Source organism: Ciconia boyciana, chromosome 7, assembly GCF_034638445.1.
Source record: "Ciconia boyciana chromosome 7, ASM3463844v1, whole genome shotgun sequence".
Lineage (NCBI taxonomy): Eukaryota > Metazoa > Chordata > Aves > Ciconiiformes > Ciconiidae > Ciconia > Ciconia boyciana.
Window position 1 is genome coordinate 49,030,991 of NC_132940.1, and position 576,716 is coordinate 49,607,706.

Sequence of the window (576,716 nt, forward strand, 5' to 3'; positions counted from 1 at the left end):
TCCACTTAGGGGATGCTGTTCATGGAAGTGAACTGGTGTTGATGTATCTATTTAATATGCTTTATGTTTGCAGGAGATATTCAGCTGATGCTATTTTAAAAATGCCTATGTATGTGAAAGACTGGAGGACAAGGTGGCAAGCATGTCATATAAATCTTTAAATTTCATACTGGAGAAAGGAACATTGCTCATTGTATTTCAACTCAATTCTGCCAGCCTGAGAGTTGAAATAAATGGAGAGTCAGTTTTCTTGTTGGTGTATCTTGTCCATGCTAAAGTTAAGGAGAGGACTAAAGTGAAAATTGTGAATTTTCATGTGGAAAGCTGATTATGTGGTGACTCTGGCACAACTAAAAGACAGAAAACCTAGAGGATGAGGATTTTTTTAGGTTTTCCTGTCCTTTCAGAACACAGTTTGCCTCTTATTCTCACCCCTATTTAACCCCACAGCTACAACCTCATGCCAGCTCCCCAGGCACACAGTGAGACGACGTATGGGGTGTTTGCTGTGTTCAGGGAGCAGCCTGAAGCCACAGTTACCCTGGCAGGGACACAACTTTGGCTCAGTCTCTTCCCTTCCTGCCTGCAAAGGTGTCTTCCCACCACCTGCCTCCACAGCAGGCCAGACTGAGTGTGCTGGGAGGCTGTGTCAGAGGGTTGCACTAAAAGGTCTACTTAAAACAGGAAAAAAAGAAAAGAAACTCCTATAATTTCTCTAAGTTTCTGCATGATAGGAGTAAGACAGACTGTTTAATTGAAATGTCCTAAATAGGTTTCTCCTCAAAGAGCTTGATATAGAGCTTCCAGATGAGAAACTGCATAAATAGATGGGTGGGAATTTTATCCACCAGTCTCTGTAGAAGTTTTAATGTGTAATAGTCGCTGACTGTACTATTTGCTGTATGCTACTAACTGTAACGTCTGTAGTTTTATATCTGGACCTGAAAGTCAGTTTTATTTTATGATTTGATTTTTTGATTAGAGTTTCAGTCATCCAAAATATGATCTATTCAGGTTAGCTATTGAGCTCAATGAGTAGCAAGCCAAGGAAGGGAATGGTTCATTACGAGCTCATTGACTGAAACTCATTCAAATAAATCGCTTGGTGAATATTTATCAGTTAGCTATTATTTGATTTACTCAACAAAATGTAGATTCTGATGTTGAGTGAGATTTTGTAGATTCTGCTGAAATATTGGTAACGTAAACTATCACTGAAATCAACAACACCCTTTCCAAGAAAGGTCAAAATCCCTAACACTTTATTTGAGAGACTAAAATGGACAAATATCGTATTTAAGAATCTAAAGGAGAAATAAAATCTGTGCGGGTACAGGGAATGATTTATTATTTAGTTTCAATCTTGTTTTTTGACAAGGCACAGGCCTTCAATTCTTTGCTCCTATGAACATTAAAGAGTAAGAGAACCTTCTTCAAAGAGCTTAAAGTGAATGTATGTAGATTTCAGGAATGTATAACGATCTCCAAAACATTCAAACTCATTATTAATAAAGGAAAGTGCTTATGCCTTTGTGATGGCAGTAGGGATTGTGAATATGAGATTTTTCTGAGTTTCCAAGCTTGTTTTAGACCATAATATGCTTAATAAATTTGGCTAATTCTTTAATTTCCTTGAAATTAGCTTCTTATATGAGGATATTTTCCCGATCCTTAATTTTTAGTTTACTGTAGTAAATAACAGTGAAAAATTTGACTTTAATCACTTTGACACAAGATAACTCTATTGACAGAGTGTTTTAGACCATTAAGAAATTTATTAAGGGGATTAAATTATTGCCTCTAGTAATTGCTGAGGATAACAATGCTGTTTTGACCCAGCAGTTCCAAAAGCAAGCAATTGAGTCTCCTTGGGCACTGTGAAAGTGTTCAGTGCTGTCTTTTAATGGTATTTTTGGAATAATTACACTGCTGGGTGATCATTCTGTGCTATTTTACTTGTCTACTAAGAATCTTTACACCTTCCAAACCTCTCCTTTCACTTCTAGAAACCCTTTCTCATTATATTATTACAGAAAGGAGGATAACGTAGAAAATTTAGCAAAACAACATTTTGCTTTTTTAATGTTAGAATCATTTCGGTTTAGTTATTGAATTATTACCTGCCTTATTTGTGGTACAGGCAAAACATGTAATAGCTATGCCATAAACAAAAAGGTGTATTAAATTTGTAATAGACTTCAATTACACTGAGCCTATTGGTAATCGTAGTGGATTTTAGTGGGACCAGATAGAGACTAGGATGTTGCTGAGTAAAAGCTGGCCACAAGGCTCACTGAATTTGCTCTCACAGTGCTGTTAAACCTTTTGCCTATCCCAGTCATCTTTTGTAAATTAATTTCAAATGCTTCTTCCCTGGCAACACTCAGCTCACTTGCAGAATGGAATGGTAGAAGACAGGAGGCAATTCTCTGAAAAATGTTTCCGACGTGATCAAAAATGTGGGCTCATCATTTTTATAACCTAAATGTTATATGATTAATTTAAAACTAAAGATAGATTTTTTTTTTTTTTTTTTTTTTTTTGGTACTAAGTATGAAATAACTGGATTGGATGAAAGCCAAGTTGCAGAACAAGTTGAGCGCCCTGAATTTTGACTTACATAAAACATGACAGTGTTAATGCTAGTGCAAACATCTGTGGTTTACAGGTGAATCATTCCATTTACTGCTGAGGCTGTGACTTTGATTGCAGAACATTTGAGTTCTCACCAGCAATTACAGGGTAAAAGCTTATATTTGCATATAACTGAGTGCTCTGCTTCCATTTCCTATCTGTAATGTGAAGCTTCCTAAAAAAAATTTTTTAAACTTATGAAATTGGCATCATCTTTTTCTTTGTCTGTCTTTGCCTGCCTTTCTTTCTGTCTTTCTGTCTCTATCTCTGTCTCTCATAGATCTCTACCATCTGCCAGTTGGTAAGGAACATCATAGGAATGCACAGCTATAATCAATAAAAGCAGAGATCCTTTAGTCCTACTTGGTCACTCCCAGAAAAAAGAAATTAATAGTGACTTTCAGAAGAAAATTTATGTTCTGCAGCTAAAAGATATAATTTTTCCCCATTATGTCATTTGTCTTTAATCATTAGAGATTGGCTTAACGCTGAGGCATGTCCCACTTAATATCCCTATCAAAATTGCTAGTATTCATTACTTTTTTTTCCATGTCATCAAGACGGAGAGGTAAGAAAGGCACAGCATGGAAAGAGATCTTATACTGAAAGCAGAAATCTAAAGGCAACAGAAGAATGTTGTTGCTATATATATAAATTCACACTAGAAGAAAGGTGGGCTAGAAGAGTTTAAAATTTCCTTGTCTTTTTGCATTAAGCTTAGTATTTGTTATAACCAATCTTTCTTTAATTCACTGCTGCACTCTGCAGAAAATGAGATGTGTATTTATTTCTACATCTTGATTCTGTTTATTTTACGAAGGCAAATAACAGAAATTCATATGATGAATTCTGGTAATAATAAATGTTTAGATCAAATAAAAATATGAAATACATTAACACCAACACAAAATACCAACTGCATATTACATTCTATTTTTCCAGTAAAAAAGGGACACTTTCTTCATATGAAGGCATTTACAGGGTGCTTTATAATTTCCAAATGCTATTGACTGCATTGCTGAATTCCTTGGTGTTGCATTACTGCACCCATGCCATCTTCTTGTCTAGACTGTAGCCTCCTATGACAGATTTTCAAACAGATTTCATCTGTGCTCCATCAAGGGACATAAATATTTACCTGTAACGTCAAGTCTAAATTAAGGATACATTTCTGCTTTCACTATGAATTCAGCAGAGAAAATAAAATGACAGGGTGACATTCCACCTAGAATTTATATATTTGTAAAGACAGCACCTTTCCTCAGGGGTCCGGTGCCCCTTGTCTATCTAGTCCTGCCTATCTGTGTGCCAGGCCACTGTTGTGATAAGCACTATGTAGATTTTGAAGAAAAACAGCAACCATGCCCCCAAATACCTGACAAGCCAATTGCAAAGCTGAGAGACCTGCTAAATCCCTCAAAATGCCAAATTAGAGAAGAGTAAAATAGCTGCTTTTAAAAAGGTGCTGATGACTTTTATTGTGCTTCTGACTTATGGGCATTGCAATTTAGAGGATGCGAGGTGGAGTCCAGGGGAGTCTTTCTAGTTGTGTCTGCGTGGTCTGATGGGTCTCTAGTGAGACTCTTCAAGCCCTTATGCCTCTCCTGTTAATGCTCCTGTCTATGGAGCAGTGAGAAATAGGTCAACGTCTTTAAGGAGTATGTTTGAAGAGAAGTAGCAGTAGGTGGCACATGAGGTCCCTCCTGTTGGGGAGGAGTGGACAAAGCAAGGAGGGAGGGAAGGTTCCCCATTACACTCATTGCCAGCTCCTGTCTTTTCTGCTCATGTTTCGTTTCTAGAGAGTGAGCGCTGTGACATTGTATGCAGAAATTTTGCAGGGCTATTGTAAATGTCAATCCACTAAGTTCTCCTGCTTGTGAATGGGAAAAATTGTGAATTAGAAGAAAAGTTCTTTCTCTTAAGTAATATAACTTTGATAAAGACTGGGGCAATGATAAATACTTACAACTCAGTCAAACATTTTTAGTAAATGCTACCCATTCAAACATCTTTAAGGGAGAAAACATGTCTCTGGCCTCCTATCTGAAGTGTTTCTCAAAGGCTGGCCTGTCTCAGAGGAGACTTTTGCCTTACTCTTGCACTTGTTGCTTTTAATAACAAAGTTTCCTTTGACTCCAGTGGTATAAAATCAGTCTTTCAGATTTTCTCCATCAAAAGTGTTCCAGATTTATACATTACAAATTGATGTAACAATTCTTCAACAAGCTAACAAAAAGTTTAGGATTCACAGTACTGGGGATGAGAGAGAGAAAAATAGATAATAAATAAGGCTACATTTTACAGGCTTTAGCACATAGCATTCCTGTTGAGATAAACACAAATTCTTAATTCAAAACAGTAGAATTTGGCCCAGTGAGACAAATTGATTTCTGAGTCTTCCGAGAGAGCAGTGAAATGAGAAATCCAATTTATATCTGCTATATGGCTTTTTCATCAATGTTGAGAGCACAAACCATTTTTAAAAGTGGACTGCAATTGCCCTTGGCTATATAGATTAGTCCTCAAAAGGAAGAAAGGTCTGTGTCCCACTTTTAAATTGTTAGTATCTTGTACTGGCAGAAACAGGTTCATAAAAGCATCAGATGAATTACATTCAATGACTGAAATGAAGAAGCTCTTATGCTTATTCACCTGCAGTCTATTTAAATAGAAATATGGCTTCATAAGTTAGTTAGTTGCAAGGGACAACATCATGTTGAGAAAATTGCAGAAATCCTAACAAACTCTGTAGTCATAGAAACTTAATCATAACATGTTAATCTTGTGTATGCTTATGTGCTGGTTTTGGTTTGGTTTTGTTTTGAGGTTTTTTTCCTCTTCTTTTTTTAATTAACTATTTTTTACCTGGGGACTTTTAAAAATAGGGACATAAAAATATTTTTTAAAATCATAAATACCCTGCTATATTGAAGATGACATTAAAATAAGCCTTGTGCTATTTCTATCAATCATTTTTTTATTTATTGCCATACTGATCTAAGGAGGAGGAACATTATTTTCAAGATTCCTTGAAGCTGTTGCAGAAATTTCAGTATGTTTGAGAGTCAGCATATTGAAGAAATAAATGCTATGACAAAACATTTGCAACTGAGCGGTCAGCACAGGCCATGGAGCCCTGCTAATGCTTACTGTTCCCACTGCTAAAAGTCAGAGACAACGACCAATGCGCAGCAATACAAATGAGCGCAGATAGGGGCCTTTCAGTGGAAGAGAAAGATGCCAGTTCCTGCTTTTGCCAGGCTCCTGATCGATATCTGGAACAGACTATTAGTAAGTCTGTGTTGATTGAGAGGTTTCAGGCTGTTATTGCCACGAGAAAGGCACCAGTAACACACTGTTTGGTTAGTGCTGACCACTGATGTGGTCATCCATATTCAGAAGAGCACCTAGGGACTAAATGGGTTTTTAAAGCTAATCTTACTTAAATGAAAAATTTCCGGAATCCCACCCACTTTCAGCCTCCTGCGCCTCTTAGCCTTTACTTTATTTCCGGCCTCCCCCCACCTTTCAGCCTGTGACTGAAAGAGGGTGGGAGGCTGAAAGGTCATGGGAGACCAGAAATAAATTAGTCTAAAGGGGGTGGGAGGCTGAAAGGGGGCGGGAGCCCTAGAAATAAAGTAAAGCCTAAGTGGGTGGTAGGTCAAAATGGAGTTGGAGCCTGGTAATAAAGTAGAGGACGAAAGGTTTTGGGAGGCTGAAAGGAAGTGGAAGGTCAGAAAAAAAGTAGAGGTCAAAAGGGGTGGGAGGTCTTAAATAAAGCGGAGGCTGAAAGGAGGCCCAAAATAAAGTAGAGGCTGAGAGGAGGGGAGAGGCCAGGAAAAAAGTAACAGTCAAAAGGGATGGGAGGCTGAAAGTTTGTGTGAGGCTGGAAATAAAGTAGAGACAAAAGGGGGTGGTAGGTCGAAAGGTCATTAGAGTCCCAAAATAAAAGAGAGGCCAAAAGGGGGTGGGAGATGAAAGTGGGTCAGAGGCAGAAAAAAACTAGAGGCCGAAAGTGGGTTGGAGTCCCCCAAATGGTGGGAGGCCAGAAATAAACAAGAGGCCAAAAGGGTTTGGAGGCCATAAATAGAGACTAAAGGGGATGGGAGGCTGAAAGCGGGTGGGAGGCCCTGTGTTTGCAGAAATCTGTTTCTGAAAAAACTTCCCCCTCGGTAGTCTCCTGGTGTTGGATGGCAGCTTGTCTTCTTAATTCCTTTTTCTGAATAACTGCAGGAAACTAATCTACATTACTTCATCCAGTTGCAACTATTTCTCACTTTATCCTTCACACTCCTACTCTGGAAGACATGCTGGGGAAGCCTCTGCTTGCAAACTACTAGTATTTTTATGTCCCTAGAGAAAATTAACTCTGCTTACTCTTTAGCTTTGGAATGGAGCTATAGCAGTGTTTTTGATTTATTGAAAAGGTTTTTAATATGTATACTTTGCTAGAGTAGAAGTGATCCTGGCCTTCCTCTAAGCACAGAAACTGTGGATCTGAGCAGCCATTATATAAGCCATGCAGCTTGAGCATACTGGGAGCGGCTGGGATGAAGTTAACTTTCCCCATAACAGCCCCTATGGTGCTGTGTTTTGGATTTGTGGCTAGAAGTGTTGATGAAACACCAGTGTTTTGTGTATTGCTGAACAGTGCTTGCACAGCGTCAGGGCTTTTTCTGCACCAGCTGGGGTATCACTGTAGAGACTTGCATGCCATATGTAAGAACATGATTATAGATAAAGCATTTGACAACGTTGGCACTTACTGCATGTTGATGGTGTCAATGCCCCGGGCAGAGCCTGTGGCAGCAGTAACCACCGCTCAGTGCAGTTTTTCATATCCAAGTTTTAGATTCTAGTGGATAACCACTCTTCTGCACAGCAGAAAGGGAGAGGATGAGAATACAGCTTGGGGCAGGCTGAAGACGACTGAAGCACTGTGTCTTGAAGCAGATGCACAGAAGTGGGCATTGCCCTCACATACCCAGCATTTAGTAGTGAAGGATCTTGCACTGTTGATTCCATCCAAATAATGAATACTGTTCCTAATCCACTATGGCTGCCATTTCATATAAAGCCCACTGATCACCATTTATTCAATGACTAGTATGTTCTTAAGAGTCCAGAGAAGATGGAATGAGAGACAAACAAGAGGGCACCTTGGTTAAGTGGTGGATTAGATTCTCCCTTGTGTGTGTGAAAAGGATGAGAGAACAGGCTGTTTCAGGAGAGCACGCAGAGTTGTCATGATACCTTCCTCTCTGAATTGTTAAGAATCAGAGCATCTGTACTGAAGGAAGGATGCAGATTTTCCAAATTTAGAAGTCCATATAGAGCACATTTTCCTCTCAATGCTTTCCTGTGGCAGTCAATTTAATTCCAGCTGACAGCAGGAAGAAATGATGTGTGCTGAATAAACCTTATTATATGAAAAGTTTTCTCTTTTAATCTGCCATGTCTGCATTTCTGGAGGGAAAAAAAAAAAACCCAACCAAATTTAAAATAAACTATAAAATTGTAATGTTTTGCAAGAAATAGTGTCATACAAAACCATTCAGAACCTTCCACGTTATATAGAAAGGTGTAGAAAATTAGTTTTCTTTTAGAGAATTAAAGATGGACTAATCAGCTTCTGCTTCTATTAGGTTGCTTTTATTTTTAAACTCTTATTTTCTACTGTGGAGAGGGCACACACAAAATGTTTTGTTTAACATTTTTAATGGATGCACACTAAGCCCCTCAGCTCTGCCACTCCTGTTCAAACAAAAAAAACAGATGTAAGAAAGAAACAAAAGATAACAGTGACAGTTTTGACTCATTTCCAAGCCATCTTGCTTCTCAAATCAAAAGTGGATCAGTGTTTCCATGTTTAAGATGTGTTAAAAATACAGCAGGCTGCAAGTCAAAATAGTCCTTATCCTATGCCCAAAGCGTATTTGTGTCCTATTAGTCTCTCCCTCCTTAGCCTCAGGAAACGAAGGGACAGAAATGTAACTAGTTGCCTGCTTTAAACACATGAGCTGTCTACTCAGCATCCTTGGGCAAAAATAGCTGTACATCCACATAAGCCCATAAAAATAACAACACAGGCCAATGAGCCATCAAGCTGAAGAGTAGCTAGATAAACACTGTTAAGAACCTGGAAAGTTTTTAAACAATTTTTATGTGAACAGCAAGTGCATTTATGCAGACTTTCAAGCAATTTGCAAAGAGAAGAAAGGATTGAGTCAATAATACATGTTATTGCTAAGCTATTTTGACTGGGCCAGTCCTTGACGTAATAGCAAACTGCTGTGAAGTATGCAAAGCAACCTTGAAATACAAAAGTGCGTAGAGAGTTGAAGCATATTCCTTGACCTTCTACAAGCATATATTTCATGTTTTCTTATATCGAAAGCTTTAGTTCTGTGGCAGTAATTTCACATGACTATTCAAGAGGCTTGAATACTGAGGAGCACAGGGGCACACTGAAAACTGGCTATGTTTTAGATAGGAATTTGAGAAGTATAAACAACTTTTCAAATAATGTCCATTGTTATTAAACTTAGAGTCAAAGGCTGTGCTGATTATTGTCATAATAAATTTACAAAAGCTAATCTCAGCTGTGGAGAGCTCAGGTCAAGGATGAGCACCTTGTTACTGTGTACTTTAACTGGAATAGGAGACCAATGAAGGGAAGAAAGGACTTGCTGGCATCACCAGTTTTCTCTTTAATATATATTGGCTTGGCACGTGGATGCTAACACGCTATTCTCTAAAAAACTCGCACAGGGTTGACTGGCTCTAAACCAGCTTGGATTCACAGTACGTCCTTACATGCTTGTCTATTCTTTGAACTTAAAGGTTCTCCTCTTCTCCTGAAGCTGTTATAGCTCCAGTCAAATCTTATTGCATCTAGAGAAAAGAGTGCAGTGCTTTTTTTATTTCAAAAGTATTCTTCATTACAGACATGGCTGCCAAACTGTGAGTGGAATTTATTGCCCCAAAGGTAAATATTTTAACTCCATTTTATCTCACTTAGATGTTACTTATTAAGATTCAATATTGATCTTAGCAAAAATCAACAACTGCTTCTGTCTGGTAGCATACAGAACTGTAGGGAATGGAGATGGATGGGACTTATTTTTGTCAGTTTGTTCTTTTTCACCTTTTTGAAGGTATCAAGATTCAACGTGCTGCCGTAGGTCCACTGTCCCTGAGTTCTGAGAAAAAACATCTGCCTCAACTGGAACATTTTTCATGAGAAGTCAATAAAACCCATGCAGTAGATACACCAAGAACAAAACCAATTAATAAGAGTACTGCAAGTATTGGAGGTACCTTTGCAGATACCAAATGATAGTAATTTTGTTTGGTAGTATGGATTTCTCCTTACTGCTAGGTTACCTTGAGTGGTGTTTCCAGAGCCTCCTAACTTGAGGTCTTTCTACACTCAAAAGCCATTAACTTTAGTAATACAGTGACATTTTTCATTTGAATTGGCTGCTACAGGGAAGGCTGGATCTTGAGTCAGCACCAACTGTCAGCTATTTCCATGACTAGCCAAAGACACACTAGTGGAATGTCTTTAATCCTCCATCATCTCCTACAGTTCCTTTCTACCATTCCCATAAAGCACCAGCCATTTCTCTCACAGTTAAAGGGGAAAGGGTATATAATAGCAATTTTACTAGAGTATGAAGAGAGATGTAACACTTCAATTGTCACAAGAGGCGTAAGTAATTATCATGCTAACACTGACCTTTATGTCACCTTACTATATGGCCTTTTACTGAAGTTAACCTTACTGAAGAGAAATTACCTGATTATCTGGCTTCGGTTATCTGTGTTATGAAAAGAAATGTTATGAAATTGCCCCATTCTAAGGCCAGGCAATGCAAGAAAACTTACCCCCTACACATTTTGAAGTATTCAGTTAGCAAAAGAGGTATCCTCAGACCTTAAACAGATTTCCAGCCTTCAGAAAATTGTGTTTAAAAACCATATCTAATGGCAAAACTTGCAAAAAAAGGAAAGATGTGTTAGATTAGACCTTTGCTGATGCAAAACCGTATTTTATTAGCTCTTGTTTCCTTGAATTCAGTCGAAAGATGTTGATCATATTAAATATCTGTAATTACATCCTTAATACTCTATACCTTATACATATTTTTATGCAGCTCAAAGATCTATAATAGTTTTCAGGCCTGCAATGTAGTTCTGTAGTAAGTTTCTTTATGAGTTTTCTTTCATTTGTGAAAATAAAACCTAGTAAAAGACAGCATACCTAAAAGTAACTAGCTTTTTCCATCTTAGTATTAATACATGGATTTTATTTCATAGAAATTTTTTAATGCTACAGTTTACACATTAATTTGCTTTTTTCTACTATTCTGACTCTCTCTCAAATAAACAAGTGGAATAGAAATGAGCCTAAAAAAACCACACAGTAGATTAAAGCCAACAATAATGGAAACTGAAGCTGAAGCACGCTTCCAGCTATCACTCCTCATGGATTTACAGCTCATCAACCAGTTCTGTTGCATAGTCAATTATTATTACGGTAATCCATAGTTCACTTACACAGGTCTTCATGGATTTTTTTTTTAAGTCAGTGGTCCTTTTCTGCATTAATTCACTCAAAAACATTAATATTCCACCTGCAAAGATACTACTAAGCCATGTAGCTCCTGAAGCTCCAAGAAAATATTGCGGGTTTGGCTATAGGTTTCTGAATATGGATTTCTGAATACTTGCCCATATATTGAGCACATTCGCTACTGCAAAATAGCAGTAGGAAAATACAGAGCAAGAAACACCTGGAGCTATACAGAGAGGGAATATTTAGTGTTGGTGTAATCTGCAGGCATTCAATATAAATAATTTCTTTTGAAGTTTTGAAGTTGTATGTATGTCTCCCTATTGCACGGACTTTGTTATCTTCATATGCAATTCAACAAAAGTCAGAGGATGATGAAGAGGAGGATTTCCAAGCAGGCAAAGGGCAGGATCTATCTTATTTGAATGAACTACCATTGCTGCTACCAGGGATTTTTTGAGCAGGGGATACTGCTAGAACTCTGCACTGGAAACAGTGGTGTAAAACTGGGTCTGTGTAAAACACCATGCTGAACTCAACTCACTTTAGTTCCTGCAACTCTGAATAGTCCAAAGATAGATACAGTGTTCTTTATGTTACAGTCTATTCCTGAGCCTTATCCAAGTCACTACCTGAGCAATGTCAGATTAACTTGGGGTGAACAGTTTCCATTGCAATCTCTGATAGAAACAGCACCTGGGAACCTCTGACTTTATCCAAACGCACAGTGTGTTCACAGCCTATGTCGGGGCAATATATTAACGCCCTTTTGCACACAGTGTAAAAATATCTTTAATTACACTACTGAGCATCCAGATGCTGTGACAAGGGCTCTTATAAACATATATAGAGACAACATATATATTTAGACTGTGAAGGAAATATTCCAGTGAAAGGAAATATCTGTCCCTACCCAACTCACAAAAATTACAAAGAAAAATAAAGATATTAAAAACAAAAAAAAAATTTATCAGATGTAAACAGTGTTCACTTTCCCCTTACTCTTCCAAGAAAGAAAAATAAAATCCTTCATGCTAAGTTCAACTTAAACAAGGTAGAAAGTGTGTATAAGTGATAATCAGCCTCTCTGTTCCCTGTTGTTTCTTGTTGCTTAGGCCCAAGTCCTTTCATTTTGGCTTCGGCTATTTAGGAACTTTTTCCATTTTAGCAGCCTAGAGGCCTCCAGTAATGTGTTTGCAGTGTTAAAAACAAAACAGAGACAACAGAGAGGGATGAGGTTTTTGACTAGAGTTTCATTTAGAAAAACAACATAGATTGTATTGAGACAAGGGAAGAGCCATATAATTTGAAAGATGCTGCTTGCCTGGGAGCTTGGCAAACTTCAGCAACTGCGGTCATGGTGGTCTGACCTTAGAGTGGAACTAAAGAAATATCTGATTTGTTGTATGATTGAATTTCCAGCACCTTCTTCTCATGCACAGTAATTGGGCTCCTCAATTATGCATATGTATTTTCCTTGGGTTTGCAGTATCTCATTAGTTGACTTTTGTTTGCTTTAATTATTAAGAAGTAGCTTTGAAATGGAATGTCCTCTTTGCAAATGTGACCTTACATGGGTATGAGCTAGAAAGTATTGATATCTGAAATGTCATTTACCACCATAACAGGAACTCTGCCTGCTGGGTTCTGTAATTCAGGAAGCAGAAACTTTCCAAATACAACATTTGAGTTCTTGAGCAACAACTCACAGAGGTTCCCAGCTATATCCTTTGCAACACATAAGTGTATATTTCTATGTAAAAAGAAAAAAACAGAAGGAAAAATGGACAAAATTAAATGGAGCAGAAGAAACATTTCAATAAATGCTTTTTTATATTATCAGATTTTATTTGCTTATGGCTGTTCAATAGTGGCTAAAAAGCATAACCAAATAGCAACAGACTGTAAAAAATTGCGAAGTCTTAATGCTTTGTTAATTGCTTAATACTTGTGGTATATTTGTGTAGAGGTCAACTGTAGAGGTCTTGATTCAAACCAGCGGTACTAAATTTCATGCCTATGTAAGCAGAAAAAAACACTTTTTAATATATAAAAATAAATTTTGCTCCTAACATACACAGTATCATTAACTTATTCTAGGTTCCAAAACTGAGTGATGATAAGATTGTGAAAGTTTCAAACAGGACTTCAGTGAACCTATATAATTCACAGTAGGGAAAGTTTTGACAAGCCGAAGAGTAAATTCCTTTGATTTAGAGTAATTTTTTTTTTTTTTCAGCTTTTAAGGAGTAAAGGAAATTGAGTCTCTTCGATTATAATCTGTATAAAAATTGTTACTCAGATTCTGAGGTTCTTATCAAGGAACTGAAATAAGTGGGACTATGTAAAGCTAAGCAAAGATATGGTTCATATTTTCATGCTTTCTTGGATCAGGGTTCTGCTGTAAAATGGAACAATTCTTCTAAAACAAAACTTTTCTCACTGAGATCAGATAAAAATTATTCTAAGACTTGCATGAAAAACTTTTTGCACCATGCCACAAACAGATGAAATGTACAGTCTTTCTGATTAACAGTGTAGCCAAACCCCACAATTCATGGCGGAAGTCCAGATAACCCATGAAATCTATGCTAAAAGAAAAATAAAAAAATAACTGCACCTTGTCTGTTTGCACATTACCAAAGGCCTTTTGAAAACATTTTAACCAAGTATAATTAAAATATTCTTAGTGACAGTTCATTAAAATTAATTTTGTCTGGTGACATAAAATACTGTGAAACTATTAATGCAGATACCCATGGCGAATTTACAGGAAAATCAGATAAAATATACATCACACTTATATTGATAAATAATCTTTCAGAGCTCTTATTCCAGGATACTATCATATCTGCAGCTTAAATTAATTTGTGTTGCTAGAGAAACACATTTTTGTGCTGCGCTGCATCAATCATAAAGCTGTGTGTCTTGCACATGTATTAAGCCGTGGGTCTCATTGACATTGACTTAACTCAAATATTGCCACAAGAGATAATAGTATAAGTCCTGAGAGTTTCCTTATACATAATGCAATTTGTTTAATGTACACAGATTAAGGGCCTGATTCGTCCAGGGATTTAAACGCAAGAGTAGTCTCATTTGAAGCCAGCAGGACTATCTAAATTGTTAAAATAAAGCAAAGTACTTAACATCTGAAATTGAGACCTAAAATAGGAATCTGGAAATACATCTGTAACTGCAGTCCTTTAAATCTGCCTGCTATACCATTAAAATTTGCCTTAATTAGGAATTAACATTGTTATTTGAAGCTGAGAATTTCTAGTTGCCTTCGTTGTTTTTTTTTTTTGCTAATTGGTACAGGTCTTGCTATGCATATTTTAAAATGCAAATCAAAATCAAATTTTAGGTAGAGAAAATGCTAGCTCAACGCCTGTCTCCCAGTGCCAACTCCACAGAGCCCAGCGGAAAGGGCAAAGTGAAGACCCACTGGCCATGCAGAGGAATTCGAGCTGCAGAACATATGGTCTCTGTTTATACTGTTTTTCTACAAATTTGCAGATTACTTTCAGAGGGTAAATGATCCAAATATTACTAATTTTTGTCCCTCAGAGTCCCTAGAGTGAAAAAGTTATCAAATCCAAAAGGATAACTCTTGCTAATAAATGGTGTTTGTAGAAAGAGGTACCATAATATTAGAATAGATTTAGAGCATTTAATTTCCTGGTTTTAATCTGAAAAATTAAAAAAAACCTTCCCCTCCCCAACTCTCCCAGAAAATCTGCCTGAAACACTGCTCAGAAGCCAGACTTTTTTTTAAGTTTTCCTTTTTCCATAGCCTCATTTGGAGCATGTCTGCTTTGGGAAATCAGTGGAGAACCACAGTATGAATCTCCAGTGTTTACACAGTGCAGTTTAAGCCCTCTTGGATATGGACAAACCCAATCGGACACTAGGGACCCTTCATGAAAGACAAATGAAACTGCTGATGAAATCCATGCAGAATAGCTGATGTATTCTTTTTATTCAATTCACAGTTTATTTACATTAATTATCCTTTATCCCAGTGCTTGTCTATGCACATCAACAGTTCCCATGATGGTACAGTGGGAAGCATAATTCCCACTTGTTTGAATTGTTGATTTCTTTTAAAAAATAAAGGAATTATTCTTTCCAACACATCATGAGAGAATCAGGCAAACTCCAATGTGTTATTCAATGCAATGATGCCCTCACATCCACACTGAATGTACACAGCTCTCAAAATCCTTAAAAAACAGAAGTGCACTGTTCCATTCTGGAGGAACATTTTCTGTGACTGGGAAGTCTCGGCATGCGGTAAGTACCTCAAACCTTTTTTTTCCCTGGGCAAGTTTCCATGTTGTGATCTTTCCTTCCATTCCCAAACCGACTGAGACCCCTATGTCTCATGTGAGGACATGATCTCAGTGGATAAGGCAATGACTTTTTATTTATTGTTAAGAGTCCCTCTAAGGATGTAGCCATCATGCTACATTGATAGTCATTTTCTGAGGATTTCAAACTTTATTGCCACTGATACAGAACCAGAGCAACTGCCAAATTCACTTAGTTGCAAAGTCCTTTATGAGTAAAGCTATGTAAAGGCTTTCAACATCTCTTCTACATCCTTAAAATTGCTTCTAAGGCTCTCTATTAATTTCAGTACTTGTCGTATCTTGGTCTATCTTGAGGTATCAATTCTAGAATTGTAATTTACTCCATCAAGAAAGTTGGTTGTTTCCAGGACGTAAAATCACATCTAAAAGCTATGATCCATCTTCTGATACAATACACATTAGTTGAATTTCAGAGAATTTTTTTTTTTCTGTATTAAGCATTGAGCAATTAAATAGATAGTTCAGATGCAAATAAAAAGATCACGGAGGAACTGAACAAACATTAGAAGTATCCCAGGTATTCAGGAACCACTAAGTGAATATTCTGCTTCTGTGAAACCTGTGAATTCCTTTTAGGTATTTTTGAGAATTTGTAAATACACTGAGATTCAGTAATCTCAGATTCTATATGTTTTGTACAAATACTGCCATTTTATTCTTTAGAATTACTGGTGTTTTTGAAAAAGAAACCAGAAAATGAAAATAGCAGTGAGGCCAATCAGCCGAGCCACTGATTAAATCTGTGTTTAGATACAGCAAGATATCCCTTTAATTTTGTAATAATTTGTTAAGGAAATTCACAAGCAATATTAAAGCATATGGTAGAACATTTGGCCATCAGACTTCACCATATGGCTGATCCCTGACTTTACCCTATTAGCCATCTATCCAGAGGCTAAATCAGGGCTGGAGTAACTTGCCATGCTCAGTGTTGGAGGGTTTGCAATCTAGACCAGAGCTCTTTATGTCGTTCTGCAATTGTTGAGCTGCAGTTTATCTCCTGACCCAGCCGTGCTGCAATTATCAGCTGTTCTAGTAGGGAAAACTGCTGGTTAGGGAAGAAGCAGAGCTCTACCTCGCCTAACATGTAGAGGTTGTCAGGAAACAGATTTTATTCTGAAGCCTATGAAAGAAACATCATTTTGTTTTCTATAAATTACTTAGGAACTACATTTGACACTTTTCTGAAAGGAAGAAATGCAAATGGGTGGGTTGAACCATCTCAGGTTTAAAAAATGTGAAACTAATGAAAGCATAAACATAGCTGATGGTTCTGGTTGATTTGCACAACTATTTGCAAAAGTTTAATGTGCACACACTTCTTTTCCCCCCTAAAAAATAGGCTGGAGCTGAGAGTTTTAAAGAACCCCATTTAACTTCAACCCAGCTATTTTATCCCTATCTGTCTGTAAATGAGAAATAGCTGTTGGGCTATCTTTAAAAAGCAGTATCTTTACTCATCCCAAACTCATCAGATCAGTCCTAGACATTGAAGGCATTTGTAAGGGAGAATAATTGGTCACAGCTGAGGAGTACAGACTTTTTTTGCAGTCGTAATATTGCTATGTTGGGTACCAGTTTCTCCTCCTGGTTAAAGCACAAAATGCAGCCCATTCAGCTATCAGCGCTATTGTAACAAGAAACATATAGAGGCCACCATTCTTATCTCAAGTGAAAGTCCTCATTATGGATTTCCTAAAAATCTTTTCTGTTCAAATATAGACAGAACTCAATAGAAAAATAAGTGGGAACATTTGTTTTGTGAATATATAACAAAACTAAAATAGGAAGTATAAGGGCAGCAAACGAGAAGAAAGCATTCCTTGAGTTAAGGCTGTCAAAGCACCTTTGTGGGCTTATAAAAGAAAGCTTATTCAGCTGTTTCTTCTCCAATTAAATATATGAAGTCTCCATAGCAACAGCTATTTTGTAAGACATATATTTCATGATGTTCCAGATTTTGAGCAGCTAACTAAAGGGGAAGGGGAAATGCCATAACCATAACACAGGACTTCTTAGACTACTTTCTAGGAAAAGAAGCAGTGCCTACTGCCACAGAACAACAATTTTCCTGACACAAATGCTAATTTAAAAAGCTTTTCTTGTTTTTTAAACAAATTATGCATTTCCTTCTCAGTCCTTGTTGTGCTGTGTTGTGTAATAAGATGTGAATTTTAGAAGATAATTTTACATATAAAATTGAAATAAAATTTAATTTTATGTTTCACAAGTCATGATGTTACAAAGCTAGATTTGCAGCAGGTCAAAGTCCTTTCTAAATCACTGAAGTCACTGCAAAGATACTACGTTATAAGAGCTGAGGCTCTGCAGTCAGTCTGTTATCAACACACTGGTAAAAGCAATTGAAAAATATTGTTTCTGTAGCATGGCTCTTTGTCACAGCTCAGTAGGTGCTGTGCAGGGGAAAGAATGCAACAGCTACCCAGAAAAGATTTTTAAGCTTATTTTGATAACTGTGTTTGTCATCAATCATATGAGGACTAAATGCTATGCCTTTTCTGCACAGTGCACATACCCAGCTGGCATAGCAGATAGCAGTAAGAGTAAAGAGTTGATCCAAGCCCCACAGTTACGGCAAGAAGGGTTTTCACACAAACTGTGGTACTGGATCTGTATTTATAATTTAAATGCCACCCAATATTTTATCACCGAATCACAGAATGGTTTGGGTTGGAAGAGACCTTTAAAGATCATCTAGTCCTTTGCGAGAGCCTGGCCCTGTAAATCTAGTGGCTATATAAATCCTGATATAAATCTGCAGCAGTGTAGAGAGGGAACACTAGACACAGATTTTGGTCAGCATTTCTGAAGGCAGTTTTCTCTGACAGTCTTTTCTCCAGATTGATGGTTGATGTATGCTGCGATATGCAGTTTAACTTCCAGATTCCTCTGAAGAGCTGTGTTTTACCTTTAAGTATTTCTGAACATGACATGGGGAAGGACACCTAGCAATAGCAAATTATTAGTGCTGCTCTTCAAGGCCCTTTTGAAATACTGATGCTCACCATGCATTCCTGACCACCCGTGTTAGAGAGCGATAGGTATAAACTGAAACAGGTGAAGAAAAGTGTTTCTGAGATGACCAGGAAAGGGACACCTGATTTGGCAGGAAGATCGTGATAAGCTTAGCTTGTGTAGCCTGCCAAAACAGAGGCTAAGGGAGCACAGGCTTGCTTGCTATAAATATTAGAGATACATGGCAGGCTGGGGGAATGGCTACTTAAGAAGGAGGACAGTGCTGAGCACAGAAGCATTTTTTTTAAAGTGAATAAAAGTGTATTTTGAATGAAAATTGGAATTAGAATTCAAGTTTACCATAAATCTGAGGTTCTGTTCCAGCAGGAATATCAGATTAAAATAAAAATCTGATCAGCTTTAAGGTGCAGCTGGCTAAGCTGATGGCAAGTGCCAGCAGGTAAAAGAGAAAAAAAAAATTGTTGATAAAGAGATAATGTAAACCCTGTGCTTTGTTACTTTTTAGTGTCTACAAAAGCAGCCCTGTCCCCTTGCTCCTGGTGCTGGGTGATCAGGGTGCCTCTGGAAGGTCACCCTTATGGCCAGGGTGAGGCTAATGTTAAGGTGCTGCTATCAGCAGTTTTTTGTATGTATGTGAAGTTGCCTTAGAAGTGGACAGAATCGGTGCTCGCACCCTTGGAGTATGAAGCAGTGCTCAGCCACTGCTGGATGCATGCCCCAATGTGTCTACAAACAGGGACTTTCCTGTGAACTGAATGCCCCACTACTTTTTTATTCTCACGGAACAAACTATGAGGTCCTGCACACCATTTTTCCCCCCTCATACTATTAATTTTTCTCATAGACAGCCCAGGTAGCAGCCTTGATTGTTCAACTGAAGTAGCTGATAGCTCACTGTATTTCTCCATGGTACATTGTGTTCTCCATAACAACATTAGGTCCTTTTTCGTCTCCTGCGTGAACAACAGGCCAGCTTCTGCCCTATTTTGACTACAATGACAACAACAAAGTTGAACCAGGGAGAGACCTGTTCAGCATTGGTAAAATAACTGAAACACGACTTTCTTTGAAATGAAGCAATTTAAAATGTGTCTTCCCTAGGGGAGCTCTGTTACTTTATTTTTCATTAACCTAATTTGAGGTTTGTTTTTCTTTGTCTCAGCATGACAGTTTGGGCGCTAATCCTATAACCTAGGTCCCATAAACTCCCACAAGAACATACCACGCCTGAAAATACCAAGTACTGTGAGTGATATTTCCGTTGGAATTTGTGCTAAGCACAACTAACCAGCTAACTACAGGGGGTTCAAACAGAGGATTAAAATGTCCTGTCTGCCAGGAATTTCCACAGGCACTTGTATTAACTGGATTATTCATCTCCATAAAGTACTTAATAGCTAAACAGAGTTTTCTATATTTTCAGATATAGTATTCTCAAAGATGCCTGTGTGTCAGGTTTTCCAAAGGGAACATAAAATGTCATCAAAGCATTTCCATTAAGGGGAAGACAGGACCCCCGGGATGGCAATCCAGCTCTTTGAGAGGCTGAAAATCTCAGGAGGTGAGCAGAGCATGAGCCACTTGCAAACTTCTGGAAATTAATTTTATTTTCTCTCCCTCGCTGCATGTTGGGGCTGGGGGCGAGGGGCAGGCAATAGTCTGGTCTCAGACAGCTCAGGGTAAAGTTGTGGACCTCACGCCTTCTCCTGGCTAGAGAAAGACCTTTCTGTTAACAGCTCTTTACTCCTGGGAAAGCAAGCAAGCCTGAGCTGGATGGCAGGATGTACTCTGCTTACATTAGCTCTGAAAGTTTTTGGCTTACTGAAATTCTAGTGTGTGGTAGTATTTTATAGAGACAGGGTTCTTCTTTGATAATTTTGCTACATTTTTTGCATCCTTCTTTTCTTCAGAGGCCCTGCACTTTCAGATATTCTTGAGGGAGTTTTCCTCAAATAATTTTTCTGCTTTGGGTAACACCTTTAATCTTAAATTGTGACCGCTCTTCTTTTTCCTACCCTGTTCCTTCACTGCTTGGAAAAATAAAATACCATTAAATGTCTCCTCACAGTTTAAGATATTTGGATAGGACACATAGTTTCTGACTAATTTCTGCTTCGTGGTACTTCTAGTCTGTGGTTACATCTTTATTTCTAAGAAGGAGTCTGTTCATTATTTAGGCAAATGTGTCAGTGCAGAAGAGTGGTTTCTTGAACTTCACTTGAGAGAACCATTGTCATCTTAATTCAGTACTATACAGCAAGATTACTTTCGTTAAGGATCATTTAATAACACAACAGGTTGTAGAGCAAATTACTGGTCAGACTGGCTATCCCAGCCAAAACCAGCACAAGTGTCAGGCTAATTTAGACAACTAGAAACCACAATTGTTTTCTCTAGAGAAAATTACGTTAGGCAGCTCTCTTCCCGAAGCAGTTGTGATGCTAAAATTCTTTAACATTAACTGTAACCATGGCAATTTTTATGGACATACAGGGTACTACTCTTGGGAGAAATCTATTCCTGTGTTCTATAAAAGAATGAAATTTAACTTGTTTGGATCACATTAATTTCACGGTTACATAGAATAAATACAGACACTCCTCTAAAATGTACAGCTGTGTTACTGTAATTTGTAACGTGCCCAACTGCTCCAAGCCTGTCCCTGTGTACTATCAATCTATGCAGTATGGGCATAATAGTTACTAGTTTCATAAAAGAATGACAGATCTGAGTATTTCTAGTTCAGACAACGGGCACACGCTTTTTCTAGGCTCATAGCATAATACATTCCATACCACATTTCACTGAAAACGCATTATTGGCAAAAAAGTTGCAGTTGCTGTTGCAATCTTTTTCCCTGGCATTACTGCCCTTCAGCTTGGTCATTTATGACAACTGGCTCAAAAGTGGAGTCTCGTTAGCAAGCGTTAACAGATGGGCCCTATTTTACTGTCCTCACCTCTTTAAGTAATACAAGTGAAGCCAAAGGCATGTTCCCTGTATACATATACTGTGTCTTTATTAGCTTGATCTTTACATGAGTTGCACCACCACCTACTGTGCCAAAGCCTTTAAGGGAAACAACTCTTCTTACTTGATTATCACTTCAGTAGAGCTGTATTCCATGGTCTGTGCTAGAACTGAGAGAATAATAAATCAAAGTTGCGATTTTGAACATAACTGAGTCAGTTTAGACAAGTCAGTACCCTGCCAGGTCTGGAATAGACCCTTCTTAAGGCACAGTTTATGGGCATCTTAAAAATAATAGTGTTCTTCAACTTAAACACCGTAAGGTTGGGTCCACAACTTGTAAAGACCATGAGCAAAAGAAATGAGTAGTGGGATGGTTACCACATATTTGGATTGTACACTGAGAATTATCTACAGTTATGTCTGTGTTGATTTTGCGATTTTTTTTTTCCATTTTGCTAACCCAGCTATTGATGACATGAATGTTATTTTAATGACCATCTCCAAAACAACAAAATGATCATATTTGGGTTAGTCTTTACTATTTATGAATAGATTCTACAAGCCTTACCTTTAAAAGTGATTTATCTATTTAAACAAATACTTTCAGTGATCTTTGGGCTGCCTTTAGACATTAGACAGTTATATCTGTAACTATTATATAAAAAAAGAGAGGCACTAGCTGATGAATTCACATCTAGATGACTATAACTTTTTAAGAACAGTTCCTGCGATGCTCATTGTCATGAAGCAGCCTTCAGACTGGAGCTGCTTGGCCTACCTTTGCAATGCTTCCTGAGCTGGGTTTTCTTTATGGAATATGATTACTCACCAGTTTGAAAGATTCACTTGAATAAGGATTGTAAGATCTGAATACTTAACCATGGAAGCTGCCTTATTTATAGCATTGTTGCTTCTTCAGACTGTCAAAAGAGTTCTTACAATGACAAATATCCCCATTCTGTACCTATTAACATTTAGGTTAAAGAAAGCAGCCTGCAAAACCACCTGTGCATGAGCTGTTGATGCAATCTGATCAGCAATACGTTGCATACAGGTTGTGTCAGCCTTAATGTGTACGTGATTTAGAAAGATTTGCATAGTGTGGTTAGCATTTCAACAGGATTTCCAGCTATCCAGCAGCATCTGGCTGGTAATCTGAGAGAGTGTCTCTAAAAGCAGAATGGCAGTTTATTACTACTGAAAGCTACTCACAACAGTAGAGTCACTTGTGCAGGAGATCAAAGCTCCCGAAGTCAGGATAACAGCGCTTCCATTTATAACTGAAGCATAATAAACTTCCCTTATTTTTACTTTATCAAGAGTGATTTTTGAGCAAATTACATGATCCTCAATCTCTGTGCTTTTGTTCTGCTCAGACACTATGGGAAAGAACAAGGGAATGTTATCAAGCTTTACTTCCGAAGGTGTCATCTGCCTGGTGAGGAGCAGCCTGTCACCAAATCGATTAAGATTTGCTCAGGAGAACTGATATTCTAAACAGGAAGAAAACCATGGCAGAAATGGGCAAAGAAAGCGCAGCAGTGGGGTTGTACTAGGTGTACAAAGATGCTTTCCTTCAAAGGGCAGGTCATGCAAGGTAATTGAGAGTATGAATGGACACAGAACAGCTTCAAGTCAAATTAGATTAGTGCAAAGGCTGTCAATAAACAAGACCTGAGGACAGGAAAAGGAGGAGAATTAACAAGAGGAAACTAAGTATTCTCAAGAAACAAAAAGGTATGGTATTGTGAGCAAAATGAAACAATAATCAAATCAATGCTTTTAGAAAAAGTTCTGGTGCTTTTTAAATACGCAGCATAGATACTATATGACAGCAGTACCTTCTGGACCCACAATCTCTGCTATAATTTCTCATTAATATCATCTTAGATCATTTACTTCTCCAGTAATATTATTAGAAATAACAATAAAAGCAATAACATGCAGCCTCAGGGTTGGTGCAGACTTCAGACCTTTAAAGATATATTTGTTCGGAGCATTTTTAATTACTATCATAGTTTTCACACTCTTTTCAGCTAACCAAAGTTATGAGAATATTGCTTTTTCTTTTCTAGCTATGGTTTGGTCACCTTCTGGCAGATTTCACTTCTTGTAGGCAATGTAAAGAAGTCTTGATCACTCCATCTCCTCTGTAATTCTCTTGTAGATCTTTCTCTGTAATCCAGAGTCTTTGGGCTACAACTCCAAGCATTGTATGCATTATGGAAGAGGTATGCCTCTGCCTACATGTTGCATCCCTGCTGTTTTTTTTTTAACTTCCCTGATTCCAAGTTGTCAGCTACAACTCCAGTTTGTCAATAGAAATGCACTCAGTAAGCCGAATCACAGTGAAGTTGATAAGATATTGTAATTAAGGATAGACCTAAGCAAATCTTATAGCAGGATTTTCATCCAGAAACTTGAGATTATGAACCTTCAGGACTCTCACTTAAATAAGCATAATAAAATAAAAGGTTATATATTGTTGCACTACCTTGAATCTCTGTCAGACAAACTTCCTGAAGAGCTGCTAGTAACTGGCTCAGGTTCAGCCCTCAGTCCCACCCACGCAATCTCTCAGAGATCAGTGCAGTCAGGAACATCAAAACTAGGAAATCAGAAGGAAACAGTTCAGGCTGTTGCGTTTGTCCTTAAAATTTTCTGACTGCTATTCTATGTTTTGTCACTTCATTTTATTATTGCATAAACATTTCTTTTGTGCACCTAGGCCTCATAACACTGGGATCTTTGCAAACAACTACCAAAGATGTCATGCTTGCTTCAAACTGCTTGTAGGTGAAACAACAGCTGGATGAGAAGTACAGTAAACAGGTAAGCAGAGTGCTAAGTAATAGCAAGGTTATCTTTCATGTAGTAAGCAACAGTCACAGCCAAGTACGTGCTTTGTTAAAGGAAGAGCAGCAGTGCTTTACAACAAATATATCTTTGTATTACGAACTCCAGCCACTCCTTTGTGTCAACAAGTCCTATTTCCTCTTCTCAAGGTGCTTGGGAACAAAAGCCGAATGACGCATGAGCTAGGAGATACACGGGGTAAGCCATGGTTGTCTTTATTTTGCTCTGACTCTGATTTTTACCAATTTCTTGCCAATGAGGTCCAACAGTAAAACGGAGGTCAATACATATCCTCAGTTTTATTGTTGGACCTCAATGCTTTCTGTTCTGCACTAAGGAACAGTTTGACCTAACAGGTCAAACTGTTCCTTTCAACAGCTTCTCCTTTCAATAGATGTTTATGTGAAAACCTCAAAACATTAGCTGCACAGCACTCTGAGATAAATAGCCCCTCCATGAAAAAAGAGCTATAATAATTATACCTGATAAGGTATAATCAGTTTCAATTCCAGCAACATCAGCTTTGGCATGCATCCTATTCTCTGTGAAGCCATCTCCTTATCTAGATCTTGTTATCTGGCTGCAGACTGACCTAATTTTGGTTTTAAAGTAGAAAGAAGGAAGAGGGAATAAAGTGATTGTGCTGGTGATAATTTGCAACCCATGCCTGATTAGCCAGTCCTTCGGAGTTGTTACTGTTATTGTAGATAAGGTAGAATGTTGTAGGTAATGGAGCAGGGTTTTCTGCACCTGTGGGTTTTTTTGGTTCATTTTATGTAATTTGCATGTTGGCCCCTTCATACCTTCAGTCCACCTACAGCCTGTCTGTCCCGGTGGGGAGCAGTGGGAGTGCAAAGATCTGTTTTTAACATATTTTCTTGTAATTCATTAGAAGTGAGAAATGGAACCTCTACGAATTAAATCATTCTGATGCTGAATGCTCTCCAGCAGTTTATAAACCTGTCCCCTAGGGTTTGAATGTTAGCCAAAGGAGAACAAGCATTTGTTTTTATGTTGATTTTGTAGATTCCGAGAAAAAACCACAACAAATATATTCTTCCTTTCTGCATCGTGGTATTTCAAAGAAGAAAATATCCATGTCATTTGTACCAATATACAGAAAATTATCTGATTGCCTATTGAGGTGGGATGATATTTAGTAATTACCCTTGTCTCCATGCTGCTGAGTAATTAAAATCATCTTTCTTTATTGATGGATGGTGTCAAGGCCTGAGAAAAATATTGCTGTGCTACACCTGAATTTTTTATAAATAAATAACATAAAGTGGGCTAATGATAGTGTTTCTTACAGTAATTACATCAATTAAAATAATGAAACACTGTGGGAGCTTCATCTCTAAAGTTCTTCTTCTTTTAGATCCTGAAGAAATTCACAGTAGGTCTAGGGCTTTTTCCCAAATGTTTTACATAAAGTTGAAACATGGTAGGGTTTCAAAGCAGTTATGCAATAGTAATTAGGTATTTAATTACTCTCTTCTATTAGATCCTGTTGTTAGATGCACTTTATAAGGGGAACGTTCTTCATAACTCATAGACATGACAGCATTAAAACAAAACAGCAGATTTAAAAAAGAAAAATGGAAAGAGATCCCTTCAGTGTTATTTCTAATTTGTTCACTGGTATCTCATTACTTTTTGAGAGAAAGTACAAGGATCTCAGCTGTATTTTAACAGCAGAATAGTTGTGGTTCTCTCCAGATTAAAAAGAAGGCTTACAAAATTAAACTTAACAGGAGATACTGGCTAGATGCTAGTAGCCTTACTCTATGTGCAGGGCCTGAATCAAAATCTTAGAGCATTTCACAGCTACTGTCATGCAATTCATGAGACGTTAAAACTTAACAATCACAACCCGCGACCTAATCCTAATCCAATTCTTAACCAAAGGCAAATGAGCATTTAGGTGCCCAAAAGTAAATGCTCTACCCTGGCTACCAAGGCAGGAACCTCAAACCAAGCCAGATCAAGCAACTTGCTTAGGCAGAGGTCATTAACTATAGTAATGACCCCCTGCAGTATATACATATATGTAATATATATGCTATAGTAATGATCCCCTAAGGAAAGATGGGGGTGTCGGGTGCTCTGCAGCCCTAAGAGCAAGTCCAGCTCCACAAGGCACTTCAGCTCATCAGTTCTTACACGCTTGAAGTCTTGATTTCATGCTAGTCAGGCAAGTGGCCCTGTCAGGCTTCCAAAAGGGGCTGCATAGATGGACTATGCTACTTCTCGTAAAAATAACCTCTGACTTCGCAGAGCCCACACAAAACACATCACCTTTACTTCTGCAGGATAAAATCCTAACCTTTAGTCAAGCTCTAACATAGTTTTTCACCTGAGGCCACTAACAATGTGGCTCTCAAAAGTTAATATATATTGACCTGAACTACAAACTACATTTTTAACTGAGTATTAACTGGAACCTGGAAAGCTATGTTCAGCAAATTAGGTTTGTATTGAATAAAATGGCTGACATGGAAGTAGCATGAATTTCTTAGTGAGTTTACTTTAAATGTGCCTTAGGAGCTCAGTAACATAAATCACAGTACTTCCATTATGTAATTTTTAACCTCAGCTCTTAATAGCCTCATAATTCAGTGTTGCTTTTAATTACCATTCATATCTCCAACAACAAAAAAATAGGCTCAAAGAAAAAAAATAAAAAATCAGAACCTGGTTTTGATTTAGAAACATTCATAGCATTAAAATAGAAATGTTGCTCCTAGTTATAGTGTTTGAATTATACATTAGCTCATTTCATCTTGTTTCTGTGGTGCTATTTTGGATTATTTTTTCAGCCATTGATTTACATTTCATGTGCAAGCTGAAATTCTGCTTTTAATATTCAAAGATATTAGGTCAGCTGTATAATTCATGAAATTCATCAAAATAAACACCATATTCTACCAAAAGTGTCTCGTGTTGTATTGGCTGCTCACTGACTAGCAAGTGCCACAGGGCCAGTGAATCAGAACATTCCCAAGGGGGCTGTAGAAATCTAAGATTCAGAAAAGCAAATGTAAACCCTAATGCACTGTGGGTGACAATCAGCCAGAGGGCATGTCAAAGTCCAAATGGCGTCCTGAGACAAATATGCATGCTGTTAACTATGCCACTTCAGTTTATATGAAGAAGTAAACTCATAATAATAATACTTTGTCAGTCATTCCTTTTTTCCTAATCTAAATTGCAGTCAATGTCTCTTGCATTTCTATAGAATCTGGAATGCATTGGAAAAATTCCTGATCCACTTTAGTGTGAGTACAGCCAAGACAAACTGTTCATTGTAGAGTAACAACTTGTTTTAAACTTTACATTTCTTTGAGTCTAGTAGCGATACACCTGCTTTCAGTTCACCCTTTTATATTTTACAAGTAGCAAGAGGCAAGGAGGACCCTCCTTTTAATTTGTTGTCAAAACTAGATTTCCCTGCAACCTGTCTCCCTGCTTTCCTGCTCTGGAGCTGGCTAGAAACCAGCCTGGAGAATGGCGAGGGAAGGAAGGCCACCCCCTGCACCCACGGGAGTCCCCACTGCAAAACCACCCGAGCACCATCTCCACCCAATCTGAAGCAGTCCTCCCTTGCAACACTGACCGCAATTGCCTTTGGATCAGACACTCAGCAGAGACTAAACACAACTCCTTCAATGTCAGGAGTTAATCATGATGGATTAATTAATTGGAAATTAAACTGCTGTCATCACTCTTCTTTCCTTCCCATCAGGACATCTTTATTCATTTGCAAAAGAGTTCCGTCTAGGCAGAGCAGAGCAGAATGCAGACGTGTAGCTTGCATGACTACAGTGAGAAGTAGATGTGGGTATCTATGTATATACACAAAGACATATGTTTTTAAATATATGTATATACATAGATATATATACACTGAATAGTTGTCACTATAAATAAATACTGTAAGGAAATGCAATGTTTGCATATAAATTTTAAATCATAAGCTCTTGCTGTCCAGAAACTAAAACAACAGCTTTTCTGTCAAATTCAGAGGAAAAAATCTAGAAAAACACGGATTTATCGCCATCTGGAGGGTGTGTTCTTTACCTGCTCGTAGTTGTCATTCTGGGCTCCACCGTAAAGGATGTGTATGGTGTCCCCGAGGAGAAGGGTTTAATCATAGAGGCATGAAGTTTCTGGCATTGGGGTTATTATTAGGGGTAATTTGAACCAGCTAATTACGTAGTTACGTTTTTTATCCATCTTTGCACGGGAATAACAACTCCAAAGCCTGGATGCTTATTTGTTTAGTACTATGCTCTACAGATGACATATCTGTGCCTTCAGAAGAAACTCCTGTATGTCTTCTCTTGGCTAAGGGAGGAAGCAGGAGGGATGATGTTGGCAGTGGAAAGGGTCAGGATTCAATGCTTCTTTTCAGCTGTTTTCCTTTAAATTTGGCTTGTGGTTTTAGGACTCTTCTAGGGCTTAGAGTTGGAAAGATGGGAAGGAAGCTCAATTTCAAAACCAAAAATTAATTCTAAAATTGGACGTGTTTCATTCACCCTGAGGAGATATAAAAACCTGAAATAAAATTCAGCCAAAGCCATTAAGTATCCTCACTCAGCTCTTCCCCCTTCTCCCTGCTGCCAGGGAATGCCCGACAGAAGAATTGGTTTCTGCAGGAGAAATGATCCAAGTATGGGGTGTAATATCCCTTGGAGTACAGCAAGCATAAGCATCCCAGCATGGGCTGCACACGATGGACTTATCTTCTAATTATATATTTACAGGGAGCTCACCAGTCCTGCCTTGTGAGTGCACTAGGATGCTGCAGCCATAGCATTACTGAGGTCTCCAGGATGTCTGCGAGGGACGCAGCCATTGTCACGCTGCCCTCCCCGCCTGAATAAAACAGCTTTTTCCATTCCTCTGACACCCAATGAAGATCTGCCCTGAGGATGGTTTCACTGAGCACCAAGGATCACGAGTGAGGACCTGCAGGCATCCTCTCCTTACCAGGGCTGAAATGGGTATTTGGAGTCCAGTAACCTAGTTAATAGAGGCAATACCAGAAAAGCTTGTAAATGCGCTACACGGTGCACTCTGAGCCTTTCCCAGTCAAGGAAAGAAATTACTGCCATTTCCCAGAGCAGGCGTTAGGCTTTGTAGGCCTGCCAAAACTGTCGCAGTGTACCACTAACCCAGCAAGAAACAAGATAGTAGAAGCACTCAGTCATGCAACTCAGACAGGTATGCGTGCGTGAGCAGTTGCTGTCTTGCCAGGGGCTCAAAGTAAATACCAGCAGCTGGGGACAAATAATTCATATAGGAGCCATAAAGAAGCATACCATAAATAATGCTGCCTATCAGCTATGCAGAGAGGAAGAGAAAGAAAGAGATGAAGGGCAGCAGCTTTGACAGCTGCGCACCCCTCTGCCTCTTGCCCCGGTGAGGACAGCAGACCCAGCCAGTGGTCTGCTGGAAACGGGCTGCTGTGGCAGGTCAGAGCCTTTGGGTCCGTCAGATCAGGGTGAACAGCAGGCATCACGGGGTGTTGTGGTAATATGTATCAGTCCAAGCATTAAAGTACGTGGTAATTCACTTGGCAGTCTCATAACCCTCTCACCTGAGCAAAGTCCTGCTTCAAAATCACCAAGTGCGTAGTGCAATTCTACAGTGATTTCTGGTCTCCTCTGCCACCGCATGGCCACATGAAGAAATGCAGGTCTGAGGAGTAACTGTCTTTTGTGCTCTTTCCCTGTGATAACCACCAGGAAAAATAAAACGAAGCAGGCTGTAACAGTGACAGCAAAATGATGCGCAGGCACAACTTAAAGTGAATTATAAAAATCTCTAAACACACATATGTGCTCAAGTATGTGTGCAAGTCCTCCCATTATAATCTTTTTGTACTGTGATAAGCTCTTGCTTAGGGAAATTAGACTTTTAATAACCTAAATCTCTTTCTTAAGGAGTAGTAACTTTTGTTGCTGATCATTAGTGAAACCTTTATTTTATTTATTGTTATGTCTGGACAGATGGCAGCTATTCCTAAACATGTCTTTACAGTACTAAAAATAATATTTTAAAAATAACATTAGCTGAAGATAATGCTAGGTAAAGCAATATTACATATTGTTGCATTCTAATTCCCCAGAAAAGAGATGCCAACAGCTGCAGTACAGTAGCTGAAGCATAGCATTTCTCCTTGTGTTAACCTAGACATTGCAAGGGGGCAGTCAGCCACAAAAGATGCTTCCCTGCAATTATTGTACCAGGAAATAATCTGAAAAAAGCCATCTGACAGGCAGGATGTCATCTTTCTATTCCTAAGCAACCCCTGATACCTCTTTTCAGGAAGACTGATCAGCTTCCTGAAGAGCAGATAGCTGAATTTAAAGAAGCGTTTTCTTTCTTCTATGTTTCTTTTTTTTTTTTTTTTTTTTTTACACTACTGAACACAACTAACGATGGCCCTATAATGACAGCAATTGGGACTGGAAAGAGGTTACTAGGAAAACAACCAGCAAAAGCTGAGCTGCATGCTGCAGTCAATGTCAGTAGGCAATGTCAAGTAAGGCAATGTCAGTAACGGTGGCACAAATGACCTTCCAATGTGGCTGAAAATGATGGCAATGAAAATGAAATACACTGCTCTATACAGAAAATTTGGGTTGGAGAGAAAAAGTGAGAGAAAAGTGGGAGGAAGACTCCATCTTCTTTACATTATGCCTTCCTGTTCCTATTCTTCCATTTGGTTTTATTTTCTCTCTTTCTTCCAGCTCTTAATTGGTAACAATTCAGCAGCATATGTGTTGTGGTTCAACATGTAAGTTATCCCACTGAATTCAAAGGGACTCGTGGCACCTGCTTTAGTTGCTTGCTGAGATATGGCCGTTAGTGCTGCCTTTTAGCTGGTTCCCTGTTTTGCTTACTCATGGTCTTTAGCATCACAGGTGTCTGCCATTGACTGCTCTTCCAACAGTTCTCACTTAACTAGGCAAGTATATTTTAAACTAACAGTGTATCTGTCTTGGTGTCTTGAGACAATTATTTATGCACTCATATTCCACAGTGTGAGAAAATGTACCTACTGTTGTCCGTCTCATGCTGGCTGCCCTTTGCTTTCACTAGATGCCTCCTTGAACCTTTTTGTTATGCCATGAAGAAAGCAGAGGTTTCTTGTGGACACAGGGATTGCCTTTTTCTTTTTTTCTAACCAGAGAGGAACCATGAGCAAGGAAAGGGTCTTCGCTCTCTTTCCCATGGGTAGTGTCCACACTCATGTCTTCAGCTGATGCAGATAACTCAGGACTCGGTGAGAATTTTCTATAAACAGGTCCAGATCTTAGATCAAGTTATCTCGCCAGTGAATAGAGAGGATAGCACAAGATTCTTCCTTTTCCTGCTTGCCCACTACCTTCTCTGTCTGGATACTACTAGGTCAATACCTAACCAAGAAGCTCGGTTTAGCCTCTTGAGCTCAATGGCCACTCAGCAGACATCATGCTATAAATAAGAACATTAATTCCCACTCTCCCAGCCTGAAGCACATATTGAGGGTAAAATCTGGCTCAAATATACTATATACTAGTACTCAATCAAATTTATTGTCTCATATTTATTAGTATCAATACAGAAATTGTCAGATATCCATATAGATGTGTAGAAACAATTTCACTGAACAAGGCCATAGCTGGAATGAAAAAGTGCCCACACAGGATGTATTCACAGATATCTTCCCAGTTGCAATGAGTACCTGGAGTGAGTATGGCTTGAGTTTTACTGCCCTTTCTCTTTGGTGTGAATGATGGTAGCAAAAGCACTGGTCAGTATAGGGGCAAATATCAGTGCTGTGGGCAAAGCAGCTGCTGAAATTATGGTCAGTTTGTGGACAGTTTGAAAGTATGTAACAGATAAATTCATCAGGTCAATTAGGCAAAGAAATAATTAACATATCAGAGAATGGTGCAAGGGGAAATTCCTGGCAGGGAGGAGTCTGTAAGGAACCAGAGGGTTTCACTGCACAGGGTTGTCCCCTGTAGCTATTTGCCTTTATGGAACCACAAGTTTCTCAACAAGGGTCTCCCACAAGGGGAAAAAAAAAATCTTCTTTTTGTAACAGACCTCAAAATAATTCAAGCTGTCTGCCAGTAATTAAATCCATTACATTAGCAACAGGTGGTGAAGCTGTAATTTTTTCACATCTGTTATCATTTTCATGAGTCAGTATGTATTCATTGCAAGAGCTGTGTAAACCACAGAGCAGAGAGAGCTGGGTTGATGGCTGTCATCCAGACAGCTGCTGTGCTCAGTCCTGTAGTTACCTGAAGAGCAGAGCAGAGGGTATGTGAGAATATGTGGTAGGCAGCAAGGGGTTTGGGCAGGATCCCAAAGGGTAGGAAGGCAGGGATTTAAAAGAGATTGAAGAGATTCATAGGTTCTTATTAGACTGAAAGAGGAAGGGAAGAATAAGTAAGAAAAAGGAAACTTAGGTTGTGTTTAGAGCGTTATCTTGATATCTGTTTCAATTCCTTGCTATACCATAGACTTTCTGTGTGGCCTGGAACATGTTTCTTGGTCACCCCAGTTTAGTAAATTTAAAAATTAAAATCCCTGGGGAATTTCATAGTTGCTGAGGACAACAGGCATAGAACGGCTGATGTATATGTTAGTGAATTTGTCTCAGTTTCCAAAACACAATGCATTTGTGCAAACTAGCTGTTGGGAATGGTGTACCATGGTGAAGAGGGCTGTGTAAGTTGCAAGATGAATTCTGGCTATTGCAGAGCTTGCTAAGACAGAAAGCTTCTCTTAATGCAAAGAACATGTAGAACGGCCACAGTTCTGGGTTGATCTGTACTACAGCTAGTTGTACGTATCACTCCTATGTAAGACTAGAAAGGCATCCCGCTGCCAAGATGTGCTGTCACATAAGCTTTGGAGAGCAGCTGCAGCTCATTTTGCTGTACTTCAGGATGCCGGACTTCCCAAGAACGTTTTCCATGTCTTTTCCACCTTCCTCCAAACCTCACTTCTCCTTTGACTCAGAGGAGAAAGGTTCTGTAATTTCACAGAGCTGTCTTTTCCTTTTCTGAATACTGAAAATAAGTATGTATGGCGAGGTGAGAGGAGTTCACAATCAATTTACTTCCATCAGTAGTGACACAAGGTTTCAATTTAGGTTTAGGACATGCTGCCTTTATACGTCTCCTCAAAGACTGATTTCTCCAGTAACTCCTTGCATGGCAATATTGAGGATACTTATTATCGCATTGAACTACTGTTCTGTGGTCTGTAAATTATTGTTCACTTAAAGAATCTTTAAAAAAACAGTTTAGAACAAAAAGTATATAACAAGTTATTTTTGGAGGAATTTCTTTAATTGCATTCTTGTTCCATGACAATGAATAGATTACTGTAATTCTTTCCAAAGAATCATCATTTAACTCTACCAAAATTTGAACTAACAAAATGTTGCCAGTTGTTTAATGTTAATGACTGTCATTAAGCTGAGGTTACTTGGCTGAGATCCATTGTGAGGGGGAGCGTTTACCCAGCAGGTCTTGGCCTTGCTGGAAGCTCTCCCATGGGCAGAGCCACACATCACTCAATTCCTGCCTGTGTCCTGGTGGAGTTGTGTCACTACATACTCCCATGTGGTCAAAGGACCATCAGGGACCACATCTTTTTCCCAATGAATAGAATTAAACACACACAGGAAATTAATAACCCTTAAACTGTCTAAACGTCAAAACAACTATTGTGGAGTTCTGGATGGAGATAGAAATGTGTGCAGACCGAGTCAGTCCAGGCATTCTTCCCGCCCTCCTCCTCCTCCATTTCACAGCCTTGATTTTGCCTGATCTTGGAGCCGGCTTGCAGGATAATGTTATACTTGTGGAGGACTGTGGAGGCACTGTCACCGTTTCCTCTTCGGAACTTGAGAGGCCCCACTGTGCATAAAAATCCCTATATCTGCTCTCCTCCTGCCCAGTTCCTTTGGATACACCAACAACCCAGTCAGCCCCTGCCAGCAGTGCAGTCAGCCTCACAGCTCAGCCATTCTTGCCCAAAGGCATCTGAGATCTGCCTGAGGTCCCCGTGGACACCAGAGCATCACTCCAGCTCCCAGTGCGAGTGCCATCTCCGGCAGTGGCTCACACTGACTCATCTGCCAGGGCAGCAGCAGGGCCCCCAGGCAGCCTCCTTCTGTTATTCCAAGCAGAAAATGAGCAGGAGAAAGGTGGGACTCCTTGATGCTCAGTTCCCTCTTTCCCAAAAACTGGATAACTAGCCCTTAATTTGTGGGACTGTATTTGCCCTCAGGAGGCCAAAGTCATGATTCAAGTACTACTGTTCACTGAAATCATTAACTTCAGAGTTTCATGTGATGCCACTGACTGATACAGGGAGTCTCCAGCTTTGCAAGGGAATGAACCAAAGCCGATTCAATGGTCTTTGGGGAAGGGTAATTTATTTGTGAAGTTTAGCAGTGTTATGTGATTATTTGTCTTCAAGGGTCATATGGTGGAGGCAGTCTTCCTGGGAAACCATTACATGTTGCTCAGTGATTCACTGACTGCTGGCCAGAGCACTGTTTGTAACTGATTTATCTGAATCCTTTTCAGATCTTTCCCTCTATTAACGTTTCAGCAGGTCCTTTCCTTTGTAAATTCGTGGTAGTTACGTGTTACTCAGGATGATTGTATGAAAATGGTTTCAAACACAATGATTACATATTGAGCAGATGAGCTGTCTCGGGTTTATGTCACAGCCCATCTGCCTGTTTTACATAGGCTTCCTGCATCGTGCCGTTTCCTCTTTATCGGGTAGGCAGTAAAAAAGACTGCTCGCTTCTAGTGTCTTCATTCCATTTGACCTTTCCAGAGTGTTATTTCACACACATACTTCAAAGCTCGCATTTTCTTCTGCAAATATAATTTGAGTCTCATTCTATTTCGGCAGTAGGTGCTGTTGCAACAAAAGCTGTCCCTTCTTTATCCCTCTACCTTTAGTGTGGAGGCTGAAGTACAACATGTCAGCTGGAGATGTTGCAATCTGAGGTAAGCTGAGGGCACACACTTCCAGGCTGGATCCCACAGAGACCTGAATTGTAATGAAAGTGGGAAATGTGTAGGTCTTGGCCCTATGTTCAGCACTGAAGGACATATATAATTGAATTTGGACTGGTATTGGACTAAAAGTAAAAATTGGGTTTGATCTAGACACCCTTTATCAGGCTCCGATTCACTGTGAGTACTTAAAATAAAAATGTTTTCCCTACAGGTTTTATATTATAATCCCTCTTATTTACACTAGTCTGGATGACTACTTTGCATTATGATGAACCAGCCACAAGGTGTCAATATAGTGTAGCAGATTCTTAGTAAGGTTTTGCTACTATAGCATCATGTGACTGTTAATACAATCAAAACGTGCCTTCTGGTGGGTTATTTGAACAGCTAATTGCAAAATTCAAGTCAGATCACATCTTTTGTACCTGATTTAGTCAATCAATGAAAGCTTCTCATGCTGTGATTGTTGGGGGGAGAAAAATTAGTATAAATGATTGAAGTAAAAAATGTGACAGGCCACAAGCTACAGGCTACAAATACTGTAGCACTGTGTTTTAGAAGGAAAGGCTGACAAAGTGAGATGTTAGACTGGTGGGGGTGAATTAATTTTTGTCAAAGTATAAGAAGTGACCATAACCAAGAGATACAACATGAGAATTAATTAACTCTTCACAGTAGAGAGTCAAAATATCTAGATGAACTGGTGCCTGTGCTCATTTATAAGAGGCGTAATGACTGGTGAGACAAGATAAAGATGGAAAAGCAATATTAAAGAATTCCATTTTGTCTCTTTTAGACACAGATCTTTGTGTGTCATTAAATATAAAAACAAATGTCTCAAACTAGTCAGAGCTAAAGCTGAGGTCTGAATTATAAAGGACATGGAAGCCATTTGGTTATATACCCCAACAGGGGGTTAGGATCTAGGGAAGAAGGGCCTGTTAGAAATGAGAATGAAAGGCTGTTAGGAAAACGATTCCTAGAACTGTGAATATTATCTCTTTGAAGTATGCATTAATGGGTTTTGGCTAAGAATTTTCAAAGGGGTTAAGGACTTAGCTCCCATTTAATGTCAGTGGCTTTTGGACACTTCACTGCCATAGTCTGCTTTGAAAATCCCAGCTTAGAATATTAATGTTAATGTATCTTTTCCACTGCAGTAGGAGGGAGCAGATCCATGACAGAGAGCCGAACAGAGAAGCTACAAAAGAAATTTCTTTGTATTACAGTCTTTCTTTATAAATTATTGTACTTTACCTAATCTACTCAGTCAAGTACAAAAGTATATATAATAGGTGGCTGAGCAGAGGATATTACATTAGATGACATCCTTCACTTGTGTTAATGACTGTCTTTATTGTGCTTTGCACAAAGTGGAGGGTGCTGGCTAGCAGATAATACCGTAAAAAAATATATCATTGGCTACATTTCTTAAAAGGACAAAGGGAAGATGGAGCCTGTTTATGCAAAGAGCTGGTTTTCTCAGGTTCTAAACCAGCTGTGACACCATGCCGTCCTTTGAGAGATATTTTATTGGGCAACAGATCAGTGTTGGAGGTCAAAAGAGCAACAGCAATAGATGCATCATGTTCCCTGGAGCTCCCTGGGGGCAGGTTGGGACAATAGTTTGAAAAACTGCAAAGTCTGTGGGAATGTAACTCTTGCTGTTCTTGTTCTTCTCTCTTTTGTGTTTCTTTTTCATATCATATATCTTAATGAGAGGAAAGATCCATGCACAACACTGGTGTGATGGTGAATAAAATGCTACAGGACAGCTTTAAGTTCTTCGGAATGAAAATATGTTGAAAAGGTGGTTTTGCATATCAATGGTGGCAACTAAAAGTGATGGAAAAGCCAGCAGAGAAACACCACTGCTAGTCCCATGTCAGACCTCACTGTCAGAGACTTGGTCTTCAAGTGGAGACGAGAGAATACCCTTGCTCCCCTTTAGTGGTCTAGTGATACTGTGGGTTTTAAATACTCTTTTATCCCTCCTCAAAGGAAAACATGTTATCTGTCCTCAAAGGAAAACAAGCCTGAGCATTTTCTTTCTTGGAATAAACTGGCAAAAACTAAAACAAAGTACCAGTGATGTGGTGGTATTGAATTTATCATACAGTGTTTGGGTGTTGGTTATTTTAATTGCTGTTATGCTGAATACAAGATAAATAGGTGTGCTGTTAGGAGGATTTAAGTAAAGAAGTGAGGTTGACTGGCAGCTCATTTTAGGAATGGGAGAATGAATGTTGAAAAAAACCCACGTACCAGAGCTGGGATGTAAGACAGTCCCAGTGAATACATGATTTCCAACAAAAGTTTGTCACTTCCATATTTTTACCATTACTACAGATGTAAATAGCAAAAGAGTTTTTTTAATACAAAAATCTCAGGCCCACAACAACCCATAGTAATTGGTTACTATGACTGAAGTGCTTGTTCCTAGACAAGAGCCCAAATCGAAGACTTAGATCTGTGTAAATCCAAAATGACTGTCTGTACAAAACCAATAAATTCGTCTCCTGACAGATGCACAAGTTTCACTGTGTGTATCCTAGTCAACCTGTCACCAACCCCATCTGTTCTATCCTTCTCTGAAAAATGAACACCGCTTCACAGCAGAGAAAGCACTGAGCACATAGCACCGCTTGTTTGGGTTTTAACTAGTTTTATCCAGCCTGGACCAAGGAAGCCATTTTGTGGGATGATGAGGCTGAACTTCCTTCTTTTACACTAAGACTGTAACATGCCCAAGACACAGAAACTGTAAGTGTTACCTGAGCATCAGTAAGGGGTTTACAACACAGCAGGAATAAATGAGAACAGCTCCTGACATAAAAACCCTAAGAATCTAGTGGTGTATCTTAATTACCTGTTGTATCCAACCTGGTCTGCTTCCTGCCAGCTTGAGGCATAGATAAAATTTGCTCATGTTTGTCTACAAAAAAGATTTATCCTTCAGGGTGTTGATCAGTCTCCTCCAGATCTTCCATGGCTGCTCAGTATGTTCTGAAAGTTACAACATGAGCATTAGTAGTTTTATTACTATCATGCCTGGGAGCCATTTCCTGGACAATGATTTTATTTTCTTGGCTGTGAACAGAAGGTGGGAGTTCCTGCCATGCTGCACATACCATCTCAGAGAGAACACATGGGTTCATGCAGCTGGGGGATCACACTGAAATCATGAGCCAATATTTGATCAGCATGGATGGCAACAACCCTAGTGCATCGGCAAGCTTAACTGCCATCAAATCTCTGGTAGGGAAAGCAGAGCTTTAGGGAAGGATTGGAAAGAGGATGTTATTATGGCTTTGTCACTTCATTGAGCCACATTGGCCATATGGAAGCAAAGCACAAGGACACTTGTGAGAAAACCTAACAGCTAAGTAATGAGCGAGCACACTGGAGCTACCATCCATGAGGTGTTTTAGTGCTTTGCTGGCCTAGGACCCAGGTCTATTGCATCTTGAAATAACAGACTTTCTATTGAAACAATAGATTATGAAGTGGAGAATTTCCCGACTCGTGTGTCCTCTGCTACTACAGATACTAGCTTTGTGCCCTTTATTATTTAACAGGAGTCAGCAATGAGGAAATGCTTTAACTTCCACCATAACCAGCCACTCCAGACTTCGAGTCATCCTAGGCTTCCCCCAGCTTGGAGTGTTTGTCCTAGGAATGTGCTCTCAAAGCAAGGCACCCACTTTAAATTCAGTAGGCTGCTTTCTTCACAGATTTTAATGTTTTGGCAGTTCAGGCAAACACAGATTAGATGTGGGCGGCACTATTCACTGTGTGAATCACAGAAGGAGGTTTAGAAGCACATTGTCTTCTGCTTAATGATGTTACCCAAATTGTAACCTTAAGATCTCAGAGGCTTTCTTGCAGCAAAGCCACTTGTATGACTTTGTGTCTGTCAGCATCTGTAGACAAACTTCATGAGAAAGGGGCTACTTATGGTTTCTTTCTGCTCATACTCTTTCACAGACATTGTCTACAATGCCTGACTTACAGCATCGTTTACAGTTTCAGTGTGGAGTAGTCCTTAGAGAGACCTGTGAATCGTTCCTGTGGCTAGTGTTGTAAAGATAACTAAATATACAACCAGAACTAGGGAATGAGTATTTGCTGTTGGTTGGATCTCAGCACAGCTTTTGATACCACTGGGTATAGCATAATTCCTCTCAAATTGGCAAGAGGACTGGGAAGGTAACTCAAAGACTTCTTTAATTTGGCTATATTACGAATAGTTAGTCCACTTACTTACTTTCTTTCTCGTAGCCTGAGGTTCCTGCGAGGTGTATTCTGAGTACCTACAGTTAGAACTGATTATTCCTTAATCTCCTTGCATGAAAATACCTCTTTTCTTGTTTTTATTTCTTCTTCTTGTTAAAAAACTCTTTGCCTTAAGAAGCCTGAATCCCCAGTGCCTTGCTGCTAGTGCAGTCATTGCTAGCTGTGCAGCATAGATCTGAAGCATTACCATTTGGCCAGTCTTGCAGTTCCTGCCAGTCCCACAACACTGAAGCATGTAGGGGTATAAGCCAGTCTAGCAAGGAGGGATATAGGCCAAGATGCTGCTGCAAAGGGTAGGAGAGCTCTAACTGGTGCTGCCTCTCTGCCACTGTACACTGACAAGTAGAGGAGACAGAGGGATAGAAAGCATTTTTACTGTTATCTGCAACTATATATATACAATATAGCATATATGCAATATTTTGAAGGTATCTCATTTTGAAATTCCTGCTACAGTTTGGGACAGCTGGTGAAAGTTAAGGAGAATAGCTCTTTGCAAGTGCTTTTGAAACAGCACTTCCTTTGCAACACGCTGGTTGTACTGCAGTAACATAGCACTGTGACCCGAGTGCATACTACCTTGACCTCATGACCATAAGAAAAATGATCAAAAATTGTTGTTCCTGAAGGCATCATTCAGAACACTGCCAGACTTGGTGTCATTGACCATGAGTCACAAATCTGATAATGCAATTTAAGATATTGAATCATATCCTCAAGTTGTGATTCATTATGGAATTTAAATGCCACAAGTGGTGTCCTGGACTCTATTCCAATATATATGAGTTCAGATACCCTTCCAAAATAAGCAAGTGACTAAGAGCCATAAATTCAGTTCACCTCAACCACTAATAGTGCCCAGAAAGATTATGCTTTAGCTTTTCTGGCAAGGACAAGGTAATAAACATTCTAGTACATACTGCCCCCTCCCCCCCCGCCCTTAGATCTCCTCCCTATTTTGCTCTGAGGATGCCAAAATGAAATTTTCAGCATCTCCAGGGGGGTTAATTCTGTTTCGGGCAAAGAGAGGTAAAATGACCTTACAGCTTTCATTAACCAGTGTGGTAAGACTCCATTTCTTGAGGCACAACCTGCATAATTGTGTTTGTGGCAAAGCGTATGGGAGAATGCAAGTGATCTGCCCCACATCTGCTCCAAAGGGAACATGCAGCACCTGCAGAAAAGACGACTTCTGCAGAGCAGATCTGACAGAGCACACTGCGTATGTACATGGTCAAAGTACTGCCTTCATCTCCTGGGAGTAAAATACTGTTTGCTGGAAAGCAACCATTGCCTGTCAGACGCAATGTCCCTTTCAGAGCAATATTTCTAAGTTTTCTTTATCGGTGCACACCAACACACTCTGTCTCCCACCAGGAAAAGTCATTCATGGTTTGGAGTTGGTAGAACCATCATTTTGAATGGATGATCTCTTACTAAAGTTCAACAACTTTTGGGCCTGTGTTCAACAACAGATAAACTAAAAATCATAGCTTGATGAGTCTGCCACTGTCTCTGAATACCATCTGCTGGATAAACTGCATTTGTAACTATTCCGTGCAGTTCCTGTGAGTTGTGTTGGTTTTAAACTTGTGTATTTTCGATAGACTCTCAGAGCACTGTTTGCCCTCAGGACATAGATTCCCACATTGCTGGTGCCTCTTTTTAGCAGTTCCAGTAATGACTCCCAATTACTCAACCTTGTATACAGATGTGGAGTACAAGCATTCCGCTAATTTCAGCAAGTCGTTTTGACAGAGGACCTATTTATCAAACAGCAAACAAGCAGAAGGTCCAAATGCTAGAGGTAGACACATCAGAAATGAGGTCACCTGTACATAACAATAAGTCACAAAGAACATTCATAAGCCGGGGAGATGTTACTTGAGATCAGAGACTCACACTTCTTAATACGTAATACTCCAAATATGATAGTTGCAGAGTTGTTTTAAGTGCCCTCAGCACTGTTGCATTATAACAATGTGGGGGTTTTTTTTAATTGAAAATTGATCTTGACCATATTCTAATACTGACATATAAATATAGAGATTTGTTAGAAGAAATCTGAGCAAAATTGTGTAGGAGCTTGATTGTGAAGTAAAGAAATATTCTTGCTAAAAGCGGATTTATTTTTTTATTCTATGACTAGTATTTGTAATCTGTTCTGTGCATCTGCTTACATCATTGTGTTCTATTAATTGGTTATTAATACCCACCAATGAAATGCAGTAGTTGATATAAAGAGCCAAATCCACTGGGTGTGAATGTGATTAAAGACTAAACCTCAAAGCTGCAGTTACTCCTTCTCTTACAACTGAATCTAAGGAATAATTTCATTGGCTTTACAATAGTTACTCTGGATTTACACATGTGGATGTCAATGGAGAGTCGAGCACAACAAGTATTAAGCACAACTTAAACAAATAAAACCAAATAAACATAACAGACATCTCCAAAACGCAGTATGAAGATTAACAGGGAGAACTGCTGGAATTAAAGCAAAATTTCATTTTGGCCCAACTGGCACATTTCATGTTATCAAACTACATACAACTTCTGATCATTTTAAAACAGGAAGTAAAGATACAATGAGAGTTTATAGTACATATTAACAAGGACAAAACATTCGTAGGTGTCAGCATCAAAGCAGCTTAGAAAGAAAAACTTGACTACTTTTGCTTTTGAACTACTGCAGACAGAAGAGTCTGTCAGTCCCTGACTGAAATGCCCTGTCTTCAGTGTGTATCATTGCAGTAGGTGCTGGGGTTATATCAGATATGATATTTTGTGAAAAACTGAAGAGATAACGGAATTGCCAGAAAAGCTGTGTAACAAGAGGTTTCAGCATGAGAGGGATGACTAATTGCCATGTCATGTGCAGGACTTAAATGGAAAGGATCATAGTACACTTTCAAAAAGTTAGCATCAGAACCAAGAGGAATTTGGGGAATACAGAAAGTATTGATAATGAGCTCATATCAGTGGAGTGTAGCTCCAGAAAGCACACCGATGTCAAGCAAAAATGTCATTCAAGGAGTAGAGTTTGACTCGTATGAAATAGGTGAGCTTGAGCAGGGTATCAAAGTTCATAGGAAAACTCCCTGAAAAGGAAGGAAGATTAAGGCATTTCTGTTTCTTAATAATGCTCTGAAAACACACCAGGAGGACAGTAACATCACACCTGATTTAATGAGAGATGGAGACGTGCACCAAGGGTCCTGGCGGAGCAGACCTTCCCTGGAGCCAAGCGCAGCCCTGCCAGATTTGGGAGCCAGGTTGGCAATCGTCCCCATGGTTCGGCATGTCCAAGAGCAGCACATCACAGAGGTTTGGTAACTAGCATCACGATTTCTCCTCAGAGTATGAGCAATGACTGTTTAGTTGCCTTTCCAGGAGTGTTACCTGCAATTAGCTCACGGAAATGTTGAGCTATCAATAACTGTCAGAAGGAGGTTTCTGACAAAGAGTCTCAAAGCGCTGAATGGCAGGTGAGTGGAGGCTGGTTTAGACTGTCCTTATGCGGTGCTAACAGATGATATATTTCAGAAGGGAAAAAAAATTACACAGTGAAATATGGACACTCCAAAAGTCTTGAGCTAAAGTGACACCCATTTCTCAAGTTAGTTATACAACATTATGCAGTGCTTAAACTACAGAGCTCCCATTCACAATAAAGATTGTGTAAAATTAAAATCAACGAATGCGAGAGAGAGTGAGAGAGCGAGCTGGAAGTGCAGCATGCTGGTGGCCCATCTCCCACTGCCCTGCTATTCCTCCATGAAGTACATGGTCCAGGTCTAATGCAATGCTGCTGATTCCTTTCCATTAATGGCAGCTGGCACCCAGTGAGGTCCTGCATGTGCTGGGGTGCCTTTTGCACCTCCCCTTAACTAATTTCCTTTTGCACCTGAGTTAATTAACTTTATTTTTCTGAGAAGACAGTCTAGGGAAAATGTCTTGTATGTGATTTGTATTGCATATTTATTTTCTTAAATTTCATCCAAAGTCATATCAGCGTACCAAGGGTAGTTATTTTTCCTTCTTATTCTCATTTTCAGTGAGCGTAACAGGACTTCAGTCAACTTGCATTTGATCTAGACGTCTTTCTGTGCCTTCCCAAAAGTATCATGAATATGGCACAAAAGCCCAAATCGCTATTTTCAATATTTACAGTGTGTTCTGGTGTAAAGTATATACATGAAAGCCTCAGCTAAATTTTGCTCTCTGGCATATGCCCAATTTTAAACAGAGGCTTAAGCTCAGGCTATCAAGACGGAGTTAAGCAAATGCTAACTATTGGCTCAGATGATGCCAAGGCAGAGGCTGTGCAGGGGTACAATACATGCAAAAAGAAAATCTGAACTGCAGAGTCTGAGTCATGTCAACTGCAGAGTCATGCACGAGTCTGAGCCATGCTGTTATGGCTTTGGAAATTAGAAGCTAGCCAGGTGGGATATCGCTTGTCTCTTGTACTTCTAAACATTTCACTTTGCTTACTTTGAGATTAGCTACTTCATTTCAAAGGATACATGAATTCAATTACAAATTAGATTTTTTTTGCACCTGTAACTTGACAGAGCAATTCTCAGTTTCAGCATTGACAAGCTCTTCTGCCTAACAAAATAATTCATTTCAAATGATTTAATATGACCTGAGAGAACATTGTAAGACAGTAAAAATGGCTTTAAAAAATACAGTGTAGCATTCTGTCTCACAAAAGATTACAACAGGATGTGTTTGACAGCCTTGGTTTATAAAATCATTCTGGTAACAGTTATATGTACAAGAATTGTCAAACTTAGTGTTACTAGGGGTCAATTTTCACATTCTCACTTAATACAAGTGTAAAATATAGGTGACAAATTTCATTGTAGCCTGACAGTTTTAGATGTGCAGTAGACATAATATCAAAAGTATGTCTTAAGCTAGAAGTGGCATTTTTAACATTTCTCGGCTGAATACACATCCTTCACAATGTTTTGACCTTTTTGTAACAGGATATGAAAAATGTACACCAGAAAGCTGCCTCATGAGCTCACAAGCTATTTCCTATGAGCCAAACATTTTAAAGGCTGCATTCTTTGTTATTTTGAATCAGTGCAGTGATAGGAACAAGACTTGAGAGAGTTCTGGCAGATTCTAGGACAAAGAAAGTTCCAAGAAATTATCAAAGTTCATAGTTTTCTATGTTAGTAATTCTAGTCTCTCCTTTTTTTCCCTCTCGCATTATCTTCTACCCTGTTAAATGCTCACATGGTTCCAATTTCTTATTCTGATCTTAGCAGTTGGCGAGGATGAGCTCAACTCTACCTGTATTCATCTTCATGATGGTGCCCTAGTTACCCAGAGAATCATGAAATCTGCTAAATTCTCAGATAAAAGTGCTCTGAATAGTTGGCCTTGTAGTCCTTGCATGCCATATCTCCATAAATTCCCCAAGAACTGTGAAAATACTAATAGTGAATACATATCTTCCCTTTGAGCCTCTTTCAAGACAACACCATTGTATGAGGCGAAGGGAAACTGCATAGCCGGTACCAGAGACTTACAGATAAGATTCAGTAACTTCATCTCTGCTGTATATAAGATGCACATACATACAGATATATACACACACACTTATATTTTAGAGATTCCAGAATTCTTGACACAATGAATTACCTGCCATATTCTGAGTGTTTATGACTTGGACAATAATACCTTTTCTGCAGAAGATATATATGGGAGTGAAGAACGTATTTCTGGGGACAGTTAAAGAGGTTTCGCATTTCACCTCATGGCTAGATGGAAATTTTGCTGGTGCCCAAATTCCAAAATCTTTTAAAAAGTTCTAAAGGGACAAAAATGTAAAATCAGTTGTATGGCAGCATGGTACTCTGTTATATTCCACATATTATATTATAGCTCACAAACTGTGAAGAACCCATTATTTTTCTTTTTTGTGCTGTTTCTGCATCTTTTTCCCCCCCTATGAATATATTCCAAAAATATAGGGGAAAGGTTTGATTCTATTAAAATAAAATTAAATACCTGAATTTGTACTGAGGGGAAGTTACATCAGAAACAAATTATTTTACTGGCTGATCAGTCAAACCTTTACAGTCCATAGGTATTTGTGATGGCTTAAGGCAACCCTGAGAAAAGAGATCTCTGTACCAGTGATCATTACGGAGGACCTCAAGACACAGACTCAGCAGGCATTTTTCTCACCTGCCCTGCCTGTGTGGCTATTGCACTTGGGTCAATTAAAATTCAGTTGCTTTGGAGACAGACTGAAATGTTGTTACACACACAGGGGGACAGAAAGGACCAAGGAGCTATACTTCACATGCCCTGGACAGTCAAACCCAATTTCCGTCTGGCTAATGGAAATTAGACAGGAAAGGACAAGGGAAGGTGTTTCTGTCTTGAAAGAAAAAGCGAATACAGTGAGTATCTTCCGAAGAGATATGTAACTCAGTGAAGACTTCGGTCTGGCAGCAACAGAGGATTACTGCAGCCTTAATGGAGCCAGTTGTATGAGGAGGTTTAGGAACTGTGTCTGACCAGCAAAGGAACACCCAGAGGCAGGCACACCTGCCCGTGTTTTTGCTGTGAGGCTGTGCTGGTTTTGCCTGGGATAGAGTTAATTTTCTTCACAGTAGCTCGTATGGGGCTATGTTTTGGATTTGCACTGGAAACAGTGTTGAGAACACAGGGATGTTTTAGTTCCTGCTGAGCAGCACTTGCACAGAGCCAAGGCCTTTTCTGCTCCTCACCCCACCCCACCAGCGAGGAGGCTGGGGGTGCACAAGAAGCTGGGAGGGGACATGGCTGGGACAGCTGACCCCAACTGACCAAAGGGCTATTCCATACCATATGACGTCATGCTCAGCATGTAAAGCTGGGGGAAGAAGAAGGAAGGGGGGATGTTTGGAGTGATGGCGTTTGTCTTCCCAAGTAACTGTTACACGTGATGGAGCCCTGCTTTCCTGGAGATGGCTGAACACCTGCCTGCCCATGGGAAGGAGTGAATGAATTCCTTGTTTTGCTTTGCTTGTGTGCGTGGCTTTTGCTTTCCCTATTAAACTGTCTTTATCTCAACCCCCGAGTTTTCTTACTCTTACTTTTCCTATTCTCTTCCCCATCCCACTGGAGGGGAGTGAGTGAGCAGCTGTGTGGGGCTTAGTTGCTGGCTGGGGTTAAACCACAACAGAGGCACCGGTTATAAATAAAATAACTCTTGTCTAGATTATTGTTGGAGATCAGTAAAAAATCTCCCAGCAATGAATTGTTTCAGTCTAGAACCCGGGAAGGAATTTTTTTTAACTGCACTCTGAAGTTGCCCATTAAAACTTTCCAGCTATGCTATTAATTACAGTATGTGGTAGCAATATTTCCACAATGTTACGTGTATTTTTCAGAGGGGAAAAGAAGCCAGATGATCCAACAGAGCAGTGCAGTCATCTCCCCAGCAAGCATCACTGCCTCAAGATTGTCTGTCTTGACAGAATATTAGTGCCCATCATTCAAGAGTAAGGAAGGCAGTGGCTAAACAAAATCTTTTAGTTATTAATCTTCCATGACCAAAGCCAACTTTTCAAGCTAATATTTGTAACTAGCAACTTTACAGATGAGGAAGGAGAAGCGACAAGATCATAGTAGCATTTGCCGAGTGAATAATTTTTCTTCAGCCTTCTTTAAAAAAAGACTGTCATTACCACATCCCACTTTCACATTCAAAAAAAAAGAAAAGTTTCTACTTTTCTTTTGCGCCACTTAAATGGGCTATTAATACTTACAAGACTGTTTTTCTATTTTTCTGGAAAATTATTTATATTAATTATCAGTTCTCAAAGCAGAAAAAGTTCCTTGGCCATTCACTGAGAAATGAGCTCACTAAGGTGCAACAGAGAGCTTTTTTTGCCAGCAAACCTTCTCCACATTAGCCACTGAAGCAGCTAAAAACTGTAGTCCTTCCCGGCAGCCCATCTTATTCATTACTATCAGCTGAAGAAAGCTATGTGCACTAAACTAAAAAGTTCATTGCATTTTTCAATGTGAGCATTTTTTTTCCTGGTTCTGTGCAGTTGCTGCCTGTCTGTTCTCCTGAAAATTATGGGACTCTGACAATTTCTAATGATGACAAAGTAATTCAGTACTGTCTGTGTTTATTCCTCCAGGAATACGCTGCTTTAGCAGAAGCACATTTGCAATGTGCATGACCTCTACTCTCCTTAATAATTCTTTTTGACAAAAAGAAGAGACAGGGTAGCATTTTTAATGGGAGCTGTATTAACTGCTGCACCTTCCTGATTTAGGAACTGTTAAAAAAATTCTCAGATTTATTTAATCCAGTCTAAAATGCATTCTTTACATAAAGTTGCGAAGGAAATCAGAGAAGCCCAAGAGGGTTAATTCATTCAAGAGGTAATAGCTAAAGGTGGAGCTGGTTTCAGCTGGAGTTGTGGGTCTGAGCTGCTCTCGAAGGAAATACAATCACTAGTACAAAACTGATACTTCTAGAACTATTGGCTCAGATCTGTAGGACCACCATGCCTACAACAGGAAGGGAAGAAAAGTTTCCTTAACATTATGTTTGTCTTTCGGGACTTCTGAGGCCGAGCAGTTCATTACTGATGCAATGTAGAGTAGTCCCAGGACAGTTCTGCCTCTCCGTGGTCCCCTAGATGTTATGAACAGCCAAGAACAATTGAAGAACTGAGTATCAACCAACATTAACCGCACAATAAAGTTGGATTAAGATGTAGGCTAAAAATCGCATACTACTGAGTGGTACATACTAGCAAATAATGACTTTTTAATAATGGCCACCTGCCATTAAGATACAGTCTGGTTCGACTGCTTTTTACATGTCTACTTTTGCCACAGTAGGACAAGAATATGGCTGCTGGCATGAGTGTTTAGCACAGCTTCTCTGATCTTCTGCGTGGAGGTTCAGCCCCATTCCCTGAAGGTTTCTGTCGTCACTCTAAGAAGTTCCCTTTATATCTTTCTATTGAAAAACTGAAATGTTGAAAAAAATATATAATTTTTCTTATTTCTGCATTTTCAAATTTGGTGAGGATCTCTTTCCACTGTTCCTAATGGAGCATGGGCTGAAAAGACTCTCATCTGTTTCTTCATCCAAGCAGCAGCATCATTCATTCTTTGAGCATGAATGCAGCCTCCTGCACTAAAGCAATACAAATGTTTCGCTCTGCATCACAGAAAAGATTCATATTTATTCAGATTCATATTTATTTACTTATTTTGGCAAATGACTGGTAGAATTAAACTGAGAGGATCAAATACAGATCTAGAGCCTGCAAAAAACTCCTTAATAGAGAAGAGCCTCCATTTGTGTTTAAACAATGGTTTTTAAATGATTTGTTAAGGAATTGGTTTTAAACAGTGCTATTGATAAAAAGATAGAAACTGTAAAATTAGACCTGAGCACATTTCTGACTTTTAGGGAAGCCTTGACTGAAGACCCTGTTTCCTTAAAACACTCTGAGAAAACTTTAGTATAAAAGCACTTTCAAGTTTGGAGACTTACGTATTGAGTTCTGAGTTGAACTTTCTTGTGTGGACTTATTCACTAATTACCATCCTGGTAGTAGGTTTTGGAACAAAAGGGGGGAAAAAATCCCCACACAAATCCTGAAAAATCAAATGCTTTTGTGTTCAAAAGGAGCTGCAGTTTTTTAGCAACTAATGCTGTTTAAAGAAGCATGGGCTAATAGTGAAAATAATGTCTACATCTGGTTACACAAGCAAGCTATTTTCATTGTTGTTATTGGAAGAGAAGTATCAGCATACTACATCTTAAATCAGCTGGAAAAATGTATTCCTTGGCTTTTTTTCCATTGAATGAAATGTTGTTTAAAACAGAGAAAACAGTTCTACTTCCTTATATGTTTTTAGTGTGTCTTCAGCGAATTGCTATTTATTTTGCAAGGTCAGAGTAACTGTATGTTATTCATTTCACTGAATTTTTGAAATATGGCCTAGCAACTATCAATTAAAGTAACTGATTGACTAAAGTGCATAGTACTTTTGTCTATTGTAGGCTACAGTCACTGATATTTCAGAACTATTTGCTTTTAGATCAGTTCTCTACTTGGCTATTTTGCTTAATTATAGCTTTAGAGGCAGTGGACTTTGAACAAATTCTAAAATGCAAAAAAGAGTCCAGATTAAAAAGTAATAGCTGAGTAGGAATGATGAGAAAAATAAATAATGAAAACAACTAAAAGCTAAAATGTCACATTGTGGTTTTCTCTAATTGCCAAATAGCACAGGCAGAGTGGATTTCTCAGTTAAAACATCTCCAGGCTTTTGACACCTGAGCACAGTCTTGATGGCTGCACATTGAAAAATGGATTTAGTTAGTTTTTTGGCCAGGTTGTATGTATACTGGAGAACTACTGAGCCATTTTTTAATAGAAGAAGACTGGGAAGGTCATGTAATCTTCATTTTTTTAATACATTTTCTCTTGCTGTGATTGTCATCACAGATATATTCAGACTGCCATCCTGATATATTCATCCAAACCTGCATCCCGGTTACTATGTTCAGGTTTGCTGTCTCAGAATTATGACTAATAGAGGACAAGGAACCAGTCAGGAGACAGTGACTTGCTGGGGCTTTTCTGGGAAAGCAGTCTCAGCATAATTTTATAGTGCACTTTTGGCAGATGTGGTCACTGCCTACCCTGCGGCAAGTTCCCCTTTCACATCCTCTGATGTGGATAGTTTGAACCATTCTTTTAAGACCTATTTCCATGTCTCTTCCCCATCCCCACTGCCAACAGCCTCCCCACTCTTTATAGTGACTGACAAGTTCATAAAATTACGTGGAGTGCATATATGTATATAGATATATGTACATAGGTGTACAGGAATGCAACACGGTCATGTGTCAACGCAGCCATGCTCTGTTTTAACTGGGGTAACAGTACCCCACCTCTGCCCTAGAACCAACAGCAGGTACGTTATGTTGGTTCTGGACTCCTCTAAGAGACATGGCCTGTATTACAGCTGTGTCTAACTATTGTATTGCAGCAGATTGCTAAGCCTTAGGGGCCATATGTCCTATTCATGTCTATAAAACTGGATTATGTATGACACCCAAACTGGCTGCTTGAGTTAGCATTGCCCTGATCAACAGATGCAATAGGCTTGTTCCACAGTTACAATCTCCTTCTATACATCTGTACAGACACCGTATTTTGATGCATATGCCCTGTTAATACATGAAACAACAGAGAACATATGGAATACAACTTTTATCATAAAATGGGCTTATGTTATTAGCTACACCAGACTCCATCCACTGTCTGGCAACTCCTTTGCTGCCACTGTAGCAGGGGGCCAGCAAGGGCAAATGAGCTGAGTGAAATGAGAAGCTGTACTAACGTAGACCTATTAGCCTCTCAAATAACAGCCTCACACCAGTCTTGCCTTCTCCTGAGAAATTCAGCCCAGCTAGGATGTTTGAAAAGTGTACCCAGTGTAAAGCCAATTTTAGAACTTCTGTGGTAGAACCTCTAGCCAGTCTAATAACTAACTGTGCTATCATTTATGCTGAACATTTAATTAAAAGCAATTTCAGATTATTTACTGCAGTAGTTAGGACCATGAAGGAGGTCATGTGCTGGCATTCCAGCAGCAATACTTCAAGCTGCTTGGAAGCTGTGGGCCCCATCCTCCAATTCCACAAAGGCCGAGCAGCAAGCTGTGAGAGGAAAAATCCACAAATCTGGCTTATGTAGCTTGTGGGTAAAAGATTGAAAAATATCTAGAATAGGTAAAGGAACAGAATAGATGGTGAGAGAGCAGGAAACATCCAGGAACAGCCAGACACTGCAAATTCCTTATTTTACTGTGAATAATATAGTACACAGAAAAGAGGCAGACTGATAGGAATAGAAAGATGGAAGAGACCCAGCACAACATACAGAATAATAATGACCATACCAAAACCAAGACTGAGTTTTTTTAAAAGACGCACAGTGTCTGTTCAACAGCAGAGCTACTCAAATGCCATAAGATATGGAAAGTTTCTGTGTGTAGCTGTTGGTATTAATCCTTGCATTGTAATGTCAAAACAGATTTTTCAAGTCTGCATCAGTTTTGTACTGAGGCTCATAGCATCTGCCCAGTGCATGGCTACATAAATATTCACATGTTATTCAAAAATAATTGTACTCTCTTGGGTAGTCTCTGCCCTGCATTACCATATGAATGTAAAACAGTTGACATTGTTGTGATCTGTTGGAAGAGGGTTTCTTAGACATTCCTAATGATGCGGTTATTATGTATTTAGTTATGTTTACTATTTGAAAATATTGTCACTGTTGTGCTGGATTTCTAGTTAGCCAAATAAATAAGTAGCAAAATAAGTTTGAAAAAAATAATCCAGAATAACCTGCAGACTTTAAAGAAATGCAGCCTATCAATCAAAAATATAGATTTCAAATGCATCACAAAAGAAAGGTGCTGAGATTTTTTTTTTTCCAAATTTCGTTCCTCTACTAACTGAGAGGATTAGTAGAGGAGCTAAATTTCTATACAGTAGAGCTAAATTTCTATACAGGTTTAAAAGCTGGACATCTTTCAGAGGACATACTATATTCGGGAATGTGGGCATCCTTTTTATTTTCACAAAAATGATGAGCATCTACAGGCGATTTCAGTGGCAAATAGAAATTCTCTGCGTCTCTGAAACTCAAGCTAAAGCTGGCGATAACTGTGTTAGCACCAGTGGGAAGTAACAGCTGTGGATATGCAGACGAAAGCAATTAGTGATGAGGACCTAACACCATGCTCTACACGTCTCAGGGGTTTTACTTAAAGTTAACTGCAGCCTGGTCCTGCGGACTGAATGCCAATTAGCTGTTGGAATACATTAGGTGCCCTCCTGGAGCCGCTTTCAGCTTTATCTGTATTCAGAACGAACCCAGGCCATGCACTCCAAGACCACCATGCAGAGAGCCAGAGCACAGTAGGTCAAGCAAGGTGCTCAGAAGACCTGCTGCAAAAGCCCAGTCTTGATCCAAACTGAAATATTCTTGTAGATGCATCTAGTATCTCCAAGAAGCTGACCTTCTGTAAATTTGAGATTTTCAGACATTTCAGAACTTGGAACAACCTTGCTTTGGCCCTTCAGGTTTGTATTTACACACAACAAACCTGCCCCATAGCCTTTGCTCCTAAATCTTTGTGGTTCTGAGGACTCTCAACTTCCACTGATTCCAGCAAGCATTGATACTCAGTATCTCACAAAACCAGTCTCTTTATGCCTGGGGAGAAAATGGTGCAGTACCTTAATACCCTTAACATTTCATAAACGGTAACGGCAGACTGTGCTAGGGAGTCAGTACATTCATAACACTTTTCCTTAGTGCAATATTTAAATAGAGAGTTACTACAAAAAACACTCCTGGACTGGTGATTGATTGTGCAGTATTTTGATGACATTTAGATTTAGAGAGATCAAACAGGGAAAAGATGCCCATGTAGCTATAAACCATAATTGCTGAGGAGAACAACATCCCAGCAATGAAACTGTAAGAGGAAACACAAAGGTTACATTTTTCCCTCGCTAGAAACACCAGTAGTGCAGGACTGGAGCAGGGCAAGAAACTAAACAATCAGTTTAATATTCACAGATAGAACCAAAAAAACCCCCCTCTTTTCATGACGTGAGCAAGATTTCATGACAAACATGCTTGTGTCATCTTGAACTTGTTTGAAGTCATAAGATTCATGTTATGAAGGTGAAAGAGAGTGATAAAAGCAGTTTTCACTAAGACAGCCAGTAGTGGGTTATGAACAAGCCCCTCTGCCCAGAGGCAGGGCATGACTTGTGCCATTGTCCCTCCCTGCTCCTTGTGGCCTTCAGTCAAGCACGGCCCAGCCAGGCCAGAGCACCTGCATGAAATGGCGGTGAGAACAAAAGCAACTCAGACTGAGGAATTTTGCAGGTTTTAGCGTAATGTTGGCAGTCTTAGCACATAACAACTGTTGTTGCTTGCTGGCCTGGGAACAATAAATCGCTATCCAGCTCCACATTTGTTCCTCAACACTGTACAAGGCCATTGCTAGCCTGGATAAACAGATCCATCAGCAGTTTCCATGAGGCACATCCTCTGTCCCAGCCGAGGTGAAGACGTATGCCTGAGCTGGAGTTCTTCTATCAACAGCAGAGGTGGTTGCACAGCAATTCAGAGGAGGCTGAAGAACAATAAAATGCTCTTTATTGCACCCCTGTGCCAGTGCCCCAGGCTCTGATCCACATTAGTCATCCTTTGCAGCAAGGCTCACAAAAGAGCAGAAGTTTTTGGCCCATGGAGACTTGCAGTCCCGTTTAGAGGTTTTTTCTCTGATTGCACTCAGATAAAATGTCCAAGATGCAAACTACCACCACAATGGTGAAACCTCCATAACTCAGCAGGTGCTATCCTAACAGTGAATAGAAAAGCAAAGAAATAAAGTGTATAACTACACAGCTTCCTTACACAAACAGCTGGGTAAAGGAGCAATGGAACCTGGGTTTTGCTTTTCCTTTCCTTTCCTCTTCCTGGAAAGAGGCTTGCTGGTACACATGCCATGCCATGGACTAACTATATGCAGGCACCCAGGCTATTAAAGAAAATTCTCATACAGAGCAATCAACAGCTTCAGGCTGTTGGGACTAGTCACATGTTGAGTACATACTGTTTGACAATGTGGACAATGCAACAGCAATTTATTGCCACAAGAAATTCTGACTCCACGTCTCTTTCATTAAATAACTTACTTCGTCATTATTTGTAGCTAGCAAAATAAGTGAGCATCAAGTTAAATGACTTCTGAGCCAAAAATTTGCACTTAAGTACATTTTTTTTGTTTGCAAAGTTTGGAAACCTCCAGTGAAAAACAACTGTTTGTCTGTCCAGCATCTTATGAAGAAGACCACTTTCCTGCATATGCCAAACCGGCTAACACAGTGAGGTTCTGATGAATCCTAAAAGAACAGAATGTCTTGTTCATTTACATACAGTAAACACATGTTTCATCCAAACACAATTGTGAAATAGTTTTGAAATCCTTCTTTCATTGCAGTTTGGAGACTGTTGGCTAACAAGAGTCCCAGAAGGTTGTATTGTCTCTTGTTTACATGGGAGGATCAAATTACAAAAAATGTTTGCAAAGATCATTTATCTTTTGTTTCCTGAGCACTTTATTTCCGTTGAGCTACTATTTCTAAGATTAAGCATCAGGCACCTTCAGGATCCATCCAGTATAAACTTACATTTTAAAGGAAGCCATGCATAAAGTCTGGCACACATAATGATAGTCTGTCTTTATCACCACAGTCTAGATAAAATTTGGAAGCTGGAAACACGGCTGTCTAGCAGTCATAATTCTGTCTGCATTTATCTGGCACCAGTTTCCTTTGTTCTTTCTTTTGATTCATTCTGTATTTTCTTCTCCAAATATTTTCCTAGACTGAATACCTATAGTACTAATGCCTGACATGCTGAGTAATTCTAATTCTGGCCACTTATGGGAGTAGGTGTTGAGGCTGTGCAAGACTTCGCAGAATCAAGTCCAAAAGACAAAACTGGTACCGAGTGTAAAATCATCATAGCAACAGCAAGCCAAGCTTCTATGAAAAGCTGTCTTGGAGAAAAATCTGTGTATGTCAGGGAGCAAGTCTCAAAGTTTTCCAGGGATGGATGCTGCAGAGCAGTCCAGCTGATAAGGCATGCCCAGAGGAAAAAAAAAATTAAAAATATCAGAGCTGAGTGGATTAGGTTAAGCTTTTACTTTGAAACCAGAATTTAATTTTGAAATAGCTGTAAGTGTAACAAGCTTGGTGGTCTCTCCTCAGTCCCTGGTGGTTAGGGGAATCCACAGCATAAAACGACCACGCAGCATCTGACACAATTGGCAGTCATGGCGTAGGAGAGGCCCCAGCCTGAGCTGCCGCAGCTGTAGTGCATCTTCACTGCCACAAAATAGCAAAGAAAACTGCATGCTCTGATCAAACAGACTTGGTTGGTGGAAAAGTGTTTCCGGTCACAAGAATTAAATTCTACAACTGACCCAATGTCAGTTCAAGCAGCTCTCACAATCTTTAATGTCACCTTTTCTCAATGAACTGCTTTGGTGAGAGCCTGTGTGATAACCCATGGACGCTGATAAATGCAGCAAGTGAACTGACCACACACAGGACCTGGTCAGACAGAGGCCAACTTTCATGCACCCTTCAAAATATATTATAGCACAAACAGAGTAAAACTGGAAAGGAGGCAAGAAAGGACAACAAATAGCAGGAGACGCAGCCGGGCACAGCATTTTTCATCTCCAGAAGTAATGCTTTGTAATTTCACAGTGAAATGGCTTTCACTGATGACCTTAAAGAGATATGTCAATGAATTACTTAACTCACATAATGTCGTTGTGGCATAGCAGTATTAAACTGATCTACAAATGAATAAACTGAGAGGCTGGGAAAGCCTATGACCTGGCCAAACGTGCACAGCCCATTGGGGAGCAATGGGAGGAACATGCAGGTGCAGCAGCACCTCCCAACCCACGGCACCCGCTTCAGGGATGCACACACTGCAGTGCCACCAGGAGAAAGACAACGTGACAAGTGCTTCCCTTTTCCCTTCCACACCTCTCCTGCTCATCTGTGCACTTCAGGTCCTGCAAAGTTCCAGCTTTTGTTTCTGGGTAGTTGTAAAACAGAGCTACTACCATCAGGTTTAGCTGATGTGAAAGTGGCACCAAACCTTTGCGCATCAATGGTCCCTTAAGTATGTGCACAGTATAGGAGAAAATCTAAGCCAGTCTAGCTCAATGGTCATACCAGCCAGTTACCAAAATCAGCAATCATCAAAAAATCTAATAGTAGAACACTGGCAATGTGGAAAAAGAAATAATTTTATTATTTGCCTTTACCAAGAGAATGTGTATTATAAAATAGGCACCAAACGTCATTTGTTTCTACTTAAATTGTACTCATGTGCTTCCTTTTTCTGAATAAAATGTCCGTTAAGTATTTATGGAACAGCATGAGTCAGAGGAAGCTTGCACGGGATTCATAGTGTGCAATAGAGTACTATTGGGAAGGCTATCAGCCCATTAAGAATGACCTGCAAAGCCACAAAAAAAGTAGATTTTAGCCATGACTAGCCCTCTATCTACTCAGGATAATTGCAAGACTGGAACTTTTTATTCTATGAGTAATCAGGAACCACAGAAATGTTGATGAAAGCAATAGGGTAGTGCTGCTCAATTATGATGTATGCATAGTCATTGATGGATCAGCTCTGAAATTCTTCTGATCATTAAAGGCAAGTGGGAGCCAAGCAAATGAAAAAGAAATAGATAGAGATTTTCAGCACTTAATCTGGATGTGCAGGTCCTCACAGAAGAAGAGCAATTTAAACATCTGCTACAATTTCCATCTTGAGAAATCAGTGTCATAAATTTCTTCGGGAATGGAGCCTGTGTTGTGACTCAGTAGTTGGTTCAAGCTGTACTTAATTAGAGTAAATCAGTGCTGCAAATGTCACTTAGTTCTGATTCAGACAGAAATAACTGAGCTTAAATGTCATTTGATTTAATGCTGACTATCACCTTGGGAGGTGCTTTCTAGAAGAGGTCATTCCAGAAGGTCCTTAAGGGAGTACTGGGGTTAAACAGAGTCTGAGAGAATTATAAGGGATTTCTTATTGGCAAGAGGTAGAAAGGTCAAATCAAAGAGGGTTTTTGTCATAGAAAGATTCTCAATACAAAGCCTGCACTCAGAGAAAATAGTATGACCATGTACTCATTCCCTAGCAGATTAGATGCCATGGAAAGATGCATAGATGTATGGAACTGGCCCTACTACTAATAAAAATCCAGTTTCAAGACAACGGCTGCAATTTACTTCCTCTCATAGCCAAGAAGCCATGTGGCCAAAGGGACAGCTGCTCCACAGAGACCCACCTGTGGGCTGATGACTTTCAAATTATTATTTTCCCACACCTATATTAAAAATCCCCCAAATTTCAGCTCTGGTTGAAATGACCTTTCACAGATGATCTTTAGGCTCTAGATTTGGAAAGATTTTCAAAGGAAATAAAAGCTGAGAATTTTTTTAAAACCTCTCTTGCTTTACCTTTCAGACAATACCCCTGTGTTAGCAGTGTGTATCTGCTTTGCTGAACCATGGACTCATCAGCAATGCAGCAACTCAGCAGCAATTAATTTCTGCTTTGCTTAAAGTTTAACTTTTTTTTTTTTTTGAGCCTAGCAGGACAGAAATAGAGCTTCATTCTACTTTAGACACATAACAGAAAAGGCCACTCGTTGCCCATGCTTCAGACACTGGCTGGTTTTGACTGACACCACTAATATTGTGCAGATCTAGGCGTTTTCTCTCCCCTATTGGGACCATTTCAGATGCACCTTTGACTGATTTCTACCAGTAAAACTATATTGAAAGTACATCACAATATGAAAGCAAACCTTCAACTTGACTTACCTTCTCTGTGGCACAATGGAATACCTTGCCCTGAAGGGTATCTGACACACGTTTTTTTTTCATGTCAAGGCCAAAGACAGGTAACCAAGTAGGTACTGGAAGGAAAGAGGCACCATACCACTTCTGATTGCTAGTGGTCACCCCACAAAAATCTCTGCTCATGCCTCAATTTTAACACTTTTATCTTCTTATTGTATGCAAAAGAGAGGATTTAATAGGGAGCACTTGCAATATCCCAACTGGGAACCAGCATCCCTGCGGGTGCTGGCTGCTTACACTCACCCAAGCCTGAGCCTTCCCAAGTAACCCCAGCAACAAACTTACCCAACCCTGTTATATATAGAAATGTTCAGTTCCTTCCCTTTCTTTTCAAATTTGTTGTTTTGTTTCGTTTAATAGCCAACCACCCTGTGCAATCCCCATGGGGACCTAACTCAGGGGTGGCTGCATTTCACACCTCTGAGAGAGGCACAGAATTGTTGGGTGACAGGACCAGGGAGAGACCAGCCAAAGCAGATGTGCATGATTGCTCTGTGTTTCTGCCTCGGATTGTGGGAGGCAGTCAGGGAGCAGAGGGAGTGAGGCAGGCGTTGGCCCAGTCTAATAGTTAGCCCATGTTTAAGAGTCAACCAAAGCTCTCATACAAAGGAACTGAGAGCATGGAGAATTGTTTTTCTTCATGCGTGATGCTTGCTTCTTGTGTTTCTTGGGTTCAATACCTATGCATAATCTCTCAGTGATTTGTTATAGGAGCCTCTGAATTCTCAAGTTTTTTAAGGTTTTACTTGTTTTTCCTCTTACTCACATTGCCTTTTCTCTTTGACGTTCTGTTTTTCAGTGTTTCTGTTTTACGGCGTTGCAGGCGTTGCCCAGAAATCACAGTGGCTCACTCGGGCATTACATAACAGTTGCACCAGATATTGCTGATATTTCCCACTGTTTACAAAGCAAACTTGGTTTCCTCTTCATGTTTTCCAGTATACAATTGTCAGTTTACAAATGAGCACTGGCTGAGTCATTTTTGCCAAGCCATCTTCTTTCCACTCGCTGTATCCTAGTCCCAAGTGACAGGGAGCACACTGCAAGAACAGTAATACCAGAAAGGACAGATAATCTGCTGCTGTAGAAGAGGGAAGTTATTTTGACCTGATGTAAAAGGTTATGAGGTTATTGCAATGCTAATAATAAGTCTTTTGACTGGGCAGTGTTGATGCAGGATTTTGTTTTTAACTGGTTGTTTTCCTTTCAATTTCCAACATTCATTATTAGGAGCTAAATCTTTGTCCACAGTAAACACTGACTTCCCTAAAGTTACACTGAATTATACACGCTGAGGTCCCCGACCCATATCTGCAGCCATGTAGTTTGAAGGGGTGCTAGCACTTACTAGAGTTTAAAACTGAAAAAAAGCTGTGTTGATTTTGCCTCCTGTGTCCCAACCTGAAGGTGTGACAGAGCAAATGCAGCCTAGTCATATGTTACTCAGCCACACTAGTCTGTTCCTGTGACCCTGAGCTGGTCCGGGATGCAGGGTAGTGATCCCAAGCGAGCCATAGCTAGCTTTTGTGCCAATCCTGACTCTTTTCACTGAAGATTTACCTCTCTTAGTATGTCCCTTGCCAGCCCTGGCATAGCCCTTTTATGTGCACGTGCTTTGGAGAATGGGCCAGGTGACATACAGAGGAAGAAATGTGGGCTATGCAGAGTATTTATTCTCTTTGTGTCAGTATTTCCTAGCATATGCTATAAAGGCAAGTGGATCTGTTTCTCACATATCACAGCTTTCCCTCTAAAAGTTTAAAGTAATGAACAATAACTTTCTTATGCAATGCTTTTCCAGGCTATGAAAGAAGGTTCAGTCCAAAAAGCCAGTATGCTAATCTGCTTTCAGACAGCTCTCCACTCCACTCTTGTGCATTCCTAATTGGCACAGTAACGATGCAGTACCAAAAACACTACCCTGCCCTTTCGGTGATGGATGTTAATGGTCATAATCACTGAATCCATGCTAAGAGGAGCTTGTTCCTTTGCAGTCCCAGTAGTGTGTTACACCATGATCCATCGCCGTGTCTCATAGAAATGAATTGGTCTTTTCTCTTTTTGTTCCTGCACATTAGCAGCCATTTGCATTTCCCTCCAATGAATTTTATAACCAGGTTCAGCGACAGATTCTTTACAGAAATGGTTTCAGATTTTCCAAGGCACAGTGGAGGAGGAAGGATGTCACACAGAGGGCTTCACTCTTTCTGTGATGCCTTCTGGGTTGCAGTGAACTGAAAACGTTTTCATTCTAAAGGCTCAGCTTTGAAAGAGCGATTTCACCTTCTGAGTTGCTAATGAAATAACTACATTCATGCCAAACTGAGACTGGTACTGCACACTAAAAAATTACATGAAACAGCTGTGTTTGACATTATGGCTTCCACTTACAAAAGGGTTTCCTCCTCAGTTCCTAGAAATTTGCATGGAATAAGCGAAGTCGCAGTTGCACATCTTTGAGAGCCCCAGCATCCCTGTCTGTTACACATTTTTCTCACAGTTTGCTCTGAGGCTGCATGGATGAAAAGTAAAGAAGCGCTAAATAGGAACAGATGTCCTAATTAATACTGTTCTCTCAGTATTTTTTTCTAAGCTGATGACCAGACATTTGAACATAAATGAGATCAGTCCAGGTACACTGAACATTCACTGCACCTGACTGCTCTGTTTGGTTAGGGTTTTGCTTTGTTTTCTTTGATTTTCAAGAATCCTTGGATGACTTCATAGGATCTTAAAAAAAAAAAATTAGAAGTAATAAACTAGCTCCAGCTTACACATGCACAATGACAACTATATTAATGACATAGTTCCTTTTTCTACTGTGATAAAAGAGCATTCAGCATCATGCTCATCATTTTCCAGCTTGTACAGAACTACCATAGAGAAGAAAAACGACCTGCTCCCTGAGTATTTTGCCATTAAAAGCATTGCATAAGGAACTCTTTGCACAACCAAATAGGGCTTTGGGTCACATCAGTGTTTTATCCAGGTGACTCACTTCAGTCTTCCTTACACACACTTCACTCTCTTTTCTTTTGTACCTGAGCAGAACTGTTAAATGGGACGCTTTATCTTTTGCAAAAGACTTTTAACATTTCGTTATGTATTTTCCCTATCCCTCACCTCATTACTGTCCATTTTATGCTGTTTCAAATTATTTCCCCTCACACATGCTCAGAACATCCTGTGAACTTTTGGTTTCTGAGTCCATCAGTGATACACATGGCTGAAATGCACCTATTTGACACACTGCCCTGAACACTTCCATTCAATAAAATTAGCTGTACCTGCTGCACACAATTGTTGGAAGATGATTAAATTGTATTGCCTAATCTTTTCTCACAATCCACATTGCAATTTTCTTTGAGGCACAGCCTTCCCTCCAGCACCACCACCTTTCTCGCAATCCACTTTGCCATTACTCCAAAACCGCAGTGATAGCAAAGTTGGAGTGTTCCATTAGGTAATACATCAGGTAATGAAAATTGTGCCTGTCTTGATCGCTTCTGTCTCAGTGTTAGCAATATGCCTACACTTTTATGGCTTCATCTAACACCAGATTGCCTGTACTAAGACGTGGTCAGAGTGTTTGTACATGGTCCACCGGGACTTCAGTTGACATGATGACAGCCCTTCCCTGTTCTCAGATAGTTTGACCTCTGCATTTGTAGAAGTAAGCCAGGAGAAAGGTGCAGCCAAGGTATCTAGCTGTGTCACAAGCAGCTGTTATACAGGATCAGAGGAGGCAACAGGAATTGCTTTCATGTTTCATGACCTGTATTCAAGCTGTTTGCAAGATGGAAGCAGTGAGCCAGCACTGGGTGCTGTTTCCTTAGGAATAGTCGGGAACCCTAATACGCTTGGATTAAATGGTGGCTTGGGTTATGTGACAGTCATGTGGGCACTAGCTGCAGTTTATCATCTATAACTGAATTTGTGATCTCATAGCAAATGGCTTTCAACTTAATCTTCGCCTTAACACTTATGAACTCGTTCACTGATGGTTACCAGTGTTTCCTGGCTCCTTGCCAGCTTTGAAGAAGATGAAGCAGTTCAGCCTAATGCAGCAGGCATTTTTGGCATGAAAAAATATCCTATTCTTTTTGCAATGGGTTATTCATCCTTTTACCTGCTTTCTTTAGGTACAAGGGTGATCTGCAGAGCGGCGAGTGCCAACCCCAGATTTTGCAGAGAAAGCAGCAAATATAACCCATGGCTTCCTTAGAAAAACCACATTCGGAGTCAGGAATCAAAGCTGACTGTCTATTCAGCCTAGCAGGCAGAGCCCACCTCCACATTGTTCACTGTATTGAGCCCATGTGGAATAGTCTATTTGGTGTATAAAAAATGGAAGCTTTTATTTGAGTTCTGAACCTGATGTGGAAGTCTGCAGTTAAGTATCTTTCTTTCACAGACAAAGGAAATTTTGCCTGAAGGTTGTTGGATTTGCTTCATAGTACAGTGGTTTTCATTTAAGATGTCTTTGTGTGTTGACAACCTTGTCTGAAGGTTATTTCATTGTATTCTCCTTGATCAAATGCTATTCACAATACAGTGGATGTCATGACCCAGTAATCCCATTTAATGAAATTCAGTGTCTCCTGACTAGCTAGCAAAGGGACGTCCCATTCAAACAATTATCAGACCTTAGCATTCAACTCGTGACTAATATCAAATCAGAAATGACTCTTACTTTCCTCCTTCTGTTCACCTTGAGTGAACGTTAAATTGATTAACAGATCTAGATATTATCAAAGTCTGCACACACACTATAATAAAGGCAAAAAATAATTTCTGATGGGTACATTTTATCCACCTCATAAGGCGTCCTGTTAATTCACTTGTCCCTTGAACTATCTAAAGCTGATGATGTTGCACATTTGTCTCCCCAAAATAATTAACTCTTATCAAAATCCACTATGCTTCACTTACTCAACCATAACAAGCTGTTGCTCACAACACACAGTTTGTCTTTGATATCAGAAACACGAAACTAATGTGAAAGAAGGATGCTCTAGATCCATAAATTAAATTTAATCTCAGCCTTGCAATACCTGTATCTTGGTATCTTGCTACCTTGCTACCACTGTCCTGAGGCAGTTTCCAGACATGGGAACAGTAATGTGCCTAACAACATGGTCCACAAAAAAGCTTCTACGTCAGCTTCTGTTTGGAGTACCAAAGGAAGCATCTGGCTGGGACCTACATCCAGGCCAGAGAGAGACATGACCTTCTGTGCAGGATCCACAGCTACCAAACCACTCCTAAATATAGGAGCATGAGTCAGACTAACTCTCTCATATGAAGAGGTGGTGAAACTTTTGTTCTTTCCACTTCTCAGCTCACTGATCAGACCCCTTAACTAGGATATGGAAAATCCCATTCTGAGTACTTCTGATATAGAATTTGGCATGGGCATTTGGACTCATATTTCCTATTTCCCAAGGGAATGACTTCAGCTTGTGCATTTGTCAAAGAGCTAGGGTGGTGAAGCTGCTTACTATGGTTTGTGCAGGACTAATCTGACTATACTGGGCAAAAGGGAGCAGCTTCAGCAGAAGAATGGGTACCACAAGATTACCTGTAAGGAGACACTCTTCTCTTGAAGCTGCTCCACTTCTCCCAATATTAAATACTCATGGAGCCGTGGAGAAAAATACAACTGAAAAATGAGCTGTTAGGCCCTCTGCAAGGTGGGAGATGGGAGAAACTACCTGATCAGCAGGATACTCTCTGGACTTGAGTAATCATATGCTCAGTCTACAGGAGAAATTGAGATGTCCATATATCTTTTTTTGATGGGAATTTAAGCATCCCAACAGGTGTTTTTTTCAATGTTTCATACTTGCACAGTTAAGATCTGACGTGGGTGAACCACCTAACGACTGAGGTGATCAACTCTTTATCGTCAATACATCAATACAGCAAGAAAGGTTACAAGGTTGCTAATGTTGCAGTGCCCGAAATGAACAAAGGCTATTATTGACATTATTGTCAGCAAGCTCTTCAAGCATTTTTGGACAGGGAAGATTATTAACATCTGCACAATGATGACAGCACAACATGGGTAGTTTAATGCAGCCTGCCTTAAATGCCCTGGAAAGTCAAAAGAAAAGGCATTCTGCACTTCCTGTTCTCAAGGATCACATACAGCTGCTGTGTGTTTCCAAACAGCTGCAACATTTGTCCGAGGAAGATGCAGCAATCTGCTTAGTGTCTGCATATTTGTCTGAAGAGTGCTTAACGAACTGTTGTGATGATCAGCACTTTTAAAAAGTACCTTGCTATGGGCCAGTTCCTCCTCCATGTTCACACTGCAGAAACCTCAAACACACGTCTAGTGTAATTTAAACCTAAGTATGCAGTGAAGATAACATATACAAATATTCAGCAATACCCAGAAATATACTCATCACTGTGGTAAAAGGTGGTAAAGCAATAAAGCTTCCATGGGTTTCAATGCACAGAGGTCACAATTAAGCACTTTTGAAAATTTCCTTCTCCAAAGTCTATAAATACCTACAATTACCATCCAAGTGTTTTTCAGTAGCTTATGGTGACTTATAACAGCCTTATTTGTATTCACATGGAGGATTTCAGCTACAAAATCCATGGCCGCCTGCTGTCCCAGAGCTGAGTCTCTCTGAATAGAGGTCAACCAGTCTTTGCAGCTGCAGTGAAGTTGATCACTGGCAGCTCCCCACCAAAGTTGAAAAATGATCCACTGCTCCTGGCATCAGTGATGTCAAGTAGGCACCCCATTACCCTTTCCCACTGGGTTGGTGTCCAAGTGTCCCAGCAGATGGGAAGGCAGCCTGGTCACTCAGACCCATTTCTACCCTTCAGTGTGATGTCCTGGCATCAGGTTAACCTCAGACACCTTAGGTCAGTGCCCTGGCTGGCTCAGAGCTTTTCCACCAAGCTTTCTCTCCAGGACCTTGTACCCACCTATCTCCATCTGTCCTCTGACAGGCTGATGAGCTCTGAAATAAGCGTCAGCCCTTCTCTTGCAACCTCTTCCTTGGTGGGACAAGGCATGGCACCCGTTTCAGTACCTCCGTCAGCTGGTTTGCAGGGTCCGGGATGTATTTAGTGCTGGGACCAGAGATCCTGTCACACAAAGTCAGGGACAGACCCCTCGTACAAGCACAGAGGGAAAGTCAAGTGACAGCATGGGTTAACCAGAGGGCTGAGAGAAGGGTGGTCCTCCCAATGACAGCATGGGGCAGTTCAATGTTTCAGCTTGAGTGACACTTGTGGCATCTGGCCCTGCAAAATACCTGGGGATCAGAGGGATACACAATGGTGAAACAGTAAGTATTATGATAAACACAGTTTCTTAGATTCCTGGAATTAGTTGAGTTTTTGTTGAATGCCCAAGACAGATACTACAAAAAGCAGTAATCTGTGAAAACACTCGGTAAAAGTTGACTGTAATGGCTGAACTACAGATTGTGGTAATTAATTGTAGGGATAAGAAGAGGAAAAAAAAATATCAGCAAAGTAAAATATTCTTTTAAAGGTTAAATAAATCCAAATGTGAGTGAATTAAATATTTAAATGAAAACTTCAAAGAAAATTAGTGTCTTTTACCCTATGTTTTACAACTTTAACAAACTCTACAATCTTATGGTAGTGCAGCACATGTTGAAGCTAATGAACTAATTGTTCATGTACGCATGTAAACCACCCTAGAACAGCTAAAGCTAAAGCAATTAATGAAGATATTAAAGGTGACACAACAACATTCAAAACAAACCAAGAAATAAGGTTATTTATAGATATTAAGTACTAGTAATGGTTTGCTACAAGTTCCAAACCACTTAGAAAGCCACTCTGCAACTCTGTTATACAGATTTATTGTCACCTTCCTTCCTTCAGCATCACCAGAAAATCAATAGACACTTGCCTGATATGATCATATAACTTTTCTTGGGAAGAAAGTCTGTATATTACTGAATCTAGCAGAATGGAGGGGGTATTATTTCTCCAGTTCCTTATTTAGCAAAGGCAGTTTTATCCACAGGCCTGGTACAATGAATTTGTATTGACAAAATTGCTGTAGTGTGACTATATATATCAATAGTTCTCGAGCTGTTATAGATCACTGCCTCCAAAAGCAAGCAAACAAATGGAAAAAAACAAACCCCAGCAAACCCCAAAATGTGGATGATAAGACTGCTTTGTTGTCTTCTGCAGCAAATGGCAGAAAGTAACCTCATACAAAGTTTTGCCTTTGTTTTGGATTGTGATGGATGTGAATGTCATTGAGCTATGAAGAGAAAGGAAGAACCTGAAAATAACAGTGGGCATTAGCACGTCTTTGGACACATAATCTCAGCCTTAAGGCTGAGTTGCAGTAATTAAAGAAACAGGATTTCAATATGGGATTTGCTGTGGAGTCACATTTCCATCCTGACCCTAAAGAAAATGAGTGGGGTTTTTCTAATGGATTCACATAGGACCTTAATGCTGCAAAGCAGCTTATGAGTTTTGTTATTCAGCAGAGTATTCTAGCATAATTAAAGGCTCCTTTAGGCCTCTTTGCATACCAAGCCTCACGTCCTCACCAGCTGGCTTGGAAGCTGCAGCCAGCAATCCCAGTTGGACACTGAGAGCAATGCTGGTTACTATCCCACTGGTACTCATGGCCTTCGTTCCTTCCAGAGCTCCCTGGACATAGCCACTGCTGATACCAATTTCAATATGATTGACTTATAGTTGTTGTTGGCCTGGGGAGGAAGAGATGGGCCAAATTCACTGGCATGTAAGCCAAGGGAGGTCAGACAAAACCAACACACCCCTTTCAGCTCAGTCCTAAAACATGGCACTGAGCTAAAGAGATCAGTGCAACAGCCGTACATGGGATTTCATGCCACACTCCTTGGACATCCATCACCACCATTTAAGGGTGTACTGAGGGCTCACAGCTGGGCTGGAGGCAGGGAAAAGCCAGGATTGAGTATCTGTCTGGGCCAGCAAACTCTGTTCCTTGAACTGCTCTAACCAAAGCCAGCCCCACAGGCAGAGGAAAGTATCTCAACTATCCCAGCTGGCAAACATTTTTTTTTTCCTTTTGAGGAAAAAAGTAAAATACCATTAATTAAAGAATATTTAAAATATCATTCAGCGTTTGTTTGGGTTGATCGTTATAACAGCATTGTGTAGCTGATGGATCCCTGGAGTAAATGAGACACTCGCTGCTGTAGAAAGGTATTTCTGCCCTGCCATTCTCGTCCTACTCTCCACTGCACTGACAGATCTAATCGTATACTTAATTGCGTTCTTTCAAAAGTGAACAGGAAAGGCATTCAATGACCAGTGGAGACATTTCCAAAGGAAAACACTCACTTTCTCCTAAAAAAAAAAAGGATTAGCTCTCTTTGGGACTATGTTATTGAGAGTGAATGGCTGTAAATGTGGATCGCAGATGATTTACTCTTTATCCCAGGATTTTGGGGATGAGTCATATTACTGTACCAGACAATGGCTGGACAAATAAAAAAAATCTGCTCCTATTAGGACAAAGAAATATATAGTGGGGGAAAAAAGAGTTCTTCAGTACATTGATAAAAACAAATACATATTCAAAAGAATTGTAGGACTGTATTTGTTTATAGCATTAAAAAAGAAAATGCTTTCATGTCTAGGTTTTTCATACTTGCTTATGTAGCAACTATATAATATAGACACATTATGTTTGCATTTTATATATCTGTATGCATATATAAAAACTGTACATTTTTTAAAACTAAGTACTAATGTATTGTCTGGCATGTCCTCAAGCCCTGGATCACTTCTGGACAGAAAGAAGGCAAACCCTAGAAATCTGCTTACTTTGGATCTGGCTTCTGACACTCCTTGATGGATAACAGATAACAGTGTCATTTTTAAGAGGCCTTCAGCCGAGATAAAAGCCTGTATATTAACTGCCATATTTCTGTGCTATATCAGAGAATGTAAGAGACAGAATTTGGTTGAAAAAAACCGACCCCCTTGGCATGTGCTGATATCAAGGAATATTAAGTATTTTCTTCCAGCTCACTGAGCCCTCACAGATTTAAGACAGACTAGTATAGCTCTCCACAGCAAGGTAATACATAGCACAGGCTCTTTCTGGAAGAAGTCTAGGAGATAGCCAGCCTGAGGAAAAATGCTGAGCTAAATTCAACACAATATTATTGTTCATTTCTCTGCTCATTGAAACAGACTTTAGGAAAGGAAAGTGAATTTAAGCTCTACAGTGTGTGAAGTATATATTTGATAAGAGGTTGAATCAGGTGACTATTTATTAGAAAGTACAGCAGATGTCGAGTAACATTATCTATCCTAAAACAAGTCTGAGTTGTAGGCATGCCAACCCACACAGCCACTCAAAGCAAAACCTAGGAACTGCACTTTGAAATGGGAGATTGGAACAAAAAAAAAAGAATAGGACACTTTTGTAAGTGTGGGTCTTAGTATGAAACTACTTGAATGAATTTTCCCCTGTCTGAAAAGTGCCATGTCATTAAAAGTAATATAGATTTGTGGACAACTGCCAGCCATACTTTGCTCAGGATAAAGAAAAGCAATGCAGAATTATACTCCATCATTCACCAGACTGCTTACACTCCTTTTACTTAAATAGAAGCCCATCATAATATTACAGAATACTTTAAAAATGTTCTGTAATTAGTTTCCAGAAATAAATTAGCTAACAGTGGATGAATCACAGACTTTTTTCTGCACACCCCAGGCTGATCAACCCTCAGAGATACTTGAACCTGGAAAAGTCACAATTGAATGCAGTGTTATAGCCTTGCCAGCCCTATACAGCTTTCTCATAATCAGGTCCTGGCTTTTATTCCTTCTTCTTGCTGTCTCCAAAGATATCCACTCCCATTGGCGTGATACTTGTCTTGCTTTTTCAGGGGTGATGTGGAAGTATAGCAGGGTTGTGCATGGCTGAACTCAGCTTCCAGCTCCCTTTGAAGTCAAGAGAATGGCAGACTGTGCATGTTAGAGTATTTCTCTTATTGCATTTCCCAAAACAGTGCTGCTTGCAAGCTTGCCAACACTAAGCAGTTACTAGTTTAGCGTACAGGACAGCAGCAGCTGCTGGGCAAGTGCCAATTCTTCTATTAAATATCAACAGCACCGCTACCTGAAGCCACCAAGAACATGTCAGAATCAAGAGGAAACTGCCACAAACTCATCTATACGTTTACATCCTGTGCTGCTGTTGGCAGGCTGCAATAATCACATAACCAGCCATTTAAAGCAGGGCTGACGAGAAAGCAACTCCAAATAAAATCAGCTAGGAGTAGAGGCAAATGCAAACTTCCAAGCAACTGTCCCCCTTTGGGGTTTGTTGCCAGTTTTCTACTTTACTTCTCAAATAACTTTACTGTTGCTTTGAAAACCTCTGATGCTGTCACAGCTGAAGTATTAATCAGCAGTTTACTTAATGTCCTGATTTGGGCCAACAGCAGAAACACTGGCTGGTTTGTTTCTGGCAAAGGTTGTAAAGAAAGGGCTCTGGGCTGGGGAGCACAGAGCACTTCAGTTTTGCTTTTGGAGAGCAGTGAAGATTGCCTTTTGATGTACAACTGCTTCCATCACAGATTTGAAACAGGGCCTCCAGCATACAAAGCTGCATCCATGATTATGGAAATAAAGCCATGGGATGGGTATAGGACTTTGGTGACACATCTGTATGAGTTAATTAAAGTCCTCCCACCTCCATTAATGCCCAGTGGTTGCAGACCTCTGCATTTGCTGTTTACCTCCACACATATTGGGGCAATAAATACTGAGTTATCACATCAGATTCTGCAAGATTTGCAGAAAGTAGTTCTATTCTTTCTTTCTCTTTTCTTCATACCACCTATAGTAATGAAGTCATGAAATGGTTACTTTAATCCCACTCCCATTTTGTCCCATCTTGTAAAACAAAGCAAAGCAAATGGGAGATCTCATGCTAGAGCACATTTCCTGCTACCTTGCACCAATGCCATCAGTCATCATCCTCAATGCACTGCCCACCACCATTTTTCAGTATGAAGAGCTCCAGTCTTTCTGTCCAAAGCCAGTCCTTCATATACTGTAAAAATTGAAGGAATTTAGCATTGTCTCCTCTTTCTGCAAGCAGGCAAGGAGCCAGTGCTGAGGGCAGAGGGACAGGGCCAGCCTCCAAGGCAGAGTCCTCTCCGGTTCCTAGATGTCTCCGCAAGACCTTTCTACCAGCAGCCATTACCGACCAAGAGTAAACATCTGTTTGCAGTAGCAGGGGCTCCTCCACACCGCAAGAACTTGTCATAAGAAATCACCTGAGGCACTGACACCTGAGAACAGCCACCTGCGCCCGACCCGACCCCCCGGGCATGCACCAGCCTTCACTGGAGAAAGCACGGGGCTGCCCGTGGGACACCAGAGCCTCTGCGAGCTACTGGCATGTGTAAGATGTTTCTGAGACAGCCCTGTCTCTGGGGAACAAACGCTGCCTGCTGGAATGTTCTGCAGAATTTCCTCCTTCTCATGGTAGGAAATATCCGAGACCACGGAGTCTTCATTCAGATAAACGCTAGGAGCAACGCACTCAAAGATAGCTCTTGAAAGCCAAGCCCAAGCATTTCAATGGCAACTATTTTCCTGGAGCACTGGCAGTGGCCATTGTACCAGCACAGCTGCACTCTCAGAAATCAGGCATTTCAGATTTAGGTGCTAAACAAAGAACTTAAAAGCTTGAACATTGCTGGGGGAGGGAGAGAAGCCAAGAGAGATTTCGGAAGGCATTTATGTGCTCGAAGTTAAAGATGGGAAAATGCTACTCATCTGGGACATGCAATTCTTGGAAAAATCCAGACTTAGTTATCTTACTTCTACTGAGTCTGCAGATGTTATTCTGACTGCCTTTTTTTTTTTTTTTTTTTTTAAATAAGATCACATCTTCTGTAAGAATTTAAATTATCTATGTGCCTAATTTGTATTGTTTATCTGTGTTATGCTATGAAAAATGGATTACACATTCAAAACTCACCAGAGTGGCTGCAGAGTTTAATGAAGGCACAACTGATATGCTGCTGCAAATGCCAGCTGGTTTCCACAATAAAAGATGAGCTGAGATGAAAAAAAAATAGTTTTCCTGAGCTTGTGCCTATTTTGAAATTACTATTAAAAGGCAGCTCCAACACTGTGTTAGGAAAGTGGACAGATGAGTACCAAAGACATTTTCATATACATATGAATGCCTGTTAATAAAGGACAATTTAAAAAATTGAAATATATTACAATCTAAATAATATTTTCACCCAGAAAAATTGTTTCAAACTTACCAACAGGCACTGGGGTGAGGTAGGCTTTGTACGTGGATGTCATGCTGATACAAAAGAAATGTTATGGAAGGTGGGTGACCCATTGAATGGGCTTAAAAATTGAAATAGAGTTGAAGAAGTTATAGGAAAAAAAATGGGAATAGAGGGTAGAAATACCATAGGATAAGCAAGGGTAGCAATCCAACAAGAGCAGACCATTGATGCGCTATGTATCATTGACACAGCAGAGGCAGAGTACTGAACTCCTGACCTGAGGTGTAATGGTCCATATTTATCAGGCAGAACACAAGTGGTATGAATGAGGAGTGGGTCCATTAATAATTGCAACGAAGCTTAAAAGAGCAGAGAATCACTAAAAGTTTGCAAAGAAACAGCCTTTGAAAAGGTGGGGTGCAAGGGTGGGCAGTGTGGTGTGCACCCACGGGCTGCATCCCCTCCCTTGCCCTTCTCCCGGGGATGCTCTGGTCCCCGTCTGGTGGGTGAGTTGGTGCCGAGTGTCCCTAGCTGCAGCCCCAGCGTGCAAGGACACAGCTGCTGGCCCAGCCGACATGCTCATGTCGTTCCCAGCGGGGGAGCAAAAGCTGCTAACCCGGGAGAGAGAAGGAAAATGTATTTTTGCATCCTGTCCCCCAGCATTTTTCATCCTGCTCTAGGTCATTTCAGCCACAAATGTCAGACTAATTAAAAGAAAACAAGACCTGGTTTGAATGCCCAAGCTGAGACTGCAGCCTTGTCAAATTTCTTCTGTTGTCAGTGATTCGTGTTTTCTTTTGGGTTTTTTTGTTCCTCTATCTGGTTTGAGCTGTCTGCAGGAGGGGAAACAAGCCCACTCCGAGGATACTTCTGAGGTATTACCTCTAATGGGCCAGTATTCAAGTCTTGTCTGTTTACATGAAAAGGCACCTGATCTTGTTAAAAAGGCTAATATGTGCTGCAGATAAAATCCTAACTAAACCTCTTAACTCTTTGGACATTTATCTACTGTGGTGTGGAATTTAATGTGTAATGTCTGAGATGTGCTGCCAAAGATGGACTCAGGTTGTAATCTTTGCAGGAGAGGAAGCTGAGTCTTCTTCTGTATGCAAATGGCTGATGATGTTAATGGCCATCAGCAAAGAACAAATAATCCTACTAATAATGCCAGCACCAGTTTCTTGTCTGTACCACAATCCATTCTTAGGAAAGATTTGTAACTGAATGTAACGACGTCTTCCCCCCGCCCCCCCCCCACCCCCCATTTATGTAGAAATATTCATCTTGCAGGCTTTAATCCAATTAAAAGCTTTTTTTTGATTTGCAGAGGCATCCAAAGAATAAGATGTTCTAGCCAGGAATGCATGTATGTTATAAGACCTGCATACTTGCATGTTTTTGTTCTTAAATTCTTTTATTTAAAAAAAAAAAGTTATTCCATTTGAATAGGCATTTTAGGCAGCAGAAATATAATTCACACATATAGTTGAACTCTAGAAATACTGGCCATGTGGTCAGATATGCAGCTTGACAGATTCTTGTCTCACAGCATTCAACCTGCTCACTAGCTGTGAATGCTTAAATCCCTATCTGTCACAAGCACTCCTGAGCTTGTGTCACTGATCTGTTGTAATACAAAGGCTCACTGTCTCTCTTCATGGTCCATCAAATTTGAAGGTACCTTACTGACACTACTGGAAAAAAAAACCCTGCACCAACCCTGCTCACTTACAGGAGGTCACTCTCTGGGATGAGTTTGAAACAGCTGTGGAACTGGAGACTATTGGCATTGGGATTATGCAGCCAAATGAGTAAACCCATCTGCTCTCATTAAGTTGGTAATATTTATAATAAATAATACTTTCTGCTAGAAAATAAAATGTCAGGGATTTGCTGTATCTTACTATATTTTCTATGCAATGTTCACAAAAGATTGGCCGTTTCACATAATTAATAGTGATTCGCTGAGAAGTGGATTGGAAAGGTTGAGCTTTATGACAATAGACTGAGTTGCAGTGGTTTGATTTCTTTGTGCACATTTCAGCAGTGCACCAGCAGCTGAAGGATATACTGAATTCTTAGGTGACTGTTTTGGTACCAGCAGCAATGCAGAATTTATTGTCTGCTGTCATTCATTAAGCCATACATATTTAAATAATAGAAAGTACCTGAAGACGATTAGCAGTGTAAATTACCTGAAGTAATATAGTCAAAATAGTTTTGAGGTAGCTCTACAGTATGTCAGCATCACTGAGAAGACTGTTAGGAAAACAGAGTAGACTTAATGAAACATCACTTAATTGTCACGAGCTGAAGCACAGCGAGTGAAGGACTTGTTAGGACAAATTGTGGTAGCGGTGAGTGAGGACACAGCTGGAATGGCGCTGGAAAATGGGACCTAACACCAACTGCAATTTGTGCCACGAGGTAATGTCAGATGTCACTGTAGTTTCTTATGGTGGTCTCCATTACATTTTAGCAAAACACCCTGTGACTTCCAAAGCCCTATTTAGCATCAGTGCTGGCCAGCAAACAGGGAAGAGTCGCTGACCTCTGTAGTGGGCTTGCCTCTCTCTGGCAGAGTTTTCAGCCAAGATTTCTCTGCCATATGGGCCCTGTGGAAACCCATAGACTCCCAGCCTGCAAGCTTTTCAGTATCATTTCTTTGATAATATTTGCATTGGCTACTTTGTAAAATAAAGTCCATGGAATCGTGCTTCTGGCTGTATGTGGTCAGTGAAATAATAAATAATGACACAAACTTCTCTGTATGTGACAACCCCAGACTTCTCCAACCTGGCAAATAATGACTTTTTGTTCAAAGCAGACTTGCTTATTTGGCAGATGGCAGGACACTTCAGGCAAGACAGATCAGTGAGAGCTGATCACACCACCTCCCAGGGGCATAGACAGCGATCTCAGTGCTACCCCAGGATGCCCGGAGTGCCCAGGGGGCTATCTGAGACTCAGGGGAAACAACAATGCAACCAAATCTCTGAAGGTGTTCAAACCGTATTATCACAGCTCCCAGGAAGGGCTCAGAAAATCCCACAAGGCCTCTCTCTGTTTAAGCACCTAGAAATATTTCAACAGTCCGTCCTCTTCTTTTCTTGGAAGGAAACTCTCCATCGACTAATTTTGGGTACACACTCCTAAAATGTGCACCACATCCTTTCAGGGAGCTGTCGCAACCTTGCTTTTATCATGAGAAAATGATTTATATGAACATGGTTTGACGCAGCAGCAGCAAGAAGGATGAGCTCTGCTGACTGGGAAGGAGCCTTCCTGAGCTGGGCTCAACCAACCCAGCATCATCCTTGCCTCCCAGCAACAGCCAAAATCCTAATGGGAGCGTGCTGCACTGGTGGCAAGGAAGAGTCCAAGCTCAGGAGGCATTGCCCAGGAAATCCTTCAGAAGAAATTATCTGTACTATATTTAAACTGCTTTTAACACCAGGTCTGCTTGCATCATGACAATATTGTTTATGTGCACCCACACCTTGCTACAAAAATAGAAAACTAAAATGCACTCGGAAAGAATAAAGAGCTTCAAGTTGCTTGATTTGACCCACTGGTTTTAGTTATTAGCTCAGTTTTCAGCATTATCATCTATAAATGATCAAATTCCCAGGCTACTGTGCAGATAGTTCATTTAATCATTAAACTATCACAGAAGAACATAACACTGGCTGTGCTATGCGGCCACATTTCTCAGAGCAGAATGGCATTACTCTAAGACATAAAATTGCATAGTTGTGTGCTTACTGTTCTAGTTACAGCATTTACAAGTATTATATTTTATCTTTTAAAAAAAGAAAAGAGAGAGAAAGAAGTGTTCATAAATGACCCCGTCAAATCAGATAATGAGCAGCAGCAGACAAAGCCGAAGAGTTTATTTTATGTACAGTAATGAAGGAAAAGCAAGAATTCCCATGACCAGCCAAATGCTATTGATGATGAATGCAGGTAATTCTGGGGCAAGTACCCAACAAACCAGGCACAGGGGTGAAAAGGGTATTCCAAGAGAATTTGTGTTGTGTTTTATTTCTGCCTTATTTCATACATACCCTTCCTGTTGCCTTTCAGTCTTTTTCTTTTCAATTTTTATTTTCATTTTGTCTTTCTGCTCTTTCTGTGCTTCAATGGACTGCTGAGAGTGTGAAAAGTGAGTAAAGTTCCTTGACCTCACATCATTTCAGGAATTCACATCATTTCAGTAAATTATGCACATTTCTTCTGTATACAGTCTGGGGACTTCCAGCTTACAGCAAGACATTTCTTGCTTTACTCATGCAAAGCTTTACTATGCTTAGAACCATGACTGCTTTTGTTGTACAAGACCAAAGCCACTCATTGAGAAGCTGTTTGGAAAGAACAATATTAAACTACAAACCAAACAACATGTTGCCTTCCTATGTTTAATGAGAGCTTCATTTTTCTTACCTTGCCAAGTCTGGGATGCTTGCAAAAGTAAATGTCATTCCTGAGACCTAGAGACTTTCAGGTTGGGTTAGAGCCAGACCTAAGTGAATCAGAAATTAAAATATTTATTGAATTGTGGAACTAGAAGTAGAAATATATAAATGCTTCCAAAAAACATCAAAAGTCTTTCCAAAGGGTGCATAACACTAGCAACCAGAGGCAGATTGTGGCCAGAGCATGTTTAAACAAAATGCAGAAAAAGCTATAGAGGAAAAATCAAAGCTTTCCTTGACAAAGTCCTCATTCGATTAAATGCACAGCATGGTTTTTTGGCTTTAATTCATTGTGATGTTCAGATCTGCGGGGTTTAAATATAATGCAGGCTTTCCACTGCTGCGTGTTTATGGAGTCACACCTTTGATAAGTATTTTCAGGGAGACTACAAAGTGGCCCCAAATTAAAACGGTTTTGTTACTTCGCCTTCTCTGTCGGCAAGTGCAAGATATGTGATCAGCATATGCATGGTCTTCTCCATACTTTGCTGATGAGGGCTAGGTGGGAGCACACACCAGAGACCAACCTCCAATTATAGTCTCTGCTGCGGCAGCAAGTGCCAGACCTGGTCAGGCCCCATGACATGCACATGGGTGCTGAGCGTGCACCTCCCTAAATTGGAGAGGTGCGAGTCAGCACGATCCTCTGTGATGGAGCAGAATAAATAGCAACAGGAAAAAAAATACAAAGGAGGCCAGAAGCAGCTGGGAACACTCATCTTTCCTCATGTCTTTTCACTGCGTTGGGAACAAAAGCCCAGCTCCATGAGAAGGCAGAGCTCGCCAATGAGATGCAAAAACGTTGATGTTTTCTGAAGGTAAAACCATTTCTAAAATCAGGTGGAGTCCTGCAGAGGACACCACAGGCACTGGCATGTGTGCATGGTGGCTCTGCAGGGACTGCTGACAGGCAGGGGACTGGCACCCCCCAAGATCCTTTGTCTGGGCTCCAAGAGGCTCATTGACTGTATAGATACATTTGGAGGCTTTTGTCTCATATCTCTCCCTGCAATGGCTGAAATTATTTTACAAGTTTTGGAAGCCTCTGAATAACCTTTGTCCACAAAATGGGCTACAAACTTCCTCAAATCCAGCAAACCCATACATTATTCCCCTTAATATTTAGAAGTAGTCAACTTGAGGCACTGTCCCTGCTTTCTGCTAAGCAGACTGCTTGATGCACTCAGTACCACATAGCTCCTTGACGCTGCCCTACATGGCAATACAAAACCATGGGTTATGCTTGGAAGACATTAATCTAAAGAGAAAAGAGGCATTACTGAACACCACCGGAGTACAGTAGTTTTATCTCTCTGTTCTCACACCCTGTGTCTCTCGGGCTGTCCTGGCTCTGGGGCAAGAGTTGAGGAAGAGCAGCCTACAGCAGCTGCAAAGCTTCAGCAGGCACAGGAGTTGCCAGTGCTCTTTCCCCTTTCTGTTTTACAGCGGGACGCATAGTTGTGCAGTGAGAAAGTGGGACGTTCATCCAGCTCCTTTTGCAGAAAATTAAGACAGTTCTCAGACAAACACTTTAACATCCAAATACTCGCAACAACCCCATAACCACTTCTCAGGCATGTGCCTCAGAAATATTATTTTGATATTAATGCTTTAAAAAACAAGCCAATGGTCTTCCTGTCACAGAAACAATGTTTTACAAAAGTGCACACAGCATCAAGAAACACGTCCTCTAACACACAGGGAGGCTCCCTGGTGCTTCTGGGCAGGGCTGGAGGATGCTCAGGCTCTGCAGAGTTACACAAAAGCACAGTTGTTGCCATTAAATTCATCTGTGTCAAGGTAGTGCCCCAAAACCCCAGGTGAGATAAGAATCAGCACACCAGATATAATGCAAACCAAGTGGTAATTCCTACCCTGAAGTGTAGCCAGATTAGGTAGCAGTGGAAGCAGGCAGTGCGAGTCAAAGTATCACTGTCCTTGACCAACAGGTGAGGAACTGAGACAGTGAGAAGGTGATGGCAAACTCTTCTTTCCTACATGGAAAATCGAAGCAGGGTGAGCTACTGAGGCTTACAGGGCAGAAATCTGTGACAGAGCTCAAAATCATAACCCCATCTCTGAGATCTCAATCCTGAGACTGAAGTAGCCAACCTCACGGTCTGACTTTCACAAGTGAGCACAAAGGGACAGAAACTACAGCTCATCGTTCAGAGCTGCTGGTGGTTTGATACACCACTTCATTTATTTTCAAAAACTGAAACTGCTATCAGGAAGAAATTAGCTATTGAATAGAGAGAAAGGATGATGTGCCCTCCAACATCTTCTGGAACCTGAAGAACACTTTCTTTTTTCTTTTTTCTTTTTTTCTTTTTTAAATTATGCTGTCATTATTGCTCCCTGAAGACTTACTGCTGAATGTTTATTAATTTCAATGGTCAAGACGCAATCCTTAGACCAGACTCAAATATCTCTTTTATTTGTGCAAGACCTTGAAAAACGTTAGCCACATTCCCTCTTTCTGATGTAATTCAGCTGACTTAGAGGGAGTTACTCACACTTTATAGCAGCGTAAATGAGAGCAGATTCAGGTTCAATGCTTCATTTTCCATCCGCATCAGAAGTTAACTAACAGCTTTATTCCCTGATCCTGCTGAAAGAGCTGATGACGGTGGTACACAAACAAAGGCGCCTTCACATGCAAAGAGTTGTGTATGTTGTTGTTAAACAAACATGCCCATGTTAACTTCAGCCTCATTAAAAATACAAGAAAAACATTCATCCTGGGATCCCAGACAGGCAATTGCTACAAAAGGATGTGTTCTAAGCATTAAACAAACCACACAAAACACTCCAAAACAAACAGGAAAAAACCCCACTGTAAACCCAGGGTAGGTAAATACCCAAAATTATAAACGTTAAAAAAGAAAATATGTTTTCTATGTCCTGCCTAGTATGTCTTGAATCATGGATAAAAGGATTTAACATTCTCTTTACTCTATCCACTTTTAATAGGAAAATCCAGGTGCAGATGTGGGCTTGATTCCAGTGCCAAGCTGCCTGCTCTGTTTAATAAAGAGTTTAATGCAATTTAATCCAAAGAAGCAAAGAGCCCTAAGACACCAGCACTAGAGATTCAGCATCCTAATTAATTTTCTGTTGGTCACAGTTGTCACAGAGATTCCCTCGCTTGTGCTTCTGCTAATACGGTTTAAAGAAAAATAAATCCAATAAACTGTGTTTGCACTCAGTTGCAATTCCTAGTGAAATGATTAATATTTATATAAGAAAATAAAATATTACCAACCAGAATTATTCAGTTATCTCCTCCTTCCCCTTGCTTCATCCCTGCCCATGAGATTGTTCTGTCATTAACGAAGGGATAAGCATAAATGCATGGAAATACCACTGGCTGAGCCCACCTCATTGTACGCTGGTGTTTAGGAACGGGAAGCAGAAGCAGATGTTCTCACCTCTGCCAGCAAACCTGCAGGGAGACACGACACAACAACCTTTCCACCACATGAGGAGAAACAATTTTGGACTTGCAAAGATGAGCAGATTATTTGAATTTCGTGGGCTAGTGACACCATTTTGCAGGAAGCAAGTGCATGCCGTGCTCTCCTTGACCTGGAAGAAGTCATTGACAGAAAAGCCATTAATTAGTGCACATGCAGCAGCCACTGCCCTCCCGCTGTGCGACACAGCCAGGGCCATGCACCCAGGCCAGCCACAATCTCCAAATCTAAATGAGTCAGGAAGATAGGCAGCAGCAAAATGGCCTTAGTGGGACATGCAGTAGCGGCATCAAGAAATTTGGCAACCCAACAGCCACGACGAGGAAAAGCTAACCAGCACGTTAACCGGTGTGGCTGACTGGAGGTCTAGTTTTGTATAGGCAAATACTAACCATAGGAAAAAACAGTCTTTCCTGGGAGGCTGTGCTTTGCAAAAGTGACGGAGGCTGTGTCTCTCACCCATTTGGAAGTGGGCAGCAGCTGCCTGCATTTACGACACGCAAACCACTGTCCCCAGGGGCAGGCGTGGGGCTGGCCATGTGCTCAGCACACCCAGAGCAGCTTGCGTGTCCAGTACCCACGCACGGTGATACGGATGTTTTAAGAAGTCGTTTGTTTCTAGGAACATAGACCACACATTGGTTGCATTTTGTTCTGGACTAGGGTGAAATTCTGATTGAGAAAAACACTGACAGGGACTCCAATAATGTATCACAAATTCAATATACTCAATACAAATGAACAAACACCAGAATTTCTGACCTGTAGCCATAATATCACTTTTGTAATATGATGAGACCATACCAAGTTATTTTGTTTCCTCCTGATTCAAGAGCCAAATGCTATTTGCTGAAAGCCAGTTCAGTTTGTCTGAACTTAATAAAATATCCTTCTGCAACAAAGCATAAGGATTTTCTTCTGAAATAAAATAAAAAACATTTGACAATTTAAACAAACTGAACCCTGCTGAAATCCTTTGAGGCTCAAATATATTGCTTTTTTTTTGTTCCCCCCAAATCACAGATTTTAATAAATGACAGAAGTAGACCATGTTATACAAAGGATTGTTATTAAGCAGATTAGGAAAAATACTAAATGTCCAGTGTCTGCCTGTTCACTGAAAACAGTTTCATTGTATTGATTGGTCTCACCTTTATCATTTTCACTTCCATTTAAAGATCCCTGAAACAAAATTAGTTCCAATGAAGACACAAGCACTGATAAAGTACATCTGTTCCTGTTCAGTGGAAAGTGATTCCATGGTATTCCAAACCCTACGCAAAGCAAGAGCAAGAGATTTTATGTAAGGGCTGCCTTTGGAGCTGGAGAAAACAGCTGAGGTGGTGGCAATCCCACTGCCCATGACTGCAGCCATTCTCTGCTGCAGGGGTTTGGATCTTCAGCTGATCTTCAGCTGAAAATTTTCAGCTCTTGAATTTGCTCCATCCTCTGCTCTCTACCTTCCCCAGAAGGCTGAAGAGAAAGTTATTGCAAAGATCAAGAGACTATCAATAGTGCCCCTGTCCTAAGAAATTTGGCAATAAAATTAAGACTATTACAACCTGTTTTTAAAAGAAGCTTTTTATAATCCTTTTCCATGTGAAGACAGAACCACTAACCAAGCACAAGGCAATCACTATACAAACTGGTTTCCACTACTGCAGCAAAGGAGACTATCAAAGATTTCTCTTTGTCCACCTCCCTCTCTTGATTTATGTATAGTAAATTACACAGTCAAAAGAATAATAATTAAAAAATAATCACAAAGCCTATTGCATAATTAATTTCAGGAATTATGCTGGGTTGTGGGTTTTTTTTTAATAATGCATGTGATGATGAGTTTTTGGAGAGCAACAGATCTGGTCACATAGAGAAAATGTAATTATTCTTTAAATTATTTAAAGGGCAGTGGCATTCTTCACCAGATAACACACCTGTAGATTTCTCCTTGGAGACTTGAGTTCTTTCAGCCTAGAGTTCATAAAAACCTGGAAACCTTCAGGGCTGATCTGTAACGGCAAGCACAGAGTCACCATGCGTGGGCAAGGAGCGATGATGAAACGGTGTGCGAGGCTGGACCTCCTCCTCCACCACACCCGACATTACCAAAAACATCGGCTGGTGCCAGGGCTGGAGGGTCAGGCTATTTCTTTGCAACTTTTATCCTCCTTTTTGCTGCTGATGGAGCTGCAATACTTGTACTACCACGTAGTGTTGCACTAGCAGAAAGCGGTGAAGTCAGGGCAATACACAGGGTTTGCCTATAGAGACCTGGTGAAGGTAATCTGCCATCACCTCCTTTTAAAGTCCATCACACCAGGATGCTGGTGGGGGAGTCTTTTGGGTACATTACAACAGTATTTAATATTCCATGAGAATATCTGAGCCTATATTTTGCTGTAAAGCCCCAAAACCCACTGAGGAGCATCATGCAAAACAAGCAAACCACAGTATTTCACAACAGATGAGTTTTAACCAAGCTACACGTCAATGCTGTGCTGTTTTTTAATGACCATCTAGAAACAGTGGCGGGGCAGCCCCTGAGTGCAGTTGGGCTGCCCAGGAGTTACTCAGCATCTGGAAAGATTGCACAAACCACTTAGAAAAATGCCTTTGAGACTTATTTTTTTCAAAAATAATGGTACCTCTATGGACTATGAACGTCGATTCTCTCCCCGTCAAAGGGAAAAATGATTTATTGTCCAGAATGATGGTGACAGAAATAAATGTTTTCAGATTACTGAGAGGATTATAGGCAAGAAGAAAAGAATTCAATTTGAGGTTTTACTTAAGAGGCAAAACCCATTAAGGCCTGGTCTTTTTCCCACTGATGTCTACAGCCCTTTGCCCGTGCTTTCAATGTCAGCAGGACTATGCCTCTCTTACTTGTAAGGAAAGACTCACTCTGTGATGATTACAAATGGAAAGACTGAATAATACGTGCTGCTGAGAAAGTCCCGTGACTGGGAAAAATTCCTCACATCTCCTCCTGCTGCTTTCACCATCATCATTTGGGCTATTTGATCTTGCAGTAGCGCTTGCAGGGCCGGTCAGTGCCACAGGGGCCAGCTCTGATGCTCCCAGCTCCAGGTCCAGCGCTGTAATTGGAAAGAGAAGAGCGGGTTAAGACAAACCCATCAGAATGGAGAGCTAGAGGCAGCAAGAGACGAACCCTTGCGGTGATGGAGTTATCACAGCTTGGCTATTTCCAGGTTGCAATTTCCTGCAGACATATAGGAAGAGGGGGAAAAAGCAACTTCCAGGTGTTTCAATTAAAACCACTGTCCTGATCTTTATGCCTTTCAAGATGAAAAAATAAATCTCAGAGTACCTGTATCTGAATCTGGGAATGCATTTTCCTTCTGATTTCACAAGACCTCCATGGCTGCAATTAGCTATTGAGACCATCTGTCTTTTCTTAGTCCTACCTAAGTATTCAGCAGCATTCGATATCAATGCACATTTAGCACCTCAGCATTTTCCCTTTTGATTTGGTGACAGCATCCGCCTAGATGTCGGTGGGAACTGGAATAGGCTCTGGAAGGAGTCGTGAATCTCTGTTAAGCTAATTTCTTTCTCTACAGACTTTTCAAATAATCACTGTTTTAATCATATGATATTTCGCCAAGAGGTTTTTGTAGCAATCTAGTGCACTAAAACATATCACCAGATGAAAATTATCAGAAAAATTCACTGAAGTGCCAGAGCCAGCCCACTAAGTTGCTTTAAGAGCTGACAGGGAAGGAACGTGCTTGTGAAAATGTAGATGAGTGAGTGACTTGACTGGCTCTCAAGGGCCAGGGGTAAAACCACCAGCAATCAGGTGCTAGGGGAATAAGAGAGAGTACTGAAAATTTAACTGCCTCGATGTGTGGGCAAAGATTACTAAAATGTCTTCTTTCATTTTGATGCCATTTTTCTGGGCAACTGGTGTTTATGTGTTTGGGAACAGAAGAGACATAAAAGAATTAAAATACTGATTTTTCTCAGCAGGAAACAGAAGTCTACCCCACAACAGAAATCTTTCTCTATATTTTCACCGTAGTGAAAAAGTGACTCCTCTCTTTTCATTGACAATATTGTACTTGTCAAGCAAAGGTCAAGTCAATAGCGAATAGCTTCTTGAAACATGAGGTCTTGACACGTAAGGTCTTTGCTTTCAGTTAATGGAAAGAGGCCGTCACAAGAGAACTTGACTGTACCCTTGTGGACTAATCCACCTCAGAAACTGCTGAAAGATGGTAATCGGGGTGAGTGGAAATTGAGTATGGCTGTATGGGGCCAGACTTGGTACTTATGATTTTGCAGGACAGACGGTAGTCCATTCTTGCAAATTTATTTGTAACATTTTGCCTGCTCCCCATAAACTTACTTTTGCTCATTCACACTCACCCTCTGGTAGCCTAGTCATCCCTCAACCACAAAATTTACCACCAAGACTTATGTGAAGCTTTGCTGCAGAAAGCTAAAGAGGAAAAAAAAAGATAACATGGAAAAGGGGAAAAAAAGATATTTTTTCCATTGCTACAGATATCCCATGCTAGTGCTTCCTATCAAGAGCCACTTTCAGGCTTATCAAAATGGGATAGAGATGGTTTCATCGGTGTGCTACTGCTCCTGCAGCCATGCTTCGACCTTGGGCAGGTAATTTATCTGATCTGTGCATCAGTTCTCCCTTCTATAGAAAGGAGGAATTGAATTTTACCTTATAGGGGCATGCTGTGAAGCTGCAGAGTTTTAAGGCTGACAGGTGCAGACCTAATAAAGGGAGAAGATACAAGTCCCTGAGGCAGACGCAGCTCTTAGGTGCATTTCCCAGGACTTTGCCCTTACAGTACATTTTACAAACAAGACCAGAAGGATTTAATTAAAAAAAAAAAAAAAGAAGAAAGAACGACAGGTAAGTCTTAGTAAAAATTAAACATGAGATTAGCTACCTCTCAAAGTCATAAAATTAAATTAAAAACCTCTAAATTATGAGAGCTTTCAGATCGAAACGCTACACAGTAGCTCAAACAGAACAGAAATAAAAAAGCATTTATAGCCAACTGCCCTCCTGCCAACTACTTCTTTGCAGGCTGGGCTCAGCTTCCAATTAACAGCTGCAGCAAACATGATGATTTTCTAAGTTGCAACAAACTCTGCTCAGGAACCTCCCAGCACCTGAGAAAGTCCCTGTGGTATTGCCCCCACGCTGCAGCCGTGCTGCAGTCCCAGCAGAGCAGCAGTCCCTGCCCTATGCATGGCATCCCCAGACCACTCACATCCTGCAGGAATAATGACTGATAACTGTCAGCACATAAATAACCAACTGCATCCTTCTTGCCAGGCTGGTCTGCTCATTGATGGACAGGGGCAAATCAATGCACTCCCAATACGAAAGGAGAGGGACAAGAAATATGAACTGGGTTCGATCCAGAGAAACCTTCCTCACTGCCAGATGCTGATTTGGGCTCGTACCTCCATCAGGAGCATGTGCATATGTCCATGGTCCCACTCTGCAGCCACAGAAACAAAACGTCTCTGGGACATCTGTCAAATCTCTGCCCTCCTTGCTGGTTTTCTGGAGGATTTTTTTGGTGGGTTTTTTGGGTTTGGCTTTTTTTTTTTTAATTTTTGATGATAAAAGTCTAAAATGGCTAAATATCTTCTTTATTTTTTCTCTAAACACTAACGCTAATTCTCTAAATCTGCAGTTTAAAAGGCATGAGAACCTCGAGATGGGTCTTGCAGGAGTAAGGTATGTTGCCTGACACGGGGAAAGGGCAGCAAAGGGTGGCTGCACGCTGCCAAATCGCACGCGTCTAGGATACAAAGCAGTTAGTGAGACTATACAGCTTTCTTGCTGTAGTTAATACAGCAAAGGCTCCCTGAAGGGCCCACTGATAACGGCCGTTTTGATATGCAGAATCATAAATCCGTGCTGTTTTCTGTTCTTCTCGCCTTCCCACTCCTCTTGGCTCTCCAGGTGACCAAGTGGCCCCTCTGAAACGTCTTGTCCCAGAACATTCATTTATGGCAGTTTCTTGAGCAGCATTGCTTGCCAGATATTATTTCTGTTAATTAGTCCTTTTGGCTGCTTGATATGCCAGAAAATTCATATTTTTCTACTCTTTTTCTCCTGCTTTTGAGTTGTTGTATTTATTCTAGATGAAAGCCAGATGTTATATAATAAGAGAACTGCCTTTCCTAAAAGGAAACATTCATCAGTGCAGAAGCAGACATTGTAGCTTTGCTGTGAATTACTTAAATTCCTCCTTTTTTTTCTTCTGAACAGGAAATCCAAGAAGATGTATTTGAAAGCAATAGTATTGTGACTGCAGAATAAAAGCCATTTACCCTAATCCTTTTAAAAGCTGGTAATAGGGATTTAAATGTACTTACGTTTAAAAATGTTTAAATTTGAAGGAGAGACAAACATAAACCCAAAATATTTGGAAAAAAAAAAATGTTTGGATATTTTACATAGGAAATACTTTTCAAATACAACACAGATGATTACTATCAAACCAGCTGGATTTTTTTTTTTTTTTAATGCCTAGTGGCTATTGATTTTCCTACAGAGCCTCTTCTCCCAAAGCCAGGGCCTTAGCACAAATGAACCTAAATGTCATTTTACTTTATGCTGAAATAAAAACATTCTACAAAACAGCTCCTCTGGTATTGTGCTGGATGGGTACACTGTGATTATTTTGATAGAGAGGGTGGGACGGGATGACTTGGGAACAAGTCATTCATGCAAAGATAAACTTCCCCACAGTACGGCCCAGGGGGGTGCTTGGGGGCTCAGTGGGGTGTTTATGACACCTGGGTTTGGCACTTGTGGAGCTGTGCTGGGTGCGACTCTTGGTCTGGCACTGGAGGTGCAATGTGCTCAGTGGGTGCCTATTTTTCCTCTCTTCCTCTTATTTGTTTTCATGGTGGCTGGAATAACACCTATAGGAAGAGCAAAGCAGAAGAAAACTGCAGTGTTTTCTCAATATGAAAATTCAAAAGCAAATAAAAAACACTTTTCATGGGAAAAAAGACTGCAACTGACTGACGGCCACAGTATTTCCCTGTGAGTGGGGTCAAGAGCAGCCTCCTGCATTGCCCCACCTCTTGCCTCTGCTGTCATGGGCACGCTGCTCACACTCACTTGTGGTCTGCATCCTTTCCAGTGCCAACCATGGCTTAGAAATTTGACTTCAGGAGTATAACTTTTTCAACAAAGACCCAAGCTTCTCACACATCCAAATAACACTTTGAAAATATCCCTCCCAGGTATAAACGATAATCTTTAATATTTAAATAAATAATGTATATATTGGAGATTTCTAATATCATATGTTCACAAAAACAATCATAATCGTGATACCTCACTTACCAGGTTTTGGGAAACTTGTTAAAGATGCAATGCAATTATCCTTTCATATAGAATTTTATATCCTTATTATGAAATATTTTCATTATGCCATTGCTGGAATATTTTTAGAATTAATATAATCTGTTGTAATATAAAGAAGAATACTAGCATAGCTATTTTACAAAGTATGTTCCAGTTGAATGAGCTAATTAGCTTTTAATAATGAGACCCAGCCAATGGATTTACAAAGCAAGCTACTGGAGCTTAATGATTTCAAAAGCTATCACATTTACAAGTTAATGTAGCGTAAATTATTCATGAGCATCTTATGAATAGGTGTAATAAGTAATTTCCAGGGCTAGCATTGCATTAAAATGAGGTTCTTCTGAAAAGTGCCTTTAGAAACAGAGCTTTGTGTGATCCCATATTTACTGTGGAGTTTGCTATTTTCACATGAAATTGTAGAAGTTTGGAAGTAGAAGGCCATTTACCAGTCAAGATTTCCTTCAGTCCACATCTCCGCTAAGCCCTGACAATCCCCATGGTTTAGGAGCGAGCAGAGGCATCAGAGGCACTCACTGTAATGTTCAACTTTTCTGATTCCCTCTCTTAATGGCATATAGTTAGGGCTACCAAAACTGGAGAAACCTCCTCTCTACCAGCAGCAATATTATCTTCGGCTTAGCAGTAGTTCATGGCACACAGAATTGAAACGAGAGCCATCTACAACAGTGCGTTGCTACCTCACCCTGTGAAAAGCCCTTGCCCTTCTGCCTCCCCACACCTCCATCAATGCAGAAACCAATTCCAGGGAAACTTCCCAATGTCGAACCCAGGAGAGCTGCATAGAGGCATCAGCAATGCCCTTCCCCTTTACCACCCAGCCCTTTCTTTCATGGGCAGGTTCTGGCTCATCCAGCAGATTGAACTACCTTCACCCAGGTGCAAAGCACCTGTGAAAAGTCAGTAAATTTTATGAACTGAATGAAATCTTCCCAACCCAGGCTTCATCAGTCTCTCCATGGGAGAACAGCAGAGTTTCAGTAGCAAAAGGTGAATCAAACCTATAAAATGTAAAAAAATTGGGGTAGAAGCTGGTTCAGGAGAAATTCTACAGGTAATGGAGAGTTTTGAACCTAAAGGGGAAATACTAATTTAGAGAGAAGGGTCTCCTAAGGGCAGGAGGAGGGACGGGTTGGCTTGGTTTTAAGATATTTATATTTCTTGAGCCTTGCTACCATTGCCATGCTTGGCCTGGCTCAAGGGATTCCAATTGTCAACAGAAATAGGACTTTGGCCGCAGATGTTCAGGTTAGGGCTTCAGTTTGTATCACCTGTGGATGCTTTTCTTCAGTGCTCAGAATAGTTAAACTGGTTCATCAAGAAATTGCTTTAATTTGTGAGAATATTTGAAAGTCAAATCTTCTAGTGTAGAATCACCTCTGTGAAACATTACTTTTTATGCAAAAAGAAGTGTTCTTGCAGAGATTTTTTATTTTATTTTATATACAGTACAAAAATCTACAAGTTCTAATTCTAGCTTAAGACCAAAAAATAAACACACAGCAAGATTAAGGCAGGAATGCTTTCCCTGTTTAATTGCCTGAGTTATATCTTGGCAAAGTTCCTGACGATTTGTTTGTTTTCTTATGGATGGTATTCATAGAATCATAGAATCATTTAGGTTGGAAAAGACCTTTAAGATCATTGAGTCCCACTGTTAACCTAGCACTGCCAAGTCCACCACCAAACCATGTCCCTAAGCACCTCATCCAAACGTCTTCTAAATACCTCCAGGGATGGTGACTCAACCGCTTCTCTGGGCAGCCTGTTCCAATGCTTGACCACCTTTTTGGTGAAGAAATGTTTCCTAATATCCAATCTAAACCTCCCCTGGCACAACTCAAGGCCATTTCCTCTTGTCCTATGGATTGTTATTTGGGAGAAGAGACTGACCCCCACCTCACTACAACCTCCTTTCATGTAGTTGTAGAGAGCAATAAGGTCTCCCCTCAGCCTCCTTTTCTCCAGGCTAAACAACCCCAGTTCCCTCAGCTGCTCCTCATCAGACTTGTGCTCTAGACCCTTCACCAGCTTCGTTGGCCTTCTCTGGACATGCTCCAGCACCTCAATGTCTTTCTTGTAGTGAGGGGCCCAAAACTGAACACAGCATTCGAGGTGCGGCCTCACCAGTGCCACGTACAGGGGCATGATCACTTCCCTAGTCCTGCTGGCCACACTATTTCTGATACAAGCCAGGATGCCATTGGCCTTCTTGGCCACCTGGGCACACTGCTGGCTCATATTCAGCCAGCTGTCGACCAACACTTCCAGGTCCTTTTCTGCCAGGCAGCTTTCCAGCCACTCTTCCTCAAGCCTGTAGCGTTGCATGGGGTTGTTGTGACCCAAGTGCAGGACCTTGCACTTGGCCTTGTTGAACCTCATACATTTGGCCTTGGCCCATCAATCCAGCCTGTCCAGGTCCCTCTGTAGAGCCTTCCTACCCTCAAGCAGATCAACACTCCCGCCCAACTTGGTGTCGTCTGCAAACTTACTGAGGGTGCACTGGATTCTAGGTATTTTCTTAATTTTGTCATTTTGCTTACCAATATGGGATCTTAGATGACTAAGAAACATCAATTCCTGTAGAACTGCAGACTTTAAGAAGAAGAAGAAACCCCTCCTTTCCATTCAGCTGTCATTATTTAGGATTGTTTTGATTTTGCTAGGTTTGCTGGGGTTTTTAAGTCACAGCAAGATCTCTTCAGGCCGCGGAAGGAGCTATGTGGCCCTCCTCATATTTCTGATTTGAATAACTAGATACAAATGGTATTTTTAAAGAATAGAGGAAACAGTTCATTTCACAATTGCTCATTGAGAGCCAGAGAGTATTGTATTTTCTCTCAAAAAAGTAACTTGGCAAGATTTATTTATATTATCAGGAATTAGGATGGGGGGAAGATACTTGATGAACCATGTTGCTCTTATTCACTTGTTACATGGAGAAGCTGTTCAGTACAACTTTGAGCAGAGATTCATTAGATGCATTAATCTCAATCTTAAAAATTACAACTGCTTCATTATGTCAGTTCATTTGCACAATAGGAAGAGACAAGCTTGAATCAGAGGATTTCTAGCAAAACATGTGCCACTTACAGTAGAGATTTTCTCCTCAGGGGTCAGCTCAGGAACATGGATTCACTCCTCAAGAGATGCTGATTATTACCGCCAGGCTTTCCAGCTTCCTGTATCTGTTCAAGCTGCATTTTAGCCCTGCTTTCTCAATCATGAGTATATAGCAATCATAGTTATAGGTGACAGAAGGGCAGATATGTAGACATAAATATCCACATGTGCATGACTTGCATGAGCACAGAATGCTCATGCAAGAATCCTTTCCCCATAGGGAAAGGAAATAAAAGCAAACACCATCCCACTATTAATTAGGAAATTAACACAACATTTTTAAAAGGGGACAAAAAGGCACATGAATCCATGAGGTGGAGTCTTCCACTTGGGCATCTTCCCTATGGTAATCTCAAAGTTTCTCATCTACAAACTTTAAATCCAGTTTTGCAGCAATAGCAAGCAAAGCAGATGGGTCAGCTAGTCTGCACGAGGCTAAGAGGGATGCCAGCAGTTAAAATGTTTCTCTATATTTGTTTTAGAGGTATGAAAAGATATTCAATGCATACTCCTCCCAAAAACCATTATGGATATTTAGTGCTTCATGGACGTTGTATCTCCTATCAGCTGGGCTTTGACAGGCACCCCTGTGAAGCTCTGGTTCAAAAACCAAATTGGTGTGATTCACTTACAGGTTTCATAGATATCGTATCTTCACAAGCAATACCGAGGTCCTTGAGGAAGAGACACAGAGCATTGTCAGTACTTGGGTATACCTATCTAAGTAGTTTCCATAAACATCTCAAAGGCAGATGAAAAAAAAAAAAGAAAAAAGTTTTGTCAATCAGTTTAAAAAACTTAATTTACAAGATGTTGGGAAAAAAACCCCATATTTTTGCAGACTTTTTTGAGCTCTGTTTTTTCCCCTCCTTTAATTAGTAATTTATTAACCATTTTAAAACCATTAAGGTTTGCCAAGCAGTTCCATCAAGCTCCATCCATCAATAAGTCCATGAATTTTCAGGAGAGTGACAAACGAATGAGCAATGTCAACGAGGCATTCAGCTAACAGGAACCAGGTGGTGCTTGACACAATATTTTCAAGTCGTGAGTCATCGTGTTGCATTCTTGAGCCTGGTGTGACTTCCTGGGAGCAGTGCCAAGGTCAGGCAAATCATTACTTACAATTAATGACATTCTGAAGATTGTACACTCTTAAATTTCTCTTGTCCTTGTTTCTTTTGAACTAGTCTTTGTCTTCTTTTGGTTTTGTCTGTAAGCTCTTTGCAACAAGGATCATTATTTTCAGCATTTGGAAAAAGGCCAGACTCTCCACAGACCAGCCTTCACGCCTGCACTCACCAAGAGATAAGTGATGGCTTCACAGACATGTGAAATGGTGCTTTCTTCTCCCCAAGGAGTGGTTTGTTGTTCTCGAGCTGTCACCCACCATAAGGTCCCTCATTCACTCCTACAGCACAACTCAACTCCTAACTGCCTTTCTGCTGTTCCTCAACTGTTGCATTTCTGTCCAGATTAAACTCTCAGCCACTGCGGCGGTTCCTGGTGCCTTCTCCTCACTACAGGCACAAACCTGCCAAGCAGAGCCCAAGACCACCTTCTACCCCCTTTCCAAACCTCCCTTACCTGCCTCAGTCTCCATTGCAACCAGCACGGTCCCCCCTCTGGCAGACAGACCTAGGACCTGAGCACAGTCTCCATCTTTCCCCTCCAGGTTCAGGGCATGGCTTCATTTTGCAGATGCCCACTGCGTAATATCTATAAGATGCAATTTTCTTATATATTCAGCCACAAAAAAACTTCACTAGCAATACACCTCCCATCTGATACAATCTAGCCTCACAAATTCAATCTCGTTGCTCATTCCCTTTCAGAAACCTTTTGTGGACTGCTGCATGGCATGCACCACCCACCACCAACCCCAGCCATCCCATACTGCCTCGTCACTCACCAATTCCCAGCTCCAGGCAGACACATTGCAGCTTCACAGACAGAAACCTCTGTGAGTTTTCCCATTCAGCTCCTTCGAGTTGATTTAACATGTTATAATAGATATTTTTAAACAGCTTTTTGGGCTGAAAGCCTTCCTGGGTGCCTGCATGTCGTGGTTTATGCAACACGTGGCCTTTTGATGTGCGGCTTTTGCTTTCCCTATTAAACTGTCTTTATCTCAACCCACAGGTTTTCTCACTTTTACTCTTCTGATTCTCTCCCCCATCCCACCGGGCGGGAGTGAGCGAGCGGCTGTGTGGGGCTTAGTTGCCGGCTGGGGTTAAACCGTGACACCGCACCATTACCCATTCACTGTATGTACTCTGAACATCCCAAACCATCAACAGACAAATTAGACTCTTATTTCCTGGAACCAGGGAAATGAGCTTTACTATTAAAAAAAAAAAAAGATGATGGTCTCTTGCTGGAATACAATTTAAGGAACATGCAGAACAAGGAAACACACCAAATGGACATGCTTGGGTATAATTTCCCTAATGCATCTGTTCAAAGATGGGTTGTTGATACGTGTTTTCCTTATAACAAGCACTACTTGAAAAACATTTTTCTCCTTGTCCTTCTTCCTAAAAGTCTTCAACAGTTTGCCATTTTGTAATTATTTTGTTATCTCCTGCATTTGTAGTACGTTAAATCTCTCATTAGCTGCTTATCCACCAGGAATTGGAGATGATTATCACTTTGCTGCTTTGAATTTATACTTTGATATGGTAATTTACTGCCTAGATATTATCAATAAGAGCAGGAGGAGGCAGCCTGAACACCCTGGCTGTAATTTCATGAAGGATTTGTGGCTCTCCTTTTCAGTTCTTTAACCATCGATCTGCCCATGCAGGGGCTTTGCCTAACCCCCTGATGAATTACCTTGTGGCGCAGGGGAAGAAGTGATTATTGCAAAACATTACTTCTAAGTCAGAGTGTCTAAACAGTGTCTACAGCCCGTACGGGAAGGGATGGTAGTAAAGGACTTGTTTACAGCCCTGAATGCCAACTTCCCTTGGAATTTATTAAGTAGTTAAATGGCACAAGTGGTAGTCGGAGCTTGTGTTTTATATCCTGTTGTAATTTGGTTGTAACTCCACTAAAAAGGTTGTCAGCAACCTTTGCTAGTTTATAGTGTATATCTGAGGGAAGAAAAGGGAGCTTGTTTTTCACTACAATTTATTCATTTATTTATTTAATAAAAGGCTATCGATAGACAGGCCTCCTTGCTAGCAACACGTATCAGAACTATAACTGAGCAGAGGAATAGCACCAGAGTTTTCTGTTTGCCCAGTCTTAAAGAAGATAGCCACGTTTATTTTTGCAGGCAACATGAGCCAAATTCAGCCATTCACCTTAACAAATGTTCACCCCATGGTGAAGGTCCCTGCACTGACCGTGTATCTCATTTTAGTTTAGGAACAAACGAAGTGCGTGGCACCCCTCCTCACAGCACATCCCTGCAAGCCGCTGGCTTTGGGCTCAACCTCACGTGGAATCTGCACGGCTGCCAGAGGGAAGTCAGGCCCGAGCTAGCACTACGGTTATGGGGGGAGCTTTCTGGATTCAATGCAAGCCTAGGCTAAAATAATTAAAGTCCCTTGTCAGCTGCATGTAGAGAATGTCACTGTCACCAAAGCCAAATTCCCATAGTTTTATCGTCCCCAAAACAGGCTGCCAGACTGCACCTGAGGCAACATTTCTATGATCCTTTGCCAAGATTGGCTAAATAAATTCAGAAGCAAGATGATGACAAACATGAAAATTGTAAGCAACCATAAAATTCTTCCTGTTTGTATTTTTCAAGACAATTCCTGTTTGTAAAAGTTCCCAGTTCCTGGACTCCTCAGCTCAGCAGCTGCTTGCTTGGTTGCATAGCAACTTTCTCTTCTGTCTCTACTTGCCAGAATCAAAAGGCCATGTATTGCATAAAATAATAAAAGTATTTCTTGGTTCAGAAGGACCGAAGTTCAAGCAGGCTGGCTGGCACATTGCTCCCTGCACTGCTCTCTGACTCCAAACTCCCACCTTGAAGAGAAATTATATTCATAGCACTGAAATCACAGACCTATAATTTGCTTTTTCTTTTTTTTTTTAAGGGCACAGTATGGTCCTTCCTGTCACTGGGCATCTCCTGCTCTGAAACTAAAGATGAAAGAGGCACCGTACAAGAAGATGATGATCCAGCATAAAGTGGGAGCATCCTGTTAGAAAACCTGTTTTTAGTAGCATCTTGATTAGAAGACCCAAAGCTTTCTTGGTCTTCCCCAGTGAGACACGTGATGGCTCTTTAATACTCTATAAAGATGCAAGACCTGACTGCGACGACAACCTCCTCTCTGGATGCCAGTCACGAAGGTAAAGGCAGTCAATTCTGAAGCCCATGAAGTACACAGAGAAGCACGGGCTCACAGCCCTCTGGCATGGCCAGACTGCAGCGTGCCATAGCCAGATGACAGCCCATCAAAATATTAGACACAGCTTTTGTCAATTTGGTTGGCTTTAGGACAAGACCGGTTGTATTTCAGCACGTGGCTGAAGCACGGTGAGCTCTCAGGATGCCTCACTGGCTCCTTGCAGGGCTGTGCTCTGGGAGGTTGGTGGGTGAACACCATTCTGATGGCCTTTCATGTATTTCTGCATACCTGCGTGTTTCCTCCTGGGGCTGTACCCCAACAGTGGGCACGACCTTTCTGGAACAGAGACCCCCAAGCTGTGCCCTTAGTCACTGCTCTGGTTTATGCTTTGTCTGTAAAATTGGTAAGGGTAGACAATTACCCCAAATTCTTCCCAGCTGTCACAAGCATAGCCATCATTACGAGCAGTCCAACTTTCAACAGAAGAAAAATTCACCCTAAAAAGAGACATTTTTACAGGATCTTTAGGGCAAAAGCCTGCACAAGCATAAAATAACAAATTACTGCCTTTGATGGAAATACACAGATGCATCCACGCAAGGACCCAGCCCTGCTCTCCTATATTCCTGTTGTTCCTGGGAAATGTGTCCATGGATTTAACGCAGTCATGCTCTCATTTAATTGGCCTTACAATTAAAACTTCCCCACATATTTTTTGCATCTCATAATTTGCAGAGCATAATGTCAGCAGGAAAGAAATCACAGTGAACAGTAACTCCATCCCCGTGGAGCAAGTCTGAGTTGCCTGGGCAATCGAGGCTGGTCCTTTCTGTGCTTTTGGGCCAGGCCATCCATCACCAGCACCAATGTTTGCTGCCAAGCAGCAAAGAAAAGCTCTGGCCTAGCAAGCAACCGTAAGAGCTCACATCAGCCACGGTCAATCCTCGCCACTTCGTGTGAGGTGACCTGGCAAATACGGCTTCCTGTGCTGTGGACATGAGCAACACACAAAACCTCAGCGGTTTAGGGAAAGCTTCACAGTGGATCAGCCAAAGTGCCTGGCATGCAGCTTCTGAGCATCCTGCCGCTCCCTACCAGCTAAGCCAGAATTGCCTCCTTTCTTCCCCTTTTCAAAACCTGTCACCCCCCAGTCCTTCTCTCTGAGTCCAAACTGGTTGCTCAGATGTAACCCACCGGAGGAGAATCAGCGCTATCTTACATCTACCCATATCCCCCGCTGCGGGTCCTGCACCAGCTTCAGAGGAGTCATGCTTAATCTATGTCACCTTGAATGAAAGGAGAAAATCTGGCTATTTTCATCATCCATCCCTTTCCCTAGCACATAAAAAGCTGCTTTCCTTGCTGGAAATATGTTGAAATCCCAGATTTAAAACACCTAGGAACTTCTGAAGATGAGTCCAGTGCTGGATTTGATCTGAAATGTGCAATGAAGAAAAGAAGGACAAAAGCTCTGATCTTTCTTCTTAGTCTCTATACACCACTAAAATACACACTTTTGAAGACTCTGTTTGCATTTGTTTCATCCTAATTTTGTTGCTTTTTTTGACATGAAAGAGGTGTAAAAGCTTTATAAAAACACAGTCCTCAAGAACTGCTGCTTACAAACAGCCTCCTCACTATTTTCCTTTATTGATGAGGGAACAGAAAATGCACAGAGAGCACTAGAAAGTTGAATTGTCAATTATAATTATGTGTACTTACTTTGAAAGAACATGTAAAGAACTCTGTTAGATTTTTACTGTAGATAGAGTAAAAAATTAAAATCACTAATCTATTATCTCACATCAAATTACAAGAAAATTTAACAAGAACATTTTAGCATAATGAATTCAGATATATATTGCTCAGAAATCCACTGCATGAGGATTTTTATACATACATACATATGTAGGGAAAAGGAGATCAGCATTATTCACTGGCACAAGTTTGCCGGAGAGGAGCAGGCCCCTGGTTAGTGGCCAAATGCCCTCTGACAAGCCCTGCCCTTACTGCTAATACACAACGAATTCACCTCCTTCATAAACCCCCTGAACTCATAGTGTAAAGTGTCTGCTGGGAAGAGAAAGGAGGTAATGGAAAGACCAAACTTTACCAACACAGTCCTGATTTTGGGTGCCTGCAGTTTGCACGGCCACCCACAGATGCCTCCGGTTTCCTTTCCCTGCATCTCAGTTCAGTTCACTGGGGGTTGAGGGCTCTTCAGTATTTCTTGAACAAAGACTAGCTGCAGTATAGCAGCATCAATCCGTTAGCCAAACATAGTTGGTGCCCTCTGAGAAGTATGCATAGATCTTTTTTCTCCCATCAGAAAAGAAGAAAAAAAAAAAAAAGAAAAAAGAAAAGACTAAATATATGCATGCTGTGTACTTGGTCAACAAAGCTGCATTAAAATAGGTAACATTAAGAATATGAATATTTACTGCCCAGCTAAGGAGCAGGGAGAATCGTATGTCATCCCACACCTTCCTGAATATCTCTTCTGCCCTCATCTTACTCCAAAGTGGAAGTGCTCCAGTTGGAAAGCCAAGCCCCAAGAAGCAGCACCCAGAGTTAGCACAAGGCCTTCTGAGAAGGACAGACCAGCTGAAGCTGGGAAACAGCCAAGACCCGCTAAACTTGGAAGGGAGAAAGAGCTTTTCACCTAAATCCAAAAAAATGGGGCTTAAGCAGGTTCATGCTGGATTGGGTTTTTATGCTCAGCAAGGACAGGCGTCTCGGCCCTCCGGCACGCAGGGATGTGAACATTCAAAGCAGCAAAGTGAGCTGTGACCTCCCGCCGCACCATCACAGGCACAGGCCCCTGCCTGCTCCTGCCTCCGAGCCCCTCCCCGGGGTCTCTCAGGCTCATGTTTTGAAGGGAATTACATCTTTTGGCATTTTGCTCATTTTACATTCTTTCTTTTCCATTCTGCATTACTATGAGCAATCACTTCAGCTGCTTTCAGGTTTTGTTTTTCAATTTAGCACATAATTCAAGGCTTTATACACTGATGCTTAACTACACCCAGGTCACCTCCTTTCAGCTGGGGAGAGGGAGGGCTTCAGCCCCTACTCCTCTCTGCATTACAAAAGGGAAAAGTCTCATGATGTGGGCTGATTGCCTCTCCTCTTAGAAATACCCAGGGGCGGGTGGAAAATTGAAAGGACAATTGCTCTCTTTGCCCTTTCTGCTACCATTTCCCCTTACACACCACAACAAATTCCAGGGAAAAAAGTATTCTCAAGCTCCCCAATCCCAAAAACGTGTCTTCAATGCTGTAAAGAGTAAATGTGAAGAGGGAAAGGGCACAGACAGGTCACCTACCCACCTTACAGCAGGGGCAAACCTCCACCTGGAAATGCCCAGCTGTGTGTGGACCTAGAACAACCAGCACCCAAGAGCAGTAATTTGGGATACTAATTGATCTGCAGGTACCTTCTCAACTCCTCTAACATATCTTTCTAAATAATGTCTGGAAACCAAGGCATACATTTGTGCAAGGTATCAGTAATATGCAATTTATATGTATTTGTGTGAAGCTAAATACATGGGCTAATTAGCAAGTATTGATTTTAGAGGGAATTGGGTATCTAAACATTTTTTTAAATCTGGCTTCAGCTGCAGGGTGTAGCAATACTCTGCTCTGAATATTGAGCAATGCATAAAAAGGCTGGTTCCTGATCACCCTGAGGACACACAGACGATTAAAGATTATCCCAGAAACAGTTTGTTTCATTAAAAGCCAATATGCTCCAAAAGATTCTTTCCACCCACATTTCTTCCCAACTGTCTGACACCCGTAGAGTGTAAGTACACACACAGAGTGGGCAGGAGGCTGGCTGCAGTTTCTTGAGAGCTCTGCGTTTAGATGAAACAGTTACAAAATTCTTCAGTTATCCTTCCAACTTTAAAAAAAAAGTAAAAAAATACAAATATCTTTCCTCTCCCTATAAAGCTTCCCCACCCAACAAAGGTCTTGGTGCCTAAGTGCCGATGTGCCCATCCTCGCGGCTGCAGAGTAACCTGCCGTCCCCGTGTGCTCCCGGGCTTCCCGTGCCCTTGAGCTCCCCATGGGTGCAAGAGCCATTCAAAGGGATTCAGGGGAGCACAGCCACAGTCTGCTCTTGCTCACTGCCTCAGAGGATGCAAGGACCCATTTCCTCCTTGCATCGGATATTACTTTGGAAACTACATGCCGTCTGCTGGGGATTTACACGCAGCCAGGATGTTTCACTCGTATTGTGAATGTGCCTTAAATCCTCCTGTTACTTCATATAAACACTGGCATGATCTAGCGAAAGATGTGCTACAGCTCCTGCTGGTTAGGCCGGCTGTGCCTAAAGCAGCCCACAGTAGACAGAGGTGGGGAGACACTCAAGCTAAAGTAATGGTGAAAGAATCCTAAACTTTGGCTCTTCAGCTGGGGTAAAAACCACCACTGAGCAATTTGTATTGGCCCAATGTACTCAGGTGAGCAACTCCTCTGTGCACACAGTCCATCTGAGGAAGAAAAGGGGTTGTTATTCTGAGAAAAAACACCGTATTTTCTTTCTCACTCTCCCTCCAGGCTCATCCTGGAACAGAGCTGCCGGGTTATGGCAGCTCGGCATCCGCAGCCGTTCGGGCTCTGGGCAGTGAGTCGAGCTCCGCTCCCACTGCCGCTTCCTTGCTGAACCCCCAAAAACCCCTCAGAGAGCAGCCCAGAGCCACCACCCGGCTTTGCCATTCAAACACTCGTGTGATGGCTAAATGGGGAGTATCACCCCCGTGCTGTTGAGGCCACCTAGTGCCATGGGGAGTTCAGAGGCCTTTCCCGTATGTGCCTGGCTCCAAGCTCCCGTGGTGTGCGGGACCACTCATCAGAAATGAAACACTAGGTGAACAACATAATTTCCCTCTTTTTTTTTTCTTTAATGAATGCAACAATACCAGCACAGTTATGATAAAAGGTTCCCTCTGGCAAAAGAATCATGAAATAGGAATATGATAAACCCTCTGTTTGCTCAAAGCTCTATATTAGTTCTGGCATTTTTATTTTTTTTAAATTCCATCCCAAAGTACATAAACTTGGGCCAAAGCTTATGGAAGTTAGTTTATTGGTCTTGAACAGGATTTGCTCCTGTGAAACATTCATTGCAGCTCCTCCTACTTTGTACTTGTACAAATAGACATGAAAATAGCCATGGAAAAGGAAAGATTCCTCATGCCATTGCCCCGTCACATCCTTAGGGGCAAGAAACAGTCCTGCTCACCTTCTTTTGGTCATCTTTCCACAACAAGTATTGGTTTTAGGCCTTCTATTTCCTACTGAATAGTATATCGGCAACCCAAGACCACACAAGAACAGGAAAGTTTGTCAAGGCTTTGCTGTACAAGAATCATCTTTTGGAGGGACATCAATATAAGATAAACAGCTCTCACAGGTTTAAATACATTTAAAAAAAATAAAGTCTAAGGAATAGCAGCGCAGTGAGGTCAGGTCTCCAGACCTCACTATGTGCTGTTGTTTCACACCCTCCCCGAGCGCCGTGGCTGCCAGCCTCAGCCTCCCCTCCAGACGGTGCTTCCCGCCGAGCAGGGGCTCTGCCTCCCCTCCAGCACAGAGTCGCCTTCCTTTTTCCATCCGTTTCTCAGAAAACAGTTAGAAATCAGCTTGCAAACTGAGGAGGGATGGTGAAAGCTGGTGCTGCCCATAAAGCTGGAAATCGGGGCTGAACGAAGTGTGACGGCAGGAGAAAAGGAACCTTTTCTGTCAGGGTGGGCACAGGCTTTCCTAAGCACTTTCTCTGCACCTGATAACTTAAAATACGGATGTCAGCAATGGCCTAAATACATCCTTGTAACACACACCACAGAAACACGCCAGCGCTCCTCCACCAGAAAGATCTCCTGCATTTAAGCTGTTTGAAGCTTCCCTGGGGGTGTCATTTAATGGTGACAGTGTACCTGTGGTTCCTGCATACTGTTCAGGGGAGGGCTGTATGTAGTGCTATTCTTCTGAATATTTAAGAAAAAACAGAAACCACAAAAACTTGAAAACACTCCCCCAAACAGTTTGCAGTTAGCAGAACACAGGAATCAATCCCGAAACAAAACGGTAACACTGAAGGCTGCTTGACACAAGACTGTATTTAGAGAGTGAAATGAAAGCCCTCTGATTTTTAGAGCACTGAAGCATATGGGAGGGGCGGGGGGAATTAGGGCCATTGAAAGCTGTGGGAGATCAGCACTTCTGAAAAACAGCCGTTTTATTGCAGTTAGGGTTATTACATTAATATTCAGCCTTAAGGCCTACATTTTGTCAGCCTCTAAATAAATCACGTATGTTAGAAATGCTCTCACCCAGCAGTGATGTTCCGCATCAGAAGCGGATCTGTGCGCTGAGCTGGTGGTAGGGCACCCAGCACAGCCGCTGAAATGGCCATTCACTCAGACCATAAAACCACCACCTTGTTTGCAAATAGTTCTTCATTACATAAATAAAAAGAGTCTACTATTTGATCAGCTACCATAGTTGTCAGGCAGGTAGAAGGTTGCAATGTTGGTGAGACCAATGGCCCACCTTGTGAGAGGTACAAGCACACATCAGTGTCTGCCAGGGCTCTGCTTTACAGCTCAGACAACAGCTGGTGGCCTCGCTAGCACCACCGCTTCCTATGCCCACATTTCCACAAGTATGATTAAAAGTTCAATGAAATGCTAGCAGCCAAATCCCGCCACACAGAGAAGCGGCAGGCAGTAGCAAAACGGCAACAAACTGCTTGGCTTTAGGATAAATTAATATTGTGGCACTCCAGCTTTTCTGAAAGTGTAAAGGTTTGATAATTTTGTGTTCTGCTTTTGCTTCTCTCAGTTGCTTTAGGTTTCAGTGTGTAACAGCTGTAAAACCTACAATTGCATTACAAGATGTTGATTACTATTTTATAAAATATTCATCAAAGCAAAGCAGTAAAACAGCAGAGCTTCAGAAATATTATCCTTGAAAAGCCTTGAAAACAAAGAAAGGCAAATCAGAATTATTAATTAACAATAATAGAATTCTCGAGAGAATAGAAACCAGACTTCTGTTCTGAAATCGTATTTGTTGTGTCCTATAAACTCAGATTTTAAGAAGGTTTTCAAAGCAAACTTAAAGTGAATTGTGGTTTACATTTATGAGGCATAAAAATTAATAGACTTTTTTACGAGTGCCTTTGCATGCTCAGTCACAAGAATTTTTATATCGTGTTATTGTAGATATGGAAACAATTAAGTGAAGTGGTGCCACATCTGAACACTTACTATGGCTCACTGAGGACAGGGCTGTGGCAGGGGAGCTCCCCGTGGATCTGACCCTGCACTTGGAGCCAGGCACGGCTTTCACCAAAGGTAAAGGTGGCTTTCATCAGAGGTAAAGGTGGCTTTACCTCCCCATGGTGACCATTAATAGAGCAGCTCTGTAAGCTGGTGTGAGGCACTGGCTAAGGAACCACCTCGGTTTTCCAAGGGCAGGATCTGGGTCTGCAGCAGTTGTGGTGTTGTTAAGAGAGTGCAGAGACAGGGCAGGGAAAAAAATGAATTATCAGGACGTGTTGCACATTTTGGGATGGGAGATAACAACAAACAGGGCAGGATGCAACCTCTAATTATATAAACCCTAATAATTGTGTCATTAGGTTCTCATGAGGCTGTAAACTATTCCTATTACCAATATCATGCCCAGGTGACAGAGAATAAAATGTTAGAGGTTAAACAACTCACTCGTATCAAGAAGAGGAGACTGGGATATCTGCATTTTAAACAGCATAAGGAAACAGTCACATGTAGCGCGGAGTATCTTCAGTCTTCAGTAAAGCCGAAACCTTATGGAAAAGGCCTGAAGATCAACCCCATTTCTTATTCTTTCCTACAGCAGCACCATTCCTGTCACAGGGGACCAACATTGGCTTATTTGGTTTGGGTTTTTTTTGTTTGGTCGGGTTTCTTAAGTCTCTCAATACTGTATAAAGGTATACCAAATCTTACCTAGAAGCAGCCCAAAATCATCTGCTACAATTACCAACCATGTTGCTTCATCATTAACTTGCATAAAATCACTCTTGTTTTTAAGAGCTGTAAGCTAGTTCTTGTAAGCTTTCATGAACTGTATTTACTGAAGTTGAAAACTAAAGTATCCATTTTCAAAACAACATGCTACTATTCCATTGCAATAAGCGTTGCTTTGTGTTGTTTGTTTTTGGTTTTTTTAAATGGACATTTATGAAATAACAGCGCCCTTTGATTATCTAATACTCCGAAATGAAAAATGTAGTCATTTTGAGGTACGATGGACAGGGAGAAACAGGCAAAGTGGAAGGCCAAAGGAAAGATCTCCACAGAAATAACCGTGTTAGTACTGTGCACTTTAGTGTGAGTCCTAACAAAAAATCTAACCAAAGGCAGCTTTATAGAGGTGAAGTAAAATCAGCACACATATATGTAAAACGAAGTCACCAGTCATTTTAATGGTAACAGTCCACAACCTCTCCTGACATTGCTTCCAGGAATGATATTTATAAATTGGCCTTGTTCTCTGTCTGTAGGAAGGGGGAAGAAGGGCAGACGTGCTCTGATGTGCGTGTTACTTCTGCTGGTTTGGAGAAGGGGGAATAGCAAGGGAACAGACACTGCAGTAATTTTTCTTCCTTTTTGCAACACAAAATAGCCATTTTTAGCATTTCACCTCTGCTTTTCTGAGGAATAATTTTAAAAGCTTATCATTTTTCTACTAATTTTAAAACATTGCCTGTGCTTCACAGAAACAGCGAAAGTGCCCCAGTCATCAGTCTCTATTCACAGAAGTATCTCTGGACTCTTTCAATGTGTTTATTTTCTTCCCAAATAGAATATAATTTTGTTTTCATCATTAATTATCCAGCCTGGGTTTTGTTTTCCTTTTTCTGCATCAAGTATCTTTAATTTTCCATAATTCGCTATCTTCCTGGTAGTCTTTCTAATAATCCCAGGAGAGGTCCCTCATTAATTGCTTTCAGTGTATGGCTTTTGATACCCGTCCTGCAAACTCATTTGAATTAATCCTGCTCCTGCATCCTCTTGTTAAGCGATAGAAATCAAATACGTATCAATTAGCCTAAGCATAATTTGCCCAGTTTTAGCTCTGATTATAGACACAAGCCATCTGCATTCCTTTTGACACCAACCCAGATGCAACCACAGCAAGGAGAGTCTTTGACCATGGGCAGAATGAAAGACACACAGGATCAGCATTTTTTCAAGACTGGGGCCACTGGACAAAAAAAACCCAAAACAACCACAACCAAAACAAAACAAAACAAAACAACAAAAAACCCCAAACAAAACCAACTCCAGACAAAGAAACAAAAAACTCTTTCGCACTTACCCACACTATCCTGATGACTCCAGACCTCTGCAAGATGAACAGGTAAGTGTCTTACCCCCAACTTTCAGTGGCCTTAAAGCCAGGCTCCCCAGCCTTCCACAACACTGTTTCTCCAGCGCACTGTAATGAGCTAGTAGGCACAACTCTTGTTGTGCTCTTGTTGAGCTCAGTTCCTTCGCACAGAGAACTCCCAGCTGAACCCTGCCTACGTAACTCTGCTGAACAGACCCATGTCAGCAGTGCTTGTAATCACAAGTTCTCACATGGAAATGGTCCCTGCAGCCATTCAGGAGATGGACCTTAGAAAGCACCTGTGATATGCGCCCAGTGTGGTCCTGACTCTTCTCACAGGGGCATCAATCTGGAGTAGCTTCTATCGGGAGAGATATTTCAATACTAGAAAAGAATGAGATATCTTACATCATCTTAATCTTTATATGTGACTCAAATACAAGTGACTTTGCATTTCCCTACATATCACCTACTTGCTTAGCTCTTTGCATTTATGGGGTTTATCATTAAAAAGTCAGGTTGCATCAACCATCCACTGCTACCCTGTTTATCCCAATGTCAGAAACAAAACTAATGCTATTTGCTCATCTTGCACCTGTAGTGTTGAAAAGCAAATCATTGTAGCCTACACCTAAAGATTAGGCTGAAAATTTAGTATAAGAGTTTCTTCAATCATATTGGCTCCACTCCATTAACCCGGTACTAGGGCAGTGTCAGTAGGTGCACTGCTGTTGTCAGGCACTGCCATCTTAACATGCAGAGTACAAAACTTATCCAAAATTAGACTGAGGTCTAAGACAGCAGCCAAAACAGTCCACCTCAAAATTTGCTGAGACATGCCATGCTACTGTAAATTATCTCCCTCTGTATTACTTGAATTGCAGTTTTCCAATAATAAATAATATAGTCTTACAAATTTAATTTAAATCCATACACTAAGTGCCCCTAGAAGTGCACCAACACTGGTTATCTGCCAAATCAGAGAGGAAATGGTCTCTTCCCCATTCTTGACATCTCCCAGTTCACTAGGTAAATGAAATACACTGCTACAATCTTCTACTCAGCCAGCTTGTGTGTATATAACATGGCATTTGCTTTTCTTCTTTCCTAGTTAAATGTTTAGCTTAATAGGTCATAAAAAAAAGGCATCGAACAAAGAAATTTATGTGGTTGGAAACTTCACTCTGTTATTTCGTAACTTTGGGTGCATTGAACACTGCCTAGATGGATATTAAAACTATCTAAGGCAGGAAAGTACTGTAAGTGCTCTAAATGGCATATAGGGTACCTCGTGAAAAAGAAAGTAATATCAGCCGTCCTCCCCACGGTCACTTCTAGCTCAAAACGCAAACTGAAGCCTGAAAACCTCCCCTGAGAAGTTTCACAAATGCCATAAAGCAGAAGGTCCGACGTCCAGTGTGGGAGCTCCTCCCAGGTGCTGCCCTGGCAGTGCCTGCCCTTTGCAACTGCTCAGCTCCCACAGGCTTTCACAGCAGGTTCCTTGGCACCGCTCTAAGTCAGGTAACTCAGGTAACTCCTCTACCTGTATTTTAACTGCCAAGAGTTAGAACAGCAGCTGCTTCATGACCCGCTTCCAGCAACTGAGATGCCCTGGGAAGCTAGCCAGTGGTCGTGACTTCTGGTCCTATGTGGCCCTGCCCTGGCCACTGACCCACTAAATAAGCGAGGGGGAAACCTGCTGGGAGGACGGGCATGAGGGAGGCACGGCACGTGGCACTGTGTGACACAGCAGTGACACCGTCAAATGGAGAAAAGGAGGTTGAGGGGAGACCTTATTGCTCTCTACAACCACCTGAAAGGAGGTTGTAGCGAGGTGGGGGTCGGTCTCTTCTCCCAGGTAACAAGTGATAGGACGAGAGGAAATGGCCTCAAGTTGTGCCAGGGGAGGCTTAGACTGGATATTAGGAGATTTTACTTCACTGAAAGGGTTATCAAGCATTGGAACAGGCTGCCCAGGGAAGTGGTTGAGTCGCCATCCCTGGAAGTATTTAAAAGACGTTTGGATGAGGTGCTTAGGGACATGGTTTAGTGGTGGACTTGGTAGTGTTAGGTTTACAGTTGGACTTGATGATCTTAAAGGTCTTTTCCAACCTATACGATTCTGTGATCCTGTGATTCTGTGAAATCCTCTTGTTCCTCTTCAGCCGCCCTGCTGGGGCAGGGAGAGAAGGGAGGAAAGTGGGACTCAGCCTCTGGTTTTGTCAATACTGCTGTAATCAATATGTCATGTTTTTACATATACCCTGCTCTGCAAAAGTCTGCTCGCACCCAGGCCCTGCTCTGCAGGCAGAGCTTTTGTATAATCGGCTGTTCAGGGAAATCCAACTGCAGGCAGTTGTGTTGCGCTGGGGCCGAGGGCCTTCAGCCGGTGCCTCTGCTCAGCACAGCTGGTGCCACCCCGGGGGCTGCCCGCGGGCTGGGGAGCGAGCAGGGAGGCTCTGAGCACCTGGGGAGGGTGGCACAGGGGCTACCAAAGGGGACTGGGGAGCCGAACCTTTTATGAGTCTCCCGCCCCATCACAGAGAATGATTCCTTGCGCTCAGATCTGCAACTCGGGGAGGCAATGAACTCCACGGGAAAAATGATTCATGACAGAAATATTACTCAGCGGCTCTTCATTACCCTTGCAAGCTCTGTAGCTGTGGGCAGGCACGCTCACGTGGAGGTGGCCTGGGCAGGCAGGGGAGACTACCAGGAGGGATTCAATCCCCCCCCCAGCCACGGCTCGACGCAAACCATGGCGAGGGCGGATAACCGCTGCCGCCAGCGGGGACGCACCCTGCAACCTCGCTGCAGCTCCTCCAGACGCTCCCAGCTGGGGTTGGCGAAGAGAGTACGTGTCCAGCCACTGCTGGTATCTATTCCAGGACTGCAAAAGGTACAAATTTGTTTCAGTAACAGTGATCTTGGCAGGCGAGAGAGGCAGCTCCAGCATGCTTTTTTATACATACATATTTTGGACTCCCACCGAGAGTTATTAGTTATTAAAAAGCAATCAAATGAGGCTGGCTTTGGAGTACATTTGTTAGCCATATGATATCAATTAAGCCACAGTCTCCTGACTGCAAGAATTGACATTACCTCATACACAAGCAGAATTAAATTCCTTCTCTCCCTCTCCCCCTCTTTGAAGTCGGTAATGCCAAATATCTCCCACATTCCCAGGGAAAATGTTGCAGTTATCCTGAATATGTGGATGCCTTCAATTTGTAATTAATAGAGCTACGTAGCAAATGCTTTTGCTGGAGTATGCAGCAGCAGTGAAGGATTCGCTTGGCCGTACAATACTAAATAACATGGTTATCAGTCCACTGAACAAAGCAGGGCCGGTCAGCTGAGCAGCTGCCCACCGAGTCCCAGGAAGACTCACAGGTGAGATGCTATGCCACTTGTTAATTACCAGAGAAAGCAAGGGTTTTCTTTACTCACAAATAGTGGGTTGCCACTAACAGCAAACCTGCCTTTTCTCAATGCTTTGCAAAGCCTAACACTGCAAGCACTCGCTCCCATGTTGTGGGCTGAGGCAGCCACTCTACCGTCAGTAGCATTACGTATGGAGGCTGACCACAGAGGTGGACCAGAGGCCATAAATAGGACACTGAACAGGTAAAATGTAGCTGCAGCTTTTGCAACAATGAATAAAATTAATATCATCTACTAGCTCCTACAGAGCTATGAAACGAGTTGAAAGTTTCCGCTCTCTCACACTGGAGAGGAGTTTGTATCTCAAACACTACACTTGACATCAACTGCAAACCCTAACAGAACGGTTAAGACTTGTATTGACAATATGATGTTATTTTAACAGATTTCTAAATCTCCCAAATAAGCCTCATTTAGATTTCACTACAGATCTATGTGTTTGCTTAACAGGCATGGCCTGAAAATGCTTCTGTGGTACTGAGCATCAAGACATTTCCTTCTGGTACCTCCGGTTGTCAAATGGTCCTGTATGCACCCAGCACCCAGACCGGCAAAGTGATACAAGAATCTACATAGAACACTTCGTAGACAAAAGAATTGCTTAAGTGAATGCTGTATTTCCTTTTCAAGGCAATTTTATCTCTTCGTGGCTTGTTTTTATCAAGCTTGCCCATTTTAATACCAATGCTGCAATTTAAGACTAAAACAGGGAGAATACTCGTCAGCCAAGTTAGCAGAGGTTTTGTATCTATAGTGCTATGCAAAATACACGTACACAACTGTTCTATCAGAGTGCAAAATCACAAACAATTGCCAAATCAATTGAAACTAATATATTCCAGATTAACAGCTATCTTGCCAATTAGTAAAAAAATACCCATTATGAATTGCAATGAATGAAAATGGTTTTTTCATAGTTATGTCAAGCATATGGATATTTTTATGAGTGAGAAAACAACCATAAAAAAAACTGCTATAAAAATTCCAGTTCAAAACATGGATATTCAAGGTTATGAACTGTGGTTTTAAGAGCAGACTTGTTAAAAGCAACAAAGCACTGTGGAACATTTTTGTAGTTATGTGAAGAAGCTGTACTCTACACATAAACCTGTGTACCTGACATGCCCTGTAATGAGATTTTATATAAATATATATTTTATATGTATTTTTAAATGTGTACTATGCATATATGTTTATATAAAATGAATACTTATTGGAAATTGTTTAGCTTCTGCTCTACAGTACAGTTATGGCACCTTCATTGCTTTGTCCTGTTTTTATGATTTGAGATGATTTATTGCCATGATAGTGCACTGTAGGGGAACTCCTACAAAATTTTAGAGAGATTTACCACACCATAGACAAGACTTACCAATACGTCACATATTCATTATTTCCATCAGCTAGGACCAAGGCTCAAGTATTGCATTTAGGATTTGTATTTTAGGTGTACCCGGGTTTGTTGTTGGTAAAAGGGTTTTGTTTCACAGTCATAAAGAAAAGACCTGTTTGCAAATCCTACCTTTCCAAGGCCTTTGGATGGAGGGATTTTCACTTCCCCTTCAGGTCCAGTTCAAGGGCTGAGGTAATATTTATGGCTTTGACAAAGGTTTCACGTAACGGGATGAAAGCCAAAGATGAGACATTCCTGGCTGAAAGGATCCAGGCTGTTGAACGAAGCACTGAGACCAGACAAACCGGGGGTCCAGCTGTTCTTACCTTCTCCTGTAAGACCTTTTGCTATTTAAAATGCAAACTATGGGTTTCCATCATAAACTATGGGTTATGATGGAAAAGACTATTTTAAATAGTCTTTTCCATCATAACCCATAGAATAATGCTCACCTGCACCTTCTTCACAAAATATTCTTGGGACCGGGTCACACCATCCTCAGAACTGGGCACAACCAAAGGCTCCATGATCCGCTGTAGTTGCCGGTGTGTTGAAAGCTGGGACCCCAGAGCACACTAACACGGAGGATAAAAGTCTCCCCATTTCCCACTGTCATAGAGATTTTAAGGAGGGGTTTTCTCTTGACACATAGAGGTGATGTTCAAACAACACTTACGTCAGGTGCTACTAATATCCAGCGGTGCCCAAGGACGGAGTGAAAAGCACAGTCCCATTGCCATGTGTCCCACAGCAAACACCAACAGCCTCTTGACCACACTCCCATGATCAAAATGGAGAGCGCAGACCACGTGTGGGACAGCAAGTGTAGGGTACAGGAAAAGTGAGCAGTGCAATGAAAGAAAATCTGTTTTGGGGGATTTGGGTTATTTAATAGGAAAGGTCAGTTTAAGGGGGAGAAAAAAGAGAGGATGTGAGAGGACACAGCAGTTGTAGAGGCTGCTGACACCTGCTTTTGAGCAAGGAAACTGAACAAGCTCCACAATCCTGAATGCAAAAAACTTGAGCGAGAAAACCATGGAGGAGTCAACAGGCCAAGTAATGGTATCAACAGAAAGCACCTTTCTGCAAAGACACGGACATCTACCCCAGCTCAACTCATTATTACATTATCTCAATTTTAGGGTTTCCTGCCCCTGACATAAACCTATTCAAGCCAGGTCTACTTTTACATTATATTTTTAGCTGGTATTCAGATATCTCCACCATCAACCTGGTCTCTCTTTCCAGCCACATCTTGACTCCCTCATTTGTTATCTGCCTGTGGCTGTTACAGATAGGAGCAGGGCTTAAGGAGACAGCAGGAGCCTTCGTGCAAAGCCCTCTAGCATTCCCTGAGTGCTGTAAGGCCATGCACTCACCAAACAGATGCGTGTAATCAATGTGTCTGCCATTCACTGGCAAAATAAAGCTGAGTTAAAGTTGTCCAAATAGCCTTATGTTTGACATTTCTGAACTTTGGAGTGCTTGACTATCTAAAGTCAATGTAAAAAACCTTGAAGGACAAGAATATTTGTCACCAAGGGGATGTTTTTAGGAAGAATCCCTGGCCAGCCTCAGGAACCAGCATTGCCCCAAAATGTGCCACCCACCAGTCTCCAGGTGCTTGTGGCCATATTTCTTCTACCGATGCTCGTCGAGCATGAGAAACTGCTAACAAATCACCAGGTTTTCAAATGCTCTGGATAATGTTAAATGTTTCCACTGGTGCAAGTCTATAGCAGTCTTGCCAGTACCAAGGCAGAGGATCTGCCCAGAATGGAAGCACCACTTTAAGAGAAATACTGAGAGTTTTATTGCAACTCAGATTGAGTGGTTGGTCCCTATTACAGACAGTACAGAGCAGAACTTGAAGACCTGTAGGAAGAAAATAAAAATCAGCCATGATATGTTAAGTTTTCAGTTTGGGGCAGACACAAGCACAAGCACAAGGGCACATATTCATTTGTATAAATAATGGCAGAACAGGAAAGAATGGGGTGATTTTAGCCATTATCAGTGTATCAGAGCGAAGAATTGTGCACGGGGGAGCAAACAGATTTTAAACAGCTTTAAAGATTTACTACTGATTTTAAAAAACGTTGTACAGCATGTGCATAACCTATTAAGTCACTGCCACATGTTATCATTGCATTTAATGGCTTAATAGGGTTCACATACAAATTAGGCATTTCCACAGAAAATGAGAACATCAGATGGTCCTGAATGAGATAAATAGGTTTAAAAAGATGTAAACACTCCTATTTCAGGGCAGACTCATGAGACTGGAGAAAAAAGTGCTCCACTGGGCAGGTATAGCATTACAGGACCATCATCTTTAGCCTGGAGCACAAGCCACTTTCAAAGACCTGACTGCACAAAACGGGCCACTGCTCTGCCTGGTATGGTAATTCCCGGTTACTGAAGGGACTCATATTACATTTTACTGTGTCTTCTTACATTTACATCGAGAAAAAATAGTATTTGCTATCCTTGAAGTGCACACAAGAATTTTTGGCTGCTTACCCACATAAACGTAAAATTGCACAATTTGCCTCGGGTTTTCTACTGGCATTATCCTGCCCATGCCCGGCGCCTCTGAGCTGCTTCCAGACAAGAATTCCTGATTCTCTGGAGTGAGCTGATGGTGAAGCATAGCACACTGAGCCTTGAAGCTGTGGTTAACCCATAAACAATTTAGCAAATTGATACCACTATCTCAACATTTCTAAAGGCATTAATCTGCAGCCCAGCATTATTGTTATTACCTTATCTCTGATAACATCCAAAATCCAGTGCCTTGAAGCCCACTTATTCACTCACTTTCAGTGGGGCCCACGGGCTATCAACCCAACCACTGAAAATCAGAGGTGGGACTAACCTAACTAAACCTTTCTTCTGACCTCCTTAGCAAATGTCCTTTGATAGTGGCACTGCCACCAGCCCATCTGAAGACGTTTTAAGAAGGAAGAGGGGACGGAGAGCTGCAAGGAGCCTTCAACCCTGTCCCTCTGCAGCCGCACCAGTCCATCTGACCGCAACTTCAGCCAGGGCTCATGTCTCCATCATCTCCTCTTTGTCACTGACAGCATCCAGCCTCACCAAGATGGCGCAGCAGTGGCAGGGAGGATTGCTGACTGCTGATGGTCCCAAGGACAGTAGCATTGATGGGACAATGGCAGGAGCGGGCTCAGTACTGTTTTGCCTTTGGCTGTTGCAAAAACTGCTGGAACATGCCCGGACAAGAGGTTCACCACTCAGGGAAGGTCCAAGCAAGATGAGGGTGGGAAGGGGAGAGGGGGGAGGGAAAGTAATATCTATTTTTGGACTTAAAAAAAAAAAAATCACCAATGTTGGCAAGGAAAAATACTTGATTTGAGGTTTGCAAGAAAGCAATTATATTTTTAAAGCTGGCATGAAGCTTGCCTTTTGCCCCACTGGATCTAATCCAGCACCAGCTGAAATCACTTGCCAATGGCTTGCACTTGGGCTTTCATGTAAGTCAATACCTCACATAAAAACTCACAGTGCAAAATTACCCAATATATCTATTTGTAATAAGTATTCTTCTATAAAATGTTGAAAAAATAAGCCCTTATATTTTTAGGAGCATTTTAACTGTTCGCTATAAAATTTTATTATGTATTAAACTTAATTACCCAAATTAAATTCTCAATTATAGTACCTGTGCATGCTGTTTTATTTTTTGCTTCACTAATGCCAGATGGTATAGTTATTAATTTTTATTTTGAAATTTTGATTGTGTTTATTCAGTTAGTTCTTGTTGGTGGTGAACTAATGATAGAACCTGGTTAAGCTTTAGTATTACTGACAGAGATCGCACAGGCTATATGCTGCCAATCATGGCTTGCAACTGTGCTGGTTTTGGCTGAGATAGAGTTAATTTTCTTCACAGTAGCTCATATGGGGCTATGTTTTGGGTTTGTGCTGGAAATAGTGTTGATAACACAGGGATGTTTTAGTTCCTGCTGAGCAGCGCTTGCACAGAGTCAAGGCCTTCTCTGCTCCTCACCCCACCCCACCAGCGAGGAGGCTGGGGGTGCACAAGAAGTTGGGAGGGGACACAGCTGGGACAGCTGACCCCAACTGACCAAAGGGCTATTCCATACCATATGGCATCATGCTCAGTATATCAACCTGGGGGAAGGAGGAGGAAGTGGAGGGACGTTCTAAGTGATGGCGTTTGTCTTCCCAAGTAACCACTATGCATGATGGAGCCCTGCTTTCCTGGAGATGGCTGAACACCTGCCTGCCCATGGGAAGGAGTGAATGAATTCCTTGGTTTGCTTTGCTTGTGTGCGCGGCTTTTGCTTTACCTATTAAACTGCCTTTACCTCAACCCCCAAGTTTTCTCACTTTTACCCTTCCAATTCTCTCCCCCATCCCACCGGCGGCAGTGAGCGAGCGGCTGTGTGGGACTTAGTTGCCGGCTGGGGTTAAACCATGACAGCAACGTGCACTGATACTTTTTTTGAAGAAAGGCTGCAGTGATCAAACAAATGGGACTGAAAAGTACTGTCTGCTAGGACATAATGTTGAATCAAAAGCAGATTTCCATTTCGGAGCCAAATCTTTCTTGAAACTAGGTTTTCAGAGATGAAAACATTACATCACCTTGGGGGGAAAGGATACAATAAAAAATTTTAAGACAGATAAGCCTTATAATTTGCCAAGCATATGACTGCTGACGATTAATTTTATTTATGCATTTATGGTACATCTTTTACGTTTTTATCTCAAGCATAATAACCTCCTCCCCCCACACCCTCAGCCTCCACCATATTAAACTACTGAAATAGGAACTTACATTCTTATTCTTTTGATTTGAAAACTGAGGTCCCTGTTTCTCTAAACGTTGTAGCAGACATATATTTTCTGGTAAGCTTAATGATGAGCTCTGCTAGCCATACAAATAATACAAACATAATTCACTGCAAAGATATGCCCCTTTCAGAGACCACTTCATTTATTCTTTGTAGTAGCAAGGAGCTGAAAAATCCAGGCATGAAATCATGTTTTCCAGCTATGCTTTTTGTTATATTTATGGTCTCTCTGGTAAAATCAAAGGAATGCACTTCTGTGTAATGGGGCATAGTTTGCATGGCACAGTAACCATCATGCCATAAAATTTAGAGTTGGGCTGCTTGATTACAAAAGCATGTCCTCACTCCAGCCTTTGCACAATGCAGCTGTTTAAATCACTGGGAGTTTAAAATTGGAGTCACTTGAGAACTAAAATTGCATGTGATGGCAAAATGGTAGAAGATATTAAGTCTGGGCTGCCAATTTCAGAGCAATTTCTAGAAGTCTGAGAGCTTACTGATAAAATTATGGGATGTAGAACACGCAGCACTCATTAAACTGATTTCTTTTGCTTGCATCATGAGATTTTCTATCTTGGCACTTCACTGTGGGACCCCTTGAATTTAGAAACAGGTACCAATGAACAAGAATGGGGTAACAAGATTTTGAGGAATGGAACCTTTTACTTCTGCTGGTTTTCTCCCAAGATATGCTCTCCGCTACCGCACGTTCATTTATTACTGTATTGGACAAAATCTTGCAATCCCTACTTGGTATAAAATTGCTCATGATGTGACAATCCCATGTAAATTTTCAAGTAAGTAACGACATGCTAATGCAATGATCACCCTCCTTTTCCTTTTAGGTGATGTGCCACAGTATGGCATCCCAGAAACCATCAGTCAGACAAGGGACTGGGGTTTACAACATCTGATACCTCACGCTGACACAGAGCGTTAACATAAGGAGATGGAGCTCTGCTGTGACCACCAGGCTCCGTGCGGTAGGCACCAAGGTAAGGTTTTTCAACAAGTCTCTGAGCTATTTTTTTATGCTCATGTTTATCTGTACCATGGCTTAGTTTTGACAGTGGAACCACCTCCAATTGCATCATCTCTGGTAGATGGATGGGGAGCTGGCCTCCCCCACCATGTCGCTCCCCCCTGAGAGCACGCGGCAGAAAGACCTGGCGAGGTGACACCTCATCACACACTACAAGTTACGATAATTGCATTGTTGCAATAAACTACAGGAGCTTTTTTCTTGTATTTCTCATCCTCCTCCACAGAAGCACCCAAACCATGTAAGCTCTCAAGAATGCCCAGGATGACAGATATTGTGGCTCAATAAAACTCAGTAAAAGCAGGTTTAATAACATGCTTTTGCTGCTTTTCCATACTACAAATACTAAATAGCCCTAAATCTTTTTCTCAAGGTAATTCCCAGATTTCCAAAATCCAGCTAAGAAGAGACTCTTCCACCCGAATATTACACACTGAAAACACTCAATACATTGAGTTTTATCAGAAATACCTAAGAAAAATGCTTTGACTATCAGTACAGAGCTAATGTCCATCCATTGTCTCCTCAGGGTGACATCTCAGAGACCAGGTCTCCTGTCGAAGCATCGGTTGCCATGCAGGGAGGCTTCTGGAGGGCAAAAGCCAGTGCAGAATCTGTCCTCCATCATGCCTCAAAGCAACTCACACAGTTTCCACAGGAGAGGCAGTTTAAGGATTACCAGACACTACTACAAGTCTGCTTCTTCTGTTTTTCCTATACGGTTTAACCCTCATCCCTGTTGCCAACAAAATGTCAGTAAATTCAATAGCTTCCAAAAGCCTGTGATAACCGTGTGACACCTGCAACAGCACAAGGACGAGGAACAGGGCTTGCAGAGCAGTCCTCCTTCCTTACAACCTCAGAACTGTTTAATTAGGAAATGAGTGGAAAGCCATTGCAGAACCAAAGCATCACAGGGAAATAAGGGTACAACACGTTTTCCTTTTGAGCTGTTAAATGGCTGTAGATTTTTTTTTCCACATTTGCAGCTATTGTTTCTCTCATTTTTATTAAATCTTGATGTATACCAGTTCAGAACATTTTGATTTCCACCTGCATGAAAGTTACACACATCTTGCATGGTCTGACATCACTTAATCTACAAGATTAGAGTTAATTCTCTGTTTTACCTAATTAACTCCGCTGCACTGATCACACTTACTTCTCTCTCTGGCTAAGATGCATGCAGCTGCTCATCTAAAGCATACAAATTATCTCATAGCCTAGTTATGCTGCTGACACGAGGTCATGAAAAATGTGCCAACAAAACAGAATCCCCAGCGCTCCAGCAGACAACAACGAACCTCATATTTCACTATAACTTGGCAATTAAGTCGGAAGAAATACCTCGGGAGAGGAGCCGTTCTCCAGGATTTCAAGCAGAACAAACCGCTGCTGATGAATTAGCTGAGACCCACTGCAGCGCACAGGCAAAATGTGAACCACACTGAAACTCTTTGTTCTTAACATTTCTAATGGCATAAATTAGGATTTCTGTAAGTAAGGCACAGGGAATGCAGCAACCTGCTGCACGAGACCGTGCTGCCTTAGGAAAGCTCAGCACAATTCAGCATCGTTTCATCCTGCAAACAGACGAAGCGCCGTCAGCCTGCTGGGCACCCCGGCCCATGGCCCGGCTGAGCTGCGACAGCATCCTACAGCCAGCGACGCCAGGGCTGTCCTGGCCCCACGTGCCTTCTCACATGCCCACCGGTGGCTGCTGTCTCAGAGACGCGTGCGCCAGCTGGGACCACCAGTCCTGTCCCATGCCACCACCCTGACATCAAGACTTTAATGATCTGAGGCAGTACGGACGTGGTACCCTATTGCAGGCACACCAGCAGAGACCTGTAACGAGTCAATTAGTAAATGCTGGGCAATTATTGTTGCTCATCCTTCTGCAAACTGCAGGAAGGAGAATGTGGCCTTTCCCCTCTGCTCAGCACAGACTAACGTGTTACCACATAAACACTTCCACAACACTGGTAGGAAAAGATGTATTTTTCTGACAGGTCACACAGATTTAATCAGAGCACGCTACCTGCAGAAGACACTGCGATGGCCCAGGGAGCAGAGCAGGGTTCATTGGAAGTGACAGTGACCTCCTCCCGGGGACGCCGAGGATAGGAGAAGCAGGACGGCCCAGCCATGGCAGAGGAGTGGGTGCAGGGATCTGCTCCTCTCACAGTAGACCTGGCTCCAGCTCATCCTGGGCCATTCCTTCGCTACCAAATAGCAAAGACTATTAGAAACAGGGAAGGGAGACACAAATGCCTTTTCTTTGTGTGGCCAGAGTTGACTCAAAAAAACCAAAAAGAAATCCACCTGGAAACCCCAGAGAGAATCAGGTCCCAAACTATTTAGGAGAGCCTGGGTAGATGTGAAGCACGGTCTATTAGTCAAGCACAGTTTCAGATTTCACCTGTTTCTGCATTGGGACAGACCTGACATCTTTTATGGATATAAAAATATCCCACAGTTGACTATATCATCATTTAACCTCATTTTTCCTTTCTAGAGGAGTTTCCTTTGAAGTTCCTCTGTGTATTTCATTATTGCCTTGGGATCTGGAAAAGCTGTTGTTACTTGAAACCACCAGATCTGGAATCCATTAAAGATGAGACTGAGCCAGGGCGCACCGGCATGGTACTAAGTACTCAGCCACAACAATTTAACCCAACTGTGCAAGAAAACCTTGAGTAATTATATCCTCAGTAATTATGTCTAAAACTATTTCTACTATCTCTAAATGAGAGGTAACTAATTTGAGACAGCAATAACTTACTTTTTCACATGCACATGACCCATATCAACTTTGAAAAATTACTCACTTTCCAAGAATGAAATCCACTCCTGTCCGTCATTCTCAGAAAAATCTATACTGCCCACAGAAAAACATACCAGCCACATTATGCATTATTCATAGGATTATGTTTCCTCTCTTTCCAAGAGCAATACAATTTACAGGAAAATAACAGAGAATGTAATACACAATGCAAATCAAAGCATAATAGATAAAAGTTATCTAGTACTGTCTTCCCACTCTGATGGTGGAAGTTGGGAAAGGAGAGAGATGTTCCAGTCTGCACGATAATAGCCCCCTCGTGAAGGGATGCGTGGATTCTGTACCACGTGACGTGCACAGTAATTAAAAGGCACTCTGCCATCAGAGCTGGGCTACTTCTAATGGCATGTTCAATAGGTGTTTTCACCTTGCCAATGTAAGCGCACAAAAAGTCACTGTGTTAACACATGAGCAGTTTTCTCCTGAGGAGAAAATATTAACAGCCTTTTCACATACACCTTCCACCACAGACATGAAAAAAACCAAAACAAACACCCCCCCAGACACCCCCTCCCATCTTTCTAGCAATAACTGGAAATCATGCCTACTGCCTACATGACCTATTGCTAAAATGTTCCTGTGCCAGGCTCGGGCTTCGTCTCCTTAGGCTGTTAGCACAGCGTTAGGATTATCTTCAAATGCACTACCAGGACCTGCTCAGTAGATAGACTGTCACTCCAAGTATTTTTAACACTTCCTCAGTTGTACATTAGAAACCTACTTTCTCACTTCCAGTTTTTTGAAAAGAGCTTGCAGCAACCCACATCTCTTGCTGAGATACACGAGTTGAAGCTCCTCTCTCTTTCAGCAGGGTAATCAGGTATGTAACTACTTGAAATCAACCAACAGATGGAAAAGGAGAACGGACAGTGCCACGCGAGGAGAACAACGAGCACCCGGCTGCAGGCACGTCCCACCAGAACGCAGCAACTTGCTGCTGCTGCGCACACCCCGTGAAGTCCTGGCACTGGGCAGGAGTCCAGCCCGCACAAACCCAACCACCTCCAGGCACTGGCCGTACCCGAGCAGCCCTAACCCCATTGCTGTTGTGGAAGCTGAGCACATCACATTTATTCAGTTCGGTGAAGACTTTCCTATCGCTCACCTGTACTGGGGATCTCTGATGAACTGATCACAGAAAGCTCTCCAACAGTTTATCCTCACTCCTCAGTCTTCACTGAACTGTTTGGTTTCGGGAAGCCCTTTGAAAAACGATGAACGACCCAGGTTTTCACACAGCCAGTTCACGCTCAGACAGCAAAACTCTCAGCCTGGCCATCTCCATTATCCCGTAGACACACACTTCCCTGCTGGGGCCTTGCTGTGCCCTTCCACCCCCCACGCAGCTTTAGCACCCTGCAGCTTTAATCCCATTTGCAGCACATGGTCAGCACGTGCAGCATGTCTCTGCTGCCAACATATTTCACAACCCTTTCAGGGAAGGCACTGCAGAAGGCAGGATAACATCTCTCCAAACATACAACTGTTTTCAATAAATCACTGCATCTGCTTTAACAGCCCTGATCAAAATTAATTACAATCCTAACTGAAGAAATTGTCATGGCACTTACAATGAATTACTGCCATACAAGAGAGGTCTTCCCAAACTTCAAGCTTAGCCTGTGCAACGTAGCTGTAAAAATTCAAACCAGCAGCCTGACCCAACTTTCTTACAGCCTCCTGCAGCTACCCAGCGATTCCTGTCCCAGCCCAGCCTCCTGCAAACGCCGTGCCCCTGGCACAGGCACACAGACTCCCCGCGACTGCAGCAACAGGGACACGCGCGTCTGGCCCGTGTGCCCCGCTGGGGCAGAAGGGACGATCCCCGACTTTCCCCCAGCCTGGCCCCAGGGCAGCGCAGAAGTCATGCCATGGAGATAAAAGAGCCTTGAGGCAACGGGTAAAAGCAGCCAATGACGATCAGTTGTACAATGAAAGGAAGGAAACATTTTAATGGACTTTAACAAAAAAGGAACGTTTAAAAAACATCCTGTATCTGTTTAAAATTACGTTAGAAAAAAGGTATAATGAATGTCCCTATTTTCACAAAAGGATATATTCTCTTACTGTAAACTCTTGGCAGACTGAACACTCTAGTCTACAGGATAACAACCATGCATTTAAGCTATCACTTCCCAATTATACACAAATTAATAATTCACTGCTACAGGGAAAAATGAGCCCAATCATACATCATTCTTACAGCAGCTAATTGGGCATGGAGCGGGCCAGCTCTGGTGGTAAATGGTAAATAATGCATATAGTATATCAAATTTTGCATGTAGATAGACAAGTTAATTTGCTTCCCACTAAAGAAAAAAGACTTTTTATGAAGTAAACCATTTATCTCAACACTAACATGCACGATTGCCTTCACACATACGTCTATCATTACATATGTCCATCATACAGAAAATATTTATTAACAAGCATAATGTTTCGAGATGTGCGTGTGTACATGTGTATGTATATATATGCATACATATGTGTATACAGACACACAGAGAACCTTACAATTCAAATAAAATTCACTGTGAATACATGGATATTGAAGTCTCAAAGCTTCCAAGAATAACATATATATGTAAAGTTTTGTAAGAGACTGATACGGGGTTGCCTCTGTATCAAAGGCTTCTCAATCACATGCCATTTATTTGCAGGTTTTTAGGAAAATTAAATGCAATTCATTGGCAATGTCCAACTGCTTTTTCATGTAAAAATGAAGCCACTCACTACTGGAAAGTTGGGGAGTGGAACCAGCTGCAGAGGAGTTTTTTTGTTTGGTTGTGTTTTGGATGGGTTTTTAAAAACAAAACAAAACATTAAGCTGTTCTTAGGGGCATTTGAGTTTAAAACATGAAAGAAATGACTCTCTGCTTTTCTCCTTCCCTACAGGCAAAAAACCCCATACACATCTAAGCAATTCTCAAGCAACCTGTGCTCATGAGTGCGGTGTGTTGCTCTCTCCATAGCACAACTGCTCCTGAGCTACAATCATTCACTCACAGAAGACTTGGTACGAACAGAAGATATTCAGACTTCAGAGCCTGAAAACTGAACAAACTTAGTCTATATAGAATAACACTTACTTTCTTTTTTTCTTAAGGTAGTTAGAAAAACTATGAAAATCACCTTGACAAAACACCGGTGATGTTGCATATTGATGTTGCGGTGTACTGCCCTAAATATGCTCTCTACTTTTTCTGCAATTCTAATAACACAGTTAGATACTCGACCCTTTTCTACTCTCCCCTACAAACAGAGGAGGGAAAGAAATCCCTTACGTGTTTTCCTGGCTGACACTGAAGGAACTCGTCAACCCACAGCGGGATGCAGTGAGATCCAAAACTGTGCTCTTTGTAGTTGAAAAGGAAAGTCTTTAGCCAACTGGAAGTGACTTCTGATGGAAACTTTATGATTTTTCTTTTCCAACAGATTAATTGAAGGAAAAGTTTAACTTGATGTTTCATTCTGGTATCTATTGGCAACTGATATTCAGTGATAACTGATATGCTCGCAATTTAGGAGTAAAAGCTTTTCTCCTGCATGCAAATGGCATCACACATTTGGTATTGATAATGCAGAGGGATTTGGCCTGAATTCCAAATTATCTAAGGATCCAAACTCATGATACTGATTATTTTTCAAATCTCATGTTTTCTAAGACAAACTGGAGTTCACATTCCCCCATATTCCCTTGCATGTTTGAACCCTTAGAAAATAGCTCGTTCATGTTTCAAAAAGTCTGATTTTCTAATCACAAGGACTAGAATTTTCTCCTTTGTATTTTATTTTTATCATTCAAAATTCTCATGTAACCCACAGCCTCCAAATACTGAGGAATTATTGCAGATGCCACAATATCAAATACCTTTGCAAGAACTCCTCAACCCACTGTAAATCAGTGCAAGGTCAGCAAGGGCTGCACACATGGCAGCCACCTCACATAACGGTCCCTTCAGGGTCCTAATCAGCACCTAGGAACAGATTTCCAAATGCACGTAGGCAACTAGCAAACAGGCAAGCCCTGTGTTCCCCAAAGTATCGACTTCTCTGACACCAAGCCATGAAATATGACAGTCCAAAACCACAACCGAGTAACCTGCATCCCCATCACTGAGCGAGCGCACCGTGGTGCTGCTAACGTCAATGCATGATGCCATGCCCTGTCGTGGAGCATCACCGTAGACAATGATCTGCAGACAAAACAGCTTAAAGTCACACTCTCAGATTATTCCTGTTCTGGGTAACACCACGTGGCTGTGGGCTATGGTGGGGGGAGTAATGCCGTAGCCCAGGGCTCTTGCTGACAGATGCTGCCAGTCACAGATGTGACAAGGGGAGCAGCAAGACACCATTTCAGGGTGTAGAGTAAAAGCGTATTGGAGCAACCCTTGACATTTCTGTCTACAGTTTCTGTGTGTTGCTCCCAAATAAAGCCAGCACTGTTGCAGAAATTCAGACTGTCCTTAAAAAAAAAAAAAAAAAAAAGACAAAAACCCAAACAAAGGTATTCTTTGCATAACCCACACCTGCAGGTGACTTAGTGAGATAGGATCTTTTCAGCAGATACCAGCATGTTAGAGGAAAGATCATGATTAATAATAAAATGATGGCAATATTTCTGTCCAGTTGTGCTCTGGCCTGGACTGCTTGGTGAGAAGGGCAGGCATGTCAGCCAGAAGGATCACACCCACCCCCACGGCAGGAATACACGCCACACTTCTAAGTATTTGCTCCAGAAGCGGAAATCCCAAACCCAAATCATCCACTGTAGTCCCCTGTAGGGCAGGCAGGAGGCTCCTCAGCTCCTGCGTGTCAGGAGGGCTGGTATCTTCCTTCTCCCCCTCCCACACTCGAGCAGCCCTCAGTTAAGAGCTGGGACTCGCAGTCAAACCTCTCTGTTGTCAGCAGGGACATCTGGCTGAGAGGATGAAAATGGGGATTTCACACGCTGATTCACAGCAGCTTTGGTGGCAGAGCATCCAAACAAGTAAAGTAACTAACGCATGCTTACAGCTCTGAGCAAAAGAAAACAATTTGTCAGAAGTTGGAAGTTTTGCCTAATTTTGCCTTTGGTCAAAAAGACAGATAGGTACATGGCAGGACTCAGATTTTTTTTTCTTTTTTTCTGACCAGCATATAGCCCATACATGACCCTCCACTTCCAAATGAGCATTGTGGGAAGAAAAAAATAAATCATTTTTGGAGCCATATTTGGAAACACTGGATCATCCAAAGATTCAGAGAGAAACAGTTCTAGAAGCTGCCAGCCTGGTGTTTTATTCCCCATCCCACCATCTAATGCCACACCTGAGCCACTCTGTGATTTCTGTAAGCAGGGCAAGATACCGCTCCCACTCAGCAGAACTCATTTCAACTGGCCAGGTCTGTGTGTGTGTGTGTGGGTATCTCTGCCACCTCCTGCAAAGCAGAAATTATAAATCACGTCCACACACAGCAAAGTTTTTTTTTTTAAAAAAATCTCACAGCAATAATTTACCTAAATATTTAAAAGAAAATATTTTTAAAATATTAAAGGTAATTCTCATGGAGACTGATGTAATACTAAATGGAAATAAATTAACATTTTCATTCCACTAAACAAAATGAACACAGAACCCACACACATAAAACAAAACCACAGAGTTTGCATTGGAAAGACAGCTTAAAACTCCCAAGCTTTAACTCAAAACATTTTTTTTATTAAAGTATGAATGCATTTATGCTGGAGAATAGTTTACATACATTGTAAAGCAACAAGCGTATTTTCAAGAGGTGTGGGCCCTCCTCAATATGTCTCCATGCTCAATCTACATGCTTTAACACTGGACTCACACATACACTCTCACATACAAACACAGAGACCCACAAAACACAGACATAGAGCTATCTGCTTTGATTAGCTTTCTTTTAAGGCTTCTGTAAGGTGCCCTAGTGCCCCTAACGTTACCATTATCACGAACAAAATTGTATAAAGGAGCAGCATTACTTACAAACTATTGATCTGCTCTTGGCCTTAAAAAATATCAAGTCAAACAAGTTTTTCCTTTTATTTGAGTTTTATTAAACATCTGCATTTAAGAAAGGCATGACTCTCTATATCTGTGGACAAGGAAAGATATGGGAATCTTAACATGAGCTTCTCAGCCAGAACAGATGTTCAAACCTGACTCCTAAGGGACCATTTCCTTTGATCTTTACAGTAACGCAGCCCTGGCTGTGCGACGAGGCACTACCGGCTCCATCCCACCAGGACCACTCGACCAGCAATGCAGAGACTGGTAACACGGAGTTGAGGCTACCATGCTCATATCACTTCAGACCTGAGGTTGATGAGAAGTCACAGTTCAAACACTGACAGACCCAAGTGTCCCTCAACTCTTACCAGTGGGCCCCCTCCTGCAGAGCACATCAGGGTTGGACAATGCACAGATAGCGGTGCTGGCTCGCTGTACCCCTAGCCATCGCGGAGTATTTTTGCCCACCCCTTTTTGGTATCCTGCAGTATATAGTCTGAAACTGCAACTACTGGTGTTGGGTGAAAGACGTGGCAGCAGGTGTATTAAGAAAACAGGTATAATGAATAAAATAAAGGATAGCATATGATATAATGTGTACATACAAGCATCTTCTTTCATTTTTTTATCTGTGAAATGTGAATTAACTGCAGAATGCCAGGCCATTAGTCTAAAAGGCTATGTATGGCTGTCTTAGCCTATGTATGGTCAAAGGATTTTTGTGATGCATCGTGGAGAAAGATTCTTCGGGAACCATTAGGGCTTTCCAGGTCTACTTGCTCTTGTGCATCAGCATCAGCCACCAGCTAGGAATGCCAGAGGAGCAACTAATAAAATTGCCTGACGAGTCTTATAAGACAAACAGGAATGACTCTACTTCATGGTATGCACCTGAACTACAGAGACGAGAAAGGGACAGTGATGGGTGGGTGAGAAAGATGGGGGAGGGAGCTTTTTTCTCACTTTTACAACAGCAGCAGATTTCAATGTAACGTAATTACTTTAATGATGCATATCTGTAGGTACTGAATTGCTCTTTTGATTTAAAAAGCTGGTCAGACAAGTGTTTGTCAGTCCTTTCATTCCCCAATTTCAATTGTTGCTTATTCATCTATCAGCTCGCATTCCCTAGGCCATTTCTGCCTTTGCTGAACCGTGAATTATTTCAGTCAGCCATCATCAGATTCAAATTCATGAGACACTTCCTCTGACGAGCTGTTCCTGTGGATCCGGCCATCACTTTTCATGCTATGAAAAGTCTTCTTAAAGGCCTCCATCATGGCATGGGCCAGCTTCTTGGCCTCCAGCTTGCTCTCACACTCTACAGCATGGCAGTCCATCTGGTAGGACAAGTCATCGTTGATCTCCCGATAGACCCAAGCAAAGATGTTTGGGCTGACGTTGTGGTCAGCAGTGCAGTAGGCTATACGTGCTACCTGAAAGGTATCCATGTGGACTGTCGCCTCACCTTTGAGGTCCAGATGATGCAGCCAGACTTGGAAAGGGCGAATTTCCAGAAGGGCGTTAGCTGGGTAAACATCCTCCCTGGCGAGCGTGTGCTTCTTCCATAATTCAATGACTGGTTTCTCTGTGCAGCCTGACAAAAATTGCATCCCTGTTGTGGAAACCTTACCCAAATATGTAACCTGCAAAGAAGAGCAAAGATAGGTGAAACACAGACAGCAGACTCCGGCGTTGCCTTCTGCCATCCCAGGGAACTTTCCTTTACCTGGTAAATAAAAGCACTCCCCCCGCAAACTCCCCAATTTCCCCATCATCTTCAGTAAAACAGTTTTCAAACTACTTTCCAGATATTTGCTTTTTCAGATGCTGACATCCCCATTCAAACTCAGATGTTAAAAATGTTCAGCCTCTGAGTTTCAAGGGATTTCGTTCTCTTCAGCTCCCCTGGAAAGCCCAGGTTTAGAGCCCATGACTGTACCTCTAAGCTCATGTTAGCAAGTCTAAGTGCCAGTGGAGCAGGCCCCAGGTAGTTGTGATGCTAACTACTTGGTTTTTTTCTTTCTAATTTATTCAGATTATTTATTTGTATCATATTTCAAACATTAATATTAGGGAGACCGAGGCATTGTCAGTTTGATAACGCAAGGCTGCAGGGGGTCAGAAAAGCATTGATCATGGCAGAGGATTTAAAATTGTTTGAATGTTTTTTTCCAAAGCAATCCTATTTTTCCACCACTTCTGCTGTTTCTACTTAAGTATTAAGCCAGGAATAGCTCAAAGCTGTTCAAAACTCTATCTTTGAGCAGGGCTGAGACATTTATTACACCAATTTAAGACAATGTGCTGTTAAAAGAATCTAGTAATAAATCTACCTTAACCATATCATCTCTGTGCTTTTCTGTCTAGCTCTTTTGAGTAAATATCCTGTTATCCAATCTGCACAGGAAAGCAAGGTGTTTTTAGTGCCCTTACTGTATTTTGTTCACCAAAAATCAAATTCACTGAGAGGTCCATATCAAAATTCTCTATTAAGCCTGTGCAGAAACATTCCCCTACTGTGCAGCTGCTAAAGAGGCTTTCTTCCACTTACAGCTGAATGGAAAATTATTTTATCTGGGAAAAGGGGTTTTCTCTAGAAAAGACAGATCAACGCCACATAAATACAATTATGCAGATTATTCTGTTTATTGCTCTTGTCAGAACGGTGCATTTAAGAACAACTATATGGAAACAAAATTGTTTCTAATTTGCCTCTTGCAGCAGTAACTGCTTGAGACATAATCTTGTGCCTCTTGCTGGATGTCTTATAACCTCATGTGCATTTTACTCAAGGCGTTTAGAGAAAAAAAAAAGTAATCACATGCACTTTCCAAACTAATTTCTTCAAAATTATGTATTAAACACACAATATCAGCTATTTTTGTTTTGTATATGCTTTAAGAAATGCAAAGAAAAAATAAGAGATTTCCACATTTAAACACATTAAAAAATCACACCCACAAAGAATACAGGATTTGTATTCCATGCAAACAAAATTTTCCACAAGAAAAATATTTTGCTGCAAGCTTCATAGGTTTTGTTAAACTCAGAGACCTAAATTAAGCCATAATTAAGGAAAAAGCTTACAAAACATTATTGGAAGTCCGTGTGGCTTAATCACGCCTGCCAAAAAAGCAATTTCATAGCATTGACATTTCAAAATGGGAAGTCTTATTCTTTGCCTATAAATATTCATGCTTTGCACTGGGAATATGTTAAATCTTATGAAGCTTTACATTTTTTGGAACAGTGGGAAACGCAACAGTTAGAACAGTTAGCAAGGCAAGACCTACCAGTGTTTTGCTTTATTTTATTTTATTAGTGATGAGAGTTGAGTTCCCTAAAGTACTGCGGAATAACTTAAAATAAAACCTCAGAGCTCATAGTGCCAACTAAACACATACAAACAGCGCATACAAGACCAAAGAGGAATGTGTCTGCAACATACTGGGGGGAAATTTCCACATATATCCACAGTCATATTGCTTTGAAAAGATCAAGATCGGTTTGCAAATTTGCACACTCAATATATTCTCCAAAGGTTCGCTCAGCACCATTTCATATTCACAGGCCAGCTAACAAAAGACTAACACACACTGTAAATTAACTGAGCATTTGGGGTTAGAGTCAAAGCCCATTGCAGTAACAGAAGTCCTTCACTGACTTCAAAGAGATTTGCACAAAGCCTTTAAACCCCGAGGAACAGAGAATTAGCCTCTTGCTCATGCACTTTGTCACTGCCCAAATAGAGTTTTGAATTCCTGGCCACAAGAGAGATGCTGCCATCACTGCAACATTTTGTTCCCCCAGCCACTGTTTGGAGAAGACCAGTATCACTTGGAGCATGTAGAAATAAGCACCTCTCGTTAGTGCAGAATAGTAAATGCAGGGAATTGTTTCATTATGGGCTTCTCTGCAAGAGGAAGCTGTTGACAGCACATGAGCCGCCCTGTCACAACAGCATGAGGAATGGGAAAGGAGAAGAAAGCCAAGACAGCTACATCCCACCTGCCTTTGGGTCTGCGTGGCAAGGTTTTGGTAGTGGGGGGGCTACAGGGGTGGCTTCTGTGAGAAGCTGCTAGAAGCTTCCCCTATGTCTGACAGAGCCAATGCCAGCCGGCTCCAAGATGGACCTGCTGCTGGCCAAGGCCGAGCCCATCAGCAACAGCTGTAGCACCTCTGGAATAACATATTTAAGAAGAGGGGGGAAAAAAAAAACCTGTGCAAACACAGCAGAGAAAGGAGTGAGATGCGAGAGAAACAACTCTGCAGACACCGAGGTCAATGAAGAAGGAGGGGGAGGAGGTGCTCCAGGCGCCGGAGCAGAGATTCCCCTGCAGCCCCGTGGTGAAGACCATGGTGAGGCAGGCTGGCCCTGCAGCCCATGGAGGTTAACAGTGGGACAGATATCCACCTGCAGCCCATGGAGGACCCCACGCCGGAGCAGGTGGATGCATCCGATGGAGGCTGTGGCCCCGTGGGAAGCCTGTGCTGAAGCAGGCTCTCGGCAGGACCTGTGGACCCATGGAGAGAGGAGCCCACGCTGGAGCAGGTTTGCTGGCAGGTTGTGACCCCATGGGGGACCCACGCTGGAGCAGTCTGTCCCTGAAGGACTGCACCCGTGGAAGGGACCCACGCTGGAGCAGTTCATGAAGAACTGCAGCCCGTGGGAAGGACTCATGCTGGAGAAGTTCATGGAGGACTGTCTCCTGTGGGAGGGACCCCACGCTGGGGAAGAGTGTGAGGAGTCCTCCCCCTGAGGAGGAAGAAGCGGCAGAGACAACGCGTGATGAACTGACTGCAACCCCCATGCCCCGTCCCCCTGCGCTGCTCGGGGGGGGGGAGGAGGTAGAGAATTCGGCGGTGAAGTTAAGCCCAAGAAGAAGGAAGGAGTGGGGGGAAGCCGTTTTAAGATTTAGTTTTTATTTTCTCATTATCCTACTCTGATTTGATTGGTAATAAATTAAATTAATTTTCCCCAAGTCAAGTCTGTTTTGCCCGTGACGGTAATTGGTGAATGATCTCTCCCTGTCTTTATCTTGATCCATGAGCCTTTCATTATATTTTCTCTCCCCATCCCAGCTGAGGAGGAGAGGGACAGAGTGGCTTTGGTGGGCACCTGGTGTCCAGCCAGGGTCAACCCTCCAGGCCCACTTAGGAAGCACCATTATGGGCCTTCCCCAGCAGTTAGCCCTGCTGAGCTCGGTGCTGCAAATTCACCCCCAGCACACAGAGCATCACCTTCTCAGCACGGATGACTCCCAAGTGATGCTCGGGACACCTCCGGCAGCTGAGGAGCAAGACCAGAGCAGGTTGTCACATGGGAGTGCAAACTGAGTTTAATGTTCTCTCTGTTCCTTCCCTGCCGCTGACTGCAACCCCCTGTTGGCCATCAATCCATGCATGGCCTGCCTAAGTGCGAAGTTACGAAAAAATAATGCATTTCCTTACAAATAAAGTATTTGTATTTTACGAAGAAAAGCAGTGAATTACTCTGAAAGCAGCCAAGGCAAAAGTAACTAATAAGAAGGATGGGATGATGGCTTGTTTACCAAAATGGGACGTAATGGTCTGATTTACTGTCCCAGTTCTGTCACAGTATAACTGTGTAGGAACTTTTGGAAAGTTGCTTCCTTTAACATCACTTTGCATCTCCATTATATAAATTTCATTTTCCTTTGAGGACACATTCATAAATATTTATAATGTGCTTAGACATTACAACAAGGAGTTCACAGGAGAGAGAATAAACAAAACCTCTGGTTTAGAGTCTCTCCTGTACTGTGTCTTACATAGAAACATCAACACCTACTAATGCTGTTATTTTTTGTTTCTTTTTAAACAAATGATCATTTTTTTCCTAGTTGAGGTACAAGCATTTCACAAGAGTAGCATTACCAAAGTGAAGACAGATGTCTAACATTTCATCACTTCATGGTCCCCTGCTAAATACAGAACAGGGATACAGGGGCTGGCAAGACATCTTGAATATTTGATGCAAAAACAGCAGCATCCTGTTCAGAACAAAGTCTTCTTCATGATTAAATATCATCTACATGTTATCCATTACATATTAATCCATCTGGAGATGGCCAATGTAGTAAATTAGATATTAACATTTGCAAAATTGCAGGGATGGTACCAGTATGAACTAAAACCAGCAAAAGATGGATTTATAGGGCACTTCTCCCTGAGCTCTCAGTTACAAGGTTCTTCCACAAGCAATGCTCCTGCATCTCGACTTCTACCTCATCACATCTCACAGCACACTCACCTTTATTTAAATGCCCAGAAACCACTGAACACACATCATTAGAGTAAAGCTATTACAGTACAACCATCTTCCTTTCCGATTTCCAAGTTTGCCAATCAAAGATCAAAGAACAGCTTATTCCTTCCATTATCAGATGGAGAAGAAAATTATTCTGAGGCAAAAATTCCCACTGGTGGTCTTTTCCATTAAAATCAATGGTGTCTCATCAGTGTGAAGCCAGCAGGAAGTATATAAAAAAAAGAATTTAATCTTTAATACTCATAAGAACCAGCTGTGAAGGGCACAGAAAGACATCATTATTATTATTATTATGTGTGCATGTGCAAATACACACTGAAGAAGTGCCTGAACAGAATCAACTGTATAGCCTTGCTAACTAGAGAGTAGTCATTGACAAGGACTGGCAATAGCCACAGCTCAGGCTGAAAGCCGCACCTGCGATAAACATAGCTCTGACCATCAGCCAAAGATCACCAGGACTGAATAATGCTTTTCCTTCCTCCAAAACACTGGACAGAGGTCACCTAGCAGCAAAGATCAGTCCAGGAAGATGACTTATTTGTGACAGCATGGCATGTCCTATAGCAAGTGTCATCCTATAAGCACCGAGACCAGCCGCCGCGTTCCCTCCTCTCTAGCCTCAGCGCAAGGCAGAGTAGCCACAGGTTGGTTGTAATGTGTAAATTATGATCAAGCTGTTGCAGCCTTTACTTGTTTTGGACACTGTACTTTAAGTGAGAAAAGGAATGGAAAAGCCAGCTCAATGCCACTGTGTTAACCTTAAGCAATAAAGGCATTTCATATCATATTTTCTTCCGGGGTAGGAATATATTTCTTTATGGCACTTTCAGTCCTTTGGTTTGTGTGTTCCATCTTTCCCATGAATTTCTGGAAGATACAACTCACACCAACTTCTTGTGCATGTTAAAAATTATCCACATTCCTTCCAGCCTTTCTATGGCAAACTAGCATTTTCCATCTGATCCTTCGCTCCCTGGCAAGCCACTGTCACCCAACATGACATGAAATACACTTGTGGTTTCAGCAGTTCTGTGCTTGCAAACATTCAAACCTTTAGCAGAAGCCAAGATGCTCTGAAGAGCTCCTTATTTCACCCTAGAGACTTGCCAACACCAGTGTCACTATCTGACAAAACTGTCCTCAACAGAAAAATGCCGTGCCTTTGCCCTTTCATAACACAGCTACAGCCATCTGACGTGTAGAGATGTCTCATGTCAAAGGACATGAAGATTAATTGATGTCATCTTTCAGGAACTGTCTTGGACACACAAAAACATCTGAGTATTTTGACATTGTTGTTTTCAACCCCTTCAGTCCAGTAACGTATACTGAAAATATCTTTTAATAACTAGGGTCAAGAGCTTACCAACTTTGAAAAGACCAATATAGCAGCTGCCATGGACATTTTCACTTCTAGCACAGCATGATTTGTCAGAAGTAATAAGGGGGGGTTTTACTTTCCATACTCAATTCTTTTCTTTATCATTGACCTCACACTGTTTACTTGCAGCTCATATGAGATAAAGAACAGCTTAGCTCCTGCATGTGTCAATCTGACTTCCCTATGAACCCTAAGCCCATACTGCTCCTAACTCACGAGCCTCAGTTGGGCACCTAAAGTTAGGCAGTCCAATTTCTTTTTCTCCCCCTGTTCCCTATCCCCGGTCCACAGACTATCATTGCTCCAAGAAAGCAGATCCAAGTTGTAAAGATCCATAATTATTACCATTACGCAAGGGCAGATGCTCTCTTGGCACAGGAGTCTGGCATGGGAACACGTACGCACACAGGACTCTGGGCTCTCTCACTATTCAAGACCATGATCAAAGGACCGTATGGAAAATTAACTACTTAGTTATTTCTTTAATATAAGTATTTCTTCCACACCAGATAATGAGGGTCTTTGTCAACAAAATTAACAAAGAAAATGAAAAAATTAAAACAAATAGAGCACAGAACTTGAGCCAGCAGGTATCTACTCTGCATATTTGCAGTCACCAGAGGATGCCCTAGAGGATCTTGAATCTTATGCAAATCTTAGTAATAGGTGACTATCTCTTATGTCTGTGTTTTAAAATAAACATTCTTTTAGCCTCAAATCTGGTCTAGTTACAACTGATTATGTTTGATCCAAGACAGTAAAATATTCCTCACTTAAAGGTGAGGCAAGCAGAGGCAATGAGACATTTTCTTCCTGAAATCTGAAGACTTTCTCCTATGGCAACTTCAGGGCATGTGGTAATGAAAAAACAAATGGAAGGGTCCGTGTCAGGATGCACAGGTATAGACCCCCTGGTCAGCAAGTAAACTGCCAGCTTGTCCCGGCCAAGCAAGAAGTACCAGCCTAAAGATCAAGTACACTCGTAAAAATATTTAAGAGGAATACAGAGGAGACTTGAAGAAAGGAGCAGCCAAAAAGAGGTTTGGGAGGATGTGTGCATGTCTTGTTATGAATTGCCGCTGGAACACAGATAAACATGCAGACGTTCTCTGGGTTAGCAATACAAAAAACACATGCAGGACAAGAAAGCCCAAGCTTCACCCAGCCTCCATGCGCATATTGTCGTGGCCAGAACAAAGCAAGCTCCATCTCCACATCATTACCAGGTCTGGAAAACACTGCGAGAAGCTGCTACTTAGAAAACCTGTGCTCAGGCCTCCCTGTGCCCCAGCAGCCGGCCACACCACCAGGCACCAGGCTTGGTGAAGTCCAAAGCTGTCTAGATACAGCCCCATACCCTCCAGTGCCTCCAAAAGGCATCAGAAGATTGCATTAGATATGGTGCTGGTGGATCCCAAACATCACCTTTTTTTAGTTCAGAGACAAAAATAAATAAATATATATGTAAGAAAAAATAAGATTAAAAGGGCATGTTTCCCCATGGCCACTGCCACCTGGAATACCTCCTCTTCACGCAGCATATTACCCTCCCATCCCTGGTCACAAAGCTTTGGAGAGACTCTGAGAGGAGCCCTGGGCAGCCTGGCAGGACCCACCGGGACATCTGCTGGTCCCTTGGTGCCGGGGGACGCAGTGCAGCATTTAGAAAGCCGGCCAGGAGACAAGGTGGCCAGCGGGGAGCTTCATCGCAATGGCAGCGTGCACAAAGCCCGCAGTGCCTCCCACGCTGGGTGGCCGGAGAGGGTCAGGGCTCACTGGAGGGCTGCACAGCTTTGAGCGCTGAAACTGGATTTTTTTTTTTACCCACAGTGGAGCTGGGATACGAGCCGGACAGGCCTCCAGCAGGCTGCCTGGCAGCTCAGGCAGTCATGGCACATCTTTCATTTCAGTAAAAGCAAATCTAGCTGTAGAGTCATTTGCAACATCTTTAATTAAGACACCCAGCTCCTGGAGCAGAGGGAGCGCTCCGTGCCAGCCAGGGTGCCCATCTCACTGCACCACCGAAGCAGCTCGGCTCTCCTCGCCCTCAGGCACAGTGACTGCCTCAGCCTGGCAGCTTTGAGATTTAGAGCCAAAAACTGCGTTCTGGCTCTGGAGGAAAAACAAAAATATCCCAGACATTCCACTGGATCACTGAGCAAATACCGTGAACTGCATTCAAGCAACATTTGCTTAAGTAAGACCCAACAAACTCAGTTAAGGAAAAAGGCTGCACAGTTTCCTTCTGCCTGTCACTGCTTCCTCACCCACGCTGCCCGCCATCCAGCCAAAGCCTTCGCAGCACAAACATGAGGGTCTTTGTGGGAACCGCAGGGCTCCTCAGCACACAGAAATAATACTGAGTAAATGCAGTAACATGGCTTACAGAAATATGTGAAGAACTGTTTTATTTTGGAGATGAAATTCAGAGGGAGAACAGACTGAGCTGGGCAACCGTTTAATGGAAAGTAACCATCGACTCTGACGGCTGCCCTCCGGTTTAGAAGGGAGGGGGAAAAAAAGATCAGTACTTAATGTCTGATTTATTCCAAGGAATCAAAGAGTAGCTCCAGAAAAAGCTGGAATTGTCAGCACCTCTTCAGCAGTTACGTCAACAGCCAGCATCTGACCCCTTTAGTGGGAACAAAGCTGAACCTAAGTCTTAAAACAATGCTAAAATTCCCCCTCGAAAACAAAAATAATAAACAAGCCCAGCAAGAAATGCATTCAACTCTTTACATCTTCAGAACTCCTTTGGAAAAACAACCGCTGGGCAGCAGCTGCTCCTTCCCTCCCTCCCCACAGCCACGCTCGCAGCAGACCTTCACAGGTGCCTTTATTTTCCCATGTGTTTCTCAGCTGTGACCGTGCAGCAGATCCTGCCTTAGCTCAGTCCCAGGAAGGATTCACCACACAAGTAAGGTTTAAAGTGATAGCATGGGGCAGCCACTTTGGACATAACTCAATCCTCCAACTAAATCCCTTTAAAGGACATAAGAGTTCTGGTTATATTTAACCCATCATTATTCTTCCAGGTTTTACAGCCTCCGTGCTTCCAGGTAGCTGTAGCAGGTGAAGGAGAAGGAAGAGCTGGGGCACTGCGAAAATGCCTTTTATTGAAAAATGCTCATCCCCAGTGGAAAGAAAAATGTATTACCAGTTTCACTGCTGCTTCTGAGCTAGGCTAGGAAAGCCCTTTAACATGGCAGCAGGCAGAGCAGATGAGTTACCATGGTCCAGGGTGGGTATCCCAACATCCAGTCCCACATCTGCCAGAGCAGCATCTCAGGGAGGGGGCTTTTCTGACGGAGGGCAGAGCTCACCCACGAAGGACCTCTCATTCCTCAGACACCAAGCAGGACAAACACTCCAGGGACTGTGGACAACAGACGTCAAGCACAGGGCACACCTCTGAGATTCTGTCCCAGCTCTGAGCGAGACACCCAAGAGCACGCAGACATCCCTGAGCCCCTCTTCCCAGCCAAATAAAACCCCAGTCATCTCAGAGCAGAGCTCTGCCAGGCCTCCCCCTGATGGCGCTGGGGAGGGAAGTAGAAGACAAAACCCTCTGCAGAGTGCCCACAGGAGCAGAGCCCTCCTTACCCAGCTCCATCACCGACACCAACCCACACTGCCTGGGGGAGAGGGGGGAAAAACACTGACATTTGGCAAGTTTAAGATTTAGTAATAAATGTACTGGAACAGGAAAAAATTACCCTTGATGGCTTAACTTGTAAGCTCTGAGAGGAACAAAAGCAAACAAGCAAAAACCCACTGGCTCCACAGGCCAAATAGCCAGTGTGGAATAAATAAAGCAGCAAGCAGAGCTCTCCTTCGGAAACACAACCCTGAGAAACACAAAGGTCTGAGCTTTTCACCTTTCATTATATCAGGCTGCTGCTCAACAAGGCTCTTTATAAACTACCCTGGGTATTAAACTACTGTCCTCCGTTAGACCTAAGAGCATCTAACTTATATCCAGCGACCAGAAGTCTCTGCCTAATTGGCAAAATGGTTAACCAAGCCCAAACACAACCTCAGCAAGAGCCAGCTCTGCTCCTTGCAACCTCCCGTTAGCAACAAAAGGATCGCCTCTTGCATTTCATTTTCCACTGGACAGGAAGCTCTTTTTGTGGTTTGGCTTGCGGGGATGAGTCTGAAATGAAATCAAGTGGAACTGGCAAACTGCAGCTAGCTTGCAGTCAGAGACACTTAAGTCCTGGTGTGAGTGGAAGATTTACGCTGCACTATTTAAAACTCAAGAAATCAATATAATTCTAGCAGTGATTTAAAAATGTTGTAGTGCAAGACATAACTGAATGAACAAATACATCGATCATACACAACCTCAGCAGGGCTGCTGGACACCCTACTGTACAAGTTGATGATTACTTTTATTTCCAAATATTTTCTTTATGTTGCTATTTAGATCACTTTCCTCCTTTGTCTCCTTTCATTGCCTCACATAACTTCCTTTCTCTGTGCCCCGTTACCACTGGGTTGAAATTAATTCTTGGATAAGCCAGTTCATTTCCCATTGTCCTTCAGGAGTCTTCACATGGCGAGGAGAGATGTGGAGGCAGCCAGGAAAGTGAGAAGAAAACCAACCCACACTGCAGCCGCTAGTTCCAATTATTTGGAGTTTCCTTCACACAAAGTCCTTCCAAAACCTCTCCTCTGCCACCTCCAAACCTTCACTTTGAGAACGTCCCTTCTGCCAGGAGAAAGTGGCGTAAGTTTGTATGATCATGATCTCCCCCCAAACAGACATCTACCTTCACATTTATGTTCAAATTACACACAAGCTTTTTTTCTTACACATTCTTTATTTACATGAGGTTGAAACCGAGCATGGAAATCTGATTAAGAAACTCATCATGTTTCAGAAAGCTTTTTGGTCCTGGGGTCCTCACAGTTGTTGTCTCATAGCAGAGGGAAGGAGCCCGTGGGTGCAGGGGGGGAGCAGGCTGTTTGCTTTTACTTTATTCCCCTTCCTTTCCAATCCACAGAAAGCTCACTTTGGCACCAGTCCTACAAAAACTTCTCCAATTGTACTTAATGGAGCATGCAAACAGCGAGTACGGGAATGGCTATATAACTTGGGCCACCATTTCCACCAAGGCGTGTACATTTTACATACTCTCCAAGACTTTGGACACTGAAGTACTCCCAAAAAGCCACACAGAGTGCACGTTTTTCAGGATCTTTTATGGCTAAGAGATCTGTCCTCCAGGTTCCCTTCTCTGAGCATTCCCCACAAGATCCTTGTATTTCCCCTTTAGTTCTTCCTTTTAAAAGAAGATGCCAAGTAATAAAACTGAACAAAGCCCATGTTACTAAGACATTCAGTTCTGGAGACCAGACATCTCAACTGCACTTGCTTCTGGCACAACTTGACAACACCTGAAATTAAGAGCAACAGGGAAGTGAGCCAGCTTCAGGGACCACTGAAGATGACTACAAATTGGGTTTGTATTTCAAGAGAAGTGTCAGGCCTACATCGCAGGAGGAACAGAAGAAAAATAATGACAACTAAACCATTTCAGTTCTTCCTCCCCCTGACTGCCGTAACAGCAGTAACATTCAAAAAAAGAAAAAATTACAAAACAAACCACAGACATGAGAGACTCCCAGAAAATGGCAGCACTTACTCCTTCTGCTATCCCACACACACTGCAAATGAAACCCATTCCCTGAAGACAGTGGGGGAACACAGAAATATCACCCCCCATATAAATGTAACTATACCTGCATCTGCAAAGTCTCCTCTTAAGGTACCCGGTCATTAGTTTTACATCTCCTTATTTGAAGGCTGGAGAAGAAGAAATACAGTGCCTACACTGGGATGGAGCTCTTACACTGCAGCAATGAAAAACAGACCTTGCATATTTCAACTTAATAAAAAGCACTAAATACATTATTAACAAGAAAATATAGTTAAACAACTCTTTTTATTGATAAATGAGCCCTTAGATAAATATGCCTGATTTATCATTTCTGTTTGTTTGTGTTATCAAATTCTGGATCAGGGCCATAGCAACACAGGCTCTACACAGACAGAAAGAATACAACATCACTGCCTCTAAGGTTTATGACACTATATTACAACTTAACCAGAAATTTCCCACTCAACAATGCAACAGTATGTTAGCAGACTAAACAAAAGATTTTAAAAGAATGAATACGTCCCATAGAGTATAATGATGGAAGACAATGGTGCCATCCAAAGCCATGGTTCACAGTGCCTCCAAGGTCCTGTTTTCACAATGGATTTAGTGCTTGCCTGTGCCTTCAATACAGTCACTTTCCATTTGGATAATGTCTTTCCAACCAGTACAGAAAGATCTGAAAGTGATCCTTAGCCCCCATGAGCATCCAGTGAATTGGGTATTCAGGCAAGCTACCTGGGCTCCAGAGAGGTTTGTCTCCTGTGAATTTCTCCAGGCAGCAAGAGGTCTTTTACAGCGACACAGAGGGAGCCTCCCTCCTTTTCTGGCTAATTTAATCACAGCATCACCTGTGCACCTCCCCCAAAAAAGCTACATTGCCTCCAATGCATTCTCTTGGCCTGTATTTCAGCTCTAAGGCAATGAGCCTACATAGCAGCCAGAAAGCACGGTCCTTAACCACCTGGAGCAAAAACTGAGACATGGAGACTTCTATGGTGCTAATTTCAGCCAAGGTGAAAGGAAAGACCAAGCCTTGGTTTGGAGAGCCTGGAAGGCGGCACTCCAAAGTGGAGGACTGTCTGAAGGAAAGAAGGGGAGGGGGGCCAAGGTCCTCTTCTCTGGGGACAGCTCTACTTACCACTGCTGCAATTTAGATCACCTACTACAGCAGGTTGCCCCCAGTACAGCTGCAGGTCAGACCCAATCACTATTCACACCAGTTGCACAGCAAACGCCTAGGAGCTACCTTCATATCCACAGTTCATCTCTCTGGTATTACAGAGGTCATGGCTTTTACAAATGGCAAAAAATGCATTTTTGTAGTTTCTACTGGCCCTGAAGTTGACTTTGCAAAGATATAATCTATAGTGAATAGCCCTGCTGTTGATCTGTTTGACGAAGGACAAACTGGTGCAAATTTTCGGGATCAAAGGAAAAAAAGAAACTACTTATGATGGAAATGAATAAAGCCTTCACTGTTTTTCTTAACGCTTATTGTCTTCTTGCAACAATAAATACTGTCAGTTAAAAATATAATAATCAATAACATTATAAAAAGGCCCCAGTCCTGCAGTTCTCAGCCAACCAAAACTGCCATCTGGATTTAAAAAATTGTTCCAGTTTGTATTTGCAGAGGATTTCTGCATTTGTATGAATAGTAAGAAAGGATATAAAGATAGAGTAGCAAAACACAACAGTGGGATCAATACTGGTTCAGGGCAACCACTGAACCTGCAGAGCATCACATTCATCTACTCTCCATAGCCTATGTTTCTTTAGGAGAAGTTAGGGCAAAAGAAATACAACAGCAGCTCCACTCATTCCTATTTTCTGTCTTCCTCTTCGTGGTCTAGCAGTCGCTGGGACTACATGGCCAAGCCGTAGGGAGCACAGAGCCTACCGGGTGCTTTGCCACTGAAGCTCAGACACCTTTACTCCAGTTGCTGCTTGGCCTACCTGGGGACGGACGGTCAGTTCTGGATAAAGCAACACTAACTCTCTGAAATCACTCTTCAGCATGACAACAGAATCTTCCTAAAGCAAAGAATGTTACAGGCTGCCTATGACATTGTCTCTGAGCAAAATACATCCATCCTATAAAGCACAGGCCATTCCGTAGCATAAGCAGCTCAATGAGGTCTCACCACCCAAAAGTTAACATATTGCTAACTATGACTGCGATATAGATCTGGTAAAAATCTCAGAAGTCTGATGATTGTTTTCTATATAAACAATTACTCGAACATTTTCCATTAACAAGGTGTTTCACAGCTCTGTAACAAGTAAATACTTAGCTATTTATCATCATCCTACACTTACAATTTTCCACAGTTATTAAAATTATTTAATAGAATAAGCAGATCTTTTAAAGACTTTAATAGTTCTTGATCATATCAAACTAAGAGTCCAACCAGTGCATAATACTTTCTCCAGCACTTTCCACTATCAGACAGAAAGGGAAGAATAAAGAAGCAGGGTCCGAACTGACAAAGCAATGGCCAAGACTGGAATAAACTGCCCACAGGGGAAGGTTTCTCTTCCCCATGCAGCAGGAACCAAATATTTCCAGGAATTTCAAGAAATCCCATGGGTGCAGAATGCTCCCTCCCTTTGCTTTGAGATATTGACAGAGAGATTTTCAAAAGAGCACAGACAGCAACACGTGTTGAGCATTTTAAGAAAAGCTGACCACTCTTTCAGTATCTAGAAATACAGACAGAAATTTGGCAAGAGAGATTGGTGTGTGCACTAACAAATGAGGAATTACTTGTCTTTTAAAATTCTGTAGCTTTCCCCATCTAGGCTGAAGCAAGCAAAGTCAAAGCTCTCTTGTTCCTAGGGAGCCTGATACAACGCTGGTATGAGACATAGTTGTACCTTCACTCACAGGATTAGAGCCTTTGCTAAGTCTCTCCTAACAGTCTGGTTTCCTACCAAAGCTGTTATTATTTTGGTTAAATACTTTTCAATAGAAAATAACATATATTTTAGGTTTAATTATGCATGAGCTTAAGTATGACAGCACAATAGAGAAAACAGCATTTTGGGTAACATAGAATTTACTTTAGATTTACTTTATGCTAAAAATGTAGATATTTACAGTAAAAGCACACACTATATTATTTGTCCCCTGTCATCTGTCTCTAGCCTTCCACTCTTTTCCTCCACTGCCTCCTCATCAAAAGAAGTTGGTATCTCTTGTTGGGCTGAAACCAAGTAGAAGATTCTTTAATTAAAGTGCAAACCCACAAACAGCATTAAAGTTCAAGCCATGTATGCAAAAATCAAATCTGAACAGGCCAACCTAGCTATTCCTGTGAGGGAATTTTATTTACAAGAAAACATCCTGCTTCTACAAGAAACTCACCAAAGAAAAAAAAAGAAAAAACCACCACCACCACCCCCGCGGTGTTTCTTACACCAGGCAAGGACAGCCAGCACATGATGTTTCTTTGGAGGATCTTGTCTACCTTTTCTTTCCCAAGGAGAAAAAGCTGGAATAGAGGTTAGTTCCCACCTGAAAAACCAAGTACTATGGCAGACAATATAATTTGTCTTCATGTTTTTGTCATTAGCAACATAAGATTTTTATTTTCATTAAAAAAAATGTACATACAGAACAACTGCATGTCCCTTCTCACAAAAGCACCAAAGAGAGATTATAAAAAATCTCCACATTTAAAACAGCCACCACAAGAACAAGGCTCCCATGGCAGCAAGATCACACAATATGCACTAGTGAACTGGAGTACAGCCCTCTGGGGATGAACTCGCTAACGCCCAGAAATGGCATTAATGCATCATATCGTAATGCCTGTCACAGCCTTAGGTTCCTAAGATCCCAAATTGTTCAGCAGTGCACACAGACAGCTTCCTATCTGTATGCATGAAGTGACACTATGCTATTCTAACAGGGTATGATATACATATATATGTACTACAAAATAATTCCATGGAATTATTTATAATACCTTTCTTCTCAAAGAAGCATTTAGCAAGCCATATCATTAAAATATAAACAGCAGCTGCCTACATGTCCCCATATACCCCAAATCCAGAGTTTAGGAGAGGAGATGATGAACAGTATTACCGAGGGAAACTGCAAGGGCAATTTATGAGGGAGCAGTGTAATTAATGGAAACGGAAATTGGGCTCTAGCAGCCACGCTTAGTGCTGGTCTCTGAGAAATTCTGGTTAAAAGGAGCTATCGCTCTTCTCTTTTCCAACAGGTGATCACCTTGCAGTTACTAAGAAATTACTGGTTTTTTTTTTAATTACAAAGATAGACTGGTGTCCAACTCTGTGATAGCAAAGCAACAGACAGCAGGAAATGACCAAGGTCACAGAGCAAAGACGACCTTGGGCTTTCCAGTGCTCCATGTCAGCCCATGTGAATTTACTGTGTGTTTTGGCAGCAGAGCACGGCAGTGCTCTTCCCCGCTCCCCTCAGAGTGACTTCGTGCAAAAGAGCAGCAGCTGAAAGGAAAACATGATTTTGACACCCTTGAACAAGAAAAAGCGTAAAAGCTGGTCAGGATATACGGGCCAGGGAGAAATCCAAGGGCAGAGCTGGGGGCCCTGGTAAGACACGTAAGGTAACTCCTGCTAGCGAACGCCACAGAGGGAAAACAAACAGTCCCCTCCTCAGCAACAGCAGTAGTAACACTTTTCCAAAAACTTTATGAGTCCTATGATATGGTCTTGTTTGATCTATCATAACCAAGATAAGCTAGCCAGTAAAACAACTTGAAGCAACTGCAAAGCCCTGGCTCTGGTTCATGGCTTGAATACCAAGTTGCCATATGGATGTCTATCTGAAGCATTTCATACTGCCCCAAAGTTATTTCTAGCCCTTGCCTAAAAGGAAGGTTGTTTGGTCTTTGACCCACTCTGCACTCGGTCACCAGCATTTGTGAAGGAGAAGAAACAAATACCATTTTAACCTCTGGCACAGAGCACAGCAAGCAGAAATGTGGCAGCCAGCACAGCCTGTTGCGCACTGATGTCTGTCTCTTGAAGCATTCCCCATTTTTTAATGATTAAGCCTTTTTGATGTCTACTCCTTCACCACCTCCTTCAGCTGCACAGTCCATGGCCACTTGCATTAAAGGACTTGGATTGAAATGCAAATCTGGAAAGCTCAGAGAGACCTGACAAAAAACTAAAAAAGGCTTAATAAACTGTGTTTTCAGAGCGAAAATCTGTGTTTAGTACGTACAACTAGATGCCTGATACACCAGGTTTATGCACAGTGCAGTAGGACATCAAAGTCATGTAGCGAAACGTGGGAGTACTACAGCATCTCCCACAACAGATGAGAGCGAAGTCCTGGTGCCATATGGTGAATACGAACCAGAAGCCAAGATAAATACTGTGCTTGTCCCTACTGTAGCTGAGGCACCATTGTAAAAGCTGTGTTGCACCAAAACCAAAACAGAAAGGGATCAAAATCCATTCTGTTGGCTTATAAATTCTTCAGGCATGATCAAGCCTATTAGGAAGGAAAGCTCACATTCATACGGAGATGACATACTTGCTTGGACAAGTTAGATTAGTGAGTTAAGTGCAGAGAAGTTGTTGTGCAAGGCATGCGTGATCTCTCTAGGCTGATAGAGGAGGCAAAGGAAGGGAAAAGGACATTGTATACTAAAACAGAGCAACCAACAACATCTGGAAATCCCAAGAGGTCAGATAAAGTACTTAGCATCACTGTAGCATCAGTACAGCTGTAGTGTGAGTGTGACCTCCTTCCCAGCTCCCAGTCACACCCCACAAAACTTTTCTAACCTGGCCTGTCGGGGAGGATGGTGCGAGTGGGGTGCACTGCCCTAGGCAGAGTGGGGAGCCCGACCCCAACCACCCACACCCTCCCTAGCACCCCACGCTGCTGCCATCTTCACCCAAACTAGACTGGAGTAAGAGTGGCCCCGTACCCACCCTGTCTCCTGGGTGGTGAGCAGGGTGCTCACCCCGATAGCGAGAGATGGGGTTCACGCATTGTCGTCCCGTCTCCTAGCGCCAGCTGGCAGAGCTCCTCAGCCACTGGGACACGGGCTGGAGCAGCACCTGCTCCTTCAGAGGTGCTTCTGGGGTCTGAGCACCTCCACCAGATCAGGGGCAGGGAATCACACCATTTCTTTGCTTGTTTAAAAAAAAAAAACCAAAACAACAAATCCAGAGTGATCAAAATATGTAACAGCTCAGCATTTTGTAACCTACATATGCTAAATGCTAAAATGTAAATGTATGTTTCTGTTGTGTAACTATCAGACACTACCAATGGAAACTCATGATAAAGAAGTGAAGGAGTCCACCAGGTTACACGGATGGAGTATTAAAGGTTCCCTAATGTTTGGCTTAACTTCCTGAATGCCTCTTTCAACCCCTAAATCATCACTGGAAATCAGGTTCTAGAACAGAAACTCTAAAGAAATGAGTCATACATTTTCCCATGATAGTCCATTGCTACTTAGAAGGAAAATATAAAGTGCTTTCTTTGTTTGTTAAGATAAAAATGAAGAATGGCTTCCCATCTTAAGCCTTTAAAGGATAAGCTATTTCTGCTGCACTGCTGTTAAACCTGTTTATAATTCTACTACCATTAAAAAGGAACATCACACTTCCAAAATAATTGCAATTATCAGTCATTAAGGATGCAGCTCATAATGGAGTCCAAATCCCTTATAAAATATTACAACTTCAGCTGATAATGTTTAATTTTATCTCAATTAAGCAATAGCCTAGAAAGTAATGGCCTCCTTTGCAACTTGAATATAAACCAGAAAGCATATAAAGATTTTGTTCTTGAAGTGTTTGCATACTAATTCCTAGAGTATTTAATGTCACAAGAAGACAGCCCCCATAGGTACCCATATAGAGTACACAGTCACTTGTGATATGAACTAATATAACTTGAAAAGAATCAAAGATTCCTGAAAATATCAAGTCAACAGAAAATACAAATAGCATTTGCAGTCAAAAAAAACACCTGTAAGAAAGAATTCCGAAACTCTGAAGTTTCAGTCCTGGTCTGATACAGCCTCCCATCACGGGAAGCTGACATTTAAAAGACTGCTTAGGGAAAGTCGCAGGATGTCTGTGCCCAATGCAAATCTGTAGCCACACAGATGTCAGTGAAGCTGCAATCATTTATCCCACCCAGGGCTGTGTGATCACCACCAGACACGATGTGAAACAAGGAAGCGATCTGCAGTGGAGGGGACCAACTTCTCCCTCTTTTTCAAAAACAGTCGTTAAACGTAACAATGCTCTGCAACAGACATGCTCCAGAGGGAATCGTAATTCTTTCTTAGCTGCAGAGATATCGCATCCTCATTAGGAACTGGAGCTCTATCAAGTGCATTTATTCAGAAATATTGCTAAAGTTCCTCTTCCAACAGCTGCCTTCACAGTTACATATGTGAAATAGTAGGCTGGAGTTACCCATTAATCTCACAAAAGAGAATTAGATTGATGTCACGTAGTTTGAATAGTAATTATCATATGAGCTAGAAACTGTTCATGGTAATAAAAATGGTTATAAACAATTCTAGATCCACAGAGTATGATGAATGATTTGTTATGACACTGAATAATGTTTCAAATATTGCATTGCCCAAATTCTAGCACACAGGACCATATTCAAATTTAGGGAAACTCAAATTTGATTCACACCAGAGGTTTGCTTGACCCATAACATCTTAATTTAAAAATATGGATACAGCCAGTTGCCCACAAATGGTTTTGCCAACAAGGTCAATTAAATGTGATATTTTATTCAAATTTTGCTTGATTAAAAAAAAAAATCTTGGGCAAGCTACTGGGAGGTTTTGGTCCTGTAAGCACAACGCAATCTCGAAGTGTCAAGATGGATCTTGGAAAGCAACGCTAAAGCTGGACGAAGCTAGTTCTGCACTGCCCAAACCGCGATAGGTTATATCCAGCAATGGATGCAGCAGCTTGAACAACTGCCTCCAACACCAACACTCTTCAAAATGGCACCTTCTGGGAAACACATATTCTAGCAGCCCAACCAAATATCATTTTGAATGGATATTTTTAAACTTTAATCCACCTTTGGCAACCAGGTATTTTTTACGATTCCTCCTACTATTTTTCTGGAGTAAAAATTATGGAAAGTTGTTGGTTTATTTTTGTTGCTGCTTGATAGCTAACCAAATTTGATATTTATATTGTACTGGGATAATGAAATGTCAAGACGGATATTACAAAACCATTTCTGAAGATAGTAATTTAACCTTCAGCAATTCAATTTGATTCAATGGTGTCTAAACACTTGCAAATAATTGTATTTTAGATCCTTGCAACCTGATGGCAGAAATAGACCCTTCCCCTCTTAGATTTCTGGGTCTGGAGTGCCACTCGGTGGCCAAATATAAACACTCTTGTAGTAGTAGACACCTAACACCAGTCAAGCAGTCTCATAGATTCTACAGTTTGGGATATACTGGATTTGGAAACAATCATTCTGCAGTTGCTTATATGACAGCCTAACACAGTAAGAAACATTTTTATTCCTCATATAAACTCTAGTCATGGGACTCTGGTGACAGTCAACACGCTCTTGGTGAACTGGAGAACCTCCAACTCTAAAAGCACGAATCTCTCGCCTCTTGCGCAAAAAAAGCAGCTCCAGAGCCAGGCTGTAACAAACATGTCCTCTGCATGCTGAGCACAGAGAAGGACCTGTAACCCATCCTCACCAGTGAGTAACTTTGGATCTTGTAGCACTGGGGAGCTTGTATTTATTTATTTATTTTAACCAAAACCATCAGTTTCTTCACATAAGCCAATACACCTATTTTAAACAGAGAAGGAATCAGAAACTAAGACAGGGCAGGCAAACAGCAGCTTGTCAAGCTGGGAGCATCTCATTATGGTACCATTTGTACACTGCCATCACAGGAGAATAAATTACTATTTATTTACTTGCAATACCTCATAACTCCAAGCCAGAGCTGAACTTGTATCACTCTGATCCGGCCAGCCTCAAGGGCAAAGCACTCCCTGTACCATCAGAAAACCTCCACTTCCTCTTACTCAGCTGCCTCCCAGACACTGAGATGCAACAGGGATTTTTGTGTTCCTATTTGCTTCTTTACAGAAGCAGCAGCCACCAGCAGCAGCACTCACATTCAGCACAGGCATCATGCAGCAGGCAGGTGGTAAAGGAAAAGATGGAGAAAATTAGTTTATGCAGGACCCACATCATTGATTCTTCACAGAGTAAGAAAAATTTCAAGTAACACTACAAAAATTCGAGAACTTCCTTACAATCACCTGAGTTAATTGCACTGTTCCTTTTCCTCTTGGATAGTATAATATATGGGAATGGAGAGCAGAAATGGATATCTTGGATGAAGAATCTTAACTATAGAAATGAGATTTTATTATATCAAATGATGTCAAACATCCATTATTATTCATATTTTTACTATGAGCTTTCCAAATTGCTGGCTAGCCTCCCAGAACATTTTTACCTCTTGTTTTCTCTCAAGGGTAAATGGCTCATGGTAACATTTAACAAATCTAATCAGAGTGCACTTTTATGATAAATATTACTATCTGAATAAACCCCAATCAGACCAAATTAGCTGAATATTCAGCCTTCTTCAATAACCCATCACATCAGTTTAAAGAGATGAAAAAATACTTATTGTAACTTGATATCAGACCATAAACAACTGTCAAATACAACACAAGGCAGGAAAAGACAATGAGTTCTTAATTCAACAAGACATTAACTCATCCTGCATGAATCCATGCCACTGGGCAATACTCCTGCCCTGACATGACTAATACATGGGCATCAGTCTAAAGGAACAAGAAGCTGCCTGTAAAGCCAGAAGTTGCTGCATGGGAGACTTGTACCCATGTGGGAAAACCTCAGAGGCTCGGGACCTACTGGAAGGCATGTTTACACTGCTCACTTCAGCTGAGCCTGGGATGCTGGAAATATTTACAGTGATACAAAGCAAGGTCACTACAACTGTGCCTGCACTGTGGCAGCACAAATGTCTTTGTTTTTAAAAAGTAAAAAAAAAAGAAAAAGGAACAAGGTAAAGTCATTAGACAAAACCCACGTGATTTTTGTAAGAAATCTGGGAGCTCGCTGTTCCCTATGATTTCATCGCATGAGGGGCCATGAGAAGCAGCTCTGGAACGCAGAAGACTCTTTGTAGCACTGTTTTCTTAAACCAGAGGGTTAGAAACAAACAGTGACGGTGTGCTGAAACATCATCCTTCCGCAGAGGAGGTGCTAGCAGAGCCCTGAAAGATGCCAACAGTTCCACCAAATCAGCTACAAAGCCATCATCTGTTTCTACCCTCAAAGATATCAAAAGCAGTATATTCCAAATACCTTTAAATCCCTGTGTCCTAAGAAAAAATGTGGTCCAACCAGTGAACATCTGCAGGCACCTGCATCCTGTGTTATTCAGCACTTGAAAATGAAAAAAACGGGACACAATTTGCTGAGAGCAGGTGAGCTACACACCTAAGATCTGACATGTGCCACAACCACATTTCAGGGAGGCTGAAGTCCAACCAGTTTCATGCTTGAGGAAGGCAGCAGGGGGCTGGGACAAGCCCACAGAGCCCACTGCTCCGATGACGGAAAGCTGCGCCAAACTGATCGAGTGCCCAACGAGTAGCAACAAGCTGAGCTTACCAGCTCCTTATGCTTTTCATACGGCTTCAGCGAAGTGCTTAAGCACAGGAACCTACCACATGCTCTTTGTATAATAGGAAACATTTACTTTTGTGAATGATTATAAACAGAAGGTTTTTGAAAGAGCTTACTCTCCAACAGGACCCCTTAAATATTTACATTCTGCAGGCTGATGTGCAGCAAGGAGTGTTTACTGCCAAGGCTGCTCCGACCGTGCTAGATGGAGAGCTCGCACACAGTACGTGGCTGTACCGCATCTGTCGCAATAGGGGCTCAACTTTGGAAAACAGGCTGCCACGGTCCAGCTTCTGCCTAAACTGCCCCTCAAGTTCATTTGTAAATAAGCCACCTGTATTTCTTCCTCCCAGGACACAGCTGAGCCACCACCACAAATGCCTCTGAGCAGCCCCAACCAGGGACTGGATGCAACTCTGCCCTCCACATCGCAGCCTTCCTGAATCAGCAGAAATAATTCACTGCAACAGATAGATCTTAAGGGGTTTTTGTTTCTTTTTTTTTTTCTCTAGGAACTGAAGCTGGCTGTCAAAAGAAGCTGCTAATACAGCCCTTCCTCCCCTCCCAAATGCAGTTAGTATCTTGGTAAGCAAGAAACCTAAGATGAGTGAAAATGGGGAAGGAATGAAATAGGGACATTTGAGTCACTTCTGTGACATGACGGAAGCTTTTACTAATTGTGAAAGTGCACAATGCTCATTCACCAGCCCATTTTTCAGCTTTCCATTTAGAGAGAGAAGCAGACATTTACCAAAAGCAAACAAAAATCCTGAAAATTCACAATAGGTGGTTCCTGTTCTGAGACAGCTCTAGTTTATAATCTTTTTTCTTTATTGCTATTTAATAACTCATATCATGTGACTCTTTCCCCATTCCTAATGTCTGCTGCTGAAGTCTCCTCTAGAGAGATAATACTTGCATGCCTGAGGGAAAGTCAGAGAGAAAGATAACTACAAAAAAATCACGGGAGTCATAATTTCCTAAGTCTGCATTGAAATAGATAAAACTTCCATTGCCAAGATTGGCTCATACGGTACAGCATATGGGGAGATGGACAGATCTCTTCACATGGGATGATAGGATGAATCTTTCCATCAGACATATATGCAGACATACATGAAATAACTTCTTTGAAATCAGCTGAATTACTTTGGATTCACAGCCAGAAATCTAAGGTCAGAAATGAGCTTGCTCTGTGACTTGGCAGCTGGAAAATCCAACTGATTGTCAGAGAGAAGGTACATCCTCTTTTGGGATAAAGCCAAGAACTGTAGGCAGAAAAAACAAAACCAGATGTTACCGTAGCATAAAGACCCATTAGTTATTAACTAGTTTCATGCACGATAATCTGTTAAACTAAAGCTGTAACTGTCACAAATGGTCCTATCCCTATTTCATCATTACAGGTTATTTGATTCACCTTGGCTAAATATGAGCCATACTGCAATTACTGAACAAAGTTGCCATTAAGCCCAGCTCTTCACTTCCATACATTCCCTAAAAAACGCACAGCAGTACTAAACATTTTTGTATGGGCCGTTTTGTATCATAGCAACTAATATAGTTGCCTCCTGCTCTCAAAACTTTAAGTAATAAATCTCTGTTTCCACAAATGTGTATTATCTCACTGCTGGCCAACATCTCTGACAGCACAGGTAAGTGAAGATGTTTTATACAGTAAATAAAATGGGAAATCAGAGATCTATCCTGTGGAAATCAATAAAACCCACATGATTTCACAACTAGGCTTGCAGAGATTCCTCAGGGATTTCCCTGGAGAGTTATGGCTAAGAATTTAAAAACTGAGGATATTGTAAAACCAACACTAGGGCATTTTCCAAGTGGGCAGATGACTTAATTTAGATCATAGCATTGCTATGACTCAGTAAAACATACATTATAGCTAAACAGCAATAGAAACTCTTTTTGAAGTAAACCTGGCTTGTGCTCTTTGACCAGCTCTGCACGGCTTTTGACCTCCAGCCAAGAAAACTGCTATGAGCAGGTCGCACCCTCCCCTCCTGCCCACCGGCATCTGCCTTGCAGCCCTGCGCCTGGGTACCTCACTGCACTGCCCTTCGATGCACGCTCTGCAGCACTGCGTCCCGCCTGCACTGGCTGGATATCCACAAATCCAGCTGCAAGATACTCACTGGTGGATCACAGTACAGTCACATCCTCTATGCTCCCCCTGCCATGTGCACCAGGGCAGAGGGGGATTTCCCAGGTGGCAACATGCAGGAAAACTGAAAGGAGACCTGCATACCGGCAATTGCATGCCGGAAGAAACTCTGCAGAAAGTGACAGAAAATATTTTCCACGTTTTCTATCTTCCTCATGAGACTGCAGAAGTCACACCAAAATCTCTGGCTCCCACTGAGAGAAACTAACTGCACTCAATAGATAATGCCTTTAGAAAGAACTGTGCAGAAATAGGAATATATTCTGCCATGGACTGTGGCTGAAGCAGTAGAGTACCAGCCTGTTAATTTGCAGGCTTGATGAACTGCTATTGGAAATGCATTGCAGAGGTGAGCCCCAGGTTTCCCCCCTCTTCTCCAGGGCGGTGTGAAGCGGTGGCATGCTGGGACGAGTCAGCATGCAAAGACCACAGCCAGACCATGTGCACTGCATTCCTGATGTTCCGTTCACACCTACTCCCTACGCAATATTGAAGGTGGGTTTGACATAGAAATCTGCTGGGATTAAGATTTTTCCCGCACTCTACTACCCGACATTTTAAAATCTGGCTTGGTTTGACTGTAGCTACCTACTTCCCCACTGCCTGCTGTGACTCCCTATCCAGAGCACTGACTGCACAGAGGTCGATACAGAGAAGAAAGTGTATCCCTTCCTCCTCCAAGCACCAGCCGATGCTGCCCACCCCAAGCAGCCAGCTGAAGCTCTACCTGCCTTTGATGCTCTGCTCTTGCCATGCAAAGCCTCCAACAGTATAAAATTAAAGGATTCCCCAGCTAAGCAGGAAAGCAATTTATCCTTGCAATTATCAGAATGCCTTACAAATCTTCCAAGCGCCCTTCAAACAGCACTGGATTTGCACTGACAGAAAGAGTAATTGATTCAGCTCTGGCAAAGGTGGAAAATTCAGGGACACGTTAGACTGCGGTTAACACAGCAGAGATGGGGTGCCCTCAAGAACACCCTCAGTCCTCTCTGGCTCCAGGGACAAAACCATCAGTGCTTCACTGCTAAGCTGCTGGAGATGAGTTCCTTGAAGTGTAGGTCTTTCATCACAGATGCCTGTTTGATAACCATCAGTCCCTAACGTAAATAACAGATTTCCATTTCAATTGATAAGCGTCATTTAGTGTGCATCAAAAGGACCTCTATTGGTAGAAGGGATTAGAAAACCAGGAGGTTGAAGCAAGAACACTTTGAAGCTTTTCCCTGATTAATTGCTTCTCCCAAATCTCCATCATTGGTTTATTTCCATCTCCATAAACATTATTTCATCCACCAAGTTTTGCAAATTCAGGTAACTTTGGTAGCAGCTCTCCTTAGGTGGGGAACAAATGTTCTGTCAATTTTGTAAGGTCGTTAAAAACCAAGGAGAACATTTGTGTTTGCCATGACTTTCATGTGAAATGCATTTAAATGAAGACGTTTAGGCTGAGCTTGGGGCAAAATTAAAAACCCCACATGGGACACAGCCACACAGGAAAGCAAATTCAATGAGCTTTGCAGAAATCATTATAGCAATCCAAGCAAAAAAAACATTGTTAACTTGCTGTAAGAATGGCTAAATCACAAAGACAACAGTGAAACATTATAGTCAAAACACGTAATCATGAAAGAATTTAGGATTTTTCCTTGAGGCCACTGCAGCCCAGGCCCCTAGTGGGTTTGTGCACAGAATTTCTATTGTCTTCAGCAGGAGACTTTTGTATGGAAGAATCACTAACTAAAGGATGACCCTAATGAGGGCAGTCCTTTAATCAAAACCAATTCATTATTTTATGTACTGCTTATAAAGTACAAGGACATTTTCATAACAAATTTGACATCAAATTAATTTGGGGGCAAAAGGAGAAGGGAGACCAAATGAACCCAGAGTAAACTTGGTAATAGAAAATGGAAAGAGTTCCACGAAAGTGTTTTCATGCCATTGAAACAGGTCTAAAATATTTATATATACATACATATACAAAAATACACCTATACATATATATTTTTTCAAAAAGTCTTCAAAACCAAGCATTACAACAAATTTTCTTAACCATGAGGATTGGAAAGGGTACCTAAAATTGTTATCAAAAGATAAACTAATTTTCTAGAAATACAAAATAATAAGTAAATATATTTTTAAAAAAATTACTTCAAAACTTCTTCCAGAATTCAGTTCATCTGCTAAATACTCCCATTTCTACTGCTTTTCTTTTTCCTGAATCTGTTAGAAAGAAAGATAGCCTACCTCCTTTCTAACCCAGTGAGCAAGAAAGCCATCTGGCCATATGTGGCAACACCTACTCTGATATCAGAAACCATATTCCTCTTCACTTTGAAATGCAACATTAAAAAAATATATTGCCATACCCTCACCGTGCACTGCAGGACACCTCCTCAGACTGACAGGCCCTTCTCCAGCAGTGCTGGCAGCAGCAGCCAGTGGGGCTAAGCACAGTTGTCTCTATTTGTCACCTCAGCAAAAGAGTGACCCAAAGAAGGGTCTGTCTGCCCCACCACTGCAAAGATCCCAGGAAGAAGTGTTCATCTCAGCCCGCACTGAGAGTGAAGAGATTTGCAGCATTCTAGTTATGGTAGTTGTGAATCTGTGGATGGGTTTTGATACTTTCTGAGACTAAGAGAATGTTAAAATTAAATGTGAATTACTCTCAGTATTTTGTTTAGGAGCTGCTCCTTAAATAAGGCAAAATTACAATCAAACCAACCAGGGTTTATTCATTTGGATAGCCCAATAGCTTCATCCCAGAGCTTTGGGATTAAGCAATTCCACCATTGCGATCCACGGCCACACTTAAGCCACAGCTTAGGGAAATGAAACAAGAAAGGAAAAAAAAAGAAAAGAAAAAACAACAACGGAGACTTCTAAATGTGGTTGCAATTGGTTACCATGATCCAAAACTGCATGCCAAAGAACATAGAGAACTGACAGCTCATGTTTGCAACCTGCATTTCCCAGCAGCCAGAACATGTTGAAATAGAAATAATAGAGGGCACCTTAAAATAAGATATTCTGCAGGTTTTTATTGCCATACATTCATTCAGCCTGCAAACACCAGCTCTTCTGGGTATATGATGGCCATTTATCCTGCAAAGCAAAAATCCCCAGCAAGAGAAAATGGAAGAAAAGGCCCAAGAATAAGCATGGATGCTCTGTCCATGGGCAGCCCTCACCATGTCCACGGTGCCATAGGCATACTCCTATCCTTCCATATACACAGGAGTAACATGGAGAAAGTAAGCACATATTAAACACAGACCCAGATGGAAAAATACACAAATAGTTAGTCAAAGTCATAATTTTTCTAAAAATACTCACTATAAAAACAAATCTGTTTTATTCTGAGCATTGTTAAAACATAATGCAGTGCAAGATAAAGCAAATTAGAACAAAATCATGGAAAGTTCAGGATCTAGAAATAACAGTGTAATTCTGTGCCAGATTTTGGTTCAGTTACTGCCCTGGAACAACTCCAGGTTTACACCAGCCTGTCAGACTACAATTTGCCACCATATATGTGAAACCTTCCTCTGAGTCAGTGCAAAGAAAGTCTTCAAAAAGCCTGAAGAACTCCAAGAATCTCTACAAGAGAGGCACAAAGGGGAGTCCAAGAATCCTAAGCAAAAATATTTTGCTTTGTCCAAGTATGCACATGTGGAAAAAGTGCCTCTGAAACAACTGCAGTTTGCAAAACACACAGAAGTGCTGAAATTACCTCTCCACCTGAAAGTGAAGCATTTGCAGCTGCTGCTGTACCCTGTTCTGGCCGGTTGGAAACCTGCGTGCTGCACTCCCTCCTCCTCTCCTAAACCTGAGAGGAGGGAGAAGATAGAGCCATGACCTTTCTGTGTGCTTTTGGCTTTTCAGAGTGCAGTACACCAACTACAGCTTTTCTAAAAAACGAAGCTGCATGTCAAGAACCAAAAACTCCTATTCTTGACAAACGATTGCTTCCAGTCCGTCGCACAGAAGACTGCCTCCTACTTATTAAAGCAGCTCCATAAAGCAAGCTGTATTTTAATCAGCATTTTCTGCCCAGACAATATTTTTCACTGAGCACTGTTTTCCCCTAGGAGACTGTCCTGCAAGAGCTACCAAAAATTAAGTGGTTTAAAACTAGAGGTTTTCAGGACCATGAGATATGATCCTAAAAACCTCCTGCCTCTGGCTCCACAGTCTGTTTGGGTGCCAGCCTTAGCAACGGCAGGGTTCGGCAGGGCAGGGACAGACGTGCAGACAAACAGCTCAGCCCTCCTAGCTGGCGCATGTGCCGGGAAGAAAGAGCTCAAAGTTCTCGGCAAAAGCCCATGGCAGCAGCAGCCCTCGGCCACAGACTGAGGACAGGCAGCCCCAGCCTCTCCGAGCTCTGTCACTGCAGGATGCTCTCACCCCCTGGTATCACAGGGCTGCAATTCTGCAGTAAATGAGTGATCTCTCACACAAATTTGGAAGACCATGATGTTTCTCTTGCTTGCTGATTTGCATGTCCAGAAGCAGTAAAGGGAACTTTCACACCTCGGGTCTCAATCTGAAACCAACATGATGGAGATGGGACAAGATCCAAAGGAGAGGGGCAAGGAAAATCTTGGATGGCCTAGCAGCCATTTTAATCAAACAAGCAGTTTGTAAGAGTACAGGGCGCAGCCAAAACTCAGCAGACATGTCAGACATAAAGGGCATATTCTGCTCAGCTCCAGCCCCTTCATGCCTTACCCCAACCCATGCCCATGAAACCCAACTCAGGGGAAAAAAATTAAGCAACGTGACAGTGTGGGTGCCCTTGCTGACCACCCCTTGTTATTCTGTTCGTGAAAGCTATCTATAATTCAACACACCTGGATGACAGTAAATCAAGAAACACAGCACAAAAGAAAAGCAAAGGACATTTTCTCAAATAAGACAGATGTGCGTAATAACAGCAGTAACAAGAGGAGACTGTGTATAAGTACTCCAGGTTGACAGACTTCTCTGTGAACTCCTTCCTGCCCCTATTCATATTTCTGTAAGACAGGAATACAAAATTATCCTGAAGGAAACAGTCATCCCAAAATGATGATGTCCTGTCAGTCGTCACGTAGCTACACAGCCCTTCCCCTCCATGTGGGCACTCAAAAGCTTCTCTGTTCCTGTTTTGCATCGTGTCTAAAGCACATGCACGACAGGTTCACACTTATGTGGAAAAAATTGCTTTTTTTGGCAAAGTCTCTTAACTTGCTTCTATAACATCCTATGTGTTTTAGTTTCCCTTGTTCTTTCACCCTTCAGATCATTGTCAGCTTGGCTGTTTGCCATGCTGCTTCAGCTAAGGGAGGGGAAGGGGGTGGAGGAGGAGGAGGGTCTGGTTTTGGCTCCAATTCACCCTTCCCAGAGCAAAGAGCCTGAAAACAGTTTGGGTCCTGCTGGAATACGTGCTGTGGAGTTGACACTGCAGGAGTCTTAGGAAAACAAACTTTCCAGATCAGCTTGGCAACTCAGCAGCAACACGCATCATTAAAATCCCCACATCTTTCCACTTAATCAGTAGAGACATATCTACCTGTACGACCCCATCTGGGGTCTCATGTTAGGAAGTGTATTATTGTCTGAATGACTGGGAACAAAAAGGTGTTTTCATCTGGATTACTTACTTTAAAACTCCTGTAATTATTCCTGCTGCAACACACTCAAAAAACATGCAGCACTGACTGCAAAAGAGAATGAATAACACAGTGATGTCTCTGGTTCACAAGCCTTACAGAGAAACAGGTCACTGAAGTCTACAGCCCACATCCACGAAGGATCTTCTTCCGTTGCCTAATTCCCACAGAGTGCTTGAAACTGCGCTACTGAACTCATACACTGGACAAAGAGCTGTGCCTGCACGTGAAAAGTAAAACATTATTAAATTGTTAATCGAGCCTTAGGACAGGGAAGAACAACATAACTAAGTTATTTGTAGCTGTTTCATAATGGGACACTGACTATGATCCAAAGATGACGCTTTGGGTCAATGCTGGATGGCCGATTTCTTCCACGCACAACACAGGGGCCACCGCCATGCTGAATACAGCCCTGGGGCAAGCACATGAAAACAGTCCCACCATGGCCCGCTTGAGGGGCTGAGACAGTCCCCCCCACCTGCCCACGCTCAGCAGGGCCATGTGGGGCAGTTTTTGTGACAGTGACTGGGGCCGAAGCTACGAGGACTGTTTTGAAAGGTACTTGTTACTCATGGTCAGTGTATCTTTACTTCTGTCATCTGCACGGAATTATCGCCCCTTTCAAATTTGAAACTTAGTACATTTTATTTCAAGATGACTTTACAAGTCCTTCTATGTGATATTCATTTCAACAGTGCTCTAATATTGCACAACAATCATATGATCCAGTGTGTGTTTTATGAGACAGACATGACACATGAAAATTAAAAACAGGTTCCTCGTCTGGAATACAGAGAGGAACTGCAGGGGAAAAAAGAAAAAACAATGAGAGCACGCGCCCAGAGATCAGGGTGGAGGGAAAAGGGGAGGAAAAAACAGGATGAGACATCAGAGTCATTTCATCCTGCCCAGAGTGAAAACAGCTTTCATCAGTATGAAAGACAATTCATTTGCATAAATTTACTGCAGAATACAATTGAGCTGTGCTGCTGCATTTCAGGACTGGCACCGGAAATAAGGATTGCTAGGCCTATGGCCCAGTCATGTATCAATAATTTACAATATTCCCTTCTGTGAGCAAAACTTTTTAATTGCCCTTGCACTTCAATTTACATTTTCTGTAGATGTTACATCCAAGGAGAAATACAGAGAATCAGGTTTTAAATGCACAGGATTTGATGTTTGTTTTGTAACCTATGATTTAAGCACGCAGTAAGAACCTGAAGGTATTTCCTATGGTTGACAGTATCCTTCTAAATGTTCTGCGTAACATGGATGATTCAGAGGTATTTCAAATATCTCAGCCATGATCTGAATGCACCGCTCATTCAGACTCACCCTCCAGATTGCATGACTGAACCATTTCTAAGACCACCAGCAGGTGCAGTCATTTTGGTCTGTTTAACTTTGAATATATTTATATATTGCCATGTATGCATCATATATCATACTGGCAACAGCATGGACAGAGCAGGACACCTCCACCTGAGGAGCGGTGCGTAGCAGATGTAGTCTATGAGCTTTTGCAGAGGTCACAGCTGGAAAAACCACTTTTACTTTGTCTGGCCTGATGTTACTGGCTGAGACAAAGAGGCTCCCTCTTTTAACCAAGTGTACTTCCTTGGTTAAAGGGTTATAAAGTTGGGTAATTTTACAAAGTTAGGTAACACAGCAGGTGTTATGTTTATAGCTATGTGAGCACGAACAGAAATACCTGAGGGAATCAAATCTCATGCTTGAAGGATAAGAGGATCCATAAGATGATCCCCAGCTGAGATCAGGCACAAGCTACTTCATTCCACACCCTCTTGAACACTGAACAATCGGCTAGGTGCGGGCACTGTCTTCTTGCTTACTTTTCAGTTTTGCCTTCTTCAAAGCATCCACTGCTGGAGGTCAAATACAGAACAAGATGATGATCCAGGTCCATTTGTTTTACCCCATACAAGCAAGGTGCGGATGAGATGCAAATATCTCAGCACATACAGGTAGTGGGGAGGCAAGCCCGGACTAGCCAAAATGCTTGTACTTCTCCATATATCTCAAACACATGCCACAGGATTACATGAAACTAAAACCATTCCTCCAAACATGTGAATGATCCTTCACTTTTGCTGCCTCTCTCATTGGTAATATCCCTGGAGACGGTTAGTAACATTCTTCAGGTAAACATATGTTGCATTGTATGGAGATAGACTGTTTCTCAAATGAGTTCACCTCTGTGGGTTTTTTTGGAACACATAATTTTAAATTAATACCATCACATCCATATGCGTTTTATGACAGCCTGCCTTTAAAAAATATTTTTAAACATAGATGTTGATTTTATGGGGAACTGAATGCCAAGAAGCAAGTAAGTATAAAAATACATAACAAAAGAACAAAAACATTTCCTTATAGTGAGAAAAGCCGTTGGAAACAAACTGCTAAGAAGTAATTTTTATAACTTCTGTTCTACAGACTACTCAGGACATGCAATACACAGAATGTCAATAGGCTCTGCCTGCATATGCAGTTACCCCAGCTGTGGTTGCAAGGCAGTATTTCTGCCAGTAAACCACCACTACTGTGCCTGTTGGGCCTCTTTGCATATGCAAATATAAAAAAATAAGCAAGTACCACAAGAAGTATCTGATCACTGGGAATTTTCAAATTGTCTTTCTCTGCTTTGCAGCTTCTTCTGTTAATAGCTTTAATAAGCAATTTATCTTTGTTTCTTCTAGTATCCATGTATCTACAAAATGCCAAGGTCAGCATCTGCTTGTCAAAGTATGTTATTTAATGGATAGAAAAGGAAAAAACAAACAGGAGTCATAAAATGCAATAGTACCCTTCAGCCAAATCTAACTACTACCAATACCAAAGGAAGATTCATCATGAACTTCAAACAGGGCTAAAAATTGTATCTAAAACTAGACAAAAAAAACAGCTTCCAGACAATAAGAGAGCAGGAGAACTGACTGTATGAACAGGAAATAATATAAGTAAATTGACTTAACTGAATCTACATTCATTGATAATCAAGATCACTACTAAACTGCTTGCTTCATGCTCTCCACTGCTGCTAGCACAGACTATCACAAAACAACACAGCCTGTTTTTTCTCATCCCAGAAGAGCAATCAATCTCTATTCAATCTAAAGAAAATGACAGAGAAAAAAAGGCAATAACCGATTTTCTTCATGGCACTCTGCAAAGAGGAACAAAAGGGTCCCAAGATAGTGTTATTTCTGTGGGCTTGAAAAGGAAAAAGGAAAATTATCCTTATAATGTTCGTAATATATTTTCTTTGTTTTTAAAAAACAAAATAAATTGGAAAATGGTTTGTTTGAACCAATCTTTTGGAGAATTTGTTAAAGGACTGTTCATAAATGTGGAAGTAACATCTCCAGCCAATGCTACTTGTCTAAGACAAATCCATATTGCTCACAGTCCTGCAAAACTGCCTTGATCTGCTTTGAGGCAGGTGCCCATTTTATTTGTCTTGAAGGATGCTAAAAATATCACATAGTAAACTGGAATTGTTCTTGTGTGCACACCACCTTTCATGTATATATCTTACCCCCAGGAAATACATGAAACCCGATTAAATTTTGTGCTTAAATGTAGGCAAAGGTAAGTATACCAGTGCCTGTCTTAAAAAAAAAAAAAAAAAAGGGGGCGGGGGACGCAATGTCCACTTCTGTCATCCTTCCATGCTGAAGTGAACCAGGTAAATCAGTTTTGAGTCACCAAAACTTTGGTAAAATGAAATAACTTCATTTCTTACCACAAGGAAACCATAAGGATTTAGTCATGGTACCAATACCAGAGTGCACTGCTATATATCCAGCATAACCACTCTCCTAGTTTTTCTGTACAGCCTCAACAAAATAATTCAGGGATGGACAGTACTATATGGCCAGGGCCTGTATCCTCAGTGCAAAATCTGAAATCTAAACTGAAGATGCCTGCCCTTACCAAGAAGTGGTCAGAACAAAAGATTTGTAGGGCCACACTTTTTTAATGATGGGAAACCTGAAACCACCCTCGTACCCATCTCCTGCCTGAATCCATGCATTGGGTGTGCAGCTGGACACAGGGGCAAGTCTGGGATCTGGGCATTATTCACACCTTGTAAGGGGATCAGGACAACAGTGGCCAATACTATCGTACCCTTCTTTTATGTTTAGAAGGGGGAGAATGAAACACTGGATTAAGTTAATGGTAATATCTATATTATTGGGGAGGAATGCATGGCTTTTTTGGGGATTCATTTTCTACTAAAGATCCCTGAATTTTACAGTTGGGAATTTCAGTCTGAGCCATAGCTTTTTTTAGATGCTGAATAAGCATCTTAAATACCTTAGATACACATTGATTATGTCAAACTGTTCCAGACATGAAAAGACCATGGCTTGCTTTGTGCTATACAGCAATGGCCACAATCATTTATATGATCTGGACATTCAGCAAGAGAAATACGAAACAGATTTCACATGGTAGAATACGAACAATATGTCTCCTATATTACACAATATGTAGGGGGGTTTTTTATGTAACACTCCTCTCATCTTGGAGGAACTTAAAACAGTGCTTTATATTGCAGCGGGGGGATATCAGAGCAATTCCACAAGTTTAGTGCAGTTGCTGTGGAGTTATACTGCTATAAAATGAATAGGGAATTTGCTTATGAATATACAGCACTCTATTAAAAACATCTTTTCATATCTGTATAATCAGGCAGCACTTTCCCCATCACCTGACACATGCACCCTAATACATTTCATGTTATTCAGCAAATCAGCTTTGGGAGAATTAATTGGAAAGATAGCCCTGAGACGTGAACCAACACACCAGCTTAACCAAACCCGAGGGTTAAACCACGGGGCATCTCCAGCTCATTCACAAGGACGATCCTCATTTATACCATCAGTCATACCTCCTGTCAGCTGGAAATAAAGAAGCACTGTTCCTATCTTCAGGCTACAGTCAAGCATGACTACAGGATAATTCGTCTAAATACTGTCTGATTTCAACAGGAGCATGAGATACTAGGGAACTAGGCAGTTTTTGCTATGAATTCCCTGCTCCCTTTATAAAAACCTTGGGGGGGGGGGGGGGGGGGCGGGACGACTAAGGAGGACAAAAAGTAAAACTCCTCCTTATCACCCTGGAATCTTATAGGGAAAGACCCTGTACTTTAGGGACAACATTTCTGACACCTCCCTCTCAACTTCAGCCTGTAGTCTCTCACACTTCCTCCCCACCCCACATGTGACAGGGACAGACAACCTAAGCACCATAAAATCATAAAGCAAGGTACCGAGCTCTCATCCAAGGGTCAGTTCATGCCACTGAGGAACTACTGAGTTAGCCACTTATTTGTGTGTTTTAATTGCACTTTCTTGGCCTTTAAAGACTACTAAGGAAAACAGACTGCAGACCATTTTAAGTGGGTGCAAACTTCAGAGAAAGTATTGAAGGACATTTGCTCATTTCTCACACAGGGTCGAATTTGGCACGCCTGCATTTTTGCATAGTCATGCTCTTAGAAGAAGAAAGCATTTATTAAAAAAAAAAAATTCCAGTCTCTCTTTTTTCTTGAGAAGAAGGCAAGGCTTCCTTTCATGTACTGGGAAATGTCATTCTTTGTCTATACAGTTATCCAAGTACATCAACCATTCACTTGAAGTAGAGAAGTCAATTAATGTACAAATTACTTAATCCTTTATAGTTGTCCTTCATGTAATAAACAAATCTTATTTCTATCCCATACACTGTTTAAAGGCATTGCTTCATGAAGGATGTTCTAAAACATACCACATAACCATTGCCATAACTTTTATGTTGTATTTTGGTTTCCTTTCTGAGTGAAGGTGGTGCTGCCTTGCAAAGACAGATAGGACAGGAGGGAACTGATTCACTGTGCAGCTATGGATTAGTCACTTAAACCTCCCTGATTTCCAGTCTGCCCATGTGTATAATGGTGCAGCTCTGCACAGGATTGTTATGAGGATTAACTAAGTGACACTAAAAGGCTTTGAGACCTACTCAGTAAAAATTATTTCTGTAAAAGTGCATATCCATAAAGTGCTAATTGATGCCAGCTGGCCTTTCATCCCAGGCAGCAAAAACAGTTTCTTACCACACACATTTCCTTTAGTGGGCACCAGCAGCATATTTTTTATTTCTAAATTCCTGGGTTTGCCTTAAAACATACAAGCCATTTGATTTTCAGGAATACTACAATTAGGAGATTGATGCAACAATGTATTTCAGTGATTACCTTGATTAACCCTGCACAGGCAAGAAGTGTAAACATCGTAAAACCCTTCAAACTGAGAAATGAGCCCTATTTGCAGTGTACAGCTCTAGATTCAGCAATTTGCATCTTAGAGGGCCTGCAGCGTCCTGTTCATTTCCTATACAAACCTGACAATCGAGTTACAATAGCCCTTGAAATGAAGCAGAAAGCTGCTGTTCCTGGACTGGCCTTATATGACATGACACCATCAAAGTAAGATATCTGAGTAATTATCTTTCTTTTGATTTTCCCTCTGTGCTGCAAACGACCATGTTTTCTGGAGCCCCTCCCTCAGCTGCAGAAACTTGGATGTGCTCCACCTGCTTATGTTTGCTGATAGACGCCAGAGGAATTTTCACTTCATCTGTTTCACAGATGCTCAGACTCTTTTCTCAAGACACATCATACAAAAATGTCTCCAAAATAATTAGCAGGATTTCAGTCAGCATGACTGTGATGGCTGTACGTAAGGTAAAGCTCAGACAGCTCTTAAGAAATTGCAGCTCTGTAATGAGCGTCTGGGACCTTAACAACACCCATTTAAATCTTCCTGCATGACACATTTATAGTTTTCCATGTAGTCAAAAGGGCAAAGGGGGTTGGTATGCAGAAAGCCGCTACAATGTGAGAAACATCATGCACTTCTGTAACCTCTTGCACGTACTGACATGAAGGTAAATTGCTAACTGAGAGCAAACATGCAACTTAATTCAAAGGGGGGGGAGGGGGGGTATTACAGAAAGATCTCTGTAATCATAATCTCTATGTCTCACTCCAAAATAAAATTCACCACTTTACTGAGGAGCTAATTGGAATAAAAATAATCTTATGAAATGTGTTGCAAAGTAGTATTTTAATATTTAAAGATGCACCTCCCTTGGCCATTTGCCTTGCAGTGCAGATGTCAAGCGGGGCTCTTGACCATCGCAAGCCTGCCCCTGCCTTGCTGCTCTTCGCCCGTCCCCAGCAAGGCACCCATCAGCATGCCCTACGGAGTCACACGGCAGAAGATGATGACTCGATTGCAAAATGAGGGCATGCTAACAAATTTACAGAGACAGCAAGAGTGGCTCACAATTGTTCAGAAGGCTCACGCTACAAAGTCTAGGGGCTAAATTACCTAAACTTCTCTCCTCTGGTATCACAATAGACTTTCAGAGAGTCCTCTAGTGTCACAGTGGAGGGACTCAAACTGAAACTCTTTGGTCTGAAATGATGGGAATTTAACCCCCACTTGCATAAACTCTTGATGAGAGTTATTTCAAATAGCCACGAGTTACCAATGTCTGATTTCAGGCCTATGGTGACACACAAGCCTCCTTGAAAAGGCCAACAAGGAAAGGGATGGCTGCTCTGGCCTTCTGTCCACCCAAAGATGCCCCAGAGGGCTCTCTTTTGTCTCTTTTTGGAGGGATAGGAAGGCTTTACTGCTGTTGACTTAAGTTATCAAGATGACAGAGGTTGCAGAAAAGCTGTGGGTGCTTGCGCCATGGCCCTTGGGCACAGGCAGCTGCCCATTTCAAAGATGGTGAGACATTTCGGAGCACACACAGGAGCCTCAGGACTTGTCTCATACTGGCCCCAGCCCCTTGCTGTGGGGCACTGCCAGGGCCAGGGGAAACCAGGGGCAGAGTGCAGAGGCCAGCACGGGTCTTTGAGGCCTGGGACAAGGCTGGACACATCGTAACCCCAGGTGGCAGGAGGGACCACCCGGCCCTAAAAGATGGGGCCACCTGAAGGTGGAGAACACACAAAAACCACCCCCCCTCCACTTGACATGGCCAGCAGCCACAGAGAAACACACAGCCCCAGCACAGGCCCACCACAGCCCTGAGGCAGACCCCAGCAAAGGGCCCCAGGTGCGTGGAGGCGATGGGCCATGCTGGACCTGGGGCAGACCTGTCCCTGACGGGTGGGGTGAGCATCCCAGGGACGCACAGAGAAATCCCAGATCTGGGGGACCCTTCGATTCCCATTTATTTATTCACCTATTTAAACCCAGGCTCACTCACCTGTGACATTACCACACACAGAACCTGAAAAGCTGACACAACTACAGCTGCTGAGCAGGACCAGGCCACAGAAATCCCACCATATGTTTTCCTTGCCAGCTTTTATTTAGTGTGTTGTTATCCCGTCCCCCCCGCCCCCCAAAAAAGACCACATTTGCACCTTATGTAAATATGCATGAGAGCATTCACTCATGCAACACATCAGTGTCAGACAGCGGCAGCACAGCGTGAAGCTGTGCCCAAGGCAGTTGGGGCTTGGCGGAAGGTTGTGCAATGGAGTTCCTCGTAGGCCATAATCACTCGAAGAAACTCCACTGAGAGGCCGAGCAGCACCACCCAGCCGAGTAACGCAGAGCAGCTGCTGGAGCACGTTTCAGGCCCCTCGCCCCCGACGGTGACGCGGCCGGGAGCCATGCCACACGTCCCTGCACAGGGGACCTGCTGCAGGATGGGACAGCCAGGACTTCAGGGGCGGCCAGTGCCCACGTGCCCGCATCCTACCTTGGAGGAGCGGCATGGAGCTGTTGATAGAGATGTGCCTCCCACTCCAGCCAACACTCACCCACCCACCCTGTGTTAAACCCCCTTCGGAGCACAGCTACAGCAATAGCTGTAAGCTAGTCTCTTGCTTTGGGACAAGTTTCACCCTGGAGACGCACACTGTCTGCATAAAAGTGATAACATTAAACAAAAAACTATATACACAGATAAAGAAACTCTTGCAGAACAAAAACGTTAGAGCAGTTCATCAGTAAGTCGCTGGTAATTAAAGGCATTCAGTTTATCCTCAGTAACTCTTAGGAAGTGCTGTAAACTATTCCAAACTTAAATTATATATACAATATATTTATTAGATGTATATCATATTTCCCACTTGGGAATGCAGAGTCACACAATTTGTTTGGCCTTGTATGAAGGCCTTCAAATGCAACTCGAGGCAAAGCTCTGGGGTGAAAACATACCTTTCTTTAAATCACTATCAAGCTGTTTCATAAAAACCATTTCAAGAATTACTTAATATTTTTAACACTTCAGCCTAATAACAAATGACGAAACAGCACTGGTTCACATACGCTGTACTCAATTACTTTGATTTCATTAAATAGACTGCTTTCAATCATTAAGAATCCCAAGCCACATGTCAAACTAAAAGGCCAAATTCTTAGACGATATAACTTAGCATGGCAGTCCAGTCAAAGGAAGTACGCCAATTTATACCATAGCAAAGCCAACCCAAAAACTGCATCCCATTAACAATGATTCCCACAGGGATTCTGGCCACTGTGGTTACAAATAGCTGACACAGCTGAAGTGTATTAGTGTGCTATTTGTACGACTGAGTCAGACATATCAGCATCGGGGAATTACTCACAGCCTATAGATAATTCAGTCAAAAAAAGCAGCTTCCATGAAGAACTAAAACCAGTTTGTTTTCTGCCCATCCTGTGCCAGAAGATACTCAGAATCAACTTCAATGACATTCTCAAAATAATCACAACACACATATTATCTTACCTTATTTTATTTTGTCCTTTCTTATCACCTCTCCCAATTTAGCACTCAACTATACCAATCTTTACACAGATCCTTCTCTGATCTTGGAGATACTAATTTAAATCTGTTTCTGACTTGAAGCTTGCTTTTTCTCCCTCCTGTTTTCTCTCTGCTACTGAAAAACAAATTGGGGGACAGGGGGAAAACCACAACACTGAAATAAAACAAGTCCCTGAGGATGAAAACAAATCCCACCAACTAGCTACTCATTGACAAATCTTTCTCAAACAGTTCAATGAATCTTCAGTGAATTTTATAAAGTACAGTTATAAAGACACTTTCAACTTGCTCTTCTTCCAAAATTTGCTCATTTAAGTTAAAGTAGTTTCCTTCTACTTGAAATGTTTGTGTATGGGCACCTATTAAATGTAAAGTTATCCATGTCCCAAGTTTGTTATCATCAAGTGCAGGTCACCGCCATGCCATTTAAATCTTGAAAGCACTTTAATCAGAAGATCATGTCATCATGGCCTTACAGGTGAAAAAAAACCTGAAGAGCATAATGAATTAAGACAAACTTCCAGCTGATTAATTCATTATTTTTTTTTCCCCAGTGTGCTATACTTTAGCAGCCAGAAAGCAACCCTGATATCTAACAGGCAAATGAATGTCAGCTCTCAAAAAGGGATAGACCCTACTCTCAGTGCATATAAGACAGTATTCTGTTCTATCCAAGTTAACAGGACACTACCAGTTCAACATTAGTTTTTCATTCACTGATAAAACTTGATAAACTTAATTCCAAATTTACATTGCTGTGAAATTCAGTATCTTATTTCAGTGACGATATGTATCATTTAAGAGGACCTTGCTGTGAAATGATTAAAGGTAAATACCAGAGATTCTTGGGTTAGTAGTACAAAGGAAGTTCTTAACCTAGGAGTACTTACTGATTTTCCAAACCAGACTGTAAACTTTAAGAAAGGAGACAGATCAATTTTAAAGAAGAAGAAGAAGAAGAAAAAAAAAAAAAACAACCAAAATCACACCTCTGCTGTTGCACTTGTTATTCCTATACAACTTAGAATCTCAGAGAAGAAAGCTTACTGAATTACCACAAACCTGATGTCAAATACTCACAATAGATTACAATAAAGGTAGTTGATCAGCAATAGATAACATACATCAAGCCTTAAAAATGCCCAGAAGTATTGTCTAAAGATGGTTATTGTTATGAACACTTAATTAACTATGCAAAGAAAAAGCTTTTAACGAAACAACAAAAAAAAATGCTATTGGTCTCAGACACTGACATCCAACCCCAGGAATGGAAAAATTTCTTTCCTCTACCAAGCGAATGTATTTATACATCACACTGCATTGCAGACTATATTGCAATAGGATGAGAAGAACAGGATTACTCCTGGGACCAACAGAAAGAGAGGTGGCACACACAGGACATTGTTTTCTCTGATGACATAATATGTTTTTTATTGCAAAATTAATCCACATTCCGGCAGCCTGTGCATCTATGAACATGGCCAACGGTACCTCATCTACAGAAGAATGGATCTGTAATCCATTTCAGCCTCCTTTTTTGCCAATGTCATTTGCTTCAGTGGGAAGCTTTCAGCACACAGAATCAGCCCCAAAATAAGAACCAATGGTTTTGGGCATAGTACAGCTGTAAACAGAGATTACGAATTCCTGAGAAGGCTCATGTTGGCTCAAACCAGTGTGAGCAGTGGGTAGCCAGTGCCAAATGCAAATTTTGCAGCATTCTAATGGAAATCAAAGAAACAATATCCATGGCTGCAGGGGAAGAGCCATGCAGAATACCTTCACAGAATAAGCACGCATGTCTTTGTTACCAAAAAGCACCCCTAAAAAGATCTGCCAACACCTCTCCCAGCACAGTTCATGCTGCTGAGTGGGGAGGTGCCCACTGCAATAACACGAGGGAGCAACAGCCCAGAACCAGAAGGTCTCTGATGTTGTTAAAGAATAACTTCACGTGCTATGAAGGACGGTGCCTCCTCCTGAGAGCCAGCTCACAGCAGGGCCCGTATGCCCCAAGGGCCGTGGAGAAGCACCAGCTTCCCTGGGCTCTCCAGCAACACACATCACAGCCCCATCCTTACGCCAAAACAGCCGCACTGAGATGGAAATGTTTCTCAAGGACACACTAGAACAAAACAATCGACAGTGACTGCAGCATCTGCTCGGTGTAACCACCATAATAGATTTCAATCTCTTTTTAATTTTTATACGTCAAAAGCTATTAGGTCTTAGATATTTGAACTTTAATTATTACGGAAGCAATTAGCTCCTATGACCAGAAGGCTTTGCCTGAGCAATTGTGATGAGCGCAATATTTTCCACAGCATAAAAAATAAATATCCTAACACATCTGTAGCTATCTAGGACCTTACAGTTGCCACTGTGCTTCGTACTGGTATCTTGGTTTTGTGCCAGACTGCAAAGGACAGAACTTATTGGCATGCACTATATGGCACTATATATTTGTGTAATTGAAGATTATCTCCTAAGGAATTCTGGAAATTTAGCATTTCAAAATTTAAATATTTTCTGCTGTAGAGAGATTAAATTGTTTTTAAATATTCAAATATTCTTGGAGGGAAAACTATTTTGGTATGCTATCTCCTACAAAGACAGCCATAATTAGACAACAGCTCCAAATATCCTGAAAAGTGGGATTTCTAGAACTGACAAAAAAACACATTTGGGTTTTAAGATACATAAGTAGTCTGTGGAGTTTTATGCAAAGGAATTTCATTAATATATATTGCTTTTTAGTACCTTTTTTCAATGCATTACTACTTAATAGAAGTATGCCTTTTAATTCTCAGCATCTTTTTTAGTTTTCCCCTAGCATATTTTATCCACAGTACAGCGTGCCCGCACAGCCTTCCCCGAGCTTTGGTGAGCTGATCTGACCTCTGCAAACAGGGCTGCTGGCCGAGAATGGCAGCTGAACAGCAGGGGACAACCGAGCTGTTTTAGAAAGTGTTTTGGGATCTTTCTGGGTGAGAAATACTACAGAAGTACAAATGCTACATAGTAAAGAGCTACTGAGCATTCACCAGCACACAGTGCCTGACCTCCTTGGTACCTCACAAGTTTCCCAGTTGCTTTCTCAAGCAAGGGTGAAATTCAGGAATGGCCGGTGCTCATTCTCAACCAAGTCACAGGGAGCATTTTTAATTCCTATATATTTGCATTTTACACAGTGCTCTTTGAATGTCAATCACTATCTCTTCTGTAACTAATTGAAATATAAAGTGTTTAGTGCCTTGTTTTACATTAAGAGGTTTGATTTAAATTACTTCTGCTGATAAATACCATTTGCTAACAAAATTAAGGGTCGATGACTTCCAATTCAAGCGTTTGTTGAATCAAAGGCAACTAATAACATCAATGCTTTGAAGCCAAAGGAAGTGCTTGATTCCAGTGAAAGAGACTTCTGTTTATGTTAAAAACTCCTTTTCCCAGGCTCCATATCACGCATCACATCATCACCCATTTTCTTCACTGGAACTCACCACATCCACTACAGGGATAGAACTACAGCGATGAGAAAAAAAATGTAAGGTACACAAATGGTTGTACAAGCAATACATTACATGCACTAAGGGGAGGAGTAGAGCACAAGGTGCTAATGGATGCTGTGACTTTTTATTTCCTTGCATTTTTCAAGGGTTTTTTTGCTGTTTAGGGGATATTTTCTGCAGCCTACTGCCAGCGAAAATGGACTGGAACACACATATATCTGAGCAACTGGTTTACCTGGTGTGACATTTTTGCTCCTATTTCTTCATGCAAGACAAAGCAGTGCTGGAAACAGGTCATTCCACACACAAAGGCAGGGAGGGACCCTGGGCCTCACTCCCAGGAACAGCTGAGGAAACCCCCTGCACGCAAACTGTCGGGACTTGGTGGGGACCTCTCTTCCCAGGGGACCCGTCTGGGCATTGTCTGTGTGGTTCACAATAATTGGAAGCCTCCTACCCAGCCCAAGGAGTAGGGGACACAATCCTCTCGTCCTCCTGGGAGTGTGCACACATGCACGACTATTTTCCTTGCAAATCTCTCTACGAAACCCAGCTCACTCCCTACTTTTCCTCACAATATGCCCACCCTTGAGCTCCTTCCCTCTTGAAGCAAATCCAAGGGGAACCACAAGGGAGAAGGCCCTGCACCCAGGGTAGTTCAAGCTCTGTGCTGGCCACCAACATGCAGGGCAGGTCCCAGAAATCCTCCTGTCCTCCCTGTCAGCAGCGCTCTCCTCCCAAGGTGGCGGTCTTACTCTTTTTATGGAAGTCTTTAAAATGGTTTGAGACACACATTCTTAATGAAAATCCAAAAGTAAACAGAAATAGGCAAAACTGTTTTCCTTTAATTAATATACATATATTCAGAGCAAAGTTACTCCACTGTATGTAGAAAACAGAACAGAAACAGGAAGCTGACTGAAATACATGACCATTTTTAGATGGGATGTAAGAACTTCCTGAATAACAAGATGCCCTTTACTTGAACCATGGCTTGAAAAATGTCACCGGTGCAAATGCTAAGAAAAAAAATACTACCAATGCATCTGACAGGACATAACTTCCACCACTCTCAGAATACATTAGTCTTACAATGCCACTTTACCAGTAGGCAAATAAAATTATGCCCAAATACATCCAACACAGCAAAACTGAACACTGCAGAAAGTCCTATGTAAAGCAGGCTCAGCTTAAGATTAATTCAATTGCTTTAGCCAATTTATATTCTCCACCTAAGACTCCTGGACTTCAGTAAATGAAGCATTACGACGCTTTAACAATATTCTCCACTTACATCTACCCTTCATATTTCTATTAGCTCCTCTGCACTCATTTAAAGCATAAATCCTCACTGACGTAAATGGGCTTCCATGCATGTAATAAAAAAAGTCCTATGCAAGAGAGATCCTCTCTGAAGCTGAAAGCTGAGAGCAGCCAGTGCCAAACACCAGGCAGCGTGTGCTGCCTGAAGGCAGCTGCCATCCTGCATGGCTCCATCCCACCATGTAATGGAGCCCACGGCAAAGCTCTCATTAACTTCACAGGTGCAAGGCAGGACCTTACCATACAGTCACGTTTTGAAAAAGAAACGAGCACATGCATCTCTCCATTTTCAATATTAGAACAAGACTCGGCAAATTCTCTAAAGCACTCTGGGATACACTCATGTGTAAGGTTTCTGCAAGCAGTTTACTCTTCCCTAACTTCAGTATTAAGCTCCCCCCCCCCCCCTCCATTTCTGTAACACTACATGAAGAAAAAGTAAACAAAACACTTCATCTTCACGTAGCATACTTGTTGGGGCATTAGTTTATTTGATGCACTTCACTTTTGGAAAACACATCATTAAAGCCTCTCTATCTCTCACCAACGAGCACTATATCTAAATATACTAGAACTATTAAGATTTGCCCCATGCAAGAGTTCATATGCACCCTTTTGCTTCATTTGATGAGGGGAAAAAGAAGCAGAAAAACAAGCTCTCAATTCACAGTACAAAATATGCAATGCTTAAGGATAACAACAGAAGGCCTTTAATGAAGCAAGAAGAAAATAAGCTCTGTGCTTCACACTCACATTAAACATGGTGGAAAACAGTAGGCTGGTAATGATACAGTTTAGCTTGTCTCACTTGTTTAATTTGTTTTTTTTTTTTTATTAAAGTTAATAGATATCTTAATATTACAGGCTTACAAAATGGTAAGCAAAAATTTTGGATTTGGGGAGCAATGAAGGGGAAGAGGCATGAGGCTGGGGTTGCCACCACCAAAACCACGCTGTGTGGGCTACTGGGCTGCCTGAAGCAGAGAGGATATTTCATCAATTTGGGCATTTTCTGAATGATGAGAGTCCACCAGGCCCAGGAGATGGGGAGCACGCTGTCTCCTGAAAGCTAAAGCAATAATGTGTTTGGCCACTGCCATGGATGAGCTTATTAGGATGGGACACAAGTGGCAGAAGTTGCATAGGACAGAAATGCTGAGCAAAACAGCTTGGGAAAAACAGAGGGGGGAAAAAAAAAACAAACAAAAAACCCCAGCAAAAACAATGAGCAACAGTCAAAGTTTTAAAAGTGCAATGACCAATAAAAGCAGCAACATAGCATTAATAAATTTGCCATAGAGGCATCTAGGGTAGAGTAGAAATGGGGTATTTTGCAAGCATGTGGTAAGAGACAGTCCTGCTGCAAGGCCTTTGCAATCAAAATTAACAAGGGAGAAAACCAAAAATAGGCAGTAATATCTGCGCAGACATTATTCCTAAATGACTCTCTTACACAAGGAATTAGAATCAGGCCTAGTAGGGCAATTTTAAGACAGTGTTTTATTTATTTAATAAGTATCCCAATGAGAAACATTTCATTTCTATGGATCATAATTGGATCACTATCAATATTACTCGCTATTCATCCTATAAACTTATTATGAGCTTTTTGCTTGCAGACTAACTTCCAGTCTCTGCTACACTGGTGTAAATCCTGTTGCTCAAACTGTTGAGACAGTTTCACGTGCACAGAGATTTATTAGTAGGGCCCGCAGTTGATACCATGCATTGTCTCTAATGGTGAAAGTTGCTTTTGAGGAAAGAAGAAAAAAATCAAAGACAGAGAGTCAAAAGGGAAAATGAAAACTCTTGGCAGCAGCCAGCAAGGCCAGGAGAAGAGCAGCAACAAGGGCAAGAGGCTGCCCAAGTAGCTTTGGTGAAAGGGCACAGAGCTGCAACTGGAGGGCAGGCTGCAGGAATGCAGAGGCAGGCCCTTGGCATTGCACATGTTAAGGCCCCTCAGACACTGCCCAGCTCTCCCAGAAAACACCTGAAATCCAGTTAATAGGTTGACACACGGGTAACAACAACAGGTGTGTCCCAGAGTTGCAATAGTCAAGCTCGGTGCTTAACTGCTGACACTACCCTATGCCAGGGAAGCCCGACTGTGGCTATGGCCCCTTCCTGCTATACAGGCACCAAATAAACCCCACCGTAATCGCCACCCTGCAGCAAGTTTAGTACAGGAACCATTTTCTTTTTGCCTTGTGAGTGAAGCAATTAAGCTATTCTGAAAGATGGAGTTCCATTTATTTATACTACTTCTTGGATTTTAAATCTCTATCAATATGTGCAAGACTTGACTTTAAAACGCCAGTAACACTCTAATGCCATTTATACAAATTGCTAAACAAGTTTTTTGTCAATCTTCAACTAATATACACCATCGCAGAAATTTCAACATCATACCTTCCACAAAGCCTGATTTAATAATCTCAACAACTCAATCCAATAAGACAGGCAAGCAATGAGTATCATGCCTGCAAATGCCATATCATTAATATATATTTTCCCAGTTAAGAAAAGCATACTCTTAAGAATGCAATTATTTGCACTGTTTATGCTCCTCTCATCTCACCCTCCCAGGCTGCTGAGAAAAGCTTGTCCACTGGTGGGAACTGGAGAAAGAAGATTGCCTGACCCAGGTGGATAACAACGAGCTACTGATTATTCAACACTGACTTCACTTTGAAGAGGCTTCCAATAGAAAGGAAAAAAAAAAGTTAAACCTACAACACCACTTCAGAAATCACAGGCAGCATTTTTAACCTCTGTCCTTTTGCATTACTGCAGCAGTGCCTGGAAAAGCTACAGCAGAAGAGAGTCAGTCATTTAGGCAGTTCCCTTCATGCCACCACCATAGCTCAAAGGGACAGAAATCAAGAAACATTAGAATCAGTGTAAGCCGATTAGGACATTAAGGAAGAATAAAACACACAGAACTTAAACAAAATCTGTTAAAAGGCACAGCGAAAGCATGCGTTTCTGAGTAGAGAGCAACTTGTTTTCTGGAGATACTCCAGATTTTCAGTTTCCATCTGGTGGTACTTAGTGTGGTGATAAGGGAAGAGGAGGTTTCGAGCTGAAACACAGGAGTGTACAACATTTGACATGAAAGACCTACAAGCAGGACAGCCACAGTCTAATCAAAATCCTTAGGATCTGAACAAGGATGGACACATTTTTGTATACATCTAAATCACACTCATGCCTGTATACAGAAACATGCCCTATTTAAATAAAAGCAAATTAGAAACCTGTGATTGAAAGTGTGGTCCAGCTAGGAAGAACAAAAAGACTTATTCTCACTCTTTTTTGTCCTTCCCCAGCACAGGGTGGTTTAGCTTAAGCTGAGACTTGCCATTTACAGTTATCCAATAAGCCAGTTGGGTTTTTTCATTCTTCCAAGCTGACCTTAACACTTGGTGCTTCAGCATTCACAAACGCCATGTCCGTCACAGGGAAGAGGCAGGACACACGTGGGTGCTCAACCACAGCTGCCAGAGAGATGACAACCCTCTGGGCACTGCATCCCACTGCCCTGCCCCAGCAGTCTCAGCTAGAGAAGGACGGGAAGCTGTGGTTCCTCTGCGGCCAGAGACCTGCCTCTCACCTAATGTACACTATGGCTCAAATGAAAGCAAACGACCCCCCCCCCCCCCCAGGAAAAAAACAGAGTTACGAGTGCTTTATTGTACCCAGAAATCCTGCTCTGTTTTAGGCTGTCTGCTGAGTGGGGCTGCAACAGTCCAACCCCAGGGTGCAGGGCTGTCGCTCCCCATTTACAAACAGGACCAGTAGGGAAAGGAGGGGAAGGGGGGGGGGCAAGAAGATGCTTTTTGGGAACTACAGCCTCCGAATCAACCCGACTCACTGAGCAACCAGCACCACAAACTCCGAAACATGTGTGCCTAAAGCTCTGTGCTGCAAATCAATGCAACTACTATCTATTTCTCCTGTTTGGTGAAATCACATCCACGACTCTAGAAGGGTGGGAACGGCGACAGTACAGCCAGCCCAAGCAGGCAGGTGTGGAGACGTGCAGTAACAAGAGGAACGAGTCTTAAGCCTTCTGCTGTAAGTAAAAAATATATTTTAGGAAACATGATGGCAACAAAGTTGCATCAGATCTGGAATTGGGCAGGAAAGAGAAGCTCTCCGAATTTGTTCAATTATTTAACTTCCCAGATTTTGGGGGGGTTCCCCCTAGATTACTTCAAGCAAGACATTTCTCCTCTATTCTTAAAACCATCCCATTCAATTACAGAATGAGATTGGATCTCAGCAGAAAAGTTTTGTTTCTTCAGGATTCAGCAGCTAACGCCAAATCAAAGAGAAAAGAGAAGCCTGTCTTGAGATGAAAGGACAAGGAAAAGAGCAATCACGTAAGAAAACCAATGCCCAGACCTCTGAAAAGCAAAGCAATTGCATGTGTCAAGTTCCCATAACAAGATGGTGCCAGCTGAGGCTTATGTTAAAACTGTGCAATAAAATTAGATGTCTGGAGCCTCTGTCAGAAGAATGATGCTATCTCATTAATGGGATTACATAGAAAAATTGGAGGGATTTCAGTCAAGAGGAATAAAACGATTAAGGATCAAAAGAGTGTGACTCATGAAAGAAAGTAAAAACTGGATGCTGTGCTCTTGCCTGAAAAGCCCACATCTCAGAACCGGAGAGGCTCGGTGCTACCAGCGACACCACAGCATCTCCCCCCTTACACCTGGAATAATAGTGATAGATCAGACCCCACAGAGCAAACACTCATATTATAAAAATACTGGCTTTGTTATGGCAACACTATTATCGTATCACTCGGCAAGAAACTAATAATCAGAGGGGAAAGAGGAGAGGAAGGCTAATTACCTGTAAACAGCTGGAGGATACAAGCCCCGTAAGAGAAGAATACATTTAGTCACAAAAAGAGAGAGGGGAAAAAGAAAGAGATTGTGACTAGAGAGACTGGGTTAAATCAGAGCCTGTCAGTTAATGACTGGAGAGGATTTCTTAGCCATAGGAACAACATGTATGTGGAATCATCTTCCCAAGGGGGGTACTGGAAATCACAACTGCTGAATCATCTGAAGAGGGGCTGGCCACCACCTTAAAAACACCACTATAAGACTCCAACACTGGCAGGAGGTGAACTAACTACAGGGGGAAGGGAAGAAGGAGAAACAGTGCAAGCAGAAAAAGGGAAGCACTGTGGCAGCAGATGTTCCCTAGTCACCACTACTATGTATATTGCAGGAAAAATAAATGAATAAATAAAAGAGATCTCTAAATACAGAATGAGATTCTCTTCACTGAGAGGTTCAACATCTCTCTGCAATCCATCTTTTCCAATTGAAGAACTCTAGGTTAAGTAAAAAGGTTCATTTAAATTCTACACACATTCACAGAGATAAACTGATTTCAGAAAGCATTATTATGTCTGAACTCTCTCTCACCAGGGGTGAAAGCCGGATACTTTGTGAACTATTTTTATGATAGCTAATATTCTCTAAAAATTCATTACATGTCAACATAGAGGACAAAAGACATCACTGCAGAAGAGCAAATGCTACGAGCTACCGTACAAAGCATATTAGGGTCACTTGCCCTGCATTCCTCTACGTCAGCACAGGACAGCACTGCTTCAACACCCAGCAGCAGTCTTGTTTCTTGGCTATTATGAGAGGCAAAAAGTCAAACAAAAATGACACTTCCCAAGAAGAAACTTTGCTGAGGAAGTGGCAGACCCGGAGGTGCCCAAGCAAAGCCCTTCACAGCATGCCCACAGCCCGTGCCATCCGCACAGTATGCCAAGTGAAGCAGGGGAATGCACCAGGAAGCAATTTCTTCCAACCCCATCTCACTCACATCAGACCTCCAAGGAAGAGTGTGCGCACACACGTGTGTATACCCACTGGCAGGGGAGGGGGTTAGGACATTTAATTGCACTTTGGACCTTATCCAGTACATGTAGCATCAGGCAACGGCTCTTCTAGAGCTGACACTTCACAGAGCAGTGGAGGCTGAAGCCCAGTTCTCTCCATTTTCACCAAGACCCTCGAGGGTGGGTGGATGCTCCCTACAACTGACAGCCGGGCTGGGTGAAGGGGACTTGGCTGCCATGTCCCGCCTAGCAGCAGAGGCCAAACTGGTACCCAGCTCAGTCTGCAAGGCTGCTCATGGCTCTGCAAGGCTAGGCAAGCTCTGCGACCAAGGAAAACGGCTCCAACAGAATATGCAAACAGAGCAGATTTGTTTGCTATTTTTATATGGTTTCTTACCACAGAAGAACACACTCGAAGCTCTTAAGCCATCAAACTTTAAAGAAGAGGAGCTTTTTCAGAAGCTGTGCTTTGATGTAACTGGGCAAATTCATCTTGTTGCTTAACCAAATCAAGATCTAAGTCTCCTCCCTGTCCCTTCTTTTTTTTCTCTCTTAAAAAACAAATAAACAAAAAAACACCCACCACAAAAGAAACCCAAACTAACCTCGAGTTTTAAGCTGCAATCCTCTTTCGGTAGGTATATACTTCTGTTCATACAGATTGCTAAATGCAAATACACAGCATTTGGCCCTTCATCTCTCATCTCAGCACTAGCACTGACAGAAACAACAGCGGTGTTTACAACAAGCAATGTTCATTGCAGGCTGTTAGAAATTCTCCACAATTTGCATTGTGCCACACAACCCAAACCTTTTTTTCCTGAAGCCCAAAATTTCTGGTCAGAAACACCCAATGACTTTTTTTGATTTACAAACTTTATAATAATAGTAGCAGTTAATAGGGTTTCCAGAACAACAACGACCATGTTGGTTACTTTGGGCTCTTTAGAGTCCTCACACATACATGGGACACCTCCACAGTGGTCTCGTTCCTTAAGTTTATATTCCCTGAGTACCTTGCATCCAGCATGAGTCCGGGTCTTCATGAGGGGAGTTGTGGTGCACAGCTCAATAGCTTCTGGTTCATGGAAGATCACTGTCGGGAGAGGCTCTTTCCGAAGAGTTAGGACATTCAACTTAGTCTTTAACATGGTCTGAAAGTGCTAAACAGAGAAAGAAAAGCAATTATCTCCAGTTCTAGTGCAGAAAAATGAGAGTTAATAGTTGGACATGTCTGCGTGTTTCACTTGCTGTTCAGTGCCTTGGAAGTTTCCATGGGGAGAGTTAACAAGTTTTATAACTTAAGACAGTGAACATCCATTATTACTATTAGCGATGTGGAGACAGTTTTTAATTTAAAAAGATATACACACACAAAATGAGACGATTCATTAGAATCTACGTATGTCCCAAAAAGGGTCTAAATTCAACCTCTGATCACTCCCAGGCCTATTATAAAACTGTTCATAGACCCAGTTCCTCTACTAATGACCACACAGGGGGAAGAACAGGGGATCAAAGACCATTCAAACAACTATGGATTCATCCATTCTTGTGTTTTTTCCTCTGTACTTAAATCTCATCCCATTGACCTTTGTAGATGTTACCATTCCCACTGAGCTGAATGCCTCATTGGTTTGCCTTTAGCATGTGAATTTTAAATTCTCTTCCTTTGTAAGCAATAGTTCCTCTAGTCTCCAATGTAAATGCCACTACTGGTACTAACCAATAGATGTCATTCAAAACTTGTCACTTGCCATAACAGACAAGAAATCACTCCCCAGGCTTGGGTGAAGAACTATCCAAGTGGACAGTAATGCCACTGAATGAAAAGTTTCTCAGCAATTGCTTAGACTGAAGAAAGCCAATCCTTGAAAGATTTCCAAATCAATTTTGTGGAATCAGGGGAGTTAGAAATTTTTCAACATTTAGGTGTTTCTTTGACCTGACCTTCATTTGAGAAACTGAACATTTTTGCTTGCTACTATGTATCTAAGGGGGAAAAATGTGCAGATCTGAAGCAAATCAATGTAGTAATCCCAGCTAGTAACATATTGCAGCACTGTCTAAAGAAATATGCATTTATTAAAGCTTTATAACTTGACTGTTATAAATCAGCAGTTATTAGTCACATGTGCAATGACTCCAGATTACTTTTATCAAAACCAAACCTTTTCTTCTGACTTTTGATGGGAGATTCTTAACTGGTTTTGCAGTCACCCATTTCCTCAGACTCCCCTTCACCTCTGCAAGGCAGACAAACATTATAGGGTCTGGCTTGCAGAAAGAGAGATGCTAAGTGATTTCCCAGAACTGTACAAGAAGTCTCTATCAGAGCTAGAAAATCAACTGAGGTCCTTGCTTTTCAGTCCTGTGCTTTAGGTGAGGAAAGTGCCTATTAAACATTTTATTTATACTCAGGGGATGAATCAACTGTTTACATACTCTACTGTTTTCATATGGATTTTTGTGGATTCGAGTATTCCATTGAAAATGCATGAGAATTTCTTGGAAATACACTTCCTACCTAATTCATAAGTACTTTATCATTAGAGAACTGAAAGCCTGTTAATACACTTCTAAAACAGTTTAATCCTTAGCTCATCAGTGTTTAGGTCTAATAATTGTTATGATACTGATCTAGAGCACCTTAAATGTGAGCACCTTAGAGCACCTCTCATAAGCATATTCAAGGCATAAACACTAACAGTCTGTGAAAACAGTACTTGTTTTCCTACCTCACGCATGAAGTTACAGCCTGTTACAGCAATACTTCAGGGCCTCTGCGCTGTTTGTGCAAGCATTCAAGTTTCCATCCCAGTGAAGAAATCTACTCATATCATTTTTCATCTGGCTCATATTACACATTATCCCATTCACTCTCCCAAACACAGCTCCAGCAAAAGAGTACTCCATTTAAGATGACTATACATTAAAGAATATTCTTTGATACATGTTTCTGAAGATAACAGAGCTCTTTGCCAGCCACGATTCTAAACTCACTGAGAAAACCTATTTCACTTTACCTCTCAGTTACGATTAACAGCCTTTGTGTGGAGTTTCCTAGGCTTCTCTGCTGAAGTTGTTAGCCAAGGCTAAACAACAGATAATCAGCCATGACGAGTGTAAAGCAAGCTCAAAGTTTGAGATCCCAAGTTTCAAGGAGCACCGATGATTACCAACCGCAGCGCTGGGCTTGCTGGTCCCATTAACTAATTGCTGTCTACTACAACTGTAGTTCTATTAGCTTGACTTGCTTTTACACATAGGCTCTAGGTCTGCTAACTTACTGCAGAGGTTGTATTTCTGGAGGAGAAAATATGCAGAAGGGAGAGGGTGCTGGAGACCTGCCGTGCACAGGTCATGGCAATTCCCCCCTGTAACTGGCCCCTTTTCAAGCACAGGGAAATGCTGTCTCCAGGGTCCTCTGCTGCCTTGCATTTGCAGCGGATGAAAGAGGAAGGCAGAGGTGGAAAACTTACCTAAATGTATTTTTACATTTAACCTGAAGTTGTACGGTTTTGCTGGTGGGCCAATTTTGGATCAAACCAGAGATAATGGTTGTGAAATATCAGGTTGAAGATCCTATCCTAGCGTTTAACTTCACCCTCCCTGTGTGCTGAAAGAGCTCCGTTTCCATAGATGATCTGTTTTCAGAGGTTCACAAATAAAGAATGGTGCTTCCACTAGATACGCAATAGATGAAAAAACTCCATTTAGCCCCTCTGAGTACTGAGCTTGGACCTCCAAAATGGTTGTTCTCCTCTGCTAGCATCTCTATCAACTTCAGTGGGGCTACTGACAGAGAGCACACAATTTGACCAAAATGAGGAACGCTATGACAATGATCTACTTCTTTTCATGTTTTAACAACCACATATACAGTCTTAAACAAGGAAGAGACTACTCTCTGCCTTACAAAGGCAATTCGATACTTGTATGAGCAACAAGTTGGAGTGGTCAGGTGCCAAAAACACTAGAGCACAATTGGCAGCAAACAGATAATTAGTTGCCAGAGAAGTGCAGGATGGATTGGGGGTGGACACAGAAATAGCCTTTTTCTTTAGACTGCATGGCTCGCACAGACAATGCTGCGCTCCCTGCACACAGGTCATATGATGGCTGCCATAAGAAAATCAAGTCTTTGCCAGAGGACATCACGCAGTGAGCCCCCAAATAAGCAAGTTATTTAAACACATGCCTAACTTTCGCTATGTGAACAGTCCCAGTAAAGCACACGTGGGTAGTCAATGGGATTATTCATGTGCTTTAAGCCAAGAACAGGATAAAGTGCTTCGCTAAACCCATTTCTTAGTTTCCACTCCAAACTGGCATCTCCTGCGGAAACTGTTGGCAAATGCTGACTTATAACAGTAGCCAATGTATTTTTTGAGAAAAGGCATTAGCTCTCCACTGCTGTGAACCCAGAATATTTCTTTAAAGCGCTTTAAGTTCACAAAGTTCTTGAAAAGCATGACTTTGGCAATCCAGTGAATAAAGGTTCAGGGAACATTACACCATTCACATTTCATGTGCCAGAACCACTAGGTTCATTTGATAGCTCTTACACTGAAAATCATCAAAAGAAGATATTATTAACTGGCATGACTATAACAGCAGCTCAAAACTGCACATCATTCATCCTTTATCCATTTAGATGGTGCTACTGATACAGACTTTACATTTGAAAGAAATGCAAGGAGCAACATAACAGTAAGAAATTTGCAGCAAGATTTAAAATTCCTTGAGCAAACAAAATACCTTAATTGCCAAAGAAAGGATCCGAGCTGTAATTAGCATTGTATTTTCCTATTTGCTGAACATGAAATCATTCAGAATAAAATTTAAGTAAAGCCCCTAATAGCATTGGAAAATTATCTTAATACAAAACCGTGGTTTTGCTTATTCAAGGATTCAAGTTCCATCATTTTCTTTTGCTAAGTTTACCAGTCTTAATGGCATCCTTTCCCTCTATAGAAGAAAACTGAAAAGTGCATAACTGGTAGCCCAAGCCCATAGCAAGCCAAGACTGTCACTACAGAGGTGCAATATATACTCGCCTCCTTGGTGACCTTCAAAGTGCTCCCTATTTCAATGAAGGCCCTGTCATCACTAACCCTCTTAGCTACAGGTTAACTGAACATAAAAATCAAGAACTTCTAAATTGTTTTCAACATATATTTTGTTATCAGCTCAACAGTCACACATTAGCTCTAGATTAACTATTTCACAACATTCAATTTGCAAATTTTAGGTGCTATGTATTTAGTCAAACCAATTTCTGTTGCTGTTAAAACTAAAAATTAACAGCATTTGGGTTTTGGTTTAGTTTGTCAGCAAAAATACAGTCACTTCCACAACTTGGGCCAAACGTCCTGGAGAAAACAATTGTGACTCTATACAATTAAATGTACCTTGGAGGAGAAAAGTATGCACTGACCATTTGTAATAATAATGCTTAACACTTCTGCACAGCTCAATCTTCAGGTCTTAACTAAACAGTCACTGCTATTCACAATATTGAGTACTCAGCAGCCAAGCCCAGGCTAGTGGATCTTTTCATTTTCAGGATGGAAATAAAACAAAGACTCAAATTCAATAAATCTAAGAAAGGGTTATATATTGGTTGTGAATATAAAAATAAGCGCCAAGAAAGAGGGGACTGTAATTCATTGTAATCTGTAATCCAGGAACAGGGAACGAGGAAAGTGAACACAGTTTACAGGCTAATTGCGTTGCGACATGGTGAAGGTAAGTAAGAAAGTCTTCAGCACCTTAGCCCTCAGCCCCCGTTAACTCTTAACATCAGCATTACAACCAACACACAACTCCATAAACTGGCATCACGTTTCAGATGACCTGTATTTGGCCAAATTTTGCCAAAGACACACACTGAGTGCAAACCCCAAAATGACAGGATGTTAACTTGTGAAAAAGAGTTATTCTAAAAGTTCAAAGCCTCTGAGAGAGGGGTTCGCCAGAATGAGAAGCAATCCTCTGGGCAACTCATTCTTCTACAGCACCTACAAAGGAATTCCCAGATGAAAACCACGTTAGAGCATCGGCAAAAGATCAGTCCCTGGGAAATACAAAAATGACCTCTATAATTTACTACTGCAGTGCAAGTTCTTCCTCTACCTTTGAAATCCATTTAGTTCTGGAATGAAACCAAAACTTTTCAAGAGCATCCCCCAGCAAGACACAGCAGCCTAGGAGGGGAAAGACACAACCAAGTGCAATGAACTGCAAGAGAATTTTAGAAAGTCCAAATGTCCCTTTTTGCCTATTCCCAGTGGAATGTGACTACCAACGTATCCAGTCTGTAGATACAAGACTCATCTCTCACTCATGGTCAGAGGAGATGACAACACAGTAGTCCTGTAGCGATATGGTTACACCATCAGTGACACGAGCACAGCTGTGAGCCAAGGACCACCCCACCCCAAGTCTCTAGCTTTTCAGCAATAAAAGAATTCTGATACTGTTCATATGAAAACTGATCCATTTCAAGGCTTTGTTTTGTTTAAAGCAAATGCTATCCAGTACAGATAAATGTCACATCTGATCCATTTCTTGTTAAACAAATATTGCTAATACAGTTTAAATAATTTCCCCTCCCCCATATTAAACTTTACTGTGCTGTATTTATTTATCCTTTACTAGCAGTTCATATAAAAATTGTACTGAACACTACAATAAAAACCTCTACAGAGGGGATGGAAGCACTTATCAAAGTCAGAAATCATCCCATCAGCAGCCTGTTCTAACACAAAACTGACTGGCATGCACAAATCCGAGATCATGTCACGACTCTTTATACTCAAGCAGATCCGGCCCAAATAATCTTCTTGAAACCAATCCAGCTCCAGAAATCTGGTTATTAAAAGCCTATCTCATCTAGCATGTTGAGAGCTGTATTTTGCCAGCCTATCAAACTAAATCCACTCAATCTCTTTCAGGTAACAGATGCTACTTGGGTGAAAAAAGCAGGTAACTATGCCTGAACGTACATCTCTCAATCGCAAAGAAACAGCAACGGGCATGAGGGGATGATGGACTTGCCTGCAGGCACCCTGTGACATATTTTGGAAGTAGAGGAGCTTGGGCAGGCCCACAGCATGACTCAGCATGCCCACACTGAGGGCATGGCACCCCCAAGGATCTGGGGGAAAAACATCTGGGAGACATCATGTCAGGGGGGGAAAAAGGAAGAGGGGGGGGAAAAAGGAAGAGGGGGGGGAAAAAGGAAGAGGGGGAAAAAAGGAAGAGGGGGGGGAAACAAAGACCTTTGCCACCCCTCCACGTGCCCAACGCCACCCTGCGTGGTTGCGCATTAGAAGCTGAACCAGTGCCTGCCACCACTTTCCCTCCTCACATCCCCCTGCTCATACCACCCCCCTGCCAGATAGCATAGAGGAGAGACAGGGGCAGCAGGGAGCATTTTGGCACAGAAAAGAGTAATCTGCGTTTATCCAGGTAAGCTGAAATCTGTATGACAGGACACCAACCAGAAGACGGCATCAAAGCAAGCAAGGCATGAGACTGGGGAAAGGAAAGCACTGGGAGAGGCAGCACCAGGCGTGCTGCAAGCAGCGTGCTGCAAGCTCCCTGCCACCAGGCACAGAGACCCTCCTGGACCTCTCCTGCTATTACTGAATGTAACAAGGGAGTCAAGAGTAAAGCTCTGATGGAAAATCCTATAATATACAGAAAAAATGGATAGATGAAGGGAAGGGGGACGCAGGACTGCAGATAGAAAAGCAGGATGAGGACACAGGGAACCTTTTTAGGATGGCAATCCCAGCTGCAGTGTATGGTACAGAGGAAACCAAAATCAGTTGAGTGTCAAAAAGCCTTTCAGCAAAGATGCTACCGGATCTTTGCATGCAAGCACTGAGAATTATTCCATCTCACTCTAATACCAGTTTCTTGGGGAATATTCTTCTTCCTGAAGCGATAAGACATATCTCTTAAAAACACACAGCTATCAAGATTTCATAAATAAAACTTGCACTCCCTATCGATAGCCCTGATCACACAGCTGCCTGTGTGACGATGCTCGCATTGCCTTGTTTTCTTACAAGTTTAAAGAATTTCTGTTTCCTCACAATTTAATTCATGTGAAACGTTTTGTTCTCAGACCCTGTGTACTTTGAGTTTGCTCTGGCTGGATGCCTCCGTTCTGTTGCCAAGCTTATGTGATTCCAATCAGCAGGATCGCTGCCCAAACAAAACACAATCCCAGATACAAACACTCTCCAAACTGCAGGGAACTTCAGAGCCAGATGAGAATTTCATGACTGATCCTCTAACATCTCTCTACACTCGGCCAAACTAAACCCCCCGACCTAAGGAAATCTGAATATATAGGATATTCAGAGACTAAGTTCCCAGTTTAGATGTAATTGCTCAAAACCTGAAGTCCCACTATAGAGATCCACATCAGAGTAGGATGGAGTCAATATTCCAGAACACTTAGAATCATGAAAATAAAATAAGACCTTCCTAAAACATCCGTGGAGGAGGTAAAAGAAGTCATAGTACTACAATAAAAAGTTCTTTGATCAGTCTCTACATTACAGTACCTAAATTCCCAGTCCATTATTTCAGTGGAAATTAGGCATGTGAATGGAAGATGAACATCTAAATATGTCTGTCTGGATTTGGGCTTTTACAGTTTATTATTTACTGATGACTGTTAAACATATTTTGAAATGAGTTGCAGTTTCCAATGCCTGGTGTTCATGGCGTATATTTTATACCAGAACAACATTTTTTTTTTTAGCATCAATAGAAATAAAGCATAATGACTTTCACTAATGTATCAACTAAGGTACTCTCATAAATAACTGCTTCCCAAACTTTTGGCCCCAGAAATCACTGTTAACTCTCAAATTTTAATAACTTTGTCACAACTGAACTAGCTCTCATGCCACCCAAACCCAATAAACAGATAGCTGTGTTGTGTATTTTATTAAATGCAGTCATTGTGAATAACATTTACACTTGCAGTAACAACTCTGCCTTTTTCATCCATCCCATCCCTGATGATGTTGGTCTTCAAACGATATTCAGAAGTCCAGCAAACAAAACCAGCCTCAGAAGCACAGCTCCATTACACAGCACTGAAGGAAAATAAAGTCATCCCCGTTGTCTGCCGTTCATCATCTCATCACCAGAGCAGCAGCACCTCCCCAAAAGCACCATGTCTGTGTGCAAGCCTGGAATTTTAAACTAGATTACAATTTCAAAAGTATCAGTATGCCAGAATTTCTCTGAGCAAGCACAGGTATTTATCAGTTTATCAGCCCCAGCATTTTGCAGGACAAATGTCAGCCAGAACACAATCCCAAGACAAGACAAATGGTTTAAAAAAAAAAAAAGGGGGGGGGGGGGGAAGAGTGGAAATAGGAGCTGACAAGAAGAGATAGAACAAAATAGGACACGCAGCAGCATAGATATGTCAAGTTCATTCACTTTGATTTTGAGCTGACCTCTTAGCTGCCTTCCAACATATTTTTCCCCTAACATGAGTTTCCAGTAGATGTATTATTTGGTATAGTTGGCCCAATATTAAAACAATGGAATCCTGCAGCATGAAGGCGGCTGTTGCTTTTTCAATTTGCTCTTGGAGGCTTTCCAATAATTTCTGTGTCAGAGGATGCTTTAAAAAGTTCTTTCTCCTCACTTTGTGCCTGGCAGAGCAAGCCCATCTCATACAATACCTGCCAGATAGCCACTGCATTCCCAACACAGCCCTTTCAAAACCAGCATTTCACTCTCTCACTCTTCTCCTTCATTTTTTGCAATAAATCAATAACTTGTTAAGCAATTATGTAGTTCAGTGACCTCCCTCTTGCCTTTCTAAGTCTTGTTCACTGAGACAGGGATATGGACTGGATGACATAGATGCCTGCTACAAACAGGGAATTTGCCCTGATTATTTGCTAGAGGTAACATTGTGTCCAATACTATGCAGAAACAAAGGGTACAAATTCTTGCCAAAAATGCTTATGTGTCGCTTAAATATAAACCAAATGAACTTTCGGGATAAGTCTAATGAATTCTTGTATTTACAGCTACAAGATAAATGAGAATCCATTCCTTTCTCTAAAGCTGTCCATTTTATCATTAATTTCTTTGATGCTAATTTACAGCACTGCCTTTTCCAGGTCTTAAACACCCCCACTATTGAAGCCTGGCATTCTTGAGGATCTCTCAGAGGGGGTCCTCCTACTTCCCATGGACACAAGCCATCTCCAAGTGAGCAGACCTGCTGCTTCAGCAAGTCAGCCTTTTCGGAAAGCCTCCATCAGGGTACATCCACGCAAGCCTTGCAGAGGGCAAAGAAAGAAGCCTGGTGGCTTTAGCCTTCCCTCTCTCCACACATCCCCATGAGCACCATCAGTACTTGCTCCAGAGCATCCCCAAGGGAACCATGCCTGGCCAGCACTGCTGTCCCATCACATGCACCTTCCCAAGGAGACTTCCCCAGCCCCAACTACACTCACAGGCATTTCATCTCCTGCAATATTACTCCTTTTGTGCCTCCACCAGCAAATTATTCATCATGGGGGAACTCTGCCAGGATTTATGGCTATACAAACCTTTAAGCAGATGATGCAGCATGTAGACAAAATTCGGGTCCCACTGCAGTGCAAATGCATAACCTCTATCCCTAGCGGGACTTCACATGGTAGGTCTTCCCACTTCTTAAAGCCATGAATAAGAGCAGCACACCAGAGAGCCTACATCAGGAATAAGGGAGTCTACAGAAAGCAATCAAAAATACCTTTCTACAAAGTGTCTCATTAATTCAGCAAAGCTTTAGAATTGGATAATTGACAGAATTTGCACCAAGAAACCTTTACAAAAGAAAATCAAACCAACTCATTTACATTCCTGTTTCTCCTGCAACTACTTTACCAGTTAAGCTGAGCCAAAACAGCCAGATGCAAAATTACTGTGCTTTTTCCAGTTCAGAATGAGTCAAGTAAAGTAGCTGAGGACGGTGCTCCCCTTTGCTGGCACTAACCTATGGCACCCACAGACAGGACAGCCCTCTCATATCCATGTCCTCCAGATATAAAGGTTGAATCTGCATGTGTTTTCAAGGTTTTTCAAAAGTAATTAATCTTTTCTGATGTTTCCATTTTTCTGATTTTTAGAGGACAAGTCCTTAGCACTTGACGAGAAGGGAGATTAAGCTTCCAAGTTCTCACAATTTAAGCACCCAAACCCAGAGATACTCAAACTCCAGCTTCTCTGTAAAACCTCAGTTTCTTCTTTACTTGTCAGCAAAGTTCAGATAATTTTGCAGAAGCCTAACTAATCCCTCAGCTGAGTATTAAGCTTCAAAATGCTAGTGATTATACACACATATACATATCTACGGTTCTTAGAACAAAAAGGGGGGTAAAAAAAAAAAAGGCAAATCCCTCCAGAAAAGAAATAAAATATGCACCATGAGATTCAACCAGATGCCCTTATCCCCCAAAGGCATGGTTAATATACTATCTGTCAGTACATATGGGACCAATTAAAAAGAGCTAACTCCTCACACAGGCGCTGCAGCGTCACTCTGGAGGAATCCACAATTGATTAAACAAACTCAAGTAATTCCATTCTCGAAACACGTGCTCATTCATAACCAAATCCCAGTCTTTAGGAATCCCATATGCCATGAAAAAAAAATCCCTGCTTCTACAGAAATCTGTGGCAAAACAACTCTGAAGTTCAACAGGAACAGAACTAGTCCCCATCTTTACTGCTGCTTTACATGTGCTACTACATGCACGTACAAGAAGAATTATTACTACTTTTTAGAGTAGTAACTAAATTGCTATTTCAGTCTTATAATTCAACATCGCCAATGAAACGAAGATCATTGAATGATGGAAATATTAAATTGTTTAACTAAAGAAAACAGAAGAGCTCAAAACTATGCAACGTTCCCTTCCAGCAAGACCAGCAGAATTGGAAGACTTCAGGCCTGTAACAAGGACTGTCATTCAACCTCTTTACATCGTGAAGGCTACTTACTCTGTTTTCAGTAATTATACTCTCGCTTTTGCCCAATCTGCTCCAAACTTTGTTCAACACAGCAATGACTTGCAAGTTTTACACACAGAAAACAGCTGCAGAATAAACAATCCTGCAGAGCAACAAAGAGGAACATCCTTATTCCCAGTACAGCCTCAACTTTCTTCCCCCCTCTATTGATTGCTGACCACCTTAAACACCATCCGTTCTCAGCCACTTTACAACTTAAATAATTTTGCATTGAAAAAAGCCAATCAATTTTGAATCTGCAAGTTTTGGCTCAACTTCAAGAAATTAAGTTGCAGAAGAAACAGGAATGTAAAAGAGGTGGGTTTGGTTGTTTTTTTTTTATTAAATGTTTCTTGGTGCAAACCCTGTCAATTATTGCAAACAATTTTTAACATGTTTCAGGCTTAAGGGAAATGAAATAATATAGAACATCAACATCCAGGGAAAAGGGCCTGGGCTGTTAAAGCCCTGAGCTTCCCTGGAAGCAGATCTAATATATATTCCTGTAATACAACACGATGGAAGTATTCTGAATACTCATGACATTTACGGTCTCCAGTGTACCTATGTTGGGCAGCTAGTTAAACAGATGTGAAAGAACCAACAAAATTAAAATAAATGAACTGCCTGCCCAGCATTTCCCCACTGTTTTCTTCCTTTGCCCCATTCAATTTAACTTAGAAGCATTACTGACGTAGTTATACCAGCATCCCTCAAAGCACATAAAGCTGTAATTCTACACGAGATGTTAACAAGGTGGCTTTTATCAAACTTGATGTATCTGAAATCTAAATTATTTATCCTGAAAGAGAAGGGAGTGAAAGAATTTAGGGGCCTCTGATAAAATATTAAAGTATTGAATCTTGTGAATACCAATTAGTCATTCCTCTGGGGAAAAAAAGTTTCAAGACAAATATTTCTTTTAATCAAAAAAGGCATGTATTTGGCTGAAAAAAACTACACAACTGTGATGCAAAATGTTTGAGCAGCTTTACAAATTCAGTCTTCTAATTATACCAAGACTGCTAAAAATTCCACTTTCACAACCACCACCACCACAAATAAATAACTGTCAAAATAAATCCAGTAGATTACCATGCAAAAATGTGTCTTCTACAGCTTAATCTTGCAATAATGCTTTTTATAGCATGTCTCTCTGCCCAGATTTACAGCTTTTGTTATTTGCATTCTGACCACTAAGCACAAGGGTTATGAATCTTACCATTCTTTTTTTTTTATACTTTAAATTCTTCATGCTGCAGCCCTACTGATGGCTTCTCAACTGTGCTTATCTAAGCTATTTGCATGTATAATGGCCATACCGTTCTTTCAAAAAATCTCCAAGCCAAACTAAGTGATGTCAATGACAGTAATCTGGCCAAAAGAAAAAAGAGGGGAAAAAAAAAAGAGCCTGATTCTGAACATTTACTGATATGTCAGTAACCAGGTAGACTGCAAATATGAGGCAGATGGATGCGCTCACACGGGGATTCAATATGAATCTCCAGTGCCGCTTCTGTATGGGTCAGCCCCAATTCTGCAATGGAAGAAGAATCCACAGAAGACTTTTCAAGGGAATCTGTCAAGTTTCCTGGCCTCTTCCATAAATACTTCTAGGAAAAGTAACTGTCTAGCTCACAGAGTTTATTCCAGTTTCTTACCTTTGGAAAGCAAAGATCATTTAGAAAGCAATTAAACACCAACCCATGAGCTAGGATCACCAAGGCCAACTACTCTGATGGAGCACCATCATCAGAAGGGAACCGCAATGGAGAGCTTCTATCGATGAAGCTATACGGCATACAGGGAACAACACAACAGCAACGCAAACTTCTGCCTCATCACCACTCACTTCCATCAGAGTTTTCATTACAGCTGCTGAGATTCTCAAGATTGCCCACTGCAAAACTTCTCTGCTTACATGCTAGTCAAGAACATTCAGCACAAAACGTTCCACATGGGCACAAAATAAGGTTTTGCCTCTAGGTCTCCATTTGGGAAGTCTGAGGGCGGTCAGCACCAAACGCTCACAAGGAACATTTCACTTCCTAAGGGTTGATTCTGAGCTAGATGACAGAGGGCTGTTTTCTTGCTTTCCAAGCATTACCATTATTTAAAGAAAAGCCTGTAAAAATGTTTGTACTGTTGGTAAGTTACTTGGGAGACCACCGCAACTAAAATATTTTCTTTTTAAAAAAAAATAAAAAAGCATGTCATTTCAGTCCAGAAGCAAAGCTTGAAACAGATAACCTCAAAAGTGGAAAGTCTGGGCAAGCTGTTAAGTGAAGTCACAGATTTTGAGAGGGAACTTTAACTCCACGTCAATTAATCACCGCCAGTTCCCCTCCGACATACCAACCTTAAATCCAACTACACTACTTTGAGTCTTAGATGGCTTTAGGAACAGAAGGTATCCTTGTTTGATATTTATGCAATTTTGGATCCCAGGTTCTCTGCCTGGAACAGATTTTTCAGATGACATTAGAAAAGTCTCTGAAATAACATCAGTCAAGTTTTGCATGCACAGCTATTTGCACAAGCCAATTCTACAGTTTTACAACGCAATCCGCTAGATAAACATCTGTCTGCTCCATTCTGAGCAGCTGATGAGTGCAGGAGACCTTTGATCGTTCCACAAAGCCTGTTCCCTCCTGCGTGAGGTCCAGCAACCACCATAATTGAAGTGCTCCAAGTTTTGCTTTTTCCCCGTCTTTAAGCACTGGTCGGGTATCATGTGCATCTCAGTGTCATCCACACCACAACAAGCACAACAGAGAAAATCAGAGCTACAGCATCTCCCTGCAGAAACAGGAACACAAACTAGCAACATTTTCTGCTGTTCAAGCTGGGCAAGTATATGCAGTAGTTAGTTATGCATAAAGGACGACCGTGGGTTTTGACTGTCGCACAATGAAAAAGCTATATGACAAGTGCATCTGCTTAAACACCAATTTTTAAAAAGAATTAATTTGTAGAAATAAAAGTTAGAAATCATTTGAAAATCATGATATTTCATGCAGTGCTCCATCACTAGTATAAAGATTAAAAGGGAACCAGCTTCAACCAGCACATGAAACAGGGCTGCAGTTATAATCTATTTTCCCTGTAGCATCTGTAAAAAGTGATTAGTTCCAACTCCTGCCCTACAACATGAGCACTTCCACTTTCATGTTTTATCACCACTATAGCCCGAAATTAACAGACTCTGGTGGCTATCACTGATATTCCCAACCCAGCAGAGTAAAGTCGTTCCTGAAGCAGATTTGGGATTGCCTTTTCTGCTTACACAGTAGACAAATCACAAATGCAGTTTACTGTGAAGCTGCCAATATTTAATAGTGTTTAATGGTGCGGTATGTATCTGAGTGGGAGAAGGGCGCAAGCATCTATCTAGCGAACAAATTAGTTCATCAGCTCCAGTACAGTTTTCCTCCTTGCCTTCCTCCCTGAATGCGTGCTGCTGTATTGAAGAATGGGAGTAACATGCAGCTTGTGGGCTATTTATTTGCTGAAATACCATCTCAGACGAGACGATTCTAGGAAAGAAACAGGAGACAATTCTGAAAACAGGGTAAGCAACAAACACACCATTGAAGAAATAACACGCACAGGGCACAGGGGTAAATCTCAGTGGTAACTTGGCAGAGCTACCTACAGCAACCCATGCCACCTGCCCTAGGTTGTGTAAAACGCTCCCGGGGTGTTGCTGGCCCATAGTAGGTTAGATTGTAGCTAGCCCGACTGCTCCCCGCGGCTGCTTCATCATCATCATTGTCACAAAGGGTAGCTATCTTTCCATTTATTTAGCTGTACGTATGCATACACAGGAGAAGGAACAAGCAATACAAGGCTCATTTTTCCCCAGCCCATTCGGTTTGGAAGAGATTCTTCTCCAGTTCGGCACATGAAGTGCTCTGGCTTCAGCCTCTTTTCCATTTGGCACACAATCAAACCGTATTTAGAGGAAATCCAATTCTTCTATAAAAGTTGCATCTCAATAAATTGTGCCTTACCTCTCTTCCCTATCCACGTTCAAAGGGAGAGAACACTGCATGGCTTCCAAAGCCATTCCCATTTGAACATTACTTTCCATCTGTACATGTTTCAACTTTCAAAACTGCACTCTGTATGAAAAAAAGCACAGCAAAGAAGCAAGGTTGTCTTACCATATTATATTCACTTAATAATCATAAGCAATTTCTCAGAGAAGTCCTCCAGGCACAGTTTTAATGTTAAAGCAATTCTTGCTTCATTTTAACCATCCACTGATGCAGAGCTGATAGCCCAGCCCATTAAAAAGTACAAGGCACTATTTCAAGACATGCCATAATTTATCGGGCAGAGTTTAGTCACGCTCCACACAGAAGCCTGGATGCACACCAACTGCCACGACACTTCCCAAATCCAGCACTGAAGTCCCTCAGTTTTGGGCTCAGCTGCCCACGGTGCATGAAGTCACACAGCAAAGCCTCCTGCTACAGCAATAAACACGTCACCTTCTACCTGCAGTTTTTCAAGAGGCTTAGCTACATTTTAAAATGCATGAATCCCACTTGAGTGACAACCTTTGCTTCACGTTAAGCATTTGCACCCATTTAACCAGCTATAAAACTCATTACAGGAAGGATGGTTGGAGAGAGGATAAATATTGCAATCATTTTCTTGAAACTGTATGATATTTACATAGCACAAAAATTCACACATTAGTTTGATTAAGGATTTGAGTCCAAAACAGTGACAGAGCTCTCACTTTGTGCTGCTGGACATCAGTTGTTGGTCAGTTGATTTGATATCCCAGTGGTTAGATCCCACACCTGGACCCATGCAAATTATAAAAGGCAAAGCAAGGAATCGTTACCTGGGATGAGGTTCCCACATTATTCTTTGAGGGACTGTGCTTCACTCCTCACAAGTACTCCCCAACACACAGGAGATACCAGTCTTTGGACTCACATAAGACGAGAATGAACCACCTCTCCTACCCATCAGTAGGTATCCTTCCAAGAAAACAAGCATCAGCAGAAAGTGGTAAACTCTTCCCAAGGTCTCATTAGGAAGGTGAGTATTTGGGAACATACAACATATTGGCAGCCAAATGATAATTCCATTAGGAACCTCAAGTGGTGGCTGTGCTAAACTAAGTGCTACACCCAAGTGTGACACTGCAAATCCAGAGTACCTTCCTGATCCACACCAACCCTGCAAACATCACACTGCTCTGCTTAAGGCTTCGTGTTGCTTTCTGGAGGGAAACCTTATTTTTAAAATAAAGCCCACTAGAAGGAGATTAACTGCCCTTAAAAATTACTTAACAACCTCTTTGCTTGTTATCGAGTGGCCCACACATATGCCAGATGAGTGCTGTAGATGATGATAATGCATTAAATAAACACTTCTGTTTAAAATCCATAAGCCTACTTATGACTACTTTGAGACACACAAATATCTACCGCTTATTCAGTTCAAGAATCCTCTGCTCTCAAAATGTCCATTCAGCAGCCCTGCCAGATACTGTTTCACAATACTACAGGCTCACTTATTCATAAACAAATCATTAACATTCTTGACATAAATCCATAGCGTACAACAAATCCCAGCTATGATAGTGTTTTACTACATTTGCTGTGCCCATCATGAATGGGACTTCTGTTTTCACCAAAAAAAAAAACCACCCTCAACAAATAAAAGGCAAATTATTCTCTGTGAAAAAACCACCAGGATGAAATGCCTATGCACAGATTACAAACTAGTTATCAAGTTCATATAGTAATAAACCTGGCGTTCAGTTAGCGAAATGGGCTACCACAATTTATGGAAGAAATTTGCTTGCTAGAACTATAATAATTAAGAAACTCTGATGGTTAAATATGCCATTACAGACTTTTAAAATTTCCTCAGCTACAAGGGAAACCTTTTACACATTCCTGTTTCTCCACACACGGGCACAAGAATCATCTGAAAAGACCCTTCTAAAGCCCTTTGGCATTCACGCACTGCCAGGGGTTTATTTACAGCGCTGGATCACGGGGTTTCAGCCAAGCCCCGAAATTATCAAGGCCCATTTTTACACACATACACCACAGCTTAAATTAGACTAATTAAAATGAATGGAATAGCTTAACGAACACATCGGGACCAGGCTGCTTATGCTCTCTGAATACACTCTGCATAGATGGCAGCACAGAGCAACAGTTTAAAGCAGGGTTTCCCCAAAAAACACAGTCCACAGGTAAAACCTCTGCAGGTGCCCCAAAAAGGCTCCGGCACACAGGCAGCATCCCCCGCACCAAGGGGCACAGGGTGCACGGTAGGACAGGATTCCCTGGCCGGGGCTGGTCCGCAGCAGAGGGGATGCTCCCACAGCACCTCCCAGGACAGACCACGCATCGTCACACAGCATCCAGCCACCGGCCAACAGCAAAGCTTCAGAAAGCACGGGGTTAAACCCTCTACCCTTAATTCACTAATGCCTTCCTCGCCATATTTAAAGAATTAAATACCTCCCTGAATGGCCATATTTAAGTAATTAAAAAAAAAGAGAGTGGAAGATAGTTAAACTTTCTATTGATGCTCTTGGCAGATGAGAAATACGCTTGCAAGAGCCGGACTTCTCCCTGGATTGATAAACATAAAGCAGACTGCCTTCTGTGCCGGCTGCCAGCTCAGCCCAAGGAATAAAAGATGTTTTCAATTCCGGAAAAGATACATGTGCATTGAAACATTGAAGACTTAGCAAGGCCTCAGTCCTGCAAGAAATCAGACCCTTACTTACCATGCAGTGCACAGGCCTGTGGGCACTGGTGGCTGCTTACAGTAGGTAAAAATATGCGTATGGCTGAAGTTTTGCAGAAACAAGACCTTTGTTGTTGTAAATACGTGCACACTGTTATAGCAATTACGCTACAGCATTTATTAGGGGCATGCCCCCTCTTTTTATTATTTCGATTGGCACAGCTTTTCCATTTACAGCTTGCTTTAGTTCCAGTTTTGTGATAATTTCACTGCAGTACACTCGCATATGAATATATACAGCATGAATAGCTGGCAGCCTTTAGGTCTGACCTACTGAGGGATGTTCTGCAACTCAGGAGAGCAAGTTTACAGGATCTATTTATGGGTCTCATTCTGTACCCAGCCTTCAAAAACATTTCAAACCTATTTTTGCCAAAGACCACAGCTACCAAAGAACCACTGGGGTTGTCTAGCCTGGCTTTTGGTACCACAGAGGTCACCATCCCTAACAGTTCTTGCTTTCACCCCTGATCTCCCAAAGTTATGACACATCTGTTAGTACGGAAACCATCACGGCTGAAAGAGTGCAAGGGATGCATAAATTAAGGAATCTTCTCATTTGCCTCCAGGTTTTCTGAGCATCTCAGAATCAGAGTTTTGGATGTCTGCGACAGTAACAGATAAAAGCCAACTTAAAAAAAGCAACAACAACAATTTAAGGCAGAAAATCACACATAATCACATGTCTATAGAAAATGAGGTACTACAGAAATCCCAGACTATGAGGGTCAGGCTAAAGTGACACAGGATTTAGAAGAAGGCAAACAGCTCTGCCGGGAATCAGCAAGAAAATCAGACAAGTTAAGCAGTCATTCGCCATATGATACAACAGCAAAATGACACTGAAACCTTAGTGTCAGGACACCCGAGAAGATGGCCACGCTGCAGAGCCGCCCAGGAAGCACCCAGTTAGGAAATACAAACCACACAGCTTTGCTGAGCAATGGCCGGGAGCGGGCAGGAGTGAAAACAACCAAGTCAGACTGGAAAAGTCCGAGGGAAAAGGGTACTCACAATTTGGAATAATTTCATCCCGCTGAGTTACAGGTAGCTCAGGGTGTGTGCAGAGCAGCTTGCTAAGAGGGAGCAATGCCAGCGAAACACTGCCTGCAAAGTCTCAAAAGCCCCTATGCTGGTCCATGGAGAAATACAACTGGCAAAGCCAGAAGACAACGGCAAAAACCCTGCATTAATGGGGAGGCTGAGCAGAAGTCCTGAGGACATACATGTTTGCCACCTTTGATTTCTCCTTTTCTGGAAACATCAGTATTGCCAACCCCAACTTCCCTTTGCTGACTGGTGACGGCATAAAAAACATCTTCTAAACTCTGCAAACCAGCAGCTGCGTGTTGCCTAGTACTGCTAACAGTTGTTCAGTAACCTGGTTTAGCAGCCGAAATAAACACTACACTTTTGTTTCTAAAGGCAAAAGCTGGTCATCAAAACCCGTCTGTCGCTGGCTGTGCTCCAAAACACGTCTCATGGCAAACTCCAGCTTGGACTTGCACAACTGTGTGTGGTGCACACCCTACGCACGGTGCTCCAGCAGGCACACTGACCTCACCCGCTTATCTCCTTCAATACACTAATGCTATATTTTGCCCATTGATCTAGTTCTTTAAAAAAAAAAAAAAAAAAAAGGAAAAAACCCAGGGCACAACTCTCAGGCCTCTGATCCAGCAGCAAAGTCATCAGTATTTTAACAGTGATTTCAAACAGGAGCAAAGCCAAGCCTGAATCCTCAGATTATCCTCTGCAAAATTGCAGCATTGGTGTTACCAACAGAAAAGATCATACGGATTGGCTTAGACAGACCATTATTTCTGCACCTATGTCTATTAACACTAGGTACATAAAACTGAGAAAAACTGAGGAAGAGCTAGAAAAACACATAGTGATGTTAACCACAATGGCAAACTAAAAGTATGTACCGATCCTTTTCTTCGGCCAGGAAATATTTTCAAGCTGTTTCTTTTACAGCTAGTCACTGGGTAGGAAATGCTTTTTAGACAGAAAAATATTTTCTTTTCCAGAAGACTACATAAAATCCATGCACAGAGCACAATGTACATTTTGATGAGAAGTAATTACTTGTTTACTGTGGTAGTTCAATACACAGCTAATCCCCACACATTGTCTAAACAACTTATTTCCTCCGGTAAGTGAAGAATGGTCAACAGAAACAAAACAGTATGATTTTTAAAAAAGCAGAGGCAGAGCACTGGCAGCACATGTGCAGACTATAAAAAGTTGAAGAGCGACATTAGAGGATACAGGAGGATGTCCGTTGTGTACCTTCCGGGTTTTTTTCTAAGTGAAGGTATTCCAGAGTAAAACGTTACCAAATATAATGGAATTGAGATGTTCTAATATACAAAAATAATGTCCTAAGCCCAGAGCTATTAATTCTTAAGAGCTGTGGGCTGTAGCTTATCATTATCATCTAGGAGTGAAGGATGGTTGTAACAGTCGATTCCATTTCTCCCCAGTGACTAAATCATGTACTAGCTAAATCATTTATTAATGTCAAAGGCTGACATTTTTCAATTAAGATAATGAGATTCTGGAGGCTCTGGCCATCTGAACCCTGTTTGTGCAGACTCTTTTGCCAATTAAAAAAAAAACCACACACACACAAAAGGAAGCAATCTGACAAACTGATTTTACTTAAACTGAGTATTAAGTACTAAAAATTCAGCATTAATCCTACCACATATCTGTAGCTACATACCAAGAATAAATATTTGTACTAGTAACCACATGGCGTTAGGCGTTAACACAGGGTTAACAAGATATTAATCAAAACACACACATTCGAAACTGAAATCATCTTGCTCCCCATTGTAACTCTTCAGCTCCTCCAGTGAGGACCCAGCCCTTGTCCATCCAGTAACTCAGCAGATGGACACACAGCATCCAAGGTCTGGCTGCTATGGGAGGAGAGGAAAGGGCAAGACAGCCAAGAGAGGAAAACAAGGAAATGCTCACTCGCACAGCAGGGAAGTGGGCAGCCTGCCCACCATCCAAAGTGCCCTGCTGATCCTGTGCCAGACCCGAAGGAGAAGGACACATCCCTCCAGCACCAAAGATTGCCCAGGAATAGAGATAAATTCCAGATCTTTGTAAATATGATCCCTGTAAGTGAGCATCCTGCCATTAGACCCTTCACTATTAACTTCCGGTGGAGTATCTGTAATGTAAATGCTGGTAGCAACTCCCATCATTTTTTTAAAGCCATCTCACATCCACTGTTTAAAATAATTATTTATATTGACCCACTGGCTTGGGAAAAAAAAAACACCCACAAAAAACAACCACCACACAGTGAAAGTTAAGATAAGCTACACAGGGTAAAACTTCAAAATCCCACAAAAGTTCAGCAAAATTAAGTCAGAGAAATAACACAGCATTGGACTAGTTGGTTCAGACGTTACTAAGAGCTGGCCAGGCTCCACACACTTTATTTTTGCTTTGTTTTACTTACCATTAGTTTGCAAGAGATGATGATTAGCTAGAAAACCACATTATCTTTTGACCTCTAGGTGTACAAAGCAGAATAGCATTGAATATTTCCTAGAGCAAACCTTGGATCTGTATGCAGGGTGCAGTAAACCGCCACGTGGGATAACCAGCCCTGGCAATAAATCACTGCACAGCGTTTACAGCACAAACTCTCACTATGGAGCCCGTTCACTCCTGGTCAGACCCTTCAAGGCAGGCAAGCAACTGGAGGCACTGAGTAACACAGAAGTCTCAGGCAGGCGCCTGCCTCCAAACTCTCTTCCAAAGCCTTGTTCAAAGGCTGGACCGATACAAACCACCGCATACGTGAGAATTTTACAAAGCACAAGATTACAGCCCAGTTCTCTACAATGACGTGCATTACCAGCCCAACTCCCTGCTCTACTGGAGATCTGAACTTTAGCATCTCTATACCCTGTTTGTGCCCGTATGCAGGAAGGATTAGAAGGGCCAAAGACAGCGACAATAACTGCCAAGTATTGTGAATCATCCAGGCCAAGCAAGGGGCGTTCTTCTGGTGTAGACGGCATCACACCCTCTGTTCACCAGGGAAATGTCACTGCACAGCATAGAGGATCTAGTGCAGAACATCACCTTGGCATTACTAGCACTGCAATCCTTTCAGGAGGAAAAACTAATTACATTAAGGAGGTGATGATATGGTTGAAAGTCAATTCCTCCACACCCAGGGAAGAATAATAGATGGGCGAGTTGTGCTGTGTCAGTTTGTTCCCATTGCAACATAATCGAGTCCCCTGGAGTGGTCCTGACATCCCTGCTCCCGCCCTGGCCAGCCGATCCTGCTGGTCGGATACAAGGTGGCATTGCAAAGGGAGCCTTTACCTGCTCCTTTAGCCTGAGAGCCCTAATAAGAGGGCTTTAATAAAGCTGTATCTTAAATAAAGTTGTACTGCTGTGTGTTGACACCTTCTAACTGGGATGCTACAAAGACTGTAATTTTTCTGGAAACTATATTACACAGCCATAGCCACTCTGCATTGACCGCTCTGGAGCACAGTTGCAATGATTAACAATGACTGACTACATTATCCAACTCCTCAAACTCACAACGTCGCTTTACTATCTGTATGGGAAGTCACATACGGCACTGTAAGGGCTAGGTCATTTTTAAAGCAAATGTTTCAGTCTGATTTTATGCAGGTGTATACCAAGTTGTAAAACTCAGTAAGGAGACCAGACTGAAAAACCTCCTAGAAAGCTGTTTAATACAAAAAAATAAATAAAAATATTACCAGATAGATTTTGGGGTAATAGAGAAGAATATGACAGCACTTTCCTATTGTCCCACATATGGATTTGAGATTAAGAAAATGTTGGGAACAATGTTTTTTCCCCAGGATGCAGCAGACTGCTCTCTAACTTCAGCTCTGTAATGACGGCTGCTGGGTAAGAACCACTTTTTTGTTCCTGAGAAATTATGAAAAAAAAAAAAAGAAAAAAGCAGAGCAGGCATTTTAAACCCTTTGAAGAGGCAAATATATTAAAGTTTTCACAAGAAAATATGAAAATAAGAAAAGGCCTCAGAAACAGACTGGATTCACAAATGAGAAATATAGTTTTCAGCTGAAAACTGAAAATATTTGCTGAAGCTTCGAAGCCGGGCAGCAGGCTGCACGCTGTGCCAGGAGGCGGCTGCGGGCACCGCAGGGCCCCGGGGCCAACAGCCAGCGATGCTCTGAGCTGGCTGCCGGGGCAGCCGCCACGGCCCCACACCGACCCTCCTGCGAGGGACCCACGCTCCCTTTTCGCCTCAGAGGGGAGGAACCCTGCGACTGTGAGGCTTATTAACACTTCCATAAATATTTTGTAAAGTGGTTTTCCCCCCACCCCAAAGCAAGCGGGTGGCGAGCTCACAGCATGACACAGACATTCGGCTGTCGGACATGCAGCAGCCCCGTATCCAAACGGCGTTAGGGCTCGGTCCAGAATGACTTCAATAACACACGCTTTCCAAAAAGAGTAACACAGAAACATTCAGTTCAGCTCTCTTAGACATTAAATCTTGTCACATATATCTACTCTTCCAAAAAAAAGGAAGAGAAAAACCAGATAAGATTTGGACTCTTAAAAACACATGAAGTAAAAGAAACACAGAGTAACTCCACTGGCATTAGCAATGGCACTTACATTTATACCATTATCAAGATCTGAATTTGGACCAAAAAAAAAGACCCACATACAGACAGGGGCAAAGTTTATCCCCAAGTGAACAAAGTGACATCTCTTTAGACATCAATGGCTTCTGAAATTCTCTAGCTCGATACTACATTAGTGATTTAAATGCCAAACCACATTCACTTCGTTTATCTTGGAAAGCTCCACATCCACGTAAGAACACCCTCAGACCATAACAGAGGAACGAAAGGTCAGGCTGTTACTTCCAGAACCAGCGCAGTAAACTTTAGAACAAACAACATACAGGCATTTCCCTGGTCAATGCTGCCCACTGCATGTGGCTATTTTTCTAATATCATGTAAGCAACATGAATAACTTCTGATGTTGAGAAATAAAAATCCTAACCTGAAAAAACAATACAAATGCCCTCTGAAAATAATTTAAACCAACTAGAAGTGAGCTGTTTCAGTGCAAGGTTTCTGCAGACAGGGCTCCCAGGCTGTGCCTGACCCCAGACCACTCATGGACCATTCCGGTCCCCAGCTGCCAACCTGCTCCCCCCTACCCCCAGAAGCTCTACATCTCTACAACGCATTTTAAGTTAGTCCAAAGCCTCCTTAGATTCTGCCTTTCTGACAAACATCCCCAGATGCCTTCACCTATACAGACCTCCCTGCCCCACAGAGCTGGACCCCTGCTCTGACCTGCTGGAGCCCAGTCCAAGGCTCAGAAAACTGGTGGGAGCTTGTCCGACCACAGGGGTGAAACCCCTAAGCTGCAGCTCTGGAACGTCTCTTACCAGGTAAGGATCTTGCCATAACTCATTTCAGCTAGCACTTGCAGCTCACGATCTCTTCACGTGTGACTCTCCTTAGGGGAGATGAGCTCCACCACTTCTGCAGCCTGAAACTTGTCAGCATTTTAAATATGAGAAGGATGTGGGAGAGTGGCTTCAGGAAAGGAGCAATTAACCAGTGACTAACTAGAACTTCAGTGAATATTTTTCACTGTCCTGAAGTGCCAGGGCTTTTCATCACCCTTGATTATGAAAGGCAGTCGTCTCGTTCATTTTCATCAAGCCTGGTCCCAGGCTTGCCATGATGCACAGAAAGGCTGCCCTTCACCTCTGCAGACCCCGAGGCAAGCCCAGTATTTCTGATGGGGATATTTCCTACACCAGGCAGCCCCAGTCCCCACGGGACACCCCCAAGGAAATGATATGAACTCCGTCCGTGATAGCTGTTGAGGAAAACAAAATCCCAAGTCTCTGCAGTGCGGTAACTCCTTGGAAGCGTGTGTCCCATTACCGAGCCAGTCACACACGACCTCAAAACTACAAGAAAGAGAAAGAACTGACTATTGCAACACTGCTCTGTGGGAAAAGGCAACAGCAGAACTTGCCTGGGCTCCTGTAACCTTTCAAACCGTGCAACTCTTCCTTCTATAGCAACTCTGTATTTTATAAGTACAAGATTAAAACATCGCCCTGTGAAAATGTTACACATCCTAGCACCAAGCTTCAGGCTCTTTAATGAAAAAAAGAGCCTCTAAACACCAGATCAAAACAAAACAGTGACTCGCAGACAAATGCTTCCTAACTTTCCTTATAAACCACTGAAAAGTTATATTGCCATCTCAAATGGCAAGATAAAAGTTAATGGATTCAAAGACATGGAGATAAGATTGCATTCTTAAATCTGAGTGATTTAACACACATTTATCAAAGTGAACTGGCCAATCTAGTAGAAAGTAGCATCCCTTCTGCAGACCTCGGCACTGATGCTCCACCAACAAGAATGCGACAGAGCGCTCCGCTTCCTCTATCATCCCAACCGCGTCTCCCAACAGGCAGCTTTGTTGGTGGCCGTGCTGCTCAGCCTGCGGGGAGCCGGGGTCACAGTTCCCGGGGGCAGCCCAGCCTGGGAAGGGGGCAGGCTCCGAGCCAGGGCCGACCCCTGTGCCTCGTCCTCAGCTGGAGGATCACTGGGCTTCGGGTGTCTCCAGAATCACTGCTGGGCTCACCCTTCGCTGCCTCCCAGAAAAATTAACCCCCCAGCACTCTAACAGCACTGCTCATCCCTCCAGCAGTTCATTTTAGCAGGAGGGACCAAAGCTGTCTTTACTACCAGGATTTTCTCAAACACGCGGTACCAAGCTCAATAGGCCCTTTCAGCCAAACTGTCGAGAGGACTGGCATAAAATTTTCAGAATATCCTTCCTTCTGATTCTAATCCAAACAACAGAGCACAGCTGTGAAAACTGAAGCCTGTGCAGATCCACGCTGTATAGGCTCCCTCTTAAAAGCACTGGGACAAGATTCAAGCTTCTACATTTTCTGATTCAAATTTATGGTCAGGCACAGAAAATTACCGTGGACTAGGGAAAAAAGAAAGAAAGAAAAAAACAAACAAACCACAAAGCAAAAATACCACCCCGTGTTAAAACTGATTTAATATTATTCAGCAATGCTGGAACTGGCAGCACAGAAAGCAATATGGACACTACGGGATAAGCAAGCCAGCCACAGAAATATCTCACTTCATCCTCTGCACAAACATGCAAATGCTTCTAGGTTTGGGTTTACCTCTGCCTCAAAATAGCTACATATGAGAAATGTGTTAAAGTGCCTGTTTCTGTACCTGGAAGTAATACTTCCTCAGTCTCCTCACAAACAATCCCATGAAAAACATCACTCAGCCCATCAGAAAATTTGAAATCCCCAGCTGCAAAGCAACACACAGCCAAAATCCTCTCTCCAATCTTTGTATTGACTTACTCCTGTTAATCTGATGCTTAAGCTGACAATTTTCTGGAAGATGAAAGAAATTCACTGCTGTCTTCTGCAGACATGCAGTGCAGCGAGCCGGGGCAGAGGTACACGCATGTCCTGACACCCAGGCAGCTCGGGGAGCTGCAGCTTTGTGCTTGCTTAAGTTCCGAAAAGTACTTTTCTGGTCAAAAACTGGAAAAAAATAATAAATTCCAGATGGAAAAGCTAAAAATGGGCAAAAGGTTCTGTTAAATAAATAGTCTCAAATCAGGGAAAAAAAGATTAAAATCCTGTTTTTGAAGTCCGATGTATTTTTTTCTAATAATTTTGCTGTTTGTCTTTATGCTCTGCAGCCCAAGCTGGAGCCAGAAGAACCAGCACACCATGACACAACTCTTCTCGTGGTGTTCCTCTCCCCAGCAGAAGGAAATACTAGAAAACTGAGGGCAAGATTTCTTAACATAACACTAGAAACCAAGTTCAGCATATTAATTTGGACTGGATAGTTTTAATAAATAACAACAGAATTTTTGTTTGCCTGTTTTTTTTCCACCAGAATGACTGGAGGGAGGGGTAATTCCCACCCTACCCACGCCAAGAAGTTATACCATTTTCAGGTCAGTATCATCTTCATCAGCTCAGAAAGCACAGATTAATCCTGACAGCAGGAAAGCTCATCCTCAGCTATAGGAAAGCCACAGAGCAGCCAAGATTCGCTCCGGAGAGCCTCCCCCTGCAGCCATTCAGAGGGGAAATGCTGCATCCGCCTGTCCCTTCTGTCTCTCAACACTCAGGCTCAAGGAGGGAACGGAGAGCTAGAAACTTGCAGGCTTAGATGATGTATTTGATGTTGCCACCATCACCACAAAGGTCCCATGCCCTTGGTCCCCTGCAGATCCCAAACTCCTCTGTCCTGGCCTCCAGCCAGCAGTCACTCTCAGGAAGAAACTCCATAGCATGGAGAAACATTTGTTTTAAATCAGACTAGACAAACTTTCTGGTTCTCCTGTAACAACCCAATAGGTGGGATTGCTGCCCTGCTCTCAAACCCAGCCAGGCCCAAGGGTGGTACTGACCCCAGTGGAGCTTGGGCCAGATCCCACTGCAAGATCTTCAGGGCAGCTATTCCACCAGTGGGACCAGACTCTGAGCATCACTTGTCCTCTCCAGGCACTGAATGACTGGACAAGTTTTCAGGAGGGTAAAAAGCTGTCTGGAAAAGCCTGGCCCTAATTGAAGGCTCTGAATACTTGGAAACTTACTCCAGGGTCATTCTGAAAGCTTCACATGAAACATATGGAATAACCACCTCTCAAACCCAGAGGGAGCCTGGCACAGGAAGAAAGAGGTGGCCACAAATCTGAGCTTCGGGACATTTCATTAACTTTCTATCTGCTCTCGGTGTTCTTGGCAGTTCCCATCAAATGTGTCTGGAGAAAACGTGTTCACATGAGACAACGTTTGAAAGTTGTCCAGCATGACACCGGCCCAGCACCACAAAGGGGTATGGCATACTGCGAGCCAACTGCGCCAGTGCTAAGCACGGAGATCCCAAACCGAACAGCACTGCACTCTCAGTATAGCTCGGTCCGTAAAACTTATTAGTTACTCAGGTCAGAAATGCAGCTGTTAACATCGCCTGGAAGCACAACCAGCCGTTAAGCTGTGAGAGGGGAATGATACAGCCCAAAAAAGGCCCCCAACCTGCTCCAGATCTCCCACCCTCTCCCTTGAAGCACTCAGCACAACATGGCGGGGGAAGCCTACAAGGGAACAGAGGCAAACAGCTGGAATGGCAACATTTTTACATTTCCAAGTCGACATCGGAATTACTACCACTGATAATCATTTTGTCAGAAAAGCAGTTACTATTTAAATGCTCCCAATGAAAACACACATGGAGGCTCTTCAAAAAGACCAACACTTCAGAAGCTATCACTGAACTGCTATGGTAAGGGTCAGTGCAATGAGATCAACTTAATCATTCTGAGTCTGTGTATAATTTTGTTGAAGTGCCACCATTAAAAGAATATCAAATACCAGAAATACACATTTCTTTTCCTTAAGATTCCACACATCAAAGACTTACATTTGCCACTCCGTATTTTCAGTATTTCAGCAGGAAAAATGAATCATGAAAAGCTGTATTAGGTCTTCTCAGGACACATTTACAATCACCCACATTTAAAATCTTTGGTCAAAGAGTTCTGATGCACTTATTCAGAAACAGCCCAGAAGACTAACACTACTGTCACCTGTAATTTTTCCAGCTATTATTTGAAGTGCAAATAAGTACAATTATTATACATGAAAGCACTGTGAAAAAAAGAAAACCAAACAAGTACTACACATTGCTTAAAGGGACTTTTCAGCTACACATTTACATGTCTCTGGGCCAGACTCTCATCTTGCTTGCACAAAGAGCCAAATTGCAAATGAAGCCACCACCGTAATGCTCTATGTGAGAGGATGCTAGCACAAAGCCTCAGCAGCCTAGCACACCTCCCATCACCCAGCTGAAGGTCTGTCTGCTGCGAACACGATCACACTTGGAAGGAAATGGTAACGCTCTGGACACACCACTGCTGACGGTCCTGCTGGCTGCCACCAGGGACAAAGAGAAAATAAGACACAGGCAGTTAAAATTCTGAACTACTTAGACTGAATGCTTTAGTTTGTCTTCCTTCAAGGAAATCACTGCTCTTTTTTTTATTATTTTTCTTGGTCATCAAACAGGCTGTCAGCTTCATAAACAGAAACTAGTAGTACGCTATAAACGAACCCTTAAGATCATTTCCCAGGGGGCTTTCCACAAGGCAGTCACTGATTTTGATTTTCTTTTGGTCATAGAATGCTTCCCACAGTTAGCATTTTTCCAGAGCCACTCATTTTCTACAAAGAATAAATAACGTAGAAAAAAGGAACTGCCCAACCTAAGTGGTGCCAGATGAGCTTGCTGGAATCACAGAGCTTTGTTTTAAAGATCCCTGACTGCTGTAAAGTCATAGGCAGCAAACTAGTGCAAAAACTTTGATGCCTTGAAAGATATCCTGAAGCTATATAGTGCCAAAACATTGGGCTGTAAGACTTCCCGGATGTTTGCATCCACATGTCTCAAGCTTAAATTTCAAATACTTTTCACTTCTTCCTTCTGACATAATATATAATAAAACCAGAGCTCAGTAGTAGTATCAGTCCTGCTACACATGTCTTGCAGCGGTTTCTGCCTACACAGCTGTTTGTGTGCTTTACACTTACAACCTGTTTGTGTTTGGTTTAAAGAAGAGCTTTTCCATATGCTTTTAAAAATTGGAAAACAATTGTTTCAACTGACTGTATACTGCATTTCTAATAGATGTATGCATGTGAACACCAAGCATATAATAGAAAGACGAGAAGTTCATTTTGAAAGCACCAACAGCACCTAAAACGACATTACATCTGAACAGATGCAAACACTGTCATAAAACCACTGCGCACATGATTACCTTGAAGCCATTACACAGGGGAAACGCTGCCCAGAGCTGACTTCTCTTTAGTGAAGAGTTTCAGAGTTTCTGACAAGGGAAAGGTGTTTGATGTGCTTACAAGGGGGTGGCGGATGCATGTAATACGCACGCATTTAGCAATAGAGTCTATCATCCCCGAATCTGAAAGTATCAGTAGAGTCAGGATGCACAGTTACAGGGTACAGTAACAAATCCCAGCAAAACAAGCGATGTGTTTACGAAGCCTCGGAGGGCAGCACTCACCGGTAGGCCAGAAAGCGAGCAGCAACACCCCCAATACTGCCGCTTTCACTTTTGTCACTTCCATCAATACCTGCACTGTGTTTTTACTGCTATATCTTAATGATGTGGAGGTAAGTTACACCAACAACTCAAAGACCATGACAAAGCAACCTTACACAAATGTATTTCCCATGGACTTCAGAGGGGCTGCACAAGTTACACAATAGCAAAATTAAGCCTCCAGGTTCAGGGAATCAAACTTGCCTGAGCAAAGAAGGACCTGAAGCTTCCTGCCTGACATCACCCACTTCACTTCATCTCATCTCGCCCACCTGCAGCTCTCCGCCACAGTATTTCACAGCACATTAGAAGAGATGTAGAACTCTATTTTATGAAAGAAATAAATTCTAGCAGCATGAGAATACACTGCAGCCATCCGCTATTAAAACCTTGCCCAGAAATGGCCCAAAACTGTGGGGTTTGGTAAGAATATTGAATTTCCAGATGAGTAGACAGAGAATCACTGAAGTCCTACCATGAACGCTTGGTCATTTGCATGTCCTTATGAAGCCAATTCACTAAACAATGCCCAGCCCCGAAGCAGGGAGGGAGCTGACCCAGCTGGGAGGCAGCAAGCAGCAAGGGGATCTCTCTTGCTGCCCCTCCAGTGGTTTGGGGCAGGCCCAAATGACAGCAGAAACCAAGCGACCACTTGGCAAGAGGCAACTGCATGCCCAAGAAAAGCATCTGAAACAGCAGCATTTTCCCACCCGGACCCATGGGCAGGGGCAGGACACGGGATGGGAGCTGGCTCCGCAACGCAGCACCCTGTCTGCTCCCCACTACCTGGCCCCTGCTCATGTGAGCCCACCAACTGTACCACCTGCAGAAGAAAAGCGAGAGCTTCTCCAAAAGGAGAGCTCATGGGCACAGCTCAGCTCAGGGATGCCTGGCATTACAGCACGAGGCCAGGCAGCACCAGTACCACTGCGTCTCGTGCTCCAGGGGAAAATGTATTTGGATGTAGCAATCCCTATTACCCACGTGTTAAGAGAAGCAGGAAGACTTACCATGCTTATAAATGGCATGACCTCGGAAACTATGCACCCACTGGGATTTATTATCTAGAAACAATGTCTGGCATCAAGCTTCCAGGAAAATTTAGGTTTCAAAGCAAATAGCAGTCATCTCTCAGTCAGGCACGCAAAACTGCACGAAGACCTCGCTTGTTTTCAAAAACCACTTCAGAGCCCTCACGGGAGCATGGCCGAGGCCGGCTGCTCCAAAATCCCAGTTGCTCCACCGAGGGCTCCTGACCCTTGCGTCCTAAACCAGGCACAGAGGGTACATTTGGAAATAATTTTAAAGAAAGATTTCAGGAGATTTTAGGCATTTTTTTCAACCAGTGCCGCTGCCACAAATGTCAAGCCAAAAATCAGAGCACACTGCTTACGACTATAAGCAGAGCTTACATCGATAAGCTCTGCTGCAAACACAGCGATGAAAACCATACCCAAAAGGTGCAGCTAGCCCTGGGCTGGATCCCCAACATTCCCAGCAGGAAGAACAACCCTTAAATACCTGAAGCACCCCTTGGTTGCTGCTCCAGCAGAGGAGATGGGGAGGCACTTGCATGTTCAGTACGTTCACCCACACTTGACTGAACACAAACCAGGAATGCCACCACAGAAATCAGAGGGGAAAAAAGTCTCCAAAACAGACACAGTCCCAGATCATCTCTTTTACATTAAGCATGAGTAATGCTAATGCCTGTATTACCTGCAAAATCACAAGCTTCTTGAGTACCACACCAGAGACTCACTGATCCCTATGGTATATTCCTGCAACGTCCCAGCTGTGCGGTTTCCTGTGTGACTGACTGTCTCACTAACTTTGGAGAAAATACACGTAACTGCAATGCTGCTATAGGTGAATGAATCACAAAAGGGGAAAGGAAAGCAACACCAGAAGAAAAAGCAGGCTTCACTGTATTATCTTGTCAAGGAAACACCAGAAACCTGGATATTTACATTTTTCTAGCTTATTCTTCTAATCCATTTAATTTAACTCAACGTATCTTCCAGAAACAGTGAGGCTTCTTCATTAAGCAGCAGGATAACAGGAAAAGCGTCCAGAGAGAAGTGGAGAGCAGAGTGACCAAAAAAAAAAAACAACCAACCACAAAACAAGCAAACAAAAAACAAAACAAAACAAACCAACCAAACAAAAAACCCCACAAGTGATCACAGCTTATTCCAGCAAAGCCAGAAACCAAAGCCTCTGGAAAGGGGGTGCATTCAGCATCAGATGAAGCTTTCAATAGCAAGTGGCCATGACAGCAGCGGGGAGATGTCCAGCTCATGCCCCAGCTCACTGCATTTTTGTAACCCAGCTGCTGATGACACTTCATTCCTATTGCGTATGCGTGAGCTCTGCTGCTGACCTCACTACTGGAATTGTACCCAACTAGTCAACGCCAAAAATTTCAGCACAAACTGTGAAACTTGACAGGACCAAGCACATTTGGAACAAAAGTAGCTTTTACATGAACGGCCACAGACCAGGAAAACGTTGCCTTGTTATACACTGTGTGAGACTGGGAAAGGAGACCTGCAAGCCATAGATGACCTTGTCACAACATGACAGAAGTCTTCACGCCACAACGCTCACTCCTGTTTAAGTTAAACATACGCAGCTCCCCTTAGCAATGAGGGCAGGACTGACCCACACCAACAGGCAGTCACTTCCAAAGTCGGTTCATACTTTCCCTTACTGAACCAGGCCAAAAGAAATATTCTGAAAGATTAAAATATTTTCACTGCCGTTTTACTTAGGATGGAGCTGCATTTCACCATGGCTGGATATTAATGCAAGATGCATCTGGGTCAAAATTACACCATGTACAACTCACACATGAAAACATTAAGAAAGCTGTGCCAGCTCTGTGCTTTCTTCACCCATACGTCAGCTCAAAGGAGAGCCTATAGAAGACAGGGCTGGACCTGCCATTATATATCCCCCAAATATCCTGCAGTATTGACTTGGCGTAACCCATAATAGCAGAACACATTAATAGAGACCACAAGATGTCATCTATGCTACCCAGTGACCAAATACCCCCCTGCTACAACCAAAATCCCATGCCCAGTGCCCTCCCAACACATGCTTGCCAGCCAGGGACAAGCAGAAGGCCCCCCTTCAACACCCCAGTGACACCAAGATTTGTTTTGCAGCAGCTGGATGCCAGGAGAGAAGGAACTTGGGACAAAGAGAGCAACGTGGGACATCTGAAACTGAATTAAGATGTTGAGGGGGAGAAAGAAGGGAAAAAACATGTATTTATTGCCTTGCACAAACAAGCTCTCCTCAGGGGGGCCGGGCAGCGCTGCCAGCAGCTCTGGCCAGGCTGGTGATGCACAACATGTAGTTCTTGAGGACAGAAGGGGAGATCAGGCTACTGGAAGTGATGAGGTTTCAAAGTTCTTTTGGAGAAAATAAAATTCAAAGGGGTTGGGGATATCAGTCTACTTCCCGTGCAACTCTGGCTCATGTGTATATGGATTAGGATCCAGCTCTCAATTACAGGATCACATCCTCGTTACTCCCAGCATCCTTCCATTCACTGGATTCATTTTGTCCACTGTTCACTATGTTGTTATTTCAACTCTTGTGTGAACACAGAATTACTACAGGCTTCTTGTGGCTTTTCCAAGGCTTTCCCCTTCTCCCAATTTTAGGAGCTGGTACAAGTCCAAAGCATAATTTAATTCTGCAATTTTGGATCCCTCTGGTTCTAAAAAGAGCACATACAGCTCTTCATACTCTTCCCCAGCAACTCCTGTTGGCAAGAAGCACAATTACAGGTGCTTAGCATTTTGGGAGGCTCAGGACACCTGCAGCCTCCAGTTAGAGGTAGCAAACAGTAGGTTGCACAAAGTCAGTAGCCACTGCTGAGAACTTTGGTGCTTGTGGTTCCCCTCCAGCAACAGGGAGGAGCACGGGCTCTCCGCACTCCAGGCCTGTGTTGTGCTGCAACAGGTAAGTGAGAGGCCCAACAAGCATCCCTCTTCCAGGCAGCCCTGGCTCCCCACAGCACATGGCCTTTCCCACCCGCTCCCTAAGGCAAGATCCCTACAGATGCGTGGGATACATGAGGCAGCTGAATAAGGTTACACTTACAACCTTACTCTGCAAAACATAAGCACTTGGTTCTTTTTAGCCTTGCATTCTCTTGTAGGCAGCACTGGATATCTGTGGTATTGGTGTCTTGTTAACACCTCCTAATTCCACAAAGGGGGCACGTAGCCAGTCCATACGATCCAGACCAGCACACCATGATTAACCTCAGCTTTCCTCTTCTCTGTCCCTTCCCTCACCTCCTCCTTTGCCCCCAACTGTTGGGTGCAGCCTTATCTCAGGTCCTTCCCCTGCAGCAGCATCCCCCGAGGGGACACCATCCCTCCAGAGCACAGGCGATACAGGCGCTCCGCCTCCACAGCCGGCCAAGCTCATTAACTCCTTAACACAGGTGATCTTGCTGCTTGCGTTCAGTACAGAGAGGTTTCCGGCTAACACAGGGAAACAAATAAATAATAACATGCTCACAGAGTTCTCACCCTGGAATCCATAAGCTATGGATGTGGCACATCATTCCTAGCCACTAAAAACCAAGTTCTCGTTGTATGGAAAAGTATGTCTTTTTAGGAACAGGAATTATTCCCGTTACTGGCTGGTGCAGATTAAAGCTCACGGATCTGCTCGGTTTGGCTTTACTATCAACTCAAATCAAACCGCTGAATCTTCTGCTTGATGATATCAAAGCAAATTCTCAATTTGAATTGCAAAAGCAATAATAACCTTTTCTTGTCATCAGCTGAGACCCTTGATTCTTACTCAAAATGTCCAGTTCTCTCTCACTAGACACTTGCTCTGGAAAACTATATTAAGTCGACACAGTGAAACTACAAAGTGAGTTTTATTTCATCTTGCTCTCTGCCTGTCTCAGATTTCACCCTGACTATGAAATATGCATAAAAGCATACATTAAAAAAAGACAGAGCCCAGGGCTAGCAGAGCCCGGCCCGCTGCAAGAGGGTGCGGGCCACCCCGCGGGGTGCGGAGAGGTGGCGCGGGGGGACCCAAGTTCCCACGCGCCATCCGGACCTGTAGATTTGGGGGTGGCGAACGGCTCCCGCGGGATTTTGTGTGGCAAACACTCCGCGGGTTCCGCGCGACCGCGGCGAGGGGACCCGCCCCGCGCCGCGCCCCCGGCGGGGCTCCCCCTCAGCTGAGGGGTGCGCGGGGGGAAGCCCCCAAACCGCGCTTCCCCCGCCGAAACCCCACCGAGCCGCGTCGCCTCCCGGGGGCGGGGTGGCCGCGGCCGCGCCGCCCCTGCCCGCTGGCACCCAAGCCCCGCCGGGAGCGCCGGAGCTGCCGGGCAGCGGCAGCAGCCGGGACCCGGGATGCCGCCGGGGCAGCGCCTCCTTCCCCCGCACTGTGCGTGTGTGTGCGTCCCGTTCTCCCCGCCACACGCCCACCCTCCGCGGAAGCAGGGGGAGAAGTTGCCACAAACTCCCGGTACCAGGGGGTGATGCTCCGCCGGCCGCGCTCCCGCTCCCACCGCCCTCCCCGAGCAGCTCCGGGGGCTCAGCCCCCTTGCCGCGGCCCGGACCCCCGCCGCGCCTACCTGCAGCCGCTCCGTGGCCGGCTGCCACATGGTGCGCGGCGGCGGGAGGCGCTGCCGAGCGGGCGCCGAGCGCGGCTCTCTGCGGGCGCGCTCCCCTCCGCGCCGCGCCGCTCCCCGCCCCGCCGCGCCGCTCCGCCTACGCCCCGCCCACGCGTGTCCGCCGCGGGGCGGCGGGGGGGGCGGGGGCCACGCGCGGACCCACTCACCAGCGCGGAGACCGGCTGCGGCGCGGCTGTCCCCGTGGCACGGCATCGCCCGCGGGGTGGCATCCCCCACGGCGTGGCTCCCCGCGCGGCGGGGCCTCCACCTGCAGCCGCTCCGGGGGGGGGACGTGCGAGGGAAGGGGAGCAGCGCAGACATCCCCGGCTGCCAACACGCTCCGTCGTCCCGCCGGCATCGCTCTCTCTGGGCGGAGGTGCCAGCCTCCCCCCTTGCATTCGCTGTGCACTGCCTGGCGGGATGAGGGGGCCCTCCAGGGGAGCCCTCCCCAGAGGCAGCCTTCCTCGCGGCAGATGAAACTTTTTCCTCCTCTTCTTCGAGAGGTTTACACCACTTCCAAGTCAGCAGGATGCTGCCCTGCTCCGTAGGGCCCTGCCCGTGCCCGTGCCCAGGCTGCTGCTGGCACTGAAGGGGCATGGAGCACGGGGAGCCACCGGCTGCGGTCAGGATCCCTCCTGTCCTGTCAGCCCCGGCTGGCCAAGGGGCCCGCACCACGCCAGCATTGAGCTCACGCTCAGCTGTTTCACAGCACCGGCATCAACAGCTCCTGCAGAACAAGGACAGGCTTTAGGATCTGCCTCCCCCTGCTATGGGGCAGTACAATACCCCGTGGCACATCTCGACCGCCTTTCCCCACAGACAACCCGAACCTCTGGTGCTGCATTTGGGGTGTGGACAGAGGAGGGGGGGCACAGCGCAGCGGGGAGCTGCCCCAGCACTGCCGAAGCCCAGCCCAGCCCGGGCCCCGGCTGCGCTTCTGGCTCCCCCTGCCCCCCCACGCTGCACGAGGCCTGAGCCGTGGGAGCGACAAGTACGACCACTTCCACTCACTAAGCCTTGCAGAATAGGGAGCAGCAGATTAAGGCATAGCACTTCCACTCAACAGATTTGTTTCCAAACACTGAGGTGCAAAACCTCATCTCCTCCCATCCCCATCCCGGCTGTACCCACAGCACGCACCCACCCACCTCCCCCCGAGACCTGCCGGGATACACCCGCACCGCAGCTTACCAAGCCACACCATGCCGGCAGGACCAGTCACAGCTCCAGCCGCCACACAGGCATATAAAGAAAATTGTTGTCAATGTTATTAAAATAATGTATGAATCGCAACATTCACATCACCCTCACAATTATCTGACTTGATGTTTCCATCTCCTTAGATGGACCCGCTCTGCAGTGCCAGCCGGGTGGGGGGGGAATGCTGCTGCTGTCCCCAAGTGAGCTGTTGGCTAACAGCACCCTAACCGGGCACAGAATGTCCCTTTACGCCGTAAAAGGCAAAAAAACAGACCTGAGCCCTCTTTTGCTATCCAGGAGGCTAAAGGCAAAACATCCAGAAGTACCTAAATGACTTTGGTGCTTGGGCCACATTTTAAGACATTGGCAGGGCCATATTTTAAGACATTGGCAGGGCCACATCCTGGCTGCCACACACAATGGAGGGAGCAGTCCCAGAGTGCGGTGCAGCCGCTGGGCCCAGGCTGCCCTGGCCCCGAGGGAAGCAGTAGGGTGGTGGGGTGGGGGCTCTCCCACGGCTCTGCCCCAGCACTCGCAAGGGCACATGCACGCTCTGCCCCTGGCTTGTACAGGGACATGCAGGCATTGCTCTTCCCAATGGAGATCAGAAATGCCACAGAAAAGGGAAAGTCTCTGCAGGCTCCTGAACTGCACCAAAGAACATTTTTCCAGGCGCAAAAGCTGCCCCTGGCCTTCCCTGCTGACCTGGGGCCGCCCAGACAGCACCTCACGCTTGGATGCCAGGAGAATTGGTAAAAAACCAAAGGAGCACGTGTCATGCTTGTCCCAAGCACTAACCACCATGCTCCGCAGCCTGCAAGCCAGGCTCCCAAAACCGCTGCGCGTGCACGAGCCCGAGGGGCAAGTGGGATATCATTTCAGTGTTGGTGCTTTAAATAGCAAAGCAAAGCAATATTTAAGGGCATCTTCCCAAAAAGCCAGGGTTTGCGATGGCATCAGGTTCACCTGCGAAGAAATGCTGTCCCTTGCAGGGCCGCATGGCCACTGTGGCATCTCGGGGACCAACATCCTGATACATGTTGCAGGATCCGGGTGAGGCTGCATCTGGTCAGAGTGAGGCCTCAATGAATGTGAACTTTTAAATTGTTTCTGAAAACACTTCACCAGTACATCCCTTAGCAGTGACGCCTAATTAAAGTGATTCAAGTCTTGCAGCTTCATTTACTGATGCATCACCCTCCTCTCTCCAGAAAGGGAAGCACTAACCCTGCACCAGCTCCTGACCTAGACACCCACCGGAGCTCTCCCCTTCCCACTCGCTGAGCAAACACTGTGTCCCTGTCACCCTCTTGTTTCTTCTGACTGATGCTTACACTCCTGCACAAGGGAGGCATTTTCTAAAAGCCTCGCTCTTCCTCAAGTGACCTCTGGAGCAGTTTCTTCAATCCTTCCCATACAGGTAAATCCATCCACCATCACTGCCTGAACCAGCCGGGAGCAGGCACAACCCCAGCTGTCAGCAGCAGCAGCGCACAAAGGAAGTTCAGGATCTGCAATTAGCAGAAGGTAGACCAACCCTACGGCTGAAGGCTGCTTTTCTCTTAGTTTACACGACTTCTCTACAAAATAAAACAACTGGAGAGGAAATCTGCATTTACTGTGAAATGGGTGGCAGAGTATTAGAACAAACAAGCAGAAACAGTTGCTTACTCAATTTCCAAAAGGATGTGAAAACGGACAAAATGAATGCTGTAGGCTTCAGGCTGAGGTTGTACGAGAGGAAAGTAGTCATATGCTTATGAGTAGAGAGGAGCAGCTTGATTGCAAATTTCTGAAATCAGACTGGTTGATTAAAAAGCAATCTGTGAGCTGAGACAGCAAGCAGCGTTGCGGGGACAAGAGACGTATGGAGCCACCCTGCTTGAGTTTGTTCAGTCTCCAGGAGTACTTGAGCATCACACGGGTTATGGCCATGTCAAGAAAGGCAGCCCTGCTTTTGCCCTTTCAGACCTGCCCCGCGACGCCTCTGCAGGAAACTCAGTTTTCAGCTGGACCAGGCGCTGCCGGAGTGGCCAGGGCACCAGCCAGAGCCCAGCTCAGGAAATGATCAGTTAAACTCGGGTGACTTCATGTCACAATCTCATTACGATGAGGTCATTTTTACCTAGACTTTCTAATATTTTAATCCAAGCATCATTTTTTATTGGGTATCTAAGCTGTTCTGCATTAGGTAAGTTCTGCTCCCAGCCAGTCAGAAATCTTTTACGTTTACTTAAATAAATACTGTACATTCATATTTCCAGGATGTACCGTGTTCCAGAATGTGCCTGTAAGTAGATACAGATATCTTTTCTATCAATTTTCCTTTTACTGTGCCAAATTGTGGAGTTTCTCTTCTTGTAATAAGTTAGTATTAAGACAGTTCTTTCCAAAGACTGCAATACGTTACGCAGGTTGGTCCCACTTCTCCCAGTGTCTTTCACTTCTGTGCTCACAGGACAGAAATACTGGAGCCAGGGGAGTTCTCTCATTTCAAAGGGGAGTATTTGTGCAATAGGACCAATTTCACTTCTATTCACACAGTAAAGTTGAAGTGTTTCCAGTGACTCCAGGATCTTTTTTCTCTTTTAATGGCTCCTAGTTATTTAGTTTGTCTTCCTTTTGCACCACCTCATACCCTAATGCAAGGTGTTTAAGCAACATGGCTCCTCTGCATTTGAAAATAAAAATAAACTCACTTTTTTTTTTAATGTAGACATTGCCTTTTTAATTAACTAAAATTGTCTAATTGCTGATCCCAATGAATTATTTGACTTCACAAGCTCCATTTAGCTGTAGGAGCACTATTACTTCTCACTGAAACGTCACTAGAACAGTCATTCAGTTATTTAAATGCTGCTTCCCCAAATATTGTGCAGATTTTGCAAGTCCTGTTTCCAAGATCCTCTTTTTGATTATGCAAGTTTACAAAGCCTACACGAGTCATTAAACACATCTTTTTTTTCCTTAAGAATTCAGTTTACCTTGGTTTTGCTTTTGCAGAGTAAGAGTTTGCCTAATTAGCAAATGTGATGTTGTGTAAAGTCCTGTAATTAATAACATACTTCCAAAATCTAAATACACTTGTTACTCTTAAACATGTTGTCAGCTTGCTCCAAGCAAATGCAGCAACCTTGCATAGATAAAGGACACCAGATACATTGTATTAATTTTCTGATAGCTTTCTGAAAAAATGTTTTGTGCCCAAGCAACCCAAAATACAGTATCCAAGTAATTCAAACCGTTTTCTCTGACAAGTATCATATTTTAACACTCAAGTTAACAATAAACAGAACTTCATCTCTTGCAGATGGCAAAGCTAGATAGGATGGCATGATCTCAACTGTATGTCATATAAATATGGCAGAGTAAATACCCAAGTTAAGAGATTTCCAGCTCCCGTGGCAGGGTGCATACTGTGGAGACTCGGCATGGGAGAGCTGCAGCACGGGCATTGCTCGGGGAGGACACGGCCAGGCTGGGCCTCCAGCACCACGTCCACCTGTGGGATGCAGGCAAGCGGTAGCTGGGGGAGCGTGAGAGCATTGGCAGTTTGCAAATGCTGACAACAAATAACTAGATTTTGAGGGGACTCAATCATCTGCAGGGTTCAGGGGCTATTGAGAAGCAACTTAAATTATGGTGACATCTAAATGGCAGATATACGCCCTTTGATAAGTACAGCAGCATCTAAAGATCTGGCTCTGCATTCCTTACCCAGGAGCCGCCTAAAGCATGGGTGCCCTTACAGTAGCAGCAATTCAAGAGCAAAGATGTCTCATTCAAATACTAGCAAAATGCAGACCACATATCTCCAAAAGTCCTTGATTTTCTCTCAGTATTGCGTTTTGGTAAATTGAAAGGGAAATTTCTTTACATACTTGCTTACCGTATAATCCCAGCGGTGCAGTACCATTATTTAGGTAGTCATTTTTATTCTGATTCTGTAGGTGCATTGGGATGATCACGCAGACATGGGAGTGCAGCTCCACCAAAGGTGGTTCAGCCGAGGCTGCTTCTGCTTGCAGTGCATCTGGCTCATTATCCCCTTTGCAAGTATTTTTAAATGGCATTGGGAGATGCTACAAACCTGAAGCAATGCAGCGTTAATGATTTGTGAAATTGAGACAGCAGTAAGTATCCCAGAGAAGGAGATAATTCAGGTTCAGATATGTCATATTCTCCCACCCATCCAGGCTGGGCTTGCTAGGTGTAATGAAGTCCTGATTTCCAATTTGTTTGAGAAGCTCTTGCTGGAGTTCCCATAGCAACCAGGTGTCTTTTATGACCTGTGCTGCTGCCAAAAGAGACTGCGTTTCTGATTACCTCTTCAGCTATAACTACCCCACTGCCTTCCCTGAGTACCAGGATAGCTACTTCTCTTCCTCTACCAAAAATAACTTGGGGGATGACTTTGAAGGTGCCTGGACTAAATAAATGCATGCAATGCACAGGTAGTGGCCTATTTGGCTGTATTTATGGGATATCCCTTTTTTCTTCTCACCTTTTGGCCTCATCTTTAGAAAAGCAGATATTTGGTCTCACTTCTTCACGTTGTCACTGTACCGGTCCTACTCAAAGGTCCTACCAGTCCTACCGGACTACCAAAGCCATGTCAACGAGTGCAGAAGGGAGATTGCTGCAAAGGTCTTGCATGGATTCAAAAGGCCACATCAGTTCTGCGCAGGACAAAATATGTGATAAAAAAGGGCCAAGCAAGTTTTATTCTTACTATTGCCATCACCTCTGCCAGCAGCACCTCCATCGCAGCTGGCGGGAGCCCTCTGTGAGCGAGCGAAGCCGGAGCATCAGCCTCCCAGCGAACACAAAGCTGATCTTTTCAGTACCCCTCAAATCAGTACCGACCATGCCCCTTTTTTCCTAATCAGCATTAGGAAGGAAAGGATGAATCTGTGGATTTTGGCAGCGGCCGGGCTGCGGGGGGAGGACTCGGGCTCGGGGGGCTGCGGCTGCACCAGCTCCTCGGGCGAAGGCGGCCTCCTGGCTCCGGGCCCCGGCGGCCTTGCGCCAGCCAGCAGGAAGCACCGGGCTGCGGGGAATTCAGGCCATCCCAATCTGGGCCACAGAGGCGGCGAGAAAAGTGCCTGGAGAAAGCAGGAGGAGGTGGGTGCAGCTCAGAGGCTGCGGGCCGGGCACCAGCCCCTCTGCGGGAGGCACGCGGGCGTGGGGACGGGGAAAGGCAGGGCAGGCGCAGGGAGTACTTTTGGCAGTCACCGGTCTCCAGCTGCGGTGATAGGAAAGGCTGAGCTGTCCAGGGCATAGGGAGGCCAAGTGCGGGATGTGTCCCAAGGGATCCCCTCAGAGGAAGTGGGACTGGGAGGAGGGAGGTAGCAAGGATGAGAAAGGGGAAAAACCTGTGGCTCAGAGCCTGAGGAAGCCAAAGGACAGAGGGGTTTGGGGGCGGTGATGACATGCAGGGGGCAGAGGAAAGACCAGGGAGACGGGACGGGAGGAGAAGTCCTCACCTCCCTAGGCAGTGCTCCCACCGCGGTGCCAGTGACACAGCTGGTGGGCAGGCACCTCCTTGCAGGGATAATGACATTTCCCATACAGCCTCTAGCAGCAAATCTTGCATTAACGTATCCACAGAAGCTCAAGTCCAGCTCTTTAATGCACCAATTAATCTTGTAAGCAGCAGAAAACAACTGGCACAAAATCTTCCAGTTGACATGTGCCAGATACTTACATCGTTCTCTCCTAGGTCCAGACGAAGTTGAAACAAGACTTTTAAGACCCCTGTCAGCTCTGTGCACCTTTGACTGTATTATTTTTATTTGTGAATTACCCCTGATGATTATTAAATCAGGGGTAAATTATTAAATTATTTGTCTGCGATAAAGAGAAATATGTACATTCACAAATCTGTACAGAGATCACGATCATCCCACATCAGTTTTACACCAAGCTAAATCCATGGCATTTTCATAGCTCCTGTCCATGACTCTTTTCTGAGTTGCAAAGATGAGATTCTGTTAACTTAATGTAAATTACTTCTGATTTTTACAACATAAGCAAGAGGAGAATCATGTCTATATAGATAAGCTGTTTTTAGAGAGAGCACTGAAGACAAAGGAATTATAAAAAGGAATGAAGAATCATAGGTGATAAATAGATATTCAGGCAATTTTATATGCACTGCATAGTCCCTCAGAATAAGAAAATTTACCAAGAAAAGAGACTTTTGACAGTCTACAATCAAAATTTTTGTTTGCAGAGCATCACTATAGCAAGAAAAAGATGTGGCAATCTGTCATCTAGATTTCACAATTTCCAACTACTCAAGTTTATCCGTGAAAATAGGAAGTTTACTAGAAGCCACACTTCCTGTTTCAGCGACACATACCCACTAGTTATTCATAGCTATAAGGAGACTGATCAACAATGTGGCAATCTGGGAGATGTTTCTCCTTCCCCAACTTGAGCACAGGGATGTAAAGAGCCACTGTTGTAACAACCCAAATTCTCCTGGAAACGTCTGTGCATACAAAGGTTCTTTCACAGCTAAAACTAGATAATTTTCACATTACACTGCTGAGATGTCCATGGCAGAGGGTGTAAGAGGACGTGTAACAGTAACAGCCATTTGTTTAATGCAACCTCACTGATTGCCACAATCAACAACTGGTACCAACAAAACACTAATGTCCAACTATGTCAAAGCACATAAAGGGGCAGAAAACCAAAAGCATTGTAGGACAAGGGACACACATATTCCCTTCTCTGCAGTGGTTCTAGACTGTAAAATGTGTGAGACAGAAAACAGGACAGAGTTCAAGGATGAAACCATGCTCCAATTCGCCCAAGTCCTAATTAAGAAAAGACAGATCAGCAAGTGAACTGTGGAGGGCCTCCTTCCTGGTCCATAGCCTGGGCACTGCGCTGATTATTGGGAAGATTTCTAATACATATGCTGCTGGGTGGATGTGAACTGATTTGGTGGCAAATACCTGCAGAGGTTTTAAATATAGATTTACCAATCATCCAGAGAAGCCCAAGAATCACCCTCTTGTGTACAATAATTTAGTGGGACCCAAGTCTCTTCTAAGTTTTTTGGAACCAGAGTGAATGCAGAGCCCTCACTGAAGGTATAAGGCTGATGCCATCAACATTTCACACAAGATTTTACTAAGTTTTGCAACTCAAAGAAGAACTCTGTAAACATGTAAAATGTCTTCAACCCTAGAAGAGGCAAAAATACATAACAGACAATTAACGATCCTCCAAAGTCCTTCATTAACCTCATGCTTAAATTTCAGCATGAGCAGTCCCCAGTACAGCAATACAGCTGGACTCACATGCTTTGCTCAGCACCATCTGGGAACTTGCTTCAAGCTAAAAGCAAGAGGTCGGTTAAATAGACTGACCCGTGGCAGTCAGAGGGGCTCTCGATAGATCCATCACATAAAATGCCAATGCCACGTAGCCAGAGCAGTTTTTGTACAAGTAACATATCTATGTGTAATTATGAGATGGATTATTATGAGATGGGATTTGCATTTTTCCTTTCAAAAAGCTTACTAAGCATTGTCATTTTAAAGAAATTTAAGGGTTGTGTGCCTCTTTGGTGTGTAACAAAGAAGAATACATCCCCATGCTGAGGGAAGGGATTTGCCAACTATTGCTGCAGAATATTACACAGAAAATTGCACTCGTAAATCACGCCTGACACTGAAGTTTGAAGAAGAGGGATGTAAATCAGAGACGACACATAAACGAAAAAGAGAGAGAGACAATGAATTCTCAGAAATCTCAAGGCTGAGTTGCTTTTGAATGAAGAGCACATTTAACTGTTAATTTGAAGTCTGACTTTATTTCTCTGCCCGCAATTTCTGCCCTTCTTGAGAGGTACTGCCAGATGGAAAAAGAGAAGATGACCATATTGCTTATGCAAAATCAGGGCTTCTTGAAAAACAATTGAAAAAACATGAGTAGTGCCAGCCCTACTGCCAGGGTAGGGCAGTGGTTTTGTTGGGAGATTTTGGTTTTCTCTGCAGACAGGAGTCCCCTGAAGTGGAGCAGAATTAGATAATATTAACCAATTTGTACAGAAATTTTGTAGTGTATTGCATGAAACTTTAAAATGTCATCAAAGCATCACCATATTTACCATTCAATAATATATTCCAAATGAAATCTTTCCAAATTCAGCAACATATATCCCTAAGTAAATCACAGCTGTGAGACATTTTGATTTAAACCTAACATGTCTGTCAATACTGCTAGCCTACTACCCTATTTTAAATCTTTCATGTATTAAAATATAATAACTCTTCAAAGATATCAGGAATTAAGGCATCTCCATGGAATTGTAAAATGTTCTCTCTGTGGAGATTAAATGGGTGAAAGACGGAGGAAAACTGATAAACTCCGCACCTAATTCAGCGCTTTAAAAACCTCCTCCAGGCTTTGTCCTTATCACATGCAGGACAACACAGGGCATGGGGAAAGAGGGGAAGCAGCATGCTGAGTACTGGAGATAAAAATAACTGGTCATCATCTTTTATATGTAGAACAATCTCAATTTCAAATTCATGGCAAGATGAAAGTGGAATGGCATAATAGGCACCTGCAAAAGCAGATCCTTTCTTATTTACATGACATTTTGCCAGTTTTGTTTTGACAGACCATTCTAGCAAATGCCACACAAAGGGAAAACAACTTAAATATATGTTCAAATTAAATTAATAGGAGGTACTGGTGTCACGTACAGACCACAAATAACACATTATGGACAGCACATCTTAGGTACAAAATCCTTGAAAGAAATTATTCTGCATCATGACAGTTATTGCCTGGTTGCCTTCTTCACATGACAGATGCAATATAGTGAGTCAAACAACCACAGGCTGCTCTGTAGAATAAATAGCAATGCCATACAATGGGTTCTACAAACACAAAGTTTTCAGCAAGTTAATACCAATTTCAGCTCTCTGTAACTTACCCATGTGTTGCACCGTCCTCTTGGAGAAAGAATCAGAACTGGAACCTGTTGTATGTGCTCTCTCTGTCTCAATACAGTATAGGAAATAAGCTGACTTCTAGGAGACCGAAGAAACTGTACACTTGAGCCATTATTTTTCAAAAAAAGAAGTTAAAGCCAACCTTCTGGAAGGCAGCTGGGGTAAATGAAGCTTTATCATGCATGAAATTGCCCTCATGGCCCTCATACTCATTACCAAAGAGTTTTCTTAAAGCTTGTAGTGGTCAGATGTGCAGATGAAAGGGAGTAAGAACTGAGGTTCTATGTCTTGGTTTCATAAGTTTGAGGGCATAAGACATAATTCCCAGAAAGGTATTGCTAGCAAATACACTATTATATTTCAATGCTTTTAATACAATAATGTATTAAAGCCATCAGATGGGACAGATATTTTTAAGCAGCCTTCCTGATGGTATTTTCACAAATTGCTGGTTGCCCAAAGGCAGATACACCAGACAAAGAATATACAAGAGCTGGCAGTGAAGGTCTGTCATATTGTTTCCACATTCAACAAGGCATTGATCATATTTTTCAACCTGGCTGAGATTTTATTTGTTAGATTTTATACAGATCCATAAATTTCACATGTACTAAAACACAGTGTAACTCATTAGCTAAATGGGAAGTTTTCGAAAACTTTTTTTTTAGAATCATGGACATATAAATGCCTTTCATGAAAAGATCTCAGAACATTTCAGAGACATTCATTAGCTCTCCTAGTGCAAAGGAGGCAAATGTAATGACATGCAATTATTTGAACTGAGAATAAATCACTACCCTGTGAATTTAAGGGCTGTCCTGATAGTAGGAGATTCATGGTGAGAACCTGGGAATCTCTTGTGGTCTCCTCCAGCTGTGGCTGCAGGACAGCGCTTGCAATGCCACTGCTGCATTTGCAAAGCCTTTTAGTCAAACCTTGGAAGAGTCCCAAGTTACCAGCCTGAGGAGCAAGGCTACGCTTCTTTTCTTGTGGATACATTCACAGCTCAAATCTATGTGGTCTGACTGTCATCGGAAGCATCTTGTGCTGATATATTGACATAAACATGTCCTATATTTGTTATTATTAGAAGTTGTAGATTCTTTCCTCCCAGGAAGAGTTCCAAGCAATCTTGACTTTATATTTGTATGTCAAACACTCCAAAAGGGGCAAAAATGCAACTATGCCAAAATGCTGAGACTTTGAAACAAGGAAACAATAGGAAGCCGTGGCTTGCGGACAAACAAGGGCATTTGCATAGGCTACAGACCACCACCTCTATCAATGCATCATTTAGGTGCTAAACACTACAGTCCTGGTTGAGCAATGTCATGCTGAGATATTGCTGTCCTGATGCAATACCAGATGCAGTCTTCCATCAACCAAAGCATTTATGGGAAGGGAGGAAGAAGAGATTTAACTGATCAAAGACTTACAGAGATAGATGAGTCAAGAGAGTGTCATAAGTTCATCCTGGTCTGGCTTGCCAAAGAGATTCACAGCCAAGAACTCTTCATTGACCAATTTTCCTGTTTTTCTTGCCTGTCTTCATCTATGGTGCTAACAGTTAAATTTCTCCATATGATCATAATGCCCTAGAGTGGCAAGGCAGAGGATACAGCACAAGCAAAGGGAGAAAGGAAAGGATGATGAGATACTTTTCAGCAATGATCACCCCTCAAACCATTATGATTGGGGGTGAGAACTAAGTCTTCTGCTGACAAACTAATTGTAATTGCAACTGCTACATGCCAAAATCATCTAAATTGCATTAGGCTATTTTCTCTTTCCACAGCAGCTACACACATTTTTGTTAACTTATGCAACTTGTATCCGGCTTACAGGCTCAGATTCCAGGCAGATTTACTTCAGATTAGTTCAAATCCATGCAAGTCAATAAAAAACTGTGGTGAAGATCAGAACAGTCGCACTCTGATTTCTTTGAGCAGTGGTAGACTGACATCCATGTATGATCACATGCATACGCACATGAACTTGCTTATATGGAAACATGAATGGAGCCCAAAGTTTAAGACACTGCAGATTCAGATTATTGTCCATGTGTGTCCGTTATTCTCCAGGAGGGAGAACTCACAACTGGGTTCATAAGAGATCTCTGTTCTGTGGCAAAGAGCTACCTCTGAAGGGAAGTAGACCAGTCCACCGGAAAAGAAACAAATCAAAAATCTAGACTGAAGGGCATCTCCTTGAGGCGATAGCATTGCTTCCAGAGTGATGAACATGATCTCTCCTGGTCTGTGGGACTCGGGCAAAAAGTCCAGGGTCCGAGCTAGAGCAGATTGTTTCCCTTAGGCTCTTCCTGGTCTGTTATTGAAGAAAGCACAGCAGACCAGTGTATTTTCCTAAATGATTAACTTTGCTGCCTTTTCTGCTCAGCACATCAGATAAAGAAGTTTATTCAGTTAGCTTATTTATTTACATTCCTTTGCCAAAGATCTCACCAAACAAAGCCTATTTGATGATTTATTCTTTGCTAAAGGGGAAGCTTATTTACAATAATCATCTTATCATAAACTTCTTAAAAGGAGTATGTGGAACTGGAATTCATAATAACAGAGAAATCTGACTTTTCCAGAGAGGTCATTTTTGTTATCCATTTTGCACTGTAGAAGAAATGAAGCCAACTGAGCCCAGATGAGGCTGGATGTGGCATAACCACTTTGAAGTTTTGTTTGTTTTCACTGGTTAACCCACTTCCCACCAGAAGGAATCACCTTCACCTAATTGGAGCTCTTCCAAAATATGAGGGGGGAAAAGGACATAAAGGATTCAGATGCTGGATCCCACAGAGGGTGCTCTGCAGCACAGAAGTTGCACAAGAGGGATCACCTCTAGTGCAAGCAGAGAGGAAAGAGTCAAGAAGTGCGAAGACAACTTCTGACCAAGGCCTCTCCAGTGACCAGCACGTCAGACTGAGAAGGAGCTGGTTGAAGCTGAGAGCACATTGCACTCTGCCCACCTTTGTAACAATCTCCAGCTATTTCAGGTAGCAGCAGTATTCTGATTGCTCCGATGTCGGACTCAGGCCGGTCCCATCTCCCTGATGAGATATTTAAAGGTGGCTCAGAGTCAAATTTGCCTTATGCCATCCCTCCTGACCTCACACAACTACAGTGTTTTGGCGGATGCTTAGCCAAAGTTTCAGGGAATGGAGGACAAACTTGCAAAGAGGAGATAAAGCAGATTGGCTCCATATCTTTCATTTGGCACTGGCTAAGTGCTTTGCCCTTCTCTCACTGCTCACCCACTTGTGCAGAGCATTTCACAGTGATAATAGACTCCAAGAGATAAAACGTTATTTTAAACAAACAAACAAACAAACAATCCCTCAGACTCACTTTTTGGTTATAAAACAAAAGATGCCTGAAAGCCATAACCCGGTGCATCTCTCCCTCAGTAGCCAGCAGGTTTGAAGAGAGGGTTTGGGCACACACTGGACTGCCCTGACACTCCCATTGCTCATGTTAGGAACATGTCTGAACTCATTAGCTCTTGATAATACACTCATCATTTTAACTAACCATAGCAGGGAATGGCCTGAGAGACTAAACCCTTCCCTGAATTAAACTGGTTTTCATCTGCCTTCCATGTTCAAGCAGGAAGAGGTCCATGGGAGGCCCATACTTCCGCACCCCCCCTGAGGTCAGGAATATGAGAGCAGAGTAACATACAAATAGCAATTTCAGCCCAGCCAGTATTGAGCAGCACATGAACCTTGGAAGCATGGCAGTAGGGAAAGAAAAAGAGGTTCCCAAAGCTGGTCATGCAGCAAACAACTCGCACAGAAACCAGGCTGGAGGCACCCAAAGGGAGGATGGGCTGGATTTGCTCAGCTGTAAGGATGGGGCACAGCTCTGTCTGATGCAGTGTGCCAGTCTGCTCTGCAAAAGCTGAGCGGTTGTGGGCAAAATGAGATGGGAATCTCAGAGAAATTTTGGACACAGAAGGATTTAGCCACATGAAGGGGCAAAGGAGTTCCCTGTAGGCATAACTCTGGCAACACAAGTGAGGAGGGGCTGTTTAATTCCTCTCAGCCATCCACACAGAGAATAATATTCAGAGGTGTTGAATTTATTCCTCATCAGGTGTCTATTGCTATCAAAAGAGAAACTATACATCTTCAGGAATGTCATATCTGCTCAAGCATTTCTCAACAAAGCCCTGCTGGAGAAAAGCCATTTCCAGAAATGAAGCTGAGAGAGGATGAAAACATCAATGCTGTGATTGAAGTTTCACCGCATGAGACCTCACGGAAGCAAGCAATGTTTACTGTAGTGCTATACACCTATGGTCAGATTTTTTATATTTTTAGATGCAGAGACAGACCGAACCAGTTTCCCCCAAAACATCCCAATATAATCTTCAAACTCCCATTGTTTTCAAAGGGATTAACCACATAGAGACTTTCGCCATTTGAAGATGCACTTTACCGAGCTTAAATCTCTTCTCAGTTCTCATTTCCCTCGCACCAGAGTAGCAGTGGGCTACGTTTGCAGCGGAGGGAGTAACAGCAAAATCAGACCGGTGGTTTTGGTGCAGGATTGACAGCTGGCCAGCCTGGACTGACAACGCACAGGGTTATTCACGGCAGGGGGTGCCTCAGGTCTCCTTGCAACTACTCATAGACCACCCGTGCCTCCCCGGAGCTCTCCCCACGTCCGGGGCCGTTAGGCTCCCTCCGAGCCCACCATTTGATTAATCTGCTAACAGAAACAGGGTAAGCTGAGAACAAACAGAGTTTCCCGCCCGCTTGCACCGGCCGCTTACCCGGGGCCCAGCCGGGTCAGGCCCACGTCCCCAGGCCTTTCGTCCGCCTGCTTCTCCGGAACAGCAGGAGGGCGAGAGCCACGGGGCTGACGGCCGCCACCCGGGGAGCGGCAGCGGCACCCCCCGCTCCCGGCGCGGGCTCACGGCAGCGCCTCTGCTGCCGCCTGCCCGGCCCGGGCTGTCACTGCATGCCCGGCACAGGGACACGTCGCGGGGGGTTAAAATGGATCTCCACAGCGGGCGGCTGGCTCTGCGCTCGGCAGCCTTCTCCGGCCGCGGAAAGGCCGGGCCCGCTCAGCCAAGGAGCAGCGCCCTGCAACACAGCGCGCTGCAACGAGCCCCCGTCGTGGGGACACACCCTGCCTTCCTTCGCAAGCTACCTGCACCCCTCAACAACGTCGTGAAAACACCATGTATTTGGAAGAAGATGAACCGTGTTAGAGTTAGGGAGGATGGAGAGCCAGCTTCTTCCCAAGCACAAGGTCTGCTGAAAACTGGTCCTGGTGGGGGCCCAAGGCTTCTCACCCAAGGGTTTGGCTACGTGTCACCTCTGGAGCCCACACAGGTGGCATGCACGTTCCAAAGCACCTCCTAGAGACAAGAGGCAAAGAGAGGCTGACGCTGTGGCAATGGTCTAATTTTTCTCGTCTAAAGTTAGGGTTACATCTGTAGGTTTTAATGGGGATAATTTGTATGTTTTAGTCAACGTGTTTTCTAGCTGTTGTGCTCAACTCTTCCCTTGGGCCTTGTATTTATAACATACTGCAATTAGCCCAACCACGTGGACAGGGTCACTGTCTTCATCATTTTGGACTGACTCCATCCAGAATCCATGTAAATCATGACATTTTCCTGTTAGGACATGTATCACAACTCTGAGCTGTAACTGCAAGTTTCACATCACCCCAAGAAGCATGCAAGAATAGATGTCCATGCTGCTGGGGGGAAAACACTCAGGGGTGTTCTCCTATTTCCAGAGGGAAGAGGAAGAAAAAAGAGCCAAACCTGGGGAACGCACAAGTACTGGAGGTTAAAGACAAGCCCAGAGACTTGTCCCCATCTGCAGGAGGAGCTGGCGGCTGTTAGCCCATTGCTGGGGGAAGAGCACATACAATCGTCCCTTTCTGCATCGGGATGATGTACAGCAAAAAACCCCACGTGTAGTATAGTAACAGCAGGTGGTATTTGCTATAAATCTATATTTGCTCCCTATACAGAACAAACCTCCTCTGGTTTAGGAAAAAGATATGGAATAACCAGTGTCCTTTGTCCACATTCATGTATATCCTCAGAATCTGGCATATAAAGACAGTAACCAACTTGTTCTAGCAGCTTCAGAGCTGGGATAAAAACTCAGGATGGGTTTGTTCCCTCCAGGTCTGAGGGCTGCTCCATCTGGCAGGCAGTGCAGTGCCTCACAAATATCTCAGAAGTGCACAGATTCAGGCATAGTGCATGCATAACATGCCATCAGAGTTCAATAAAATAAATTGGAAGGAGCAAAAGTAATTTTCAAAGCACAATTCACAGGAACCACAGGATGATTTACAGAAGCCAGAGGCTGCAAGCTGACAGGAAAATAGCTCCTCACAAATTACTTATCTTTCAGGTCAGTCACTTGAGAGAAATATAGGATGGTCAAGAATCACTACCAAGGTGTGATTTGTATGCAGAAGGGCTGCTGCTCATTGCAACGTCTCTCTTGTAAAATATGGACTATGAATATGTATGTTCCCTAGAACAACAGAGTTACTTGTTTCCCTACTTAGTATAGATTTGCAGTTCTTCAAAGATAAACCAATATTTTACAACTGAAAAGGCCAAAAACTCTGAAGAATGAGTACTTCCTTTCTATCTAATTAACAAATCAATCATAACAACAATCTATTTGCCCCTGTTCCACACAAGTTACAAAAAATGGCATAGGGTATAGCTTGTTCTTGACCCTTCTTTCTAAGGGGTTCTTAAAACATTCCTAGAAGTCACCATAAACAAACATTTCCATACCTGGAATAAAGCAGCAGCAGCAAACTGTACCAATGAAAAAAGCTAGTCTGACAGCCACCAGGTGCAAAGGCACAACCTTTGTCATAGAAAACTGTGCCTGAAGAATTAGATGGAGGCTTGAATGTAGTTTCTTTAGGTCTCTTCCTAGTAATTATTGTCTTGGGCCAACATCATTGAAAGCCCGTAGGAGCAGATACAGGATGTCAGGAAAGGTATTCTGGATTTCTGAGATGCATTTGGCACTTCCATAATTCAAACACAGCATGGTGTTACTAACCTGCATATTCACTATCCAGACATTCCAAACAGTAAGAGAATTCTTTGAGCAGTGCTTCCCTTTAACAGTTAACAGTTCTACTAAAATATGTTTTCATTTGCTTTTCTTTACAACATTTCAAATTTGGCGCATATCTGCTGCATTTACTCTTTTCTTTTTTGGTGGTGAACTAGAATGTAACCTCACAATAAAAATTACATTTTAGCAACTCTAACAGCTTGATTTGCAATAATTTGTCTACCTCTTGTCAGCACTAATTGTGCAAGACGTGGAAAATAAGTCAATTGCTATGACTGTAACCAGAAGCTGTAATAACGACATTCAACATTAAAAAGTAACATAGCAGATGCACTCTGCCCACCTAAACAAGACAGTAATAACAGTGGCAGCTTTTTTATCTTTGCAGTTCTTAATTATGTTTGTCTTTAGTGGCTGATCTGAGGTCTGGAGATGTCAGCAGTTGCAAGGAAAGGGAAGGACTGCCTGAGACAACGGCTGTCCTCACACAGAGATGATCAAAGTTCCTGGTGACATCTTTTTTCTCTCTGGAAATATTATTTATGTGAAATATGAAGATTTTGGATGCATTCCAAGATTTCCCAACATTAAGAGGTCAACTGGAGCTTAGCCCTTCAGTGCTGATCAGCCTGTAGTATAACAGTACTGACTGGACATAGCACAGCACCACGCAGCAGGATCTGTAGGGAGCTACAGCAATTTGCCTCTGTACCATGCAGTCTTGGCTTCCCCAGTAGCAGGCCTCTGAAAACACAAAGTCAGATCAAGCCTACTCACATAAACAGGTGGTTCTGTGACAAAACCTTACTCTTACTCTAACTTAGAGCCCAGATTTGCACTCAGATCCACTCAGGAACAGGTTGTGGTGCATATGGCCTGGACTGCACGACTGCATCTTTACTCTGGTGCTGTATTTGTCTCGCTTTTGAGACATTACCTTGATAATAAAGCCCATTTTTTCCTTTTCAAATTAACAGCTGGAATATCTTCTTTTGGCATTATTTATAGCACATTATATGCTCACATCCTTTCAAATTTATAGACAACACTGCACTTTCAAATGGAGAAAAACAAAGAAACAGCTGCAATCTTCACTTGATAACATTTATTCAATATTTTCTGAAATAAGCAAGAATTTTAAGAAGCCCATAAGCAATCAAATACAGCCACAAAACCCCCATACTGATCCTAAATAAGAAGCACTATGAGAAATACACAATACTTCATGAAACAATACTGTACATCAACAACCTTTAGGAAACAAACAATTTGAACCATATGCTTAGTTTACTCACAATATAAAAAACTTTAACCTTTAAAGAAAAATATAGATTCAGTCCAATTGTAGGATCCAATCCCATGCCCACTGAAGTCAATGGAAGTTCTCTCATTGATTTCAATGTTTAAAGGATCATGCCCTTACTTTGCCTCAAGAGGCACTTTAATTATTATACAAGGCCTAGCCTGAATACTATTACAAAAATGTCAAACATCAACTCAAGAGTATGTTTCAGCAACTTTCAGGAAATAATGGAGAAATAGGTTATCTATCCATGCATGGAGTAAGGCAAAAGCTAATTCATTCAGATTAGGAATAATAATTTTTACTAGTTTCTTTTTCACAACACAAACATTTTAGACTTTTTTAATTAATGGATATATTATATATCATATTATGCTTCACATTTTTCCTACCTCTACTGAGAAAGCTGGCACTGACATGTCATAAAGAACTCCTCATTAATTATTGTTTTCTGTTCTGTTACAACCACAAGAAACTCATCTGGGTTTAGTAATAGTGTCTACCAAGAAAAAAGCACACACTATCATAAGCTTATAGTTTATAGAGCTCAAGGTACATTAAAATGTAATTCATGAAGTTCACAAATTCTGTTTTAAAATATTTTTCCAAACTAAAAGCTGCAGAAAATTGGTTCTTAAATATTCTACAGAAAATTCTGAAGCATCTAATGGTTTAAATTACTTATGCTTTCTTCTTAAAAATATTGAAATTAGGTTAGTAGCCCATCCTTTTGAAAAATAATCCAAAAAAGATACACTAGATTACAAATCTTTTGTCTTAATCAGTGTAACCAAAGGTTTGTCATCTGGGCTGTAATCTTCATAAGCAATGGGGGTTGCATCATACATTGCAGGTCGGGATTTCTTGCCAAACCTGGAAACAAAAGAAAGCTTTTGGTGACAAACAGAAGTATGAATGAGTTAATGGCAACAACCCACTGAGTTATAGTATGCAGTCAGAAATAAGCCCAGAGAGCCTAGATAAATTCTAAATTGTATTGCAACATGCCAGAAGTACAGAATTTTAAATATCTGAACTGTGACTTTTGAAATATATGTATCAAATAAAAAAAAAAAATCTTCTTGCAAATAAGAAACAGATTCCATATCAAAGGCTACAGGAATTCTGCTACGGAATTCAGCAGTATCGGAATATGGGAAGACTGTGGAAGGCAAGAGTGAAACTGATACAGGTTCAGCGAGGCCAGAATTTTGTTTTAGAGCCTGCTCTAACAACCAATATTAAGGTCAGGTCATATATATTTACAAAAAGTAAATAATAGACAACTGTGACATTTACATTTGGAAATGCAATAGCTGTGCACTGAATTGAGTTATAAGCTATAGACAAAGCATTTAAAAAATGAACTTGAAGTCTTTGTTCACCTGACATCCACTAGAGAAGCACGTTTAAATTACCAACATGCTGCACGTTGTTTGCAACACTGGCAAAATTAATGGCAGTTAGGATATTGCAATGCCACATAAACAGACTAATCTAGCAAAGGTTCACAAGCAACAGAACCACATCAGCAGCATGCTCCCCCTGGGCAACCATCACTGCTAAGAACCAGGCTGTATCTGCCTGTGCAGAGAACGGCTGCCGCTGTATCATTGTGGCCCCAGTGCTGGCATATCCAGAAGTCCTTTAGGTGCCTTTGCACTGCATAGACAGTCTATCACCCTTCTGATCATTTATTAAGATACAAAAATAGTGCTAAAAATGCAACTTGAAAGTGGAAAAACAACTAAAGTGTTCTACAATTACAGGAGCTTTAAATAATAAAAAAGGATCACAGGAAAATCAGGTAAAAAAGGGTCAAGGCTGCTTTCCTTATGGACCTGATGCAGAGAAAATATTAACACAGAAACAGAAAGACTTATTTATGTAGTGATCCACACTAAGGATTCTTTTTATCCCCTTCTTATGTACAATATATTCACTTAAGTTGTGCACACTGGTAGGTGAGATTCAGAAAATTCAGATTTTGAGGATAATATTTAGACCAAACCAAAATTAACTTGATTTTCTTCCAAGATTTTTATGCAACTTCCTGACTGTTCCAATTTAATTCTTGGCTGTTTTCAGCGATCTAGAATTGCTGACAAAACTAAAATGGCTGGAAGCATTATGATCTATATGGTGGAAATTTCATTTTTCAAAGTACTTCAGCTATCAATAAGGCCACACTAGACACATTTCCATGCATGAATGTCTGCTTTCTTCCATAGTTTACTTTAATAAATACAGACAGGCCACATTTGCTCATCAGCATCATGATGGATAAACCTGATTTTCTGTAAATGAGATAAAATTCCAAGAATTGAATGAAGGAATCAACTTATGGCATCTTACTAAATCAAAGGCAGCAATGAATTCTGAATCACCCTTTTTCTCCATCACTCTCAAGGGTTTAAAGGAAATAGAGCTTTGCATAGATACAAATGATGATGAACATTCTCCAGTGATTTAAGTCAAATTTTGCCCTTTCTGACAGGTAGAGAATGCATGGCTTGTGGTATACAGTGAAGCAGCACAAAATCTGTTCTCTTGTGTAGGTCAGGGTTGACATGTGCCCCTAATTAGAAAATGCTGAGAAAAGACCACAGCACATGTGCTAGTTGTTTGTGGCCTGGCTGAGCCACATAGCTGGTAGACCACATTGCTTTGATCAGGCGGTTCAGAAGCCAGTCCCTGCTTCTAACAGTAAACAGAGTTAACACAAACCTCAGAGGTCTCAAAACAGAATTGTTAAATGGGAAGTCTTAGTTCAATGGGCGCGTATCTGGTAGGATTGCACAAGGATGCTATTTTATCATTTAATTCATGACATAAAAGAAAACATAAAACAATTACCAATACAATCTGCCAGAGACAACAATTCAAGGGGGAATAAATAGTGAAAAGATGCAGGTCCCTGCTACGGAGTATACTGGATCAATTAATAGGCTGCTTAAAACAAAAGCACGTACAAACAAATGCATAAAAATTTCTTCCAGTGCAACCAAATACAAGATTATTCATCTAACAAAGAGTATACACCGTGTGGGGAAATCTCAGTCCTGGGAAGCACTGAGTCTGGAAAAAGAGTGGAGGGACATGATGGATAATCAGTTTAACATTAGCTTTAATGCCATACTGTGTCTGATGAACAATTATGTGCTTAGATCAGTAAACAGAGTGTATCAGTAGGACTAGGGAAGTTCTATGGCCTCTACATTTAGCATTGACATGTCCATTCAGGAGTGATGATAGTGTTCCAATGTGTATATCAGAGATACTTACCAGTAGCATAGGGATCATTGCAAAGTCAAGTAAATGACATGAGAATTAGAAAACATATTTTGCAATGAAACATTGAATAAGAGCGACCTGTGTAACTTGACAAAGAGAGACTGAGGGTTCCGTGACAGTTTTGGGGACAGTATATATTCAATGTAGGAATTCTTCTTGGCACAGGTGGGGGTGGGGGTGGGGGTGTGTAAAACAGACCCTGCAAATTCTACTTCACATATGGAATGGGGTTGCCCCTCCACTTCCTTAGAAGGATACTTCAAAAGATGGCTAACCATAGAGAGTCATTAACCTCAACAATTCCATTCAAGTAGAAGACTTTTGAGAACATTGGATGGCTGAACCCTGAGGAAATGGTATCCTCCAACTTCTCTGAATAGGCTGGAGCTCAGAGTTTCCCCAGAAGCAGAAGAAAGAAACCATGTGTTTCTACTCTGTTCAAAAACAGCAACTGGTATAAGGAGTCCACAAATAAAGTTTAAACAAAAGAAGGAAAAAAGAAAGACCAGAATTAAAAAAAAAAAAAAAGCATACCCACAGGAGGTAGGGATTATTTTTGCCTCCACAGGAGGAGAATGAGAAGATTAATTTCCTCTGCATTATTCAGAGAAAAGGCCATGTGCACAAGTGGTACTTTGTGTTCCTTAGTATACTTGAACTGTAATCTTAGAGTTCGCACAAAGTTGCGACTCTGGCAGAGGACGTATATAAGCAATTGGCAGGTGCTGTGGAGACCGGAGTACTTGTACATGCGATCATACTTTCACAAAGAGGTGGCTGACAAACTCATCACTGAAACTCATCAGGATATGGTAAGAAACGAGCATGTGCTGAAGCTCATCAGATTCAGGAAGCTTAGGACGTTGCAGTCTAACACAGCTGACTTGAACACAGGAATGTGGAGAATGTGCAGTGGAAAGAAGCTTACCCTGTTGTGAGAAGATGACTTAATCAGAGTCTGATGAACCAGACTCTTCAACCCACACATAGACAGAACAAGAGTCACCACGTGAAGTAAAAATTAAAGAAAATACACTGTAAGTAGTGCATGAAATCTAATGCTAATGATATGTAAACACACAAAAAGTTTACAGTAGTACAGTCTCTGTAACCAGATATTTTGTGAACTCAGTGCGGATGCTTTTCTGAAGTGAATGATCCAGTTTCAACAACAGATCCTGGCTCCAATTCAATGAAGTCTTATGGCTGCAGTAGCCAGTAGTCAACTATTTCATTACAGTGTTCTCTTCTGGCTTTAAAATGTATAAGCTTTAACATAAAAGGAGTATTTATTTACTGTCTGCATAAGGAATACTAAAGACAGCTGTGCTTCACCAGGTTAGAAAACTATCTAGTTCTGATCTGCTAATCCTAAGAACATTCACTAGAAGTAGACATTTATTAGTAATGATCCTTGAGCACATTCGTTTTCTCTTACAGCAAGTACCTTGATTAGTAAAGATCAAATTATAAAAAATGATCAAGAAAAAGACCTGAGAAACATGAACAAGTAATTTTAAAATAATTCCCTGAATATGCAACAGGCGTCCGCACTCCCTGAACACCTACTGACTTTAACAGAAACCTTAAATTTAAAGAAAATAATCTACTCACTTTTCCTTAGGCCTCCATTTTCCAAAATTACTAACAAGTTTGGGTATCTAACTGGGAAAGGGAATGATTGTCAGAAAATGCTGATAACCTATCATTTGAAAGTAGATCTCTTAGATACAGCAATTCTGAAAATTCAGACCTTGGTATTTTTAATATGGAGATTTAGGAGTTTATGCAAAAATAACTATAAAAGTTGTGCTCCTTTTCCTGGATTGAAATGACCAAAGCAGTGTTTTATATCTTCCTGAAACCAAAATAAACACAATTATCTTCACACTAAACCTCTGTGAATTGCCTGACTTGGCAGCTCTATCTTGGATTTTTATAAAGCATGCATTCTCTGAGAGGCACAGAGAATTATTTGGAATGAAAACATTTATTTTCATTTGCATTAAGTAGAAACACCTTTCCCAAGATAGGGAAACCCTTTATTGACAGGTTCCAATAATGTAATTTTTAACTGCATAATATGGATCTGAAAAACCATCATTAATATATCTCAGTCTAAGAACTTCTTCGGAGGTTATTTAACCCTGATGAAAACTTGTTTTTCTAAACTTCTGCCTTCAGTAATAAACATAGATTCATTCAGAGTAATCCAGACAGTAGCAATAAAGACCTCATCTAGCCCAGCTTCAGAGATTTGAAAGGTTTCATACAGGAAATCTTCTACCATTTCCATTACCTGCTGGTGAAACTGTAAAAGGCAGGGAAAATTCAAATTAAAAAGATCCTGCCTTGCTGGTAAACTTTTCCTTGGTACCCTTAGATAGAAAGCTGCCAAATTTGCTTAAAGAAGTAAGTAAGAAAACCCAGGTGTTTCACACTTCCTCAGGAGACCAATTCCAGTCCTTGGGGAAGTGCAAAGTACCACTTCAGCGAGCAGTAACTGAACAGGATTGACACATTCATCCTGCTGCAGTAGTGGGAGGGAGTTGTTTAATTTGAAAGATTAACAGTATAATTTTGCACCTTGCTCTCCACCCTTGGAGATGTGTAGTACATAACAGTACACATTCAAAAGGCCAAATAATAAAAAACTATAAAGCTTTTTATGGGCCATAAAGCAACTCGCTCCTCTCCCAATACACTACTAAAGGAAAAAGGACTTCTCAGGGTGTGTATGGTGTGGAGATGCTGAGCTCCTACTGGAAGAGACGTAAGGCTAAGTGGCAAAGGAGACTTCAAGGGAAGACTTAAAAGAACATTGATTTTACTGCTACGTTAAATCAACTATACACATCTTTCCTTTTAAAATATTTACTGACTAATATATTTTGACAATGAACAAATGTTTTATTGTAAATCTAGTTGGAACAGGTTAAAGAGCTACTGCCCAAAGCTGCAATGTGATTAACTGAGTCTGTGGGAACTCAGCCATTTCAGATAACTTTGATGACTTCAGCAGTGGTACAAATTAACCTATTTAAATTGTACTGAAACAGAACTGGAAAATGAATTACTAGCAATCACCAACCCATATGCACGCATTTCTCCATGTCAATGCACAGGAACATGTCTCCTTCCATTCTTTTAAAAGCATTTTAATGGTAACACATGAACACTCTTGTTGGAATTTGAAGTGATCTTGACAAATCAAAGAAATGGGAAAAAGAAACAACAAAAATGAAAGTTGTACCCTATTAAGAGAGATGTCAAATACAGAAGAAACAATCTGGCTAGGAAGCAAAATGGCACAGAGGATCTTGGTAAAAGGTCTAACAGGTCACAAAATTAAATCATCAGTCACTAGTGTAATGCAAATTAAAAAAAAAAAAGGCAAGCAGGTTTCATTTTCAGATGTATGAGCAGGAATGTCATAAATAAGATGCAGGAGGCAATTACTCAGTTCATTTGGTACAGGTAAAGCTTCAGCCAGAGAACTATTTCCAGCTTTAGGAACCACCCTTCAAAAAAAAGAGAAAGACAATCTGTCCCAGGGAGACAATAAAGAAGCTGACATGATCCAGGAGGAGATACTGGAAGAATGGGTTAGTTTAGTCTAGGGAAGAAAAAGGTTGTTTTACTTTGTTTATTTTTATTATAAAAAAGGGAGGGGGATCGGACATGACAACTGATGTACGTTATTACTATAAAGGGAACAGTGATAAATTAGTCTTCATGACAACCTGAAGAGCAGTAAGAAAGAAGCAGCCTAATTCATAGCAAAGAAAATCTAGGCTGGATTTTAGGAAAGCCCTTTCTAACTCTATTCAACTCCTTTGGAGGTTTTTAAACACAATTGTTGGCTGGGAGCTAGGTATAATTAATGCTATATCAGTGCAATGGCTTACACTTGTGCTCTTGAATCCCTTCCAGTCCTACTTTTATATTATTCTGACACCCGACACCCTGGCTTACAAGTGCTCCATTAAAATCAAAAGTCAAAAAATTACTCTCTCTAGGAAAGCAAGTAAGAAAGATCCTAATTTTGAGGCAAACAGAAGCACAAAAATGAGTGATTTGAAGAGAGTCTCACTAAATAATCTGGTAAATTAGTCACAAAAATCAACGTTCCTTTGCTGTCTAATCAAATTGCTTGTGTGTATCAGTTAAAGAGCATTTACATCCCAAACAGAAGATCTTACAGGCTAAGAACTCTCCATCTGTTCCTCTTCACCAGTTACACCAAATAAATTCAGAATAACTCCCTCTGTTTTCACGGAGTTTGCTGGATTATCACATTTCAGATGAGAACAGAACAGGGGTCAAAAAAGAACAATGAGCAGTGCTAGTGATCCTGTCTTTTCACAGCGAAGCAGCCCGTTCTCTGCCAACAGCAGTTAGATGCACTACACATGGACTGAAATTACGTAGTGTAACAGATTTCTTTTAAATTACCATCCCCAGAACAAACCTGGCATGTCGGATAGAAGCAATTGCACTACTGAATTCACTGTCAATGCTTCTACAGTTGTAAAATTCTTCATAGGCTGGCCTGGAAGAGCCTTGATATTCAATGCGGCTGATGCGACATATTCCCACAATCAGAATGATCAGCATCAGGACAAACGCTACGCAGAGAGCCCCAATTATGATGTAGAGGGAGTGACGAGGCATATTTGTTAGACTCTCTGCCATATGCCCCGACTTCCACTGCAGATCTGCCGGTAAGAAATAAAAGGTTATTAGTAATTTATATCCTTCCTGCTGAATAGAATTATTTTATGATATTCACTTTCAATATTTCTGTGGAGACTTTTGAAGCTAGGGGGATATGCAATTTGAACCTTCCCAGGCTCTGTTATGGATGTGTCACCATGCCTAACATGCAACAAATTTGAATAGCACTATCTTAATCCTTCACCCATCTTTTTTGTGGATTATTAAGGTCATATAGGAACACTTACCTAGTTTGATCTCCTGTATAACCCAAGTCATAGAAAGTCATTAGTTATTCTTGCATTATGTTGTAATATACTATAGGCTTTTTAAAGGCAGGCAGGTTTTATGTAACAGCTTCTAGTAATCCAACAATTCTCTGTACAGTTTGTTCTAATAGTTAGTGAACCCTTACACTAAAATGTGTGATTTAATATGTATTAAACATCTTGGTTTTTAATTTGAAACACAGGCTTTTGTTATGCCTATCTCCACCAGACTGCAGAGTCTTCAAAACCAGCATTTCAAGGACAAAAGGGGCATTTCATAAGGTGCTGCAGTACTGAGCCCACTAGAGTCTTCTCTCAAGCATAATTTTCCTGAGAGGTCTCAAAGCAGACCTTAAAGTAAAGCCAATCTGGAAGAGGTTTCTTGTATTTATGTATTCCAGGCCTTCTTTATAAATATTCTTGATGTCCAAACTGTTGTCTATCAATGCCAGACAGATTGTCTATCCATTGCCTATGTCCTCACATCTGTTTTTCTGTAGCATGGGGCAGAGTATTTCTAATTAACCTGTACTTCCCTCTAGGGTTCATTTTTGGCAGTCTTTTAAGCCTATGGTCTCATAAATTATTTCAAACCAGGAACACACTTGAATCATTCTGACTACAGAAATCTGACACTCTGCAAAAGTTATTTGTAGCAGGTGACTGTTCCTTTTTAAAATGGACTTCTGCTTTGCACTGGTTTAGAAACTCCCTTAATCACAAACAGTCTGGGAATGGGCTATCAAGCATATGCTTTGGGAATGTTAAGATATTCTTAGAAGCCACCTCTCAAGGATGTTGATGATGGCAGATAACTGATTCAAGCACCTGAGCTGAAATCACAAGTTTAGTGGCATCTGTGGATATAATCTCCATCTATGGTAGAAATACAGGGGAATGTATAAGTACAGAAAAAAAAAAAATCCATTTTAGAGGAAGGTAGGGAGAAAGCCTGAAGCTGTAACATGGGATTCACCTGGGCAAAGTTTGAAGAAATGGTTGCTCTTTGTTTACAATAGTGAAGGTTGGCCTGGAGCACCTCTGAGCTTGGGCTTGCTTAGACTTTTTGTCCAAAAACGTGAGCTGAGTTTACAGGACGGACTGCTTGTTTGTGTTATCTTCTTCAGAGATCAGTAAAGTTTTGATCAGCCTGAATCATTCAGTGATTTAATGTTTCTAAAGTGCTGTTACTGCCGTTTGCCCAGTCGGGATATGAGGGAGAGAATACAGCTGTGCTCTGTGCAGTTTGGGATGGGTTTCTATTTCTGTTCTGCAGCACATTTGTCACACACAGTGGTTTCTGTCAGGTTGTCAGACTAGGCCAAATTCAGATCTAATGTGCGCAGATATATGGCAAGACAGTTCTGATTTAGATTCCGAGTCTTCCATCTCTGGATGATAAGGATGAGAGAAATTTCTTCCTTTCTTCCTCACCAGATAAAAATATGAAGATTAACAGCTTATACTCCAAAGATTAGAAAGAGCATACAACAGCTCAAAATCACAGTATTCTTAGTTGTCATAAAATGTTCATAAAATTAATTAAGAATTAGATTTCAGTGCGCACCACACAGTCTGTACTAGAAATTCTTCATAATGTTACTTTTCAAATAACCATATGGTTTGGCTTACCTTGGTAACTACCTTAATAATTACAAAAGTGGCAAAGCTAATAATGATATTAACAAATAACCAGCAGGCATTAGAGAATTCATATGAGACATTTTGTAAGCATTTTTATAGTGAATGCTCCATTAACTTTTTAGGCAAATACATTTAATTTTGAAAGAAAAAATATCCTCTTTATAATCAAGATCAATTTAATCCTGTTTAATTGGAATTGCTAACACTGGTAAGGACCATAAGATGATATAAAAAATATCACAGTTCATCCAGGCAACATACATCTTGTCTAGTTTGTTGTATATACAGCACTTGAAAATTAAAGAGTACAGTTTGACAAGAAGATAACCTTGAAATCCTGTTAGGGTAGTCACTTCAAGCAGATAAAACAGCTGCTGAAAAAAATTGGGAACTGTCAATAGTAAATAGAAAGTTGTTCTACAAAAAAGACTAAGTACCAACAGTCTCCTTCATGGCTAGTAGCAGAAAATCATGAAAGGTAAAATGTGATCTATTTAGTCAAATGACTCCTGAACACCAGCATGTCCCCTGCTTGAGAAGCCTGAAGCCTGGCTTCATCATGTCTTTTTCCTAGCATTCAGAGGGATGGTCCAATACAAAGGAAGTCAGTATGCAGTGTTTAAATTTAATTTCCAATACATTATTAACCATTATGTACAAATTGCTGAAACGATATGATAAATATGACAAGGAGATAGGGAAAGATGAACAGAAGCAGATTTACTAATAGATTCAATCTTTAGAGCTGAACAGAAATCCACTGCACCATTGACTCAACTCTAGTGAGATCAGAAGTGCTGCAACTGTTTATAAAAGAGCTGGATATGGCCTTTCTAGATATGATTAGAATTGGGTTCACATCAGTTGGTCAACTCGCAGCTCAGGGAAAGACAGTGAGCACAAAGATCTTCCCATGGATACATAGTTCTGTAGAAAAAAACCCTGCAGATCAAAATGCTTTTAAACCGTTTCTGCAAAGTGATTTCTTCAAAACTCAATCCCTCTCTATCTGCATAATCCTTTATAAAACTGTTAAAATCCAAGCACTTTAGGAAAGCTTCCACAGCTTTGTGTGTAAGCCACTGCATTGGTTAGAGAGGCTGCATGTCCATACTGACATCTGACTATTGTGAAGTATCATGGTGTCCCATAACAACTCATCATTTTACTTTGATGCTCTGTCAAGGTGACTTAGCAAGGGAACATCAGACATCCGCTAATGTTAAGCTTATTGAAGAAACTATTGGTAACCCTCAAATTTTAAACTTAATTGTTCTTCAAAATGTATCTTTATGTGACTATGCCAAGATTTTTTTTCCTGTTTTCATTCCTTTAAGACCAATCCAAACCAGAATTTTCTAGATGGCATTTTTTTCTATCTCCTATATTATTATTATTACATATATGCACTCAGCTATCCTGATTTGTTGGATAAAGACCACAGTAATTTCAACTTCTTCAATTGAGAATAATTGCTATGAACAATACTATACCATTTATTCTCAAAATATTGAGATGGAAAGAAAAGGTCTAATATTTCTGGTTAAGAATCAGCCTTGCAGTGTTATCAATGCCAGTTAACACTCAGATAATTCCCTGCCTCCTGTCATAGCAGTCACAAGATAAAAGAACAAATCAGTCAGTAAAAGGCTTAAAACAGCAACAACAAAGTGCTGTTGCTTCTTCCCATCATTTTAACTTACACAGTTTGCAAGTGTGTAATACAAGCAGAAAATCCAAGTTCTTGAGCAGCAGGCAAGGCCACTGCAGTTCAACTATAAACAGATGCTATGTGTAAAGAAATACACACTAAGAGACAATCCCCTCGCTCAAGAGAACAAAGTTTAAGCAGAGTTTTATACACTCTCTCTTCTACACTTACAAACGAGGTCAGGAAGGAGTCAATATTGACCAAGCATAGATGGAAGCTTGAACCTACCTGTCATATATAGTGCTTAGGGGCATGCGTCCCTCACAGGGAGAAGCAGGAATAATTGAGTAGCTGGACAGTAGAACAGGCTCCTTCCACCCTCTGTTCTGCTTCTCTCATTTTCCCATGTGTTTATATGCACCTCACTATGTATCTGTGCTGCAAACAGCCAAACTCTTAGTGACTAGAGCACGACAGCCAAAGGAGGACTCCAGAACAAGCGTCACTGATTTCATATAGCACATCTGCAGGGCTCAGGAAGCATGCAAGCCTGTCTGTTTCCTTTTGGCATCTTTTCATTCCATAACATAACAAAAATGTAATTGTTACTACATGGAGGTACTCCAGGAAGTACGTTTCCAGGATGATTATTGCTTTCTCCAAGAACTAAACTCATCTGTGTGTCAGCCCACTACTTATTAGCTAAGGCAGGCAGAATTACACTGCCTTGCTGATCAACTTGGACATGCATGTTTCAGGTATCACTAACAACAGCCTTGTTAGTAAAAGCTCATCCGAGCGTCTTTTAGCAAGAGCGATATAGCATACAGATAACATGCAACATTGTGCTCCCAATGTCACGATGGTTCTGTACCACACGGGGAAATGCGTGTGCCATTCACAAAGACAACAAAAGGGCAATGCTGTCACCATCTCTGGACTAGCTAGCAATGCTCTTCTGCAGTCTTTGCTTTCAACACAAAGCACTGAAACTGAATTCACAACCAACAATTACAGGGAAAGAAGGTCATAAACCTGTCAAGATAAAACTTTTGTGTCAGTTCGGGTGTGAACAGAGTTGTCTTCTGGGTTAAAGTAAGGACTAACATCAAGAATAGAAATCCACTTAAAAAGCAGTCGATATGTTTAAGTAAAGTTTAAGTAAGAGAGAGTAAAAAAAGAGAAACATCATATGTTCCTTGTGTAAATGAGATATAGAAAACATTTTTTATTCCAGCCTTTGTGTAGGTATTTTCTCATTAATGTACAATAGGAGCTTTCTGAGTCCCTCCTTCCGTTTATTTTTTAATCTATCACCTATCTATGCAACATTAGCTGTGCTAAGGGGCGTAAATCCCCTCACACAAACTTGTGTATCTTCTGTATAATGACTTGAAGGGATCTATGACCACAGTACCTGAGCATTCAAGCAGTTAAATACACAGCTAAACTCCCTAGTAAAGACAACATCTGTAGCCCAGGAACAAGACATCAGGGAAATACAAAGTAGCTCCATGAGCAGCAGAACTAATGAAGCCTAATTCCCGTTTTAACTCTTCCACAGTTGGGCTTCATACTTTCTTCTTCTCATGGACTCTCTACTGCTCTATAAGGGTGGGTTTACACTTTCTACGGTTGGAAAAGTTATTCCTGAAAAAGTTGGTAAATGCATGCACACTCAAGTCACAGCACAATTACACAGGACTTGTTTCCTTAGGTAAGCACGTTCAAAATTGTTTGGCTGAAACATCACTAGAACAGCAGGTACTCAGAAGTGAATACAAGTCTGTTAGACTATGCTTATAGTGCTATGGAAGTACACTTTACCCAAGGTAAGTATGAAAGTAAGCTCTGAAGCATAAGTGCAATTAAAAGGCAAACTACTTCATCCCCAGCTGTGAGATAGCATCTCTGACAATCTAGTCCAACACATCTCAAAGTAAGGTGCCCAGAAACAGAATTTTCTAACTTTCATAGCCACTTTTGAAACATTATGGCCTAAAATAAAATGCATTTAACAGAATTTTGATAATTTACAGATGATTCAGAGTATTTGTGCAGATAGGTATTTAGAGACAAATATAAATTTCTTTATTATAATGTATCATTTTTAGAAATACTTATAAAACCACAAAACTTACGTATTTCGCAGTTTGCACCAACCCATCCATGTGGACAATGGCAGGTGTAACCACCAGGCTGATCTATGCAAGTTCCAGCATGGTGACATGGGTTGCTGTCACAGTCGTTTACATCAATTTCACATTCTTCACCTTATATCAGAAAAAAACCCAACAAAACCCAAAACTTCTGTATAGCGGGTGCCTCATGTAGCAGGTACATCATCAGTCATTTAATTTTTCTCTAGCTGTAGAACACCTTATAGCTCAATAGCATCTTTATTCTCAGAACATCAAAAGTACTCTATAACTGTTTCAAGGAATAAGTCTCACATAGTCTCCAAGAAGGAAATATTATCCTCATTCAACCAAGTGCAAACAAAGCCTGAGGGCTAAGTGACTTGACTAACCTCACCCAGATTATGTGTGTCTCATTTCAATATAAGGTCCATCCCAAGAAAATGTGGTATAACAATTTATCTTGTATATTCTGAAGTGTCATACAATAATGTAGATAATCAGTGCCTCTGAGAAACAGACACTGTACAATGGAAAGCTAATTCTTTTCGAAAAAATGTCCTTTCATTAGCACAGATCAAAAAGTGCGATTTGATCTACAAAACAGCTATGAATGGGTTTATCTATTACTATCACATTGGATATTACCTTACATGTCTAATAGAGTATGAGGTTGTAAATTATCTTGACAGCAGATATTTGGATTACACCTATCATGTCAGTTTAAATACAAGGCCAAAGGATTAAATGGGCTCCTTACCATTACTCTGAAAATGTAAATTGATGCATAACAAGCACTTTAGGGCTTGTAGCAATTGCATATTAAGGTAACAAAATAAGTTGTTTCTTCAGCTCACAGTAACTAAGGTCAATGTTAAAACATTTTGCAGTTTTAAGAGTGTCCAATTAGTATATTGTCTTACCTGGAAGTCTTCAAAATTTTATTTTTAAAATGCAATCTAGTCTCAAGCAGTAAGGTCATAAGGCATGTTAAATAGCTGTTAGCTTAGTGAATTCTCTTTAGTAACAGGCTTTTTATGCTGCAAAATTTTTAAAGTTCAAAGCAGTTGCAAGTAATATCAAGAACTTTTCATTCTCACTAGACTGATTACAATTCAGCTAAGTCCAAATTAATTTGTTTCCTTGAAGAGACACAGTCTTACTTGGTATTTGTCTTCTTTGGACCTGGTGAACACTGACAACTAGACGTTCTTTGTAATGTACAAATTACTTGCCTGTATATCCAGGTGCACAAATACACGTAGCATTTAGACCTTCACTGTCACAGGTGCCACCGTTCTGACAGTTGACGTTAACACAAGGATCTTTGTATAATTCACAGTGTCTTCCTGAAAAGGTAAAATTAGTAATTGCCATTAACGTGACCTATACTGACAGCATGAAATCAGTACATGTGATAACTTAACTTTACCTGGATGAGCACAATGATGTGCAGCCTCCAAACCTGTCCTATTAGGCTAATGCCATAAGACTAAAGCCATATATTTTATGGTGGCTAAACTTTTTACACACATGCCTCCTCTCTGCTCTTCCCACCAACCTAGGCTTTGGGATAAGAGAGGTAGGGCAATTTCTGCTAACAAGAACTGCTGGAGTGTCTATGAAAAACCAATGGTATAATAAAGCATAATCTGATCAGCTATCTAATATTCTTCAATAAAATGTAAACAATCATTGTGTTCAGTAAGAATTTCATGTAATAATTTCTTTAATAATATACATAAGCATTCTGATGTTCTCATTGACTTGCAGGAAACTGAGGAGTATAACTAAGGCAATAAAAAGAGAAATTAATTATTCAAATGTATAGCTAAAAGTAAATAATTGGGTTGCTCAGCTTCATGCCACTACCTTTGCTCTTTCATTCTCAGGTGTAGGCTATGTGAATTCAGCAGCTTTGCCTTGCAGAAAGTGCAAGCTGTGTCTGGCATACAGAACATAAAGCACAGCAGATTCCCACCTGGGGACAGGGAGAGAGGGTCTACTGCCACTGCTACATGCATCATTTTCTTTGGATCTACTTTTCAGATAAAACTAGAAAAATCAATATGTGAATGATCTAATCAGTGTACAGATGGCACTGAAACACGAAAAAAATAAATGTACATATGTGAATAATAAATGAATGGTAGGACTTCATTTATAATATATCTGCTACAGTAAAATTAGCTTGCATTTAAAATACCTGCTTAAATTTATCCATTAATGTAAGTTTTAATTCTAAATCTAAGTCTTATTAACATTTTTTTGCTTGGGAATGAATCCAAAGTGACCACTTAGCTAAAATCCTAAGTTATCTTCAAGTTTTCCCATTCTTATACTTTTTTACAAGAATTTCAACAAACTGAAGAGCAGGACAGGATTCTGAATGCTTCCATGTGATAACACTTACAAATTACAAACACATTTTTCACTTTTTACAGTGGTTCATGTTTCTAAGTCCTTACTGTCCTGCAAACTGTGAAGATGCATAGTCAATAGAAGCATAAACTCATGTCGTTTATTATGTATAAAAACTGCAATACAGCTTTGGCATCAGGAAAATGTTTCTAAACATGAGGTAGTGAACGACAGTGAAGGAATTATGTTGCTTGTGAAGATTACAGAAACTACAGTGATGGAGGACTAGAAGAGGTTAGAGAAATACATATGAAAAGTGGACATAAAGCTGATCCTGCCTTACTCCTTCCCGACCGCTTTCATGAATACCAATTGTGTTGCACTGGAATTGGGCAGTTTGTGAATTTGAATTTGGAGAGTTTGAGATGCAGAACTATACAGAGGTAAAATTAGTGAGAAAATAGAGTCTTTAGAGAAAAGAATATGCGAAAGAAAAATCAATACAAAAAAAGGAAGAAATTGGACACAATATATCAGATGTATGTATACAAGCAAATTTATTTAATGAGTGAATGATTAAAAGGAATGAACTCAGTTCTCTAGTGTTCAACACTGCAGTTACGTACAGCAATGCAAGCTTACATGAGTTACATAAAAACAATCATCTCAAGTTAATAGTGATAATTATAACAATATAAAAGCAACTTATTTTAAATATATATTTTAATATACACACACACGCACGCACACACATACTCTCACTACAGACCTGCTGAAATCATTTGGTCAGTCTGTCAGCAGCAAAAAGGCAGAGCACTCTAGTTTGAGCATCCTGCAGCTAAGCAGCAGAAGCCAGCAGAGCCAGAAGCCCACAGGTACACGCTGGCGTATACTTCAGTCCAGACCAGCGATAAGAGCTCTTGTCTGTTTGCCAGCCAGGGGGGTATGGAGGCAGAAGGGGGGACTGCAGACAGGGAGGTCTGGGTTGGTGGTGGTAAAATTGAGGCCTCTAATGGCCCACATCGTATCTTGAGCTGGGTACCCTCATTGTACGTAGGTAGCTATTCCTACAATGAGCAATGGGTAGCTCATTCATTAGTGTCACTGAATACCTTAAGTACTGTAATGAAGAAAGCTCAGTAATCAGCAAAAACTGCTTACAGGACCGGGTCCCCTGCTTTCATTTAAAGCAAAATGTGCTGCGCACACAGTGCTTTCAGTTGCATGTACAGGCTGGATGAGAACAGAACGCGAAGTCATAACATTATGGTTAAGTGCTCTTTAAACCGTCATGAAAAGCTGAGGGTCATTTCCTCACTAAGCCTCTGAAATGATGAATTCTGTATCTATTGTCAAAGAGCAGTGAAATCACCAGCATGAAATACATATTTAGCCTGAAGCAGCTGTTAAGTGAGCATTACTTATAAACAGAGATAAGGATTGATACGCTTAATGAGAAAATGCTGGGGTAATGTTCCTTAAAACATAGTAATTCTATGTGAAATATATATATATTTTAATACTAATAACATGAAATTACATTCAAAATGTTCTCTCAGCATGATTCGAAACAGAATACACAAAAAAGTATCATTTTAGCCCTCCACAGAGGGACACGTCACAGACAGCTGATATGTGCCACTCTGTGTAAAGTCGAAATCCACTGCAAGATAAAACACATACTGTATAGCAAAATACATACTTTCCTGCCCTGTTTTATAAATTACTTAAGAAATGCCCAAGACTGATTCCATTCAAACATATCTAGGAATAGCTGAAGTTAATATGGGGAAGCAGTCACAGACCTACTACTGTCTCTGGGCTTTATGATCTTCTAAATGAACAATCAACATAAAACTTTCTTTTTTACTCCTTTGTGCTAATCTGTTTCAAATACTAATGTTTTATTACTATGTTTTTAACTCACTTCACTGGAGAAAATAAATAAAAAAATAATTTGGAAAGCCCTCCATGTAATGGCTCCTAACAATAACTGATGAAATATTTTATTTAACAGTGATGTTTTCTTTTAAAAACCCATCACTTTCTAACATATCTTAAAAACAGCAGAAAGAAGTACACCTAGGAAGAACAGAGAGAAGCCATTTGTCCCCAGACAAGGACATACATTTCTCACAGACCAGCTAAATCTGAACTATTCATTTGAATAAAGATTATGGGATCAGGATCTACATTGAAGTTTGTTTCCATTTATTTTAGATGTGGGATTTATTTCTGCTCAGTGGAGGATATTGTATATCTCTGCCTGTAACAGAACCTACCATAAAAAAATACATAGAACAATTCAAAAAACAAGAGGCAAAATCCATCTTACCTTCATATTCAGCAAGGCACACGCACTCATAGCTATTGACAAGGTCTCTGCAGGTGGCTCCGTTCTGGCAGGGTGCAGAAAGGCATTCATTATATTCCTCTTCACAGTAAAGGCCATGGTAACCTAAATCACACGAGGAAATAAAACAAGCTATGAAACACTTCCCAGAAAAATTAACAATTAAGCAACTATAGATTGTGGGCAGATGCTTGCTAATTGAAATATACTGTGCAGACAGATACATGTTAAGACATTGATTTTAAGGACATCTGCTCCCCAGGTGAAATTACAAAAAAAATCCTGGAAGCACAATGTTCTGAGAGGAGCCCCAGCCACCGCCCCTGCGATAAACCACAGCAAGCCTGTAAACAGGGAGACTGGTGACCAAGCCCACTATGAACAATGCGAATAACCACACTCTGATTGTAAAAATACTGACGTATCTCCTAGCTTTCTCAGATCCTTGCATCAAAGCAACCTTTTGTCAAAGTGGTGATAATTGTATAACAGGAGTTAGAATGATAATGTATTTTAACTTTAATGCTGTACAATGTCAAAACACTGTAGAAGCATTAAGATACTTAATTTTTACAGTATTCCCAAGCCATAGGCAGGTATTATGGTCTGATTATGCAGACAAAGAAAGTAGGAGCACAGAAAAGATATGAGACCAGCTAATGGCCACTGCATCATTTGTATCATGAGGTAAGAAATAAGGAGTTAATCCACTTGAAATAGCACTTTTCTCATTATTTAGTGTGTCATATGATCATCAGTCTTAACAGTAGTTGAAATGACTTTCTAGGTATAGTGTATCAGGTCAAAGTAGTACCTAGTCATATTAAGTAACAGCATAAATTAGTATAGTGTAACAATGGAAATAAACTAGCTGTAATGCTAAAATATGTTTGCCTGCTTATATGGGTTACTTAGTATTAAATATGAAGAATCATAAGCCTGGTCATTTTGATGACTATCATATTTGATACCAAAAAGCTTATTTAATTCCTTTTCAATAGACCCAGGTTATATTTTTGTTAATGAAAAGCTTCCCCTCTTCTTTCTTTTTATTTCTGTTTTCTTTTCTTTCTTTTATTATTTTTCTTTGTTAAGGTAGGGGCTTTCCAACTCCAGAAACAATGTCTAAATGTATAGGGAATTAATACATCAACAAGAGAAAAAAAAAATAAAATAGATTGGTCATAATGCTTAGTAAGTACAAATAATGCATTTAAATGCACCATAAGCACTGCTTTCTCCCTGATAGACAAGCATTAGCACAGAAGAACTGTAAAACTGCTAGTGTGTTTGACCAATGAAAAAAGTATGGGGCAATTTGCTCCAGTCTTTCTGAACAGTTTCCCCCTTCTTTGGGGGCACAGGGAGTGCTTCATAATTAGTCAAATTACCTTTAGGGGAAGGTTCAGAATTTAATATATTAAACAAAATAAGTTCTTACCTTTTTGAAAGTACAAATACAAATAGTACAAATATTCCTACTAAAACACGCATCTTTCATAATGTTTACCCCCTTCCTGGAAATTACAGCAAATAATTGAGTGACCAGACTTTTGTATTTTCTACATCTCTTCAACTGTTAGCTATGTGCTGCTAATAACTGCAAGTCAGAGCATCTGACTTGGCACATCATACAGCCTACCTCCCTCTCAAGCAAACAAAGACAACACAGTTAACATCAACTGAATTGATTGGATAATTAACACAAATTAGTGCTTCAGATGTTTTAGTAAGTGGTTTGGCTTCCTGAAACCATAGCACCATCTCTTCTTTATCCATCCATGAAAAGGTGAGGATGGAAATTCTAAGCCCATACTATTATCTACAGAATAATCCCGGAGTCAATTTATACGCAGTGGTTACTGCATACTCTTTCTCCTGTTGGCTTGTTATTTTATAATATCTGCCTGGTTCTGAAAACAATATAGACTGGGAAATTTTTTATTTGTTTTAAACAAAATCTTGCCTCTATTTGTCAACTTTGCTCAACGTTCTTGAAACTTCATTCTGATGAATGTCTATATTACACTTTAAAAAAAGCAGTTTCAAATATGCTTTCATATTAAAAACATTGTTTCACAAAGAACAGTCATACAGAGAAGATATGTCATGGTATGTTAACAGTACATAAGGACACTGTTCCCATACCCTTACCATGGATTAATTTTGGTTAAATCAGTTAAACATTTAACCTTCTTGACTCATCATAGCCAATACTCCCCTTGACCTCCTATTACTGTGATATAATACCATGAATATGTACTTGTAATCTATAATATTATACCATCCATTGGAACAGTGTTTATATGCTTTTTAAAATCTTGATTTACTCATTAGACATAGCTATAAAAGCAATAAATGAATGAGCATACAATTAATAAAGATGCCATGGGCATGAATAAAGATGCCAGGGAAAAGGCCTAAAATACAAAGTGTAGATTCTGCAGTGTGATTTACTTCTTCAGATAATCTCTAGTTAGTAGCAAAACTTACAGACATGAAATGACGGTATCTTTCGTGAAAAAGAACCAGAGAGGGGCAAATTCTCATCTTAGTAAGTGCCAATCTGTATTCACTCTCCTGGTCTAAATTTTCCCCCAAATTCTCACAGAACCATAGAAAATACAACCAATGCTGCTTCCAGACACCATTTCCATCCCCCCTCCCTCTTATGGATAATTAAAAATAAAACTGTATGAAAATACAACAGATGTTAGTACTACACAAGATGTATGTGCAATATTACTCATTTGATTTTGCACAAAATTATCTTTTCATAGTAAATAGTTAGTTGGACTAGTAGGTTATTAAGAAACATTTCAGAACCACTTTCTCCAAAGCTGTTAGCCAGGCAATACAGAATTAATTATGCTAAATGTTATGGGTTTTTTATTAGCCTATGATGAAGTTTGTCTAGCTTATGATAAAGGGAAATATCCTTATGTCGTGACATCTGTAGCCAACATACAAACCACCAAAATCAGAAAACTGAAAAGAAAAACCTATGGGAATTCCTTGTGTTGAACACAGATGTAATTCGATATTTTGAGGAAAAAAAAATGTTTTCCACGTTACACACTTCTCACCTTTCAAAGGGAGCAGAGGGAAATCTTGGACTGAATAGTTGTCTGGTTTCCAAAGTCAGTATGAACTATATCATATATATATTCTAATATGAGTATCACCTCCTTAGGATTAAGACAGCCCACGCTGTAAGACACTGCACACAGTGAGGGAAAGATATTTTCTCTCTCCACGAGAGGGCAGATCTCGCCCACACACGATTTCACCCTCATCGTCCTCAGCCGGGTGCCAGCAGCGTCCTTCTGCTGTAACTGATGGGAGTGGAGAAACCTCTGCTGCAGGGCCAGGCACCGGGGGAAGCCGTGTTTCTCCTCGTGGAGCTAAGAGGCACCATATCATTCTTAACAAGCGTTTCTCTTTGTATTACTGCTTTTAAATTATACTGATATATAAACCATGTATTATACTGAATTCATACATGTATCCCCAAAAAGACTACATAAATAATTTCTATATTTTCATTAAAGAATTTAGATGGAAACAGGAAAGTTTTTCATAGATAACTTCAGAATAACACTCTAGTATAGTTGCTTCCCTCTTTCTAGTAACATTACGATTCTGCCACTTTTACGTTCACGAGCAATGCCAAATACAGCTATTTGCATCTTTTGTGGTGTATAACATTTCTATGGACATACTCAGAAAGAAAGAAACAATACCTACAGTAACAACACTTCTCCAGCTGCTGTGTCCTGAGTAGGGAAAAAAACAGAGTGGGCGTTGCAGCTTCAAAAGGGCAAGTAATTTTATGAAACTTCTTTTTTCCAGGTCACTAGAAATTGGATATGCCTTCAATAACAGCACCTTCATGAACTCAAGCAGAACTTGCCAATGATTGTCCCATTCTGATGTGCTCTCTTCAGAGGCTGGGGAATGGACAGGGAACCTAAAAAAACCCCCCTAAAATGAAGATGTCCTTACATTACCCTTTCCCCCTCTACATGACTGTCCTTCTGCTACTGCTCTTTACAAAGGCAGGAACAGCTCTGTTGCCACTCTCCTCTGGATTCCCACATTTTTCTTTCTCTTTCTTAAGCAACAGGGAGGCTGCCTTTAAGAGGCCAGGATATTTGCCTGATGGTCTCTGGCATGGTCTTCAGACAGCTACATGGCAAGGTGCACTCTCTTTGCACATGGCTATGTTAAAAACTCCAGAGGGAGAAAACGTGAAAGGGAACACACAATCAGTGTCAGGCAGGCTGATGAGAAGCCATGAGTTTTGTCAAAGCCTTTGAGAGCAGTTGACAGCAAAAGATACAGCAGTGCTTGTCAACGTCTTGAGAATATCTGCACTATCAGATTAACAAAAGAGAGAGGGAGAAGCTTACTATTCCCTTTATAAATCAGTAAAGAAAAAAGTTGAAAGCTTTTGAGGCTTTCTTAGACACTAGCTCCTCAACAGTGATTCCCTGGGCTTATCCACACTTAACACTTCAGTAAATCAAGGCAGCAGGACAAAAATCCCATCTTTATAGGAAGGCCTGATGGGATACAATACAAGAGAGCTCTATTTTGCAGGGAACAGCATCAGTTCATATATGGCCGCTCACTAACACAGTTGCATGTTATATAGTCAAGAAATAAATGTGTTCAGATAAAGTCTGGGCTTATATAGCAATTAAATAAGAGAAAGAGAGAAGAGCTGCTCCAGATGGCAGGACGGTAGGAAGGCATGCTTACCAGCCATGGCCAGATTGCCTGGAGAGTTGTCTTAATGTAGAAGTGGAAACAAGATGAGGAAACAGAGGCAATAAAGGGCTCACAGACAGTCTGGAACTGGAATTAACCTAAAGTAACTTCTGCCAGAGCTTGCATTTCCCACCCCAGTTCCAAAATGTAGGAAGGGAAAAGACAGAGAAAAGAAAAATTGTTACCGCTACAGACAAACATTGCACTTGCCTCTGCAAAGGCACTGAGATAAACCTACTCTCCTATAACCATCTATTAAGTTACATGAGCAAAAAATCAGCTGCAGAGGAAACATACTCCACAGTACTACTTCTGAAGTTGCCACTACTCTTCATACCCTGTGGAATTTTTTCTGACACTCCTTTTTTTCTTTTTTTCTCCAAATGTTCTATATGTGCTATCATATATACTTATAAAGTAAAGGATAGGTGTTAATGCGCTTTGCAGTTTCAAACTTCATACCCCTATGTCTTTAAGAAAGCCAAATGCAAAACTTTGCTGCAATATTAAGTTATTCAATTTCTAGATGGGTTTCTTCGCTTTGGGCCAGACAATATTAAAAAGAATATACTAAATATTTGCATTTGAAATTGATAACAGCAGCTCTATTAAAATAATGGAGTGTAAAGAGCAGAAAAGGTTTTAGAGGAGGAAGAAACTGCTTTGGGATTCAGGGACTAAATAAATGTTCTATGAACAGATACGATGGGATCTGGTTTTGTGAACCAGGCTCTAGATGAGAAATCCCGCAAATGAGCACAAGAACTTTTATCAAGATTAGTTCTTTAACATGGGGTAAGCATGAAAACAGAACACAAACTATGAAGCTAATGTCCAACACCGGGTATTTCTTTGTAACCTGTAAAGGGACAGGTGATAAGTATTAATAACTCAGATGTGTAAGCATATAATTAAAGATTTAAAGGTAAAGTTTCATGTGCAATTGAAAACAATCACACACATAATACAAAGTAGGTATTGTTGCATAGGCTTTTGAGTTCCACAGAGCCCTCTCAGTAGACATTTGAAAAATAAGTATATTCAACTTAGAAATAACTTACACATTTTTTCCCTCCATTCTGGAAATGGGAACATTCAAAAGTATTAGACTGCTTTCCAAGTTAACTTATACAAATTAGCTTTTCTATACAAGCGATTAGATGATGTAGGTTATCCATAACAACAGTCACAGTGAAAGCCAACACACAAAAAAAATTAGTAGTAAATGCCTGGTTGTGTGTGTTCTGCAGACTGTGCGGATATGCAAGTATAATAACTGTCCTTTGTCATTCTTCAAATCTGTACACTGGCCAAAAAAGCATGAAAACCAAACTGCCTACCAAGCAAGGAGACTTTCACAGACCTTGAGCTAATTGGTACTGTTTAAAATTCCTCTTTTGTTTAATTTTTGAGGCAGAAGTAACACAGATGAAAATCCAGCTGACACTATGCCTGCTAGTAGAAACAGTGCATAAAGAAAGGATGGCATTCAGGTCACACACATAAGCAAAACTCTGCAGCGCTTTGCTTCTGTAATAAGAAATTATATCCTCTGTCAAATATCTCAGGAAAAAGAACATGGCATCCTAGAACTGAACACAAAAAATAAGTGGCAGGTTCTAAAGTTTTTAAAACAGTATGTTTCAGATATACCATATAACCAATATAGAAGAGAGTTCTAAAGTGTAATTTAATAAACTTACCATTAATATATCTAAAAAAATAACGTATATGAATTCAGGGACATGTCTGAAAGTGAAAGACTCCTGTACAAAGAAGTCAGTAGTCTAGGAGCTGGCACACTGATGCTGAGAGCCTGCAAGCCAGAAAGCCTCAGGATCAAGAGGCAGAGATCATTTCTTTCCTACTAATGTATGGTAATATCTTTATGTAGTTCAGTATGTTTATTATTAACCCTTGATAATGCTAGTAAACTGCACACAAATTTTATTCATCCACTTACAAGTAATTGTAACAGAGACCTTCAAAGTCTCTGCAGGCAAAATTGTAAATAGAATCCAGCTTTTTAATATAACAGAGACATAACTCATCCACTCTATCAAACTGCTTTTTGATGAAGATACAAAAGATGTGTTAGGCCATGCTCTACAGTCACTACTTTAGGGTTTTTTTAGGAATTGGAACATAGAAATCCTCAAGTTTAATTGTTCATCTACCTTACACACGATAATTACTCAAACCACTGGCAAAGTGTGTATTATGATGCCTTCTAAACGCTGATCTACAAAGAAGTTGACTCCCATTTATCTACTATGCCTTTAACTCGTGAGGAAAATCTCTGAAGGTAATTGGTTCAAATCCTGCTACGAAGATTGAAGAGAAGAGAAGAGAAGAGAAGAGAAGAGAAGAGAAGAGAAGAGAAGAGAAGAGAAGAGAAGAGAAGAGAAGAGAAGAGAAGAGAAGAGAACCCCATAATGGTACATTCGTAACAATGAAAAGGCGTAACAGAAGAAAACAAACAATTCTGACTATTCCTACCTTGCTACCACTTAGGTGCAGTTCTTTAATGATCTGTTGAAATAAGTTATCCAAGTTTTTAAATTATTGACAGATTAATAACAAACTCTCATAATTTGGCCTTTAGGTCCACTCTGATATGAAGCAAGTAATATTATTTGTAGAGGGAAGTCCTTCTAAAACAAGTTGTCATTTTCAAATGTGAAGTTTACAGCAGTCTACAAAATTTTCGGAGAAAATAAATTGGTTTTTTAAATACTTCCCCTTAAATTTCACATATGGAGCAACACAAAAGAGTTAATTAAAGAAGTACCATATATGGTCTCAGATTCAGCCTCTATGGCTTCTCATCTGGCTAACTTTTAAATGCACAAATATTATTTAAATAAAAATAAGTTTCCATAACATGAGACATGCGAGACTACTTTTAAGTCCTGTGTGACACAGAATTAATTTGAACAAACCTAACCAACAACTTCTAATCAGGTTTAGGTGACAAATTTCAGGAAAAAAAGCTTTTATTTGTCCAAGAATATTTAACTAGCTTTCTGTTCTTTGAAGCACAAGCAAAGAACATTCTGAAGAAGATTAAAACTTCCCTGGTTTACTTGGAAAAAGAAATGCCTAGTTTTTCCTACCATGGATGACTCGGGAAAGGGCACTCATGCTGGACAGCTCCCAATACTCCAGTTTGGCAATCAGATCCCTTTTTATACCAGAAATTTAGAATAAAATTTTTTCACACTAATTGGGAAATTCAGGTTTCTGTTGACTTGACGTATCTTCCCATCGCTTATACAAGGGCAGAATAGCTCTCTGTGTTTCAATTTCTAGAATTCAAAGCATTTGAATGCTGACAATTCTTTTCAGCCCTTCCCAGAGCATATACAGCACTGGCATTCTTAAAAAAAGCTCTTTATCAATCTCTGTTTTTTTCAGTCAACTGTGGTTTCAGTCATGTATTAAAAACCACTTAAAGATCAAAACATATTGTTACATTTTGATCACTTTCCTTATTGCCCAGCGTTAGGCAGCTCCTCATCTCAATAGCTTCTCTATGCTCTGTAGACATTTTTCCTGACCATGCCCTAACTGCTTGTACCATTCAATAGCTAGAAAAACAGCAGCTTTCTGTTACAAATCCAAAACAGTTAACAAAATACTCACTAGCCAATCAAAGAATAGGTTGATGCTACCCAGTAACTCTCGTATTCCTACCTCCTGAGTGCTTTTTTCCTGTCTTTCTGGATTTTTTTTTAACTTCAAACCTTTTTTCCCTGTTCACTCCCTCTGCTATTTAGTCCTTCTGGGGGCTGGGTGAGGAGAAGAATATCCAAAAAGAAAGGGGTAAATATTAAACTATTAAATTCTCAGTTCTAAAAATGAATTTAGGAAAACAGCACCTGGCAATTTCAACTACCTGCAATCAAAAAGATATTTTGTCAGACATGGAACTAATTATCAACTGATATGAATTCTAGTTTGTGGTCTCAATAAGACAGGATATGCTAGCTCTATTTAAATATGATTAGGCCTGTTGCTCTTCATCTCAATACCCGATCCTTTTCTCTAAGGATTCCTCTATTATGCAAATGAACAGCAAAGCAATTAAACACTTCAAAAAGGAAGACTGAAAATTTGTAATGAAAGAATTATCATCTTCACCTCCTGAAATACATAAAATAAACCACATGTTAGGAAATAGTCTTCTGCATTACATAATGCCATTCTTCTGTTCAGATGAAAACTGCCCACACCATTCACAGAAACATCTGAGCTGAAAACATTTGAGGTCATGTAAACATCTGGACCTATCTTGCCACGAAAATCTACCTACCCTCCGGTTTCTGAAACGTGGCAAGCAGAAGAATTGAGGATGCCTCCTGAAAAACTGTCCATAAAATGGAGGCTTTTGTTGTTGTTGTTAAATAAGTTAATACATCTCAATGGTTAAAGCTCTTACATGAGATTCTTATAATCCTGTATGTATAAATTCACATCTGCTGGACAACAAATGAATTATGAGATAACACTACTATGTTATTGTCTGCATTTCACTTTCATATTTTTATCCTTTATAAAGAGGTAGCTAATTTAATTATAAATCCGTCAAATCCAAACTACAAATTTTCACTAGCTTCTGTTCATTTGTGAGTACCTCTCCATGGTCCTTTCCTTGTCTCTAAATAGCAGTGATTAATTCTGACACCTTCTAAAAATGCTGCATTAGTAGATTTCATTACAAACTCCCCATATCCACAAATAAAACTAATCCATTCTGGTGGAGAAACAACTCAACACAAAATGCACAGAAGGTTAGTGCGGTTAGCACAGAAGGTCTATGCCAGTTAAATTTAGACCTATCAGAATCAATGTAAGAAAACTAAACAGTCTAGAAAAGTTAGGACCGCTCATTGAACTGAGTTCCAAAAACTACCTTTTTTCAACAGGCTTTATAATATTTAGTCAAAACAGACTTTGCTGTTATATCACACTCTGGGTCAGGATAATTGTATTATATATGCACAAACTTTGTAACTGCACTAAGTACTATATAGCCAGTTGTCTAAAAGTATCTTCATTCCAAAAATCAAAATACACTGCAAGAAAAAAATTTCACCAATAAAACTGTGAAACAACACAACCATGTTGTGGCCTCCCTCTCAGGATAGTATACATCAGTGAGAATCTTGCTACACAACACGATGCCTTATGCTGAGGTATTCATAATGCTGAAACCTGTTCTTACCACATTTATTGATTTAATGAGTGATGGCTTATTTTGAAAAATCCATTATTCCTACAAAGTGATTAATGCTTTCATCCTTAAGCAGCTTAAAACTTTACTCTCAACATCTGGAATTTCCTTGAAGATCGCACGCATCAGTTACTGAAAGCAACACTTTGAAGTGTGCACTCAATATACCATCCAGGACAAAGACATTAGGTGGTAATTCTCGTGTTTTCCGGTATCTCTCTTCGGATGAGATTCCAGTTTTAAGTGCTACAGATAAAGCTCACTCTTTAGGAAAAATAGGAGAGTTCTCTATGTTTCACCTTGCTCTAAAGCCGTAAGAAGCAGAAGCAGCAAGCAGTGACATCTTTCTTTCTCCAAATACAAGAAAGTCAAATTAAACAGTAATGTTACTTTCTTTTTGTCCTAAGCCTCACTATCCTAATCTGAAATGTTCTAGGAACAGACTGTGGGCTTCTTTCTTGTGAGGAAAAGGAGAAACTTCTTTTTGGAAGAGAAAGAAGCTGACTTCTTTCTATGCACAGGCTAAAAAGAAAACCTCTGGATGTGGCATATACTAATGTTCAGACTCACCACCTACTCACCACCTACCTCCTAGGCAAGAAGTACTTGCCTGCTTCAGGCAAAACCCTTGCAGTTGGTAGGATACCTCCACATCCTGCTAACTGAGAAGGAAGGAAAAAGAGCTGGAGAATTGCAACTGGTTTCCCACAAGACAAGGCAAGTCAAGGCAGCAGAGAGAAGGTATTTCTCTGAAAGGAACTTGGGAGAACATGCATGTCACAGCGTTACATATATGTAGAGCTACTAACTATCCAATATCACTCCTTAGCTCATCCCTTGTACACTAGGGATTTATTTTCCCCTGAAATTCTGCAGTTTTCAAGTTTATAGCTTTATAGGAACAGACTTTAAAAAAAAAAAGTGCCAAAATTATTCAAATTAAAACAAAGATTATTGGTTTTCACTCTGTAAGTCCTTAAGCAGTAGTGGATGTGCAGCACATGATATCATTCATTCTAACTGCTACTTCCGCTATTAGTTATCATTGCTAAAATGTATAAAGGGAGCTATAAGCACCCGAATATTCTGTTACATTGGTACAATGATGCAAAAAATCTAGAGCTAAGCAAAATGCAACCCAGATACCATGCACTGTTAGGCTATATTATCAGTTACCAACTGAGTTTACTAGCTATACTCACCTAAGCAGTATCACTGGAACTTCTGAAAAGAGATAATTTATGTAAACATGGATGGCAGAACTAAACCCTTTGGGGTAACCAATTTTTTTTTTCCTTCTCTACCTTTGTTCAGCTACCTTGTTTGTTTCCACTCCTTCCCAAAGGATCAGTGTCACATTTTCCATTCTCTCTACCTAATTTTGTAATTTCAATGACACTGATACCTCACCTTAAAAAGATTTATCCTGCAGACTATGGTTTTATAATGCATCTGTAGATATCAACCAAGCCATATGGATCTCAGTGGATTTTCAGTGCTCACTCTGCAATTTTTGATTTTCCAAATGTAATGTGTAGATTCCTATCATTATTCTAAACAGATAGAACATCTGTTCAATGTGTTTTATATACTGAAAAGAAAAAGGAAGTAATTTTAAACTATATATTGGAATCTACATATAAAAATATTAGAAGATTTACAAAACATGTAACTGGTACAAACCAGGGATACAGAGGCATTTGTAGCTGGTTCCAACACTGCGACAAATGCCATGTGCACAAGGATTCAGAGCACAGAAGTCGATCAGCTGAGCACATGTAGGTCCTGTAAATCCAGGACTACAACTGCAGGAGAAGGCAAGTCTATCTGCATAACAGGTTCCATTGTTCTGGCAGGGAGATGACGCACAAGGGTCTATTTTGTCTTCACAAGAGGTTCCTAAAAACCCTAGAAGAAATAAATGGTTTTGATAAGTAAACATGCTGGAATGCATACAATTTTAATAGCTAAAGCAAGTTAAAAGTAAGCCATTGACATATCTATGCTCCTATTTTTTTATTCTATGAAAATTACAAAAATACAGACTTCCTATATATATTAAACTCTAATTTTACCCATTAACATGGTATGATATAAGATGTTTCAGGTAGAATCATACTATCATATGATTAAGGCAGTGAAGTGCAAAAATATTTGTTGAATCTGACAGTGCTTATCCACTTTATGAAGTGTATCTGGCTAGGAAAGCAGAACGCATTTTCTAAAGATCAGGAACAGACTAACGTGGAAAAAAAGAAAAGCCAAAACTGACCATTGTTTCATTTCTGTTAATGCGTTTGTTACGAACAACCACCTCTAAAGCAGCACATTCGTTTACTTGAGCTTCAATAATTTAAAAGATTACCTTTTACAATAACATACTTCTTATTAGCAGGAGAGACAATGATTTATTGAAGTGACACCATGTAAAAATTAGACATAAATAAAAGTATATCCTTGCAAGGGAGTTGTTTTAATCAGAAAATAATAGCAGTAGAAAATAATAACATTTGAACAAATTGTAGTATACTAACTATAGTTTTTATCACACACACATCACATACATAGCAATGCAAAGCGTGGTTATTGTACCCAAAAGCAAATCAGAAAATATTCAAATTCTAGCACCCCTCCAAATAAAAGAGCACACTGTCCTTTCCATTCAACTCTAATATTTTTTAATGAGTATTTGGTCCATTCGTACAGACCACCACTTTTCAGGCTCAAAAAATTCCCTGGAATATTTTACATTGAAGAACAGCTCTTAAAATTACAATACACTAATCACTGGGAATGAGAAATTAGGAGCAAATCAGGCCAGCCTCCACTCAAGACCCATCAAGCCAGCTTTACCAATCTAATCTAACAGAAAGTGTTAACCACTGCAGTTGTGCCAGTCTAAAAGACAAAGAACAGACCACATTACCACTGTTATGCAGGATATTGTAGCAACATTTCAGACACCAAAGAAAATAAGTAAATGCATGAAAAACTATTCTAGGATTTGAAAAATATTTAATCAGAGAAAAAAACAAATTTACAAAAAAAAAAAAAAAAAGAAAAACTACAAAATGTGTCCAATGGCGAGAGAAAGGATCAAGATGGAGGAGATGTCTCTGTTATATAGCAGCCTGCCAACGACTCGGAGCATGAAAACAAATAATGACAGGTGACACTCTGGATTAACACTCAGTATTGAAATCTTATCCCTGATGGAATGAAGCAGATTTTTGGCCTTACTTCTATAGTATTTGTATCTATAAAGTCTTGTTGTTGGATTCAAAGCAGTTGATGTATTAGAGCTGAACGCCTATATTCTATAAAGCTTATGATGAATACCAAAATTGAGAGCAAATACCACATTCAATACATACTTTACAGCATCTCATTATCTTTTACTGACTCTAAATATTTTTGTTATAAACAATGTCATTCCACATTTCAAGCAAGGTACAATTCATCAGGGAATAGTTTTCAGTTAATTTTGACAGATGTGTTACTCTGAGGGCATTTTGATTTTCTTTCTTTTCTAATTATTCATGATTCACACTCAGGTGAGTTAAACTGTAACTTTGTTTAACTGTCGTTCTAGCACTGTAATCATGGGTAGCAAGTCAGGAGTTGGCATTTCTGAAAACAAGCGCATAAGAAATAGATTAATTTACATTTTAAAGCATAACAAAAACCCCCAAACATTTACTAAAAGGTTCAAATTCCACAGTTTGTTCTCGATTGATTAGATTTGTTGAAAACCTGGGCCAGAAAGATCGAGTGAACTGGGCATAGTCTGTCAACTTGACTGAGCTCCAAGACTTGAAGAGTGAGGGAGGGCTGAGATAATTAGCCTAAAGATGTTAAAGTTTCCAGCGCACACACACACACACAAAAAAAAAAGAGACTGGCAATTCATTTTAAATATCCCCGAGGGCTTCCTCAAGGAGACACACTCCATGTTTTAGATATCCACAAAAGATCAGTGAACTGCATCAGAAAGAGGGGGAAATGGATACTAAACAAAGTTGAGTAACCCACACAGAGTGTACTACAGGGATCTACTCAGAGAATTAACAACACTTAGATTATTGTAACTAAGAAAAAGATGGAAAGGCCACAACTGCCCTGTGACTTCCAGACAAAACTAGGACATTCTTGGGCACTGCTGATAGCAGGATTTTAGTAGCATCCTCATAATATCAGGTCCTGGGCAAATGACTTAAAAAGCCCTCATGTGTTCATAAATCTTACACCAGACCTATGGAATGAAAAACAAAGAAGAAATAATCCAATTAAAAAAAAAAAAAGGGAATTAAAAAAAGAAACCTACAAATTGAACTTTTAACAGTTTAGTCATAAGTAACTCAGCAACAGACCAGGGAAAAAAGCAAGTCTGGCAGGGCACAGGCAAAGAACAGAGGCAAGAGCCTTCTGCCCTCTCCATTTTGCTGTCCTATAGCACAGATTGCTTCAGGGGCTTTATCAGGACCACCTGCACACCAATGTTGAAGAGGGAGAGCTTAAAAACAGATGTTGTGGAATCCTGTATTAGAGGTCCCTCCTGTAGATGATAACTTAATAACCATCAGAAACTGAAAAGAACAGAAACCCTAAAATCAAGAATCTAATTCCAGCAATGGTTTGCTGACAAATTAAAAAAGCCTGTACTGTTATCATAAAATCCCAGCCAGATTTAAAAGAATCTGCAAGGACTTTTAACTATTACCAGGAGGAGATCAGCCAATGAGTCCAGTGAAATCTCTACACTAACTCTGAAACTGGATTTAAAATGATCAAGGAGACCTGAGGTCACACAATGACACTAATGCTGCTTCACTACAACCTTCGCAATAATCTTCCCTACAAAGAGAAGCTTACTGGCAGATGGCTAATGCTTCAAGTGACAAAGCACTTCCAGAACCTATGCAAGTTTAAAATACACTAAAACATGTTGCCCTTGTGCTATCTTTGACTGCACTGTGAAATGTGTTTAGTTGATTCTGGAAGTTTAAATCTTATGTATGAGTTAAATATCTGAAAATACTCAAAGCAGCAGTAGTTACACATCTAAATCGAAGATCTATTATTTTGGCATTTCTAAATGTCCATTTAAGTCCATATCAATAAAATTGTTGAAAACAAATAATGCAAATAATGAATTTAAAAATCAAATTCAGAGGTGCATTGATTGAAAGCAGAATAAAATGCTGTAGGAAAAGAAAAAATCAGGGTTATTTACCTGTGGGTAAATATCCCCTGAATTGTTTTTCAGCCAGCTAACACAACCCCTACCCTGCATCTAGGTCATTATTGGTGTAACAGGGACATGACTGAAAGGTAAAGACTACTGGTGATTTGAAAGATCTGAATGCAAAATTTACCAAAGGAATAACATGGAAGGTAAAGGAGAAAGGCAATATTAGAAAAGATTTACACTGCTAAAAAACACAATACAATATTTGTGCTTACACGGATCAGACCATTTGGCTAGTTGTCAAGAAGAATAAAAGCAGTAAGTCAGGTGATATTCTTCATATATTGCTATAGTCCTCCAGGGCAATGACAGAAACTAGATCAGAAAATGTTTTCAGAGACAGAAAAGCTCTGGATAAAAGCCACATTTCTCATCATGGTGGGATTTTAATTACTTGGCTATTGAAAGTGAAAGAGCCATGTACAAATCAAGGAAGTTAAGCATTATCTGAAGATACCGTACAACTGCTTTTTATACAGTCTGCAGAACAACCAACTTGCCTGAAAGTTATGTTAGACCTAATTCCAAGAATTACACACATGTGAAAAAGTAAGTCTGCGAACTGCTAGGACTAGGGATTACAAAATCTTTTGATTTGAAATACAGGGATAAATATTAAAAGAAATACAGGCAATTTATTATTTTCACTACAGAAAATTGTTTTATGAGGAAATACAAGATGTCTGATGGAATTTCACCAGAATTCTATAAAGGGAAAAATTATACTTATCATAAGGAAACAAGAAATCACTAAAATGTAGTTGTAAGATTTTTATTGAAATTCACTAAGCTAAGTCTTAACAGATAAAGATGAACAGAGACTAAACCCATTAAAGCATTATGGAGAAGTCTATTAAAAATAGGAGCAATTTGGGAAGATGCCAGGTAAAAACATTACATTAGCAGAAAGTAGCAGAAACTAAACAGCCATAAAAATTTTTAATTAACAACAGAATGTTCTTCAGGTAAATTAAACTGTCTTATGGTAATATGAAGAATTCTGCATTCTCTAATCACCAGTAACCTTGGGTAATCTTCCATATGCAACAGCTGTGGGACCTAGTTTCCTGGAATCGAGATAATAAATAGGTTTATTGTACGTAAACCTAAAGAAGTTAGAAACACATCTGCAAGGTATAATATAGAAAAAGGCTTTTACATGAACAATCAAGCCCAGAAAAAGTGAAGACCTTGAAACTTAAACTATTCTTAATCTAGGCAAATAACTTCTGTTCTCCCAGTCAATTAAAATTCATGGTGACAATGTACATTTTCTAGCTGCTATTGCAAATCAACACATATGAATCACAACTTAGCATCTTCTATAGCTGTCAAACTCTTTATTTTTTAAACCACAGAAACCACAATAAGAGCATTCATAAATTTGCTGCTTTCCAGTATTTCCAGAAATACCTGCAGGTATTTCAGGGCGCTGCTGCTCAGCGTGTTGCCTAGCTGTAGTTACCTGCAGCTAGTCAAATCAAATTGTCAATAGTAAAATAAAATCAGTCCTAAAATGTGAATTTCAAGTAATCTATATGCTTGACTCCTAATCATAACATTGTTTTCTCTCTACCTCCTTCTACAGGATGGCTATGAAATCCATAATTGTTGATGAGTATTTTTCAAAAATATATTAATCTGAATGAAAAGATTTCTGCCACTTCTGTCAGAGCAGGTGACCTCTGCATAGAGAAAGTAGCAAAATCCCAAGAATCCAAGCTAGTTTCATGTGGTTGGCCAGCTGAATGCTTGCTATTTTTATCACAGATTAATGTTTTCCTATAACACTGAATGTTTCCTATACACATCATCAGGACATTAACGACATTAACATTGCATGTAACAGAACTTCAGAAACATCTTGCAACAGAAGTTTATTTCTTTGTTATGATAGCTGTTCTGCACTTTGCTCAATATTGTCTGGCTTTGTTCAAAACCATATTCCACTACTAATTTATTTGAATATTATCTTATAAACAAAATTAACAAAGACGCTTCAAATGTTTAAAATATGTAAAAAATATATATATACACAAATACCAAGTCTTTCATTCTATCAACTTTACAAAATTTGCATGTGTAAGGAACAGATTAGTGAGACTTGTATTTCCTCATCACATGATCAGGCAATTTCCGTACACTTTTTTAAAAAAACTTTTGACAAAGATTTCAATGAATTTAATAATTACATAAGTAAGGATAACTAGTTTCTCCATTGCTGAAACATTTATTGTAATTACATTTGCTTATTCCAACCAGCTTTTCTTATGTTTCTAATTATTATTTGTATATTGACTTGCACTTCAGGGTCCTTTGGGAATTTACATAACATCTCAGTGACCTAAAGAAAATTAATTAACCAAATTTAAAAATTGATGAGCAATACCCCAATCAACTCAAATAAAATGAATTCATATCCCTGTCAATACCGTAGTATGCTATACATTACAATAAGTGGAAGAAAATCAGAGAAGATATTTAAGAGTGATACGGGTATTTATGGAATCATTCTGAATATAAATTTCAAATAGCGATGTTCAGGTTGACAGATGTTTACTATATGTAGGTTTTTAGAATGTCTAGAAATTTCTTTGCCATGATTATTTGAAGGTAATATTTGCTAAATGTATGTTTATTATCATGAAACTTTAAAGAAGATGACCGAAGATCCCTACCCCACTGTAAGTGCAACATCCCAAACATCCTTTTCACAATAGTAATCAAAATTTTGAATAAATTATTGAGTCATTAGTATTGCTTAAGCTTCTTTGCTATAAATTTGAGTATAAGATCCAATTTTCTCTTTAGTACAGATCACTCAACAACTTCAGATAGCTGTTTATTTTCTGACATATTTTGGACATTAAAATCTACAATGCATCACACAAAATGGAATCTGCAAGCATAAAGAAATTTTCTTTACTAAAGGACTCTTAAGACAGCAAAATTGTCTAAAGAATAATCATGCAATGTTCATATCTGATCTAATGCCTCAGATCTCACCTTCTGTAAGTTATCACATGCTTCTTTCATGAACCACAGAAGTAATTTTTAAAAGAAATGCACAATCTCAAGATCATTCCTCATTGTTTCCATCTCATTCCTTCTTCTGCCATCTTTTTCTTTTCCCTTTGTGATACTTTCCATCTTCTCTTATCCTTTTTTGCCTAACCATATTATATCTCCAGTCTTTTAGTTTTTACACATATATAAGCTCCTTGGCTACCTTTCCCCCACTGTGCTGAATTAGCACTACAGAAAGAAAGGCCTCTTCTCAACAAGCAATTACTATTACGCACAGCAGGAGAATAGCAGCTGAGCAGAGACCTCACTTAAATTAGAAACCTATCATGGGGTTTTGGTAGGGTCTTTTTTAATGGAAAATTTGAGGACATGCTAAAAATAGCAAATCTGCAAGTTCTTGCATCTGCAATTTTCGATTAACTATTCTTTGTTGTATTTACAAAAATAACCAAATCTCTTCAAAACACAAAGAAAAGCTCTCAAAACATGCCTCTGTGAGAGGATAATACCTCAAAAGAAGAAAGAAGAATCATGGGAAAGGCAGTCATTAGTAAATTTAGACAATATATTTTGTTAAATCAAACCTTTCTTTCCCTCCACAAAAATATCTGAATTCCTGAGCTTGTTAGCATTAGTAGATCTTCCAGAACAAGATGGAAAAGCAACACCTTATTACCCAATACATCCGTTAGGCTACTCCAGAGCAATAGTGCTGGCCCTTTCAGACAGACTGTGTCACTTCTGCACCAGCACTCTCCCCCCTCTAAAGAGGGGAGGACATGAGTAGGAAGCACAGCTGCATAACTTCACGGGAAGCATTCGCTCTTTGAAACAACAGTAATTATTAGGGAGCCAGGGAGAACCTTTGAGGCTGCTGCTGAGTTATCAGAGGCTCATTCAAGAAGAGCAACCATGCACACAAGATAGTATTTGTTCCTGCAAACCTAAGAATGATTTTCTCATGTCCAAGGGACTGAAATCAGACATGGTGCATACAAGACTATTCTTTCTAGGGAAATAACCCTGGGCAGTCCAGAAAGTGATTCCTGAAACTTTCTATCCTCTCCAAAGGCTTTTTCTACATTGGAAATAATAAAAGGTCAGTGTATGAAAACTGATTTTAACAAGAGTTGTAAATGTATTTCAGTAATTTTTTTTTCTTGCAGTGCCCCAGTGCTTTTTGAAAACATTTATACCATATGAGCATGTTACACATATAAATCAGCAATCAGAGTAACAGCTCTCCCCCCAGTTCTGTCCTCACTCTATGACATGGCTGTTCTCAGAAACATGGAAATGATACTGGGAGACTAGAACTGGTAACTGCACAGAAAGTTTCAGACAGGTGACCCACAGAGCATTTTTGCCTGTCAACAAAGTCTATGGGCAGAGAGGTACTTCTTGAAGTTGCTAAGTAATTGTAATTTTTTTTCTTTCTTCTGGAAGGGTCAAAAAGCACATTGTATCTTTAAGGAAAGTCCAGAAACCATAGAAAACCTCAAGATTCCAAGCAGAAAAGGAGCACAGGTTTGTAACACATAATAAAAACAGAAGTGCCAACAAACAAAAATACCAGAATGATGAGAAAATGGTACCAATGTGCCCAGAAGGAAAAAGAGCAAAGCATACAGCCTAAATACTAAGACAGTACAATGACAGTGCCAAAATAAGCCTACTTAAAGCAGAGCACACAACAGAAACAATTGGAAACTTATAAAACACATATATGGATCAGTGGCAAAGAAAGGAGCAGAAGATAAATATTCAAGAAACAAAGCAGGCAACAAGACTGTAGGACCAAGTGGTATAACACAGACAGCCAAACACGAGTAAAACTGAGAAAAGAGAAGCGCCAGTAACTTGGTTCTCCTGCAGCAGAAAAGCTGCTATCAATAAGAATGCTACACATCAAGCAGTGGCACATCAGATAGCTGCTCCATCACTCTCTTTGGGGAGGGCAGCTCTGGAGGGAGGCGAAGGGAAGGTTTTCCCCCCCTGTGCTCCAGGCCTCCCCCGCGGCACAGGGGAATGGCGCGGGGCCCTTGGTGCAGCCAGCTGGTGCACTTGCAGGAGCAGCATTGCTGCCTGCGGCTGTGCCAGGGCCCGCGGGCCAGGCGGAGCTGGCAGCCTGCCCCACTCCCGTTCACAGGCTAATTGCCGCTGGCATGAGCTCCCTGAGCAGGAGAGCAGCCACAACCCCGCACAGCAGCCAAGGCATAAATGCCTTTTAGCAGGGCACTGAAGAGCTACGCTACAAGCACCCGTATCTCAGCCGCAGCACCACAGCATACCCACAGCAGAGGATGGGTGACGTGGCCATCTAGGGACCTCGACCCACGAGTAACCCTGTCCCATGTCCAGCATCTCAAATGGCAGTAGGAGAGAAGTTGAGAGATGGTCAGCACATTCATTAATAGGTCATCAGGAGCAAGCAATTAAGGTATGCCACACACAGAAACAAATATGGCAGTTCTAAACCAACCCAAAATCCCAGTAGCTATTTTTCCAAGCGTTTATTATTGGAAAGATCATTTCCTGCAAAGCATCCTTAAAGATCCTTGAACAGATTTCCTAAGAAAAATGCAAGTAAATTATTGACCAAGTCTAACATCTAATAATTTTCTCACTGAATTTTGCTACTAGTTATAAGGCAAACAATTTTCAAAGTTCTTCCAAATGCAAGATCTGCACTGCTGTCAAAATGTCAGTGTCTGTGTTTCAGGACAGCTGTTAAGCAGGTCACTCATTAAAGCATAACACTCTAGAAAAGCAAGGGATCAGTCTAAAGGAATTACAAATAATCTTCATTATTAAGCAAGTATATATTACTGGAACAAGACTTGTACCCTCAGAGCAAGCATAAGGTGCTGGCAGAATAAAAACAACATCCACAGATCAAGAACAGAAATATAATTAGTTCAAGGTCCTAATCTTAATTATAAATAACTGATAGAAGGCTTCATAATTGAGAGCTTTCACTCCTGATAATTTTTTAATGAGCAATTTAGGCATCTGCCATTCCAGTCAGCAAATTGTTACGAAAGCATACACTTTAGCATTGTCGTGTCCTCATTTCACATAGTTACATTTACAGTGTTTACCAATGAGAATCACTGAAAGGCTTTCATGTAGAGAAAGGAATAAGTCCAAATAGAAAGGAGAATGAATTAAAACTTTGGGGGATTGAAGTCATTCCTTTAGTTTTGAATTATTGCTCTTACACACATTTTAGCCAACTGACCCATATACAGAAATATCCAAATACTACATGGGAGGCATCTTTTTCTCACGCATTTACTGGACAACACGAAAATCAGATCACACCCTAAGTCTCCTCGGATTCACCTTTCTCACAGTGCTGGAGCCTGATTTCTACTGTAGAGGTGCCAGAGAATGACAGAACGTTTCTGCGCCACATATACACTGAAAAGCTAAGCTCCTACCATACTTCATATACTATTGCTGATTATACAACGATTTCTCATCTGGATTTTTTTTCTGCTTACAATTATGGCCTAAGGCACAATTTTAAAAAAATTTAAATATATATATCAATATAACTGAAAATTTAGACTAAGTACACCCCACAAAACACCAATTTGTATGAGATACTAGATAGGTCTTTGCTGTTTACCTTCTGGGCACTGACAACTGAATCCATTGATGTTGGATGAGCAGGTACCTCCATTTTGGCATGGCTCCTGGATGCAATGATCAATCTCTGACTGGCATAGCTCTCCGGTGTAACCTACAAAATGGTATACAACATTCAGAAAATGTAGCAAAAATGAGGTTTTATCACTAAATGTATTACTAGGTCATTCAAACAGTACCATTAGTTTTCTTGAATAAAATTAACCAAAGTAAGGAATAGAATCCAGGACAGTCTTCTATTTTTTTATAAAATGAGATTTTTAATTAGAACTTATACTTCACTGGAGAAACATAAATAAGTAGTGGAAATCTAGAGATAATATCAATTGTATTTTACCAGCAGCAATATTCTGACAGCACTAGTATAATGGAGGTTGCTGCTGGGTCCTCATCAGCACCCATATAACCAAGAAAGAAGTCATTTTTGAATGGTTTTCAAACGCATCTTGAATCTCAAGTCAATAATCTTTAGCAAGACTTTAAACAAGACTTGACATTATGAATTATTTGTGCATATGCTGAATGACTGTCATTTGCTCCTACTTCTGGGCTTCAAAAAGAGTGTTTATTTTAAGTGGGAGCTGTGAAGAACTGCTCAGCACAGTTGCAGATTCTTCCAAATAAGCTCCTATAAGTTCACAAGCTACAGATTGTGTGTACTGTACTATTTGACCATAAGTTTGCTTTGTTCCATATGTCTGATGTCTGTAACACATCTCCAAAAAATGAACAAACTTACAATATACAATCTAAATGATTAAACACTCCAAACTTAAATTCCTTAACAAATACCACACATTCCCCTTCCTAATTGTTTTTTACCAAGAAACTATCTTGGATGCATGACTGAAGAAGAAACTACATGCTATACACAAAGGCATTTTATTTTTTAAAAGGAACCCTACATAAAAGTGTAAATATCTTCCATAACAAGCATGTTTAACACAATGGCTGGTGTTAAAGACCAGTAAGCTATGGCTAGATGACGCTGTCAATACACTGCTATGAACAGGTATCTAAGACAAAGACCCCAAGGTGAGATAGAGGACAAGCCTGGACTAGGATTTTGCTTATGCAGGGGAGAAAAAGGGGGGGGGAAGAAGAAGAAGAAAAAGAAAAAATTCTTATTTTGATTAAATAATTCTTTTTAATGCAATCAAAATTAACATTTATAAGTCTTTTGGGCAGGCTAATACTTATACCTGTTCAACTATACTGATGTCACCACAAAATAGCTCTCAACATAGATTGTTATATTTGGAGTTGCTAGAACACTACTATAGAAAAGTATGTATGAGGCTCCTCTCTGTGTACCTTACTGCTTTTATATGCTATAGAGAGCTAAATTATGATCCCATTTTCTGCAATGCAAAACCTGGAAAAAGAAATTTTGATGTATGTTGTATCTGGATTAATGCCCATAAATCACCTAAACTGGAGAAAAACAATGAGGTTGAAAACCAGAACTGTGCTCTCATGAGGTAGCTCCTCTGGACCAGATTGAGGCACTTGGAGGGACACCAGCCTCACTCTGGATAACTAGTGATTTTCTGTAATTCTAATTGGTCTAAAATTAACATAAAATTTACAAAAACAGCAATGAAGTATTATAGAAGACTACATCAACTGATTTTTTTCATTTATAGGCTTCATTTTCTTCAAGTTCTCACATTCAAATAATACGATTATTTTAATGAATCATAATACAGTATTGAATATGCTTAACTCGTTTAAACATTTTTCCATCTTCAAACTGTTACCAAGTTTGTGAAAGCTAAAAATTACGCTGTAATTCAACATGTATCCAAAAGAATGTTGGCACAGAAAGGCAGAAATGACTGTGTTGCTCTGAAGCTTGCTACAAGAATCTGACTTCCTGCAATTGTCATTATAGCTTGTGGGAAAACTCATCAGAGATAATATTTTATGTCAGCTTTATGAAAATAAATGTGTCCCATCTTATTATTATCTATAGGGCATGTTTTGTCCATCTGAAAGAGAATATGATTTGGGAATTTCATAGCAAATATGTTGCAAGTGCTACAAATTAAGAGGTGCTAAGCAATCACTGGGCAGGGGGAAGCAGTTTGCTGGTGAGATACACTTTAAGAATCATTACACCTGTTCATTTTGTGCTGATACTTATCTTCATAACATTTCCTTCTATCAAGATTTGGGAAACATGATCTTGTCACATACAAATGTTTCTGAAACTTGCATATGGAGTCATTTACGATAATTAAACTCTTATTTACAAATTTCTTTATTATTTTTCCATATGCAATGAATATTTTTTAGAAATTCATAATTATATGAAAACAGATAGTCTTCCTGACTATTTTTTGATGTGTGGGCACAAATCTGGGGGGAAAAGATTATGGGTAGAAACACAGGCCACTTAAGCTAACAATGATTAAGCGATCTGAATAACACTAGACATTTGTTATTAAAAAAATTAAGGAAAACTATTTTAAAAAACTTAAAAGCTAAACCTAAACATAAATGTTGAGGCCAGGAAGCACACCTTGCAAGTTCTAGAATGTAATAAATGAAGTTAACTATATTTGGCTTACTGAGGATTTACAGAGGGACTTGATCATGCTGTCATTCAGAAGGGAAGCCTTCACATATGGAAGCCAAATAACTTCATTCCATCTATTGTAAGCTTTTTTATATACCATAAGAAGTAGGAGGGGTTTTGTAGAAGGAAATATTTAGCATTTTTACTCCCTCCCCCCCCCCCCCCAGGAGCTAACAATTGTTCTAGAGACAAGGAAAAGAAACAATTATGAAAACAACAAGGCATAAATTATATTTTAGAGAAATAGTATTTAAGCGGAAATGATAAAATACAAAGTTAAAAGACAATAAAGACATCAATGGAAATATACTATATTTCCAAAATATGTAAGAGGAATACATTTTGTTCAAGAAATTGTCATTATCTTAGTCATTGTTTCCTGGCATCTCATGGTATCAATTTTTCTACAATCTTGTTAACACTTTCTGAAGCAAGCAATTGAAAAGCTTGTCCCTAATAGCGACTACTTTTTTAACTCATAGGGAGCTTTTAAAGAAAATGGAGTGGCCAAATTGAAAAAAATAAGTAGGCAGTTGATACAGATATCTGGGATCACAGTAACTAAAACAAACCCTTAGGATTTTATATTATTACGCAAATGAAATAACACTTGCTTTACCAAGGCATTATAATTTGTAACTCCACATTAGAAGCAGAAAATGTCATAGACTTGATCTGAGTGTAACAACGGCAGTAATGCTCACCTTTGGAGTCCTGTACGTAAGTGGGAAGTATATTTATGTTACTCTGCAAAACTTAGCTGTACAACTTCAAAATATTAAGTTTTCCTAGTGGAGACACTCTTTGGCTTTACAATAAGCACATCCGAGTTATCATAAATATTCCCCCTAAAGCTTTTTTACACAACTAAAACCAAGAATTCTGAAGTACATGAAAAATATTTTATATTAAAATTATATTCTGATAAAAATTTTGTTTTCATGAAATTCGGGAAGGTTTTTTTAGAATCATTCTTGTATTTCTCCTGAGGTAGGGAATTTGAAAAAAGAAATTTAACCTAATAGTTGATGTAGAACATTTTCCAAGATAGCCAAGTCAATAAAAGTAAAAAACACAAACATAACAAAAAAATACATTTTTTCTTTTCTAATTAGAAACTACTTGTCAAAATCCATTCAAAATTCAAAAAGAATTCTGAATCAACCATATTCAACATGACAGTAACAGTAGGGATTGTTCAAACATTTGAAGTTTGTTCCACTCTGATCTTTCTCATCTCAAATTTAAATCATTATTCAACTGTATTTACATATCTTGTTAAAGTGACAGTTGATCTTTTGGCAAATTTATGACATGGAATAGAGTACACATGGATAATAACATCACATCATATTTTCAGAGCAGTATAAAAACCAGGTCATTATACAAAAAACCCAAATATAAATCCCTTTCTTGCTGCACATTTGCTAGTGACTTTAAGCAAATAGAGAAAAAGTGGAAGTCCTAGAGGCAGAAAAAGTATAATTAAAAGGAAACGTTTTGGCCTTTGGAGAGAATGAAGAGACCTTAATAATTTGCCGTTGCTGATTTTCTGAACTGCGACATTCATGAAACAATGCAGAGGGTAGTATGTGGCAGCCACATTAAGTCATCATTTGCGTCCACCTGCTTCTGGCTCAGTCATTTTTCAGGCTGGTACTTACACATAATCTAGAGCAGCTAGAAGTTTCTCTAGTCTGTGCTGACATGTGTTATGGTAAAGAATACGAATATTCCCATCTTGAAGGGAATACAAGAACACCCACTCTGTGATCCTGCTTTGGGGCAGAATAAAGGAACTATTGCTATATGTACCTTTTATATACATTTAATGCACACAAATACCCACCCAGCATTAAAGCCATTCAATAACCATTTAGACACAACCACTAGAAACCTGACCAAATCATTCATTTCTCCATCTGCTTTTTATGATATAGCTTTTATATTCTTTAGATCTTAGGGCTTATTCTGGAAGCATCTTCCTTTTTCTTTTCTTTTTTTTTTTTTTCCCCTTCAGATAGGTCCCCTTTCTCTCTAATATCAACTGACCAGTAAATGATCTCACAATTTATCAGCCAATACATTACAGAAATGAAAATGTACAGTAAAACATTTGTAGGAAGCAAAATAAATTACCTGCTACTGATCTTAATCTTAGCCAACTTTTATTTTTAAATAATTTCAGAAAATACACATTGAAGTTACTGTTCTATTATGATAATTGAGTTTGTCTTTGAAATGTAAGGTTCACATAGCAGAGTTTTCTGTAACAGCCATTTTGTAAGGTTCTTCTATCAGCTTGTATGTTTAATTTACCCTCCAGCATATGCCCACTGTATTTAGTTTAATCTTAATTGCAATTAAGATGCCTATATTCATTTGATCAAATTTTGAAAGCAAATGTTCTTAAAATAACTTCAGAGAACTCAGACACTTGTTTGTTAGTTAAACCTACAAATTACTCAGATTAGTTTGTGCATTTTTAAAAAGTTTTCAAAATTTAAGTTGATTCTGAGGAACAATCCAACAACTGTAAAGTGTGGAGAGAATTTTCTTCCATTTGATTGGTGTAACTGAAGAAAAGAGTTTACTAGTTACAATGAAAGTATGTTTATTGAAAGGTTAGTTACAATGCATACTTAAAATCTATATTGAAGAGAAAAAAACAGATTAATTAAAAGCTATGTAAACTAAATTTTGGTCATCTTTTCTATTAGTTATGAATAATTCACTCATTAGGTTATGGTTTGGATGTGTGCCTTCAATGGCACTGTTCACAGGTGAAGAATCTTCCACAGCCTTTTAAGAACTGCCCTTATGTTGTTTTTGTCTTTTCCTTCTCCTTCTTTCCTAGTATCTGAAGTTGCACAGTTCACTGCTCTGCAAAAGATATGCACCGAATGTTAAAACAAAAATGCATTATTCAAAGCGTAATACAAAACCTACCAGCCGGGCAGCTGCAGGTGAAATTGTTCCCATCGTGTTTCTGTGCTACATCGGTGCAGGTTGCGTTGTTCTGACAGGGCTGGCTCTGACAAGCATCAAATTCTTCACACAGGGAACCCTGATACTCATCCTCGCAGTCACAGAAAAAAGTTGCCTAAAAACAAACAGAATATGTACTTCACAATGAATTTTCAAAGATTATGTTTTCATTGAATACCCTACTGAACAAAGAAGTTTTTGTTGTTTTCCTGTTCATAACAACAGTAGCTGCCATAAATACATCAACTGCATAAAGTTACTCTTTGAAATACTAAACCTGCACCAATTCTTTGGCTAAAATTTTTAATGATGTCAGGGAATTTCATCTAGATGAGGCGGCTGGGATCAGATCCATAGTGTCTAAATCACTATAAATTTTTTCTTCCATTCCAGAAGTTACATTTATAGACTGAAATAATTGTCAGAATAAATAATGTGCAGATTTACTGCAAGAAAATCCTACTACAAAGATGCACCCTTTATGTGAAGGGCAGGGCTGGGGTCCCAGAGGCTCACTTCAGTGGTACTTCAGTAGTGACACACCCCTTCAATTCTGTTAAAATAGGTCGTCTTCTGAATGTATTTGTTACTTTCTCCAAATCTGTCTGCTTAATAAAGGATCAAGACCACTACACCTGTTGAAGATCTTAAATACCTATAGTAGGCATGACATGGCACATTTTTGTTAGTAATAAAATAATTAAGATTAGATTTAAAAAAAAAATTAGGTCACTAAGATTGCCAAGGAAGTCTCAAAGAACGGAAGCAAGGAAAGCTTTCTCATCAGTAGTATACGTTTAGATTAAATATCTTACTTTCTTTGTTCATTAAACACTAGATGGCAACATCACTCACTCTCATACATTTCAAAGCCAGATCATTAGGGCTGGAACGCAGCTGTCCCATGCACAAACATTGTAATGCAGAGTACAGAATGTGCAAGGAACTAGAAACAAAGAGATGGGGTTAGTATTTTATCTTCTATTTTTTACTTGTGTTTGCTTCATATGAATAAACAGCTGTGACCTAAGTAGAAAAGAAAATAATCATCTTCATACAAATAAAAATCAGTAAAACCCAGATTTCATTCTTCCTTTAAAATATTACACTGGTAGAGTTTAAACAAGGATTAATACTATACATCTCCAAAACTCACAATGATGGGTATGTTATTTATCTGGAGTGCTAGAAGTCCCTGCTAAGTGTATGGTCTATACATGTTCTGATATTTGCCCAAGCCTCTTCACAAACCAGCTCTGAATATCTCGCACATTAGCAATGACAGGTTTCCAAACAAGGCTGTAGCTCAACAGAAAGGAAAGACAGGCAAGCAAAACACAGTCAAAAATTATTATAATCACATAGCACAGTAACTTACTTTGAAGATAATTCATATGAGCTACACAGGGAAGTGGCTAACAGAGTGAAACAGATAATCACTTTTATTTAAGAACTAAACAATTAACTAAATACACAGTATTTCCACATTTCCATATAGCATTGGTGGAAAACACATCAGCACAGGGATCACTTTGGTCCCTAAAGACAACAGTGATCAGGGGTTCAAAGTTAGTGTCATCCTCAACATCTCATATCATCTGAGTCATGCAGTACCATTGTGCATATATAGGCTCAGAATGCAGGTAAAGAGTGCCCATAAACATTTTGCCTGCAGCATCCTTCACAGCTGTTCTAACTCTTATTAATACTAAATTATGTTATTGACTTAAAGTGTTTGTTATCATTCCTGGAATGGACTGTTGAGTTTAGACTTAATACAAAATCAAGGTTGCTGCCTGTCTCAATAACTCACCTGTTCTGGATTAACAAAGTGAACAAAGTGAGATACTATACTATGAAAAAAAGTGATTTTTTTTCTTAAAATGGACATGAATAGACCACAGGGAAAGATATAGGCACTGTACCTAGATTCTGTACCCTGGCTGAAGAGATCAGTCTTGATCTCATTTAAATGTGTCACGGTTTAACCCCAGCCACTCACTCACTCCCCCCGCAGTGGGATGGGGGAGAGAATCAGAAGAGTAAAAGTGAGAAAACTCGTGATAAAGACCATTTAATAGGTAAAGCAAAAGCTGTACACGCAAGCAAAGCAAAACAAGGAATTCATTCACTCCTTCCCATGGGCAGGCAGGTGTTCAGCCATCTCCAGGAAAGCAGGGCTCCATCACACGTAACGGTTACTTGGGAAGACAAACGCCACCACTCCGAACGTCCCCCCTTCCTTCTTCTTCCTCTAGCTTTATATACTGAGCATGACATCATATGGTACGGAGTATGCCTTTGGTCAGTTGGGGTCAGCTGTCCCAGCCGTGTCCCCTCCCAACCTCTTGTGCACCCCCAGCCTCCTCGCTGGGGGGGTGGGGTGAGGAGCAGAAAAGGCCTTGGCTCTGTGTAAGCACTGCTCAGCAGGAACTAAAACATCCCTGTGTTATCAACACTGTTTCCAGCACAAATGCAAACATAGCGCCATACTAGCTACTATGAAGAGCTACATACTAGCTACTACCCCAGCCAAAACCAGCATAAATGTGTTTCTGGTCCTTGTGTATGCACTGAAAATGAGAACAGGCTTATCTACAACTATGTGATGCAAAAGACATCCCTAAGCAAGAGAGCCAAGAATTATACCATCAAAGTTAACTCTGTCAGAACAGAGAGGTACCATGTTTGTTAGGTAGGCTCAGGTTCATGGTTGTTTTATGCTAGATCTGAGAGTAAGATGCAAAGTACATCACCGTGTGAGCCATTCATTGGAGAGGAAGGGAATGTCTGTACTGTCCACACAGACACAAACAGCATGGCTCTGCCTGCACTAAAATCTCATTTTGAAGCAATGAAAGCTGCTTATTATAATGTATGTATTAATATTTTTAAACAATGCAGCAATCAGTCATTGCCTCAACAATATTAATGAAATAGGAAGTTAAGAAAAGCTCAGATAATATTAATATCTCTCTAAGGGTATGATACAGGGATCAATTTACCATAAAGTGTAGTTAACAAAATGGGTTTTGAAAGTAGAAAAGCATTGTAACACTTCAAACTGAAATGTCTAATGACAGATAACAGTTCTGAGATACAGACAAGTTATTCTGTAGAGAAGATTAGGTGTCATCGTTTTTATTAGGCATGTCATCTTCACTTTTCCCAAATGATACTATTAATTTTTTTCCTGAATAGATGACATGTGCTAGCATATTTGAGGAACACTAAGTCAAGAAGAAACTACACACTGCCATAATGCTAGTATTAAAGTCACTATCTACGAATTCCAAAACAATCTACTATCAATAGAGAGTTCATCTGTGTATTTGACTTGATTATGGGAGTGCAAATCTATCATATATCAATTTGGATGGCAATAAAATAAATTATTTAAAATAATTTGCTATTACCCAATCCAATTGTCTGTAAGTATCATATTACGTAGTTGGAATATAGTACTTTTTTCCGTATTTTAAGTAAGCAGAGTACTAACGTGCTCATCAGATTCTAAATTTCAGACTAGAGAGACCATAAAAGCTCACCTTTTTTCTTTTTTTTTTTAAACTATAGTAAAGAAGCTGTTACAATGACCAGAACAAAATGAATGTCTACTCTTTCTCTTGCTGAGAAAGACTTCCAATATTTATTGCAACTCACAGTGAGTTGCTATAATATTTGAGCAAAACATTGCTGTATGGCAATTATATGTTTTGTATTTAGGAGTATATTGTACTTTGGAAACTAAGTTCATAAGCAGGAAAGCATGCCTTTAGGTATACATGAGGCTTTTTTATAATTAGCTTTTCTACAAATATGATCAAGTGGATCTACCCCAAAGCTTCTAGCCCATATAAAAGACATGGAAATCATCGCTATTCAGTTCAATACGTTATTTCTCAGTGCAGGCAGAGGCCAGTTATTTTTGTGTAAATCTCAAGGGTTCTAATTCTAGCAATAAAATTTCATACTTACACAGTCAGCTCTTCCACATTTTACATGGGAGAGTTGAAGTTACGGAACACAGCAATCTGTGAAATCATTTTATCCCCATATGTAAGCAAAATTGTGGTGCTCAAATCCAATGGATGGCCAAAATTCATTTTAAAATCCTACATGGAATCAGAAATTCACACCAAACAAATCTCTCTCTTTGGGTTAATACAGAGATTTTTCTCTTCCATTCACAGCTAACCGATTTGAGGACAACTTATTCTGGTGTAAAGCTGAGTATATAAATGTGAAAGTGGTATTTATATTGTGATGACGCCAAGACCAGTATTATCCTTCTGACACAGTCCCGCTTCCATTGTGGAAGAATGGCAAGCATGGCAGCAAAGGAAGGAAAAAGCATCACTTTCACTCAACATCACCTCACTTCACAGAACTTTGAACAAAGTGGTGAATCTTATGTTCCTTTCAAAAGCAACAATAATTGAAGAAGAAACTTTGCCATTAAAAGCTTTCCATTTCATATCCACACTCTATAAAAAGCATCTAGCTAAGTAGAAGCTAAGTTATGTATCAGTAAGAAATGGCTAAAAACTGGCCAAGACTTCCAGGTTAGACCAGAATTCATTTGTTTATAGTTTTGTGCATTCCATAGATAACAGTATGCCACTGCACTTATATCACTGCAGATTGTTAATTACATTTAACTTTCCCATTAAGCAGATGTGTTACTACATTCTTTTACATTAAACTAGATTTGGAATAAAACTATGAAGTACATAAAAACACAAGGACAATCATTAATCTTCTTGGCACTGGAAGCAATGACTACAGCCAGCAGAGCTCTTTGTATAAAAGGCCTAATACCATGAATAAGCTTTCTTCTAAGAAGTTGCTTTGCATCCTGCAAGACTAGATTGTGCAAAACAGAATGAATTATAGATAAAAACAAACAGCAAATCACAAAGGGCATGTTGTAAACCTAAATAGAATTAAAGTTTCAGTTCTGCAAAAAGAAGTGCGGAAGACGCATCCTGTGGGAAACCGACACAACAGTTGGTACATGTCAAGCATGTAATTTTGGCAGTTGTTTGCTCCATTGTTAGGGGAATCACCAAGACATTTTAGGGCATTTCTCACCTAAGATGAGTTGAACACCCTGCTTAATGAAATATGCACCTTCTATTTTTACCTGTGTTGCTTATGCTGGACCTGAATCAGATTCCTGGCTGAAGTTCTATTATACAACTAATCGGCTAAAGCGTAAGGAAAACTGACAGATATAAAAAACTGCTATGGACGAACAGACAACATGACATATTTATTCTCCCTGGAGTAGGAAGCTGGACATAAATTACCTACATTTGGAAACACTGTACCTGAGGTTTTAGTGAGTTACGCCAGCCCAGCAGGCTACCTGGCATAGGTTTGATGGCACTCAGGAGGATCACTGGGGACATTTCTCATTTGTTCAAGTTCTGGAAAATTCAGGAGCAGTTTGTGACAGTGAAAATAAATCAATTACATTTCTGAAGTTAAAATTTTATTTGAAGATAAGAGATATTGAGAATCCTGCTAATTCCAGTTCTCTGACTACCATGAATTGATAGACACCTCTTCAGAAACGGACTTCAACATGATTTGCATGTCCCTCAGCTTCAGCCACGGGGGTGTCAGTCAGCTACAGCATAGTGCATGTCACATCAAAATACCTTAATAAATACCTTAATAAATTTTCCTGTTATTACTCTTAGGTCCAAAGAAAGAATAGGTGGAAAGATACAAACAATCCTAAATTTTTCTATTCATTTTCCAGGGAAAGCAACACTCTACATGTGCATGAGAGAGGGTCATTTATCACTAGCAGTTCTAGTTTTAACATATAAAACTTTCAATGTCAAGATTACAGGTGGGTACATACAGGTACTGATTTCTCTTTTTTTGAGTAACATAATAGCTCCACTTTATTTCCATGAAACCAATTTATCTTTCTTTTTAAAGATTATTTTATTTTCCTTGCCATAGCTCAAAGATTTATAAAATATGGATAATTATTAAAGGCCATATATGCATTTTGTTGCATTGATGCTTCTGCATAGATACAGGAAGTAACTTATTTTTATTTTGTGACATATGATGTGCAATAAGAGAAATAAATTAGTCATAAAAATGAAAAAACAACATAAAAAATACAAAAAAACCCTATTTATCAAAGGCTTTAACTCTCAACTTGACAAAAAATGGAAAAAGATGACATTTGGATATGCTGTTACATATAGTAAATTTGAACATATTATTTACATAAAGCAAACTCAAGATGCTGAATTTATAAAATAAAAATGTTAAATACAGTAAAGCAGAAAAACTAAACTGGACTATGAAATAGGATACTGTATCTGAATGAATAATTTATTTGGGTACCAGCCAGCTGGTATGGTAGAGTAGCGCTTACTTCTAAACGCATCTTGCAATAATTGTGTTCACGCATTACCTCAAGCATTTTAAACTTTCATTTTTGAGAAATAAAGTAGATGCTTAATTCTTCCAGATGTTAGCACTGCCATGCATATATAGATTACTGTAGCAATTTAATTATTGTTGTTACAATTCAAAACGTCATTTTTCTATCAAACATGCTTATTGAGAATTTAAATAGGAAAATGGTAGCAGATGAACTAACAGTGAATTCCCTAAATATGCCAAATTTTCTAAGCTCACAGCAGGCTCACAGCTGTTAATATTTACTCAACAGTTACTATTGCTTTTATCTCCCAAATGAATATTAATAAAACCAAAGATTAACTGCACATAGTTGTGCTGTAAATGACTTTTAATCCATGAAATAAAAGCAACACTGATAGAAGGTAACAGAGAATATAGGATCTCATTCACAGAAGGCCAGTCTGATTTTCTAAAAGCAGTATACAGACTGCAAATTTAACACATGTGGTTCTTATTTTCTCATGTTACTAGATTGGACAAAAACTCACAGTGGCCAGTGGAATTGCTATCACCGTTGTGATCTCTCAATGTAGTATTAGGTAAAGGAAAAAGCCGTACAGGAAAACTTCCAAACATTACTAAATTACTCCATTCTGTTTCTTCTCATAAGTGTGCTCAGACAATTTCATTGCACTGGTCAGTGATTTCTGAGCAAGCAATTATTGAGACGTGAGGAGATAAGTACTAGATTAAATCAGACTTAAAACCAAAAGAAGGTTGAAGACTTAAACTGGAACACGCTGGTCTGGAGATTGGGGATCCCAAGTGCCCACCACGTGCTCCTCATCTCACAAAGAAATATTCTTGTATAGTGACAGTAAGATGCAGTACGCATTACCTTATACCTAATTTGAATAATGGTTTTTATTGCCAGGGCATGGTATGAATCTTTGCATCTCATATCAGTCATTTTCTTACTTAAGTGCTTGATTTTTAGGAATAGCAAATAAATACATTGTTATTATTTAGTAACATCTGCGAGCTTTTGAAGCCTATTACACAGCAACAAGTTATGCACACACTCAGAGGACCAAGTACAATTTACCCTGTATTTATGTTATCACGGAATTTCCACACTACAGGAAGGTCTTGATAAGTTCACCTTACCTCATCTGGTTTGGTGATACATTTTCCTTTCCCCGAACACTGGAAGTAATCTGAATGGCTTCCCACAGGCATGCAGGTACTGACTTTCACTATCACAGTCAAGCGTAGAGCCACAATGCATTTAGTAACTGAATCATTCAAAAAACCTTAAAAAAAAAAAAGTATTCTTACTATATGAGAAAATACGCTAATACATATTAACGCTCTACTGCTAGATAAATAAATAAAACTGAATTGAAAGAAACGGTCAACTAAGAACATCATTGCTCATACTTCATACACACCTATCTAAATTTAATGCATGTAAATACAAATTAGAATATAGTTAGGAAACAAACACTCATTATATTAACAAAAGGAAGGCAGGCTAGTGAAACAGGTCTACCTCCAGAGCTCTAATCTGCTATCAATTTTTTAGGTCTCTAATAATCAAAAGCTTTTGCCTGCTATCTTTTTGATAAGTTAAAAATATATTTCCTTAAGTTTTTTTAATGACAAGGAATATTAAAATCAAATTCAGTGGAGAAAAATGTTTAAATGAATTTCTAAAAGTTACTTCAGAGCTAAAAAGCATAGAGACCATAAACTGCATTACACTGGTAACAGATGGACAATCCCTTTGGCTGCATTTTTGATGAAGTTTGCAAGCATTTCTTTGTATATTTGCAACACAAGTATTATTGAATGTCTGATCTGATCACTCTATAATGTGATATACCAGATATAGATGAACAAAACACGAGAATGGGAACATTTAACAAGGAAGACGAAAATTCATGAATCTCTGGCTAGATCCTGTAATTGCATGGAATAAAAAAAAATAGTTTGTTGGAAGCTATTAAAGCACACTGGAGTATAACAACATCCCTATCACACACACTTCTAACAGATATACCTGGAAAATAAAATGAAGGACAGCAGGAAAGATAAAAGGAGGCATATGCACAGCCCATGACATACACAATTAAGTCAGAGTTCATGTCAAAATACATATAGACTGCTCCTATACTTCACTTGTGCTTGAACTGCGTTGTTCCACCACAGCGACTAGACTCCTGGGTTACAGCCCTGCCATGTGTGGCATCAGTAGCTGTTTTGTTCCGGGAGCTTGTGGCAGAATAAATGTGCAGTGACATCAAAAGCGTGGGTTTGGTATAGTGTATATACTGTATGCAGAATATATGCATAAAAAACCCAAAGATCCTTCCATAAATTGTCAAACTTAAATTCAACTTCACTATCCTTAATGTAGTCTAAGGGTATCCTTAATGTAGTCTTAGTCTGTCCTAAGGGCCTAAGACTGTTTGTAGTATCAGTATGGAAAGTTACAGACACAGAACCATTGCAGGATTATACTTTTCTTTAAAAATGAATAGAGAGAGAATTTAAGTAAAAATTGATGCTTTTTAAAATCTAAATATCCTTAATTTTAAAAAGAATGACTGTAAATGGATGCAGGAAGTGTATGACATGGAATGTTTTTTCTAGTATTCCAGAATCCATTTACAGCCTAAACCTCAGAGGAACTTCAAAGATGCAGTCCAGCTTCTTGCATTATAGACTGGAGACAGCACCATATTTAGTCAAGGAGAAGAAAATTAGTACAAGATAATATTTATAATGAACAGTAATAAACCAAATTTTCATGAAACACTCTGAACTTCAAGTGAATTCTCTTTCCAAAACAACTGCTAAACATTACGTACATTCTGCATATGAAAGCGTCAAGCATGACTAACTCTACAAATTCCATAGAAAATCATATGGAAGACTTCCATTCTTTGGTCTTCATTTTTAGATTTCACTTGTTAAAATGCTGTGTCCTTTGAACAATTAGTTGTTTATGCTAGAAACAATGATCCCTAAACCATATCTTCAAAGCAGGAAAATCTCATGTCCAATACAGATGTCATAGGCTTGAGTATAGCCTCTACAAGTTCGCTAAATATTCTAAAAGATCAGATTTAAAAAAAAAAAAAAAAAGTAGTGGGTATAGTTCCAAATGTCTAATGGTCTGTTTTGGCTAGTGAAGATTATTGTAATCTGCTGACCTCTTCAAAGCAAGCCAATTTATTCTGGCCTTAATACACACCACATTTTTACCCATCTGTTCAAAGATGCAGCCAGAATTATTTCCTTTAACAATTGAATGCGATTGTCACTGGCAGTCATACAATTACATGTGAATGCTTGGAAGAATGTGGTATTTAGAAAATGTCTTTGGGTTCACATTTGCTTGTCTGAAGCAGATTGTTACATATTCTTCAGGACAGTTCCCTAAAGGAATATTAAATCAAACTTCTTTGTACTTTCAATCTTGTTACTATTTTGGTATCAAAAGCCCTTAGGCAAACCACTGAAAAAAATCATTATTCTCACTGGAATGCCACATATTTTCCTGGAATTTCTAATTATCTCATCTAATTTGTAAAGACTAGAAAAATAAAACGACGGCTATTTATTTTCACTCTATAGAAGTTGCATACAACTTTCTGAGATCTCTAGGTTTTAAGGCTAGAAGAAGCTTGTCTAATCATTTAAATATGACACTCTGCTTAACTCAGGTCATAGCACTTCAATTAATTTCTTCTCCAATTCCCATAACTACAACTGAACTAGAGTGAGTTTCAAGTTCTATTTTTAACTTCTAGGTAGGAGAATAATTTCAGAAGCATGTTCACAACTCTCTTCATCTAAGGTCTGGAGAAAAACATTACAGCTGTTTATATCAAAAGGTAATTTTGTTCAGTTTAACCTTGCTGGTTTTCTAAAGCTCGTTAAAACAATGACATCAGAGCATTTTAAGTTGAAGAATTCAGGGTTGAGCTATTTACAGTAATATTACGGAAACAATTTTAAAGCCTAATAAATCCTAATATGATGTAAATAGTCATTTAGATTGAAGAGGAGGCATTTTCAAGTTTTGTGGACACGTTTGATAGTCTGAGAAATGCCTGCATGATTTCATTGGCAGTACACGTGGTAAAATACACTACAGGTCATTCCACCCTGGTAGTTTCACCTACTTATACCTAGGAGCACAAAGTATGTATGCTCCTGTTTCTCTCACATCAAGAAAGTTAAGAATGAAAAATAAGGAATAAAGTCAAAATAAAAGATGACAGGTGTCATCACTGTGTTTAGGTGCTTCCAGCAAGATCATATCATGCCATTCAGATTACAACTACTCAGACATTAATTGTAGATTTTCTAGACTACACAAACTGATTTGCTTCCTTCGCAAGCCCTGTTTCTGAACAATACCTTCCTTCTACGCACGGCAGACTGAGGTCAGCAAGCTGGTCCATAGTGGACTGCCAAAATAAGGAAGACTGAAGCTAAGAAGCCATCAACTTATAACATTATCCTATTGCATATTATGCTAATGGAAGGCATAAGACTGAACTACAAATCGTAACTAACTCTTGGTATGCACTCAATGCTGTTACACACACAAACACTCTTGCCTATTGCAATTGGCTCAAATGTATATCTCTGTATTCCACATAGTGAATATATGCATTCCAACATATATACATACAGTTGAAACAATAGATTGTAATTTTACAGTGGAAACACAGTAATAGTTCCCTACATTAAAGTTCCAATTTACAAAAGTATAGGTCTCTGAGTCCACCTACAGGTCTCTTGGATGAGACAGAATGACTGCCAAGGGGTTTGGGCACTCAGTTACAATGAGGCACCAGTCCCCAAGTTTTCAACTTATTTTTAGCCTGGTTTCCCAAGGAAATGAGACAGCAATGGGATGTCTATCAGTTTCCATCTGTTCTCTTTTTCTCTCTCAACATTTTCCCACACCAAAAGCTTTTGGGGTCAGTAGCCAACTTAACATTTTGCAAAGCAGTGGAGTTCTCAAAGACACTAAGTGCCTACAGCTTCCCTGCACAGTATATAGCCCCAGCACTAAGGGCACTGGTAAGTCAAAATGGGTAGGAAAACAAAAAAGGCCCCCAAATAAGGTGATGTCATTTCTTCACCCCATTCCTGGTGTACAGTACAGTCAGTTATTCATTATTCGGAAAATGGGAAACTGGGATATATACAGATGGAAGAAAAACACATAGCATCCGTCCTCCAAGAGCAAAGCAGCAGTACTGGGTGTGCCTGCACCACATCTTCAGTTCATGTCATGTAGTAACAAAATGAAGCTATATACTTCCAGACCTGATTTCAGCTTCTAGAAACAATACAGCTGCTATCAGAGCATACTGAACCATAGTTTATAAGCCTTAGTGGTCCAGAATAGAAGCTATATAAGTGCATCTGCTAGTTCATCCACAGATAATGGAAAGTTATAGAATTAACCTAAAGTGTAAAAGATCCAAGAGGAATTTTCTGTTTAACCACATTTCTCACATAACAGGAGAAAATGTTATCCAGCAAGCTAAACAGGAGTGGTCAAAATGCTCAACCTTTTCTTTTGTGGCCATTGAACTTTGCAGACATAAGAATAATTTAAAGAAAGGAAGCTAGACAAAAAAGAGAACTAAATTTTGATTACAGTACTCACCAGAAAAAAGACAAAGGAAGACTTGAATTCTAGTCCTTCCTCCTAAAAATTTTATGTCCAAATTTTATCCAAAGATTATTTCATGTCCATAACACTCACACTGTCCATCTATCATATGGTATAGCTAACATTCAAGACTATGAAGACCACCACAGGGGTCTATACTAATCACCAGCATGCTTAAGTGCCTTTTTGGATCTAAGCATAAAGTAGTAAACTCAGTTTAACTATACATACAAATTTTCCTCTCTTATGGCATTGTATAACACAATCTCAAATAGTGGTTATTCATCTAGCAAATCTAAGAGAGCTCAATCCTTCCACTTGTTCATGGAAGTCATGTTCAACTCATTTTAGAGACCTAACAAATGAAAAAGCATAACAAGATATTTTCAGGATACACTTGATTGTGAAAACTTACCTTTACATGTTGAAACAGTAGACACATGCTTTTGATTTACAAATAGACAATCACTTATCAGCTTTTCCATGACCCTAATGGTCAGGGTCATTGAGGCCTATCAGTACCCTCAGGGCCCTGACACTAATACTGTTCTAGTGAATTTGAAAAAATGGGTCAGGAATCCTTTCCTAGTTTGTCTTAGGATTATTATCATACATAAGCAGAAAACGAGAGGTGAGAAACAGGTAGTCAATGACATTTGCAATCTTTGATGCAGTACTTCTGTGACATCAGTACCACAAGATACTTGTACAGAACATCTGAGATCATTCTCTAATGATACTGCTAGGCAGCATAGCATCTGGGCATACAAAAATACAGCTGCAATAACAAAACTGCTATTTTGCCCACAAGTAGCACTATTTATAAGTGGTACAACTCTCCTGAATTCTATATAGATCAGCATGCTTACGTGCTTTGTCACAGAAGACTCGGTCAGATACTGGTTTTGAAAGTATATATAGATTTTAGTGAGAATCAGTTTGAGAACTGTTTCAAATACTTTATTTTTCAAAAACTCACATGAAGCAGCAATTTAAAGAAATTGTTTTTGTTGTTCTTAAGTGACTTAAAAACTTCTCATTGCATTTTTTTTCTTCTCCAAATTGGTATCATAGTCAGTTTAAAAATAGATGTGCTTTCTTCCTTCACTACCAACACTGAAAACTCATCCTGGGCTCTGAAAATCGAACATACACTTTCTTCTCAGACATAATCATCATTACAGTGATAAAGATAAACGTGCTGCTGGTCAAGTTATATTCTCAGTAACAGTTCTGCAATGCTATCAGAGGCAGATGGACAATGATAGGGTTACACAGGTATAACAGAAAGCAAAATTTGGGTGTCAGAAAATTATTACCAAAACTTTGGGAAGAAATAGCACACAGCTTGGCTTCCAAGCTGGAGCTCAGTTTTGCAGAACTGACAGTTAAAATATATTTATGAACTGAGCAAACCAGTTGGATTCACTTAGCATACAAAAATCCCCAAACACATGTTCCATTACATTTCTTCTATAACAAATGGCAATTTCTGAATTTCACTGTTGCTAAACAATTACCCAACTTAATAGCTTGACTGGACCAAAACCCATGATAGGATTAGGAAATAGTCAGCTAGCAAGAGTAAACTTACACTTATGAAACCACTTGCATACAGCTTACTAAGGAGATGTGACAGTAGCTTAGAGTGTGACCTTCTGTCATGGCTTCAGGGACTCTGCTTACTGTCCAAAATAATGGTGAAAGCCCAGCGAAGGCTGAAAAGAGTAATCCAATAGATTTCCTGTAACACAATTTCCCCGTTATGTGCTTCTTCATTAGCATCTCCACAATGCTACCAAGCTGGCCGTGAAGTCTTTTGGGCACAAATGTAGACCACCAGAATCTCCGATACCACGCTTCACAAAAGCAGTTAAGTGTGGTGGAAAACAAATAACATAGCTGGGACTGCGATAATGGGGAGCTGCAATAGATTGGATGGCAAGGTTAGCTAGGACACTGACTGGCTCAATTCAAAGACTTACGAGTGGCTACGCTACTTTTAAATACACTGTATAGTATGTTACACTACTAGCTAAAGATCTCAAAGCATTTTACAAGCATTATTAAAATGTGCCTCACATTTTCCTTTAAATTATGCATTAGTATCCTTATTTTACAGATCAGGTTAAGCAGTTTGTCCAGTATCTCACAGTGCAAACAACAATGTGATCAAGTGAATGTAACTAACTTGACTGTGAATTGGTCACAGAAGTCATATCTGAAGACAGAGAAATCTTAAAAATAAATAAATAAACAAAAGGTATTTCACCAAGCATTAAAAATTTGAGCAGATGAACCTCCAAAGATAGACTAGGAAAATAATTTCCCACTGTTACATGCTAGAAGTAGCAGTGAATAAAAATTAATTTTGAATAATTTACTGATTAATTAAAGACAACTCTAAAGAGTAAAAATTATTTTCATGCTAGCTTAAAACATAATACAATGTATAAAAAAAGTAAATAGTCCAATTTTTACACCTACTTATATGTGAGACAAGGTACACATACCTTGATAATGAAGGGCAGGGCAGGACATCGATTTTTATCATGTTTATAAAGATATCCTTTCTTATACAGCCTAACAGCAGCCTTCAGAATGGTTTGGATTTCAGCTGAATGCTTAACTTTTTGCCTTATAAGGCCATCCTTTAAGAAAGTCATTGAAATTAACACTTCATTGAACTTTTTACGCTGCTCGCACTTCTGCTTCTGCTATTGTTTATCAAAAGGCCATTTTCTGCAAGGTTAGCTCTTGTGCCCAGAACCCCAGGGAAATGTTCACAGTTGAGCACGATACTCAATACTGCCTACAATAGGGCCCTTCCAGGCAAATTGCACACATAAAAATGAAAACCCCATTAACTGGAGCAGTTGTCACCAAATTCCCCCACCAGCAAGGCTGACTTGCACAAAAGTAACTAAATAGTCGCATAAACGTTACTGCACATCGGCTGAGCAGCTGAACTGCCTGAACGCTCCAACTGCAGCATGTGCAAGGCAATGTGATTTAATGTAGTCCAGAGTGAAAGAGGGTTAAGCCAAATGACTGCACATATGCCATGAGCTAGGAGCTCACACAGATGTTCAGCTGACACATGGTAACTTGTTAAAGCTAGAGTAACTTTATTACGTGCTTTTCAGTGAATTCAATTCACCCACCTATTATGAAATAAAATTGTCCTATTTCACTTTTGCTTAAGTGAAAACAATTTCAACATGCAGCAAACTGCTTTCTTTCGATTGAAATATGTGTGTGTTTTAAAGACATGTAACAACGCAAAACACACCATCCAAAAGACACAGTTAAAACTTGCCTCCTAATCTGAAATTCTATAGCCAGATAAAAAGAGCTAGAAAATCAGATTTGTTTCAAAATATCTCTCTAGATTATTTATTTTTAATATAGTATTTTGTACACTAATTTTCATTTTGCCTATTCAATATACCTGCAGTCATATTAGTGGTGACCACTTGTAATGTATGATGAGATGTTGCAAGGAGATTCATTAAATAACCCAAAAAGCATCAAGAGAGCAAATAACTGCTAAGGGCAGAGATATTAAAGAAAATACTTTGTTGCATTAGAAAGGCCGGACAGCATTTTGGATAGGAAAATGTTATCCTTTCTGGACATATATACATACAGTTCACACACTTTTTAAAATGCAACAGGATCTCTTGTGCTTGAGGAGCCAAGCATTAATTTTCCTTTTTAAGTAAAACTTCAAAAAGTTTAGTGGAATTCAAACAAGCTGCCTTATAGGTGCTGTCATTTGAATAGCATCAGTATTCTTCATCTCACCATAAAGCTGGTATAGCATCCATTTTCAAGTGAGTTTGTACAGCTACCAATTTTATTTAAGGAAATACTTTTGAAATACTTTATAATTATAGTTTAAACAAGTTAGTTATATTGTATTGATTTAAAAAGCTGGGCATCTTGCAGAAAACCAGATTACACACCTGGTCTACATCAGTTTTTCTTTGCTGTGATGAAAATAAGCATTATAATTTAAAGATTGCACTGGAGGATTTATTTCCTATTCAGATAAAAATATTCATTCATGTTAAATGTTAAACCTTCTGCCTTATTATCTGTAAGGTCTTATTGAGAAATAGCAATTTTGCTTATAAATTTCTTTCTCTTATTTTATAAGCAGACAATAAACTAAAAAACTCATAGCAATATCCCATGAAAGCTGCTTTTTAAGCTGCATCATGGAAGTGCTAAATAAAGCACAAAGTCCAAAAGCAAGTAGTTTCAAGCTATTTACAAGCATTTTTAAACAACTATAGATATACAAACTTTTTTATCATATTACCTGTGGGAAAAGGGAGGCAAAATACTAATGCCCTACTGTCTGGTTTACTATTTTTCTGAAACAGCTCCCATCATTGCAGCTTCAGCAGTGGGCTCACCAAGGCAGAAAAGCAATTTTTCCAACATTTTATCATGGAAGCTGATGAGAAGAAGGTTTTGTCAACAGAGTTGACAAAATAATTATTATCCTAATAATCATGACAAAGACCTGAAAACATAATTGCATTTTTTTATGTTTTTGGGAGAAAGGAAGGAAATAGATTGCATGCACACAGGGTCAGCACTGCCAACTCCATGCTCTACATTATGCCCAAAACCTCAAAATAAACATTTATTGAAACTGAAGCGATAATCCTACAATATGCAATTTTATTACCAATTTCCAAATTCATCCAACCATGACAACAAAAAAAGCTATGGTGGTTGTGATTACTAGCAGAATTGGACTGTTAAATATAATTTGCTAACTGTATACCCGTATAGGTATACCTATCCTAGTTTACCAAGCAGACTGGAAACTGACTATAAGAAAAGATCCACAGGTGTATCTTTTGAGTCACAAAGCACAGAAATGTTGCCTTAGTGAACAGGTATATTAATTTAGCACCAGAGTAAATTAACTGACTCATGAAGAAACAGATGGTATACAGTTACTGTAAAACTTCTAAAATGTCAGTATTAAAAAAAATAAAGATTTTAATGCTTTTATTATGTGTTGGTTTTGGTTTTTTCGCTATTTCTATAGCAGACTATGTTTTCAGAATAAATGTTCCAGTTTTCAATCAGAGTGTGATTGCACGTTTGGATAAAAAACATGCATGCAACAAATCATAGAAGATTTTTGAGAGAGTTGCCATACAAGTTGAAAATGTCCTTCAAAGTCCTTCAGCAAGGCCTTTTTTATTTTCTAAAGGAAAATGTTAATGCATTATTTTCTCGAGAGATATATTGTTTAATTAATTTAGTAAATCTTATGCACTTGCAACAAACTTGTATAGAAAAAGATATATGTGTTCCTGTACATGTTCCAAATCCAGTATATTATTCACTGAAAGAGAGAAGTGCACAATGTTGGGTCAATTAGATTCCCCCCAAAACATATAACAAGCAGCACTTTCAACTCAGTACAGAGATCCGTAGCTGCAACCTATTAACATTCATGAGAACTTCAGTCTGAAAGACTCATGCACAAACTGACACTGCATCAGGGTACTCTTATCTCATTTTTTCAGACTTGTAAAATGTATTTCATCTGATTTCAATTTTTCAAGATATAGTGCAATGAAGAACAAGTGTGTGACTGTAACAAGGTAAAGTTTTGCAGTTATCCATTTTCAAATATTCTAGTACCATTATTGCTAGCATGAATATATGGAGATCCTGAATTAAAACAAATACTGATGAGACATTTTATAAATACGATAAATAGTTTATACAAGAATCACTCATTAACTTCAAAGAACATTGGGACAAATAGTGTGAAGCTATAACTCTACTGAAGTAAAAGGCAGACTTTCCATGAATTAATAGGTTTTAAATGTTGATCCCTTTATTGCTATCTCTTATTTAAAAATATGATTAATTCCCTCCTCCTTCACTTCCCAACTATCTCTTTGGCAAATCTCGATATCCACCTGTAGCACTCCACAGAATAGATATTTTTCTGTATAGATATTAAAAACATTTGCTATTCAGAAATGCCCTCAATAAAATACTTTTAAGTCCTGAATTTGGGCACAAAACTTTTGAAATTCTCTTGGCATCAAATGAAGCATTTTTGTTGGAAACAGCGAGCAGAGATGACCTGGCTTGTACTACAGATCAACCATCTAGTGATTACCTTTGTCTAATAGTAACTTGGCATTAAAAGCCACCAGCACCTTGGGATATGCTGTGTGCTTTATCCTACACCTAACCCACTTAACCTACTGCGCAAATCAGTACTTTCAGGGGCTTTTTCACTTCAAAACCTGAACCATATTGGTCTTTTTTCCCATTGGCTAATAAGTATACTTTCTAATAAAACATAATAAATTATTTTAGAAGACTAGCACATGTGTAGTATCAAATCTTACAGACAAACTCATTAAAAATACTCTAAGCAAAGCAGTCACAGTAAGAATGCGTTACAGAAGCTACAAGCCAGTCTTCAAGTTAGTACTCTTTCCCATCTACTGGGGCTTATTTTAATGGGGTAAATGCTGTAATTTAACAACATAATCTTGCTGCACAATCACAGCGTCATAACTCTTTCTCCACTGCAAAAGACTGTTTGCAGATGCAGCAGTCATTTTATAAATCATATTATAGAAAACAGACTGCTCTTTTTTGTTTAGTTGCGTTACACTCTTCTCCTTCCCTCAAACCCTTCATTCTCATACAGTGCAGGTACTATCTCTGGGGTATACAACGCTATGATCAAGGTATCTATTTTTAGATCTCAGAGACAGCATCCTTTCGAACCTCTAGACATTGTGCCCTGAATCACATGACCAGAAAATCAGCACATTACTGCCGACTTTTGAGTCTTTTCAATCTTGTCTAAACAACTTTAAACTTGTGTCACCATGAGAGAACACAAAACAAATAATGTTTCCCTAAATGTTTTATCTTTGACATAACCATCTTATTCAGAAAGATTTGCAAGAGGTAATTAAAGTACCTTGCTGAGTAATAAAACTTGGAGGCAACACAGCGAGAAGTGACTCAAATAAGATGTAGATCAAAAGACACACAAGAAAAAAAAAAAAACCCAACCCCAAAACCACTCAGATCTTCTCCATTTTTTTTTTTACAGTTCTAATTAGAAATTTTTTAAAAGGTCAAAAAATTGCATTGTACAGAATTCACCAATTAAGAGAAGAATCCTTTAAAAACTCATTTGAATAAACAGAAAAAGAGTGGGGGAAGAAGGGGGAAATTATATAAAGTAAATATATCGACTGGCATGGTCCACAGCCTTACTGTGTGATTCTATGCTTACAGCATCCTACAGTATCTTGTGGCCTCGTGATTATTCTAGCTTAAATATCATCAATAAAAGCATGTGCTACATCATTGCTTTTTTATATTAAATTATCCATTTTAATTTATTATACCTTAGAATAAGTTTGTCATGTATATCAAGAAACATATGGAAAGTTGTCTATAAGAAAAACTTTATTCATCTGATCTTATTGAAAACTAAAGTATTGAAAACAAAAAACTTAAGTGAGGTGTGTCAGATTCACAGACCATTTCCATACATCTGGATCAAATCTGAAGTAAAGGTTTAATTATTTTTATGTAGACCTTAGCTGAATTATGGATTTCAGTTAAGTTCAGATAAAATTCAGCATTTTTCACACCAAATTACTGAGCTCCTTTTTAAGTTTTACACCCAAGACTTACACTTTATTGGATGACACCTGATGATGGAAAGTAAGCAGAATATTTCCATACAATTGAGAAGAAAACCCAGAGGCTGCTCTGTTTTCTCTTTCTTACAATAAATGTTGATAGCTCACAAACACTTTTAAACTAACAAATTCACGTTTCAGTTTCCCTATTCCTTTGGTATTTCACCCTTTTTCTGCTCAAGTGTTTTAATAAAAGAAGATTATTCTGGGAAAATCTATAACTAAATTAAGGCCACATAAAATAATTTACTCCAGAAAACAGTTGAGTTATCTTATTACTTGATTATATCATAGTATAGAGTTGCAACGCCTCAGGACTAAAAGGTATGCAGAGGGAATGTTTCATATTCATTTTCCATCAAAAGCACTACAGGTACTCCATCCATTTGCTAAAATAAATAGGATTTACAAAAATTCAAATGCACTATATCTGCACTCATCTTTACTAAGCACTCAGATGCTCCTATTCATGAATGTATCACTGTATTATTGGAGTCTCCCTGCTGCTCCATGCATACGCATTTATGATCCGTGTTCTTTACATAAATCAAATTACACTACAACAATTGGAAAATTCTACAAAGAATTTCACTATCAGGAAATTAAGAAGAAAGACCAAAAACAGTATCAAAAACCAGATGGAAGTAAAATAAGAGGTCTCAGAAAACTTGTACTGCATGAAATAAACAAGATCATTAGTACAATTCTTACGAACTAAACCTTGTTTTATATTCATCAAGGAAAAGGTATATTTTCACCTCATGTTACCTAGCACACAGTAAAACAATACAAAATAAAAATCTCATTGACAGGAAAACAGCTACAGAGAGACGAGTAGGACAAGACAAACTATGAAAGAGTAAGACAATATTCATTTTAGTTATCTAAATTAATAGCCTATACTGTAACAGCAGGTACAGTCAAGTGGAGCCTTCACAGAGCAACTTAGGCCCTCTATATGGGAGCTGTTAGACCGAGCTATGCCTTTAGGTACTTTCATGAGTACATAAAAGTTACAAATTATCCTGTCTTCAGCAAGTTTTTATTTACTTTTATCATACGTTAACTACCACAAGGCAAATGCAAAAATTTATTCCTGAGGAAGACATATGAGGAGAGTTTTAACTCTGATAAATTAAATGCAGAACTAGATTAAAAGAAAAAAAAACCTAAAACTAAGTATCTTGGAAAGAAGTAAATAATAAAGAAAATATAAGGAACTGGAAAATCATTTGAAGCAAATATCACTAAAAGAAACCACTGCTGACAGTAATTAAATGATTATACTAACAATCTTCAAGCAATATCTTTGCTAAGTGACAGCTCAAAAAGGAGAGAACATGGCACTACTTCTGCATTTGGGCTTTTTTCTGTATTAGCTACACTCTTAGAATTTGGCCCAACGTTTCTGCATCAGAATGCTTATAATTTTACATTTATTAGCATGATAAGTTGCTGAATAACTATGTGTGGCAGCTTATACTTCATGATAAGATATACAGCATTTCAAGCAGATTACAATAAATGCTGTTATTACAATGACTTTGGTTTCATGTCATTGGTATAATAAACCATCTGCACAGAAAGCTCAATTAAATTAAGTCTATTGTGCCTATGCATAAATACTGCATTAAATCAGCACTATTTCCCATACACTTAAAAATAACATATCAGCCTATTTTCATTACACCCCTGCCACAAAGATGCTTAACATTTAATTGCCCAGTGAAACATATAGTATATTTCTAAGGTTTCGTATTCACAGAGACAAAACTAGAAGATAAAAAGTAGTGCACGTAAACACTGTTAGATCAGATTTCCTATTATATTTTAATAAGTTTTTTCAAGTTTACTGTGTACAGGCTTAAGCTTCTTTACAAAGTATCCCATGATACAATATCTGACAAAGAAACACCTCAAACATTCAGAGTTATTTACTGTAGCATTTCCCAAAAGCTTTACAGTTGATTAAAATAGAACATATAAAATACCTTGCATCATCTAAAGGTATTGGGCAAAAATCACCATCTAGATTTTAAACTGAATGGTGCCACCTGTGTAAGAATTTAGTGTATCTCTTGTCTGCTTTGAATGAACCAATGTCTAAAACATGGTTCCAATATCTGGGATCTTTCAGAAGATCCATCTGGATCTTTCAGAAGCACTTAAATTAAGGGAATTACCTCTTTGTTTCTCTAAATGTTGGGTAAACCATCGACTGTCACCTAGAGGTGATAAACAAGAAGTCAGCATGTTACTCACCAATAAAGTAGTTGTTTCCTAATGCAAGCATTTCTTCAGAAAGAACAAGTCCACCTAGTGCCTGAAGAAGAGTGACACTTCTGCCGTCAATAAGTGAACACTGTTTAAATCCAGTGGTTGTGACCTTCCATAGCAGGATAAGAGAAGCAGTAGCATCTTGCCTTATTCTAAGAAAATAAACGATAAGAATATTTACACTGAGGGAAATTGGTGTTATTAGGAAGTACATCACTGCAGAACAAAAGCTTTCAACAGAGAAGGAAAACTTAAATGTAGCAAGTATGGAATCAGGAAAAGGCCTGAAGGTTTTTAGCATGTCCACAAAAATAAAAAATGCTTCAATAGTAAGATTTGCATAATAGTATACATAACAGCAGATTTAATCATACCGAGTCTCAATTTCTAGTACTCGAAGGACACCATCTTAGTGCCCAAGAAGAGTTTACATAAACATTACATAACAGTAAAGCATCCTTATTCAGTCTCTGTATTTATGCCTTTTTGAATAGTACCTTCATTCTACATCTACAATGCCACCATTTTCTGCAGCTGAAGTACATCCAGCCCTCTTGTTTACTGAAGAACATTCAATGTTCGTTCCATACAGGGAGATGGATCCTGGTAGAAATCCTCATTTGTTTGACATACCAGATCGAAGGTTCAGAACAGTTTATTCTTGTAAATCAAATGAGTCATGTAATGCTCCCAAGGTCACTGAGTCCACAGTGCCTTCCTGAATATTGACAGATTGGATAAAGCAATATCTACAATTGCATATATACTGTCAGCTCCATTAGGGAGCACTGTATCTGTCAGTGTTTCTTTCCTCTCAGGATACTTGTTTCCCTACTCACCTCCATAAAGAAAAAATAAAAACCTGTCATGTTTCTGGCAAGTTCCCAAATATTTGCATTAATTTCCTCTGAAGGAATCCCAAATGAGTTTTAACAATCCTCCAAAAATTCAACACAACTGCATCCAACTGCTGAAAACTGATAATTCTCTCCTGCTGAAAACAGGCCTCCAAATACCCAGAGATGAAGTTCTGTTCCACAATTTCCTGTACTGAAATTGTTTCAATCCTGCTAAAAACACAAGGCAGTTTCTCCATTGTCACTTCTTATTTGAGTTCAAAACAAGAAATGCAAAGTTTTGTAATCATGTTTGACACAAGTTGAAAAAATGTTGCAGCTAGACATCACAAGAAGCAAATTTTTCACATTCTTTTGGGTCCTCTTTAAGAGTAACCCCCATCGCTACCCCCAAAGCTGACCATCTCATTTTTAGAACAGGATAGCAACTAGTTTAATAGTTTAGGTCACACCTGACAATCAAAACAAAATGAAATTATTAAACTGAAATTATTTTCCTTTCGTAGATTGCCATTGAACCAGAGATGTTACTCGGTCCTTTAACACAGGAAATACATGAAATAAAGATAGATATTGACCTGCATTAATCTACCCAGATATAAAACGCTACTAAAGATATATAGCGTAAAAAATGACTGTGTACTCTGCAACCTCTTTTAAAATGGGGTCCCTCCATCAAGGGTCTTAAATACAGCTGTAGAATACACAAATGCCAGCTTATTCCTGATTTCAAGAAAAGACACTTGTTTGCTTACAGATTCCAGCCAGCCAGAGAATCCAGACTCACAGATCTCTTCCTGACTTAGGCTTAACACTCATGAATGAGCAGGATTCAAAGTCCCGTGGGAAGAGTAGGACAGCTCCCACGTTTAACAGTTACTGCTCCAAACTGTCTGCAGCTTGTCTGCTTGCATCAGTTTGTTTTTTTCCTGCGAGCATGGCCTTTTTTAACTGAAAGGTGGGATTCTGAAAGATAAGATGACAGTATGAGAAAAGTAGGCTATTTGGGGAAAATCTAAGTCTAAAATTGCAGTAAAGCTGTGAGCCAGAGAACTACGTTGGCAGATTTTTACTTGAAATAAAATTTCCAATAAGAAAATGCCTCATCCCAGCTGACAGAATCAGATCTTTCTAGGAAGTCAGGCTGCTGTTAATTAAAAGTAACAAAGCAAGTATTTGATCGAAAAAGCATGAGTTTGAAAAGCGAATAACACAGGATAAATTCAAATTTTTGAGAAATGTGGTTTGTAGGACATACACAAAGATTTCACAGCTGATGATGACACCCAAAGCAATAATCCAGAAATCAAATACAAATGCACAAAATACATGCATTTATATAGTCAATGATAACACTTTCTACCACCAAGTGCATCTTGAGATTAAGGGTGGAAAAAAAGTGTTAACTGCATGAAGGAGAAAGGAAATGTCATATCTTTTCCAAACTTACATCTTCAACAGGTCTGCCCTAATTTCTAATGCATTCTGATAGCCCAGAGACAGTTCACATGCTTACATCTTCTAAAACATTAAATATGTGAGAAAAATTGTACCAACCAAAGATCTGTCATGGCACTGCTAGATGCCTGAAGTCTGTCTGAAGTTCTTTAATATACTTTTAGCCATTTGACAAATCTAGCTATCTGAAAAACTGTTGTCTAAAATATCCAGGCATATTAAAATAAAAGCATTTGTATATTTCATCAGATATGACAAATATTCTTACTTTATTGAAGTATTCTGTGGAACTTCAAAGGAGATAAGCCGGCCTCCAGCAGAGCTATTGGAACTGGCATTTCCACAAGCCACATCTGGGGTTACCTGAAAATAAAAATAGTTTTATTTAATACTAAACCAGACAATCTGACCAAAGAAAACATGAAAGAATTTTTTAAAAAGAACACTAATAGTCCAGCAGTCATCATCTAAAAATCATCAGGATGGACCAAAACATTCACCAAATCATTTATGCTATCAACAAACATTCTGAAAATTCACATAACCATCCTTCTAGGTTTTTGCTTCAACAAAAACTTCCTGCACTTAAGTGTGAACTTCTAAAGGCATCTTCCTTTAAAAGTGATCATCTTTAGAAAAAGATTAATAGGCTTCTGGTCTTTTAAAATAATAAATAAAGCTCTAACATTTGCCACATCCAAGAAATATTACATCATTAGTTCAGGTGATCTTCGAGGATTTATAGTAGTAAATACTGATATTGTCTTTCTACTATATTGAAATGGGTTTTTTCCAAACACAGATTACTTTAAGAAAATACTCCCTCACTTGCCCATTACTATTCTTTCCGAGTAAAAGTTGCTTGGACAAACAGTGCTTTCAGATGGAAAAAATTTATGAGCACAGTTGAGAGTGAAAGGATGTATTTGCCAAATCTGTGATGCCTAGTAGGCACAGAAATCAGAAATAGATCAAGACACCATACAGGATGCCATACAACACAGAGGAATCACAGACTCCTTAGTTATTCATATCTTGTAAAGTAGTAATTTCATAAAGGCAGTTTGAAAACCATTAGCGTTTCCAATGATACCTTTATTTCAAATAAGTAATACTTTATGTGGCATAATTGAGTCTTTCTATTGCCTACATTAACATCATCAGTAGTTTTAATTAAGTAGTTCTCAGTATCTTCATCAGCTTGTCTATGAAATGTCACACTGTAAAAAAAAAAAAAATCAGTCTGTTTCATTTTCAAATTGCTAGGCAGATTTTGCAGTGTTATTTTTTCAGTCATCTAGAATACGTGTGCAACCTTTTTACATCAGCCTTACTGGCAAAGTGAAAATGCAACCTGACACACTTCCATGAATTAATCATTCATTAAAGAAAAAGCCAGAATCTAATTAGTAAATTTAAATAAAATTCAAATTCATATTTTAAACATTACTATGAAATGCCTGTGAAAACATGAACAACAGAAGTCCAGAATATGATGCAAGTAATAATTTTTAGGAGACTCAGAGTTGATTTTGACTCAGGCAAGACAAATACTCAGTATTCACATTTCCCAAAAATGTCCAGATTACTTGATTCATTGTTGAATTCTCTGGCACATATAATATGAATACATGTGGTTTATGAAAATAAAGTGAGATGCAATTTTACTGTATTTGTTCAAATAAATTTTGAAAAAAGATAATATATCCATTACAATTTTTCAATCTTGGGAGTCAAAATTATGGAGCTAACATTTAAAGCATGATGAATCCAAAATTAGTTTGGCTAACACTCTTCCTTTTATATTTGCCAACATTTAATCTTTCCTTTTCTTTGAGAATCTATATGCCTACTGCAACAAAGGAAAAAGAGAAATCAACATCTCTATTCTCACACAGACTCATACTACATCTAAAAATACACTCGCTTTTAAAGTATTTATATAGTTTTACAATTTTATGCATCTATTACCTTGGAATGCAAGGAGGAAAATGTAATTTAAGCATTTCATTTACCTTACTATTCAATATTAGAAGTTGTAAAGTAAAGGGTATCGATCTCTTTCAAACTAGAATAAAAAAACAACAAAACATTAAAGAAGCAAGAGCTGAACAAAGTGGCTGCATAACAAGAGCTGAGATTTAACCTTGTGAAAATAGAAAAAACAAACCAAAAAGACTTTGGTTTGCAAACACATCAGAATTAAGGATTACTCAGCATGAAAAGCACACGTAGGAAATATTTCAATAGTAACCAGAAGAGTGAAAGGCAAAATGCAGGATTTTGACTCTTCTATTAAGATATCTGTAATATTTGATGTCTTTCTCTATCTAGGAACTCCATTTGTAAATGGCCTTGACTTCATGCTCTACAAACCTGATAAAATAATCATCTAAACCAGTAGGACACTAAAACCAGGATTTTACAACAGCTGAAATTTGATTTTTTAATATATATATTAAAAAAGCTGGTACTTGGATCAGACAAAAAAGACAGGAAGAAGCAGCAGCTCTCATAAGGAACAAAGAATGGTTCCAGCAGTGTCCTATTTCAGACAAATACTATGGAGACAAAAATGACAGCTTCGACACCTGAATTAGGAAACAAATTACACAGTTTTTCCACAGCTATGGGAAATTTGTATAAAGACTTTTAAGCATGCCTCTCTCCTGTCTTAACAGAGCTCTCTGCAAAACTGAAAGATTGAAGAATGAGGACAAAGACCACTAATACATTACAATAAGAAACGACACTCAGAAGATGAAAACAATCTGTAAGTCTCACTCTCAAAAAAACCAAAAAGCTGCTAGAATGGGTAGGAGATATTTAAAACAGAACTCACGGGAAAATATACTTAAATGATTTTCAGGAGGTAAAATAAAGACCATTCCTGTCCTAATTCCTCTCTAAAAAGTGAAATGGCTAAAGTAAAAAACACAAACAGATCATCTAAAGTAATTTAAAGGCAATCTTAAAAAAATTACATATAACTGCAATGACATCAAACTCTTCCAAAACTCCCCTGAAGGATTCAATAGTACAGAACCTTTAAGCCAGCAAGGAAGCTCCTTGGGGACAGACACAGATACAACACAAATGATGCAGCTACTTTAAAAATAGTCATGAAAGAAAACAAAATCTTCATGAATCTGCCAGACCCTAAAGTATGTTTAGGAGCTGCTTACAAAGAGAAGCTCCTACATCAGCACACAATATATTGAAGAGCTGCTCTTCAATATATTACCTAGAGTTTAAAATGCTTAAATATCAAATTTCTGATAGGAAATACAGAATTGTTCTTTACACACGTGTTCCATAAGTTTGCATCTAAATCATGTTCTTGTTTTTTAAAAGAGAACTTAATATATAAATACTACATTTCTGCTTCAAATGTTTTAACAGTGTTAACTTTCCAAGTCTTCACATGGGTAAAAGAGCAGCATCATTTGAGAAACCAAGAGTGAAATCTCCAGAAGAGTACCTATTCCTACAACCTCTACCTGGACCTTAACAAGACAGCAGTGACTTGGCTAGAAGATTACCTTACCAGGCCATAGCAGTAGTATAGATAAGTTTGCAAAGGAAATCAGGTGTGATACCTAAGAAGAGAGCAACAGACTGTTCTTCCATATTACAACTTTTCTGAAAAAATTAAATAGTGTGAATTGTACAGATACTCTCCTACCTTACGCACCAACCAGAATAATGAGATATACACTTAATTCAACAAGTGCTGAAATACATACATAAATCCCAAGGCAATATTTTTACATGAGTGCCTTTATTACTTTGATAAATTAAGTGTACTAGCCTTTAATTCAATGAGGCTAAGAAAAGTAACATAGGGTCTCTAAGTCTAAATTTATGCTAGGATACATATATGCAGCCTCTCACTACTGCAAGTAGTTCTCTGAAGATGTTTGTTGTATATGAAATTTCACAGTATGTTTCTTGGAAAGCTGACCAGACATTTGTAATTCTACAAGGCCTTATCAACACGGGCAGACTAATCCTGAACAGTAAAAAATATAGCCATTCTGCTACCATGATACATGTTTGCATTTCTTTTGCATCTCAAACCCTGACTTTAAGGAATTGCAGAAGGCTTTTATTTCTTGCCAACATGCCACACTTTCCTCAAACTTAAAAGTGGTAAGTGGAATGAACAAATTCACATTACCCTTAGCAATTCCTCATTATCCTATTAACAAGATATTAATGAATATTTCTGAAAACTAACAGATACTTCCCAAACACTGGAAGAGGCTACCCAGGTATCTTGTGGACTCTCCATCCTTAGAAGTATTTAAAACTCAACTGAACACAGTTCTGAGCAACCAACTCTAGCTGACCCTGCTTTGAGCAAGGGCGTCAGACTAGACAATCCCCAGAGGCCCCTTCCAGCCTCACCTACACTGTGATTCTGTGAGTAAGAATTCACCCCATGAGCCTGAGCCTTCCCTGTGAATTGCCATTGTAACTTCAGTGACATCACAGCTTTCACAAAACCCCACTCCAACATACAATAAGAGTGCTTCATTTTGAAAATATCCCCAAAGGTTACACAAATAAGTACTGCACATGTGTGTGCACACACAGACACCTGTGTATTTTTAATTGACACTTTCCTTCTGTGCTAGCTGTCAAGGTTCTCTTTGGTTAATCTCTCGTCTTTCCATCTCAAAAAGTTGTTCTCTTGTTTTTACCTCCTAATGACGCAACAAAGAAATCTGCATCGTCTTGCAGCCAAAGCAAAGTGAGGCAAATTAGTCTGGAATTAAACAGAATACATGAATGCACACATCATTTCCACACATCATTCCTGAACTAAATAAAAGAGATGAATATAAACTCATATTACCGAAAAGATCAGTGCTTAAAAGAAAAAACTCAAAACTCTATGCTTAAAAATTTAAACATATTTGAAAAGAGATTATGTTAATGGAAAGAGTATGAAAATTAGTTCTTTGAGAAAAACAAGGCTATGTTCTGGGGTGGTCTCCCATGAAAATTGACATGGTCATTAAGAAAGATAACCTTTCATTTCTTCAGTAGGACAGAAACTGTCATGATGAATGCATTATGAGTAATGCTCTTGCAAATGCTAACTCTTTCAAATCTTCTTCCAAGGGATTACATATTAACTTTCAATTCAATAAAGCAAGTTTCATAATGTGCAGTTTTGCCTTTTCTGAACATATAACTACTTTTCCACCAGGATAAGGCCTGCAGGATTTCTTCTTTTCCAACCCTCTAAGGGTGGCAAGAGGTATCTCTTATTTTTGAAGAAACATAACATGTTTGTCAGCCTTCCTTATGCAAGAGAAAAATAATATGAGAGAGAAATAAAACAGGTTAGATCCTGACTATAAGATCTTGAACAGCTGTCTGCAAAGAATTAAAAAGGGAAAAGAGAAGTAGGAAAATAAAAGGCAATATAATAGAACCATAAGAGGGGGATCAATTACTATCTTCTTGTAGTGAAGATGCCAAGCAATAAACAAGGATTGTTTCTGGCACAGAAATCCCATTCAGACAGAACAAAATGATAAAAGAAAGAAAAGCAGTTCCCTCGCCCTGTAGCATGGAAAAACTACTGCTTCTGAAAATCTAGTGCCACATAGCTTAACCTCCACATGAGTGTATTTGTTTCTACCCTCCAGAGTTTCATATGGGACAATGCTTGAAAGAAAACCAGAACAGAAAGAAAATAAAGGCTTACTTCTAACATATCTCACCAGTGGGAGAGAAAAGCAAAAGTGTTTAGAGTAGGAGTAGTGCCTCTCTGAAGAACACCAAGGAAAGACTGACAGACTGCATCCAAAAACAGTATCAAATGAAGAAGGCTTGCCAGTTATTGTAGCACTGAAATGTGATGTAAGGAAGGCTGCATATCCACCCAGCGAATTCTGTTGCTGGCAGTTAGTGTTTCTTTGCTCATCTGCGCAAAAGCTACTTTGCAGAGTCAGCAATCACACTGCCAAAAGGATCCAGTGCATTCTGATGCATGGCAATCCTCTAGATAACACTATTAAAACTTTGTATTTCTGTCACAGGTTAACAATACTGACATTACACCAAGAGGTAGATGCTTCAGCAGGCATAGTAGGTCATCTTACATAATGACACTTTCTCAGATATGCTACCTGCGTAATCATATTAGCCAGATGCCTTCTTGTCTCAAGCTAGCCACCAAAATCAATGTCAACTCCATAAAATCTGACAATCTGTCTGTACTGGTTTTGGCTGGGATAGAGTTAGTTTTCTTCAGAGTAGCTTGCATGGTGCTATGTTTCATCACAAATCCAAAAACAGTGTTGATAACAGGGATGTTTTAGTTATTGTTGAACAGTGCTTACACAGTGCCAAGGCCTTTTCTGCTTCTCAGACTGCCCTGCCAACAAGTATGCTGGGGGTGCACAAGTTTGAGGGGACACAGCTGGGACAGCTGATCCCAACCGACCAAAGGGACATCCCATACCACATGATGTCATGCTCAGCCATAAAACTAGGGTGTGGAGGGTGGAAGTTGGCCAGGGCTGCTGTTGCTCAGAGACTGGCTGGGCATCGGTCGTTTGGTGGTGAGCAACTGGGTTTTTTGCATGACTTGTTTTGCTTTGTTTTGTTTGGTTTTTTCTTTGTTGTTTTCTTTTTCTCCCTTTTTTTACTTACTAAACTGTCTTTATCTCAACACACAAGTTTTCACGCTTTTACCCTTCCAATTCTCTCCCCCATCCCACTGGATGGGGGAGTAAGCAAGCGGCTGTGTAGGGCTTAGCTGCCTACCCCCTGGTTAAACCACGACACAGTCATTCAATAAATATTACTTCCTTGAACAAATAATGGTCATTTCTATTCCAGAATAATGGTCATTTTTATTCCAGGGTGTATGGAGCTGTTCTGAATAATAAAGCTAAACGTTGTGGAAACAAGCTCATTGAGCAAAAATTCCACACAGTCAAATCTTTACATGCAGTGTATGAGCTCAGGTCACTGGAGAGTAAGCTAGGAGGCAGTAAACACTTCTTTTTTTTTTTTTTTTTTTGTCAGACTCTCAAAGACTTCAAGACGGGATGATTCCTGAAAGAGTAGTTAAGAATCCAGATACTTTTTAAAGACAGCACTGGATAAGCTGAGCCCACCCACCAATACAGATTCAGATGAGCAGGGCTTCAGTATCTTGACATAATTGCACTCACTAGAATTTTCTATAGGGTATTTCTGTCCTTAAAGGGGATACAAGAGTTTTGATTTTAGGAAAGCTAGTATTTACGGCCATCCATTAAACATCTTTTAGCAGTGGAACATACTAAACTAAGGTTTGTGCGAACTTCACATAAGTTTTGTTTGAGCATATTGAGCTTTTAGAGATGTTTTGGTTTGTGTTTTGAAAATAAATATAATAAAGGGTATTACCTATCCAGAGATGCTTACACCAAGTTGTCTATCAGAATGGCATTTGTACAGAAAGTTACACACAGAAATATTGTAGAGGAGAGATTTAGTGAAGTTATAGACTTAGTCTAGAAGAAAGTTAAGATTATTCTAGCAAAATCTATGTTTCCTTCAGTCTCCTTATTTGTTTGTATGATATCTTTTTCTAGAAGCCAAAAGAAAAATAATAGAGGCTTCCAAAACAAATCTTATATATAGGTATAAGAGCTGTCCTAAGTCAAACCAAAAGTATACATATTCCAGTACTTTAACTCCAACAGCAATCATAAGAGGGAATGCCAAGAAAACAGGATAAGAAAAGGGCAAGCATATTTCCTCCAGCCTCCACCCATTTCCATGTTAAAGATTTTCCTAAGCTGTCATTTCTAAGGATGGAGTTTCTATGTATTTAGCAACCTCAGATGGATCTCTCCTCCATAACTCTGTTCAGCCTCCTTTTGCACCCATAGCATACTTTGGCAAAAAATGCATGAACAGCAACACATAAAGCAGTCAAAGATTCAAAGGTCTCTGTTTCAAGCATAATTATTCCTTAAGCATATTCCATTGCTGCAAAGCAGGAGCACTTTCTTTCAGGATTTTTCACCTGACCCAGACATACTCCTTTTAAAGGCTTATAATTTACTGACTAAGAACATATGTAAAACAAGTGCTGTCCCCGTTGCAAAGGGAATTACAAGTTTATTGTAGCCTCTAATCACTAGTTCCAAAAGCTTGAATCTGAGCAGTAGTATTGCAGTATAAATAAAAGGTTAGACTAGGACTCACGTGCTTAGCATTCTAATTCCTGGCTGCGCACCTGGCAAACCACTTTACTGCTCTGTGCTTCAGTGTCTCCATCTGTAAAACGTGAATAATACTGCTGATTTCCTTTGAAAAAAATTTGAGAGCTCTTAAGGAAAAGTAGTATATGAGTATGGTACTGCTATTCTTACAGTTGATTTTGTACACAGAAACCTTTGCTGGATCTCTTAGTTGAGTAGGATTAATGAGATGGTTTCTTTTTTCTTCTATTATTGGCTAATATATCTTTTCTACACTGTAACACAAAAGATCATTTAACTGGGGAAATGTGGATTGCTAGTTGTATCTCTCTTGCAAGTAGAACAAGTTAGTTGCCCAAAGTAGGAAAAAAGTTCTCTTTCAACAGCTGAGCACAAAGATAAATTCTTATTATACTAAAGAAACCAACAGACAAGAACATTTTTCTCTCCATGATCTGTGTTTGCAGCCCTTAATCTGCATATCAGGAAAAGACTAATTTATTATAGCAAGAGCTCTCTGAGAAATTAAACTGTATCCAAAGACATCTGTATGTTGTCTAGTGGTGCAGACATTACCAAGAAGGTTCAGTCAAGCAAGTACTGCCAAGCATATCCCTAGTATCCAAGGAATACAGAAAAAACGTCCAACTGTAACTATACATCATGCCTCTCAGACAGTTTACTTCTCTCAGGTGTTCATTTTTTGAGTTCCCAAAACTTCCTGAAAAAGCTTCTGTGGAAACTTCGTCCTTGCAAGATAGTGAGAGATTTCATTTGGAGAGATACTCGCAAAATTTCTCTCTGAGCAGACAGACAAAAGAGCATGAAGAACATTAGTTAACTTGCAGTATCAGTATAGAATAATGTGAAAAACAGGCTGACTTAGAAGATAAAAAACCCAACATAATAATAGCAGCCTTTGTTGCCTCTGAATCTCAAGGAAGATCAAAACAGTAGATTTTTGCAATACAAAACCTACAGTTACTTTATTTTTTTCCTTTTAAGAGGGCAAGAAAGGATCAAACTTTGCAAAGATTTAAAGCTATGAGGAAAGGTAGTATTTTCCTGCTTAACACTTAACTCTTTACTCTTGAAGCCTCCACCAAAGAGGCTTTGGAACACAAACCTTCAGGCAAATCAACCCTCTTTAGTTTAAAATAGATCAGAGACAGTGTCTTGAATCAGCAACTGAAATCTCTTTCTTTCAGATAAGCATCTCTCTCACTGTGAATTCCAAAGAACAGAAGGTCATTATACTACACTAGAAAAATTGTGAAAAATACAAAATTCATCACAATATATTCAAAACATATCAACACAAGTAATTTCATAATAGGATAACAAGTAATTTCCATGTTAGTGTTAATAATGCAATTGCAATTGATAACCTATATGTATTTCTCAGATAACAGAAGACACGCAGAAGGCTGAATTTCAGCTATTAAAATATCCACTTGTGAATGATCTATTTGGCTGAAATGCTTAGTGAATCTACCTAAAATGCAAACCAGGCAGAAATGTTACTTATACAATACCAGACCACAGATTGAGGAGGATACACAAGGGAAATCTGGTACAAAGAAGGGCATGCCCTTAATTGATCAGGACATATGGAGCACCCATGCAGAGATGACACTGCATTTAAACTAAGTAATAAAAGCAGATTGTTTGTTTCTGCTTGAGTGCTCTCTCCAAACTCCATACTTGGTGCCCGACATGTTCTGCTGTAAAATAATAGATATGGGAGATGGAATTCCAAGAAATAAAGCTCTGTTCTCCAGACATTGCCCACCAGAACTCCCACTGAAATGGGATACAACCCTATAACTACTTGCACCTCAGATATAATCTGAGAGTCATAACACATCAAACATATATTTTACACAGGTTGATTTTACTTTCAAAAATTGATTTAAATAAATGTTACTGTAAAAACATGAACAAATATGTTTGGGCTAGCAAAGAATGATGAAAAAAATACTTCTTCCAGGATTAAACTGATGCCTGTTCACTTTCTCATTATGTAGTGTATGAAAACACTTCAGAAGAATCACACTCCTTGAAACACTTAAAAAACAGATACAGCTGACATTTTACCTATTTATTCCTGAATAAACTCAAATGAAATTACTTTACTCTACAATGCATTTTTCATTAAGAAAAAGATGTCACAAAGATTTTAATTCTTTGCCTGCTGAAATTATAATATTTCTTCACCAACATGCTTCATTACCCCTAGTGCTTGGTACTAAGTTGATCCAAACAAAACCAAAAAAAGGCACTACCATTACCCCCAAAACAGATGCTCACTTCTATGGCAGACTGTTCTTTGGGATGCATTTTGCACACACGTAGTGTTACTATAGGTAGGTGATGTCTGGATCAGGTTGGAGACTTCCAGTACTAACTGCTATAGGAATAGCATATGTAGAAGTAGTGGTCTCACACCTCCAAGTAGGAGAGCAACAATGAAGAGAAGTACAAATCATCCCTGAGGTGATGGACTTCAAAGAAGAAGGGAGGAGGATGGTCATGTGATAGAATGAACTTAATACATTAAAAAGTTATCAAAAGATAAATAATCAATTCTTCTTTGTTTGTGAGCAAACATACTTTCTATCTATACTCAGTTTTCACATGTAAAGATTAATATTTAACAGTAACCGGGTTAAGTTTGATACTTTTTTTTTATTTTTGCAGATACTAGAGTCTATGCAAGACATCTAAGAATTGCTAATAAAACAGTGCACAAAACAGTAGAAAGCAAAGATCACATTTCCTAAGGATCATATGTTGTGTGCTTTCCAGTTGTAGTTTTGCCAGATATTAAGTTTGTCATTTTACTAAGAGATATAACAAATGGTTAAAAGTTTCTTCCACCATCATTGCATCTCTAGACTTGTGCACTGTGCAATATATTGACTACCATTTTTAATCCTCAAATAGCTATGTTTTCTTAACACTGCAGGGACATGTATTTTTCAAAACAACATTCGATTATAACTGCAAATAGCAAAAAATATATTAAAAGTATTGCTTTAACTTTTTGATTTTCCTAAATCTATTTGATGTTTGGCCATATGGTGTCATACAAATGACTGGAAGAAACAATATTATCCCATTTCAAAGAAATACCCAATACAATACGTTGGCCAACTTAAGCCCATTACTTTTAACAAGTATCAAATTTTTTTGCTTTTAATTTTACTAGCATATTAACTCAGGGCAGAGATCATATCTTCAGTCCTCTCATGTAGGCATCCATGAAATCATGCACAAATGACAACCCGACAATGATAATATTTAACAGTTCTTTTCTGTGCATTTTCATTTAGACAGAATATTCTCACCTCTGTTTCATCCCATTTCAGATCTACAACTTTCTGTCCCGCTTTTGGCTGCCATGTAGGTAATGTAACAGTTGCTCTTGAACGAGGAAGAACAATGTCAGGTTCCAAGGTGGATGAGACCGGTCTGCTCTGTCTTGGTGACATCGACTCTGTCCGTTCAGAGACCGGAAGGCTGTGAAATGAGTGTTCACAGTTTGTTCCCTCATAGCCTTCACTACAGAGACAGAGGTAGCCATCACCACTAGTGCTGCAGTTACCATGGTGACAGGGGTTGCTGGCACAAGGATCTGAAACAAACTGGGAAAAACATATCGTATAGGTCAATTACTGCACATAAAGGATTTATTCCTGAGCTTTACAAAGACCATAAAACAGGATTATTTTCCCCTCCTGTATTTATCTTCTAAACATATTTATAAACCAAGCTCATCTTTGATGTATCTTCAAGGAAGTAAATTCAAAGGATTAAAGAAGAATATAGATTCATGTATCTTAACCACTTTTCTCAGACCATTTGATGCGAATTCACTGTTAACACATTCAAGCAAAGCGATAAACATGAAGTAGGAACATGGCCACTGTTCATAATCAGGAATTTTCAAAACCAGTCTTAAAAGAGTAACCTATCCAGGGAAAACAACAAACATCTAGAAATTTCACACAGTAACAGAAACAGGGATGGCACACAGAACTCATATGGATCACCAGGTCAGGAAGCAGCTCTGTGTTGTCAGAGTTAACCACATCACACAATCCTATTCATGGACACAACTTCCATTTTAAAACAGCTGGGTCTTTTACCTACACTTCATTTAGTGGACAGCAGTTTCAGAATCTGATTCATTCTGGTGCTGAAAACTTTCAAACAAGAGTTAGAAAGTTGGGGCAAAAATGTGCTGATTTTTAAAACAGCATTTGTAATAGTATAGGACAAGACTGAGCTCAGTGATGTAGGAAAAATCCTGTCCTAGCCTTGCATTCCTTCTTCTAATTTCCAGCTTAAATTTATCTACAGCTAGTTTGTAGTCAGTTTATGTCATCATTGACTTTCAGGTTACATGTCTTTTCCCTCTTCTATGCTGATGTTTACATCCATAATGGATTTATAGAATACATCTACAAACTCTTCTCAAGTTTCATCTCACAGACTAAATAAGCCATGCTTGCTCAGTCTCCTTGTGGAGGACAAGCCCTCCATTCACGTGCTCATTTTTGCACCCTGGACTCCATAGTTTAGCACTGCCTTTTGCAAATGCATCAATACTTTTGTTTGTCCTGGAAATAGTTTCCTTGATATTACTTAAGAAATGTTTGCCTTAGTCAGAGCTAAATCATACTGCTGACTCACTGTCATCGTTTCACCAACTAAGCCAGGTAGTTTCCTCAATTTGTCTTCACATCAAAGCGATAACCCATCACTGGAAACAGATATTTTGCAGTCTTTAAATGCAAATTTCACCCAAGTGCTCCAGTCCTAAAGGTTACCCAGTTCTTCCCTGTACAATATTCCAGTCCTTCCCTGCATAAGCAATGTGTCTTATTATATTTCTCAGTAAAGCACCACAGTTATTTATCATCAAATATTTGTTTCAATTATCATAATAATTACATAAGCTTTATATATCATTATTGTCATAAAAACAAGTATTGGGTCTATACTAGGAATTTTACCTTTCCATCAGTTCAAAGGCCTAGTGTCAGGGACACCAAATCCTATTACACTTTCTTATATAAAATAGTACTAATATTGACCTCAGCTAGAATTCTTTCTTTGGCTGGAATTTTTGTATACCCCAGCCTATGTAACATTTTTGGACAGAAAACAGAGGAAACATTATTATGAAAGTTAACTTTGGAGACAGTCAATGATGAATCTCAGATTTTGTACTGACTGATGCAGAAGAGTTAGAGGCCATGGAAGAAAGTCCAAAATATATGGTCTACTCATTTATCTTGTGGTTCAGTTACAGCTCTGAATGTTATTTACTTTGCATGGGGATACATCTCACACATATCAGGTGATACATTAGACATCAGGGTCAAGCTCTGACTCTTCTTCATTTTTAAAACTCAACTATATAGCGAGTTTATATATACTTAATGTATCAAGTATCAAGGAAGTATGGATTTTTATGATCAGATGGGCTTATCTCCTTAAAGTCTCTTTCTCCTGCAAATCAACAGAATATATAAGTTCTCAAAGAACAATTTCCAGATCGCTTCTCCACAAAATAATATTTAAGTGACAGAAAAGAAAAGAACAATTTCCAGGAAGGAACAAAACCTAGTTCTGTTCTATGGTTTGTCAATTACATTTTAAGCTTGCTCCCACTGCCAAGCAGCAGTGATTTTCACAGGAATTTCATTTTCTTTTAGGAGTGTTGAAGATAAAAGGTGTTGACGTGTGAACAAAGCCCAGTTCAAAAACTGTTTGCAACAGTTTTTTCGTGTTCTAGTTGGTTGGACTAGATCTGAGTTTCAAAGACATGCAGCTATCCTATTGTTGGATAAATTCTATACTCATTCTTTCACAATTAATCCAAATTCACATTAAACCATTTTTGATTAATAAATCAGCATTTATTCTGTTCTGAGGAAATTTAATTGTTCTCATCACACCTAAAATGTTAAGGTTATTATTTACAAACCTAGTAACAAGAAAGAAAAAATACCATTTTCAAACAATCACAAAGGGCACTTTTTCCCCTTAGTGAATACATCCACTCACTTTACAAGCAAAATAATAGAGAGTGCTCTGTGATACATGTTATTTGGTGTAAACTGTTTTGAGCTTGTTTGACTGGAAACAGATGTGCTTAATGACAAGCACTGCTTACTGCTGCCCATGCCACGCACTGAAGAACACCTTGTGCGCCATGAATCACCACTAACCTTCCACACACAGTGGAAGTGAAAATAATTAAGACTGATTGGTTTAGATGAAGAATACAAAAAGATGAGTGTAGATGTAGAACTTCAGCCATTCACTTTCTCAGAATTTAGTTTTATGAAGTACTTCACAGGATTTTAACTTATCATCCCTTTTGTTAGTTACTATTAATTCTAAAGCTCATTTTTCTTTCAGTAAGCCTAACAAAACGAATCAGTGTCCTTTGTGCACATAAGCTTTCTGTTGAACTAAAGAAAGTTCATTTTAATTAGCAGTTAAAAAGAGATGAGCAAATAAAATTGATTAATTTGTGTTGGTTGTGATGTTTCTGTGGTTCCTCTAGTCCTATGCAAGGTGGCAGCAATGGTTAGCAAGGGCTCTGAGAAACATCTTGACACAGTGAACAGCATGGCTACATCAGAATTAAAAGGTAGCAGAATTTCAAGGCTTAACCTTCAACAAACTTCTGAAGCTCACAGAAAAAAGTAAACATCCTTGGTCATACTGAGAGCTGAACATAAGTATACTGTGAGCACACAATTAAAAGAGCCTTTTTTTAGCCATTCCTTGTGAAGTTCACAGTATTTTAAAATACTGCTGCACAGGGAAAAGGAGGAAGCAATTAATATGTATCCATATAGCCCATGATTAAAAAAGAACACAATAGAATCACTACTAAAAAATTCCAGATTTTTTTTAGGTGTATTTATAGGTGTATTGGTATAGGTGTATAGGTATTAGGTGTATATATAGAATTTCAACAATCTTGATTAAGAATATATATTTAATATCTAGGTCTTGTTTTCATCCCCATTTCTCCATTTAATAGTCTGTCTGCTTTCATAATACATTCATTGACTAAATAGGCACAGTCAGCAGTTGGAACTGACAAAGCTGAGCTAAAAATCATGAAGTGTATTTGCATCCAATTACTATTCCATATGCCTGGACAGTTGTAATCTTTGGAGTATTTTTCCAATAGAATCCTAAATAGGTGCATATCAAGGTGCCCTTCATATTGCAGTTAATTTTCCAAAGGCAAACTGAATATGGTATAAACACTAGGCTTGTTTAAGAATCACACTCACAAACATGGATTGTTTTCCAGCCAGTCCAATTGTTTCCTAAGGTTTCAGTTTAAGATAAAACACTGCAAGAGATAAATCTGCAAGATCTTTCTGCCGGTACTCCTTGCGGTGACACCAATTTGTCATTTAATGCTCATTCAGCGTCTCTTCAGAGTGGTTCTACGTGTTCTACCTGGAGACAGTCCAGGTAGATCCTCCAGAAAGCTTCAAAAAAATAGAATGGTAATCCTAAAGAGAAGGCTATAGATGAGCTCCTAAACACTACGTAAAACCTGTTTTCCCCTGTGACTCTCCTCTTAGATGTGTTAGTACAAAACAAACTTTTGGCTCAATTTTTTTGCTGTTGCCTACAGTCACAGACAACATTATATCAGCTTGCAACTTCAGTAAAATATGGAAAAAACAAAGTAAATCCAGTCCTCATATTAGGAATTCAGCAGATTCTTTAAATCTATTCTACATAGTGAATGTCAACCTGTTAACAAAGCTAAGCTGCCACAACAATGCCAAAGGCTGATATTTTACATATGTGTCCAGCAGCACTCATAACCTCTGAAACAGTCTTCAGATACTAAAAGCTGACATAGTCCAAAAGTTTCCAACTCTTCATTGGCTCCCTGAGATAGTTTTTCCAGTTATAGGATAAAATATTGTGGTTTTCAAATAGGTAAAGTGACTTTAGCTGGTTGGGATTTAGACAGCTAGTTTCTTCATGTGTTATGGTAAAAACAGATCTTAGGAAAAATTTAAATCTGTAAAAGTAAAACTGGCTTTGCACCTACATCGCTGAAGAAATTCCCCAATACAAAAGCAGACAACTGTTCTCCAGGAAAAGGTCAGGGGAAGATCCACTGCATATCACCAACAGAGAAAAGGGATCAGACATGCCAATTTCAAGCTATGCACAGTGCATTAAAAATTATCAACTTCTGAATACTTTAGAAAGAAAATAATTAAAACCTACAGTCTAAGCTGTTATCAGTTTGGTTTTAATACAGTAAGTAGAAAAAAAAAAAGTTTTTTCTTATAAGCACATCTGAAATATCATACTATCTTTGCATATGCATCAATTTATGAAAAAGAGATGGAAACAGATTTAGAACTTTTACATAGCAATGGCAATAAAGATTATCTAGAAATGTAATCTCTTTGAAAGAATGGTTTAATTATGTTCAAACTATTATTAAACTCAGCCTCATTCAGTCCTTCACACAGTGAAGTTTTAAATCCCATTCTATCACACTTTAAATGTTAATGCAAACTAGGCAATGAAAGACAAGAAAACAGGATGAATTGGAATAGAAAAAAACTCCAAATGTTCCAAAAAGTGTCCACAGAAAAAGCATGGAGATGAGTATATCGAACAAATGCATTTTCTTCTATTTTGAGAAAAGACTGTCTTGTGACTCAGGAGGACTCAAACAACATATGTGGGTTCAATTTCTGGCTCTCCCAGAGACATCCTGTGTGACCTGAGAACAGGCAGACTCTATCTCTGCCTCTTTCCTAACTGTAAAATGGAGATTACACTTCCTTTCTCACACTGCCTGTGTTGTCTGGTTAGAAAGCAATTTTTTTCAGGATGGGAAGCACAGAGCCAGATGTAGATAGGAACTCTCAAGCAGCAGTGAAATACAAATAAATATAATAAAGAAATAAATCTCTGTACAGCAAGGCTAAATCTGTAACCTATGGCTATTCAGGTTTGTTTCTTTCTTTCTCTCTCTTTTGTTTCTTTCTGTGGCTATTCAGGTTTCTTCTGAACACTTCTTTGCTCAGGCAAACAGAAGCATTCAGAGAAATATCCAGCAAACAGTCTTTAAAGTTAAGAAAAATTCCTAAATTATATTATCTTTTCTAATTGACCTATAAAAGACAGCAAAATCATATTGATATTGCATGTCTAGACACTATACTCTTTATCAAAACAAGAGCTGCTTGAAAACTAGTAGGTTGAAGAATACACTAGTTTTCCAACTGTGACCAAGCATAACAGAAATAAAAAGAGTGCCTAATACACTGTGATTATGAGACTTAGGATGAATCAGATTTTTTTGTCTCAGGACAGTGTAAAAATTAACCAGTATCAGCCCCATGGTGCACATAGGTATCTCCACCTTAAACGGCTGTTACTGAAAAGCTCCCTGCCCTTACTTTTGTGTATGTGTTTAAGGACGCTCTTGGTAAGTAATTGTTCTACCACATGTGGAGAACTAGTACTACGTCCTAGTGAAACACTGCCTCACAGGGTGCAGTGAGCACCTGCACCTTGATCAGATACCAGCTAGTCCATACAGAAATCAGAATGTCACTATTTGTCAGAAGGAAAAAAAATGTGTCAGTAAGGTGCTATTTCATACTAAAAAGTACCCATATGCTATGAACTACATCCATTTGAGCCCTGGCTATCAGGGACTTTAAAGAATGGGCAGGCCACAGAGTAATAGAAAGTGCTTCATACGGAGGTCCTGGAAACCAGAGCAATCGGGGCTTTCTTTCCCATCCCTCAAAACAATGTAAGTAGGACAAAACATTTATGTATTACATAGAACATTAATACGGCAGCCACATAAATTTCAGTTATCAGAAACTAACTACAAGCTGCAACACAAGCTACAAGCTGGAATTAACCAAGATTTAGAAGGCTAATGCCAAGAACTATATCATACTGAAACTACAATGTAAGCAACTTCTTTCTAGAAGTAAACATTTGCTGTTTTCCTTCCGCAATTCCACTCAATGCCCCAACCCATCAGGAAAGACATCAATAAATGCAATAAAGAAGTGCAAACTTTATCAGATAACTCAGAACATGATTCTTTGAAACACCGTTAACCATGAGCATTCTGGATTGCTTCCAAGCTGCCATTCTCATTCTATGAGTTTTGAATATTCAGAGTAATGAAACTGCCAGTGAATGTAATAAATGGGTATAAAATATTTTCTTCACTTCAGTGAAGCAGCAAAAAAATGCCTAAAGAAATTGTCTGTTTAATTGAGAACCAAAGCATGGCTGCCCAAATCTATTTGAAAAACCAGCAAACACAAGGCAAATTTTAAACAGCATGATAGATTTTAAAAACAGAGCTATGGCAAATGGCTAAGTTACGCTTGCATAATAAGTTACTGAACATCAACTGCTTTGCTCTACCTATCCTCAAGCACATTCTTACCTCAAGGCATACTGAAATAACTACAAAATAAATTGAGATCACTTTCCCTCTCCCTCAACAAAAGGAAAATATCTACTTCACACTAACCACAGAGTACTGCTAGATGTGAGCATGTACCTAAATAATTATTGTGAAGCACCTTATAGTTTTTCTCAGCTTTTCTCATCAGATTATTTTTAATACTTTTTTTTTAATATATATTTTCCTTTATCCTATTGGGAAAGGCCATTGAAATTGTTTGATATTTCTCTATATAGAGTGGATTTAATATTACATTTCAAGTAGACAACTTACTGTGTTTTTCAGCAACACCGGTACTTAGCAAAGATGCTTTTCAAAAACAAAATGAAGTCAGAATATCCATCCTGAAGATAGGTCAACTACCTATCAGAAAGGATCTAAGAAGTACCAATAGATCTGTGAAGACTAGCATTCAGGTTTTTTACCACAGCATTACCTCATTTTACTCTCAGTAAGGGTTGGCAACCTGCAGTATAATTGTTAAATGGGACCCCAGTGGCACTCTCATTATTGGTGGTAAAACTAGGGGATAATTCTGAAGACAAAGCATTAAATTTGTTACACTAGCACCATACATTTGTTTGTTTAGATTTTATGCTATTATTTTGTTATGAAAACATCACACAGTGAAAGAATTATCAATAGTGTCTTTATTCTTAATATTGTTTTCCCTTTTTAGAAGTACTTTTTCTTGAGCAACAGTAGGGTGCACAAAATATCTTTATGATAGGACATTAAGATATGTAATGGTATGAAAATTCATAACATTTTTATTTCCAGAATGAACTTTCTGCTAGTTTCAAATACATTATTCACTTGTGAGAAGCTGAAATTAAGTAAATATACTCCCTTATATTATTCTAGAAGTCATTAATTGACCTAAAAAATGCCATGTAGTAGTCTATAAAAAAACCAAACAAGCAAGTGTTCCAACTTACATGCAAAAGATTTTAAAAGGCTTTTTTTCTAACAAAAGATTAATTAATTCTAATGAATTTAAGTTTGAAATTAAGCATATGGGTCACAGTCTAATCCAAGGCTAATAATATTACTTCAAAATCTTAAAGTTCTGCCATGAATACTCCGAGTTATGATGAGACCAGGACTAGCCCAGGGAGGAATACAGTTCAAACATCTTTATGAAACAAAAAATCCCAAACAATCTGCTACTGGGATTTTCAAAACCGACTAAAGAAATTACTTATCCTACTGAAAGTAAGATCTCGAATTCCTAAATTTTTAGCTGTTTTAAAAACAACAGCATGCTATAGCCTCTATTCAGGTATGCCAAGTTTTACACAATCTATGTGTCTGTACACCCTTACAAATTTTGACCCCAGTGAACAAACCAGATTTGACAGTTTTCTAGAGATCTCAAAAATAATTGAACTTCTTTTACTTCCATTGCATGAACAAGCAACCAGATAGAGGATCAAGCCTGTAGAAGTCTTCTAACTAGCAAAAAGACCACAGCATAAGCTCATACTTTATTATACAGCAAGCTAGCTACAAGACAGAGCACCCTTACAAAGTTCAACAGGAACAGCAACAGCATTCTCATTTTATTCAGCATCAGCATCAGTCAACCTCAAGACACAAATTCATATAAAATAAGACTTCATTAGTTCAAGTACTCATGGCATTTCTTGATTTAGAAGTCTGAGGCTTCAGACATTTTCTAGATGAGACACAGCAAAACAGGCACACAGTTCTTGTAAGAACAGGCGAAGAAGGACTGAATAACACAGTGAGCTGTGCAGTAAAACTATGCAGTTGAACCATCAACACCCCATGAAATCCTGAAAAACTCGACAGATGTGACAACTGGCTACTCTCATAGCTTTTTGCCCACAAGAGGCTGTGAAAACAGGAAAAGATAATAAACACATCCATAAGGTATCTAGGAGATGTGATATAATCAGCAGTCCAGTGATGTCACATTTTCCAAATCAAGTATGAAAAAACAATTAAAATTTGGGGAGTTGGAAAAGAAGTAGTTGTTATAATTTCAAGCCACAAGACATCAGAAAGGAGACATTTTGCCAGCTGAGACATTTGGCAATTAATAAAACAGCAAACACTTATGCACCTGGTCAAATACATGAGCATTATATAGGTCCTCCAGTGCTTTCAAATGACCAGCATTACAACCAACATTACTGCACTCCGTCCAGTACTACTGACAGCACAGTAAATCACAGGTATGCAGTCTCCTGATTTTTTTCTTATTTCTCATACTTAAACATCCTGCCAGATGAAAAGTTAAAATATCATCTAGTTGGAGAAATGCTGAAAGAAAGATTAAAAAAATTGCGAACACAGTAATGCATTCTCTCAGTATGCGTTCTGTGTATTGCTGTGTTGGATTAAGTTACTGATCACTATTTTAAAAACTCTTTCCTCTGTACATTTATATATACTTAATTTTAATCTTTCAGGCTCAGGATTAGAATTCCAAGACCCAGCTACATTTTTAATATAGTTATTAGGGGTTACACATCAAGCACCTAATATAATCAACACACTGAGCAGAACTGACATCTAAAGAGCATGGGATGTGAAAAGGGATGCCAGTGTGAAGTAGCTGCCTTCGGTTCTCTTGTTGTTACAGCAGACAAGGACTCACAGCTTTCCTTCTTGGATTAGGAGCCTAAGCAGTTTTCTGGTCACAAGTGATTTTTGCTTTTAAGACAGGGTCGGAGACAGTAGAGAAAAGTCAGCATCTTTGTCTCATAACAAAGCACCTACTTGCACATAAAGACCAATGTCCAAAGACTTTCAAATCAACATCTAGTTCCTAATCCCTGAAGAACTTATCATTTTACTGCAAGAAGTAATTGGATTAAATATTTGAACAATGTTGGGAACAGAGATAAAAGCCCAAAATGTCTCTGCTCCTCCTTGCTTAAACACCACCGCTCACTCATGTTGACACTCATTCCCATCGTCACACTCTGCCCCTGTGATTCTTGCTCTGTGAAAGCAGTTTAAACTACAACTTTTTATCTCACATTTTATGACAGGCTAAGAGTGAACTCAGTTCCTTCATGGCAGCTCACACACAGTAACTTGTTAAGGTATGACAACAGCAGCATATGCCTGAACCTTGAGAATAAGCCAATCTTCAGATGCGTAAAATAGGTCTTTACATTCAGTGGTTAGAGGCAGTGCTTCTTTTAACCTCATCTGAAATAGCTGTTTTGCCCAGTCAGTAGAACAACCTTTTTGGGGCTATTTTTTAAAACCAAATTTATCTTGTGGTTCAGAAGACCTGCTAAAATTTGTATTAAAATAAACTGGATGATCATTTTTCCCATGACATAATCAGCAACAATTGTTCAGGGTTTTATCTTTCTAGCCTATGCCAATACAATTTTTCTCATGTCAGGTTTTGATTATTTTCTTGTAATTTCAGCTTCTTGATCACTCTCACGACTTCTAGTTATACACACAGACTTTTCATTTCTTTAGTGCAGAGGACTCTGCCTTTCTACTAGGGCAATTCAAACAGGAAACTACCTCTAAAATCTCAACATCTAGGGAAATAGAAATTTGGTGTTTAGCCCACCTCTCTGGGACAGTGGTATGCAATCTCAGGTCTCCTGCAGCAAGTTACAGGGAGCCTGTCATTACAAATAGGAGAATTACTCCTCAGTGTGTTTACTATTTTTCTTCTCTCTGTCACATCAGAGATAACAAGCAGGAAGTTGTTTGTTGTAAGATCTTCTTAGTGATGTCTCCAGGATGACATGTATACTCGTCGTTCAACATGATGAAAGATACATGTAGAAATGGTAAAATGAGTCGAGTTTCAGTAAACTAGTGCCCAGCAATAAAGTCATTGTCTATCATTTTAAATCTGCCCTAAAGATCATAGCTGTTACCAAATGCAATAGAATATTAATGAACAGTTCCTGAAAGAAATGACAGGATTTGTGCCCCCTCTAGATGAAAGGGCACAAATGAAGGGGCCCTGGCCCTTTAGGACATAAATTATTATAGGATTTTTTTGCTTAAGTCTCTCTTTCAGTTGGTCTAAGCACTGGACTCTACAAAGTCAGATACAACACTTTACAGCCCATTTTTCTAGCACTGTAGAAAGCAGGGCTGTGACCTAAATAAGCTCTCCTATGAATTTCGTTCATGAGGTCATATATCAAATGACTTTATATCTGTCATCAAACTACACTGTATACACACTGCCATTTTGCCGTCCACTATAAACTCTAGAAACAAGAGTATTTTTTAAGCAATACCATTGTACAATTTCTCTCACTCATACAAATTTCTCTTTTGATGGTTTACCCTCATGAATTAGTGTGTATCCAGACAAGTTGGAACTTATGTCACGGGTAATTCCTCATATTTTTTTACTTCTCCAAATCTTTTACTACTTTCTTTGAATGACTTCAAATCTGCTGTCTTACCTAATAATCCCAATACTAATTTATGTCTATTGGCCCAGTACCTTAATGTTTTGATGCTATGAATTAGATTTATCACGTTCTGAACTCAGCAACACTTCATGGCATCTAAAAAAATTCTATAGCAATAACTAAACTGTAGAACTTCTGTGCTGAATGAGGAATTATTCCTTTAATCTGATTTAAATTTTCTGTTTGGTAATTTTATTATATGTCCCTACTCCTTATCCTGTCATATTTAGCAAATATGTTGCTCTCTTCTTCACATCACTCATGGTTTTAGAGACTTCTGTCACAACTGTGTTTGGAAAAGAGGTGAACAAGAAAAGTCCTAGATATTCAGAAGTTGTTTCATATCCCATGTTATCATTCACTGTCCCTTTTTGAGGTGGGGAGAGTACCAGATATGTGGGTATACCTTGGATCATATACTGGTATAGTGATATTACCTGCTTTTTTCTCTCTGCTCCTTTCATCATAGTAATAAAAATATTAAAACCAACTCTTACAATGATCCTCATTTGTTTTGCCACTATATGTAATTTCCTATCTATATGACATAACTCTTTTTCTACTCACTCTATTTAAGGACAAAATTGATTGCCTTTGCTGGTTTAGACACAGACCCTCTGAGATTCTGTACGTCACCGTTTTCCTGCACGCATGTATGATACACGATGGCAATTACCCATACAAATCAGGATGGTAAGAATTTGCAGATCTGATCACAATCATGCTGGGAAGCTTTGTGTTGAATACAAAGACAATTGCAGCAGAATTCTATTTCCTGAAGATAGCTCTAGCAGCCTTTTATTAATTAAAGTCCTGTATGCTTGCTTGCATTTTTAATCATTTTCTGTGTCTTTTTTTTTTGCAAAATTCCATTAATTCTTACAATAAAACATTTGTGTTTGGTGGCAAACATCAGGGCTTTTGAAAGGTACTCTCCCATACTGATTTATGATATAATGGGTAGCAAGACACACAAGAGTGTCTGACAGCAGTTCAGAGGTAAGGAGAAGTGTTTATGGATATTCTTTTCCTCCAGATCAGGTTTTTAGGGGCTGAAGCACTTAACTCCTTTTGAAACAGCTACAAGAATTCAAAGGAATATTTCCTGCTACTATAAAAGAATTCTAAGTTATTTCTGGGGCTATCGCCCAGCATATTGCCTCCAAGTCACATGCATTAGTGAGGCACTTGCATACTGTCACTCACAATGCTTAGCTCTGACATAAGTGTTAGTCGCGATATTAAAAATGCTACTTTTCCTATTGTAACTGTTTTGAAAGATGGTGATTTAGGAAACATTCAAACAGGCAGCCAAACACTGAGTCTACAAATAGCAAAACAGTATAGTACATTTTGCACAATAGCATACCTCTGGGGGCCCATCCAATTCGACATAAAATTCAATCTGTACATGTGTGTATTTACATCACAGGATGAGATAGTGTCTTTTCACAAATGTCAAATACTTTTTAAAATTATTGAAAACTACACATACACCTCTTGCATCAGTATTTGTCCTTGACCTTCAGCAAATATATTTATACTAAAACAAACTTTAAAAAAAAGATAGGAAAAATAGGAAAAGAAATGTAACCATTTTAAACCACTGCTATGGGCATGCCTTGCAGGAAGCTTCTGGTGATGGACAAAAAACTGGCTTGTTAAATCTCTGCTGTGCCATATCCTACGTATCTTATTGTGTCAGGTTATACGACATTTTAAGACACTACACAACTGCCATTCCCTCTGAGGATAGAAAGTGCAATGGAGTAGGATAAGAGTCTTAATGCTGTATTTGCAAAACGGTAACATACAACATAACCTTATTGCGGTATAAATTTTGTCATTAGTCCCTGTTCCCTCACTGTTAGTTGGTTCAAAAATTGTTTTAATTAAGATAAGCAGTTAAAAGGATAACAAAAATATGGACAAGAAAAAGAAAAGTCATGAAAATAATTTTCTCTTTGTTTGTCTTGCTTCTGGTTTGTTTCCTTATGCCCAGGCAACCTTTCAGATTTACAGTGTTCCTTCAAGATTCCACTGAAAGTAAAAAAAATTTGAAAACCATGATGTGATTAACCAATAATCCTGGCAAACCTCTTCCCATTAATATACTTGCCTTTTGCCTTACAGAAATTCTTTCTGAATTAAAGACACAATCAAAATATTCTTCTGAGAAATAAGATTTTTTTTAAAAATCTAAATAAAAAGTTATTTTGTCAAGTAATTTCTTATTTAATGTAGAAGGAGGACAACTCTGAAATAGGATAGGAAATAAATACTGGGGGAGAGAGTCTAGCACAAGAACAAAAGAAGCTAAGAGAAGTTGACCAGGAGAGACAAAAACATATTTTGACAATACAAGAGAAAGAAGTATTAATTAATCAAAACATTTAGTCACAGAATCAGTCTGATTTTCTAATACTAAAGAGGATGAATCATGGGTTCAGGATTCTTTTCTCTATTGCAACAAGACACTGAGTTACAAATTAAATAGAGGGAGAGATATGGCTAGTGCTACAGTTTTTAGCCCAAAGAAATAGATTTGTATTGCAAGGACAGAAGAATACAAGTATTTTACATAAGAATATGCAAACATTTAAAAAATGAGTCAGCATTAAATACTTGCTAGACTTGGTACTGTATCTTTAACCTGAAATCTCCACCTACAGATGTGTTCTTGAAGCATTCAGCTACAAAATACTCCTAGAATATCAATTGTTTATGTTGAAACAAAAAGCAAAGTAGCACAAGTACTACTTTCTGAAATGTTAGTCTAAAGAGACAAAGAGGAAAAAAAGTTAAATTCTAAACTGTTAAAGCCAAAAATGTTATTTATGCACGTATGCCATATAAGCTTTCCATTATTACTTTTACTTACAAGATAAATATCTAGGAGGAATAAAAAAATCCATCTATTGCAGGGCACACAGCAGAAAGAATTTTTAGAACTATTGAGACCTATGGTTTGGAACAGAAACAATCTGATAATGATCTAGTCCCATCTCTCTTCTGTTCTGGAAAAATCAGGCTGTTGCTCACCTTCCAAAAAGCTTTCCTGTGAAACTCTCCAGCATACCACTACTGCTTCGTGTTCAAATTTTCTGTAAGTTCTCTATAAATGCTACCATATATTATAATTGCAGTACCATCATGGGACATCTATTCCAATTACATCCTCAAAGACTACAGATATTTAGACCCCCCTATTTTTATCTCTTTTTTTATCCAATTGATGATCTAACATATATTGGAACTGAGCCGCTAGTGAGCAATGGGCATTTATGTATATTTGCATCCTTGAGTAAAGAGGTGTCAGTTGCAAAATCAAAACAAGACTCAGAATTAGAGAATAATTAAATATCCTAAAAAATACTGTTACCCTGCCTAATACGTATTAGGAATTAATCTGTCAACAACTCTGATATCTTCCATACAGTTCTGACGGATATTCATAAACATGCTGAACTTCTTAACAAAGCCTGGGTTTCAGTAGCATTTGATTTGCTGGGTCCAGTTTTAATATTGTCTCTCTGGGTCCAAATCCTTAAGCACACATTCAAATGCACACCCATCAGCTCTTTAATCTCTTAGTTGAAGAACACCATCATCCAAATGTCCATGCACTTGTTTCAGGAGAAAATCTCTCATATGTCCTCAAAGGTGATTTCACTGTGGACTTCTTTAGCTCATCTTTCACCTCTGACAATGAAATGACAATGAAGTCAATTAACACTCAGACACTGAGATTTCATACATGCACCCACTTTACTAGGTGAAAATGAAAGAAAAGTACAGTTGGTGGAAAAACAACAGCATGTGAACAGAATCCCTCTTCCATTGTGCAGGCTACACTAGGATACTTGGGTTACAAGTCAGTCCTGAAGTTTTCTTACTATATTTAGGCTTCTAAAATCCAGTCTCCCCTCTAAAAATGCCTGAAGAAAAAGCATCTCTCCTTTACAACCTTACAGTCTGCTTTGCTGGCTTACCAGATCCATACAACTTTCTCTCCCTGCTCAAATGATCTGCTGCTTAATTACGAGCTCATCTGGAAGGATCAATATCTCTTGGTAGTAACCAATTAATTATCCTAATGTTCCTGCATTTGATTAGGAGAAACTCCAGCCATTTTTTGTTAGTTGTTCCTCACATGTATCCTCTATCAATACCTCCAGGAATTCCAGGACCAAATACAGGTTAAAAAAAAAAAAAAAAAAAAAAAAAAAAGAAGCAAAACACCATTTATGGTCTTAAAAACAAAAGAGAAAGACTACCACAACCAGACATATACTACATTTTCATGGTCTTCATCTTTAAAAGAAATAGGTCTGGATTTGTGAAATGGTACTGAAATGATGTTTAAAGCCTCAGGGATGGAGAGATATAGGAGTACATAAAAAGTTACTTTTATTCTTATGGTCTCCTCTGCCGAGTCACTGACTTTCTATGACAGCAACAACAAAAAAGAGTAAATGAAACATTAAATTCCTATTTAAATCAGATAAACCATTTTGCTCATTACTGCTTTCAGCAAGATTGAATTCTGCTTCACTATCTGCTTTTGCCATATCAAATGGAACAAAGGGGCAGATCACTAGAAAGCCTAACACAATGCATGCAGTAAAACGTACTATTTCAAATCTAAGTGTCAACACCTGCATAAATAATTAGCCAGAACAAATGTATTGAAAACACAGTTATACACAAAATATAATACTTAATTATATTGAAAGCTGTCATTTCTCCAACAGCTTCACTTTTATTTAATTATTTTAATTTCAAAAAACAGCTTACCAAGAACAAACTAGCACCCAAGACAGTTTTACTGGAATTTTGTGACTCTGTACAGCCAGGTTAAAATGTCGGTTTAGTTCTGGCTAGTGATACTGGCCCTCAACAGATTCAGAGAGTAAAGAGAAGCCTGCAAGCTGCACGCCAGAGAAATTTTCAGGGAATTTTGTCTTCCTTGGCTTGTAGATTAGTATTGAACTTGGAAAAAGTGAGAGACTGAAAGGTAAGAAAAAAAGTGGGTGGCTCTTGCACAAGCTTTGTCACATCGCTTTGCCCATATATTTCCAGCTTGATTTGTCACACTTCTGTTACTTTTCTATTAGCCTTTACTGGAACAGATTGCATATTTTACAAAGACATTCAGGAATAATTTCTTGCGCACAAAAATGCCAAGTAAGGACAAAATAATTAGCAATTTCATTTTAATTTATGATCTCAAACAGGATTTGAATGTTGATAAAGCATGGAATCCTTCTCCTGAAAACATAAAAAGGAAAGGAACAACCTTTAGACTGCCTGAATTATGACTTCCTCACATTGTGATTTGTAAAAAAAAAAAAGAAAAAAAAAAAAAAAAAAGAACTGAAATATTTACATATTTCCTAACTCCACAGAAACACATCATGCAAAATAATTATTTTAGTCTTATGTGGAACACAGTCAATGTTATTTATGTCTGAAATGCAACTAAAAAAACTTGGCTATCTTAACTGAACAACTAACCACAGAAACCTCCTCCCTCATAGCCAATAGAATTACAGCAAGTAGTGCTGTAGGTGTGCCTATAACACCTTGCTGTGGCATCTACCACACGAAAAAGCAAGCCATATTCCACCACAAATGTGTACAGAGATCTACCAGGTAAATATTTGGAAACTAGAATGCCAGTATTACAAGCAGATTGAAGCATGGCACTATCCCATCCTAAATTTATTTAGGATACATTCTTTCTGCCCACACTTTGATTGCAAAGTCAGAAAAATAAAAGCAAAGCAAAGCAGTTTTTAGACGACAAACCATCTGGTAAAATGCCTAAAATAATTACTTTGTTTCCTTTAGAATAACTTTCCATATGTTGGTAACTACCCATGTTTTCTTGTCCCATGATACATCAGCTTGTACTAAAAATCAGCTGGAACTAAAAATTCATTCTAGAGTGCTGAAATTAGAATTATATTCACAATTTAGGATATACCCTACTGCAACTGTACTTGTTTTCTTATTTAATGTAGAAAATTCTGCCTGCTGATTTATTATTCCTCTTCATCATCAGTTCTTATTAGATTTCAAATTGCAATGACCTTGCAAAACAAAGCACTGACTATCATACTGAGGTTGGATTAATTTTTTTTCTCCTCTTTTTTTTTTTTAATAAAAACCACCACATTGCTAAATCTGTTCCACCTATTTAGCCTGCTCTGCTTATTATAGAAATATTTCCAAAAATAGAATTAACTTTTTATCTCCATCCCAGTAGATACATTCTGTATCTTCATCAGTCTTCCTATGGCCAAGCTATATTACCCCAGATCAGCAGATACAGTGCACTGAACACTTTTTTACACTAATCTTATAACTCCCTGTTCTGCTCAGAAAGACAACTGCAACCTTTTCTTCTTGTAATTTGTATTTATCATAAAGAGCTCCTGCCAAGTTGCAATGGAGGAAAAAATGCATATTACTCCATATTACAGATAAATTAACTATACGATTTATCCTTTCAATGATTACTATTAAATACCCTTATTAGCTTGTCTGTATTTTCCAACTATATCAATAGCCTAGCAAAATAAATGTATTAGTTTTATTTACAAACCCCATCACAACTAGTATCAAGTATTTTTATATTGAAGGAAAACTGAACTAAAGTTGCTAGTTAAGAACTATAAAAAACAATCAAGCCCTGAGACAGAATAAGCTCTTTATTAACAAAGCAAGTAATAAGATACCTAATGATACGACAACAGTTTATATTCTTTAAGAAATACTGACACCCTTCAACTGAAGCAATGCATGACACCTACATTCTTAATATACAAGCATCTGCATAACTAGATGACAGAAATTCTCTTGATTTAGCATCAAAAGTATTTTCTCCACAATTTTTTTTATAGAATAATAAATTTTGGATTAAAACTTTTAAAAACTTTGTTTTATTAATTAAATTAATTCATACATACACACACACAAACGTTCAAACAGCAGATTGTTAGATTGTCTAGCTCTTGTTCTCAGTTTTATTGTTTTTAATATGGCACTCTAAACACTTCTGACACACATAGATCATTAGTACACACTCAGAAACAAACAGCAGTGTTTCAGAAGCATCAGTAATATGACAAGTTACACCCCATAGCAGCTAGCAGTACAGAAATGATCTAACATTGCAAGCAACTCCCCCAAGGCTGAGAAAAAAAATCCTTTCACATTTCACATTCTTTAAATACAGTAACAGTTTCACAAAATTGATATGAAAAAGTCAAAACACCTGGTAAAATCACAGGATCAAAAAAATTTTCATTTGGAATGTATCCGTTTGCACACTACTTAGCTAATACTACAGATTCTCTGATCCCTGCAGTGAAAAACTGAACCAAACAGGACATCATTCCTAATTTTTCTTACAATCGATATCATAGATTACAGGCCAAAACCCAAGCACCAGAGAGTGTGCATGGGCATCATGAAATTGCATTACAGATGGAAGGGTTAGGAGTAAACAAACTGAAAGATAACAATTATGGTTGTTTTCAAAAATTATTTGAGAGGAAAAGCAAAATTTGAAAGAGAAGCAGTCAAAATATAAATGATTTGTATAAATACTAAATACATGAACAGCCTAGTTAGAACCGAAAAGATTGCACTTTCTACTGAATAAAATGTTCCATAGATCACTTTGTTCAGTGTTTATTACTGTCACCTGCCTTGAAAATTGTAAGCATTTTCAAAAATGCATCAGAAACTTCCCTGTTTTTTTATACACCTTTTTGTTGTTTCTTACAGCAATGTACTTTAGAGTCTCAGAACAATCATTCCAAAAATTTCCAAAATAACAACACAGTAGATAGCAAGTTTGGGTTTCTTCTAAATTAGAGAAAAATAGCCTATGTTTGACCTATGGTGCAATAGCCCCTCTACTTATATATAACACAAAATAAAATATCTTCTCTTTATATACATGGCATTCAAAAAAGAACCCCTCAGCCTGAGACTGTTGGAAATGGGCCACATTTCTATGATTTAGAGTGTAGGTCCATCCTATAAAGGCTCTCATACACTTACAGTGGAAATCTGCTTAACTGTTTTAGAAATGTGGCTTTATCTTTATGCAAAGGGGGGGGGGGGGGGGGGGGAAGTGGTGAATCACATAAATGTCAGATATGCTCTCTCTACTGGTCCAGGGTTAAGAGTAGTCTTAACTACTAATAAATCCTGAGACTTATCTTCAGGATGAGATGCCTCTGTCTTACAGCTCGACTTTTACTGCATCTGCTCCATTCATCGTTCCAGCATCTTTCTTCCCTCGTTGCATTCACCCTCCCTTCCCACCTTGATCAAATGGGAGAAGGTCACATTTCACTCCAGTGCTTGTTTAACTAAATAGGAATATACCCTATTCACAATCCTTTGATATCAACAGAATACATTATAGTATTCTGGTAATTAGAGAACATGTCACTCTCAAGCAAAGGCTTCTGTAACTCATTCTTGAGTTCAGAAATCTTAATTTCAGACAGCTTCCACTGCAGCTCACTATACAACTTTAGTCCTATTTTAGCCAAAGACAAAAACTCCCCACTCTCCTCCTCCACTACCACCCAAAGCTAAATTCTTAAAGTATGTCTTCGCAGAAATACCTACCTTTCTACACCTTTGCTATAACTCCACAACCAAATATTGACAAATTTTGATTGTGTATAACAACATTTAGGCACAATTTTACATCATCATATTAATCCTTGAAATGTAAAGCTTACATTAATCATTTTTCTTTTAAAGAAAATGCAGCCTAAATTTTCTAAGCATTTTCTTAGAGATAAGATAGAACAGTAGTAAATTCCACACTGGTTAAGAGAACTTTACACGTAAAGCGAAATATGTTCAGTTATACTCTTTTGTCTATCTGTTCCCAAAAGGTATTCCATTTTAAAATACTTTCAACTTAACTTTTTTTTTTTAACTCAGAGCCCTTTCATCTTTCAAAACACAGAAAAGTATAGGATATTTTTTATATTTACTTGTTTACAAATAAAAGTCAATTTACATTTTTCTCCACTTACTGTGAAGATGCAGTAAGTTTACGAAGGATGAGCCAGAATAACTAGAAAATTTCAAAAAAAGAAAATCTCATTATCTCCTGTGTTGGTAAGGTCTGAGACTGAAGACTTGAATCCCACCCATGTACCCTGCATTAATGTCCTGGCTTTCTGCATAACAGGTATTCTGGAGCAGGTCTCTGCTTCACCCATTAATACTGTTTTATTTCAGACAGGTAATTATGTATCTATTAGAGTAGGCACTTAAACTAAGTTTACCACAACCCAGGCAAGTGTCTTTCCTGTTGAGGTACGGAGTTCTTCAGTCTCAGTTTCTCCAAGAGGATATTTAATTTTTATTGCACTAGAAATGTTCCTACAGAAAGGACACAGTCATACATAGCTTTGTAGGCTACCATACATTCGTAAATTACAGGTATAAACAAAGCAAAGCAAGGACTTGATAGTGGGCCCCTGCATCAAACATCTGTATCCAAAATTTGATATTCGTAGACATATCCCCATCGTTTCCTTGTTGAAATCTTGTGCTTTCTTCAGATTGGTTTGTTTTCAATGAATGAACACAAACATTTACTTGTAAGCTTTATTCACACAGGCATGCACTTATCAGAATTCCCCTCTTATTGTTGGTGTATCAACTGGTTATAATTTACACTAGACTAAGTTTCTGAACTATGTTCTAAATCTCTTTTTGTATTCGTATAATGCTAAGTCATAGTTTAATCCAAGCCTGACTTGGCCTTTTAGTGCTCCCATCAATACTTATTTTACTAATGCTCTGCTGAATTATATTTGGAGCCTCTGTTAAGTGGATCATCATAATTTTGGAATTTCTCAAAGATCAACTCTACAAATGAATGATACTAATCCACTTGCTATGCAAAAAACCCTTGTTTCTCCAGGGAGATTTCTCTGGAGGATATCACTGCAGGATATCCTTGGCTACTAAATACTACATTTCTAAGTCAACCAGAAGACGCTTAAAACTAGGGGGAGGAGGAGAGAACCTTTCCAACAGGCAGTCTTCTGCATAGTGATTATCCCTGCAAAAATGTTAAATATTCACTAACATTTGTTCTCACCTGGATTATATGAAAAAACCTGGCACATACAGTGAACCTCTGCATTTTAAAGGACTCTTATCCCTCTGGTGAAAGTGCTTGAAGCTATGAACCTCACAAAATATCTTCCATCCAGAAATGGAAGGCCATAGACTATAATGTTTTAACTTACAATTGAGGCTTTGCTAATCAAACTTCTGGAATAAAAGTTTTACACAATTAGCTCCCTGTTAAAAGATATAGTTACTGGATTTTCACATTTTCTTTCCAATTGCTTCCTGTTATCTGATTTCTGTTCTTGGGTCCTTGTGGTGACCTATATAAAATGACAAATTCTCATTATCAGAATTCTGCAGCACACAGAACTGGCTGTAATTGATGAACTGAAGCCACAGCTGCAGCAAGAGCCTGTAGTTTTAAAGCCAGGCAGAAAAGTGTTCCTTTGAAATAAGACAGAAATGGGCTGTCCTCACCAGGGCTTTGAAAACAAGGGTTGGTAAAAATATGAAGTTCTACTATACAGAAATAAGAGGGATTTAGAAAAAAAAAAATCTCAAATTGATACTTTCATCCTCCTAACCTCTTGTGCCCATACAAATGTGGAAAAATCACTTAAAGTCCAGGCAGTCATTCAGGAGCACCATTCCTCACAGATTTCACATGCTTACAAAGGAAGCTGGGGGGGAAGTAACTTCTGTTGACATTGTGAATACAGGAGAGGATACTTCATACACCATATAAAAAATTAATGACTAAGTCTAGTCACGGAAGATCCATGGAATTCCTAGAACTCTAGAAAGGACATACACAGACATCACCCAAAAAATAGCTAACTAATGATCTTAGATTAATACTCCACATATCCTCTAACAAGATATTATATTCTAGTGGCCCAACACTGATCAGCAGAACAAGGAAAGCACAACACAAAATATTTTCAGTCTGAGAGCACAGAAAATTTCAGCAAGACGGAAAACTGTGAGCTTTACTTTCACCTTATTAACGGAATGAAAAGTGGGAGGACAATAGTTCAGTCATCCTCCCTCATTCTCTTGAAATCTGGAGTACCCTTGGGACCTGCATTGTGCATAAACTACTTTCCTGGATGCATCTAACATGCTGATCTTCAAGTGTTTGTGGTACCACAACCACCCAGCCTTGGTGCCTACATTGTCTCTCCATCCTGACAGAACTTCAACATGGAGAGTTCTGTAATAGGCCACCGCAAAGATTATTTTCCTCCATGTGTAATTCAGTGAAGGAAACTTAGGAACTTCTGATGAAATCTCTCCAAGCTTCTCATTTCTAAGCATACCTGAGGTAAAGAGAAAAGGATCAATACATGTCTTCCTATTCTTATTTCCAATTTTTTGTTTTAGCCCTACCTCGGTTTTAGGAATACTTAGCTTTAATTGTTAATTTCTCTTCAAATTTACAGTCCTTGGCTGAGCTTTATACTTTTGTGTAAAAGACACTAAAAATTGCACTTCTCTGACAGCTCTAGGGTAACTGAAACAATGTTCCCTACACACACTTCCTGGTACTTTTGCGTTAAGAGGAGAGGAGTAACACAACTTCACTGCAGAAACAGGTATCACAGCTTTAAGAAGTTTGTTCATTATCTCTTAGAATTTACTTTTGCAGTTTCAAAGTCTATGTACTCCCAGTACTGGCAATTCTAATGGACCTCCAGGGCTTTGATTAGCTACAGCAGTGACCAATTTGTCAGAATTTCTTAGATTACCTACTAATATTTTAAGTGTCTACATACATGAGCCCTCTTATTTGTGCATCAATATGAACTGACTACACCTGACAACAAAATCTCCAACTACATGCATTTCCATCCAGAAGCCATCATAAAGCTCAGCCATGTCAAAACACTTGGGGTTATTAGTCAGTAAAGTAAAACAGCAGGATTTTTGTTATCTAACACTGCGTTAGGTAGAACTCTTAGCCCCTTCTATAATCTATGCTTAAGGACCACATCTACAGCTATAAGTATACAAGCATAAGAAAAATGTATTTCATATCTTTTCCATTCTTTCTAAATAATATCTAAGAAAATAACTGGTGTTAAAAGAAAGAAAATTATTTGAAGGTTATTTTAACGTGTTCACTGGTTCAGAACAAAACAGTAGTGACAGCAACAACCTAAAAACATCAAATTTCAGCCAAAACAGGCACATGACATTTTGCATCATAGCCTTATACCATATAATACAAATGTCATCTACATGTGTGGTGTCATAAAACATTGAAAAAATTGGAAAAAGCTTTTGTGCCTCAAAAAAATGTATCAAATTAGATTAATTTTATCTATATTTTCCCACTTAAAAGCTGTTTTGCTTATAAAATATTAGTAAGCTGGCCTACAGAAAACGTGATTCAGTTTAAATTGCATGTGTCATATGGAAACAAAGGTTTCATAACATGCTTTATAGCTTTGGGGGGTTTTTTTAGAAAAAAATCCTAGAAGAACTGTTCAAGATATAGCTACCACTTTTAACTGACAGGTGTAAAAATCTGGTCCAGAAAAATGACCTTTCAAAAATTGCATTTTAATAAAGTAATATAATTTTTACTCTCTGTGACCAAGAAGTGATTTTTTCCTTAATAATGTTCTTAGAAGTACAAAACGCTTCAAAAAGTTTGGACTACAGTGACTCAGTATTTCCAGAGTAAGAAAAGAAGGCTTAAACAAGAGGGTGGTATTTCTGCATCTCACACTGAAATTTCTAATTGCTATAAATATTTTTTAAAACCCTACTAGAATCCATTTGGTCAGCATCTTAGATTGCAGCAATTAACCTCAGCTAATTCATTAACTTGATCCAGAAATCTGTTTGGTCTTTCCTTTTGCAGCAATCACAACAAAAGCACCCTTCATAACTCCAGTAAGGGTTTAAAAATTAAAACAAACAAACAAAACAAAAAAACACATGGGAATAATCTTTCCTTGTACCTTAGAACAAGTGTATCCATACACTTACAAAAATAATTATAGGACACAGTACATATATTTTACAAATAAATGCATTTACAGCTGAAACCCTCCTGCCTCTGTATATATAATTCTCAGAAATACATCCCTTCCTAAAGAAAGATACTTACCAATATATTTATACACCACTGCCTCCAAATTCATCTGCAGACATAAAAGGATAATACTTAAGTGTAATGCAGAAATAACTTTTTCAGGACTGGAGCTTGTACCACCACTTTTTTTTTTTTTTTTTTAGGTGGCCTGTATAACAACAAAAGTCAAAGCCCTAATTCAGGAAAAAATGCACGTACCTTTTTCAATATGTGCTCCGTTTCCACTGATTTCAACAGCATATATATTCCTGACTTTTCCTAACAAGGCCTAAACCATATTCCAACAGAAATTCTCGTATCCTTAGGAGACACTCAAACATATTTTTGTGTTTTCAGGATATGAACTGCTCATTTCCATGTTGCCTTATAATATTATATTGAGGATTATGCTGTCTTGTATTATAAACAGGAACTACTTATTATAAATATATATACTTATCATAAGAAATGAACATTCCTAAAATTTAATGAGCAATACTGCAGTTTGCATGCAGTTCATTAGGTTCCCATGTGGAAAGCAGAAAACGCAACAGCTCTAAATTAAAAACAGTGGTTGTAAATGAGTTCTTTTAGGGCTCCTCATCTTTTAACTGACAGCGGGAAATGGATATGAGACAACAGATGCTGTAAGTTCAGTTCATTACTACCAACCATGCATTATTTTCCAACCTTACTGACAGCATGCAGACTGATTCCTACTCTGAGTCATATTCCTCTAGTTGTATTTGGATTTGAATAAAGGTTTTATTTTCTCTACCATATTTCAGGAATTTTAATATTTTTCTTTTTTCTCCCATTTCCTTCTGTTTATGGCACATTTTGGAGATCTCTTGTCTCAATATACGCTCATGTAGTAATGGAACAAAAATCATTAGTAAACTTTATTTAACTGTATCTTGTCTCCAAAGCAGCAGAAGTATGTTTTACATTGGGAGAGTAGTATGCCAAGAGTGCTGCACTTCCCAGAAAAGACATACATTAGCTCAAGAACAGTGGCCAAAACAAAGATGCTATCATGGCCAAAAATAGGGATGATTTTCACCAAAGGTATGTGTGAGTAACAAAGATGAAATACAAGCACTCAAGTTTAAAAAAAGTGGGCAGTATGAAAAAGATCTCACAAATGACAGCTGCCCTCTTTAGCAAGAAGCTTATTTTCAGTAATATATGAAAGCTTAGGCTGTTTAAAAATAATTTCCCTAAATTTTTACTGAAAATTTTAAGAATATTTACCAAGTTAATAGTATCATGTTATATAAGAAAAAAACTAATGGATTCTGGTTTTTTATTTTTAAAATTTACCTTACAACAGTAGAAATGTCTGCCTTGACATATTTCAAGGCTGTGTAATTTGGTTCCTTACTTAGAATAGAATCATAGAATCATTAAGGTTGGAAAAGACATCTAAGATCACCTAGTCCAACCATCAACCCAACACCTTCATGCCTACTAAACCATGTCCTGAAGTGCCATGTTTTTTGAACTCCACCAGGGATGGTGACTCCACCACTTCTCTGGGCAGCCTGTTCCAATGCTTGACCACCCTTTCAGTAAAGAATTTTTCCTAATATATAATCTAAACCTCCCCTGGCACAACTTGAGGCCATTTCCTCTTGTCCTATCACTAGTTACTTGGGAGAAGAGACCAGCACCCACCTCACTACAACCTCCTTTCAGGTAGCTGTAGAGAGCAATAAGGTCTCCCGTCAGCCTCCACTTCTCCAGAATAACCAGAATAACCAGAATAACCCCAGTTCCCTCAGCTGCTCCTCATCAGACTTGTGCTCTAGACCCTTCACCAGCTTCACTGGCCTTCTCTGGACACGTTCCAGCACCTCAATGTCTCTCTTGTAGTGAGGGACCCAAAACCGAACACAGTATTCGAGGTACGGCCTCACCAGTGCCAAGTACAGGGGCATGATCGCTTCCCTAGTCCTGCTGGCCACACTATTCCTGATACAAGCCAGGATGCTGTTGGCTTTCTTGGCCACCTGGGCACACTGCTGGCTCATGTTCAGCCAGCTGTCAACCAGCACCCTCAGGTCCTTTTCTGCCGGGCAGCTTTCCAGCCACTTTTCCCCAAGCCTGTAGCGTTGCATGGGGTTGTTGTGACCAAAGTGCAGGACCCGGCACTTGGCCTTGTTAAACCTCATACTTCGTGTCCCCATAAAACTTTACATATCTCTGAATTGCCATAAGTAAGTGTCCTGCTTTCAGCTGGGATAGAGTTAATTTTCTTCCTAGTAGATGGTATAGTGCTGTGTTTTGGATTTAGGATGAGAATAATGTTGATAGCACACTGATGTTTTAGTCGTTGCTAAGTGATGTTTACACTGTTCAAGGACTTTTCAGCTTCCCATGCTCTGCCAGGTGCACAAGAAGCTGGGAGGGGGCACAGCCAGGACAGCTGACCCAAACTGGCCAAAGGGCTATTCCATACCATATGACGTCATGCTCAGTATAGAAACTGGGGGGAGCTGGCCAGGGGGCAGCAATCACTGCTTAGGGACACGCTGGGCATTGGTCAGTGGATGGTGAGCAATTGCGGTGTGCATCACTTGTTTTGTACATTCTTTTATCATTATTATTATTCTCTTCCTCTGCTGTCCTATTAAACTGTCTTTATCTCAACCCATAGGTTTTACTTCTTTTTTTTCCGATTTTCTCCCCCATCCCACCAGGAGCGGGGAGGGTGAGCGAGCAGCTGTGTGGTGCTTAGTTGCCAACTGAGGTTAAACCACGACACTAACCAAAGCAGTCACACCTCTACAGTTTGTAAAAGTAGGGAAGAAAAAGCATATGTGTATTTTTAAATAAATAGGTATTTTAACTAAACTTTTTAATCAGATACTTTCAAAAGGTTTCATTTGAGGATACATACTGAAGGAAACAATGAGGTGAATAAAGAAATAAGGAAATAAGGAAAGAGGATGCCCATTTACAATGGGCCAGCTACTTTGCTCTGTATTTTGCAAGTCAAAACACGGACAATAATGCCAATACATGCATTTACCTAACATCTGTAATGTAGACAGCTTTTGATGTTGTTGCACTTTAAAATTCTTTAAAGAAAGCAAATCAAGGGAACTACAAAATGAAAAAGTACCAAACAACAAGAAATAAAACACTCTAATTTTGTGAAACTCAAGAGAAGTGTTTACTCAAAATTTGTTTAGCAGTCTATACCAACTTGGATTAACCTTATCACTGAAAAGGTTATTCTACTTATTAAAAGTCCTTTTTCCCCATATGTTGCCTCCAATATTTTAATTAAAGAACTGTGTTCAGTGCAAGTTGTATTTCTGCAACCAGTTCAGGGCTACAAATAAGATAGCTCTGCATCATACACACATTACTAGCTGAAGTAGTAAGTATTCAGAATAAGAGACTGCACTCTTCCTGAAGCCCAAGATCCCATGACTCTGGGGACAGTATACACACAATGACCTGAAAAATGCTTTCTTGACAGTTAAAAGCAAACTTTTATATCTTTTTCTCCCTGGGTAGCAACAGGCTTTTCCCTTCACAAACTTGGATCAGTCTTCACATCATCAACATACAAAGTGGCATTGTAAGGTGAAATTGCATATGTTGGAGCAATATACTGTAGACGAACTTATATAACATCTGAAATATAAAAAAAATAATCTGTTAGGTTTTAGTAATTAATAATTATAGTTTTAATAACTCCATTACTAAAATAGCTAATCTACCATATTGCATTGTGCATGTAAAGTATGGACCAAAAACCTCTCCAACAAGGAAAACAAACAGAAAATAATGCTGACTGATAGTGGAAAGCCTCCCTCACCCCATGCTTTCTTAACACACAATCCCACATTCACTCTTGCATTTTAGTAATAAATCACAAACCAGACTATTACTCTTTGGAAGAGTACAGAGTAAACAGGTAGCTTGGGACACCGTATCCTTTGATTCTTCTTTATGATAAATTCTAGAGTCCAAACAAAACCTAGAACATATCAAGTGCTGGAAAATATAGAATCATAGGATCATTTAGGTTGGAAAAGACCCTTAAGATCATGAAGTCCAACAGTTAACCTAGCACTGCCAAGTCCACCACTAACCCACATCCCTAAGCATCCCATCTACATGTTTTAAATACCTCCAGGGATGGTGACTCAACCACTTCCGTGGGCAGCCTGTTCCAGTGCTTGACAACCTTTTCAGTGAAAAAATTTTTCCTAATGTCCAATCTAAACCTCCTCTGGTGCAACTTGAGGCCATTTCCTCTCATCCTATGACCTGGGAGAAGAGACCGACACCCACCTCACTACAGCCTCCTTTGAGGTAGTAATAGAGAGGTAGTTGTAGGTCAGATATCAAGTCAGATAAGACAACAAAGAGCAGTCTCTGGGGAAATAGAGTCACACTTGACTGAATTAAGATGTGGAATAAATCTAGCAACCAAGTCTTCTTTCGCTTCAGTAAAAGGGTAAAAAGAGAAAGCACCTGCAAAGGGCTACTGCACACATCTATGTGAGGACACATCAGACAGTCAGAAAGGAATAAATATAAGTCTCAGTGTTTAGCAAGACCAAAACCAGCAGCTTCAACTCTGAGAACTTGAGAAGTAAAAATGCACTAACTAGAAAGCCATGTTTAGACAGCAACCATGAATCACTGACACAGGGTTAGCAGAATGCATGCAATTCCCATGGAATCTGGTTACTGGCCTTACTCAGAAGTCATGCCAGGTTAACTGAAATAGGTTTTGTTAAACTAATACATTATTTGTGCAAGGACTCTTCTACAATAGGTTTTCAAATACTTATTTCAACTTAAATTGTGTCTGTAAAGTTATGCCATTCTCATGGTATGAGAATTTTATATAATCCTACTAAAGAGAACTTTTGCCTTCAAAATCCTGTGCTTTTATTGCTGGGGGAAGACAGGGAGAGGGGAGATAGGGCAAGAGGATTATTAGACTGGAGACCAGCCAGCTTTCCCAGTAACTTTGGAAGACAGCCCAAAATATTTCATGTTCATGTCATATTAACAAAGCTTTTAACTGTATTTTTTTCTGCACTGTCATGATAAACCAGCCATGGAGCAAACACTGCTAGGTCTCCATTTCACACCAGCCATTTTCTTTTGTGACAAACTGGAATCTCTTTCACACAGGAATCATTCTTTCCTTCTGTGTTTATACAAGTACAAAAGGATCCTCATTCATGGCTTATTTTCTAGATGCCACAACAACATATATGAACTATCACAAGCAGGATTACTATCAACTGATGGTCTTGGTTGATACCATGGCTGCAAGTTCAGAATCTTATTTGGGAGGTTATTGCAGTGAGCTTAAATGACCCAGATTTGACAGGCTATTCAAACTCCACCCCTTCACAAGATAAATCAGCCTGAAGAGCTCTCAACATGAGCATAAGAGTTTTAGAGCATATTTTATACTGTCTGCCTAAAACTATCTGGCCCAAGAAAGATATATTTCGCTGATTATTGTTATCTGGAAGAGAGTCTACATCCAGAGAAACAGTTTAATAACACAAAAGTTCTATCTGAAGGTAGCTTAGCAAAAATTACATTCTGCTTTTCAGCTATTATACCTGAGAATATCTACCATAAGAAAGCCTAAATGCAAGAGCTTCGTATGTTACATTACATCCTTAAAGAGTGCTAAAAATTTAACTAGCTGGAATCCAAAACATGTGACCCTAAACTGAGAAGCTGTTAAATAAAACATGTAGGAACACACTCAAAGCTTTCATTTGGAATTCTGTTGTGGCCATTCTATATTTGGAGCTTAAATGTCTCAAGAATTACCTCAGGTAACCTATGAAAAATACCAGGGGAAAAAAAAGTCAGTGGCTTAGGAGGAAAAATAAAAATAAATCCTATTTTGAAACCAAATATTCAGCCTACCAAATATGAAACCAAATATGCAGCCTACATGAAATGCAGAAGTAACTAAGCAGTTAAAAGCATGCTTTGTTACAGCCAATAGTTTACCTAAATGTAAACAGAGAAATAATTTTAATTAACAGTTTAACTCTTAAATGATATCCAGAATGAACTGCCAGCTGACAGAAAGAGACAGAGACGAATATTAATGCACGTTGGGAAAAAAAATTATCCAACAGTTTTGCTGGCACATTTAGCTCTTACATACAAAAACTTATATTTCCCCTTTTTGAGGTCTGAAAGTTCACAAAATAACCCCTCCTTTTACTACTTTTCATCTAATATGTGGTAACAACCACAACTCTAGCCAACTTTAGCCAGGGTTGGTGAATATTGCTTTGAGAGATTGGTTTTCCATTATTAAACCATTCAGTTAATTAGTTGATCTGGATATATGAACCCATACATGTGGAAGAAATCAAATCCTGATAGTCTGATAGAAGGGATAACTGAAGACACACTTTTCCTAATAGAATCTGCATGCTCTGTGAGCAAGAACAAGACAACACTGCATTTAACAGCCTCCAGTCATGAGCTTACCATCTTCAGAAACTTCTCATTAACTTTTTCCCTCTGGTAGAACTTAGTTTTTCAGAAAATATGCTATGTTGCAAGATGCTACCTTATTCAATCTCAAAAAAATTAAAATATGCATACACCTTCTGAAACAATAAAAATGAAAATGAATTTGTTATGACAGCATATAACAAGATTTTGGAAAACAATTTCTTCTGAAGATTTTTCTTATAAATGATTTCTGGCAACTTCTTCAGTCCTGTTCCACATTACCTTTGGCAATATCAATACTGTGTTGGACTCCTATCCAAACATTCAACATCACCACAATGCTGTTTAGATTAATCTTCTAAATTAAATTTTCACCAGCCCAATATTAGTACATTATTTGTAAGCTGTTTGTAAGCTGTTTGGTGGTTTATAGGGTTTATCCATTAAACCGAAGAAGTCTTTTCAGTGCCACTTGTTTGAGTTGGGATCAGGACACTATTTAATGTTCCTACCGAAAAAAAGTTTGCATAAAAGGACAGTAACACAACTGTTTGACTTTAAAAGTTGTTTTAGCGGTTGTGGAACTATGTGCAAAAAGCAATAACAGCAACATAAAAATCACTGGGTGAAAGTGGTTTTAGGTTCTTGCTGGGAGAGTATGACTTACAGAATAAAAATGTTTGAGATATTTTTCTATATGTACTCATTTTCACCCTCTGTCAAGCACAGATCTTCTAGTAAACAAAGTAATTTAGAAGGTTGTCTTTTTAAATCCTCTATTAAAATTAGCATCCCATCAGTTTCTCCTAGAAATAAAAAGGCCCAACACAAAAGATTCAAAGAAAAAAAAAGATAAAAATTATGTTATACATAATTTATTATGGATTCTCCAATAGACTTAAACTCAAATTCTCCTGTAGACGGAAACCCATGTCATCCATGTGATGATGGTCAAATCAAGGAACAAAAAATGAATCTAAATTTTCTCATTTGCATCCTGACAATAAAATTATTTATCTTTTCACTACAGCATACATCTTTGTCTATCCAGCTGCTGTTATTTTATGCAAAGTAAACGTTCATTTTTTTTTTAAGAGTATTAAAAAAAAAGTATGCCATTGAAATTATCCATATTTCAATGTGAAACAATGCTCACTGGTACTAAAATATTATGTAAGAAGCAAAAATCATCTAAAAGGCAGTATTTTGGTCAGCACAAAGTTTCTTTTCAATAATGAGCTCTCAAGCAGATTGGTATGAAAAAGTAGGGAGATTTTTTTTTCTTTTCTTTAACTACAAATAATTAAGGGTAACTACTTACATTTTACTGAATAGAGTACAGGCTAGCCATGACTGACATACGTTTGGATTCAATTTCTCCATAATGACAGACTTCCCCATTTCTATTCAAATTACAACCCATAATTGAGAATTCATTATCTATTGAATCTTATGTGTAGGACCATTTACTTTTTAATGAAACCAAAACATAACACCACAGCAGAAAATGTTCCCTAGCTTACAAACATACCTTCATTAAACTTCCATTTTTAATTACAAACATGTTATTAAAATCAGGTCTAATGTAACTGGCAAGATCTCAAATCACATGTAAATACCTTGTTAAAAAGTTATTAAAAACATTTGTTACTATCTCATTAACTTCCGTGCTTGTCAAACTTGTCTATTAAAGAATGTTAAAATTTAATCCTATGCCTACCTATTAAAAAGCAGAGAGCAAAGAGAGAAATGGAAGAACAACACATTATTACTAAAAGCTTGAAGCAATCAAGACAGTGATAGTCATCCAGAACTGGAGAGGGAGGGGGGGAAATGGCAAATTTCACTACCTCAATAACATTGAGGCATGTATTACAAAAAGCAGAGTCAAATACTTCTGGGGGCAGAAAGAGATGAGTAAAATAATACACTTCTAGAATTATTAGAAGTATCATCATTACTATAATGCTAAGCAAGGACTGTTTCTTACCATTTTTTATTTGCCATATAACATGGAGCAAGACTGAGAAGTATTATTGAAGTGGATAAGCAAATCCAGAAATAAACTGAGACTAATGAGTAATTACCACCAAACACCATCTTAGATATGGAACAAAAAATCTCAAAAATCATTCAAGGTAGGAGATATGAGAAGTGGCACACCACACTGGCACAAAAGAAGAGAGACAGTCATAATACACTTTGACTATAACATCTTGAAATGATAAGTAACGCAACTCCTTCCCCCCACCCCAATTTCCTATTTTTATATTATTTCTTAATTGGTAATATTATTTATTATTAGGAATAACTTCCTCATCTGAACTGTGTGTCATATCACTTTAGAATGCCTCATCCATGTTCAGAGTTCAAAAACATTACAGCTCAGCCCTCTAGTCACAAGGCAGGGAGAACAAAAAGTACGTATCTGTCAGATGAGCAAACAAGAACAAGCCACAGAACTAATGTTATAAGAGATGCAAGACAGAAATCATTTCAATTTAAGAAAGTTAGTGTAAAGTGCAGTAGTACATACACTTTTGGCAGCGGTTAAAAAGTAAGCTGTATTTTGCCAACTAAGCAAAGGTTGAAATCCTTAGTTAGACATCAAGATAGAAGAGCACGTTTCAGAACTAGAAAAGCCTTAACACTAGGTTTCAAAATCAGAAAGATCGGCTTTCCTGTAATTCAGGAAAAAAAAGCCTGTTTGCTTTTAAAAACATAATCCTGTTCCCAATAGATGTAAACCTTTTAGATTTAATTCCTTACATATAAAACTGTCTCACGTGAAATGCAATTGAATAGAAATTGTGTCATTGCATATGATGCTGACAATTTCATTTATTTTTTTACCATACAAAACTTTACATAATTTCAAGCACACGACTCATTAAGCACTGCAGCTTTCAGGCCAAAAGCAACCATGAATTTTTACTTACAACCTTGATAAAACTTCAAAGATTTCATATTTTTAGAAGTGTCTAGGAAACACATGGTTGGTTTATTATAACATCAATGAACCAGTTCACTGACATATCTGCATCTGGGCAAGACTAAGCATTCATGAGAGAAGTGCATGCTAGAAAACTTATTTCCCTGATAATGGACATGCTAATCTGGCATGATCGATGGTTGTCAACAGAAACTACCACTATTACCTGAAATTGTGCAATCCAGCAAAATATCTTACATTTAGTGGCAGGACAGAATTCAGATAATGTGACAATGAAGCTGGACAGCTAACCTAGCATTCTAGCCCAAAGCAGACTCTAGTGTCCATTTGCCAAAATTGTTTATTTCATTTCATAAAGGTAAGTCTAAATACAAAGTCATAAACAGTTGTTACCCTTTTAGAACACAGATGCAGAGACACATGCAAGCTACTGTTGCAGAAATTAATCAATGGTTTGAGTTTCAGCTGTCAATATAATTTCTTAAACTAACATTTCTTCCTTGTCTAACTTGACTGCTGTCATCCTAATGACTGCACTAATACCATAGTAAGTAAAGTAAGCCCTTTACATCAGTGAACTTCCCTCTATTTTTCTCCTTTCTTCATTCCACCTTCCTTTCTTTGCTGCAAGAGATCACCAGAGGAATGGAAGACTGAAATAAACTGTTTCTGTGCAGAACCAAGCATATGCCAAAAACTTTCGTTGCTGAAATTGGCAGATTGAAGATTAAATGGTTAAAAATTTGAAATCTCATTCACCCATTTGTAAAAGGAAAATAGTATTTTTTTTTTCTTTCCCTACATGCAGCAATATCAGAATGACCTATTGTTACTGTTTTTACAGTTAAAGAAACTTGGCAAAAAACACTTGTTTCCTCCTACTCACAGACAAATTAGGAAACCTTCAGGTCTAACTCCAAATTTCCCAATTTTATAAACCTTTTTCCATTTTATTTTAACTTAAGGGATCACATTAAATTTGCTTTACTAATTGTGCACATCTCAAACAGCTGTAAAATGCAAATAATGTGGTAAGGATATTTCAGGAGACTGGGAAGAAAGTGTGCAGATGGCATTGAATCAGTATGATGAGGATTTTTCTACGGATGAAAACATTTCCTAGACTGAGACCTTTTGATAATCATAGAATTATTACAAGCAGAGAAGTATTTTTATCCCTGCCGACTCTCCAGCTCCCCGGGGACAGTGGCTGTGCAGCAGCAGCAGCAGGCGGCCAAGGTCAGAGGCCTTCACCCACAGTCGCTTAGCAACGAGCAGCCTTGCGTAGGCTGAAGGACGAAGGAACAGGACGGGGCAGCACGAGAGGTGCAGAACTGGTGGTGCTCTTAACGCCGTAATTCTCTCCTGAGGATGCGAAGAGTTCATTTTCCAACCATTATCAGTAGGATTTTTGTCATGGATCCTCTTTGCTGATAGGTGATGGATTCAACCATGGAAATTAATTTGCTGTTGAATCAACTAAAGGTCTGCTGCTAACCAGGCTGGTAACAGTTTTACATCAGAGAGCTTAGGCAGGACTGGTGCTCCTGCCATGCCTGAGGAGCATCAAGGACCATAGCTTAACTAAATTTTGAATAAAGGGGAGTCTACAGAAAATGATGGGAGCCTGTTCCATGTTAGTATTTAGCAGTTATCTTATGCAATACCAAAAGATCAGTGTGCAGTTTGGGAATCCCTCTTCGTAAAGAACCGTTCCACATTAATAGAGAACCTATAATAGAAAGACCTAATATTAGACTTTGCTATTTTAGGTTCTTCTCCAGATCTTACAACAAAGCTGTATAAACAGACTTCACACTGATAGCATGCAATTGCTTTGCATGTGCATTGGTTAACGCAGGGATGATTCAAACAATTAAGACCCAGAGGTGCTGATTAGTTTCCATCCTTTCAGAACCCAGGAAAATCTACTGAAATAAAGCAATGATTCTCAACTGGACTCATGCAGTTTGAAATCATGCAGTCTGTCTTCTGAAATAAAGAAAGCATGTAAAACTTACTTTTCAACATTCCTTTGATCAGAGGGTTTAAAATACACCTACAAACAAGGCATCACATTTATACTTTTGGACTATCAATATGAAATAAATGGGTTTTTTAATCATATTTTAAGACTGAAAGAACAGTGACTTTATGGACGGCTATATAACCAGAGTGGTTACAAGCAATTCTCTCAAATGATGAATTACAACTGAGAAAGTTTATTTCATTCCTAAAAGATCAACTAAGCATTCAACCATTCCGTTGAGACAGTACCAATATTTTCCACAAAGAAAACTGGTGTAAGACAAGAATATACAGTGTGCACTATTTATTTGTCCAGTGCAGAAGGATTTCTTTGCAGAAATCCAATTGGTTTTGTCACTTTTTATCACCATATGGGATCTATTTCCAACAGCAAAAGAAATACTTTGGTTTTCAGAATTACATATACACCAAAAATGGAAAAAATTGATAAAACAGTATGTTTATTACAGGAATAAGATGGTTCTGAATTTCTAAGGAACAGAGTTTAATTATGATTCAAGTTAAACTGAACAATGTTTTTCATTCAGTGCTTCTCACTGTAATGTAATAACAGTTTTATTTAATACTATCATTTAAATTTTAGAAGCCAGATAAACAGAAGTACTTGTAAATAATTAGCTACCCATATTCAGAATGAATCCTGAATTTTTTCAGTTAATTTTAAGGAGACAAAGACCTTTAATGAGTAGGACATACTTTAGCACAATCTTATAGACACTTAAAGTTACTGAAATATGAGGGTCATTTTGCGAGACAGACACCTAAAATTCTGTCAGGGCACCAGCCTCAAAACTGATATTAATGGCCACTTTTACTGGTCTTACCAGTTGGACAAAGGACCGAACTGACATAAAAGGTGAAGCAGGAGGTCCTGTCAAAGTAGTCCAAGACACATTGCCATGACAGTGACTGATGTATAGACATTCTAAATCAAAAGGCATCAGTCACAAAACTCTACAATTATGAAAACATTATTTTTAAAATGTGCTGAATTGTGGTTTTAACTTCTAGTTTTAATATGTTTTCATAAAGAAACAATGACATTCAGTGGCTGATAACCATTAAGAATATTTTTTTTTATTACTACGGCTATTACATCAAGTTCAAAACCTTTCGTTATCAAGGCAGACCCATTATACCTACAGAAATGTGTTTGTTTAATTAGGTACATCTTACATACACATATTCTGATTCCTAAATTTTGCATGTTTTGTTTAAAAAATTGTGAGGCATTTCTAATTTGTTAATTAATAAACAAGTGCTAAGATACACTTTGTGAATTGTCCTGGTTTTGGCTGGGATAGAGTTAATTTTCTTCCTAGTAGCTGGTATAGTGCTGTGTTTTGGATTTAGTATGAGAATAATGTTGATAACACGCTGATGTTTTGGCTGTTGCTAAGTGATGTTTACACTGGTCAAGGACTTTTCAGCTTCCCATGCTCTGCCAGGTGCACAAGAAGCTGGGACGGGGCACAGCCAGGACAGCTGACCCCAACTGGCCAAAGGGCTATTCCATACCATAAGACGTCATGCTCAGTATAGAAACTGGGGGGAGTTGGCCCGGGGGTAGTGGTCGCTGCTCGGGGACTGGCTGGGCATCGGTCCACGGATGGTGAGCGGTTGTATCACTGGGTTTTTTTTCCCTGGGTTTTGTTCCTCTCTCATTCTCTTGTTTTCCTTCTCATTAAAATTTTGTTGTTGTTGTTGTTCCAATTATTAAACTGTTCTTATCTCAGCCCACGAGTTTTCTTACTTTTGCTCTTCTGATTCTTTACCGGGGGCGGGGGGAGGGTGAGCAAGCGGCTGTGTGGTACTTAATTGCTGACTGGGGCTAAACCACAACAGTCCTTTTTGGCACCCAACATGGGGCACAAAGGGTTTGAGATAATAACAGATTAACCAGAGCATATTAAAGAATTTAGATCTGTTAGTAGTTGTGGGCCATGATATTGATTCATCTGTTCTCAATATTGGTTTACCTGATCTGCACCATGCTCATTTTTTTTGCTGTACATGTTAAAGATCGGTGTTGTTTTTTGCAGTTTGCTGTGCTCTGCTTTCATTGGTGATGTTTTGCCTGCGAGATTTGTTATTAAAACAGTGACCTTGAGTTTAATTTGGTATCTAAGTGCCATACTGAAACCATTACTGTATGTCAGGTACCACCTTATGGAGACAATTAGCAATTATACTTCTTCCTCTGAGAGGTTTTTTTATGGAGGAAATACAAAATGGCACCTTCGCTACTTTCTTCTACAATGTTTTCTCCTTTGTTACAATAACTTTTCAGTATCTTGAACATCCTTGGGTAGTTAAGATATATCTGTTGGTATTGCTTGGGAATATTGTTTCGGTTTTGTCTAAGATTAGTGAGAAATTTAAGAATATCATCCAGAGATCTGCCCCAAGGCCAGATAGTTATGTGTGGCAAGGTGTGTGGGATAGCATGGGCAAATGCCTAGGACAGTGGGCACCTCCAGTGTTTTGGAACTTCACCCCTGAACAAGTGCAGAATCCTGAAAAATTAGTAGAATATTTGGAAAAAGTATGTTGTCACCCTGAGAGTTCTAAGGAGATACAAATCACTGCACTGTGCTGATGCCTGACCCATGCCTACCGAGCCCTGTTCAACACTATTCAGAACCCTCAAGGATCTGGTGACAAAACAACAGGCACTGCGGCTACTCCAGCCCCACTCTGCGACAGGCACTGCAGCTGTTCCGGCCCTCCCTGCAACAGGCACTGTGGTCACTCCAGCCCCCCCTGCGACAGATAATGCAGTTCAACCAGGGAACCAACCTGTGTCAGTATCAGTCACCCCAACACACAAGAAGAAATCCTGGAAGCAAAAGTCAGCTCATTTAGAAAGGGAAGATGAAAGACCAGGGCCATCACAAGGAGAGGAAGAGGAAGAACTTGTGGATGAGACAAAACTACCTGATCCCTATCCCTGAGTGAGCTACAAGATACGCGCAAAGATTTCAGCCGTCATCCAGGCAAGCACGTTGTCTCCTGGCTGCTCCGATGCTGGCATAACGGGGCCAGTAGCCTGGAATTAGAGAACAGAGAAGCCAAGCAGCTGGGATCCCTTTCTAGAGAAGGGGGCATTGACAAAGCGATTGGAAAAGGGGCACCAGCCCTCAGCCTCTAGAGGCGACTCCTGTCAGCTATGAAGGAAAGATATCCCTTCAAGGAAGACGTCATATATCGCCCAGGCAAATGGACCACCATGGAGAAAGGTATCCAGTACCTGAGGGAATTAGCCATGCTGGGGGTGATTTATGGTGACCTGGACAACGAGCAGTTACCCAAATATCCACATGAGGTCCAGTGCACACGACCTATGTGGCAGAAATTGGTATAGAATGCACCATCGTCATGTGCCAACTCATTGGCAATACTGACCTGGAAAGACAGAGAGGGTCCAACAGTGGATGAAGCGGCTAGCCAGCTCCAGGAATACAAAGAGAGTATCTCTTCCTCCCTTTTCTCAGCTGTGGAGAAACTGTCCCAGAAGGTCCAGCGACTTGAAGAGGATAGGTTTACTTTCCACCTGTACAGACCAGTATCTCAGCTATTAGGAGTCAGCGATCCTCTGCTCAAGAGAGAAGATACAGAGGGTACACACCACAGGGCACCCTATGGTTTTATCTACGTGACCACGGAGAGGACATGAGGAAGTGGGATGGAAAACGTACCTCGACCCTAGAGGCACGGGTACGTGAGTTGCAAGGAAAAACAATCACCAAAGGGGGTTCTTCCAGGAAAATTGCTGCTCCAGTTTCCAGTGGACAGGTCCCCAGACAGAGTAAAAGGGCTGATCTTACTCCTGATATTAATGAAGGAGCTCCTGACTCGTATATACAAGAAATGGGTAATGAATTTTATGACCAGGACTAGGGGGGCCCTGCCTGCAGCCAGGTGGAGGAAAGGTTTACTGGACTGTGCGGATTCGATGGCCTGGGACATCAGACCCACAGGAGTATAAGGCTCTAGTGGACACCGGTGCACAGTGTACCCTAATGCCATCAAAATATAAAAGGGCAGAATCCATCTGTATTTCTGGAATGACAGGGGGATCCCAACAGCTAACTGTATTGGAGGCTGAACTGAGCCTACCTGGGAATGAGTGGCAAAAGCACCCCATTGTGACTGGCCCAGAGGCTTCGTGCATCCTTGGCATAGAGTACCCCAGGAGGGGGTATTTCAAGGACCCAAAAGGGTACTGGTGGGCTTTTGGTATAGCTGCCTTGGAGATGGAGGAAATTAAAAAGCTGTCTACCTTGCCTGGTCTCTCAGAAGACCCTTCTGTTGTGGGGTTGCTGAGGGTTGAAGAACAACAGGTGCCAATTGCTACCACAACGGTGCACCAGAGGGAATATCGTACCAACTGATACTCCCTGATTCCCATCCATAAGCTGATTCATTGACTGGAGAGCCAAGGAGTGATCAGTAAGACTCGTTCACCTTTTAACAGTCTTATATGGCCAGTGCAAAAGTCTAATGGAGAGTGGAGACTAACAGTAGATTATGGTGGCCTGAATGAAGTCACGCCGCCGCTGAGTGCTGCCGTGCTGGACATGCTGGAACTTCAATATGAACTGGAGTCTAAAGCAGCCAAATGGTATGCTACAATTGATATCGCTAATGCGTTTTTCTCAATCCCTTCTGCAGCAGAGTGCAGGCCACGGTTTGCTTTCACTTGGAGGGGCGTTCAGCACAGTTGGAATCGATTGCCCCAAGGGTGGAAACACAGCCCTACTATTTACCATGGACTGATCCAGACTGCACTGGAACAGGGTGAAGCTCTAGAAGATCTGCAATACATTGATGAAATTATCATGTGGGGCAATACAGCAGACGAAGTTTTTGAGAGAGGAAGAAAGTAGTCCAAATCCTCCTGAAAGCTGGTTTTGCCATAAAACAAAGTAAGGTCAAGGACCTGCACAGGAAATCCAGTTTTTAGGAATAAAATGGCAAGATGGCCGTCGTCAGATCCCAGTGGATGTGATCAACAAAATAACAGCCATGTCTCCACCAACTAGCAAAAAGGAAACACAAGCTTTCTTAGGCATTGTGGGTTTTTGGAGAATGCATATTCCAAATTACAGCCTGATTGTAAACCCTCTCTATCAAGTGATCCAGAAGAAAAACAATTTCAAATGGGGCCCTGAGCAACCACAAGCCTTTGAACAAATTAAGCTGGAAACAGTTCATGCAGTAGACTTTGGGCCAGTCTGGGCAGGGCAAGATGTCAAAAATGTGCTCTACACCGCAGCCGGGGAGAATGGCCCTACCTGGAGCCTCTGGCAGAAAGCACCAGGGGAGACTCAAGGTCGAGGTGTTTAGGGACATGGTATAGTGGTGGTCTTGGTAGTGTTAGGTTTATGGTTGGACTTGATGATCTTAAAGGTCTTTTCCAACCTATACAATTCTGTGATTCTGTGACCCCTAAGGTTTTGGAGTTGGGGATACAGAGGATCCAAGGCCCGCTATACTCCAACTGAAAAAGAGATATTGGCAGCATATGAAGGGGTACGAGCTGCTTTGGAAGCGGCTGGTACTGAAGCACAGCTCCTCCTGGCACCCTGACAACCAGTGCTGGGCTGGATGTTCAAAGGTAGGGCCCCCTCTACACATCATGCAACTCATGCTACGTGGAGTAAGTGGGTCACACTGATCACACAGTGGGCTCGGATAGGAAACCCCAATCGCCCAGGAATCTTGGAAGTAATTATGGACTGGACAGAAGGCAAAGATTTTTGGAATATCACCAGAGGAGGAGGTAACACATGCTGAGGAGGCCCTACTGTACAATAAACTACCAGAAAATGAGAAGCAATATGCACTGTTCACTGATGGGTCCTGTCGTATTGTAGGAAAACATTGGAGATGGAAAGCTGCTGTGTGAAATCCTATAGGACAAGTTGCAGAAACTGCTGAAGGAGATGGTGAATCGAGCCAATTTGCAGAAGTAAAGGCCATCCAGTTGGCTTTAGACATTGCTGCACAAGAAAAGTGGCCAGCACTCTATCTCTATACTGACTCATGGATGGTGGCAAATGCCCTGTGGGGGTGGTTACAGCAATGGAAACATAACAACTGGCAGCACAGAGGCAAACCCATGCGGGCTGCAGCATTGTGGCAAAACATTGCTACCCGGGTAGAGAACCTGGTTGTAAAAGTACATCACGTATATGCTCATGTACCCAAGGGTCGGGCCATTGAAGAACAGCAAAACAACCAGCAGGTGGATCAGGCTGCTCAGTTTGAAGTGGCTCAGGTGGATCTGGACTGGCAACATAAGGGTGAATTATTTATAGCTCGGTGGGCCCATGACACCTCAGGCCATCAAGGAAGAGACGCAACATATAGATGGGCTCGTGATCGAGGGGTGGACTTAACCATGGACACTATTGCACAGGTTATCCATGAATGTGAAATATGTGCTGCAATTAAACAAGCCATGCAGTTAAAGCCTCTGTGGTATGGAGGGTGATGGCCAAAATATAAATATGGGGAGGCCTGGCAGACTGATTATATCACGCTCCTACAAACGCACCAAGGTAAGTGCCATGTGCTTACAATGGTGGAAGCAACCACCAGATGGCTGGAAACATATCCCATGGCCCATGCCACCACCCAGAATACTATCCTGGGCCTTGAAAAGCAAGCCTTATGGCAACATGGCACCCCAGAAAGAACTGAGTCAGACAATGGGACTCATTTCCGAAACAACTTCATAGACACCTGGGCCAAAGAGCATGGCATTGAGTGGGTATATCACATCTCCTACCATGCACCAGCCTCCAGCAAAATTGAATGATACAATGGACTGTTAAAGACTACACTGCCAGCAATGGGTGGTGGGACATTCAAACATAGGGATACACATTTAGCAAAGGCCACCTGGTTAGTCAACACTAGGGGATCTGTCAATCAAGCTGGCCCTGCCCAATTAAAACTTTTACGCACTGTCAAAGGAGATGAAGTCCCTGTAGTGCACATAAAAAATATGCTGGGGAAGACAGTCTGGGTTACTCCTGCCTCAGGCAAAGGTAAGCCCATTCATGGGACTGCTTTTGCTCAAGGACCTGGGTACACTTGGTGGGTAATGTGGGAGGATGGGGAAGTCCGCTGTGTACCTCAAGGGGATTTGATTTTGGGTGAGAATAGCCAATGAACTAAATGGTATGATGTTAATTGCTATATAATACTGTATGTCATCACTTTTATGGTTACTACACACCATATCAATGGTATTTCAGTAAGAATCACCCAGATTAGTGAAGAATGAACTCTGATAAAACCAAGCAAAGTGCAGCAGTGATGGAACCAGAACTGGCTTCAGCATGCAAAAAATCCAACACCACACACCATCTCTCCTGCCCTGAAAGACTTATGACGGATGGAGCCCAAAATCATGGACTAAATGAACTCAATGGACATTTTAGAGGGATGCCTATAGACCAAGGGAATGATATCTTTGTATATATATCAAAAGACAGGAAAAGTGGTGGTGATTAATTGGAATGTATTAGAAAGGGTAGAACCTGGGCATGACATAGGTGGTATAGAATAAGGGGTGGATACTGTCCTGGTTTCAGCTGGGATAGAGTTAATTTTCTTCCTAGTAGCTGGTATAGTGCTGTGTTTTGGATTTTAGTATGAGAATAATATTGATAACATGCTGATGTTTTGGCTGTTGCTAAGTGATGTTTACACTGGTCAAGGACTTTTCAGCTTCCCATGCTCTGCCAGGCGCACAAGAAGCTGAGACGGGGCACAGCCAGGACAGCTGACCCAAACTGGCCAAAGGGCTATTCCATACCATAAGACGTCATGCTCAGTATAGAAACTGGGGGGAGTTGGCCCGGGGGTAGTGGTCGCTGCTCAGGGACTGGCTGGGCATCGGTCCACGGGTGGTGAGTGGTTGTATCACTGGTTTTTTTTTTTCCCTGGGTTTTGTTCCTCTCTTGCTTTTTTCCTTCTCATTACAATTTTTTGTTTTGTTTTGTTCCAATTATTAAACTGTTCTTATCTCAACCCACAAGTTTTCTTACTTTTGCTCTTCCAATTCTCTCCCCCATCCCACCGGGGGCGGGAGGGGGGGGGGGCGCGGGGAGGGTGAGAGAGCAGCTGTGTGGTACTTAATTGCTGACTGGGGCTAAACCACAACAGAATCTACATGATGGCTTTCACAGCTTATTCAAAATTCTTATTCCAAAACACTTCAACAATCCAGATACCTGCAATAAGTTTAATTGCAGAGGAATGGAGAATTGAACAAGATCTACCTTTTCCATAAACACTATTTCTTGGATCTACCAACAGTGAAGCTGTTAGGGCAGTCTCACACCAAGATTGACTTCTTTTCAGATGACGCACACTTGATCTGTAAGGAGATTCTCCTGGAGAAGTCTCATTCTGTGTAGCAGACCAAGTTACAGAAGTCAATGATGGCACAGGATCCAGGGAGGCAAGGAGAAACAGAAACAAATATGGATGCTTATTTCAAAAAATTCTGTTTACTATTTGCAAAACCCAACTCCCAAGAAAAATTTCTTGACTTCAATCAAGTCCAGAAAAGGTGTTTTGCTGACATTCAAATATTGACTTTTGTAATTTGTAGGCAATCAGCTGGGAGAAAGCTGGATGTGCATCAAACTTTATAGTGAGCTGACCTGGCAGCCAGGGAACAACGAGCAGAAAAAGATTTCTGCATCTGTAGGTTACTGTAATTAGTAAAGAGCATTCTATGAGATCTCCTAGGACACAAAATTAGAACTAGTTCACATTCATACAAAATAAGAGGAATTTCGTGTGGACAATTTGATGACTACATTTGACTTTCAGTTGTTAGCAGATTTTTTAGGGTGGAAAATAAGCAGACTACAGATGGGGAAAACATTGGAGCTGGCTCAGCAGGGTTAATTCTGGCAGAATGGTGCATTACTAGTCAGCTGCAGTGCCTCAGCACCACACTCCAGGGACCAGAGTAATTGTGCATAGAGCTGGCAGGGAGTCAGGAGCTTTGTTAGCTCCTGATCAGCATTAGCCATTCTAAATAAAGCTCAGCTCTACATAGACAAATGTAGGTGACTCCACATGATCCTCATCAGGACCCTGGAGTTTTCTTCCATGTGGAGTATGCTATTTCCCCAATAATAATGGAAAGCGACTACTAGCAGAAGAAAGATTTTGACCAAAGATGTCCCACTCTAGTTTCAGCCCTTCTGTACACACTTCCCTTCCCCCAAAACACATACAAGGAAAGGAGGAGGTTAAACAAATTAACCTGTAGAAGGAAGCAGACCCTTTGCATTGTCACAGGTGCACAAATAAAAACCCACAATAAAATAAAAAATAAAATGTGCATTTGGTGTGCTTGTTACTATAGAGGGAAAATGTTTCACTATAATAAGAAAAATTTTAACCATTACTGAGCATTCCAGAAGTTTACAGTCTACACAAGGGAACATTTCCAGGGACACAGAACCACTCCGCAGAAATTAAGACAAACTAAATAAACAATTCAGTAGAATAACATCCCGTGACAAGGTAAAGTGGGAAAAGTAAAAATAAAAGGGGGACCAAATTAAGACCTTGACACAACTAAATACAGGACCAAAATCCACCAGATTGCTAGATCATATACTAAAAACTTCTAGAATAAATCTGAAATGGACTATAATGAAAGTAAATTAGTATCATCAGGTGAAAAACTACAGTACTTATCAGCTCTGAAGAGTACCTCTATGAGCTCTAAAAGGTCACCATATTGTTAGATTGTACAAGAAAGTTTGTACTATGTTTGAAATGAAAATTAGAGCCCATTTTGTGGTCTGAAGATCCACATTTCTCTCATAATGTCAGGAGATTTGCAGAGTGAAGTGTGAACGTATTCTTTTTCCAACATTATAGAGATACAGAAACTTTTGATGTTGAAGAAAATTTTGAGAAACTTTCTAGGGGCAGATTATAAGCCAAGCCTCGCAATACCAAGTTTCCAAACCTTTAGATCAAAAAGGCAATGCTAACAGATCAGGCAGGAGGCAAGGAAGAAAATGCAGGGTGGGGGCAGGATTTTTTCCTACATCTATTAATTATTTGTAGCCAGAACTCTTTTATATGAATTGACCAATAATGTGATCTTGCAGATATTGATCACTATTGCAGGCTATTGATCCAATCCACAATCAGCTGAAAGCAATGGAAACAGCCTTTAATTATGAATTTAAATATGCCTGTGAAACAGACTCTTATTTCTTTCTTCATGCATACATCTCACCTTGAATTATATCAAATCTTCTACCTTCACATAGAATCAGACATAGAACTCACCCTATAGCAATGCACAGTGAAAGCATAAAAGACAAGGGTAGCTAGGACAAACTATGTTTACCACATCTATACAGCACAGCAAATGACTCAAGGTTTCAGAGCAAGGCCTCTGAGTTGCACTGCTGCAATCAAGTCATTTCAGAGTACCCGGACAATTTGGGCATAACTGATTGTTAATGATAAATAACCTTCTTTAAGAATGTCAGCAGCACCACACCCACTGTCAAAAAATTAAACCACATTTGGCTTACCATTTTTAGTGTATTTATATATACACATTAATGATGGGAGTCTAGTACAATTGTTAAGCTCAAATGTATCATTGTAGATAATTATTTAAAGTGTTGCTAGGAAGAAGTTAACTGTTACACAGCTTCAACAATTATTCAAAATCTATTCCAAAAACCATACAAAAATTGAATCTCAGATTTTACTTACACTACCAAGGTGCACTGAGTTATCTCAGGTATAGAAAGAGAAGGAAGTTGCTATATGGTCTAGTTAGTTAAAACGGAGCAAGAAGCTGTATTGCAACAGTAGTAAGAGATGCACAGTACTTTTGTCATCTGATTTTCCACAAAGCATTTTTACTTTAACAGTAAAATATTTAAAACAAATTTGTTCCACAATGATGCCTCTGTGCTTCATAGGAATTGCAGGTACAATTCCCACTCTCCTGTATGAGTCATCCTCCTCAGCTAACTTGGTGATAGGAGCCATCTCCTTGCTCCAGAAATACTTTTCCAGAAGAAAACAGAAATGGTAGAACAATTACCAAGCTGCAATCACATCTGGAAAAACTCATTAAAGGTCTTAGTCCCTCAGAAACTCCATCTGATTGATAAAACCAAAAGTTATTAGCAGTGAAGAACAATAACAACTGAACCACAGCATATTTCACAGAAAGGAATATTAGAGAAACAACTTATTTTCTAGAAGAATCATCTCATTTGATCTGGAATAAAAATAGATGCAATCCACTCCCACTTCCAAATTGATGCAGATGACTATGCACTATGACCTTGCCAAAAAGGTACACAACTTCTACATTAGTTACTGGCCAAAGTGGAAATAAGATCTTAAAAAGATAAAGATCTAAAAACCATTCTGAAATAACAGCGTTACTTAAAATTGGACAGGGTTAAGAAGTTCGTCAAAGGTAGGCAAATCTACTAAATTTGTCAAGTGCTCAGCAAGTTTTACTAAATTCTTCAGAACTGAAAAGTTGGAAAATATTTCTAACAGTGTCACTGCTGTAATTACTACTGCTGAGCAAAAATATTTTATCTGTGAAAAGTCCACAGTTTGTCTAATATATGTAAATGAAAAATAACTGGATCACTCTAGTTAGTTCTCTAGCATTCACTATGGAAATGTGAATCATTTGCTACAGAAAAAAGGAAAGGAAAATAAAATATCATTATATTTGGAAAGTGATCAGCAATGAAAAATAACTATTTTTTCTCTAAACTATCTGCTTCTTGTATATTCCGATTCATACCTTGATGCCAAAAATTAGTTCTTACTACTTCTATTCTTGTGAAATGCTATAGCAGACATCTAACTATGTCTGCTTCTGTATTATAGAACAACGCTGTTTTAAGAGGAAGTAAAATTTAGCAATCCATACAGACGACTGTAAAAATAATTTGGGTTGCTGAATCCACTTGAACAATGGTACATAATATATAATAGGCATACAAAAATTCATAATCCTTTCATACCCATGAAAGTGAGAAAGACACCTCACTTGCAGCATCATTAATGCATTTATTCGGACCTGGAATACAGGCAGGTGCTGAAGAAAAGGCCAACAGCCAAATTCTCCGAGATACATTAGGTGAATTCACCTAGATGAGACATAGAAAATTCAAACCAACTATCATTTTACTTATACCTAAAGAACCGTCAGTACTGAAATGAAAATCCCACAATGCCCTTGAAATGCAATTCAAGCAAGAAAAGAAGCTAGCAGGCCTTTTCAGCATCTGAATCCTTTTTGTCTAAAAAGAAAACAAAAATTATTGTTAGAACTGTATTTATGCAACTCAGAGTTAAAAGACATCAACAGAAGCTACAGAAATTACATTCCTGCAACTACAGTGAAAAAAATCTTAGGCACTGAACAGATGCCTAAGCATTGAACGAACTGAATTGAACAGATGTTATTCTTATAAAGGTAGAACAAAACCAGGAAAACATACGTAGAAATTATTTCAAATAGGTTGCCTTCTAATGGTTGCTCGTTGTATCTATTTACTCATCTAGCTAGTATGCTCAAAATTATTCCAAACACTGTGAAGGTCAAAGGCAAGGGCAGCTTGGTGGTTTAGGAGCAGCACTGCTGTAGATGTGGATGACAGACTAGGACCCCAGCTCAGTTTTTCCTTCCCAAACTAGCAAACACAGCAATGCACACTTCCCTTGCTCAGAGTATATTTTGTACATTAAATCAAAGCTTCTATAACTGCCAAATTCCAGAACACAGCCACCAGTGCTCTGTGATTAAGCCTGAATGTATTGATTTCTTCATTCTATTATGAATATCTATGGCAAATATTTCAGTTTATCTGTTATACAAGCTTAATAGTCAACCCATAAACTTTAACTTTTGTCCTTTTTTTCCTGACACTGCCTGTATTTCATGTCTTAAGTAAAGAAATGCAAACACACAGCATCATACTCTATACTACTCTTCATCCCACTTATTTCATGAGGTCTAAAGGGACTATGAATGACTTATTCTACTCATCCCACAATTCAATGACTGCAACCCAATCAGTTTCTGCACTGAAACATCCCTACATCAACTTTTGCTTCCTCTGGGTTTGACACTATTGTCTTCAGAAAGAAAGTAAATTCTCCTAAAATAAGGGATACAAGCTCCATCAGCAACTTACCCATGTGACATTTTTTGTTAATACACTGGGAATAAAAAAAAAAAAAAAGAAAGAAAAAGAGAGAGAGAAGAGAACAGTGAAGGTCAGTTACTGAAAACCAGCTGGATCATTAAGGTAGCTTGGGATTTATAAGACAAAAAAGAATCTGATGCAATGAAAAAGGAAGATGCTTTGGATATAGAGAGAGCATGGAAAAAGTAACTAAATATTTCATTAAACCAAGTAAACCACAGATTATAAGATCAGAAATACACAAAACCTACATCATCTCAGCTCTGTCAAAAAGATGACTTGTTCATCCAGCTTCCAACTGGCAGCATTTTTAAGTCTTAGGAATTAGTTTCATTGATGTTTATTTCCATAAACATACAGGCACATAAGCAAGTTATTACAGGATAAAATAGGAGATGAGCTTGTAGAGCATCAGCTACTTTAAGACACCTACTTATGTGCACATACATACATAGTTGTACCACACAGTAAACATACATTAACCATCTCAATCCAACTTTATTTAGTGTAGCATTAACTCTAATAGCATTAATAGCATGAACGTAACAACATAGGTAGCAAATTTATGCCCAGATCTTTGTAGTCTTGCTTTTATGCATCCATATATTAAGTTTTCCAAAATCAACCTAACACCTTTACAATTCCCTTGAAAAACATAGAGAACCTCATCTGTGTTATCTTAAAAAGACAGAGGGAAAATAAACCATGCAGATCAACAACTGATACTCTAAAGTTTTACAATTATCTCCAAAATTCAATTAGATAATGGCAATGTTAAATCAATACACAATTAAATATGAGGGAACTTTTTCCACTAGACACCACTGTACCACACTTCTTACAGTTGGTAGAAACTTCTGACTGAACATAGCTTTTATCAGAAAATGCCAGTTTATTGGATATAAAGAGTTTTGTGCTGGCACCTCTGATCCGAGGAGGCCAAATCACAGATATGTTTCTGATGGAAGCTTTCTGGTGAAGCTACCCTCCCTACCACAGCACTAACGCTCTGCTCGAAGATCTGGGAACACAGCACCTTGAAGCCCTGAGCTGCAGCCCTGCTCTCAAAGTCACAGAAGAGAATTTAAAAGCCGTAAGACTGCCAGAGTAACTTGAAGCTCTCAAGACCTCTTAGCTTCACAGAACTGCCCTGCTTAGTGTCAAGGAGCTTGGAAGAGCTTCTGCGAGCCAGCAGCTCTCAGGGCTCAATAGCTGCTTGCAGTAAAGGGCCACCTCCAAGTGAGGTCTACTTTTACACCTTAGGCAAGGAGCTTAAAATCTGAGAATACAGAATAGAACTGGATGTAACTGTATTTTGAAAAAGAAAAATGTCATCCTCTGAACTAGAAATCCCAAGTTGGAAGCTGCTGCAGTACTGATTACTAAGTTAAAAGCATATACATCATAGAGAAATCAACTAAGATGCTACACTTGTGTTTGCTATATGTCAGTTACACAATAAGGTTTGCTAGCACAGCTGTCATTCCAGAGTACCCTTCAACTGATTATCTCATATAAACATAAAATATGGTTAAATCACTCACTAATATGTAATGCTAACAGAAAATCATCCATATTCCTAAATCAAATATAGTGAGGTTTTGGCCCATACCCCTGTTTGCTACATGCTACTGCTGGCAGGACTTGATAATCAGAGGGTATACCTGTAGCTGATAAATCTGTCACGCTGTTCTTAAGCAGGCCTTTGTGAAAAGGTAGAATCACTGTAACTATTAATCCATCCTTTCTCATTCATACACAGAAAGAGTTAAAATTTGATGTTGCAAGGGAAGCTGTTTAACTGGGGAGAAAGGTGCTTTGGAAGCAAGTGGCACAGCTGACCTGGCTCCTGTATTCATTCACCTTAAAGAATTTCTTTGCTACATTTCAGGATCACCAAGAAACCCAAGCTCAAATGGTTACTGAAATAACTAGTTCTAAACTTACATTCATTATTTTTATAGACAAAGAAATGACTAAGAGTTTACTTCACCTTCAAGAGACGTCATAGTGGAGTCTCAAGCAGCCCTTTAAAGAAGACACTCCACATTTTTAGCATGCTCTATACAAGCCAGATCCCCCCCAGCACCCTCAGAAAGATTATCAAGAATTTCTATAACATCAACCCAGTAACTTTCCATTAGTTCTAAGAGGCAATAGTTAGCCAAAGTTTAACATTAGAGTCCTATTACAGTTATGTAAATTAAGCCAATTTGTCCTTCCTTCAATTAAACATGTTAATTTCCCAGGGGACTCAACACCATTTTCTTCAGTTGTCACATCTGCCATCATCACACATTACGCTGTAGACTTAAAAAGAATTAATCAAGTATCTGGTCTTGCAGACCCTACCTGTGTCAGTAAACCTCATGTAACTCAACTCACTGAAATTCAAAGGCATACTCAAATGAGCAAGTTTCTCAGATCCCTACATACCAAAACACAACCATGGTGTTCTGTAGTGACAATAAATGCCAGAAAACAACTTTCTTGCAACCAGACAGCAGAATTAGGACTCTCAACACAAAAGGCAATTATTAGATTTCTACATGGTCATCTTTTCTTCCTTCTGTTTAATAACGTTCAGCTATATTTGCCTGAAAATTAGATTACAATAGAAGTACTTATACATAGACAATCACAAGCTATTAATAGACTGCTAAGATGGCTGAACATGAGCTGGCAGTGTGCCCAGGTGGCCAAGAAAGCCAACAGCATCCTGGCTTGTATCAAAAATAGTGTGGCCAGCAGGAGTAGGGAAGTGATCATGCCCCCATACTTGGCACTGGTGAGGCCGCACCTCGAATACTGTGTTCGGTTTTGGGCCCCTCACTACCAGAGAGACATTGAGGTGCTGGAGCGTGTCCAGAGAAGGGCAACAAAGCTGGTGAAGGATCTGGAGCACAAGTCTGATGAGCAGAGGCTGAGGGAACTGGGGTGGTTTAGCCTGGAGAAAAGGAGGCTGAGGGGAGACCTTATGGCTCTCTACAACTACCTGAAAGGAGGTTGTAGTGAGGTGGGGGTCGGTCTCTTCTCCCAAGTAACTAGTGACAGGACAAGAGCAAATGGCTTCAAGTTGTGCCAGGGGAGGTTTAGATTGGATATTGGGAAAAATTCTTTACTGAAAGGGTGGTCAAGCATTGGAACAGGCTGCCCAGAGAAGTGGTGGAGTCACCATCCCTGGTGGAGTTCAAATAACGTGTAGACGTGGCACTTCAGGACATGGTTTAGTAGGCATGGAGGTGTTGGGCTGACAGTTGGACTAGATGATCTTAAAGGTCTTTTCCAACCTTAATGATTCTATGAGTTCTCTATGATGGATTCCTATGATTGATTCCTAAGTCTGTATGAAACCTAAGCCATATATTTTAGTTTGCCATTACTGAGATTCATTCATTAGTTTGATTTTCATAAAAGGTATTTAACAATTTGCCTAATTTCTTCAGCAGAAGAGACCATACATCTGTTAAAACCTTCAAGACAAAAATACAGATTTGCTTAATTTTTTACAGAATTTTTACAGATTTGCTGAATTTAAAGCACAAATCATTAGGGCCAAATAAGAAACATAAGAATTGCCATATAGTTCATGATTATAGTTACTGTCCTTATTGACAAACGCCACTACCAAATACTTCAAAGGGAGATCACAGTAACGTACCAGGTCTGGAAAATTACAAAAAATTGTCCATATATTTTCTTTAGCCCACAATAGTTGATGACTAGCTGATGCCCGGAAGAATTTAACTCTCTCATTCCTGATGTTTTTTTTAAAGCATTGTCCTTGTCACAAGATTACCTTTTATTCAGACTCTTCTTGTTTATCTCTGTATAAAAGTGAACGAGTTGTTTCTCCCAGGTTATTCAAATCTTTCCACATCTGCTAATCACTTCTGCTGCCCTTTCTCTGGGTCATATTTATTTCTGCCTTCTCTATCTTGTAAGTAAAGTTACCTGAACTTGATTTCAGAGGATTAAGTACTATTCATTCATAGAAGGGAACAGCATTCTAAAACAGCTTCTGTTCTCGTGACGTTACCTGCACATCTTTAAATTATTAGCATTTTGAGCACTCAGGCTCAGTGAGGATTATTCAACATACCACCACCAGAACATATGTGTCTTCCAGATAATCACAGTTTATTTAGAATATGCATGGTTAGCTGAAATTATTCCTTCTCTTGTGCATTTGTCAGCAACAAGCTTCAGCTTCATTAGGTCCAGTACAAAGGACCACATAAGGGCAACCTAGACTGAAAATGAGGCTTGTTGTAAATAAAAGGAATCGTATCTTGTTACTCTTTTTACAGCTACTGTTCCTGAAGATACCCAAAAGTCTTCTCAAACTGACAATATGGTTGCTGTTGTAACTAACACATGAAGATACCCAAAAGTCTTCTCAAACTGACAATATGGTTACTGTTATAACTAATACATGAAGTACAATAAAGTTTGAAAAATCATTAACATTCAGTGACCTTACCTCAGTATAACAACCCTACTTCCACAATCAAATTGAATCCTGTTCTTACCTTATTCAAGAACACCTTTGCTACAGAAGTCTTTGAAATAATGATCACTGATCTATTGCCCCTGCTTCCAGTGGGAAAGAACATTACGAAACTAAATTAATCTGTAGACTGCTAGCCTGAATATTTAGTAGTCTAAATGGTTGATATTATTTTTTTTTTAATAAGAAGGCTTTTTTCCTTACAATTTAAATATATTCTGATAGGCCACTGACATGTAATTCAGAATCTGGTATTTCAATATGATATTGAGGTATTCCTTATAAAGTGCTTTTCACTCAACATTCTTAAAGCCTTCATACACATTCACAAATTAACCTTTTGAACACCCAGAATTATCTGCATTTATAGAGGAGAAATCTGAGTAATAAGGTGGTAAGAGTTTTGCCCAGCGTGACTCAGCAAGGCAGTGAGAATTCCAAGCACCAAGCCCTGATATTCCAATTCCTAGTCACAATGTATCCCTTTCAGACCTTTCTCTAGAGTTTACAGCTATTTTTTCAGGTTTACAGCAGAATATAATACTAAATAATACAGCATAATTGTTACACTTACTACAGCCTGTATAATTGTAAAACAAACCAAGGCAAACTTGAAAAATAATACAAGGCAGTGATATGTATTGCTGAACTCAAACAGGTTACATGCGCCAGACAAATTGGCTTTTGAATGCAAGAGTGCTTCTTTATAAGAGATTACACTTAACCAATAGAACAAATTAAAGAGTTTTCCTATCAAGCAAACATTACTTTTCTCAATGTATATCTTGATGTGCATTTCCACTGTTACAAAACTGTTGGAAAACTGCAACAATTTTATTGCAATTTAAGATCTTTTTCCTAATAATACAATTATAATTTATGTTTTGTGTAGCTCATATTGATGAACAATAAGTTTCTCTCCAGAGGCCATTTATTTCAGTGTTTACATTATTCCTGTAAAATATAAATTGACAAAACCATACAGAAACAAAAAGTTGAACAAAACTATTTTTTCGCTTAAAAAACAGAGAGCTAATTAAAAACTCTTAATAAATTATGCTCTACAAGACCAAATGCACATACTAAACCGCTTTACCTTCAGATTTTGACCTAAACGCCACTAAGAAAATTTTAATGACATTAATCCTACTCTTGCCAAACACAGTGCTTTCAATTGACATGGATGCACTTTAAATATGGACGCTTTCATTTTGGGATCACCGCACCACAATCAGACACCTCTGCGTAGGTTACTGAGCTTAGTTCACCTATATCAACTAAAAGTTTAAAAAAAATTTTAAAATTGTGGATATTATTGAAGCCTTCCTGCTAATGCAGTTGTCAAAAGAACAGGTAACCTCTCAGCATACATAAAAAATGGGATTTAGCATTGTACAAAACAGACTATATTTAGATTAACCAGCAACCAACAGGAATATTGTTATTACCTCAATCTATTCAGCTCAGACAGGACACTGCAGAAAAGAAAAACAATATTCACTACATGCACAGGGAGGGAAGACTGGAATAACTCACTTTTAAATGGGAAAAAAAAAATACAACAGGGAAATTCAATTAAATTGAAAGACAGAAAATAAAAACTAATATAGTTATGTTTTTCATGTAATTAATCTGTAGGATTCATTGGAACACAAATATATCACAGCCAAAAAGAGTTACTAGGAATAAATGAGGGACTTGATACTTAACAGGAATAGAGTGAGCTACGAGAACAAGTACCAAAAAAAAAAAAAAACCACCCCACACAAAACCACCAACCTATGTTTAGGGTTAAGTGGACACTATTTTCAGCAGACTCATGTCTGCCTATTAAAATGGAATTTTTTCCATCATCTTCTAAGATTTCTGGTCTCATGATCCCATGATCAAGCTGAAATGCTGCTAAATGCCACCTCTGACATTATTGATCTCAAGCAAGTACTTCTCAGAGGGGCAGTATGTAGAAGATTCTGTGAGAGCCCTCAAAAACAGGGGAGCATTTCTACCTTCTGTAATACCGAATCAAGTCATATAATTCCAGTATTTTAAGCAATATTATTTATTTGTTTTCCCATCCATATTCTGTTGTTTCTTATCTTGTATTCAAGACAAGGTATTCTCCTAGTACATTGGGAACTAAAGAGGATTTCCAGAGCTACATGTATGCAAATGACAACATCCAGTTAGGTATTTCAAAGGAAAGTAAAACAACACTAGTTTTTAAACAGATATCATTGCAAAGTAATTCTCTAAGATCAAAGAACATAAACTGCAATGAAATATGACATATGAAAAAGCTGAAGCACCTTAGTATAGCATATCTTCTACTATTATTCAGTTACTTTACACTTGATCTCTCTCTGCAATCTTTAATCACAAAAAATAAGTAAAACCGACACTTAAAATTTCACTTATATGATGGAATTTTTCAGAACCAAATAATTTGCACTATGTAATGGCCTGACTAGCATTTAGAAAGAACTATTTTGAACAGATTTAAAGGGAGTATTTCAAGACATTGAAAGAGAGAATACAAAGATTCACAAAGGCCAGTGTGCAGATGATACCCAGATAATAACCACTTATATAATTGAGACACTTTGGGTTATTAAATTATTCCAGTTCTATTCTACAGAAATTCAGAATAATTTGTTTAGATCCCATGGCAAAAATCACAGCATAATTCTTTATTGACTGCTTTAGAAATTGCTGAATTATAGTTCTCTCACTCACAAATTTTCACATGATATGCTTCAAGGCAAGATGCTAATGTGAAAAGCTTAAATTTCTGACTGGAAATACATTTCTACTACACTTAGAGAAAACAGATGTTATAATAGCTAAAATAAATTGGGCAGAGAAACTATTTTTCACATTCATTTATTCTGTGCTAACATTCCCCATATTTGATACCTCACATCGCCATACTGAAGAACTTCTTCAGTTCCACTGCAACCAGGGAGATGAAAGTTCATGGGGTACCTGAACAACACTTCACTTACAGATCACAAAAACTCACAGAAAACAAATAGTATCCATCAGTCCTGTGGGACATACAACTGTTACCTGAAGAAAAAACCTCAACAATGACTATGAAATGTGAGTATACTAATTTGTGACTAAAGGAGCTGTAAACAAAGTGGCTTGAAATTAATACTAAAGATTTTTCAGATATCTAATAGTAATATTGTCATCTTAGAACTCCTGCTTGCACTGTGCACAAGTTTGTCAGCTTCCAGGTACAGTCTAGACTTGATGTAAAACACGTATGTACAATAACAAGGAAATAATTTAGCAGAATATCCAGCAAAGGGGAGGCAGGAACAGGACAAGAGTAACAGGCAAATGCAAAATCTAGGAGAAAAAATAGATAGATAGATAGATGGATAGATACAGGTGTGTGTATATACAGAATCACAGAACAGAATCATAGAATCATTTAGGCTGGAAGGGACCTGAGGGAGTTCTCTGGTCTAACCCCTGCTCAGGCCAAGGCTAATACTAGGCCAAGGTGCTTGGGGTCTTGGCCACTCAAACCCCAAATCTCCAAGGATGGAGATCCCACAACTGTTCCAAGTGCCCGTTCCAGTGTTTGACCACCACCACTGTGAGGAATTTTTTCCTCAGATTTAACTGGAACTTCCCCTACTATAACACGTGTGTCACCTCTCATCCTTTCACTGACCACATCTGAGAAAAGTCTTGCTCCATCTTCTCTATGACCACCTATTTGTTAGTTGAGGATGGCACTTAGTTCCCCCTTAGCCTCTTCTCCAAGAAAAACAAACTGAGCTCCTGCAGCTTCTTCTCACACACAGTATATGCATTAATGCAAATATTTAAATTCTGCAACTTTAAAGCACTGCAAGAGTTAGCAGAGTTAGTCAGCAGGAAATAACACAGTACCTCAGAACTCAACCTAAACTACATCCAAATAAAACAAGAAAACCCCAGGGCATCTGCTAACTGTACAACTTACTCTTATTAAAGATAAAAGAGCAAAAAGAATGGTCACATAACAAAACATTTGCCTCACAATAGCCACATAATCTAAGCAACACCCTTCATTAATGAGTACAGAATGGAAAAAAATAGCATTTTAAATATGCTAGAGAACTCATTGTGAATTCAAGGATTATTTAGAGACCTTTCAGAAGGGATGTCAGCACTTAGTAGGAAACAGGATCTCGTGAAGAATTAATCAGGATGCTCACATGAAGGTGATTTAGCAGTTAGATTAAAGGATGTTCTTTTATACAGCACTGTCCAGTGAAACCTGAAATAAGCTGGCCAATGAAATTTTGTACCACTTACTCTGAAATATTAGACCATTGAGTAAAGAAACAATAATCCTCCTTTGTGTAGCAGTTTACTAACACTGGATTTCTGCATTCAGCATTAAACAGCACATTATTAGAAATCTATTGAGAACAGAAATAAATTCAAAGAAAAAGAAACAAAAACCCAACACAGGATAAAAAATAGAAGCAGGGGGCACAGAACAAAAATCTGAATCACTGCATTACAGTCTACAAATGTTCAAATACCATGATCAAAGACAAGAATAAATTCACTTGGCATTCAAAAGTACAAAAAAGGAGAGAATGAAGAAAAACATAATCAGGAGGAAATTCAGGAGGGGGGAGGGGGCAAAATCATTCTAAGAACAAAATGTAAAAGATAAACTACTGTCCATCTGTATTAGTTTTTATAATATCAGTTCTTTCCTTGACTTTTTTAAACTCATATTACACCTTTCTAAAATTCCATTTTAAATAAGCTGTCCACGATTACATTTAAAAAACATTTTCCTCTATAGGTGTGGAAAGATAGACATTAGAGTGAACACAACAAACCCTCCTCAAGACCAAAGAGATAATTTTGCTACTAAAATAAAAATTTCAATACTAACTCAAAAATGTTATTACATCAGTGGCTACCACGCCACTCTCAGAAGTGGAACATACAGTCATCACTAATCAGACCATATAGAAGAGAACTGCTGCAAAGTCAGAATGCTGGTTCAGTATGCTTGGACACTACTTGTTTTCTAGTTTTGATTACTGACACAATCTATAAAATAACTAAAAGCATATTAAAAAGCACCAAAGTAAAATAATGAGGGAAAATTATCAACCAAAGGACAGAAGAAAAAAAAAAAAAAAAAACAAAGCACGAACAAAAACAAGAAAAGCAACTAAAACGAAGCATGTATGACAGTATTTAAAAATACATTAATAAATGAATGTTTCTTCACATGATAGTCTTTTAATGAAATTAGCACTAGCATGGAACGAAATAAACATCATGCAATTTAATGCAATTAACTAAGTTCAGATTCTGTATTTCTAAGCAAATGACCGAGTCTATCATGAAATTTTTCATTTCCTATTTAGTACCTTATATCTCTAAAATTATTTCATAAGGCACTAACACAAATCAATGTTTACATAAAACTTTCCTGATCAAGAAAAACAATTCTATTGAATTATACCTGTCATTAGAAATAACAGAGTAGTCATTAGACTAGTCACTAGAAATAAAGGTTAAAGTTCACCTTTCAAAGTAAAATTAAAAAAAAAATGTAGGGAATATAAAGTTTAGGGAACTTTAATATCTGTCACTCAGTTCAATTTATTTCATCAAGTTCTCTCAGTGTAAAACTGACAATAGTCCAATTTCAAATTCCTGCAGAAGGGCAGCTGAATTCCCTGTAATTTTTGTACAATTTCCTTGGCAATACATGTGATTGCTTTGCTCAGAGTAAAGTTTAAGATACTTCAACACATTAATTCTATTTCTTGTTTACACAAACTAGAAATATGGTAAAGAGAAGTGGGAAAAAATTCACAACCATGAAAAGAAATTGAGTTAAATTAGAGCAATGTCCTGCAATGTGAAACCAAACAATCCATAACAAAACAAAGTATATTCAAAACATAAGTAACGTGAGATATATACACATGCATAATGCATGGAATGGATATACTAAGAGGACCTGTAATTTCTGTTGTTAAATAAATAATGAGTTAGTAAAGCAATTATAACATAAGAACATGGAATCGGCTTAAATCCCAGTTAAATACTTCACTTGGTGATAGGAAAGCTCTGGGATTTTAGAAGTATCTCATGTGTATACGATGTCAGCTTTATTCTTTGCCACTTTTCCCATGCTAGCACGAGCATCGTCAAGTGCATCAAAACCACTTACAGTAAAAACTTTAGTAACAAAATTTGTGGGCAATCTCCAACTTTGACTGTTAGAAGTCCTTCTACATGATCACCTTCACTGTGCCCAGCTGACTTGTAGGCACATTTAGAACATTTTTCCTTTGTTCTATATCTCAACGCATCTGAGTGGAATGGGCAAAATCTTGCCTTCACTACAAGAAGTAACATGAAAGTAAATCTATATTTTTAGGGAAGTGGGCTTCCCAAAAAACTCCAGCTCCATCACAAATTCCAAAAATGCAGATCTGCCCTCTGTGAACTGGGTATTTTAGCATAATAATTCCTATTCTTTTTTTCACCTCTTGGTATTCCCTTCTGCAAGTCCAACTGTTCAGTAACAATCCCAGCAGTAAGTTGAAAACCCCGTCTAGATATATCCCAATGATCCCCTGATTTAGTCTATAGTTTTCCCATAATTCTTAAGGGACATGAGAAAAAAAATCCTTATAGTTATTTTTAAATCCTTACAGTTATTTATTATCATTGAATTGGAAAACATGATTGTTTTTACCTTTCTTTGTAGAAGTTTAAGCCGTTAGGCATCTGTTACGCTGTTCGGCATCTGAACGACAGCGCAACACAAGAATTAATGCATTTGTACAATATTTATTTATTTCCTATTTCAATAAAATGAGCAAAACCTCAACTATGGATATATTGTGTTTATATTACCCCTGTAAGTAACCTGCTTGCTCTCTAGTTAATTAAGTTACATTTCAAAGACATATTAACTTTTCATATCTAACTGGCATCCATACTTCAACTGCTGACATGATAAGCTAGAAGTAGCATTCATTTATCAGTTTCCCTTGCAAGGGTCATTACTCAGTATTTTATAAAAAGAAACAAAATGTATGACACTGTAAGTCTCCTCTTACTAGTTAATAAAAAGCGTAAGTGCTATGAAAATATTGCCTATCTTTTTTATTAGAAAAACAATTAAGTCCAGTTCCCCAGGCACAACACTTCACAGGAGGTATGATGCCAGCAAGCGTTACATTTTACTAAGTCTTTAAAAGGGTCATTAGTCTTTTAGTCATGGATCTCTGACACTTAGGTCTAACAGCAACAAGCAGAAGCAAACACACAGCGCTCTCTTCTCTCTTTGTAGTGATAGAAACATAGCAAACTCTTAAGAGGACAACAGCTAAAATTAGGCAAACAAAAATCTATTTAATCCATGTTCATCTCTCTGATTTTACAGAATCTCATTGGTGTAAATATTTTCACTTTCAGTGAATCAACTGAGACATTTCAAGGCAAGAACAGAACTCTGTGCATAGTGCTCCTACTTTACAATCACTTTTATACTCACCTACACATTAAGTCTTCAGTAAATGTATTATCCCTTTTATCTATTCAACAGTAGAGTTTGTGTACTACATGACCAAGGAACAATTAAAAAAAAAGAACCTAAAAAGCAGACTGAATTTACTTGAATTCATTTGCTTCTATGTCAAACCTACTTAAAACAGAGAGCATTATCCAAAGAAATAGCTGCCAATTCATATAGCCTTTTGTACACTGCTGTCACAGAAAGTAACCCATAGCATCATATACATATGCAGGAAACAAGCCTCTTTGTCCCTGTGCCTGCTTTTCCTTATTTGCAGATACTGAAGATTACAGCTTTGTAAATTTCTGCACACGATAACAAAGATTTTAATCCTTAATGCTAGAGGCAAAAAAAAAAAAAATTTTACAATCTTCACATGAGAATAAGATTGTATTATTACATTAAATCCCAATATGACCAAGCACATCAGAAAGATACTGTTACTGCCTCTCCACATTTTAGATCATTATCCCTACTCGGAGCATTCTGACCTTTCAGAATTCAAAATCAATGCAAGAAGCACCTGAAACGTGGGAGCAAGCACACCTAACCTATAAAAATGACCACTGGAGACACGATTTAATGATTAGTATTCAATGCAATACAGCATCCACTTCCAAGGACCATCCTTTTCCCCTTAAAATAAGTCAATACTAAACAAATTGCGAGAACTGGATGGTGGGGGGGTGGCTATAGCACCGAGATTAACCTGGAAGGCACCGGCTGAGCTCAGCCCCATCCTCATTCACCTCTAACCGAGCCCCTTACACGCCGTCGGTCCGCTCCATGCCCCGGGGTAACGGCTCTCCCGTCGGGTCGGGAGCCACCCCAAGGCAGGGCTCCAAGCCCGTCGCTCGCAGTACCAGCACCCGCTTTACGCGCCCACCGGCATGAAGCGCTGCCAGCCGCTCGGAAAGCCCGGGAAAGAGCCGAGGCCCCCCGCAGCCCTGGGTGCCCGCGGCGGCCGTTAGCAGCACCAACGGCTGCCGTGCGCGCAGCCGGCGGGAGGGAGCAGCCGCGCACGGGGGGGACGCCGCCCGCCAGGGGAACAGGCACCGGCCGCCGCCGCTGCGCGCCTGCCGGGGCGGACTGACCGGCAAAGAGGCACCGGGATGGCTCGGTAGGAGCGAGGGAGGGCGCGCAGAGACGGCCGCAGACGGGGTGGGGTGGGGCGCACCGAGGACGGGAGGGAGCCAGCCGCAGACCGAGCGGGGACACCCAAGGGCAGGGACGGGCACAAGGACGCAGGGCGGGAGGGAGGCGCTGAGGTGGGAGCACCCCGGGAGGGGCCGAGGGGGGAGCGCGGGGCGCTCTCGGCGCGTCCCTTACCTGGCAGGAGGTGCCGGTGACCCCCGCGGGGCAGGCACAGCTGTAGGCGGCCTGAGACTGGGGCAGGAGCAGCTGGAGGCGGCGGGGCGCGGCGGAGCCCCGGGCCGGCACCGGCGAGCAGGTGCCGTTGTTGCGGCAGGGCTGGCTGAGGCAGGGGTCCCGGCCGGGGGGCGCGGCGGTGGCCGGCCCGGGAAGGCAGGCGCGGCGCTGGGCCAGGGCGAGCAGCAGCAGCAGGAGGAGCGGGGCGGCTCGGGGCATGGCGGCGGGGTGTCCGGGTGCGGGTGCCGCTCCGCTGCGGGCACCGGCGGGGAGGGAAGGAGGGGATGGAGGCAGCGGCCGCCCAGCTGCTCCCTACCCCCGTTCCCCGGGCAACGTGCGGGCGGGGACTGGGCGGGGAGGAGCCGGCCGCCGCGCCGCCGCGCGCCCGGCAGGGGGCAGCCACCCGCCCGCAGCGCGCCCCGGCCCCGGCCCCGGCCCCGGCCCCGGGCGGGGAGGCGGCGGCCGGCGCTGGGCGGCCGCGGCCCGGGGCAGCCAGCCTGGGTGCGCAGCGGGAGGCGGGGCAGGTTCCGGGGGGCAGCAAGGCTGGCGTTATTTCGTCCCTAGGGCCAAGGCTGAGCTCAGGTCAGAGCGGACGGGGCTGCGCCCGCGCCTCATCTCCTCCGGGCGTGGGAACGGCGGCCGGCCTGTGCGGGCACAGGGACCGGCGCTGGGCACCGAGCACGCTGGTTTAAAATGGGAGCAGTGCGTTAATAAAGTGCCCGACGAGCATTCCTGATCTGTCAGTGCCTCCAGTTCGCGTGACGGGTGTAAATGACAATGCCATAGCGCTCGGCCCCTCCGCGCACGGCGGGACCGAGCGCTGCGCCCTGCGTTACACACACACCTTTAAGAGAAACTCCTTGTTCAGGAGAATTCACCGTTTGCTTCTTACTCCCTCACTAGTGTAATCTGCTAATAATCACTTTAAAGTTCTAGTAAGACCAAAGTAGAGACAGATGAAAAGCATAAAAACTAATCCTCTCATTTCTCACATTGCAAAATAACTGTGTGTTTTCTCAACTGAGGTTATCTACGGCTGATTTTTAAAAATCGATTTATATTTTGGTAGTCTTTTGGGGATTTTTTTACTACCTCTGATTAGGACTAAGATACGTGGTCTGTAAATCAGTTAACGGACAACAGGAATGCAATTCACGTTCTCTGACCTTCTATGCATTTGCTTCTGCCAAAGTGAAGTGTTCAGATCTAACGGCTTTTCACATCTCCATCATAGGGTTACAGGAGGATTGATGGCAGCAGCGTGCTACGCTTTTTATAAACCTTTGCACTTCAGGTACTGCTGAAACCTGTATCACGGGCTGAAATAACTGGTGACGCTAGTGGAACTGAAAGTTCATCGGGGGTTCTGGTAGCCTGAACACGACCCTAGATCCCTGTATCCAGGCTGAAGCGGACTGTCACCGCTCCTCCACCGCCCGACGAGCCCCGTCCCCCCCCGCAGCGGCCTGTTCGGTGCCGCAGCGGCTCCCTCTGCTGCCTCTGCTCCGGCTGCGCCCCGAGCCCTGCAACCACCCTTCCCTCAAACTGAGCTGATTCACTTCCCCCCAGTCCCAGGCAACTGAGCTGATTCACTTCCCCCCAGTCCCAGGCAATGGTGGGTTCGGATGTTTACTAGAGCCTATAGGCACTGTGGTAATACAAATAAAAAACAATCTTAGTTATATATATTTGAATTAAGTTGCTGCTTTATTTTACAGCTATCTGCTCCTTAACGTTATTTTTTCTACCAATATTTGTTGATCAGAGTCCTTCACATGTTGAGACAAAAAAACCTGCTGTACTTACTCGACCAGTTCATCATCATTTCTTTACTGATCATTATCAAATGCCCGATCTCAGTGAAATCCAGGAACTTGACATCTTACAACATCAAGACATTCTTACAATTTGAAACTGAAATACTACTTACTGTTCTTTAAGTATGGGGTTTTTTCCAACCAATTTTGCAACCGTAAGAAACATTCTGACTAATTTGCTAAGCTTGTTCATAAGAATGTTGTGGAAAGCAATGCCAAAGGCCTTGCCTATGTCAAGTTATAATAACTGTTTGTTCATTTTATTCCATTCACAAGATCTGTTGCCTTCTTCTACAGGAAAATAATTTGGTTTGACATGATTTGTTCTTGATAAGTCCACAGAGGCTGCTACTTGTCACCTTGTTATCTTCCAAGTGCTCTGAAATAACTTGTATATATATCCCAGGTTGCTGTGGCATTTGATGCTAAAGCAGCTGGGTTGTAATTCTGTCTGTCCTCCTCCTCAATAAAAATGTTTGTCCTTTCCCAATCTCCTAGGACTTCACCCTTCCACACAGGTTGTCAAAGACAGTTGTTAATAACTAGCCAGTTCTCTAAACATCTTACAGAACATCTTACAAATCATCCGAACCAGACAGTTTGAAAAGATATTCTACTCTCTAACCTGACCCGTCTTTCTTTTTGCTCAAGCTCTTGTCCTGGCTGATGCTGATTGTGTTAACCAGCTGACTGACCTTTGTAACAAACAGGATGCCTGAATAGACTGGTTATGTATTTTAAATGTTCTTGGTACCCCCAAAGGGTTCAGTAATTCTGGTGGAATTCTGGTCTATGTCTGAGGCTTTTTAGTAGTAAGACAATATAGATAAGTATTGAAAAAGATGGTTTCAAGACTGACAGCTAGATCAGATAATGAAATCTGTTGATGTAGTAGCATGGTATTTGCAGAAGAGAACAACTTTAAAAATAAGCTAGTCAACCAACGCAACCAACAGAGCAGGACATAACATGGTGTTCTGAGTCAGATCGGACATAACTATATCACATGAGTTTCCTTAGCATTTTACAGAATATATAAGCAATGTTTGCATTATAATTGCCATTTTCATAAAGAAATATTTAACTGTACAACAGAAAATATTATGCTTACCTAATTAGCTACTGATTTTCCAAAATGCTGTATCTTTTTATGCATTTTTTCCAACATTGGAATGTTCCAATATGGATAGTTTAAATAATTTTATAGTCAGCTTTCCATAAACAAATTGCTAATCTTAGTATTCAATAAGGACTCGAGCTGTCTGCCTCATTTACACTTGCTAGAATTTGAATTGTATTACCAGTCTAATAGCTTATTAGTGTGGCTTAGATAAGCTACATTACAGCTTAACTATTTATTTTGATGGAGAAGTACTCATCCTCTAGTAGCTTGAAGGAGATTTTGCAGAAATTTTTTTTATCTGTTCTGATTAAATATTTAGTGAGGAACAAAAATCTCAGTGATTTCTTAAGAGGAAGTTATATGCTTTAAATGTCCCCCATAACAACAATGTTCTTTTTTCTCAATATTGATTAATTCTTTTGAAACCACCTACTATTAGTTAGATTTTTCTTTACTAGTGGAGAAGCTAATTTAGATGAGACAGTTACTGTGTTGAGCCTTTTCTGAACAGTGTCTGGACTGTGACTCTTTTCTGTTTCATGTTTTGGGTCAGGCTGCAATCATGTCTTTATGATATTAGTTTGCAGAGTGCAGAACTGATATTTTCCTCATCTCTCCCTCAGCTTGTGCCTGCTTTAGAGCATCTCAGGAGTTTCACTTTCAATCTACCAAAAGGACTGGGGTTTTAATTTTATTTGAGAAATTTCACAAGGGTCCAACTCAATCTGGAGTCAGATTTCCAAAATTGCCCATTGTGTTCCCAATCCTATATCCAACAGCTGCCAAAATTACAGCTAAATCCTTTTGAAAATCATTGCCGCGATCACTGAAACTATTACTGTTTAATGTTGTGTTTCATAAGGCTTAAAATGCATTTATTCAAAATGTTTTCTACATGTATTTAACTTTTTTTCCCCAAGCACATAGTTTCTATTCCAGCAAATTCTGTAACTATAACTGTTTGAATGATCCATGTTCAATTTATCAAAATATTGAAGTACACATTTAAACATGTAAGCAGCCCACAGAATTCAGTAAGAACACTCACCTCGGAAATTGCATACTCAGGTGCTTCACAATGGAACTTATTTTGGCTGACTTTCATGGGTTTGTGAGGGCAGTTTTTGGCTACAGGAGAAAGTTAGTTTAAGGCTCTGAGCAGAGACAAAGTTTTAAAAAAAATATATAGTTCACTGCTATAGGTGGATGAGAGGGAAATGTTGCTTTATTTTCATATGCACCTGAATAATTGCTATTTTTCTTTTATCTTGATGCAGACTGGCAAACACCCTCCTCCCTGACAACGTGTATGGTTTTATCTGCTTTCCTCCCTGGCTCTTGCATTTATATTTTTTTTATTTTTCTCCACTGTATTAAGCTGTTTGAAGTTGCATGTTTTCTTCTTTTTGTTTGCTAACTTTGATACAGGAAACTGGTGATAATCATGCTGATTTGTTTACCAGTGTCAACAGTGAAAGGATATGTTGTTGTTTAATGTCTGCTGTTCAGGGGATCTGCAGTACAAATAGAGGTGTTGATACAACTACTATAAAGAGAGAGCTGCCAGCCCAGGTACAGAAACATTCTTCATTGTGGGAATCATAAAATCTTGGGAATCATAAATCATGTTCTAAGACAAAATCCATAGAGCAGAAGTTAAATTCTTATACTGGGGAGCATGAAAACACTGTGCTGTGAAAATCCATGATGCTAGTTTTATCAGTAGCAGACAGGCAATTCAGGAGCGGCAGTATTTCCCACATCTTAACCTATTTGTTTGGCTTACAGGAACTTTTATCATCCAATGTATTTTTTTATATATTTTTAGAACAATGGACTAAAATTAATCCATACCTCTACTCAGTTTAGACGTTTCACAAACAAAATGTCTGTCAGCTATTTAAGAAAGATCTTTCTCTAAAAGTTGCCAGAAAAATTGTCTCAATAGCTACTGCACCCTTTGCCAAAAAGCTGCACGCATAATTTGAAAACAGACACTTTTGCAGCAAAGATATGCCTTTTATACTCTTACGATGTTTTTTATCACCATGCTGTGTGACACTACAGCAAATATTACTGTACTTCATAAAATGAGAAATTAATCTTACAGAAAGACTGATCTGGACCCACCTTTAAGCAAATAAAACTACACTGAGTAAAATCCTGCATATTTATACCAAGTTTGAATCAACTTCTAAGGAGCTTGTTTGAAAAGTCTCTCAGAAAGTAAGACCACAAAACAAATGTTGAAACTAACACAGCTGTAGCTTCAGGTGTTTAAATCCTATGACATAGATACAATAAAATAATTAAGAAAGAATGCGTAGGTTTTGCCATTTACAGTCTTCCGCTCTATTCTTAAGCCATGACTTAGGCTTTCAAATAATGACCTTATGTGACTACAGTTTCAGTAGAGATAAAAAAATAATTTATAATGTATCATTCATGACATCAGAGTTAATGACAGCCTGTTATATATTGTATCCACTGTTTCTTAAAACCTTTTGAAAACAAAATGGTAATATTTTAAGACAGTTCTGGGACAATTTTCATTGGGCCCCCCACATAAAGAACCTCTCTCATTTATTTTATGTCAAGACTAGAAATATGCATAAATTACAGTATCCAGTCTTTATTTGAAGACCACAAGTGACAAAGACTCTAGGTATATTTTTCTCAAGAATTTAAATCATAATTTTAATCTGAATTAATCTAGTTTCATCAGTCACCCATTGCATCTAGTTTTACTTTTTTCTCACAGACTAAGGAGCTATGTGCTATCAGAGTAATTTACATAGCATTTTTACTTCTGTAGGTGATTCTACACTAAGATCAAGCCATTTGTTAACATGCTTTTAGATGAACTGAGCATCTTTTGGTCACTGTATTTATTAAGACTAATGTGCTATAGCTCACATGGATGTTTCATGGCAATAAAAGTTGAATACTCACCGTTTCTCCTTGTATAATCACTGCAAATACATTTTCTTCATGCAGTTATCTCCTATTAACAATTATTGGTTTCTGAGGAAACAGGCAATATGTTTAGCTTACTGTGGGCCTGTAAAAACTGTGTAGGGAATAGGCCAAAAATTACATGGGCTTTTCCTTATACCATAAAAATTTTCAGAAATAAATGCCAGACTGTGTAAATGTCACATGCACATAAGTTACAATAAACAAATAAATACAATACCTGATATGAAATGTATTACTAATGCAAATATAAATAAAGATTCTTAATTGCTTTCAGTAATCATAGCAGGATAGGTACTGTCTGGTAAGTGTTCACGAGGTCAGCTGCAGTATTATGCAAACATGGCTGTATCACTTGAGCCCTGAATGTCTTTTGGGACTTGGGAACACAAGATACAGACGTCCTTGATCTGTGCCTTAGTACTAGAATGATTCAGTCTTTGAGATCATCAGACAGAAAGTGATTTAGGACATATCATACCTCAAGTCATACTCAAAAATCTTAGGGAGTGATTTGAATATGCCAGCCTGGCTTTTGTCAGGCTGGCAGATCCTATATAACACACTAGTGGGTGGAATTAGTCCCTTTACTTTTAGTTCTGGGTGAATAAATTATATATTAATATTTTATGTTTCTGAAATTACTACAAAAATTATAGAAATCTACAGTACTAAAAATATTAAATAGCTCACTTTCATCTTTACGGCTACACACCAGACATTTTTGTATTAATACAGCAGTGACAACTATTCATTGTCTGACAACTATTCTACTGTCTAATATAAAAATAGAGCAACAGCAAATTATTTTTTTCTTAACGTCTTCTTGCTTAGCTCCATAAATGGCTATAAAGTTCATGCTCTTACATGGTTTAACAAGTCAATAATTCAAAATAGGAAATGCAGAATCATTCATTTATATTCCACATTCACCTTTACCTCTTTTTTCTTTTTTTGATTTAAAGTGTTTGTGTGTCTATTTAACTACAAGGAAAGAAAGCATGCTTACAGGATTCTCGAGAGTGGAGAGGCACATACTGTCCCTAGCAATAGGTTTTTGTTCAAGTAATGAGAAATCTAAGTAATAAAAACTTGGCATGCTATCTCAAAGATATATGTCTAGTTATCTCAACATCTAGTGCATACGCTTTTGGTGTGTGCTACAGTGGTACAAATGACCTTTATCAGGCAGGCAGGCATTTTTGCATTAGGTGGTACAACTGTAAATGAAGCTTTTGCTTTTGGCAGGATGGCTGGTTGGTTTTGCAGAAGACAGTGTCAAGGTGTTGATCACTTTAAAGCAAACTGTTCCTTTCTTCAGCGATTATAAATTCTGCAAAAAAAATGGCATAATTATGAAAAACCAGAGAAACAGAGTTACTGATATTAGCAAGTTTACTGAAGATTTTTAAATAAAGATACATAAACTGTGAACTTGAAAACCAAAGTGCTATCTTTGATTGCATATAGAGCAAGGGATAAATCTCATGGTGTCTGGTTTTCCACTGTCATATGAATTTTTTCTACTCTGCACAGTCAAAAAGGCAAGATATTAAGTACTTCTTATTACAAAAAAGCATATGGCAGAAATAATCTGTGTCATTCGACAGCTTCAGCTATGTGCATAGGTGTTGCAGCTCAGTCTTTCTGGCAAATGACACACTGTTTAGAAAAGTAGCAGTACAGTGCGTATCCATGCTGCGTACCGCCTAGCAGCAAGTGGAAAATACCTAATCCTTGTTGCTCTGGAGGGGAAAGTCATACACTTAAAGCTCCAATAAATGAAAAGTGAGACAAGCTCCACAGAAGAGTGCTTAACTTGAATTTGCCAGTACATTTCATAAATAGCCTTGACCAAGTAAGACAACTACATTGCACTAAGAGTAATTTTACTATAAAAACTGAATGAAAGGTGCAGATTTGCCCTTTGGAAAGCTGTTTTGCTGATATTGTGTAATACAAAGCAAATATAGTCTAGATTTCTTAAAGCCTTTTAAAAATATATGAACATAACATGAAGTGTAAAAGACGTTGTTAACATAGTATTATATATTATTCTGATCTTCACATTGGTTCAGGTGTGAACAGGTGCATTTTCATGATTAAGAATCAAATAGGTAGGCCTCCTAAAAGAAATAACAGAGCCATAATATCTTTGATAAGAGTATTTATATTGGCAACTGACTAACTGGAATTGCCTTATTCCATTTGGGAGTTCTTAAAAAGCTAGAATTATTGCTATTAAATTATTTCCCTTGGATAACAATCAAATTAAAGTTTAATAGTTAGATTTTTTTTTTCTTTTCTCACAAAAGATTAAAAAGAAAGTCCCTTGCAGCTGGTAATTTTTTGCTCCTGTTTCCAGATTGGGTAACAGTTCTGAGATACTCTACTTGCAACCGTATTCTGTTTGATGCTGTACGTAGAAAGGACAAAAAAGCTCCCCACTATAAAAAGCTTACCATTAAAGCACAAGAGAGGGCAAAGCCAGGCATTACAGAAAGACAACACAGCACGAAGGATACAATGAGACAATATCAACCATCACAACAAGCCGTAAGCATAGATAGCAATTGTCATTTATCATGATAATTCTGGGGGTAAACAGTATGGCAAAAAAGCTTTTTAAAGATTAATTTTAATGTGGCTGAGGTAACCTAAGAATACAAACAGGTGTGAGATGAAGAACAGGAGAGGGGAAAAAAGGTTCTTTTTTTGAGGATCGAATGACAAGAACTTTAATGTGGTGGAGAAAAGGGAGCTAAGAGATGCACATGGAGGGAAGAGATGGTTGACACAAGCAAAGCAATAGACTAAAAATGGTCTGCATATCTGTCCCTTGAATGGGAATAAGCAAAGCAAAGTTGTCTTTACTAGTAGAAAAATTAAAACCTAAACAAAAATGCCAGTTATATGCCAGTTATGGGGCCTGATGAGATCCACCCGAGAGTACTGAAGGAACTGGCAGATGTGCTCACCAAGCCCCTTTCCATCATTTACCAGCAGTCCTGGCTAACTGGGGAGGTCCCAGCTGACTGGAGATTAGCAAATGTGACACCCATCTTCAAGAAGGGCCAGAAGGAGGACCCAGGGAACTACAGGCCTGTCAGCCTGACCTCGGTACTGGGAACGCTGATGGAACAGATCATCCCGAGTGCCATCACACAGCATGTAGAGGATAACCAAGGGATCAAGCCCAGCCAGCCTGGGTTCAGGAAAGGCAGGTCCTGCTTGACCAACCTGATCTCCTTCTACGACAAGGTGACCCGCCTAGTGGATGAGGGAAAGGCTGTGGATGTTGTCTATCTAGACTTCAGTAAAGCCTTTGACATGGTTTCCCACAGCATTCTCCTGGAGAAGCTGGCTGCTCATGGCTTGGACAGGTGTACTCTTCGCTGGGTAAAGAACTGGCTGGATGGCCGGGCCCAAAGAGTGGTGGTGAATGCAGTTTACTCCAGTTGGCGGCCGGTCACAAGCGGTGTTCCCCAGGCCTCGGTGTTGGGGCCAGTTCTGTTTAATATCTTTATCAATGATCTGGACGAAGGGATCGAGTGCACCCTCAGTAAGTTTGCAGATGACACCAAGTTGTGTGGGAGTGTTGATCTGCTTGAGGGTAGGAAGGCTCTGCAGAGGGACCTGGACAGGCTGGATAGATGGGCTGGGGCCAATTGTATGAGGTTCAACAAGGCCAAGTGCAAGGTCCTGCACTTGGGCCACAGCAACCCCATGCAACGCTACAGGCTTGAGGAAGAGTGGCTGGAAAGCTGCCTGGCAGAAAAGGACCTGGAAGTGTTGGTCAACAGCCAGCTGAATATGAGCCAGCAGTGTGCCCAGGTGGCCAAGAAGGCCAACAGCATCCTGGCTTGTATCAAAAATAGTGTGGCCAGCAGGACTAGGGAAGTGATCGTGCCCCTGTACTTGGCACTGGTGAGGCCGCACCTCGAATACTGTGTTCAGTTTTGGGCCCCTCACTACAAAAGAGACATGGAGGTGCTGGAGCGTGTCCAGAGAAGGGCAACGAAGCTGGTGAAGGGTCTAGAGCAGAAGTCTGATGAGGAGCGGCTGAGGGAACTGGGGTGGTTTAGCCTGGAGAAAAGGAGGCTGAGGGGAGACCTTATTGCTCTCTACAACTACCTGAAAGGAGGTTGTAGCAAGGTGGGGGTTGGTCTCTTCTCCCAAGTAACAAGTGATAGGATGAGAGGAAATGGCCTCAAGTTGCGCCAGGGGAGGTTTAGACTGGATATTAGGAGATTTTACTTCACTGAAAGGGTTGTCAAGCATTGGCACAGGCTGCCCAGGGAAGTGGTTGAGTCGCCATCCCTGGAAGTATTTAGAAGACGTTTGGATGAGGTGCTTAGGAACATGGTTTAGTGGTGGTCTTGGTAGTGTTAGGTTAATGGTTGGACTCGATCTTAAAGGTCTTTTCCAACCTATACAATTCTGTGATTCTGTAATGGATATATCTGTTGAAAGATGTATGCGGATAGGAGAGGACCTGTTAAGCAGAAGGCATCAGCACATTCAGATCCAGGATGGATGCAAGAATCTATTTTTGAGGCCAGAGTGACAGGAAGGATGGTTGTATTTTAAAAAATAAAATTAAAAAAAAAGTAAAACTCTTGGAAAAATTATTAAAAGCCTTATTTTGAACTTACAAATATTAAACATCTGAACATCAGTTACATCAAGACTGGAATTTGATCAGAATTAGTCTGGTCCAGCACAGAAGGATAAAATCTGTACGTTATTAGCATGAAGGTAGCAGTTGAACACGTTTGAGTGTAAGGTTACTGAAAAATAAGTTGTGAAAGAGGAAGAATAGGAAACCAAGAATTGGGACAGTAATTGTAACACATAACGTATGTAGCAACAATAACAAGGATAACGAGATAGAACTATCGCTACATAAAGTTGGTACTGTACAGTCTCCCCCTATTTTATTCCTAACACTGTTTCCACATTCAAGTTGAAGGATGCGTTGTGAAGTTGTCCACTCTGCCTACCTAATGCAACTTCTCTTGTACATGACTTATACTGTTACTTTTGAAAGAGCTAAATATCATATCTAAGAGATCAATGCTGCTAGAGAAGAGTAACTCCGACAGTAGCTATCTGCAAGTGTCAACTTTGTTAGGTCATGAAGCATGGATGTTCCTCCTATAACATGCTGTCTTTCTAGCTTTAGCTCCCATCGTTTTTTCACTATTATTCCTAAGACAAATGTTTTTCTATGAAACTGCATTAAAGATTGCTTGGTGAATCTATAAATACCTCTAACCAAATAACTGATACACAAAGTGAAATCCTACTTGATCTCACCTAATTGGTAGCTTCTTGCTACACCTTTTTCTGTTTATGCTGTTATGGACATGCAGGACCTGTATCAACTCAAAATCCAGCATCCCACAGCTGTCAAAAACAATATCAAATGTTATTGACAGCTAGAATTGACAATAGTCTCAGAAAAATGTGCATCTGATATCAAACAGCATCTTATTCTCTGTTCCTTTGCCTATACATTTCATAGGACCAAGGCTAAATTAATCTGTAAACTGCACAGTGAGCTCTTGGCAGAAAATGTATTTTGCAGGTACATATTACTAAAAATTAGCAAGAATACAGTAAAGGTGGTCAATTATATAACATGATCATAAACATCTTGAGCATCATCATGAACATATACAGCACTGTTTTGGTCACTCACCTATCAGTACTCATTTTTCAAATTCCATGTATGGGATGGGAGTAGAACTTTTTCCTGTCTTTTGTATTCATGTTCCTAGTTCTACCTAATTTTTCAACTTTAAGCAGTTTTCAGGATCTTATTTTTGGTTAATACCTGTGAGAACTGCTCCTTCTAGAAAATCCTGTATATGGAATTACGGCATCTCTCCATAACTGCTGTCAAATCATCTTAACTACTTATTCTGGAAGAACTTGGAGACCAGCTACCTGCTGGGACAGAGATAAACACAGACATAACAGCTTCTGAACACAGGTAAATACTACTTCAGTCAATTTTAAAAACAGAAGTAAGATGCTAGAAAAACTTTTGAAAGTTAAAACCCTTTTAAGAAAAAGTAGAAGTAATTAAGGCCTGCAATTTTGAGTCAGTTGAAGCAGAGTCCTCTGAAGTGGAGATTACTCATAATCTGCAGCTGCAACAAAGACCCTTGTCATTTCCATTCATTTTATTGGAAAATTTAGAAAACCTTTCTCTCTGCATATAAATTTATCCTATTGAACTTATTTAAATTAATAGGACTGATGTAGCGCAAAACAGTGCAAGACTATTTAAGATGCATATCAACTTTATCTGATTCTCAGTCATTAGTAAATACCTGCATGTAGTTTTGATTTTAAATTCTAAAGATAGCTAATTTTAGAATTGCAACATGTAGTAAAACAAACAGATGGATCCAGTTGGGTCTTGAAAAACCCAGGGAGACTGCACAATCTCTCTTCTGGGTATATGAAGCCAAGGGGAATAATCCCTTCCCTCAATCTACCAGCTGTGCTCCTGTTAATGCAGCATGGGATGCTGTTGCCTTCCTTTGCTGCCAGGGCACACTGCTGACCTGTCTTCAGCCCTTTCAGCAGAGCTGCTCTCCAGCCAGTTTCTCCCTTTACCTCTGATTTCTGGCCTAGCAGAAAGAGCTGAGACTGCTGGCCATAAGTTGGAAATTACTAGTCTTAGAATTCAGTATTACTAAAGATGGGATAATTTTGCTATTTGATAACCATTTTAAAGTTACTTTTTTCCCCTCTTTTTGAATAGCATTTATACTCCTAGTGTCCCAGAATAAGGCTTGCTCCTTTGCATCCTAAAGAAATAACAAAACTGTAGGAAACCTTTCTGAATGATTAGTGACATCAATTCTTTCAGTAAATTAAGCATGCCAAGCTACCAAGTGAAGACCTAAAAATTAAATACCACCATTTGTTTGAGAAGCATAGCACAGATAATAGGATTGTGGGAAACACTGGCTTCAGGAAAGAAATAATCAGGTTGGAAATTTTCACTTTTTAGCCAATGTCTTGACAGTTTCGATACATAGAAGTAATCTGTGAAAAAAGGTTGGAAGAGGACGCTGGGAAATAAAGTGCCACCTCCTAGATTGGCTAACTATTTCTGGATCACTGCTTGCATTGCCTGCCTGCCAGAGGCTTCTGCATACAAGAAGTCCTAAGAACAGAAGAGCTGCTTTCAGACCAGACCTATATTTAGCCTAGAATACCTTGGATAGCAGCTAAAGGAAGAGTAGAGCCATATACATGATATTTGCCCTAAATTCTGTTTCCCATCACATGTAGCTCAGAGGTCTCCTAAAACAGACTAAATTTAACTAAATTCTGTTTTTACTCCTATGACCCATTTCACTAACTCACTACAAAGCATCAGTTAAGGTTGCTGTCTTCCCTGAAAGCATAGGCTTTTACTTTACCAAAAGTCTATGAAATGTACCCTGATTCTATCAGAAACAATTACACAACAAAATGCTCTCAATATTTAACCTCATCTACCATATGAAACAGCCACAAGAGGCCATAGGAAGAGAGGGGAGCCAAAGAATGGGAGGACAGGCAAAGCAACAAAGCAGGAGTCCATAATATCTAGCTCCCAAGTTAAATGCCACAAAAAATATTGTTGAATAGCTATTTACTACAGATTCTGATGCTAATTTATTGTAGTAGTTTTCCATACTAGGAAAAAAGTCTAAAAATCCCCTATTTTCCCTTCCTGTAGGATCCCACCATCCAGGACAGTTAAAAGCAGGTAGCAGCCAGGAGTGCTCTATAGACAGCTCATGAAATCTCATGATCTTTTCTACCTTTCTCTCAGTTGTATATTTGTGAAATAATTTGGGAAATAGCTGTTGAGATAGGATAACTGCAGTATTTTTAAGTATCTCCACAACATCAACCTGCCTTGGTTTTCAGTATAGAGTATATCGCTTTTAAGCTTACCTTTACAAAGGGAAACCTCCTCCTTCCACCTCTTCCTGTTCTCAGACAACAGGGCAGGGTGGTTACTGTCTCACAACATTTTCCTTCAGGCTTATCTACCTCTGTCTTTAATGGGCTCTTAGCGATATTAAAGGGGTGGGGGGATGGAGACAAACAGGACAAAAAAACCCCACCAAACACCACCAAACCAAAAAAAACCCCACAAACCACTTGTTGCATTACCCCAGCATGCTGCTTATAGCTTGAACCAGACAGTTTCCTTCTTAACTACAGGAAGATGTCACAGGAGTTGGGAATTTCAAACCCGGGGGCGGGGGGGGCAGCACACACTTTCATCTCTTCCATTACTCTTTTTAGGGTGGTTTTTTGTTGTTTTGTTTTCTTTTTCCCCTTTGAACCAGGTTTGCAGAAGTTGCTGCCAAACTAGATTTAGGGCTATCAGGAACTTTAATCTAGTGCCTTGAATATACTGGATGCAACTTCACCGTTTCCCCTCCACTTAGTTCTCCTATTTATGGTTCAAGATTTCATGACTCCCCAGATGCGCACAGCAAAGGAAGAGGGACCCAAGACCTGTTGTTCCTCCACCCCCAAAGCAGCTTGATGTCTGATCAATACATGCACATGCCAATACCAGGAGACAAGGACATAGTATTTCTCTAAAGGCATCTTCTACCCCAGTCCACAGAAGCAGTTATTCCTTGAGCTAATCACTGCTAGTCACAGGCAGTAGAACTATGAAATTTGTTTCCTATCTGCTGTATAAGCATGCATTACTGTTCCATTAAAACGTGTGACTGTGCAGCTTACGCTGTTGCGCTGAGGGCACTGGGGTGGAGTGATGACTGCTACTCTTGGGGCAACTGACTACACTCATCTGAGAAAAAGCCATTAAAAACACAATGCCTTGGGAGAGATGCAGTAAGTTGAGAGCACACAGCTGTGAAATTCCTGCTAGATCACAGAAAGATCACATTATAGAGGTTTTCCAGTTCAAGCCATCAAGAGACTAGGAAAGAGAAGTAGGAGGAAGACACAAAAAGCCCTAAAAAGGCTCAACTACCAGTAAGATTTACCCACCCCTTCCAAACTTATTGTAATCCATTCTCAAAGCTTTTTATTTTAGCCCGTTCTGCCAACAGAGCTTTAGCTATAGAAAAGCATTTCAACTTGGGGGAGGCACATTCACATTAAAACCAAGGCATTATCCCTGAAGTCATGCAGACTTTCATTTCCTGTTAGGAAGCCCTCTGCAGAGGTACAGGCTTCTCAGATGGTGGGAACTGGTATTACTCATTTGAAGACAGGTTGCTGGAAACAGGTGGGACAGGGCCCAGAAACTCTACAGATGACAGACCTACCTCCAGCAGTGGCCAGAAAAGAGGGTACCAGTGATGCAGGCACTTGGGAATTTCGTCAGTGCCTGCCCTTCGGCACCTATCTTCCCAGCAGAGGAGAGCTCAGTAAGGGAAAGGAGACAGAAAAAGAAAAACCCATATGGGTTGAGGGGAAAGAAGGAAGAATCTAGGCAATTAAATTTATGTGAGCAGCCTGCATACAAAAACTTCAATATCTGATCAAGTTTGGCAATGGGTATGGGGACTTTAGACGTACTTGGAATTAATTCTTGTACATCTTTACTTCACATGTTGTAGGAAGAAGTACTACAACTTACTAATTCATGTCAGATGTGATACCACTGAGATGTTCCCTACACAAAAGATTTCTGTATAAAGCAAACATCTAACAAAAGAAATCACTACACAAGCTCAGTAGCAGCTATCAGTGCTTGGATGACACTTTTTTCCATGAATGATTTTTTGCTGCTCTTGTTCATTTAGGAGATTAAACTCATCCAAAATAGTAACTGATTGCTGGTTTTCTCTAAAACCAGTTTAACTTACCAGGTTAAAAAAAGCCTCTGTTTTTAAAAATAAGACTTCTTATTGTACCTTTTATAATAAAGATATACAAAACAGTTCAGTACTAAGATGACTACATGTTCTCCTGAGGGCTACATGTCCTCAACAGACATCTGCACACACCTACAATTGATTTTAGTTAGTTTTTCCCTTAATACAAAATTACTGAAAAGTAGGAATCCCTACGATCTTGCCCACCCCTTCAACTACTCTTAGATATTACAGTTCTGTTTGTAGGAAAGTATTGTAGTCATGTGAACTGTGACTCTTCAATTTATTCTTATAATTTACCATCTTTACCTTTTAAGCCAGACTGCTCTTCTAAAAGCTGCCCTGGATAGGAAAAAAGTGTCACCCAAAAGGGTTTCATTCACTTTTCAGGCCAACTACATCCTTGGTCTGTGCTGAAAATGACAGCCAGCACAACAAAAATCAATTGTTACCACAGGTACTTGGTTTTTTCCTTCCTTTTTAAAGAGGCAACCAACAACTTATTTTCCCACTGAAACAGAGTTATACAATGGCTATATATCAAATTTGAAAACTCCTCAAAATTTCAAAGTCGATGAAAGCCAGATTCTAGAGGGAGACAACATGGGTAAAAAAAATATCAATACACATGATATTTTAATACAAAATATTAGCTTTTCTTTTTTTTTACACAAGTCAGTTTTTTTAAAATATAGAACCTTAAAAAATGAACAAATTGCTATCCACACACTATAAACACTTTTTTGTGCTCAGTTTGATCAAGTTATCAGAACAATTTAAACACCAGTCCATAGTTTAAACACTGCCTTGAAGTTTTATGAAAACTATGCCGCACTGTGCACTACCATTATTATATGTACAGTGTGAAGCACCTTCTTTCAGTTTTAATACGGTAGTAGAAACTGTTCAGTTATCAGGTTCTTTGTGCAAGGATTTCACATTCTACTCATGCTCATGACAGATTTGCATTACATTTCAGTGGCACTGGTACGAGCAACCACATGTAATTCTGTGAATGTTCACTGGAAGAATGTCCATTACATGTACTGAAATACATATTCTGGAAGTACAAATTCTTCAGCTAGATAAAAGAAAACTTGTTATTGTTAGTTTAGGGGAAATACTAGCCTGATTAGCCAGAATTTAACAATTTCTAAGCACTGAAATGAATTTTGATTTCTCAAAGTTGAATAAAAGTAAGTAACTATCACATTTTCATAGAGATGAACTATATAGCAGGTACATCTCAGGAATATTTGTAATCGCCCGTTTTTTGAACCCATAGAAAGAAAAAATTTCCCTCTAAGTTGGAGGTCTTAAAAGGTCTTGTTTTAGTAGTAAATCATCCACAAGTTGCAGGCTGTTAGCCAAGTAGATTTTAGGATGATTTACTGGCATTACAGTAATTTACACAATTGAACTTTATGCATACAGTACAAAACTATGAACAAAAAGGTGAAGCAAACTTTTTTATTTATATTCAGGTAAAAACATTAACCTGATGAAGTAAATTATTGCAGATTTGAGAAATCAGCACATAAAACAGTTGGACAGAGCATTGCTTACAGGTGCTTTATCTGTGTCAAAAGACAAAGGCTGAACTGTTTGTTCCAAGCTAGCGCTGGGGGAGGGGGGGGGGAGAAAAAACTACAAAAGTAACCAGGAACTTAGATCAAGAACAAGAAAACTGTTTACTCAAACAGGGAATGAAACCAACTAATTTGTCTTTTAAAAAACTTTACATCAATTCGAAATGCTCTGGCCTTACCACGATACACACTGGCCAGCCCAAGCTGTTGGACTTCAACTACATGAAAGAAATAACTCTTCCTAGCCTCTATTAAGAGGCTTTTTTGCTGCCCGAATCAGTGTGTAAACAGTTCTAGAGCGTCGACTGGTAAAGGCTGTCGCCATTATATCCTACCACTACAGTAAAACTATGCTATAAGAAAGGTTCTACCTAGTTACAAAGGCTGAATTATATTGACAATATATATTTGATTTCAGTAAAATTTAAATTATCTTAATCAGAGAAAGAGGCATGGAGCAGTTAAATGCCCATGCTAACCAAAACATAACAATTGCTGAATGTTGCACACAAAAAGAACCAAGTGAATTGCACATCAGACAATACATGAGGATGGGTAAAATTAGAGGCAGGTGAGGGTACACAGAACTAGTCTACTAAACTAGATTTGTCAAATACATGGTGTATTTTAATTTCTGTACTTATGTACAAAAGTTGTCTTTGGAGGAAAAACTTCAGACTTAGCTAGATGGATACACACAGCCCAGTATTAAACTGCACAGCGACATTTATTGTTCCAGCCTGGAAAAACATCCCTTTTTAAATTTCACACAGCAAAGCAAGTTAAAAACTTCACTCATCAAATAAATGATAATTTAAACAAGAACTTGCTAAAGAAACCTTGTCACAACAACTTTTAGGGCCTGATCACTTTAAGTCCATAGGGGCCTTTAATGAATATCAACCAAGTGTCTTTGTTTATAATCTGCAAGCCGTTTTTCTACAACAAGAAGGCGTAACACGTTTCCTTGACTCAGGTGATATATTTAGAAAAGAATCATGAGTTTCTCTTTTGCTGTAACAGGCAGACATTGCATTTTTCATTGTGATCAGGAAAGATGGAATGACTGCTGCCCTTCTCTTGCAGCTATCAAGAGTTTTTCACGCATTATCTCAATAGTCGAATAGTCCGGCAATTTGAGATAGTTCACACAAGTCATTACTGAGGGCAAGAAATCATCTGGATTCTCTGTAGACTCAAATGTCTTGCGTACAATTGTCAACGGAGGATTCAAACTTCGAAAGCCTATTAATAAGAAAAGACATTCAGAATAAGGTTGTTCCTCTTGCAAACCCACAGTTAACACTGTAGACATCTAACAGTGACAGAAGCATACATCATCTTCATAACTGACTTATTAATATCCATTTTTTTAAGTTTAGAATATAGCTTTATAAGGCCATGTAGCAAGCTAAAAGATACCTAAAATCCTTTCTGTAGATTAGTTTTCCAAGATGAATTAAAAAAAAAAGCTAGACACATCTACTTTTAATTCTGTGCTTTGTATGTGTAAAAAACCTATTCCAATCACAATATTTTTAAGACTTTGTTGGTTTCATACACATTTTCTAAGATTCTCAGAAATTATCTATGACTGTTGTACCTTATTTTTTTCACTCTAGCTAAGGTTTTTATACTCCTAACCCTCAATCCTGTCTGCACCATCTCTCCCCAAAAGAGCTCTAAAAATTTTTTAAAAAAAGAATGAACTCTTTCTTATAATGTCAATTCTTTAACTAGAAAAAAAACAACCCAAACCCCAAAGAACATAAGTAATGGAACATATGCATAAATTCTGTTTTTACTTGCAAAGCGTTCAGCTGAGAATATGCTAAAATGTGTATTCTATAATGGTCCCTAGCAAAGACAGTGAGTTCCTCAGTTTTCCTCACTGCCTCTCATCTAAATTCTGAAATTCAGAAGGGGGAGAAATTACAGTTTATCACTATGCTAGTATTGTCTCCTTTCTAGCAAAAAATATTATTGTTTCCAGGTAGCAATGCATCATTTTGTTGTTGTCATAACTTAATGCACCTCTAGCCAAGGAATACAGTATTAAGGGGTTTCAGTTTTGTTTATATTTTGAACTACTTTTTGCCCTCCAGTAGATTATCTGGTAACAAATGAAATCTGGAGAAAGTCAATTGAATGAAATGTCATGAGATTAACACAAAGTTTGAGAATTCTACTAGAAGTCTACCCAGCCACTTCTGAAACTAGATATGTCAAACAAGTATGAACCTCTAAAACACACAGATAAGTAATTTTTTCCTATACTGAAATAACCCACTTATTCTGAAATGCATTAATAATACTGATTTCATATATAGCAATATGTAATAAACAAAACCTACCTCCTACAGGCAGTCTGGGGCTACCTGTCACAAACTGAAGAAACAGTCTTTGCTGCTCACTATCAAAGCTACTGAGAATTTCAAAGAGATACTTCACTGCTCGACTAAGGAGGGAAAAAAGCAAGCTATTACTTTGTTTATAGTTAAAATTGCATCAGATTCATATTCAGTGCAGTATGAATATTTTCAAATACATTTCATATAATTTTTAGCTTGAATAACAGTATATCAAGATTAAATACCTGTTTTCTAGTGCTACCATTTATTTTTTAACAAGACCAACACCATATTACCTGTCATGTGTATAACCGTGATCTGGCCTGCAACATTCCATTAAAGTCTTTGCATCCCAAGTGTCCGTTTTACTGCCGCACAAGAGCTGCTCCAACTATAATATTAAAAAACAAGGAAGGAAATTTTCCCCTTTAGAACTTCAGGAAGAACGAGTACAGTCTGTTCTGACTACTATTACAGCATTCTACTTTCTGGAATGGCTTGCTGCAGAATAACATCAGTCACCCCAAGCAATCCTCCCAAATTCCTTGAATGCAATAGCTTCATCCCAGTGACAGCCTCATTTGCTGAATCTGCCTTTGCATACAATCCACTACCACACGAGATGCTGAATGTCTCTCAGAACAGAGACAGTCCTAATAAGCAATTTACACTGGAGAACCAAAAGTGTCTTAAGTTTTTTGAAATCTCACAATTTTTAAAGAAATCTAGGGGAATGGGAAGAATAGAGTGTTTACACTTGCTTTTTAGAACTCTGAGCTCTTTTTTGAAAGAAAAAAACCAATCGTTAGACAGAGACGGATCTGTCAGATATCAGTTTTCTACTTAAATTATTTTGCCTATTCTTTCTATGTACTTGGGCAAGCAGAGATGACAGGCTACAGCCAAAACATTAACAGCTTCTACAGATGTCCTTCTAGGATACGTGAGGAGGTGTAAAGCCCTGATCTCAATAAAACCAGGTTTGACACACCTAGCTGTCCTGTTCATGAACAAAAGCATTTTACAAGTTCTTTATAATAGTTTAGGAATGGGTTGTAAAAAGGTTCAAATGTCTGGATAGCTATCAGCAACAGAACATGAGATCACATGTGTATATCCTATTAGGAAAGGATATCTTATATCTCACACTACTCCTATGGCTTGCTTAATTTTGATCAACGATATTAGTAGATTAGCAATAGACTAGTGTCGTATTTTAAAATTTCCAAGCAGAAGCAAGCATCAAACTATGCCAAACAACCACCATACAGAAGAAAAGCATCACATATATTACAAAATGGAGAAGTTTGGGTAAAACACTGGAGAAACTAGAATAATCTGCCATTTTTACTAGCCTTAAATTTGCTGCAGAAAAAAAGGTGGTGGTACTGTTTGAAAGCAGTCCCAACAGAAAGGCATGAAGAAGAGTCACTATGAGCAGTTACATCTCTCAGCTTTAAGAGACTCTTACATTGCAAAGCACCAAGAACAAGAGAGTAACACAAAGGCTCAGCTAACATACTGCTTCAGAGCATGCTTAACATTTCTTCATGAAGTCAAAGGTGTAAGTTTATGAAGGTAAATAAACCGTTCGAAGTACAGTCTTCAAATAAACTCCTTAAAGGCAGAGTAACAAAACATTCTCTCTTCTAGTCCAGACAACCATAACCGTGTCTCAATTCAGTGCACTTAAGAGTGCAAGAATTTTTACAAGGAAATTGAAGTGGTGGGCCGTGAGAACAAGGCAAGATCAACTATCCTTATTCTTCACCCCTTCATCTGAATCTCCTCTTACTGTCTAAAGCTTTGTTAAAGAGCTGACTACTTTTTTTTATAGAACATCCAGGTAGCATCCACATCTATAGCTATTAAGAGTTACTGCAATACAAGGAATTAAATGAAGTATCTATACTGGTTATGAAGAGCCTGCATATATAAATTTAAGTACTTTTTCTCAGAAAAGCTGGATACACTCAATTTTAAAGAAAATGGAACTGTTCATAATAAAAGCATCAAATAAATAACCACCAAACATAGAAATCTTTAATGTTTAAGTATGCAATTTAAAGGACACCAAGTTTTACTAATACGCATCAGAAATGTAATATAACCAGATTCTATCTAATCCAGTGCATACCTAGGTTCAGACTGTCCATACGTATAGATGTAAGGTTATAAAAGCATCAGTAAAAACAGGTTTACCAACCTCCTCAGGATAGAAGTACTGAAGATGACTGAGGGGGAAGACTGATTCAAATCCATCTCTGAATGAGTCAAACTGTCTGGCAACACCTTCATTTAGTGCCCAGAATATGACCAACTGCAGGGAAGAGAAAAAAAAAGTCATTTGAACAAAGGAAGCATGGAAATGATCACCACTGTACAAAAGACTACAGCTACAGAAAAAACACCTCTACAGAAGCCTAGCCATATGCTCACTGTAGTTGTGGCAGAGTTTGAACTTCGATTCATGGAGCTGCTCTACAGGATTGCCTCATTCTGCCTTAATTCATAAGCTCATGCTGCTGCAATGCAACAGACACAGAATTTGTTGGCTTTTTTTCTTTACAGCTCTCTCATACGGTCTGTCATTGCAAATTAGTAAAAGTCATTTGGAGTTCAAACAACCCCATACTTAGAATACCCTAAACATGCAACTCATGCAGAGTTTAAACAACTTTTTTGCCTTTATTTTTGATAAAACAAGGTTAATACATGGAATTCAGAATAGCTGGTTAAACGGATCCTATTTAACAAAATATTTTAAAACAAATCTAAACATTTATTAGACATTTTTAGAAGCCTAACCTAGATGTTCTCTCTGTACACTGATATCCATTTAAAATTCAGCAACTGAAACAGAAAATCCTTAGAGCATCATTGGCAGTATTATATTAGTTTCCCCCATGGAAACATATGGGCCCCTTTTCTAATATATAGTTACAAAAAGTAGCTTTAGACTTTTTGTTACATTAAGTATCTTAATATTGTAAGAATACATGGGGGAAAAAGAGAAATAACTTCTTTTCATGTTACTGGGATTTGGTAAGAATCAGGCAAAAGACAGTAAGACAGTCTAGGCTTTTTGTGTGTGTTTTTTTTTGTATCTGCAGTTATCCTCTCAGGATTAAATTCACCTTCCAAAGCTGACAGCACATACTGAAACAATAATCACTAGGGGGAGGGAAGGGGACATGATGCAAGTAAGACCAAATTTCTTTTACATCTCCTGCAGCCAGTATTTCTCCACTAAATTAAAAACCAACATATTATACATGGCAGATTGCATGCCAAGTTCAGATTCTTTTGTCAGTTAGTGCTATTGATGATTACATTTGCCTTGGCTACCCTCAACTCTAGCAGGAAATGAAGGCTGGTTGTAAAAGATGTGTTGTCAACACACAGCTACTAGTTTTTAAATGTGTTAAAAGCTCTGACCTGGAATGCTGAGAAAAGCTTTGAAAGACATCTAAGGATGCATCTGAATACGATTAAAAACCTCATTGATACTGCTGGACTCCTGAAGCAAGTATTTAACCCTGTCCCAATAATTGAAGAGTTGCTTGTTCCACAAAGCTCTCAGATGTGAAAGCCTATTAGGATCTGTTGATAAGCTTTCCTAAAAAAAAAGAGTCAGGCATTGAATTTCAGGTAAGATACATACCCCTACTTTCACATGTCAGGTTGCAATACTGAAGAGCAAGCTGGTAAGCACCAGCAGCACAGAAGACTGTTGTATTGCATTCTATAATGTAGAATATTCTATGGCTATTCTAGCAGCAGAGTTGCTGACTTAGAATTGTGATTACTTTTTATGACCAGGAAGGAGTGTGTGGCAAAATTAAGCTGCACTGTATTCTTGTGGCTTCAAAGAGGAGATCAAATTGTTAGGGGAAAAGACTGCACTCTGGAAACTTTTTGTCCACAAATTTAGAACAAGCAAGTTGGCCTCTTTCTTTACAGTACGGGGGAGAAGAGGGAGGGAGGGAGAATAAAGTCTTTCACTATACTGGTAGCTGACACAGTTCTACTTTCTGATAAAGATAGCTCCTGTTGGAACTGTCATTGGGGGGGAAAAAAAAGGAGGTGGAGGGTGGAATGACATGACTGCAGGAGAGGCATGAAGAGTTAACAGTAGGATATTTAGCTTTATAAACTACTTTTAATGGTAATCCACACATAAGATTTTAATGAAAATGACATTTTCAAGAGCAGTGCAGCTGACCCACGGGGAGCTGTACAGGCTAGCTGATAAATTAAATATACTGTTTCTAAATTACAGTTCATCATATTGTGATACAGAGAACACTAATTTTCTCTCTGAAATCTTTTCCATTTCCTTGACATTGAGTCTATAATGCTAATCACTGGGATCTAGTTTAAAGTCTCCTCTATAAGGCAGGAATATAAAAATAAGTATAAAAACTGCACAGGTGTCCTTTAAAGAAAATAGTCCTAAAAGTTGTTTAGAAAGAAGCAGAAAGCAAGCTTTCTGTAGTGATCTGCTTTTCCTTTACAATGCCAGAGGCCCACAACAGGACAAACACATGACACTGGAGATGTCTGCAAGCCTTTCTCAGCATATCAGATACCCACTATGTTACCTAGAGGGAAAAAAACTGACTGCAAACTGTATGAAAATCAGACTCTAAAGCAACTGTTCAGCTTCCCTCAGTAAATAGAGACTGCAAATGCTGTTTCTAACAAACTTAGTTGTTGGCATTGCTCATCTGTAAGTCTGCAAACAGTTTTATATCCAAATATGTTTAATTTTATAAGTGATTCTTGACTAGCAGAATTTGCTTTCAACAAATAAAGATATGAGAATTGGATATGTGCATAACAGCTTGAATCTGGAAGATGAACAGCAACTGCTCAATATTCATTTGTAAGGATTATGGAATAACTTTGCAAAGTTCTCAGTTGATATCCAGGAGCTTATATGCCCCTTACTGAATCATTTCTACCAAAACATCAGATATGTTTCTTATCAGTGCTTGAAAAATCTTAACAGTCCTCAGAGTGAAATTGGCAGCAGACTAACCTGTCAGAAAATGCATTATTTAGGAATTGGAATAATGGCTTTTTCATGATACAATCAATCATTCTTACCTCCATCCCACTCATGACTTCATGTGATAATATTGCATTCTTCCTTCCTTTCCTCATCTCTTTTCCAGGCTGTTTTTAATCTATTCCCTTTAACACTTTCTTATGCAGAAACAGTTTCCTACCTTTTTTCAGCAGTATCACCCTTTTGTTTTTCTCGGGTTTATGTCCCTTCTGACATAGGAATAAATCAATATGCAGGTGTACTGTCAACTTACAGCACTGTTTTGTTCTCTGTTCCTTACCTATTTTTTTATTGTTTGGGTGGGTTTTGTGTTTGTTTGCTTTTGTGGTTTTGGGGGTTTTGACTCCCGACTGAGCTGATGTTTTCTTAAGTCTGACTCCAAAAGATTTCACTATTATTATAGCAGTTCAAAGCCCACTGAAGTGTGGGTGCTAAATCACTACTGCAAACAAATTCATTATGATACACAAATGTGGGAACATGTTAAAAGATTATGAAAGTCCACAGCTCAAATCACTCCACTTACTACAACACTTTTTATCCAAGAAAGCATACTTCCAACAACTTCATTATGTATAAACCAGACTTTTTTGTACTATAAAATTTTCAAGTCAGGTGCGCTGACTAGGATTCAAACAGTTTTTCTGTAGTAATAAACTAGTACAGAATAGAAGCAATCTGTAGGAAAATTATTGCCATGTCCAGTTCACAAGAATGGACTGAAATACATATGGAAACAAACTACTTGAGAGCAAGGTGAGGAAGAATAATGAAAGTTTTAGTCCTAGCTTTGCTTTTACGTACTCTGAGATACTCCTCTAAATTGTGGATGGTGACTGGTGTATCTTTTCCCCCTTTTTTCAGTTCTATATTAGGAAACCCAGGAAGTGTGAAGTCCAGCCCTAGATCTTCCACTGAGCAGCCATTCATTGTCAGAGCCTCCAATGCATACTGTAGACTTTCTTTGGTCTAAAAAAATTGGAAGTGGAAACCATTGAGAACAATTCATTCACATTAACTGATCTAAAAGTTATGACTTCTAAATCAGTTTTGAGTAAGTAAACATTTCTATAAGAATATTACTATTAATACTGTTACAGTACTCCTTGCTTTCCTTCTATATTTTTCATACATAACAGTAAACCAAGACAAACCAAATAAACTATCTTAATGGATAAACTTGAAAGATCATAACAGTACACTTTTTTCCTAGCAATTTTGGAATTACTTTAACTTCTTGCATATTATTTATTCAGAAAAATCCTATTGCAAGAGAAGGAGATGTGTAATATGCTAAGGCTCTTAAGACTATGTTTTTTCCTTAGAATAGTTAATGGCATTTGTATTTGGCATGCATACTGACATTTTTCAGCTTTCATCCACCAGGTTTCACGTTTTTCAAACTCTTGTTGGGAAATTAAGAGCGGTGATCAAGGAGAGAGTGTGAGACAGTGAGGTGAAGAGGAATAAAGGCCCACAAGCTTGCAATAACTTCACTAGTAACAAAGCAGATGTATTAAGAGTATAAGTTAGTTTATTACCACCTACCATCTATTAACACTGGATGCTAGAAAGAGCATGCATGCCAGAAGACCTTTTATTGCTACTCTGCAACAGTGAGTGGTACTTTTTTAGCTAAGAGTGGATAACCTTGAAAAATTAAGACTCTTCTGTATCTATAAAAGAACCTGTATGCTCACATATGAAGCCAGGTTACACCAGTTCTGCATACAGCTTTCGGTGAGGGAGAAAAAAAAGAAAAAAGAAAAAACCCCACACAAAATGCCCTCCTAAGAAAGCCTGAAAGTTTCACTAAACCAACTAATATAAAAAGCCAAGCTTTCTGAATGTTCAAAAATCAAGGACAGATTTTTCCTCTGATATTAAAGTTGGTTAGTCTTTTCAAAGTGAACCAAAGAGAGAAGTTACCTTCGGCAAACATCTGGCAGTTCTAGCCATTTCTAGCCTGTGTTTAATCACACAGAAGAATCCCATAATAAATTTCTAATGTTGGAGTCTACATTACAAAGACAGTGTTATAATTACTAGCCAATGATTTAATAACATTAAACTACTCCTTTTATTAGAATGAAGTCATTATGACTATAACCATCAGTATTAAGCACTATCATACACTCTCAATTACAGTTACTTCATAAAATCCACACATGTGCAAAGATGCACTCTTCAATTCTTAGGGTTACTTTCCCACCTGTGTTTTGTCCTGTTCAAGTCTTTTCTTTTGTCTTACAATATCTTCAAGGTGATATATTGATTTGGCTACTACTGGATCAATACTGAACAAGTCATGCGATGTCAAGGAAGTTTCCTGTCGTAACATCCATTTATAAAAAGGAAGTCCAAGAGGAAGGTCCACCTGGGAATTGAAACTTTGTTTAGTACTGAATGGTCTTCCAAAACTGTATCTTTTGCTATTTTATCTCTCTACTAGATCTAGAATACTATTTACTAATTCATAGTTCTGGCACACACCAAAACACCATGTCTGAGCTTTTTTACCTGAGAAATTTAGTTGAGAAAACACAACTAACTGCCTAGTGTATATACATTACAGTAATTGGCAAGCTAGCAGCTGGAATAACAATAAGCCCAAAATGAGCTTGAAAGAAGATTGGAGGAGGTTGCAACACACGGCAAGCAATGGCTTTTCCTTTTTTCACTATGGTCTCAAAAGCCACTGTAAAGATCTTCAGCATACACTACCCTTTCCCGGTCAAAAGCTCAGCTGCATCTCCCCTCACCCCACCCAAACTGCTAGAGCTGAAAGTAATTCCATGCAACTCTTAATGCTATTTTTTCCCCACCACAGTCAGAACTAGAATTTTCATTTAAGCCTTCAGAATCATATTTTCCATTTTATTCTCACCAGTCTAAAATCCATGATTGCCTTGGCCATTAGTTTTCCCAGAAAGCGGAACTTCATTTTAACTTTTGCAATGTGAGCTGGCTTAGCTGTTCTACCAAAAGGAAGCGCAAAAAGGCCTTGAAGGTTATGGATGTACTTGGTACCTTCCTGGCTTCCTGTTGAGGAAGAAAGAGAAAAAAAGTTCAATACATACACTGCTAGTTTCATTCCAGACGCAAGTTTGAAAGCAGCTATCAGATAACCATAAACCTAAAGCTTCTTATAAAATTAAAAAAAAAAACCACACCACCACCAAAGATAATCACACACTATCATGAGGCATATTATCTGATCACAAACTGAGGTGCTCTTTCAATCAAAGCCATTCATGTAATTAAAGTCAACTTAGAATCAATTCAATATTAGATCAATATTGATAGTTCAGGTAGTAAAACATTTACCTTTTGGATTGGCTAAAGTCACTTCTTCTCCTCTCCAAAGCCCTAAGTCTGCTCTCTGTAGTTCCTGAGATACAAGTGCATAGAACTCTAGCGTGGGGCCTAGGCCTGTGCCAACCTTCAGGGGGAGGGAGGGTGTAGGGAGAGGAGAGGGAATGAGATAAGTAAATAAATGAGTCCATTAGGTTAGTCTGACTATCAAAATCTTTACGTAGTCTGAGAAATACAGTACATTATTGGCGATAAAGAAGACTGCATTGCAAAAAGAGTCTAGAGAACCTAACTATGCCAACATTTACAATACGACTGAGACAGCTTGGAAAGACCACGTATCAGAGGGTATAATAGTAGAATAAAAGTATTAACCACCTAATGATCACATTATAGAGGAAAGGCACACAGCTGTTTGCTTAGAGTTAGGAAAAAATGTGCTCTGCAGAATAAGATTGATTATGAAATTTAGTAGATCAGAAAGTTTCTCCTAGGAACTAAAAATCACAACCAAGTGGATTAGGGATAATTAATAGACAAAATTTTGTGGCACCAGCAATGGGAAGGACCACGAGTCTGACCGAGTCATTCTATGAAAGTTGTAGCTTTTCTGTATTAATCTTCAGTAAAGAGGGGTTAAATTAGACTGCATTGATATTACTTACTTCATTCTCATACTGGATTTCCAACATGGCTCTTGAACTGCCTAGATCCTGCATCACAGATTCTGCCTGTTTCAACAGCTCATCTCTGTTCACAGTGCGCTACACATTAGAGAAGTTTTAAGTAGTGAAGTTATGTCTGTAAGTCCCAGCTCCCAAGGCAGTTACAACAGGAAAAAAATTAGTTATGCAAGCTTTTCCACCCCATGCTAATAGTTCCACAGTTCAACAATTTGTAAGCTTATACTTTGATAAAATAATTCTTGCTTCTATATGAAAACTGACTAGAATTAGTGTTCAATATAAAATGAAAAACCAATGCCTTACATTTGTATCAGTATAACTAATAGGTACTACTCTTGCCAAGAATCTGGCAAGGACTATAACATAGCAGAGAAGTGTTGTCATGTGATGTTATATACCTTGAACTAACATGTGGAGAAAACACAAAAAGATGCCAAAATCCAACAACCTAAAGGAATAATCTTATACCCTGCCCTTGTGGATTCTCTAGTAGGGAAAGTGGCAGGTTTCAAAATCCCCAAAACAAAAAAACCCACCACAACAGCACTGGGATTCCTGCATGCTGGAAACTGTATTCTAGTTGAACTAGATTCTCATGCCTCTTGTCTTTTTTCCCCAGAGGTATTCAAGATTACGTAGCAGATCTACGCTATACAACAGATATCAGTTTAACATAACATCTCTCCAGACTCAAGGCAGACACCCAAGACCCCACAATTTAAAACAGTCACAGCTTAGTTTTATTATGTTGTGACAGGAGGTTTAATACTCTCCCTGTATTGGGAGAATACAAGGACAGTGTTTTTGTTTATTCAAGTAACACTTAAGGGTCTAAATCCTATTGCGTGAATTATTCTGAAATTCTACATAAAGCAAAACAGAGGTTTACAAGCTTATATGAAATATCACTAATGTAACCTAAAACTTAAAGTTCATTCTTGGAGTATATTTTCAGAAGCTATGTAAAGACTCAAGTTCAAAATGAGCAGGATGTGAGAAAGCAGTGTAGCATACTCTAGCCCCTTCTGCCACCTAGTGGCAGACACCTAGAAGGCATTGTGCCTTCTAGTCGGGGGCTTTTACATGAATAAAAACAAACCCCCTCTTTCTACCAAAACCTAAAGTTTTACAGATAAATCTCTCACAGTGATATTCTTAAAGTCAATATAAAAATAAACAGATCATTAATTCAATTTTTAAACAACATATACCTACTTTTTTCCTGTCCAGTCGCGGTGCCACTCTGCTATCCTGAGAATCTGATTGATTGATTTCTGGATTAGTATCCAGTAGTCTTTGCATGGCTCGATCACGATCAAAAGCAGTTACATAAAACAGCATTTGACGGGTATCAAATGGAAAGAAAAATGGGCTGTAAAGAGCATTGGATTAGTCAGATGGGTTCCAACTAGCATCTATGACTATAGTTTAGTTTAAAACACAATAAAAACATAGTATGCTTGAAATTAGTGCTTTATTAAACACTGTGGGGAAAACAGCCTCCAAAGGAAGCCTTCCAGAACACACTTTATTTTTAGTTACAATGCTTATGAGCAAGAGTCTAGAGATGGAATTTAATATAAGAAGGAACCACAAAAAATTCCAGAAACTTCGAACTCTCCCAGAAAAATAACTAAAAATACTTGAATGCCTTGGCTATGCAAAGTTTGTATCAGAAAATAAATATTCTTTTACTTATTCATGCCTGTTTTACAATTAGTTTATCTAACTTAGATCAAAGATTTTCAGAAGGTGGCTCAAGCCCCACATTTGGGGGGAAGGGGGGGAACACAGGACGGTGGGGGATGGGACTGAGAACCTGCCTACAGCAGCACCAGCATTCTACCTTCCATCATTTTCAAAAAAACACTTTAAATAATCTGTGAAAGACTACCAGAGAAACTTCTTATTTTATCAGTTCTACTATTCTTAAAGGCATGTGTACACTAACAGTAGTCCTCCACTGACATTTAAGTGAAAATGCAGTTTTATGGAACAAATACTGCTACAGGTGTTTGCATAAGTATATACATTCATACTCATAATTTGTTATCTGGAATGTTTATGAAGAAATTTAGAGATCTTATTTTAAAAATGAAAAACCAAGTAGTTTCTCTAGAGCACGTATTTCCAGTCAGTTCTCGCCAATGTTGCTCCAGTTAACGTGCTTGAAAAATCCAAAAATGTCAGCTGCTTTCTCATTCTTTCAAGTGCAAGAGTTTCACAGCTTATACTCTGTATCAAGATACTACAAAGTACTATGAATATAGCTTTATTAAAATTATTTACAATATTTTATCAGTAATCATAAAAATATTTTCCTTTGTACCATATTGAATATGCTAAGATAAATGTAGTGGTATGACAAAAATGCCATTAAACAGTTTAACGGGAGAAAAAAAAAAATGACCTGAATAATCAAGTACTATTATTTCAATGAGAAAACTTCAGATCACTCAGAATCTCCTGTAAGAAGTGGTCCAAACTTTGCAAGCTGGTCTATTCCTCTATATTTGGTTTAAACTATGCAATATAGGTGTAAACATTCATCCCACTGTCACTATGTAGCTTAATAAGATTTCTGTGACTACATTTTACTCCCCAGCACTTTCAAAAGCCTTGTAACACACAATCCACCTGGGCTGCCCAGTCAAGAGGCCTACTGAACTGAAATTATTAATACTATACAGTAAGTCATTCATACCATGTTTTTCCAAGTTCTGTCAGCCAAGTTGGTATGTTTCCTGTCATAATTACCAAAGGATCCTGAAGCTGCCTGTTTGCTTTCGCTGTCAGTTTACTGTTGATAAACTCTGAGGTTGGAATTATCTCCTTGCAGATTGCATTCTGTGTTAAATAAAAACAATGTACTTCTAAGTTAAAGAAATGCTGGAAGAAATACCAAGCCTTTGTTAAGAGGTTTGTTTTATACTTCTAAACTGCTTATCATAAGAAGAAAAAAAAAAAAAAAAACACACACCAAAAAACACACTTTCATTGTCACTTTGGTCATACAGAGTTTAAAGCCATGAAAGACTGATTTTTACTATTCATTTTCTTTTCAAGAATAGTGTTGCTCTTTGAACTTAAGGAAGGAAAAAGCATGGAAAATGTGTTTAACACACTATAGAGAAAATATGATTGACTATAAGAATTTACAGCCTTCATCTTACCAGAAGTTAGAGAAATAGGTAGGGGAAGATGATAGTATTTGCATTATTCTGTCTTGGTGGGGGGTGGCAGACAGAGGAAGAAGGCTATTTTAAGGTGTTTCAGGACAGAGTTGTCTGTATCAAGTACAAAAGTGATTTAAAAAGTGCTCTACTCACATCATACAAGTAATACCAGTATCGACTGATAGCATGTAAAACTCTCAAAAGAAGAATAACATCTAATGAGGGATCTTCAAATGTTATGTTTTCAGGTGGTATAGATATGAGGTAAACTTCTAGAGGATTTAATACCGAAGGGCATACACCATCTAGCAAGACAAAAGAAAATGTTATCAAAACAAATCAATTGGAAGTCTTTCCAAGATTTCATTATTAGGAGCCTAGGTAGTATTAGTCATGGCATTCACTTAACTACAACAGTTTAGTTAGACAATTCAGTAAGTATCTTATTTTTGGTTTTAATACACACATTAATATATGCTTACTTTTCTTACACTACGCTTGCTTTAAAAGAAACGCTATGGTGTCTCTAAACACTCTTTGTCCCCATCCTTTCAGAAATTTCACAAGTCTAACATATTAGCAAGGCAACACACTCACCATGCCACAATTCATCATGCTTTTTAGAATTTCTAGGGGAGGTTTTTGTGGGAGCAGTTTGCGCTCTTCCTCTTTTACCACCAACACAGTCTTTATTACCATCTTCATCCTCTCGCACGGGTTTGTACCTAAAAAGTAATTAAAAGTTAAAAATATGTTTGTGAAATACTAACTTACATGGAAACAAAAGCAGTTATAAAAGTGTTAGTTCTTTGATTACCAGAATTTTACTTGAATGACAGTTACAAGCAGAAAGACAAGAACAATGCATTTGGATATGATCCAGCCTTTGAAGCTAGGCCCTCAGAAGCAAAGTATGTCATGGGGGAGAAAAAATGGGGACCCTCTGGCTCCATGAACTGGAAGAAGTGAAACAGAAGGTATAGACAAAAAACCAAAGTGGTTTGGTGTAGTTTTTGGGTGTTTTTTTGTTGTTTTTTTTTGGGGGGGGGGTTTGTTGATTTTTTTTTTCTTTTGCTAACACATTTAAATATTAGAAAGACACTGCTGAATGTTAACATGTTTGGCAGTCATAGGTCAATACTGCTCCTTGCAAAGTATGGCCAGAGAATACATATACTTGCACAGCAATCAACTGTGAAAACCAGTATGAAGTTGACCATTATTTGTAGACTGCAGACACATTCTCTATTGTTTGTGGTTAGTTACCTAACACTAAGAATGATTCCCCTCCATCTAGCAGGTGTCATTTAAGATTCCCCATTTCTTGTTTATCAGCTTCACTCATGAGCTAGAAAGAACATCAGTAGCTAACAATGAATTCTTACTAAGATTTAAGTATCTCAAGCACATGAGGAAATTAAAAGCTTCACGGGGGGGGGCAGCATGAGAGAGCGCTGTATTCCCATTTTCTTTATCTGTATACATCTACGAAACTGGAGAAGTTGTCCCCTGATTTCTCTACCCAACTTACCAAATGGTGTGTGTTTTTGTCCAAATCCCAGCTCTTCCTAATGGGTTGCTTTCATCATCTGTAGACTCCCTCTCCTCCTCAGCTTGCAAACTGTACTGCCTAACTGCTTGATACACAGTCATATTGTATGGCAGCAAGTGATCTCCAATGTAAAATTGCAGTCTATGTCTCACATTCCCTGAATTTAAGAATTGAGCAGCCTGAACAAAACAAAAAACCACACAAGTTAGGAAACTTGTTGCTAGGTTTTCTTTAAGCCTCTCCCCACATTGTTCCCTTCTCTTGCCCCCAGAGCAAAAGCTTACCAAAGATTCATCTATTTCTTCATCTGACCCATCATCATCACTATCCTCATCATCTTCTCTAACTCTTCCATAGCCTGAGGAAAGAGAGGAGAAAGACATCCTCATTCGCTTTTACATGAAATGTAGCAATGCTTTTGTACTCTGACTTTTATAAACTCCACTGTTTAAAATGGTTCCAAAATACATCAGTAAAAAAAGTAAGGTTCAGACATGTTAGAACAAATTTCAGTATCAACATCTGGCATCAAAAATGCCAAGTTACAGCCAATCTGACAGGCAACTAGATTATACTTCTGTTAGTATTTAGATTGAACTGTTTACAACAGGAAAGTTTACCCCAGAAAAGAGAAGATTCTCTGCAGCCTTAGTCTCCTCCCCTGTGAGCAAGATACATTTATAGGTACCTCCCATTCGTCTTCAGCATAATCCTCATTTGTCTTCAGTATAATCCTCACAGGTTTTTTCAGACTCCACACTACTGACAGCAACCATCCCAAGAAGCAAAACACATATAACTGTATAATATATATATACCTCTAACTACAAGGTATCTTTCAATGGCTTGTACCAAAGCCAGAGGATCAATCTTCACAGGTCCACCTTTCCACTGTTTCACATTAGCACAGTCTGGATGTCTTTGCAGTTGGCATTTTAATTGATGTGTATTGAAGAATTTTAAAGCTTGAGACCCTCTGTTAAGAGAAAAACTCAAAATAATTTGTGAAAAAAGTTGCTACACAAAGAATCTAATAACCATAATTGCATTTAAAAATGCATTAAAATAGGCTTATACATGCATTTACAAATTCACTTGTTCAGAGTATTATTTCTCAGACTATTTATCTAAAAATAAGCTATCAAGATTTTGATAAACAGATTAAAAATTTTGTTCTACAAAAACACCAGAATCCAAGTTAGACAAAATCTGATTTCCAATGGAATCTACATGGATTAAGAGAAAGTCCAGTCTGAGGTCTGACTACAATATGGCCTATACTGACCATCTTTGAGGTCTGAAGTTGTTCAGTGGTCAGCTGATGCCACATGAGATTTAGATTTAGAGCTGTGTTTACTGCAGTGCAATAAGGATCAGAGTTGGGGGTGGAAAATGCAAGTATCCATTCATATGTTTTTTAATAAGGACCTAAAGAGACAACCTGAAAGCTCCTCTGTTTTTTCTTGCCAAGCATAATTCATATACATGTTCCATCTCACCAAACAATCAATACTCAAGATAGCCGTTTTTATACACAAACCTCTTATCTTGGGCTGCTTCTACTTCCAGGTGCTAGTGAAAGACTACCAAATCTTAATGCCTCAAAATCCTCATTGACATAATCCACAGTAAGACTAGCAGTCAAACAATGCTGCAGTAGTCTGACTTATGTTTAATTTTCTATCAAAAAGAATAGCAGAATTTTGCTTCTATGATTAGCAGCTTAATGACTTTTGTAGTTATCCCACTTTTTACAGAAATAGCATATATTAGGAAGCGTTGTAAGATTACAGAGCACATACTATTTGCAAAAGCCAGTGTCAAGACAACTAATTCCTTCAAGTATTAGAAATCTGTGTATTGCATTCATTCCCATGGATTTTTAAGTTTCACAAAAAGCAAGTACTGAATTTTAATGTAAGTTAGATTAATGCTATAGTGTGAGGCTCCAATACATCTACTATAATGAATGTTGTGTCACAATTAGTGACAAAAAAAATCCACACTATCTTACTACCCAAGAGATGGAAGATTTTGGCATTTCAAACTTTAAAGAATAGTTTTCAAAAATTCATTTTCAATGCTCCTCCCCTCTTAATTTCTACATAGTCACAAAAATAGGTCTTCAATCAAATTGAGCTTTTATCCAGTACCACAAAATATTTTCAAAACTTACATGCAACTTATTTACTAACTGTTATACACTGAATGAAAAATAGTGTTGATTTATTAAAGAAAAGTACAGAAAAGAAATTGTAGAAATAGGTCTTCAGTCACTCGATTTTGTTACTTAAAATGCAAATAACAAGTTGGATTCCAAATGTAATTTATCTTAACACACAGGGCAGGTCTACAGTTATTTTAAACTACGTTAAGAGCCAACAGTTATCACTCAATCCATTATCATCCTAGAGAACAGAACCTATCTGAATAACAAAGTTTAGTACTGTAACACAAACTCTCAGCAGTTTAATTACTTCGCTAAAAAAATATCAGTGTCTCAGCAATAAATAGATTATTTCTTTCCAGTGTTTGTTACATGGGGACGAGGAAAACATTTGAATTTTTAAAGTTTAAATTTAGAGATTGCATTTAAAATTACATATCCACCCCCAATCTAAGTGAGAGAAGTTTCAAGATGGTAAGCAAACATTTGGTTAAATACTCGATCTTTCACTGAATAAGAAAGCCAACCGTGCAATTGCCTTTGTCTTTAATAGGATCAAAAGTTTCCATTACCTCTTGGAACTTTTAGCGTTGAAACAAGTTTTGGAAAACAAAAGCTTCCAACAAAACTATTACCTGAGCATTAATCCTTACCTGCTCCCTGTTCCATTTCCACTAGGGAAGTCATGCACTTTGACAGGAAACTGTTCCATCTGACTGAGGCAATTGTTCATTTTATGGACTAATGCCAGCAAAGGTGCATTTTCTAATGGCTCTAATCTTCCAAGGGGTTCTTCTCCAGGAAGCTGAAATATATTCCAGTCTTTTAGTTATGTGCTTGAATTACTCCATGTTAAACAATTGTTTAAAAGTTGTTTAAAACAAGTTGTTTGAAAAAAAGAAATTAAGAATCACTGCTCTCACTTCAAGTAGCAGCAGTATCAGGATGACTACATGATATGTAACAAGTTTATGAAAGACCTGTTGCAAACAACATACTTTTCTCTCCTGGTTTCAACTGAATAGCCCTACAGATTTTAAGCATTCACCCTTAACCATGAGCAGTAAGCTTCATGGAAGCTGTAGTTATCTACTTTCCTCTCTTCCCCTTTAAATTTCTTCCTTTAAAAACAGGACAATCTAGTTTCTTGCAGTATTTAGGACTAAAGAGAGCAAGTGATAAGATTACTATCCAAACTCTTTCCATATCAACAACTTAGAAGTCAGGAACAATTTTTAAGTTGTTCAAGACTCAGACAATTGGCCGTTTTGGAATTTTATTTCCCACTGTTGTGTGGAATTTTCTGTAATTACAGGGTATTCTAAAAAGTTTATGACCTGTAAAGACATAGAACCACGTGAAAGTTGTAGCGTTATACAGCTTCAGCATAAACAAAACATTCCTTCCATACTCCATCTTTAAGTCAAGGTCATTGCTGAACCTCTCAGATGGTCAGTAAGTACAATCTGAGAGAAAGACAACCAAGAATGACAAAACAATAAACAAGAAAACTTACTGGAGAAGAAAAAAATACATGAAGAAATCTTTTCAATCTGATATCCCTGCTTACAGCATCTTTCTCACTTTTAGATGTCAAATAAAGCAGCAGTTGTTTAACAAACCCACTATGCTGGATTTCAAAGGAGGAGACGTCAGACTCCGAGACAATGCTACGGATTTCTACAAGGCACTCTGTTCCACCATCCACCTGAAAAATATGAAGGTAGTATTTTACTACCCACGTATTATGGGCCTAAGAAATACTATTTTTCTTCCTACTGCATGGAGCAGCTCTAAAGAGAAGGGGGGGGGGAAGGGAAAGTCTGGAGCGTATAGTAACTCAATACAAGCAATGACAGCGCAAATAATCTGAGGATAAGCAATTTCTCTATTCAAGAGGAGACATTACAGGCAACGTCTATATTTTCCCCCTTTTAAGAGAAATGCAAGGTCTCATTTCCGTCTCATGCAATGTAAAGATGAGCTCCAAACAGAAGGGTTTTTTAAAAAAACAAACTTCAGATTAGTATATATTTTACATGACATCTGTGTGGGAAAGAGGAAGAGGGAAAGTTTCATATTTTAATGATTGCTTAGATCAAAGCACAGAACATAACTCAGCTGTTTAGTTACTTTAGAAGTTAGATTTAGACCATCTATCAAGGATCACAACTATCTGAAGCAAGGCTCAAATTCTTGAGATTGCTAGTAGATTTGGCCCAATCTGTATTTCTTCTATCCTTTCAACAAAATGCTACTTTTCGCTCCTGTCCTCCCCCCACCCCCAAAGTTCTTACTAGAAACTGGGTTGTTCTTTAGGTATAAAGTCAATCCCTAACACTTAACTGTAGAAATTTGAAATATAAAATGCTATGTAAGTGACACATTGCTAGGAATCAATAACACCCTTGTTAATACTAGTTAGTTATCATAAATTGTATGTGTTAGAGCTTATATACCAATTCTAAAAAAAAATCCCAAGCAAACCATTGCAAGTTAAGAAACAACGTATGATCATTTAAGATGACAAAAACTATGCTTAAAATATTGGCCATACTGTCTAAAATGGTCAGCTTTCCTCTAGCTTCCTCCTAAATACTTCTAACTGCTTCCATTCCCACTCCCACTCCAAGTAAGTTTGCCATTTCTAACCTGGAGGTTGAGTTGTTCAGTTGCAGTGCAAAGTCTCTGTAATACATTTAGTGCAGGATTGCTTCCATCCATGTTTTCAGAACTAAAATAACGTTCTACAAATTTATGGGCTTGCTCCTTAATCCAGCCCTTAATTTTTTCTCTGTAAAGAAGCACACAAAAGGCATTCAGCCACACTTAGCATTTGCATATCAATATTACAAGTAAACACAGCCAGAGTACCATTTTCCCCATGTTTAACAGCTGTCACAGACAAAAACCCTTCCCTCTTACTCCAACATAGTAAAGATCTATTCTCTACAGATTACTTCTTGCGCCATTTTTCAAAATTCTCCAGTTTTTCCCCAGCATGCTGCTTTAAACTATTAAGACGTTATTTTCTCTACTTCAATTTCCTGATTCTTCTTCCAGAGTTATTTTAACAGTGGTTAAGCTCAAACTTCTTTGATAGGAGCTACTTAATCACTCGATAGCTTATCATAAGAAAGTAGCTGCACCTCAAAGTCAACACCATACCAGACCTATTTTGATTTTTTGTGTGTGTACCTGTTATTGGAAATGGTATCCTTGGAAGCAGCCCTCGCAAGACCACTTACTCCTGCTGTTCGTGCTGGTTCAATATTATTACTGTTGGACTGTGTGCTTAGCCTTCCCCATGTTTTAGGATTTAAACTTGCCAAGAAGGAAGATTTAGGAGATTGAGTAGTTGTAGGGCTTTTAGCTGGAGGAAGCAAAGACAAGAATTAAGAGAATCAGCAGGTTTATTACAGCTAGCACTTTTGACAGCTTACTTTTAAATTTAAAAGGATTTAAGAGTATCACATTTTAAGAATGCTTTACCTTGATTGTCTACTTTGTCATCATCTCTCGGAGGAGAGTATTTTGGTCTCCTTGGCCCTCGTTTTGGCAGTCTTTTTCTCTTTAGAACATCGCTTAGTCGTCTGTCCAAATTTAAAAATAAACTAACATGTTTCCATCCACCATATTCATGCACATACCCATCCCTCAGTTTAAGATGCATCTGCCAGCTGTTTACTCAAGAATTTAAAAAAATTTCCATCCAATAACAAGGAGGGCACAAGGGAAGAATGAGCTCTGGGAGAAGGGGCCTCAACTCTATTTTAATTGGACGGACAAAGTGACTACTCCATCCAGAAAGAAGAGGTTTTGCTTGCTGTCACCTTTCTACTATGGGCAGCCAAATACAGCCAGAAGTGCCACTGAATAAAGGTTTCTCAGTTTTCATGTTTTTGTGTAACCATCTGGTTATTCATTTATTTGAATACACTTAAAAAGGAAAAAAAAAATCCACAAATCTCTACTGAATAAACACCAAAAGACATTGGGTATTTGACCTGCCTACCCTATTAAAGCCCAGAAAGCACTTTTTTCAACAATTTATGGAGTTTCTACTCCCCAAGCCCTACACTTCCCAAGTTCACATATCTCAATTCCAGTTTAAGGTGAGTTTCCCTATTATGCCAATACATTAAGACAAACGTTTCACCTTTAAAATAAAGGCAAGCTGTGTAACACTAAAATAATGTATTCCTACAAGAGATATTAATTATACAAATGTTCAAAATGGTTGCATTCCAACAAACTTAAGGATTACTTCTTTTTCCTCCAGCCTCCAGCAGAAAGGAACCAGGCACCACAGCTATCATTTCTCAGAAAGAATCACTCTGTCCTCAAGAGTTACATGAGATTACAGCTGTTGCCCTTGGCATTCTCCAGCCTCTCCCCAAACAGCATGGATTGTTTCATGTCATTACATCGTAACTATCAGGTCACTAGCCTTTTTTTTTTTTATTTCATATAAAATTAATCAAGACTACCCACTACCCATTGATAGCTTCAACACCACTCCATTTTAGTTCCTTAGAGGAAAATATCAGAGCAAAATGCAGATGATACTGTAGCAGCCCATGTCAGTCAAGGCTCTTTCAAAAAACAAACAAACAAAACACCACAAATAAAAAAACCCACAGATTGTTTGCTCACAACAAATAGTGCACTTACCCCTGTGGGCTCAGATCCAAAGAATCCTCCCGGCTGTGTTGTAAGCTAGGAGAGCCCAAATCAGCAGCTGCATTACTGGCAGCAGTAGCTGTACCAGTACTTATTGTTGTAGTAGTACCCAGCGTTCCTGATCCATTGGTGCATACTTTCGGTGGGCTTGTTAGCAAAGCCTCAGACTCTGCTAAGTTTTTCACTTGGTGCATCACCCCTTTGCAACAGAAGAAATCTTTGGTAGGTTGGTTTGGTTGGGGGGGTCTTGAGAGGGGGGGTGGGATAAAGGTATTTGAAAAGGTAGAAGTCTGTTAGTAGAACCTCTGTTTTAACTATGGCGGCATTGGCCCACCCCACCCACCAATACTAAGTTTTAAAAGCAGTTCAACCCTTTCCAGAAGAGTTAACCTACATAGTTTAAAAAAAAAAAAAAGACAGACAGCAGCAAGAACAGTAGCTAAAGAAACCCAAAAATCCCCAGTAGATTATAACAAAGAGTTCTTGCCAAAGATTCATCACTCTTGCCCAGTAAGACTACCCATGTAATTTCAGCAAGCCATCTTCAGCCTAAATGTAAGTTCACTAGCATCTAGCAAGCCTGTACAAACTTGTTTCAGATTCAGAAAAAACAAGCTTGTCTCCTCCAGAGTCTTGGTCAGCTCCTCCCCAGTCATATGACAATAGCTTGCATGGATTTGCCTTTATTATTCAAGAAGAATATTAACTTTTTACAGCTTGGGGGGGATGGAGTAGGAGGTAAAGGATATGGATTCTCCACACACACATACTTTTAAAATACTAAATAAGGAGGTGAAGAGAAAAAAAAAAAAAAGAAAGCAAGATTTACCTTCTCTTCTGAAGTAAACACTAAAAATGTCAGGTAACTTTTGCATTAAAATCTCTGCCATCTGCAGGGCTCCAACTACTATCTTAAGGTCTTGACTCGACAGCATGGAGGCAATATGACTAAAACAGATAATTTATTAGAATTAGGTTTGTCTTTTCATTTTTTGTTGCTTAAAAAAAATAAAATCAAGCATGTTCATCTTGCATACATAGTACTAGAGACTGAAAGCAAACAAATTTCACTGTGCTTTTGTAAAAGCTATAAATAAAAGGATTGAAAAAGTCATCTTCCCTCCTAAATCATTTTTACCAAGTTTTAACATGTGGCATAAAGGAAGAGACAGTTTTCTTCCTTTAAAGAACATGGTGTTGTGGAACTTCATACTGCCTTTGAAAAACTAGTCAGTTTATTTTCTAATTGCATCCTTTTAACTAGTTCCCTAACTTTATGGTATATCATATAGGAGAGGTTTCATGAATAGAACTTACCAGTTGAATGCCATGAGAGTCTGTTATTGTTCACATTGTATTACCTCAAAAGTCATCTTGCCCTCAGAAAAGTTTATAGGCAAGTTTTAGACATCAGGAAAACCATAAATGGTAATATTAGACATTACTAGTACACACAGCCATGTAGGTAATCTAAGTTTCTAATAAGAATGCCTAGAGTTGGCATCTACTGCAAAATCTAAGATGCAAAAAATTCCTGAAGAGCTGGCAGCCTCAGCTTTTGGAAAATAAATACATAAGAATTTTAAAAGTACAATTCTCCCCTGAAAAAGATGATTCACAAAAAGTAATCACAAGTTTGAGTTGTAAGCTCAAAATAAGTTTCATTCACAATGGTTAATGAACCCACCTTGAAACAGCATGGTTTTTCAGCACATCCTTCAGAAGTTCAGCATCAGCAAAATAAATTATCCTAAGAATTGCTCTAAGGCACTTGTGTCTAACAGCAGGTCCAGCTGAAGAACTATATACTTCATAAAGAACACCAAACAATGTTTTGATAAAGGATTTTGCCAGTTCTGGGTCCTCTTTCATTAGTTGTGCTCGAGCATCATCCTTCTTCAATTCTGAATGCCCACCTGTGAGAAATTGTGCAACAAGTCACTGCAGAGTTCTTTGCATTTCTGCTCTGATTACTTTCTTTTTTTAAAGCTGAATTAGTTTAGCTCTTGAATTGAAAAGATATAATTTAAGAACCAGAAGTCAGACTGATGGCAAGAACGCAGGTAAAAATCCTCCTCTTTCAAGGAGTCGAATCTTTTGTCTTCGGTTTTCTTATATATTTCTGTACAATAGTAAGTCCTCCTCACACAGTCTTCATTAAATAAAAGAGCTGTACGAACAAAGCTTTCAAAAGATCCCAAGCCAGGAACACCCCCAGCTCCCCCCAAATTGAATGCATTTTCAGTTCCCAGGACAAGAGTTTGCATGTTAAAAAGAATACATTTCAACAGTTTGAGTTTTGTTGTAAAGCTGTCTTCATTCACGTAAATCAGAATAGTTTGATGTTCCACAGAAACCACAAGAAATATATTAGGTAAGTAGTAGACTGTTGTATAACCCAGCATAAGTTAGCTATAGCTAGAGACACCAGGTGTCTCCTAAGCTGTACTTACTAGTGTTTGTATTGGCTAAAGGGTTTGGTTTTCGCTGAATGGCACGTGCTGTTCCAGTATCCTCATTTATTTGCTGCATAGAGTTAAAATCAATAGTATAGACACGCCCAAGTGTAGACAGGCTTATCTCATCCTCACCAACCTGATGAGCTGCCTAAAAACAAGGAAGAGTTTAAAGTTAAGAAATCCCTAACATAGGAAGCTATATGAAAGGTGATGAGAGGAGCAACAGTAGGAAAAACAATCACTGACAGAAATACAATAAAGAACAGTGATTAAGCAGTTAACCCATTACTGAATACCGAAATAGTGCAATATTACAGCAGGAGGTTTGAGGAAACTCATGTGTTTCTTACTCAGAAAGAACAAGGCTGATAGTTTCAAAACCACAAAGAAAGCACTCAATTCCCTATACAACTGCACACATATTTAAAAAACATCACCACACAAATGCGTGGAATTACTACCTCTATTATTCGACTATCAATCCTGTTATAGGGATGCCAGAGACCCCTGTCATCTCGCCATTGCCATATTGCGCCATCTGTATTTTGCGCGTTTCCTTTCTTTAGCATAGTATCAACAGCAAAGATTCCCTCTTTTGGCAGGCAAGGCATCAGTTCACTGTAAAGAACATTAAAACAGTATTTTACTAGAAGTATACAATAAAGTCCATCTAAGCTGAAAACTGTTTGCCTTCATTTTAGAGAAGTTATGGATTTTAACATACCAACCAGACCCAAAACCTAGGGCTGCATAACTTACCAGATAAGAGAAGTAAGCTCATAAAGTTCTTGAGGACTTCGTGGAACAAGGTCAATTTGTTCTTGACAACTCCCATTTGAGGCTCCACAAAGGAGGAAGTGAAGTGTTTCTGCAATATCTATAAAAATTATTATTTATGAGATTGCCTATATCAGAATGTGGACTCCATTTTGTGTTAGACACTATGCAGAAGAGATAGTCACTGCCCTAAAGCAAACAGACAGTAGACAGTAAGACAAAAGCCATCTCTTCAAACATTGTAAGAAATGTGTGTGTTCTCAGGCCTGGGGTTTGTGGGATTTTGGTTTTGGGGTTTTTTTTTCCCCCTTTAAGGGACATCTAGGGCAGAAATACCACTCAATATACAGGGCACAGAGAAAATGGGAACATCCAGGGCAGTTGAAGTGACAAGTCAAAATTTATGAGATGAAAAGAAGAAAACAAGTGAGAACTAAGACAGCTACACAGCTGTTGCTTTCTTAATGTTTTCCCTTAGAAAAAGCCCTTAAATCACATGTTTCCCCCATCTGGTAAAGACTATGAAAAGAATTATTCAACTTGTGTTGAAGTGAGAGTAACTTGTGCAGCTAATACAGACTCAAAATTAGGCGAGCACTCCAGTGACAACAGCTAGAGACAGGAAAGGGGAAAAAAAACCCTCAGGAAAAAGGACTTTCAACAAGATCAACTAAACTTTGTGTCTCAGAGGAAGCATAGTTAAGAGAGAAAAACAAGAGAACATATATTTGTATAATCAAGTGCACAGAGTTCCATATTGACTGTGGGCATTAACTTAAATAGGTCCCCCAGAATATGAAAGAGCAAGAACTCACTTTGCTTCATAAGTTGAACTGCAAGTGTAGGACAATTGGAGCACATTAAGGAAAACATGCGCACCACCATGATGAACATTCCTGAGCTCAGGATAGGAGGCGTCACTACCAAGAGTTGCTGGATATTGGTTAACAAGTCCTTGGAAGCAACCTGCTGGAGCAAGTTCTTCAGGAGGGAACAGCAAAATTAAAAACATTAGTCTGACTTGGAAAGGTAAGCCCTTAGGAGAAACTGAGGGAGGGAAGAAGGAAACAAAAATCCACACCCAAACACCCACACCCTTACCTCCTCATGCTGGAAGTTGTCCACTAGTCGTGCAAAACAGAGACAAGTGCTTTCAACAGATTTTTTGTCCTATTATAAAAAAAGTATGTTTGAATTAAAGTATTTTAAATTGCGTTAGATTATCCTGTCATTTTGAGGCATTTATAAAGTTTCTCTCCAAAAAGGCCAGTCAAATCACATTTTATACAATATTACAGCTCTGAATTTTAAATTCATTGATACAGTCTAAACTGACCTCCTGATATGGCATATTCCCTGGGAAACCCCTCACACTTGCCACACAAATACCTTTAGGGACCTTTAGAGATAAATAAATGGGTCTATAACATCCTTTTTGGATTCTATAAGGAGGAAACAAAAGGGCAGAGGAGCTACAAAGCCAAAGCAACAGGACATATAGACAATAAGCAGGAGTGAAGGCTACTGTTCTACAGACAACATGAAGCTGGATTTTTATATCATGCAGTGCAGCCAAGACAGCAAATCCAAAGACACCAAGACAGTAAAGATTGCTCTAAAAATAGCTCTAGGTAAAAGTTCATTGAAACACAAAAGTTCATCTGAACATAAAACACTTTTACTGTAAAGGTGGTTGAACACTGGAAGAGGTTGCCCACAAAGGCTAAGCCTCCATCCTTGCAGGTTTGGGGGGTTTTTTTGTTTGTTTGTTGGTGGGGAGTGGGGTGGGGTTTTTTTGTTTGTGTGTTTGTTTTTTTTAAATGAATAAATAAAAGAAAATGAGCTGGACATGGTCCTGGGCAATCTGCTCTAGTTGACCTTGTTTAAGCAGGGGGTTAGGACTAGGTAACTGAGAGGTCCCTTCCCACCTCAACTATTCTGTTAAGAGCTAACTCAAGATTTTTTTTTTTATGCCAGAAAAATTCCACTTCAAAGTTTCTTGAAATCTTACTTTTCTGGGCTGTAGCTTCTCTTCAGAGAGCAGGAGTCAGTACTTGTCCCTACTACTGCTGAGAATGGTGCTTCCTTTTTTCCAAAGCACCATCTAAAGCTGACATTTGACTTCTGTGAAGCTGCCTCAAAGATTCAAGTAGTCTCTCAGCAAGATGATGTTGGCAAAATTAAGAATAGCACAAGAATACACAAAAACATTACCTGGAAGCTTCCGTTTAGTTGCATTTGTTAAGGAAGAAATAATTTCTCCTTTTGCACCTTTTTAACAGGGATCTGCCAACCAAGCGGCATGTCCAAATCTCTTTTGGTGCAATAGCCATTGCGAGTGCTCATTTATGAACATAGCAGCATTGCAGGATAGGCAGATCTTTGGAGCCCCATGATTTAGGATTCATGACTTCAAACTATTGTGCAAGAGTAGGAATTTTCTTTTTAAAAAGTCGTAAGCCCTCCCAAAAAGTCAAATCAGAAAAAACCCACAATAATTGAAACTGAAGTTTTTCTGAGTTTGAAGTGGGAGGGAACCTTGCAACTCATTTGTTACGAAAAAAGAACAGTAACACTAAGGGGATTTCCTCTTACTGATGGGCAAGAAGTACAGACTACAAACCCACTATTATTCATGCTCTAAGTTAAAGTATCTTATTTATCTCATTTTACAAAATTAATAGGGGTGCCATGAATCCTTACAGCACGTTTACAAAACACAGGAGGTCCATACGCACATTAAAATACCACAGCTTGATAGTAGAGAAACTTTAAGGCAATTATCACGTTGCAAAGGCAAATAATACACAGTAAAGAACTAGATATCTATACTCCTTTCAGGTCAAAAGTAAAACTTTCCATTTTATAATAGCTTCTTACCTGATGGGTTAACCTTTGTGTAAGCAGTGGCAAAGAGTCTGCCACAAAGTGAAACTCATCAGGTGTTATACTCTGGCAGCAGTTGGCAGCAATAGCTAGTGCATTCCTCTGTGCATTTATACTGAAGAATTCCAGATACAGCAAACAGTCTGCCAACCCACCCTGTAATAAAATAAACAAACGTTTTCACTCTCAGTACTGCTAAAGTCACAGAAGCTTTTTTTCTTATTTCATCTTCACAGAATATCACCAAGATGTAGAACTGGTAAAGTGCCTTCTTTTTTACTTACTGCCTGCAGAATGGCTTTACTATGCCTGCGTGATAACATCTCCAGGGCTGTAAGCGCCTGCTCTGCCACATCAATGCACTGAATAACTTGCAGCTACAAGAAAACAAGAACGCTTGTAGATTAATTTCTAAACCAGTTTGTAAAAATAATAATCTTCATTAACACTTAGCCTATACTAAGACACATATACTAATGCAACTGCACTGCTAGCTGTAATCAAGCTAGCCAATTTAAGGCTAGATCAGCTATATAGGTACTCCAAGAGTTACCAGTTTGTGTAATTATGCAGTATCTTTGCAACACCAATCAGATAAAGTTCTCAGTGAGTCAGATAGTGCTTTCAGTAACGGTGTGAACAAAGAGTAAACCTGTTTTCAAAAGCTTCTCATGCATTATGTGTTATCTTGTAAAATATGAAAAGAAGCCATTATCTTAATAGTAGATCCTAAAGTTAAAACAAAAGATAAAATCCCCTCAGATTAGTTTAACACTGTTTTGGTTTCATTTTACCTTTTCCAAGAAGACAGGAATTGCATCTACCACTACAGCGGATGATCTGGGAAGTGCTTCCATCATATATGTTAAGGCCCGACATGCATGGTTCATCTATTAAATATATAGATATTTGGTTTTAAGTTCAGATGATACATTTTTCTATTTCAAAAAATTTCTTAAACATTACACATCACTTACAATGTCAAAGTTGTGCTCCATCTGCAGCAGTGTTATCTGTTTTTTAGAAAAAAGTATTGTTAGTTTAGCAAAAAGTATCTAGGCATCAACATAAATAAAGGGCACAAATCAGTATCGTAGCTTTTGACTCAGGACTTTGAATTTTTGTAAAAGTTTCAAGAGAGCCACTACCTATTCTTGAGTTATTAAATAATTAATAGGACTACCAAAATTCAGCAAAACATGCCCTCAAAACCTAATAATGGGATTTATAAATAGATACACATACATATATATAATTAAGAATACAGTATATAAATGAAGAATATTTTATTTAAGCAAGATAGAGAAAAATATTATATCCTCCAATAGAAATATGAGATTTAATCTTTACCAAAGCTGGTACAACACTCTTGACTGGAAACCCTCCTAATGTTTCTTCATTTCCCATGACCAACAGCTGGCACATCTCAATCACTGCCTGTAGTTGCTGACTTTCATCAGTGGCTTGGAGACCTTGTAAAAGCTGTTGGGCTTTAGAACCTAGATATCCAGAAAAAAGATTAGGAAAGAAGATATCAGAAGACATAAGTGTTCAAGGGAAACTGTTATGCTACACTTCTGCCAGAGTGGAAGACCAGAGATAGTTTGTTTTCCTCTGTATTTGCAGTTTCACTTCCTTTCCCTGTCATAAAAAGGTGGGGGAATAGGAATGGGAGGCAAAATCTCACTCTTGGCTGTCTTTCCAGTGCAGACTGGTCAGCACAGGGAGTCCACCACACTGCTCACCATAACCATCTTACCAGCCTACAGTGGGTGCCAGAACCCACACCACTCCACATTTATACAGCAAAGGACTCTTCAACGCACCCCCTGGATAACACAGCACATGGAATATCCATGAGACCCCATCCTCTTCTTGGCAGGCAGCATAACAGGCTGCCTTTGGCTCTCCTGGGAAGCCAAACAGTCTTGGACTAGAAGGTACGCATCTTACCCAGCTGCATAATGCAGACATGGTGGAACAAGACTAAGGATCCATGTTCTCACTGACACACTGCCTGAAGGAAATTTCTGTCTGAAACCTAAGACATTTTTGAAACTATAAACAACATACCTTAGAACTGACATATACTAATAGTTTTAAAGCTAGCTTAAGCACTTGTTTAAAGCTAGCAAAAAACCCAAGCAGGTTGGAGAGGTCTTTTGTTAAGCAGCCCATCATGCAAAAGAAAAAGATAAGGAAGGGGTGAAAAGGCAAGAACCCTCCCTTCCCCACCTAGAAGGGAACATTGAGATGCCCCAAAAAAGAAAAGAAAAGAAATATGGCTAAAGCAAATTTCTCTTCCTTATAGGAAGACAAGCAAATTACTATTGTTGACCAGTGGTCTAGCACTATCATGACATACAAATCTCCAACATGTAAAATATTATATTAAACTATGAAGCTAAAACAAGTATTAGAATTTACTAGTGGTTGAATTCTACTAGTCTGGAAGTGGAAAGAATTAAGTCAAATTAGACAAACTTTGCTTACTAGCTCCACTTCCAATTGTCCTGTGGAAGAGCTGCGACATCCGAGGACCAAGAGGGCCAAACAGGTGAGGAGGAAGACCCCTAGCCTCTAATAGAGCTAAAAGCAAACAGAGGATAACAGCCATTGTCAAAGCTTCTACATATTTTTAAAAGCTTAAATTCCACGATGCTATAATTTAAGACTACTAGAATTTTGATACTTTAATAAAGAAGAGTTAGGATTAGTTGACTGCAGCTACCTTGATTTCCAAAAAACACCAAAAAGATGACCTTTAGGGAACAAGTAGCTCATTTTTGTATGCATCAGAGCATTAAGGCCCTTTAAGTCATCACCCACTGAGTTTCCAGAGTTATATATTTCACAGAAGAAATCTGGTCTACTAAATTGTTGCAAGTCTAGATCTAGAATAGCAGATATACCAGACTGTAATTTCAAATCTGAACTCAAACTACATAAAACAGGTTAAGCTTATCTTCATATTTTCAGGAACCAAGTGCACTATTAATCTGAAAAAATGACACTGAAAAAAGGTTCATAGCTTTTTTGTTGATGAGCAGGAGAGGGAAGAACTCTGCTAGATATTAGGGATTTTTTTGGTTTTGTTTTTGAACACTTTTCAGTAGTCTTACTTAAGTTAGTCTAAGTGGGTGATTCTGATTTTTACTGTAGCAAGCATGACTACTGCTGATCAATACAATAATGATTAATAGTAAAAGGTAATTTAGCTCAATATTCCTAATGCATACCTATGCTTACTGAGGACTACAAGCAAGTGAACTGGTAGTGAGACAGCACTCATTTCCACATCAAATACCCAGATTAACCGAAACCTGTCATTTGCAAGGGAGACCGTGATCTCAGAACTCCTTGCAACGTAGTGGCAAAATCATTAAAACAGTTGCAGGACATGCAAACTGAGTTTCTACCTGCCTATACTCTCAGGTTTTGAGACCTGAATCCTTTAGCCCAAGCTCAAAAGCAAGCATTTTAAGAATATTTAGATTTTGTTTGGTCAAAGCTTACAGCAACATGGGTATCAATGACAAGCACAAAAAAAAAAATGTTATCCAGAAGCAGGCAGAGTAACAGCAGGCCTAACCTGGCCTGTCAGCTGAAAACATTCTTGCAAAGACTATTTTCATATTTGAGCTCACACACTTAATAGGACTAAGTTCTCAACTCTTGCCCCCCACTTCCTCCTGAAAAGTCATCAGTAGTAGTGTATTATACACCATGTAAATGAGTAAGGACACTATGCCACCCCCTCCAGACATTACTTCCAAATTCTTGCATCTTTAGTGAATTAAACTTGTAACTCCATACTTCAGAACTACAGTGAGCAAAGCAACACATTCACAGAGAAAAAAAATACAGCCTTCCCACTACATGTAATACAGAATTTGGGTAGGTATGGCTATTTATAGGCTGCAAACAAACAAAAAAAAAGGTAAATTAATAACAACTTTTATACCTTGTAGTCTTCCCATCTCAGAATCATCTGACTCACTTTCTCCAGAGGTTGTCATACCTACAGCCCCAGCAACAGAACTAGAAGCTAAAGAAATAAAAAAAGAGATTAATGGAAGTTAAAGTGCCTTTAAAACTACAAAATTAACATCAATTCCACCATCAAGAAAAGCATCCACCATCAGAAGAGTGCTCTGCATTTAACACTGCCACCATCATACTTCTGTACAATTGTCATTTTAAGTAGACCAATCTACAGGTCTAATACTTTCCAAGAGCTGAAGAGAGAAGCTATATCAAGACAAGATAATAAAAAAAAACAAAACCAAAAACCAAAAAACTCCAGCTAGATCAGCAAATTACCTTTCAGACAGATTTACCTGTATCCTTAATAAATGTATGCTTTTCTTAATTGTTACACTGCACTTAGTCTCCATTAATTTTGACTTTTTGTACTGATGTAGCTAGCTTTAAGCAGAGAATGTTTGAAATTTTCTACAATCCAGTATAATTGTTGGAAAGCTCCTTTGAACTCACTGCTGATTAGGACCAGATGATAAAATTAAGTACTATTTAACAGGACTGTGCCAGTAAGAATATTTAACTTGGTTTCAAGTTTCTCCAGTACAGACACGCTTGCCATTTCAACAGAAAACTTGTAGAATATTTATGAGTGTTACAAAAGGGCTTTTACAGGTAAATGCATGCCTTCTGTATTCTGAACAGTTTGGTGTCTCTCCAGTTGGCAGTACAGTAGTTTATGTAGGATCAGCTGAAGTTATTTTTAAAAAAAAAGGTAGACACCTGAAAACTAAAGTCTATTTTATTGGACATAGTTTGGAGACTACAAAAAAGTACAACTGAAACATCTACCAGATATCCAAGAGATTAGATTCAAAAGTAAAGGCCCCTCTCTCTCAAAAACCTTCCAGAATTATTTACCAGCTGTATCAGCTTAAATAATAATTTCTCCCCAGAACTTAATCCATTTAATTATTTTTAAATGCAAAGAAGTTTGTATCAGCAACTATACCAAAAATGCTTCAGTTGGAATTTCTTCTTACCTGCAGCTCCCTGGGGAGCCTCATCTGTACGTGCAGCTGAAGAGTTAACTCCATCCTGGTTGTTGTCAGGATCAGCCATCTTCTCCTGTCGGCGAGCTTCAGCTGCTCCTCTTTTGCCCAGGCCAGAGCCTCGCCGACTAAAGATTCAAAAAACAAAGTTTCAGACCTTATGAACTAAGACAAGAGATTTATTAATGTGAGACTACTCAAAAGCACATAACATTTATGTAGATAACTACCACAAAGTTGCACAAACTAACAGATTTGCGTAAGAATCGGTCTTCACATTATCCAACTCCTCTTTACCCTCCTTGCCCCACACCATGGCAGTGATTTGTTTATATCAGTGCATTACAGCTAGGTCCTTACATTATACCCTTCAAGACAAGGCAGTCTACTAAAATATAATAGTCAATATGAGCAAGACTAAAGTGACTGTTAGTTACAAATCACATACACATTTGATAAGTTTGATGACAGTCAAACATCTTTAAAGGAAGTTCTGAACTACTGAAGACACAAAGAGAACTCTGATGTTCAACTTGGTTTTCAGTGCCAGAACAAGTTTGAGGACACAAGCCTTTTTAAATTTGCTTTTTTAAACACTACTGTCATCACCACTACAAATATATATGCCTACAAAGTAAACAGTCAAATTCAAATGCACACTTGACAATAGAATCAGGCTTCAGATGATTTTTTTTTTTATGGCATGGAAGAGGGAAAATAAGTTGTGCTGGAGCTACTAAATGTAGTTTAGGAGTAAGAAAAAAATAAAGCTTGTTAAGGCTTCATAAGTTCATAAGTCTAGCTTCAGAATATATGTAACTACAATAATTTTTTGCATCACAGGACACATTTACTCCCCCCTCCCATTTAATCTACCAGCTGTTTAAAATTATTAATTCAGGACTAATTTTCCCCCACATCAGAAGGTATATTAAATACTTAGATATTTGTAGTATTGTTCAGATGCAGCTGCTGACAAGCTGAGTCAGCTCAACAATGTACACTGTTAAACAGACTCCTGTGTGGTACTATGAAGTCTTCTATTTTTCAAAAGAGTCATCTATTTTATTATTCATGATGGACAGCAGCTTAGCACTCTTAGTGTTTTGTATCTGTTTAAACACCACCTCCCTAAGGAAAGGATTACTTAAATTTGTAATATTGGCTTTGGGTATTTCTTTTCCTCCACCCCCACAGCTGAGGGACTTAATGAAGGTCTGACAGTGACAAATTCTATGCAGTATCCATGACACTGGTGTACAGAGTAACTGCCAAGCTGAAAAGCTATAGCTACTTCTACAATAGCAAAGTAAGAGATAGACAAGGCCAGTTTTCATGCATGAAAATGACATTAATATCAACCCACTGCAGTAATCACGTTTCATTATCTTAATTTTTACCTGGTGCTAGCACAGGAGCCCGTGGTCTTTTGCCGTGTGCTCCGCCGCAAACTGGGGAGCTCAGCAGGTGGTGATTCACTGCGCTTCTTTGTGGATTTTCTTAGACCTATGCAATATGTAAAGAATTGAGAGCAAAACAGTCCTTAAATACACAGCAGTTCTACAAAGAAATGAAACCTCTGTGTACAGGGAACTTCCACGTAAAAGAACAGCTTCTATACAAGAACCACAATAAGCACACATCAGCTTTTAGTCACCTTACACTAAACTGCTACACCAGTAAAAGAAAGGTTCAGGTACTTACTTTTACTCATTATTTTGAGTTAAGTAACACTAAACTCCAAGTTGTTACCTAGACACCTTTTCCTAACCTACACACTACAGTTATAGAAGAGCTTGTAAGTCTTTCTGATGCCAACCAGATATCACATTATGGGATACAAGTTTATTATTTCCACATGTTGATGTTTAACACACTTAAAGGAAGATGCTTTAGCTTTAGATAAAGAGAAAAAAAAGAAATTACATTGCGGGGGAGGGCAGTGGTGGTTGCATCTGTTTTCCCCCAGCTTTCAGTTTATGCTGCACAGATTTACTCAATCTTCTTTACTAGCTGAATCATAGTTTTTAGTCAGTTTTATTCACATTAGTATGGCTTAAAAATAACTGCTTTAGATCAAAACCATGCTCCACTCCAGGAGTCAAGCACTGCCAGTGTTGAGATCTGTCATATGTATTATTTGTGTTCCTATTTCAACTACATCCCTTCAACCCCTATCACTGTTGCATAAGGTCTTCCTTGAGGCAAATAACCAAGCATCTTCACAGCTTTGGAAAAGGAGTTCTCGGGTTTTTAATTTAAAGTATTTGTACTTTAAATACGTTGAAGACTGACCCAACTGATATTAATTTGCTCTAGGTTAGGAAGCCATTGTTCTGATGTCACATCCCACCGGAGAACCAGGTAAATCTCAAACACAGAAAAAACCCATGCAATACAGCATTCTCAGATAATAAGCAAGCTTATTATCAGGCTGAAATATTCTATAACAGCTTCCAAACCAGAACGCTGATAATTAAAGTGTTGAAAATTAAAATCCCTATCAGGTCCAGCTTTACATTTCAGTCGTGTGTGTGTGTGTCCCGCCTCTACAATAAATAAATAAAAGAAAAGAGAACCCCATAACATTCAATTTAGACATACTATTACTAGAATAGATGTAAATAGTTTTGAAAAGATGAGAAAGTTAAATCACTGCTCCCTCTTCTGGCAACAAAGCAGAAATAAAACATATTTAAATGTGCAATGTTTTTGAGCACAGTACCTATCAAACTGGCTCCTGTCTATTTCCTTAATCCTAAAACATTCCAGGAATGCTGAGTTGTGGTACTGAGGGATGAAATTATAACTATGCAGCTTCTGACTGGATAGTTAACAGAAAAGAGAAAGTGATCTGAAAAGCTATTATTGACCTGGTCAATAGTCTGTCCTTTCAAACACTATACTCTATTTGACCCAGGAACACAATGCTGTGTGCAGTTAAGTTCCATGCAGATGAAGGTTAATCTGATATCTGTGTATTTACCACACACCTGGCTTACTGACTCAAGAAATTTGGCAACCTTAAGAACACAACAAGGTTCTGTATTTAACAGCCACCAAGCACTGAACTGAAGCAGGCCAGCCGCTTGAATTTTCAGATGGTCTGTACATATTTTGTTCTACATGTAACCTTTTCAAATATTCAAAAAAGCAGTGGCATTTTTACTACATATGCTTTCAAACCAAAATTTAAGTTGAAATTGCTACAACAGAAATGCACAATGACTCCAACCCTATTTACATGCAGTAAAACACTGGGGGGGGGGGGGGCAGAGAGAAGTGTATTATAAAGTAGAGAGATAAGACAAAAACAGTCCAAAACATTTTTAGCTGGATCCCATGCCATAGCTATCCAAGCTTCTCAAGCACTAGATGTGCACAGATACAACAAAACTCTCCACATAGCTGGTTATATTTTACAATAGAAAATGTATGCTTTAACTGGCACTAGGTATAGCACTGTATTACTCCACAGATAAAATGTGTTTACCACTCTGAGTTCTTATTACATATACAGAAAAGTAGGCTACTCAGTACCTATAACAGTATGGTGAAATTCTAAGTGAGATGTACTTTTGCTTTACATTTAGAAGAATCAGTTAATCACCCTGTCACAGCAGAGTTCATTAGAAAAATACACAAATACATTCTTTTATACATAATTCATGTCAGCACACCACTTACTGCTACAAATCTGTGGGTCCTCATTTTCAAGTAGTCAGACCTACATATTAAGTAACTTCCTATCAGCTTAGTGATAGGCTATTAATGAGACACCACACATCCACTCTAAGTGAAGATTGACTTAACTTGTATCAAGAATAGGATTTCTGCTAACAGCAAAGGTTTCACAAAACAGCAGAGCTAGCTTAACAGCTTACTGTTGTTTAACAGTATGGTACACTCACTCATGTCTTATTGTCCCCAAACCAATCCCAAGATGCACAAACTGCACACCTGATACACTTTCTTGTTCTGATGGTATTCTGCCAGTTCGGTGAGCTGAGCTTGCTTAACACAGGTCAGATGAGCACAGACACCATGAAGCAGTAGGGCAATGAAGCTATGAAATGGGTTCTCCTTTTCCGTAAGAGGCACTAAATTAGCTGAGCCATCTCTAAACTTAATTACCTCAGTAAGAGGGTTTTAGAAAAAGTAAAGAGTTACCCAGTTACCGCTTGGTGGATAAGCTGCAGAATACATCACAGCCTGAGCACCCAGAAAAGTTGAGCTCATTTTCTCCTGCTGCTCAGAAAGAGTGTTCTACTTGTCAGATCTTTTTGCATGTTTCTCTTTTCCCAAGTCTTTATTTCTCTACCTCTGATGTATCTACCCAGGGCACATATAAGCTTCCACCTCCCTCTCTGAATTTCAAAGGCTAAAAAGGAAGCAACGAAAGACTTCTCAGAGCTTGTTCCCTTCCTGCTGTCCAATGCAACTCTCTGCCCTTAAAGTTTGTTGTTTAAGGCGGCTTCTTAAGTCAATCTTACCACATGCACCTTTTGCAAATCCTTTGAGTCTTCCCAATACCATAAGCTCAGGACTGCTAATTTCTTCAGTATAAGACTGAATCTTCTTCCTTTCACTCACATTGTCGTCAAAATTTGATCTCCCCCTTAACACACTGCCAGTGTGGCCTCCCAACTGAGAGTCCTGTATGTACAGGAGTTGCAGGAGGCTAACAGCGCCAAGCCTTCATTGGTAAACAGGGCACAACCAGCATTCAGAGAGATGGGATGAGATGCCCTGTGACTGCCAGACAAAAGAAAGCACCAGTCATGCTGCCACAGACAGATAGCAAGGGCTTTCAGGGGAACTGGTTTGATGTTCATCTCCAGAAGCTGTTTATTCAGCACTATTTCTGTAATATACAGAGCTATCAAGATATCTGTTTCAATGAGATAGTAAAAGTTATGAACAGAGATGGTCTTTCAGTAAACCGAAGGAAAATTAGGTTTAAGCAGTTCATATTCATCAACTGCAAAAACTTCAGATGTAAACTTCAGAATTAAAGCACTGGCATAGGTTTCCTTATGGCCAACAGATATATTGCTTATGCCCTGACATCATCCTATTTGCATGCCAAACACTCATGTTAATAACTCTGAAGGAAAATAGACCCAAACAGGCTAAACCTGAAACAGCGCAGCCTAACAGAAATCTTAAGAATATCTTCACATTTAAGTGTGTTTACTGGTCAGCTTTTTTTAAAGGCATTTTCTGTTGCGTGAAAGAAACAAGTTCTGAATGCAGCTGTACTGCATTCACTTATTTTAAGTCTGAGTGTATTACCCAAGCCAAAACAAACTTAGGCAAACTTTCACAGTCCATAACCTAGAAAGCCCTTTATCTGCAGTTCAAAAAGATAATCAGTAGAGATTTACTTGTTAGGATTGGAAGTTTAGACTTCAGATTGGCTCCTGTGTTGGGCTGCTCTCCTCCTCATGCAATAAAGATAGGGTGAAAATAGCTGTGGCAGGGGAAGGCAAGACAACCTCCTATCATTCTAATACTCCACTATTCTCCTCCCTCTGTACCAACCCAGATATCCCTAGCTCTTGATTATAACCCCACACAGCCCATCACTGCAATTAAGATGACTAGCTTGGAGATACTTGGCATATTTCCTCAATCCCAAGTCCACAACTCTAAGGCTCTAACGACCATCATACAGACAGCACTGTCACCCACAATCCCAAATAAACTAATTCAGAGCTATTTTCAGATTCTTTTCTCCCTCACCTCTGCCAAATCCCTTCAAGCCAGGAGTTATACACCATTCACGCTCCATGTTCACAACCATGTGGCTCTTCAGTGTATCCCAATAATCTTGCCAGCCCTCCAAATCTTAAAGTATTAAGTAGAAGCTTCTCAGCCAGGGACAGCTACCCAAAGTTACCCTGCTCTCAGCACTGTCCCAGCCATTGCCAGCTTCTTCCTATTTAAGGGCCACAAGACACTACACAAAGGGCAGCAGAAATTTCCCTAATAATGGAGACATAATTAAGCTTGTTTTTATATTATTACGTAATCAGTGAGATGACCCAATTCGCAACATTTTAAAAGCCCCTACAAAATATAGGGCTTGAAAGGGATGTGAAAATAGTCAAATCAAGAGAGCAAAACAAGAAGCTTGTGCCTTTCTTTCTATCAAGAAATATTTAGCTACAAAAATAGAGGTGAAAAAACTTTAGTCTAACCCATTTTTATTCTTCCAACAAATTCTATAGCTGTTATTCAGTGATGTCACTGCTCAGTTACACAGACTGCTGTGTAGCTGAAGACCCTGAATTCACCTTGGCTGCATTTAACACCTATTAATTATCCAGTGAGGACCGGACAAGAAACCTCAGTGCATTCCCCTCCAATATGTGAAAAGCTTCTGCAAAGATGGCAACCATGTCTCTCCTCATTCTTCTCTTCAGTAGAGTAAGCCAGCTCAGCTCTTCTAGTTTTTCCTTCAAAGATCACAACTACTAAGAATTCTTCTTGTACTTCCTGAACTGCAATACCCAGAAATGAACAGCATTGCATTTATATAGACATGACTGACAGTATGTTAGCCAGAATAATCTCCCCTCTCCTCCCACTTTTCTTCCTAGAACCACTCCCCCCCCATCATTTTTCCTGAAGTTTTTGCAGTTCCTTACACAGTTATGTTTGCATGCTTGGTTTTTGTCTCCCACTAGTTCTATAAGCCCTATTTCAAACTCCTTCAAACATCTGTCTCATATTATACCCCTATACAAGCCTACTGAGTTTTAGCTTTCACTTTCTACACAGGATTACTATGACTTCTAAGGACAGGTTTCCAGGCAGAGGGGTGTACGCCTCAATAATTTAATCTAGATCACTGTTTGTCTTACTGCTTTAGAAAGCTTTAGGGGTGTTAATATTTGTGTAAAAAATCACCTACTTCTGCTCCCTTATCCTCTAAGGGTACTAACTTGCTACAGAAAATAGATTTGAACTTACCCATTCTTCATTAAAAAATCTACCCTGGGAGTTTATTTTCTTAATATTTTCTTGACACTTCTCAGCATTATCCAACATGCATATTTTGTTAAAGTATTTCAAATTTGTCCCAATATTTGAGTTAGTAAAGCTGTCTGACAGACAAGTTATTTTCTCTTTTTTAAGAAGAAGGGCTAAGCTAACAATAGTCACTATTGATTCCAAGATCACTTCAATCTGCTGTCAAAGAGCTCTAATGTACTATTTGAAAGGCTGAGACTATCTGAAAATATAAAGTTTAACACTTTTCTTCTGTTCTAGGTCGAGTTCTTATTCTTAGTGATATTCAGTATAATCACTTACTCTGATCAATGATATACAATATAATAGCCATTGGAATAAGTTTTCCTGTAATCTACAGTAAAAGAGGCATTAGACATTTTAGACTTCCTAGTATCACCTGTTAGGACTCCGACCCCCTCCCCCCTGGCCCAGCTGGGACACCACCTAGAGAAAGTAATGTTAACCTCTATTGAGTCTAGAAATGTTTGTCACTATGCTTTGTGCCTCTTACCAGTGACTTTTTATACATACACACACATACCTATAGTCCCTACCAACTTGGTTTTGTGACATATACTTCAATGTCTTAGTTCAACTTAAGTTTATCTTTTGCAAAAAGATGACTTTCAGGTCATGGAAGAGATAAAGCTAATCAAGATGGCTTTCTCAGTACATTTTTTGTGGAGGCAATTTGGGCTCATATTCTCAATACTGTTTTTCAAGCTACTCAACACCCCCCACCCCCCCTTGTGCTATCCCACCCTTCCTCTTCTTGCTCCTTGCTGAAATTTTGTAACTTGTCACATAAATTACTCTCTGCCTTCACCTTCTCGTTGTTCACTTGTTGGAGGTAAATTCTTTCTCCTCCCTGTTGCTTTTCTTCATTGCTAAAAAGTTGTCTCTAACAAGGCCAGACCTAGCTAAGAACTTGTTGGTCAGTCCCATTCTTGCCCAATTCCTACCCACTTCCCCCTTGCTCCACCCTGTGCAAATTCAGAGTTTTTTACTCTGGAATTCATCACCCAGTAAGTCTTGAACCATGGAGCAGGCAGATAAAACCTTGCTATAAAGAAACTCACTCCTCTCCCATTCCCCAACACCATTCTTCCTCAATTAGGTTAGGTCATTCCAGAATCAATACTCCAGTCATACAAGTTATCCAAAACAAGCCTGTTAGGTCAATTAAATCTATTTTGATTATATAGGAAGACATCCAGTTGCTCTTGTTTATTTCACATACTTCCTGCATTAGTATTAGCTATAGACATGCCCAAGTTGGGACGGGCTACTTGTGATCATGTCTAGGTAAAGGAACAACAGTAAGCAAGCTTAGGAATCCAACTTCTTAAATCAAGTTTTAGAGAATACATGCTGTAAGTAAGTCATACAGTACATACAAAGGCAGCATAATGCATTTCAAAAAAATTTTGGTCAAGGCAACAGAGCTACAAGTATATCTGCACACTAGCAAGCAGGTGCTCTGCTTGGAGACAGCCTATATTTCTTAGTGACAATGTCCAAGAACAGTACCTGCTATTCAAATTCAGCACCAGAGAGGGGACATATTTTATAGGAACAATTTAAAAGATAGTGACTAACATCCCAGGCACTAGGTACACTAGGTTTAAAAGATTACTGTTCTTAAAGTAACATCATAGATTCTCACAGTAAGGAAAAATTAGGGAAGTGGGCCTGAAACAAGGAACCACATATTACCTACTTGTTCTCCACCATTTATCATTCCCACCTGGGGACAGAAAGCTTAAGAAAATGAGAAAAATCTGACAGGAGGAATATAATCAAGACAGTTTTATAACATATATGTTCCCATCATGACATCCAATAATTTTGCATATATTTTTAAAATTGATCTGCAAGACAGAGAAGCAACTTAAACTTATAGAACACTGACTGTACTTAAATCATTTGCTTTAGCTGTATATAGCTTCAGTCATAGCTTTACTTAAAAGCTCAGCAGAACATACTAAAAGTTAATTTCTGTAAGAAGATCCTAAGAAACCTGAAAACAATAGAAGTATTTGTTTAGAAGACTTGATTTTAAAACATACATGCTTATTCTTCCACAAAAGGAAACTTACTTGCTAGCTTAGCCTGTAGTCCTGAAGGTCCAGGTTTTGACGTCTCCGACTTGGAAGAGCCTGGTAGAGACAGTTTTGTTTTAGGGAGACTGACTTTTGGGCTGAACCGAGCAGCCCAGTCAAACTTTGAAGAGCCACCTGTTTTACTCTGTTCTTTGTCCCTGCTACTCCTTCTTGGACTGGGGCTGGATGCAGAACGGGAACGTCTAGCCTTATTCTGGTCCTTTCCCTGTTTCACTCTGGCACCCTGAGGAACAGTAGAAGAAGCAGAGGCAACAGCAGAAGAGGAGGAGGATGTGGAAGCTGAAGAAGAAGAATCAGTGATGGTGCTACACCCAGCTTTGGCTGAGGTCACCGATTTTGAAGCCAGCTTGGAGAGTTTTGCTGACTTCTCTTCAGCTCCAGTTGATTCAACTGCTGAACCACTCTTTATACAAGACAGATTCTCTGTCCTTTTCCTTTTCTGACTTCGGGAGCTACCAGCAGCTCCACCCTTTCTGGTGTGAGCCTTGCTTGTTGATGGTAATTGTGTAGACTTCGGCTGTTCTTGGTCTAAGTGTCTTCTCTTAGATTTAGTATGTGGCTTGTTAGTTTCCAAGGAAGTTTCAGTGTGTTGAAGTGCTTTGGGTTTTTTAGCAGAGCTAGGAGAATTGGTCCTCCTGTAATCTGGACTAGCACTGCGTTTAACTCCTCGAGAATTGTCTTTCTTAGGCACTTGCCCCGTTTTTTGCTTTTCTGAATTATTGACTCTCTCTGGATCTTCTTGTTGTGGTATTAAAACAGCAGATGAACTACAGCCTCTGTAGAAGTAAGCAGGAACAGTATCAGTGTTGAACTTCAGAAACACCACAGTTACAACAGTTTTGCAAGATAAATGTCAGCATTCTTTAATAATAAAGGAAACCATAGGTAAGAAACACTGATTATTAAGTTTACATTGAAACAAGAAAAAAAAAAACCAAACACGCTTGTATGAGAACAGTCATATTGCAAATCTTTGCTAGCAAGAAAACTAAAATAAATTGCAAAATAAAAGCACAGTACACTGCTTTGTTTAAAGAGGAAGATATGAGGTAACTTGGATAGATTTTATTGATGTTTTTTATAGATACGTCGAACTGATTAAAAAGAAAAAAATTCAAGCCATGAAGCTATTATCTGAATGTTTGAGAATATAAGTTCCACAAGAGAGTAAGGAGTGTTCAGTAATGCATAACTAGTCATAACTGGATTCTAGTTCAAGGAAGGCTCTTAATGAAAGGATAGTTTCTCATCAATCTTGAAAGTGAGGTAATGAATCACACACAAAAAAAGGCAAAATTCTCTTCTACATGACAGAAAATTGTTCCAGTATGTATATAGCAGAAGTGTATGAAGAACAGACAAAGCATGGCTGAGATGATTACTCTGAACACAGGCATACTTTAGATTATTATATATTTCAATTAATACTGGACATTTCTCAGAACTCCTTGGGCAATCTTCCCCCAACATGAAGCAGGAAAAGGGGAGAAAGACCTTGCAAGTATTCCAGGACTAGTTATGCAGAAATCGCTTCCTCCCCATCACTGATGGAATGCTCTTAGTTGGTGAATTAGAAAAACAAAAACACAAACAGAATGTGAAACACTGAAATATATCCACTGAACGCAATACCTAGATTAGTTAAAAATCTCTTAATCATATATTTTATAAGAATTCTGTATAACTAGATATATTATACACAGTTGTGAAGCGCAGATAACACTGGTTAACATACGAATATGAAGTGCAATTACCTTTTAGAAAAGTGTCCCTTGGACTGCTCAGAAGTAGTATTAGACTGCACTTTGGGTGTCTTTGAAATAGATTTTCTACTCTCAGGAGGGCTATGTGCCTTATGTTTTGCCTGCCCTAAATGTGACCTGTCAGCAGAAAGTCAAAACAGAAAGCTATCAGGATTCCAAGATACAGATACAAGCCTGTAGGTGGAATTATTATTTATTTTTTGGACCATTTACAAATATTAGTTTACAGCTTCAAACTTTTCCATATCAACCCCTAACATTAAAGCAATATTTCAAAAGAATCATCTGGTGCAGTTACAAATCACTACCAGTGTAACTGTTTTGTAAAGCACACAATTATTTAGTCATTTCAAATGAATAAAACATCTTCTCACACCTGAGCTGTGCAGATAAATTCAAATTTTTCTAGTGTGCAAGATTACCGAATTATTCACTTAAGCATTAAGCTAGCACAGTAAGGTACAAGACTAGAGCACCCATCAAAGGCCTCTTCTCAGAAAGAGACATACACTCATCAACCTCAAGATTCCATGCATTAAGACTTTATCCAGTTACGAGTGTTTACAAGTTTGTCTCTTTGCTCTTCAGTTTAAGAAAATCAAATGCTCGGAATGGGAATGCAACCAGTTCCACTCAGTAGGAAAGTTCAAACCTGCCAGTTACTTTCTGGCTGCATATCCACCAAATTGAAGGATTGAGAGCTGTTTGGTAACAGCTGAAGTAAGAGGAATGAAGAAATGCATGCTGCTGATGCAGCCAGCCAGATGAGACCAGGAAACCTGTGATGTCAGAGAAAGGAATGAGTTTCACATAGATAAGCTACAAGAGGTCTTCCAAGCAGCTTTCAGCTGCATGCAAAAAAATTGTTTATTGTATGAGCTCTGACTGGGGGACAAAGATCATACCATACCATAGATAAAATTTAAGACTTAAGTTACGTCTTCACATATTCCACATCTATTTTCAAAACCAATGAGAATTACCATCTGCAAGACTCAGAAGAGACAGCTCATCAGCATTTAAAACAGCATAGTATAAATAATTGCTAAGGCAAGAGACATCTCACTTGTACTTCCCTGGATAAAACACACTTTTGACTCAGCTGTCACCAGGAAAGCTCTACTGCTCATATCCTACCTATACAGAAACCCAAAGCACCACTAACCTTTATGAAACCTCAAACTAGCCTAGTATTAATGCTGGAAGAAGCAATGTTTCAAAGTTAAAGAACTGCGCTTATATGCTATTAACCCAGCCTATCTAGTCCTTTGAGCTGAACTATGCAAACATCTTTGAATAGTATGGGGGAAGGGGAGAAATGCAGAATTCAGATTTAAGTGTCCTGCTCCAGCCCATGACCCCAAACATCAAAAAGTTTAGGCCAAAAAGTGGAAGAGGTAGAAGAGTCCCACAAGCTTTCGAATAGATTCTTCCAACGAAATGCCAGAAATCTAGTAGCAAAGGCAGAGATAAGCCTGCTATTGACCAGAAAGTTTCACCATCCTCTTAAGGATTTCAATACAAACTTAAACCTTAGTAGGAAAAAAGTACCAAGACTAATCACCTAAGTGATAACCACATGATAATTTGCTCAGAGTCGAAATGGTAAAACTTCAGTAATATGACTGTTTTTTCTTGATAACTTTCCTTCCTCTGTTTTCTTCCGAAGTATTTTCATTTACTCAGTTACTCAAATAGATGAATGCACCTAGACAGCACATAGGCTCATCTTTCCAAAAGCATAATAGTCTGAAAAGATTAAAGGAACACCATCTTCTCCATACTCCAGTAATTTGTTTTTATTTCTCATACTAGAAGAAATCATTTTTACTATCAAAAGCAAGTAAAATAAATGTTAGATCTTTAGCTCACAATAGCAAACTCCATCAAGGTAAACTTGGGAACGTTTCACCTAATTCTGAGTGTTTGGATTTTCCTTTTCCCAACGAATGATTAAGGCGTGAAATTTAATTTTCCCCTTGAAATATTTTCATTATGGGAGTAACAGAAGTTATTACATAATTTACACTTAGCAGGAATCTCATTTTTTTTATGTAAGCTTACTGATCAGGGTTCATTTATTCTGAAGTATATTTTAAAAGGTTATTTTCCCTTAAAAATTTTTGGTTTACTTTAATTAGAACTGGATTCAACTTCGTGCTTTAAGTATTCAAAGAACATAAATAATTGAAGAGCTTTTCAACTAAAATATAGCTAAACCAATATAACAAAACATCAAGTACTTAAATCACACACTGAAGAGTTTCCACTTGTTCCAGGCTTCCCCCTTTCCACCTTTAAACCCTTCAGAGGTTCTTGCAAGTTTTACAAACATAGTTTCATACCAATGTCCAATTTATGTGGACCAATAAAGCTACAACAATATCCTGGGGATCATGAATACTGTATCATGCAGACTATTTGCATTTGCTTTATTTTTTTTATCTATCAAACTATCAGCAGAAATAACACTCATAGCCAGAGCAGAAAGGTTAGACTAGAAACATAAAAAAATGGGGAGCCAAAACTGATGAGGATTTATTATTATTATTTTATTTTTAAAGACCTACTGTGCTCTCACTTCTCATTCTTTGAGTTTAATCATTGACCTTGCACGTGTTGCAAAGAGAAGGTACACAAGACAATAGCAACTGTACATACAGTAGCATATCAGTTAAAAGGAGCATGACATTAACTCCCCTTCTATAAGATTTATACGATGGCAAGCAGACTGACAATTTGGAGAGACTGTAGGATTAAGTTAAAAGAACTTTAACTGTACACCAACTAACAAGTATCATTGTCCCAATTTATATTAAGGTTGTGACAGCTTGCTTAAGGTCTCATTAAGTTAACTTACATACAAAGGTAGTTAGAATAGTCTGATGAGCTAGAAACAAAAAGAGTAACGCTTGGAGAACTAAGTGCTATGAAAGGTACATGGCAGCTGGAAGACTGATTCTTGTTAAAGGTTGTAAGCTACCTGTACTTTTGCCCGTAAGTCAAGGCTTTTCACTCGTAACTTACCCAGTTACAAGCTCTTTATTCTTTTCCATTAAAGTATCATTCATTCAGAAGCTTCATTTAAACAAATATTCTAGCAACAAGTATTCTGAGAGGCTAAGTTCCTCATTAATGAAGAAAAATGATAAGGTAAGTATTTATGAGCTTGTGTTTGTCCATTTCCATTTGCAGGGGCAGGTCCAGGAAGACTGAGCACCTGCTGCACCTTCAAGTGTTGTTCTGGGTTTGTTGTGGTTTTGGTTTTTGGTTTTTTTTGTTTTTGTTTTTTTGTTTTTCTCCCCCTCTGTCCTGCCCTCCCCCCAACTTAAGACAGTTTCATAACCCACTCCAAGGCTTCACTCAACTGGGCAAAGCTGTCTGCTGATACACATTTTAATTCACAGGCAGACACTCAGTTCAGAGTAACACACTTAACAGAAGTTGACAAGTGACCCACCATTTAGTTTGCAGTGTTTATATAAACAATCTCATGGAAACTGCCAGCCTTTAGCCATCCTTAGCAAAGCCATAATAAGAGAACCAACTACAACCTGTCCTCAAAGAGTTACTCTGTGCATATTAAAAAACCCATACCTTTTGAAGTTAGTTAATAAACAAAGTTTCATCCAAGTCATGTTCCTCAGCAGCTGAGAGTGAGGTATTAAATGCTTGCAAATATGCACTCTACAAAACTAAACACCCTTTTCTTTCTGTCAAAAGTGAGATTAAAAAAAGCAATAGCACACATGAAATAAGCTGTGTAAAAACACTTTCCTCAGAAATACTCCACCTGTCTTCCCCACTGATTCAAACATTAAATTTAGTTTTTACACAAGTCTCGGGTAAGATGTTAACATTTAACATATTATCAAGACTGGTCCAAAACCCAATCCTGTTCAGAATAAAAGTAGTATAACTGACAAAAGCATTCTTCTCGCTTTAGTATTTGAAAAAGGTCAGTCCAAAGTGTTTTCCAGATTATGCTTATACCAGTGTCCTCTATGCAGCTAATAAGGATCTCTTAATTCTCATTTAGCCTTCAATCCCAAATGCACAAGAACATGTATACATTATATTCCAAAACATTAAAATTCATAGAAGTATCATACTTTCATACACAACTGCAACAGCATAGCAGTGATTTATGTCAAATTGATATCCTACTTAAATACCGCTGTTCCTAAGGATTTCAGAAGAGTGACAATATGCAGATAAAAAGATAAGCGCCGCTGTCATTTCATGCCACTAAAAAAAATTTTGCAGCACTAATAAATAGTTCTAGTACATAAGACCACTTCCATTACTCCATACCAATATACTGAAACATTGCTCGCAATTGAAAGGAACAGTCAACTTCACCACTTTCAGAAAAAAAAAAAATCTTATTGTGCACCTCACAATATCACTTCCAAATTGCTCCCATTCAAAGTAAATACTATGGCATCACTTGGAACTTAAGCCATTAAGGAACTCAGAGCACAATTCCTCAACACACAAAGTGACAATGTAGATAGAGAGTTAAGAAAGTGACAGTAAGTATCTTCCACCCCCTCCTCCTGCCCCCATGAAAAGAGTGCTCTCATTAATGCATCTGCTTCCCACTCCTCTTTGGTTTACTGCTGCAAAGGGAAGCTTTAGTATCATTATTGCTTCCTTACAAAGCTGCAAAGAGTCATCCTTCAATGGAAAGTGCTGGAAGAGATAGTTCAGACAAGGGAACAGTTAGGAAGGTGCCATCGTAACAGTAATTCTAATTTAGGATGACAACACTGAATACTTTTCAATCCAGTATTAAAGCCCGTAAGAACTATAATATCCACAACAGCAGAAAGTCATCCAAAGCACAAAGTTATTTCAACATCACTACTGACAACAGGAAAGTGAAGAATCACATTAGTCCAACTTCACCAAGGCCAGTCTGGTTATGTGCCTGCACAGGGTGGGAAAACAGTTCAGCAGTTTATACATCTGTTTTCAAACACACAACCCTTGCTTCTTTTAGAGAAAAGCACACATCATAGATGCTAAATTTACTTCCAATTTGTGCTGCAACAATCTTTCTACACTGTCTGTGAGCCTAGCATCATTGTTTGGGGTTTTTTTTAAACAACTGCAACTGTAAAAATCAAGCACTCAAAGCTCCTATCAAGTTACTGTGTTGAGTGTGAAACTGCTAGTAAAACTCCAGCAGAAAACACATCATAGGCTTCCGCCGCTCATTCTGACTGCAAGTATTGATGTTATTAGGGTGACATGAAATAAGTCCAATCTAGAGAAAAATGGGTTTGCATTGCTGCTTCCAGGTTAAGCGAAATCTGCCAGTATTAAATCTCACAGGAAGAAGATTCTGCATTTATGTTTTACATACTAGACCAGAGAAGAGTTTGGGATTTCCAAAGTTTTCATGCAAGTGAACAGTAGCTGCTCAGCAAGTTAAATTGATAAAGTTTTAACAAAAGACCTTTAAGCTGCAAAAAGGTCAAAGACTATAGAGACACACATATTAGCATTTCAGCTTGGAAGTTATATTCTCCAGCCTCTCTCCTTTTTAACACCTCCCTCAACTGAAATCTATCATAGTGTTCACTCCAGTCAGAGCACAAGAGGCAGAGACAAAGTTAAGGCTATTACAAAGCCATTTGACTACACTACCAATGACTATATGATCATTCACTTATATTAGATTAGTGGACTTCACATCAAAGTCTGAAATTACTGTACAAGAAACAAACTGCACAAACTCCCCAAGTTTTTGTCACTTAGTGTTTTGAAAAATGCATGCACCTTAGCCACAAGAAAGCTTTAAGAAAAAAAGCTGTTGCATTTCCAGCATTTAGAAAGCTATTTATACAAAGCAGAAATGTAATCAAGTACACAAGTTCAGACAGTATTGAAACTTGTCCTTGCTCGAAGGGTTATGATTGCATATCTGTGACCAAAGTGAAGTAACCTTCTCCAACACTTTAGAAGGTGTGGTCCTTAAGTTTGCTTATAAACTTTGTGGCTAATTTTAGGCATGAAGCAACAACCCCCTACAGACTCACATTACTGCTTAATTCCCTCTACAATACTAGGTTTGGGTTTGGTTGATTTGTTGTTTGGTTTTTTTTTTTTTTTTGGGGGGGGGGGGGTGTTTGTGTATTGGTTTTGTTTTTTAAGAAACACGTGGCTCAAAGTGGCTGAATAAAATCTCATACTATCTATCAACTACATCAAGTAGTGCAGATCAACAGAAGAAAATTTGTAAAGCAAGATATTTGTCATTAAGGACCAATGTCCACTATCTATGCCTTTCAATGATTTCTACTTCAAAGCAGAACAGATTACAACCACAAGTGACCAGGATGCATGAACTGCTCTCTTAGAGCACAACTTCCAGTTTAGTTTCATCCAAAAAGATTTCAATTCAAGTGCTGCAAGACCATTCCATAATGTTAGGCAAAGCACAGCAGGTGAGGATGACAGATTTGCTTCAAAAGAACCTTCCCAACTCCAACTAAAATACTAACATAGATGCATCCTAAGTTCACAGTTATTTGCACAACATGAGCATATTATTGAAACTGGTCTTTCCACAGTTTGTTTGTTTTATTTAAATGATTTTACAGCTGGAATTGAAGAGTTTGACTTTATGGATGACAAATGTGAGAAAGACTGGAAATAAGTTAGTGTCTCAAGTGTCCCAAAAACACTAATGTAAGGAAAGGTGTATTGGGGTGGGGGTGTTTCCCTTTTTTTTTTTTTAATATAGCAGCCAAAGCAGTGTGTATCACCAGAGTACAGCAAGATATAATGAAGAAGGTACATCTAGCTGTGAACTCTAGACCCTCCCACGTACTGTTCAGCAGCAGAACTAGAACATACTATCCCACTGCATCCCTAGATACATGGAAGGATGAATCCCAAAGTTTGCATCTAAAGACAGGCAACCAGAGAAAAAGTGACTGTTATCTCAGAGCCTGTCTCTTTCCATTTCATCTACAAATTTTTCCAGGACATGATAGATCTGTCTTACATTGTTCCTTGTACAATAGCCATTTCTGCCCAGCAGCTTACTAAAGAGACACAGAAGACAGTAAGAGAAACTAAATTCATCATAAAGTTTATATTAACCAGCATGTTTTATCCAGGCCTCTTTACATACTTCGCCAGACAAAAATGCTTGTTCAGAGATGGAAAGGCAGGGGAGGTCCTGTTCTAAAGAGCCCGCGTTTCAAAGAGGATTGTAAGCTTCCATCCTCTTCACTTAAGGAAACAGCTTTGGTTCCGATAAAGGTCTAGCATAGTTCAGGAGTGCAATACACTCTTGCTTGTGGAAGTCTGACTGACACAGATTTGGTGAGGGGTGGGAGAGGTCTAGTCATTTAAGACAAGCTGCATCTTGAATCACTGTGTGATAGCATAAGTAACAGACCACAATGCACCAAAACACCGGATGAGTAACTTTCTTATAAGAAAATAGTGATACCACTAAAATTCTTCAATTTGGCTGACTCACTGTACAGCTTCTCCCTGGCATTCTGCTAAAAAATCTGAATAAACAGTAGATATCTGAAGAAGAATCCCCCACCCCATGCTCAAATAACTTCTCTCTAGTTCTTTATTCTAGGGAGAAGGTTATCCACCCCAGGTCAATTTCAGCGTAAAAGGAAAGAGTTGGTAGGGCAATATCTAACTTAAACATCCATTTAAATGTAGGGATAAGAGAATCAACAGAATGGAATTAAGGGTTCACCATGCCTCACTTAAAGGAGTATTCTCCAAAAACAATGCTAGCTTGCAAAATAATCAGCTACATAAGGCAGCAACTTCCCCCTCCTTATGCTACAGAAGCCTTGTGTTTATCATCTGCTTTTCCATTTGTACGGAGAGACTAGTTTAGAAAAAGTGAAGCTGCATTTTGCAGATTGAATTATTCCCCCTAAGGTTCCTTAGAAGAACGGCTAGCCTCCTTCATCCATTCAACAGTGGCCTTGTTCTCAGTTACACGTTATATTAGTAAGAAATACACCTTGTCTTCATTATACATTATAGCCCAGTTCCTTCATAGTAAAAAAAATTTTTGTGACACTGACCTGCAATATTTTAATACTCTTATACAAAAAAACCCAAGCCCAAGATACACATGTTCAAACAACTGCACCAGTAACACCTCTGAGGAAGCAGAATATAGACAGAAGCTGCCTACCATGACACTATAACCTTTTTTCATTAGACTAATATTTCAACAAAATTAAATGAAGACTTATCCATACAGGCTTCACTCAGATGAAGACTTAATTCCTTAAAGGACATGGCAATAATTATACAGGCAGCATCCATAGAAAAGTTTCAAGGATCATCTTTGTTCTACATTGTAGAGGCAACCACTTACAGAACAAACAGAACCTGGTCCACTTGCTCACTAGTACAAGTATATTAAAGGATGGCAAACCTTTTGTTCTTGAGTTATTCAAAAGCTGCCCAGGATTAACATGCAATGCAAGGGAACAGAGGGGTGCCAGTTTTTCAGCCTTCTCTATCAGCGACACAGATTTTCCCAGATATCACACACCAGAGTCTCCCTGTCCCCCACCCCCCGCATATTTTTGTTATCAGAGAAGGAAGAGGGGGAAGGAATCTGTTACTACCTGTGATTTGAGGAATATAGCTCAGTTACACTTTTTCCCCATAGATCTACTACTGCTATTCTAGCTGAACATGCATGATAGTGAGTTATCCATGTTTTCATTCCATACAATAACAGTACAGATAGCATTTCAGGGGCAGAAAGATTTTACACAACTTTCAGTGCTTGGATTACAGGGTGGAAAACTTCATTTTCTAATGAAATCGCATCAATTTTGCTTTTCTACATTAAAACACACTCATAGATAACAGCCATACCTTCCTCCTACTGCGTCGTCTTGTGGCTGGGCCCCAGCAGTGTTCCTCTGTGAACGTCGCAGTGACCCCCCTGGATTGTTATTAGGCCGGTTGGACATTGGCACCTCTCTCCTGAAGGGACATACCCTTTCTAGACACTATCATTCACTGAAAGACAAGAGAGATATACTTGTAAGACATGTGGCATGAAGACTCACAGCTGTGCCTCAAGAGGCAAGTGTAAAATGCTATTGCTTCAGCAAAAACTTAAGACAAAAACCTTTAAACAGTTTTTAGTTAAGAGGCACACGAACCAAGATTTTTCTCAAGAGCATTTAGATCCTTAATACAGAGCAACCAGTTTTGAGTAAATATAGCATACAGATGACCTATTGGACTAGATGACCTTTAAAGGTCCCTTCTAACCCAAACTATTCTATGATGACACACTTCTTTTCTGGCAGGCTTCTATAATTATATTAAGACGACAAGACAAATGTAATTTAGGAGAATCTGTATTTGTCAACATTAAGGAAAAACACACTAACTAGTAAAACTCAATGCTTGATACAGAGCAATAGTATTTAAGTATTTTAACTCTCATTGTGGAAGATGACAATGCCAGTTTCAGGAATTTCAGCAGTATCCACAAGATCACAGAAGTAACTTAACTACTGTGCTTTTAAAACAGCTTCCTTCTCTAGCCAGATTTATGCAACTTCCATTTGTGTAAAAAAAGTTGCATAGTAATTCAGGAAAAGAGATATAGCCATATAAGCAAGAATTTCTTGGTCATGAGAGCTTAATCAGTTGGAAAAGATATTTGAGACAGAAAAATTGAGTGTACACAATTATTTAAAAGAATAATCAATATGATGGCTTTGTATGACTACTTTTGGAATTGCTTTGTGACTGCTAGAGGTCTACAGACATTATTTTGGTAGTTATTTACGGAAGACTACCGTAACACCCAGCTGCAGTCCTCAGAAACAGAGGTATTTCAAGATCAAGCCTCACTTAGCTCCTCAGTGAAGAGAGGTAACTTTTGTATCCTGTGCTAAATTGGTATTTCTATACAGAGAGCATAGCAACAGAACCACAACCAGCAAATCCAGTTTTACTGTTTTTAATTGTGTGGAATCTGGTAAAAAAAGGTATTTGCAGGTGAAAAAAGCCACAAGAAGGAAAACAATGAAAGTTTGAGAACACAATAGTCTATATGCTGATTCAGTATCTACTATATCTGTAACACAGTAAGCAAGAAGTCTGACAGGAAAAAGTTTAAAACATTTCAGCTGCAGATAACTAAGGCTCAGTTCAAATTCCAATGCCTCCAATAAAATAATTTTCAAGACCTGGCATTGTCAGTAAAGCCAGACAATACTTGACTATAATTGTCTATTCCTCTGAAAGAGCCCATGGAAGTAAACAAAAGCAAGTAGGAAAAAAAAAAAGAATCCTAAATTATTCCGTTTTACTGTACGCCATAAGAAACCAGGCACATAAATTGGTATCATGCAAACCACTACCTCACATACCTAGCACAATGCCAACAGCAACATATATACGATCAAGACACCTGCAACATATATACGATCAAGACACAACACAGGAAATTAGTGATCAGGATTCTGCTAGCTCAGATTCACTCTTGTTACACTGTAATGATACAACCTAGTACTAAAAGCTCCTGGTTAGCATGCCAGAAATATATTAAACAAGTGCCAGGAATCAAATAAAAATACAAGTTAGGCAGAAGCATTGCTCCCCATCCTAATCCCCACATCACAGGAGTCAAAAGCATCTTTTGAAAGTTCTTTGTGTTCTTTCCATTAAGAGGTCCAACACAGCAGCAGACCACAAAAGCAGAAAGTAGGATTAATTAGCAAATCATTGTCTTTACCTTATGCTTAGGAACTTGAACGAATATAAGTAGAACACAAAATACACAACCCTACAAAATGCATTTGTTCAATGAACCTTGTAGCTAGAAGCCTTGATGACTGCAAAGTTGAGGAAGCTGTAAACCCTATTTCTCATAAAGAAGGAAAGCTCAGCTTCTGATTTTTTTCTCTTATTCTAACTCCTTAATCATAGCAAATATTCCCACTAACAGAAAGGTTTAAAGCTTTTAAGTAATACATGACACCTTCAGTCTACAACTTCTTATACTTTAGAACACAAAAAGATCTACAATGGAACAGAAAAAGCCTGCTGCAGCTGGAAATTATGCCAGCTTGCTGGTGCAGCCAGTTTAGTCAGGTTGAGGAGAGCATAAGTGATAGCATTCTCTGCAGAGTACACCCGTGCTGGTTTTGGCTGGGATAGAGTTAATTTTCTTCATAGTAGCTCGTATGGGGCTATGTTTTGGGTTTGTGCTGGAAACAGTGTTGAGAACACAGGGATGTTTTACTTCCTGCTGAGCAGTGCTTACACAGAGCCAAGGCCTTCTCTGCTCCTCACCCCACCCCACCAGCGAGGAGGCTGGGGGTGCACAAGAAGCTGGGAGGGAACACAGCTGGGACAGCTGACCCCAACTGACCAAAGGGCTACTCCATACCATATGATGTCATGCTCAGCATATCAACCTGGGGGAAGAAGAAGGAATGGGGGGGATGTTCTAAGTGATGGTGTTTGTCTTCCCAAGTAACCACTATGCATGATGGAGCCCTGCTTTCCTGGAGACAGCTGAACACCTGCCTGCCCATGGGAAGGAGTGAATGAATTCCTTGTTTTCCTTTGCTTATGTGCGCAGCTTTTGCTTTCCCTATTAAACTGTCTTTATCTCAACCCACAAGTTTTCTCGCTCTTATTCTTCTGATTCTCTCCCCCATCCCACCGGGGGGGGGCAGCGAGCAAGCAGCTGTGTGGGGCTTAGCTGCTGGCTGGGGTTAAACCACAACAACACCACAGATGCAAGACAACAAGCCTAGCATTAACCAGGTTGGAAGCTGACCAAAGTTCCAGCACTACCTAGGGGGTATAGCTGAAGTCGATCACCGGCCCTGTCATATGCTGTTGTGCATTCTCTCTATTTCTTTTTATTCCAACACCAAATGAAAAAAACATCTCTTCATAAACATCAGCAAGGAGACTCATTTTGTGCACTTTCTGAAAGGCAGAAGTAGTGTCCCCTCCTGTACAAAGATCAACTGAGGTTGAAATTGGGTACTAGTGTCAAACTATCAGTCATACTATGAAATGGGTGCCATAGATCTATTGTATCACCTCGTGCTGACTATAAGACGACAGCCAGCCACTTTAAGCAGTCTGTGCTTAGAAGGTATGCAGCACAGTGTGTTGTCATACCATGATATTTTCAGCTGTGTAGAAGAATGAAATGGCAGCTGTTTTATCCTGTAAGAGATCTGTCGAGTCAAAATGATGTCCAGAGTTACCTTCTGTATTGAAACCTCTCAACTTAACTGTTTCTTATTGTGTAGTGTGTTACCATATGACTCCTGGTTTGCCTTTAAATATAATCACAGAATTGTATAGGTTGGAAAAGACCTTTAAGATCATCGAGTCCAACCATTAACCTAACACTACCAAGACCACCACTATACCATGTCCCTCAGCACCTCATCCAAACGTCTTCTAAATACTTCCAGGGATGGCGACTCAACCACTTCCCTGGGCAGCCTGTGCCAATGCTTGACAACCCTTTCAGTGAAGTAAAATTTCCTAATATCCAGTCTAAACCTCCCCTGGCACAACTTGAGGCCATCTCCTCTCATCCTATCACTTGTTACTTGGGAGAAGAGACCAACCCCCACCTCGCTACAACCTCCTTTCAGGTAGTTGTAGAGAGCCATAAGGTCTCCCCTCAGCCTCCTTTTCTCCAGGCTAAACAACCCCAGTTCCCTCAGCCGCTCCTCATCAGACTTCTGATCTAGACCCTTCACCAGCTTCGTTGCCCTTCTCTGGACACGCTCCAGCACCTCAATGTCTCTCTTGTAGTGAGGGACCCAAAACTGAACACAGTATTTGAGGTGCGGCCTCACCAGTGCCGAGTACAGGGGCATGATCACTTCCCTAGTCCTGCTGGCCACACTGTTTTTGATACAAGCCAGGATGCCATTGGCTTTCTTGGCCACCTGGGCACACTGCTGGCTCATATTCAGGCAGCTGTCAACCAACACCCCCAGGTCCTTCTCTGCTGGGCAGCTTTCCAGCCACTCTTCCCCAAGCCTGTAGCATTGCATGGGGTTGCTGTGACCCAAGTGCAGGGCCTAAATGCTGCTTCATGATTCAGCTGTAACCTTTAACATCAAAACATTAACTGAAGTCTCACTGCTAGTACCTGAAGCCACACAGTACCATGTGCCCAGTTAGTCCAGTAGGGAAGAGGTCGTTTTAGTGGGTCACAACTGTGTCTTCCACATGCTAGAATGACAAAAGAGCCCTGAGGTTCCTAAAACTGAACTGTTCTCATTCAGACTTGTCCCTCCATCTGTAAGCCTCACTCCCAGCACTTGGCTTATTCTTGCCCCTCTTTAGATACCTAAATTCAAAGGAGATGCACAACCCAGTAAGTCAGCTGAATGCACCAGCGCAGTCCTGTCACATTTAAGACAATTTCCTCAACTACATTGAGCATTCTCCCCACACCCACAGTAAGAAAAAGCTACAACTGTACAGCAGACCTCCATGCTTCCGTTGACAGGCTTTGCAATTTGATAATTTATGCTAGAAGACGACCTAAACTTAAAAGTTTTCTGTAAATAAACCATTTTAGTTAATGTTTCACAACTCCATATTCCTAGCTATAATGATGCCAAAGCACTGGCCCACAGATGCTCCCCTCAGAAGCAGAGTCTTTAGATTGAGGATAAATACTAAAAAGCAGCATTTCAAATAAACCCACAATGTATCTTCTGAAGACATCTAACAGCACTGGCATCTAATTGTTATTATCTTGCATAGTATTCTTGAGTTTTAGTAAATACTGTTTTATTACCATTAACAGTCATCTTTGTTACTGTACAGGAAAGCAACTAGAATTAATTTCTGTAAACCTAACATACCTATTACAAACATTATAGCTAATGTATAGCCAATATATTACTTGGAGAGATTCTACAGGAACACAAGATACAAAAATCACCTGTCAACTTGCAGTGAAGCCTTCATCTTTCTTCCCATGGAAAAGCCAACAGGAAGTGACTAACACTTTTCCATATCTTTGAAGCAAAAAGAGGAAATGGACAACTACAGGACAAGCTGGTATCGACTTTTACTTAACACCCAAAAGCACTCCCTGAAGGATACTGTGAACTGTGATGTAGGCTACAGAGAGGAAAAGAGAATGACTAAACTTAAGCACTCCAACAGGCCCTAGGGCCACTAATAGTGTAACAAGGCAAACCAGTAACAGCCCCTGTAAAAATGGAATTGAACACTTTCACAAGAAAAGGGCTTCCTTAGTCTACTTGGATGAGCTCTAGAACTTGTTTGGTTTTGTTTGGGGGTTTTTTTGGTGGTTTGGTTTTGGGGGTTTTTAAGTTCTTTGCAAGAGTCTTGGTAGTACAAGAATTTTTCAGGCTCTTACACTGCAATTTCCTGAATATTTAAGGACATGCCTAGCACCTCTGCCTATAATACTCCATTATAATGCCTGCTATCTCCTTGGAGTCAAGTTAATCACACTTGTCAGCATACTTTCTCTTTCGTACCTTGGCCCAAAAAACAGTGCCTTACTAAATACTGCTGCAGCAAGCCAGCTTCTCACAATTGCAAAGATTTACTGCCCTGAAGTCAGTATTAGGCGGGGGGGGGGAGAGGAGGAAAAGATGGGAGGATGTTTGTATGCCTTGTAAGTTCAGAACATTTTCTTCTAGTAAGTTGCACATCTTGCCAGCCAGAACCCAGAGTTCAACATTTTCTGATAAGTATGCTAAGCCTAAGACTTCAGATTTGTATCCCTTCACTTCAATGTAGATAACATTAATTTACCTGATCAGCTGTATTGTGACAAATCTAGTCAGTTAAGGTAGAAGCAACATTCTAAATATACAAGCATACACCACATTTAAGATTGAGACTTTAATTGCAACTAAACTGAAGAACTTACTGCATATAGTTCAGTAACTGTGGAATTGTTTTGGACCTACATTACTTCATTTTAAACTGATCTCATAGCTGCACCTCATTTTTGCTCACTGCTCACAAAGTTCTCCTCATTTACCTGCAAACATACACACCTATTTTCTTTCTTTGCAAGCAAGCACTTGCAGGCAAATCATTCAATTACTTCTACTACTTCATCAGGTGACTCAGAAATTCATTAAGACAACTTTTTAGTCCAGTTAGTTTTAAAAAAACTGAGTCTTGTGCAGCTGATTGACACAATACTCTTCCTTACTATACTCTCTAAATCATCCATGCTGTCCAGTTTTTTCCACTGCAATCCTCACCTCCAAACATAAATTTCATGTCAAAGCTCCATGCAGGCAGAAGCTTGTATTTTCAGTTTAGCAGCCTCTTGTCCCTTCTGCTTGCAGAAATAGTTCATGGACTAATTTAGGGAGTGGATACAACATGCTGAAGATTTCCTAGAAAAATTTTCTGTGACATCTCCCAAATTCTCATCATCCCTCCCTTCTTCCTGACAGCAAATTTCTATACACAAACAAGGGAAAAACATATTGTCCCATGAGCTGTAAGGTACAGTAAGTTGGATGGACTTTGGCTGCATTCATGCAAATCCTGAGTTATTCAGCTGCATTAAAGCACTGAGCCTTAAGGAATGACAAGCTTTTCTTCTTCCAACATAGGAAGAGCAAGTTACCACTTATTTTCTTACCTGCTTCCATTTCTACCTTATCCTCATTAACAGCCATAAGCTATCTACGTGGTTTAAAGATGCTAGAGTACACTAAGGCTTACCTGCTGCACTGCATCCAATGATGTAAAATTCACATGGTAACTTATCAGATTAACTTCTTTTGATACAGAAACCACACAAAATTGCACTGAATCACACATTAAGCTGGACTGTATTCTTTTTGTATTCTCCCCCTCCAATGCTAAAGAAAAAAACCCAAACTACACACACATAAATACATGCACAGACACACTAACTAGAGTAAATTCAGTACATACAGAAAAATCTTCAGGACTAACAAGATTCTACAGCCTCCTAGTACTGTAACATTACCTCACTGCTGGGAAGACAGACAAGTAGGTATCAAGGAAGTTTTTTCTTAAACTAAGCATGTTAGGTGGTAAGGAAACAGATTGCTATACCTCTTCCAGCACAGAATTTCTACAAACTTAAATAGTTGTATCACTTTTGTCAGTTCTCTTGAAAGACATTAGTAAGACACTGATGGGAAGACAAGCAGCATTTAACAGCACACAGAGGCAAACTCCTCTTCAGACCTGATGCCTTTTTGATGCACGGTTCAACTGGGGTACAAGAGTTAAGTTAGAATCATTAAAAAAAGCCTTGGCTGGACGGGACCTCTCAAGATCATCTGGTCCAACCTCCTGTTGAAACAGGAGGTTGAAGACCTTAGATTATGTCAGAGCTCTCATTCTGCTGAGAAGTGACAATTTCCAACCACGATGACAAAATATATTACGAGTTCTGAACAAGAGCAGAAAGGCAAAAGTTGAATCATGAAAGATACCCTGAACAAAGGAGAAAGAAAAAAATCCCAAATTAAATGAGATATCAAAACATCATGCCAGATATAAGGGCATGCAGAGAAGACACTATCAGAAAATAGTGTTTTCAGCAGAAGCATTTGATAGTGTCACGCAATAGGTGTCAGTTCAAGTAACCAGAGATCTCAGGTCTGTGTAGATGTACAGGTGTGCAAGGACACACTCCCCATCCCTCCCAAGGACAACCTCTCCGAGAAGAAGAGAAACAACTCTGGCCCTGTTCCTCACTGCAATCACATATAGCTCAGAAAGCATTCCCTCCCCTTCAGTTCCTCAAATCATTCAATCCAGTAACCTGGACTAAGATGAGGAAGTAAGCAAAATGGGCATGTAAGCTACAAATATCAAAGGAGTCCAGTCACTGAAGACATTATAGACTTATGGACTAGCTCACATGTCCATTTTTACACTGAATAACTTTAGACAGTATATAAGCTGTTACCCAGAGACAGATTTTTCCAAATTGCTGACAAAAAAAAAAGTTTCAGCACAGTATTCTTCTTAGATTCATTTACAATGGAAGAGTTCTTTTTAATTCAGCTAGTCTGTAATCATTAGAGTGGAAGCATTTCTTAACCATTTCAAAAATACCCCATATATTAAAAGAGGTATGGATACTGCAGAAGACTTCTCAAATACCAGTAGGCCATAAATACACTCAAGCTACAGACTCCACAGGGGAAAAAGAAAAAAAAAAAAAATCAGTAAAGGAGGAGTTACCTCCATTCCACTGATTTTACAGCAGACAGCCATCAGAAGATTATGGCAACCTTTGGGCATAGCTACATTAGGAAGAAGCCAGCTTCCCCTTACACAGTCTTTCAAGAACTTAGACCTTGCCTAGCCTTCTATAGCTGACACAGTGGCAATGCAGAAGGCTACCTTCACAGAATCAGCAAAACAAGTGGCTAGGAACCTGAAAGGATGTAACCACCAGGTTAAGATTCTCCAGACTGCATCTATGCATATTTGTGTATAATGACCTACACACAAAGACTAGGAACAGAAAGTCTTGGCATTGAAGAGGAAGGAAGAAAAGCTAAAAATATCTTAATTTGTGATCTCCTATTTCAGAATCAGGGGAATTATACTGCTAATTGGCAGTTAGAATATTCATTGCCTCAAACTGAAGATTTACAAGTTCCCATAGGAGACAAGAACACTGAAAATGCCTCTGAAAAGATGCACAACACTGCACACTAGAGGAATGCTCAGTTTGTTAGGACTGTGTGATCCAACAGGTTATACATGCCACGACTCCAAGCCAGCAAAGTAGCACCCTTACCTACTGACTTCTGTTTGGCGAAAGGACTGGAAGATATGTCTGCAAAAGATACCACAGCTTAAGAACACATAGTCTAGGGAAGTCAGAGTTTGAGTCTCTACTCAAAACTGTAGAGAAGCACAGGTACTGCCAGCAGATGGCTTTATAAATAGCCAACAGTACAACTGACTGTTCAAGAATCTGAACAGCTCAAGAACCAAGAGAAACCTATAGATGGAGGGGAGGGCCACAAATTAGCTAAACAGGAAAATGGACCTGCAGAGGTTAGACAGCAGAACATTCCTGTTCATCTGGACAGCTTAAAGGAACCAAAAAAAACACTGCTCATGTTCTATTCTGTATATGGTTGTAAAGGATACAAAGGTGAGCTCAGGTTTGTTTCTATAACTAGTGTCCCCAGCTCATGGTACTCAGGAATCCATAGCTTTATTTCATTACTGAAGAAAGCATCACCATTTTAGTGCACTGAGAAATTAAACCAGGACTAAAGCTTAACTAAGTTCTTGTGAGCTGGTTAAGGGGGCTAGCTAATGTTAAGATTGTAAAAGCCTTTATCTCCTATACTGCTTTCCTCTGGAAGACCAGAAGCTGCAGTCTGAGGAGAAAAAGCAAAGAAGTTGCACAAAGCAATTATAATGCTGTTTTGAGGGCATCCCTCTTCAGTTCTGCTACCTCACTACTTTGTTTCTCTTAGGTTCATCAAGGACAGAGATGTTACAAGTTGTGTCACTCTTCTTTGGACTGCATTTTGGTTCACAAAGTATACAAGTATCATTTGGATCTTAGAGCTTCATGCAAAAGAGAAGTTAAGAAAAATAGAAAGCATTTCATTTTATTCTCTTGCTTCTCTAGTTTAGCATTCTGTATCTTTAGAAATTGAAAGTGTTGTCAACAGCAACTATTCCTCTCATTTTTGAGAGCATCAGCAATGGAGTTTATTATAAAAAACAATCTCTTAGCACATTTATTTACAAAGGTAGATCACAACTTAATTCAAAGAATCTGCCATTGTAAAAAAAAATTCAAAGAATTAAGTTGTTCTTCTCCAAATAAACCAAGTTTGTTACCTTTCCATGTCACCATTTGTAACACGTCCGAAGTAGTTCAATGTAAGTTTTCCATCAGTGTACGGTTTGACTTGAATTCATTAACCAAGGAAGGGAATGCTCTCTCAGTGGCAGAATGCCAGGATTCAACACTTCAAGAAAATATTTTCACGTTTACAACACCTGTAGTTTCTCACTCTTCAGTGCTCTGTTTTGCTTTTTTTTTTTTAAACCAGCTACACATTAAGTTCTGCTGCGTAATTCAATTCTGCAGCAGTTCATTTTTTTCTGCTTACAAATATGAAGATTATCAAACACATAAGAATCCAGAGACTTCTGAATCAATCTATATTCGATAACAGAATAGTCTGATCTGGATAGCTGCAACTCAGCTAGCAACAGCTCAGCTGCAGAAGAAGCCCAGAGATATTTAAGCCATCTCAGTAACATGAAAGATCTGTTACACCACATGGAGAACAGGCACATATAAACATAGCAAACATTAGCTGCAGAATACTGAACGAGTATTTGTCTTTTTGTTGACAGATCTTTTTCCCTTTTAGCACAGCAATGGGAAAGTGAAGGGAAAAGCGAGAAACGTGCACTTTCAGTTTATTCTTCTGTACACTTGTGTCACAAAATCAGATCCTATAGCAAGAGCTTGACTTCACATCTACAGGAACCTTAAACTTACTGTTACTGACAAGCTGCTAGACAGAGAATTTTACACTGAGAGTCTCAGTATGCAATTCTGCTACCTGGTGCTAATACAAGTGTGGTTCAAACTTGTTAGCAACAACGGGAATAATACTTTTTTCCTTTTTTTAAATTAAAAAAAAGCAACTGGTATCTCCAAGGGAAAAGAATGTATTTTCCAGCAGCCAAATTCTGACCAAAACTCTGCTATTTGTACCAATTGAATTGACATGAGTTCTTCGTTGTTTCTAGCACACTCCCAACAAAAATCATCACAAGCAATAGAAGTAAAATCTCATCTGTCCTTCATTTTCAGCTTCTCTAGAAACCCTTGTTTAGTAGGAGCCAAAATTCACTATCTGTGTGGTGGCTTAAGCTTTCACTAACATTATAAAAAAAAACATGCTGCCTGGCAAGCTTGAGGGAGAACATTCTCTTCAGAAGAGGGGAATGAATTTGAATTAGGAGCTTTTACCTTCTGTGAGACAACATGAACGAAAGCACAGAATCCTTCATGAAGTACAGATCAGTGACACTGCCAGAAATGAAGACAAGCTAGCAGGTAGGTGGTTAAGTTAAGACCAAGCAAGCAGGTGTAGCAAAGCTGGGGCAGGTGGCATTTAATACCAATGAAGAAAAAAGTCAGTGGAACAATTAGTGCAAATTTCAATTTAGAAGCTTGCTTTCAGTATTGTCATGCAAGTGAACCAAGAAGTACCCAAGATCATCACCTACTCCAAGTCTGCCCAGCCCAATGCTTAACACCTAGCTGCCTTTGAGCTGCATAGCTTCATTTACTTCAACATTATGAGTCTGAACACAGAACCTACTGCTACAACACCAAGCCTCTTCCCTATTCTAACCCCATAGACCAGATGGTGCCTTATTTGCAGTTTGCCATTCACCTGCATCTGGCACACACAGCCCTTAAGTAAAATCAAGTGCAATACCACAAGACAAATGCCAATATGGTACATACCCATGTCCTACCTGCAGAGCCTGTTAGACAATACATGCCCCAAGTTGCAGCACAGCAGGTTGCCTGAGCCCTGCCAAGTTCCTAATCAACTTTTGCCACGATGTCTTAAATTAGAGACCTAGTGAGCTCAGCAGCTAGTAAAATATGGTTTGGCCACCCAAAGTCTAAATTAACATGAGATGATCTCTGCAGTCTTCTAGACAACTCAGGGGGGAGGTGGAAACAAAAAAGAAGAGAACTTTAATTAGCCACTAGAATGAAGAAATTCAGAGACTAGATCTTACAGAAGTTACTGCTGGAAGAAGAAACACAAAAAACAGTTGACATGTACAAGCAGATTAGACAAGTGCCACAGATAAACCCAAGACGACAGGTCTAAGGGCATTATGTAGATCTACCTTGAAAACAAGGTAAAGAGGGAGGAGACTGGGTCTCCATTTTGATAATATTCAGCTTCAGCTTGAAACAAGTTTACATACAGAAATGCCAAAAGTTGAGAAGCCTGTTCACTCATACTAGCATGTCTTAAAGAGAAACACTTTAAAGCTAAAAAAAAATTTAAAAAAAAAATCTATGTTTCCAGGGGGAGTACTCACCTGTTGACTAGAATGGATCTCAAGTTTTTGCATATTCAAAATATCATTTAGAAGAGTTTTGGACAAATCAGGAAGATCTCAGGAGTTTTCCTTTTGTTTTTCTAATCACTGATACTTAGCACTGACTCAAGCTGATGTCTGTTGAGGCTTTCTTTCCTAGACTGTCTCAAGCAGGTTATGCTATCCTCCTGAACAAAGACTTCAGCTCAAATGCTACACAAAAAAGGTCACAGGCCTAATGCATAGCAGGATTCCTACACCACATGATACCATCTGGGAAATGGTTTAATTGTAGTTGTTGAGGAAGAAATCCAATTAAACAGGTTAAGTTTCCGGCTTCCTCAGCACTGGATCTGCATATGAATCTTTAGCTATCACAAGGATACTGCAATAACAAAGGGATTAAAACACATTTAAGGTTTCTAAACAGGGTAGTGCTCAAACCAGTGGCATCTTGGAGTTATGTGCCACAGATGCATCTTCTCGGCCAAAGAAAAACAATTTATACATTGACATTATACCTTGCAGCAATGTAATTAAGAGCAAGCTCCAATACACATACCAAATTACTGACATAGGCACAATTAAAGACATTTACCTTGTATGAAATCATGAACCAAACTACCTACCAAATATCTGTATAGAGAAACAGAAGAGTTTTGTGTAAAGCTGAACAAAAGGAAGTCACACCCAAAGAAACACCTGTTAAACACTAAGGATTAAGCTGTCTAAGCTAATCCTATCATTGATAGGATCAGGACTTTACAGTGCTCAGAGCTATTATTTCATGGTAACTACACAGAAGAACATAAAATATTAGCTTCCACAACTACATTTTAGGAAGGTTCCAACCTTTACAGTCATGGAAAAAGTTGTCAAAAGCCAGAGTACCAAGATTTATGTAAGAATTAAACAATTTTATGGCACACTTCATTGATGAGACTGTCTAATCCACTCTGCACATACGCACCTTTTCAATACTCGACAAATAAAACGAGTTTGTGGGAACAAGGCATTGTACAGAGGGATGACAGAGTACAGGAATGGCAAATAGGTGTCCCAAGAACCCAAATAGAGTTAAGATGCTGAACTTGAGCAAATCTAAATATTAGAGCTCTTTCAAATGCTTTTTAGCAGGATGCCAGACCTAGCCTTAATTTTAAGCTAAACAAGAACTCACCATCACAAACTTTAATACAGACAAAAAAGTTTGCCACAAATTCCTCTCTTCCTTCCCTCATGTGCAAGTACCATCAGCCCTTTTTTTCCTGCTTTACCTCACCAATAACTCTTACCTCCTCTATCCCATGCTACCCACACACTTTCCCTGCACGAGCAACAACTGTAACTATGCCCATATTTTATAGTTTGGTATATTAACAAGTTGACACTAATAAGGTATTTTTCCTGAGGTTCATAGCATGGTCAGGTTTGCCAAAGCCTGAATTCCTTGCTGATAGTCAATTCAGAGTTGGAAGAAAAGCTACTTATTTCCTGGCAAGGAAGTGTTCCAATAGATGCTGCCTAAATCTGCTCAATGCTTTTTGTTACCTCCCAGCTAAACTACTGCTCTCTGATGTACTGAAAGGACTCACAGACTACGGGTAATACAGAACACGTATCAGAAGAAGAGTTCCTCCACAGCTCCAAGATACTTAGAATAAACAGAGCTGTAGGCTTTCTATAGCTTGATCTTAGGACCAAAATTATTAAGAACCAGATATTACAGTAGTTGATTTGCTATGCCTTTGCTCTTGCAATTTGCTCTGTGACCCAATCAGAATACTTGGGAGTTGACTCCAATACAGGTGACCTTTTATCCTACACTAATGCTTAACTATGCCTTACAAGCAAACCTACAAACTGTCACCCCCAAACACCACATACTGATTCTGGTCTTGTCTAGGATTGGAAGAGAATATGGTGAGGAAGAGAGGAAAGGAAGACAGTGTTTGTTTTAAGTACTTTCTGTGTACATCAAAGATAGAATACTTTGGAGCAAAGCTATGCATCCATCTTGCTACGCTCCTGAAATACCTTTTTGCAAACATTTAAAAAAATCCCATACCATTAAGATGACACTGAATTGGAAGCAAACTTCACTTAACTCCTATGCAAGGTGTCTTGTTTTTTTGTTGTTTTTCTTTTAAAAATATCCACAAGACACTCATATAGCTTCAGAACTATTCTGCATGTTATCCTCTTTACTATTTATTTTAAGCCGTATAGTAAAATGCCCTAGTAAGGGAGACAATACAAACAAAAGGATATTTAACTGGAGAGGGCAGCTTCATCACAATGCAAGATAGAACATCTCTCTCCACAACACCCAAGTAAAAAACACACAGGGAATGCAGTGGCTTCAGGGAAAGATTAAAGAAAGAAAATGAAGTAGACAGGCTTGTGAAGGAAGAGGAAAATACCTGTAGGCCCAGAATTGAGCATGGTTTCTTCCTTCCTCTCCCCTCTGCACAGCATCTTATCATATCAAATGCAAAATTTAGGTATTTCACAAAGGCTGCAGCCTCTCTTAATCCTACATCTGTTTTGCTAATCAAAGCTACTCAGCTAGGAGCACGCAGCTCCCCATCCCACATATGATTAATGAGTAATGAAGTGTTCTAGTAATCACAGTATCTTTACTACCTCTACCTTCCCCACTTCAAGTCTTTGAAATAAATCTTTTCTCCCATCAATTACTTCCTAGCACCTCCAACCCCCATTAGCTACCAAAGATGCCAAATTAATTGTACTAACTTTGGGCCTTTCTTCTATGCTTTTCAAGCTTTATTTGTGTTTCTTTGTATTTAAAGGCTCCCGTGGCAGAACAGTTTTGGGACATAGATACCGTGTACTGCAATTTGAACACAGCCTGATCTGTCCAGCAAACTTCTTCCACAGAACGGGAAGTTAAATAGTCTGAAAACACTGCTCACCAAACTTGCAGTATCTGTTAAGAAATAGTTTCAGCTATTTCCTATTAAATGACTATTTTGACTAATTAGAAAGTGGAGGGTATACAGCTTCTAACATTGAATTTTCAAATCAGCAGTCTGGTGTTATAGTTTCAAATATCAAGGACAGCATATGCCATTAGCATATACTAATACGACAATATTTATTACATTAAACAGCTGCATAATAAAAGTCTGAAAGTTTCAGGGGTGCTTTTTTTATTTTCAAGAAAAACATTTCAGATATGGTATACCAGTGTGTGTTTTATAATGGACACTTTTCTAATTAAAATGACAGCATAAACATTCTGTACGTATTCAAGTATGACACATTCCAAGCCAAACACATTAACTCTAAGTTTTATAGCAATTACACTTCCTTATACTCTTCATACAAGATTTAACTTACCACTAAAGTTACAGTACAGACTAAGGAGAGAAAACCTAAACAAGCCAGTCTTCAGGGCATTAGAGCTATCAGTCTACACTATGCAGTTTTTCAGCTGAACTCCACTATATATTCCGAAGAGTACCACAGTACTGATGGAAGTTAAAAACCCAACTAGATTTCTTGGTGAAATCCCTTTCATCCTAGTGAGTATGGTCATCTAAATAAATTAGAAAGGAAAGTTAGTTCCTCTAATCCAAAAACTAAGAGAAAGTCTTGTGTACTTGGTAGAAGGTAGTTTCCAACTACTACATATATCTATCCAAAGTTCCTACCTTTCAGCATGTCATTATTTCAAGCCCCTTCTCTTACACAAATACCTCAGAAGGTGCAGGGATAGAGTACAATTATCAGTTTCACTCTAATGCCTGTGCAGGCCATTTTCATGTCAGAATTCAGCACATCAAACTTCAGGAGATGGTCAAAAATATAGATAATTGCATCTGTACAAGTTTATATAGACAATTTAAAACCTGACACTTTTTGAACTATCACCAATTGTCACCAGCAAAAGCTTTCAAATTCTGCTGAAGCAACCTGAAATTAGATCAGCTTCTCCTCCACTATTCCACCCCAAATGCTACTCCAGTCTATGCAAGTATAAAGAACAAAGCAGCTTAAGTGATAGCCAGTCACAAATGTGTATTTTAAAATCCTTCCTGCCTCAAAGCTGGGCCACCAACCTTCCCAACAACGCAGCAAACACACAGCAAGAGCAGGGGCAACTCCAGTTTGTTGCTGTAACCTGGAATATTAGCTAGTAACAAACTACCTTGATTTTGAATGCACCTTGACTTAACTAAACTTATGACATTTAAATCACTATATTCTACTATAGGTTGAGCTTCTGCTTCTAGCTGCCACAGGTCTGGACTTGCACTAGTCACTTTCTGCTTTTGATATTGTCAACAGAAAGACCAAACTCTTCTCAAGTAGGCTTTTTTAACAAGTTAGATAATACACATAAAGGAAAGACAGGGGCTTACAAGGCCCAACTCAGGTACGTCTCACATAAGCTATCTGAGAATCAGAGTAAATACAGTAGTTTACATCTTCTCTACTTGTCACACTCAGTGATCTCAGAGCAGCATTCATGAGTCATTGGGCACAAAACTCTGGGTCCTTGAATTCCTTGCCTCAGCTGTTCAAAGCTTAAGCGTGCCAGGTTAACATCTTCAGACCACCTTCCCTTAAGGGAACTAAGCATAGAGATCCCCCTGGGAGCAACTACCTTTCATGGTATAGCTATAACATTTATGACAATACAGCTAGAGTCAGTGGTATAAAAACTGAACACTTATACATACTTTTGCACTTTGTTTTTTCTCCTCCTGTTAGCCTTTAGCTGGCAACTAGATATTTTAGGCTAAAAGTCAGGCATTTAAAGTACTCCAATCAAAAGTGATCCAAAAACACAGTAAGGATGAATTGTCCCTTTGCTTTAAAAAACAAAAAAATAAAATCCAAACTACTATTTAAAAAGAGATCCCATTAGCATTGACAGTATTTCCAGCAATAGGCCCTCTCCTCTCCTGAGAAACTAAGATTTAAGACTGGTTCTTTCAAATACTTTTCCACAGGACCACATATCTTCCTTCACTATGTCAGTAGTGCCATGAAATTGTATTCGTTTACTGTATGAATATATGTAGATAGTCATTCTAACTGAACCACAGTTTAGCAAAAGAATACAAGTACTCTTGATGACAACTATTAAACTACAGCTTTCCACCCATCAGTTCCAAAGCTGTGTTACTGCAAACACACTACAGCAACAGTATTTTTGTCTGAAGTGCTTCCATCTTTTAGACATAGCTGGACTTAAAATATTCACAGCTACATGAATGTGCAGTCAGAGGCCCAATGTTGAGGAAAACAGCTGGAAATTACAGTTTCTGTAAGCTATGGGTGCTTAAACATTTGTAACACTTGAAGGCAGGCAATAAAGTTAAACTTGTGATGGAATTAAATCTTGAAACCCTAATTCAGTAATGACAGGAGATTAGTAGATCCCAGAATTGAAAGATATTTTTGATGGCAGAACTCAGGACACTTGCTACTATTTTCAGGCTTATAGAAGAGAGGTCATTCATTATCTTATTTCTGTTTTGTGAAATCCAAGACTATTTAAACAATAAATTGCTGCTAAGTAGCACCCAAATAGAATACATCACCATATGAGTTTAGCAGAAAGTATTTGTAATGATGAACAGACTATTACCCATAGAAGGAAACTATGAAATAAGATGAAAGCTTTATTATTGTTATAGCCTTACTTATTTCAACATAACTACCCAGGTGATATGGTTATCTAAAGCCAGAGCTGTTCCCTCAAAACTCCCATTTTTTCCAAAACTATCAAAATGTAAAAGTTCTTTCCTCTCCTCCTTCCCTTCCCCAAAATACGCAAGTACGCATCAAAAATATGGAACAGTAAATTATACTAATGAGACACTTCCAATACTATGAAGTACAATAATACCAAGCAGCATGGAGATCCTATACCTCAGTACTAAAAACAACACGTTTTGCTATAAGCCAAGCCCTTGTCAGTTGACATAAGCATTAGTGACTACGTGTTCCAGCTACTCAGAGTGATACTGGGGTGGGGGGGGGGGGGGGGGGGTGTAGGAGGAACCAGTGCTTAGGTATATGTACCATTACAGAGTAACTGAGAATTCTCCAGTGCTTTTGTACCAAAAGTATTTATCTGGAATACTGTATCCCATCACAGCTGGCCTTGGTCAAGAGAGATGAATTCCAGTTGAAAGAACAGAAAAGTGCTCTTACAGGAGGTGACTAATAAAGCCTGTATTATTTAGCCTGGCAACAAGAAGGTTATAAATGCTTTCTGTAAGCGCCAAGGGTAAAACACCAAGAGAAGAAAATTACTGAAAATGAGAGGACATCATTGATACAGTTAGCAGGCAAAACAGTTATGAGAAACTTTCAGGCTGGAAATTAGATGATCTTAAATTTTAAGAAATGACATGCTGAAAGAATCTCCCAGGAGGACTGAAGAGTTAAAAAAAAACAAGTATGAAAACAAAACCAACGCATGCACTTAGCTGCTTTTTAGATGGTTCCAACTTAGAGATTTAAGTTATGTACCAACAATATTAGCAGATTACACTTTTGACATTATGAGGTCTCTCACTAAGCTTATTCCTAGATAGCAGTACTTCACTGTCCTTACAGACAACTGACAAATACCAAGTTCTGTTGTTCTACTAGGCCGAACAACAGAAAGATGAGATGCTCACGTTGCTCAGGACTGAGACACTCAGGTACAAAAAAGTACTTTAAAGGCTCAGTTCCTAGAAAAGGCTAATACCCCCACTTTGATCTTTTTGCTAAGGAAGTAACTGGAGCACCATTCTTGTTATCTTAACACCCATTCTTTCTCAGAAAGTAAAAGAAGTCAGAGAAGGCACTGCAAGGAAGCAAACCTATATTATCTGCAGTTCGTGAAGCTTTTCTTGTCCTGTCCCATGGCACCTACCGCTATCTCTGTTGTGACTAAGGAAAGAAAACTTGTCCCCACACCTTCTGCTGGGAAGGAGGGGCAGAAGCAGAAGATAGCTCTCCACAAAGCAAGTTATTGCAGTAAGCAGCAAGTTCTAAGATTTAAAAATAAAAAACCACAAACCATACACCACACTTTTGGATAGGATTATTCTATGCAGAGGTTGTTTATCCAGCTTGATCCTTCTATTGCTGTGTCACTCTGTGCCCATATGTTCACGTTTGATATCTCTCAAATGTGTGTGTGCGGGGCGGGGGGGGGGGGGGGAATGGGAAATATGCCAGAGTTGATACATTCAGAAAACCAAACCAGCTACTTGATTTTTTGAAAGAGCTCCATGTAGAACTAGCAGACAAAAACATAGGAACGCCATGAAAGCGTAGAGATTTTGTAACTGAGTTATTAGCATTCAAGACAACTGATATTTCAGAATGGGTTACAGAACAGAGACAGAAAAATACTAATTTAACTGTTAGATCAATTAACAATATCACCTGCTATCTAGTTTTGATTAGCCATTTTACTGAGATGACTTTCCAAGTAGCCTGGCATAGTTTTGTTGAAGGAAAACAATATTGCAAATTTAAAAATCTGTAAGGGAGAAACCATTTCTTAGTTGAAGGGGAACAGCTTTTAGATGAAAACACATTAAGCAATTTTGCAATGCACAGCAACCTACTTGGCTTACTTCTAATTTTTTAAAATGGTCCAACACCACTAAAATAAGATTAAAATTAATTGCATTAATAGCACAGGTGAGAGCTAATAGGGTCTCCAGTAATTTCAAGTGGCCATGAAACTGCAACAATGAAACAGATACCACAACAGAAGCAATAGTAGTTTAGAACAGTCAGACTGCTAAGAACAGGACAAAGGAGTTGACAAAGTGGTTCTGGTGACACTACAGGTGTTGCCAGCAGGAAGCATAGTTCGAATTTAAGTGCAAGATCTCAATTTGATAGAAACTCAGACTTCATCTGAACAAAATACACTAAGTAAAGAGTTTAAAAAAAAACAGATGGTACAACTACATTAAGTTTCTCCATCGACTTCAGTTACCTAATAAGAATCTAGTTTATTTAAAACTACAAGAATAGTTCTAACAGCTTTTGGCTAAGTCTGTAACAGAGAAAAAAGCCTGATGCACCCAGGGAATACTTTACTCCAGACAACCTCTGGAAGCAATAAAGTATAGCAACAAGTGTGTTCATTGCATTGTATTTTGAAAGTGACAGATTGAGATTACTTTGCTTGTCACTTCAGTGGAGTCTCATAGGCAAATTTACATTTATTTTAAGCATTCAAAAATTAACTCATTACTACATTTGTATTTACCTCAAGTTTCCAAATATTCAGTCTCAGGTTCTAGCTTACTTGAGTTCATCTACATACAGCACAGCTAAGTCAATCTTCCATGCCCATTCTGTTCCAACTCCAGTTCAGTTTCAGCAGTATGTCAAGAACCCCTAAGCTATTAAAAAGGAAAAAAGTTCCCGTCCTTACTACTGTGACCATAGTGCTTGAGTATATTTGAACATTAATGAAAAGCATTTAAGCGGTACCATTCCTTCACATACTACATTCCACAAAATTCATCTTTCCTCTTCACAGTTAACCTGACAAGAGCTCAGTTTCCACTCTCTCCATGGAGTATTTAAATTTGAAGATTGAGGTGTGCAACGGCATTTCTTTTAATACTTCTTCCTATTATAATTACAAAGTGCTGATGAAAGTTTTGAGCTAGAGTTCTGTTGTCAAGAGTCTAGTATAAAACATGGCTACATTCAGTTGCAAGTCTACAAATACTTGAGGTAAATGAGAAATAAGGAGTATGCAGCAGAACTATATCAACTTAAAAGTTGTCATACAAGAAATCTGAAGAAAGCATATTTGCTATCTTATTTTTGGCAAAGAAATATATTGGTTCTTCTGCCAAGCTTTTTGGAACTGAGTAAGGGAATGAAACCAGCTTCTTTAATCCATAACCTTATGCTATAATGCAGGTCTTCATTTTTATTACCAGTGTTTTATTGTAGAAAGCTATCTGCTAAATAAATCAGGCAGAATACTACCAGAGTAAGATATGGCAGCACGCATTGTCATTACATAAACATGAAAGACATTGTGAAATAGACTGTAGCAGATCTCTAAAGCACAACTTTTAACACTTGGAATCCTGGCTTAAAGTTTACCAAAGTTATGCAGCTTCCATCACTTTCTTTATATGAGACACAGTTTAAATGGTGTTTTCTACAGAAATTTTCTATTTAACTTCAAATCAAGTCGCATTTTTATGTATACCAATGGTATTCCTGCCCCTTCCATTACTTGAATCTATTTATTTTGATTACCAGTGTTACTTAAAGATCTGAAACCTAGCTGTGCAGCTTCTTCTCAGGTGCTATTCACTCAGGCTTATTCACACAGACTATGACTGTCTGCATGCTCTTGTTCAAGTCAGCGATTTCCCACCTTTCCCTCATCCCTTTATGATGGACGAGTTCATTAAGCTATTATACCTGAAACAAATGCAAAAGTCAAAACAAGTGAAGTTTTAAAAAGAAATTACAGTTCCCAATCAGCAACTTGATTATAGTGGAGTATATTCGCAAAATAAAGACAAAAAGAACATTCACTCTCAAAGGAAGGAAGAGTTCCAAGTTTGCATTCAGCATACAGCCGATTAATATCCACTTTCAGTTACTTTCTTCATTAGCTCTCTTTAAATGCATAGCCACATCTCACCTGTGATCAGAAGATTCAGTTACATCGCACACACCTTCCAGGAAGGGACACTCTCTACACTGAATAAGCTAATTACATAAGGGGTTTGACATTAGAAGATAGAGAACCTTATTAACATGGATAAGATGCCATCTTTTAGCCCTGATGTCAACCACATCTTACAATATTATCTTGACCAAAAATAGACATCTACCACAGATTCATATTCCACAAAGGTATGATGTAAAGGCAGGTTCTCCTCACTAACTCCAGGAGTTAAAGTAAGCATCTAATCATTATACCAGCATCAAAGACATTTAACGCAAGTCCCTTGATTGTTTGGGAGGGGGAGTGTGTGTGCATGTGTGTGCGTTTTTCTTTTCCCTTTTCTTTAGGGCAGGGGGGAGGGAGGCAGGCATGGGGGATGTTGAAGTCCACCATCGCTAGTGTTACTATGCATTGTTTACATCTTTCCTTTTTTGGTGCCTCAACTCATTTATATTGCTCCTGAAAAATTAATGTTTTCAACTTAGAATATACTACATAAAAGTGTATATTTGGTTTCCACACTTATTTACCTGTACTTCTACTTTTACATCTAAGCAGTCTTGGACTAAGAGAGGAGGTACAGAACAGACTTCAAGCACATAAAAGCCCACAGTACAGAGAAGATCATTTCTCCTACCCAGAGTGGCTAAGACAAACCATAACAAGCTCATAGCAAGGCAAACATGACAGATGTTAGACATGGAGAAAGATGAGAGAGAACAAAACAGCATGCATGCTTTCTAAAAGCAAAGATAGCATAAGACTAGACCTAGTTACTTTGGAGCATAAGCATGTACTAGATGACCTATGAAGGTTTGTCCCATGCTAATTTTTCCTAATTGTTTTACCTTTAGGAACTACCGCTAAAAATCAATCAAAGTAAAAATTCTTCATTACAGTTAATGCTTTGCATTAACAATTGATATTAACCATGCTTTAAACACACAACAGTAATCAGCCACAAATCTGAAGGAGATGCACATTGCTGGTATTGAGTCTAATGCTTGTCTCATGACTAGACAGCCTTCTGAAAGTTTAACACCTTTGTCCGCAAATAACACATGTGCATCAGAAAATAAAGAACATATTTGTATTCTTTCATTTCCACCTTCACAAAAGTCTAGCAAATAGTTGCCCTTCTTTACACTAAGTTTACTTATTTGGTTGTTATGCAATAAAACAAGGGTTGTCAGTAACAAGTTACTCTGAAAGCAGAATAAACATGAAATATACCTCGCCTTTCAGATCTTAAAAGCCCCTCCTTCTTCAAGAAGCACCAGGGACCCCAGCTTCCATTTTTAAATACCAAATTGCTCCCTACAACTCAAGGTTCACATTCCAAGAGACAACTCAGGCCCTTTCATACCTTTTAAGAAAGTCAAATCTTTGCAGTTCAGCATGTGCACTTTATTGTGGACACCATCACAAAGCAGACCAATCCATTCAGAAAACACTAAAACTGTGATTTCCCCCTGCTCCGTAAGACAGCATTGTACTGCTACACATCATAGACTCCTTCCAGTTTCCTCTCCACACACACCTTTGTAGGTTTGTTCGTTTTATTCCTTTCCTATCACTCAAGAAGATGGAGCTATTAGATCAGTACAGTGACCAATGAAGAACTATTTATTCGAGAGTAGACAAAGTCAAGTAGTGAGCAGGGCCAAGTGACCTCCAGAGGTCCTTTCCAAACTGGCTTACTCTATGATTCATGACAAGAGAGGCTTTTTTGGAGCAACCAAAGGCAACTATGGCTTGAACATTATTGCTAGCACTTCTCACACATCTTCAATATTGAAGTCCAGTATTAGATCACTGTGATTAACTCTGTTGATATACACCTAACTTTTTCAGTTTTTCCGATACAAGAGTCTTCAATTCAGAAGTTGAGTATCTATTGCTCTTATACATGGCAGTTTTCTGCCATATTTGTACTGAGTATGTTCATGAGTCAAGTAAGACTGGCAACAGTCAGTACATTGCAAGACAAGCCTTATTATAGACAGTGAGAGTAAACAGATTGGTTATGTGTGCTCAAACCCCGGCTGCCAGACAGAATTAAAGGAGAACATGACTGCATATTTACACAGTTCGATTCTACCAACTTGATGAGAAAATTTTTATCACATGGCAGGATTAGGAGAACAATTGCTCTTCAAAACTAACCTTTGCACTAAAGTAACGATCACTGGTATCTGAAAGCTTGCAGCAGAGAAGCTAGTTGACTTAGTGCTGCCTTTCACACTGACTGTACACTTGATATCATGTGTAGCTAGAAATTTTCTACTTACAGAAGATTGCTGAGTTCATGTTTTAAAGTTAATCATTTTCTTAAAAAAAGACATCCTGAAACAAGCAGCTACATACCAGCATTTTGTCATACTTGATCACCAGTGAGAAGTCTGAAAATAGTTCTGCTCCTTGAGAAACACATTATTTCATGTAAATTGAAAAAAATCAGGAGGGGAAAAAAGGAGTTGATGTGACTTTGTTTTGCAGTTACCAGCCTCATGTCCCAAATTAAAACTTAGCTATGAAAATGCTCAGCAAGAAGTTAGTTCATATACTGCCATAAGTCTACTATGATACTATATATAGATTAAAATATTAAGAGCAAAGTCAAAGTAAGTACTACTTCTTCAGAAAAAGAAACCCACTGACCCAAAGGTAACCTGTTACCCTACCAAAACATTCAGATGTACTACTGCCTTCAGAGTCAGTATTGAATGGGGCAGTGACAGTTTGATGAAGAGTTTCCACTATTAAGAATGTCATAGAGTCCACGAAGTGTTTTATAGGGAGTGTTACTAATTTGACAGGTGATGAACAGGACACAGATCATCCAACAGGCCAATGACAGATCCCAGAAGCATTCTAGGTTAAGTTTTTGACAATATGATAGTACACCGTGTTGTACAACTTCAAGATTTGATTATATTTTGTCACAATAATTTAGTCTCAGTGTGACAGAAGACAGACCTGTGATCAGAAATGTTCTACATGATGCTTACTAATTAGCTTGTTAGAAAATATAGCATGGCCTATAAATAAAAAATTAACACAGATAGTTCTGAGATTCCCTTACGCTGCAAATTAAGTACAAACATGTAGGTTAGTCAACCAGTAACTTTCCTACTCATGCTTCAGCTTCATTGCATAGAAACAAAAGGAATTTAGTCAAGTTACCTTCCTGGATTGTCTCAAAGTAAATAACTGTACTTATCAGTGCTGTAAGAACCCACACAAAAATTCATCATGGTTTCATTCATGACATGAAAGTCAACTTTTTTACGTTTTTGCTAAACTGCTGCAGAAAGACTACAGTGTCTTTGTTGCCTATAGCTTTGGACATCAAATTTAGGAATTATTTTATAAGAACAAGTTTTCATTACAATTTTTTTCTATAGTATTTGCATTCTGTGTTTGAAGACAAACAGTCAAAGTGCAATATAAAAAGCAAAATAAAAAATGAACTTGTGCATGATTCTTGATGGAGAATGACAGTTCTGATTATTCATTTATTGGTAAGATAGATGTTTGTTTCCCTAATGGTCACTTTGGCCTGAAGAACTTTTTTTGCAAGACATCAAAAGACTCCATTTTCATAAGCCTCTTACTCAACAGGTCGGCACTCCTACTGAAGTAGATCTGCTATATTAATAAGTAGTAATGCCACACTGTGGATGACCTACAATTTTTCTGCTAACAGCTAAGGCCTGTTTAGGTTCCTACCTATGGAGCCATCTGGAGACTGAAGAACATTCAGACTTAAAGTTTAAATTCAAGCTTACTACTCCCAATTTTTTCAGACAGACCCTAGGAGTGTAAAAAAAAAAAAACCAACACACAGATTACCTATATTTCTACCACAACAACAGGATACACCAAACAATAAAAACTAAAAATACTCTTCTATTTTAAGATCAAAAACAGTGTATATACCTAACCGAGCCATTCACAATCAGCTACATTTTACAAATATAAAAACCATTACAAGTTAAAACATGGAAGTTTCTGAAAACTAGAAGTCTTACTTACAGTATTTACTCACCAGAACACTGCTTTTAAACTTCTTAGTTCAAATATAACATTAATTGTCAAAATATTAGCTGCAAAAACTGAAATACTAATATTTTCATAAATACATTTCATTCCTATAAATATTTATTAGATAGATTACCAAACAATAGAAAAGCATACAGTTAATTTTCAAGTACTGCTTTCAAGTCCATTATGCATATTTATATATATATAAAAAATAAAATATATTTTAAAACTTTTAGCGTAATGAAAAACTTAAACCTCAAAAATCTGTTTGAGAAGAAATCAAATACCAAAAAAACACCCCTGTACAATCAGAAGTCTAGTCTTGGGGGTGGGAGGGAAAAGAGAGAGAGAACTGGAAATAAGAGAATATACCAGAGATAAACAGAAGTAATCACAGCAATGCTTGCTAGCTTTTAAAGTCTTACAAAGAAAGTATATCCACAGTGACAGTTCCCCTAAAAAAAGCTTGTAAAATTAATTTAAATTTAAGTCATTAGAATTCCTCTTCTTTCTCATTATGAAGGATGTACTTCACATTTGTCAGGTGCTAACTACTCAACTCCTCTTTCTGACAGCCTTTAAAGCACCAGGAAGCTCAATATTCATAACACACACACAATACATAAACTGTGGAAGTTAGCACGTTTAAGCAAAGTTTTGTGTTATGGTCTTAGAACCTCTGGATCAATATTATTTCTGCTGAACAAGGCAGAAAGAAAAAAAACTAAACAGTCTTTTGGAAAAAAAAATATTTCAAATTAAAATTATTATTGGATTGCTACACATAATAAAACCACCCTCAAAACAAACTGCACACACTCTAAAAATGTTCCCAAGTTGCATGCCAGACTTACAGAATAAATTTAGGCCAGTACCAAGCACTCATTTCTTCCCCGTGTGTAAATGCGACACAATCAGGCCTCACATGTAGGCCTCTCTCTCCAATACAGGCAGGACCTTTGTTCGATACGTCGATGTTTTTCCCCCAAAGCCCTTGACATAACTTTCCATTCTTTCCCCTATTATTTTCCGGTTCACAGTCTAGACTTTCGGACTCCCGTTCTGTGAAAACCCCTGGCTGTCGAGAGAGCCAGTGCACTAGGAAGGGGGGGGGAAGGGGGAACAATAAAAAAGTTGAACAGCAGGAAGACGGGCCTACAGGTCTGGCGAAAGCCCCGGTATCGGTTTGTTTCCCAGCCCCAGATAACCAGAGCAGTAACCAGGAGGCGGTTGGCGTCAGTGCTACCAGCACCTCAAAACTTCTCCCACTCCCCAGCCCCCCCAGCCCGCCGGGGAAGGAGGAAGAGCCAGGCAGGAAAGGCAGAACCCAGCGTTTGATCAGCCTCCAAGTACGACGCATTATGCAAGCAAACGCGAGGACCAGGCAACTTGCTTCTTGACTGAAAGCAAGAAAAACATCAGCTCTAAAACATTATCTGCGAAAATAACCCCTCCTGTGGGTAGCCAGCACTGTAACTCCGACCCTACAGACGCCTCCATTCTCTTCCCACCTTCTTCCTCCCCCCCCAAAAGCTTGTGAAATATGGACGTCGGCCGATTATTTAGCATTTTTATCGAGCCGGGCAGGGGGGAAGGAAAGAGGAGTTGCTATTTTCTCCTTTAAGATATTCGATAGCTCCTTCAAAAAAAAAAAAAAAGAAAAAAAAAAAGAAGAAAGAAAGAGCCATGAGGGAAAAGGGGGCCAACCGGAGTGGGGGAGGGAGAAGACGGGGAAGGGCATACAAATCGGTACGGCAGTGTCAACACTGACACTGCCCTTTTGTATCAGCAGCTACACAGGACCCGGAGAGGGGAGGCCGCGCTCCCCCCACACGCCTGGCAGCCCGGGCGAGGCGAGACGGCGGGCAGCAGCCCTGCCCGGCGCCGGGGGGAGAGGGGATGTCCCCAGAGCGGGCTCCGGTGACTGCCTGGCCATTTTGTCAGCTCCATTTCCACCCCCTCCCGCCTCAGCGAGAGCTCCCTCCCCTCGCCTCATTACACACCCCCAGGCCCCCCCACACACACACTCACCAGCGCGGCGTCGTGTCGTCCCCATCTCCCCCCCGCCCCCCAACCGCAACAATGCTCCGGGATGGCGCTGCTCCCCTCCCCCTGCCCCAGGCCGCCGGGAAGGGCAGCTCGGCTAATGCCGGGGATGACACAACAGGCCCAGCCGCCCGGCCCGGAGGCTGCCGAGGGGCCCAGCACCACACCGCCCCGCGCCCGCCTCCCCGGCGCCCCCTAAAAGAGCGGAGGGGCCCCGGGTACCTAGTTTGTCCCGATGCGGCCTCCGCAGACACTCCGTGCCTCCCCTCCTCCCGGCAGCAGCCGCCTCTCTTCCCTTCAATTATCAGCTGAAGCCGCAGCACCGAGCAGCGCCTCGTCCGCTGCCTCCGCCGCCGAACCCCTTCCAGCGGCGCGAGGGGGAGGCTGGCGGACTACTTTCTCCCGGCGCCGGGGTCCCGCCGGGGCCTGCGCGCCCCCTGGACCGACGGGCGGCCCCTGCCCCGGCTGCCGCCCCCCACGCAGCCCCCGCTGCGGCCGTGTGCGCGCCCCGCTCCCTGCACTCAGCGGGGTCGGCGTCGGGCGGTCAGTATCCCTCCGCCGGGGTCGTCACCCCTGGGTCTGCACGAGTGTCTCCCCTCGGGTGCGGGCGGGGGGCGCGGGAGGGGAGTGGAGCCAGAGGGGTAGTGAGGCTCTGCCGGCGGCGGGGGCGAAGACCCTGCCCGGCCACCGCGTTACTACCGGCCCTGCTCCTTTAAGAGGGGGCTGGGCTCCCGGTGACCCCGCGTGATGTCCGCCTCTTCCTGGTTGCCATAGACACGGCCTTCCAGCGTCCCAAAATGGCGTCTATGCTGCAGGAGGAGGTGTTCGAGACGCACGGGCAGGCCCCGGCCCCCAGCAAGGACTTCTGTCAGCTGCTCGTCACCCGGCGGGAGGTGGGTGCCGGGCTGCCCGCGGGCGGGGAGCGGCGTCTGCCCCGCAGTTCCCTTCCCCTCACCTCCTGGTCGCCGCTTCTTCCTCCGCCGGGGATGGAAGGCAGCTGGGGCCTGCCCCCGGCTCCTGAGGCAGCAGCGGCTTTAGTGAGGGGCCGTCCTTGGGGAAGGGCTGGTGAGGAACGGAGGGGCTCGCAGCGCCTTGCCGGGGAAGGGCGGGGGTCGCCTATTAACGCCGCCAGGTAGCGACCCGCGAGGCGCCACCAGTAAGCGCTGCTGGTTTGGCCTCCTGAGGGCTGGGAACGCTTTGCTGCAGTCTTAGGATGTAGTGTCGGTAAGTAGCTGGGGAGCAGGCAAGGGTTTGCTACCAAAAAGGGTTATTTCCTAGCATAGGTGAAAGTGTGTCTGGACGAGGAGCCTCTGTATGCGGGAGATTCATTCTACCTAGAGTATCCCAAGCCTGTGGGAAAGGACTCTGGGTGAGACCAGAGGAAGGGAAGAAAAAAATATCCTTCAAAACAGTGAGTTAGTATCCTTGGGAAAAAGTATATACACATCTGTGATTTTGTAACCTTAAAACAAACTTAAGTCTACTCTCAGAAATGCCTTACAAATACATGAGATACTAACATTTAAAGTAAATAAATAACAAATCCTTAAGTAACGTCACAGTATTTCTCCTAAGGAAAGACAAGTTTAGCTGCAGTCTCAGAGTAACTAGACTTAAGTCGGGGGGAAACAACAGTCTAACATCTCATTCCAGGAAAATAAAATTAAACTGCCCATCTGGGAATGGGAAGACTATGTATATTTTCCATATGGTGCCTGAAGATGCTTAGGTGGCCTGCCTTATGGCTATGTACATAACTGGTTTTCTGATCAGGGAAATAAGCAATGCTAAATATCCTGGAAGAGATTTTTTTGAACTTTTTTTAAAATATGCTGCGAAATGTGCTATATGAATATTTTTCAGAATAATAGTAATCATTGATGAGGAATATTTGACAGTAAACAAATGAGATGTAACAAATCTGATTATGAGTTTGTAAGGTTGTGAAATAAAAATGCAAATCTTCTATAATTTTTGTTTCATTGTGACCTATTTTTGACTGGGTTGACTTTGTATGTATAAGAGATGAACACAGATGCTTGTCTCAGGCTGGACATACTAATTTAGAAGTTGTGAAGTTTCAAAAAATTTTTCTGAGAAAGTTTTTAAAATGTCTAACTGGAACGAAAAAACAACATAGTTTGAAACTAGAAGGAAGTTTTTGTTTTGTTTTCCCAAAGTAAACCAAAATAGTGAACATATTTTCTTCCAGGGATGAGGGAATTGTCAGGTTTGTAATTGAGAAATTAGAGGGAGGGGGAGGTGACAGACTGAAGTTCGGCTGCAATTCCAAATTATCTGTGTTCTGTATATTATGTGCTCCTTCTTTTGGTCTCTCTGGTGCCAAGATTTTCTTTTTAAAGCACCAGTGTCTTTAGCAGTTTCAGAAGGGGTTTTGGTTTTGTTCTCCTCAAAAAATGTTTTTAAGGTAGAACTGACAAGGCAACCTTAGGGAGCTTTGACTTCCACCAAAATTGAGAGTAATTACGGTGCTGCACAATAGCTGGGACATACATGCTTTTCTGTAGCTGAAGTTTTGTAATGGGCCTGTCCTATTGACCTCATGGGAATCATATCAGTGTCGTGCTTGTTCATGGAATATGTAATTGAGTGTTGTGGGTTTTTTACCATTCATTTTTGCACTCAGATAATAAAAATAAGATGTTTCTTATTATTATTATCTTCAGGTTTTTGGTTCTTATATCGGTTTCCTGTCAAACACTTCAGATATCTATTTTTGGTTTTGTTTTCAGCTGCCCAAATATATCCTTAAAACAAACCAAAGTCAGTTAACATAAACTGTGCAAAAAGTTTTGTAACTGTCAGTGGAAGTAAATTAAAATTATTCTGTAAATGTTTATTGTACAAAAGCATTACTAGGAAGTTAGTGTCATTGAAAAAGAACTGGTTTGGATTATTTGAAAAACTGCATTTTGGTTTTATGACGGTAAGATCATTTGAGTATGATGCAGTGAACATATGTGTTTGAATATATCACTATATCCTCTGAAGCTGACATATCTGATTCCAGCAAAACTTCCTGATTCAATCACATTTGAATTCACTATTGCTGAAAACAACTAATTTCACATAAGTAATCTCTGCAGCCTTAACTGCTGTACACGTAAAACTTCTGGATGCTAGTTAGCCTTTCTGCAGGCTATGGAGTCTTCTGAGAAGAGATCTGTGTCAAAAATAGTAATTGAAGGTATACGCTTCACTGATGTGCCAAGTTATGTGTCATGTAAAATATATTTAGCCATACTGTGTTAGCATCTAGGAAGCCTAGTTGTTGGTTCACATTCCCAATATGCTATTTTGCAGTCTCTTAATAAATAATAGTCATTGCCTGAAAGACCTTACAGTCTAAGCCTCCAATCTTGCACATACTTACATGAATGCTGAGATTTGCCACTTTGAATAGTCCCATTCTTCAAAATCAGTGGTTTCAAAACAGTCCATTGTTTTTCTCTAAAAACAAAAAGGGAGTTTGTGGCTGCATGGTCGATTTGTATGAAGGCTCCCATATTTCTGTGAGTGTTGCCCTACTTTGAATGGTCTACTTGGGCTTTACATGAGCAGTAAATTCATCTCCTTCAGGATGAAGTTATTAATTTACTGGACATATCTTACACAGCTCCATAGTGTGTGTATGTGTGGTCATGGCCAGGATTTCCAGGTATCATCTGACTATCAAGACAAACTGTCATAGAACCAGAAATCCTGTACAAATACAGAAGGTCTTAAGAATATATTAGGGCAAAAAATTTAGTTGGACAAGGAGGCCATATTTGGGGGGAAAAGCAAGTCCATGGCACCAGGCTTTGTGTTCAAACAAGCCATGTGAAACGTCTGTGCCTTTTGTTTAGCTTTTTCCCTCATTCTAGGGAATTGACATCTTTCTTCCATCATGCAACCTGATGTTAGGGATGTTCTCCAGAAGGTATTTTTGAAATCTGCTACTGCCTCAAGATCAGTATAGTAGGCCCAAACTGTTGTATATTGTATAACTAAAAATAAATGAAATGGAATTGCCATAAATTAAAAGAAAGGATGTCTCTGAGAGCAGAGTTAAGCATACGCTAAGAACTTTGCTGAAGCTAAGTATAGGACAATAGTCAAATAAAGAGGCCAAGACAGACAAAAAGAGTACCTAGGGTGTGATGCCGCAGGGGCACACATCCTCAGCTGTAAGCATGTGAATTATTTTATTACTGCAAAAATAAATTGGAAAACATTTAGTTATTACTTTCAATATTGTCAGTTGTAATAATAGCAAGGTGTACTTCAGCATGCTTGTTTGTGTTTAACTCAAATCTAGAGAAACTAGGACACCTGGAAAAAGGAAAGCAGGGCCTGCTGCAGGCAAACAAGATATTGGAAGCAGACAAAAGCAGAGGCTACTTCGAACTCTTCTAACCAATCAAATGCAACAGTAGTTGAAAAAAAAATAGCTAGAAATACACCCACTTGTCTGTGTGGATGTATTTGTGTCCAAAATGTGACAAGGAGACCCCGATGGTAACTTTTCATTTTGCAGCAAGAGACAGCTTCCATCCCAGATACAAATTCAATTATATTTCAAAATTAGAGCCGTTAATCAGGACTTTATAAGCAAAGGTATTGACTACTCGGTAGCAAGCATGCACTTCCATTGAGAAGTTAGGAAGGGAAGATTACCAACTAGTTTCTGCATAAGCTACTTCAAGGAGGAAGCATAAGAAGGGGAGAGCCTTGTAACTCATTGCAAATAACTCTTCTAAAAGTAGACTGTATAGAGGTTCAGATGCATAAGTGAGTATTCACAGAATACAATTCAACCAGTTGGATTGTGTAGAAAGAGAGATCTTTTGAACCATCAGTGAAAATAATTTTTTTTCAAGTAGCTCTTTTAAGGCTCCAATCATAACTTCACAAATGCAGGGAAACTATCCCACATATTTCCCCTGTGTGGGCATCTACTAGTCCCACTGCAGAAATATAAGACCGAAAGAAACTTCTCCAGGTCATTGAGTCCTAGTCCCTGCTGTTTCATCCAGCCACATAATAGATCTTCATAGCATAAATGGGTCTTGATGTGTTTCAAAGGTAGTGACGCTTTTTTTGCCTTGCTACTCCACACAGAACAACTGTTCCAGATCATCTCTTCTCTGATGGTTAGAAATGCAGTTATACAGACTTAATTTACAGCTTATTTTGTGTGTGGATATCTTTTAGCTTGAATACTGCCCTTATGTGTAGGTAACAATGTTATATATGTGTGTATACGTGTGTGTGTGTATATAAAAAATGTTATATAGAGATATATATAATAAATATGCCCTCTTGATAGGATTGTTTTGTTTTTACAGTCTCCAGTTGTGAAACAGACTCTCTACTTCCTGGTCACTTTAGTATCTTTTCACTGCATTTCTTCCCATTAGAACTTTTGTTCTTAATAAGTCTTACTGTGTGCAAAGGCATTATTACTTCCCTGTTGTCTTCTGGAAAATTCTATGTGATTTAAATTTTAGGATTGTATTTACTTTTCTCTCCCAAAATCACATTAGTGACTCTTGATCATCCCTTGATCGTTATTATTCCAATGTCTTTCTTCTCCTCTGTCAACTTTCAATTTATAACCTTTTGGTTTATGGCAGAAATGACTTCTAAATTAATGACTTTGCCATTTGTACTTTTCAATTTTTTTATTTTTTTTTCTTCTCCAGGAGTGCTTTGAGTTGTTATGGAGGAGAAGTTGGTGTACATGTCAGGATAAACATACTAAATAGAAAAACATGCTTGGCCATAAAACATGTACTAGGAATCCTGCTAGAATTCATGGGAACAGTGGATAGTTTTTGTTCTGTGTGAGTGTGTGTAATATTACATAGAATGGGAATCTTTTTTGTCTCAAGACTGATATCAGGGATGGCAACTTGTTTAATATATGCCTTTCCATCTACCTTTCACTGGACATGTTTTTCAATCACTCTTGAAATGCCACATTAATATTTGATATGGCAGTTATAATTTGGCAAGGTTTGTCACAAACAACAATAGACATTATCTGTTTGTAAAAAGCAAGAAATAAATCATATGGCTTCCAACATTAAACATAAGATTATTTGAGATAGCCATACAAATAACTTTTCAAAATAAAATCCTATAAATTGTCTAACAGATGATAAGTACAGGTTTTGAAAAGCACATGAGAGGAATCCATATGGTGGGGTAGTGTAGAAAAGGTCGGTCGTTCATTTTGGTCAAACAAGGAATATAGAAACACACACACACAAACACCCCCCCCCCCCAAAAAAAAAAAAAAAAGAGAGTCTGGTGCTTAATCTATGTATAGGACAGGCTGATAACTAGAAAGATGAGGCTGGTAACAAAAGAAACGTAATGGGAAAATGATCCACTCAACATATAATTAATACTAGCATCTGTCACCATTTAATGAATGGTGCACTAATCAGAGGATTTTGTCATGTTAGTAAAATGTTTAGCTACTTACCCATAAAAGGCAGGCATCATATGTATACAAAACTAACGTCGTTCTGTGCAATATTCCATATATGATCTGCTCATATAACAGTTAGGATAACTGAATTTTATCAAATATGTAACTCTGGAATGGTATGTTTAGTCAGAGATCAGCAACTAGATTCTCTAACAAAATTATTTTACATACACATTTAGATGAACAAATAGTGTAACTAGGCAAACAGTTCTGACGACTGTTCTTGTTCTTTATCCATCATTGCTCCTATTGTTTAGTGTTCACTTCTACATCTTCAGTGAGTTTCTGATTAAATCAATATATTCTGAGCACAGCATATTATTTTGGATACTGAGAACTACAATATTTTCTTAAAAGATCCTGTAATTAATGGTTTTCGTTTAAAAAATAAAGTTGTTTTCTGGCTTTTTTAGTTGTAAGTAAAAATTCTGAACCTACAGCACTTAAATCTTGCATTGTCAATACAATTTCAATTTTAGGAGACATTAATAAGTGATTGTTTTACTAGTTGTGGGCTGGTTGTTTTTCAATTGTGAGTACCTTCAGGCTCTATTGAAACCTGCAAGAATAGTTCCTCCATTTTGAGAAATGGTACTATAAAGTTAACTAAGTGTTGCCTTTGTATCTTGGGCTTGTTTTTAAGTCTTAATGATGACACTTGATATATAACCTATTTGATTGACAGAAGATGCCATTTGAAGTGCTTAAGCCAGATGGATTGGGGAAAAAAATAACAGATGTTATTATAGTAATTAAGCTGAAATTAATTTAATGTTATACGAAACAATTTTTTGCAAGATAAGTCTGACTTTAAGTAAAGATCTGTGGGAGATGAACCTTTTTCAAAGTCATGCTATTTTATTTGCATTTGAAACCTGAAGGGTGCCATACCAGTTATTGCCTAGCTGGACCAATTCTATTCAAGTCTCTTCTTTGACATTTCAAATGGAGAATTTGAGTTCTTAACAAACCAAAAGAGCACACAAATTGCTCTAAAGAGGGTTTTAAAAAATGATAGTTTTATTATGAGCTATTTGCATAGAGGATTTTAATTGCATAAAACTAGCAACTTCTTGTTGTTGTCTTAAATTAGAATCATTTCAAGCATAGTTTGATGACTTGAGGAGAAGGAAGCCATTTTGTTCCAGCTCAGGAAATGCTCTGTTATGCTGAAAAAGTGTCTTTCCAAAATAATTCAACACTTTCATGGTAATGGTATCACACAGTATTAAGCAATTATTATCAGGAGAATGTTTGCTAAGCCTAAAATACATAGGGAAGTCTCCTTTGCTTTTTCGCTGTCTCTAATTTAGATATCTAAGTAAACAGTAGAGCCGCTTGGAAAATGGGAACAGTTTCTCTGGAGAAATAATGCTGTATTGGAAAAACATGAATATTGTTGTCGGGTGTTTCTGTCCAAAGCTAAAATATGTTGGTTTAGCAAGGTTGTAATGTTGTGTTATAGTTTGGATGCCTGATAGTATCTCTCACTTCTTCCATAATGTACCACCTCTGGATGTATGCTGTTGCTAGATCTTATCCATAAGGTTTTGGGGAAGATTTGGGAATTCTTTGGTCATGCTGCAATACTGAAGATGTAATCCAGCACGAGAACCCAACTGACATAGGAAAATTTGGACTTTTAACAACTGTAATGCAATTTGTGATGTGTCGCACTAGCAGTGTTGGCATTTCAGGGCTTTCCTTATTGGTGGATCAAGGTTTCTCTGCAGAAGGCATCACATACAGCAATATAAGTGGTGGTTTTTTCCCTTCCCAAAAGACTCAATTCTCTCAGGTTTTGGGATGTTGGGTTTTTTTTGGTTTTTTTCCCCACCATCATTACTAAATGCTTAACCCTGTGAAACATTCATTTATGAATTTGACATTAGAGATATAACTGATATTGAGTCCTTAAGTGTTTATTACTTGTGAAGTTCAGTTGTTTGTCAGCCTACAATAATTCAGTACTGTCACGTGGGCTTATAAAATTCCTTTTTCAATAGTGGTTGAGCTGTTATTTGAAGATGCATTGAAATATTGTCATATTAATTTAAATTAAGGTATGTTAAAGATAATAAAGTAATTTTAGTTAATTCACTATTATTTGCTATTAATCTGGTTTTCTGTATCACTGGTAGCCTAAAGATTAATTTTTTTCTTTTGTCTAGGCTGGTTTTTGTCCACTTGTAACTAGTCTTTAGTATACAGACAGCAGTATCACACTGAATTGCAATGTTTAAGTTCCCATTTTATTTTAAGTTTTATGCATGGCTTTAATATTTGTGGCTTTCTTCAAAGGTATCATGCTCGATCTAGTTCTACTTGCCAAGAATGATTTTCAGGTCATGAAGGTGTAATAGTTTCTCAAGGTAAGCAATCACCACTATCTTCTGCTTAATTAAGTAAATGTTTCCTATTGTACCTGACCATCTGTTTACATGTTCATTATTGTCAGTGCTTGTTCTTCCAGAGAAAGATTTGGTTATATTCTTCACTTGCCTTACTTTAGGTAGTACAGCCCTTAGCCCTGTTGCTCTCTGTCTTGGGAAACCTCAGGAGTAATTCTACTTTTGTGTTACCAAAGGTAAGTTTGTGTTCCTATCTATTGTCTTGTTTCCCTTCTTCCAGCTTCAAGTTAGGAAAATAATTATTTCTTCTTTTCTGTTGCCTTTATTAACCAAGAGCAATTTTCCTTATTTCATTTTCCACATACACAGCAGCATTCATAATGAAGAACCATCAGATACGTTTACTTGACTAGGTCTGTCATATATTTATACCTCATTCATTTATCAAAAATCAATTAAATGCACTCAGTAATGTGTTCAAGGGAAGGAAGAAGGAAAGACGAGTGGAAGGCAAAGCTAGAAAAGGATCAAGATTTTTACCTCAAGGTGTGCTAGGCTATGAAAGGTCTTATCTAAAGATGTACCAGTGCAATTTAAAATTTGTTTTTAAACAAACTTGCTAAAGCGGGTCTAAACTGCTTTACAGATGCTTATTGTAAAGTTTTACTTGATTTTGATTGGGTATAAACTAAATCAATTTGTGTTAAACTGAAATAAGCCTAAATTAAACCAAAGTAAAAGTGCCTGCAGCTTTTGGATGGACTTCACTAAATTAGATTAAAATTGTGCACTGTGTGCAACCAGTGTAAATGTCATTTGTTGGATGAAATCTGAATTAGACAAATTATCTGGAGAAGTGTAGTAATTAGAAGAAAGAATGCTAGTGCACAGTAAAATGATCAAAATAATTTGTCGAAAAAGGCAAAATGATACTGCAGAAGCCTAATAGTGTCTGAAGCTGGAGTTCTAAATAACATAACAGGATGATAGTGAACAACAGAGTGAAAGGAATGACAACAGATGGGGATTGCAGGCAAGAGAAGCTGTGTAGCTGGAAAGCATCAGAAGAGCAAGCAGATACTGGTGACAAAAAAATGCAATGTATGTTTTTGATATACATGCACATCAAATTATCACGACAGCTGGTAATGAATGGATAGACTTCAGCATTCACTAAGCTGGTGCTACAGCTGAATGGTGCAGTTGTTCCTTCCTACCCATTTTACAATGAGACTGAAACCTCCAGGTAGCAAGTGTTAAGTTTAATGTAAAACAAGTAATTAAAATCGGACTGGACAAAACTAGTGTTTGAAGAAACAGAAAGAAAAAAAACTTTTCAGAGAGCATGCTACCTGTAGTACTGAGTTGATAATTGATAGAGAAAGAGGGCATACTTGTCACGACAGCTTTTTCTGAAAACTGGAGACATGGGTAGGAATCAAGTATATCAGAATGCCCACACAATGTGATGGATTCTTTCATATTCCTGTGATTTGATCAGGTGAAATTAAAGCTGTAAATAGACAGCAAGGGAACTTTGAAAAACACATTGAGAGTGTTAGTCTGTTCTTAAAAAGTGTGATGAGATTTTAGGGGCCAGCGCAATAGATGTTTATCAAAATTTAGAGTAAGAGATGTCAGTGCTGAAAGTGAGCTGACCACATAAGAATATAGGAAAACAGTTTTCAGCAGATATTACGTTAGGCTGGTTGCAGATACATACAAATCAGGATGATAAGTATGCAAGAAGGGAGTAGTGATATAGCTGAACTAAGACTTCATCTGTAATAAAAAGGATTGCCAGATATATGCACATAGCCTGCTAGAGAAGATGCAAATTCCCTAGAAAAGGACTTTCCATTTTAACATTGCTGTACTTTAGGACTTTTATACACATAGCAGGGAGTCTGACTGTTCTGTTGGGTTTTTTTACTCTAATGAAGAAAAAAAGAAAAAAAAAAAAGAGGAGAAGACATTTAAAGTATAGACTAGACCTGAAATTGTAACAAGGAGACCTTGAAACTGAAGTAAGGGGGATGAAACTAAAAGAAATGGTTTCAAATGAAACCTGTCAGTGTCTTCCCCATCTAGAAAGGAATGTTATGTCTTGCACTTAGCTAGCATCCTTTGTTCTGTTAAATAGTGGAATAATCTCTTTGTGGCGGTCTTATCTAGGTCTGCTTCTTTAATCACATTAATAAATGGCAAGTATCATGCTCATAATTGAAGACTCTGATCCTCAAGAGTAATTTTTTATTCCCTCTGATAGGGTTGCTTTCCCCTCAGCACATACCTCCCTCCCTTCTGCATTGTCTCTCACTCTTCTGCTCTTGTATTGTTTCCTCTGATCTGTGTGCACAAGTCTGTATAAAGGTAGCAGTTAGCCTCCAAAGCACCTGTGCTGTAAGCATCTGTGATAAAGATCTTTAGCTTTTTTTTTTTTTTTTTTGCTTATTTTCTTGCCTTGTTATTTGTAATTTTTTTCCCCTGCAAGCTTTGGGAAAACCAATGAGGAAAGATACTAATATAAGAATAAACCAGGTATGTAACTGAGAGGAAGGGAAGAGACCATGTCAAGGCAGCAGATTTCTTGCTCAACCATAACTACTGCATTCCCCAAAGGAAAAGACAATTATTTTTTCCAAGCTTTTTATTCCATCTTCCTCCTGTATTTTATTAAAAAGTTTTTCAGATACTTTAAGTGGAAGCCTTTGGTAATCACACACACATGCACGCAGAGCTAAACCCTTAGCTGAAGTGCGTTGATGTTTCTGAGTATGAGTGAAGTGGGGGAAAAAGGAATAGCTTTGAAGTTGCTACATATGAAATTTTGGAATTGTGACATTTCTTTTCTCCTCTTCTCCATGCTCTTGAAGTCTTTGTTAATAGCAACTCACAAAACGGTTTGCATTGACACCAGGAAGTCATCTTCCTTTCCATATGCCATGGTCTTTACAGTTGTACTCTACTGCAGTCACTGTTTTATTTTTGTTTGCTAACTAAATTGTTTTACCTTTTCTTGCTGTTAATAGTAATTTTTTTTTCTCCAAAACCAAAGCAGATGTAGGGGAGGGAAGTATGTGGGCTTGCATGATGACTATTGTGATCTGGAGAAGAATCTGTACAAACTTTCAAGTACACACTACTGTCCAAAATTTCAACCTGATGGTCTTAGAGAACTTTTTTTTTTTCTTGTAGAACAGTTTCCTTAGCACAGAATGTTAGGTTTTGCACTTCAGACTCTTTGGTATATCTGAACTGGAAATCCCATTAAAAAGATTGAAAAATTGAGTATGTCTAAAAAATGCCAGAGACACATGATTTGTTTGTTTGTTTGTTTTCTCATGACTACACATGAGAAGGAAACTACTATCCTGTACAGATGTGATCCTATCAGTGTAGACAAAATAGTAATTTGTATAACTTCCTGTACTATAGCAAATGCAAACATAGAATTTTGTAGGAATTGCCAAATAAAGCATGGGTGTTGTAAGCCCTACTTTAAATTTGAGAAAAAGGTAATAATTTGCCAGAAGAAGAGCAAAAAGTATCCAATTTCACAGACATAATGGGCAGCAACTAGTACCTATTTGGTTTCATATTGTGCATGCCTGAAATGTGGAATGGCATCAGTGTATGTGTTTAGTTTAATTTCAGTTTGGCGAACTCTTGCACTGTTGCAACCAGATGTGGTTAATTTTTTGTTCTTAGTTCTAGAAAGTTTTCCTTCAAAGACTTCTGGGAACCCTAAATAAATGAAAGCTTCATTAACTGCAACCTGTTGATAGTCTATTTTACTTTCTTATCCAATGGACCAGGTCAAAACCTGCCAGCAATTTTGAGGTATACAAGTATTATTTCCCACACACACACCCCCTTGAAACCATTCTGCCATGCTGCATTTGCTAGTGAATACTATTCACATTCTTACATATTAACCAAATCAAGACTCTCAAAATAATCTCCTTTGGCCAATCATAGCAAAGTAACAGCTTTAATTGCAAATGTTCAAAATCAAGCAGAAAAATGAAAGTTGTATTTTAAAAAAATTAAAAAATTTTAAAAAAGGTCAAAGCAATCATAACAATCAACTCTGTTTTCTTCTGTACTTTCATCTCTCTGTATGATTAAAAACTTCAAATCACACAACGCTTCCTGAAACCATCTTTCTCCAAGACTGTAGAAAATGTGCTATAAATTGTCATAGTTCTGAAATAGTTTGTGGAGTTTGTAATTAAGGCCACTGGATGTTTGAAAATAAAACAGTTGCAATGAAAGTAGCACAGTTGGTTTGTTACATTCTGCAAGCTATAAAGGCTAGAGAGGCATTATTACTTTCTAGATCTTTCCAAAGAAACATGCAGGTCTGCAGTTTGTACGTGTGTTGTACCTTAACAGCATTATGTGACTATTCCTCACTGCCTTGAGATTTACTCTCAAAGTAATTTCAGTAGGTCTTAAGTTTTAAGTGCATTATAAATGTTCTAATTTTAACACAAATGTATTCTATATACTTCAATAAACTGAAGAGTTTTATTACGTTTGAATTTCAGTGTATCAAGAAGAAGAAATAATGGTGAACTGTGAAGATGGTCATTTAATAAAGATAAACCAGTCTTCTCTTTAAATTGCTGCTAACTTACAAGAACTACTTTTCTTATGCAAATATTAACATCCATATTTATGTACATTTGTGTTTCTTGATTACTATCTAAAACTTTAAAGTGCTGGGGGGTTTTTTAATAGAAACCTGTTATAAATGGCAGGAGGCACAAATATATACAAGTAACAGTACTGATACTGCTTAATTAGTCAGAGGACAGGTGGGACATTGTCCCGGAGTAGCCAGTCAGAAAGTAAAAGAATATTTAAGAAGTGACTGTATAGCAGGAATAAAAGCTTGCCTACTCACTAGCCTAGCACAGTGGAGACTTGCTTTAATTGCTGAAGTCTTCTTAATAGTGTCCTTCTACCTGCCTCATACAGTATTGTTTTCTCTCTGAACATCTTAGAAGACTCACCAGTATGTCAATTAAAACAATTCATTTTTTAAACTCTGTAAGAGCAGAATGATTAGGTTAAGGAGATGGATCTAAAGCCACAGTGTGTTATAAGGAGTCTTCTATTATTCTGTTTTTCATTGGTAAATGAACAAACTATTTAATCAGATAAGAGCGTTAATCACTTACAGGATAGTACTGGTGAAGGTGGATGATGTGGAGCTAATAGTTTAGTCCAAACAGCATTTTTCACTTTATCTAAAATGTTTAGATAAATATTTTAGCAGTAGTTTTGGAGCATTTTGGTTTCTGTTAAGTTATTTGTGTTTATTATCTGAAAGCCCAATTATAAAATTAAGCTGTTTTTCTGTTGTTGCTTGGAAGATAAAGATGGAAGATATCCATCTTCAGTAGCAACGAGTGATTACAACTGCTTTTCAGTTCTGATGTTTATTACAGCAACCCCAAATCTCCAAAATAAGGCAGACTTAAAAACAGATATTAAGAATTTTGTTTGGGTTTTGTTTTTTAAATCTCACTCTCACATGGAATAAGGAAGCTGGAAATAACTTTTTCCTCATGGATGGTGAATTCCGTGTGAATTCTTCTTTTTACACTCTATGTCAAGCTAAACACTGTGAGGTAATGATGGTGTGCAGTAGGCCATCCATCCTCATCCTCTGCTGGCTCTTCTCCATATTTTTATATTTACAAATGACTGAAATAGCCAGCTGAGCATTTACCTTATATCCATACATATTATAGAAGCATGGTTGGGCAAAAGTTTGGATTTTCAGGTAAGTGTTCTCAGGTGATCATACTTGCCAAAAAGCTGCATACAACACGATAGCAAGGCTCTGAAAAATCAAGTACTAGGCCACAAAAGAGAAACCTCAGTGTTCACAGATTGAGATGCTTATGGAATTTCATGAAACCGGCAAAAGATGCCTCTCTGATTGCAGGGCTTAGATCCTGCCACAATAGAAACTTACTGCAAGCAATGGATATAAAGAGCTTCTTAATTTTTGCAAGATTTTTGTGTAGCCATCATTAACTAACTTAAATGTGAGAGTGACTGCCATTTTCTTTTATGTAGAGACAGTGAGAAAATTATTAGAAAAAAAAGTTGCTATGTAACTGTGCCAAGATCATGGTATGAATATTTGGTAGTATTTGTTAAATGTCATCTCTGTAACTATCAATTTCTTTAACTGTTTCACAATATCTTGTGAGATACCTGTGTGTTGCTTGTTATGCTGTACAAAGGCACAGTGGGAATATTTATTTAAACAAAGGATATCTTTTCATTGCCAAGAATCTAACTGGTTTTGGAGGCAGGAGGAAAAAAGGAGACTTAACAGATTCTTGAGTTCCACAAGATCTGCATTCTTGCTTTTAAGTTAATCACACTATGCCATTAGTAGCCTTACATGACACAGTTGCCCATGTGTGTTACCATTCTTCAACAGCTTATCCCACAGGGATCAAAATAGCATTTGCTTTACTGCATCAGTGTCAATGCATAAGGATAGCCTCACTCTAGCTCTTTATAAAGCTATTTAAGATTTTATTTTAGTTCTTTTGCAAATACCTGAGCATTGTTGGTGCTACTTGGTTCCATAGTTTAGATATAATACATGGTTGCTGCTTCTTGATGAAAAGTGAGTAAAATTTTAAGGCACTTATCTTGCATTTTTTAAAGGGACCTAGAAGCCTAAGTTTCATTCACTTGCAAAATGAGCATAGCTTTGTCTAAGCCTAAAGATTTCTATTGTCCCCTTCAAATTTTCCTTTATTACTTATGTAAAGCTGTAGTGTCGATGTAGCTGCAACTGCATGAAAAACTTTACAGTACTATCGTATCAGCTTCTCAATTAGATGTGGCTATGTTAGAATAAGAGTAGAAAAAGCTATGACAGGAGGAGTACTTTTTCGTAAGTAAAATTGCATCTACACTAACAGGGACTGGAAAGATGAAGGAAGCAGGTAAGCTGGTAGTTTTCACTGTGCTAATTCATTTCAGAATTTAAAAAAAATTCTCTATCTAGTGAAGGTGTTTGACTTCTTCATGGCTTGGAAATTGAGCTTAGGTTTACAAACTCTTAGGCAACAGATTAGCTGATACTGGCTTCAAGCGATCAATTAACTGAAAGATATTTAGGTATACAGTCATAGCTTAGAAACATCTATCTTACAGTTATCTCCCTGAAGATGTTTCAGTAATGCTGATATTCCACTTTTATTTTGTAAAGATTTATGTGAAGGTGAAATGGGTGATTTCTATACTGAAGTGCATGAAAATGGAATGCTTTAAAAAAAATAATTTATTTGAAATTGTAGCAAAAATGCAACAATATTCTGCAAGAGAAAATGAGATAAAATGAGGGACAGAAGCATTTGAATACTCTAATTCTGAAATCAAATAGTAAGGCAACATACATTTTTATAGTCTTCTCCAATCCACAAAACCCAGCCAAAAGCAGAGAAATTTTTTATTTTTTTTTTTTTAAATCTGTGGAAAAGTAATAGCATATGGGATAAAACAGCCTGGGAGAAGGGATTCAGTAGAGGTAAAGTCACTAAGACTAACTGAGAATATGTCTGCTTTTTTCAGTAGAAGACACAATGGCTCCTTCACTGCACCGGGGAATGAGAGCTTGGACTGCATTGACAAATCCAAGGCCAAAAAGAAAGACTGGGGATTTAGGCCATTCACCTGGGACAGAGGAAAATATTTGAATCTAGATCTCCTAAATCTCAGCAAGCACTATTTTCTAGATTCTGGAGTCACCTTCCTCCTCCAATGAATGTTTAACTATTTAAAGTAGAACAACTTAAGGGAAAAATAGGGAAAAATAATCTTCAAATAACCTGTAATCTGAGAAATTATATTTTGAGTTACTAGTTTTAAGCAAAGCAGAAAGCTGAGTCTGGAGGAGTTTGAAATGCTAAAAATGTATATTGGAGAAGGAAACAGTTTCTCATATGTGCCTTTATAACAGGGCTTTACCACACAGTCTTTCTTCAGCTTCCCCCAGAGGTTTCTCATTATACAGTATGAGTCTGTCATGTGAGACTTGTCTCTAGTTCTATAACTTCCGAAACAGATTAAATTAAGGAAAGGTTGAGCCCAGCATCCTTAAAAGATGGCTCACCATATGACAAACTTCAAATATTATTTTCTTCATACAATGTAAATAGTACTATGCTTCTGGTAGTCTACAGTCCAGATTAATTTTGACAACAGATACTTCCTAAATAATTTATTTGTTGCTAATTTTCACTTAAATATTTTAGTTGTTTTACTTGTTTAAAAAATTGCTATGACTTTCTATCCAAAGCCTCAGCTGGTTGCTGCTGTTTAGGTTTGGTTCTGCTCATCCTTTCCTCTTCTTTCTTTTTTCGTGAAGAAATGCCAATGGAGTAAGCAATGTGGTAGTGAATTGCTTTAACACTTGCACCTCCAAATAATGTCGAGAATGAAATGTGTCCATGGTAACCAGAATGCACTTATAATACTTTCCATTCTGCATTTTTTAATCTATGCAAAAAGTATAGGTATTACAAAATCTATGCAATACTTTTCTTTGAAATAACCATGTGCTAACAAATTACCAAGGTAACTGTAGTTTGTCCTGTCTATTTGTACATAAGGAAGTTTTAAAATGGAATAGTACTATTGACAGTTTGTTCCACTGTAAATCAAAGAATAATGTTTAGAAAATACACAGTGGCATTTAATATGATTACTTGAATATTTTGCTTTTCCTGTGCCTCTGTGTGTTGGCCTGATCTTCCCATTCTGGCCAATAGTTCTGTTGCAGTGTGCTTCCTAGTATAACAATTAAGAAGAGGAGAGATTATTGAAATATGTATTTCTGTAATTTTTTGAAGTTTTGGCATGTTTCAGTATTAAAATGCTTTGGAATTTATAATTGTATAACAATACTACAAGAAAGTAAATTTTTATAACCATGTTAAAACATCTACTTTAATTGCTTTAAAAATAGGACAGAGGTATTTCATTTGTAGAGTATTGACTTAGCGTTCCATTTTAGGGTTGGTTGGATTGTATAAAGATAAAATCTTATTCAAGAGTCTATACACACATATGCACACTCTAGTGTTTGGATTAAATATGTTCTTGTACACCCACCTCTGTATACATAAACTTATATTATAGATAAATACACTCATACCCACAAAATACTAAACAAAAAAATATATGGAAAACTTACTGTGAAAAGTTCATCTTGCTTACACCAGTGCAGAATTTGGGCAAGCATCTGCTATCTGTATACACTTAATTTTATTGTACTGTATATCCCAGACTGAAAAGTATTTATTAATGTATTTTATAACAGGTCACAATATGTTGTAATCTGTTGTGCAGCATAGTTCTGCTTTTTTAAGAATTAAACTTCTGAATTTGTATATAGTTAAATCTATACGGTTATACAGAAGATTAATCTGAAGAATGTTGCTAGGTATTAAAGTTCAAAAGTTGAAAAGCAACAGTCATCATTAATAATTTTTGGTAAGTGGTTTTGGGGGCAGGTGGCTATTTTCTTTTTCAGTTACGCTTGGCATTTCCATGTGGAGAAGTGGGGTTTTTTGTTGTTTTTTTAAGAAATGTCACTTCCAACAGTAACATGAAGAGGATGAGAGAAAGCATATTAACCAGGTTTCTTTCTCCTTTAACAATGTTTTTTTCCCTATAATATACTGTATTCTTGCATACCATTTTGAAGGGTATGCAAGCTGAGAAACATGAAGAAAGATGTCTCCTCTTTCTCCATTTGCATATCAGTTTTATTCTGACCTTATTCTCACCTCATGTTTTCCACAAATAAGAATGAAGGTAGCCTTACATGCTGATTCTCCCTACATTGCTGGAGATAAAAAGAGCTTTTGGAAGTACAGTACAGTACAGCATTCACTGTCCTATTATCCCTGCATTGGGCTACAAACATACTAGTTCTAAAGCCTTCCCAGGTAGTAAGATCGTCACTGAAACAGAATGCAAGTGGTTTATAATCTCTTTTGCATTGAATCCTCAAATTACCACTAGTATATTAAGTGGTGTTATTTTAGCAACGTGGTGGTCTGTACTGTGCATGTACATGACAGAAATGTTAACTCTGCTATTATAAAATCTTTCAGTGGTGTAATTTATTTTTCATATATTAAATTCTGGAATGCAGATTGGATGAATGGGGTTTTTTCCCTTCAAAGGAGGCGACTGTTTCACTGCAAAGGAATAAGGATTGTGGCTGTCGTTGTAAAATAGGATGAACTATGCAACTGAGTGGGATGTTTTTTCTTTTATTCACATAATAAGGGTTATTTTACAGAGTATTGCAGATATGCCTGAGAGCTGATCGAAGCTATTTTGTATGTATGCTATCAGAAATGTGATTTAGTAATTCTGATTACTCCCTGTAATGATATATTAGCCACAATAAACATCAAAATGATACATTTTAGCTGTCTATATTTGACATTCAAATGTAGATGTTAAGCCTTTATTCAAACTTATTTACTGTTACTGTATATGAGATATCAACAGGATACAAGCAAGACTTGAAAAATACAGAAATTATTGGTGTGGGCCTGCCTTGGCAGATTGTCTGGAATCTGAGCCTTAATTTGAAAAATAACGATGAATGTGAATGCAACTCATTGGGAGCTATAAATACTTAATTATTTTCAACTTTAAAAATCTACATTTTGACACTGAAATACCAGAGAGATCTAAAGTTAAATTTCATGTTGAGAGATGTAAACCACTGTTGTCAGATCTAAGATTTGTAAAAGTAAATTTAACTCTCTGTTCTTCAGTCAGTATTTGTGAGTACTCTTCTGTGGCTTATTGACAGTTAACTCAAGGCTTGCTTTTCATTTTCCTTTTCTACATGCCAGTAGAAAAAATAAGGCTCTATGGAGTGTATTTTTTATATACACGTGTGTGTTTATAAATGTACACCTCACTAATATTCTCATTTGTCAGTTTTATTGCTCAGTGTATCAGGAATCCACTTATACATATAACAATGTAAAATCCTCACTTTTCTCAATGAAATGGAAGGAAATAAAACAGATTAATAATAGCAAGTTTACAAGACTTTTTTTGTTTAACCTTGCCTACAACAGCAACTGAATCCTACTTTTGGCTTGGAGTGTGATCTTTGCTAACAACTTGTGTGAAGGAAGACGTGATTACAATTTTCCTCTCCTGGTAGACCCAGCTGTGACAGCAACAAAACATTATAATGTTTGTTATACAACAAAAGTCATTATAATAAGCTGACACACTGCTCACAGCACATGTGTAAAGTTTTCGGAGAACTCTGGGAAAATTACTGATAGTCAGGGCTACTTGTTCTCCATCATTTCATAGCTATATAATTTACTATTCATATTAATCTTTTGTCTCAGTTGCATGCTTTGTAATGCAGGCTTTCTTTTTCTGACTCTGAAAATGTGAGTTGAATGTGTTCTTCTGGAGAGCTTTTTCCCGAGTTTTCAGACAGTCTAAGTGCTGAGTTTTGAACTGTCCTATTAGTTTTGATTTTAACAAAACGTTAAAATGACAGTTTACCCTCTAATACTGCCACTTTTGAATGCCTGAGCAGTTGAATGGGTATTTCTGCTTAACCACATAATTTAATGCCTGATGAATTGTGTTTCTGCGACTAAATGAAAACCAAAAAGACAATGTTTATAGTTTTGCAAGTTGAGATGTCATTACACATGTTTTAATTTCTAGGAACAATTTGCATGCAGGGGTTGGGAATATTTTATTTGTATGTAAAAACATTTCACACTTGTCTAGGTGCATTACGGGATGCTTATTGTCCTTTGAAGCATGTTATAGGGCCGCTGGTAATGTAACTGGTCTGATCTCTTATGATAACTTGGTTTTGGGAATGCAGTAATATTTACATAACCGGAGTCCTGAATCTTAGCAATGTATTTACCTCATGGTACTTGATATTAATTTCTTTTTCCTTTTAAATTTTTCTTCTTCCACAATTGTAGGTAATTTTCAGGTGGTGGAAAATCTCACTTAGGAATGAATTTCGTGAATCAAGACCTGGAGAAATTAAAGAATCCCAGGAGGATTTTTTGGATGATTCATCTCTTCATAGTAAGATGATAGTAATAATTACAAATTTGCTGCGGCATATAATGGAATAATCTAGCAATATTGATCTGTAATAACTTTCATGAAAGATGTGATTGTTTTGGCTAACAGGCTTTTTTGTATTAATTTATTAATACAAATTAATGTATGAATACTGGAAAAACAAAAAGACATTACAGTAAATGCAAATATAGGATAAATCCCAGCAACATTGATAGTTTCATTATAAGACAGTGACAGAGGTATTAGCCACAATAATAGGCCAGAAAGCAATATTTTTCTTGCTAATAACTCAGTCCTTATAATGCTCTGTGCCAGCACATTTGTTTTTATGGCCATGTCATGAGCCACCTGGATTCCCAATCTGATTTAACTTAAGTAACATCAAGTGCAACAGGTACTTGGGATTATACAAGTGCAACATGACTTTAGGAGCATACAGCCAGAAAAAGAAAGGCAGTGGGGACACCGCTAAATAAACCTCAAAATGTAGATTTATAGAGCTGTTTTCCAAACTGTTCCTGATAGACTGGCCACTGAGAACATCTGAATAATTATCCTTTTCCCCAAAATTCCATGGGACTATGTGTTCCAAGTAGTTATTGCTCTGCATATTCTTACACATTAATTCAGCAACTGCAGTGAATAGCTGAAGTCGGAGCTATGACCTGGTCTGAAAATGGAGAACTTCATAACTGCACCTTCAGGGACTGGATTGAGATCTGAGGCTTTTGTAGCCCAAGGTAGCACCCAAACACTAGGTAGCACTAGGTAGCACCCAAACACCTTGCATTAGTGAGATTTTTTTTTTTTTTAAATAAGCTGCTCGTATTCTGATTACGTACAGACACAAAAAAATGTTACAGATGTGACTTCATATTTATCCTGTTTTTATGATTAACTTGAAAGATGTCATTTCCAAATGAAGTCCTGTTTTCCTCATCAACAGCTTTGGTAGACATCATCCCATTTACACCTAGGCAGAGGAGGTCTGCTTTCCCAAGAAGTATATGAATGTCAGGTGGCAGGGGAGAGGGTAAAACTTTCCTCAAGAGAATATACCTGTTTTCAAGAGTAAACTTGAGTGTATCTTCATCTAGGGTCTGAAATAAGACCAACACGTTTCCTGTGCTTTGCTTATTAAAATCTAACACTTCCTACAGTACAATCAAGATATTTTTAGCCCTGGTGAGTTAATGTGGTCTGCATTTCTATGCTTAAGTTTGTGTTTCTGATCCCCATTATAACTTTTGCAACTGACCACCTTCAAGTGAATTTGATTGAAATAATAACACTTCCTTAGGCAGTTGGGTAGGGAGACTGCAAGTGACTGCTATTAGTGCTCCATTGATGGAAAGACTGCACATTCTGAGCCCAAGTGACTGGATATATGCACAAACCATGGAAAAAGTTTCAATCAGCACTCAGTCTGTAACAAACCAAATCATTAATTCCAGTTATTACTACTTGTTTTGACTAGAAGGGGAATGAATGTATCATGAACCAATAGAAAATGGACTGCCTGTTGATGAATTTGGCTAGTGCTCAGGGAGTCTTTAAATATGCTATGCTTTTTTGCAGTAGGTGTTTATAATCACTCCATTAGTTGAGGCAAAGAGTTGCACATTTTAATTTGACAAAATTAAATGATTTTGTCAAATTAAAATGTGGTGATTGATTTCTAAATGTGGTGATTGATTTCTATGATTCTATGAAAATTGATTATCAATTTTTATAAACTTGAGCTTTCAAAGAAGTAGTTTTCTATACTTTTTTTTGCCAAGAATTACATAGAATTTATAGCTGAATTTTAGCAATAGGTTTTTAGTGGTTTTATTTTCAAAATTTAATTTTAATTTATTTTTTTATTTACCTCATAAAAGTAGAGTTGATATGTGAATATATATTGGTGAGGATTCTAGCTTGTTTTTTTTCCTCATTGCTTATACTGTAAGATTTTCCTGTGGCATTTGATACTAATATAATGTCACAATAAAACATCTGGTTTACATTACCTGGGTACAATGATTCAAATAGTTAAATCATTGTTGACATGCAGTTTTCTGCTGTTATCCTGTGTGTTTTCAGTAGGTTACAAATAAGATCTGCCTGCTTTTTTTTGAAAAGTGTTATTGGTGGTTCAGAGGTTTCTTATCCCATAGGAAGTATTGAAAGCCACATTTGCCATTCTTTCCTAATGTTTAGTCATTTCTTCCTCCTTCTAAAATTATCTTTAAAATCATACACTTAAAATCCCCCTGGTTTTTAGTAAAACTTTAATATAAAATAAAAGTGTTTTGTTTTCAGAAAAACGCTAACATAAATAGAAGTATTACAAATATAAATTACTATGTTTGTGAGAAGTTGTATTGTTATATTGATATTATTTCTGTCCATAGCTCTTGCTGTTCCACACAATCAGATGTTTTTACACCTCCTTCTCCCCTCCTGCTAAGAGGAGCTTTGCTGCTGTTCTAAGTATTCACAGATTTTTTTTTTTCCCCCATAATTCTCCACAAATATATATACTGGAATAATATTCTAGTTATCCTTATTGAACTTTTTGCCAAATGAAGGTTCAAATAAAAGACTCCTCACCAGACCCATGGTTTGCTGCTAAATACTTGGTACACCCCTACCAGCAAAATGTTTATCTGTTGTTAAGTATGAGTATTTCCTGTTGTTATCTCCCAGTTCTCATTACTAAGATTTTATCTGTTTTCACATGGTTGGAGATTTTTAGAGAAAATTTGTTTAAAAAAAAAAAGGTGCTTAAATTATTTCTAATGGGTATAGGAAGAATAGTCCCCCTGCAAATGAAACATTTTATTGATATTCCATACAGGCATTTCAAGCATCCAATAGAAAACTGAAGAAGTAAACATTTTATAATAAACATTAACATTTTAGTAAATTTATATTAACTACCATACAGCTGTAAACATCTGTGTGTGTTTTGAAATGTTTTATTTTATTTTTGGACAGTGAAGTTAAGGTATCATTAGTTTCTTTTCATAATCTTGATAGAGCCAAGAGGGAAGAACAAGATTTTGCATATGGCTAGGTTTTCATTATGGTTTTGCAAAGATGGAAAATTAATTGTGATAGTGTAGGGCAAGAGAAGAGAGGTCTATTTACATTTTTGGATGAGTGAACAAATAGTAGAAGTCATCAAGTAGTATCCAGCACTCATAGGATGACAATTTCACAGAAAACCTGAAGTTCAATATACTTTCACAGTTAGTTCATCATTAGCTGCAGATACATTTATAAAGCAAGATAAATACAGCTAAATATATTTTAAAATAGCCAAACCAGGTCATATTATTATTTCTAGAAATAAATAATTTTCAAGAAAAACTCAAGGAGCAGCAAATATTCATGTGGTAGCCTGTTTAATCATTCAACATGAAATAGATGCACACTACAAACAGTATCATTGTCATTCCTAGTGTGCGAAGATTTGGATCATTCTTACGCATCAGCTTGAATTATATCAGCCAGACAATTTTTAGTTGACTGTGTACATAATTTTTGTACTTGCATAAAGAATTTGAGGAAAATTACCCACTATATAGAACTGCAATGCTTGGCAAGCAAAAAAGCAAATAAGAACCAGCAGCAAACTGTGCTTGCAGTATGATATAGCAACAGAAAGGAAAGCTTGAACAGTATTGGGCCATCTACCCAAAGACATGAAGGAACATAAGGTGATAGCTTCCTTCTACATAATTACCTTAGGAATATTTGGAACAAAAAGAGAAGAAAAAAGTCTTAACACCTTAACAGTGAAGTCTTGTAATTTGGAAAGCTCTTTCAAATGTATTCACATAAGCTTGAGTTTTGTAACTAATCTTACAAAATATTTTGGAAGGAAAACTCTGCATCAAAATTGGATGCACTTACTGCCTATAGTCAGTATAGTCTCAACTTCCATGATTCTGTTTCTCTCTCTTTTTATGACTTTAACATACGTGAGAAGATAGACACTAGTTGGTTGAGAAGATAGACGCTAGTTGGTTAAAAAAAAAACAAAACAAAACAAAACAATCCCCAAAGCAACAACAGAAAAACCCACTTTGCGTGCATTAGAATAATGTCGTAATACAAAAAATAGTAATTCTGCTTTAAATTTAAATTTTGATCCCTCTATCCCTGTATGAAAAGAAAAAAAAAAGTCCTTTACAAACCTGAACATGTTGTCAGATCTTAGGAAACAACATGCAGCTCCAAAATTTACCCCTGATCATTCATTAGAAGTGTAGCAAGTTGAATTCAGGATCCTGTTCGATAATGAACTAGTATTTTTATTAAAGCAGTTTGATAAAATAGATAAATGATCTGAAGAAACAGTGTTAAATTCAGAAGGTCAAGTTCCAATTTGGATACTGAAGCAGAAATAATCAACTGTATGAATGCAGTCACTAAGTAGCAAATCTATGGAAAAAGAATCTGGCGTTGTACTGGATCACAAAGTGAATGAGTCAAGAGATGTCATGTCACTGTAGAAGATAACTGTCTTCAATTTTATTTTAGTGGTTTAACTGTACTTACCTAAGATACGAAACGGAACTACAGGGACTCTTAATGTGAGCGCCATCATTATTTTCCCCAAAGCATACAACTGAAGTACTTTTTTCAGTTGTTTTACTAACCTTCTCCTGAGTAAACAGCACACTCTTTATGTAAATAAATATATATATATATGTGGAAAAGTGGACAAAATGGATCTGGACAAGTTTCAGTTCAGCTTTGCTGCTGTTTTAATGTTCCTCAGCTGAGACAAGAGTTTGCTGTATACTAGACAATGTACAGTTTTTTAACTAAAGGCTTGTTTTACTGCTCAGGCTTCCTGGATGTCACTAGCAACTCTTAAGATGAATTGAAATACTATAAATGACTACTATTCAATATAAGATATTATATGTTATTTTCTCTAGAAAACATCAACAAAAATTGAGCTGACTTTTCTGATTTTTTTTTTAAGATGTATGGGAATAATGTGGGATTATCGGGAAGAAATTTCAGGCTTTTACAAATCTGCTGTCTCTTGGGTTTGTTTGGTTTTTTGGTGTTTTCAGTTTTGTTTTGTTTTGTTTTTTTTAATTGCAGTTCAGATTGCTATAGTGTTTGGTGCCAAAGTTCTGGAACATGTCCTCAATCTGTGCCGAGGTAACTATGACTTCCTGGAACAGCTTCCTGTCCCATTGCTCCTGTACATCATTTCCTTTCTGGAGCTTGAAGATATTGCCAGGCTTTCTCAAGTTTCACGCAGATTTGAAATGGTAAAAAAAAAAAAAAAAATTTATAAATTATTTTAAATTTGTTAGCTTTGCTGTGCGGCATGATGGTTTTGATTCTTCTCACATTTAATATAATCATCAATCTGTCTGCCTTACTTAAAGTTTGAGACAAATTAATCATGTGTATACAAACAACTGAATGGGTGCAATAAAAACTAGATCTTAGAAAGGCTGTTAGAGTGACTGTGCTTATCCTGCAAACTTTTGTTGCATATAATAAACACAATGATCCAGATAATTCCCTTGTAACCGATGGTTGGGTGTTATGCGCTACTTCCAGGATTAAGTATTTGAAATGTAAAACCTATGCTTTGCATTATGATTTGTATTATTGTAATGTCTAGAAACTTCAACCATGGACCAGGATCCCCTTATGCTAGACTCATTAACAAAGAAAAAATCATTGCCATTCCTAGAAAGCTTACATTTTAAGTTTTTCACAAAAGACAGGAGCACGAGGGAAGAGATTTTTTTCAAGATTTTTGTAGACCTCACAGCAAGGAACTGTAAGAAACACAGGAGGAGAAAGAAATGACATTATGCTTGCTTGCTAGGAAGCTCTTTCCAACTATCAGGCAAGTATGGGAAATAGTATGAACATGTTGAATTGAAACTTTAAAGAGTGAGTAACAGAAGTTGCCATTATTGGCCCTAAGGGTAGTCTCTCAGTGCTGAATGAGGGGTTACAAATAGCGAAGGATAGCCTGGAAGTCCCAGGAGAATGAGGGCCAATCTGTTGGTGCAAAAAGAGAAAAGCCATAGGATCACTTAGGCTGTGTTGGAAAGGCCTTTGAGAGGTCAACTATTCCAACTTCCTGGTCTGTGCAGGGTCAGGTAATTGGAGGGACGGAAAGATAAGAAGTTCAGAGCTGTGATCTGGGAAGCTTATTTTTGTGGGTCTGAATACCTCACAATTGCATTTTCTAACCCCGTCAGAGCCTGAGAAAAGGCTGCTGCAGTAACTCAGGTAGGGGGGGAGAAAAGGGGTTTTTTAGGTTATAAAAAAATAGGAAGAGAAGCATATTAAAGAGAAAAATAACTTGATTCTTATCCCCAGGGGTGCCATAGGAGCCTAGAATGAAGCCTGTCAAGTTATGGGTTGTACAGTTACTGAAAACATAAGTAGTGGTGAGACCTTAGGAGGAAGATAAAAACAGATTTAGTCATCTTGAGTCTGATGTGACAGCTAGATACTCTCTGAAAGACTTCAGAGAGACAGATTAACCTTTTAGTTTGGAGAACAGGACATGTCTCTGGTACAGAGTACATCTCCAAATTGTATCAGGATGAGATTACTCACAGGATTTTTATTCTTTTGAGGCTACATGGCCCAAGATTTCAAGGAAAGTTCTGTGGAAGACGGCTGACAGTTCAAGAGGATGTGGCTGTACTGCTGTTCCTATGGTGCGGCTACAAAGGCATTATAGATGCTTTAGCAAGACTGAGTTCAAGTGAGCACAAGAAATAGGAGACACTGTAAAGAAAGCACAGGAGAAAATGGCGAGATAGCAAAATAGAGCATGTCATGAATTTAAAGATGAAGGGCAGATGGAAATAGATAAGCTTGCTGAGTTCTCGGCTTTATTTCAGTTGGAGATAAAACAGTTGATATTATGACTGGGAAACAACTGGTAGAGGATAAGCGAACAGAAACAACTAAAGGACAGGAAGAGAATGGATAGAAGGGAGGTCAGGAAATTATTAATTAGTATATTTGGAATCCACCTGTCATTTGCAGAGTGTGAGTAGAGTAGGATGAGGTACTGTGGAGGGCAGTAAACTTTTTATTAGTTTAACACAAAGCCTTGGATATTCTGGAATTTAAGGAAATCCTAGAAAGAATTATGTTGCATAATAATAAATATTTTGGCACAATGAAATAACCTATTACAACTAGTAATGCCATGCTCTTTCTCTTAATTTCAGCAGTATTTTTAAGGAATTAAAAAATTGCCCCAATACTGTGAATTTTCATTTCCAGACTAATTTATGTGTAGGCTGGAATGCTGCTCTCTGTGGAATTATAAAATAGCATATTTAGTTTTTCCAATAGGGAAAAATAGAGCAGTCTCTGCACTCAGGACTGAAAAGTGGAGTGTGAAAAACTCCGTACGTGCATCCTGTGCAATGCATCCTCATAGGCTGAACTAAACAGGTATCTTCACTTGTTACCCAAAGCCTGGCATTTCTCTGACTGTGTAGTTCTGAGCATAAATCCCACTCTCCAGAGCATTCAGATGCTTTCAACGTGCATTTCAAAGTATTTTAGGTTTTCAGTAGGCACTATTTTTAAGCATTGTAGGAGAAGCTCCATCTCAAAAGAAACAATGTACAGAAGTCCTAATGTGCACTGCACCGTTGGAGCACTGTATGAGTTTTCCAGATACTTTTTCAGCATACTTCGATATTGTGATGTCTCCCAGCACAAGCTCAGGATAGGATTCGTTTGTTTTGTACGAGGGCTTTAGATAGGCAAAACTAAACTGCAAAAAGAAAAATGCCGCTTTCTACGAGCTGGAGGAAGCTCCTCTCGCCAGAGGGAGCTAAGCTCCCCAGGCAGGAGCGAGCAGCACCTCTCCTGCGCTGGCCGGGCAGCGCTGCCCCGGGACGCCAGCTGTGCCCCCGGGACGCCCCCTGTGCCCCCGGGACGCCAGCTGTGCCCCGGGACGCCCCCTGTGCCCCCGGGACGCCCGCTGTGCCCCGGACGCCAGCTGTGCTCCGGACGCCAGCTGTGCCCCGCCCGGCAGCTCTGCCCCGCCCGGCAGCTCTTCGTGCCGATTTAGGCAAGGGAAGATCTGATTGTTATTACGCAGTTCAGAAGCCATTAGCACGGAAAGAAAACCACAGCAATGACAGTGATCATCTTTTTTCTTTATTTTTTTTAATAGAACACTGTATTTGGAAATACAAATATAGGATACTAAAAACCAGTCTCCACTATTTTTAACTTAATGGTGTCCATTTTCCATAGGAGCAGCAGAATGGTTAGAGACAGAGAGCAAGCAGAAATTTAAACTTTAAAAATGCATGTATTTTCATTTCAGGACTTCTACAGCAATTTTCCCCCAATAATCCCTGCTTTTCCTTTGCTAAAATATGCCAGTGTGTGTGCGCCTGCAGTATGATCACTCTCACAATTCAAGAACAACAGAAATAGGATCACACATACTGTGATACAGATGTGCTGTAGTCAGTGAATTAAATAGTTTAAGGTATCCAGCTACATCAGCAGTACATAACAGAAGTTATTCCAGAACTTTTGCTCTCCTATTTCTGTTACTACTTGTGACAGACATACCAGCTACTTGCACTGCAGTAATCTAGTACAGCTCCACTTGCATCCCTGCAATTACACGTTTAGAAAAGCGGAGCGTTTGGGAGAAGAATCAATGTTACTATGCTCTGGTATAACTTACAATGGGCAGACAATCACAATGACACAGAGTATCTTCCCAATTCTTTTTTTGATGGTTCTGTCATCTAACAAATTACATAATTCTTTCTTCCTGTTTATAGTATAATTTTTCCACCTGATTCTGTTTATGGAGTCATTCTGAAAGAGGGAAGCATCTCCTGAGAAACAGGCTTAATCCCTACAGTGCTTCTGAAAGCTTCTTGAAATTGCATTTCTGTAGGAAGTCCAAAGGCAATTTGCTTCTTTTACTTACCTTGAAAAATATTAGTATTTGTGATGTGATTTCTACATCCTGACAAGTTCTTTGGCATAATCTTACACAGCTTCATGGATTTCAGTGGTGCTGTATGAATTACATACAGGAAAGTATGTGGCATTACAGCTGCTTTTACTGTGGCAGAAAGGCCTTTGATATCATACCAAATGAAACTTCTCAAGTTTTTCACAGAAGAACATGCAATATCTTGCAATGGCAACACTGGGCAAAACTTCTGATGTCATCGTTCAGTTTTAACTAATACTGCATCTTTCAAGATAGGTGGGCAGCTTGCTCTGCAAATGACCTTCATACAAGGCGTCTGTGTTGTCTAAGCACATTTTGTGTAGTAAAATAATCAGCAATGAATAAGCCAAATTATTATTTTAAGCCTCTACTTTCTCTTACAACTAGATATGTAACAGTAATGCGCTATGGGAAAATATTGTGGAGAACTTGTGTGACACAATTACACCTGAAATGAAAGAACTTGCACAGGAAATGGGCTGGAAACAATTCTTCTTCACAAACAGACTTCAGCTACAGCTGCAGCTCCGAAGGAGGAGGCAGAAACAAGATGCTCAGAACAAAAAACAAACTGAATAAAGATGCATTTTTAATTGAAGCAATTGTTATAAGGTGTGGATTTGCTGTTTATCATGTCAGACATACTGACTTTTCTGCTTTACTAGGGAAAGCAGATTATTTTAAGGATTGAAAGAGGAAAAACAAAATACATCTTACTCAGAGTAACATGCAAATAATACCAAATTTAATATGTTGGGCATCCTGAAATTGTGTTACAGTCAGCATTGTAGCAGTTACTAGCAATGGAAGAGGTTGTGGCTTCTTTGTACTTCTTTGTTCTGACTTCTCTATTTTGTATATATGCTATACATGCTCCATATCTTATATCAGATGCTATGGCATTGTCATCATTACCATTACAGAAAACGATGTATCATTTCTTACTACAAAAATTGCTGATGAATGCTGAGGTTTTTACTGTCCACCATGGTAAATTTGCAATGTTTACAGGCAAGTCACATGTAGGTGGTTCCAGAGTTTGATGTGTGTTAAAAGGTTTTTAAAATAATTATCTAAACTTCAAGCAAATAATAATTTTGTCACCAAGAAGAAACTTCTTTGGTGACGGAGGGTGTGGATCAAATGATCGTCCTCATCTTGGACAATCCGTTAAAGCCATGTTTGAGGCACTCTGCCAGAATGGTATATGGGCAAAATTTTTCCTCGACGTTGCTGATGCAGGAGCTTCTGAAAGTAATTGACTTCCAGTGTTCAAGTTGCATGTTTGATAAGAGATTTGCTATCTTAGAAGACTATAACAATAGTTACTGAAGAGTGCTGTAAAATGAAGGCAGTTCTTACTGACATTACTGACTTACTCCAACAGTCAACTTCAGTAATTAAGCGGCCAAATATTATTACTCTGAAAGTACCAGTTGATTAATACATCATTTGCCATTGACTAGACTTAAGACCTGAGCATTAAAAACAGTGATTGCAGTATTTGGATAGAATAGTGTAATATTTGAAGAGTGTATTAGGTTTACAATTTTTTAACATGTCAAGTATTAAACTTGAATTTTATAAATTGATTAAAAACTATAAATACAGGATTCTTATATCATTCTATTTCTTTATAAAGCAGTATTTTAATTCTTAAAAGATATTTGCTAATTTAGATTAAGAATATTTTGTTCTACAACGATATACCAATATTCTTGAAGCATTTGGTGATTGTGGATCTTTAGATGAAGAAACACTTAAGTATATTCTTTCCTCTTTGTGACTATTTCCTTTTAGGACAATGACAAATAAAAATTTCATGATGTGCATAAATACTGTATGCATAAAATTTCTGTTCTGTGTAATAAAACACTATAAAATGTAATTTTGCTTTAGAGAGATGATTTTAAGAACTACAGTATGTGAGCAGGGCTACTAAACAACAGACCCTCTTTTCTCACTTTCTGTCAATTTACCACCAATGAATTTTTTTCTTAGCTTGTGCACTCATAACAGATTTTGGCAGTTTCGGGTTAGGAAACTAGAACCCATGCTAGCCAATATGGACTGAGTGAATATTAATTTAAAATCCTAATTTAACTCGATTTTGTCAGCCCACCTTCCTTTCTCCTTGATCAACCATGTACCTGTCCCTTCCGACATGAGAAATAAGAACAATAATTTTGCAGGAGGATCTTCATTTTTAAGCTTAAAAAAATGAACTCAATTAGCAAATGAACAGAAAGTGAAATTTTGGGTAAGGTAAGTTTATTCCCATCATATGGCCCAGTAAGGACTTCTAGAGAAAGGTATATTGCAGATATCATAAGTGAACAACATAGTCTTCATTACAGTAATATGCAAATAAATTTGATTTTGACAAAAGACAAAGTGAAGATCTAAGTATAAAGGATACATATCTTTCAAAAAGAAAAAAAAGGAAATTGAGGGAAATTATCACTTCAATATACATATATTTCACCAATAAAAGATAGCTCAGTTAAAATAAGCTAGCAGCAGCATTCACACCAAGATGACATTAAACCTGTAACAAAAGAACCAATGTGAAAATTTAGTTTACATGAACATTTTCTTGAACAAAAAAGCTGATTTTAAGAAATTACTGGCTGCGTTTTCACACCATGTGTTGCAGTTCACTGCCACTTCAGTTGTTTTAACATGAATTTTAAAGGCCATACCTAACTATCCTATATGAATGAACTGATCTAAATCTTAAAGTAGTGTGGGGTTTTCTTAAGCTTTTCTTTTTTAACTGGGCTCATTTCAGTGATCTATTTTAAAGTATGTCCCTGCCAACAGCTGTAGAAGTGTGAAACTAAGAAGTTGGTGAATTGCAATATAGAACAATACAGGTTGAGGTTCAGGACTTTTTTTTAACTAACCCTGCAGCTATAAAAAAGATCTGTATAATGTTATTGTTGCATACTGAACTGTTTCCCAGTATTTGTTCAATATAACTGAATAGTATCGATTGTTTTTAAAGAATTCCAGCAGCACGTGTGAGTATTAAACTAAGAACCTGATTTGTTATGAAAAAACTTTCATAAAGCTAGCAGGAAAAAAACCATACAGTGACTTTTATTTGATATAGGAAAATTAACATCAGACTCACCTCTCAAAGCTGAAAAAAGTGTGTCTTGTACCACCATACAAAACATTCTGCATTGATTATCAAGTGCTTAATGTTAAGAAAATTTATTTGCATATTTTAAATGGTCTTTAGCTCTTCCATGCTTTGCATTATCTAATTTTCTAGTGAATAAACATCTCAAACATGACAGGTCTTAGACAGTTCATGGTGTACTTTATGAGCAGCAACATGACTGATCATAATGTAACAGGTTTTGTTATTAAATTAATTGTAACAAAATTTAGTGTGCTGTAGTCCAGTTCTTTCTAAAACTGTATTTGGCCAATTTTGCCCAACTCTCTTTCTTTAGTACTGTTTACTTGACAAACAAGTCCCATGGAAGGAGTCAACGGCAATGTTACAAAGTTCTACAATACCTCTAAATAGGGAAAGCAGCCAGAAACTTCAAACTGTTTCTGGAAACATTTTCCAGTTTGTGAATAACAACAATATTTTCCATATGTTGCCTGGTTTTGCTTTTATGTTTGTTTTACTTCAGGTGCATTAAGTGTCACAGCATTTATAATGCAGCCTGTGTATTGAGGATGGCTACTTTATTATGCAGTTGATATTTAAAAAAAAATAAAATAAAAAATCCTTGAAGTAGAGCATTGTTTCAGAAAAATATAAGAACTTTTCCTCAGTTTTGCATCACAGAAATAGTAATTTTAATACACTGAATTAACTGAACTATTGTACTAGCATTTCAACAGTACCTGACTAGCCAGGTAAGAAATACAATCATTTTCTCATACTCAGTAACTAATCTTTTATCAGGCAGAATAGATAGTAGGAAGGACTTTTATAAATCATTCATATCCTGATCAAATTCTCTTGTAGGACTAGTGTAAATCAGGAGTAACTGCACTGCAGTCAATGGAGTTTCACCAAAGGTTAGTGGTGAAAAGTTAAAAGAGAAGCAAGGGTAAAGGCTCCTGGCATTGTTCCAATTTTAAAAGATTGGCAGGGTGCTTTTAATCAGTGTATTTGTTAGTTCTAAAGTAAAAGATGTTAACTCATTTTAAAAGCATATTTCTAATAATTTATTAGCATTTTGGAGCACATTTGCTTTTCACTTAAGTACAGCTCAATGTTCCATAAGAAGAACAACTTCATACTGTCATACAATAGAAACATTAAAACAAAAAAAATCTGTAAAAAAAAAATCTGGAATTTGTTCTATACTTGTGCCTCTTCCGTAGACTTTTCTCTTGGTTGTTTCTTTTGAATACAAGGTTGTATAAGTAAAAAAATTATTCCCACCATGTACAGCAAGCCAGATATGTAAAAAGAAAAATCGTATTTATGTGTGATGTCATAGATCCAACCTGCAAAATAAGGACAAAACAAGTTTGTTACAAAGCTTGACAACAAGGTATATTGCATGGAAAAATATGAAAAATACGGCACATTTCTCTTATGACATTTCAGTGAAATCCATAGGTGTTTTGTGGAAAAAAGAGGTAGTGATTGTCTCCTCCTCTAGATGCTACAAATGGAAATGTATTAACAAAATCTCTTGTTCATTCACCAAAACCCAAAACTAGGGCAAAACCTATCCCCTCATTTAAGTATCATGGAAGTCTTAAAATGAGACTCTAGCTATGTGCCATCCTAAGAAGCCAAGCAACCTTCTCTCTAAAACTGCACATTTTTCAAGGAAGTTATCACAGGTCTGACTTTAAAATAGACATTTTGGAATCCCAAACCAATTAGTTCTTCGACCCTACTATTTTCTTTGTAAAATGCCCGATACTGCAGGCTAGTTCAAATGCTGTGCAAGCAAACACATTCCCAATAGCTTTCTCAAAGATTCACATACCAATAAAAGACTTTTCAAGAGATATAATCTCAGTACTGCAATGACTCTCATTCCAACCTTAATTCCTTTGCAAAAATACATTAAATTACTTCAGAAAGGTTTGAGAACCCAAAATAGCAAAATTCCCTCATGTCATGCTGGTTGCATTGCAATGTAACCTCAAGATTGGAAGCTTTTTTTACATCAACTAATTGCATCCTATTTGCTTCGTTACTAATGACCAAATACAAAGACACGTTCAGCACAGACTGAGAGGTGCTGAAAGAATATATGGTAGAGTAAAACTGCTGCTTTTCAAAGGGCACTAAATGAGCTTTCTTCTAAATTGTGTCAGCTCACTCAATGGTGGGGAGAGGAGGTGAGAGCATTCTCGCTCTTCTTGGTTGTTTGTGCTAATAGCTTCAGTTCAGCCTAGAGCCATCCCTGGCTCACCACAGCCATTACTCACAAGGTTTCTTACTGCTTTCTTCTGATCTGCATATCTGTAAAAGATAGCTGTAGTCTGGCTATAGTATTGACAATCAGTACCTATACCCCTCCTGTACTTCCCTGCCTCTTTCTATGAGAAAATTTATAATGAATGTTTGTTTAAACCTAAATAACTTTAGGGATAACATACATACACTTCTGCTGTGGATGGCAGTGAAGAGATTATGAGCAGTGCAGTCCCCAAAGTAGACATTTCTGGCTGAAGGAAGGCAAAGCTAAGTTAGTTAAATCAACATATTCACTGGCAGCTTAGAGTGGTGACACTCAAACACACTTTATAGTTCTTGGGTGTAATACTACGGTACAAACACCTGCCTACCCTGAAAACTATTCATCATTTTTTCATCTAGAGGCATGAGTATGTATAGTGCATATATTACACAAAACACATAAAAATAGGTTAAACCTTTCCATTTTAAAAAAGTATACGATAATATTTTAAGGAAAAATACCATTGAAAGGATAGCTTGCAATAGATGTGGGGTTATTTGCAAGGATGGTAATTTGTAGTGTGTGAATAGTGAGCTGGTACCCAGCAGACGTTGTACAAGCTGGATGTTACGGTCCATTCTGGAGCAGCTGTAATTTTGTTAACTACACATGCTCAGAACATAAGAAATCTTAATAATATAACCAGTCGCATGGTTATTATACAAACATCTGTTGGTTAGAGATTTGAACTTTTTACCTGCAAAGGGTGGTCCAAGCAATGCAGATATTCCGTTGGCACAAATGATGATACCATAGGCATTTGCAAGGTGTTTAGTTCCAACTAAATCTTCAGTCACAACAGGCATTAGAGAAAAATAGCCGCTAGAAAATCCTATTAGAGCACAAACCACAGCCAGGCTAATGTACGTTTGCATTAGTGGCAAAGTAAGAATGCAGGTGACCAGGGTAAAGTTAGCCATGAGGAAGACATTCCACGTGCTGATGCATGGGAGATCAGAGATTATTCCAAGGATCACTTTACCAAAAATATGAACAATGGCTATAATAGATGTCAAAGGGAATATATTGTTCTGACTAGATAAGTTGTACTGCTTGACTATTTCTGGAAGATGGATGAAGGGAATGACAAAGCTGCTGTAGGCAAACAAAGCCCAAATTATAAAGGCCACAAATACTCTATTGGTAAACAGTGATGCAGCTCCAAAGTAGCTGGAGTACCATATTGCAAAGCCTTTCCTGACTGTAGCCGTCAGCTGGCTCACTGTTTTAAGAACACGCAGTCCGTACATATTCCTTCCGCTTCTAGATTTACCTCCCATTTCTATGTGCTGAACACTGTCAAGCATTTCTTCATTTGTTGCCTCTTCTTTTTTTTCCGGTTCTTCACTGAGGACTCCGTTAGATTTTATGGTCTCTGCAGAATGGGACAGAGCTCTTGCCTGATTATCTCCACTATTACTTCTCACAACATATTTTTCACTAACAGTGTCTTTGGGAGAGAGTGGTCTCATAAGCGCCCCACAGACACAAAGGTTCAGGGAGATGGCACCCTGGATGAACATGGCGTTCCTCCACCCAAATTCGGTGCAGAGGTACTTCAGTAAGGCAGTCATTAGGAAAGCTCCAAATCCTGTTCCCGTGGTACTGAGTCCTTGTGCAAGAGCTCTTCTCTTCTGAAAATACTGTCCCACCATGACCACCGCAGGAAGATAAACCATGCCACTTCCAACGCCTATGAAAATAAAAACCGAAGTCAATGTGAACTTTTTGCCAACAGGATAAAAAGCAGTGAAAAATAATTTGTTTTATTCCTAACTTTTGCACAAGCATAGTAGTAAGACTGAGAATAAATATTCAATTCTCATGTTAACTTTCATTTCTGTCTTGTAATATCTTCCAAAATTTGCAATACTCATTCCAGTGAGAATACAATACTGCTATTTAACTGCTGGAAAAACTGAAACACATGGAAGATAAAACCTTTACCTCAGTTCAGCATGACACCACTGGAAAGCCCCAAACATCCCACAGTAAATTAGTGACAGTTAATATGGGGACAAACATAAACAAACCCTATTTTGAAATATCTGCATTTGTTATACTTGCATCTGATTGTATCAGTGACCAGAAATTGTTTAGTGGGCACATCTTGTTGCTTTTGCCTACGTTCACCAGCAATGAAGATCCAGACTGAGTTTTTGTCCTTGCTTTGTAACTGTGGAGCCACAGTGACCGTGAGATACGTTTCAGGAGTCAGCACGGGGGGTTAGCCTGGCAGTAGGACCTTGGATGGCTTCCAGGTTTCTCTTTGGGCACTCCAGGGAGGGCCACACAGTAACTGCACAGGCATATTCTTAAAAGGCCAATCTCTAATTTTGTAGAAATTCCCTTACTTGCAGTTAAAACCCAGGGTATTAATGGTACCTATTTCAAGCAGAAAGTGTTGAGAGTTGTGCAAACACATCATTAAAGGTAACAGTTGTCCAGTTTTTCTCACAGCAAATTCCTGACAGAGGGGATTTGGACTGGAAGAGGTGTATGCAGAAGATGCTTCCAAATTCACTGTGATCATAATTTAAAAGAGTGTTTTGGGCTTAAAAGTTTTCCTAAATAGCTGATAATGTAGCTGCATGCACCTACAGCATGATCTAGCTACAGCTAGATCGGAGAAAGAGCTGTTATTCCAGCAAAGCCTGAAAAAAAGCACCTCGACGTCACGGGAGTGTACTGTGGCCAGAGCTGACTTGTTTGGTCTGTCAGAAGTATTTATTTCTTTGCTATGCAAATACATGATCAGGCTTTTATTTTGCACAAGGTCTCCCTCCCCAAACCTAGCCACAAACTCTAAGGAAATCTCTCTGCCCCCCAGAAGACTCATCAGCCTCATCAGGCCAGCCTGCCATTGACTGCTGGGAAAAAAACAGCCCGGGCTTGTACTCGTGTTAGTGTTTACTGTGCTTCCCTGCGCATCCCGAGAAACAAGACATTTTTTAAATTGTTTTATCTTATCTTTTCATTCTGTGGGCTACATAGCGAAACGTAGTCTAATCACATGCAAAGGCATGCCACCTTCACAGGTAAATACAGGGCCACAGGCCTCTCCACTCCTTTTCCTCACAGGTTTGTCACCCTGCACCACAACAGCAGCGGCAGGGCCGGCTCTGCTCTGCCTCTCCACGGGGCCCCAGAGGCATTTTGCCCCCCAGCCTGCAGGGGCTCCCTGACACCAATGGCTCCAGATGCCCACCCCCGGGGTCCCCGGGACGGGTGAGCGGGGAGAAGGCTCCTCTGCCCCCCCATACTGCTGCTGCGGGGAGGAGAGCCCGTGAAGCTGGGGTGAAGCTGGCAGCAAGGAGGTGAGGGGGCAACACTGTGAGGAGCTGGGGGAGGGGAACCACTCTAGGATGAAGGGCGCTTTGGGAATGGGAGCTGAGGCAGCAAGGGTGGCTGTGGCCGGGGGGACAAGATTGGGATTGCGGGGACGAACTGCATGAGGGTATCTAGCACGGTGGGTCACCAACGGGGAGAACAGGAGGCACGAGTAAGCCCACGAGCACTGCATGGACGCCCAGAAGTGATTGCAGCAGGAGGCGGCCACTGTAAGTGAACAGCAGCAGTCTTACACCTAGTGGCCATGAGAACATGAAACTTCCCTGAGGTGGCGGTGAGTGAGGTGACCATGAGGAAGGGGATGGGAGTGAGGGGATGGGAACTGAGGCGATGGGTGAGTGAGGAGATCATGAGTGAGGGGGAAGCGAGTGAGGAGATGGTGAGTGAGGGAGTGGTGAGGGGACAGTGAGTAAGGGGACGGTGAGGGAGAGGACAGCAAGTGAGGGGATGGTGAATGGAGGTCTCATGGAGCTGGAGGAAACATCTCAGGCATCTCTACACTGGTTTTCTGGCCAGAATTACTCCTGCAACAGCATATCACTTCTCCACATCATGTAAAAATCTGCCTCAGATTTTTTCTGAAAATATGGTTTTCACCCCTCTTTAAATTCTCTGTATAATTTCTGGCTTTTGTCTGGTATTTTCAGTATGCTCTTTCTGAAAAGGAGCAAGGGCTGAGAGACTGTGTAGACTCCTGTCTGCTTGATTATATTCAATATATATGGAAACAGAAATTCCGAAAAGGGCATAACCCTGCCTGTCATTATTGTTCTTTGTTCAGGAATTTACAACATTACTGAAATCTATGGTATGGTGGTCATCACTATAAATAGTCATCACAATGATCCTTGCTAGTTTCAGTTTTTTTCCATCCAGAGAGCTAGATAAAAAATTATGTACAGAAATTCTGCAGATTTCTGTGAAATTCTGTGAAAGGGTAGTTTGAGGGAATGGAGGGTACTGAAGCTATTATTAGTATTGCAAACAATTTTTTCCATAACACTTCTGTAATGTATAACATAGATACCATGCTTCATTTGCAAACATAACTGGCCATGTTATGATTGAATAATGATGGATTGAATATGGTTTGAATATGGATTGAATATGGATTGAATAATATTTCAAAGCCCCTTGAATTGCTCAGTGTTGCTCAGATAATAATTAAAGGCCAAATTTTGTATTTCTCACTTGGATCACTTTAGCATTTTCGTTTCATATCTATTAACAGTTTCCAGAAATGAACAGTGAATAAAATGGAGTAGTTCTTTTATAGAGTAGATAATACTGGGTTCTTCTACATAACTTTCTTAAAGTAACTAAATTTTTTCAGAAGAAGGCACATTTTGCTAGAAACTGAGCATTCAGGCACTAAGGATCTATTGGTTTTCAAGCAAGATGCCTAAACACACATGCCTTTTCATATTTTGATTGGGCTCTTACACTTGTCAAAAGGTTTTCTAGAGACATAATTCCAATAAAAATGACAAAATATTACTTCTTTCAGTGATTTTGATTGTAAAAAACATGTAGCAAAATTAATTGCTATTAGTGGTTGTTGATGTAATCTGAATATCCTTTATTAGAAACTACATATGAAATACAGCCACATGCATTGTCCTAATTCAGGCTGGGATAGAGTTAATTTTCTTCATAGTAGCTCATATGGTGCTATGTTTTGGATTTGTGACCCAAACACTGTTGATAACACAGGGATGTTTTAGCTGTTGCTGGTCAGTACTTACACAGCATCAAGGCCTTTTCTGTTTCTCACGCAGCCCTGCCAGTGAGTGGGCTGGGGTGCACAAGAAGCTGGGAGGGGACACAGTGGGACAGCTGACCCCAACTGACCAAAGGGCTATCCCTTACCATATGACGTCATGCTCAGCAATAAAACGGGGGGAAAGAAGGAGGAAGAGGGGACATTGGGAGTTGTGGCGTTTGTCTTCCCAAGTAACCGTTACACATGATGAAAGCCCTGCTTTGCTGGAAATGGCTAAACATCTGCCTGCCCATGGGAAGTAATGAATGCATTCCTTATTCTGCTTTGCTTGTGCATGCAGCTTTTGCTTTACGTATTAAACAGTCTTTATCTCACTTTTACCCTTCTGATACTCTCCCCCATCCCACTGCGGGAGAGTGAGCAAGCAGCTGTGTGAGGCTTAGCTGCCTACCAGCAGTAACCCACAACACCCTTTAAAATGGGGTTTGAAGCAGTACATAGTTATCATAATCTGGTAGTTTATTAATGCGGAGCAGCTCCTGTAGAAAACATTTGCTGTTTCTTCCTGTGACAGAGAGAGGAGTTAGCTAGATACATAATTCAACGGTGTTTTAACATCTTTAAATTCCACTTCTAGAGTTTGGGTTACATTAATTCTTCTAATTAAAAATACCCTCTAATGTATTCACTTGGGAGGAACTGATAAAAATACCATCTTCACATGGCAGATTTAAATGACAACAAAAGTAATTGGACCCAATCCACTGAGTAAATAAATAAATTTTCTGAAAAGATAACAGGCTGTAAAGAGTGTGAAAGAAAAGCTGGAATAACTTTACAGTCTAACTTCCCTCTTTACTCACCCAGATAACCTTCAAAGGAATCAAAAATAATTGAAAGAACTTTCAAATGCGAATACAGCTTACCGGCTGTCACTCCAAACGTAAGGAAGAGGTAGTGCACATTTGAGGCATAGGCACTCAGTATCCAACCTAGGGCATTCAATATCCCTCCAATTATAGCTGTCTTGCGGCACCCACACATGCTGATGAATAAACCAATGAAAGGACCTGTTAAAAAACATGGAAAAATGTTAAATTATTATTTAATTCTCTACACTCTTTAATAACTTTTCACATGAAGATTCTTAAAGTTTTCAACAAAATGTTAAACATCAGGCTACTCATGCAATTCAGTTTATTTTCCCTATTACTGTTTAAAATCGTGAAAAAAAAAATTCAACCAACCTATCAAATACTTAGTAAATACCCGCAGGACCTAAAATCAAAGTTGCCCCATGAAGAAGGGACAGTTTAAACAGAGGAAGAAACTGAAACCGTTATTCCCAATACTAATGCTCTCTGAGTGCAGGCCTTTTCCACAAGTAACTAGAAAGTAAACATTTTATTTTGTTTTCAGTGGAATATTTTAGGCAGACCTAAACACAACTTTTTCAATCTCTATTTAGGGAGACAGAGGTGTGTATATACATATATACACAAACATACCCCTCCAGATAATATTTTGGGTTGATCCAACCACAACTTAAAAAATAAATTTTAGTTCAGCTGCCCAACTGAAATATAAACTGTCCCAATTCAACATTTTCTCCTCCCAGATGGAGTACAGGGAGGACCACAAGCTTCACAGATGATCCATTTTCTTAATTCTAGTGAGACCTTGAAGTCACAGGCATCCGTTCCTGCTCATGCTGTCTCCTGGAGTAATTGTCTTCTTTATCATCTTCCCTGTTGTTCCCTTTCTCCCTCTAACTTGTAAAATTTGTCCTGGTGATTTTAAAAAGGCAATTCAGGAGAACTTGGGCAGCTCTGCTAATAAAATGGAAAACGGTACGAAAATACTTGAGGGATGAGTGGCAAACATATTCTAAAAATCTTTGTAGTTTTGAAATGAATTATGCTGGAACATACCTACAATAAGTGTAATGCCCATGCTGAGGGAGCTAACCCACGCTGTTAAACCACGACTTTGATTAAACTCTTCGAGCCATTCCATGTTGAGTATTCCAAGGGCCATTTGGGACCCCATGATAAGTATGTGCACAAGGAAAGAGGAAAGTACAATCATCCAAGCCCATCCTCCATCGATGTTTGGATTAGGCTTAACTGGCTTATTTCCAACTTTTGAGTCATCTCCAAAATCATATCCCATATCCTCTCGACTAGCATACATTTTTGCCACGGTATTCTGAAACAAATGCAGTAAATACCTTCAGAATACATACAAAATTATCAGATTTTGTAGTTTGGTTATAGTGAATGGCATTAATCACAACCATATTTCACCATTGTGATTTAGTGCAGTTGTAAAGCCAATACTGGGTTTTCATTGTTCAAATGTAAAATGCTTAGAAAATTCTCTAATTAATGTATTTCTTTGTGTACCTTATTATCATGGCTGTCTATGCAGGAGCATTTATGGGTTGACAGTAGGCTGCATTATTTCCATTACTATATATTTTACTTACTTGTAGGTGGCTGAGAGCACTCACTCTTCATGGGTTGACTGTGGTCACAAAAGAAGACCGGTCTCTCTCTGTATATTCCTTCTCCTTATCACCTTCTGCTGTCCCAGTAAGATTGTGTGCCTTTGTGTTCAAGCTGATAAAGCTTGGAATAAAAAAAGAAAATCCTGAAAAGGCAGGTAGATGAAATTACCATATCTTTTCAGAGGAAACCAGTTTTGAGTAGTGGAAGAACAAGAGTGAAGACAGAGAAAGATAAAGATTTAAGGTTCTTGACTTCCAAAATGCTTTGCTTACATAAATTGCAACAAGGGGATTGTTACTACCTCTCTGACAAGCTTTAAACTTTTATTAGAGTCAACCTGACAAACAGTTTGCTATTATGCTTTCAGTTCCATAGTAGTAACCCATATAATCCTACTAAAACCAAAGAATTCTTCCAAATTTATGTCAATGCCTATCAGAATCAAACTGAGTGGCAGAGTTATGTGCATAGGTGTATGTAGGATCAGGCCATAATAGCTTAATTTGATTACTTTTATTTCTTCCATTGTTACCTTAAGTGAAGACTGCAACACAATGTGAAAATAATTTCAAAACAATTTTTAATTGATTAACAGGCAAGGTGCAGAACCCAGTCTTCCCTCCATCTGATTTCTGCTGCAACATATTGAAATGTTACCCGACTGTGGAGCACCACATAGGTTTCCATGGAGACTAGAAATGTAATGATACAAATTACCAGAGATGGTAATTTTTTGTCTTCTTTTCTTCTCTGGAGAAATAAAAAGAGCCATCAGCTTCACAACAGTCAAAAGAGAGAAGAAAGTTATCAAAAATTGTTTAAAAAAGCTTCTTATGTATTCTCTGAGCCCTCAGAAGGTGTGCCTCAGGGCTAGCTCCTCACTACTGAAAACCGGCAGTGAATGAACTACCTCAGATTCTGTACTAACTGAATATTTGGGCTGTTGTCTTTAAATACATGAGTATATTTTGCTTCTCAAGTTACTACCTTTCCAAACTATGTTACTTTTTTCTTATTGCTAGATAAACATACAGAGAAGGCCTTGAAGCATTTCATACTAATAGGTAGATGGAGTCAGAGCTGATTGGTCAAAGCCACCATTTCTTTCAGAGACAACAGTGAAAACCTGCTGATATATGTAACCTCTCCAGAGTGGCTGCTGGGTAAGTTACCTTTGTAGTTGGGCCACATCTCTCTTGCTTGCAGTACAGGTAATTATGTGTAGCTAAGGGCGGCTTGAACATCTAGGTTCCTCTAAGAGCACACCGATTTGCCTCATAGTGAATTGGAGATAAAATATGTTGTACTCCTGGTATCTAATTTTTCATAGATGGATACTCTTTATGGACTGAGTTATCACTAGCCCTAACTTGGCCATGGAAGGTATTGGTGACACAGCGAGGAAGAACAAGAACTGTGCACATTTAACACTTGCTGCATGAGGATAAGCTGGGACCAACTGATGACTCCACGCCTAGGTGCCAGTGGAAACACACACTGAAATGACTTAGTGGCATTTTATTTCCAAATCAAGAGGCAGAGAGAAGGGGGATTATGCTTAGAGGTCTTTCTAGAGGTCCTGCAGCATGTTTGAAGCAGGACTGTATACATGGTGAGGGGAAGGGTAGCAGGGGAACAAGTCAGAGCCATGCAGTGGTGCAGACTTTTTTTTTGAACACAGGACAGCCAGGGATGGCCTTAGTTAAAATTATACTTCATCCTTCCTCTACAGAGGATAGGTCTCTAAAGATGACATCTCAACTCTTTCCTATTAATGTACTAGGAGCCAGGTCCCTCAGTGATGTAGTTTATATGACTACTTATGGAGGATTCAGCCCACTCACAACAGAGAGGAATACTAACTGCATAAAGGTAATAAAGATAGTGAATAATCATGCTAATGGGAAATAATGAGAAGTAGCAGAATGAAGGAAAATTGCAAGCTGTTAAACATACTCTGTATAAGATTAGTGAAAATGTGTGATGGATATTACAGTACATCTTAGATAATGGAATACAAAATTATGTAACTAAAAGTTCAGAGTCAGGATTAAATGTAGAGCCTCACCTTTCTCTTTCATGCTTTTGACTGGTTTTGTGTGCACCTGAATACCGATACTGGATACAAACATTTTCTTCTTTGGACAGGAAATAGATACATACATATTTTATATATTTTAAATGATTTCAAGCAAAAATAATCAACATTAAGATTAAAAGATATGACACTCATCTTTGCAATCTTACTGACAGAACAGGCTTAGATTGATTAGATGCAAGTTAATGTCATGCTTGCGTCAACCCCCACAAATCCTCAGAAAATGCATATATTTTCCCTTTGAACTGCATTCTTGCTTATTATTACTTTTATACTATTAACTTTCCACTAATGTAATGAGTTCAGAGTGACTACACTCAAAAGCAGGGAAGGTCATTTCCAATAATTGCACAAACTCTCAGGCTTTGGATAAAGCAAGGACTGGATGTCTGGACCCTCTCCCCACTACTGACTCATCGCCCCATGGCCTATCGCACCCAGGAGAAATGCACTTACCTGCCCTCAGCCTTCTTCCCACACCACAGCACTGCCAAGAACACAGTATCACAGAAGGCAGAGAAGCCCAAGGGGCTCTTTGCAATTGTGAAATCCTAGAGAAACTGCAATGAAAACGACAGCAGCTAATTTGTGAAGCCAGCCGCCTTTCCCCAATGAGCAAGGTAGTGAAGACCCGCTCACAGTAACAGTGTTTGAATACAGCCCCTCACAAGGGATTGCATTTAAAGGCAGGAGAATCTGGATTCTTGTTTGGTCAGCTGGAGAAGGACTAGATTTTTTTTCAGAAAAGCTTTTTACATTGTATGCACACACAGTATGCAGAGCTCTTAGAAAACTGGTCCAAATGTTAGTGCCATGAAGATGCTGAGCTTTTTTGAAAACCTGACTCATGAGCTATTTTAGGGAAAAATGCAGGTGCTGTAATAAGGCCAAAGTTAGCAGCAAAACACCAAAGTTCCCTGTACCATCAGTGGAGCTATGGCTCTCTAGTTGAACAGGACCATCGAAAAACATCTGATCTTGATATAAAAAGTCCATATGATGAATAATTTACATATACTTTGGTAACCTCTTCCAGTACCCAATTGCCTCAGTGTTAAAAAGTATAGAATAAAATCGTACTTTAAAGGCACTTCCAATGGATAACTCATAAATGCGTTTTAAATAGTAATGAGTTTTGCTTCACAGTATTCCCAGTAGACATGCAGCACATAATTATTTGTCTTTTGAAGACATACAAAAAAACCATGTTAAAAACGTAGTTTATTTTGGGTGTTGTTAAGTTTTGGCAGTCCAACTTGCCAATACATTGAGCACTTCAGTTGTCAACGACTTCACTGGAGATGCAGATACTCGCCACTTCTGCAGACCAGAGCCACAGTGCGTAACTGTGCGTGCCCAACAAGGAGGAGAAAATCAGGGAAATTAAATGCTTAAAACGCTAAGCTAATTGCCAGGGTCACAAGTTTGCATGAAGTCGGTGGCAGTTCATTTCCCAGACTCGGGCTGCTGCCCTTCTGCCCCTGAGGGCCGTTTCCCAGGCCCTGCTCAGAAGACCTCTCCGGGACACACCTCGGTGCTGTTCTGCCTCAGTGTGACACACGAGTGGTCCCACGTCCCCGGGGACAGTGAGAACAGGCTCAGATAATAACCATTTTTTTCCCTTGGTGCCAAGGGAATGGGCAGCTTGCATCAGGCGCTGGACCTCTATTCTGTAAACGGTTACAGACTGCTACTAGAGCAGCCCGAAGGCAAGGGAAGATGATGAATTTGGGAGCTGCACACGTTACGCCCTCCCCAGCATTCCAGCTAAGCTCACCTATGCGAAACACTGCTCAGACGGGGAGGGTTGCCATCCCCCGAGCCCCGGGCTGCCACGGGGGCAGCGCTCGTCACGGAGCCCGCGGCGCGGAAGCCCGGGGGCCCGGCCTCGGGCTCTGCCGCCTCCCCTGCCCGCGGGGGCTTCGGCGGCGGCGGGGCCGGGCGGCGGGGCGGCGTTTGGGAGGACGGCGTGGCTGCAGGCGCCGCCCGCCCGCCGGAGCACAAAGGATGACCGCTAGTTACCCCGCGGCGGCGGCGGCGCTCCCAGCCCGCCGCGGCACGGAGGGGCCGCCGCCGCCTCCCGCCGCCCCCGGGCAGCCCCGCGTCCCGGCCCCCCGGGCCGCGCTGCACCGCGCCGGGCCAGCCCGCCTCTGCCGCAGGCAGCGCAGCTACTGCGCGTTCCCCTGCCGGTGCCGGTGCCATGCGGCGGTTCCCGGCTCCTCCCGAGGTACTCACCGCGCCGGGCCCTGCCAGCGCCGCCGCCCCAGCCCGCCACGGTGCCGAGCCCCCGCAGTCAGCCAAACCCGCGGCGCTGCTCCGTGCCCCGAGAGCTGCTGCAGACTCCGGTGTCCACCTGCGCCCGGCACCGCTCCGCCGCCCGCGCCAGCTCAGCTTCGCCCCTGCTCGCCGCCCCGGGGCTTATTTTCTGTAGGGGTCTGGCACCGGTCTTGGGCCTCTTGTCCCCCAGGCAGCTCGTCTTCTGCACCGCCTTGTCTCCATTCCCTGCAATTTCAAATCTCCACGCGCTTTCATTCCTGCGATACCGGCTAATTCTGGTTTGGCGGAGGAGATTTGCAGTCCTCTCACATGCACACTCTTGTGGCTGAATGAAGTTTATTGCTGCACAGGTTATCGCCGGAAATTTACATCTGAGAGAGTTAGAGGATATAATCCAATAAAAGCAGCCAGTATCAAGATTTTAATGGCCATTGGATTATGTTTACTTCAGAGAGGCTGGCTGAATTTATGTAGCCAAACCACCCTAAGAATGACGCTTGAAAGCTTCGTTGTATAGTACCTTATTTGTGCAATAAATGAGCTTGAAAAATATTCCTCCCCTAGGAGAAGAAGAGTTGCAGAAATATACTCCTACTTTTTCAAAGCAGTATTCAGACCTCAGTTCTATCTTTCTGAATAATCTGACATGAATGAGGTACACATTCTGCAATACATTGCTTTGACTATTTGCAGTGAATTTACCCAGGCTAAAGTGATTGTATGCCAGTGTACAAAACTTTCATCATCAGAGAATCTTGGTGTCCTACAGCAGTGCACTGAGTAGCATAAATAATGGCTCTTCAAGAAGATGTAAGAAGTAGTTTGAGAGAAGAGGAAATGAGAGACCAACAGGAATGTTTTAATGGTGGTGTGCATGCTGTCTATGTGCATAACGTGGTTCAGAATCTGTTAGAATTGGTTTGGGTGTTTTGAAAAATACGTTTGGGAGTTTTTATATATTTTTTCGACATTTTTGACCATACTTTTTGGCCTATGTGCCGCTTACACATGCAAATCTCATCTATTTTTTCATAAAAGTTTAATGTTCTGTTCCGTTATATATCTAGTCCATCAAATATATTGATATGAAACATTTTACCTGGTTTTGGTTCAAGTGTGTGGCAGACTATGGGCTATTGCTATGGCTTCAGTCTTTACATAAATCTTACACTGCTTTGCATTGTAGTCTTAAAAAGAGAATCCTTTTCCAGAATAAACAACTAGATTAGTGTCAGAGACTTGTGATTGGGTTCATTTACTTCTCCTTCATAAACAAAACTAGATTTCCCATTTTAAAAGATTATGGTATTGCATTGCAGATGTGTGTCATTCTGAAGTATACAGGTTCCCGATTACTTTGTGTTTTGCAACACCTTGCCCAACGGTGTATGGGCATTCGTATCCCAGATATTAACTTCGGCATTAGCTTTTTGGCTGGAGTCTGGTCTCTTAAAAGTTTTAATGCTAGGGACTAGACACTTGAAATTTGCTGCTTATTGGCTAGTGTTATTACACAAGTTTGAGACACATACGTTTTGATTTGTGAATCATCTAGCATGCTAACATGCTTTATTAAACCTACCACAGAAACAGATTTACTGGGATTGTGGGATGACTAGTGACAAAATATTAAAAATATATTTGTTTGACTGGTGGTTAACCCATGTTCCCTCTAGTACTTGAGATGCTACCTGCGTGCTTAAATCCTTGTGCTAACAGAGATTCTGTTTTTACAGTTTGATCTGATGGAGAATTCACTTAGCTGTGTCATACTGCTTCAGCAGTTCTGGTTCATATGTCATTGTGGTTCTTGGCTAAAATCTTGGATTTATGTTGTCTCTTGAGAAGATGAGTATGTATGGATCTATTTGAATTTTAACCATTAAATTGTGCAGGTCTAGCAGCGAGGGTACAAATGATGTTCAGTAAGGAAAAAAGTCCGTTTTGTAAGAATGGAAGGACAATGCTATGGTATCAGAAAAAGTTTGCAGTTTTTAGCAAAGATGCATAAGGTGCCTGATCCAGTAAAATAAGATGTAAACAAAGTCTGACAGACCCTGGTACCTTAGAAATCATAACTGTATAAAATGGTTGGATGGCAAGCAGAGTAACCCCAACTGGAAAGGAAGGACTTTTTACTAGTCCCCTTAAACATGATGGTAATTATATGTCATAATATAACTTGGAGGGAGAGAGGGAGGAAGGCAGGAATAGGTGGAATTGGTAACTCAATTTTGTTTACTGTCTGGGGGCCACTATCGTAGCTTAGACTTTTACAGTCATAGAAGTGGTGGTTGGAAGGGATCTCTGGGGTCCACCCAGTCCAGCCTTCCACTGGAAGCAGGTTTGTGATCTGTGGTATTTCAGGTCAGCCATGGCTTTGCCTAACCTGCCCTTGAAAGCCTTCAAGGATAGAGATTCGACAGCCTTTCTGCACAGTATGTTCCTATGCGGCACCACCTATGCACGATCACATGCATCCAGTCACAACTCCAGTCACTCGATTTGTGGCCTTTGCTCCTTGTTTACCATTCACTACTACTGAGAAGAGTTCAGCTCAATGATCTGTGCCACTCCCCTTCAGGTAGTTGTAGATTGTTATCGGATCTCCCCTTATTTTCTTCTTTGCCAGCCTAACCAAGTCCAGCTTCTGCAACATCTTCACAAGGCATATGCTGTAGGCCGCTTACCATCTCATCAGCTCTCTGCATGCCCCTCTCCTGTTTCTTGACATCCTTCCTGAAATGAGGAACCCAAACCAGGACAATTATCCCAGGTGTGGACTCACTAGCACTGAATAAGGAAGTCTAATAATTTCTATTAATCTGCTGTCCATGCTCCCTTCCTAATGTAGCTCAGTCTATGGTTTACTTTATTCACAATGAAAACACCCTGTTAGCTCATATTCAACTTAGTGTCCACTGTGACAGCCACATGCTTTTCAGCTGGGTTACTGCTCAGGCAGCCTGCACTGGTGCCTGGCACTATTCAACCCCATGTGCACAACTTTGCACTCCTTGATAAATTTCATGAGGTTTCTGTTGACCCAATTTTTAAGTTTCTCGAAGTCCTCTCAACTGAAGCTCCACTGTTTGGTTTGAGAAGCACCCCTTCTAAGTTAGTATTGTCTGAAAATCTGCAGATGCAGCCTGTGTCATCGTCCAGGTTACAATGAAGGTAATGAACAATACTAGCCCCAGTATTGACCCCAGAGTGTTCTGCTTGCACTGGCCACCAACTAAACATCAAGCCATTGATTACTACCCTTCAAGCCCAGCAATCCATCCAGTTTCAACCCATCTAGCAGTTCATTCATCCAGATCATACTCCTCAGCTTTTTCCTCATCTTGGGCTTTAACCACTCGCTTAATTGCCATTCCTCAAAATGGCAGCTGTGCTGGAGAGCTTACAGACTGTTCAGCCCTCTGAAAATGTGTATTGATGAAAATATAAAGTGCTGATTTAGCTTCCCAGCACTTTTCTTCTCCTATTGCTGTAGTGCTGATTACTCTCTTCCCTAAAGCTCTCATTAAGTCGCCACCCTACTTCCCATGAAATGGTAGTACTGCAGGGATTGATAAGGAAATAAAGATTTGAAATAACAGCTTGGTTGCTGCAGCATCAGGATACAGAACAGAAAAATCATCTTGCTCCCAGTTTTGTTCGATCCCTGAACTTTTAACCAGTGCAAAGTATCACCAAATAACCTGGTCAATTCTTTCTACATAGTTATTGTTAAAAAGAAAGATAATTTATGGTATTTAAATATTTTGCCTCCTCTTTCTTTCAGTAACCTCTTTCTTTGGGTTGCTGAAGAAGTCTGTATATTTGGAAGGCCATGTTACATTGGTCCTGGGTTAAAAAGGAAAAAAAGGAAAACGAGCCAAACTTAATATTTTAATTTGGCATAGAGATTGCACAGTAGTACAGCTTTCTTATGACACCCTAAAAGCTTGTGGTTCCTCTTCATTTTGGCAACTCCAGACTGCCAAACAGAAATAATGCATATTTTATTGGTTTTCCCACTGCCTTTCTCAACGGAATCCTTGGTATCTTTGGTGGATTTACCACAAAACAACATCCTCAAAGAATACCCTGAGCAAGTATGAACATTCTCAGCAACTCCCCCGCCTCCTCCCATGATAGGTGCAGAGTCTTACCCAAATGGGAAAGAATGAACTAACTTGCTGTCTTCAAGTTCACCCAAGACTGAGAATAGACCATGGGAGTGGAATTCAAAACTGGAAGAAAAAGCAACATTTTTATCATTGCTGGCATGGAGATTTCCATTTGGACAGTAATTACTTGTCTTTTCTCCTTCTTCCCTCTCCAAGAGCCAATGCATTATAGCAGCTACAGATATGGGAGGGATCAGGAGGTCCTGTCCAACTTTCTTAGATCCTTCAGAGATGTCACGTCCAAAAACCTATTATGTGTATCCTATGAGAGATGTGAAAGTTTCCTGGAGTGTATTAATGAAAGGACAAAAGGATGGTCCTCAGCAGATGGGAATGCTGAAGATGTTAACAATTCTGCCTCGGAGTGGTGTGGCTATTTCGTCAGTGCCATGTCAAGACTCACATGAGAGATTCCCCCAGCAAAACTGAATATTGCTCTTCCACACACGAGGAGTTGGGGCCAGGTTCTTCCTGCTACAGGAAAGGGGAGTGCAGCAAGAATGAAGAGGGAAAGTGAGTGGCAAAAGGACACTGAGCTAGAGGAGCAGCCTAGAGACCTGGCAGGGTACATTGGATGGGTAGGAGTATGTATAGTGGCTTCTGCTTCTGAACTGAGCTGCTGCCACCCACATACTTTCCAGTCCTTCAGGGGCAGCAGCCACAGCAAACCTGGGTTTCCACCTTGTAGATTAAGAAGCCAATGGGAAAATGGATGTACTGTGAATCCTTATAGTTATTTCCCTGCTTCAGAAGGTCACAGCACAGGAGAAATGGCACTTGTTCACAAAACAAAGGAAGACATGATAAAACAGTCCTTTTTTGCAGCATTACTTAATTTCAGCCTTGTACATTAGCAATCCAAGTTGCATATTGAGAAGGTAAAATAAACTATCTATCTTATAAAAAAAATCCTATTAGTCATAAGTGCTATTGTAACACTAACGTGTTTTGCACATGCTGATATCTCGCTTTTCTGGTTTAAAACGTGTGAGCATAAGGGCGTGGTTGCAGTTGGTTAAACATCAGAAGTACCGTACTAGGAGAAATAACTTGGGGGCCCTCCGATATGACTCACAGTTGTGCTGCAGTCACTTCCTCCTCTGGGTTAAGCCTGTGCGTGTAAGAAATCTCAGAGCATTCAGTGAGAACTGTAGGACTTGGTCATGGGTTGCATCTTTTGCAAGTATACCAAATTAACTGCAAATTCCAGTAAAGTCAAATTAGCATTCAACTAGTAAATATAAATTAAAGTATTGATTTGAGTGGTACCAGGGCTTAGTCCTTCAGTCTGCGGCATTCAGATCACAGTATTAGTCTATGTGCAATAGCTTTATAAATTTTCACTCTTTAAATATTTTACTCCAGTGGGTATGAAGTAAATGTTTTGCATATGTCTTGTCTAAACCAATAAATTTGTTTTTACTACAGATTAAGCATAGTTTTTTAAATATATTGCTAGCTTTGTTCTGTAATTTACTTTATGCTTATCTTGACAGACTCTTATGTCAAAAGAATCTCCTGATCTGTAAACATTTTGAAAATATTATACGAAACAATATTTGTGCTTGTAAACTTTGAGTTCTTCTGAGATGAATTTGAACTGTGATTTTCTTTTCTGTTTCTCTTTTTATTCTCTGTAGCACCAGTGCCAAAGTATTGCATTTTTTTGATAAACAGTTCATGAAATATCATAGCTTTTACGAAATACTAACATCAAAATTTTAATAACTTGATGTGTATAAAATCCCAAAGCAGTATCTTTTCAGAAAAGGTATTTTTTAAACACAAGAACTGCAGTAATATTATTATTCATGAACACAGAGCAAGTAAACAGTGACTAGAGGCAGGAGGAGAGACATACACTGTCCTCCACTGGAATGAGACCTGGAAATATTTTAGCTAAGTTAAAGTAGGTAACTTATTCAGTTTGCAGCTAAATTGCATTGTGTGATTAGTGGGTCAAATCTCATAAGGTCATCTGCATCAGTACTTGAACCAGATATTCTCAGGTTGCGGGAAGCTGCCAGGGTGTTCTCACTGTTTCTGGACTTTGCTGCTGTCATGCTCTCCAAAGCTGCACAGGCTGTTTTGGAGGGCCGGAGTCTGACTGATGCGCATTAGGCCAACAAAGCCCAGAGTTCCTGTAACGGAGATCGCTGTGAGAGTTCAGCCAGAACTATTTGTACAAAATATGATGTTACGTGTCCAAGATAGAGTCATTCCTTCAGTAACTGTTCCAATGTCACTTGCTTGTTTTGTTGGGGTTTTCTTAATCTTTGTCTATGTAGCACTCCTATTTTCAACAGCCACAGTTTTCCCTAAACAGAGACAGGGAAAAGGAATGTAATCCTTGGACCATCATTTTTCAATCTTTATTAAACTGCCTCAAGATCTTTAGAAAATTTAAACAACTACAAACAGGACCACAGAATAGAAATATATTTTGTGCTTCTTTTATTTGTTAGCATTTTTTAAACTTCAAAATGAAATTTAAACATTTATATTAAGGCCTGGGTTAAGTTTCCTTGTTAAGGTTTCAGTCTTGAGCAGTAAACAGAGGGCTTCCTTTGAAATCAACAGCACAAACTGAACAATTGTTGCCTTGTGCTTAGTTTGTCTATATCTCGGTATATAATGAAATATTTGCAACTTTTTAAAGTCGATTAAACTTTCAGTGCTACATTATCGCTATGCCAATCTACATATGAACCCCTCCCAGAACATTTCTTCTTACCCTCTCTGCAGTACATTTCTTCAGTGAGTTCTAAGTGAAGTCAACATTTCAACCTTTGATTATATGGCGTCCATGGTAGTCCCACAGGTACCGGGCATCCTGTGCCCGCTTTCCAAAAGACATTACATGCGTCAGAAACTTGGTCTTGTTCAGTAGTCTCTAAAGCTAGACTGAGTGTCTCATGCTTTTGTGAGCTGGAGCAGGTCCCACGTGCTATGTGGGGCACACAGATCACTATTGCTTGTTTTCTTACCATATGACAAACTGCAAACCAAGAGGATCAAGAGTCTGTAGGACTAAAAGTGATAGATCATTTGTGTGGATATCATGGTCTGGTCATGAGGGGTTTTATATGAAAAGGAAACATCCACAAATTCTGAGCCGTTCCTGTCAAATTATCTTTGGGGAGATAAGACTCCTCTGAGCTTCTGAGATAGAGGGTGACCTGTTGGGTGGAAGGCCTGCATTCATCCTCTGATTTCTAAGCAAGCAGTGAAAACCATGCAGTAGCTGTAAGAATGGTTCCCATTCAGTACAGATCAGAAAGTACAATATAGGTAATTTTGTTTCACTGTCAAATTAGTAACTGGTTTTCAATATTACAATTTCGGTTACTTTTGCTTTAATATTTTAGAAATTACTTTGTATTTGGTAATATAAAATACTAAATGGTTCTTTTTTTCTCCCAAATTTGACATTATTGCTTTAAATGATGTAGAATTAAATTGTTTGCAGAATCTGCCTAGCAACAAAAGATGCTCTCTCTCCCTCTAGTGGAAGTTAATAAAATAGTTGTCTTTCTGTTTTTGCATGTGTAAACCATCAAATAATACTATCAGAGGTTGAAAGCTTTTCTGAACAAGAATATCTCATAATTTGTGTTTAATGTATAACATAAATGTTATATGACTAGTAGTTTAATAAGAGATATTTTCATATTAATATTTTTTCTGCAAGTGCACTGTTTTTAAAGTGATCCTTAATGATAGGAATTGTAAAATATTTACTTGTGTAAATATTTACAGATAGACACATTTTAAAATAACGATAAAGGCCCAGCAGTTTAGATTAAAAGTTACCCCTAATCTCAAAAGTAAAATATAGCATGCTTAATGTTGAACATGGGAGCAGCCTGCATGTTGGTATTTACCAGACTGCTCCTCAGTTTAAAAAGCATGTGCCTAAATGATAAACTTTTTATTTTAATCCAAATGTTTCCAGCATTTGTGGTGTTCACCTTAAGAGAAGAAGGAGACTGCCACAATACTTGGATCCATCTCTTTTTCAAAATTAGATGTTACAACCTACTGTTTTGTTTCAGTCTCCTAATAAATTTTTAAAGAACAGCATAAACATATTCCAAACACTTAGTATTCATTGTAAGTTCAAACTCCTTATGTAAGTACTGATTTACAGGACTAAGTCCATAATTAGGGTAGTAGAAAATACTTCCTATCTATTACTGATTAAACAATATGTGCCTATAATTACTCCACTTCTAGTTTCCAAAATATAACAAGACCATTGTTACTTGGCTAGATTCCTGTTACTGTTTTCAGTGGAAAGTTTGTTTTCTTATTCTGCTGCTGAACTTCTTTTTAGCATATTTTTATATTTTGTGGTTTTATTATCTCACTTTCTCTATTACTATTTTTCTTTCCCTTCCTTGTTGCTGTGCAAAACTTCACACAGGTAGGTGGAGAAGCTGCCAGTCCAAGGGAATCTAAAAGACACTGCACATGTAGGTAACTTCACAGTCTTCAGCTTTTAGGGAGAGGGGCTTTCTCCACCTGCAAGTCACTGCCTTGCACCGAGTGTGTCACTGTGAGCATTTTAGTTCAAATTAACTTGAGCTTGTGTATTTGGTGTTCTTACCGAGTCACTAAAGGGTAACAAAGCTACTTAACAATAAGTGTTGGATGACAGTTCTGGGTTGCCACTGTCTCACTCAAGTACCACTCTCTTAGCAAGGAGGAAAAGCTTGTATTTTCTTGTATGGGGGAGTGACTCCAAGGACTGGTGCAATGAGTCACTCGAGTTGTAATTGCTATAAGTAGCACAGAAACTTGAAGAGTGGGGTGAAACAGTGCGCTAAGAGATGACACAGAAGAGATGGCAGAATGCTATTCAGAAATGCCAGTGCAGCCTCCTGACTGTATCTGTACTTGCAAATCTCCTCCAGCATGAAGAAGATAAGTAATGGAGGGACAGAGGGATGTAAGAGACAGTGCTTTTGTGGCTGCTGCAGCAGGTCTGCACTTCTGTCCCAATAGAGATAGGCTGGCATAAACGCATCCCCCGGCTCTGGAATTTGACAAACTATTTACAGCCCGGTTAGTTTGTGCGGTGTTTTAGGGAGGGTGACAGAGAACAAAAAGCAGAGGAGCAAAGTGTGAAAGGGACGTTTGTCCACTGACTGTTCGTATTATCAAATGGGGAGAGAGAAGTAATAGATTGCTGGCCAGGATAATGTAGTAATGTCATCACACACACCAGCTTGTATTTGTTGGCTATGTTTTCCCAAATGCTGTATTCCTTTCCCTTTAGTGTTACAAGAATGTAATAAAGATTATTATTTGTGTGAGAGAGAGAGAGACAGCGTCGCCTCCTGGGGCATTCAAAGTTGTTTGTTAACTTTTCCCTGGTTTCAAAATGGAGTCTCCAGCACTAGTGGTCGGTAGTTTTCAAAGGACCTGAGAGATGTTTGGAGATGCCCCTCCTGCTCCTGCAATGGCTACAGCTGAAGTGGCACCAAACACACAAAAGGAAAAACTATTAAATGTTCTCTAATTTAAATCAGTTGATCATCTGTGGAGTTGCATTAATAGGGAATGCAAATATGATTTTAATACAACTTTATTTTTATGTGTTAAGAAAGGAAATGATTGTTAACCTTTATAAGCGTCATTCTGGAAGCACTTTTTGTTCACGTTCTGAAATGGTTTTTCACCCAATTAATGTATGCGTAACTTTGAGATTATGATTATTTCAGCCTCTTAGTATTTTCAGGTGCACTGTCTTTGTTTTCAAGATTAAATATTGCAGACCCACTTCTCAAGATTTGCTTTTAAAAAGCCACGTACTTTATTCAGCTCATTTCATTACTGACCTCACAGTTCCCCGAGTTTGTTTTTTAATTTATTTCTTAACGGCAATGTAATGAGACTGTAATGAGAAGCTGTAATTAGTATTAATGAGGCTTCCTGCAATGAAGAGTCACAACATTTTACCGTCCCTAAAAATAAGAAGGTTTCTGCGCCTCCGGTTGCTCCTTTCCCCCCGATGCCCACGTGGAGATATGCTCCCCTGAAGGGCTGGCTGCTGCAGGCAGCGGTTTCCTCTCGTTGTTGCTGTGCCGAGCGAGGGCTTCTCTGCTGCTTCCAGCCATCGTAGACCCCTCCAAACCCGGACGCCTCATGGAGGAGAACGAGCGGAGGTTCCCATGGCGGCCGCCCGCCCGCCACGCCAGGGGGGGCTGTTGGCACAGCCAGCCCAGCCCGGGCCGCCTCGGGGCCGCAGCCGCGGGGCCCCGCTGCGCCCGGCGGCCGCTGGCGCAAGGCGTGAGCCGGTGCTGCGGAGTCTTGTAATCACAGTATTTTACCTTCACGGCTGCTTGCTTTGTTTTGTAGGAGCTAGAATTTGGCACTTCTTTAACCTTACTTTGTCACGGATAGAAACAGCAGCTCAGTAAGGTGCGTCGCATGCGGGTGTGACATACCAGACTCTTTGGTCGGGTGTGAATCGGGAGTAATCCCGATTAAATCAGTGGAGTGACAGCGGGTCACACTGGAATCAGACACTTATGGTTTCTGAAAATGCTGAATTATTTGGTAAGGATGCAGCATTTTTTAATATTTATTTTAACAAAAATCCCTCTGAAAATGTTGCTACTTCAGATGTAGCAAATTAGATTAAAAGTATTTTTTAATTCCTATATTATCTTACAGCTATTGCCAATTTATTGAAGTTTTGATAGGTGATTTAAGTAAGGCCATTTTAGAAAAAGTGGGTTTATTGTTTAACAAAGAATTAGTCTATATCCTTGGAATTTTATAAAAGTTTGTTGCAGTAAGTAACAGCTGTTAATGCTTGTTGAGTATCTTTAGTATGCACAATTCATCGTGCTTTGCAAATCATTATGAACATTATATTGTTTTACAAACAATGCCATTTACGTCATTGAGAAGCCAAGAGACACACTCGGAGCAGACTGCTCAGGAGACTGGAAATAATGAGCTCGTCCTTCAACCCCATTTTGATGACTCTTTGACCCAGAAAGCGGGTGGTGCTTGATAGGCGGGTAAGGCTGATAATCCTGGGCCTCTAAGGAGGTTGCAAATTGCGTGCAGTAAACCTTAGAATCTCTGGTGTTCACATCAGGATCAGAAAACTGTCCATGGTTTCAATATTTACTGAAATACACCTGACATCTGTTAGAAAGGAGGGTTCTTTCCAGTCAGCTGCAGTATTCTGAGGGTATAGAATATAGTACAGAAAGTATATGTCTGACCTTTGTGTCAAAGCTAAATTGCCCTGGCCTTTCTCCCTGCAGTTCTTCAGGGGAGGTGGGGAAGCTTCTGGGTCTTTGATCTTATCCTCACTTTTTGAGAAAAAATGTTGTGGACTAACTAGTAAGACTACTAAATGATGAGGTCTTCATTTTCCATAGTTCCAGCAGCTTTACAGAACCAAATCTGATCTTACTCTGTCAATAACCAACTGCAAATCTTCATTACCTTTTGTAGAGTTAGCATGAAGTCCCTTCGCCTGATTCTGCCAGAAAGCTCCAGGCAGTTTTAGGTAACTGTTCTCACAATATCATTTGTCAGACCAAGGTTTTGACTTACACAAGATCAGAAAGGAGAACAGTCACCACCTGATTGCCAAGTCATGGTTTCAGTGGGAGAGCACAGGGAAAGAAAACTGCTACTAAATCTTTCAAACATTAAATTATTTTACCTAATGTCACCCTCAGTTTCATTCACCACTTATTAAAGTTCATTTATAAACAGAAGAAAAAAAAGTCCTACCCACTGATAAAAAATGTTTTATGAAATACTTTATAGTAAATAATGGAATAAATTGGAAAGAAGCATGGAATCTGTAAATGTGTACACTGACTATGAAAATTGCCAGTAAGTCTATATATGGAGTCTCATGAAAGACAGAGGTTTCATTATTGCCTATTACAAGAGCAAGTCCATAACAAGTCAACATGTATGACACTAATCCTGCAATGCGCACATCTAGGGCCTAAACGATACAGGATATTTTTCAGGAATTTTTTTTTCCTTATGTTTAGAGAGCTAGATTTGCATTTCAAGTTGCTGCCTATTTTAAGTCTCTTGTTTTGGGGGTTTATTAGTTTTTTAATATTTTAGAAGTCTTATGTCTATCTGCTTAGTTCCTTCTGAACTTCTGACGTCTTTAAGATGTTTCAAGTTTGGCGCCTAAAAATTGAGATGCTAATGACCTCTGGTGCTTTGATAGCAGTACAGTGTGTTGTATTGTTAAATGTGTCTTGATTTATGTGTTTCTTAGTGCAGTTAATAACTTCTTTGCTTACAGTTAGCTGGAGTGGCCTGCAGCTGCTCCAGTGAAATCTGTGGGTGCATTTTAGCTTTGACACCAGCGTGAGCCTGGCTGTGCTCTAACCTAGAGGCTATGCAGCTGGTTTTTACCATACTTAGCTGGCTATGATAACATCGTATTAGTCAGAACAATGAGGAGGCAGAAGCAAAGCTAAAACTGCAGCTTTAAGGATCTGACTCATTCCGTTTCTGGCACAAGGAGGTGCAAATTGCACTTCCTGAGTTTGCAGCACACCTAGCAAACCTCAATTACAGCATACCCCGAATGCACTACGCGATGAAAAGGCCTGCTCACTGCCTCAGCGCATACCCATCTAACTTGCATGTTGTTGCTTCTCATTGCTAACTTAATGTTGGTAGCAACTTCTTGCAGGATGTTAGCTGAACAAAGGCTTTGTGTTGTTGCAATTCTCCTTACCAGTTTTGCAGTCTTTGCTCACTGCCACCCAGAGAGGACAGCTTGTAGTAACAGGGTCCTGATAATCTTCAGTTGGACACTAACTTGACAGATTTAGGGCCCCCATCCTCTCTGCCCTTACCGTTTGCTATTGATAGGTGGAATACTAGTAATTGCAATACCACTCATGGTGGTAATAAGCAGCATATTGCCGAGTGGTTTTTTTTCTCAGAAATAGCAATAAACCTGCTTCTCAGATGCGTTCCATCTGTTCCATCAACCAGAATAATTTTATGACCCCAGTTCCATGTAATTATATCCAAAAAAGCCCAAAGCTGGCAAGTGCGCTGGCATCTTGCTGAAAGCGTGTTGCAGCCCCTTTCAAGTCACAAGCCCTGTCTGAGAAATACAACAAAATGTAGTGTGTTGTAGTAATGTAAGTCAAATTCAGCATATGCTGTGCATGGAGATAGCCACAAGGTGTGCTCAGCATGAGGAACCAGCAAAAGGAAATTTTTTCTGCAAATCTGTGGTGGCTAGAGCAAAGGAGGAGCTTTCGAGGGCAAGTCAGAGAAGATGGTAGACATGCTTTACCCAGTGCCCTTGTCATTATGTAAAATATTCTGGTGCAGATATCCCTGCTTGCTGAATGCTGTTTTCTACACAGGATACCAGCTTGCAGCTAGTAGTGGACATGAACAAAGCAAGGCATGCTCCAGCTAACTTTTTAGGACTTTCATAGATGCCTACTTTGGGGGAAAGGCTGTTGTCATTCTAAGGCTTGGAACCAAAATTTGGATCAAAAATATGGAGATCTTGTGGTTATTTCACCCATATTTTCCAGGCCACTTATGTTTTTCATGCACAGTTAAAATCCATTGTGTACATTTGAGATTCTAAAAGGTGATTAAGAGAGTCCCAGGAAGGAATTTTCATTAAAGGTGAGTTAATTTTTCAGTGATATTGTTATTTATATGTAATTATTTCTACAGCACTTAGAAGATGCTGTCTTAAACCTCCCTGGACAAATGGAAGGTCATAGTATTCCGTAAAAACAGCAATGATCCAATCTCAGATGCAGAATTGAATAATAAGCAGTGAGAATGGGCAGTGCTGATGTAGAAGGAGGTATGCTTGCTCAATCACACCATTCATCTTACTCATCTATACTTACCTTACTGAGTGCCACGACCTTGTAAGACTCACTCAACCTACTTCCCATGGGCTATTCTTTTCCCTGTTCCTCCTCATATTACTTTTAATATTCCATTATTTAAGAGGATTTATTTCTAAAATATTTTTATGCATTTCTTAGAAAATTTTGAAACAGCTTTGAAGCCTTGTCTTTGAGCTGTTTAAGCTGGCTGAAGGGACAGGTGAGATGAACTATGTGCAATTAAATAGTTTATGTCATTCATGCCATAAGAAAAATACCAAAAGCTCTTTTTTTTCTATTCTACCTGGGTGGAAGAGGGATTTTTACAAAATTTTCAGAGCGAAATCCTAGAAAACATATTGGGAACCCAAAGAATATTGGCAGAGTGATAGAATGTCCTCTGCAAATAACAAAAAAAAAATTGGACAGTGAGTGTTTATGTTCCCTTTTCTGTGAAAGACAATCAGAGCAGCTCAATTGTGTATAATATGCCATAGGCTATTAACAGGTATTCTCCTTAACACAACTAGTTACTTAGGAGAATTACATTCTAAGTAAGAGGATCTGAGTTTTGTCACTTGTCCTGTTTCTATAAAATTTCAGACAACCACAGTAAAACTATGATAGCTGTGAGGTTATTGTATTTATTACAATATTTGTATCTCTTGCTGTTACTGTTTTGGTTGAGTCTATGGTGGCATAAAAACATTGTAAATGCCTAGAGAAAGACCTACATTCTAAATACATAAGGACATCCTACACATTTTGGTTTTTAAAGTAACTTCTTTATTTTAGCTTCTCTTTCATTTCTTTTTCTTCTTTTACAATGATCAGTATTTTAACAACACAGAGAAGGAAACAGAAGCATGAACTACTCCAGTTTCAACAGAGACAAAATACAAGGTAGGTTAACTTTTTCAAATGTGCTTTTTCAAATTACATCATGTTCCTTTAATTATCAGGTGTTGATAGGCATGAGTGTACTGTTGAAATGGATATTATTTCTTTTTTTAAATTCATGTTTTCTAAATAAAAGCCTGGATATTCTCTACATGAAACTCTTAACAATAAACGGATGAATTTAAGACTACAGTTTGTGTCGTACTGAAAGAATAAAACTATAGCATCAGCCTAAACTTCAAAAGAATGGGAATACAGCAGATTATTCAGCAAGCAGACAGTCTAGAGTCAGTACTGTCACAGCTACCACCACTGTTGAAAGGGGAGCTCCTTCTCACATCACATAGCAGCATGACTAACTGCAGAAAGAACCACATAGTCTCCTTAGATACAGACACTTCACCATGATACTGGCTAAGCAGTTAGTGAATACTAGGTCCTGAATGTCAGACTGGTCTGCCCCTCTTGGGAGGGTGGAGTTTCCTTCTGCTGGAAGTGCATTCTTCTTGATTTGCATTACCAGACCACTTCAGCAGATAAATATATAAGTATTATAAATCTTTTTATTTCCACAGTGACCAAACATCACTTTCAGATTTTCAGTTATTCAGATTATGAAAAATTTGCAAACATGTTTAGTCAAAATTAGTATGGAGTTTTGAAAGTCAATAGATGTAGCAATTATAAAAGATAGTACAGGACAGGTTAGAGTGGTAATCTGATTTTAATTTCCTTTAAATCTTTCCTAATTAATTTATCAGTGTAATATCAGTGTAATACCCATTAGTAGTGCCTAAAATAATACAACTAACATATCATGGGTTTATTATTTTGCATAAGTCCCAAACTGGAAGACCTTTGCTTCTATAGACAATCTAATTAAAAACTCCACATGAAATCTGTGACGCTTTTAAAATGAAGCTTTAGCTTCGTGTATAAACATTGCTGATGCACTCACAGGTTTCATTTCCTATCAAGTTCAGTGTTAACATTTTTTAAGCTTTTGTAATACTGGAAAATCTGCAAGATGAAGACTACTATTCTATACCAGGAAACTCCTTCAGAGGGCTACCGAAAATTTCCTAGAAGAACAGAAATATTCCTAGAAAAAAAATCCTAGAATACCCTAGAAAGGTATCAGTGTGGCATTGAGTGATATGCAATCTAGACCTTACAAGATGTCCTGGAATTGTTGTGGCGAAGCCCAGGAAATGTTAGAGAAACTGCTAAATTAGGGTAATGTACCTCTCGGTGTCTGCCAGGATGATTCCAACGCTGCTCTTGGTTATTTTGGTAGTTGAATAGTCTACCAGATGAGGACAGCTCAAAGGTGGCCTAAAACTTTGGCATCTCAGAAATCCTGGTTCTTCAGCCAGACAAGTAAAACCTGTGGGGCTTTGTTTCAGTATTTCTTACCCACACGTAATTACTGTTACGCTAATATAGTCACACTAGTGTAAAGCCAGTCCAATCTAAATAAGAGCAATAGATAGTGGTTTCCTTTGTGACAGATGAAAACAAAATCTTGTTTCCATCCCAGTGCCTCAACTCTCAAGTTTCCAGTGAAAATCCCAGGGAAGCTCTGATATGCTACATCAAAGAAGGCTCTGCTATCCCAGACCATGATTTAATCTTGCACTTTTTAAACAAAAAAAAAATTCACTTTGGCAAAGAGTGACCTATATATAATAGGTGAAAATACTCTATGAATTTCTAACCAGACAAGTAATACAAGGATAGGTAGCATGTGAAAGTTTTGCTGTAATATGATAATGCTGAGTGTCTGTATTGAATCAGTTTGTATAATTCACAAAAGATTCACTGCGGTAAGACACATTGATATTGATCATTCCCTGGTAAAGATCCTTCTGATTTTTCAGACTGCCTCCTAATAGCCGTCTTACATCTAAGCACAGAACTGAGGTTCCTGTTAAATGCCAACTAGGAACACTGCAGACAGCATGGAGCTGCTGCCCACACTGGGCGTGAAGCCATGCCTGAATGTGTTGTGGGTAAAGACTTTGTGAACAGGCCCCATAACTACGTTACAAGAGCTGTGAAAATTCATAGACTGAAATTTTACAATATGTCTGCATACTGATTTAAATCAGCATACAGATCTAAACTGCAGGGTAAGACCCTGCTGTTTCCTTTTGCCCATACATAGGAAATGACCAACTGATAGACGAATGACTAAGCAAAGCATTATTTATTTATGCACATATAAAGTTGACTTTCTAGGGCCCCTGACAAACACAGGAGACAGTGGTTGAATTTAACTGTGTCTATTCTGCATATTCTAGCAAAAACAACAGCAGTTTTCTGCTTATTTAGTGCATACTTTCAATGAGTTCATCCTTCTACACAATAAATGGAAGATAGAGTGCCTACTGTATATATAGATATATATTTATGGCTGAAGTAGCTAAATGCTCCACTTGCTAAACAGATTATACTAGGAGACCAGAAGGCCGATTTGTGACAATGCAGTGCATTTTAAAAATAGCTCCAGATGCCGGTATTGACACTGTTGAACTGAAGCTGTATGACTGCATAGAGCCCCAGTAAAAACAGAAGCTGGCCTGTGTGGAGTGGTTTGAAGCTTTGGAGCCATAACTCTGAAGTGATGCATTAGTGTTAACAGGTTGACAGGAACAGGTGATGCTCCCTCATGTGAGGGAAGCTGTAGTAGCTGGACACTGCTTTCCCTTTTGCTTAAATAACAGAAAAAATGTTAATGTTTCTGTTTTTGTGAAAAGCAAGTACACATGCAATGTCTGTCCCTGATATATTCATCAAAATAAACTTCTATACTCTGTGTTTTTCCCAAAACTTTTTGCAGCATGTGTAGATCATTTTAAAGCATGCTTACCTCTTCTCCATGTGCTCAAAGGCCACATGTATCTATGGAGACTATATGTCACTTTCTTGAACCATGCAGACTCAGTAAGGAGATGCTGACAGTGCCCCATCCCTATACAGTCTGTATTCAGGAGTATTCTTGAAGAAGATAACTATGGGTGAATTATGTAAAATCTAGCTATACAGTTTTGGCAAGTCAGAAACTATAGGTAGTACTTGTGTTTATGGCTTACCGTTATCTAACAACCATCTACAGGCTGGTCATAGATGTAATAAAAATTAGGCCACTCTGTTCTTAGAAGCAGCCGTATTAGTCTGGAAACCTGCTTGTCTGTTGTAAGCCTATGGCTAACAGTTGAGCGACAACCAGCCATGAGCAAAATGAAAGCTCCCATCAAAGTTACTATATGACTTTTGAAAACAGGACTTATGCTCTGAAATTACCTAACTGCTTTGGAAATGCTTAAACTGTAGTACTTGTATACATACGTACTTTCTTAACTGATGGTCACACAGGAGAAGCTGAGACTCCTCAGATAATTTACAGTATCCTCCTTGCCTCTGAAATATCTTTTTTTGACTGCTTGTCTCTGTTCTCAAGTATTAAATTCAGACTTCTCAGTAATGTGTGCTTTGGTTAAATGCAGGGAGCATCTATTAAAGATGTCTGAAAATCAAACATAAAATAAATTGCAAGTTATCTCAAGGAAACCCAGCATTTAAGACTGCATTTAAAATATTGTGCATTTAAATAAAATTAAGAAAATAGTAGAGGTTGGGAAGGCATTGAAATACCAGAAATACAAGACCCTGAGACAGCTAAACTTCAGTGGAGGACTGGTGCTTACAACAGAATAGTTTCAAAGACTTTGTGCACATAATATTTATATTTATATATTTTTTATATGTGGGGGGTTTTAAGTTGGTAAGTAAAGCAAATTGCTAGTGACAATTGGCAAAGCCAATTTGGCTTTAAATGAAAAATAGTATCCTGCTGACAAAAAATTTATCTTAAATACTGTTCAGAACTGTCATCTATTTGGATATTTAAAAGCAAGCATTCAGAGCAGATTATGTCATACTAAGTGCCAGATAGATACTGTCATGAATATACCTTATTTTTCTAGTAAATGTAGTACTTGTGAAAGATTCTAGAGTCATGGTTTTGGAGGCTGAAATACTTTAGCCATTAGGGTTATTGTATTGCAAGTTTATTTCCCTGCACTACCCATCTGCCAATTGAGGCACCATCAAGAAGGCTCAGCGAGTAGCTTATTCTCTTTATTTGTTTGTTCCTTGCTTTGTCCTATGAAATAGCATCAAATGAATCAATTTAGCTATCAAAAATGGTGCTTTTTATGATGACGATACTTTTCATTTCCATGCTCTCTATACTCATCTTTCTGCTAAATGGCCATCAAAAGGAGACAGTTAAGGATATGCTTTACAGGTTCTGGTATGATATTCTTTCAACTATGAAAACCAATATATCACATATAAAGGTTACAGTTAAATCAGCTAACAAATGGGTGTGGACAAAGCTCTCATTGTGAGTACCTACTAACTGTGCTTGTGGTTGTGGGGAAAAATAGCACCAAGCTCACTGTACAAATGGATATCTTTGGGGGTTTTGTTGTTTTTGGGTTTTTTTGCAGGACCTGGGAGCTGGCTTTAAAGATTGTGAACATCTTCAGTAATTCATCTGAAGGAAAATGCTCAGTATCAGTGCATATAGAAAATGTAGTAAAAAACATCCCTTTGTACAGTTGATTTCATTTTTATTACTTCAGTTAGGTTGCTAATACCAAAGATAGTTTGAAAATGCTTTCAAATGAAGAAAGAAGTTCAATATTTTCTCCCATGCCATCACCTCCTCTGTTGTTCCCTCTTCTGTGACCTTGGTGCCGTCTGTTATACAGTACAAGTACTTGATGTGAGAACTCCACAATTTGTAACCTGGATAATCTTTGGAGTACAAGTAGCAAGTGGGAGAACTTTTACTTTGATGGCATTTAACCAGTGTCTTGCTGCATATGCTGGCCTTTGCAATATTTACCACTGGTGCAACTCAAGTGAATCACCCAAGTCGTCATTTGTGCTTGGATTATAACAAAGTTTAAAGATATTTGCCTATTACTAATAGAAGGCATAAAAGAAAGACTAGAAGTTGTATTCAAAACAGAGCCTCCTTGGCCAGCTGTGGTCAGAGCTACTTTTGCCAGAACAGCTGGAATTGTTTTAATTGCATTTCTTATAATCATCATTGTAATTAGCTACTGCCTCTTCTGCAGAGAAGGAAAACATGCTGGCCATTTAAATAGCTCAAATAAAAAGGCCAGAAAAGCTATCATTATTCATGAACTGCAAATGAGTTTGCATCTTCTGCTACTTCTGGTAACAGCTGTTGGAAGACACCCTGATAACACTATTTTACATTTATCAGCCTTTCTTGTTTTGTTGTTTGCACTATGCTTTAACGCTGTGGTTTATGGTCAGGGAAACAAAGAGCTGCAAACCAAGCTATTAAACAGGCAAAGATCTGGTGCACTTACTCACCACATGGCAAACAGTAATGACACAGCAGCTATTTACTTTACTGAGTTAGGTGACTGATCCTAGATGTAAAACTCTAGCTCTTCCACCTTCTAAGAAAGTACGATCAGCAGCACTGTAAAATAAAGAAGAAAGCCTCGGATACTCCTGCACAAAGTGTTTTTATGACACTGGCTGGAACTTGAAGGAAGTTGAACTGTTTGACTTCAACCATTTTCAGATCCTTGTTATTATGGCCATACTACTGTGACGCTTACTATGAAACAAGATCAAGCAGAGGACTGAGTATGAGTTGGCATGTGAAAATGCTACAGGTTTGCCAAAGGAGATCTAACATGGGATTTATTTTAAAAGAAACCGAAGCCTACTTTCACTGGCCTGTAGTAAAAGTGATGATTATAGACAATACAGTGGAATCCAGCTGCAGGTAACTATTGTTAGATAGAAAAATAAAAGCAGTAAAGTTGGGAAACTCAGGTTTCCCAAATGCAAAATCAACTTGCAGAATCAAGTATCAGAATTGTTTTTAATATTTGAAAATATGTACACTATTTTGTCTTTACTCATTACATTTAGAACAATGAAGTTTTATTAAGATTTTAGGGATTTTGTGAATTTGTCCCTTTTACTGTTGAATTCTGAAATATGCCAAAATTAGGAATATGAATCCCTTTTTAATTATTATTTATTTAATTTAAAGCAATGAGTTCTTGATCTAACAAGGCTGATACATTGTTCTTGTAGGAGCTCTAAAAGTGGCTGTACTTGATGGAAGGACATACATATTTTTTACCTCTTGCTTCCCCACATTCACTGTATCCCCTGAAAAGTCTAGAGGTTGCCTTTTGGAGTAAGGTAAAGCAAATAAAATCTTTGAGTTTTTATTTTTAGAGAGGCTAACTAGACACAGAAATTTGAAAAACTAGAGTAATTTTTGTTGAAAATTTTTCCAGCATTGTCAACCCCAAGAGACCCATTCATGAGTGCGTACATGAGAAAAGGAATTGTCAGCTTTTAAATGATTATAAAACTAAAGGAAAGCAAATCTGGTGTTCACTTGCCTTTTAACATTTAACCTTTTACGGTATGCGCGCTTTTAGCTTTGATATACATCTGTGAAACTAAAAATTATTTATAAATAAATAAATTTTAAAATAAAAGCTAATATTCTTCCTAATAATAGGATCTCAGAATCCTATGCCATGATGCTGTGATGAGGAAAAAAAGTTACACTGTATTTCAGGATAAAATTTCAGTAACTGCTGCATTACTGTATGGTTCACTGCATACTTATATGCTTAACTTGTGACATTTAAATTTGAAAGCAGTGGCCTTGTGTATGTGATCTTACTTTTGCAGGTCTAACAAGCAGATGAAAAAGAGAAGAAGAAAACTGCTTATTTAGCAGTGAGTTTAGATGAACCAATGAGATCCTCCACTGAAACCTAAAGCACAAAAAAAATGAGGAAGTATGAGCCCAACCACTTGCCAATTTCTTCTGTGATCAGGCAGCAGATAAGCTGTTTTCAGCTTGGCATTTATTTTAGCTTAATATCATCGTAAGTAGAGCATGATTTGCACAGGAACTGAAAGCTAAAGCCAGCTGATGATGAGCTCCACGTTGCTAGTTGGAATGAGCCTAAATTTTAGGTATGATGGGGAAAAAAAGGTTTCCTGCCTCACAGTATAGCGTAAACAGAGAATGGTATGCAAGTAATGACTTGGAAAAAAACGGCCTGAGGTTTGTGTGTAAGCTGAGCCCTGCTTGGAGGCTAGTGCTGCTTGGTGCCTGGCAGGCACCTGCCTGGAGCTGCCAGCTCTGTGCTGCTCACGAGTGCCCTTGTGCCGGAGGGCTGTGGGCTGGGCTGCTCTGGGGAGCCTTTCAGACTGCTGTGGGACTGCGCTTTCCTGAGTGCTTGTTTAAACCTAGAGTTCAGTGAAGAAAACATCACAGGATGTCGGAAACACCACATGAACTCTGAAGTGTACATTCACACCTACTATACGTGTCTTCCAGAGATGTACACATTTCAGCATCACTGCAGTGCTACGTAAAAATATGAAAACAAACTATATAATGATACCATAGGTCCATATTAGCAATGGAAGTTAAAAATTATGTCAGACAAATACTAGAAAATAAAAAAGTTGTGGGGTTTAATTATTAATTTATTTTTTCACCATAAATAAATTGAAGTCCTGCAGCTTTTCTTATTTCATCCTGTTATGCACAGTGTTGAAACAGGGGAGGAGAGAGAAGGTGAGAAGAGTCCTGCTGTAGGGAGGTGGGGAAAGTCCAAGATGATAGATGGAAAAAAGTGCTGTTTGAAGATTGGAGTAACACAGTGTGAAGCGGTCCGTTCTGAGTATCACTTAACTGTATTGCAAATACAGTACCAGATTTAGAATAACCGCAAATTGAAACCTGAATAGTGGTGGAAACTGTCATTTCTACAGAATTTTGCTAACATGGGTAGAGTGATCGAGGGGATCTCTCTTCTGAGTGTCTTGTTCACAAGCACTTGTTGCCCTGGCAAAGAGTCTTTTACGTCCTAGATACCAGGAGGCAGTTCTCAGTTTTCCCTTTCTATGGCTTCTTTGGGGTTATAGCCCTAGGAGCAGATGGTCCTAAGTTCAGTCACTACTGCAGACTTATGGTGGCTGTTATAAACCATAGTAATTTCAGTATCTTTTAAAGGCAGAGTTTACGGTTAAATTAAATTCCAGTTGATAAACCTTTAGGTAATACCAGATTTTGGCATAGTTTAATCATTAGTAAGGTGATTATAGACCACAAGCTAAGGCAACCACAGACCTTTTCAAACAAGTATGCTCAGCAATTTATATTTAACAAGATGCTAAACATTCCAGAAGCATCAAATCCTTTTTTCCAATAGAGCTCCTCCTAATGAAAGTAAGTGGTAATGCCAGTGGAATTTTTGTCAAGTAGGCAAAAGCTAATGAGGGATGTAACTAATTTCTGACTTTTCCCCCTTATCCCATATGAGAGTTCTAAAATCATTACTTTTGCTTTGTTGTGTTTTTATGCTTTAGCTATTTTGTCCCTGCTCTTCCTCTGCATTTGTCCAGACATTGGTCCATTTTATAGCAGCAGAGAAGCTCAAACAGCAGAAGCAGCCAACCTGCTTTCCCACAGTAAGTAACCACAGGCTTAAAATGGCTGAAAACTATATGCCACGTAGAAAAAAGGGACATAGAGACCGATTGTCCTTGTTCTGATCCTTTTCCCTTCGCTGGATGATGACTGATTGCTGGTTATGATATATTCGTATATTCTCCACTACTAATGGAGAGGATGTCTTCTGACAATTTATACAGAGGACTTCAGAGTGATGACAGCTGTAGATGGGTTATCATTTCAGTGAGTGTAGATAGAAACACCTTGGAGTGAATCTTCGAGCTTGCCTTCACTACGAATGTTCTACTGTCCTGCAAAGCTTTTCAACACTAGTTCCAGGAAGCTCTCTCAGGCAATGTGGTTTTGCCCACATGTAAAGATAGGTTGGGAGATTTTACACACGCTGATTGAAAACAGTCCTTGGGTCTAAATAGGGTGGAGGCTAGACAGCAGTTTAACAGACCAGCAAATATGTTCTCTTCCACAGGAGCTGACAGCTGCCAGCAATAGCTGCAATCATGGGATTAGTTTTCCAAATTTTAGATATTTCAGGAGAAAGCAGGCTTTTATATATATTTTTACCTTTTAGTGTTTCTACTCTGAAGTAAAGCTGGTATCATGCATATCATGAGTATTCTCTCTCAGTGTCTTCAAATCAAAAGGTGATAGGTTTTGGTGATACATCTTGTTTTCTGTATTCGCAAGCACGGTGAGTAGTGTGGTCTCAGACAGTGAAGCAGTGTGCTTTTCAGTGCCTTTTTCATTGATAATAGAGATCCTGGAAATCAAGTTATGCCCTTACTGATATATGTTCAGCCTGGCTTTCTAGGCCTAGAGCTTCAGTAGCACTTATAGTAGGACCATATTGATTTCACTGAATATGCAGTGATGTAACAGATTGAAATTCAGCTTAAGAAAGAAGGGAGTAGATTCTCAGCTGAGTAAAGAGAAGTTGAACTTACATGATTACTTTCCAAAACATTCACTCGCAGCATTAGATGTTTCCAGCAAAGCTGGTTAGCACATTGCTGGCAAAAGATTTTGTGAGCATGTTTTGCTTGGATTGTTCTGCTTTGTCAGTGTGGCTTGGAACACAAAGGCTATTGTTTAAAAAACCATGAATGTTAATTTGCATTCCAGTACGGGGTTATTACATAGGGTGTGGAAAGAAAAAGCAAGCTCTGATTAAAAAAAAAAACCCAACATTGTTTCCTTTTCCCTTTCTTCTTCCTCATGCCTGGTTCTCCTTTATTTTAGTTTTTCTTTTCCAGACTATGCTCTTTGAGACGGTGAGTGTCCTCTAGCACTTTTAGGCAAATGTAAGTACATCCACAGCTGTGTCTGTAGAATAGAATAGAATATTCAGTTGGAAGGGACCTACAACAATCATCTAGTCTAGCTGCCTGTAGATCATCTAGCAGACCTATATAAATTTAAAAATGAACTTAACTTAGAGAATCAATTCGATAATGATGTCTGTGAGCAGTGACACTTGCGATATACCTGCTCTGAGATTAGGAGGTAATTGCAGTATGAAAATCGATATCCAAGCTATTCCAGAAAACTCTGGGTGTAGTTTCAGAAGTGGCATACACCCTGCTTAAACCACACTGCAACCACATCTGCCACCATCCATTGATTCTCAACCCCAAGCCACATGCTCCAGCTGCCTCTCCAGTCCTGGTTCTAGTGTTCATATAGCAGTGTGGTGAGATAGATGAGCTCACTAATATAACCAGAAATAACCTTACCAGAAGAGGGTTAGTTTTCGGTTGAACTGGTGAGTTTGTCTGACTCAACATGCAGCCTTACAAGCACTAAAGCTAGCATAAGGAGGGTGGGAGGAACAGGACACAGGAAAGGGGAAAGAGTAGGACTGTCAGGGCCCTGAAGGCACTAATAAGCCTTTATTGGCCCCACCTGGGGCCTCCTGCACACCCCTGCCCATGGGCCCAGGGGCTCTATTTAAGTTCAGGGGTACCTATTTTGCTACAGCTATGTCTGTGCCTGTCTGTAGATCCTGTTGATCTGGGTCATTGTGGACTGTCCTGACCTCAGGTCTGTGGACTGACTTCCCAGCCTGACCTTGGTGCTCTCTGGTCACTATGAACCTGCCTAGTGATCATGAGGCTGGGTCTCATCCTGACTTGTAGGCTGGCTTCCTGGCTTGACCTCAGCCCTGCTCTGGCACCATGGACCTGCCTGGCAGCCACAGGGTTGTGTCTGACCCTGACCTGCAGACTGACTTCTCAGCCTGGCCTTGGACCTGCCTCATTGCCATGAACTTGCCTGATGATCTGGTTTGATCCTGGCTACTACCCCTAGCCTGCCCTGCTCCCTTATTTTAGGACAGTAGGATGGTGTCTGCTGAGGCCTCTGCTCTGCTTGCTGTGATATATCTCCCTGTCCCTTAGGGATCAGCCAGCCCTCACTGCTCCCTGACAAGAACCAGGCACTGGTAGCAGTGTGGTCTCTGACTGGCTCCTACCAGTCTTAACTAATTGCAAGAGTGTGTTAAGAGGTGGCAGTAACAATGAAGATGTTATTAGTTGTTCCAGAAGCTGCTTCCTGTCGTGGTTTAACCCCAGTTAGCAACTAAGCACCACACAGCTGCTTGCTCACTGCAAGTGGGATGGGGGAGAGAATTAAAAAAATCCCCGTGGGATGGGGGAGAGAATTTAAAAAAAAAAAGTAAAACCTGTGGGTTGAGATAAAGACGGTTTAATAGGACAGCAAAGGAAAAGAAAATAATTATAAAAGAATGTACAAAACAAGTGATGCACAATGCAATTGCTCACCACCCACTGACCGATGTCCAGCCCGTCCTGGAGCAGCAATCGCTGTTCCCCTGGCCAACTCCCCCCCAGTTTCTATACTGAGCATGACATCATATGGTATGGAATAGCCCTTTGGCCAGTCTGGGTCAGCTGTCCTGGCTGTGCCCCCTCCCAGCTTCTTGTGCACCTGGCAGAGCATGGGAAGGTGAAAAGTCCTTGACCAGTGTAAGCACTGCTTAGCAACAACTAAAACATCAGTGTGTTATCAACATTATTCTCATACTAAATCCAAAACACCGCACTATACCAGCTACTAGGAAGAAAATTAACTCTATCCCAGCTGAAACCAGGACATTCCCAAAAGAAGCAGTCCTGCCTCTTCCCCAACCACAAGTACTTGTTCCCACCCCTCTTCCTTGTGCCAGCACAAGTGTTTGTGCAGCAAGGCAGTGAACCAGAACAAACAAAAGTAATGAAGTTGGTTCTTGAAGAAAACAAGGCATGGCTTTACCTGGGGCAGGAACAAGCACCTAGTGTTGAGAAGAGTGGCTGACGCATCTTCAGCCTCAAGTGTTTGTGGAAGTCTGGCTGAAAGATCACCAAGGTTTTACTGTGATCACAACAGGTCTGTCTGGGATCCTGGGAATTTGTGTGATTGGCCTAGGCTGAAGTGAGCAATAGCATGTCTTCCTTTCTGTCACTACCTGAACTAGCTCCGGCATCAAGGTGCTGCTGCAGTTATATCCTGCAACTGGCAACATAGATATAGCTGTGGTTGTTTAGGCCTTTCTTAGATAAGTAAACAAAGCAGCAAACATATTCATCTAGACCCAAAGGTGCTGGGCACAGGGTTTACTTGCAGTTCATATTGAATGAGGAGAGGGTCAAAACCTAAGTGTTTTGTGCTTGACTCTGACAACTTAGTTGTGTGACGATCAGCCCATTTAGTACTGATTGGTTGTTTTGGGTTTTTTTACTGCCTATTCTTTTCAAATGTTGTCTTCTGTCAGAATCAGCATGGAAGTAATGTCATGACTGGTACGTATCTGCAACCAGCAGTGTTGAGACGATGTTAGCTTCTGAAATCTTTAACCCACTAAGTGAAATCTCCAAGAAAAAGCTCTCACCATTGGCCGTACTTGTAGCAGGCAATATAGTGATTAGTTGGAAATGGAGAGTAAGCCATGCTCTTCATCATTAAGGTGTTCTCTCTGAATCTGGATTTAGGCATGCTGAGGAAGGTTGTGCTGCAGTTGATTACTCTGGATCTGCTTCATGTCTTTAGTATCCAGCTCTTATGTTATGCTAACTTAATTTTTATTAAATCAGGAAGGAGGGAAAGTTTTCATAAGAACTGATAAAGTCAGAACTGCCCAGCAAATAAAAGGTATCTTCAACAAAAGCAGGTAAGAAATCTTTAAGAAGATTAATGAAGAGAGAAAATGGTAATCATCAAGAATTTATTCAGTATGTTATAGGGGAAAAATACATTTCATAAATTGCTTATTACTTGTTGGATATTCATAAGAGAACATTTGCTTTCTTCTGCCATTAATAATGAGGAATCTGTTAAGGACTTAATTAAAATGATTTCCTTTGGCACTAACAAGATGCATTTGCATAAAGATTGTGGTATTCTAGAAACTTCTGAAGTTCCAGAATTTATCAAATATCATGGACATATTAGGAATCACTGAAAAGGCAGTCTAAAGGGTAGTAAAACCAAGCAGGCATGTTAAACAAACTGCCAGTGTAAGTAAGGAGCAAGTGATGAATGGATCAAGGATGGAAGAAAGACTAAAGATTATTTTTGTCTGGAATAGAGTCCCTGATGCTTGATAAAGATGAAACTGTTGTACATATTGTTGTGAGCTATATTAAATCAGATTAAGATTAATGAGTGCCAGATTATGCATTTTCCAGGATATTCAGTAAGGAAAGGAAGCCAAAACAGCTGTTAAATGTTTTTTTTCCAAGAGCTGAAACTGTTGAAGGAGATGGGAATGGTACTTGGAGAGAAATTTTATTATTTTAACTGTTTTGGCCTTCTCTCTATATCCAGCTTGATGGTTTAAAGAAAAGTGGATACAGTCATGCTCTCCTCTTCTTTGAAGTCATAAATAATGTGAATTACACAGATGATTGATTCAGGCCTAATGGCCATTTCTTAAAATATCCTCCACTTTTAGTTTTGCAGCTGAGTAAACCAACATAACCAGTAAGAAAGTCTTAGTGCTTATGAATGATCCTGCAAAGGTCCAGTGAGAATTAGAAAATAAAAGAACAAATGAAAGAAACTTAACTGCTGTCAGTCCACAGCAACACTATTTCCTTGTCTGGTCAGGACTTCCTCAGAGTAATTATGTCGTGGGTTTGGAAGCCTTTTATAATGTTTGTATCTGACATCCCACTTCCATTTGTCTGACAATTCTTCTTGATTGGGATAACCCACTTGTGCACGTGGTTCTGGGTTCTGTTCCTGAGTGAATCACTTAACCTCTCTGTCTTTTTCTCTTTCCATCCATAAAATTAGCATAATAATGCTAATTTATCACAGGCTATGTTTAGGCTCAATTAATGTTTGTAATGATCTCTGAGATTGTTGGATAAAACATGCTGTAAAAGTGTATTATTATTGTTAATAGAGCCTTTTGTACAACTGCACTCTAACAAAGCACTACCATTGCTCACTAGCTTTAGTGCTAAAATTTCATTGAAATTCCTAAGGACTTAATGGGATACAACTTTCTGTTAGTGTGTCCATTTCTCTTCCTGACTCATTCATACCATCAGAAGAACAGTTTCAGTTCTGAAACATGGCAGAGCTGCGGAGTTTGTGTGAAGAGAAATGGTGTAATTTCATAAGTGATCTAGGACTGAAAGCTTTTTAAACAGGGCCTCATTTACACTGACCTCAGTTCTGGCTGAACTAGTTCAGACTTCAGAGAGCTGCAATTTGTAGAACAGCTTTCTTAAAATGAGGTACCTGTCTAGTTGGGAATATAAAAAGTCCTTAACCAAGGAAGTGATGGCAGTGTAAAAGAGTGGTAGTTGACAAATCTCAATCTACACCATTGGAGGAAAAGATCAGTAGTCTGGGGTTCATAGTTAATGCTCTTGGGTTTTGGTTACATATACAGGTTAACAGTTGGAAGACAAAGGCTTAGAACTCCCCTCCCATTTGTCAGGAGCAGATGAAAAACGAAGGAACAAGCTTCACAACTGGACTGGTTGGGAGGAATGGTTTGAGCAGATCTACTGGCCTCAAAAGAGCAGCCCGCACTTAGCAGCATAATGGACAGCTGAGCTTGAGCAAGTAAGCTTGAAATGGATTTTTTGTTGCTTTGATTCTACATTTGTTAGACTGTTTGGAGTTGTGAGACAGTCATCTATACACATGGGTTTTATGAAGTGAGATTTCTTTGTCCTGTTATGTGACATTTGATTTTATCAAATGCTAAACAGTTTCCTTGGAGCTTCCAAAACATTTTATCTTCTGCTGACATACTTCAGCTTCCTACCCCTGCTTGTTCTGGTACTTGTATTATTCAAAATTGATTTCTTAATATTTTTAATAATGAGAAATGTGTGTTATTCTCATCCTTTCTGTTCTTCAAAATAGCAGAATAGCAGAAACTTTATGGAAAAAAAATCAACAGTAATTGGGAGAGACCATATCCACAAAACTGATCCTGCTTAAAGTTATATGTTTCAGAAGTAACTTTAATCAGGAGTTTATAAAAGGAAATTTTCTGCTGATTTACTTCTAAGAAGATGTAAAATGGCTGAACTTTCTTTTGCAAAGAATAGATTTTCTGTTGACTGCTCTGAGAAACTTCCTTGTTTTTCAACCTAATTCTTATTGCCCTTCTTGTCTACTGTCTAGTATTAATAAGAATGATTTGGCTAAAATGTCTGTATCTCTCTCCAGGATTTTATGTGACTAAGTGAAGCCTCTTTCCATATCAAATCTTTGAGTCTGTTACTCTCTAAATGAAAAGTCTGCCCCTTAAAACTGGAGGAGAAGAAATAGGTGATGGGAACATGGAAGTGCTGATCAACACTAGGGAAGCAGAGGAAAAGTGTAGGTATGGGCATCAAGCAAGTTGTGCCATTTAGTACAGAGAAAAATAAAATTGATAAGAACACAGTAAAAATACAATACCTAAATTCATTAATCAGGTAAATTAGCCAGGAGTGATAGGAGACAGAAATTTGAAACCTTTGGTGTAGTGTTTGGCAGCAGTTTAGAAAGCAAATAGGGCCTTAGGAGGTATAATTAGAGGGAGAGACCGTGCTCCTCAGTAATTAAAGCACTATTCAGAGAAAATGCAAGACAAAGCCATTTGTTATTGCTAACTATTTTGAATGTCATGTTACACAGAAAATACAGAAATACAACCTGTAAAGGTGAGTGCACATATCAAAGGCAGCACTTTCTTCAGATTCTATGGGTGGATTTACAGTTTTTAAAGAAATTCTCTTTCCCATTTGTTTACTGATTCATTTACTGATTCACTGATTCATTCCCAGTGAATCCCAGGTGTTCTAATCCTTAAAGATTCTACAGTTTATAGGGTACTAGACTGGAAGTGGCTGCTAGAAGTGTTTCACAAAAAGCGTATACAGCACCTCAATATATCTTAATACATGACTTGTCTTTGATTCTTCAGTTTAGGCAAGCCCATGCTTTTTCATAATGCAGATTCATAACACATTGATACAATGCAGTATATCAGAATACATTTCATAATATTCAGATATTTGCTATTTTTGTAGAATCTCAATATTTGCCTTTTATAAGAGGAATTGCCTTTAAATGCTGCTCTGCTTTTAATTCAGTAGTGCAGAAAAACATCCCCATCTAACAGGAATAGCAGGAGTTTGAACTTGCATCTTAGACCACTTAGATGTTATTTTCAATGGCCTGTTTATGTGAGCATGGCAATTAAGAATGAAGGTCTGTAAATCACGTATAGGAATAACTAAGAATAACTGGTTTCTGTCCCAGCAAATAATGGGAAGAATTTGTTTAGCCATATAGAGACACAGAAGGAATTGTGGGAAAGCCTGGGAAAACTGTCAACACTCAACTGATTTAGTCTGTATCCTTGGGGCAACTTGAGCTAGATATGTACAGAAATGGAAGTCCAGGGCATGTTAGCTGGATCAGGTATAAAAGTGCTTTACTTTGGCTCTACAAAGGCAAACTGTCGAGGTTCTATCATCAGTCCTTCCCCCCTCACCCCCCCCCCCCCCATTTTCTACAGCCCAAAACCAACTAGTTGAGGTTTCAGTACTGAAGAAAGTAGCTTCTAAGTCATGTAGTGAGCAGTAGGATTTTGGATGGCAGCCATTTGACTAGCGAGTTCATTGCTAGCCTGAATGTCTGGGTATATGGATGCTTTCCTGAATGTGAGTGTTAGGTCAGAGAATTTAGTTCATGATCAAGGGCGTGTTTTTCCTTTTCCAAAATAACTAATTTCAAAGTGAGTATTCATCAACAAGGTGTTTTTTGCAGTGGCACTAGTAGAATGAAGAGACAAATATAATTGAAGCAGCTAAATTCAGAGGCTGAAACAGTCATTCCAAAGGCAGGTTTGCTGAAAGGCTGTAGCCGGTTCTGGTATGCACTTTTGGAAACACCCACCCTGGATTCCCAGCTGTGCCTCATGTCCCCTTGTCATTGCTTTGCAGGGATGGTATCACAGAACACTTGACTACAGTTTCTTGAGGGCTGAGATTGATTCTGTCCTTTGTTTTCTGTATGTTGCTCGTTTACTTGACAAACAGTTAAAAAAAGAAGTTAGTTCTGAGCTGGGAATGAATCCAAGCGTATGTATGTCTGTTCATTCATCTATATATTATCAAGCATAACTCCCACGTCCAGGGTGTCCTCTATAGCTACAGAGATAGTTTATTCTCTTGGTCCAGCTTGGGCCCATGTTGAATAAAGACAGAAGTGAGCTGATCCATATAAAACTGAAAGCATTTGTCATTTTTTTTCTCAAAGTCTGCTAGTCTTCCAGATATTTATTGCTACAAGGTTGGTCCTTGGCAGAGTTCCCAGTCTAGCAGACTGCCCTCATGTATTTCCTTCTTAGGATGGCAAGGTGTGGCAATACTTTCAGACGAAAAATCAGTACAGTTTTAGGGACTTTATGTGAGTCTTTCTTTCCACACCCTATCTCCTTTTGCTTCTGCTCTCCAAATGATCAATCTGGAGGACTAGGACTTTTCCTCTAAGAAACCATATACCACAAGGTGGAGGCTGCAATACAAAGTGACATTGGGACTCCTCATTCCTCACCAGTTTTGATAAGCTGTAGTATGTGAGGAGAGATTAGATGTTGATGCCCTCGAGTGGTGATAAATAGAGGAAGAGGAAGCATGTTTACAGGTAGGAAGCTTGAAAGTGGGAAAGGTTACAGCACAAACGGCCTGTGAGATCCAGCGAGGATACCTGAAATAGCCTCACCTTAAGCTGGTTGCAAAAAGAACTGACACAAGCTCATAGCATGGGCTGAGACAGGCCTGACCCAGCAGAGGCAGGGAATTTTGTAGTCAAGAATCAGGACAGCCAGTGCCCTGGGACTATAACAGTTTAGGCACAAATCAGGTTAGAGCTTAAATCCAAGTTTCTGACTGAGAAATACCATACAGCATGAATATATCTCTGCCTTGAAAATTTGGGCCTACTTTGTGCAACCTACAAGTGCAATTTTTAAAATTTATTTATTTACTATGCCAGGTATCATGCAGCTGTAGAAGGGCCCAGAATCTGATTTCTGAACTGAAATTATGGTGAGTCTGAAGCAAAATCATTGCAAATCTAAGCCTGGAAAATTATTACTAAGCACTGAAAATGGCCTATTAAAGCAAGAGGTATGCATAAAGATTTGGACAAGCTCACCCCCCTGTTCACTGTGAGATGTTTATTCCTCTGCTGCGTTCACTGCCAGCAGGCTTTTAATATTTCCTAAATCACACAACCCAAAACACCTTGCTGTGTCTCTCCCAGAACAGTACTTCTCTGGGAGAATGAGAATGCTAACCTCAAGAATGCAGGAACAGATACATTTGTTGTGAGACTCTGCTGAAATCTGTCTTTTGCTGAAAATCATTGTCTTTAAACAAACCTATCACTTGGTTCCAAAATTGTAAAATCATACTTTCTCATAAACCTAACAGACTGCTATATAAGGCCCACATCTTCTCTTCTTGAAATCTATAGGAGCTTTGCCATGGTTTTAAACAGCGCATGATTAGCTTGATAGTACGCATTTGGCTAAGAGATGAACATTAAAAAAAACCTCAAAATTAATTCATATTTAACATTCTTAATTTAAAGTTGATATATGCTGGCATGTATATAATCAGACAGCTCTTAGTTTAAAAAGCTCAAAATAAACAAAAAAAATCCAAATAAAGGGTTGCTAAAATCCTAACGTATTTTGTAATCATGTATTGGAATAGCAGTTGTTTTTGCTGGTCTGGTCTGCCTTTCTGCTGGCTGGGTTCCCTTTCTGTGTGACAGATGTGCTATTTATAGAAGGGGATTCTGAATATTTTAAAGCACTGACTGTTAGGATCATCTCATTCCCAGCCTTAGAGTGAAAGAGAACAAAATGCCAAATAACTTCCCAAAGAAAAACCTCCAAATTAAATAGATACCTATTTAATCATTAAAAAAGAAAGAAGATGGAAAAAAGCAAAATCAGATTGTCTATTTTTTACAAGAAGTGAATATATTCATACAGCAGTCTAGTTGTTGCTGTGCAATATTTTCTGATTTAACACAGTACTTGGTATTAGTTTTCACTTTTAAAAACAGGTGCTCTTTCAGAGAAACAAATCATAGGATACACAGGTTCCTAGAGAAAGAGTATGTGGCTGAAAATTTGGCTGCTTTCTTTCCTAGCTGTATTGGCAGGTTGAATGAAAGATAGCGCTTCTCTGTACAAATCTGGCCTCACAAGGATCTATTTATTTCAGCAGTTGGCCAGAAACCATTTATATTCACTTATACATCTAGTAAACAATATTTACCTAAAGAAATCTTTCAGTGAAATATTTTCAGAGCTAACACGTTAATCTTCACAATTCTGTTCACATGTTGGGTATCAGCTTGTGGTATTCCCAGGTAGAGAGATAGGAAGCTGTGAGAAGTCACTGAAATAGTGTGTGGGGGATTCTGCTTTCTAAACAGGTAGATCTTATGGTTTGTTTTACCTCACCTGATGGTTTAGCCTTCTGTGAAGGTAATTCAGGTTATAGTAGACTGTGGCATGGTTCTCTCATTCTCCCTTTGGAGACACCGTGGCAATGAAAATAAAACCAGTTTTGCTTATTAGGCATTTAAAAAATAATCCAGATTAGCAGTTTTTAATGTTTTTTTCTCTGTATATTTTTCATTATATATGCAAAATATTTTATTGTATTTTGAAGTTTTCCAGAAAATAAGCCTTTTTCAACACTTATTTATAAAAATCTAATTCCCACAATTACTCTTGCAGTCTGTGCAGAGGGTGATACCAATTTAACGTATGCGGCTGAGCAACGTGCATGCTATTAATCTTGGAAGGTAACAGAAAGATCCTAAGTAGGTGATGTGAAATTTTTAATTTTTTTTTTTTTTCAGCTGTGGTTTACTATTTCAAAATTATTTTTTTCTTAAAGATGACAGCACTTTAGTATCTGCATTGACCTCCATGATGTCAGAATGTCATTGTGCAACCGTAGCTAAGAAAAGCCTCCGAGGAAAAAAAAAAACAAAGGAGCTTTGCATCTTCCAATAACATGAGATGTGCATATACAGTACGTAGCATTTTGGAATTCATACTGTGGTAGCGAGTTGTTGCTTTCAGTTTGATTAGACAATCATTGTTTCGTTTTCCTTGCTTTGACAGTGAGTATGCTTGTACGCTGCTTAAGTCTTCTTAGTGCTATCTAGGTCAGTATACTTAGGATAGCTTTTATGTTCTGTAAGTCTGACAGATACCATGCCTGACAGAGATCAGCACCAAATCTTCTTTTATTTATTATATCTGAGGATATAAAAATATTTTATAATTAATCAGAATTATAAACCACATAGCACCTACCGTTTCTGCATTGCAGATATATTTAGCTCTAACACTGCTTGTGGTTAACAGGGTGTAGCGTAGACACAGACAGCTGATCATGCAGTCAGACCCTGTGCTCGTGTGGTTTGTCAATACTGCTCAGGATTTTGATGGACTGTAAAAGAGAGAAAACAGAAAGGAAAGAAAAACAAATGTTTTATTTGTATGAACATTAGACCTTTAGTTATGCTATTTTTGCTATCATTGTCTTTTTATTTTATTTTTTAATTGTGAGACTTAAAAATTAGGAAAGCACAGCAAATGCATCCAGGATTTAATATGTGCGACGTGAAATCTTTCTGCATCAAGAGGATGTTACTGTAGTCAATCCAGCGTTTCTCCAGTAAGCAAGAAGATCGTTTTGTTTTCCTCGGCAGGCGGACTCAGCCATTGCACAGGCAGATTTTGATAAGAGTTTGAAATGCCTACTACTGTATCATTGTAGAATTTGGAGTTTGCTAACAGTGTTAGTGACTGGAGCTCATCTTGCATCACCAGTTGATGACAATTTTCTTTGTTCCCTCCCACCCAGTTGAACCAAGACTCTGTAGCTGATACGCAATGTCACTTACAACATTAATCAGATACTGCATTTAAGGTGAGCTGTCCCTTGCCTCCTCCCTTACCAGAGCTGTGCTGCAGTATGTATCTTACTCCTGCAAGCCTAAAATGGCAGGCAGGATTAACGTTGCTTGTGCTGTGTGCATGCTGTGTATTGAATTCATTATACTGTGCCTAGTATCTCAAATGTGAGTATGTAAATGGTCTGTGTGCCATGTCATGCAGTAGCGAAGACTGGTTTGTGCTTCATTACAGGCTTAGATATTTGAGCATCACCTTAAGAATTCTTTTTTCATTTGCAATGTGGTGAGCTGTTAGCTTGTCATCACATTCAAACTACATTATTAGCCCTTGGAAAGGAAAAAAAAAAAAGCAAACTGTGCTTCCAGATGGTGTCACCCTTTTTCTTCTTGCGTTTACTGTAGTTTAAATAATGTATATTGTATTGTTAATTAATGTGAATATCGAATTAAAGCACTTGAAACTTACATATTTATTATGCAGGTAGGAGGCACGTCGAATCTATTTTTAACTCTTACGCAGTCCACGTTGTGCAATGGGCTTTGGTTGTCGAGTTTATATTTTCAGCTGTGATATCAATAGGCTGATTTTCAGTAAATGTGACAAGTGGCCTTTGCAGTGGTCAGCTTCAAGCTTTGAACCCTCTGAGGAGGAGAAAAAAAAAAAACAACCTTGTGTTGCAGTTTCAGAAAACCTTGGATGAGGACATTTTTTTTTCCCCACTCCTGCTTTCCCTATTGATAAACTCGGTTCTCCTGATCACGGTCTATTCAAGCTGCTTCCCATCTGATTTTTGACAACTGCTTCTAAAAAATTATCAAGAAGACCAAGAATAGAACTTATCTCCATCGCTTTACATAAAAATGGCTGGGTGCATTGCCATGCTAACACTGCACTAAGTGGTACACGCAGGTAGGTTGAGATTTGCATGTTTTACTGATTTCTTGGTCAGTGTTGCAAGAACATGAAATGGGCTTTGGAATGTAGCTTTCAGTTAAAAAATGTATTAAACTGTTAATTAAAACAACCTAATATTAAATTGTTGGCTTCACATATTGGCATGACAATTGTTCTTACCTGTTTTTAAAAAATCTATTGTGAAAGTAGAGCAATCATGTCTGTTAAAATAATCATATGTACTAAGGGCGTGGCAACGCTTATGCAACAAAAGAATTTTTGAAAACCCTATTGATTCAATTACATTTTAAAGCTGACTAGAAGCATTACTAAGCTGGCAGTTAAAATGCAAAAATAAAAATTGAGGTAGATAAGAAAAATGAAAAATATTTAAATTCTGTCGTAAGCGGTTTCGTGTTTTGTGCGAAATCTTAAATAAAGATAAATATGCTTTAATGCTTATATTTTCAGTATTAGCTACAAACATCAACTTGCAGTATTTCTTTTTATTTTAAGGTAGAAGGACTTTAAAGAGAGAGATTGATATAGGTGGCCCTGTCAGCTTAAACTGAGTATCAGTTCACTGAAGTGTGTTTTACTTCACACAAAAAAGCTTATGAAATAAAAACTTAACAGCCTTAGGTACAAAAACCTGAATTTGAGCATTAAGAATAAAAAGAATTATAAGTATTGTATTACTTACACCAACTTGTGTAATATATTTATTTCAGATTAATACTGGGCCAGAACCAGTTTCCTTGGCAACCAGATCCTTTTAAAAGGTGCAATAGTAGAGATGTAGAAAGATGTTATTCTCTTTAATAGCAGTATCACAATGCAAATGGAAATTTTGCAGTTGTTTCCTTTCAGTTCTAAACGAGAATCTGATCTCATTTTATGTTTCCATGCGGCTATCATTTCTTAAACGATACCATGTTTATAAAGCTGTACACAACAAAAAAACTGTTTTATTCCTGTTTTGCATTGGTTGTTTCCAGAAACGTACCCCCTTTTTTTTTTTTAATTTAGCCTAGTCTTGCATGTAGGTCAAGGTCTGTACTGTGTGTATATAAAATGGTAGTTTCATTATCACAAGTATAAAAGTATCACTGAAATGTTTAGCAGCTGAGAAATGTAGAGAATCAGAAGTATGTTTAAACCTTCTTTCACCTTTGCTGAATTCAGCCACAGTAATGCTACTAAACCTTTCTTTAAATAGTGGACCCATTCTGAAGTTCAGGTAAAGAACTGTGTTTAAGCATACTGGAAAAGAACTTCTGTCCAATCTTAAACAAGCCTTTATAGAATAAGCTCACTTGTGGTCTGCGGTAATTTGCAGACTTTATAGATTTTGCAAAATTTAAGTATTGTAATTCCTTATTTCTATTTTTAGCTAATATTTTTAACAGTATCAGTGAAGTTAAATCTTATGTATCACAGGTAACTGCTTATACAGAATCAGATGTTACTAAATGTCTCCACTGAGCTTATAACGTATTTCCTTGTAAATCTCCTTTGTACATGACTTGAGAAATTCTCACTACTGCAATGAGACTTTTGCAGCAGGGTAGCCATTTTCCTTTCATGTCCTTGACTTTAAAATGACTAAGTATATTTTGTGTGGATGAGGACCCAGTGCTGAAAATTAATGCAGAGGAGGTATTTAGAAGCACAGCCAATTATCAATAATAGCCTTGACAGTGTAGTAATATCAAACTAATTCTCATTTATTTCTAAATATATCAATTCAGTGCATTCCAAATAAACAGAGCATAACTGTTCAGGATTATGACTTGTCATCTGTCTTGATAGGCCAATGCTTAATAATGATAATAAAACCATTTGATTCATAATTACGAGATTAGTTTGACGCAGTGCAATATTCCCCTGTTCCACCTAAAGAAGCAGAACTGAGAACGTAATAAACAGCATCTCTCAAGTGACATATTAAAGTTTGCATTTTTTTGTAATTTGATTTATCTCCAGTAGCTTGCTTCTGCTGATTATTTTCCTGTCTGAAATGTTACTATGGAGTGCACCATTACATGTAGTTATCAAAATTGCATTTCTTTGTTTATTTCTTGTGTGGTTATTTTTAAAGGAAGTTGCTGAGCAAATGCTATGTAGAAGCAGTCTATTTATTGCCGCTGATATTTATCTTTAGAAAAGATGGGGCACTTAGCAATAAACTGTTTTTATTATGTCTTTGTGTTCAAACATGCCCACTCAGGGCATTTTAAAAAAGTGTAGCTCCGTTACATGAGCATGCTTCGCTATGGTTGTTTTAAATCCATTTGTAAATTTGCTCTTTTGTTAGGGGGTGCAAGTCCTCTTGTAATTAATATGACTGAACTCAAGTGCTTTCATAAGTCTGGAAAAACTCATTGGCAGCCTGTGAATGGTAATTTCTTCTAGCTAAAGAAACTGATTTATTTATTAAGGAGGAGTCTAGTAATTAGCAAGCTGTTTCCAGTTTGACTATTATACGTGGGTTGCTTTATGTATTTTAATGGTAGTTGTATCTAGCTAATGCAGAGTATCAGAATGTTATAGCCAGAGGTGCCATAAGAAATCTTGTGTAAACTTCATCCATTTTATTCTCTCTGGCTAAGGGGGCTAACTGGGGCATGTAGGAGCAGGTGCAGTTTTTCACACCTCCAGCACAGCCTGCAAATGTTATTGCTGAGGGGGCGTGGGGTGTTTTTTTTTTCAGTTTTATCATAGAAGTCTAATTGTTGATACTCGGTCCTTCCTTCTGAAATGTGTTCTTTTATCCATGCAGATTCCATTTCTGCCTAACAGAAAATCTATACAAAACATGAGTAAAAGTGAAATCAAACTAAAAATCATTCACTCAGACACTATCCTACTTGCTTTTCAATGACCTTTCTGATTAAGGTTACTTCTGCCTCGAAACTTCATTTTGATTTGAAACTGCAGGTCTCTCAGTGTGAAACTATCTGTGTTCAAATAATATTTATCAGACTATTAGACAGACTCTGGTAGTAATGAACAGGTACCAATTAACCCTTTTGGGGCATCTAGTGTCTGCTGTACTTTGTCATGTGAATTGCTTTACTATGTTTTAGAAGGGCTTTGTTATGTATATTACATTTGAATTCTAGTATTATAAAATTTGGGAATTCTTTACCTTTGATAAGATATTTTACTGCTGGATTCCTCCAAATGTGATGTTTAAGCTTCCCATTCACCATATTTCACAGTCATTTGTGAATATGACTTTATTGGTATTTGAAATAATAATAATGGCTTAATGCAATTTTCTTTCATTCTGGCCTTTGTTACAGGCAGATGTGAGCTACAGAATACTTATTCAAATCAAGATAGACTAAAAATGTACTCAGCTAAATGAACAAAAAAAAAATTAGCTCACCTTTTTACCTTTTAAAGCCAAAGTAATGGATCCTGTAGTTCCTGTATATTTATAAAAATATGTGGTATATTTGCAAATGGAAGATGGATCTATGTATTCTTGATTGCTGCTATATAAATGCCTATTAGCTGAGTCATAAGGCCTTATCTGTAAGATTTTGCAGTTGCTCTATGGAACAATTTAATTTTGTTTAGTACCTTTGAAACAAAGCCCCGTTCTGAATAATTTTTACACTATTACATGATAACCTTATTAGGATGTTTGATACATAATAACATGAAATCAGGATGTTTGACAATGATGAATAATCATTTAAGCAGAGATACAAGATGTGTATTCCAGAGAACAAGAGTTGCCTGGAAATGTCATTATCACAGACACTGTGATGATATCTGTGACAAGAGACCAAAAGAAAAGTGGCAGAATGGAAAGAGGAGAAAGAAAAGGCCTTTTGAAAGACTGCAAAAAAACATGAAGGCTTTTAAGATAAAGGATAACTTGTAATTGGTTTCAGCAGTTTATGTGGAGTCAAGGGAGTTGACTAGTGATGATGATTGTTTCTCCCTGTACCATGATTTGTTTTCTAAACTGGCAAACTGTGAAGCTAATCTTAAAATACACTTGTTTTCCACTGACTTTACCTTGTGAAACTCAGGACCAGACTAACTGAGGAAGCTGTGAAGCCTGCATTATTTCATGTCTTATTAGGTAAATGTGTGAGGAATAATTTGGACATAGTTGAGATGGGGGAATGGAAGTAGAGCCAAGGATTGGTTTCAGTCTTAACTTTTCCAGTGATCCCAATGATTTATTTCAAACTTGAAAACATCCTTACATTTCTGTCTAGAACGTATTATGAAACATTATGTCCAGTTTGCACTACACAGGTTAAACTATAATAAAACAATGCAGGCAGAAGCAGTATTCACAATAGTTTGGTTAACGGTACTGTTTTGTTGCTGGTATGTTGTAAGCCTCCCACATGTAGATCTGGAGTCCTACAGTATTCCAGGGAAAATGTAGATGAGTTACACAGTGTATCTGGAAATTAGTACTTGTCTAATAATTTGGTCATTAAATTTGGATTTTCCCCTTTGCAGGCTGATACACAGTAGCCACAGAGTTCACAATTACTGAGATGGTTTTGCCGAAAATTCCTGTCGATATCACTTTTAAAAGACTCTAACAGAAGAACAACCTGATTTTAGGTGGGTAAGTTTATGGGGTGATTATAGCACGCTGAAATATCTTTAAAACTCACATAGAAATAGTGCAAAAATATTTAACACTTTAAAACCACTGCATTACATGGGTTTGGTTTTTTTTCAGTTAAAGTTCTACCTTTTTTATAATCATTTTAAGAGTTGTTCTCGCTATGGTGCTGCATTGCTCTATTCTCATGTCAATATTGTTGGATTTTTCCAGCTCTTGCTGGATTTTTATTGACATAGAGATTGGACAAACAAAATTAGGCAGAAGAGATCTTTGAAACAGGTTGTTGTAGCCTCCAATGATCTGTACAAACCAAACGTATCAGAAGGCAAGCAAACCTCCTGAGCTTGGCAGAATGTTAACTCTGGATCCCAGTCACTAGTGTTCATTACAAATCTGTGCCATACAGTAAAGGTAGAGGAACTCTCTTAGTGCCAATGCCCATTTCTAATATTGCTGTTTTGGTTAAGCTGTATATAGTTCATCTAAAACTGGCTAATCTCTACCTTTACACATGACTGTAATCGGGGTAGTAAAAAACCTCTCGAATCGTGAGCTGCAAAGAGCACTTTGTAAATTCAAGTATGGTATTGTAATAAATAATCAGGAAATTTCAAAATAAGAGTTTTGCATTTTGCATGGCTTTTTCAAATATTAGCAGTTTCCTTTCTTCTTACTGTGAATGCAATAATCATCTTGGTTAAAATAAATACGTCTGCTATCTGTGCTTTAGATTTGAAATATGTATGTATTGAATTAAAGAATCAGTGAAATCCTGATTAATTTATTAATTTTGAACGTGGTTCTTTGTATTATAGAGCATAATTTGTGTTATAGAAAGGGAGTAGTTTCATTGATTTCAGTGGTACTATTTGCACCAATTTCTGTAGGAAACGGTTTGTTGCATCATAGTGACTAATGCTGTGATATCTTGTAAGTAGAAATAAGTAATTAAGGCTACCAGGCAAAATGTAAGATTAGCAACAAAATTTAAAAAACAAACAAACAAACAAAACACCTCTTCAATTTCTAGAATATCTCAAAATGTTTTCTGTAGTTAAGTTTACTTTTAATACACAATGTTGTATGACGTAGAAAATGGTAATGAATTTTCAGAGACAATAAGATGGCATTGATGGTTTAAACTAATCAGCAAAACATTAAAATTAGATAAATTCAGGTTACCTAGATTTACAGAAGCAATGGGCTACAAAATCTAAGTTGTACCTATTTTAACTAAATTATCATAGAACACTTGCTCAGTATATTTTAGGTAGAATACTGGGCCATAACCTGTTTCCTTGGCAACAACATATGAATAAAAGGTACATTAGCAAAGCTGCAGATGTGTGTCAGTGAATGCTTATTAAGCAGCCCAATGCATTTACATACCATGTGCTCACAATAATGCATGCATCTTAAAAATCACCATATAAAAAGATTTCTAGGCATGGCCCAATGTGGATTCTTAATACTCAAAGGTTTTAACCGAAAAACCTCATGTTTTCAATGGAAGTATCTCTTGTGATTTTTTTTCATTGTGCTTTAAATTGGACTTGCAATAACTGGAAAAAATTGGCATGGTAGTCTTGGTCTGCAAATTGAAACCTTTCTCCAAGATTCTCAATACTTACAGCACTGCTTTAAGACAACAAAATATGGATGGAAATGAAGGCTTACAGTGTCTTTCAGAAATGCTCAGACATTCTAAATTTGAATCTTGCACCAGCATTCAGAAGCAAGTATGATTATACTGTTTTACACAGTGACAAACGAAAGCTACTAAATAAAAATGAAACTGGTGTTGCTTGTAGCTCTCCCATTCTATCCAACGTATCCAGACACAGAGATACGACCGAGTGTTGTCTTCTAAGAGTCAGCAACAGAAAAAGGTGGCAGGGTGGGGTGGGGAGAAAAAGCTGTAGAAGAAGCCAAAATGGCAGTTGTTCATGGACTTTCAGCATAAGATTTGGATGTAGCATTTAGGCAGTACTCATGCTTCTTGTGCAAGTGTTTGTATAGTACTATTTTGGTTTATATTCCTGGATTTAAAAGAAGCTCAGATATGGAAGATCAGTCTTGACAAATTTGTTTACTGACTTCAGCAAGTTTATGTACAGGTTATTTTTGGCGTTTCTTCTTAAAGTATTCATTTGTATACAAAATGAAAAGTGTATACAACCCTTCAGGTTAACTATATTATCCCAAGATGATATATCTTTAAGAAGTAGGTCTAAAATGCTAATCATTGAAAAGACAAGAAGAATGGAAATCTGCAAATTCCGAGCTTAAATTCAGTTGGTGTAATCTGAGAAGTTGTTTATGTGACCAGTAGCCTAATTAAAACTTCCTTGAAATCAATGAAAAGATTCCCATTGACTTTTTTGGAGTGTGCAATAAGAGAGACGGCTTCATACATAACAATGAGATTTAGCAAATAAAGATTATCCTGACAATGTTAAGCATTTCCGTAACTCTCAACAGTCAAGTGTACCAGAATCTAGTATTAATTCCAGATCGTTTGAACACTATCACATGAATCTTTTAATGATCCTGAACCATAAAAAATGTTGTTATATACCATCACGTGCTACAATACTATTAAGGCTTTTGAGCGAATAAGAGTTTGGGAAATTATTAGGGAGATGCAAGTCCATTGTTTTTTCTTTTTATTATTTGTTGCTCCCCATCTGAGCTGACCTTACTGTCAGGCCAGGATTTGTGCCTGGGGCAATTCACGTTGGTGACAGAGCATGCAGCACAAACCAGAGATGGAGCCATCAAGATTTTCTTCGTACTGCCAGCTGCTACCTGCTTTTGCTACAGCCCTTCTCCATTGCACAAGCAGGGGCCCTACTATAGCTTTTAGGTTGGAAATGTGCAGCAGTGTGGAAGAGGAGGAGTAGGGCTTGGGCTGGGCCGCTTAGGTCAGCACAAAACGGAGCATAGGAATATTTAAGAGCATACAGCCAGAGTTATTGTGTGTCAAATAAGTTGTCATAATAAATGGCCACACTTAAGTGATGATTCCAGAGTAATAGCTATCACTTGTGCATTGTTTTTGGCATGCTAAAGTTTACCAATATAACTAAAATATTTTGCAGTATTTTAAGGAACATTGGAGATCAGTGGTGGCCAGTTAACAGCTTGAAGACCAATTCTAGCTTTCAAAATGGCTGTGTCCAGCCATCTAGCAGACCAACGAAATCAGGTGTTTCCAGGGGAAGGGATTTAGCTCTGTTTTCAATCTAGCATAATTTGCTGGAGTAGTAAAGGGCAAGAATGGCTGCATTGGCCTGGCTCCCAGCACACCTGACTGAGACTAACAGTGGCCACTGAGCATGCAGCTTGGCTGCTGCTCTTGTGGATGTTGGTTCAGATATTCAAAGGATGTTTCCTCTGAAAATTGGAAAATCAGAGCCTGGGTTCGACTACTTTCATTTTGTCTTTCTGATAACTGAACGGGCAACAGAATACAACATAGTAACTGTCCAAAATGAACAAAAATTAAGTGTTTAATTTGCTACTTTTATTTAAAGCTATTCAAATATATAAATTACTACATTTGACAACAGTCAACAACAGAAAAATGTCTGTTGTCACTCTGTAAACATAGCTTCATGATTGCAATTGATCTATGCTAGCTAAGGACTGCGATATGTCCCAGAAGTGTAGGAGGCTAGAAAGTGGCTTGTCAGCAGCACATAAAAAAATGAAAGACGTAAATGGAAAATAATACCGAGATTGTTCAGAGATAGCAAGATGTAAAGTCAGCTGATTCTTCGTAGCAGTAGAACATAAGCTTTTATTTTTTGTGCAAAAGAAGAATTTGGATTTATGTCAGCTATTGTTCTTGCTTCATTTTCTTTTTTAGACTGGTGGAGAGACAAAGGTATAGTTATACCTTTAAAAATTGCTTGTATGCGTTCTGTTTAGTGTTAATGGGACTCAGATTAGGCCATGCCTAAATTGTAAGACGGCAACATACCTTGGAGAAAGACTTTCTGTGGTGCACTTCCACAGCTCACACAGGTTGCAAACCAAATGAGTTCTGCCAGGCTCCTCTCCTGTCAACCAGACTTGGAGGAGCAGGCAGCTGCTGCAGGTCTCCATAATTGTCCTCCTTCTCCCTTCCTCTCCCTCCACTTGATGCTCGAGAAGAAGAGAAGGGTTACACAAAGCAACTCTTTCCCTTGCTCATGTAACAGAAAGGGGAGTGAAGCCACTTTGGGCTGCTGGGTCCTTCTTGCATTCCACTGCTAGTGTCGGTCTGCCTGAGGAGTGAAGAGGAGCTGTGTTTTCCTCCTGAGCAGCATCACTGGCTGCTTTGACCTCAGCAGTGAGAGCAATTAAGAAGACAGTCCATCCAAGTGTTTTTCTCATGGATAGGCTGGCCTGGTCTAGGCACTGAAAAGGAAACCAGTCAAGCCCTGGCAAAAATCCTGTCACTCATGAGGAATTTGCAAGAGTTGGTAATGCTATGTATGTTGTTTCCTGCTGTTGTTTAAGAACTGAAACTGCTTGACTAGAGAGGAACATTGGAACATTTTTTTCCTAGGCAGTCTGAAATACTCTTAAGGAAAGAATACCACGTGCCGTGAGTTGCAGAAGTGAGATTATCAGACTTCAGCAAAGCATCCAAACACCACCACTTCAGTAACCTTGGAACTGTTGTATACATTTTAAAGAAGTAAAAGTTTGCTGACAATTTTCTCTATACCTTGCAATTTTACCATATAAGACGTAATCTACTGCTAAACTACTTGAACTTCTATTTAAAAAGAACATATTTGTGTGACGTTATGTGCAATCATTTATATGTTTAATGGGAATTGGTACACATACACTAGCAAAATTGGTATTTTTAAAGTCTATAATTTGTATTGTGGCTTACATCCTGAAATCAGGACTGCAGATGCAGATAAATCTTGTCTGATTTCTCACAGATATCAATGTAGTCCGTTCACATAGGTCTGACTGCAGCACCAGTTCCTCCATTTTCTTTGCGTGCAATTGGTTTTACATAAAACATTATAATGAGAATGTAGAATCTTGGGTGCAGCCAAGATGGCCTTATAAAGAATTTCTTACTCTGAAGAATATTTTTAATACACAAGGAGCTGATGAGACTGTGAATTCCAAATAGCTCAAATTATATATATATGGAAATTAGTACCTTCAATTACAGTACTAGTCACAGAAAAGGGGATTGTTTTCTTAGTGGATGAGGTGAAGTTGCCTTAAGAAAACAGCCTATCAATTAAAAAAAAAAAGAGAGAAAGAAAAAATTAGTCAGTTTTCTCCAAACCTGTTATATTGTCTATAAATATTAAGACTGCCAGAGCATCAAATGGTCAAGTACAAATAAATTGATATCTCTAAATTGGGGGTATCTGCTATACAAATGATGGTTATGCATCTGATTTTCAAAACTATTTAAAATAATAAATTTTAATTAAGATTTAGGGGGCATTCATAACCTAATCTTCCTTAAATTTTTTTCATGTAATCTAAAAAGATGCTTGTATTTATTGTTGTTCAGTAATGCATTTCTTTCTTTTAAAGGATTACAACAGGTTTAATTTAATCCATATTATTGTATTGTTACCGACAACACATTTGTGAAAAATACTTCTTACGGCACTTGTGTCAGAAATCTTCATGAATATATATTAATACATATATACGCACCTAAAACAATAATAAAGAAACAATAGTAAATAAGCAATAGACAAAGTCCAAGATTAAAAGTAACCTACACGTGAGTGTAACACTTTGCTTCTCAGTTATGTAGGTCGGAATAAAAAAGGTTGTGAAAACTTTGGGATGCACTTTGTTTTTGCAGTCAATACTGCTGTGTTCTTCAACTATTTGTTCCACCTCCCATAGCTGTTGGTAAACAGCTACTGATAAGAACAGCCCAGTTTGTCATGAGATGAAAGCAGAGAGTAGCAGAGTCCTAAGCTAAAAAGATACTCATGGCTTCGGTAGGTGAACTTCTTTATAAGAATTCCAGTGATTCGGAGGCAGTAATCAAGCTCTCCACAGTGATGTTCGGTATTGCTAAGATGATCTTTCAATGTGAATTGTGTAAAATAGTGGAAGAAGGGGGATGTATAGATCAGTCACTGAAATTATGACAGTTTCCTGATGAGAACAAATTTCTTTCCATATTTTTTAAACAACCAGGAAAGCATATGATAGTTCCAAGACAGAATGCTAGAAAAAAGACTTTCCCTCCTTCTAATAGATTGTATATCTTATGTTGATATTAAATAGTTTCCTCAGAAGATATGCAGCATTTATCATGAAGGGGCTCTAGCAAAGTTCTAACTTCCAGGCCCATCAGGGGTGACAATGATGAAATAGTTCATGCTTCTGGATTTGTCTAAAATGAATCGGTTCCTACTATTCAGTGCTTCTAACGCATAGGCTTAGATCTGAAAACAAAGTAACTGTCCAGTAAAAACTCACCGGCAATAGCTTGTAAAAATAAACCCAGATTAGCCTTGGGCAAAATTGATATTTTCAAGCAAGCTTTAAGACAAAAGCAAATTGTCCATTTTTCTAACAATGTTTTCTACCTGTCTCAGAGACCAGTTTTTCTCTTAGCTTCATGATTCGAAGTACCTGGGAAAACAGGTTTTGCTGACTATTTAAAGTGAGAGGCAGAGAGAGAGAGAGAATATAGAGGAAGACCGTACCAAATATATTGGAGCATCTGGCTAAATGAAATCAAGCTACCTACTTCTTTATCTAGGTAAGCATTTCTTAGTGCTTATGAAGCACTAAGAGTATTGTTGCACTTGTTTTCTGAGGCACTAAATAATTTGAAAATAACAAAATTAGAGAATAAGACTACTGCTTAAAATAAACCTCCTCATGATACTGTATGAGTTTCTATATATGCTTCAAAAAAGATACTTAATACAACCAGATAAGGAAAATAAGGTAAATGTGTCTGTACTTCAGTAACCAAATGTAATTTATCTCCAATATTATTTTTTCAAGGACATATTTCATCTCTCATTTTTAGTGGGAAGTTGCAGAAGTTACGCACAGAGCTATGTATCTCTATAAATGCTTTCTCTTTCTTCATATGAGAACAGCTTTGAAGGAGAGTAATGCAATCAAAATCCTTTGTTAGGTTTAAGAGGAAGTCTAACTGATGTGGACAAAACTGCATTGATGACCATGGAGCAAGGGGTTGGATATAGGGAACACTGCATTTCCTCATCTTTCTACTTTACAGTCCTTGCATATAAACAACTTGGCTGATACGCTAAATATCCCAGCTGGCTCTATTAATTAAGCACAAAGCATTTGCTGTAAAACAGACACATGAAAAGTAACGTAGCAGTTAGTAAAGGAAGAAGGGAAGGCAGGGCGCTGGAATCAGCCCGCGTTTCACAAGCCACAGGCAAATCTGATTACCAGGGATTATCAGAGCAAAATGGCTGCTGCGCCGTCCTGCCGCCGCCGGCGGGCCCCGCGCTGCGGCGCGGCGGGCGGGCGCCACGGGCCGCGCGCCGCCAGGAAGATGGCACCTGTCACGTCAGCCCGCGCCCCGGCACCCAGCGCACCGTCCCGCTGAGCTGCTGCTTTCGTCTTCCTCCCCGCCAGAGAAAACCCCAAAGACATGGTTTTAAGCGCCAGGTAGCTCAAAAACAGTGAGTTGTTCTACGTTCGAGCGGACGATTGCGTAAGCGTTTCTGTTACTGCTAGGAAAAATCATATTGCAGGTTAATGTGCATTGCTTCCTCGGCTAGAGATTTAATTTAGTCCGGAGTACAGTTATTACCCATAAACAGGAAGTGTCTTCAAGTTATCTGCAGCTGACGGGTTGCCAAATGTTTGATGTCTCAAGAGGCCCCGTTTTAAGACAGACGAATATACTGACGTTAACGTGCCGCATCAGGGGCTTGTATTTGATGTAAGTCGTGCAGGATTACGAGACAATCGCATTTGAACTCTGCAGCAGCAGTTCGCATTTAATGTAGTTGTAAAAGCCTTTATTTCGAATCTTGCTTTAATAAGAAAAGGGGACGGGGCCTTCACCGCGCGCGTCCAGCTCCACCGTGTGGGCGAACGGTGCGAGGCGAACCGCCGCGCCGCCCGCCTTCCCGCCCCTGCCGGCGCCTCTGGCGGGGCCGCGGCCCGCTGCGTTGAAAGTCTCGGCAAGGACGTGGACGGACGGGTGAAACCTTTTGATAGCAGAAAGAACCGGACATGCAGCGGCAGATGCATTTTTTAAAAGTATTTTTAGAGCCAGATCAGTTACAGAGTGCCCTGTTACGGAGCTAGGACTTGCTTTGGTTTTCGAAGCGAGAAACATCACTTAAGGAAAAGCATAAGCCCGCTCTGAGCACTGATTTAAAGTGCTCAAGGCTGTTTAAAGTGCTCAAAAGGCTTTAAAGGCTGTTTTCCATGTGATGAGAAATGATCGTAAAAAGCATAAAGCAGGAAGTGGGAGAATGAGGTAGGGATGCTGATAATAGGAAGGAATTACAACTCTGAAAGAATGGTTCATCTGGTGGCTTTAGAGATCTGCCAATGCTAACGTAATATTCTTATGTTAAATTCCACCCCCCCAGCTGTCTGAATTAAAAGTTAGAGGAAACAGTGCGAGGCTGAAAATAATTATTTTAAGTCTATAATGCTTATGAGGCGATAACAAATAGAAAAGGTAAGTATTCGATATTAATAGGAAGGATGCAAGCAGTGAGTCTAAAAGAGAAGAAACATAAATGTACTTGTAGAAATAATGTGTAGCTATATAGACTGGAGCACTAAGCTACATGCCACTGCAAGCTATTAACCATAATTAGACATCGTTAAAACTTCCCTGCATGCCTGAGGTTATAAGGAGACTGAAGGGACCCTGGTCGAGGCAGCCTTGCGTAGCTGTATTGCCCAGGTGGGACTGGTGAAGTGATTCCATAAAAAACTGAGCTACCATCATAAAAGTGATTGTTGGTCAGTAGGTTTCCACGTGGGCAGGGATCAAGATAGTAGAGCTAGGGAGGATGTGGTATGTTTTTACTCGTTTTTGTTTGGTTTTTGCTTTGTTTGTTCGTGATGTCTAGCCCTGTTTCTGCTCTAGAACAAAATAGTGCCCTTTAGGAGAGTTAGGTACAGATGAATGTTCCTTCTCAGCTGGGGAAACAGGCTGGAAACAAAACAGAGATAGCCTTCAAAGCATGTTAATAGAGTGGAATGAAACTGAACATAAGAAAATTATGGAGCGAACGTGTTTCCATAGTGTTATGTTGGTAAGTACCAGAAAATATTAACATATTTAAAATCCCAGTAGAAATGCGTGGAATAAGGAAAACAGAGAGAGAACTGTTATTACAGTTTATCAAGTATCTTGCTGCTTTTTTATTTTGCCTGGGTACTAGCAACTGGCCCTAATGGGTTTTTTGTTGATGCCACTAGCTTGTCTTTCAAATTTAGGTGACCGAAGTGTAATAAAAGAATCTCTTCTCATATGTAATGGGGTACGCTGGCCTGGCAGTGGATTTCAAAAGTTTAGCAAAAGTTAAAAACAATATTCCTAGATTGCAACAGTTGTTCTTTTGGTAGTAACAAATTTTATATTTGTTATATTTGGTATTCATTAGCCAGTAAAACTTCTTGTGATCTCTTTACTTCAAGGTTATATTAATATAAAAATTAACAGTAACTTCTTCCCTCTGCAGTGTCTATGTAGAGCTGGCTGCTCTAGTATTTATAAGTAGCAGTATCATCTGTGAGGCAGAAGTAGTCAAATTTGTGTTTGGATGCATCAATCTCTGATCTTTCCATTAACTTTTAATACTACTTATTCTCACTTATGACTATTGTCCTGGAGTGGTATTCTGTTGATGTCAGAAAAGGTAACATTATCGTTTAATCTACCTGCTGACCATTACACTTAAGTTTCAGATTAATATTTAAATCTTATTTCTCAAACTGATTCAACAATTTTTAATGACAGGTTAAGTCTGTTACTGTTTTCGCAGAAAATCTGCAAATAGTAAGGTAGCTCCCCCAATCAAAAATTCTGTTCAGAAGCTAAAGTTATCTGTAGGTGCACCAAAGACTATTAGGTTATACTACAAAGGTACTGTTCAGATTCCTAACAAATTATTTATGTCTGGATTGACAGTAAAAAGTATCAAAATAACACATGTATTTCTGCCAAAAAAGCATGGCTTAGTAGGCTGAAGGGTTTTGTTGACCTTTAATAGGTCAAATGGTATTTACATATGTTTTGGGCAACATTTATAAATAATACTAGGATTTCTTGCATAATTCTATAATAAAAATCATACAGAAGAATAGTAACATTCCAAATGGTCTTTCCAGTGTTTAAATTGAAAATATTAATAATAATACATCTGAAAAATTTGATCTTTTTGTATCTTGGTCTCTGTGTATCTTAGAGCACCCTTGGAAACTGAAGAGCAGGTTTTCCTTTTGCAGTATGAACTGCAAATGGAATGTAAGATATTCCTAAAATATTCCTTTTATGTGTGTGCTAGGTAGAGCATTCTGATTTTATAGCATTTCAGACACATTTTTCACATATGCAAGAAGCAAGACAGGTAAAATAAAAGGCAGTGGAGAATCATTACACAGATGAATAAATGGAGTATTTGGGGAATGCATAGGTTGAGACAGAGAAGCAAAAAGTGTTGGCTCTGAAAATCAATTTGCTCTGGAATTTTTCTGTATAACTTTCCAATGAGATATATAGCAGATGGTTTAGCACACAGCAAAAAAAGTAAATGTCCAAATAGCAAATGCTGGTTTCTACTATCTTTACACAAGGAATCTAGTTTGGTGTTTTACTGAGCATACCAGAATATCCAGGACTACAGAAACTGGCAATCTATGTACATGCAAGTAGAAATTGAAAATATTCACTTTTCTCCTTAGGAGGATAAATTTTGAAATAACTAGCTGAATAATAAGACTTCTGCTAAAAACACTAGGGTTTGTAGGCCTTGCTTATAAATGCCTCTTAGTATACAAGTAGCAGTCTGATATATTTAGCAAACAGTATGTCAGATGATGTGCCTTTGAACTAAAACCAGCTGTCTCCAATAAAGAAACAAAAAACACAGGCAAGTTCCTATGGGGCAGTTCACTGGGATGTAGAGTTGACATCATTTATTTCCTATACTCAGGAAATAACTCTATCAGTAGCTCCTGTTGTGAAATGTTTTTGATGTCTGACAGTTGGTTTCTAATACCACATCACATGAGCAAGTCAGATGTAATCTCAGACATTGTCAATGAAAAAAAAGAATCAATTATGGGATAGTGGCTGCCTGCTTGAAGAGGAGTGTTCTTGTCAGTATTCTTTCTGTAGAAGACTCGATATGCTAGAAACTATCTACAGTTATATATGAGTTTTCAGATACTGAACTAAAGCAGAAAACCGTACCTAACTACTGTGAATTTCAGGTTATCATTCCACATGAATAAATGTCTCTTATTTTAAGCCAAATAAGTGTAATAAACAAACACATTATAAGCTATGATTTTAAGATTTAAAGGCACAAAACAATGCATCTAGATTTACAGCTGCTGTGAGTGATCAGATAATCAAAATAATATACGTCTACATTTCTATCACAGTTATACTGGTGAATTCATTTCTTGACATCTGTGGCATATATAAGCATCAGAGGTATTTTTTGTGAATCACAGTTTTGATTTTTCTGAATTCTGTGCATTGAAAATTCTCAGCCATTGAACTATATTAGAAGTTTTGGCCATTGGCATAGGTAATACCCTCCTGATAGAAACAATGGCCGTGCTGCAAGGTACAAATTTTACTTCCAGGCTTCATCCATAATGTACCAGATTATGATGTTTTTCATAGTACATTGTGTTTGTCTTCACAGCAAGGTTGTCATTGTTTTTTGTATAATTTGATTTGCAGTGAAGTAGTTGGTGGATTTGTGATAAAGTGTCCAAAGTGTAACTAGATTAGCTAGAGCAAGGGTGTATGTCCCATGTTACTTACTTGGTGATAAAGACCCTATTTTCAAGAAAGGATTACTTCTGAATAGCTTGGGTGAGAGAGCCAATGTGTTCTAAATGGCCATTGCTGTTTGCTTAGTGAATATGGGTTAAACCTTTATTTCACCATTTGGATCAAGCCCATCTTAATAAATATATTGGCATTTTTAATGTAAACTATTTGAGGGTAAGGGTCACCATAAAAATTTTCAAGCTTAGCATTTAAGTTTGGAGCAGTAGATGGAATGTTTAGAAGGTATTCCTAACCTATTAGAGCACTACAGTGTGGTACTATTTTAACATATCTTACAAAATATCTGTAGTTGGTCATTTTCTTTAAGGTGCATTTTGATTCCACA

The 576,716-nt window shown here is 39.4% G+C and overlaps 6 protein-coding genes across 27 annotated transcripts in view; 2 read left to right on the top strand and 4 right to left on the bottom strand.

Moving 5' to 3' along the window:
- Nucleotides 1–82,265: 82,265 nt before the first annotated feature.
- On the bottom strand, nucleotides 82,266–212,816 carry PID1 (phosphotyrosine interaction domain containing 1). Of its 4 annotated transcripts, XM_072868291.1 has the most exons (4): nucleotides 212,728–212,816; nucleotides 176,849–176,995; nucleotides 124,841–125,018; nucleotides 82,266–82,652 (listed from the first exon to the last, which is right to left on the bottom strand). In XM_072868291.1, exons 1-4 carry the CDS (start codon nucleotides 212,788–212,790, stop codon nucleotides 82,426–82,428), a joined length of 615 nt encoding a protein of 204 aa, XP_072724392.1. In that variant the 5' UTR covers nucleotides 212,791–212,816; the 3' UTR covers nucleotides 82,266–82,425. The 4 variants fall into 4 exon arrangements, with proteins under 4 accessions (XP_072724392.1, XP_072724389.1, XP_072724390.1 ...); XM_072868288.1 differs by lacking the exon at nucleotides 82,266–82,652 and having other exon boundaries at nucleotides 123,047–125,018; nucleotides 212,728–212,748; XM_072868289.1 differs by lacking the exons at nucleotides 82,266–82,652; nucleotides 212,728–212,816 and adding an exon at nucleotides 212,522–212,642 and having other exon boundaries at nucleotides 123,047–125,018.
- Nucleotides 212,817–230,931: 18,115 nt separating this feature from the next.
- Nucleotides 230,932–376,346, bottom strand: DNER (delta/notch like EGF repeat containing). Of its 2 annotated transcripts, XM_072867264.1 has the most exons (13): nucleotides 376,006–376,346; nucleotides 313,053–313,349; nucleotides 301,752–301,846; nucleotides 299,154–299,320; nucleotides 284,631–284,776; nucleotides 277,029–277,182; nucleotides 271,479–271,592; nucleotides 261,253–261,477; nucleotides 249,543–249,665; nucleotides 246,082–246,195; nucleotides 244,850–244,981; nucleotides 238,900–239,146; nucleotides 230,932–232,007 (listed from the first exon to the last, which is right to left on the bottom strand). In XM_072867264.1, exons 1-13 carry the CDS (start codon nucleotides 376,261–376,263, stop codon nucleotides 231,896–231,898), a joined length of 2,184 nt encoding a protein of 727 aa, XP_072723365.1. In that variant the 5' UTR covers nucleotides 376,264–376,346; the 3' UTR covers nucleotides 230,932–231,895. The 2 variants fall into 2 exon arrangements, with proteins under 2 accessions (XP_072723365.1, XP_072723366.1); XM_072867265.1 differs by lacking the exon at nucleotides 244,850–244,981.
- Nucleotides 376,347–393,296: 16,950 nt separating this feature from the next.
- Nucleotides 393,297–476,065, bottom strand: TRIP12 (thyroid hormone receptor interactor 12). Of its 9 annotated transcripts, XM_072866333.1 has the most exons (43): nucleotides 475,652–476,065; nucleotides 447,385–447,531; nucleotides 438,487–438,612; nucleotides 436,847–437,508; nucleotides 436,709–436,768; nucleotides 428,990–429,095; nucleotides 427,581–427,717; nucleotides 426,521–426,604; nucleotides 425,050–425,145; nucleotides 423,907–424,055; nucleotides 423,534–423,569; nucleotides 423,351–423,446; nucleotides 422,841–422,933; nucleotides 422,551–422,712; nucleotides 420,772–420,840; nucleotides 420,486–420,651; nucleotides 419,653–419,770; nucleotides 419,355–419,511; nucleotides 418,888–419,041; nucleotides 418,122–418,350; nucleotides 417,264–417,382; nucleotides 416,426–416,633; nucleotides 415,244–415,344; nucleotides 414,950–415,124; nucleotides 414,404–414,545; nucleotides 413,268–413,459; nucleotides 412,405–412,556; nucleotides 410,403–410,575; nucleotides 409,869–409,942; nucleotides 409,564–409,763; nucleotides 408,630–408,757; nucleotides 408,186–408,337; nucleotides 407,561–407,703; nucleotides 406,072–406,228; nucleotides 404,836–404,934; nucleotides 404,183–404,297; nucleotides 403,743–403,897; nucleotides 403,068–403,232; nucleotides 401,660–401,824; nucleotides 397,988–398,101; nucleotides 396,078–396,172; nucleotides 395,785–395,888; nucleotides 393,297–394,675 (listed from the first exon to the last, which is right to left on the bottom strand). In XM_072866333.1, exons 2-43 carry the CDS (start codon nucleotides 447,480–447,482, stop codon nucleotides 394,479–394,481), a joined length of 6,123 nt encoding a protein of 2,040 aa, XP_072722434.1. In that variant the 5' UTR covers nucleotides 447,483–447,531; nucleotides 475,652–476,065; the 3' UTR covers nucleotides 393,297–394,478. The 9 variants fall into 9 exon arrangements, with proteins under 9 accessions (XP_072722434.1, XP_072722433.1, XP_072722429.1 ...); XM_072866332.1 differs by having other exon boundaries at nucleotides 410,403–410,560; nucleotides 436,709–437,508; XM_072866328.1 differs by having other exon boundaries at nucleotides 436,709–437,508.
- A 23-nt stretch (nucleotides 476,066–476,088) lies between these two features.
- FBXO36 (F-box protein 36) lies at nucleotides 476,089–506,959 on the top strand. The gene is made up of 4 exons (XM_072866338.1): nucleotides 476,089–476,322; nucleotides 496,324–496,432; nucleotides 501,542–501,714; nucleotides 505,818–506,959. Exons 1-4 carry the CDS (start codon nucleotides 476,227–476,229, stop codon nucleotides 506,007–506,009), a joined length of 570 nt encoding a protein of 189 aa, XP_072722439.1. The 5' UTR covers nucleotides 476,089–476,226; the 3' UTR covers nucleotides 506,010–506,959.
- A 774-nt stretch (nucleotides 506,960–507,733) lies between these two features.
- On the bottom strand, nucleotides 507,734–523,148 carry SLC16A14 (solute carrier family 16 member 14). 8 transcript variants are annotated; one of them, XM_072868385.1, is made up of 9 exons: nucleotides 522,804–523,148; nucleotides 521,025–521,128; nucleotides 520,539–520,608; nucleotides 518,449–518,590; nucleotides 517,892–518,168; nucleotides 516,887–517,030; nucleotides 511,584–512,579; nucleotides 511,030–511,094; nucleotides 507,734–509,912 (listed from the first exon to the last, which is right to left on the bottom strand). In XM_072868385.1, exons 5-9 carry the CDS (start codon nucleotides 518,151–518,153, stop codon nucleotides 509,838–509,840), a joined length of 1,542 nt encoding a protein of 513 aa, XP_072724486.1. In that variant the 5' UTR covers nucleotides 518,154–518,168; nucleotides 518,449–518,590; nucleotides 520,539–520,608; nucleotides 521,025–521,128; nucleotides 522,804–523,148; the 3' UTR covers nucleotides 507,734–509,837. The 8 variants fall into 8 exon arrangements, with proteins under 8 accessions (XP_072724486.1, XP_072724482.1, XP_072724483.1 ...); XM_072868381.1 differs by having other exon boundaries at nucleotides 511,026–511,094; XM_072868382.1 differs by having other exon boundaries at nucleotides 511,026–511,094; nucleotides 518,449–518,612.
- A 48,417-nt stretch (nucleotides 523,149–571,565) lies between these two features.
- ZBTB38 (zinc finger and BTB domain containing 38) overlaps nucleotides 571,566–576,716 on the top strand; it is a 12,334-nt gene continuing 7,183 nt past the window's right edge. The window contains exon 1 of one of the 3 annotated variants that reach the window (XM_072868010.1): nucleotides 571,566–571,998. In XM_072868010.1, the coding sequence (XP_072724111.1) occupies nucleotides 571,684–571,998 (315 nt within the window). In that variant the 5' untranslated portion in view covers nucleotides 571,566–571,683. Of the gene's footprint in view, nucleotides 572,045–576,716 lie in introns of all 3 variants that reach the window. The other 2 variants (XM_072868012.1, XM_072868011.1) reach the window with 2 other exon arrangements.

What these genes read in the sequence shown, in the direction of transcription:
- SLC16A14 (XM_072868383.1), bottom strand. Translation starts at nt 518,153, where the DNA reads ATGTATGCTAGTCGAGAGGATATGGGATATGATTTTGGAGATGACTCA. An exon ending in GGGCATTACACTTATTGTAG is followed by an intron (nt 517,031 to 517,891) that starts GTATGTTCCAGC and finishes GTTTTTTAACAG; the next exon opens with GTCCTTTCATTGGTTTATTC. An exon ending in GCTTGGACCACCCTTTGCAG is followed by an intron (nt 511,095 to 511,583) that starts GTAAAAAGTTCA and finishes GCCTTCCTTCAG; the next exon opens with CCAGAAATGTCTACTTTGGG.
- TRIP12 (XM_072866328.1), bottom strand. Translation starts at nt 447,482, where the DNA reads ATGTCCAACCGGCCTAATAACAATCCAGGGGGGTCACTGCGACGTTCA. An exon ending in GGAAATGGAACAGGGAGCAG is followed by an intron (nt 410,576 to 412,404) that starts GTAAGGATTAAT and finishes AATTATTTTGAG; the next exon opens with TTTTTCTCTTAACAGAGGGT. An exon ending in ACAAAAACACACACCATTTG is followed by an intron (nt 408,758 to 409,563) that starts GTAAGTTGGGTA and finishes ATTACTTTTTAG; the next exon opens with GTACAAACCCGTGCGAGAGG.
- DNER (XM_072867264.1), bottom strand. Translation starts at nt 376,263, where the DNA reads ATGCCCCGAGCCGCCCCGCTCCTCCTGCTGCTGCTGCTCGCCCTGGCC. An exon ending in CAAATGCCTCTGTATCCCTG is followed by an intron (nt 249,666 to 261,252) that starts GTTTGTACCAGT and finishes CGTGTGATTTAG; the next exon opens with GTTACCATGGCCTTTACTGT. An exon ending in TTGTGCACCTGGATATACAG is followed by an intron (nt 244,982 to 246,081) that starts GCAAGTAATTTG and finishes TTCTGATATAAG; the next exon opens with GTGAAGAATGTGAAATTGAT.
- FBXO36 (XM_072866338.1), top strand. Translation starts at nt 476,227, where the DNA reads ATGGCGTCTATGCTGCAGGAGGAGGTGTTCGAGACGCACGGGCAGGCC. An exon ending in TGCTCGTCACCCGGCGGGAG is followed by an intron (nt 476,323 to 496,323) that starts GTGGGTGCCGGG and finishes CCACAATTGTAG; the next exon opens with GTAATTTTCAGGTGGTGGAA. An exon ending in GGATGATTCATCTCTTCATA is followed by an intron (nt 496,433 to 501,541) that starts GTAAGATGATAG and finishes TTTTAATTGCAG; the next exon opens with TTCAGATTGCTATAGTGTTT.
- PID1 (XM_072868289.1), bottom strand. Translation starts at nt 212,551, where the DNA reads ATGTGGCAGCCGGCCACGGAGCGGCTGCAG. An exon ending in CGGCCACGGAGCGGCTGCAG is followed by an intron (nt 176,996 to 212,521) that starts GTAGGCGCGGCG and finishes TTCTCTGTTTAG; the next exon opens with CACTTTCAGACCATGTTAAA. An exon ending in GGACTCATGCTGGATGCAAG is followed by an intron (nt 125,019 to 176,848) that starts GTACTCAGGGAA and finishes TCTTCTTTGCAG; the next exon opens with GTTACATATTTGGGTAAGGT.